Below are 576,716 nucleotides of genomic sequence, written 5' to 3' on the forward strand. Positions count from 1 at the left end.
TTTTGAGGTCTGTGACTTAACTTTAGGATTCATTATACTTCATTAAGAGTATCAAGACCCAGGTTCTGTTCCTGGAACTAATGCTGCAAGCAGAGTTTTAGTAGCTTCACGTCTCTGAGTGACTTATCTTTCTTCATCTGTAAATAGAGTAAGGCAGATAGACTAAATTAATGTTTATCCAAGTTTTTTCCCTGAAGTTTCTCACCTGCTTCACCTGGGATGCTTATTGAAACTTGAAATTTTCTGGGGCACTTGGGGGGCTCCACTGGTTAAACATCCAACTCTTGGTGTCAGCTCAGGTCATGATCTTAAGGTTCATGAGTTTGAGCCCCTCAGGGGGGCTCTACACTGACAGCATGGAGCCTGCTTGGGATTCTATCTGTCTCTCCCTCTCTGCCCCTCCCCTGCTCTGTCTCTCTCTCAAAATAAATCAACTTTAAAAATATATATAATTTTCTCGAAGCAACCCAGAATTCAGTCTGGAATCTCTGGGGAAGAGAGCCAGAACACTTCACTTGTAGTAAGTTTCCCCAGTGACACCAAAGCATAGTAACATTTGAGAACCAGTTGTTCCAGATAGAACGGATAGCATAAACTGTCTTTGATATCATATAAAAACAAGGACAGAGAAACCACCTCTATCCATCTCAATTGAAGTACACAAACAAGGTAAATTCAACAATTTGACCCAAATGAGTTAGGTCACCCTCATCATACTTCATAATAGACAACTGAGTCATAAAACAGAGATAAAAGGACAGTGGTGAAAGGGGCCCAAAATTTTGAGTCAAGAAGACTGGGGTCAAATCCTGCCTCAGTTAGGTTCCAGCTTTCTTCCTCCCTTAAACTCTGAGCTTCCAGTTCTTCATCTGTCAAGCATGTACGATGATAGCAATGCCTGTATCTTCAATAGTATTATTGCAAAAGTTTCTACAAAGAGAGGTGAGGTGATCTGGTAGGAGGTGCAGGATTAAGATAGGGTATTGATCTTGAAACTTCGTTTGCCTGGCAAGATCCATTTCAGTGGCTTTGGCAAAAATGGGGGGCGGGAACAGATGGAGACTACTACCACTTCTCATGATTATTATGAGGATTAATAAGAAAATATGGATTTTACATAGCAGAGTGCCTGACATATAAAAAAATCAATGCATAACTGTTCTCATTAAGTTGAAGAAAACGAAATTGCTGGTATTCTACTCTTTTTGACTTTCAAAAATGGCAATTCCATTCAGTTTCGACGTGATGTAATATTGAAATCCCAGTATGACACAATCAGTCCGTTTCTCCCAAATTATTCATATCTTTTTTAAGAAAAAGTGAGAGATGTAATACTGACAAAATAATGATTTTTTTCTTTTATACCATTTTTTTTCTTTTAATGAAAATTCAAAAGGCTTCACCTCAAGTCACACTACAATCATTTTTCTGAGTAATGATATGATAAAAAGTTAGGCAGCAGGTGGGAGTTTTAATAGAAAACACCCAGGAGGAAGTCAGATGAGGGATTTTTATGCCTTGTTCTAACTATTATTATAACAGGCTGTCCTTCTTGTAGAGCACACCCTGTTTCAGTGACTTTAATTATGACCCGAAACTCTCCTTATCAGATGTTAATGTGGCTCATAGACTCCATTCGGTGCTTAAAAAGTCACAGAATCTCTGCCTGTTGGTAATGGATGGCTCTGTATTTCCTTCCCTCACAGGCCATCTTATAAACAAGAACTAGTCATAGGGGGTGTAAAAATAATTAATGGACTTAACTGAGCTATTAATACTATGTTACTAACCAGATGAGATATCAATCTATTTTAATTTGCTAATTCCACATTCATGTTTTACCTAATAGCTAAAACGATGAATAAATCATTTTGACTCTCATATGTTTATATTTTATGTTACTAAATTTTGTGGGTATGTCTTGATTGAAATTTATTTTCTTTAAGTTCTCATAGAATACCTGGACAGCTTTCTAAATGGAATAATGGAAAGCTAAAATTTCCCAGTGATAACTACTGACAAAAAATGTCTCACCCAGCAAATATAACATGTGCCACTGCCTGAGTCCACATACTCGGAATATCACATAAAAACAGGAGAACTGGGGCAGCTGGGTGGCTCAGTTGGCTGAGCGTCCAACTCTTGATTTCAACTCAGGTCATGATCCCAGTTTGTAGGTTTGAGCCCTGTATCAACCTCCACTATAGAGCCTCCTTGAGATTCTCTCTCTCCCTCTCTGCCCCTCCTCTGCATGCATGTGATCTCTCGTTCTCTCTCTCAAAATGAATAAAGCTTAAAAAAAAAGAATAGGAGAACAAGAACAGAAAAATATAATGTTAAATACTTTATTTGAACCCCAGAATCACAAAGAATCCAGGTTTGGCTAACAACATCTACAATAATTACTGCTGGTTGATAATGACCCATTAATTCAAGCCTTCTATCTATTAGGTGATAGAAGAAAGCACAGAAGTATTGTTTTAAATATTATTAAAATATATTGATATTTTATTAAAATATATTAAATATTATTAAAATATTAAAAGTAGATTTGGTGAGGGTTTTCTTGTGTCTTTCATGACTATTTTGTTTTTGTTTAGTCGAAAGATGAAGATGGGCACCTGTGTGGCTCAGTCAGTTAAGCGTCTGACTTTGGCTCAGGTTGTGATGTCACAGTTCATGAGTTTGAGCCCTGCATTGGGCTCAATGCTGACAGCTCAGAGCCTGGAGCCTGCTGCATATTCTATGTCTCCCTTTCTTTCTTCCTTCCCCTCCCCTGCTCACAGTCTCTTTCTCAAAATAAACGTTAAAAACGTTCAAAATATTTTTATTCAAAATAAAACGTTAAAAAAATAACGTTTTAATAAAAAAAAAAAAGATAAAGAGAAGACAGATTATTTTCTTTACCTGAATTTCTCTGTACCTCTATCCCTGACTTGATCCCAGGGTCAGCTCTTAGGAACCCCTATGAGATTCTATTTTCGTGTCTCAATGAATAACGTTAAGTCAGGAGAGAATGTTGAACTTAGAACTAAGGAAGTGAACTTGAGACAGTAATTGGAGCTCCTCAATTTTCTTTGATTTGATTCAGCTCGACATATCTAAGCCATGTGATGTGAAGAAAATGGAGAAAACAAACAAAAATCACCTCCGTTCCAGTTCTGGTTCAGCTTCTGACAGAAGGCCACGAAACTGAGAAAGAACCAACCCTAAGAAGGATGAGAGAAGCACAGTCCACCAGGCTAACACTGAGCAGCAAACTTAAAGACCACAAGTGGAAATTCAGACTGAGGTCTTGTAGAGGGCATAGGGCGTGGGTTCATCATTAATAAAACAGTAAAGACCCAGGAGACCAGAGCAGCAGTTTGGTAAACTACATGCAGAGGGGCCAAATTCAGCCACACATATTTGAGTTGTTTGGGTTTTTGTTTGTTTGTTTGTTTGAGCCCTACTGAGGTATAATTGACAAATAAAATCTTAAGTTGTTTAAAAGCAGGCAATTCCATGATTTGATTTATGTACACATTGTGAAAGAATCCCTGCCATTGGGTTAAACAATACATCCATCATCAGTCACATTTGCCCTTTTTATGAGAACACTTGAGTTTTACTCTCTTGACAAATTCCAGCTATACAATATGGCATTGTCACCATGTTACATACTAAATCCTCAGACCTTAGTTATTATAGAAAGTTTGTAGCCATTTACCAGCCTCTATTTCTCTCACCCGGCCCCTTGCAACCACCTTTCTATCCACTTCTGTGAGTTTGCTATATTTTTTCGATTCCACTGTTAGTCTGCAACCTCCCTGGGGGCTCCCCAGGTGTAATTGGCCCCCATAAGTGGAAAGCAGGGAGAGGCCAAAGAAACAGGCAGACCACTCCCAATTGGTAGACGGCTGGTTTAGTAAGCAGTGGAACTTATGAGCCTTGCCTTGCACAGCCACAAAAATGAGACCGCCACACCTGGCTGACAAATTTTAAAGTTTATATAGAGGCCTTACCTGAGTTCAGTCACATGTCCGTCCAAAGAGCCTCAACACCACATCACTATCTCAAGGCTGTGTCCTTGGGGCAGCATCTGGAAGAGGAGAAGGCAAGGGGAACCCACACTCCCCAAAGCGGGTAGAGGCTCCCAAGTTCTTGGGAGCTCGGCTTTCAGGTCAACGGGTGGTAGTGCCCTCTCTCTCTAAGATCTCTCTCAACACTCCACTGGTCCTGACCGGCTCTTAAAACTCATGCGCGCCCCTCCATAGTTTGCTGGGAGTGGCCAGCGAAGGATTTCACAAGCGCGCAGGTGGTTCTTTAAGCAGCCATCTGGCTGCATTGGAGGCAGATGCAAGAGAAAACACAGGTTAAAACAATGATCACCAAAATCAGTAACACCTTTTTCCACTAGCATTTCTCCAAAATAAAATGGCGTCGGGCATTATTACTGCCTTGAAAGGAGGCACCTGTGCCATTATCCAAACAGAATGTTGTGTATTTATGCCTGATGAGTCGGTTGATATATCATCTTTATTAAGTTACAGTATTAAGGGTTACACTTGTGTCCTCGTGTGATGTAAATGTTTAGTAGAATTCATCAGTGAATCCATCTGGTTCTGAAGTTTTCATTGTTAGAAAGGTTTTGATTATTGATTTAATCTTTGCATAAGTAATGGGTCTGTTTAGGTTTTCTATTTCTTCATGATTCCATCTTGGTAGATTGTGTGTTTCTAGGAATTTACTCATTTCTTTTAGGTTATCTAATTGGTTGAGTTATAATTATTCCTAGCAGTTTCTTGGGATCTTGAGTGTTTCTGTTGTCAGTTCTAATGACTGTTCATTCATTTCTGATTTTATTTGAGTCTTCTTTTTTTCTCAGTCTAAAGGTTTGCCAATTTTATCTTTTCAAAAAAAAAAAAAAACAGCTTTTGGTTTCGCTGATTCCCTTTCTATTGTCTTTTTAGTCTCTATTTATTTTACTTCCACTCTGATCTTTGTTATTTCCATTCTTCTGCTAGCTTTGAGCTTTTTGTTTTTCTAGCTCTTTGATGTATAAACTTGGGTTGAGACCCTTTTTCCCCCCTTGTAAACTATGCAATTAGACTCCTTTTAGGGAAAGACTGGAAAATGGCCATTTTTGCCTGCTCTCTCCATCCATACTGAACCTTGGTGGAAATCTCCAGTGAGTGTTCAAGTGCGCATTAAGAACTGCTTCTTTATTTGCTATAACTTCTGTGTTGCGTGCATGCAAGCTGTAAGCTCTAGTACCTTTCAGAGCAGAGTATTTTGAGGGCCCATCCCTCTGGTGGCAGTCCTAAAGTTAAGATGCTAGCTGTATAGTCCAGATCCTTCACTCTTTGGGGAGAAGCCAGGAATTAGATGTTCCCTCCCGAGTATCTGCTGCTGTTCTGGGAGTGAGCTTTATGGTGAGTCTTCTCAGCCTTTCCCTACCCATGTTGATGTGGGTATTTTCTCATTTGCCAGATATGTAGGAATCGCTCATGTAGTTTCTGGATTTCCTTCAGAGGGGATTGCTGAATGGGTAGCTGTACATCAGTGCATCCATGCAAAGAAAGTTCAGGAGCCCCTATGTCACCTTCTTGGCCCTCATCCCATGCCCATTTGTTTGCATGCCATCTATGACTGCTTTCATGCAGCGACAGCAGAACTGAATAAAGTAGTGGCAACAGAGAGCATATGTCCCACGAAGCTGAAAAAATTTATTATCTGACCCTTCACAGAAAAACTTTGCTGATCTCTGGACTACACTAATTCAGGAAGAAGGGAAGAATATTACAACAAAGCAGGAAATGATGAATAATTATAATATATTAGACATCAGAGAGAAAAGCAATCTACTCGAAGCAAGATACCCTGAAAGTAAGGAGTGGGGGGGAGGGGAGTGTCAGGTTGGAAAGTCCACATTATAATTATAGTCTCTTGATTACCAGATCAAAGAATGTGCAGTTCATTCTGTAAGAAGGAAAAAAAAATGTTAGAAGGATCTTTTACTAGTATTATGAAGGTGTGATTCTAATTTAGCAGCTGTATATGCAGTTGAACTAAACTGGAAATCTCCAGGAAAATTACCTTCAGGTTGCATCAGAGAGAAAACTGGAAATGGACCAACTCAGGTAAAATCTAGGATTCCCTTATATCCCATTCCAGTTTAAAGATCGCTGCTTTTCCCTAAAAGTGAGCAACTTAGATTTCTTAGTCCAAGAATTTTTCCTTTCATACCTTGTTTTTTTCTACTTTTTCCTTCTCAACTTATTGAGCATAGCTTTGCCAGTTGGGATCAATTCTTAAAGCTTGAGAAGGAGACATTTGTTGCTAAAGCTAGATCCACTGCTCAGCAAGCAGCCTGTAAGTTAATAATGGGACCCTATCACTGAATACTAACTGTTACTTTCCTCCTAATATCCCTGAAGCATTATTAAATGTGGCACTTACAGCCCCTTATATGCAATTTACCTCTGGAAAAGGTCATCTGCAAGTACAGTACTTAAAAATCTGCCACAAGGAGCTGTGAGATTACATGCTAAACCATTTATTACCCATCACAAGACCTACATCAAACAAGCCTCATTTTAAATGTAGCCACTTTCTCTTAAAAATGACAGTGGAATCTTCTTTGGAACATACTTATTCACAGGAGAAAACATCCTGTCTCTCTCAGTTTTCTGAAAGTTTGGAGCATTGCTTGGGCTGTGGAGGAATGACATCAAATTAAATGTCGAAGCAGGTGAAGCTTGCCTTTGATGAGTCGCACTGCTTTTTTCAGGGACCTGGTCACCATGCTTCCCTCAAGCTATCCAGAACTCCCCACCCTAACCACACTCTAGCCTTCTGCTCTCAAAAGTGTCTTATTCTCTGGATCTTACCCAATTTCTTCCCCTTCCCCAAATTGACATGTCAAGGAAGTTCCAGGTTAAGATGGTGGATTAAAAACACAAATCTAGTATTATACCTTCTGTATCAGTCAGGTTGGGCTGTTATAACAAAACATCATAGATAAGGTGGTTTCACAACAGAACATTATTTCTCACAGCTCTGGAGGCTGGGAAGTCCAAGATCAAGGTTCATTAGATTCAGTTCTCAGTGAGGGTTTTCTTTCTGGCTGTAGTCAGCTACCTTCTCACTGTATTCTCACAAGATGGGGAGAAAGGAAGACTCTGGTTTTTCTTCTTCATTCCAGGACACTAATCTCATCATGAGGCACCAATCTATGCTCTCCTCTAAACCCAGTTATTTCCCAAAGGCCTCATCTTCAAATACCATCATAATGAGAAGTAAGGACTTCAACATATTAATTTAAGGGTGATACAAACATTCGGCCCATAGCATTCTGTCCTGGGCACCCAAAATTCATGTCCTCACACGCAAAATGCATTCATTCCAATCCCAACTTCTTAACACCAATTCTAAAGTCTAAAGTTTATATTAGAGGAGACCTCTAATATAAACTAGATTCAAGTGAGACTCAAGGTCCAATTCATTCTGAGACAAAATTCCTCCAGCTGTGAACCTGTAAAACCAAACAAGTTATGTGCATTCAAAATACAATGATGGTTTATATATACAATGCAATACTACTTGGCAATGAGAAAGAATGAAACCCTGCCATTTGCAACAACGTGGGTGGAACTGGAGGGTATTATGCTAAGTGAAATAAGTCAGCCAGAGGAAGACAAATATCATATGTTTTCACTCCTATGTGGAACTTGAGAAACTTAATGGAGGACCGTGGGGTAAAAGAGAGGGGAAATATAGTTTCAAACAGAGATGGAGGCAAACCATAAGAGACTCTTAAATACACATAACAAACTGCGGGTTGATGGGGGGGATGGAAAGGGAAATGGGTGATGGGGATTGAGGAGGACTTGTTGGGATGAGCACTGGGTGTTGTATGTAAATGATGAACCACGGGAATCTACCCCCAAAACCAAGAGCACACTGTATACACTGTATGTTAGCTAACTTGACAATAAATTAAAAACAAAAAATACAAATGGTGCAAAAGGCATAGGATAGACATTTTCATTCTAAAAGGGAGAAATTGGAAGACAGGAGGGCACGATGGGTACCAAGCAAGTCTAAAATCTAGCAAGAAAACTGCCATTAGATCTTAAGGGTTGAGAATAATCCTGTTTGGTTCAATTATCTGCCTTTCAGATCCAATGGGGCCACAGCCCCACTTCCGTGGCTCTGTCAAGTGGGAATTGCACCCCCAAGCCTCCAGAAGACCGCTATCTGGCCTGTTGAAACCAAGGCAAAGGCCTCCCACTTTGAAACCAAGGAGGCCTTTCTGATAATCTCTGAATTGCTTCTGGGGTCATTCTTCCCCTGTCTTGAAGCACTGGCATATTCATAGGCAGATAGCTCTATGGTCTGATGCTGTAGGATCTCTGAAGTCTGACAGCCTTTCCTCATTTTGTCTCATCTCCACCCCTCAGTCCAAACCAACAGTGTTTCCATAGTGAGGCTGATTAGATCCATGTTTCACAACCATAATCATCTCCTTACCAAGAGGTTGCTCAGCCACACCCTTAGTGTTCCCTTCACAACAAACTTCTCAAGTGTTATAATATGATAAACTGAGAAGTTTCTAAATCTTTTAAGTTCTGAATTTGTTTCATTTAACAAGTCCTTCTCCAATTCATTTCTTCTCAAATTTCGCTATATACAGTCAGGAGGAAGCAAGGCACTCCCTCAACACTTTGCTTAGACCTCAACATCCAATTTACTCACTCATTTTACGTTCCACAGAGCACTAGAATACAGTTCAGCCAAGCTATTTGCCACTTTATGGCACAGATCTTTTTCTTTATTTTCCAATAACACATTCCTTATTCACCTCTGAGTCCCCAGCAAAATCGCCCTTCACGTTTACGTTCCTAGTATGAACCTCAGATTCCACCAGCCTTGATTCATTACTCAGTTCTAAACCTGCTTGCACATTTTTAGGTATTTGTTACAACAGAACTCCACTTCTCAGTACCAAAGTCCATTAATATTTTTGGCCTGCTATAATAAAATACCATAGACCAGGTGGCTTAAACAGAATGAATAAATTCATTTCTCACCACTCTAGAGGCTAAGAAGTCCAAGATCAACATTCTGACAGATTTGGTTCCTGATGAGAACCCTCCTCCCAGTTTTCTGTGTCCTCACACAGCAAAGAAAGAGAAACCAGAATTTACAGCCCAGAATCCTGATCCCTGTGGCCCAGCCCGCTTTCTTGATACTTTAGTGTTAGACCTTTTTCTCCTCATCTTTTTCATTAGTGAAATCTGCATTTTGTCCATGATGGTTTTAGTTTTTATCTGTCCACCTTCGATGCTTGCTGTCCTATGACTTTGATTTTGCACTTTGTGTATATTGCTTATATACTATAGCAGCATGATAATGGAGTGGACAGGCAGCATGGTTTGTGGGAGATAGAGTGCAAAAGAGAACAAAGGCAGAAATATAGCATGTATTGAGCCTTAACTAAATACTTAAATTAAATTATTTTTTAATTCTTAAAATAACTTTGAAAGGAAGGTATTATTATTTTCCCCAGTTTACAGTTGAGGAGAGGAAACAGGTTCTAGTTGCTTTTTATACGTGTGTGTGTGTGTGTGTGTGTGTGTTTAGTTATGTGTGAAAAGATCAAAGAGGGTTCTGAGCAAAGGCAATTCATTTCAAGAGACACTACTTAAAAGCCAATATAACACTTTTATGGTTACATACAATCTACCCCTTCATTCTTCTCAATTCCATGGCCTTTTCTGTTACCGCTCTTCCCATCCTAGATTCACTCAATAGCCCTGGCCATACTGGTTTCCTCACACACTCCAGACATGCTCTTTCTCAGGAGTGTTGCACTTGTTGCTTCCCCTTCTTGGAATGCCTTTCCCCTAGTGGCTAGCTCTCTCACCTCATTCAGGTCTTTGCTCCAACATATGCTCAATGATAACCACTCCACCTAAAATTGTAACTCCGCATCACTCTTCTCCTTATGCTTCTTGCTTCTATTCTTCTGCATTGTGCTTACCATGATTTGATAGGCTAACTCTGTCCTCCCATTAGAATGGGAATCCCACAGGACAGGAGCTCATTTCAGTTTGTTTACTCCCTGTATCTAGACCATTTCCTGGCCCATAGTAGATGTTCAATTAATATTTACCAGATTAAATAAATTAATAAAGTTTAGGGAAAGTTGATTTAGACATAGTTAACCAGATTTTTTAGCTGCAAGAGAAAGAGCCTTTAAGTATTCCAATGCATATTTTCATTTACCAAGGAGAGAATCTAGCATGCACGGTTTCCCAAAATTATGTGAACATAGTATAACCCTTTTTTCATGGAACAGGTTGCAGGGAATTGTGCTTAAATACAAATGGAGTTGGAAGAGCAGGTTTTGATGCTAAGGAAAAAGGGAAGGACACTAAAATCCCATGTGTCTGAAGTGAAATGGGAGAGAGTAGTTTCATTCATTCATTCATTCATTTGTTCAGAAAATATTTATCAAGTGCATCTGATGGGCCACAAACTCTTCCAGACTCAAGACAAGGAAGAGACCAAAAGGAGTGGGGGCCCCAGCCCTCACAGAGTTCATACCCTCTACTGATCTCTCTGGTTTTGCTGATTCCTTTTAATCCTATAAAACGCAGACCAAAAAAATTTTCCCAAGCCTGCATCACTGTTGTTTTAAGACTTTTCTTTCTAATTAGAAAGATACTGAAATATAATTAACCCCTGGATGAAGAAGCCACATGCAAATTTGCAAAGCAACACAGCTATGGATTTCCCACCTGCTCTGATTTCATCCCTTCAAGACCTGCACTATAATCAATATCCTGCCATCCAGAAGGTATGACTGAGGAATTCCAGATGACCGCCACCAACAGAGTTGCACTCTTTTATCATATCTTACTTTGCAGCAAGGGAGATGATCATAATGCTGAATAAAAGGGGGCTGGCTAGAATACTAATTGGCAGGAGGTTGCTTTATCATCTCCAGTAGCCAATAAAAATAAATAAATAATTTTATCTTTAAAACATTCCTGTCTTCCTGATAAACAGAACAGTACAACAACATACTGTTTAATGAGTTATTGTGGCTAAAATCTCACTCTGCAAATTACTTGTCATGGCAACAGGCAAGCACCACCCCTAAAGCCAGCAGTCTGAAGCAGATAGATTGTTTCAATTACCTAATTTTCACAATGAATGAACCCTGCTTATAGGAAATCCATAGGTGGCTGGCAGTGGCAAATGGTGGCTATGACATGTTGGGAGCTGGTAGTTTACATTCTCTCTCAAAATACAGAACAGGATTATAATTTTCTGTAAACATTCACAGAAGTAAAAGAGAAAGAGTACGGGCAACTCATAAAACTTCCCCTTTTGTCTAGATCTGTGATGTGGCTATTCTTTCCAAATGTCCTCTCTTCTGTTTAGTTCAGACAATGTTGCATTGTCTGAACAATGGGTGGGCCCCTTTCTGGTCTCAGGGTCTAACTGCACCACCCTCTCCCTACTGTGCCTCTTACAGTGCTTTGGAGGCGTTACATATATGGCCAGCAGATGTCCCCAAGAACTCTTTTTCCTCAATGGAAAGTGCTATCACACAAAGCAAATTTCCTATCAAATGTATGGTAAATTTGTGTATAAAGCTCGCTGCTAACAAAGAAATTCAATTACCCTATATTTGAATTACCTGTCCTCTCTGCGTCTTCTCCCAACATTTTAAGGCCAGTTTTCCAGAACATTTCTAGGGAGGCCAAAGAGATAGTATTAATTTCCTATAAATGTCCAGTTCCCTATAAATTTCCAGATAAATGTCTGGAAATGGTTCTGACAAAACCAGGAAGGACTTAGGCCTTGTGATTGGTGCATCCTCATTCTCCAACTTACCCTCAGGAGTGTGTGCCTCACCAACATGGTCCTTCTTCACTCCTTCCCATCTCTCCTTTGGCTCCAATTTTATCTCCCCTTTTCCCACACCAGTTCCCATCCCCTACTCTCACCAACCCCTACATATTGTTTGTGATTTTCTAGGAAGGACATTGTAAACCAAGATGTCTACCAACAAACTTGACTTTCCCAAAATAATGGACATTTATGGTGGAGTTTTAGGCACCAAGAGCATTTGTGTGATATTTTTTTTTTTTTTTTTTTTGGTTAGTTAGTTAGTTTTGTAACTAATGAGAATAAGACACAAAGCCATGATTTTGGTACAGAAATAGTCATACTGTGTGTAATCTCTCCAACCAAACCTAGTTTTTAATATGATTCTCAGTCCTGAAGAAAATTGCCACCTACCCACCTTACATTTTCAATGTCTTCAGAGCTTGACTACACTTAATATTTCATTCCCTGCACTTATTTTTACTCCTATTAATAATATCTCCTTTTTCATGCATATTAGGAGAAGGAGGAGGAGGAGGAGGAAGAGGGGGAAGAGGAGGGGGAAGAGGCGGAAGAGGGGAAGAAGGAGAAGGAGAAGGTAAGGAGGAGAAGAATTTTACTTCATTATAATCTCTTTTTTGGTGGTGTGGACATTCATTGAGCTAATTTGTTTTCCAAGTAATGCTTGCTGAATCCCTAAAATGAACAGGGACTTAGGCTTTCAATTATGCATCAGTTCCATATACTTGTTTGGCAAAGTTTAGTTTACAAAGCAAGACTCAGAAATGATTTTCTTCTTAATAAAAGAAAACGTAACAAAAGGGTTTTCCAGAATCTGTTGGATGATGTACACTGTCTGCACCTTCAGATAATCTAGAACCATATTTTTCTTCAAAAGACTCTGGTGACAGACAAGAGAAGTTATAACCATCAGTGTTTTAAGTTCTGGCCTTGGGAGAATTTCTGATCACTTTTCTCTCTTCAATCTTTGTTCAAAGAACATCTGTCTTCAGTTCAATAGTTTAAACTCTAATGACCAAATCAAGAAATGTTTATTTTGTAAATTGGCCAAAAGGAAAGTAGAAGCAAGCTCAACCTTTCACTAATATTTTGTTTACAGTGATAGAAAATGCCATCAGATGAATCAGAGCCAGAGAACTCTTTTATAACAGGAGCATAACATTTATTAATAAGAAGTGGAGGATTATTTTGTTTAAAATGAAAAATGTATTGAAGTAGCATTTTTAACTGTTCTGTATCATTGCCTTTTACCTCATGATGCTTTAAGGTGATGATGAATTCTTTGTAACAGAATTGGTATATACAGGGCTGTAGGTATTAAACAAATTGCAGTGCTTGCACAATACTTCAAGAATAAATATAACTGGGCTCTTCTAGAGGGTTAACTTTGAGTGAGAAGTATGGAAAATTAAAGTTAAAAAATTTATGGTTGCACAAAATTTAGAATCAGTACTATAGTTCTAGAATCAGGACTAAGGATACTACCATTCTAATGTGGCATTTTTGTTTTGTTTTGTTTTGTGTTGTGTTGTTTTGCCAACACACGCATGCAATTCTCAGACCCCAGCTGGGTATCATACAATTGGGTATCCTACAATTCAACTCAGTTCTGACACTTCCACAGATTAACAGTTCATTCCCACAAGACTACCCTCCATTTCTGATGCCAATTCCAAACCCAGTTTATTACCTTTGCTTCTGACCAACTGGCCATAAATCAGAGGTTCCCACCATTCCTTCCTTGAGTTCAATTAATTTGCTAGAGCAGCTCAAAGAACTCAGCAAAACATTGTATTTATTCACTAACTTACCAATTTATTATAAAGGATATTAAAAAAAAAACAAAAACATGAACCAACAGTCAGATGAAGAGATACAAAGGGCAAGATCCTGAGCAAAAGAGCTTCTGTCCTTGTGGAGTATGGGGCCTGGCATGGTGGCACATGGAAACATTCTATTTCCCCAATATGGAAGCTCTCCAAATCCATTCTTTGGGATTTTTATAGAGGTTTCATTACATAAAATTTATTGACTCAACCTTCATCCCCTCTCTGAGAAAACCAGGGGAGGGGACTGAAATTCCTCCCACGTATTCCTGGTTGGTTTTTCTGGCAACCAGCTCCCTTCCTTAGGTACCTTACAAAAGTCACCTCATTAACATAAACCCAGTAGTCATGGAAAGGTGCATGTCGTGAAGAACAACACACCCATTTCACCTTTATGGCTTTAAAGCCATTTCAGGAAGTGAAGACAAGAGGTTAAATATTAACAAAGGATGCTTCCATTCCTCTTATAATTCCAAGGTTTTGGCAACTGTGAGCAAGGAACAATGGATGAAGACCGATTATACATGAGATATATAGTTTCCTTCATCTTAATGACCAAATATGTTTTTATTCTAAATCACAACAGCACAAGGAGTTTGTGAAAAAGGTATTTTTCTTGATTTCTAGTAACAACAGTGGTAAGAGGAATGTTAGATAAATGTATAGTTGATATATCTGTAATGCTTCTATTTATGTTTTTATTCCCAAAGTGTATCATTTATATTCTTAAGTTTCATGACCTTAAGGGACATAACTTCTTATAAATTGCAACAACCACAATATTTTCAATGCAGATTAATTTACAAATATTTCTACTTGGACTTCCTACTTGTATATGCCAAGACAAGAAGTTGAGTAAGGCATGGCTTGACTCTGGTGGTGCTATATATCAAGAGTTAAAGCTGTTCCTCAGAGGGGTCTATCAGAACACTATAGTTTTAGGGGTACGTGGGTGGCTCAGTCAGTTAAGCATCCGACTTTGGCTCAGGTTATGATCTCATGGTTCATAGGTTTGAACCCTGCATCTGCACTGACAGTGCAGAGACTGCTTGGGATTCTCTCTCTCTCTCTCTCTCTCTCTCTCTCTCTCTCCCTCTTCCCCACTCATACTTTCTCTCTCTCTCTCTCTCAAAATAAATAAATAAATAAACTTTAAAAAAAAAATTTTAATTTTTTAATATAATTTATCGTTAAATTGGCTTCCATACAACACCTAGAGAGGGAGGGAGGCAAACCATAAGAGACTCTTAAATACAGAGAACAAACTGAGGGTGGATGGGGGGGTAGGGGAGAGGGGAAAGTGGGCAGTGGGCATTGAGGAGGACACTTGGGATAAGCACTGGATGTTGTAAAAAAATATTTTTAAAAAAAGAACATTACACTTTAAAATATAACGATTTTAAAGAATCCCATTTTTATTTTATTTTATTTTATTTTATTTTATTTTATTTTATTTTTGAGAGAGAGAATGAGCAGGGGAGAGAGTCAAAGGGATAGAGAAAGCGAGAGAGAGAGGGAGAGAGAGAGAGAGAGAGAGAGAGAGACCTAAGCAGGCTCCATGCTGAGCCTGATGTAGGGTTCATTCCTATGTCCCTAGGACCTTGACCTGAGCCAAAACCAAGAGTCAGAGGCTCTATGGACTGAGCCACCCAGGCACCCCAAGGAGCTCCATTTAAACAGGCTTTGAGCAAGGACTCAGACCATCAGGTAGGGACAGTTAGATATCAGATTTTGAGCAATCAGTATGAGATCAGATTCCAAGGGTTCAGCTTGGATCAAGACAAGAAGCAGAAGCCCAACATGAAGGGTTCAGGCAGCGTGTCCACCAAAACTAGCACAGAGGAGACAGTCATAAAAGGACACAATAAGGCTGTGCCCGCTGATCCAAGGGCTGAAACCAAACATCCCGTGAAGTGGTTTTAAAAATAAGGGTAGATAAACTTGACAGATGGCATGAGAAGACAGTTTTTTATTCATTCAATAAATATTTATAGCACCTCTTATGTGTCAGGCACTCTGTTAGGTGCTAAGGATATAGTCATGAATAAAGCAGATTTGGTTCCTGCCTGAGTTTATAAACCAGTGGGAAGGCAGACTTTTTTTTTTTTAATCATCACACATGTAAAAAATATACACTAAAAAATAGCCTTAGTCTTAAGTGCTATGAAGGGAAAATATAAGAAACAGTATGAGGTATATTTTTATTTCAGAATCAAGGAAGACTTTCTGAGAAACCAACTTTTAACTGAGACATGGAGGGTTGGTAGAGGTTAGATAGACAGAAGGAGAGAAGAAGAGGGTTAAGGTAGAGGTAAGGAAACAAGGGCAGGGGCTGTGAAGGAGGATGAGCTCACTGGATACAGGGATGAGATAGAAGTCCATCAAGACTGGAACACAGTAAGGAGGGGAGAGCAATGAACATGAGGCCAGGCACCTGAAGGCCACTGAAGGCCATAGTAGGATTTTGGATTTTCTGCCAAGGGGAATGGAAAGCCATTAAAAGGCTTCAACCAGGGATGTAAATTGTTAAGAATGGCACTTGCTTCAGAAGGTCACCTCAGCTTCCTAAATTGAAGCAGGGAGAAAGTGGAAGCTAAGAGAGGAGTCAGGAGGTTTCTACCTGATCAGATGAGAGCTGACAGTGGCTTGGGCTGGGGTTGGTTGGCAGGGGATAGAGGGAAACCAGAGGGAGTCATTTTTCAACTGCCCTCTGCTCTGGCAGAGAAGTGAAGCCCACCCAACCTCTACTTGGGGTCCCCATTGGGGCATCCATCCCAACTTCTGTCAACCATTTCCATCCAATGGGCCTGTCCACATCAGATGAAAGAACTCAAGACCACCCCAGCAGTTACCTAGATTAGTAGCCCCCAAAAAGCTTCTTATAACGAAGATTCACTTAAAAACTATTTTGTTAGATTGAACTACCACATTGCATGCTAATTCTTTTGCATTTGTTTGGCAAGAGATGTCTGAAATACTAGAGCCAAACACACTAGAACTGACCTAACCACAGGAAAAGCAATGTTGCTTAGTTGAAAATCTGCAAGAAACTCATCATTTATTATTAATGTCACCATGGGCACAGAAGGCTTTGATATGGATGCTGGAGATACCTGCCTGCTTTCAACCAGGCACGACAACCTCACACTCTCTTTTTCCCTGCCCCAGAGCATTTAATTCGCGAGGAAGAAGCTTTCTCAGTGGTTTGCCCTCCAGACCATTGGCACGATAGTAGAAGTTTTAAGTGCAGAAATCAAATCATTTCAAAAGGGATGTGGGATTTGCTCTCAACACAATTTGGAAAACCACAAGGTTTAGTAGAAACAGGGCCGGAAAAGGAAATGAGGGCCTCTGAGCAGGCCTGCCTGCTGGGCACAGCCCATGTCATTTAAATATGACACCCATGCTTGTCACCTAGCTCTACAGTTCCCAGCTCTTTACCACACTTCTAGATGCCCCAAGGCAGAAAACACTAAGGACATCGATTCCTGTGCCCAGTTCTTGGCCAGACACATAATATGTACAACTGGATCACATTAGGTATCACAGCTGAGTGCTTTGAGCTCCCAGAGGCACACAGACCAAGCAGGGTTGGGGTGGGAAGGAAGGTGGGAAGAGCCATGACCTCTGGATTTCATAGATGACACACTACAGAGTGCATAACTGGGAAATCAGAGGCACAGCACCCTCTCATCTTGCCAGCCATTCGTGCCAATAATTTCATTTAATAAGCTCCCCTTCCCAGTCTGCTAAGTCTTCCCCTCTGCTACAGGGAGTATTGATTCCTATAAATCAGAGGGAAGATGAGCTCCCTTTATCAATTCCCAGTATTGGCTGTGTAGCATTCATTCATTCCTTATTGATTCAACAAATGATTGAATGCCACATACTGGGCTCCTTAGACAAGTTGCTCAACCTCCCTGAGTGCCAGAGGTCTCATTTGTACACTGGGGATCATATCCCCATTGCAAGGGGACTTTGACAATTAAATGAGATCATACTTTTAAAGTACCAAGGACAGTGGCAATTAGTAGCTGCTCCATCTGTTTTCCTTTCTCTTACTTTGCACTGTACTTGTCACTCCTTCAATGTGGTCTTTCTTTTTGCTGAACTTTTACCCACTCAGAAAAAGAGGCAGATACACAGCCCTTGGAGTTGCCAGGGGAGATTCTATAGCAAATATTCTATAGCCATATTTATGCGCATGGGAGAATAAATAGGAAACCCTTGCAGTTCTTTGTAGTCTCAGGACATAGACCTCTATTGGCCTGGTATCACATCTCCATGACTGTGGGATGCTTTTGCTTCCCCTTCTCTCTGCTGATGCTATGGCAATTTCTAATGGGCTGCCTTTGGGAGGTCAGGTGAATCTTGTTCTCACTCTGTGGGCCCCCCAAATCGGGCATTTTCTGTGCTCTTAAGGGAAGAGCTTCTTTAGCTGACCTCTGGATTTCCCATGAAGACACAAAGCTCTGTTCTGCTGCAGCAGAGGGTCTGAAAGGTCTCAGGAACATCTTGTTATTTGAAAAAGTACCATAAAATACCAAGCAAGGCTGACCACACGGCAATTGACAAAAATAAAATATTCATCAGAGGACATTACTAGGAAGAAAACAGCATAGTTAATTTCATGAAAACTCCATTGTAATAGAGGAACAAAATTAATCATGCAATACTGTTACGACTTCTGAGCCTCAAAGCCAACATAAAATAATTGAGAAAAAAATGAAATAAAACAAATCTATGGCATACATGTGGACGATGCACATTTGGAAGTTGATGGAAAAATAACAATAAGGTTCAAGCAATGCAAATGCTGGCTGGAATCCTCTCATTTACTTAGGAAGACACAACTTACATTTTGCTCATGTTAATGCCAATAGTCATATCTTGTTTGCATATATTTGGTGAGAGCATTAGTGAAGTAGGAAGAAGTGAAACCGAAGAGCAAAAGGTTGGCAAAATAAGAATAGGGTTAGCTTTGCTAGCCTCAAACACAAAATTCTGCATGCTCCATAGTATACGTTGTCCTACATAATGTGCCTAGCAAGTCCATTTTTTAAAATTCTGTCTCACTGTGGGCATCATTGAGAAAAATTCCTCCCTCTGAAGGCGTGCATTCCAGAGAGCCGAGCTTGTAAAGAAAAGTGGCTAAAAATAAAGGAGCAACTACAACTATGGGGCACCTACTCTCTGCTGTGGTCTATGACAGGCACCTAATATATACTGGCTGCTTTGAGCCACATCAGTGAATCAAAGTGAGGGACGCAATGAGGGCAGACAGGAGAAACTGCCTAAGGGTCTGGAATCATGGCCTCTGATCCTACCTCTATGAAAATTGCTGCATGGTCTCAGGCAAGCCACACACTCTGTGCCTCAACCACCCCATCCACTAAATGGGAATAATAATCATTGTTGTGCCTACCTCAGATGATTTCTGAAAGGAACAAATAAGATAGTAAAGTGTACAAAACAAATAAAACACAAATGCCAAGAATTTTGCTTTGTTTTGCCTCGCTTTGCTTTTAGATCTCTTTGAATTTGGAATAACTTATCAAAGGAATAAATACTCTAAGCCTATCGAGACACAGCCTCAGCCTGTTGCTACAGGCTTTTGCAGAGGGTGGGGTATTGAATTTATCCTCCTTTTATGATTGATGTAACCCTTGCAGAGCTCCTCATTATTCATGCCTGGCTCTAATTATGGAGCTCCTGGAATGAAGGGCAGGTTAAGCAAGTAGTTGGGTTATACTCCCCGCCCCCAGGAATCTTGGAGTCTCTCCAGATATTTAAAGAGATTGGATTTGTGGGATAAACTTCCCATTTATTTCTCTAACTCCAGCAACACCCAAGCACTCCTACATCTTTATATTTCAGAAAGTGATGGTAACCCAACCATCTTGCTTCTGCATTTTCCCTTTCCAATGACATCCATGTCCACTTTCCCCTCTCATTCCAAGGACTCTGTAGAAATGCATCTGTGTGATCCCAACAACCCTTTTCAAACAGAGATGTGACATACAGGCCTTAAATAATCTGCATCACTGTTTGGGTAATTCAGAGTGGATGACATAGATGATGTTGTTCCCACCTTTTCACAGAGTCTGAGCACTTTAGATTCCCCACAGACCTTCCTAATAACACAGTTTGACACACTGCATGTGTAAATGAAGGAAGTTTGGTCTAAGGAGGCTCAAAACTTGCTGGATATCTGGACCTGGAAAGTGTATCACTTACACCAGTTCTCTTTTCCTTTCAATATCAGGAGTCCTCCCCTGGGAGATGAGGAGTATAGCCAGAAAGTACATCTCTGTGGGCTGCCAAGAGAAGTGGCAAAAGACCCTGGAAAACCTAGTGTTAGAAATCTGGAGACATGGGCATCCATGAGGTATGAAGAAGTCTTTCCATGTTTCCCAGACAGATTCTATGAGAAACAGAAAAGGAAATGTATATGGTAAAAAATGGCAAATTTATGTACTGAAGCTAACATAACCAAGGGCCTAAGACCTAAGTGATGTGATCTAGAACCCAGAGAATCAGAAACAATTAGGGAAACAAGGCACAACATATCAAGAGATGTCAAGAAATGCTGTTGTTTAAATATAGAACAAAAATAGAGGTTCAGGCATTCTTCCTTATTAATTTCTATTATAAAACTTAATGTAATGTTTAAAAGCGGAAGTCTATGATAACAGAAGTATTTCAAAAAATGTAAAGGATTTGCACATACATACAAAACTATACCTATTTTCAGTAATAATTTATTTTGAATTCTTACTTTTAATGAATTATTTTTATGTCATCAAAGTAACCAATTTACTTGGTTATAAAATCAAATAACACAGAAAAGTTTAGGATAAAAAAAAAGTCCTACCTGACCTCTCCCTTTCCTCTACCTGAAGCAACCATTTTTGTCTTCCTTAACTGTTTTTTCATTGTTTTCTTTTAGCAATTTGCATATCTCTAACAGGCTTAGACTGATATTTCTTGATTTATCAATTAACTTATCATTTTTGTATCTGGCTATATTTTGCATTTTTCTTGTCATCAGGTGAACAACTAAATATATGGTTAAATTAAACTAAGCAGACTTCCTTCCTACAGGGATTTTTATGACTTATGAGACCACTAAGGTATGATGCTATATATGCACTGTTATCTCTAGGTAGAAGGTAATGGGCTTACTTACTCATTTATCTCTGTGCTTTGATGTTTTTCCAAGTTTCTTGTGTAGAATTTTTCTTTATACTCCCCAAATCTAGAAAAAACATAGATTAATAAAGCTTAAACAGGGAGACATCTAGTTAGAAATAGCGAAATAAAGATATGTCTACTATCAAGCAAAAACAAAACAGTGAGAGAGGGAGAGAACGAGAGAGAGTTGGAAAGGAGGTAAATCCATCCTCACTGAAGTTAGAAAATATGCATAACCCATATGTTAAGTTTTTATCAAAGATATGAAATACTCAAAAATATTTTTGTTCCCACATGACAGAAAAATTTCTGTGTTATATAAGCAAGACCTTGTAGAGCCCAAAGTAGAATTCCCTTATTTAGGACAGCAAGCCAGGGGTTTGAGAGACTATTGGCATTGGCATTGAAGTCTTGCTCTTCTGAGGGTTAAGAGGACAAAGAAAGAAATCGCAGCCATGCTGTCTTCTCAAGGTGCCAGGTTCTGGTGTGGCTAGGGAGGTTTTTTTCCTTGCAGCTGCTTCCTACAGTCAGTTGAACAGATAAAGTAAACACTTAAAACACTCAGAAGAGAGAAAGAAATCAAACAGAACAATGTCTAGGAATGAAAATTGTGCAAAATAAATAAGTAAAGATTTTGTTGCTTTCTCACATTAGGGTGTTCTGGACAGAATGAGGAATTACTCATCATTAAATAAAACACATGGGGCACCTGGGTGGCTTAATCCGTTAAACACCCGAATTCGGCACAGGTTATGATCTTGTGGTTCACGGGTTCAATCCCCGCATTGGGCTCTGTAGGCTCTGTGTTGACAGCTCAGAGCCTGGAGCCTTCTTCAGATTCTGTGTCTCCCTCTCTTTCTGCCCCGCCCCCCGCTCACACTCTCTCTTTCTCTCTCTCTCTCTCAAAAATAAATAAACATTATTTTTTTAATAAAACACAGAATGAGGAAGCAGAGAGCCATTAAAGGTTCATGGCTGGTATAACAGATTATACTATTGTCAACAAGTATTTATTCTCGCCCATCCTCCGCCTGTGTAGTGTGCTGCCCCTTTTCATTAATGCAGAATTTGACCACATGACTTTCTTTGCTCGGTGTAATGTTAGCAAAATTGACATAATCTGGGGTTTCTAATGAGATTGCAAGATTGGGTATATTCTCTCTAGGTTTGCCATTGCTATTAAAAAATATCACGTAATTGTATCATCCATCATGGAGCCCCAGAAGTAAATAAAATCGGTGCTTAGCGACAAAAAAGATAAGCCATAGACTAGGATAAAATATTGGCAAAACACTGACTATACAAAGAACTCTTAATACTCAATAATAAAAAATAATAATAATTCTATTTTAAAATGAGCAGAAGATATGAACAAACACAGGAGGATACACAGATGGCAAATAAGCACATAAAAATTCTCAACATCATTTATCATTAAGAAATGGAAAATTAAAATGCAGTACCTGCATATGCTTATTAGAATAACTAAAATACAAAAAAAGAAAAATATGCAATGTTGGAAAGGATGCAAAATACTAGGAACTCTCATTAATTGCAGGTAAGTATGTAAAATGCTACAGTCACTTTAGAAAAAGATGGCAGTTTCTTACAAAGATAATTACAGTCTTGCCACGTAACTCTGCAGTCGTGCTTACCCAAATGAGCTAAAAACATGTCTACACAAAACCTAAACAAAAAAGTTTATAGCAGTTCTGTTTATACTACCCCAAAACTGGAAACAACCAACATATCCTTCAATAGGTGAATACATAAATAAGCCATGGTACACTCACTAGTCAGTGATAAAAAGAAACAAACTTTCTGGCAACAAAGACATGGAGGAGACTTAAATGCATATTTCTAAGGCAAGGAGGCCAGGGAGAAAAGGCTACATACTATAGGATTCCAATTATACGACATTCCAGAAAAGGCAAAACTAATATAGGGGCAATGAAATGTTCAGTTGTTGCTAAGGGTTTAGAGGAAGGGAGGAAGAGATAAGTCAGTGAAACAGCATTTTTATGGTGGTGAAAATATTTTGTATAATACTGTAATGACAGCTCATGACATTATGCATTTATCAAAATCCACAAAACTTTACAACACAAAAAATGAGCCTTAATTAAAGCAAATTTTAACAATTCATTTAGGTGGTTGGGGCATCCCAAGAAACCATGCAGACCATGACAAGAGAATCTAATTCTAGAGATCTAAAGATCTAAAGATCTAGATCTTTAGATCTAGAGATCTAAAAAATCTAAAAAAATTGTATTAAAAATACATGAAACAAACATTGAAAAGGCTTAGGGGGAAATGTGTTGACCAAAGTAAATTTGGAAATGAGTAGAGTCTGTAAGACTAAAGGCAAAAGGAATTGAACACAAGCACTGCACTCTAGTTACCTTGTGTCCCACAAGATATGGGCTATTAATTCTGAGTTGGCTGTGGATGTCCAATGAAAATGAACATCAAAGAGATGGTGGATGGTGGGAGCCAGTTTTCTTAGAAGAAGGAGTAGAAGGTTGCCTATCAGCCAGAGGAACTAGCTAGCATGACCTGTGTGGTAATGGATTTGAGTTGGAGACCTCCAAAAGAACTAAGGTTTAACCTAAGATATACTTCATTATATTTAAAAATATTTATACATATATGAATAAATATTTGGTTAGTATGCACACATATATTTTTGCTCTGTCAGTTAATAGGGCCTACAAGAAATGACACCACAGTAGAAATGAGCACACCTAGTACCCAGATCTTGGTTTCTAAAACCATTTTCCAAGAAGGGACGAGGTATATTGTAGAAATGGCAGATTCTAGCACTAAGACAGGAAATATGTAAGATGAGCCTGGAGCCTCTTACAACCCAGAAAGTAAGAAAGTGCTGAAAGAAGAAAGAAAGAAAGAAAGAAAGAAAGAAAGAAAGAAAGAAAGAAAGAAAGAAAGAAAGAAAGAAAGAAAGAAAGAAAGAAAGAAAGAAAATGAAATATCCAATCACCCCTAGGAGGCACAACAATAGACAAGTGAAAGAGCTCCCAACAGCCAAAGCTGTAACAATTTAAGCAACAGTGAAAATGTCACTTTATTTCTGTGAACTCCTTCTCCAGAATCAATAACCTCAATCTAATCATAAAAAAAAAGAAAAGAAACAGAAAAATTCCAGTAAAAGTGCATCCTGTAATACACCCAACCAGAACTCCTTAAAACTGTCAAGGACACTGAAGCTAGGGGAAGTTATGAAACTGTCACAGCCAAGAGCCTAAAGAGACAGGACAACTAAATGTAATATGGTATCCCAGATAGGACCTTGCAAGACAAAGCAGACCCTCGGTTAAAACTAAAGAAATGTGGATAAACTATGAATTTCAGTCAATAACAATGTGTCAGTATTGCCTCACTAATTAGAACAAATTTACTATACTATACTAACATAGGCTATTTAAAATAGTAACTATGTGAGGAGTGGTATATGGGCTCAGTACTATTTCTGTAAATCTAAAATTGCTCTAAAAAATAAAATTTATTGATAAAAAAAAAACTAAAAACATGGCAGAGATCTGACCCTGAATCTAAATCAGGAACCAAGTCTGGCAAGACCCATAGCAGAAGGCAGAGCTTCAACCCTAAGTGGAAGTCCAGGCCTAAGTGACCTGACCCAAAGCTGGAAAGGAAATTCTGAAAATTCTTGGAATTCCTGAAATAGAGGACATGCAACCTCAACTTCACTAAATATTGACAAATTGCTCCCCAAAATGGTTCTACTATTTAAACTCCCACAAAGCACATGAGCTTTTATCTACTTCCATTATTTCTACCACCTAGTAAAGATGGAAATCTTCTATCAATAAATACTTCCTTAGGCATTTCAACAGGTAAGAGTTTTTGTTTTGTTTTGTTTTGTTTTGTTTTGTAAAAAATATGACTCCAGGGGCACCTGGGTGGCTCAGTCTGTTGAGTATCCAACTTCAGCTCAGGTGATGATCTCTCAGTCAGTGAGTTTGAGCCCTGAGCCAGGCCCAGAGCCTGGAGCCTGCTTCAGATTCTGTGTCTCCCTCTCTCTCTGCCCCTCTCCCACTTGTGTTCTCTCTCTCTCTCTCTCTCTCTCTCTCTCTCTCTCTCTCTCTCTCTCTCAAAAATAAATAAACATTAAAAACTATTTTTTAAATATGACTCCAATAATATTATTGTGAAATTAACAATACAGGTTTCCTCTGCTATTGGAAACTAGAGCATACTGATGAAAACCTTTGTAAACTGAAACAGGTTAAAGCAAAGAAGCAATTACTATTAATTTATATGGAATTTTTTTGAGCATTCCTAGACCCAAAACATAATCCCTTAGGTTTTTCTGATAGCATAAGGACACATCTTGCTATCAGATGCACAGAATAAATCAAGATAAAGCACAGATGCTCACACAGTTCAAAACTCTGGCAGCTTGATACTGAGATGCTGAGTGTCGTTCCTAGGAAGGAGCTGAGCAGGGCCACTCTCACTGCTTCAGGTGCACACTAACAACAGCTCACTGCAGAACAAATGCTGACCACTACTTTTGCTTTTCACCTTTTTTCGTAAAAGCTAAGATGCTTTTTGGATTTCCTTAGGTGATAGAAAACAGGTACTAATGTAGGTTTTTTGTAAAAGCAAAGTAGTGTAATGCAAACTTTTGATAAGTGGGGGATACCTGTAATTTCTTTGTAGTATCTTAACAACTTGTCCAAGTTCAATGTTCCCTTATTTAAAACATTTTTTAAAAGTTGGTTTGCTGGATAAGGATCCAAACAATGTCTACACATTGTTTTTAGAGTATACGTACCATAAGTCTCTCTTAATATATAACAATTCTCTCTCTCTCTTGTGCTATTTCGTTTTTGAAAAAAACTAAATCATTTGTCTTATAGAATATCTGTATTTGGCTGATTAAATTCTTGTTATATCATTTAACATGGCCTATATTCTCCATATTTTCTCTAAACTGGGAATTAGATCTAGAGGCTGGATCAGATATGGCTTATTTCTTTTGTTAACAATATTAAATAATGTTTCTGTATACTTCCTCTCGCCTTACACCAAAATAAAGGTAATGTTCTGTTTGCCCCTCTTAGTGATGCAAAGATTTAATTAGTGGACTCAGGTCATGACAGCCTGATCCATCTATTATAAAGTTTTTCATCTAATGTTTCTTATCTAATGGTTTTAGCAACTTTTGATGTCCACCATCTAGATCCATTAAGGTTTGTAAATGTGGTTTTCTATTTCTATCATTTCTTCTAATTTTTCACCTAGGATTCTTTTAAAAAAATAAATAAATAACTCTCCTTTACCAATTATTTTCCTGCTCTGAAATGCAGTTCATGCAAGAAAGACAACTGGCTTTCTCACTTGAAATACAAACCAAGAGGGACACCTAGGTGGCTCAGTCGGCTAAGTGTCCGACTCTAGATTTCAGCTCAGGTCATGATCTCACAGTTCTTGGGTTCAAGACTTGAATCAGGCTCTGCGCTGACAGTGCTGAACCTGCTTCAGATTATCTCTCTCCCTCACTCTCTGATCCTATTCTCTCTGTGTCTCAAAAATAAATAAATAAACATTTAAAAAAAAAGAAATACAAACTAAGAATCTGAGAAACATTGCAACCATTTCCTCTGCCAGTGGATAAGGGAAGCTGACTCAGGAAGCATAGCATAGGGATTTCTTCAGCATGCAATTCCTTTTCCAATGCAATTAGTTGAGCACTGAATGCTTCATGCCAACCCTCCTCATGTTCACCCTCTGAGTCATCCTATTGAGAGCCTTTGCCAGGGCTTCATGTGGAGAATACCTAGACATTATCTGTACCAAGCAGACTGTGTAGAAACCTGTGTAACAGGAACTGACAGTGGCGTTGTCTCTTTTGGTGTTACTGATCAGGTCTGATTGTCTTTGAGGCAGCTTGACATTGTGAGGGACTAGAAGCAACATGTGGTAGCCCACCTGGCACATTTTCACTTTACATGATTTCTTTCCCTGTATCTCTTAGGATATACGTCAGCACTGATAAACAGACATGCAACAATCTTTAAAAATCACACCAAAACTTATGTTAGTGTCTTCTTTATGCTTAAGATATTTCTTTTGGTACAATACCAGGAAAAAGACCACTGAAAAAATCTCTTTAAGCCTAGAAAAGGTCAAATGTCCTCCATTAAGAGGAACTATCTTTCATCAGTCCCTTGCTATACATATTATTATTCCAAGTGCTTTAAAATGCATAATTTAATTTTGACTTTACAAAAACCCTGCAATGTTGTTTTATAAATAAGTACAATGCCCATGGTTGTTCAGAGTATTGAGTAATGGAACTGATATGGTAACCTAGATCAGTATTATTCCAAGGTCTGTATTCTTTCCCTTAATCCCACACAACCATACATATTTATTTAATACCTTTGATGTATTAATATCCAAGGCACTGTTCAAAGTGCTAGAGAAACAGCAATACGATGGTAACTACCCTCTACAACTCTGCTACTTGTTACCCAAAGTGTGGTCTGAGGTCCAATAGCAAAGACTATCACCTGAAAGCTTGTTACCTATGAAGTATCTAGGATTTCATCCCAAACTTACTGAATCAGAATCTGTATTTTAAGAAACCTAGATATTTCATATGTACATAAACATTATGTTCAAGATGCAGAGATGAAGAATTTTCAATCTAAAAAAAAAAAAGAATTTTCAATCTAGTGAAAATAGCACACAGACATTTAAAAAGTTACCTAACCACATAGACAAGCCATAGATGCATAGACATTGAGTACTGCAAGAAGTCAGCACTATGGGAACACATATGAACTAGAAAGTATGTAGCACAGATCCTAGAAAGACTGTTTGCAGGAGATAGAGTTCATGCTGAGTCATGCAGAATGCTTTGACTGGAAAAATTGAGAGTTTATTCTGAGTAGAAAGACTGTGACAAGACAGACATCAAGGTGAAGACATTTATAGAAATTATGAGAACCAGGGTTGAATACCCAAAATGGCCACTCACCAGATTCTCCAGGAAAGGGCAGAAGCTCTGGTTTCATCTGTTCACCTAAGATTTTACCCACAGTCTAGCACTTTATTGGTATTCAATAAATATTTGTTGAATGAGAGGCACTTCTTAAAAGCTTCTTTTAAGCAGCTTTTTAAGCTGCATGACTCACCTTGAACTCTACCTCCTCCAAGCAGTCTTTCCAGGATCTGTGCTACACTTCTTACTAAAATATTTTATATGTTTTTAACATTCCTAATAGTTATTGACATTTTCTAAATGAGTATGTTGGGGGTGGTGTTACCTTGAGGAGAGATGTTCAGCCATTCCAGTCCAGAAACTTCCTTGAAAAAAAAAAATGTATACACAGGATTAATTTCTTTAAGTGCTGTGCAGAGATCAGAAAATTACATAAGCATCTTATTTTATAGATGGATATATTATAGCCAGTATTTAGGAATATTTCCTTAGAATAGGGTCATAAATTGGAACTACTTAATGAAAAATATATAAACACTTTAAAGCTTTTAATCAGACTGCTAAATTGATTTTCAAAAATTATATTCCCTTTAGCTATATCCTGATCTGGAAGAACTGCTTAAGCAAAAGAAGGTACAAAGAAGTGGATTAACTATTTGATGAATAACAGATAATTGCTTCTACGTTGAGTTATTATCATTTTCTAGGAAATTTTATAGCCGCTTTACATATTTTATCTCTGATTCTCAGCACAGTCTCTAAAAGATATATTATTATTGCCATTTTACAGATAAGGAAACAAAGGCTGAGAGGTGCTTAATAGCTATTGCCAAAGTTACAAACCTATTAAATGTTGAAGTGAGAATTTGAAACCAAATCTCTAAGTCCCTGAGATCTATACTTTTCTACTATACCAAGACTCCTGTTCTGGCCATCTACTGCTGCAAAACAAATTATCCCAAATCCAATGGCTCGAAAAAACCACCTCTCTTATATCTCCCAATTTTGTGGCTAGGCAATTCTTTCTCTCCACATGTTATTAGCTGGGGCAGTTCATGTGCAGGTAAAGTATTCACATCCAAGGTAGTTCATTCACACCACGGCAAGTCAATGCTAGCTGGAAGTTCATCTAGAACCACCCATTGGGGGCCTTAGTTCTTTTCTACATGGGTGTCTGCACTGGAATAATTGAGTTTTCTCACAGTATGAAAACTGAGTTCCAAGAAAATTATGCTAAGATACAGGAAATATAAGATTATAATCTCTTATGATGTGGGCCCTAAAACCAGCACAGAATAATTTCTACCATATTTACTTCTTCAGAGCAGTCATAGAACCCACCCAGATTTAAAAGAAAGATGTATAGATATAGACCCCTATACCAGTGTCAGTCATCTTTAATTTATCACATTCCCTAAAATAGAATGCCAAAAGTACATACATTCAAGTTATACATCATATATAATTATTCCAGAATAGTCACAAATGCTAATACCTCAGTGAAAAATGTTGTTTTCCATTATAAGCCCTTCCATTCCATTCTGTTTTCTGTAACCATGTACATGAATTATTTTGAGAAAAAATAAAGGCATTTTCTTCAGATTTTACTATAAAGTTTCTGTTTATTTCAGAAACAAGAAGTGGTCAGAGAGAATGCTGAATCATGGAAAGCGTACTTTGCTCTTTTAGTTTTTCTCCTTTGCTATATGACCTGGCTGGCTAAGTCACCAGCAGGAAACTGCAATTTGAGAAGTGACAACTCTCTGGATGCAAGACACAGTTTCCAGGATGATAGCAGTTAGATAAATGCTCCTGTTTTCTCAATAAAGCAATGCAAGCAGTGTGCTTCATCGGTAACTGCTGAAGAGAGCCCTAGTTTTCCCAATTATAGGATAAAATTGGCCTGGCTTCCTCAGAGTCTTTAAGTCTGGTTAGAATTCAAATGAGGTTCCTTCCCATTTTGCAAATCCATGCAGATCTCATTCTAAGCCAACACAGGTGTATCTGGCTTGCTGGCAACTATAAGCATTCTTGACATATTTACACTCCATTAAAAATTTCCCTTCCTCCCACATCTGTGTTGAGATCCCCCACTCATAGTTGGCTGAGTGCACTGGTTTCGAGAATCAACCAAAGCAGCACATAATCAATTTTCCCAGTTTAAGCAACTATGGAAATCCAATATAATTTCCATTTATTCATCTAATATAATGTCCACTCTCCTCATCTAAATAAGCATCCCTTGGAGACACTCCCAGATATCCAGGCTCTTCCTTCCAGCCCCTGCCCAGCTAAGTTTCACAGTCCCAACTGTGAGGCCAACTCCAAAGAGCAGCCATAGAGGGAATGGATGAGAGGTTATAAAATTGGCCTTTATGGCACAATAGAAATTTTCTTTATGAACCGATCTCCATAGGAATGGCAAACAATGATACAGGATGAGTGTATGAGGAATGTGTCTGACCCAGCCTGTCATACTCTAGATCCGGGTCCCTAACTTAAGGATTATCTGATGCTCCCAAAATTCACACAGAAAGTGAAATACTCTGAATCATATATGCTCATTTGAAAATATATTCATAGAGGGACTGCTAGCCCCTTCGAGACCATGTAAACAATTTGGTGGAGTAAGCACCATACTCCTTGTTGCCAGGAAGTTGCCAGAAGCTACAAATGTGGATTTCAATCAGAATCGCTGGAGATGGTGCTAAGAACACAATGGTGAGTTGGCAAGCCAGAGATCAGCCTCAGATGTCCAGGTTTTGAGAGATTCTAGATATTCCAGATTCTAACCACTTGCTTATACCCTTGCTTATACCCACTCCACTCTGGGACACTAAGTAAGATGAAAAACATCCTTATTATCAGTGCACAGTGTACTAAAACTTGGGCAAAGACTAACCAAGTTCTTTCCATCACCAGTTTATGAAAGTGTACACTACCAAATATCTTTCCAGCAACAGGAATATGACACAGAGCATCCTTATGATGTTCTTTTAAGGTACTTCATATTTTCTGAAAGATGGCTTCTTTGGGGAGCACTAATGTTCTATGGTATAATTCAGAGAAGAATAAAGAACTAATTCAAACTTTGTTTTTATTTAGCTACAAAATTAAGGATTTCATGTAACATTATACCTGAAGATGCAAAGAGAATCTCTTTATCACCACCGAATGCTCAAAAAAGTAATAATATACTATTTCACAATATGTAACAATAATATAATTCTTTTTATGATGGAAATCTTATGAATTAATGAAAAATGAAAACAAAAACACTTGCATACTTGTGATTGATATATCTGATTATAAAGTAGGGTGGTATAGGGGCACCTGGGTGGCTCAGTCAGTTAAGAGTCTGACTTCGACTCAGGTCATGGTCTCATAGCTCATGAGTCCAAGCCCCGAATCAGGCTTTGTGCTGACAGCTCAGAGACTGGAGCCTGCTTTAGATTCTGTGTCTCCCTCTCTCTCTGCACCTACCCAGACCACACTCTCTCTTTCAAAAATAATAAACTTTTTTTTTTTTAATTTAAAGTAGGGTGGTGTAATGAAATGAGCACAAATCCACATACCTTTGGCCCAGTAATTCTATTTTTTTACAATATATATTTTTTTAAACCCAAGTTTTCTAAAAGAAAAGCCTGAGGCAAAATATACATATACTGATTTATCAGGGGTACAATCTCAAGGAAGCTTGAATAGGGAATAAAGGAAATGAGATGAAGAAGGGAGGAAAGCAAATAAAGAGTGATATATTATGAATTTGGCCACAGCACAGCCTTACCAAAAAGGCTGGTTGCTCCGTCACACCACACATCTCCTGAGAGGGCATGTGAAAGCACTGTACCTGGCAACAATCCATCAAGTGGAAAAAGGGAGAGTAATTATCCATCACGTCCATAATATCCCCTGTTTGGCACTGATGTGTAAGAATACAGTTAGTGCCAAGCTAGCTAGAAGGTCACTGAGCAGCGTCCAGCTGAAAACTATAGCCAAGCAAACCTGATGAGGCACATAAACTTGACCCAGCACAATTGTAAGGAAGGACTTGCATATGTGCTTAATGGAAATTACTGTAGCATTATTTTTTATAAAGGAAACTGAAAAAAGACTGCATATCCATTATTAGGGAAATGGCTAAATATAGTATACCTGTATCATGGATGGATTAAAAAGAATGAAGTATATCTATATCTAGTTATCAAAAAATACAAGGCTTATTAAATGAAAAAAAAAAGTCATAGAATTCTACGTGTGTCACAATTTACTTTAATACAAAAAGGAAAACCTCTATATACATTTATACATATATATAGATGACATAAATAGGAAATCGGTTGCTAAGATACATATCAGAATGCTAGTGGCTACAACCGAAGAAAGGAGTATGGAGGACCCTCTGAAGTTTGATTTCACATTTATTCCTGTTATTCTCATGCAGTTTGAATTTTTTAAATTAGTAAAAAAGTTAAGGGAAGGAAGAAGGGAGAGAGGGAGGAGAGAATGATGGAGGAGGGTAGAACATAGGATTGGTATCCGAATTTCACTACATCTGAGTTCTGATAGGGTGACCAACTGTCCCAGCCACACCATGTGTTTCCTCCTGAGCACTGCCCTCCAATCTCCAATCCTAACACTGTGAGTTTTGAAAGCTTTCATTTTTGAAAAGTTTGGATGATATTAGTATTATAATGATGTGCATGTTTGAGAGAAATCCACTATTAAGATGAAACAGAGTTTGAATGACTTTAGTTGAAATCTACAGACTAAAAGAATGCTCCCAACAGATCATTGTGAAAAGAATTCCCTGGAGAGCATCTGAGTGAAACCAATAAAGAGTGGCCAGACATATCAAGCCATCTCAGTTGCATGTGGTCTCAGGTAGGGAGGGTAGAATAGAACAAGTCAAGCAAAAGATCAGAATAAGCTAATGACTGCTGGGAGGGTTGAAGAGTTTGTTGAAGCAATCTAGGTAAAATATGCTCTACAAATATATCCTAAGTGATAGCAATGGAAAATCCTACAACCCTCCTCAGTCTAATAGGCAATAGAGGGAAATAAGAGCTCCCTTGAATAGTGAGGGACTGGCCTCATTTTTTCCAATGCGTTTTAACTAGAAAAAAAAGAAATAAATCTCTGTAACTGCTAAACAAAAGATCTTATTCTGAAGTAGGTCAGACTAAATGTGATCATTTAAGTCAATAAGAACTAGTGATGCCAACATATTCCAAGTTGTCTCATGCGTCTTCTAGATCATTAAATTTTTCAAGGGTCATTGACTTTTAAGGCAGAGATAGACCTTGAAGACGATCTTGTAAACTACTTATTTTTTAAAGTGAAAAATACATAGGCACAGAGAAAGATGGAATGCAGTGTCACCTACTGGGGGTGCCAGAAGACTTGGGTGTGGTCCTAATTCTAACCTGGTAACTTGTATTACCTTAAGGAAGCTGCTCACCTTCTCTGGAGCTCTGTCCCCTCCTCTGTAAAGTGAACACTTCAAAATATGGTCCATCTCTGAACGTCCTGCCATATTGGTACTGTTGTCAATTATTTCTCTTAGGGAAATGGGACATTTTTTGAACTATAGACAAATAATCACACCCTTCCACTTCATATATGCAAAGCCTAGAAACATTGAATGACTGCCTAAGCTCTGGTAGAAAGAATATGCATGAAGAGGTTTGAGAAATTGCGTATAGTTTATCTTTATTTTTTAAATGTTATACATGATCATTTTTTAAACTAAACTGAAGGGGAAATACTACAAAAAATCAATGGAAATCTTATCACCTAGAAAAAATACAATAGAATTTGGGGTGAAAATGTATCTCTAAATAACTCTTTCTTTCTCACTCTGTCCCCAACGCCCTGCTCTCCCATTGGAGGGTATAGGTGTCAATCAAAACTTTAGTTATAATTTTTCTTTGCCAAACATACTACTAGTACCCATAGTTTGATCACTATTGAGATATGTGAAGAAAAATGCTATAAATAGAGCTTTCTGGAGGCAAAATTTCAAAGCTTGACACTTTTCATTAAGATTGAAAGATACAGAAACCTATTGGGTTGATCCAGTGTGGTCAACAAGACCACTGTAAAGAAATCCCTGTGGGGATAGACAAAAACAAGACCTGGTGCTTTCAGGCACCAGGGATTGGCCTAGCAACTGGTAGACACTAGAACCCACCACACCTGGCTTGCTCTACAAGTGGCTGTGGGGGCTCAGGTTGAGAAGCTGTCCAGAGCTGAATAAGTGGTAATATTCCTCTTTTACTTACCCAGAGGTTCACTTGTGCTTTCTTGAAAGAATTTTCTCTAGGGCCAGGAGAAGTGACTAGAGCTAGAGATTCAGTCTTGGTCACATCAGACTTGAATGGAATTATGTTTTTTAGCTGTGGATCTGACAATGTCAACCATCCAGAAAAAAGCTGCAACCCCCAAGTCTTTGGCTTCATAACTGGTGGCCATATCCAAAGGATTCAGTTTTAGGGTACTTGGGTGGCTCAGTCATTAAGGGTCAGACTTTTGATCTCAGCTCAGCTCACAGCTTGTGAGATCAAGCCCCAAGTCAGGCTCTGCACTAATAGCGTGTAGCCTACTTGGGGTTCTCTCTCTCTCTCCCTCTTTCTCTCCCCTTCTCTACTTGCATGTATGCACTAGTGATCTCTTTCTCTCTCTCAAAATAAATAAACTTAAATCACAAAGGAATCAGTTTTTAGTTATATTTGCGGGCATCTTCAGCCTCAAAGGAACATGGCTATGAGTCAGAAGTAGTCTTGTAACTGACCCTGTGGGTGAGAAGAAGCACCTTGGTAACTTCCAGAGGCCATCAAGGGAAAGGAAACCCCAGCAAGAGGAAAAGGCCTCCTGGTTAGAGGCCAACTGGAGACTTGGGCCTTTTAATTTGAGAATTTATAAGGAAATGTAACATCTTATTTTGAACCATAAGCTCATAAAATGTGTCATATTGGTCACACATATGTGTATGTTCATACTTTTTAAATAAATGGTATCATATCATACATGTCATCAGGCAGCTAACTTTTTCATTCAATGTTATATGGCTATTATTCTATGTCATTTAATGTCACCTGATATCCTTATTAATAGCTGTGTACTATTCTTCAATAAACATATGTACTACATCTAATTTAATTGTTTCTTTATTCATGGACACTGAACTTGAAACTTCGTATTTTCTTTGATACTATTATAAGCAGTGCTATAATGATCATTATTAAACATTTATCTTTTGACCTTTGGCTCATTATTTTCTTACAACCATTCCTATTTCATAAAGGCTTCAAATTTTCTCTTTTGGTGCCTTCTGACAAACAGCCCCTGAGATATATTGTACTAATTTGTACTCTACTAACAGTGTATGAGAGTGTCCATTTCTCTGTATTCTATCTTCATATTGTGTTATCAATCTTTTTTATATGCAAATCTAACACATGGTGGGGGGAAGCTATTGTTGTTTTTATAGGCTATCCGGAATAGTAAACATATTTTCTGTATTTATTGGCCATTTTATTTATCCTGTTGTAAATTACCTGTTTGTCCTTTATACACTTTTTTCTAGGAAGATAGTAATCTTTTTCTTAATGCTTTATAAGAATTGTGGTTTTTTAATATTTTATAGAAATTAATCCTGATCCACATTGCAAATACTTTCCCCATTTTTTCATTCTTCAAACTTTGTTTCATGAGATTTTTTCCATATGAAAGTTTATCATCTAAGTAGTCAAATCTGTCATCTTTGTCTTTTGTGGTTTATACTTTAAAAGCCCTTCTTCAGCCTCAAAATAACCAAAATATCCATATTTTCATCTAGTATTTATACGTTGTGATTTTTACATTTCAGTTATTGATTCATCTAGAACTATTTTAAGGTCTCAGCTTTTTCAATGCTTAGCCACTTATTTCAACATAAATTATTAAATAATTATTTATTGAATAATCCACCTTTTCTCCACTCCTTAAAAGCTAAACTCCCAAATATTCTTGGGATCTTTTCTAGAATCTGTGTTTTGTTTCATCTATCTGTCAGTTCATTACTTTTCTGTACCATATGGTTTGGTTACCAATAGTATAAATATGATTTAATGTCAGTGAATCTCTTAGAAATATTCAAGAGATTTTATATATCCTATGAGAATCAGGGATATGAAATGAACCCAGCATAGTGGAATACTATTGACATGAATTTATATAGAGGACACCCAACTGAAATCACAGGTCCAAATGACCATGTAAACAACACCATTCAGAGATGGAGAATTTTTTACTCAGTGAATTTGAGGGGAAATCTTAAAGAATAAGTTTAGGTCCAAATAAATGCAGTTGGTACAAACCCATCATTGTGATGATATAAATATAGACCTTTCCTAGAACTTATATTAGATTTCTTTTATTTACTTCATTTGTCATTCATTCTTCACAAAGAATCTGTGCTTCTGCCTTATATAACAGAGTTCCTAGAACTTCTAAGAACCAAGACACTCAGTATTTTAGGGATATCCAACCAACATCCTCAGTACTAAATGAGAAACATCAGTTGTAAAAGCCACCAACTGTCCCAGGTGTGGAAACACATATGAGGGAAATTTTTGGAAATAAATGGGTGTAACTTGAATGTTGGTCAAAGAGTATGAAAAAGGTCCTAGAAAGATGGCCTCAACGTGGAAGGGAGGGAAGATGGCGGCGTAGGAGGACGCTGGGCTCACTGCGCGTCCTGCTGATCACTTAGATTCCACCTACACCTGCCTAAAGAACCCAGAAAACCGCCAGAGGATTAGCAGAACGGAGTCTCCAGAGCCAAGCGCAGATGAGAGGCCCACAGAAGAGGGTAGGAAGGGCGGCGAGGCGGTGCGTGCTCCACGGACTGGCGGGAGGGAGCCGGGGCGGAGGGGCGGCTCGCCGGCCAAGCAGAGCCCCCGAGTCTGGTTGGCAAAAGCGGAGGGGCCTGACGGACTGTGTTCCAACAGCAAGCGCGACTTAGCGTCTGGCAGGTCATAAGCTAACAGCTCTACTCAGAAAGCGGGAAGGCTGGAGGACAAAGGGAGGGAGAGCTGCTGAGCCCCCGGACGGCAAGCTCAGCTTGGCGGGAAACAAAGGTGCTCGCCAGCGCCATCTCCCTCGCCCATCCCCCAGCCAAAATCCCAAAGAGAACCAGTTCCTGCCAGGGAACTTGCTCGCTCCGCGCAAACACCCAACTCTGTGCTTCTGCGGAGCCAAACCTCCGGCAGCAGATCTGACTCCCTCCCGCTGCCACAGGGCCCCTCCTGAAGTGGATCACCTAAGGAGAAGCGAGCTAAGCCTGCCCCTCCTGCCCCCGTGCACCTTGCCTACCTACCCCAGCTAATACGCCAGATCTCCAGCACCACAAGCCTGGCAGTGTGCAAGTAGCCCAGACGGGCCACGCCACCCCACAGTGAATCCGGCCCCTAGGAGAGGGGAAGAGAAGGCACACACCAGTCTGACTGTGGCCCCAGCGGTGGGCTGGGGGCAGACATCAGGTCGGACTGCGGCCCCGCCCACCAACTCCAGTTATACACCGCAGCACAGGGGAAGTGCCCTGCAGGTCCTCACCACTCCAGGGACTATCCAAAATGACCAAAAGGAAGAATTCCCCTCAGAAGAAACTCCAGGAAATAACAACAGCTAATGAACTGATCAAAAAGGATTTAAATAATATAACAGAAAGTGAATTTAGAATAATAGTCATAAAATTAATCGCTGGGCTTGAAAACAGTATACAAGACAGCAGAGAATCTCTTGCAACAGAGATCAAGGGACTAAGGAACAGTCATGAGGAGCTGAAAAACGCTTTAAACGAAATGCAAAACAAAATGGAAACCACGACGGCTCGGATTGAAGAGGCAGAGGAGAGAATAGGTGAACTAGAAGATAAAGTTATGGAGAAGGAGGAAGCTGAAAGAAAGAGAGATAAAAAAATCCAGGAGTATGAGGGGAAAATTAGAGAACTAAGTGATACACTAAAAAGAAATAATATACGCATAATTGGTATCCCAGAGGAGGAAGAGAGAGGGAAAGGTGCTGAAGGGGTACTTGAAGAAATTATAGCTGAGAACTTCCCTGAACTGGGGAAGGAAAAAGGCATTGAAATCCAAGAGGCACAGAGAACTCCCTTCAGACGTAACTTGAATCGATCTTCTGCACGACATATCATAGTGAAACTGGCAAAATACAAGGATAAAGAGAAAATTCTGAAAGCAGCAAGGGATAAACGTGCCCTCACATATAAAGGGAGACCTATAAGACTCGTGACTGATCTCTCCTTTGAAACTTGGCAGGCCAGAAAGGCTTGGCACGATATCTTCAGTGTGCTAAACAGGAAAAATATGCAGCCAAGAATCCTTTATCCAGCAAGTCTGTCATTTAGAATAGAAGGAGAGATAAAGGTCTTCCCAAACAAACAAAAACTGAAGGAATTTGTCACCACGAAACCAGCCCTACAAGAGATCCTAAGGGGGATCCTGTGAGACAAAGTACCAGAGACATCACTACAAGCATAAAACATACAGACATCACAATGACTCTAAACCCGTATCTTTCTATAATAACACTGAATGTAAATGGATTAAATGCGCCAACCAAAAGACATAGGGTATCAGAATGGATAAAAAAACAAGACCCATCTATTTGCTGTCTACAAGAGACTCATTTTAGATCTGAGGACACCTTTAGATTGAGAGTGAGGGGATGGAGAACTATTTATCATGCTACTGGAAGCCAAAAGAAAGCTGGAGTAGCCATACTTATATCAGACAAACTAGACTTTAAATTAAAGGCCGCAACAAGAGATGAAGAAGGGCATTATATAATAATTACAGGGTCTATCCATCAGGAAGAGCTAACAATTATAAATGTCTATGTGCCAAATACCGGAGCCCCCAGATATATAAAACAATTACTCATAAACATAAGCAACCTTATTGATAAGAATGTGGTCATTGCAGGGGACTTTAACACCCTACTTACAGAAATGGATAGATCATCTAGACACACAGTCAATAAAGAAACAAGGGCCCTGAATGATACATTGGATCAGATGGACTTGACAGATATATTTAGAACTCTGCATCCCAAAGCAACAGAATATACTTTCTTCTCGAGTGCACATGGAACATTCTCCAAGATAGATCATATACTGGGTCACAAAACAGCCCTTCATAAGTATACAAGAATTGAAATCATACCATGCATACTTTCAGACCACAATGCTATGAAGCTTGAAATCAACCACAGGAAAAAGTCTGGAAAACCTCCAAAAGCATGGAGGTTAAAGAACACCCTACTAACGAATGAGTGGGTCAACCAGGCAATTAGAGAAGAAATTAAAATATATATGGAAACAAACGAAAATGAAAATACAACAATCCAAACGCTTTGGGATGCAGCGAAGGCAGTCCTGAGAGGAAAATACATTGCAATCCAGGCCTATCTCAAGAAACAAGAAAAATCCCAAATACAAAACCTAACAGCACACCTAAAGGAAATAGAAGCAGAACAGCAAAGGCAGCCTAAACCCAGCAGAAGAAGAGAAATCATAAAGATCAGAGCAGAAATAAACAATATAGAATCTAAAAAAACTGTAGAGCAGATCAACGAAACCAAGAGTTGGTTTTTTGAAAAAATAAACAAAATTGACAAACCTCTAGCCAGGCTTCTCAAAAAGAAAAGGGAGATGACCCAAATAGATAAAATCATGAATGAAAATGGAATTATTACAACCAATCCCTCAGAGATACAAACAATTATCAGGGAATACTATGAAAAATTATATGCCAACAAATTGGACAACCTGGAAGAAATGGACAAATTCCTAAACACCCACACTCTTCCAAAACTCAATCATGAGGAAATAGAAAGCTTGAACAGACCCATACCCAGCGAAGAAATTGAATCGGTTATCAAAAATCTCCCAACAAATAAGAGTCCAGGACCAGATGGCTTCCCAGGGGAATTCTACCAGACGTTTAAAGCAGAGATAATACCTATCCTTCTCAAGTATTCCAAGAAATAGAAAGAGAAGGAAAACTTCCAGACTCATTCTATGAAGCCAGTATTACTTTGATTCCTAAACCAGACAGAGACCCAGTAAAAAAAGAGAACTACAGGCCAATATCTCTGATGAATATGGATGCAAAAATTCTCAATAAGATACTAGCAAATCGAATTCAACGGCATATAAAAAGAATTATTCACCATGATCAAGTGGGATTCATTCCTGGGATGCAGGGCTGGTTCAACATTCGCAAATCGATCAACGTGATACATCACATTAACAAAAAAAAAAGAGAAGAACCATATGATCCTGTCAATCGATGCAGAAAAGGCCTTTGACAAAATCCAGCACCCTTTCTTAATAAAAACCCTTGAGAAAGTCGGGATAGAAGGAACATACTTAAAGATCATAAAAGCCATTTATGAAAAGCCCACAGCTAACATCATCCTCAACGGGGAAAAACTGAGAGCTTTTTCCCTGAGATCAGGAACATGACAGGGATGCCCACTCTCACCGCTGTTGTTTAACATAGTGCTGGAAGTTCTAGCATCAGCAATCAGACAACAAAAGGAAATCAAAGGCATCAAAATTGGCAAAGATGAAGTCAAGCTTTCGCTTTTTGCAGATGACATGATATTATACATGGAAAATCCAATAGACTCCACCAAAAGTCTGCTAGAACTGATACATGAATTCAGCAAAGTTGCAGGATACAAAATCAATGTACAGAAATCAGTTGCATTCTTATACACTAACAATGAAGCAACAGAAAGACAAATAAAGAAACTGATCCCATTCACAATTGCACCAAGAAGCATAAAATACCTAGGAATAAATCTATACAAAGATGTAAAAGATCTGTATGCTGAAAACTATAGAAAGCTTATGAAGGTAATTGAAGAAGATATAAAGAAATGGAAAGACATTCCCTGCTCATGGATTGGAAGAATAAATATTGTCAAAATGTCAATACTACCCAAACCTATCTACACATTCAATGCAATCCCAATCAAAATTGCACCAGCATTCTTCTCGAAACTAGAACAAGCAATCCTAAAATTCATATGGAACCACAAAAGGCCCCGAATAGCCAAAGTAATTTTGAAGAAGAAGACCAAAGCAGGAGGCATCACAATCCCAGACTTTAGCCTCTACTACAAAGCTGTCATCATCAAGACAGCATGGTATTGGCATAAAAACAGGCACATAGACCAATGGAATAGAATAGAAACCCCAGAACTAGACTCACAAACGTATGGCCAACTCATCTTTGACAAAGCAGGAAAGAACATCCAATGGAAAAAAGACAGTCTCTTTAACAAATGGTGCTGGGAGAACTGGACAGCAACATGCAGAAGGTTGAAACTAGACCACTTTCTCACACCATTCACAAAAATAAACTCAAAATGGATAAAGGACCTGAATGTGAGACAGGAAACCATCAAAACCTTAGAGGAGAAAGCAGGAAAAGACCTCTCTGACCTCAGTCGTAGCAATCTCTTACTCGGCACATCCCCAAAGGCAAGGGAATTAAAAGCAAAAGTGAATTACTGGGACCTTATGAAGATAAAAAGCTTCTGCACAGCAAAGGAAACAACCAACAAAACTAAAAGGCAACCAACGGAATGGGAAAAGATATTTGCAAATGACATATCGGACAAAGGGCTAGTATCCAAAATCTATAAAGAGCTCATCAAACTCCACACCCGAAAAACAAATAACCCAGTGAAGAAATGGGCAGAAAACATAAATAGACACTTCTCTAAAGAAGACATCCGGATGGCCAACAGGCACATGAAAAGATGTTCAACGTCACTCCTTATCAGGGAAATACAAATCAAAACCACACTCAGATACCACCTCACGCCAGTCAGAGTGGCCAAAATGAAGAAATCAGGAGACTATAGATGCTGGAGAGGATGTGGAGAAACAGGAACCCTCTTGCACTGTTGGTGGGAATGCAAATTGGTGCAGCCGCTCTGGAAAGCAGTGTGGAGGTTCCTCAGAAAATTAAAAATAGACCTACCCTATGACCCAGCAATAGCACTGCTAGGAATTTATCCAAGGGATACAGGAGTACTGATGCATGGGGGCACTTGTACCCCAATGTTTATAGCAGCACTCTCAACAATAGCCAAATTATGGAAAGAGCCTAAATGTCCATCAACTGATGAATGGATAAAGAAATTGTGGTTTATATACACAATGGAATACTACGTGGCAATGAGAAAGAATGAAATATGGCCTTTTGTAGCAACGTGGATGGAACTGGAGAGTGTGATGCTAAGTGAAATAAGCCATACAGAGAAAGACAGATACCATATGGTTTCACTCTTATGTGGATCCTGAGAAACATAACAGAAACCCATGGGGGAGGGGAAGGAGAAAAAAAAAAAAAAAAAAAAAAAGAGGTTAGAGTGGGAGAGAGCCAAAGCATAAGAGACTGTTAAAAACTGAGAACAAACTGAGGGTTGATGGGGGGTGGGAGGGAGGGCAGGGTGGGTGATGGGTATTGAGGAGGGCACCTTTTGGGATGAGCACTGGGTGTTGTATGGAAACCAGTTTGACAGTAAATTTCATATATTAAAAAATAAAAAATAAAAATAAATAAAAAATAAATAAAAAATAAAAAATAAAAAAGAAAGATGGCCTCAACCTTGAAAAAAAATAATAAAAGAAAGAACAGGCAGCTATCTCAAAGCCTAAGTTCCTAAGTTATCAATATGGACAAGAAAAAAACTAATAGGCTATTGGAGGTGTATCTGCATGTAGGATGGGGTTGCACCTTGGGTGGTGTGCAGATGGAATCTTGGCCACAATTTTGATCCTATCAGTCTACCAAATAATGTGGGATAATAAACCCTGAATCCAATAGATGATCATGACTCCCAATGTGAAGCTTCAAAATCAAAACACATCAGGGGTATCATGTTCACAGGGTAATTGTTGTCATGGGAAATCTACAACACATTGAGAATAACTCTCAGTCATCATTTCACCAAAAATAAACAAATGTTATTGATTTTAATATCACAAAAGTTTTCATATCACCCCTTTTTATTTTATAGTTAGCCACTCTCAATTGGATAAAAGTGTTTCCCAGTTAAGAATTCAAATCAACATATTAGAGAAGAGAGTATATATTCTAGTGATTTGAGTTATGACCAGGCTGTATTGTACTCAGGTGGAGAAAAAATCCTCAAGTTTCCGGGAATATATTTAAGGCCATTCATTCATTCTCTCATTCAAAAATATGCATTGAGAACACACAGAGTACCAGACACTATTCTAGGAACTGAGGAAAGACTGGTGAATAAGATGGGTAAGGCCCTGCTTTTGCAGAGATTGCATGTAGTGAGAAGTAAGACAATTAATTAATTAATTAATTAAATATCATACTGAAAATTTCTGCAAAGAAATGTGCTAAGACAGTGTATGTCCAGGAGATCTCTGAGGGGAGATGGAACTTGAACTGAGAATACAGGGAAGTGAGGGAACACGACCTTCCAAGGTCTAGAGAAGGAGCTTTCCAGGTAGGGGAAGCAAGGTGACCAGGAGTGTTGAAGAGAACACGCTGGAGAGTGGTAGGGCTCAAGGTGGTGGGGATAGCACCACAGGTAGCAAGACCTATTAGGATAATAAGGGGTTAGATTTAACTTTTCTGGGTAATGAAAAGCCAGTGGAAAGTCTGAGCAGGGGAATGAAAGGATTGGATTTACATCTTTAATTGATCACTTTGGCTGCTGAGTTGAGAAATGATGCTAGAAGAACACTAACCAAGATTATTTCTTGCAGTGACTTTAAGAGAGAGATAATGGTAATTTGGGTTAGATTAATAGAAGTCAAGTTGCAGAGAAGTGGACAGACTGAGCAAACCAATTCAACAGACATGCTGATGGATTATATTTCCAGGTCATTAAAGTTTGGATTTTTGTACAGATTTTAAGTGATTCCTTAATCTAACTGGGCCACAACTGGACTTTTTGTTTTTAGTCTGTAGGATAAAAATTATGTAATAATTTACTTTATATTAATTTGCAAAATTTATTATATCCTTCAGCAAAAATATTTTTGCTGTTTTTCAGCATCCAACAAGTTCTTTTATTTCTTCAAGTATACATTTTTCCCTAAGTGCTCAAATAATCTTTTCAGATCATTAATGTCAAAGATAAATATCCCATGTATATTGGCCAGTATACCAAATCCTCAGTTAAAAAAGAATAGACAAAATATTAAGAGCCTTCTTTTGAAGTGATATTTTGCCACATATACAGCTATAATTTCAATAACCAAATTATCTGCTGTTATCACTTATATAACAAATACAAAAAACACATAAAATCCATGCCTCTGTCAGGATGTCTCCAGAAACTGCCATGAGCATAGGGCATGTCAACAGAATAGGGAGAGGCCTATTAAAAGATAATGGGTATTTCTGAATTTGTAGTTCCATCATAAAGCTTTCCTACTTACACACACACACACACACACACACACGCACACACTAGTGATAAATTCTATAAACAATTGCTATAAACTAATGGGCTTTATCAGATATAATGTGACATTATGGAATATGCTACCCATTTGCAAATTCAGATTTGACATTATTTTATTGACTTTAGTGAAAATAATGACATATCTAAAGGAAAAATAGGCCATTTCCCTATCTCCAAAAACATCAAACATTGAAATTAGCAGCGTGTGATTTATCTTTGGGCCCTATATTTCACATCAGTGGGGAAGATCCATTATTATCTTTGCACGGAAGCCCCTGCACTAGGCAATAAAGCAGTATCATTTCATTGAGAAAGCACATTCTTCAGGCAACTGTTGCTTATTTTTGTTTCCTGCCTTAAATGAGCCAGGGGACAAGGAAGAGCACAAAAGCAGGGTCACTGAGAGCCAAATCAGAGTAAACTTAATTGTCCCTCAACCCCATGACACCCAAAATGCAATATTCTCTGAAGATGGAAATTTTTGACTAGCCTCATGCTTAAAATAAAAAAAAAAATTTACCCTAATAAATTTATTCCATCATAAAATCATCTGAGCTCAGCTAAAATGGTTTTATGGATATAGTTAGAGGGCATTATTTTAAAGTTATGTTGGAGGCAAAATGACAGTGGCGAAGGCCATGCATACAAGAAATTATGTCCTGATCTCTTCACGCTGATACTGGTTCTAGTATCTTTATTTTCTTAATGATCACATTCAGATACTAAATCCATTTTCAATTATTTCATTAAGAAAAGAACAAAATCCCATTTCATGTATATTTTTCCCTTTGAGTGCTTTACCCCCCAAAAGGCAATAATATTGTAAAATATTTATTCCATTAGTTTTAGGTAATTGAAATGCCAAGAGCTAAGCACTTAATCTCTGCCGGCAGGGAGGCTGCCTGCTGTCACTTTTTATTAAGTCTTTTTCCACTGCTTTTTGCATAGTCAATAGCAGTGTCTGAACCCAAGAAAAGATATAGAGTAACATTTAAACAGCAGTCTATGATAAGGTAATATTTACATTCAGGATAATATGAAAATGTCCACTCTAGAGTGGCAAAGATTTTTCTCCAGGTTAACTAATTAGAATGTTTATTGGCTGCATTTGTTATTCTGACAAGCTCTGGAATTTCTAAACATTATTAACTTCTTAAGCACCATATTCCCTAAAGAGCTTGTGTCTGCTGGAATCTGGACAGGTGGATTTCAGAGGTACTTGATATTTACCTTCCCATGCCTACAATAGTACAAAAACAGAATACAGAGCATTGCATCCTTAGTAGCTTCCGGGCCTGGAGAGGGCCTTCAGTAACTTCCCTCATCATTTTTACAGCACCCTTCACAACTCTTACTGGTTAATGTACAGCTTCCCAGCTGGACTCAGATCGGTGACTTATCCTAGTAAATGGACAGCAAACAAATCTGTCGTTAGTGGCGCTAGCTGGGAAGGGAAAGATCTATTTCTGCCACAAGGAGTGGTGAGCACACAAACAGGGCTTACGGCCTTCCTATTCCCTGAGACACCATGTGGCAAGAGTTAAACCCCTAGGAAATCTAGATTCTGAGTCATAAAACATGAGGATCCCATACCTCTGACTTGAACTATGGTTAGCTTCTGTTTGCTGCCACAATGAGTGTTTATTATTCTCAACAACATCATACCCTGAACCTGAAATGTATAACCACACTAATTTTTAAAGCCTCCCACCAATGCTTCATGGGGAAAAGTACATGGACTTTAGAGCCATAATTACCTGAGTTCAGTACCTATCTTCCCTATATATCAGCTGTGTGACCCAATTCGAATTTCTTTACCTCTCTGGGATTCAACTTTCTCATCTATAAAATAAGGGTAGTATCTGTCTCACAGAGTTATCATTGTCAGGATTGAGAGAGATGAGAGGTAGTGTAGACAAATGGTTCAACCATGAATTCAGTAACTGAATCTGACTGATTCTTGATGCTACTATTTGCTAAGTATATGGCTTTGTACAAGGTACATGAACTGCCTAAACCTCTATTTTCTTATGTGTAACATACATGTAATCATAGTATCTACTGCGTTGCATGAGACACTTAATGAGGTAACTTTTCAGTGACTCCCATGATCTAGAAACTAGGGATAGAGCAGAAAATTAAAAGGACAATAAACTGCCCTCATTGAGATTATCCTCTAGTAGGGGAGGACAACAAACAAAATGAATGAAAAAAACTTTTACAGTATTACTTGAGAAAGCAATAAATTCTATGGGGAAAAATAAAACAGGAAAAGAGAAATTAAGTATAAAGAGTTTAGCTCATTTCCTGGCACTTGGTAAGCACCAAATGTAGGCTGCTGTTTCTCAGTCTCTAGAAAACACCTCCCAAAATGTTATTATCTATTCTTTTTCATTCCTATATCAGAGTTCCCCCAAATTTCTCGTGTTTCAAAAAGAAGTTGAAGGCAAAAACTACACCAACAGACATGAGGCTTTTCAGGGCTTTCTGGCAAGCAGCTATACCCATGGGCTACTTCTAAACATAAGAACAAGAAATGGTCTTTCATTTAAATTCATGATGAGGATTAACACAAATGCCTTGTTGAGATAATACCCTTAGTGAAAGTGAGTTGCTGTAGACGAAGAAGTTGTAAACAAATAAACACACTTAAATCTCATTGGTTGCTTCCTATTTTGAGAGTAGGATGACAAGAGAAATTAACTCTGATGAGTATCTCACTGAAGCCTAAAGTCTTTTTAGAAACTGGTGGGCTCTGAGTTTTTCAGGGTTCTTGGGGATTTTGTTGAGGTGAACAGGGTAGAACTGACAGAAGAAAGAAGTTTGTGAGGAGCTTTCATAAAAGACAGGTAGCTTCTGGAATTGAAAGAATGACTTTCATAAAAACTTCAGGAAACCTACAAGGGAAAGGCTTCTTCAGAGCCAGGAAGACAAAGTTCGGGGCAAGCATTGTCTTTATCCTGTGGACAATGTATCACTGTAAGGACCAGCTATGTGGCACTCATGTGGCTTAACTCAGGTCTTGGCATCTGCACAGAGGAATTCAGCTACAGCTCCATGGTAAAGCTTCAATGGGGCAGAGGCAGAAACATACCAGGCATCCATCAAAAACCAGAAATAACTGGGGAAGATATTTTGGGGGAGAAGTTGTGTATTGAGAAATGAAACTGATTTAGGTTAAGAGGATAAACCTACCCCATGACTACTTTTGTAAGTAGAAGTTGGTGTATTTTTTTCCAAAATCAATCTCAGTATCTTATAGTTAAGGCTTATTTAAAACAAAAACAACGCTCCTTAAATATTTTGAGGGTCCTTCTCTGTGGCAATAACTGATGAAGATGTCACCTGAATTCAGATAAAATAAAATTCTCTGAAATTATCTTCTACAAACCATGACTAACTTCACTTGTTTCTAAAAGGACACTCCTTCTCCCCCAACATACAGGAGTCTTTATTTCATGAGATACATAAAGACACTGTTAGTTTCCCCATGTACATGGAAATAGAAAATAAGGCTGTCCACTCATTGCTAATGGATTAAGTCAGTGTTGGTGGGGAGAATATAGCTTCCATGTAGCAGCAGGTACATTATCATACTTTCCTTCTCTCTCTTCAACCCTTCACCCATTCTTCATTCCCCCAGATGATAAGTGATTAGTGAGTTTGAAGGAAATGGCAAAAACATGCATAGCTGAGGTTCTTTCTGTCTCTTTGGAATAAGATACATTCCTCTCTGCTCTGGGAGTGGAGGGAGGCCTGTCTGACCCAACACTCAGGTGAAAATCTGCCTAGTTCTAGGATTTGGTTTTAGAAGTCCATTTGACTTACACACCAACCCTTCCTCTCTCTCTTTTTCTTTCTTGGGCACCTGCCTATCTATGCAGAGCGTGTGCTCACAATTACTCTCCTACAGGTAATAAATCAGAATACCAGGCCTTTCTGGTCTTGCAGAAGGAGATGAGTTCAAACTCTAGTTTCTGGAATGTTGAACAGGGAATTTGGAAAATGAACAAAAGGAACAAAGACAAAAAGATTCTAAAATTATGCAGTAAAACAAAGGACCTAGAAGTCTAAACTATGTTGAAGAAAATGAACAAATTTTAAAAACTCATACTACTTGATTTTAATATTTACTCTAAAGCTATAGTAGTCACAAGAGTGAGGTGTTGGCATACAGATTGATATATAGATCAATGTAACAGAATAGCGTGCCCAGAAGTAGACCCACACATATATTGATTTTGACAAAAGTACAAAGTAAATCAATAAGGAAAAAATAGCCTTTTTAACAAATGGTGCTGGAATAACTGAACATCGAAAAGCAAGTAAGAAAAGAAAAAAGAAAAATCTAGGAGAAAATATAGAAGTTTTTGTTACTTTGGTGTAGGCAAAGGTTTATTAGGTGGGCCCAAAAAAAAATCATGAACTATGCACACAAAAATGCATTCACCAAAATTAAAAATGTCTGCTGTTCAAATACCTCTATTAAGAAAATGGAAAAAACAAACTAAAAAGTAAACAAAAAACAAGCCACAGACCAGGAGAAAGGATTTGCAAACCATATGTCTGAAAAAAAGAATTTGCATCCAAAATACATAATGAACTTTCCAAATTCAGGAGATTTTAACAGGTATATGGATAACAAATACTCACATGAAAAGATGCTTAATATTTATAAACATTAGAGAAATATAATTTCCTATCAATTTTTGTGGTAAACCTAAAACTGCTCTAAAAAATTATCTTTAAAAAAGTGAAAAAATACTTCAGAGGAAATAAAAGAACCCACATTATTGGCTATACCACCATGGCAAATTTCTAAATGGAATCAAGTGAGAGAGGACACAAAGTAGGTGGATCTCTTCCCTTGAATATGATAGCAGCACATTACCCAAACTAAGCTCCTGCTTGCAGGTTTTACTCCCAGTCGAGTTTAATTAACAGGTGGTAGACTCCAAAAATTGGAGTCTACTGGCATAAACTGAGTGACTTCCAGATCAAGGTAAAATGTAGATTTCCTGGGACACCTGGGTGACTCAGTCAGCTGAGCAATCCAACTTCAGCTCAGGTCATGATCTCGCGGTTTTTGGGTGCAAGCCCCCCATCAGGCTCTCTGCTGACAGCACAGAGCCTGGAGCCTGCTTCAGATTCTGTGTGTGTGTGTGTGTCTCTCTCTCTGCCCCTCCCCCACTCACACTCTGTCTCTTCCTCTCTCAAATATAAATAAACATACAAAATTGTTTAAAAAATAAAAATAAATAAAATCTAGATTTCCTGCACCAATAGGATGGTCATATAATTTATTTTCCAAACAAGGAGATTATGAGAGTAGAAGTGGTCTATTGATCATTACTTTGGCAAAATGAGGACTGCCAGGAAAATTGGGATTCATGGTTATCCTTCTCAATAACCACTGGGTCTCTGCCATGGACTTGAATAACACCACAGACTATGTTCTACAAACAGTTTTGACTGGAATTATTGCTGTTAGACTCGCTTTCTAAATGTGGTGAGGATGAGACCAATGCTGGTAATCATCAGTGTCTTACTAACTTGGGGTCTTTTAAAAAATGAGGTTCATCACAGATTTGGCACTGGACTAATTCATCTTCTGAGCTCCTGAAGAGATCATAATCATTCTAGCGAAATCTGCTGGAAGAACCTCAATGCTACCCAAAAGACCATCTTTGGCTAAAAGTGAGCAAAATAAGAAATGGGGGAGAACTTTGATTTCATCAGGCTTTTAATTCACAAGGGCAACCAAATTTGATTTCTGACTTTAATTCCTTTGCACTTGAACTTGCAAAGCAATTAATTTTTAGACTAATTTCTCCCCAGGAATTTGATAGTGGGAGAGTGTTTGTATTCAATTTGGGGCATGTCTATGTTCTTGACATTTTATTATTGGGAATATCTTAATGTTGTCATTTAATTTTATAGTAGCATCTCTGGTGGGCCATATTGGAAAATATGGCTAGATATAATTTGGAATGGGAAATAGAACTGGGAATCAATGAATATTCAGCCTTGTGCATAGAGTGGCCTCAGAGTTAGTTTAATTAATATACTCTTCTGCCTCCTTTCAGAGACTTCCAGGGGCATAATCTACACTGCTCACCAGAGATCCCAGGAAGATACCCAAAAGAATACTGGTTAGGAGGGGCAAAATGACTTTGAAGCTAGAAGCACACTTTGTTTTAGACAACCACCGCCTCCCTGAGAGGTGTTTCCATACCCCCTGTTTTTTTTTCTTCCACAGGAAAAACAAACAAACAGAAACAACAACAAAAAATGTTAGCATCACACACCTGGTTTCTCTCCACCCCCTTCGTCGCTCTTATTCAGAACAAGCAGAAAATGTCTTCCAAAGAGAAGTTTTTATCTGTAGATCTCAACTGAGAGGAGCTACTGCACACTCCTACACATGCACATGTGAACTCTCCTTTCCTCTCCACCCAGACAGTGGCAGGCAGCGAGGTGGGAGAGGATGTGTGCTCTTCAGACTCCAACTACCAGCTGTCCGCTGGTAAGAAGTTAGCAAACATGTTTTGTTTCTCCATCTGCTCTTTTGTCTTATTTCTCAGTTGGTTCAGAAACCTCATGGAGAAAGAGTGGTGTTGTTTATTGGATCCCTCCAGGACACCCAGCAAACAGCTCATACCAAGCACCTAGCAGAATATCTAGATGATCACTTGATATTTGTTAAATGAATGATGAGAGCTGAGATGTACAAATCACATCAAAGAGACATTGGTTCCCAAGTCAGAGCACACACACACACAAACACACACACAGACTGACAGGTAAGCTCTTACCTAAGCTCTGTCAGGAGAGAGGGAGTCAGCCTGTAGGATTTGACAAACGATTTCAGTGTGCAAGAGAAGCCATGAGGCAATCTGTTTCTTACTTTTTTTTTTTTACTAATATAAGGAATTAATGTTTGTTATAGAATTATTGGAAAACCCAGATAATAAAAACAAAAACCAAGAGCCTGAAGTCTGAAAATCCATAGAGAATTATTATTATTTTAATGTATATCTTTGTTCTTTTTATTTTACAGTTAAATGCATTTGATTATATATAGCATTTTTACCAAAATAAGATCATAAATTCTGTATTTGCTTGTCCTAAGATGTATTGTGTGACAATCTTCATATTATCAATGGATGTACTACAATATCATATTTTTAAATGAATTTAATATTATGTGATTTATATGTAAAATAATATGTCATTGATCCTCTGTTTTTGATGTATAGTTTCTGGTTTTTCTTGATTAAAACAAAAGCATGAATAACATACTTATGCATACTCTTTATGCATATGTATCTGTGCAGATGATAAACTTTTCCCAGGATGGATTGTTACTATGTGTCAGTAGAGTTTTGGCATTTTCTCAATAATAATCTATGTGCCAGCATTTTATTAAGCATATTTGGGTGCATTGTCTCATTTGACCTTCATAAAACCCTTATGAGATATTCTCTCAGTTTCACACAAGAGGATGCAAATTGGGATTGGTTTACTGGTCATGTCACTAGTAAGGGGAAGAACCAAAGCTGGAACTGGTCTTTTCCCAAAGGTGGACACAGCCACATAGTAGAATTCCATTTTGGCTTCAGGACATGTTAAGTTTTTCCCAGGTAATTTGTTCATCTTGGTGCTATTATATGTGAGATTTGCTTTCCAATTTATTTTCTAGTTAATGATAGGTGTTATATGGTAAAAAAAAAAAGTTATTAAAAAGCAATTATTGAGGGGCGCCTGGGTGGCTCAGTCAGTTAAGCGTCCGACTTCGGCTCAGGTCATGATCTCACCGTCCGTGAGTTCGAGCCCTGCGTCGGGCTCTGTGCTGACAGCTCAGGGCCTGGAGCCCGTTTCAGATTCTGTGTCTCCCTCTCTCTCTGCCCCTCCCCTGTTCATGCTCTGTCTCTCTCTGTCTCAAAAATACATAAACGTTAAAAAAATTTAAAAAAAACAATTATTGAAATCTTTTGAATTCTTATTACTTCCAATAGGTGGTTTCAGTTGATTGTATTAGTTTTTCATTCAGATCTCATTATAATTCTCATAAATAATGACTTTGTTCTGTCCAATCCTTGTACTTCTTTTATTTGCTCTTATTTTCATTTCTATTTGCATAAATAGCATTTCCAAACTATGCTAAATAGTAAGAATGACATTAGATATTGTTGATTTATTTCATCTGATCTCATCTAATCTAGTGTATCTTTAGTAAACTGGGAACTAATATTCACTTGAGATCAATTGCCCAACCTCACTTGTGTTCAAGACAGATACATCTGTTCCTAAAGTCTAAGATTTTGTTTCTTAAATCATAATGTTAAATTTTATCAAATGCATATTTGACAGCTATGAAAATGTTTTCTCCTTTAACCTACTAATATCATGAATTATATTAATAGATTTACTAATGTTGTGCCATACTTGCTTCCCTGGAATAAATTCTACTTAGTCATAGTGAATTATTCATTGAATATACTGCTGGATTTGTATTTCTAATATATTATTTAAGATCTTTGTTTTATGTATAAAAGAATTCAAGTTTTTTGTTTGTTTTTATTCTCTGCCATTTCTTTCAAGTTTTGGCTGCAAGGCTTACACTACCCATGTAAAAAAATAAATAAAATTATAGCAAGGGTCTTCTTTTCCTGTGTTCTGTAAAGTTTAAATAATATCAGCATTATTTATCTCTTAAAGGACCATAAGGCACTGGTGAAACCATCCAGGCTGACATCTTTCCTGGGGTTCATTCTTCAGACAATCTCTTGATTTATTTTAGAGTTCCTGATATTGATACCTTCTATTTTCTTTTGTGCCAGTTTGGTAATTTGTCACAAAATCATATATTTTAATGAGACTTTGAAGTTTAATAGCCTAGAATCTTACAAATTATTTCTATATAATTTATTTATTTTGCTTATATTTGTCATTGCTAATTGTGTATATGTGTTTTTTAATCTAATTAAATTACACAATCTTTTGTCAATACTATTGTTTTTCACAAAATAAGCTCTTGGAATTTAATATAAAGTATACTCAGTTTTCTAACTTATAAAATTGTCTTCTAAATCTCTGTTGAGTCGTTCTTACTCCTTTGTATTTGTTTTGCTGTTCTTTTCCTGTTCTATTCATTTATCTTGACTAGTTCATTTATTTTCTTTCTTTTTAAAGAATTTTTGTTGTTTTTAAATGTGCATAAATGATATAGTCCAGAATTCTTGCATGCTTTCAAATGAAATGACAACTTAGCTAAGGATAGAATGGGGGGAAGGGAATATAACCTCTTCTATTGAACTGTTGTTGTAATCATTGTTTCATTCTCTTGTGGCATCTAACGTTACAAAGAAATCTGAGGGCCATTCAGATTTTCCTTTTCCTTTTTAAATACCTGTTTTAATTGTTGGTTAGTTGATTGTTATTATTGTTTTAATGCCATGATATATTTAGAATTCTTTCTTCATTCTTGAAATTCGACGCCTTCATTCTTAATTGTTTCCCTTGTACACATGAATTCTTTCCATATAAAGTTCCTCCATCATTATCTACCAAGTTGGTAATTGATATTCTGCCACTCCTCCTGTGGAGACAAAAGCTGCCTTCTGAGCCTATAGATGGCTGGAAGTTAGATTGTAACCACTGGTAAAGTCCTCCGAATTAAATGTCATTCTGTAGATACCCTGGGTCATCAACCAGCTAGTCAGGATCACATTTTAAAGACAAATTGGTCAGAACAATTCTAATATTATAAAAGTTAATTACATCCACACATCAGTCCTTCCAAAAAACTGAAATAAGAAAAGAGACAAGAGGAAGGCAACTGTGAAATAATTCTAGACTCAGCTTCATGGTTGAATCTTTACACAAGTTTCCGAGTACCAGAGAGGCACTGACAACATTTTTGTTTCCTTTATTCATGTTCACATCATCATCAGGGCAGGGGATTGGTTTTAGGGAACCAATTGCATGATTTCTTGTCTTTCTAGATGAATTTCAACTTCATTCATGGCACTTGACCTTTATTTTCTTCTTCTACATTTTTGGGGGGAGATCAGAGGATAGAGCTTTAATGTGTGCATACATGTGTGTGCCAATAAGAAGAGTTAGTGGAGAAAGAAAACATTTTTTTTCATGGAGGGAAAAAAAAAGAGTAATCCTTGAAGAATAGGAAATAAATACATATTTTCTAAGTATCTAGTTACTCACACCTTAGTCATGGAAATGAATGAAGAGGCAACAGGATTCAGGAAATTAAGAAGACAAACAGAATGGAAGCAGTCTTGGGGGTGCAGGGACAGTGGGAGAGAGGGGTTGGACACTCTAATCTGACTGTATCCAAATCAACCATCTTTGGTGATGAGAAATAAGACAGTTATGTCTGATAGCATCAACATTTTTCAGGGACTAGATATGCAATACCAAAACTGCAGTCATGGGGAAATATAGTACAATGTGGAAAAACTAACATTTTTAGTTAATTAACAGTCATTTCAACTCCTACTAGGAATTGCTTTAAATACTCCAATGAATAAATACTCCCTACTTTATCCTATTTAATAACAACCACCATTAATATCACTTGTTTCCCAGAAGAGTGATTCTGAATAACTTCAAGGACACATAATTTAGGTATGGAATAAGGGGATCAGTGATTCTCCAAAATTATTTTATATTGCTGTGTAACATCTGAGAAACAGGAAAACCTCTACCAGGGGAATAAAGCTATGATAAGGATTTGGAGACTGAAAAAGGAGACTAATCTTGGTTGAGTCATTACCCTATGCAGGCTGGTATTTCACACTCACTGATATTTCACATGATACCTCATTGAAACTTCATATCAATCCCATGAATGCATACTATATTATCTCAATATTATGCAGGTAGAAACTGAGATTCAGAGAAATTATATACAGCCACACAATAAATAGCAGAGATCTTCTCCAAAATATGTTGAAATAGGGGCTCCTGGGTGGCTCAGTCAGTTAAGCATGTGACTTTGGCTCAGGTCATGATCTCATGGTTCATAAGTTCAAGCTCAGAGCCTGGAGCCTGCTTCAGATTCTGTATCTCCCTCTCTCTCTGACCCTACTCCACTCATGCTCTGTCTCTCTCTATCAAAAATAAATAAACGTTAAAAAAAAATTAGGGGCACCTGGGTGACTCAGTCAGTTCAACTGAGGTCATGATCTCATGATTCGTGAGTTCAAGCCCTACATTGGGCTCTGCACTGATGGTGCAGAGCCTGGAGGCTGTTTCACATTCTGTGTGTGTCTCTCTCTGTCCCTCCCCTACTTGTGCTTTCTCTGTCTTTCTCTCTGTCTCTGTCTCTCTCTCAAAAATAAATAAACATGTAAAAATATTATTTAAAAAACTTTTTAAAAATATGTTGAAATAAACAAAGAGATCATAAACTCAGACTCCAGGGATTAATTGCCAGAATTATTGGGATTCAAATTATAAAATCAAACTATGGCTCAAGAATCTATTTCTAGATTAGATGTTGGTATATATTCATTCAATAACTGTTTAAAAAAATCTTTAAAAACCAAAACATCACTAAATTCTATAATCCCAATGAAGATTACACACACACACACACACACACACACACACACACCTGTTTTACCTGAATTTAATCTCTGTTTAAAGTTACAACACATGATTTAAAGTTTTATAAAAAAGTGGACCAAGGCTTTCTGATGTTCATTACTGACTCTTGACTATCCAATGAACATGATTTGTTTCCACTACCTGAGTTACTGGAAATTAGATTAAACTAATACATTCCAAAAACCATGCAATTAAACTTAGAAGTGAATCCTGCAGTCCATAATGCCTTCAGATGACTGCAGACCCAGCAAACACGCTGACAGCAACATTATGAAACCCTGAGCGAGGACCATACAGCCATGCCACTTCCAGATCTAGCCATATAGGCTAATAAATATTTTGTTGTTATTTAAGCCACTAAATTTTGAGGAAAGTTGTTACACAGTGATAGATGTCTAGTAATATTGGTTGAAAATTGGGCACCATAGGTAATACATTGTAACAACGCTGGATTTGGCTATGTTCTTCTGAAAATTATTGGGTTTTTGTTGTTAAGAAGTTATTTTGTCTAGAATGTTACTGCAAACATCTTCTTCTCCCACTATATTCAGCTATTTATTTCCTCTTCTTATGTACTCCCACTGCATTTTGAGCCTGAATCCCATGGGTACCTCTTTGCCTATGAAATTTGACACTCAACCAATTTTGAATAGAAATAGAGTTCACCCTTCTGTAGTACCCTTGATTCTAAGGATTCCTTGCATTTCTAGCTGCTCTGTCAGTCTTTGGCTCTGTATTTTGACCCTTTAACATTTCTACCTCTCAATATGTGCGTAGTTGGGAAATATACTCAATTAAGAAAAGCATGGAACTCACAGAAATGGCTCCACATAGATTTATCTTTCAAGAGTAGATTTATCTCTACTTTCTGCCTGCTTTTTTGCCATGCTACTGGAAGTCTCCCCCATCCAAGGCATGTTTAGTTAACTGCCAGCCATAGATTTGGAAATTTTATGCTCTAAATCTGGGTCTCATTCTTTCAGCATTCTTGTGCTGCCAGGATTTCTCTTTAAAATTTCCAGTTTTATTCCTTTAGTATTTAAGTATATCTAATCTATCAGTCTGGAGGAAACCCACCACCATTTTCCACAGCCATAGCCATGGGAGATGGGTTGTTATCTGCCAGGGATTTGCACAACCACTTCAGTATTCCACTATTAACAGATATCCCAAAAACACTTCCTTTTTATTTTCAATGTAGCACCTTTAGACATTGTAAGAGATTTTACATTGAATGATTGGAGATTTCTCAGGAAGATAGCAGTCAGTAATTTTCCCTGAAAAATGGTAAAATATATTGCAACCCTCTAATAATTAAGAACAGAGATCAGATTAAAAATAATTTTGAGATTGACCTAATATCTAGAAGAATTTATGTTGCTGAGAGTCTGCTTCACTGGGCTTAATGTTAAAGTAACTACTTGTATTAGTTATCTATTACAAGTTAGTTATCTTAACAAAATGCCACAAAATGAGAATTGAAATAAGCACCTGTTTACTAATTTACAGTTCTACAGGTCACAAGTCCAGCATGGCATCACTGGGGTTCCATCTTCAACATATCATAAAGCTAAAATCATGTCATTGGCCAGTCTAGGCCCTCATCTAGAGGTGCCAGAGCAGAATTGCTTCCAAGCTCATTCAGAGTATTGACAGAATTCAATTCCTTCTGGTTGTAGGACTGAGTTCCCTATTTCCTTGCCGGCTATCATCCAGATGACTTTCTGGCTATCATCCAGATGACCCCTCCATCTTTAAGCCCCCAGCAACACATCATATGCACCTTATGCTTTGAATCTTTTTGACTTCCTCTTCTGCCATGAACCCAAGAAGACTTTTCTCTTTTAAAGGATTTCATGATATTAGATCAGGTCCACCCAGATAATCTCCGTATTTTAAAGATAACTGTGTCATATAACATGTCATAATCGTGGTAGTAATAGCTCATTACACTCAAAGGTTCTAGAGATAAATCATGGAATCTTGTGGTCCAATTTCAGAATTCTGCCTACTATAGTCTTGTCATAAAACGATCTCTTTTTCTGCACCCAGATACCACACAAGCATGTGGGGGTCACCAGGGAAACACAGAACATCTTCACAGATTACCAACTTTGGGCTTTACCTGTCAAATCCTATTATTAATCACTAGCCATCAATAGCCAGTATGCCCTATATTAAAATCGGCAAACCAAGAGAATACAATGAAACCATCTCCTTCCATCAAAAAACTTATAGAGACTTTCCTATGTCTTAACACCTCTGGTAATGACATAATATTCATAGGTGGGTACTCGTACATTGCATTTTGGGAACTGGAATATTAATTTGCATTCCAAACTCTGAAAAGAAGCAACCAATTTACACATGGAAAATGATTCATATGCCATGTTCTTCACAGCTTCATTTATAATAATGAAAAAAGTGTTTAACAAGAATAGAGTGCAAAGTAAATTATAGCACATCCACAAGATACAGTCATTTATTTATCCTTTCAGTCTTTCAACAAATATTTATTGTTTATCTGCCATATGCCAGGTACTATTAGGTACTAGGGATACAACAATGATGCAAAAGAGACCTGGTTCCTATTTTTATGGAATTTATACTCTAGCTGGGAAGGAGTGACATTAATCAAATAATCACAGAAACTCATGTAAAATTGCAACTTCTGAAGGGGACAGCCATCTAAAATGATGGTTTTAATTTAAAAGTTGTCAAAAAGGAGAGACATGCCTATGACCTAATGTTAAGATAAATAAGAAGAATATGTAATTGTATTTTGGAAAGATACTAATAATATAACATAAATTTTGCAAGGAGAAAAGACTGGAAGGAAACAATTAATTTCACTTGTCTTCTTTATATTTATACGTAGGCCCCAAATTATATAATTTGCATATATTACTTTTACAAATAAAAAAATTAAACTCTATTACAAAAATAAAATCATTTCATTCTATCTACCCCTGTAATCAAATGCTTAAAGTTTTCATGGTCTGGGCCAGAATTTCACATATTCTTTGTTTGAATTTTGTGGTTTAGGCTGAACTAATTGAAAACATAAACATAAATGTGAAACTACCCAGTTATCACTTTGCGAATTCCCACTCTTTACATAGACTTGCAGATGCTGCTCAATATTCCAAGTGCCTTTGAAAATTTTTTCAGCAGTAATTAGGCTCATAACATATCCACATTATTGTTCTTCCACTCTTCCACAACCTTCCTCCTTGGCCAAGACCAGCGTCTTCCCTTCCTTTTATGGTACCACCGCTTATGGAAAACTCGCTGTGCTAGATCTTTACATGCATTGCCTCAGGTCTCCACAATAAGACTGCACAGCAGGCAATGAGAGCCTCATGTGACAGGTGAGGTATGAGAATGCCGGTACTACCGAACAGATAGTAAATGCCAAGGGCAGGATTTGAACTGAGGACTGTGTGACTCCCAGGATCATGCTCTTTTCACTACTGTGGTAGGCAGAATTTTAAGATGGCCCCCAAGATTGCTGCCATTTCCTGATGTACATGTACTCCATAATCCCCTGCCCTTGAATATGGGAAGGATCAGTGAATATGGTGGAATATCGCTCCTGTGATTATGTTACATTATAAGGTAAAGGAATTTTGCAGGTGTAATTAAGCTTTGATTTTGAGTGAGTCAAAAAGGGGATTATCATGGGTGGGCCTAACCCAATTAGGTGAGCCCTCCTGAAAATTTATCCTGAGCCTAAAATGAGATTACAGCTGCAGCCAACACCAGGATTTAAGTCTGGTGAGACCCTGAGCAGAGGATCCAGCTAATCCATGCCCAAACTCCTGACACAAAGACTGAGATAATAACTGTGTTGTTTTAAGCTGCTAAATCTGTATATTACTTAGCAACAGAAAACTATTACAACTGTCTTATTCTACTTCCCACCTCTGGTCTGACCTCTTCATTTGGGTAAGTAGTGATCCAGGTTTCTAAACACATTGAGGGCCTGATATTTGGGGCTGGTGTGCTAAAGGAGTGACCTTCATGTATGAAGGACCACCTGGAAGCTACAGGTTCAACTAAGATGATCGTCAACAGCAAGAACCAAATCCCTGCAGGACTCTATTAACAAAGACAAAACAGATGGAGTGAACAGGTTCAAATGGAGCATTCTGGAGATATCCCAAAAAGTAAGAAAGGAATCCTTGTTAGTGACTTAATGGACAAAAAGGGGTTGATTAAAACTTCAAGGTAAGGATTTCTCTTCCTAGTCCTCTCTGCCTTCCTTTGCACCATTTTTAATGTCTCTAATCTGAGGGATCCAAGTATGAACCAGCAAGAAGGACACCTAGTCCCTCTACCTCAGAACCAGCATGACTCCTATGAAGTCAAGTTGGGTTCAGACATAAACACCAGTTTCCAATCTTGGGGACCTCTCCCAGCTTCAGTTCCAACCCTTGGATATGGTGATGAAGAGAATGGGAACATTATGGCAGCCATTTCCCAAAAGACCCATTTCAAGGCTAATTCTTTACTATGGAGGTTTGCTATCACAGATATACTTAATATAAACTCATTTTAATGTCAATAAGAGCTTTAAATAACATGGCTGTGACTAGCGATGTTATAAACCATTCTGTTGGGGTAGATGATTTCCCACATTCCAGAATTTAGGAGAGCCAAAAAGGTCTAATAATTCCAACATATCTTAGGCCTCACTGGCCAACGCTTGAAATTCATTTGTTGAACTCTAATTCTTTAGTTTACAGGTCTGTGCTTGTTGAAATACAGACACTCCTGGAAGTGATCCCTCAGTTTAAACTTTCATCAATCAACAGCGAGAAACAAACTTCACATCCTCTCTTGTGAACTGATGTGATCATAAAAGGAATAGGAAATGAAAAAATACTAGGGTGCTGAAGAGTAAACACAGGACAGCAAACATTTGCAGACTGGATATTCATGGTACTAGACATTAAAGGTAAATACTCCCTTTGTTAGAAGCATCTGGGGACCTGAGCATTTTATGTCCTTACAAATATGCTTATTCTACTGCAGAGAAAAGTCTTTCTTTTGGTCCCATTAAAATGAGGTGATCATATTTTAATAGGAGTTTCCATTTGCCTTATCTCTTTCCAGCTCAAAATTTACCATTGTTACTACCTTCACCCACAGAGGAGGAGACATAAACCACAGCCCCAGAGTCACATATGGAAGATGAAATTGGTGAGAAGTATCTTCGAAGAGAGGCTTGATAAAGCAGAACTCACAATTTAGCAACTGGGGGGATTTACATGTGTCTGCATCAAGCCTCAGGCATGGAAGGAATGACCGATCAGCAGGCACCTTCTTCAAAGCATAGACACAAGTGAGGCTCCACACAGGCCAGGGGAGCCAGTCCACAGAACACAGCAGGGGGTGGGGGCCGCCATTTCACTGAGGTAAGGGCACTGTCGTGATACTGTTTCTGTGGTACTGTCCCCTCTCCGGCACCAGCCACTCATGGGTTACAAACCAGGCTTAGAAAGCAAGTGGCCTCAGGAATCTGCCATCATGAGGAACACAGCTCTGTCTTTCCTTGTCCATCCTTCTCAGTATCCATACGCTACTTCCTTTGGCCCTGAAATCCAAATCAATTTAGGCCATCTCTTTGATGAACAGCAAAACTTGGTTTCTCCAAGGGAGAATAAAATATCAAATATACACTTGTTTACCTTGGGGAAGGGAGGAGAGAAGGATGGGTGTGCTAGACCAATTCTATTTAAAGGCAACCCAGGAAAATCTCTGGCACCTCTTTTTAGAAAAAAAGACAAAATCACAAATTTAATCTCTGGTAGGGATTATGCTGGACTAGAATTTTACAGGATTCTAAACGGTGAGTATTAGCTCAGAACTGGGTAAAAGTGGACCTTGCAAAATATTTAGGCATGCATCAATCATTCAGTCACAGGGATTGATTGCATAGGCCATGCACTGTGCTAATTGTTCAACATCCAAAGATAAATAGGAGTTGTCTATATATGGAAGGGAACCAACCACCAGCAAATGTCACACTGTGTCAAGATGCTGTAATAGACCCAAAGTAGAGTGTCTGCATAACAAGGGATGCAAAGTAGAAAATAGCCTTTTTTTCCCCCCCTGGAGCCCTAGAGCCACAGTTTAAACCTCTAGGACTGCATGTACTAGGATGGAAACCTTTCTCAGAAGCAGCTAAAGACCAGGCCTCATATGCCTCCTACTATGTGCCTTAGCTCCCAGTCGTATCAGCAGCTAAGTGAATATTTTTGATTGATTGGTTGATCTACATAAAATCCTTATCAGTGAGGTTGTTAACTCAGACTATTGAAATGCCCAAGTTTGAGTTAAATATACATCATATCCCCAAATACACACTGTAACATCAGCATTGAATCATAACAAAGAAGAAGAAAAGACATATTTCAATGGAATCTTGGCATGAACTAAGGAAGCAGTTCAGGGGGAGAGATAAGAGGGCTGTCATGTTCTCAATGGCAGCAACTTCAAAAGAGAAGGCTTTTACATTTATGGGGATTTGATTATCCAGAGAGATAAGATAAAAACTGGTGAGGGAAATCAAAGAGAAATAAAACTCTCAGGATAGCCTGAGAAATCAGTTTATTTGAGAAAAGGAGGAGGTCATTCAGCCAGTTGTTTCCTATTAAAAAACAACTCCTCAAAGCCAAGATTTCCAACTTGATGTAATCTGAATCCTTCATAACAAAGATGAAGTATTTAAAAACTCAAGGTACTGAACTGAACCCTATTTAGAAAATAAAAAACTAAAGTATTGATTCAAGCTATAGAAGAGTAATTTCACAAATATAGGATTGTTTGGGGGAAAATCTTGTAAAATGATGGTAAGACTTCTTGTGGACCAGACTTTATTGTTTAAAAAGTAATAATAATAATATAAATTCTCTAATTGTTTAAGGTTGGATCAATTGACCTTGCATTTTCCTCTCAGGAATTCCAATCTTGATATCTTAACAATAATGAATAAGCCTAAAATTAATGTCAAAATAAATAGCAAGATGGTAGGGAGAGATTTTTTTCCTTTCCTTTAACTGATTGAACAATAATGCATTTCTTCAGACCATGACAATCATAGCCACACTCACACACACACACACACACACACACACACACACAGGAACACACACACACAGGAGGAACACACACATTCGAAAATCCATAAAGTAAACAGAGGAAGGGTCTTGGTTATTCAGTCCACTAGCTGCTTTAGCCAAAGTGTTTATATAAAGAGAAAAAGAGGCTGAGAGTAAGAGAGAACAAAGGACCTCATAACTGGAGTGACGGTGTATTTGGGGATTCCCTGGGCTGGCATGAGACTCAGGTTGTAGTTGTTTATAGACAAACACTGCATCACAGGCTGATTAAAACTGACAGCTGCCTGAGCTACTGATGATGGTCCTACCTACTTGGAGAAACTGTTCTCCCTTGCCTGGTTGGGAAAATAAACCTTAGAATAACTGAGGCCATTCTTCATCTCATTGTCCCAGTACACATCCAGTTCATAGCTGACCTAATCTATAAATGTGAGTCATCCAGCCTCTAACTCAGGGAAAGAAAGTGCGGAAGCCAAAGGATTAGGCAGGTCCCATTCATCACCCAGAAAATAAACAGGGCCCCACTCCTGTAGTGGTGAGGAGATAGTGGCTGCATTATAACTAAGCGCCCCAGCAGCGGCTGTTGAGCAGGACCCAGCCAATAAAAGCTTGACCTTGAGGAGCAGAGAGTCAGAAGACAGACGATCAGGCCAGAGAGATGAGTTTTGTTCTCTGTAAAATGAGAAGAGGCCATATAATTCCTTATATTTTTCTAGTTTTCCACTTTACAAGGCACATTACCATACACGTTGCATTTGACCCTCACAACCTCGTTAGTGAGAAAGAGACGGTCTCCAAAGCCCAGACGACTTCAAAGGCTGGTATCCAACTCTATCATTTTATATTTGCCCAGGATTCATGCATTCACCTTTATTCCTGAACTAGTCATTTGCAATAAGACCAGTCTCTAATGAACTTGAAAACAGACTAGTTGGTTAACACAAAGCGTAGTGCTAAGGAGAAATTTTTTTTTTTTAAAAAGGAAAACACCACAGTAACAATCACCAACCACATAAGTGTGATTTTAAGGTGTTGAAACTGATAGTATTTTTCAACTTCTATCGCCTACTTGCAGGGACCAAATCAACACTGCTTTCAATACAGTCTGTCTATTCTGAGAATGTTTCATGGTTGCCAATATTTCTGGAGGCTTTTTATTGAACCAGATATCCAGTATTAGGTCAGGGCCTTGCAAGAAAATCAAGCTTCCTTCTTTAGACTCACATTTTGTTTTCAACTGAAGGTTTCATTACTAATTACCCAGACTGTTCTCTCAAGTTATTGACAAAGCCTGTAGCAATGTGAATTTGGCTATTTCAAGAAACCTTATCCCTCAGAAAGACAAGATTTGTCACCCCTGAGGATAGTTGAAAGATCATGTTGACTCTTTGCAAAGAAGAAAGTCTTCCACAGCCCCTGGAACCAGAAGGATGGAACCCCAAACAGAAGGATGTCATCTTATTCCTACATGTATCTACAGAGCCTGGCACAATGGCTGTCACAGGGCTGGCGCTACAGACATGTGAGCAGCGCAGTCACGATGGGTCTCATCGGGACCCTGCATTCAGTGTAATGCTCTGCTTCCACCATCTTGAAATTCTTAACAGTTTAACAAAGGGCCTTACATTTTCATTTTGAAGTGGACCCCACATGATAGGTAACAATTATTATCACCCAATAACTCCTTGTTAAACTTCATTGAATCACTGAGGTTCTGGATTCTGTTTATAGGGTAAGAAATAAGACAGACAAGAAAGAGCAAAAAATCTGGGTTTGAATGCTATTCACAGTATTTACTGATTTTCTGGTCTGGGGTAAGTTAAATAATCCTCCACATGTATATACATATACTGCATTGTCTATCTTGTAATGTATTGAGGATTCTAATAATGTCTATAAAGCAAATGGTACAAAGCAGACACTCCAAGTTGGGTATTTTTATTATTATCATTATTTTTATGGGCCTGGATAGAGCCAGGATTATTAAATACAATATATAAAGAAGAAATACATATATATATATAGAGAGAGAGAGAGAACATTCCTCATGATGCTTCATAATAAAAAACAAAGAAAATAAGTTGGCCACAATTTTTATAGCCTCAGAACTCAGTACTACAAAGCACATCATTTTAGTAAAAACATAAAACCTGTGTATTTATAACATGATAGTAGTGTTCAAATAGGATCAGGGACTTAAAAGTGCTTTAAATCTGAAAAAGCATTAAATATAAATACGTCACAGTATCTTAGTTAAATCATATTTTGTAGTACCTTGTTTAATTAACATATACTTTAAAAATCTTCATGCCAAAAGAGATTTATGCTGTATAATTATTATTTTTTTGTGTAGAATTAATTATAGTTCGTGATAATTTCTCTAAAATGTTGACTATCAGACCCTTGTTCTAGGAGGAAAATAGTAAGTGCAATAAAAGAATTAGAATGTATTTACTTATGATAGACTTTCTCTATAAGAATATACCACTTTGTTGGGTGATTACTTTGAAAACCACTTGGGATACAAACTAAAAAGAATGCTCTGTCCATTACCCATCCACCTTCTTGGCAAAAGGCCATGCTTGAGGGACAATTGATAGTGACAGTTCTGCTAACTACCCAGGTTTGTTTTGCTGAGTAGTGTAGATAAGTAAGCAGAGCGTGTTAAGTACACTCCTTGACACAAAGGAGATGATTTCTCAGGTCCCCAGGGAGAGAAGGAGACTGGGGAGAGGAAATCATGGGAAGACGGAGGGATCCAACAAGCAATTTTATTAAGTAGGATGTAATAAGAATCTTTTTCCCCATCATACAACTTAATCTTCAGTGAAATATATTTATAGCTCCCTAATTGTTGATTTAAAATTGGGGTGGAGGAAGAGACAGCAAAGATGTGTGAGAAGCACAGGAGAGGCCATGAGGAAGAAGTCCAGTGTGTGTAGGATGCAGAATATCTGGAAACTAAGCATGGCTGTTACAGTTAATACAGATTTTTATAAAAATGTAATGAGATATGAATATAAGAACTCTCATATTTATAATAATAATAATAATAATGTCTTCAATATCTCTTTTTCTATGATATTTCTGTATAAAAATCTTTCTCTTTAACTGCCATAAAGGAAGACAGAACTGAGGGAATCAGAAAAATAAATATGATCATTGGACTGAGTATTATCAACTAGTGCCTAGTAATGATGGCCATCCCCTTCTGTTTGCCCTAAATCACAAGCATTTAAAGACCAAAATCTACATTTTGTAGACTTCCTTAGATCTAAGAATGTAGATGAAACATAGGCTCTGAGGGTAAGATAAAATCATGTGATCTTTAGAAAGCAAGCAGAGGTGGAGCATTCTCTTTTTTTTTTTAAGTTTATTTATTTATTTTGAGAAAGAGAGAGAGAGAGAGAGAGAGAGAGAACGTAAGTTGGGAAATGGCAGAGAAAGAGAATCCCAAGCAGACTCTGCACTGTCAGCATGTAGCCCCACACGGGGCTCAAACTCACAAACCCTGAGATCGCAACCAGAGAGCCAAGACCAAGAGTCAAGCGCTTAACTGACTGAGCCACCCAGGTGCCCCTGGAGGGCACTAGTGTCTGAACTCCAGGGTACACTTTTTCTCACCTGCTTGTGCCATGGGCGTGGCAGCTTTGGCTACACTAGAAGCAGGAGTTTCCTACTTTCCAGATCAAAGCTATAGCAGTTGCCCCAGATTGCTGCTTCTACAGCTGTTTGAATAATTTTATAAGCATCTAATTTCCTATATTACATCTTATCCTGCCTGAAGTATCTACCTATCAGATATTTCTGTGCCTCACACCAAATCTAGAATAATATCATGACATATTAGGTCAACCATATTCAGAAATCTCTAGATTTAAACAGTCAATGGTTTAATTTGTAATCAGCACGATCTCTCTCCAAAATCTTCTGTAAAAGAAAGAATAGCAACTTTCTTCCTGCTATCTTAATATATTCAATTCTATTAATATTTAGAAAACACCCACTAGGCGATAGGACTACTTATTCAATTTATGAAAAACTTCACCACCACGGGGTATGCAATTCCACATTTTAAAACTTTCAATCACCATCAATAAAACAGAACAGCAGTCATTAAAATAGTGAAATGGAATAGAACTTCTGTAGAGAGCAACTTAAATGAGCTTTGTGCTGTGGCCTAAAGGTCAGTGTGTGGACATCTTAACAAAGCAGGAAATTTGGAGTAAATTTCTTTACTCACCTCTAGAAAGGCATACCTAAAGTATGTTGCTTCTAACATTCCCTTTTTCTCATCATTTAGCACTTTTGAAATTCCCACTCTCCCCCCTGCCGCCCCCACCAGCCACCTGTCTACATTTCCAACATCCTTAAGGGGCCAGATGAAATCTTCCCTCCTCCAAGGAGATTTCCTGACCCACTTGCCATGATTTCTCCCTCACTTGTTTTATAATTCTTGTACCTATCCCATATCCCATTCATTCTGATACAACACATTTACTCCTTTGACATTTTTCTGGACATAAAAACACACTGTAGTTCCCTGAAAACTATCCAGACTATAAACTCAAGATGATAAGAGTTAGACTTTTTGGTTTGGTGGTTTCTTGTTTGTTTGTTTGTTTGTTTTGTCATTGCTTGATCTGTAGCACCTAGCACAGTGCTTGATATTTGGTAGGCTCTTGATAAATATTTGCTGGAAAAAAATGTGTTATCAATAGATATTGATCAATCAAAACTCCATGCACCCCTATCCATAATACAGAGTTGTTCATGGGATATTCCTTGCATCCTGTGGTGGCCACAAGTCTATTTCTCACCAGTATAATAGAAGCACAAGAGAGCTATGTCCTTACTGGGCTGGAGTAGTAATAACCAACTCCCTTCCCCTTCCAATGACTAGAAACAAAAAGGTCCAAGGCCCATACATGGCTAGGGAGCCAGAAGATGAAAGAAGCCTAGATCCTCAAATTACCATTCAGGAAAAAAAAGGCAGTCTATCCATTGGGAAAACTCATACTGAACACATACATGAGAAATTAAAATTTACTTTATTATCCCCACAAATATCTATACATGACTATTCGTACAAGTTCTATTCATAATAGTTAAAAACTGGAAACATTCCAAATGTTTATTAACTAGTAAATGGATAAATATAGTGTGGCAGGTCAAAAAGGGTATTACTCAGCAATGGAAAGGAATGCTATATTCAACAACATGAATGAATCTCAAAAAGCATCATGCTAAGTAAAAGAAGGCAGACACAAAAAAGAGTATATACCAAATTTGTCTATTAGCATATTAATTAATATATTAGCTTTAACATAATATTAATATAATATTCTCGAAAAGGCAAACCACAAGAACATAAGTCAAAGCAGTGTCTGTAAGTTTCTGGAGGTTAAGAAGACTAACTCTAAAGGGTCACAAGGAAACTTTTTGGAGTGATGCAAATGCCCTGTATCTTAATTGTAATAGTGAGTACATAGCTGTAAACATTTGTCAACGCTCATTGAACTGTATGCTTAAAAAGGGTGAATTTTGCTATGTATAGATCATCCCTCAATAAACCTGATTTTTAAAAACTCCACTGTGTTAAAGACATTGGAATTTTGAAATTCATGTGATACACAGCCAAATACATTCGTGTCATCCTAGCTAATACACGGACGACAGAAGAATGAAGTCACACACCATACCAGGGGCTACTTCTGCACAGTCCAGAAGCCCTGCGTGTTGCTGAGCTCATAATAAGTGCTCAGGAAAAACATGTTGAAGTAAATTTAATTCCCCTCCCACAATTTTTACATTCTGTGGTTTGCCTAAAATCATTTATATATTCATTCATCCATTGCCTCCTATCACTGCACACCATAAAACAAAAGCTGCCAAGCCCTGAACTCTGCAAACACATTTTTCAAATACTTTCCATGCAAGCAATCAGGCATTGGCCTGTTTTATTCATAAGACGATTTTTCTTTCTAGCTGCTGGAGCCACTTAAACATTTAATATCCATAAAACTGCTTTAATTTTTTAAGAACACAAATGGGGATTCCATTGCACTGAATATGGAATTATTTGGTGCCATAGCAACAAGCTCCATTGTGCCATTCAGAATTCACTCACTAAGGGTAGTCCTCAAACAAATAGTCTGACCTTCTTGGTCATCCTTCCTACTCACAGACTTAGGATCCCAGGCTTCTGACACCCACTGCTCTTCCACCTTGAAATCATCTTTTTCTACCTTGAGAGGAGTTAATACCCCTAAAATTTTATTGAATCTTTTCCCCCAAAGTTCAAAACAAATGAAAGTGCCCTGGGGAAAAAAGAATTTAAGAAGGAGATTCTCTACTTAGTATGATTTTCTAGAAAGTAGTGCCCCCAGAATATGCAACTAAAATATTAAAGGAGTTTAAAGAGAAGATGGTGAAGGCTTTAGAATCAGCCAGATGTGCATGGAATTGCAACTCACATACTTGTTAGTTCTGGAAAATGGGCATGTAATTTCAGCTCTCTGAGTCTGTTTTCTCATCTATAAAGATGATATGAGAAACCCACTGATGCAACAAGGAGTTAAGGATTGAGCTTCAGCATTGATAAATAAGATGAGATGGAAAAATCTAAAAAAGTGAATTTTTTTGAGAGAAGAATATCAGAGTGCAAAAAACATTAGGTCACTCTTGCATCTCAGAGTTAAGAATGGTCTAGAAGCAAAACCATTTCCAAATTTGAAACAATTTGTTGTGATATAGGGAGAAGCGAATGAAAGAGTAGGGATGAGCCCCATGTGGTAAGGAAAACTATTCTTTTTACGGTGTTAGCCCCAGCCTGGCACATGATGGGTGATCAAAGTCACTGAATGTTGAATGAAAACCCAGATTCTGGACTCAGCCTCGTCATAACAGCTGTTATTGCCCCAGTGGGACACAGTTTCCTTGTATGTAAAAAGATTATCTGAAATGGTACTTCTAGCTCTGAAATACAATAGTTTATAGCTCCTAAAAGTGAACAGGGCCTTAAGGGGTCGTCTAGTTAATACTGCTCCTGCTGTCTCTGTTTCTACCCCTGGCAGAAGGGCACTTAAACCTTCCATGATGGATGGTTGCCCATCCTTTTGATGGAATAGATGTAAATGGCATTGGGTGATATTTCTGTGTCTCTTCTTACATACCATTAATAATTCCCTACATTATAAAAAATGTGCAGTGCCTACTAACTAAAATGTCAAAATTGACATGCTGAGATTACAGTTACTCTAAGAACAGAGTCAAATACCTCTGAAAGAACAATTTGTATTCTGAGGTCGGCTGCAATCTTAAAGATGCTGCACAGTGCCTTGACATTATCAGAGGCATGTGGAAGTAAAATCTGTCTCTCAAGACATATTTTTACTCTGGTCAGACAATTAATGAGAGAGGCTATTAAAGCTAATCTAAGGTTGTTAGCATTTGAAAAGGAGCTCCCTGAAAAATGGGCTAAGAAAGAAGACATTAAAATAGACGAACCAAATTTGGTGATGGCGCATTTCCCCACTCTGGATGGTTGATGGACGGATAATGTGAACAGATGATGGATGAATCAGTAATGTAGACAAATGGCAAAGAGAGAAAGCTGTCCTCTGTAGCACAGTGACATTCTTGGGGACAGCCTGACACACCAGCGTACAACTGCTTTGTAGACAAATTAAGGACTGTCATTCAGAGGACCAGAGAAATGTAATCTGTAATTTTTTAGAAGTTTTTAGTACTAATTAAACAAAATGTACCCTCCTAACCCTCCCCCCATAACAAAATCCCTATCTTAAATCCTTATGACAAAGGGGTTAATGGAAAATTTGGTCAAAATAGCTAAAATTTGGCAATTGAATGATTATAAGATAGCACAGTTTAAGAAGGTGACATGGAGGCTAGAGGACAAAGAGCAGGACAGACAGAGAAAATAGGTATTTTAGGGTAGGATGGGCTCTGCTGGGTAACATAATCTGTGCATAATCACACCTGAAAACTTTTTTTTTTCTCTTGCAAACATCTGTCTCAGGATTGAGGGCTATTCCAGGGCATCTGGATCTCTATACAGCAAATTTGTGATCCTTTATTCTTGGATCTGTTGGCTCTGTCATCTCAATATAAGGGTTTCTCAGTCCTTGGGGCAGAAAAAGAGATCGAAGAGAACTAGCCATCGCTGACCACCACACAGAACAACCTTGGGGAGATGAAGACACCTTGGCCCCCAAGCCATCTAATTGAGAAGTTGTCCCCTCCCTCGATTCAGCTCCATCACCGCATAAGATCTTGTGTCCCTAACTCCTCCTGCAGTGCTGAAAATTACACCAGCCTATATGAAGATTTTGTATGGGGACACTTAAATTTTAATTGAAAGAAGAAGACACAGCCCATTCATGGAGCTTAGCATGAGGGTAAGGAGGGAAGGGGCAACTGATATGGGGACCAATGTAAGAGGTATGAGTTACTACACTGATTCCTAGAATAGCTGAGGTTCTGGAAAGACCCAGACTTCTGTTCATATGGAGTGCAACCCCATGAAGTGGAGGAGATGTCAGGGCAGCAGCCAGGACTCACAGCTGGCACCCTCAATCCTTATTTCAGCCTCCAGTGCAAATGTGGCCCCTATGAAGGATGCCTGAAGACCCAAAATCCACAGTGCAGTGCTAAGGAGCTAGGCAAAACCAACATTGAAGTTTACCTAGTAAATGCTTAGCACAGAGCTAGCACATACTGCTCTCAAAATGATATCTCACATGTAAAGCTCTCATTTTACATGAACTAACCCTTAATATTCAATATAGGATGTGCAACCAACAGCCACGCTCACTGTACTATTGTTTCAGAACATCCAGCCCCCTGGAAAGTGCCCTATATCATCTTGCACTATGGTCTCACTTGTATCCCAAAGACTCCCAGTGACTGCAGAGCTGCTCCTGAGCCCAGTCTCTGTGACTAGGGGGCCTGTCTCTTGCTGCTAAAGCTCCTTAATGTTGATTATTTGTTTAATTTTCATTTTAAAAAATCTAAAACCTCTTTTCTGTGTTGAGGGTCCCTAGAGTCAGTTTCAGCAACTTACTAGGAGAACTACTCACAGTTCTCAGAATAGTCATACTCATGATTCTGATTTGCTATAGTGAAAGGATACAAAGCTAAATCAGCAAAGAGGAAAAGGTGCATGATGTGAAGTCCAGAGGAAGCCAGGCATAAGCTTCTAAGGGTCTTTCTAGTTATGGAGTCTTTCACTTATGGAGTCAGATTAATACTTCCAGCATGGAATTACAACAACACATGTGAAATGCTGTCTACCAGGCAAATCCTTAGAGCCCTGATGTCCAGGGCTTTTACTGGAAGCTGGTCACATAGGTACCCTCTGCTTAGCATGTATCAGAATCAAGTCTCTCAGGGGGAAAAACAGGTGTTCAGCATAAACTACACTGTTTGTACAAATGGTTGAGGCACAGTGAGACACTCTCATCAGTTCTAGGGATGGCGGGACCCCACTTGAAATACAAGTTCCCAGATACCAGTCAAGGGCCAATCCTGCCCACAGATCTTCCTAAGGATAGCAGTCAGACTTGCTTTGCTATATCTTTTCTACATACTTTCCTATCCACCAGGCACTGTACTAAAGAATGACTTATAAGTCTTTATTTTTTTAAGTATCTACTCTGTGCCAGCTTCAGTCCCAAATGCTGGATATGCAGGAAAAAAAGGATAAAAAAAGGCATACAGAAATCCTTCCCTCACAGAGGTTTCACTGTCTAGTGAGGGAAACAGACTTCAAGGAAACTAATAAATATATAATAAAAAGTGTCTTGTCACCTAAAGGAGAATGCTCTAAAGCAAACTAAATCAGGGTGAGAAAATAGAGATGACAGAAAAGGCACTCCAGAGGAAGTAGTTAGGAAAGGCCTTGGTTACATGGACACATTTGAACAGAGACCTGAGTGAAAAGAAGGGGTGAGCCATGTGACTCTCAGGACAAGAGCTGTCCAGGCAGGCAGAAGGGAGTGCCAAGTCCTTGAGATGGGAATGTGTGTGGTATGTGTGCAGGAGCAGCAGAGAGACCAGGATGGCTGAAGAGTGACATGCATGAATGAAACTGAAGAGATAGAATAATGTCCAAAGTCCTTGCCTTGGTCAATAAGTCCCACTATGATGTGTCCCTGCGTAAGTGAGACTTGATGCCAGTAGAAACGTTGAGTAAGGGGGTCAATATGGTCTAGTTTAATTTTTAAAAAATGAGTTAGTCATGCTTCCTGCCTATGGGGCTTCTGGTCTACCAAGTGAGACCATTGTGTCATAAGTGATGGCAATATAGCAGTGTACATGCTAAAAGAAAGGAACAAAGTTGAAGGATTGATGCTATCTAATTTCAAGACTTATACAAAGCTTTAGAAATGAAAACAGTGTGGCACTGGAATAGAGATAGACAAATGGCTCAGTGGAACAGAATAGTCTAGCATTAGACCCACACAAATATAGACCACTGGTCTTGGACAAATATCATGCTGAGTTTTGACAATGTTAATTCAGTGGAGAAAGGACAGTCTATTCAGCAAATGGTGCTGAAACAACTGAATATCCACATGCAAACAAAATTTTACCTTGGTCCATACCTCACACCATGTACAAAAATTAACTTGAAATTTATTGTGGACCTAAGTGTAAAACTTAAAACCATAATATTTCTAGAAGAAAAGATTAAAGAAAGTATTTGTGGCCTTGGATTAGGCAACGATTTCTTGGATACATAGCCAAAATCATGATCCATAAAAGAACAAATTGATAAATTTGACTTCATGTGAATTTTAAACTTCTCTCTTCAAAAGACTCTGTTAAAACAATGGAAAGACAAGCTACGGACTGGGAGAAAATATTTAAAAAGTAAACAAGCATATCTAGGATAAAGAACTTGTGTCTAGAATATATAAAGTTCTCTCAAAACTCATTAATAAGAAAGAAAATGACAATTTTAAAAATTAGACAAAAGGTTTGAGCAAACATTGCACTAAAAAGGATATACAGGTGGCAAATAAACACATGAAAAGGTGTTTAACGTTATAATCACAATGAGATACCAGTATCATAATGACTAAAATTTAAAGCAAATAATTATTCTGAGCTTTAACAAAGATATGGAGGAGTAGAAAGTCTCTTATACGACTAGTAAGGATATAAAATGTCACTTTGGAAAACAGTTTGGCAGTTTCTTAAAAAGTTAAACATACATATCATATGATTCAACCATTCCACTTTTGGGTGTTTACACAAAAGACATAAAAGCATACATTCATAGAAAGACTTACACACAAATGGTCATAAAAGCTTTGCTTGGAAGAGCCCCAACTGGAGTCAGCCTAAGTGTCAATCAGTAAGTGAATGGTAAAAAAATTGTGGCATGACTCATCCAATACAATACTACTCTGCGATTAAAAAGAATGAACTATTGATACAGACAAGAATGTGACTGATTGTCAAAATGCTGAGTAAAATAAGCCAAAGAGAGGGAGAGAGAACACACTGCATAATTTCATCTGTATAAAATTCTAATCTGTACAAATACAAACTAATACAAAATACAAACTAATACAAACAGAAAATACAAACTAATCTGTAGTCACAGAAAGCAAACAAGTCCTTGTCTGTGGGGAGGGGCAGAGAAGGGGTAGGTGGGAGATGTTATAAAAGGGCCTGAGGAAATTTTTGGAGGTGATATATATGTTCATTATTTGATCATGGTGATGGTTACATAAGTATATATGCATGAAAAATTTACCCAACTGTACACCTCAAATTTGCGCAACTTCTTATATGGCAATTATACCTCAATAAAGCTGCTAAGAAGGAGAAGGAAAAGGAAGAGGGGGTGGTAAGTGCATCTAGTGCAAGGGGAAGAGATGGGACAGAGCCCTGAAATGATGTGTACCTGTTGCCTACCAGATTCCTGACTCTGTACTCAGCATGGTGCAACTACCATAGCCATTGTTCACCTGTCTAGATGCCTTCATCTAGTTGCCAGTTTCTGAAACACATCCTTATTACCTGCTCCAAACTTTGGAAACTAATTTGAATGTCCAGATACCAATCTTGCTAAATGTAGCTCAACCAGCTGGCCACAGAGTCCCTTCCCAACCACTAGTAAGAAAGTATAGTTTAAATATGCATGAGACTGCATATGAAAAAATATTTAATATCAATTGTCATTAGGGAAATGCAAAGTTTAACAACAATGAGATACCACCACACATTTATTAGGATGGCAAAAATCCAAACAACTGGTGATACCAACTGCTGGCAAGGATGCAGGGCAACAGGATCTCTCTTTCATTGCTAGTATAAATGCAAAATGGTACAGCCAATTTGGAAGATAGTTTTTTAGTTTCTTAAAAAGCTAAACATAGTCTTACCATACGATCCAACATTTGCACCACTTGGTATTTACCCAACTGATTTGAAAGCTTAGATCCACACAAAAAACAGCATACAAATGTTTATAGCAGCTTTATTCGTAATTTTCCAAAACTGGAAGCAACCAAGATGTCCATGAGTAGGTGAATGGATAAACAAACTATGGTGCATTCATACAAAAGAATGCTATTCAGCAATAAGAAAGAATGAGCTATGAAGCCATACAAGTACATGGGCGATCTTAAATGCCTACTGTTAAGTGAAAGAAGCCAGCTTGAAAGGTTGCACATTGTTTAATTCTATTCATATGACATTCTAGAAAAGGCAAAACTATAGAGATGATAAACAGATCAGTGGTTGCCAGGGGTTTAGGGGCAGTGGGGAGGATATGGTTGAACAGATGAAGCACAAGGCGTTTTTTAGGATAGTCAGACTATTTTTGTATGATAGTATAATTGTGGTTACATGGCTATGCATTTATCGAAACTTCTAGAACTTTAAAGCACAAAGAGTGAACTTTAAGTATGCAAGTGAAAAAAAAATAATTTAAGATGCCAAAGGATCTGTGGACAAAATGCAAATATGCCCCAAAAAGCCTTATTGTATTTACAAATTTTTCACTGAAGAAGATTGAGGGAAAGGTGTTGACTTCAGTTACCTTGGAACTGATGGAGTATGTAAAACTAAAGGCAAAAGAAACTGCACAAAGCAATGTACTCTTATTGATAAATGTATTCCCACGGAGGTACAAGATGAGCACTGAGTAATGTATAGAGTTATTGAATCACTATATTGTACACCTGAAACTAATATACACTGCATGTCAGTTATCCTAGAATTTTGTAAAAATAAATTTTTAAGAAGGTTAATAATTCTGAATCCACTATATTTGTATGCTGGAACTGAACCATTAAGGAAATGAATGGAGGATGGTGGAAGCCAGGTATCTCCCTGTTGTAGGGGGAGGTCACAGATAAGCCATGAGAGAAGGCTAGAACAATCTATGAGATAATAGATTATCAGGAGATATTAGTGCAAGTTCATATTTAGCTTAATCCCACCCCTGTCTGACACCCCATCAAGTCATAAAGCCCTGTAGCAGGAGGCACCTGTGCCTCCCTGCCCACTTCAAGTATATCAAACAGGACTGAAAACCCCTGAATGTTAATAGTTACATTCAAAATATTTATAGATATGTGTATATAAACAGGTTAGTAAACACATATATATGCCTTTACTCTGTCAGCTGAGCTGACCTATAAGCAACACAACCCTGGTAGCAATGAGCACACCCAACATCCAGATCTTGTTTTCTAGGACCAGTGTCCAATGAAAGGTTCTGGAGTTCCTGAAGAAATAGCTACTTCCAGGTCTGGGTCAAAAAATATAGAAGATGAGCCTGGAGTATCTTGTAGTGCCAAAAAATAAGTAAATACTTAAAAAATCCCACAATGATGAAAATATATCAAAAGAGGCCAAGAGCCAGCACAAAGAACAATAAAATAAATCAAGTACTATTCAATTATAACCTAAAATATGAAATAAATATCCTGTGTCCATACTGATATAAACACATGATTACATAACTAATCAATGTAGAGAACAGACAAATCTCCCATGCAGATTAATTCCAAATAATTTATATACATACTTTGTTCACCAGGAGGTGGAATATAACTCCTATCCTGAAATATGGGAGTTTTTTTCTTTAAAAGTAGTGACTTTTCAAAGAATGCAGTATAGAAAAGAAGGAAAAAAAGTGTAACTGTGCAGTGAAACCTGACAAACACTATTTCATCTGAGTGATCAAGGTCAACATTGACAGTAATAAGTCATGTTGATAACATGTACCCTTGACATGAGGTGATGAGAATGGCATCTTACCTCTGTGGTCTGCCTCCCAAAGACCCAAAATCCCAATCTAATCATGAGAAAAACAAGTAAAATCCCAGTTGAGGGACATTCTACAAAACATCTGACCAGTACTCTTCAAAATTTTGAAGCTCATCAAAAGCAAGGAAATTCTGAGAAAATGGAGCAGCTGAGAAGAGCCTAAGGAGACATGACAGCTAAATGTAAACATGGTGTTCCGGATGGAATCTGGAACAAAAACAAAACATTAGGTAAAACTAGGGAAACTGGAATAAATACGGGCCTTATGATAATGCATCAATATTTCTTCATTAATTGTGACAAACACACTATAGTAAGTAAAGTGATGATAATAGAGGAAACTGAATATGGGGCATATGCAAACTCTCTGTACTATTTTCACAATTTTTCTGGAACTCTATACTATATGAAATATAAAACTACTATAAAGAAGTTTACTTAGGTAAACCACGTGACTCTGGAGTCAGATAGAGTGGGTTCAATGTCACATCTGTAAGACCTTAGGCAAAACACTTAACATCTCTGCACTTCAGTGTCCATGATGTTAAAGAATATATGAATATAACCACATCCTCTCTGTAAGTGTCTCCATATAGCTGGCCCCCTAGTATATGCCCTTTCCCTTCCTTTTCTGTACAAGATGTAACAATTACAAACCATCTGTGAAGTGTGAGTATGAAGGCCATACCCATTTGGCTCATTTCTAGTTAGCTTCTGGCCTCTCTGGCCAGAACTTAAACAGGATGGGTGTCTCCTTCATGTGTGAAAGCCTAACAAAAGTGAAGCAAATAACCTCAGAAATGTGTACTGGATTCTTTTAGTCTAGGTCCCACACTTCAAGTAAAGGATTCCTTACAGACAGGGCCATGTTCCTCCAAACCTCCAGAAAGCAGCCAGATTATGTCCCCTAATCCAACACCCTCAGTCCCCACTCTGGCCTCTGAAATTCCTGGCCATGCATGTCCCATCCAGCTTTTCTATCTTGACCTAACAGTCTGTATCTAAAGCCCCCTATGTAATGAGTTTATTTCCAACATCTCAGATGACTCAAGATATATGGCATGATTAAGGCCACAGTTGGCCCATCTTTCCTTCCTTTTTTTTCTTTTCGTTCTTTTCCTCCCCTTTATCACTCCTTCAATATTTAGCCACAGTTAGCATCCAAAGAGAACCCACATGGAATTTGCATTTGAAGTAGTGCAACAAGGAAAGGCAACGAAATACAGTAGGTAGAAAGTTTTCCTTAATTTATTGTTAAATAAATATACACTATAAATATTAAATAAATAAATAAATAAATAAATGTTAAATTGTTAAATAAATGTTCGCTATAAATGTTAATTGGTTCTAATTATGACCTTACAAACAATGTTAAGGCCTCATAAATATTAATTCATTTAATCTTCGCTTCATCCCTGTGGTACTATTATTATTTGTATTTTATAGGTGAGGAAACTAAAATACAAAAAGTATCATTAACATCCCCCAGGTCAAAGAGCTAAGCCTCAGCAGAGCAGAGCTACAGGTTCAAACCTGGCAATCTATCCCCCTGGTGCAGAAGCAGTGTGGCAACAGAGGCAGACATTTCACAGTTTTTATTTGATTTTATTCTCACAGAAGCCCTTTAAGGTTACTATTTACACACAAAACACACATACACACACCTAATAGATGGATCTTGAATGAGTTAAATGTTTGCCTGGGAAGGAATGGGAGAGACATGGAGACAGAGTTGTAGGGATATTGGATGCATCAAGGAAAGGGGTTTTTTATTTTTAATATTTTAATTTATTTTTAAGAGACAGACAGACAGAGTATGAGTGGGGGAGGGGCACAGAGAGAGGGAAACACAGAATCTGAAGCAGGCTCCAGGCTCTGAGCTGTCAGCACAGAGCTCAATGCGGGGCTGGAACCCACAAGCTATGAGATCATGACCTAAGCCGAAGTCAGACACTTAACCCACTGAGTCACAAGGCAACCCAGAAAGGGTTTCTTTTAAACAGCAGAGTCTCTCTAAACATTGTCCTCCCACCCAATCCCAGGGCAATGTCCCTCCCCCACCTGACACCCCCACCAAGCCATACTGTCCTGTAGCAAATGGCCACCTGTGCCTCCCTATCTGTTTCAAGCACATCAAACAAGACTGAAACACCCTGTCATGTAATCTCTGGATGAAATCCAGGTTTTTTCTGTACTTTTCAGGTTCTTTGAGCCATAACAACACCTCCCAAGCCTCATGCCAGCCCCCCATCAAATTCTCTGCTTAAATAATCAACCCCCCCCCCCAGCTTCTATCTACAAGGATGCCTTGGTTTCCACCCTTATGGAAATGATTGGCATTTCTAATCTAGCAACCCACCTGGGAAGATCAATCATTAAGAAAACTGAGCAGAGCGATGCACTGGTACCTCTCCTATCATTTAACATTGATTAGGGTCACTCAATTTGCATGTTTAAAGATGTTCCTAACCCAGATTTGGTGTGTTCCATTTCTCCCAGACTTTGGGGGAACTTTAGTGACAGGAAAGGTTCCTGCAGGTGGTATTTTTCTTGGTTATGGGATTTTACATCTTCACATGCCCTTCTTCCTCTGGGCTTCAGCTCCTTGATTTCCTCTCCCATCCCTCCATCCCATTGATGATTCCTGGTCAAGCATGGGCATCCCTGAGTAGACCACGGTGTGCAAACAGCATAAGACCAGTGATTCCAGTGCTACTAACATCCCTGTCTGTGGCTTTAGGCCAGTTAATCGGCCTCTCCAGGCAGACATTTTCTCATCAGGCAAATCAGCATAACCAAAACCTACTCTACTTCCTTCTCTCTGAGAATCACAGTGTGGTTCTCAATTAGGCAATACTGCCTCCTTACAAGTCATTTGGAATCGTTAAACAGGGATTCCGGGGTTGTCACAACATCTAGGGGGCGTTACTGACAATTTAATGAGAGGAAACCAAGGACCTCAAACGATCTGCAGTGTTTGGGACAGTCCCACATAATGAGAATTTTCCCATGAACACTGCTAATATTGCACCCTCTAAAAATCCCTGTTGGAGCACCTAAAGACAAAAACTTCAAAGAGCTTTATGAATTCAAATATATTAACACTAAGTAGTTAAACTTTTGTTCAATTTTCTATTTCATTAAAAGCAGTTGTATAACTGGAAAACCCGATCTGTGTGTGTGTGTGCGTGTGTGTGTGTGTGTGAATGCACTTAGACAAACTAGAAAAAGCACTCACTAAATTGTGCATCTGCAGAGCCTGGCACTAATTCTAATTCTACCACTGACCCACTGTGTGACCTTGAGAAGCACTTCCCCTCTCTTGGGCCACTCAGAGTCTCCTGATGCCTGGATGAAATGTTTATTCTGGTTATTTTCTAAGATACCACTTCTATGACTCTAAGACCCATGAAAACCTCATTATTCTTTCTCTACTTTAATAAGCAAAAGTGACCAGCGCGAGTAGATTAAATAAAGGAGTTAAAGATTGATGGGGGTTACCCTGTGTTTTTGCTATAAAGGTTAAGTCCAGTGGGATGACAGCAATGATGGAGAGATGTCACCAGAAGGTGGGGAAGGCAGACGGCAAGGTCGTTGTGTGTTGCTACTGGTGGTATTTTCAGATAACTCAGGGGCAGAGCTAAGAACACGCTGAGGCATATCCTCGTAGGTGAGTGAAATATCTGGAGTCTGAACAGGGATGTAAGAGGTGGGGAAGGAATTTTGAATGCAGCCATTATTCTATATTTATGAATCACACAGCATAGTAAGTCCTGAACTAGAAGAGTAATAGAAAGAGAAGGCATAGCCCCTGCCCTCAAGGTGCTCACAATTTCCAGAAAGGAAACATAAACATTTTTTAAAAACATGACAAATGCTGTCAAATAACAAGGTTTTATGGAAGGAGAAGGCCTCACCTCAAGAAAACGGACCTTCTCAGGTCCTTGATGACATGGGGTCCCCTGGCAGGGATGTGGTTTTGTAGCTGGAGAGGAGGGTGGGAGCACTCTTTGGGGAAAGAATGACAACACTAAGAGAGAGTATGACAATGAATCAAATACAGCAAAATTGGAAACTTAAAAGAGATGGGATTATTTTTAGATTGTCTAACTGCTAAGTGAGACCTAGAACAACCTGTGTTCAGTCTTCTTTTGAAGTGAAATAATAAATATCTAAATTATTGGGGCCACTTTACTTGGGTTTTTCTATTACTTGGAGATCAACACATCCTAACTAATAGATACAGGTAACATTAGACCTAAAAGAATAAAAGGCTACAAGGAAGGTTGTCTGGGAGGTGACACAATGCAGAGAAAGAAAAGACAGGGTTTCTTATTTAGCCCTCTGCATTATTTTTAAATCATATGGATGTGTTACTTTGATTAAAAAAAAAAAAAAAAAGCAGACAAATGAGGGACAAGTTACACGTATCCAAGACCTTCTATTTGTTATGTTAAACACAATAAATGTTTTAAACCCTGGGGTTTTTTTTTAGTTATTTCATTTTAAACTGTTTGCTAATGTTATGTATTAAAATAGAAGCCAGAATTTTGTCCACAGGATTTAATCATACATCTCACATGCTTGTGACTCCCAGCTGAAGGATATCACAGCTGTATGCTCACTCCTTCTCCTCCTCTGGTGGCAGCAAATGTAGAAAATATTATTTTCACATAGAGATGAGAAATAGAGCTACATACACTGGAACAGTGATTGTCAATCTCAGCATGTTTGAGGATCACCTGGGAACTTGCTAAGGTGAGAAATGCTGGATTCCGAGGCCCGACTTCAGAGATCTTGTTTCTGGAAGAATGTGCATTTTTAGAAAGTCTCCAAATGACTCAGATGCAGGTGTCCCATGGACCTTACTAACTACCACCTGCTGTAAGAAACACCATGCTAAAGGGTCAGTGGGGAAAACAGTTGCCATCACATGGCGTGGGTTGACCATTCTCTCGCCCACCCCCACAATCCATTCATTCATGCATACAAGTGTTTGTTGAGCACATAGTTTGCTCATCCCTGAATACACAGAGCTGATTAATATAGCAGTCTTGCCCTTAGAGACTTAACAGCAGAGCTAGAAAGAAGACTCACTAGTAGAAGTTTCCTCAACATTCTCTTTTTTTTTCAGCTTTATAAAGGTATAATTAACAAATAACATGGTAAGATATCTAAAGTGTACAGTGATGATTTGCCATAGGTATACACTGCGAAAGGATTTCACCCATCAAGTTAATTAAAACATCCATCACCTCATCTATTTATCTTTTTTTGGGGGTGGAGTGAGACATTTAATATCTATTCTCTTAGCAAATTTCAATTATACAAAACAGTGTTATCAACTATAGTAACCATCCTCAGAACTTAGTTATAACTGAAAGTTTGTACCACTTTATCAACCTCTCCCTAGTTCCCTCACACCCAAACACCTTGATGATCACTTCTAATCTCTAAAATTCTTTTTTTTTTTTAATTTTATTTTTTAATATATGAAATTTACTGTCAAATTGGTTTCCATACAACACCCAGTGCTCATCCCAAAAGGTGCCCTCCTCAATACCCATCACCCACCCTGCCCTCCCTCCCACCCCCCATCAACCCTCAGTTTGTTCTCAGTTTTTAACAGTCTCTAATGCTTTGGCTCTCTCCCACTCTAACCTCTTTTTTCTTTTTTTTTTTTTTTTTCCTTCCCCTCCCCCATGGGTTTCTGTTATGTTTCTCAGGATCCACATAAGAGTGAAACCATATGGTATCTGTCTTTCTCTGTATGGCTTATTTCACTTAGCATCACACTCTCCAGTTCCATCCATGTTGCTACAAAAGGCCATATTTCATTTTTTCTCATTGCCACGTAGTATTCCATTGTGTATATAAACCACAATTTCTTTATCCATTCATCAGTTGATGGACATTTAGGCTCTTTCCATAATTTGGCTATTGTTGAGAGTGCCGCTATAAACATTGGGGTACAGGTGCCCCTATGCATCAGTACTCCTGTATCCCTTGGATAAATTCCTAGCAGTGCTATTGCTGGGTCATAGGGTAGGTCTATTTTTAATTTTCTGAGGAACCTCCACACTGCTTTCCAGAGCGGCTGCACCAATTTGCATTCCCACCAACAGTGCAAGAGGGTTCCTGTTTCTCCACATCCTCTCCAGCATCGATAGTCTCCTGATTTCTTCATTTTGGCCACTCTGACTGGCGTGAGGTGGTATCTGAGTGTGGTTTTGATTTGTATTTCCCTGATAAGGAGCGACGTTGAACATCTTTTCATGTGCCTGTTGGCCATCTGGATGTCTTCTTTAGAGAAGTGTCTATTCATGTTTTCTGCCCATTTCTTCACTGGGTTATTTGTTTTTCGGGTGTGGAGTTTGATGAGCTCTTTATAGATTTTGGATACTAGCCCTTTGTCCGATATGTCATTTGCAAATATCTTTTCCCATTCCGTTGGTTGCCTTTTAGTTTTGTTGGTTGTTTCCTTTGCTGTGCAGAAGCTTTTTATCTTCATAAGGTCCCAGTAATTCACTTTTGCTTTTAATTCCCTTGCCTTTGGGGATGTGCCGAGTAAGAGATTGCTACGGCTGAGGTCAGAGGGGTCTTTTCCTGCTTTCTCCTCTAAGGTTTTGATGGTTTCCTGTCTCACATTCAGGTCCTTTATCCATTTTGAGTTTATTTTTGTGAATGGTGTGAGAAAGTGGTCTAGTTTCAACCTTCTGCATGTTGCTGTCCAGTTCTCCCAGCACCATTTGTTAAAGAGACTGTCTTTTTTCCATTGGATGTTCTTTCCTGCTTTGTCAAAGATGAGTTGGCCATACGTTTGTGGGTCTAGTTCTGGGGTTTCTATTCTATTCCATTGGTCTATGTGTCTGTTTTTATGCCAATACCATGCTGTCTTGATGATGACAGCTTTGTAGTAGAGGCTAAAGTCTGGGATTGTGATGCCTCCTGCTTTGGTCTTCTTCTTCAAAATTACCTTGGCTATTCGGGGCCTTTTGTGGTTCCATATGAATTTTAGGATTGCTTGTTCTAGTTTCGAGAAGAATGCTGGTGCAATTTTGATTGGGATTGCATTGAATGTGTAGATAGCTTTGGGTAGTATTGACATTTTGACAATATTTATTCTTCCAATCCATGAGCAGGGAATGTCTTTCCATTTCTTTATATCTTCTTCAATTACCTGCATAAGCTTTCTATAGTTTTCAGCATACAGATCTTTTACATCTTTGGTTAGATTTATTCCTAGGTATTTTATGCTTCTTGGTGCAATTGTGAATAGGATCAGTTTCTTCATTTGTCTTTCTGTTGCTTCATTGTTAGTGTATAAGAATGCAACTGATTTCTGCACATTGATTTTGTATCCTGCAACTTTGCTGAATTCATGTATCAGTTCTAGCAGACTTTTGGTGGAGTCTATCGGATTTTCCATGTATAATATCATGTCATCTGCAAAAAGCGAAAGCTTGACTTCATCTTTGCCAATTTTGATGCCTTTGATTTCCCTTTGTTGTCTGATTGCTGATGCTAGAACTTCCAGCACTATATTGAACAGCAGCGGTGACAGTGGGCATCCCTGTCGTGTTCCTGATCTCAGGGAAAAAGCTCTCAGTTTTTCCCCGTTGAGGATGATGTTAGCTGTGGGCTTTTCATAAATGGCCTTTATGATCTTTAAGTATGTTCCTTCTATCCCGACTTTCTCAAGGGTTTTTATTAAGAAAGGGTGCTGGATTTTGTCAAAGGCCTTTTCTGCATCGATTGACAGGATCATATGGTTCTTCTCTTTTTTTTTGTTAATGTGATGTATCACGTTGATCGATTTGCGAATGTTGAACCAGCCCTGCATCCCAGGAATGAATCCCACTTGATCATGGTGAATAATTCTTTTTATATGCTGTTGAATTCGATTTGCTAGTATCTTATTAAGAATTTTTGCATCCATATTCATCAGGGATATTGGCCTGTAGTTCTCTTTTTTTACTGGGTCTCTGTCTGGTTTAGGAATCAAAGTAATACTGGCTTCATAGAATGAGTCTGGAAGTTTTCCTTCCCTTTCTATTTCTTGGAATAGCTTGAGAAGGATAGGTATTATCTCTGCTTTAAATGTCTGGTAGAACTCCCCTGGGAAGCCATCTGGTCCTGGACTCTTATTTGTTGGGAGATTTTTGATAACCGATTCAATTTCTTCGCTGGTTATGGGTCTGTTCAAGCTTTCTATTTCCTCCTGATTGAGTTTTGGAAGAGTGTGGGTGTTTAGAAATTTGTCCATTTCTTCCAGGTTGTCCAATTTGCTGGCATATAATTTTTCATAGTATTCCCTGATAATTGTTTGTATCTCTGAGGGATTGGTTGTAATCATTCCATTTTCATTCATGATTTTATCTATTTGGGTCATCTCCCTTTTCTTTTTGAGAAGCCTGGCTAGAGGTTTGTCAATTTTGTTTATTTTTTCAAAAAACCAACTCTTGGTTTCGTTGATCTGCTCTACAGTTTTTTTAGATTCTATATTGTTTATTTCTGCTCTGATCTTTATGATTTCTCTTCTTCTGCTGGGTTTAGGCTGCCTTTGCTGTTCTGCTTCTATTTCCTTTAGGTGTGCTGTTAGATTTTGTATTTGGGATTTTTCTTGTTTCTTGAGATAGGCCTGGATTGCAATGTATTTTCCTCTCAGGACTGCCTTCGCTGTGTCCCAAAGCGTTTGGATTGTTGTATTTTCATTTTCGTTTGTTTCCATATATGTTTTAATTTCTTCTCTAATTGCCTGGTTGACCCACTCATTCGTTAGTAGGGTGTTCTTTAACCTCCATGCTTTTGGAGGTTTTCCAGACTTTTTCCTGTGGTTGATTTCAAGCTTCATAGCATTGTGGTCTGAAAGTATGCATGGTATAATTTCAATTCTTGTAAACTTATGAAGGGCTGTTTTGTGACCCAGTATATGATCTATCTTGGAGAATGTTCCATGTGCACTCGAGAAGAAAGTATATTCTGTTGCTTTGGGATGCAGAGTTCTAAATATATCTGTCAAGTCCATCTGATCCAATGTATCATTCAGGGCCCTTGTTTCTTTATTGACTGTGTGTCTAGATGATCTATCCATTTCTGTAAGTAGGGTGTTAAAGTCCCCTGCAATGACCACATTCTTATCAATAAGGTTGCTTATGTTTATGAGTAATTGTTTTATATATCTGGGGGCTCGGGTATTTGGCGCATAGACATTTATAATAGTTAGCTCTTCCTGGTGGATAGACCCTGTGATTATTATATAATGCTCTTCTTCATCTCTTGTTACAGCCTTTAATTTAAAGTCTAGTTTGTCTGATATAAGTATGGCTACTCCAGCTTTCTTTTGGCTTCCAGGAGCATGATAAATAGTTCTCCATGCCCTCACTCTCAATCTAAAGGTGTCCTCAGATCTAAAATGAGTCTCTTGTAGACAGCAAATAGATGGGTCTTGTTTTTTTATCCATTCTGATACCCTATGTCTTTTAGTTGGCGCATTTAATCCATTTACATTCAGTGTTATTATAGAAAGATATGGGTTTAGAGTCATTGTGATGTCTGTATGTTTTATGCTTGTAGTGATGTCTCTGGTACTTTGTCTCACAGGATCCCCCTTAGGATCTCTTGTAGGGCTGGTTTCGTGGTGACAAATTCCTTCAGTTTTTGTTTGTTTGGGAAGACCTTTATCTCTCCTTCTATTCTAAATGACAGACTTGCTGGATAAAGGATTCTCGGCTGCATATTTTTTCTGTTTAGCACACTGTAGATATCGTGCCAAGCCTTTCTGGCCTGCCAAGTTTCAAAGGAGAGATCAGTCACGAGTCTTATAGGTCTCCCTTTATATGTGAGGGCACGTTTATCCCTTGCTGCTTTCAGAATTTTCTCTTTATCCTTGTATTTTGCCAGTTTCACTATGATATGTCGTGCAGAAGATCGATTCAAGTTACGTCTGAAGGGAGTTCTCTGTGCCTCTTGGATTTCAATGCCTTTTTCCTTCCCCAGTTCAGGGAAGTTCTCAGCTATAATTTGTTCAAGTACCCCTTCAGCACCCTTCCCTCTCTCTTCCTCCTCTGGGATACCAATTATGCGTATATTATTTTTTTTTAGTGTATCACTTAGTTCTCTAATTTTCCCCTCATACTCCTGGATTTTTTTATCTCTCTTTCTTTCAGCTTCCTCTTTCTCCATAACTTTATCTTCTAGTTCACCTATTCTCTCCTCTGCCTCTTCAAGCCGAGCCATCGTGGATTCCATTTTGTTTTGCAATTCGTTTAAAGCGTTTTTCAACTCCTCGTGACTGTTCCTTAGTCCCTCGATCTTTGTGGCAAGAGATTCTCTGCTGTCCTGTATACTGTTTTCAAGCCCAGCGATTAATTTTATGACTATTATTCTGAATTCACTTTCTGTTATATTATTTAAATCCTTTTTGATCAGTTCATTAGCTGTTGTTATTTCCTGGAGATTCTTCTGAGGGGAATTCTTCCGTTTGGTCATTTTGGAGAGTCCCTGGCGTGGTGAGGACCTGCAGTGCACTTCCCCTGTGCTGTGGTGTATAACTGGAGTTAGTGGGCGGGGCCGCAGTCCGACCCGATGTCTGCCCCCAGCCCACTGCTGGGGCCACAGTCAGACTGGTGTGTGCCTTCTCTTCCCCTCTCCTAGGGGCGGGATTCACTGTGGGGTGGCGTGTCCCGTCTGGGCTACTTGCACACTGCCAGGCTTATGTTGCTGGGGATCTGGCGTATTAGCTGGGGTGGGTAGGCAAGGTGCACGGGGGCTGGAGGGGCAGGCTTAGCTCGCTTCTCCTTAGGTGATCCACTTCAGGAGGAGCCCTGTGGCAGCGGGAGGGAGTCAGATCCGCTGCCGGAGGTTTGGCTCCGCAGAAGCACAGAGTTGGGTGTTTGCGCGGAGCGAGCAAGTTCCCTGGCAGGAACTGGTTCCCTTTGGGATTTTGGCTGGGGGATGGGCGGGGGAGATGGCGCTGGCGCCTTTGTTCCCCGCCAAGCTGAGCTCTGCCGTCCGGGGGCTCAGCAGCTCTCCCTCCCTTTGTCCTCCAGCCTTCCCGCTTTCCAAGCAGAGCTGTTAACTTATGACCTCCCAGACGCTAAGTCGCGCTTGCTGTCGGAACACCGTCTGTCCGGCCCCTCCGCTTTTGCCAGCCAGACTCGGGGGCTCTGCTTGGCCGGCGAGCCGCCCCTCCGCCCCGGCTCCCTCCCGCCAGTCCGTGGAGCGCGCACCGCCTCGCCGCCCTTCCTACCCTCTTCCGTGGGCCTCTAGTCTGCGCTTGACTCCGGAGACTCCCTTCTGCTAATCCTCTGGCGGTTTTCTGGGTTCTTTAGGCAGGTGTAGGTGGAATCTAAGTGATCGGCAGGACGCGCTGTGAGCCCCGCGTCCTCCTACGCCGCCATCTTCCGGAACCTCTCCTCTAATCTCTAAAATTCTAAAAACATTTCTACATTTCTAAAATTCTGCTGTTCAGAGCAGAACACTTCAAAGATGGCACTTCAGAAATATATCTTCTATCACTAAAGAGACTGAAATCAAGGTAGAACCATGGAGAAAGCCTGGACCCAGTCTCTGCTAGTAGAAAGGATCCTGCCTCTTGAGTTGTATCCTTCATTTATGCTACACACACACACACACACACACACACACACACACTTTTCCTAGGGTTGGTTCTCTATGCAACTAATGTGTATAAACATTTTTCTTGGGACTCAGATAGTGTCTAAACACAGGCAACAAGCAAGCATTCATGTAAATCCCAGTGAGTTTTGACATTTTAAACATCTAAGAGAATCCAACCAGACGAGATTTACTGCAACCCTACCAAACAACCTGTGATATTGAGTGAGAGCTACTTTGAGTTCTAGTGGTCTTCATATCATATGTATGGACTGTCAGCCAGAAATGTTTCCACCTTAGCCAGACATCCAGATGTGCTCACATCATGCTGACAGACAAGCAAATATGTTGGCATTATGCAGCAACAGTCTTATTCTTCATAAACAGAAACCAAGTTTATATCTGGTTCAAGACAGAAGCAAATATGTTTATGCTCCTGGTTACACTTTAAAATTAATTTTCCTTCTAATTCTTCCAACCCAAGTTTCACATTTAAGGATTTATTCATCCCCTGCTCTCCATAAATCAGATGCATGAAGCAATAAACAAAGTTTAGATGATGAAGCATCATTGCTTTAATTAAAACCACCTTTCTCAGTACATGCCAAGGCTGTCCTTGTGGAACTGGCAGTTTTTAAAATGTACTTCCCCAGTTTAAGAAAAGGCCCTCTTGACTACAAGTAGGGTCCTAATGGTTCTTTATAATGTATTAATTTTTTCAGGCACTAAACATTTTATTGAGTGTTGACTATGCCCAACACTTTGCTCATTTCACTATTTCCATTATCTCATCTGTACTGTGAGAGATTTAAAATGTCAAAAACCATACATTGTTACAGGTAACTGTTAAAAAATGGTAGGCATTGACAAATGCAAAGCTAATGTGGCATGATCTTTTCATACCGTGCTTTGCAATGGTATAGCCTATCAAACCATAACCTCCAGCTCCAACCCCACCCCTAGGCCACAGCATAAATTTATGAAATAATACCTCATAGACAGTATTTGTCTCATTATGATTCTCTAACACTAGTGTTACAATAGTGTTTTGTTTTTCAGACTCCAGACGATTCTACTATGGCACACTTCTATTATTCTTTCATATAGTCTTTTCATATTGTCTTTCAGATCTATTGTACATATTCTAGCAAATATACATATAATATCATCTTTAAAATAAGTTACAAAGTGGGAGTGAGTCTCTGAGTAGGAAAATATTATCATTTAAGAGGTAGTTTTTTTTTTCAAAGGAAATATTAGACTGATGAATTGCCACATCAAATTAAGTAAAGTACCTAATCAGCCAGACATCATGCAAATAATAGATTCTAAAAGCAGTGGTTGTGTTTGGGATAGTGAAAAATAATGACTTTTTCTGGAAATAATATCAAAAGTGTAGTAGTGAAAATACTTTTCAAATATGTGTCCCTCCAACTCTGAGACATCAGCTTAAAGAAGCAGGTCATGGGGGGAAGAATCATTTCCCTTGAAGATGTTTGAAAATCAGCATTTCCTAAACTATCTCTCTGCAATATTAATCTTAGGAGATATTTGGTAATTTCAAAATGTTCCCTAACCAGGTATAATTGAGGATTCTTTACACTGCAGTCCCCTCTTAGAAATTCCCAGTAAATCTCAGAATCACCAAGTTTTAAAAATCCTTTGGTATACAGCCTTTGAATTTTGCTTAAACTACCATTCCCTGGGTAGCATGCTAGGTTATGGAGGGAGCAAGGTTAAAATCTTGGAAAAGTATTCTGTTCTCCATCCAGATGCTCTGAATGTCTTGGTAATGGGATGAATTTTTCACTTTTGGATGATGTTTAATCCTTGGGGAAATAGGTCCGGCAATGGTAAAAGTAAACAGGAAGGCCAATAAATGCTCTTCTTGGTAAAACGTTTACTCTATATATATGGTTCTTTGGTAAAATATCGGTTTTTACAAAATTCCTGTGAAGGAAAAACAAAGTCTTGTCTTCAAATACAAGTATTTCCCAGTACTTTTCATGCACATCCCCCAAGATTTCATCCTTTCCTGGCTTCATCACTCTTCTTCCTGGGAACTCTCAGAAAGAGAAAGTTGACAGCCTGGAGAAGGCAGCCGTGTAAATCCTGCTAAAACAAAATGGGAGTAAAACCTCCCAAGAAGCAATTCATCTCTGCTACAGAAGTTCCATGTTCAGTGGAAGGAGACCAGAATAATTGATGCGGAGACCCAAAGGACTTCCAGACTGCTTAAAATTCTTTGTCAGTGTGATGAGAAGGCTTTTCTAGAGTATCTAGGCTTTCAAGCCTGAATATAGTTTTTAAGATCAAGCAAGAAAGACCATACCTTTCAGGCAAAAAAATAAAAATTTTATAAATCTCCTCAAGCTAAAATCAGTGTTGTCACCCAATCTACAAATCAAATTCAGTCAATTAGAGTCTCATACTTCCTAACAGACTGTTCAGTCAGGACCTTAACAAAAGGATACCAGTGTGGAATATTCATAAACTCGGAGACTGGAAATATCTGTTCGAAGCTTAGAGCTGCCTCTTAGTCTCTATGTCTTTAGGCACTTACTATAACTCTTGAGGCCTTAATTTCCTTGTCTGTGAGAGGGTGAGAGGGAATTGCTATTGAATGACTACAAACTTATTGTACAATAAAAATGTTCTTAACCATCTTGCATGTAGCCAGCTTGCACGTATAAGTTTATACTCTATTAGTCTAGAAAAAGAGTGGATGGATTCCTACCGCAAGCCATATATCAAGAACATTTGAATACTCCAGCCTCATGCTTGGCTATGTAATGAGTTCTGCTTGTTTAAAAACCTATTTATCCCAATTGTGATATCACTATAATTCCAGCCTTTAATTTTCACTTTGCACTAGAGAGTGGAAAAAGAGAGTTGTTTCTCAGAATTTAAGTTAAATGCTTAGATAAGTCTCTATAGTAAAATAAAGGGGAGATTCTAAAAATGGTTGCTGAAATAGGTGTGAGTAAGACAAGTAAAAAAGTTTTGGTATAAAACATAAAGACTCAGAAGAATACTTCACTCAAATGTCTTCACATGGGCCATCATGTTCTATTTGAAATAGTTTGACTCATAAGAATTTGCAAAAATAGTATACAGTATTTTCATGTACCCTGCACCCAACTCCCCAGTGATAATAACATACATAGTTGTAGTCTCTTGTCAAGATCAGGAAATTGATATTGTCATAATATTAATTCTAGACCCACTTTATAATCCAAATTGTAAATAATAAGGATGCATTATGGGTATGGTAAATGCAAGAAAGATGAAGGGAAATTCCTACCAACAAATATCCATGTCCAATGGAACCATAAGATTATCCAAATGTCAAAAAAATTATCAGAACTAAAATTTTAAACATCAAAATGTTTATATTGAAAAAAAAGAAGCATTATATTGATGTACTCAACACTAGCAGAGAAAAGTTTTAGAGTAGTCCACCTGATATGTGACATATTTAAGGAAGATAACAACAAATGATTAATGGAGATTAAATATTGGAAAGTAAAATTATGGATGATACAAATATTATATTTTCCATGACAGAAACAAATGGATCTAAAGTGGAGTAAGATGGAGGAAGATAAAGAGATATGGGATCAATATTACAGCCAAAAATTTTAATATAGTAAATAAAGATACACAGGAAGTAATTTTTACAAACACCCTGAGTTAATGCTATTGTATTTTTTAACGGTCACACTATAAAAACCAGGTTACTTCTTCCAGACAATGTAGAATTCTGCATTTTATTATAATAACATGCATTTATATATTTATTTTAAGATGATGTGTTTATATATATATATATATATATATATATATATATATATATATAATTTTTATAATCTGTCTTTTTTGAACTATCAGTCCCACCCAATTGCATCAAATAAGAAGGGCCCTACTATCCTGTAATATTATAATGTGGACTTTTCTACTGCAGGATAGAGAAGAAAAAAGAGAAACAAATAGAGTATATTATCTCAAAATTCTCCAGAAGTAACTGTGCTTATAACAAAGTTATAAATTCATCCACTTTGAACTTACATGTGTCAATTTATGGTTACCTAGACAGATTCTTCCCATAGACCTCAGTGTCTTAGTTGGAAGAGACTATGTGAAAGAGAAAAAAAAAAGGATTACTTTAGGGACGTTGGGATTTGACTGTGAATAGGGTGATCTATCAAAGAACAAGAGCATCTAGACGTAGAAAAACAAGATGGTTCCCACAGGTCTCATCCGTGAAACAGACAGAAGTTCTGGAGGGAAGAGTGTGCCAAGTATCCCTGACATGATCTCCAATAATCTGATTATCTTGACATAAAGAACTCTTTGCTGCTTTTACTGAAAATATTTCTTTGGAAATAGTGCTATTATTTTCCCACTTAAATTTCACTAAAGTTCTTTTTGAAATGCTAACCCATGTAAGCTGTGCTAAATAGAAAAGATGAAACAAAAAGGTTTTGTTCAAGGACAATATTTCAGCTTGGATCGTGTCCCTCAAAAGGTATGTAGAAGTACCAGTGAGTGTGACCCTACTTGGAAATGGGGTCTTTGCAGATGTAATCATGTTAAGATGAGGTCATTGGGGTGGGCCCTAATTTAATATGATGGGTGTCCTTATAAAAAGAGAAGACCATGTGAAGAGAGAGACACACAGAAAATGGTCATGTGAAGACAGAGGCAGGACAAGAGGAGACAGAAAAGATCTTTCCCTAAAGGCTATGGATGGAACATGGCCCTTCCAGCAGCTTGAGTTTGGACTTCTAGACTCCAGAGTTGTGTGCAACAACAAACTTCTGTCATTTTAAACCACCCACTTTTGGCACTTTAATATAGCTCTAGAAAAGTAATGCAGGTAGCCAGGGAACAATTGCCATAATAGGTAACAGAGTTGATAATTCTGGAGAAAAAATAAGAAGCTTCCTTCTGGACCTTTCCTCAGTATTCTTTGGGAAATCATACTTATTTGATTAAAGAGAATTTATCCCTCACATGGGTTGAGACAATGGACTCTGCACAGGTAGTCCTAGATGAGGTAACCGTATAATCCCATTTTCTATTTTCTCTAGATATCGCTGGTTTATATGTTAGTCCAATGTGATTATTAATAGTGCTACCTTTCCCTTTCAGGAGTACTGGTCTTCTACTTGTAAGTCTAACATGCTAACATTGTAGTAATCTAATAATCAGTTAACAGTGTCCAAACTTTGCTATCTTCTTTGTACTCCAGGTGGAAAAAAGTAAAATGGCAGCAAAACAACCTGAAAATATTGATATTAAAAATAAATACTCCACAAAATGTTTGGGGTTCATGTGTCTTCAACCAGTCTTCAATACATTCTATATCTCCATCCTTTACAAAAATGATGGATATGTGCAATAGTGACCCTGAAAGCATGCAAGATCTTCCATTATGCACTGAATGTATACATATGCAGACACATGAATATATACACTTAGAACCAATCACTCATTTCTCTTTTAGGGAAGTTAGCACACCAAACATGAAGAAAAGGACATAGAACATATGCATAGGGATTAAAGACTATGAACATACGAAAGTGCACACCCAGATAACCACAAAACAGGCATATTGCCAGTTTCAAGAGGCCATCTGTCATATCCCCCTCTAATGAAAATCAATCCCTCTCCCTAGAAGTAATCAAAATCTAAGTTTTATAACAATTATTTCCTGGCTTTTATTTATGGTTTTATGACCTCTGTATGCTTTGTATCTCTAAAAAATATAATTTAGTTTTACCTTTTCCCTCAAACTCTTGATATAGGAAGTATCTTACTTTCTTTGCTCAACACTGTGTCTGTGAGATCTCTGCATGTTCTTCCATGTAGCTATAGTTCATCTAACTTCATAACTTGATAGACCAACCCATCCTATGAGTAGAGCTCACTTTATCTGTTCACTCTATTAATAAAGGACATTCTATTATTGGTAGAAATTTCTTTTCCCATTTATGGGTATTAAAAACAGTCTGCTGCTATGAACATTCTTATACATATAGCCTCATGCTCATTTGTAGGAGTTTATCAGGAGTGAAATTAGTCATAGGGCATGCATATTTTCAACTTTACTAAATAATGTCAAATGTGATACTAATTTATGCTTCCACCAGCAATGTATGAGAGTTACTCTTGTTCTAAGTGTCACTAACACTCGGCATTAAACTTTTTAGTATTTGCAAATGAGATGGCTGTGTAGTGCCTTGTTTTACAGAAGAGGATAAGGCCAACCCCATTTCTTCTAAAGAACTCATTGCCATACCAATGGCTTTCAGAATGCCACACACTCCATCATGGTCCACCCCAGCTTGGGAAAATTTTATCTTAACTCCATTCAAACCCCCTCAGCTACTGTTTCCATACAATTTTCCTCTTTCCCGCTCTCTCTCCCTCTGTCTCTCCTTCTCTCTCAACTTTCATGATATGTCCGCTGTTTCTGAACTATCTTTGTTGGCCCCAACTGTGCACTTCCCCATGATACTTCTTTCCAGAATTGACCCTCCACTCACCCACTTGCCAAGGGAAGAAATGACCTCACAGAAATTAAGGTTCAAAGCAGGTAAGTGACTCATTTGAGAGTCATAGAGCTTCAGAAGCCAAATAAGATTCCAAATCTCCCAGTTGCCAAACCTGTGTTTTCTACTATGTGACACTGGTGAAAAGAAGTCAAATCTGTAGATTTGGTGGCACCTGTGTCCCACTGAATTCCGGACTGGTGCTAAAATTATCAGAGTAAGGATGTGTTTCAAGAACTGAAAAGACATCAAGATCACTTCTTCCATCATGAGAGTGAACACTGATGGTGGCACTCTTACAGAAGTGTTCATGTCAAGGGACCCTTAGCAAGGGCACCATATACCTTCCGCACTGAGGCTTCACTTCAAAAGCTCTAGTTGGCATTTCTATGCACATATTTAAACTTCAGATTAAAGTTTGGTTATTTTTCCCTCAGTGACTAATGTAACAGTTGTCATCTTTATGCTATAAAACTATTCCTTTTTAGGGGCGCCTGGGTGGCGCAGTCGGTTAAGCGTCCGACTTCAGCCAGGTCACGATCTAGCGGTCCGTGAGTTCGAGCCCGGCGTCAGGCTCTGGGCTGATGGCTCGGAGCCTGGAGCCTGTTTCCGATTCTGTGTCTCCCTCTCTCTCTGCCCCTCCCCCGTTCATGCTCTGTCTCTCTCTGTCACAAAAATAAATAAAAAACGTTGAAAAAAAAAAAACTATTCCTTTTTAGACCACAAAATCAAGAAGAAAGAAGAAAAATAATCATCAGAAAAGAAGTTCCTTAAATAGTGAAATTACAATCAGCACTGTTTCTATTAATAACAAAACAAACAAGTAAAAAGGAAATTAAAAAAAAACAGAAACCAAAGCCTGAAAGTAGAAAGAGCACTAGGTTTGTAGACATAAAACTGGGCGAGGAAGAGGGGAGCATGTAAATCCCAGGTATTAATTCACTGTGCATCCGAACAAGTCCCTTGACTTCTTCTATCTTTGGGTTCCACATCTGTGAAATGGGCACAAAGAACCGTTGTCTACAATGAGCTGTTCTGTGGATTAAAGCAATAGGGCAGGTGAAGCCCCTTTGGAGCTGTGAGTTCCTATACCCATCAGGGTTGAAGGTGGCCTTATTTTCACCACCTACCTGAGAACTGTATTTGGAATATCAGGTCCCAAATTCCAAGAGAACGAAACAAGAAAAAAGCCTGTAATAAGTACAAACAACTTTTGTCAGAAAATAAGAATCTAGTAACAAAAGAAAAGAAGTGAAAATTTGGAAAAGAATAACCAAAAGAGATGGAGCATTTCTGGAACTTGAGCTGAATGGACAATGGTATCCTGGGCTGTATAGACAGTCATTTCCTGATGGTAAAATGACTATCACAACTATCTTCTGCTGTCACTTCTAGCTCAAGACTTCTGTCATCTACCATTTTATAAAAGACAGTATCACATGTATCTTTGAGTTTGTCACAAATATATTTTTTTCAGACATTGTGGAGACAGTGGCTGGCCAGAGTTCTGGAGCAAGATTCTCCCACAGGGGCCCGTGGGCTTCCTTTGGTATCTCTGGGCCTCACATTTCCATCATCCAAATGGAGATGATGTCTATACAGCCTAATGTACACAGTTTTTATGACAGTCCAGAGATCTTGTGTGTGGAAGAGTTCTGTAAAAATGTAAAGCCACACCTGAGTGTGGAGGGGATGGGGCGGGGTGTGAATTTATTTTTGTGTGTTCGCAAAAGGATCCAACCTTTGAGACTTAGATTTCCCCCAAAGATTACACGTGAAACATGAAATGTCCTCCCTCTGTTCTGATGATAAGGAATGCATTGCCTTCTATTAACTGTTAGAATTCCAAGGCCTTTCTTATGATGAAAAAAAATCACTGTAGATTGCATTTGAGTAGCTTTATACTGTTGTATTTCTGCACCAAATAACTCTCAGCCTTTTATTAACTGTTCTACTGAGTCCTATTTATCAGAGAGGCAGGTGTATTACCTGATAATACAATAAGCTCTGGTGGATGTATGAGTTGTTTTATTTTTTTATACCCATAATCAGTTCCCAGAGCATAATAAAACAAATGGCTTATTTCTCCCCACCCAGCCCCCTTTAGTTAGTTCCTAGTCATGAAGCTATAAATTATCAACCTTCAGAAATAACTGCTGCCATTAAATAAAAAATATAAAATATACTCTCATCTAACAAGAGACACAATAGATAAAAGCAAACAAAATATTCTTTCCATTTGGTAACATGATGAAAGATGGGTGCAAACATGCATGCGTATTAAAGTTAGCAGTGGGCATGACCCAGGGAAACTCTTAAAAGGACCTCATTTAGATGTCATAAAATGGATGTTACACATCATTTTTCTAAAATGCAGTTGCAGGCATCTTATCTTACCTTCTCCTGAGCTTTGTAATTCCCTAAATTGTCAAAGCCAAGAAAAGAAGCACCTTATCATTTGGATATAGAGCCACAAAGGCAGAAACAAGGGCAAATGTGTTCCATGTTGAGGATGCAGAGCCTTGGTGGAGCTGAGGGCACAGCCAGACCACCATGTCCGGACTGGCCACCCTCCTGCACCCCTCCTGCTGCCTTCGCTCCACTCCTCTCTCTGCTCTTGTCCCAGGGCTCTCACGCTTTTTAGAGGCTGAACCAACTTCTAATCATCACAACCTCTGGTTTTGAATATTCAGTATTAAAAGTTACAAATCATTCTAACACATCCTATTTGACAAATACCACTTGTGGTTACATCTCTGGTTAAATGCTCTTAAGTCCAAAATTCTTACCTAAATCCTTAAGTGCCTTACTTTAAAGAGGCAAATGGGGTTGACATAACTGACATCTTATTAGAAGTGAAGAATCTCTATTGAGCAAGCAAAATAAGGTAGACATCAGAGAACACATATTGTATAAATTCCATTTATGTGAAATTCTGAAACAGGCAAGATTCATCTGTAGTGACAGAGAGCAAGTTTGTGATTGCCTGGGGCTGGGAGTCGGGAATGGGGGAGTTGGCTTCTAAGGGGTATGGGGAAACTTTAAGAGTAATGGAAATGTTCTGTAGCACTGGTTGTGGTAGCACTGACACAGGTGTGCACATCTGTCAAAACTCATCAAACTGTTCACTTAAAAATAGTGCATGTTCTTGTATGTAAATTACACCTCAAGAAATTAAAAAAAAAAAAACAGAAATTCCAATGTCAGCTCCACCTAGACCTACTGAATTGGAATCTGCATTTTAACAAAATGCCTAGGTGACTTGAGTACCCACTGAAGTTTGGAATCAGAGGATTAGAAGACCAAGGTTCACTTTAGGGGCACACCAGAATTTCCCAGGAAGCGTTGAGCATTACTGATGCCTGACTCCCATCCCCAGAGATGGTGATAGATTTCACAGAGGGTGTAGTGTCAATACTGAGATTTTTTAAATTTTTTTTTAAGTTTATTTATTTTTGAGACAGAGAGACAGAGCATGAACGGGGGAGGGTCAGAGAGAGAGGGAGACACAGAATCTGAAACAGGCTCCAGGCTCTGAGCGGTCAGCACAGAGCCCGACGCGGGGCTCGAACTCACGGACCCTGTGATCATGACCTGAGCCGAAGTCGGATGCTTAACCGACCAAGCCACCCAAGTGCCCCAATACTGAGATTTTTTTTTTTTTACTTATTTAAGTAAGTTTATTTACTTATTTTGAGGTAGAGAGAGAGAAACAGTGGAGAAGGGGCAGAGAGAGAGGAGGAAAGGAGAATCCGAAGTGGGCTCTGTGCTGAGAGCAGAGAATGCCCCATGCGGGGCTCAAACTCACAAACCATGAGATCATGACCTGAGCTGAAGTCAGAAGCTTAACCCCTTGAGCCACCCAGGTACCCCCTCAGTATTGAGATTTTTAAAAACTAATCAGATGATGGGGCACCTGGGTGGCTCAGTCAGTTAAGCATCGACTTCGGCTCAGGTCATGATCTCACAGTTTGTGGGTTCAAGCCCCGTGTGGAGCTCTGCACTGACAGCTCAGAGCCTGGAGCCTGCTTCAGATTCTGTGACTCCCTCTCTCTCTCTCTGCCCTTTCCCCGCTTGTGCTCTCTCTCTCTGTCAAAAATAAATAAACATTTAAAAAAAATTTTTAAAACCTAATCAGATGAATCCCAAATGCAGCAAAGTATGAGAGTCATTCACATAGAACAGGTGTTCTCAAATAGGGTCCCCAGACTGGCAACAGCTACAGCATCCCATGGAAACTTGTTGGAAATGCAAAATCGTAGGCTCTACCCCACATCTACTGGATCAGAACCTTGAGGGTTAAAGTCCAGCAATCTGTTTCCACAAACCCATCAGAAAATTCTGACACATGCCAAAGTTTGAGAATCCACTGATCCAGACCTAAGAAGATGTTTTTAGAGAACCAATTCCTCAATCTCCAATCCCTCTCCATGAATCAGACTCAGCATCTCCTAGGGTGCCTCTGAAGACTGCATTTGAAAATCCCTGCTGTGGGTCTTACAGAAGACGGTAGCTTGCTGAAGATTTTAGAATGTGACAACCAAATTATTGTCATGTCTAGATTCCCTTCTCATCACCAGCCCAGTACTTCTTAGAAGAGAGAAGAGGAAGATAAATAGGCAAGATATTATTTTGATATATTAGCCAAGGCTTCATTAAAATGTACACCTGGTCCCCTTTCCCCAGTTGAGGCATTTTGAATTAATACACCAGAAGTAGACAATGCTACAAAAAGTGTAGGACTGAGAGGAGAGTTGCTTCCTTAGAATTTCAAAACACAAGTCCTTAAATGTAAATAAATAGAACTCAGAGAATAAATATTAGATTTCCAAATCAGATGCATGATGAATCTGAGAAGGGTTTAGAATCCCAAAGACTAAAGAAAGATTCTCCCAGTAAGGAAAGAAAAGAGGCAAAACAAAAGCAATGTGTGCTTACCAACTGAGTCCCTGAGAAAGGCAGTTCTATGATCTGTCTTGATCACCACTCCTGGGCAGAGCTGGAGGCTGGATAGAAATCCAAAGAATCCACCAAAGAGAGGGTCTATGCCCCTTTGTCTGTGTAGGCTTCAGGGAGGTAGGCAAGACACCAGAGTGTGGTAATTATGTGCTGGGTCTGGGCAGTTGTGATTTACAGAGTTTCACTGAGTTTCAAATAACCCAGGATATGAGAGATAGACCCTTGAATCCCATGTTCCATTCAAGGACATTTGTTAGACATGAGGGGTCTTGAATTGTATGAAAGCAGCAGCAGCAACAACTTAATGTGAATTGACAAACCCAAGACCAAATAGGATAGTGGACATCACAGAAGATGCCAGTATGGGAAAATGCCAACAAGGAGCCAATGATTTCCTCTAGACCTCAGATACAGGGACATCCACCAAGTTAACTGAAAAATTCTCTGCCTCCTGGTGGAACAGGGATTTAAAGTATAAACTATAACATTACAGAAAAATTCAGAAGTTCTAGAAAACTTCATCTGAGTTGAGCACCAAAGATTGGTTCCTTTTATATAATGAATGATCCATCCTAACTTGGTTAGGCTGGTTGGTTTGTGAGGCTATCAATAGAAGATAATGTGTGAAAAGCCAGTATCAAGAAATTTTTGAAAACTAAAATGAAGAAAATGAGGAAAGAGATATCACCAGGCGGTGGGACATTGTTGAATGAGCGACAAGTTCACTGGTGAATGCTGTAAGGATTTTGTGAGCTCTAAAGCAAAATAGAAATATTGACTAGTATCCCAGGTAGTGGAATTATGTAACAGTCCAAGTAAGAAAAGTTCTAGGAACTAGCAAGTATAACAGCCCAGAAGAGGGGGCTGGAAGGCTGTTCTTCAGAGCAAAGTCTAAATTGAAATGGCTACAATATTGAGCAGATTTAAATTTAGATCCAATTAATACCTGTTGAACTCCTAAGAATACTTAGCATATTTGTGACTTTTTGTCACATGGAAGACCCTTTCTCATGATATTTTACAAGATCAGTAGAATTCTACCCAAACATACAGAATAGTGACCAGTAATTCTTATGCCATTTGCCAAAGGTATATTGTATCTCTCCTACTAGGTTATACACTCACTGATAGCACGGAGCCTGACATAGGGCTCAATCTTACAAACCACGAGGCAAAATCAAGAGTCAGATACTTAACGAAGTGAGCCACCCAGGTGCCCTCGGTTTATACCTCTTAAGGAATAGTGATGTCTTCAATTTCTCTTCTTGCTGTTCTTGCTGTATTGTTTCATTTTTAAATACTGACATATGGTGCTTAGGTTTTGTCTTTGGTTGAACTGGAAGTGCTGAAATTTAATACGCACAGATATTGTCTCTCCCTCAACTAACAGGTCTTAAGCACCTATTCTGGGTCAAGCACTAGGCAAGTTGTTTAACCACAGCCAGCATTACTGAGTACATATTCTTCAACAGGCTCTGTGCTGGGCTTCTAGAAGCTTTCTACGTCACAGATACTTCATGTTTGTTCAATGTATAAGCAGTTGTCTAAGGTAGAATCTGGAAAGTTGTCTTCTCCTTTTCCTTCTACCTTACTACCCACTTAAAATTTGTCATCAAATGCCATCAATTCTGCTTCCCAAATATCTCTCTTTTGCATCACTGTCATTTAGGTCTTGGCCATTTCTTGTGTGGACATTTGCAGTGGCCTTCTAGCCAATGATGCTTCCATTAGCTGTCCCTCCAACAAATGCTTTTCTAAACATGTCATTCCATCACTTAAAACACTTCCATAATTACACATAATCTGCAAAATACAATCCAGGCTACTTAGCCTGCTAGTCAAAGCCCTTCACATTCTATAAGCTCAATGAAAACAAGAGGCCGTGATCACCTTCTTTACTGATGCAGTCCCTGACGCACAATAGGTGTTCAATTAATACCTGGTAGTGTTGTTATACTTGCACCTGTCCCAGTCTGCTTTCCAGTTTCTCTCCTGACCTCCTTTGAATCTGTTAGTTTGTGCTCCAGTCACACAGGCCCTTCCAGTCTCCAAACAAGCACACATCAGCCCTTCACACAGTTAGTTCCCTCTACTTACAATGCTCACCCTTCCAGGAGAAAGCTTAAATTCTGCAAGTTTACTGAAAGTTAATCTGAAGACTGAATTGTTCTCACCCGATTTCCAAGGAGGGTTAGCTTTTCCCTAATACCCTCAGGAAAAGCTGACAACTTCCTTCACCTGTTGCCACAGGATGGCTTCTAGACAATTGACCCTATAGCTTTCTCTTCAGTTAGAGCCCTGCGTGTCTCTCCTCAGTCACCTCAGCAGACCGTGCCACACCAGGGTAGCAGTGAGTCCACTCCTTTAAGGTGAGAAGACTCCCTCTCATGTTTGCCCATGGCTACTCAACAGTGAGTAGTACACAGTTTAATCCCCAGCATGTGAGAAAGCAACTGTGCACAATGCCCAGCTGGCATCACCCACAGAAGTAGGGGATAGAGGATGAGATTTGAAAAGCAGTACTTCACTTTCATTCAGGGAATTTCAGCAAAAGTGTAAGCAACTTTTGGTAATCAAGATCTTCATGTATAACAAAAATGGGAGTATAATTATAAAAAGTATCATAAGGAAACAAATATTCACAGTTCCTCATCTATGTGTGTGTGTGTGTGTGTGTGTGTGTGTGTGTGTGTGTATTTTACAGCAATGTACTTCCTAGTTGTTTTCCAAATAAATAGATGTAATCATAGGATATGATACTTACTAACATATACTGAGCACTTACGTACCTGAAGCTGCTCTAAAGGCTTTCCACTTAAATTAATCCCCGAACAATTAAGAAAATTACCCACAATTGTTATATTCATTTAACAGAGCAGTTAAGAAACTTGTCCAAGGTCAAACAGCTAAAAAATGGCAGAGTTGGGACTTGAACTCAGGCCATCTGACTCCAGGACCTGAAACAACATGTAACAGGTCACAGATAGAGGAGAGGCTACTTCAATGTGTTATCTCATTTTAGTCACATTATCCTAATGGAAACTTAAAACCTATTTATATTGTTAGGGTGCCTGGGCAGCTCAGTCAGTTGAGCATCCGACTTGATTTTGGCTCAGGTCATCATCTCATGGTTCAGGAGATCGAGCCCCACATCGGGCTGTAAGCTGACGGCATGGAGCCGGCTTGGGACTTCTATTCTCCTTCTCTCTCTGCCCCTCCCCCACTCACATGGGCACACATGTACTCTCTCTTTCTCTCTTTCAAAATAAGTAAATAAAAACATTTTTTACAAAAACCTATTTACATTGTTCAAGTATCTGGCATGATATTACTATTATGAATTTCTAATGCATTAACCCATACAGTAATAAGATGTTAATAAAAAGTATTCACATTCAGTGATGTATTTATTGCTAACCATGACATGTCACCAACACAGAATTTTTTTAAATGAATGGTTTTGGCCCATTAGTAAAAAGTATTAGTGGCAAAAAAATATTTCCCTAGTATGTATATTTGAGGAAAACATTAAAAATATTTAAAAACTGACAGGCATGGGCAGTGACCAGACAAAACACATGCCTGCAGTCATCCAGAAGGGCCCCTGTGGAACACACTAGCTGGATGTTGCCCAGCTTTGAAAGGTTGTATCAACACTCAAACTTCATTTACACATTGCTGAAACCCAACCATATAATCAATGCACAGTTCTTTGATCAAAGTGGAACACTTCTGAAGGTAAACATAACTTGCTTTTGAGTTTAGCCACAAAGGGAGATATTTCTGGATTATCAAAAGTTTTTGTAAATAGATGAATAAACAAACAGAATCATCTAAGTCTAAAATGTACGCACAAAGAATATGCACCTGTCATCTGCCCAAGACAAAACAACAACAACAAAAACACAATAAACGTAGTCACTACTTTTTGGTTATAGCAAAATCATGAGTTGCAAAAATTCTAACATGTGTTTTTCTCTCCCACCCCTCACCTCGCATGCATCTGTGTCCCAGCCACATCAGCCTCAGCATACCCTGATATTCCAGCACTTGGACATTTCTTCATTCACTCAGAGTCTTCCACAGGCCAGCACTTCTTCTTCCAAATTCACTTATCAAAATTTTATCCATTCTTCCAGATTCTTTCTAAATCTGAACTTTTCCAAGATTACCCTCGTGATGAGATGTCAGTAATGCCCTCTCCCTCATTTTAGTGTTGTCTCCCTCTTAAGTCATTCATTTCACATTGCCTTATAATTACTTGTAAACTGAATGAGAAATCTCTCCAGTTAAAGTATAGGCACCAAAAGGTCAAAGAAAATATTATCTATGCCTTTTGTCACACGGGACGGTCTTACTCATTATATTTTAAAAGACTGAATGAATTCTACTGAAGTAAATAGAGCAATAACTGTCTATTCTTATGCAACTTGCAAGATGGTGTATTCTGTCTCCCCAACTGGATTGTGCATTCTCCAGGAAGAGTGATTGTGTCTTTGATTTCTCTTCCGGCCCTCATTCCCCACACATAAACAAGTGCCTAGTTTAGCACTCTATATAAAAGAAGTGAATTGTGGCACTCAAGTGGGTTTGAACAATAAACAAGAAATCTGTTTCACAACTTTGTCACGGGGGAAAAAATGCCTTCGGAGATTATACATGGTGAGAAACATTGAGAATGCACACATTATTCTGTGATACTAATTTCTTAAAATTTCAGACATCATGTTTCTGCAGTATTGGCCACTGCAGCAAGTGGCACTCATGATTTTTTTTTTGAAAACTCTAAAAGTATTCCATTATCCACCATGAACATAAAAAGTGCTGTGCAACTTTTCAACTTCTTAGGACCCTGAATGAAAACAACGAGACAGGAAACAATCAAAAAATATACACTTGGAATATATGCTTGGATTCAGCATAACTGAGAAGAAGTTTACAAAAAGGATCAGTTCAGGGCAATCTAAAGCCGACCAAAAAATCAGGGCTGGAACTAATAATAATTCTTGCTGTTCTGAAAGTTTCATTGACTCTAAATTCTGAAAAATTTACTTTGAATAGTTCTATAAAGATAGTGATATATTAGCCAGTTTTATCTTTCCAGTATTCTTCAGGGAAACAGAGGATAAGAACCACAGAATAAAATACCAATTAAAATGATTAGGTAAGTTCAGAAAAAGAGCCCTCGGCTGAAACTCAGAGGGTCTGTGTTCACTTCCTGTTGTTTTCACTTGGTCATGTAACCATGAACAAAGTACTGAATCTGTCTCTTTATCTCTAAAGCAGGAATGTTAACAATATTCTACCTTCCTTATAGTTGGCTTTTATGATCAAAATAATTTTTGAGAAATCACACTACAAACAATAAAATGTCATAAAAATGCGAGACATTAGAACTAAAAAATAGTAAATGCAAATAATGAGGACTGCAACCATATTCTCTAAACCAGAGAAAATATCCCATTTGTTCTGACAAAACATTTCCTTCTTTTGAATGTATATGGCAAGTCTTAAATGGTATTAAGAATTAAAGCACATTTGGGTAGACAATAAATTATATAATTTAATGAAATGAAATGTACTTGAAACCAGAGCTGCTCTGGAAAACCATGAACATAGGTAGGTATGTGCAGACATGGACGTCACAGAGTCTGGAGAGAGAAGCCAAGGGGAACGCTCATACTCTTTTTACACATTTGTCATTAGATGCCACTCAAGTCCCATTTCGTCCATGAGCGTTCCCCAGCTGCCTCCAGTAGCACCACAGTGATCTTCCCCTCTGCAGGAACTGACACATTACACATGCTCTCATTACACATGCTATTCCTTGCTATTGCTGAGTTGTACCTCTCTGAAATACACTGTACCATCCTTTCCACTCAGGGTCATGGCTTATCCTTCAACATAAAGCACCTGGCAGAGTGCTGGGAACAGAGTCTGTGCTCAATAGATGTTTGTTGATTAATATATCATTTTATAAAATGTAATATCTATTCCCTTAACAACCTTACCTTCTATCTCCACAGAGAAGCCATCAAGAGTCTTAAAGAGGCTTGATTTGTCAAAGGGTCAAACAAAGAAAACTCCTAACTGCATAATCTGCATCCTCCATGTCACCTTTTCTGTGAGTCTTTAACGATCAATCAGTCATTAATCCATACCCAATTCTAGGGCACAATCTGACCAGGAGACCCAGAAAAACTAGTCTGGTGGCCAGAGAGCCAGGTCCCCACCTCTGTCACCACTAGCTACAGGCAAGTAGGAGAAGCTCACCTCTTCCAGACCCTGGAGCTTCACCTATAAAATAAACCAGTTGGAGCAAATAGCTTCCGGTAACTCCTTGCCTTTCTAAACTCAATAAAAGTAGGGCATAGAAATAAGTGGCTTACTGGACCCTGGCTGGTGATTCAGTAAATACATTTGGATCATGAGACAAGTGATTAAGTAGTAAAATGGTGGCAAATCTTGGTGGAAAACCAAAAAAGAGATTTTGCTTCCAACTGTGGCCGCTTTTCCATTCCAGGAACATGACTGTGCTTGGGACTCAGACAGTCAGAAAAGCACAGGTGACTGCACAGTTCTCTCATTACAGAAGGAGAAAGCAGAGCCCTGGTTGCTTGCAAATTGTACGCGCATAGAAATAGGCTTCATGAAAAACAAAAATTACATCAAATTGCTCTTCAAAAAGAAATTCACCTTTATGAACAAATACAGCCTGGGGTATTCTCAGAGTTCAGGCAAGGGCAGAACTGAGGTTACATTTGCAAAATCTCCCAGCAATGCGTAAATGAGTTAGCTATAAATGAACACTAGATTTGCTTCAACCCTAAGAGCTTCTATAAAACATAAAAGCTTTTAACTCCCTGTGAATAATACTTTCCCATAAAAATCTGTCTTCCTGAGCTCTATTTCTATAATTTCTGTATCTATAATTTGGGGCCCTGTTGTTATTTTAAGATACAGTGAAAAGTAGTTTCAAAGAAATAGCTCTTACAAGCACATCTGCATGCTGAGAAGGTTAACTACCATCGTGTTTTCTCAGCAAAATCTCCGATTATCCATTTATCAATCACAGATTCAACTTACTTCCTGCTTGTCACTTCTGCCTTCTTTCTACTGTCCAATTCCCAGCAATCTTTCAAGCCCAGACCTGGGAAGCATGCTCTGCTTCCTCCAGGCCACACTGATCTCCCCTTCTCTAGCTCATTTAGACTTAGGCTATATCAGATAATTTAGCACTTCACCATATATTTGGAATTCTATTGCTCTCTAATAATTTTATAAAACTTAAAAGAAATTGCTTTACCTACATTATGATTTATTTGAGACTTTAAAAATATGACGTCCTATAAATGAATCTATGGTAGATGCTTAATAATACCTGTGGAAGAAAAGGAGAGAAAAGGGTGAGAGGGAATTACCAAATACTTGTTGCTTGATAATTATACCGAAGAATATCTGGTAAGACAAGAGCAGTGCCCAAATAAATTCTTTTGATAAAATAACAGCTGGACCCTGACTACATCTAGATGATAGAGCATTTAAAAGTAAGGGCTCCAGAGTCAGAATCCCTGAGTTTGAGTTCTGGTTACCCACCTTTCTCACAGTGTTATGGGAGCTTTGTGCTTCCATTTCTATAAAGTTTATAAAGTAGGGATAATAGCTGTACTAACTTCACAGGGTGTTGTGGAAAGTACTTGGTTAGCATAGGGTTATTATGTAGTACACATTCCATAATGCTATTATCATTATAATTTTGGCTTAGGCTAATAGCAGTTCTCCTAGTGATATGGGATTCACTTTCAGTTGTTTTTGCTATACACAGATCAAATGACAAATAAGACACAAAAGAGGCTAGGTTTATAGCTAAAAAGAATTTCAAAAACCCAGTGGGTTTTGAAAGTAACACAAGAACTGCTTAAAGAATGAGCTTGAAGCATTAGAAAGAGATCCTTGGAGGGTGGATTGGGGGAAGACTGATAAACAAAATTAGTGTGCAGGGATCGTATGAAAGGGAAGGGCCTGAGAGAGTCGTCATAGTTGGCCTAGATTAAGTTAAGAAGAGAAGCCAATTATCTCTTTCAAGCTAAAGAGAGCTATGCTCTATATCTGTACTGGTGAACTATATACCAAAGATGCATCAGTCAGGACATACTAGGTTATATTACAGTAACAGACATCCCCAAAATCTCAATGACTTAAAAAACAAAGATTTTTGGGGCGCCTGGGTGGCGCAGTCGGTTAAGCGTCCGACTTCAGCCAGGTCACGATCTCGCGGTCCGTGAGTTCGAGCCCCGCGTCAGGCTCTGGGCTGATGGCTCGGAGCCTGGAGCCTGTTTCCGATTCTGTGTCTCCCTCTCTCTCTGACCCTCCCCCGTTCATGCTCTGTCTCTCTCTGTCCCAAAAAAAATAAATAAAAAACGTTGAAAAAAAAAAAAAAAACAAAGATTTTTATCTCTTCCATATATGTATGCACAAGGACTGAAGAAGACTCCCCTCATCATAATTACTCAGGAACTCAGATTACCAGAAGATCCAACATCTTCTGATACCACCATCTCCAAGCAATGGTTCATTGTGTTCCACAGTAGAGAAAGAAAAATGGAGGCTTGTGTGTCATCATTTAAAGTCCTCCATACCAAAGTAGCACATTATCTTCACTCACATTGCATTGGCCATTGTAAGTCACATGCTCATGCCTAATTTCCAGGAGTTATACACTAAGACGAAAGAATTCGAAATTTGGATGAGACTTAGAAAAGTCTAGCATAGTAAAGTATGCACATATTGCAGATTCCTCACACTCTGAATAGCTGAGTGGCAATATAATATCATAATATAATATATAATATATACAATAATGTATATAACATACCACTTTATTGGGCATCAGCACATGCTAGATACTGATAGCTTGGTGGCTATCTGCTGTGGAACCTTATTATCTTGAAATTACAACAGATCTGATTCCGACACCTCAACCCTTCCTCATGGCCAGTCTGGTAAAAAAATTATTAGTGGTCACTATTCAGGTCCTTCCTCTCTAGAGCCTTGTGAATGTCCCAGGTATAAGGAAAACATTCCCAAGGCCTTTGGTCTGGTTTCTCAGGAATCACTGCTGACATGCACACAGTCCCTTAGAGTCCAACTTTGTCCAGGACAGATGTCTACGAGTCCTGAGCCTGTCCGTACAGAAGACAGACCAAGCAGTCATGCCCTTCCTGCTCTTGTCTCAGCATCCAAGCTCCTGTCTGCTCTCCAGTTTACTGAGAGGGAGGTGACTACAGGGACCACAGGCCATGCCAACCCCTCTAGGTTTTGATGAAACCACCACTCTGTTGGACTGTTTTGTTTTCTCACTTCCCCCATTGCCAACATAATTCCCCTGCTCCAGCTTTCAGAATACAGAAACCAAGGGGCGCCTGGGTGGCTAGGTCGGTTAAGCGTCCAACTTCGGCTCAGGTCATGATTTCACGGTCCGTGAGTTTGAGCCCCACGTTGGGCTCTGGGCTGACAGCTCAGAGCCTGGAACCTGTTTCAGATTCTGTGTTTCCCTCTCTCTCTGCCCCTCCCCTGTTCATGCTCTGTCTCTCTCTGTCTCAAAAATAAACATAAAAAAAAAAAATACAGAAACCAAGAAACAACCCTGCAGCAGACCACTGTCTGCTCTTCAATCAACCCTCCCAAAGGTGTAGGAGGTCAAAACACTGTCTACTCCTTTGAATGTGGACAGGAAAATACTTAAAAATAAATTTCAAGAAATTATCCAACTACACAAGCTAATGGACAGAGTGCTAATTTGCACAAAAGAGACTTTCTCCACTGGATTAAAAGTAGGGATGATGGGAAGATAATCCAGGAAATGAATGATTCAAATAAATGAACCAGTGATTACTATGAAAGTCGTTACTGCACTTACTACTGGAGGTGAAATGCTATCATGTGCATTTCTGTGTGTGCAACACCAGTGACTGGCCTGTAACTGCACAGAAAGTTAAAAAGGCAGAATCCTACTTAATGAGGCCCAGTCAAAAAAAGTGGGTTTTAAAGCATTGTTTAAAAATATGACTAAAATAAATGTTGAGAGTTGCTTCAATACAATCAATATTGAACTGTTTTGTTTAAAATAAAACCTTTGACACATGAGCTCACATATATAAAGTATTTGCCATTAGCCTACATATCCAAGGGTGTTCCATTTCGATATGTTCTTGGCGTGGAGTACATGGAGTTAAGGAGATCTGTGAAACTCCTGGACTCTTATGCAAATTTATGTATGTTACTACGTGTGTGTGTGTGTGTGTGTGTGTGTGTGTGTGTGTGTGTATGAGAAAGAGAGAGTAAAAGGAGTCTATGGAATCTGTCAGATTGTCACAAGAGTATGTAGTTTATAAAAGATAATGTCCAATGTATGTATTTTTCTCCTTTTCTAGGTAAGTTAAAAAAATAAATCAGAAAATTACCAAGTAGCCTTAAAATTGACATATGATTTTAAAGCATTCCATTTAAGAGCCACCTATGATGACACTGTGCGTTATTTTGCAACCTTTGTCCAATTGAGAATTCCAAATCACTAGAGTTTTAATATAAAAGAAAGCACAGTAGGTAGGCGCCTGGGTGGCTCAGTCGGTTTAGCGTCCGACTTCGGCTCAGGTCATGATCCCACAGTCTGTGAGTTCGAGCCCTGCATCGGGCTCTGTGCTGACAGCTCGGATCCTAGAGCCTGCTTCGGGTTCTGTGTGTGTGTCTCTCTCTGCCCCTCCCCTGCTCATGCTCTGTATCTCTCTGTCTCAAAAATAAATAAAAACATTAGAAAAAATTTTAAATAAATAAATAAAAGAAAGCACAGTACAGAATTCTAACTGAGAGCTACGGCAATGTGAGAGGAGGTCACATAAAGGAGCCTTGAGCTCAAATAGATGTGAAAACTTCTGCAAGTCAAGGTCATTTTGCTCCTGTAAATAAGAGAAAATTCTTCAGAGATACAGAATAAATGAAAGACCACTAGCCACTAGTAAGCTCACTGTATGGTTGATAGAAAAATCTCCAACATCAGAAAGAAAACTGAAGTGACGTGAAAGGTTGACAAAATGTTCACATCTCATCACAGAAAGGAAGTTTAAATCTGGTGGTAAATGTAGCCTATTCCTACCAAAGGAGCCACTTCTCCCTCAGTGGAAGTGGTGGGAAGTGGAAGCAGGCCTTAGATCCAATGACTCCCACCCTTTGCTTTAAAGGAGGCATGTAACTTCTTGGGTTCCTGCCTTGACAATTCCTAGAGCAGTGACTTTCAGTTTATTTTCTGCAGGGACACACATGATGAAGAATGTTAAAGCGTAAGCTTCTTGAGGACAGGCAGAATAATAATAGTGACTGATACATTATCTTATAGAATCTTTATAATAACCAAGGAGATACTGCTATTATATCATTTTATAGAGGAGGAAGTTGAAGCAGATGTGTTAACCAACCTGCACAAGACTAAGTGGTAGAGATGGAATTTGAACTCAGTAGACTGTTTAATGAGTAAATGCCCTCAACTACTACCCAGTATTGCCTCCTCTACCTGTCTCATTCAGTGCTACATTCCCGACACCAAGTATAGTGATTTTCAAGGAGTAAGCATTCAAACATTTGTCCAATGAATCAATGAGGCTCACGTGTGGTTTTGCTGGCACACTAGTTCTAAAGCCACCCATTTTCCTTCTAACTAAGGAGGAATACCAACATGTGAGAGGGTAATTCTTATAAGAAACAACATGAGTTTGCCTATATAAATTTAGGTGTGTTCTCAAACTTCAATACTCTCATATTCTACCGATTAATAGTAACCAGCACATTATGACACCATGTCTAAGAGAATGGAGGCTAGTTGCTCTGTGTAATGACTCCCTGGTATTGGCTGCTAAGAAAGGACTCAGCAAAGATGATGTAACAGAATTTGCTGGTTCTCCACCAGTATCCCTCCTCCTCTTCTTCCACAGTCACAGAATATGGCTGCCCACCTAGGTCTGCATTTCCAGGGCTCCCTTGCAGCTGTGCCACATCACCAACTTTGAACTGGTGAAATATAAGCAGAGGTGTGATGTGCCACTTTCAAGCTTGGTTCTTGAGACCTGCACGTGGACTTCTCCATGCCACCACCTCAGTATAAGCTGAAAGACCCAAACTCAGAAAAGTAAACAGGACAAGGTCTTCTTGCCTTACTATTCTCAGAACTTAACAGAAATGCAGAACCTAGGGCTCCATCCCAGAGTCAGAAACTGCATTAACAAGCTCTACCACTGATCTACCTGCATGTGGAAATTTGAGGAACATTGAACCAGACAGTCAGAGAAACCAGATGAAAAGAAGTCCATGGACTCCCTCTCAGAATGATCTTTGGAACATAGCTTCCCAGCAGCCTGGCACATCCACCTTGGACCATTCCATGAGAGAAAAACCAACTTCTACCTTTTTTAAGCCACTAAATTATTGTCAAGTCTCTGTGAGAGCAGCCTAGGTTTACCTTAACACACTGAGGAAATACTCTACTTGATGAGTTTCTCCTTCAGAGATCAGAAGTGAAAACTTTTTTTTAAGCAGTGAAAACCTTTAAGAGTATAAGGACAAGAGTCAAAAGGAGCTCAATCCTTTATCTCTGATAATGCATTTGAAGAACATCATTACAAGTGTGTCTTTTATTATACAGCCCAGATGTCAGGCAGAGTTTCTCACCCCTTTCAGATCTGGTTAAGATTGACTCAAACCACAATTCTAAGACTTAATGGAAGCTTAGAAACTTCTCTTTAGCTTTTGCAAATTCTCAAAATCTCCTTTTCCCCCATTATTTTCAGCCAATGTGTGCCTGCATTACTGCACACTGCCTTGTCTTCATCCCATGTCAATCTAGATGTAGAAGCCCAAATCTTTCCCTGATTGTCAATAAAAAGCCACCCTTTTCCCTGGATTCCACAGGGTTAGAAACATTATTTAAAATGTGGGATATTACACAAAGAAATCATATATGACCTTAGTCATCTCTCTAGATTCTCCCCGTATTTTCTCCCCACTTCCTCCCTTACCTCCCCCTGGTAAATGTATTTACTGCCCAGGCACAACCAAACTATAGGATGTAATAAGGTAGTCAGCACCCATACCCAGAATCACTGTGAGGTCAAGGGCTCCAGACATTGATCAATACAAATGTGCTCAGTCAGCAATTTAAATTCCTTAATAACCATTGTTATTGTGATATGAGTTTCCAAAACATAGAACAACTCACATTCCAAGACAAGACAAAATGTAATCTTTTGTGCATTTAAACATCAGTTACGTTCCTGGAAAACTCAGTGTCCATTACAACCATGCTTAAATACTTTGTGTTCATAGCATAAAGAAGGTAGTATGCAGGTTCAGACTATTGTAACCAGATTTTACATCTGTGTGAATGACTGATGGGGCATCTGAAAGACTTGTGGACTGGGACCAATTTACTGATGTGCATCACTGCCTCATGCATTGCAGGATGTCTGAAATCTTGGCTGTATATCATTTTCACTGTCAAGTCCAAAAGTATGCCCAGTGACATACTGTATTAGACAATATCACGCCTATTGAGAATCATTAATATAAAGTAGTCAGGATCTAAACGAGCAAGATACATGTGTGTATGTGTGTGTGTGTGTGTGTGTGTGTGTGTGTGTGTGTGTGTGCTGAGGGAAGAAGAGGAAAAATGGAATGGGATTTGGGAAATTACTAAGAAAAACTACCAATTTTACAATATTTCTGAAGTCTATTTCTAAAAAGGGAAAAGTTGAAAGTGCTTATAAAAGGCCCAAGGCCTTGACAAACTCACTACTCTATCAATATCCAGATTTGGTTAACAAATCTGGCTTCAAAAAATAAAATAGTTTTAAAAAGAAAAGAAAAGATGTTTGCTCCATCAGCCTCTTCAACTGCACCAAAGGGGGAAGTTACCCTTTGACCCCTCAAGCCATTTACTAATGACCTGCAGCATGAGATTGGATGGCTTTTCTCATTAGTGCATGACTACATTGCAAATGTTATTGCCAGCCAGCCGATTATAAGAGCATAAAGAGAAAGTAATTAGCACAATCATTTTACATAGAGTAAATTTTAGTGCAGCCAGTTTGTCAGAGATGCAATTTCATGGGATCACAGCCATGCATTAATGGAGTTATGGGAAACTGTTAATTTGTTATTTGAATTGAAGTCCTTATCTTTGGCCAGTTAGCTCAGTTAGTTAGTGCCTGATGCTAAGGAGGCCAAGGGCATGAGTCGGCCTCCTCTGCTGTCCAGTTTGACTTTGTGATGTCGCACAACTGCTGACTGGCACTGCCCGCCGCCAATTCAAGTGGGAGGCTGTTCATTCCAAGCAGAATAATTTCTAGGGTTCCATGAGCATAGATGACTCAGGAAAATTTGCTGGGAGAATTTAAATTCAAAATGCCTGTATGAAAAAAAAAAAACAATATGAGGGTTTCTTGTGGTGATGAAACTATTCTATATTTTGTGTGTGGGGGTGGACATACCAACCTACTCATATGATAAAATTCTACAGAACTAAACACACACACACACACACACACATACACATGCACACACATATACACAAGAGTACAAGTAGCACTGGCAAGCTCTGAATAAGGTTATTGGATTATATCAGAATAATTTCTAGGGTTCCATGAGCATAGATGGCTCAGGAAAATTTGCTGGGAGAATTTAAATTCAAAATGCCTATATGAAAAAAAATAATATGAGGCCTCCTTGTGGTGATGAAACTGTTCTATATTTTGGCTGTAGGGGTGGACACACCAACCTACTCATATGATAAAATTTTACAGAACTAAATACACACACACACACACACACACACACACACACACTCAAGAGTACAAGTAGCACTGGGGAGCTCTGAATAAGGTTATTGGATTATATCAAAGTCAATACTTTAGTTGTGATATTGTACTAAAGTGGGTTTCTTTTTTTTTTGCAAAATGTTACATTAAAGAGAAGCTGAATAAAGGGTACAGAGGTTTGTCTGCATTATTTCTTGCCATTGCAAGTGACTTTATAATTATACCAACAAAATATTTTTCTTAAAAATGCACACATTTGGTTAAATCCTGTATTCCCAAGGAAATTCCTAATTCAGCAATATTTTCAGTGGTTCCCACATACTACATCTTGGTGCTCCAAAAACACAGTTTCTCTGATTTCAGAACCAGCCATTTGTTCTGTTTCAAAAAACAATGGAGGCTAGATATTCAAATTTGCCATTCCCTAATACTGTCATTTTAGTTCATATTAGATATCATTATAGTCTCATGTATGAATTGATGGAAAAATTCTAATAGATTTTCATTCAAAGAAACCAGCATATTTTAGCATTTTTTAAATATCAGTCCTCCCAAATTCATGATCATATCAAATTCCCTTCTAAAGATGGAACTTTCTCAATGGAATCTTATGAGATAGCCAGACAAAATTTATCTAAAGGCCACATTTAGCCGTAGGCTCCAAGTTTCTTATTTCTGATAAATAATTACAGATGAGACTTGGGATCACTTTGGAATGGACTACAAGAGGACCCTATGGAGTTCCATTCTTAAAAAACTCTCAGGGGAAAATCAACAACCATATATCTAGGATGGTTTAGCTTCTCATCTAAGTCTCCTCTTTGAAGAAAGGGTTCCCTGACCAATTGTGTTAAGGGAATGCTTCATTCCATACATATCCTTCTACTTCTACAATGAATTGAATAGTGTCCCCCCAATACTCATTTCTACTCAGAATCTCAGAATCTCATCTTATTTGGAAATATGGTCTTAGCAGATGTAAGTACTAAGTTAAGATAAGTCACACTAGATAGGGTGTGCTCTAAATTCAATGACTGGTGTTCTTATAAGAAGTGGAGAGGATACACAGAAACAAATACAGGGAAGAAGCCCATGTAACAACAGAAACAAAGATTTGAGTCATATAGCTATAAGCCAAGGAACACCAAAAACTGCCAGAAAGCACCAGAAGCTCAGAGAGGAACATGGAATAGATTCTCCCTCAGAGCCTCCAGAAGGAACCAACCATGACAACCCCTTGATTTTGGACTTCTGGCCTCTCGAATTGTGAGACAATATATCTGTGTTGTTTCTAGCCACCCAGTTTATGGTTATTTGTTATGGCAGCCCTAAGAAATAATAAAACCTTCCATCTCAGAAGGTCAAAAGTTTTGAGAAATTTTGAAATACCCGAAATTTATTTAACCTTGGAAATAGTTTCCCTTGATTTAACACCTAGTAGTCTTTCAAGGAAAATATTCTAAAAATGATATTTGAGACCATTTCAAATTTCAATGTGTATATGAATCACTTAAAGATTTTCTTAAAATGAAGATTATGATTTAGCAAGTCTGAGGTGAGACCTGAGATTCTGCACTTCTAACAAGCTCTCAGGTAATGTTTATGCTGCTGGCCCTTGAACCAACTTGGAGTGCAGGTTTATACACTAGAAGGCAGGGGCCTACAGTGGATAATCTTCAGCATCTTTTCCAGATCAAAGGACAATGACCTAGCCATCCTATGATGGCTTCATTTTTGTTCCCAGTTCTTGACTTCCAAAGAGGGAATTCTGCAGTGCCTCTTCTCACAGTGGATGGAGAAACTTCCCTAACTCACTGATATCAGCTGAGCCATGTGACTTGCTTTGAGTATCTATGGGTAGAGAACATAACCCAGAAATGTTAGTTGATGAAAAGTCTCTGCCACTTCAGACAGGGCCCCAGAATTAAGACATGCAGAGAACAGAACACAGACAGGAGCCTTGGAATCCAGCCTGGCCTGGCTAAGCCCAGCCTAAATCAGCCAAATCACAGGCTACTATAGACTTATGAGAAAGAAATAAATGCTTACTACTGAAAGCCACTGAGATTTTTGAGATTTCTGGTTACATAAAAAAACTAAAAAATATACCTTCTTGGTGTTCTATCCATCCACCCATAACTATGGATGCAAATGTTTATTGATAACCTAGAAGGTATTTATTGACTGCCAACCATCTACCCATTACAAGGAGGTAGAAGATGTGTTCCTACTCAAAGAATTGACAGTCTAAGGAAAAAGTGGCTCACAAATGAAAGAATAAATTACAGTGTAAAATCATATAATATTAAGAGTAATAGAAGTTTGGTGTAGCCTAAGTAGGCTGGAGTTGTCTGAGAAGGCTACAGAGGGGCTTTGGGTAGGTAAGGAGAATTGGAGAATCCATTTTGAGAGGACAAGGATATCCCCTGGAGAAAAGGCTCTAATAGGGTAGAATGCTACAAGCTAACAAAATATTGATTGCAAAAGTCAAACTACCTTTTCTGACCATTATGGGAAAACTCACATACATTATTACACTGTGACAGGCCATTTGTGACCATTTGGAGGAGAAAAAAACATTCTACTTGTACATTATTCACTCCTGGCACAGTAACAATCAGAGGCACAATGAGGAACCGCCAGTGGCCAGTTTTCAGTAGCCATGACAAAGCAAAGGGAGTGAGGCCACTGGGCTGCAGGCTGGACTCCGTGTGCATTATGTGCCCAGTGGAACTGACAGAGGTTGAAAAATATTGGAGCAGGAGAAAAAGTGCTTTGTACCAAATTACTTTTTATTCCTCTCTTAATAAAAATTTCCTGAGTTGTCTTCAGTTATCTTGGCTAAGTTCATGATTCATAGTTCATAAATGTATGCATAGCGTAATTCTTCTGATGATGTGCTGAGGATTAGGGGAAGTTCAGAGGAAAGAGCAAGTCTGCATACTGACTAATATCCAGCCCCAGGGTCTGCTCACCAACCGCACTACAACAACAGTCCATGTGTAAGACAGAAGGTGGAATCAACATCCAGTGGCTCCCATACGTAAAAGTATAATTGTTTTAAAGATAGATCTTATAAATATTCTATTCCTATATACTCATTTTATAGGCTGGGAAACTGAGACCCAAAGAAAAGTGATTTTTGCCAATTTAATCAGTGTGGACCCAGAACAAGAATCTCAGATTCAGGACCCCTGCCCTTTTTTTCCCACTTGCAGCAAGAAATTTCAGAATGACAAAGATATGTATATTCCCTACATCTCCAGCGCTGGCAGGGAATCTGAAGTGCCTGCTCCCAGGAGCATCTCTGCTACAGTATTCTGGAGGCAGCTCATCCTGAGGAAAAGAAACACAGGACACACAGAAGCCCAGGTGTGGTCAAAGGGAAGGTCAAAGGGAGAGTTCAAATACAGGAGGGTCTATACTCTTCAGACTGCCCTCTGGCTCCACATCAATTCCTGCTGGTTCCCACCACTGGACCAGAGCTTTCAGAATGTGAAAAAAGAAGGTAGTAACCAATAATGTAACAGGTAACAATTTTTGAGCACTTTACATAATTATCTTATTCAAGCTCACCAGAGTCCATTTTACAGAAAAGGAAACTCAAAGATGTTAGTTAACCTGCCTAGGGTCTTGATAAGTATATGTGGTAGAGACAGTTTGAAGGTCAAGTTTTGACTCCGGGGCTCTTGCTCATAACCTCTCTTACACATTGCTCTACCACTGCAGCAATCACCATGCAGCAGGCCAGCACATAATTCATGCAAACCTGGCCACAAACATTCTCTTCCTTCCCACACCACCCAAGAGAATTCTATAATTGCCAGACCAACTCCCTTGACCCACCCTTTGCCCTCAGAAGAAAAGATTATCTTATCTTATAGGATTTAAGAATGGATACATATAAGCTGGATCTGGGGGGAGAATAAAGACAAGTCCCAAGTCTTATGAGACACAAAACAAGGAGTATTAAAAAAGAAGAAAAGGGACAAAGAAAGTAAAGGCAGATGGGTCTAGTAATAGCAATAAGTGGTGAAGGAGAAGCCTCGGGCGGTGTGGAGTGCAGGAGAACTGAAGAGTGAGTACCAGAAATGCTGCAGGGGATTAATGTTCTTCATAGATAAAAGTGAAAAATGAAGTTCCTTTCGTATTATGGTATGGTTATTAAACTCTACTTCGGTAAATGTGATACTATTCCAGAGCTAAATAACAATGTGAATGCACCACAAATTTGAAACAAAACTGTGTAAATTCAATAGGTTCACAAGGAACACAAAGCATTCTCATTTCAAAACTTGGTATACATACTGGGGTGCAGGACAACTTTCCAGGAACACAACAGGCCTCACAGCAAAGGCCATCAACCCCGCCAAGGACAGAAGCGTCCTCAGGGGACCCATCTGCAAGTCATAAACCTGCAAGTCCAACACCTAGAGTAAAAAAGGAGAAAATGGAAGAAAATAAAAGGTCATAAAACACACTGCTCCAAACACATAGACAATGCCCTCTGTGGACTTCCTGAACTAGCTGTAAGATTTGAGGAGTATATTTGCAGTAAGTCTAGTGAAGGCAGAAGCAGAGAAATGCTGTTGGTTTTGTTCTCATGATCTTAATGTGCCCCTAGTTTGGGGAAACCTGAGAAAACATGGATCATACTCTCTATCTCCATTGGAAAGTTAGAAAAATAGAAACCAGAAATTGGTAATACATTTAGATGGTATGTATCAACTTTAAAGACACGTAGCTAGACGGATCTGTCCACTTGAGCCATGGAGTGGAGATGTCAGTCTGCATCCTGAAGCAGGGCCCTAAGATGTGGAATTAGGAGAAGATAGCAGAAACTATGCAGGCTGTGAAGCAGCAGCACAGGGAAAAAAGGTCTGCAGCATCTGAACCTTCAACACCCAGCTTCCTAGGTTGCTTAGCAACCCCTTGCATAGAGATTAAGCAGTTACTCTTTCAGAACTCTGCAGTGAGCTCTTTGTTGTAAGTAACAAAATTGTATCTGAGTCCCCAAAGAGTTACTTTGGCTTTCAGAGGTGACAAACTCACCACTAGAAGCAGCCAGTCACCATGGTTTATTAGGGTTTAACCATGAGCTGTCCTGGGGGATTCAAAAGAAATAGAAGACCACCCCAATCAATCTCAAAGAGTTCACTGCCAAGGCAACACATACTTATGTGTGTAAAGTTATTGAAAAGAAATACATCTACCACTTAGTGTATTTTTAATTAAGTGTTCTAAAAATGTACTGGATTATTTTATTCATTTGTGTTTATATGTGTTCTCACGTCCATTTTAATGTAAAGAAACTCAACTTCTTTGCTCTGCAAAGAAGCACCTATAGCAAAGGAAGAAGTGTAATCAGCCAGCATCCTAGGATAAGGGTATAACAAATATCATGTGACCTACTCAGGCTATTAACCCCCTCAGTCGTTACTATTCAAAGATGTTCACTATAAAAGAGCAATTAATTTCAGTATAAAACACACAGCATTTGGAAGGAAAATAGTTGACACGTCAACCCCAGCATCCCAAGACAAGGAGTTAAAGCAACCTGAAATAGTTTCAGTCAAACTCTCCAACCAAACTTTAGTGACTAGTAAGACCAACAAGGCTCCAGGAATAAAATTACTTTTAGGTAGAGGGAAGTCCAGAATGGATTCAAGGGACAGGGTCTGTGTAGTGAGTTGTATTCAGAACAGCGCAAATACATGATAGTATAAGAGTCCCTAGTCCCATGCCTTTGCCTTGGGAATGACAGTGCCTGTAAAACAAGAGTACCACTCATCACAGCTGGCACCCTGGAATGAGATCACCCTTTCTCCACAGCTGCTCCCTGGAGCAGGCACAGCAGTAGGCTGACTCTGCTGAGGCCCTCACCCACACACATGGGGCAGCAGAAAGTGGTGGGCTTCAATTTAGAGGGGTGAGAGGCAAGTGGACATACTACTTGGATCAGTGTTAGCCAGCCCATCCCAGAGTTCTAAAAGAAAATCAAGGGAAAGATGGCATCCCAAACTGGAAACCTCATTAACTAATCTGATCTGCTGAATTCTGGCTGGTTTTAATTTAATTTAAAGAATAAGGAGTGACGGTTCAATTGCTAGATCATAGGGTTCTATTTTTAACTTTTGTGAGGAACCTCCATACTGTTTTCCAGAGTGTCTGCACCAGTTTGCATTCCCACCAGCAGTGCAACCGGGCTCCCCTTTCTCCTCATCCTCGCCAACGCCTGTTGTTTCTTGTGTTGTTGGTTTTAGCCATTCTGACAGGTGGGGGGGCATATCTCACTGGAGTTTTGATATGCTATGATTACACTTATATGTGGAATTTAAAAAACAAAACAAATGAGCAAAGGGAAAAAACAGAGAGAAGAAAACCAAGAAACAGACTCTTAACTATAGAGAACAAACTGGTGGTTACCAGAGAGGAGGTTGGGTGGGGCATGGAAGAAATAGGTGATGGGGATAAAGGAGTGTACTTGTTGTAATGAGCACAGGGTGTTGTATGGAAGTGTTGAATCACTATATTATACACCTGAAACTAATATTACATTGTATATTAACTAACTGGAATTTAAACAAAAACTTCAAAAAAAAAAAAAAAAGAATAAAGGTTGACATCACCAAGATGAAGGAGTAGGACACACCACTTTCTGTCCCCACAAAGAAAAATTAGATAGCTATCCATGAACAAAAATAGCTCTGGAACATCTCCAGAGTCTACCACAATGGAATAAAGCACCTGATAATAACTGCACAAAAAGGGAAGAAAGAAGAGTTTCGTTTTGCCTGCATTATCTCATTCTTCAGACTAGCACTGCTCAGGGCCCCAGAGAGCAGAAAAAGGAGAGCACTGTGAGTGACCAACTTCTCTAGCCTTTTGTGGCACTGTACAAAGGACATGCTTCTGTTTCACACCACACAGAGACCGACATAGCTGAGGCATCTGGAGACAGCCAGGAACGAGGAAGAAGGGCAAGGACTACCAATATCAGCCACATAGTGAGAGCTAGTGTGTTCTCAATGGTCGGCTTTCTGGAGGACCCCCAGCCTTCACCACTGAAGAAACTAGCAGCCAGCAGAGCTGTCTTGGGGGTCCTAAAGGTTTCTCTGCTGAACCCTCTATAGACTTTCAAGTTTGCAGGCTCCACCTGTCTGAGTTCCTCCCCAATCCCATATCCTTATCCCTGATGGAGTCACCCCAGCCCCCAGGATACAGGACAATCACCTCTCCCAGCAACCAGCCCCAGCCTCTCTGGCTACATGTTTGCATAATGTCAGACCAGGCCCTGGCTGCCAGTCCCCACCACCCCCCAACAATGCACACTGAAGAAGATAAAAATAAATGTAAAGATATCCCATATTTATAGATAGAAAGAATATTGTTAAAATGTCCATTCTTCCCAAAGTGATCTATAGAATCAATGTAATCCCTACCAAAATTCCAATGGCATTTTTCCAGATATATAAAAAACAATCCCAAAATGCATATGAAACCACAAAAGACCCCAACAAGCTAAAATAATATTGAGCCTGAAGAGCAAAGCTGGGATCATCATACTTCCAGATTTAAAACTATATTACAAAACTATAGTAATCAAAGCAGTATAGTATTGACATAACAGACCCATAGACCAATGAAACCAAATAGAGCCCAGATATAAATTCACACACATATGGTCAATTAATTTATGACAAAAGAGACGGAATATACAGTGAGGAAAAAATATTATCTTCAATAAACGGTGATGGAAAAATTAGATACCCACATGCAAAGGAATGAAATTGGATTCTTATCTTACACATACCCAAAATCAATTCAAAATGGATTCAAGACTTCAACATAAGACCTGAAACCGTAAAAGTTCTAGAATAAAACCTATGAGAAAAGCTCTTTGACACTGGTTTGGCAATGGTTTCTTTGCCTATGACACCAAAAGCAAACAAAATACAATTCAAGAAGCAAAAATATAACTCAAAAGCAAAAAAAAAATTAAAAAATTAAAAAAATTTTTAAAATAACCCAATTAAATATTGGCAAAGGAACTGCATAGAAACTTTTCCAAATAAGATATATAAAAAGATGCTCAACATCACTAATCATCAGGGAAAAGCAAAACTGCAATGAGATATCACCCCACAGCTATTAGGATGGCTATTACCAAAGAGTCAAAAGATAAGTGTTGACAAGGGTATGGAGAAACAGGACCCTTGTGCACTATTCGTAGGAATGTAAATTGGTACAGCCATTAAGGAAAACAGTATGGAAATTTCTCAAAAAATTAAAATAGAACTACCACATGATCTAACCATCCCACTTCCACTCTGAGTATATATACAAAGGATAAAATCACTATATCAAAGAAATATCTGCACTCTCATGTTGACTGCATCATTATTCACAGTAGTCAAGGTGTAGAAACAACGTAAAATATGTATGTATGTGTATACACACACACACACACACGATGGGTTTATTCAGTCTTTAAAAAGAAGGAAATCTTGCCATTTGTGACAACATAGATAAACCTGGAGGGTATTCTGTTAAGTGAAATAAGCTAGATACAGAAAAGTAAATATCACAGGATGATGTCATTTATGTGTGCAATCTTAAAAAAAAAAAAAAAAATGTTAAACTCTCAGTAACAGACAATAGAATGGTGGTTACCCAAAGACTTGACGATGGGAGAAAAGGAGAGATATTGACCAAAGGGAAAAACTTTTAGTTATAAGATGAATAAGTTCTGGAGACCTAATATATAGCATGATTATTACAGTTAATAATAATGTATACTTGAAATTTGCTAAGAGAGTAAATCTCAAGGATTCTCAACCACACACACACACACACAAAATGCTACCTATAGGAGGTGATGATACATTAATAAGTTTAATTGGGGCAATCACTTCACAGGTACATATGTATCAAAATATCATGTTGTATATCTTGAATACATATAATTTTTACTTGCCAAAAATACATTTTAAAATCTTTTAATAAAGAAAAAAGGAAGGAAGGGTCAGGCATCCAGAGTGCAAGAGACAATTCATACAACATGTCCCTCTTTAGAGCATGAAGCAGGCCAATCCCCTTTCTCACATCCATCTACCTAGGGCCATATGTGCTGTCCTACTCAGATACCTTGAGACAATATTGAACATGCTTGTTTTTCAAACTATGAGTATGTATTTTGCCTTTTAAGTACAAGCATTCCTGGAAAACATCAATTAACATTAAAAGAAGATCCTAGGTGAAGAGTCAGTGAAAGGCACTCACCATTTATAGCCAAGGGGTATTAACCATAAACATTGAGAAAGGCAAATATTCTTAGAGATACATACTGAAGGAATTAGGGGTTAAATGTTAAGATAAGAATTACAGGATGATACAGAGAAATGAAAAGTAAAACAAGTGTCATATAACTTTGACTAGATTGAATCTCAGTGTGATGAGCTCATAAGGGTTCATTATACTTTTCTTTTGCAAGTATTTAAAAATATATACAGCAAAAAATTTTTAAAACAATGTGGGTGGGGGCAGAAAAGGAAAAGCAGTAGGATTCTCAGTAGTTTCTTCATGTTTCCATTTGTGAAAGCAATCAGTCAATATGGGACTAGTTACAGATGGCTGAAATTCTGTATCTTTACAAATATATCTAATTATTTAACATATTAAATTTGTTTTATTTCAGATGTCAAGGGTTGAGCTAACCATACTCCTCTGTTCATGTCATATTATCAGTAGTTTATGGAAGACTTCTTCCTTGTTTTGTTTATGTGTTTATTTCTTCCCATGTCTACATGAGTAACCTTTCTCACATGTTAGTGTAGAAGTCTTGTATGTGCTCTTACAAAATATACATTTTACATGTATGCATATATTGTAAATAAACTCAGTCCTAAAAATATCAAACTTGATTATTATGGATTAGATTATTATTCTTAAAATAATCAATTACTGAGAAGGTATGTTATGTTTATGTGGATGAAATTATTAAAAATGGAAAAAACTATAAGATATAAAGCAATTTGGCATATAAATATATATGTCAGTGGCTGAAATACAATTTGGACATGTGTTTTCTTATTAATAGTGATAAAATATTCAGTGCTATTTTTTTCAAGTTCTATAGAGAAGATACAACCTATGAGATGTGTTTTTATGAAACTTTTATCAAATGTGTTCCTTACCTCCAAGAAAAACAAAACCAAAGAAAATAAAAATGTGCAGTAAGTTTCTACTTTTTTTGTTACCTCTGCTTTGCATGTGGGCAAGCATCATCTGAAAACCTGCAGAGTTACTGGTTGACTCATAAAAGAATAGTCCAGGTGCCAATTACACAATAAATGCTACCTGTGTGGGCATTATCATTGCATATGAAATTCCATATGAAAAGTGGCATATAGCTAGTAGATGTTCATTAAACATGGTGGGTGGGAAAGCATTATGAGATAACACAGTCAAGACTGAAGAATATGCTAAATCTAGGCCGTCAATGAGTATGAGAAAAACTTGTTTTACAACAATTCCTGTAAATGAAGAAGATGGAGAATAGAATTTACAATGCCTGTAGGTAAATGTCTTGGGGAATTTGATGGAATATTTTCAGTAATTTTATTATTTCCTAAATAGATGTATTTTTTTTTACCATATTCACTTTGTCTAGAAATGTTTACCAAGAATATTAGTGCATTGCAGCAAAGTACCTGACTTGATTTTTATCTAACTCACTGAAATTTGCCTCTTTCTTTTCCCTTTTTATGAGAAAATTAATTTTATTTAAGTATTCTTTCATTACCTGCTTCCTTTCAAAAACCTAAGTATCTTGTAAATTAGGAGACAGGTGCATTATGCAAACTATTAACATACAGTCCATCCCTAACTTATAAATTGAGTGAGCTCTCAAAGTTTCTTAGTAAGTCAGATGTTGAGAATTCAGAATATTATTTTTCCCATGAAGATTTATTGCACAAAGTGGTTAGTTGTCTAAACCCAATAAAACTCTTTCTACCCCCATTAACAGTGATGAAATTGCTTTCCTAGAACAGTTGTTCTCAAAGTGTAGTCCACTGTAATCCTGTAGACCCTAAGAAACCAATGAGACACTTTCAAGGCTTTCAAGGCCAAAACTATTTTCATAATCACACTGAAACATTATTTACCTTTCCGCTGTGTCAGTATTTGCTCTGAGGGTCCCAAAGCAAGGGTGAATGGAACTACCAATGCTTTAGCCCAGACCAGGGCAAGGGCACTAAACTAATAGTTTTATAAACTTTCCCACATTCACACACATTAAAACAAAACCACCAGCTTCACTTGTCCATGATAATGAGGTAAACATTATTTATTTTATTAAGTCACAACTCTGAAGGCACATCTATTTAATATTTTATGTAATAAGAGGGGAAATAAGTATAATGTGCTTCTGTTATATACCAACATAATACAGTTGTCTCCAGGCAAAAAGCAAAAACAAAAAAACATGTGTGATTGTTCAAGTTATAAGTGAACCGGCCACTTTTTTCATGGAGAAAAAGAACTGTCAAACTATGATTACTCAGACCTGGGTATCCAACAGATCTTTTCTCAAAACTGAATGAAGTGAGCCTGACACTTCCAGCAAAATAATTAATGTATTTGGTGCTGACAGTTAAATTTGATTTTTCAAATAAAAATTAGAATTTTGGAAAACTTGTATCCATCACCATGAGCTTGACAGTGTCCCAACATTTACAGATTGATAGAGTTTCAGATACCACATTGCAACTAATCTTTGACAAATTACCTTTGGTTGAATTTTGGTGTAATATCAAAGAACATCCACAACAATCTGAAAAGGTTATGAAAATACTCCTTCTTTTCCAGCTACATATCTGTGTGAGGCCAGATTTTCTGCATATGATTCAAACATACTTCCACAGACTGAATGCAGACACAAATAAGAGCCTTGTATAAAGCCAGATATTAAAGATTTCCATAAAAGGAAAATAGTTTTATATCCATTCCTTACACTACAATTTTTTTGTTTTATAAAATGTTATTTTTAATTTTTAAAAATGTTTTTTAATGTCACACTTAATTTATTATTTTAATGAATTAATAAATATGTTAAATTTCTGTTTGGGTTTCTAACAGTAAATTTCATACAGCCTACATAAAACAAAAACTCTTCAGTTTCCCTAATAATTTTAAAAGTGTAAATATTTCCTTCAGTTGAAACATTTGTAAACTGCTGCCCTAGGGAACCAATATTAAGCACCATCTGGGAATACTGAAGGAAAAGCTTCTCCTGCTCTATAACCAGAGATGTTTCTTCATCCTATCCACCACACCTATTCTAGGAACTTTCTTCATCAAGTCCTAGGCAAACTCAGCTCACAGGGAGAGGGTGCGGCATGGGGCACAAATGGGGATGCCTTCTACAGAAAGGAGGACCTTCCCAAAGGTGCTCATATAAATACAAATTAAAGGTCGGTGCTGAGTTAGGGACTTCAAACTTCCCTGGGTCATGAAAGAGATCAGGAAATCAACATCCGGGCTCAACTTCTGTAAAACTTCTCCCCAACATTCCAAATGGGAAAATTTTGCCCATTTTATTTACAGGTAGGTATATCCCTAGCATCCAGCACAGTGTGTAGCACAGAGTAGCTTTCTGATGTATATTTGTTGGATCGTGGATGGGTGAAAGGATGGATGGATGGATGGATGGGTGGGTGGATACATAGATGAGTGGGTAAACAGATGGACAGAAAAGCTCCCTTGAAGAAATAGGAGCCAAGAAATAGAGAAGGTTTTAGCAGCTTGAGAACAGCACAATACCAACATTACTAGTACTACCAATTAAATATTTACACATTAAAAACGCAACTAATCTTACAAAGAAGCACCTAAATACAATATCTAAATACAAGACTAAATATAGAAAGTGTTTATGCACATGGGCTATTTTTAAAAATTTGTTTAATATTTATTTATTTTGAGGGGGGGCGGTGCAGAGAGAGAGGGAGACACAAAATCCAAAGCAGACTTGGGGATCTGAGCTGTCAGCACAGAGCCCAACATGGGGCTTGAACCCATAAACTGTGAGATCATAACCTGAGCCGAAGTTGTATGCTCAATTGACTGAGCCACCCAGGCGCCCCTGGACTATTTTTAATGATAATGAATAAACACAGTACTTAAATCTTGGGGGCCTGGGAGGAAAAATAAATAAATGAAACAAATTGATATGAACCAGAAAAGATTTCCTGGGAGTACTGAGATTTTGAGCTAAGTCTTGACCCTAGACATGGGTTGGCAGAGAGGAAGTGGTAGAACTCTAAGTACAAGAAACACATGATTCCATCTGAAATAACAATGTAAGGCCATTTATCCAATACTGTCTTAAATAGGGAGATCATACAGAGAAGTAGGAGGTTTGAGACCATAAAGAAAGAATCTTATTTATCTTGCCTCCAAAGAAAACTGAGCTTCCCAGTGTGAATCTCCTCTTATTCCATTTCGAAGGTATCTATAACTATAAAAGGTTAGATTTACTGCTTCTTTATTGTCTTCTACATCCAACACAGGAATGGTGATATAGCCTACTGAGATAAGCAAATGTTTTTAGAGAACATTTGGTTTTTAACAGCATTTTATCCATGAGTATATCTGATGGGGAGGGGGGGTTCAATCTGAGTCAAATTGGCATGCATTTACTGAACACTTGCTGTATACCAAGAACCACTCTCAATACTAGAAATACAAGGATGAATAAGTGATGGTCCCTGCCTTCAAGGAGCTCACAATCTTACAGAGAAGGTAAACACGTACATGAATGAAAACACTATGTGCTGAGTGGTACAATGGAACCATATGCCAGGGCATCCTTTTGGGACAGCACTCCCCCAAAATTTAGCTTCCCAGTTATTCTTTATAAGTTAATTTTCAGCTTTTTTCATCCCTGTTGAGGCAATCTGAAAAGCCCATTAAAATTCTATCACAAATAGGGGTGCCTGGGTGGCTCAGTCAGTTGAGCATCTGACTTCAGCTCAGGTCATGATCTCATGGCTCCTGAGTTCAAGCCCCACATCAGCCTCTGTGCTGACAACTGGGAGCCTGGAGCCTGCTTCAGATTCTGTGTCTCCCTCTCTTTCTGCCCCTCCCCCACTCATGCTCTGTCTCTGTCTCTCAAAAAATAAACATTAAAAAAAAATGTTAAGTCTATCACAAATAATCCAAGATATCTATTTATTGGATGAGAGGCTGCTCCAATAAAATGCTATACTGAGAAACTGAATGCCAATGAGCATGTCAAGCTTGGAGCAGCTGTGAGATTCAGGAAAGCAGGCAAAAAGAGAGCAAGAGGCAGCACACTAGCTCATCATTTTGTCACTGTCTCTGGCATGGCAGAAATTACTTTTCTTCCCCACCTAGCAAACATATAAAGCAAAACCTCTGCTTACCTCTGAGAGAAGCCATCTGCTGTGGCTAAGATAGTTCTGGACTGCTGGGCCTCCTTGGCTCCCAACCCAGCAAGGGAATGCAGTGAGACCTGAGGACTAGTCATCCAAACCCAGAGCATGTGACGAAGTCATAACCTTGGCCAGCCAAGTTCTGAGGGTCATGGGGTTGGTGAGTTTGTCAAGCATGTCTGCTCTGTATATGAGCTGAAGGAGCAGAGACCCACAAATAAGAAACGGGAACTGAGCAGGGAGGTCTTTGCTGGGGAAACAACTTCGATACAGGTAAAAACAAAGATTCTGCTTGTGGCCAGTGGAAGCAGCTGATAGGATTCAAATAGAATCCACAAGACAAGGTCAGGCAAACACAATGATTTGTTAAATCACAGGGGTTCTCCAAGGCAGCCATGAGCCAGCGGTGAACAAACAGATACAGACAGTGCCCTCATGGACTTCGAATATAAGAAAAGTCAAACACAGAAAGTGTAACTACAAGTACAGAAAGTACAGGGAAATATGGGGGTGTGGTAACAGGAATAAAGGCTTTATCCTAGGTTGGAGGATTAAGGAAGATCCCTCTGAGGAAGTGATATTTAGGCAAAGATAAAGGTCAAACAGCCAGTAAGTAATGAAGGAGCCCTAACAACCTGACCTGGGTGGAGACTAATCTCAGACACCTGCCTGAAAGCACAGGTTTTGAAGTGGAGCTTCAGTAAAGAAGAGAATCAGCTTAACCACTGACCTGCTGAAAGGCTTCATCTTAATTGAACTTCTAGACACCGGTCAGAGACAGACATCAGCCTTTCAGGGCTGAGACCCAGGGAGCCTTCAGGAGAGACCTGGGGAGTCTCATCAGAGAGGGAGGCCCACAGGCCAGCAGCCCCCAGAGAGGTCTGAACGGATATCTGTGATTCCACAGGTATTATAAGCCTGCACATGGGGATGTAGGGGAGGGAGTGTCTTTTTGAGCTGTAAAGTCCCCCAGAACAAGAATGGTATCCCCATAAAACGGGAAGCACTTAGATAAACTCAATAGAGATGTGTGTGTAGAAAAAAATGCACCTTGTGAGAAAGTGTGATGATGGCTTGGTTTCCTCTTGTTCCCATTTTTCTTAACACAAGTAACCTGAAAATTGGCCACACACACACACACACACACACACACACACACAGTATCATAATAAAGAATTAACTTCTGGCCTACAGTAAAAAATGATATAAATAAAAAATGCAGACTTAAATGCAATTACAAATAAAATTCTGCTACTTAATTTCCTGCTCCCAAATTACATTTTAAGAAAATGTATATCCTGGACTTCCAATGCACAATACAGTGAATAGAGACAGAAATGATGTATTATCACTACCAACCTCACTAAGAGACTGGATCTTAATTATTCCCACCACAAAAAAGAAATGCCAATTATGTGATTTGATTGAGGTGTTAACTAATGTGACCATGGCGATCATATTACAATATTTAAATGTACCAAATCAACATGTTGTACACCTTAAACTTACATTCTGTTATGTGTCAAATAGATTTCAAACAAGCAAACAACAAAAACGTATGTGAGTTTGGGTTAAAGAAAGGGTCGTGGCCAGGGAGAGAGGAGCTGTTCCCACATGTGGGACACCCCCTCCCCCATCCCCCCTGCAGGTCCAGCCTCCATCCCTCACTGTCCATTGCCCTGGAGGCTAACTTTTGATGGACTGACCCAATGGCCTGTCTTGCCTTCCAGCTTCCTGTCTGGAGGCACTGGCAGGAAGTTGGGAGGCAGGAAGGTGGGTTCCAGGTGTTCACCCGAGGACGGCTAGGCTCTGGGCGATAGCACCTGCAGGAAGCTGCCATCTGGTACCTGCTCCTACCCTGTGCCTCGCTCCCCTTCAGGCCTGGGGCTAGTCAGCTCCCCACTGTGCTAGCTCAATGTTTCTTCACTACCCCTTGCTGGTACCTCTGAGAGCTGTCTGCACGTCTACAAGACAGTCCTTAAACTCTCCTCCATTCCTGTTTAATCTTGTCAGAATCCTGACTGGGACACCAGAGGACTTTACACCACATGTCACAAGATTCTTGAGACCAAGGGATGGACACTGAGGTCAAGGAAAGCCAAGAGAGGAGCAAGGCAACAAATGACAGTAAAAGCAGTTGCTTTTCCCTCTCCTGGAGCTGCAGGGACTGTCCGAGGAGCAGAATGTAACATCTCCAGCTAAGGGGTGATGATCTGAGTCTTTAGAGGAAAAGAAGAAAGGAGGGAAAGGACCAGCATAGCAATAAAGCTCCCCCTCACAAAGAACCTACTATGTGCAGCACTGTGTTCAACACTCTACCTGCATTATGTCACACAGTTTCAACTTTTTTTTTTTTTTTGGGACAGAGAGAGACAGAGCATGAACAGGGGAGGGGCAGAGAGAGAGGGAGACACAGAATCGGAAACAGGCTCCAGGCTCCGAGCCATCAGCCCAGAGCCTGACGCGGGGCTCGAACTCACGGACCGCGAGATCGTGACCTGGCTGAAGTCGGACGCTTAACCGACTGCGCCACCCAGGCGCCCCTGTCACACGGTTTCATAAAAGCCCATTTTCCAGACAAGGAAAAGACTCAGAAAGAACCTGGATGTAATGCAGGTCTCTCTGCCCCAAGAGCCCAAGGCCTTAATCACATGCTTTCCTTATACAATTGTGCCCATCGCTGAGACTCTGAGAAGCTTCATTTAGTGATTACCCTTGGATGAAAAGTAATAGGGCCTGATCCCCTATAAACCTTTGACAACCTAGGGAACCCGAGGCTGGGTTTTAACATCAATCTCTTTATTTGATTGCTTCAATGTATGGATACATAGCTTGTCTTCATTTTGTTTCCTTATGTTTTCTTTATTTTCAAGCTTTATTTTTTCCTGTAACCACCTTATTCCCTCAACAACAGCCATGAACACAAAAACCACAACAGTGAAAACTTACTGAAATAAAAGGGAAGGAATACATAGGTCACACATAGGCCAAAGATTCTAGGAACCTGGAGAAACTACAGAGCCCCACAATGGCAGTGAGAGAGGGATGCTCTGAACCCTCCTCTTTGTACCTGAGGGAGCCTAAAAGCAGGACTCTGGCAAAAAAAATTCAAACTAAAAAATGCAAATGGGGGAAGAGCACAGCTATTTTTGGTGGCCTTATTTTGACAGGATCAACTATAGGATGTGTGTGGACCAGGGAAAATGAAAATTCAGGGACTCTTGTTCAAAAATTACTAAGAATGTCAAGATGGCAACAGCAGAGCATTAAATCAAGTATGGGATCCTCCAGAGCATGGGGTTCTTTGGGACTGCACACATCCCAGGCCCATGAAACTGGCCCTATTTCCTGCAGAGGACCTTTCCTAAAATAGGGAATTCAACTTCTGTTGATCAAACACACACACCACACACACACACACACACACACACACACACGAACCAATAAGACTATACGGAAACCATGACTGGCAAACCAAACATCATATGAAAAATAATAATAATAATAATAATACTGTGTTGCATATATGGGAAATGGCAGCACATATGCTAATCCAAATGCTTGTGACAATCAACCTTGAATCTCAAGTTCTCTGTCAGAGAGAGGACGTCCCCCAAATCACCCACTAGGGCCTTTGCTGGAAACAGTTCTCTTTACTCATTAATCTCCGGGCCAACACAGCTGTGGTTTCCAGGAAACACTGGAGACCCTGATGCAGCCACATCCTCAGAAAACAGTCATTGGAATAGACCTCTGTTGTCTAAAAAGTCAATTAACAAGAGAAAGCAACGTTAATCAACAAATTCTAGCACTTAGAACCTGCCTCACGTTTGCCTGAACGTTGATAAATTGCTATTAATTTTGCACAGTAAAGGCCAAGTTATCATTTGCTTCTATCTGCTCATAAAAAATGAGTTTAATCTCTAAATATTAATGAAAAGTGTTCATTTATAACCAAATAGCTTTGTAGCTTTCTAGATATTACCATCACTAACATAAATTTATCAGAAGTGTGGCAGCAAAGTCAAATCACAGACAAATCGAAATCTTCACTAATTGGAAAATCAAATCTGGCTAAACACCAGGTTTGGGCAAAAGCCCACTCATTTCCCCCAGTGCGGTCTGCAGAGCTGAAGGAAGGCAGGTAAGTACCTGTTACCCTGATTGTGAAGACAGTCAAATCTTTTATCTTCAAACATCTCCCTCTGTAATGGGCATTTTATTGTTTTTGTACCATTCTCTTTTCCCAGCAGTAACAGTACCCCAACTTTCCTTTGGGGACTTTCACCTCTCCCTTTTTGTGTGCTATCACAGTGGGGCTGTAAATCAAGGTGCCTCCTGCCCTCCAAACAAAGCATGAGCATGACTGAGCTTGTATAATCAAACGAACTCTCTCAGGGCTTTGAATCATGATAGAAAGAAAAGATACCATTTGAATCACATTCATTCTAGCAGTGGGGCCCTGCAAAGACAACTAGCTTCTTTCTGCTCTCTGGATCTCCAAATCTACCTCAGTTCCTGCCATTGTCAACCCTTTTTCTCCAGCTTTGCTATCATTTCTATGAGTTATCCAATATCCTTGAAGTAAATTACTTTTCTGTTAAAGTTAGCCAGAGCCTCTGATGCTTTGCCACTAGAAATACACTTAACAACATGACTTGCTCTCTGCTGGGACTGAAGAATGTTTTAGCTCTCAAAGGCATAAGAGATCAACGGAAGACAAGCTCACAAAGTTCAGCATCTCATTGGAGAAGTTGAAAGCATTTACAAATACGACGGAAGAACTGGCAAAGCAATAGACCCATGTGTTCAATTCAATGTAGCATAACCTATGTTTACAGGTCTATATCAGAATGTCCACTAAGGAATACCCAGAGAATTCAATATTAAGGCAATTGTCAGGAAGGATGTGAGATCAAGGGCTGAAAAGCTCTCGGTTTAACAAGATGAAAGGAATGACTACCCAGATCAAATGCATTTGACAATTGTCCCAAATCACTTGCAATTAGCATTATAGGATCACAACACAAAGAAAAACAGATTTTTACATTGCAGGGCTATGTCATTAAATTACCAGTGCCCTACCAATCAGTTCGGCCGTGACACATCTGGTTAGGTTAAGCGATGCACTATGGCTTTTATCCACAAGAGGTGTCCTGGGATATGAAATGTGTGACTTATGAAGAAAAAAGCCTACAGGCAAATTCCATAGCGGCATTTTAGCATTTCTCATCTGTGTTCAAATTTGAGTGGTTCAAAAACATCTAAATTCAAAATCTATTTCCCCCACTCTGGGAATATTAATATAATCACTGTGAATACTGATGACTATTTGAAGCCTACCTTGAAAAAACAATTTCAACCTACATTTTCTTATGGACTCTGATTTTTCAAGAGGATATAAAAAGATCAATTTGGCGTAGCAATATTTTGTCTACTCTGGTCTCTATCCTAATGGTCTAAGGCCAAAATCAGGCCTGTCTATATTCTGACAAGGACTTCTTTTTTTGGATACTAGCCATGCCAAGATCCAGTGCCCTAGTTTGGGCCTTAAATGCTTCTGACATTTCCAGCTTCCCTTCCTTCTCTGGATGCCATGGTTCCAATGGTATCAAGGTTAGCCTAAAAAGTTGTGAAAGTGAGAACACTTCTCACTGAAATATAAGGAGACTGGGGTACAGAGGGCCTGACCAGTCCATGGCCAGATCAGCCTGCACTCAGTACAGTAGGTATGGCTGCTGCCAGTCAAATATAACCAATTTTCTGCCACCTGGGTCCAGGAACTCCTGGTGCTTCTTGGCCCCTTGTGCTGGGAGAGACCACACAGTCCTGGCCACTGAAATGAAAGAAGGAGGATGTATCACCTCCAGGCTAAGCATTAGATGGCCAGTGAAATACCTTCTGGAGCTCTTTTTCTCTCTGGTACATAGATCAGAAACATTCTGTATAATGGCTGTCCTGGTGTGAGAAGACATGGAGTAGAGTACCCAGCTGAACTTCAGTGGTGATGCAGCTTAACAAGAAACCACACTTTACAGTTAAACACCTCTAGGACTCAGGAGGTTACTACAGCATAATTTTGCCTAATTGGACAGATGTAGGGTATTAAACTGTCAATGTCATCACCAGGGTAATGCCTTCAAACAGCAAAACCCAGTTCTCAATCTTGTCTAATAGGTATCTTTTAGGTTGTTTGGCATGATGCAAACAAACCTCTCAGTGACTAATTGAACTTTGAACGGACTGTACCGTCAGAACGTTGATACATTTCATCAGCTCCCTGCTCAATTCTACAAAGTATTACTATGTGCCTATGCAGGTAAAGGTGTGTTGAATTCTCTAAGGAGCAGAGACTCAATGATGTAACTATAGGAGTCTTATTCATAAAAGTCACAGCTTGTGGCAAGTAAAATAAGGCCTTGGAAATTTCCACTGAATTGGGCCCCAGCAGGTAATTGTTAACAAGAGAAGCAAATGTCCCACCTGAGTGTAAAAGTTGTGTAGGCAAAACCACAGCAGGCTCCTGTTCCCTTCTCTGCCAAACCTGCTCCTGCTCATCCATGAGCATCTGTCTCCTGGTTGTTGACCCTAAGCATTACCTCTGCTTATTGTTGGATTTGAGACCCTAAGCTCATTAAGGTGCTTGGATATATATAAAAACTTTGCCAAAACCTTATTCCGATGAGTTGAACTAGGCTTGTTATAATGATAGGCATTATAAAATCAACACTTCTTCTAAAATCTGGTACACATAGATGCACATGCACACATCAAAAATTAATTTTTAAAGAAATTAGGGATTAAGTGATATTGTGACTTATAATAAGAAACATCTATTTGGCCTTAATCCCCATTTGGAGCATAGAGCTCCTAAAAGCCTTGGAAAATTCTAAGTCTGGAGAGCCACAGGGATGACTTTTTGTTATGTTAATGATGTGCTTTTGGACAACCACTAAGGATGGGGGATGGTTGGGAGGAAACCCAACCACATGAGTCCAAACCAGCCTCCACCTCCCTCTGGGGAGAAGGGAGGCTCTAGAGGTTGAATCAACTGTTAAATCAATAATGTAATCAATAATTTCTATGTAATGAAGACTTTCTATGTAGTGAAAATCCAAAAAAATAGGGTTAGGATACCAGCAGCGTCAGTGAACCCATGAGGATCTGAGAACATGCCTTGCCCTGTGCCTCTCTTCCATCTGGTTGATCCTCAGTTTCATCCTTTCGTAATGAACGGGTCATCTAGTAATGTTTTCCTGAGTTCTGTGAGCTGCTCTAGAAAATTAACTGAACCCATGGAGGGGGTCAGGGGAACATCTGATGCATAGCCAGTGGGTTCAGAAGAACAGGTAGCAACCCAGATTTGCAGCTGGCATCTGAAGGAAGGTGAGGTATGGTCTTATAGGACTAAGCCCTCAACCTGTGGGACCTGATGCCACCTCTGGGTAAATAGTGTTAGAATTGAGTTGAATTCCAGCCAGGATGCTCAGCTGATGTCTAAGAATTGCTTGCTGGTGTGGGGAACCCTCCCTCCCCCACACATTGAAATTGGGTCCCAGAACCTTTTTAGCTCCACAGTGAGCAGCTAAAACATTAGGAAGGTGAAAGTAATGAAGATGCAGAAACTAGGGAAGACTTGCACTAAGCCTTAAAAGATGGGTAGATTTGAAACCACAGCATTTACAGACATCACTATGCTGGCTATGCACACTTTTGGACCACTATTTAGTTTCTCAATATGCCCATCTTTTAGTTGCCAACTGATCAACAATAAACTAGGTCTTTATTTTAGAGTAAAGCAATTGCTTTTTCCTGGGGGTGGGGTAGAACTTTGTAATATGTATATGTCACACCCTATTAAGTGACCTTAGACAACACTCAGAATTCATTTGAGCATCAATTTCCTAGTCTGTGTAGTTCAGGACACTGCATCCCCTAACAGTCTGGTGATTTTCTGAGGACCACATGCTATGATCTTCTAGACATCTATTTTCTTTAAGGTTACCACACACGCACAAAAAAAAAAAAACAAACAAACAAAAAAAAAAACCTCCCATTACAATTGGCATGCTATTTATCCCTTTGGCTAAATGAAGAAAGAGAGAATAAAAAACAACCATCACATTTAAACGAAAGAGTTATCAGTCATTCTTGTATATTGCAGCTGCTTGAGAAGCCATAGGGCAAAGGCATTTATATGGAAGATAAGCTCATTGTGTTGAACAAATTAATGCTGGATTGTGAATTAAATGGCGTGTCTTCGGACAGTTAATTAGCTTTGTGCTGCTCAATTAAGTTTTGAAAGGACATGTTGTGTTTCTTGATGGAATACAGAATATACATCAAGGCTATTGCTGCTCTGGATCATTTCAATTTCAAACCTAGTGAAAATGAGCAAGAAAGAATCAGGGACTTTGTAAACCCACAAATAATTCAGACTTCCCAAAGAACTTGAATTTCAAACCGTAAATAGCAAAATAACACATTTTATTTTTAACCACATCTGGAAATCTCAACAAGCCAACAAATATGAAATTAGCTATAACTTTATTTTTTGTGATATCATTTACATTGAGAACAAGTATTTTAAAAGTAAGGATGAACACTAACTTAGAATGTCTCCTAGGCTCCATATAATTTTATTCTACAAACTGACATCATCAACATCCCTTATTCCCTATATTGAGAGGAAAAATGTTTTTATAGGAAGTGCTTAGCCTCTGGAATAAGAAAATGTGAAACAACTCGTTTCAGATTTTAAATCCGCTACTGACCCTGGGAAAATTACTTAACCTCTGTCTGGATTTTCTCACCTATGAAATGGGGTTATAATTCTTATCTTGTAGGGTTATTAGGAAGACTCCAGTAGTCCAAGAATAGTGTTAGCCCCAGTAAAACCTACTATCTTAGTTTCTTTTCCCTGCCCACATTGGTTGTAAATTGACCTAAATTCATGTGTAGGTTTTCTGTGAAGTACGAGGAACCTCCATTGACTGCGCATATGTCTACTACTACAGATATATTGCCACCCGTTACTATGCTATAGGAAAAAAAAAATTTTTCAGATGGAATTCTATCAGTCATACAAATATAGTACGTAAACATAAAATCAATCCCACTTCCTGTGTCTGTAAACTTGGGGATGTCCCTGCTTCTCTCCTAGAGCAATCTGTCAAGTCCCTACAATAGAAAATGGAGCTCCCAGGCAGACTCGGTGGTGCTCTGAAAGCATGATATGGTAATCTTCTTGTCAGGTCAGGTGACAATGGCCAGGAAGGGAGGAAGACACAAGATCAAGACAAATCCAGACCTAGAACCAGACCTTGCATGGTGTATAAAAGGTTAAGACATATGTGTATAAAACACCACCACCAACACCACCACAACCATCACCACTACCAAGATTTGCAAGACCCTAGTTTGTTTCTTGCTAAACCCAAAACTGAGAAACTTGTTCTCCTATACTTCATAAATGCCCATTTTCCTTGCTAAACTTGAACTCACAGAGTTTTCTTTCCTAAATTTTCTTATCCTTAGACTATCCACTTCTAAGAACTGAACACTGAACATTTGTCTTGCTCCACATAACACATTCTTGTTTTGTTGTTTCTTTTTCTAACTTGGGAGAGTATAACCCCATGAAACTGTGCTAACACTAAAAAATAGGGCTGTTTCCCTTTCAGACACCCTCCAGCTAGCAATGAGCAAAGGCTCTTTTTAGCTCTACTTAGGTGGTCTTTTATTCCAGGACTCTTTTATTTCAGGGCACAAGTGATGCATTACTGAATTTTCCAGATTCTTATACTTTCTAGCCAGTCACATCCTAGAACATTAATCATTACCCCCAGTGAAAAATGACTTCTAGCACTCCCCAGGCAAGTGAAACTCCCCAGTGTAGGTCAGAAATAGCAATGTTTGAAGCATATGAAGGACCCACCTCTGGAGCGTGGATTCCCGATAAGATTTCTTCAGATTGTTAACCAGCTACATACACAGCACACTGTTTATACCAAATGACCTTAAATGTGTGGTAAATAATAACAGCATTGTCAAGTTTTTCTAATCATACTTCATTTTGTGACATAATTTTTTTTTTTTAATTTACCTGATGCATAGAAACATGGCATGGCAAGGGATAGGAGACTGCATCTATGCATACAGACAAGTTTAAACAAAAGCAACACATTGCTTTAAAAATTAAAAAAAAATGACACATGCCAACTGAATTTATTAGTTTCATTTTCACTTGAGAAAAAGGACCACAGTGGCACATGCAGACAATGGAATATTATTTAGCACTAAAAAGAAACGAGCTATCAAACCATGAAAAGACATGGAAAAAATTTAAATGTATGTTAACAAGTGAAAGAAGCCAATCTGAAAAAAACTACATACTGAATGATTCCAATTATATGACATTCTGGAAAAGGTGAAACTATGGAAACAATAAAAAGGTCAATGATTGCAAGGGGTTAAAGGAAGGATGAATGAGAATGAGTAAGCTGAGCACAAAGGGTTTTTAGGGCAGTGCAAATACTCTGTATGATATTATAACGGTGGGTATATATCATGATGCATTTGTTCAGACCTATAGGATTACCTCATTACCTAAGGTAAACAATGGACTTTGGATGATTATGGTACATCAACGTAGGTTCATCCTTGGTTAAAAAACAACAACAGTACAATTCTGGTGAGTGGCATTGATAAGAGTAAGAAGGGAAGGCTACCCATGTGTAAGGGCTGGGAATATATGAGAAATTTCTGTCTTCCTCTCAATTTTACTGTAAACGTAGAACTGCTTTAAAAAAAATTGTATTTTTATTAAAGGGACTAAGGAGCCTAGTATGTGCTAGCAAGCCACAGGCTACATGTTGGGGACACCAAGAGGAAGATAGGGCCCTCCCTGGGAACACACAGGCTAGAACTCATGGAATCACAGATAATGTCCTGATCACTGCAGGAGTCACCCTTATAATGTCATTAACAAGTGGTGATCTAGCTGTGACTGAATATATTATAGGGACTGGAACCCATTTCTTTAAGGATAAGCTAAGGGACCAGCTAATACGAGGGTTTTTGTTTTTTGGTTTTTGTTTTCTGAGTATCTGGTACAGATATAACATATTACCTTTCCTGGAGAATATATTTGCATTTTTATAACAGGTTCTTGTCTTTAGACTCAGGCATCATAGTTTGAATTTCAGACATGGTGGCAGGCCAATCAGAAGGCTATTTCTTCATTGGGGTGGAAAAGAGACCTATCTGTGCCCTTCCATTTTCATACTATGATTGGCTGCCTTTCCCATATGAAGGATTGATCCTGTTACCAAAGAATGAGTAATTATAAAGAATGAAACACTTTTCTTTTAAGTCACAAAAATAACTATCTCCACCCTCACATCAGTTCCCTTCCTTCTTCTACTATAATTTATGAAAATGATTTAAAACTTTGGACTTTAGTGAATCCTGCAAAATCCAGTCTGCAATTAGTTCTGTATGTCTATGGTTTCCTTCATCAGAACAAATCATAATTCTTTGGAAGCAAAGTTAAGCCTTGGAAAAGATATGAATCTGCAAGCTCCCATTTTTAGAGAAATTAATTTATAAGAGAAAAAGACTTTATTATGATTTCCTAGTTAGAAAACTCCCTAAAATAAACTTTGGGGAAGTCAGTACAAGAAACTGCCATCAAATTCCAGCTCTCAACATTTATGACCAACTTTTACTATTACCAGGTGCCAAGGAATGTGCTGGGTGCTTTCTCACACATTAGTCCATCAGTTTTGGGGTAATCTTAGTGTAATGTAAGCTATGACAGTGTTGAGAATACTGTGTGAGGTAAAATCCTGGTCCATGGAATAATCTTTAAGAATCTACTTTGGGTCATTCTAGGACTACAATTCTTGCTTACCCCCTCCTTGACTAGCATGGTGCTTTCCACTTAATGGTACCCCATAAATGCTTACTGAACTGAGCAAATGTCATATAAAAGCTAAAACTGCTGCCTCCACTGCTCCTCCAGGTCTTCAGAAGGTTTATTAGAAGGCAGTACATGCTCTCCCTCAACGTCCTGTCTTGGTGATTGATGATATGGGAAATGATTAAAGATTCTCAAACTTGAGTCTTTAATATATTGGTAGTAATCCTTTCAAATAAATCACACGTAAGTAATAAGTTAAGGACGCCATTCAAAAATTACAAAGGAAGTCAAAACCTATTTACTGGGACTTGTCAGAAGGGAGATTTATTCTTGTTATCAGAAATGTAATACAGACCTTCCTCAACTTAACATGGGGTTATATCCCAATAAACCCAATGTACATTGAAAATATCATAAGATGAAAATGTGTTTACTACACCTGACCCCTGAACATCACAGCTTAGCCTCCCCTACCTTAAACGTGTTCAAGACACTTATATTAGCATCCAACACAAAGCCTACAACACTAAGATGTTGACTATCTCCTACAATTGAATTCTGTAGCTGAAAGTAAGAAACAGAATGATTAAATGGATATAGAGTGGCTGTAAGTGTATCAGTTGTTTGTCCTCATGATCAGACAGCTGACTGGGAGCCGCCACTGACCAGCATCAGGAGAGCATCTGATGCCCTCATTCGTCACTATCCAGATTCAAAATCCCAAGTAGAGGGGTGCCTGGGTGGCTTAACTGGCTAAGCATGTAACTCATGATTTCGGCTCAGGTCATGATCTTGTGGTCGTGAGATCTAGTCCCATGACAAGCTCCACGTGCAGAACATGCTTGGGATTCTCTCTCTCCCTTTCTTTCTGCTCCTCCCTTGCTTGGGTGCACATGTGCTCTCTCACTCACTCTCTCTCTCTCTCTCTCTGTCTCTCTCTCAAAATAAATAAATAAACACTTAAAAAATCTCAAGTGCAATTTCTACTAAATGAGTATCACTTTCGCACCATCATAAAATCAAAAATTATAAGTCAAACCATTCCAAGTAAGGGATGGTCTGTACCAGATCATGTTTCGAACTTGTTTCTTGAATGACTCTTTTTTGTTGTTGTTATTTTGATGATAGCTCAGTCTTAATGAACATAACAGCATTTGGCAAGAAAACCTCTAAATCTGTTTGCAGTACATGAATTTCATTCTGCATTATCATATTGGTGTACATGGTTGCATCTGTGAGACCACAGAAAGAGAAACAAACAGCTGTGGAGAAAAACCACCAACCAGCCCTAGAGTAAGTCTAACTGAGTCTGGTTATTTTCTTGGTTTGCAGGTCAAATTAAATAACATAAAATCTAAACCAAATTGCTTGCCTTCATAGAAAAAATCTTTTCCAGCCAAAATTTTAAGCTATTGTAATAAAAGAAATTTTAAAAGTGCCATATTATCAATAACTTCTAAGACAGTAGAAAGATTCAAAGTTAGAAAATAGAACTTCTGCTCACCTGGAGTAGGAAAGGCAGACAGGTGAGTGACCTTATAAACTCACCCAATATCCCTGTCTGGAAAATTTTTGCAAAGATTTCTCTGGTCTAATATTACAGTAGTATTTCATTATTTGTCACTATTCATTATTCATTTTTTAACATATATATTTGAGAGCCTACTATGTACCAGGTGCTGGGAACACCACAGTGACCCCAACCAGGTGAAGTCCTTCTCATCAGGGATCTAAAACAACATCAGCATATAAAACTGCTGAATAGGTGATGTAGAGCAGAACCACTAATAGGGATTTGACCAAGACAAGGAGATAAAGAAGGGACTCTTGGAAGAAATCATTAACTCTGGAGATGTGGAAATGAAACATGTAAAGAGCACTCTAGCAGAAGGAACCATAGGTATAAGACCCTATCACCGGAAGGAGCATGGTGACCACAAGATTGACAAAAAGGGGACCAGGGTGGGGCTAAAACACAACCTGGGAGGGAGAGCATGGTATAAGGTGAAGTGGAGGGGGTCAGAAACCAGACCACACAGGCCTTGCTAATCTGTTTAAGAGTTTTGTCTTCATCTCATTAGTAACGGGAAGCCACCAACAGTTATCTGGAAGGAGATGTTATGACCAGCCTTGAATTTTTAAAGATGGTTGCAAGGGGGAGAACAGATTAGAAGGGGGCCCAGGTGTCCATTAGTGGGTCAGTGAAGAGGCTCATAGCTCAGGCAGAAGATGACAGTAGCTTAGACTAGAGGTAGCAGTAGCGGGGGATGGGTAGATTTGAGAGAATTTTTCCTACCCACCTCCATTGCCCAACCCATGCCCTTCAACCCTCGCTTCTAAATAGCTTCACTTCCATCTACATTGATTTTCTTGCCTGCTTAATGTTCCCCACTGCAGGACCAGCTTGCTTTTAGTGCTGTACTTTATAATAAAGATTCCATGTGTATTTGTGTTATGAATGAGTAGTTCCCACTTTCATTATGCTCTTCCCTGCACCATAAAATTCTTCCAATTCAATCCATCCTACAATGTATCATGTAGGCATACACAGAGAGGTCACAGAACTGGCCAGTGGCCCTAAGAGCACAATTGGAGATTCCTTAAGGGTGAGGAAAGGATTCCCCTAATTCCACCCCTAAGCCTCAACCTTAAACGCAGAGCCATTATGAGAATGAGAAGTCATAAGAAGGTTAAGCCTTCAGGAATGGATTTCATGTCTTTGAGCTGGGTTTTCTCCACAACACCTGCTACCATACCAATAACATCCATCTCATAAACCACCTTGACTATGATTTTCACAAGTTTTCATAAGTTGAATCTCTAGATATTCAGATAGACTCTTAACGTTCTAGTAGTCCATATGCCAGACTACATAACACCCTTAATACTATGAGATAACTCATAACCTAATAATGATAATATAAATATAAAACCTTCTTTAAATGGTCTTTTATCTGCATTACCTCCTTTGACATTTACAATAACCCCACAAGGTAGGCAAGACTGGGATTTATTCCCCAGCAGTGGCTTGAGGATGCAACCAACTCTTTCAGCCAATACTAACATGAGTAGTTGCTGGTCTGACTAGTTGGGGAGACTAAATGTGGCTTCCCTGGGAGACTTGGTCAACTCAACCCGAGTGTCTCAGACGAGAGTATAAGCCATTTCCTTCACAGACTCTTCATCTGGAAGATGCTTGGGTTCCTGCGATATGTAGGAAAGTCTCATTTTAGCCATTTCACTTAGACAATGATCTTGAATTAGAAATAACATTCACAGCTTTTGTCAAACAAAACCAGTTTCTTCTAATATTCAGAAATTATTCCTACCAAATTTTTTTATTTGGGCTGCTTACCACAAGGGAGATGCCTTCTTGCATTAATTATAGAGGCAGATGTGGAGGGTGGATGGCATGAAGATAGCTTTGACACTTTCCACAGTTTCTCTGACTAACCAAATTGAGAGAAGAAACCAAGAATTTTAGAGTTAAAAAGGTCCTTAGTAGATATCCAGTCTATTTCCTTGGCCCCTTGGCCAATATCACTGTGTACTTGCATGCATGTGTCCAAAAATGTTACATCTGAGTCATCCTTTGGGAATCCAAAGATCCAAGCCATCAATGCTGCCACTGCTCAAAATACTTTGGAAATCTTTTCTTTGGGAAAAGAAAAGAGTCCTATAGACTCTTTAGAGTCTTTAGAGTCAGTTTATAAGCTGTAGGAAAAAGTGATGACTTTGGCTTAAAGAAGTCATGATTCCTTTCTGCCAGAATGACTTCAGACAGGGGCCCAAATGACAAATAGCATTCATCAATGAACAAATACACCCTCAAAGAATAAAGATTTGCAGCCACTAAATACCACCAAGGAAATGTGGCTATAGGTGTTGCAGGCCACAAAGATGTTCCCAAAAGGTAACAGAAGCATCACTCTTGTGGATACAGAGCCTCTAAGGTACTTTTGTTACTGAGGTCGTATCCACTTGGATGTAGAAGTCCTAGTGTCCCTACTTCAAAAAAATATCTACTGTCATGTCATAGTAACATTCTGAACCTCATTTTATTTCCACACCTTTCCAGGGTTCTGATCACTGTTGTCATCTTTCCTCTGCTTGCTCAACAAGGTATGCATCAAATAGCTTGGTCTACAAGACTGCATGTGGAAATACTTAAAAGAACTGTGAGGACAAGGATGAAATCACTGTCTAACATTTTACTCTTTGTGTTTATTAACATGTGGGAAATGGCCATACATTGCATAAAAGGATCTGACTATAATGACTAAAATATGTGACTCTTAAAATTGTCCACTGGCAATTAGCCCAGTATGTGGGTAACAGGGCTGGGGAGACAGGGAGTGTGAAAACTTTTCATCTTACTCAGGAAGCCATGATTTTAGGTGTTATTTTAAAAATAAGAAACAAAAACAAAAAATAAACTACACTTCCAGAATTTTTCAGGGAACGCATTTCTCCTCTGCTCATCCCATCTCAGTAAAAACCTAACTTTGGATCCAGTCATTTTACCTCTAAAACTTTTTGAAGAAATAAGCAAGAAATGTTCACACTTTATCTAAAAATATGCTTATCACAGAGATATTTGTGATTAAAAAAGTGAAAACATTTCTTTATAAAAATGAAGAGGGTGATTAAACAAATTGTTGTGTAAATGTTGGTATAATAGTTTGCCACTGCTACAAAGCATGTTTTTGTAAATGAATGACAAGAGGAAACACACACCCCCTCAGGTTCTAAGAAGCAGATGGCCCAAGATTCAAGAGTCTTTTCAATTTAGGCAGTCACCTTCCTCCTTAGAACCACTTGTGTCTCAAAATGTACCTACAGGACTTTTGTTTATAGAAGTGATTGAGTGACAACACAGAGAGGCTAATGCCGTCAAAAGAGTTCAGTGTAGAATTTTTATCTTATTACTTAAATCTCTCAAGAGGACAGGGCACATCACACCATGCATGGCCACATAAGAAACCACCAGTTCTGGTCAGAAGCCCAAAGGGGTAAGTGGAAAGCATGGCCCTGAGCCTTCATTGTTTTCCATAGGAAACAGGTTAGGATGGACTCATTTGAATAATATCAGCAAACTCTGGGTTATAAATGTTATCTATAGTTGCCTGGTTCCTAGCCCTGGCTGAGTAGGACAGAGGAATCTTACCTCTTAGTCTTTAATAGTCACATGGAGTAGGTGGTTCTGAGTGAGGGGTCTGGAATGGTTAGTTGGCAAATGAAAAAAGGCACACTCTTGGGGTGAGCCCTTTGGTAATCTCTAAGAATTGACTAGCCCTGGGCAGAGGGGGAGTCTCACCCTAGTCCGTGAGGCCTCAAATACCAGATCATCAAGAAAATGGAAAATAAGAAAATAGAGTTAACACAGCCTCTATGAATAAACAGCTACCCCCTGAACCTCTGGACCACAGAACAAAGTACGTACCTATCCTAAGGCATGCATGTCTCCTTTTTAAGAAATGGTCAGACTAACTCTCTTGGCCTCCTTCAGGACACCATGTCCCCAGTTCTCCAATACTTCATGTAATATATGCAACTCTGATACTGTCTATGGCCCTTTGCCTTGTTGATTTGCCCCTGGATGAAGGAGAACCACCATTTTATTCATCTCTACAACAACCTCAGTTCCTTACACTTCAGACAATGTGTACCTTTTTGAAGGAGACCGTTCTTACCGCAACCATCCCCACTGACACCTGGTCGATTATAAAGACCCTGGTATGATAGTTTTTCAAGAGAGAATGGGCACAAAGGGAACAGCACATAAGCTTCCAAACTGCTAAGACTTGTTGGACATATATACAAGGATGTGTGCATTACTCCTAGTTGAGGTTCCAAAGCTTTCAATATGCTCTATCACTCCAAACACAGTTAAAAGCCTGTGCTTAAAATAATTTTGTCAGATTACCTAGACCAATTTTAGGGAATGAGATGATGGAAAGATTATAGGGTGGAAGAAGGGCATGGTAGGGTGCAGTCAGAAGAATGAATGGAAATCACCCCGAAATGGAGGAATGGGATTAAAAAAAACAAACAACTTGTAACTGGCACAGCCCAGTCAGAGCTCTAGAAATTGTATTTGTCTAACAGATGAGTGCTGCAGCCACTCTATGGGAACAGATGACATGGGAGAACATCATGTGTGATTAGGCCAATGCGGAGCCATTCACATTTGGAGGCTTGTTAGACAATTTCACATTTTTCTGGAGTTCAGCCAACTGATGGGCTGTGACGTGAGATAATCGGTGTCACTGATGTGTGAAGGTCCCGTAAGAGATGACAGGCAGACTGTGCAGAAACAGGCAACCCAGGGTCTCTGTGTATGAGCAGACAGAATAACATGTAATAACACGATGCCTATTTGCAAAACGACAGCCTGTTTCAGCAAGCTGACAGCAACAACAATTTTTCTGAAGTGTTGCTCTTAATGATTTGGAAGGGGGAAAAAAAGGAACTGCATTTTCTTTCTGGATGTCAATGATAGGCAAAGTGTGTTCCTGTTTTTCTGCTTAGGAAAAGTGGCTAGTAAGGGGAAATGGAAATATGTGTATGTTTTTAATGACTTTCAGTTTAAGAGCTTGGGATTTACCATAGGTAGCATGGGGAGTGCCTGTAATTGTTTTCCCTCTGCCTTTCTCAGCTCTGCCTCCACCCCTCTCCACTGCCCCCTATCAAGCCAAGTTGTGATGGAGAAGCTCCCACTCATGATTCCCACCTTGTACATCTCCCATTCATGTTTCAACCCACCCGACTCTGGCTTCTCTGAGCTAAGGTCACCACCCCCCTAACTGTCAGATCCAGTACATATATTTGTCCTACTTACATTTCTGTTGCATTTAAAAGACTATTGACATATTCCTAGTTTTAGGGAACTTGATGGTCCAAGGGGGATTTTCCTATCATGAAATTAAAGATTTACTTCAGGCTTGGAGAGAAGCAGGGGCAAGAGGGCAAGAATCACCTCCAGTTCCGGTAGCCTGACGAGGCACCCAGTGGAAGGGGCAGGAGGGCTGAGTATGGACGTGGAAAGTTAGATTCCCTGGAGGCCTTGGTCTATCGTAATCATCATCCGAAAATGTTAAATGCTGCATGTTTACACATACACATTTGTATTTCTTTTTGCAAAGTATTTTATTCCTTCTACGTAAAGGAGGCATGATTTAATTGATGGGAGTCTGGACTATAAACTTGGCTAGAGCCTGGGATTGGGTTGCCTATTGCACATTTACTCATCCAAAAGTTACTGGTTTGTGTTTTGAAATCTGAAAATGCCCCTCAGTCACACAGTCATATCCAATTGCCATGTACCTAAGTTAAACATGTTCTTGTCCCTTTCCCTTTTTCCCCTTCCTTTTGGTAACTCATATGCCTCCCCCTTAGGAAGCCTTCCCTGCCCACCCTGCCCAAGCTTGGAATGGGTGACTATTACATAACTCTCTGCTTCACACTGCTGAAGAGCTTAAAAAGGACCATTAGGATTGAGTCAGCTGAGTTTGTCTTGCCTGGTTGACTGCAAAATCGTTGACAATGAAGATAGTATGTCTGCTTCATCTCTAGTGCCAAATGCAATGTCTGGCAACAAGTAGGCACTCAGTAAATTTTGTGGAATGAATGAAGGAAATAGTATTATTACTAGCCAACAATAGCACCAGTTGGAGTCCATAAATATTCTAAAACCAACATGCTGAACTGTCACATGATATGCAATGTGCAAGTGAAATTACTGAGCCATTAGGAACCAAGGATTTTAAAGCTGTGCATTGAAAATATGCTCAATACAGGAAAAATATAATTCCTAGGATTAATTTAATGCCATTTGTACTGATAATACATCTCTGCTATCTGTCTTCATTTAGCATCATAGCAGTAGGTTACAAGAACACAGTTTGAAAGGGTGTCATATTCTTTAACTGAATATTCAATAAAAGTATAATAAAATTGAAATGCTGGAGTCCATAGGAAACATTGTATGCTTTTGTTATTCATTCCACCTTAAAGTACAATCTTATTTTAAAATCATTTAAAACCATGTCTTCTGTTCTAATATCTCCAATAATGCTCAGTGCCATGTGATACAGATTGCCTGGTTGTTCTGAGAAATTAGCACTCTTCCTTTGCAATATAAGAAATTCTAGGGGCACCTGAATGGCTCAGTCGGTTGAGCAACTGACTTCAGCTCAGGTCATGATCTCATGGTTCATGAGTTCAATCCCTGTATCAGGCTCTGGGTTGAGAGCATGGAATCTGCTTAGGATTCTCTCTTTTCCCCTCTCTGCCCCTCCCCGGCTCATGCTCTCTCTCTCTCTTTCAAAAATAAATAAACATTAAAAATTTTTTTTTTAAATAAAGAAATTCTAGATATTTCATGAAAGTAGGCAATACATATGTTCTTGAGAAGGGCCAAAGGCACTGGTTATGAGAAAGAGAGCTTATACACCCTGGAGCGAGCACTGGGAGTGATAATACATAAATTCATAGAACAAATCAGGATCAGTGGGGCTTCCAAGAGTTCACTCTCCCTCATCCCCAAGTCAAGTAGAGGGCACAGTCAGGGGTGGTGGGGGTCAGTGGTGAGAGTCTTCTGATCCCTCTTGTTTCTCTAGAATTCTCCAAAATTATTTCTCCTTTCCTTCTACCTCCTTAACAAACCCTAAACGTTCTCCTGAGCAATTAGGCTTTAAAGAAACCAACACAAAAGGACCAACAGACTGCTTCCACCCGCTACCCCACATTGTAGCTCTCCTGAATCAATGAAGTGCTGAGCCATTTGCTTGCAAGAAGGGGAGTGCAAAAAGGAAGACATGTACCAATTAATATCTCAATTGAGATCAGAAAGCCACACACATAAGTTCACAGAAATGGATTTTTGGATGTCTCTTATAAAGCAAAGCACATAATCCAGAGCCTTGGTTATGACATGTGTGGGGTTTTATTAGTAGCAAAGATGCTCTCCATGATTCTGAAGGCTTGCTTAATCCTGAGTGGCTGCCAGACTTCCAGGTGAGCATATGGAATCCTAAGCCTGTGCCTTGTCTTGAGGCTTTTGCTGAATGAACCAGACAGCCTGGCAGTCCTACAAGCATGATTAGGACCAAAGATCTCACCTTGTCTACAGAGGGTAATCAATCCAATTTGCTCACCTCCTGAAGTTATCTGCCCCAGCCACTGCTCTTTGGGAAGTAGAAATGAAGCCCTCTCATGAGTCCTGGGCGTGATGGATTCTTTAGTAACGGACAATGACAGAATAAGGATAATAGTTGGGTGTAAACAGGAACAAGCCACCCAAGCCGTAGCCCAGCACCACCACAGTCTTCTTTGTAGAATAATATGAGGAAATCTCACCTCGATTGGTAAAAGAAAATGTCAATCACGGGGGGAGGGTGATGTTTAAATCCAACTGCCTTTTCTTCTCAAACTGCCAGATGATTTCATCATCTTCCATATTAAGCTGGGCAGAGCTGACCTTTACAAAGCCTCTTGCAAGCAGAAATATTTAAAAACAATATACAAGTACCAAAGAGCTCAGTGTTATACATTCATGCTCTTTTCTGCTCTATGGAATTTGCTACAATACCAGGTCAAGCATCTGTATCATGGTGCATTCCTGTCATTTACCAAGAGCCTCCTGTACACCCTGCTCTCCAGTTGGTGTGTTTGCAAATCTTAGTTCATGTAACCCCTGAGGTAGGAATTGTTATCCCCACCTCATAGTTGAATCATCTGAAGCTCAGAGGGGTTAACTAGCTTTCCCAACAGTTGGCGATATCCCACTAGACAGGAGTCATGCATGCCTGCAATTCTTTTTTTGTTTTTTTTTTTTTTTAATTTAAGAGAGAGAGAGCACGCAAGGGAAATGAACAGAGAGAGAGAGAGAGAGAGAGAGAGAGAATCTCAATCAGGCTCCATGCTCAGCACAGAGCCCAATGCAGAGCTCGATCCCATGATCCTGGGACCAGAGTGGAAATCAAGAGTTGGACGCTCAACCTTCTGAGCCAGCCAGGCACTCCATGCCTGCAATTTTTATGGTGCCTAATCTAGGAGACTATGATTGCACCTAGGAGACTTGATGAAACAGAGAATTTTTTGTCCCTTTCTTATTCTTGTAGATCTTCTGCCCCTCATCCAACTTTGGCAGCCATCTCCCCATGGTGATAAGAACATGGCCAACTTCATACAACCTAATATGTCTCTGACCAAAATTTTGATCTACCAGTTTAAAGTAAGCAGGACTGACCTTAGGGCCAATGTCCCTACTTCATTTGGGTCCCTTTCAAATGCTGGTTCCCTGTGTTCTCATTCTACCCCTTTCTCCATTACAACATGTAAGTGCTACATTGTCAATTTATCCTAACACACGTGTGGAGTTAGAAATGGAATGCTTTCAAGATTTTCTAATCCAACCCCTTTATTCTTTTTTTTAAGGGAGAAAATTGACACACAGAGAGGTGGTGACTTGGCTGAGGCCACCAGAGATGAGACCCTTCTCTCCGGCCCCAGCCCATTGCTCCAAGCTCACACCCTAGTGCTTTTCGGTGTATGTGAAAGACACTTTGTCAACTCTCCATGGATACCCACATGTTCCCCCTTCTCTTTAAACTTGGGGAAAGGCATAAGACTTTGTTCATATCAAAGGGAATCTCTGACATCAGTCATCCAGTGGGAGAAATGTTTGCCTCTAAAATCACACCATTATGAATCTTGTGTCATTATTGCTAAGTCAATATGAAGCACCTCTGGAGAAGCAGATGGATAAGCAGGAGTGGGAAGAACAGACAAGGGTCCTTTTCCATATATTCTCAGCCTGAACCCCAACCTCAGATCTATTCCTGGAGTTTCTACGTGGAAGATCTTATATCCCGATGTTGGCCTAGCAGCAGCACATCCAACCTCACCCCTAATCTGAAACATCTATCCCCCTAAAAACTCCCACATGCATGCAGCCAGAGCCTTTGGTCTTAACCCCACAGCTGCATGACTCCATCCTTAGCATGTGGCAGAAGATGCAGGAAGTTGGATGCACTTCTGAAAAAGGGAGAAGCAGGGATGGGAAGGGTTAGCTTAGAGCCCATGAGAAGTCACAGTCCAAGGCTAGAGAAAACAGAAAACTGCACCATTTGAGACTCTGGGAGTTTTATTTGCAAGTGTGTGGGCATGTACACACAACACACACACATGCATGCATGTGCAAGCATTAGAACATCAATGATAGTTTATATTCATATGAATCTGTGCTTATGTCTGTGTGCGAAAGATTGTATATATGCCTGTGTGTTCGTGTGTTCGTGTGTGTGTGTGTGTGTGTGTGTGTGATGAGGGTGAGATGAAATGGAATTGGGAAAAAGCTGTCAACCCTAATGCCATTATAGGTAGAAAAGGATTAACAAAAATTAGAGAAGAAATCCTTCCTCAAGGGGTGTGAATGTGTGAAGCAATGGGGTGTCAGTAGGAAAGACAGACTCTGACCTGAAGCCAATCAGCTCACACTCCTGTAAAATGCAGACTATTATATTGAGTACCTCCTCGGGTCATTGTGATGACTACTGACTGAGTCTGCCCTGGGTCTGTCACACAGTGAGGGCCCAGTGAATGTTGGCCCTGAATGTGCTGTGGGGCAGGGGAAAGCAGTAAGGAATATGGAAGGAAGAGAATACATTGCCCCTCTTTCCCCTCAGACTTGAATAAGAATTAAAATTCTTCTACTATGTGTGTCTCAATATTTCACAAATGTTGTAAACAAACTCTCAGGAGCAAACTGTAATTTTCCCCTTCTTCTAAATGGTTTAAACTTATAGCAGCTGTTGCTGGTGGTCCCAGCCTGGAGAGCCTGCTCAGAGCAGACTGTTGGAGAGCCCAGGAACTCTGAGGCAGCGAGTAAGAGGAAACCCTTCCAAGGGAAATAAAGTTCTTACCAATCACTGCTAACTATGCCATGAAAGGGAGAACACTCTTTCAATTACCAAACGTCAGCTCTAATCCCTACTTATGAGCTCTAGATATAAAACGATGCAATAATTACACAATCTGCAGGGAAACTGACAAATATATTCCCAATACAAATGATTTACTGAGTGAGCCTGGCCACAGCCTGGCTTCACTCCTTAATGGAAGCTGTAAAAACAGTGCCCTGTGCTTTGATAATCACAGTGATTTCTTACAAACCACTGATTAAGCAATAGATGAGGCAAGCATTTTGGAAACTCTAAAATATCTCTGATTTGTTGGAGATCTCTCCAAAATGATTGCCAATCTGCTTAGATGGCCTATTAAAGAATCGTATAACGGTTTGTCAGAAAAGACCTTTTACAATTGAATCCATTTCAGAGATAAGAAGAGGTTAAGTGTCATGATGAGGGCATGCAGGGATAGAGCTGGGATGAAACCCAAATGCCCTGATTCCCAATTTTTTCCACAATCCCCCATAGACTCACCTATTAACAAGATATAATCAAATGTGGGCCATTAACCTCCATTACTTCCTACCGGAAAGCTAAGCTAATCAATATGTTACTGTCACCAGCAAGGTGATCATTTGGTAGCAGTTACTCTTGATCAGAAAATTAATGAGTTGGGTAATATGGAAAGAAACGTGCAGCCCATTCTACTCTTGGGTACAATATGGATAGGAAAGGCCAGGTGAGAATCAGAATCTGAGTCATGGTATTTTCCCAGGAAGATGTTAGTGGTAGAGCCACATGGTTTTTCTCTAGTGAGATCTTTCAAGCTCTTTGGATACTCTAAGTAGTAAGAAGAAGTCAGCCTGGAGGTAACAAAGATTGTAAAATTAAGACTTTGAGATAAGAAGATTGAGACTGCAAGAAATGGTAGATATAGAGAAGCAACATGAAAAAGATTTGGAATAAAAGAGAAATATATTCTTAAGTCATGAGAAGTGTATAGATCAATGAAATACTTAAACTCATACATCATTATGAGTTTGCAACTGAATGGTGGTAATCCTAAACCATAATTTATGCTACTCTATTTTTCATTTAAGGTAAATAACTAAGACTCTCTGAAGCAGTGATTAGTAACTATCTTGGATGACTGATACTTTGCAAATGCAATGAAAGGTGTGGATTTAGTCCCCAGATAAGTTCACATCTACATATATATTTTCAGGGTATTCAAAGACCCTTTTGAAAGTTTATCACTGGATCCCAAGATATGGCACCTTGTGCTAGACTGAGAAGTTTAACCAATTATATATAAGTAAAGGGGTGGCCAGGTGACTCAGTTGGTCTGACTCTTGATTTGGCTCAGGTAGTGATCTCACAGTTTGGTTTATGAGATCAAGACCTGACAGCTCAGAGCCTACTTGGGATTCTCTCTCTCCTACTCTCTCTGCCCCTCCACCCTCAAAATAAATAAATAAACTTAAAAAAATTATATAAGTATAAATATATTCCCCAAAGTCCTGAAGTTGTTTTAGCACTGAGTTTCTCAAAAGTTCTGTTCTAAAGTCACCTTTGGTGAGAAGCTTCACCAACCTGAGATGGAGCCTAATGTCTATGTCCATCCTCAAAATTTTCAATATGTTACACTGTACATATTCTCAATAATCCCATGATATTTTAGCTCCCTGACCTCTCTCTTTCCTGAGGAAAGGCATCTCTTCTTCTGTGTGTGTGTGTGTGTGTGTGTGTGTGTGTGTATGTGTGTATGCACATGGGGGCATGTGTGTATATGTTCATGATAAAATATGCAAGGCATAATCTTTCTGAGGATAAGTTTTCTTTCTCTGTCATTTGTCCGATTTATCTCAGAGTTGCTAAGAAAATAAAATAACATCATGGATGGGAATATTTTTTAAACATTTGTAAAGAACCATAAAAAATGCATGGCATTGTCATTATTAGTGTCATCATATTGTTATTATTAAGTGTGATACTTAAATGCAATTTGCAAGCCTTAGTTTCATTTCAGGAAATTAGTTTAAAATGTTTGTCCATTTAAATAAAGGTACTACACATTCCTTTTAATCACACTGGCAATACCAACTCTCCTTCAAAGAAGCTGGTCATTGCTTGGGTTGATTTTATGAGTTAACAAACAATTCTGTACCCCATAGGGCTGACATTCAGTGAGTTCGTGGGGCATGGCTGTACTGGGTGTTAGTCTCCAGCATCTATTCTGAATGGTTGGTGCCCTAGTTGTAGTACTCATTAAATATTTTTGATATTACACCTGTCACCAGCTATGTGTGAGATACCATGCTGGTTGCTGCTGAGAAAAAAAAGGGGGGGATTTGTAAGACATGGACCACATTCCCAAAAAGAGAGGAACCTGACTGGGGAAACTCAGGCCATTCATAATAACACAAGGTGGCAGGTGGTGGAGGGGCACGACACCTGGATGGCTCAGTCCAGCAACTGACTCTTGATTTCGGCTCAGGTCATGATTCCAGGGTTATGAGATCAAGCCCCACATTGGGCTCTATGCTCAGCACAGAGCCTGCTTGGGATTCTCTCTCTCTTCCTCTGCCCCTCTCCCTGCCTCATGCTCTTTCTAAAATAAATAAAGTGAAAAAAAATTTAATAAAATAAAATAATAACACTAGGCACTTAGTATTTACTTCTGTGTATGAAGTATTTCATTAGGTCAGAAAAGGCAATCACTTCTAGAAGGGCTGACGAATAATACTCCATCAGTTGGGATTCACTGTAGTCCCAAAGAATGTTAACCCAAGGTTAGTGGTCACCTACCAGCTCTTTAAAAATGCACGCTAGGGCAGAGACAGAAACACTCCTGCCAGCAGTAAAAAGGGACGAAGAAAGCAAGAGTCTTTGCATTTTATTTTACAGATGGCTTCTCCTTCCTCCCCCTACTTCCAGGCAGAGATTTAATTAATTTAGAAGGGTAATTTGCAAAGTTCTTTAAGACCTCCAGCCATCAGGTGTCACAAGAAAGATAAGTGCTATGCCTACTGTATCTATTTTGGTGCTGTGGGTAATGCACCATTATATTAGATCAACGCGGTCCTCATTTCACGCTACCAATTTCTATTCTGTTAATTCTTTACTTAAATCTGCTAAGTACCTCTCCGTTTGCCTTACCACTGTTATAATTTAATATGTACAACCAGAGTTGGAGTTTAATTGTTTCTTGAGTGAGCTAAAATCCAATATTTGTAAAATGCATCCACTTAAATGAAACCCCAGCAAGGTTCTGCCTCTTCCTGTGGTCTTGTCTGTGATGCCTTCGTTCAGCTCCTGTGGAGCCTCCCTGCTTCACAACACTGATTGCATTAGCCCAAGAAGGCCATTGCCACTTGGGGACTGCCCTGTTGATGGCTCTGCATACCCTCCAGCCCTAGCCTCCCTGCTCTCTCCTTTGACTGAAAGAACTAAATGTGGCAGGAAAAATACATTAATGTATGAGTGTCACCAGCCTGTCCCCTTGCCACCCACTAAGGAGAATGTGGCTTCACTTTCTTGGATCAAGAAATAAGAGTCCAGCTGGATTTTCACCAAATTGAAGAAAAACAGGAAAGAAAGCAAGAAAGACAAGGAAGCAAATACATCCATGTGACCTAATAAGTGTCCTCTGAGCTGCAGCAGGGTGGGGAGAAACCAGTCTCCATATGGGAGCCAGAGAAAGGGAAGGAAAGGGAACAGAGCTTTGAAAATTTGGCATTGTGCATTGAAGGTAATCCTTCTATGGCATTTTCTCAAGACTGAAGTCAAGATCTAATTGCTTTTCAAGTATTATTATATGCTGGACCAGAATGTCTTTGAGAGAGGCACCTCAAAGAGGATGGGCCTCAGGGGGGCTTACAAAGCAGGCTCTTTGTGAAGCTAAAGATTCATAATGCATTTTCATTCCGCATCTGAGGCACGGAGCAGCACAGTGATGGGGCCTTGTAGGACCTCATCCCAGGCAGGATTAGGCTGGCCGGAACACAGCATCATCTGAAGCTCTTTAGGACGGATGTTCTCTCTCACACCAGCAAGTTTACAAATCAGATCCAAAACAGGCTGAAACTCCAGAGCATCCAGAATCATCTCCTGTATGTGGCAAGAGAGACATCAGCTTTTCTCCCTTCTCAACTACCGCTAACCGTTCCTAACAAATTGTCCCAAGGTTCCCCTCTGGAAAACTTTCCCACGTACTCATCTTTCTTCATTAAGGCCAGCCCTTTCCATGAGCCTGCCTATGTCTCTTTAGTGTACAATAATTTGTACTCTTTCCAAAAGCTGGACTTCTGTAGTTATCAGTTTGTTGGAAAATTACTACATTGGGTGAAAGGCAATAAGGCAATAATATCCAGAGAGAATTAAAAGGTAGGGATGGTTCTACATAGAGTTCTAAAACATTGATAACATTGAGCAACTAACTGAATCCGATACTCAGACAGGACCCCTTGCCCCTAGTTACCTGTGGCAAAATAATGGCCCCTCAAAGATGTCCACATCCTTATCTCTGCAATATGTGAGTATGTTACTTTACATGACAAAGGAGAATTAAAGTTTCAGATGGAAGTAAGGCTGCTATTCACCTGACCTTGAAATGGGAGATGAACTTGAATTGTCCAAGCAGGTCCAATGTAGAGAAGGGTCCTTATGAAGAGAGGAGGGAGGCACAAGAAAGAGGCACAGAAAGAGGGCAGCATGGAGAGGACTTCACTTGCTGTTGCTGGATTTGAAGACAGAGGAGGAGACTATGAGCCAAGGAACATGAGCAGCCTCTAGAAGCTGCAAAAGGCAAGGAAATAGACTCTCCCCTAGAGTCTTGAGAGGAATGAGGCCCTGTGGGCACATTGATTTTAGTCCAATAAGACGCACATAGGACTTTTGATTTTTAGAAGTGTAAGATAGTAAATTTGTGTGGTTTTAAGACACTACGTTTGTGGTAATTTGCTACTGTGGCAGTGGAAAACTAACACAGGACCAAAGACCCCACTGCCTTGCCTTTCTAAGACCCCAGCCTCAAACCATGAGCTCTGTCATCAGCAACTTAGAACTTTAGGAAATCTTTTTTTTTTGGAAAAAAAAAAATTGTTGTCCAAACGGGGCTAGCAGAGTTCTGTGGGGCTCAATAATACAGCTCATTTGGGGTATAAAGAGCTCTGTTGGCAAGCCTGGGAACTGAATTAGGACTGTTTTTTGAGAAAATAAACTGTGTCAAACAGCCTACTTTCTAATGAACATTTGGAATATTTGGAGTTCCTCATATTGGTAAGCTGTAGAGTGCCTGTGATCTGTGCTGATGGTTAAATGGAGCTGTCAGTTTCAGACTCTAGGCATGCAGGAGGCCTAATAGTTATTCATTGTTAAAAGTTTAAAATTCTGAAAAAAAAAAAATCCTGGTTTGTGATCTGGTCCAGAAAAACAATCTGCTTTAGCAGAGGCCTGCACACTGCATGAACCTTAGGCCCAGACTGAATGTTTACTTAAGGAAAAAACAATATCTTGAAAAGCACATCACCAAGTACCTTATTGAGAATCCAAATCAGTGTATCACATTGCTCGAAAAACATACTTACATCTAAGGCTGTTTTGCAAGACAGCACATTGAACCACTCTTGTAAACTCTTCCTTAGGACTATAGAAGCTAGAATGTAATTCTAGACTCACATTTCATCAGACAACAGGGATTGGTATGATAAAACATACGCCATACATTTTTGACACTTGGTGTTCAAATCAAAGCATTAAATCGATATTTAAAAGTATATCTTATTCTTCTTTTATGAGTAGCCTTAACTTATGTCTCAGTTTTCCTCAGCCAGATCCAGCTTTCATCTGCTGCCTCTTCTTAATTATTAATAATTTCCCCTTTCACGCTCAGAACTGTGCCAGTTTGATGACAAATTATATGGTCACCACACATATAAAAGCTTCAGTTATAGTTGTCTCATAAATTTTATTTATTTTTCTTTTTTTAGAGAGTCTGCACAAGTTGGGGAGGGAGTGGAGAGAAAGAGAGAGAGAGAATCTTAAGGAGGCTCCATATTCAATGTGGAGCCCAATGTGGAGCTTGATCCTGTGACCCTGGGATCATGATATGAGTCGAACACAAGAGTCAGACACTCAACCAACTGAGCCACCCAGGCACTCCTCACATACATTTTCTTAAGTCAGAGCACAATTCCTTGCAGTTTCCTCAAGGTCTGGAGAAACCTTCATGTTCTAGAATTGACTCCATGGGGGAAGACCAGGAAGAGTGGGAAGAGGGTATTAACTAAGCAGTAGATGATTTGGAGTATACACAAATTATATATAATATACATTATATAAAATGCACTGTATATAATGCAACTAAGTGCCAAAGCCATGCCTGACTCTGTGTGTGTGTGTTTGTGTGTGTGTGTGTGTGTGTGTGTGTGTGTAAGATAAAATTAAACCCACTCCCCAGTCCTTCCAGTCCTAAATGCCAGCCCTAAGCTATGAGCCTTATCAGAGACTTGGAGCTAGAGGAAATTCTTATTCATTATTAGTAAGAAATTTAAGCATATCTTACAGAAAAACATTGTTGTCCAAGCTAGTAGAGCTCTGTGGAATCAATAATACAAATATATAATATATATACAATTAGGTCATTTTATGTGCATAACATATAACTTATAGTAATCTCACATATTTTACATTTTATATATAATGTGTACATATATACACACACATATACATATATATAATTTGACACAGTATGTCTAGGTGGCAAAGCAAAAAGCTAAAAGGTTTTGGTGAAGGTGACAAAAATGTCAGCTCTCAACATTTCTATACACTGGCAATGAACAATCCAAAAGTAAAATTAAGAAAACACTTCCAGGAGAGGGACTCAAGATGGCGGAACAACATGGAAGTTTTTTATGTGTCTCACGTCCATGAAATATAGCCAGACCAACACTAAACCATCCTGCACACGTAGAAAACTGATCTGAGGATTAACACAACAATCTGCACAACCTGAACCACAGAATTCAGCAGGTACGTGGCATGAAGAGGTGAACTTGGGGAAAGAGAAGCCGCAGAGGGCAGGGAGGTACTTTTGTGTGCGGAGAGGGGACCAAGACAGTGAGGAGAATATGGGAAAAGCCCCCCTCCCAAAAGCAGCTGGAGAGAAAGTGGAAAATTGGAAACAGCTGCAGGGACTGAGCTAAAAAGGGAGAAAGGAGAAAGGAGAGGGTTTAGATTCCATTAAGACTGTAAACAAGGGGAGTGCAGAGTCTGCAACTCTGCAGCTAGATACCCAGAGGTGCTCTGGTGGGAAAGGTGAATCCCCAGGAGCAGAGAGGGGTCCAGGAGGTTCTTGGGCCACACGAGAAGCAGTTCCACTGCTGGAAGGACACTTGGTAGAGGCTGTGAGGCAACCTGGGCCCAGCAGACCCCAGAGAACAGCCACATCCACTCATGCTGGAACAAGGTCTTTAAGCATGAAGCCTGGTGCCAGATGTGCGTTGTAATTTTCCATAATCCCTGAAATGCTGCTGCTACACTATCTTGCAAACTTTTTCTGGGGTGGGCTGGCACCTGGCCGCAGTCTCTGGGCATCGGCAGCAGCATGGTCCCATGAACTTTCCTGGGTGCAGCCGGCATTCTGCCATTGCTCAGTGAGAGCCTCCACAGAAGGGAGTAATGGGTCAAAGCCACAGTCCCTCAGAAGTAAAGGGCCAGGGAAAACAGCCACATCTAAGACAAAACTCGGGAGAGAAGTACTACCTGGGGCTTGGTCATGAACAGTGAAGAAGCAGGGAGTGGACAAAAGCTGAGGACAAAGGGCGAATGCTGATGGGGAGAACAGAGTTCCAATATAGAGACTGGGTAGCTGGGTGATGCCATTTCACCACTCCCCCATACGTGCATATGCACCTACAAGCGCCACAACAATCCACCCCAGTAAGCTATCAGCACCATCTAGTGGAGAACGGAGCTGTTACACTAAGCCCCGCCCAACTGGGCCAACCTCACTCTTCAAGAACACAAGTCTCACTGCCTGCTTAGTTTATGAACTATAAGGCGCTTCATAGTCTGACTTCTAGGGGAAAACAAAGTAATTTCAGTCGTACTTCAGTCTGTTAGCAGGTCCATCTATTCAATTTTGTTTCTTTTTTTTCTTTTTTTTTCTCTTTTTCATTTCTTTTTCATGAATACAGAAAGAGGAAAATTCACTTTTATTTTCAATTTTTATTAAAAATTTTTTTTCTTTAAATGTTTTACTATATTTTTTACTTTTGTGTAAATTTTTAAATTCTATTTTACTTCCATCATTTTTTTCATTTGTGTATTCATTTTTTTCAAATTTACAAATGATTTCATTTTTTTCCTTTTTCTCTTTTTCGTTTCTTTTTGTTGAATACAGAAAGAAAAAATTCACTTTTATTTTCAATTTTTATTAAAAATATTTTTCTTTATTTTTTCTATTATATTTTTTACTTTTGTGTAAATTTTTTCAAGTTCTAGTTTACTTCCATCATTTCATTTTAGTCTACTTCAGTGTATTCATTTTTCCAAATTTTCAAATGATTTCCATTTTTTTTTCTTCTCTCCCATTTTTTTCTCCAATCTATCAAGCCACTTTCAACACTGAGACCAAAACACACCTAGGATCTAGCATCATTTTTCGATTTTGTGTGTGTGTGCATGTGTGTGCTTTTAATTTTTCAATTTTAATATTTTTTAATTTTAATTTTTTTAATTTTAATTTTTTCTACCTCATTAATTCCTTTTCTCCCTTCAAAATGATGAAATGAAGGTATTCACCCCAAAAGAAAGAGCAGGAAGAAACAACAGCCAGGGACTTAAGAAATACAGATACAAGCAAGATGTCTGAACCAGAATTTAGAATCATGATAATAAGAATACTAGCTGGAGTCAAAAATAGATTAGAATCCCTTTCTGTGGAGATACAAGAAGTAAAAACTAGTCAGGATGAAATAAAAAGTGCTATAACTGAGCTGCAATCATGAATGAATGCCACGGTGGCAAGGATAAAAGAGGCAGAACAGAGAATCAGTGATATAGAGGACAAACTTATGGAGAATAATGAAGCAGAAAAAGAGGGAGATTAAGGCAAAAGAGCACAATTTAAGAATTAGAGAAATCAGTGACTTGTTAAAAAGGAACATCAGAATCATACGAGTCCCAGAAGAGGAAGAGAGAGAAATAGGGATAGAAGGGTTATGTGAGCAAATCATAGCAGAAAACTTTCCTAACCTGGGGAAAGACACAGACATCAAAATCCAGGACGCACAGAGGACCCCCATTAGATTCAACAGAAACCGACCATCAACAAGGCATATCATAGTCAAATTCACAAACTACTCAGGAAAGGAGAGAATCATGAAAGCAGCAAGGGAAAAAAAGTCCTTAACCTACAAGGGAAGACAGATCAGGTTTGCAGCGACCTATCCACAGAAACTTGGCAGGCCAGAAAGGAGTGGCAGGATATATTGAATGTGCTGAATCAGAAAAATATGCAACCAAGAATTCTTTATCCAGCAAGGCTTTTGTTCAAAATGGAGAGATAAAAATTTCCCAGACAAACAAAAATTAAAGGAGTTTGTGACCACTAAACCAGCTTTGCAAAAAATTTTAAGGGGGTCTCTCTGAGGGGAGAAAAGATGAAAAAATAAATAAATACATACATACATACATATATACATACATACATACATACATACCAAAAGCAACAAAGATTAGAAAGGACCAGAGAACACCACCAGAAACTCCAACTCTACAAGCAACATAATGTCAATAAATTTTTCAGTACTCACTCTAAATGTCAATGGACTCATGAATGCTCCAAGCAAAAGATATAGGGTAACACAATGGATAAGAAAACAAGATCCATCTATATGCTATTTGCAAAAGACCCACTTTAGACCTAATGACACCTTCAGATTAAAAGTAAGGGGATGGAGAACCATCTATCATGCTAATGGTCAACAAAAGAAAGCCAGAGTAGCCATACATATATCAGACAATCTAGACTTTAAAATAAAGACTGTATCAAAAGATGAAGAAGGGCATTATATCATAATTAAGGGGTCTATCCACTAAGAAGACCTAACAATTGTAAACATTTATGCACCAATGTGGCAGCACCCATATATATAAACCAATTAATCACGAACATAAAGAAACTCATTGATAGTAATACCATAATAGTAGGAGAGCTCAACACCCTACTCACAGTAATGGACAGATCATCTAATCAAAAAATCAACAAGGAAACAATGGCTTTGAATGACACACTGGACCAGATGGAACAGATATATTCAGAACATTTCATCCTAAACCAGCAGAATATACGTTTTTCTCCAGTGCACATGGAATGTTCTCCAGCATAGACCACATACTGGGACACAAATCAGCCCTCGGCAAGTACAAAAAGATCAAGATCATACCATGCATATTTTCAGACCATAACACTATGAAACTCAAAATCAACCACAAGAAAAAAATTTGGAAAGGTAACAAATACTTGGAAACTGAAGAACACCCTAGTAAAGAGTGAATGGGATAACCAATCAATTAAAAAGGAAACTAAAAAGTATATGGCAGCCAATGAAAATGATAACACCACAACCCAAACCTCTGGGACACAGCAAAGTTTGTCATAAGAGGAAAGTATATAGCAATCCAGGCCTTCTTAAAGAAGGAAGAAAGATCTCAGATACACAACCTAACTTTATGCCTTAAAGAGCTGCAAAAAGAATAGCAAATAAAACCCAAAACCAGCAGAAGACAGAAAATAATAAAGATTAGAACGGAAATTAATGCTATTGAAACCAAAAAAACAGTAGAACAGATCAATGAAACCATAAGCTGGTTCTTTGAAAGAATTAACAAAATTAATAACCACTAGCCAGTTTGATCAAAAAGAAAAAGGAAAGGACCCAAATAAATAAAATCAAGAATGAAAGAGCAGAGATCACAACCAACACAGCAGCAATAAAAACAATAATAAGAGAATATTATGAGCAATTATATGCCAATAAAATGGGCAATCTGGAAGCAATAGACAAATTCCTAGAAACATGTACACTACCAAAACTGAAACGGGAAGAAATAGAAAATTTGAACAGACCCATAACCAGTAAGGAAATTGAATTAGTAATTAAAAATCTCCCAAATAACAAGAGTCCAGGGCCAGATGGCTTTCCAGGGGAATTCTACCAAACATTTAAGGAAGAGTTAACACCTATTCTTGAAGCTGTTCCCAAAAATTGAAATGGAAGGAAAACTTCCAAAGTCTTTCTATGAAGCCAGCATTACCTTGATTCCAAAACCAGACAGAGACCCCACTAAAAAGGAGAACTATACACCAATTTCCCTGATGAACATGGATGTAAAAATCCTCAACAAGATATTAGCCAACCAGATCCAACAATACATTTTAAAAAATTATTCATCACGACCAAGTGGGATTTATACCTGGGATGCAGGGCTGGTTCAATATCCACAAAACAATTAACGTGATTCATCACATCAATAAAAGAAAGGACAAGAACCATATGATCCTCTCAATAGATGCAGAGGAAGCATTTGACAAAATACAGCATCCTTTCTTGATAAAAACCCTCAAGAAAATAGGGATAGAAGGATCATACCTCGAGATTATAAAAGCCATATATGAACAACCCAATGCTAATATCATCCTCAATGGGGAAAAATTGAGAGCTTTCCTCCTAAGGTCAGGAACAAGACAGGGATGTCCACTCTCACCACTGTTATTCAACATAATATTGGAAGTCTTAGCCACTGAAATCAGACAACACAAAGAAATAAAGGCATCCAAATCAGCCAGGAGGAGGTCAAACTTTCATTCTTCACAGATGACATGATACTCTATATGGAAAACCCTAAAGATTCCACCAAAAAACTGCTAGAACTGATTGATGAATTCAACAAAGTTGCAGGATACAAAATCAATGCACATAAATCGGTTGCATTCGTATACACCAAGAATAAAGCAACAGAAAGAGAAATCAAGAATTCAATCCCATTTACAGTTGCACCAAAAACCATAAAATACCTAGGAATGAATCTAACCAAAGAGCTGAAAAATGTATACACTAAAAACTATAGAAAGCTTATGAAAGAAATTAAAGAAGACACCAAAAAATGGAAAAAAGATTCCATGCTCCTGGATAGAAAGAACAAATATTGTTAAAATGTTGATACTACCCAAAGCAATCTACATTTTCAATGCAATCCCAATCAAAATAACACCAGCATTCTTCACAGAGTTAGAACAAATAATCCTAAAATTTGCATGGAACAAGAAAAGACCCCGAATAGCCAAAGCAATCTTGAAAAAGAAAACCAAAGCAGGAGGCATCACAATCCCAGACTTCAAGCTATACTACAAAGTTGTAATTATCAAGACAGTATGGTACTGGAACAAGAACAGACACTCAGATCAATGGAACAGAATAGAGAACCCAGAAATGGACCCACAAACGTAGGGCCAACTAATCTTTGACAAAGCAGGAAAAAATATCCAATGGAATAAACACACTCTCTTCAGCAAGTGGTTCTGGGAAAACTGGACATGCAGAAGAATGAACCTGTACCACTTTCTTATACCATACACAAAAATAAACTCAAAATGGATGAAAGACCTAAATGTAAGACAGGAAGCCATCAAAATCCCTGAGGAGAAAGCAGGCAAAAACCTCTTTGATCTTGCCCGCAGCAACTTCTTACTCAACATGTCTCCAGAGGCAAGGGAAACAAAAGCAAAAATGAACTACTGGACCTCATCAAAATAAAAAGCTTCTGCACAGCGAAGGAAACAATCATCGAAACTAAAAGGCAACCAACAGAATGGGAGAAGATATTTGCAAATGACATATCAGATAAAGGGTTAGTATCCAAAATCTATAAAGAACTTATCAAACTCAACACCCAAAAAACAAATAATCCAGTGAAGAAATGGGTAAAAGACATGAATAGACACTTCTCCAAAGAAGACATACAGATGGCCAACCGACACATGAAAAAATGCTCAACATCACTCATCATCAGGGAAATACAAACCAAAACCACAAGGAGATACCACCTTACACCTGTCAGAATGGCTAACATTAACAACCCAGGCAACAATATATGTTGGTGAGGATGCAGAGAAAGAGGATCTCTTTTTCATTGTTGGTGGGAATGCAAGCTGGTGCAGCCACTCTGGAAAACAGTATGGAGGTTCCTCAAAAACTAAAAATAGAACTAGCTTAGGACCCAGCAATTGCACTACTAGATAAATATCCAAGGGATACAGGTGTGCTGTTTCGAAGGGACACATGCACCCCCATGTTTATAGCAGCACTATCAACAATAGCTGAAGTATGGAAAGAGCCCAAATGTCCATCGATGGATGAATGGATAAAGAAGATGTGGTATATATATATACACACATATATATGTATATATACATATATACATATATATGTGTGTATATATATATGTATATACATATGTACATATGTACATATGTACATATATATACATATGTATATACATATATATGTATATATATACAATGGAGTATTACTCAGCAATCAAAAAAGATGAAATCTTGCCATTTGTGACTACGTGGATGGAACTGGAGGGTATTATGCTAAGTGAAATTAGTCAGAGAAAGACAAAAATCATATGACTTCACTCATATGAGGTCTTTAAGAGACAAAACAGATGAACATAAGGGAAGGGAAACAAAAATAATATTAAAACAGGGAGGGGGACAAAACATAAGAGATTCATAAATATGGAGAACAAACAGAGGGTTGCTGGAGGGGGTGTGGGAAGGGGGATGGGCTAAATGGGTAAGGGGCATTAAGGAATCTACTCCTGAAATCATTGTTGTACTATATGCTAAGTAATTTGGATGTAAATTAAATAAATAAATAAATAAATAAATAAATAAATAAATAAATAAAATTAAAGACTAGAAGAAAAAAATAAATAAACATTTAAAAATTATTGAAAAAAAAGAAAAAGAAAACATTTTCATCTCCAAGAGCAACAAAAAGAACAAAATACTTAGAAATAAAATTTAACCAAAAAGTGAAAAACTTTTGCATTGGAAAACTACAAAAGATAATTGAAAAAAAAATTAAAGAACACCTAAACAAGGGAAAACACATCCAAAATTCATGAAGTGAAAGACAATATTACTAAGATAGCAATATTCACCAAAATGGATTTGCAGATTCAACACAATCCCTATCAAAACCCAAGTGCTTGTTTTTTTGTTTTTTTTTTTTTTTTGCAGAAATTGACAAGCTGATCTTAAAATTCATATAAAAGTGTAAGGGACCCAGAATAGCCAAAACAATCTTGAAAAAAGAACAAATTTGGAGGACTCACACTTCCCAAATTCAAAACTTATGACAAAGGTACAATAATCAACACTGCTTGATGCTGACATAATGATAGATACATAAATGGAATAGAACTCAGAATTCAGAAATAAATACATACATTTATGGTCAATTGTTTTTCATCAAGGTGCCAAGACCACTCAATGGAAACAAGTCTTATCAAGAAATAGTGCTGAAATGGGTGCCTGGGTGGCTCAGTTAGTTAAGCGTCCAACTTCAGCTCAGGTCATGATCTCACGGTTTGTGGGTTCAAGTCCCATGTCTGGCTCTGTGCTGACAGCTCAGAGCCTGGAGCCTGCTTTGGATTCTGTGTCTCCCTCTCTCTTTCTGCCTCCTCCTGCTCATTCTGTCTCTCTCTGTCTCTCAAGAAAAATGTTTCAAATAAATTTAAGAAATAGTATTGAAACAACTGAATCCACATGCAAAGGAATGAAATTGGACCCCTACCTCACACCATATACAAAAATTATATATACACCATATTAAAAGTATAGTAAAATATATCAAGGATCTAAATGTATGAGCTAAAGCTATAAAACAGATAAAAGCAGAGGAGCAAATCCTTGTGACCTCAGATTCGACAATGTTTCTCAAACATGATACCAAAAGCACAAGTAATAAAAGAAAAAAATAAATTGACATTACCAAAGTTGACAACTTTTATGCTCAAAGGATACTTACTATGAAAAAAAAAATGAAAAGACAACCCACAGAATGGGAGAAAATGGTTGAAAACCATATAACTGATAAAGATCTAGTATAAATAAAACATAAAGAACTATTTTGACTCAACAATAAAATAAATAACCCAATTACAAACTGTGCAAATAATCTGAATATACATTTCTCCAAATCACATATAAAAATGGCCAATAAGATATTACAAGATTCTCAGCATGATTAGTTACTAGGGAAATGCAAGTCACAATCATGAGATACCATGTCGTATCTGCATGAATGGCTATAATCAAAAAGAGACAATAACAAATATTGGTAAGGATGTGAAAAATTTGAAACTCTCACACATTGCTTGTGGAAATGTAAAATGGTGCAAACACTATGGAAAACATTTTGGCAGTTCCACAGAAAGTTAAACATGGAATTACCATATGATCTAGCAATTCCTCTCCTAGGTATATATCCAAGGGAATTGGAAGCATATGTCCACTCAAACACTTGTGCATTCACGTTTACATCAGCACTGTTCATAATGGCCAAAACATGGGGGGAAAACAAAATACCCATCAATGAATGCATAAACAAAATATGATGTATTCATACAATTAAATATTATCCAGCCACAAAAAGGAATGCGGTAGTGATACATGCCACAACATAGATGAACCTTGAAAACATTATGCTAAGTGAAAAGTGTCAGTCACAAAAAGTCAAATATTACATGATTACATTTACATGAAATGTCCAGAAGAGGCCAATATGGACACAGAAAGTAGATGAGTGATCACCATGGTCTGTGGGGTAGGAAAGAATAAAAGTGACTGCTAACAGGCATCGATGGGATGATGGAAATGTTCTGGAATCAGACACTGGCAGTGGTAGCACAACTCCGTGAATTTACTAAACCACTGAAATGTATATTTTAAATTTTTTAAATGTTTATTTATCTTTGAGAGAGAGAGGCAGAGAGAGACAGAGTGCAAGCAGGGAAGGGGCAGAGAGAGAGGAAGACACAGAATCTGAAGCAGGCTCCAGGCTCTGAGCTGTCAGCACAGAGCCCAATGCAGGGCTCGAACTCGCGAAATGTGAGATCATGCCTGAAGCCAACACCAAGAGTCGGACGCTTAACCAGCTGAAGCCACCCAGGCGCCCCTGAAATGTATACTTTAAAAGAATGAATTTTATGATTTGTGCATTTTATCTCAACTTTTTTTAAAAAAGGAAAGAAATATGAATAATATCAGTATCTCTCTCGAAAGGTTGCTGTGAAAAGTAAAATTTTTTTTAAAAAAGACATCTACGGCAGTTAGCACAGTGCCAGAATGGATGATACTAATGATGGTGGTGGTGGTGGTGGGGTCATCATCTCAGGAAGTATCTTGTGCTACTGGCTTAAGGCCCAAATTTAAAACCCAAGAGTGATCCATCCGCATTTTGCTTTATTTTGTTCCCCTTTTATTTCTCCTCACACTCCTGTCCCACTGTTTCCAGCCTTTCTGGATCTGGTCCTAGTTCTCAACTCTTCTTTCCAATTCACTCTCATCCCACTCTCAATAATCTCTGACAGTCTTCTCCCCTGCTTTACTAGCAAAATTAGGATATGTCAAAATTGTCCCAAGTAGCTGCATCTTCTGACATACAGCACTAGCACAGAGACTTCTTCAACACCAACCCACACGACAAGACAGAAACCTCAGTTTGGGCGTGTGAAGAGAGGAGATAATTTTGGAAACTAGGAGCCTGTGTCATCATTTTAATGAAATAATAAAAGATTTTTTGATTTGCACCCATTTGCAATGTTACTGTGCACAGACAAGCTTCTCAGAGAAGGTGATCCATCAGTCAGCCATCCCATTGAGAGCAGGGGAGAAACAAATCTCCACCCAGTACACATCATAAAAATGGAAATCAAGGAGACTGTTCATTAATGCAGATTAGTTTTAAGCTTGGCATGGCTTTGCTCTGCCGAGATGAATACATACAGGAGAAATTCTCAGTGGGCCTTGAGTTCTTGGTAATATATAGTCCTTATTACCTCACTGACTAATGAACCTTCAAGCTCAAGAGAAGCAACTTGTGATCACCATGTTTCCTGCAGATGGACCAGTGATCAGAGCTGCCTGGAACAGGCCTCTCCATCAGACTCTGTGCCCCGAGCCACGGCACCTCTGATCTATCTCTGCCATTCTGAGCTGGTTTGTTCTCACCAAAACCAAAGAAGGAGTTTGTATTCAGGGTCTTTCAGCTACTTTTCAACCAAGCAAATGAGCACCAAGTAATCCAATTAGCTAATTAACAAAAGGAGTTAACGGCTGCAGATGCCCTAATATGATCCCCCAGTATCCAGAATGTATTTTCAATAGAGCCTTAAGTCCCATACATAATCTGAGGGGCAGACTAACTAGGAAAATTTCAGGTTTTGAGAAAAAGCAATTAAAGATAGTGTTTTCTATCTTTAGAATGGGATGGGAGGAGCTTTTCAAATACTTGAAATCGCACCATGCAGGCAGCACATACTGCAATCAGATTAGAGGTGCTTTTGACTCTGAACCTAACACAAGTGTATTCGACAAGACACTGCTGGTGGCAGGTAGCCTGCCTCTTTTTTTTCTCTTTCCCTTCCTTTTTCCTTTTTCTCTCCCCACTCTGTCCCTCTCCCTCTCTCCCATTTTGTATTAGGTACCCTTAATGTGCCACTGTACTTCTTTCTCCCATAGAATTTGATTAATAAAAATACAAACATTGCACAAAACAAGATGTGTGCCTTTCATGACATCAACCACCACAACAAAGGCAATCATTAGTGAGCATTCCTTAAATAGTAAGCCTAAAACCTGTGGTGTCCAAAAGTTCTTAAATGTGCCCACATATGAGTAAATAATTTTTTTATTATTTATTTTGAGAGAGACACAAAGAGAGTATGAGCAGGGAAGGGGCAGAGAGAGAGAGAGAGGAAATCTCAAGTAGGCTCCATGCAGAGCCTGATGCAAAGTTCAAGCCCGTGAACTGTGAGTTCATGACCTGAGTTGAAATCAAGAGCCAGTCACTCAACCAACTGGGCCACCCAAGCGCCCCTGTGTAAATGATTTTTAAGTGTACCTCCAATATGTGTCTATATTTATTTATAAATTATATACATGTACTACTACTATGTGTTATATAAAGTACACTATAAAATATTCAAAACATTTAAAGGAAAATATTAAAACAAGGGTCAGCAAACTTTTTCTTAGAACACCAGATAGTAAATATTTTAGACTTTGCAGGCCATATGATCTTTGTTACAACCACTGAACTCTGCCATTGTAGCATGAATGCATCCATTGACAATATGTAAACAAATAGGTATGGCTATATTCTAATAAAGCTTTATTTACAAAGACAAGTGGTAGGTTGGATTCAGCCCATTGGGCCATATTTTACCAACTCTTAAATTAAAACATAAATAATAGTAAAAGTCCTAGCTACTTTTTCTATACCCATGCTGAACAATATGAAAAGAAATGGGATTAGATTTAATTCACCAATTCTCAATTGCTATCCAGAAAATAATTTCCTTTTTTATTTCTATATACTGAGGCACATGGTAAAAAACACAGCCAAGTTGAGACGCAAATGCTAAGCTTCAGGCTGACCTCACTTCTAGGTGTATAATTTATTCTACAAATTATATTTCTCATCAACTCTGTGGTTCAGATTTATGCTTCAATGAAATGTCAAATTACTATGTGTCTTGGACCTTTGGGGTTTCAAGCAAGTGATCAAAGACATAGACATCAAATTAGAAAATCCCAATGGACTACTGAAAAATGAAAAATAAATTCCAGATAAAGTCCTAACACCCATGCATGTATATATGTGTATATGTTAAATTGAGTAAACAAATCTTGTCACCTTGATCTTTAAAAATGTTATTGCTGATGCTGTTGTGCTGAATCCAGTATTGTTCCTTGTTAATCTATACCTAGGAATCTTGGAAATTTTTGACAAATTATTAAAGTCATCTATATTGAATCCAGTTGAAATGGGAAAAAGAAGACCAACGAATGTAACAGTGTTGGAGTATCAGGTACCAGTATCATCAGCACTGAAGATTTTTTTTTTTCTTGCTTCCCTGGCATAGAAAATCCTAACACCTCACTGGCATAGTTAGACGTCAGCTCTTCAACCATCTCAGTAGAGCCATCTCTATGATGATTTAGTAATAATTTCACCAAACAAAATGGAAGCTATTTTAATCATTTTAGTCAAATTGAATGTGTCAAGCAGAAATACTATGAATAGAGGCAACACTAATTCAAGATTAAATCTTCAGTCCCAACAAACCCACATGAAGCAAAGAAAAGAGATCACATGGCCCAAGAAGATGCTAGCAATTAGGAAACTTGGTTCTCATGCAGTCTGAATACAACTAATTTCTTTTTCTTAAGTTTATTTATTAATTTTTAAGAAAGAAAAAGAGCATGAGCGAGGGAGGGGCACAGATAGAATCCAAAGCAGGTTCTGTACTATCACCACAGAGCCCAACGTGGGACTCAAACTCACAAAACTGTGAGATCATGACCTGAGCTGAAATCACAAGTTGGACACTTAACCAACGGCTACCCAGGCATCCCCAAATGCAACCAGTTTCAATGTTCTAAGCATCAGTTTTCTTATTAATATTATAATAAATACATGACTTACAGAGCTATTGGGAGATTAAAATCAAATAAAATATATGAAAGTGTCTCAGAGTGCCTGACACACGACAGGTACTCAGTAAATATTTTAAAGTTTTTTTTTCCTTCTTCCTTTATGTACTTCAATATTATCATCCCTAAAACAAACAAAAAAAAATCTCTACCAAATTCATAACTATGAAATTCAAGAGATAATTGATGAAAAGAAGTATCTTGTAAAATGGAAAAATCTAAGCTCACAGAGGATATGGGTAAGATTAAAATTTACCCAAATTGTCTTGGTATATTGCTACCTCCTCATACTCCACACAAGATATATTTTGGTCACCTGAAGAAAAAGAAATCCTCTACATCTCCCCTTCAAAAGAGTTTGCCCCAGGTTGATGCTTTCCATGCCTCCCCCTTTCCATGTCTATCAGCAAAGGCTCTTCCTTATGCCATTTCAAACACCATACACAGAGAATACTATGCCCCAAAGACCACTTTTCCCTAAGCCTATCAACACCAGTCCTGACACACCCAACCCAAATTGAAGGTGATTAAGAAAAACAAAGGAGAAAACCAATTCCTTCTTCTTCTTCTCCAGCATCTCAGGATATCACCACAAGTCTCCAAAGCATTTACATTTTCTACATGGAAGTTGTGCTAGCTGGTTATTCATGTAGCGTGACTTGAGGGAGAACAAATGGCCTGAATATTCAAAACTGATTACCATACATGACTTAAAATCTCATCATTACCAATTTTTTTAGTCATGGATAAATTCATGAGATATTTCTGGTTTTCCAGTCTTTAAGAAACAGAGTAGGATTGTATTTCTTACTCCCGCCTTGTGGTTCGGTGTGGCCAAGTGACTGGTTCTGGCAAATGAGTGGCAATCGAAAGTCTCATGTGTAGCAGCAGGCTGGGAGGATGCAAATGCCAGTGGGAATGCTTCCAGAGTGCTTTCTCTCCAACAATACAGTGACTTGCACCATTCAAGATGGTGGCTGCTCTACAAACCAAGGTGAGGATACATAACCAGGGCCCACAAGCACTTCATGAGAGACATGTGGCATGAGCATAAAACAAACCTCTCTTGTATCAAGTCACTAAGATTTTTTTTAATTTTTTTTAATGTTTATTTATTTTTGAGAGAGACAGAAACAGAGCACAAGTGGGGGAGGGGCAGAGAGGGAAGAAGACACAGAATCAGAAGCAAGCTCCAGGCTCCACAATGTCAGCACAGAGCCCAATGCAGGGCTCAAACTCAAGAACCATAAGATCATGACCTGGCTGAAGCTGTATGTTTAACCAACTGAGCCACCCAGGCACCCCTCAAGTCACTAAGATTTTGAAGTCATCTGTTAATGAAGCATAACCCAGCCCAACCTGAGAGTTACTCCAACGAAACTAGCCAACAAGTTTCCCTGAAAGGCAGATTTTAACTCAATGTTATCAGTAATTAATATAAAAACAATCAATTAACAAATTAACCCTAGGAAAGAGCACATTTCTAAAGAAATGAAATATAGATAAAGACCAAAATCATTAACACTCAATATTCCAACATATGGCATAGTGCCAAGGAAGACAGGGCAGAGATAGACAGTATAGGAACTTCCTCTGAGCATATAATGGCCTAAGAGCTATAATATATCTAGATTTAGCAATTAGTATAATTATAATTGCAAATATTTAATGAGAACTTACTATATATTAAGCATTATGCTAAGCACTTTACATCAAATGATACCTCATTTAATCCTTACAATAACCTTAGGAGGTAAAAGGCTATCCGAGCTTTATGTAGGCAATGAAGAAAGTAATAAGAAGATAAATTACTTACAGGTCTGTCTAAAGTAAAACCAGTCTCTCAACAGATAATAGATATAAAGAGATAGATGATAGATAAATAGAAGGAAAGAAGGAAGGAAGGAAGGAAGGAAGGAAGGAAGGAAGGAAGGAAGGAAGGAAGACATAATTATAGATTAAAAAAACACATGAATCTTCCCTTATTTGGCAATATTGAATATTTGCATTGCAGATTCTTGCCAGAGAACATAACCAGGTTCTCTGTTCTCTGGTCCTTATCTAAGGCTCAATGATAAAAATAATCATTTTTCCCAGGAGACTGTCTGCAGAATATGCACTCTGCCCCTTCTCTGAAATGAATAGTTCTTAATAATTGGGAGCAGGGCACAGACTCCCCTATAAATCTTATTTTCCTAGAAAAATATATGTACAAAGAATTTTAGAAGATCCACAGAGAGCCCATTGAGCCTCATTATAGATTCCTCAGGGGAAACTGGTCACTAAATAGCTTTTTCTAGTAACTGTCTTGGGGCCCCTGGACTTTGTCTCTATAAGCATACATTCCCAGTCACATGCTGGGTCCTTGTCCTGTTCCTGCAGAGGCCTGGGTTGAGGCTTGATGCAAAGGAACGCTCTGGTACGTGCATGTTATAGCAGTGCAGTTACTCAAATGATACGTCCTCTCCAAAGTATCGGAGGAGATACAGACAGGAGGCATTTTGATGAAGGTGATTTCTCAGCTCCAACAGAGGGTGTTGTCTTTGGCCTCCTCAGCATGAGGTCCAGCCAGGTCCAAGCAAACTGTATTCTAAACCTCTCATACCCCAAACATGCCATCTTGAAACACAAGCATAATTACATTATAGGATTGCTAAACCAAAGCACTACACTTCACTCCCTTAAAATGTTTCCTTTTAAAGGGCCAACATGCCTCCTGTCTAATCTTCCTCATACCAAATCCCACCAAGACTAGACACCCACAGCTGCTGATAGAGGAAATCCCTTTGTCAAGAAGATAAGTATCCGTGTAATGTTAAGTGACAAAAGCAGGTTACAGCTTTCCATGCAAAATGAACATCCACACCATCATTGTTTGTAAAAACAATGGGAAAAATACCAAAATGCTAAATAGCAATTATCTCTAGAGGGTGAGATTGATAGTAAGAGTTCTGTTTATAATATTTTCTGGGTTTTTTTTTCAAAGTCTCTGCATAAGCTTACGTTTATAATGTTCATAATCAGAAAAAAAATGCCATAAAAAGTATGTGAGAATCATTAGCTCTTGCTAACATCTTCAAAGACATTGTGAGCCCTTACAGTAGAGGCAGACAAGGGCTGAATATTTATGTGCTAACAGCTTTATGTTCATTATTTCATTTAATCTTCACAAAAGGACTATGTTATAAACATTATCCACCTTTTCAGCTGAAAGGGGAAAATCTGACATTTATGGAGGCTTAAGAAATGTACCCACAATCACATGGTTAGGAGATAGCAGAGCTGAATATTAAACTCAGGCCTGTCTGTCTTCTACAACCTCGACACTTTCTACTATTCCTCAAATGATAGAAATAGTCAAACAATAAAAGTGACATTTTACCTTCCAAGTCTCAGCCATAACTGGTGAAGAAACGGCTGTGTTTTGTGGACTGTGCCCATGCTGGAGGGAACATCGAAGCTTCTCCCCTTTGAATGCCAAGGCTGCCAACCCACTAGATACATGACTTCTCTCCATGAAGCGCAAGGAAGTTGCAGAACTTGAAGAAATGTGAGAACCGAACTCGGTAGTCAAGTAATGAGCCTTAACAAGGCAATAAGGTCACTGCCTGCAGGAGACCAAGAGACAGCAGTCACCACTCCAGAATACAGGCTTCCACACAGGCCTGCCCAGCTTTCTGGTACTTTCCCAAAGTTTCCTGGAGGAAAGCAGTGTTTCTCCTCATTGCAGGGCCGGCCTGGGGCCCCGAGCAAAGCGGTACCTGGCTGGAATTTGCATCAGATGGCTGAGAGGCTGGCTCTGTGGCTTGGAGCCTGGGGCTTAGTGGCCCGGTTGGTGCTTCACTCCAGTTATCTTTCTGTGAAGAAACACTCTGCATAATTTACAGAGCTTGCACTGCTAATCTCTACCAGCTGTCTCACAAATGCCTGTATTGAACTAAAGTGAGGTTTCAGGGAGCTGGAGGAAGAGCCAGAAGAATTCCTTCTGATGGGTCATCTTTGACAGCTGTGACTTTAAAATAATGAGGTTTTGGAAGCATTCTGTAAACCCATGTGTTCATCAGGGTGTCACTGACTCCAAGAGCACTCTGATGCTTTCTCTCCCTTCTCAAACCCACTCTATGACCAGAAAGAAACAGAAAAGAAAACCATCTCCTGACAGCACTAGGAATAGGGAGGGGTGGACCACTGCCCGATCAGAAATGCTTTACAGCCTTCCAGAAATTAAAAAGGGGATGGGATAGTTCTGGTCTGTAAATAGATGGATGAGGCCACAGCCCAGAATATGCTGAGAAAAGTCCGTGGAATGGGAGGTGAGCTTCCCCTCAGATGTGCACTTCTTCCATGACTTGGAGTATACAAATTTACCACAAACTAAGTGGTTTAAAACAACACCAATTATCTTGGTTCTTTGGCAGTTCAGGAGTCTGAAATGGGTCTTACAGACCAACCAAAGGCTGTGTTCTTTCTGGAGGTTCTAGGGGAAATGTGTTTCCATGTCTTCACTATTTTCTAGGGGCTGCCCACGCTCCCTGGTCCAGGGCCAAGCACCCTGCCAATGCTCCCGCTGTCATGTCTCCATCTCTGGCTCTGTCCTTACAGCCTACCTCTCACAATAACCTTTGTGATTATTTGGGCCACCTGGATAATCTAGGATACTCTCCCCATCTCAAGATCCCTAACTTAATCATATTGCAAAGTCCCTATTGCTAGGTAAGGCAATGTATTCAGAAGTTCCAGGGATTAGAATGTGGACGTCTTTGAGGGCCATTATTCTGACTAGCACATATGGTAAGGTGATACAGAGTGGAGTAAGAAGCAGGACAAAAAATAAGGCTTTAGATACAAGATAGTTCCAAGCAGCTATACAAGTTGGTGCCACATACGGTGGTCAGAACAATTGGTAACACTTAAATGCTTGCCCTTGGAATAAAGCTGGATAAACACTCTCCAAAAAAATTTGAACAGTCTGCCAGGGAAGGTCTAATTCCCACACAAAAGAGAAAGATCAAGAAGAACACACAAAACAACTAATCCCAGAGGAAAGAGAGATGGGGGCGGGGGGCAGAGATTTAAAGTTTTTAGTTAGTATCCTCACAAAGACGTTAAAAGTTTTACATTCATTAAACAAGAATAGTCTGCCGTGAAAAGGGAGCAATTCTATAAATATTCTTAGAAAAGAAGATCGTGATTTGTAGAACAAAAATACAACAGGTAGCCTAGATAAAGCTGAAAACAACTTCAGATCCTAAGGCAGAGACAAGGGTAGAAAATACAAATGAAATGGAAGATAAACACAGAAGGCCCAACCAACATCCATCTAACAACAGTTTCTGAAGGAGAAGAAAAAACAAATAACAACAATAACAACAACCAAAAACAAAAACAGAAACAAAAAAACACCACAGGAAAAATATTAAGGAGCATAAATAACCAACAAAATAAGATAAAAAAATTTTCCTGAACTGAAGAGACAGATGATTCTTCTTTTGAGAGAGGCAGATGAGTGCTGACCACACATCCTCACAAAACTATAGATGGCCTCAATGAGTGAAAAGACTCAGAAGTCTCCACAGACATAAATTTTTTTTTGTTTGTTTAACCAACCAACCAAACAAACAAAATGCCTCACCTACCAGGGAACGCAAATCAGTTTTCAATAGTAACATTATTTAGAAGACAATGAGTCATGATTTCAAAGCTCTGTAGAAAATTATAATATTGAATCTAAAATTCAGATCTTCAGACAAACTATCTAAGGTGACGAGGGGAAAAAAATCAATACATTTTCTGACAGGTTTCAGGAAGTTTGCTCAGGAAAGGCATCTGGCAAGTTGCATTTTTATTTTAATGTACCTGGGAGTTACTGTCACAGAATAAAGAGACGAGGAAGGGGTAGACTAGAATATAGCTGCAGCAGACACCACAGCTAGCTCACCCAATACCCATGCCAACCCCCTTTCTGTGAGTCTGTATGCTACAGAGACAAAGGTCAGAAACTCCCCTTCCCCCGTTGTCAGTAGCCAGCTGCCTTAGGAGGTAACATGGTATTTTCTGAGGCAGCTGGCTATAAACTCTCTTCTCTCTTTCGTAACATCCCAAGTGCTGAGTAGCAGGCTACCAAGCAGAGGCATTTTTTCCCAAAATTCTCATTTTGGGCTTGGGGGTTTCTCCTGGATAAAACATTCACTCCTGGCCCTGTCACATCTTCTCTGAAGAACGCAGAAGTTCTGTAAACCACATATTACCCTGACATATATCACTTTCTGCTTAAATAAACTAATATGGATTCTGTGGCCTGACTTTGGGGATTAGGAATAAGAGTAAGGAAGGTTAGGACAAGTGGCTGTTGCCTTCATTCTAAATGCTTCTGTCTTACTTTATTTTTTGCGATGTGCATGCATTATTTTCAATAGACATTTTTTTTAATTTTAATGTAGTAGTGGGCAAAAGAAATGAGGTCTTTTGTCTAGTTCACAGATTAGCAAGCCCAAATGAGCTGAAAACATGTGCACGGTTCTTCAATTCACCAGTAACCAAAGAAATGTAAGTCAAACTTATGCTATGCCTGTTAAACTGGCATAAATTTGGACGGAACATACCTATTACAGGTTGAGATGTGGAAAAATTCTACTTTCAGGTGGAAGTGTGAAATGTTACAGCCCCTTGAGAAACCAATCTGGAAACGCTGATTAAAATATAGATTAAAAATTTAAATATATGTACTCTTCAATTCAGCCAGCTCAATCCTAGAAATCTATCCCACAGAAATAAATAAAACCGCCAGAACTTAAAAACTTTTTGTTATAATTGTTCCTCGTAGTAAACCCTAGTGTTAAAAAAGTAACCAATAGTGATTAAAAAATTGAAGAGATCAGGGTTCACCCACACTATACCTTTTAGAAAAATGGATCACCTATAACAGTTAATATAAGATATGGAGTTCCACAAAATGTGAAGTGAAAAATAACAAGCTCAAGAAAAGTGGGAAGTCACCCCAAATACAGCATATATTTTCCAATCTCTCTGCTTTTGCTCACACTGTCACACTTCTATTTAAAACACCCTTCTTCCCTGACATCAACCTCTTACCTCTACCTAGGTTACCATGGGTAACCTAAAAAGGCTTACCCATGTTGAATATAAATTAGCCTTACCATTTTAGAAGAGCAGTACAAAAATATTCAAAATATTCACCCAACAATCTTAAACCTCTGAATTTACAATAAAGAAGTAAATGTAAATGAGGCATATACAAGAAATTATATAATTTTAAAAAAAAAAGAAAGAAAACAATCCAAATGTTCATCACTGGGGAGAACAGGGCTAGTCAAATGATTTATGATTTGTATGCTCCATAATATATTACACAGCCATTAAAAAGGATGATGGAAGTCATATCGATTTGTTAAAAACATGTGGGACTTACTGTGTAAGTGATAGAGGTCACTCACAGACAAACATGTTATGATTCAATAGCATAAAGTTAGGTGTATTTACCTGGACATATATTCATATTTATTTATAGAGAGATTAAGGATTTCCCAAAATATTTTAACAGTGGTTAAATATGAATCTTTGAACTTGTGAGATTTGAGCTCATTGTAGTTTCTTGTGCTTTTTCATTTTTACATACTATTTTAATTTTTACCCAATTATATGTTATATTTTATAAACACAATAGTGCTATTTTCTAAAAGTTCCAAGTTTTAGACTGTCAAATTATATTTAATAGACTTAATAAAATAATAACTGGCATTTATTGAGCATTTACAATACACTCAGTACATGCTAAGTACTTGTACCTATGTTAACTTACTTGTCTTCACAACAAACTTATTAGTCAAGTACACTTATTATCCAAATTTTATAGTGAGGGAAGTGAAGTATAGAAACGTTATTTACTTTAGAAATTCAAACTGCGATATTTTTGAATTTTTCTAAACAGTTTTGAAATGACAATGAAAAAAGTTTTCCATTTATCAGCACTCACCCCATTATCTAGAAGAGTCAACTAATCAGGACCCCTTATTCAATCTCTCATTCCCTAAGCCATCTGTTTTTAGCATGAAGGTTTAACTCTTTCTGTTCTTATCAATGTGCCCTCTCCCCACTGTATTTTCTGCCACCCTTTGAAGCACAGCTATGGTGAGGCTTTCTAGCATTGGCTATACTCATTTACACGCACCAGTATCTGTGTGGTTATAAAACTATCCTTTACAAGATTTTCCTTCATGCTGTGACACCCAGAAGGCAAAAGAAACATAATAAATGACTCAAAGTTTTAATGCTTAAAGGTTTGTCACATGGGAAAAAAATGCTCAACAAACACAGCAACCCAATACCCATGCACTTCACATTTCAGAGCACGCAATGGATGAGATGTAATTACTGTGGTTAATTGGTTCCTGGTAAAATGTCACTGAGAATAAGAACTCATTAATATATCATTTCAATCACTGGAGACACCAGGTGCTCTTACTCAGGGTCTGCTCCGTGGTATCAGTACTGACATCTTTCTCAGGGTTATTGCCCTCTTCAAAGGAGAAAATATAAACACCAATGTGTATATTATGATTTGGAACGTGTTCTCTACAGTTTCTGTAAAAAGTCATGCAAATTATCCAGCCAGGTAAACTTCTACATAATTCAGGGAGATCCATGTGAGATTTCTCTCTAAAAGCCTGACCTTTACACATTAAGCAGGTGTGTGAGTTTGACAAATATAAATGCAGATGAGTAAAAAATACTATCTCTGGCTTGTCTTTATTAATGCTATTTTGGAAAAAAATGTAATTTATCAGACTGAAAGAAAAGCTGTTACATCAAGATTGTCTCACAGGTCATGTTTCCACATCAGGGAGTTAAATAAGCCCTAGAGATTAAAATAATTCAGGAAAAAGCCCTAAATGTATTCCACCAATTTTTAACATCATCTCTTCTGCTCTCATGTACCTCAGTATCCATATAGCTCCCATATCTCTAAACACTGCATGTTGAAATGAGAATGAGAATGATGATGAAAATAATGAAGGAGAAGAAGGAAGGGGAGGAGGGTAGAAAAAGGGGAGGAGGAGCAGTGGGAAGAGGAGGAGAGGAAGAGAAAGATGATAGTGGTGCTGATGGTAATGATGATAATGGTGGTGGTAGTGATCAAGATGATAGTGATAATGGTGAAGATAATGCTGGTGATGTTGATGATGAAGTGGTGGAGATGATGCTGGTAGTGATGCTGCTGCTGCTGCTGCTGCTGCTGCTGGTGATAAAGATGATGGTGATAATGGTGATGATGCTGTGATGTTGATGATGATGATGGTGATGGTGAAGGTGATGCTGGTGGTGGTGATAGCAATGATGATGCTAGTGATAATGGTAAAGATAATGCTGATGCTGGTGATTGTGGTGGTGATGTCAATGATGATGATGATGGTGGTAGTGGTGGTGGTGATGATGATGAGATAAAGATGATGGTGATAATGGTAATGATCATGGTGATTTCGGTGATGATGACGATGGTGACAGTGGTGGAGATGCTGGTGGTGGTGGTGGTAGTGATGATGATGCTTATACTTATGATGGTGATGGTGGTGAAGGTGATGCTGATGGTGGTGATGTTGGCGATGCTGGTAGGGAGATGATGGGTGCCTTCTTGCATTAGCCACAAGTACGCACTTCTAGGTTCCTAACATGCATAAGGACATTAAAAAGACAGTCATTGGAACTGAAAGAGAAACTACATTTCCACATTAGACATTTCTTCATTTTACTTTCTAATTTAGTTATTATTTTTAGCAACCAATCTCCATATCACCTTCCATGAGAAATACTTCTAACATTTCCAAACTTGTGGGGGATTTTTAGCTAAATATATTCATCCTCAAAAAGGTGGGGGGAAGGATTTTCTCACCAGAAGACTGAACTTGTCTCTATGTGGAAAAGTTCCTTCCTGAAAAGCATTTGTGCTTTTCACAAAAATGAGTATTTATTAACATGGAAAATTGATTTTGAAATGTTGAGTAAAAAAAATCAGCTTACAGAATAGAATGCACAACATGAAAATCACTTTGTTTGGAGATATGACATTAATACATAGTCAACTCTGGGTTGTAGAATGATAGATGATTTTATGTTCTTGCAGTTTTTTGCTTTCCTACATTTTTCCAGACTTTTTTTTTTTTTTTTTTGCAATGAGCATGCGATACTTTTGTGATGAGATAAAAATATTCTTTTAAGCCTCTGCAAAGAAAGAGGACATTTTTTCTGGCTGTAGCTGGAATACTAAAACTGTAAATGGAATGCTTATATGGAGGAAGCAATGAAACCTGAAAATACAGACCTCACTTCTCTGCTAGAGCTGAACTTACAGCAGTAAAAGGGCTCTCAGGGAGAAAAAAAGAAATAACATGAAGTGTTGAAGAGGAAACACTTGCAAGGGTCAGGGAGAGGTGTCTGAAAGAGGCAGAGTTCATTTCAGCTCAGCAAATACTTATTTATCATCTTCTCCATACCAAGCAGTGAGCTCCACAGCAAGATAGAGAATCCGAGTGTTTAGAGAACCTATAGCCCAGCAGGAGAGAGAGCAGTGGGAGCACCTGACTTCAATGCAGTGGCAAGAGTGTTCTGCATAGGTGGGCACTGGCTCCCATGAAATCCCAGAGAGACCCTAAAAACCAGCACGAGGGTAGATTTCTCAGAGATATACATATAGAAGGTGAGCAAAACTAAAAGAGAGAAAGAAGTGAGGGTGTGTTCCAGGCAAAAGTAATGCCACTAACAAAGACACATCAGTGAACTGCAAGGTGCATTTGTGGAGCAACATACAGAGGCAGGTTGGTAGTGCTAGAGTACCAAGCAAGGCAGACAAGCTTATGGTGTTGGGAACCTCCACCCTTCTATATGAGACTAGGAAGGTTAGAATTTAACTGGTAAGAATGGAAATCCATTCATGGGTTTTAAGAGGGTTCACGATGCTAAGCCTTATATTCCAAATGATGTTAAGAACCCCCTCACCCTTTTGTGTTCCTGAAATGGCTTCACAAAAATACCCATCCTCCCCATGTGACCTATGTGAAACATGCCATCCACACTTTGTCATGACTCCAATAACACCATGGGTGCCTCCCTTGTTTGCCTTTGACAAGACTGAACACAGACCTTTCCCCTTTTGCCAGGCACAGACTATATTAGTTTCCGAGGGTGGCCATAACAAAGTGCCTCAAACTAGGTGGCTTAAAACAACAGAAAATTTTTTGTTTCACAGTTCTGAAGCCTAGAAGCTTGAAATCAAGGTGTTGGTAGGGCCATGCTCTCTCAAGACTGTATGGAACCATCCGTTCCATGCCTTTCTCTTAGCTTCTGGTGTTGCCATCAATTTTGTAATTACTGGCTCAAAGATGCATCACTCCAATCTCTGCCTCTGCATCATGTGGCCTTCTCCCCTATGGGTCACTATCTTCACCTCTTCTTGTAAGGACAGCAGCCATGTTGGATTAAGGCTCACCCTAATGACCTCATCTTAACACAATTACATTCAGCAAAGACCCCATTTCCAAATAATATCACATTCATAAATACTGGTTTGGACCTCAACCTATCTTTTAGGGGGACACCATTTAACCTAGACCCTCCAGCTTCCCATTCTTTATCTCATAAATGATTCAAGCTCTTTGTTTCCCTGAAACTAGCTAGCCACAGGGGAAAACAAAAACAAAAACAAAACACACACTACTTAAGCAGATTACTGACTGAAGCTTTCCCCATTTAAAATACAAACCCAACTATAAATCACTCCATCTGTAATGTCCTTACCCCTCCCTATAAAACTCTAAGGCAAATCCACATTCCAAGATACCCTGAGCTTCAGATCTGGGGTGCTTTCCTATTGCAACAGGCTGAATAAAAGCAATCCGCTTACTTGTTCAGTTTTTGTCTTTGACAGTGAGTAAAAGGTCATAGTCAAATCCTCTCATGTATTTTGAGCAGCTACCCGCAGGTAGGCCATGGCAGCAAGGGCTGATAGTCGATGCTTGAACTCTGCTCAGCCCCGACCCTGCCACAGGACCACACCTGCGCTCACACCTTCTTTGCTAAGAACATCAGCTGCTGACAGCTCTCAGGGACAGCTGAGGGAATTGCCTTAGCTTATTCATGTACTCTAAAGACTAGACAGATGTGACAAGATAATGTATTCATGGTTTGTTTCTTCTAACTGTAGGTATTTTCCTTCTCTACCCTCTAGCAAATATAAAAAGGGAGCCAGGGCCAGTGTTGCCTTCTCTCATGCGTTTTTGTGTTGCAGAGGACAGAGGCACCCAAGAGATAGCACTCCCTTCCCCTATCCCCTTTTGTGTCCAAGACCCATTGCTCGGTGAAGCGGTTAGGCTGAATGGTCCCAGAGCAATGGATGGGGCAGGGCATGTGGCAGCAGCTATATCAAAAGCACCTGGGGGGTGTTTGGGTAGCTCAGTCAGTTAGGCATCCGACTCTCGATTTTGGCTCAGGTCTTGATCTCATGGCTCATGAGTTCGAGCCCTGCATCGGGCTCTGTGTTGAAGTGCTGAGCCTGCTTGGGATTCTCTCTCTCCCTCTTTCTCTGCTCCTCCCCTGCTTGTGCTCTCTCTCTTTCTCTCAAAATAAATTTAAAAAAAAAATTTTTTTTAAAAAGCATCTGGTATTTCTTTCCGAAAGAGCCTGGAAACAAGACAAGTTTTTCAGCCCCTTAAGGAGAGGTAACCAGAGTACCAGAGCTGGCTCAGGGATGCTGGGGAGACAGAATATTAAGAAAGGTGGCCGAGGGGTGCCTGAGTGGCTCAGTTGGTTGAGCGTCTGACTTTGGCTCAGGTCATGATCTCGCGGTCCGTGAGTTCGAGCCCCGCATCGGGCTCTGTGCTGACAGCTCAGAGCCTGGAACCTGTTTCGGATTCTGTGTCTCCCTCTCTCTCTGACCCTCCCCCGTTCATGCTCTGTCTCTCTCTGTCTCAAAAATAAATAAACGTTAAAAAAAAAAAAAAAAACTTAAAAAAAAAAAAAAGTGGCCGTGGGAACAGTAGCCAAAGACAGCATGCCACTGCTTGACAGGGAAGTAGTGTAGCCACCCACCTTCCAATAAACCTTGTAAATTTGAGCAGTGAGAACCACAGCCATCACAATGATGGGCTGTAGACCAGAGGGCTTTCTGCCATCCCCACTGCCCTGATCCTTGTTTGCCTGAGTGGAAATGGGGCAAACCTTCCAAACAGGATAGAGATCTAATTTCTCACCCTCTAGAGAGTTAAAGCTCACAGTCAGAATAAATTTGATTTATAAAAACAAGGTATTTCTCACCACCCCCCTCCAAGAGTGTGGACTAAAATTTTCACTGCTGTAGAGGCAATGTAATCCAGCCAGACGGCAGTATAAATAAGACAGCTGCCTTTCAGCAGCTGTGTCTCTCCAAACTGCAGCTCAGCGATCATAATTAAAACCCTCTGGAAATCCACTCTCCAGGGAACTGTGGTGGGTCACCTCTCCCAATGCCCTACCAACAAAAAAAACGCTGCCTCTCTCCTCCTTGTTCCTCATTTGTCTTGTAAACAAGAAATTAAACTTCCATCTCTCAACCAAGTTGACTTGGGTAACATAAGTGCAGGTTCAGTGGGTCTTTCCTGCCCCTGTGGGAAGTGGGGGAAAAGACGTGGGGTGTCCCTCCTCCCAGGAATCCCCCTCAGTTTCCAAACAGGTAAATGAGAATATGAGAAGATAGACTCTCTGACCTACGTGGCAACAGGAAACCAACTGCTGGAGACGCTCAGGAAAGAAGAAGAGGTGGTATTGTGGAGAAGGAGCCCTTCCCAGGAAACGTACTTGGGAAATGGGATGGTCCCCTTTTTTATTTGCTTTAACCTCTTCTGCTGTCGATCCTCTCAAAGATGTTGAAGTCCTATCTCAGGCCTTCCACAGTCGGAGTCACCAAGACCCCCAACACTCCACCCCCACCCCACCCATGGCATCCACTTGGCCCCTCTGCCTTCCTGAATTGCCCTTCCTCGTGCTCCCATATTTCTGGAATCAGTTTGCTGGTCCCTGTGGGGGCCCAGGGGCAGATGCCCTTCAATAGAATTGTGTGTTCTCTCCCTTCCTGCCCCCACCCTGGCAGCATCTTAGGACAACAACTCCCAGGGCTACTCAGTACTGTCAGCTACAAGAAGAGCCTCATCTGGACCATTTAGACTTACCTTTAAGGACAGAGGAAGTCCTGCCCATGAAATATAAAGGTTTTCCCCTTCTCCCAGTCAGAACTAACCACAGAGAAACAGCTTCACTCCTCTTCTCCACTGTCCATCTCCCTGTACCTGGTCTCTCTTGCTTCTTAAGAGCTGAGGTCTGGGCAGAGCCATGAGGGAAGGGGGTCCTCTTACAAAACTCATGCTGTCCCCCTTTAACCAGCAACAGCCTTGATGCAACAGCCTTGATGGGACAGGTGTCCCACACTGGGGCTATGTGAGGGCTACGTGAGGGCACCTCCATATGACAACTCTTTGGTGAGCACTTAAGACAGTGGGAGTTGTTGGGCTCTGTGCTGACAGCTCAGAGCCTGGAGCCTGCTTCAGATTCTGTGTCTCCCTCTCTCTCTCTCTGTCTCTCTGTCTCTCTGTCTCTCTCTCTCTCTCTGTCTCTCTGTGTCTGTCTCTCTCTCTAAAATAAACATTTAAAAAAAGGTGGTGGGAGTAATCAAGTCATGTTGTTTTCAGCTTTGAGGCTTCAGTAGAAAACCTGAAATCACAGGAAAAATTTTGTATGTGATCCGGCTACATATTTGACTCCTCCCAATCCTTCAAAATCCCAAACCAGCTCCTGACCTCTCCAAGACACTTTCTGCCCTGACAACTCTGGCCCTCACTGAGATCTCCTTTTCTGGAATATCCAATGCACTTAATGTCAGAACAACACATTCTGATGAGTAGATATATTCTGTCTCATGTTGGTCTCCTGTTGTTTCTCCATGTTGTTCCCAATAGCACGGCAGACTTTTTGAAGGCAGAAACTGTGCTTTATACTTATTTTGTATCCCCTATGGCTTTTACCTCTTTGCTGCCAACATAAAGGTGCTCAATGCATATTTGAAGTGAGTTGAATTGAATTTTCAATCAGACACACACTGGAGAGAGAGCCTCGATGTGGCTAGGGGTGCAGTGCAGCAGCACAGAAGAGAGGTTGCACACAAAGTTTCTTTCGAAATTTGGGTATTGTAAGATTGAAGAAGGGCTTTTTAAAGGTAACATGTGCTGTCATTGCTGGCAGCTGGGTAATGTTCATACATCCCTGGGAATAACGACATGGGCTTAAGATCCAGTGCAGCGGATCCATTTGCACAGGCAGCCGCTAGCATGAGCACCGTGAGAGGGGATGATGGAGGGAGTGAGGAGATGACTGCCTTTCTCACTTCTGCTCAAACCTTCCCACCCAGGTTTGGTGACTAGACCTGAGTGGCAGACACCCAGATGTGGCAGGAAATCCCAGTGGGACCAGGTGCCATGGGTCAGAGAGGCATGTCCCCCTCCTCTCCTCTCTCACATGCACACACGTGGAGGCATGCACATCCCCACAGAGCATCAGTAGGGACTTACCTGCCAAATGCAAGTAACCAATAGGGGCTGAGCTAGTTCCTCTCTTTCCTTACCTTCACACCCCTTCTCCACTGGAAGGGAGTGTCTTCCGGAAAGACTATAATACTGCTCAATCCCCTCCAAGTGCTCTTTTATCCTTCTAACTTCAACATGTCTACCTTGGATTACTGAAAGAAGACCCCAAGGTCTCAGACCCCACCAGCTAATGAATTCAGAAATACTTTCCAGTTAAGATGACTGACACGACATCACTGGAGTCTCAGAGACTAGAGCAGGAGATGGAAAGCCACGGCATTCCCTTCCTTTCCTGTAGACCTATGGAAACTTTAAGGAGTGTGCAATCTTTGCTCCCAAAGCTGGTGGACTTAGGGTTCCTCAGCCCTGCGAGCATCTTATCACTTCCCTTGAATCTGGAAGATGGGACCAAGGCTCTTATCTGCATTTCCTCTGCTCATCTGCACTTCCATCCCTGCCAGATGACAACAGCCATGCTTTCCTGGACTTACTGGAGCAGGAGGTCCTCCTACCACAGCCAGCCAGGCTTCTCCCCCTCACCTTGCTCCCAAACTTCTCCAGCTCAAAAATTACCTTGGGGTGATAATAATATAAGACAAAATTGAAATTAATTTACTAGAGGTTGTGGGTCATTTAGATTCAACTAGTCATTTTCAGGTAGTACTCAAAACAGGTAGGGCCAAAAAGAAGGCACTGAGAACTTTCTTTACTACCCTTTGAGTCAGGTTAGCCTGGTCCAGTCCTACAAAGAAGGGCTCGAAAAGCTGGCAGCAGAGATAGTTGGGGCATATGAGTTGTATCTCTGCTTGGTCCTGTGGCTGATGGCAGTGTATTCCCAATGTAATGATTCTTTTTATGTGACAAGGAGCTGGAGAAAAGGATGCTGAGCAAAGGAGTCCATATATTCCCCATAACTCGAATTACTACAATGAATTGCCACATTACTCACCTTTGCACTGGACATTAATCACAAAAACAAAAAACTGCCGAGCCAGGGAGTTACAGAGGATGTGCTATTTCAGCCCTCACCCTGTGCCAAATGCACACAGCAGTGATGAAGTTCGTGGAGCTCCCCCTGCCCATCTGCTGCTAAACCATTAGCATCGAGGCTGGAGAGGCAAAGTCTCAGCAGGGACTGAGACAGAGCTGGGCTCCTCCTCACCTGAGAGGCCATCTGCCTGCAGAGGGCAATCCAGATCCTCCTCTGGCCCTTGTGCTTGCCATTCAACATGTCTCTATAGGCTCATGTCTGATTTTGCCAAACTCTGGAGAAGGAGAACCTGAAATATTAAAAACAGCCATACTGTTTAATATTATATATATGTGAGGAAAAAAGAAACAAAAATTATTTATTTTATGCCACAGAAAGAGGTAAATTATTAAGGTGAAAATGGAAATGACCAGGAGATAGATAAATATGATCTCATTTGTCTATGTATATGTTTTAACAAAATACACAATATTTTCCATCAGCTTGTGGAGACAATCTCAAAGGTGACTCTAAGTAGGCTTACAGAAGTAATGTGTCTAGAACAATTGAGTTTGGGGCTAGGATATTCCTTTAACATGACTTCTGGAATTGCTTCCCCTCCCCCAGGTGGGCATCAGGTCCAGGGTCCTGCATAAAGCAGGGAAACAGGGTCGCCTGGGTGGCTCCGTCAGTTAACCATCCATCTGTTGATTTTGGCTCAGGTCATGATCTCATGGTTCATGGGTTCAAGCCCTGCATTGAACTCTGTGCTGGCAGTGCAGAGACTACTTGAGATTCTCTCTCTCTCTCTCTCTGCCCCTCCCCCACTCATGCTCGCTTTCTAAGTAAGTATTTAAAAAAAATAATAAAGAAGGGAAACAGGGGTAGGGGGCAAGGTTAGGAAGGTGGTCATCAGTCACCTGTCTACACTGGCTCCACAAGCCACCAGTGCTCTCCCTGTCATGGTCTCTTCAGCTCCAGTGTACTGTTATCTTGTGGGCAAGGGAAGTTTGCCCTGGATCCCTGCCCTGTGCTCCTGACACACCCTGCAGTCATTTTCTCTGGGTCTTTCCAAGCCCCTACTTCTCTGCTAGGGAACAGGGCTTGATTTCCCAGTGTTCTGGCACAAATAGTCCTCTGCTCTTCCTCCTTCACATCCTTCTTGATCCTAAAGAAAATCTTTCCCCCAGATAATATAAACTATCATATAAAGAAAGTACAAAGTAAAAAAAAAAAAATGTTAAGAATATTCCATTCCTACCCCCAATTAAAGGCAGACAATAGCATTTTGCTTTTCCTGAACCTAGATTGTCTTCAAAAACTAGTAAAATATAATAGACTTATCAAAAAAACTTTGACTTTTAATAGATGTCCAAATAACTTGTTCGTGTTTGAAAATAAATACTTACACAGAGTAAAGTGTATTTTATATCAAACAAGTTTGAAGAGCCATGTACTATAGCATTCTGTAAAATAAGCAAGACAAAAAGCTGGTCTTGTTTTGTTTATTTTTTAAAAAAACAAATACCTTTACATATATTAAGTATAATGAAAAATATGGTGCTATCAAGAAGAGAGCACTGAAACAGGCAGTAAATAATCTGAGTTCTGTTCCAGAATGGTCCACGTAGTTACTGTGCGAACTTGAGAAAATCACTTAGGCTCTCCTAGTACCACTTTCTTTATCTTTAAAATGGGTATCACTGGGGGGAGTGCCTCGGTGGCTCAGGTGGTTAGCATCTGACTTCAGCTCAGGTCATGCTCTCCTAGTTCACAAGTTCAAGCCCTGCACCGGGCTCTGTGCTGACAGCTCAGAGCCTGGAGCCTGCTTCAGATTCTCTGTCTCTCTCTGTCTCTCTCTCTCTCTCTCTCAAAAATTAACATTTTTTTAAGTGCTTATCATTGTGGGGTGCCTGGGTGGCTCAGTTGGTTAAGCATCTGACTTCCACTCAGGTCATGATCTCATGGTTTGTGAATTCAAGCCCTGTGTTGGGCTCTGTGCTGATAGCTCGGAGCCTGGAGCCTGCTTCGGATTCTGTGTCTCCTTCTCTCTCTGCCCCTTCCCTGTTCATTCTATTTCTCTTTCTCTCTCTCTCTCAAAAATAAATAAACATCAAAAAAAATGTTTTAATGGGTAGCATTGTTGAGAAATACAATTCCTCGGAAATAGATCAAATGAAGCCCCAGCCATCAGAGCATTCTGGGTGTTTCCCCAAAGTCGACACTGGCTCTTGGCAAGTCAGGGAGACTCACCCATGCTGTCTCACTTACTCCTTTTCACAGTCATTTCCACACATCAACTGAAGCTTCCCTCTCAGAATCTTGCACCTTATTGCCTCCACGTCTCCCCTCTAACAGAGGAAAACAATTTGGAAAACCTTCAGAGAAAGACATTCGCGACTTTAATGTGCTAATCCTTGCAGAAAAGTTAAGATTTTTAAAAACAAACATCCTCGAGAGAAGATAATGCTGAACCCAGGGACTGGGATCAAAAACTCCACGGCGCCTGACTATAGGGCTTTAAATTTGAACACAGCGATCTTCCTGGCATGGCTCAAATCATCCAAGTAGGTGGCTTAAATGTGAAATCATATGGAGCCCAGATTTTTTTTTCCTCACCAAAAAATCTCAGCTTCCAATTGAAGAGTAATTGAACAGAGTGACATCAGGCTTTGTCTCCCAACAAATGCAGCTATAGCAGCCAGCCTAACAGATGTGATTTACCAGCCTGTTTGACCAAAGCCATTATCATGGAAGATATTACTTACACGAAATACATTCTCTCTTAAAACAATAATCAGTATTAGACTCCTGTCACCTTCCCATTCAAACTGTGTAATACGCTGAGATGTGCTGGCTGATGAAATAAACGTAGAGGAGAAAGTCTTTGGAGCTTGTTTTAGTCCTGCCTTGCATGAGTAAGCTACAGAAGCCAGTAAGAGAGAAGGAAGGTATGGTCACTGGGAAGGTCATGAGGCAGGTCAGGGTTCACTTCCCTTTTTTTTCCCTGCCACCTCCACCCCTAGAATGTGTCCGTCTGTCTGTGTGGTTACTGGCATAATAACTCACCAGTTATGCCACAAGGGAAGTCTTTGCAGTTGAGAAAGGCTTGCAGTTGAGACGTTCCATCTGAGTCATTTGAAAGACCAACACTAATCACAGAGATGCTCGTCCCCATCATTGACCTCTGGGGCAGTGGGCAGAGGCTTCCAGTGTTGACCTCTTGGAACAATTTGGTAGTAGAGCCAGAGAGGATGGAAGGTACAGAGAAAACCTTTTCTCAGAAGGAGAATTGACTTTGGGGAAACACCCAGAACGCTTTGATGGCTGGGACTTCATTTGATCTATTCCCAAGGAATTTTATTTCTCAACAATGATACCCATTTTAAAGATAAAGAAACTGGTGCTCAGAGAGCCCAGTTCACAAATTCACACAGTTTCATCCTCTCTGGCTCTACTAGGAAGGCAGGAGTCCAAGGGACTCCCAAAAGCCCATCCAAGGCCCTTCCTCTGAGTGTCTGTACCTCTGTACCCCTAGTGAGATAATGTTACCTATTCACTCTGGACACCTGCCCCTGACAGGGAGTGGGACTTAATGCAGGGTCCTACCCACTGTGGAGGAAAAAGGTCCTTGGAGCCGGAAGACTGAGCTGCGTACAAATGTCCAGTACCCTATTTTCTGGCCTGTGACCCTCGACAAGTTCCATAATTTCTTAGACCCTCTTGTGTGACTGTCCCTTGTGAAACGGAAGTAACATTGTATGAGGGTTAAAGTGCCAGACTAATGGTTAAGTGATTACCAAATTCACCCAACAAATATGTATTGACTGATAATTGCAGTTGGCACCTGGCATTCTGCATTTCTATGCTATCTTTATTTGCCAAAATAGTGGTATTTTGTTGGTATAAAACCATAAACTTTAATTTTTTAAGTTAAAAAAAACTTTAACCTGAAATATATCTGAAAAGTGAAATAAGGCATTAAAGTCTTAATTTGAATAATCCAGAAAGCATTTTTCTCTCCCTCAGTAAGTGGAAGAAAATGACAATAAACAAAGCAAAGATTCTATTGCAAGAGTCCCACTCTGGATCAAAGACTTTCTGTGTAAATGAAATATGCACATGGAGGTGTTAAAATTAATACAGGTACCTCTGTGGTGGAAGCTCTATCTGTACACAATGAAATAAAGAAAATAAGAACAAATCAGTGTATTCTTCTTTGAAACAAAACCTTCAGCTTGGTAGGAATTCAAAGATTGCATTTCCTGAACAGGAACAGTTCAAAAAGACCCCAACATGTTTAAAAAGAACTCAACATGTTGAAGACGAAGCAGTCAGAAGAAAATATTTGGGGTTAACTTATGACCATCTCCTCTGTACCCATCTAATAGGATCTCAAAAAAGCCGGTTTCATCAGCTGCAAAATTTTGTGCAAAACTCACTTGTCAATGACTCAAAGATGACAAAATTATTACACACTGTTATTTTCTTTTCCATTATGGATATTACCTAGCATTGGCACAATTAGGCATCTTAAGAGATCTTAACATTTTAAGAGATCTTTTGGTGAAGTTTATTTTAAAAAAATAGTCATTCTAGGACACCAGGATTACCAATGAAGAGAGAAAAGGAAAGAGAAAATGCTGAATCACCTTGGCAATCAGAACTAGAGATGATCATCTGGTGGGTGGTTTTCAAACATTTGGATTTGGATTTGAATTTATTTCTTCCCTCAGGAGAGTGACTCGGGATATATAACGAAATGTTTGGGTAGTTTAAGGAGAAAGCAGCAGAGAGGAATGTAGATGATCTGGTGAGGAGCATGAAGCAGGGACAGGAGGAAATCAGAGTCATGACAAAAGGAATCTTTAAATTAGTCTTACTAAAGCTGTTGATTATTTTTCCTGGTTTGTAACAAATGCAACTAAAAAACCAACCAAACAAACGAAAAGCAGCAACAATATTAACAAAGGGCATGCAACATCAAACCAGATGGGCTTCAGCCCATTCCTAACCCTGCAGGAAGGGGTCCCACTTTCCCCCACGAAATACTTGTAAAACAGCAAAGAAACAGAAGAACTAATTATAGGAAGATTTGTCAGAATTAAAGAAAAATATAAAGAATTTTAAACACATATCTATTTCTTTCCAGCAGTGACAGTAACATCAATGAGATCTGTGAGTGCTTCCCAGATCATTTGCCAAATAAAGATGGAGAATTTGCTTTTGTTACTAAAAAAGAGTGATTTTAAATTAACCTATTATAGTGGAGATTTAAGTATTTCTACAACACTTATTTTCTTTAACACTTTAAACATTAATCTTTTTAAAACTTGCAATTCTAGAGTAGTCATTACCTTAGACACTTGTTATTTTGTAGGAAGAAATTTAAACACCTCAAAATATCATCAACTCTAAATTTGATCATATCTAAATTCATGGGACTCAATACCAGAAATCTTTTTTAATAAATGTAATTCCAAAACACTTTACTGATATCGTGGGATTACAGTTGTTCTTACACCCCACCACTACAAGGAGATATATTGCAATTCAAACCTCTATAAGCAAAAGTTTCTTTTATCATTCATTCAGTAAGCAAATATCTATTGAGTGCCTACTATGTGACAGGGCCTTCTTGGGGTTTACATTTTACCTGGAGAAAGAGACAATAACAAGTCAGGGATTAAATATAAAGTACGTGTATCAAATGACAGTAAATTCAAATTCAAATTCTTTCCTCAAATGAAGGAAAGAAATGGTGTAAGTTTCTTGTTTTTAATAGGATGATCATGGGAAGGAAGACATCATTCACAAAGTGACATTTAAGCAGAGGTCTAAAGGAGATGAATGAGCAAGACATGAAAAACATCTAGTGAAATTGCATTTCTGCAAGTGCAAAGGCCCTGAGACAGAGTGGGCTGGATTTGTTTCAGGAAGCCAGTGTGCCTGGGAAAGAGTGCAGTGGACATAGACAAGCACTACCCAAAGGGTCAGCAGACAGCCTCAAGCTGTGTCTAGGCTGCAGAGAGCCACCTTCCACCAGGTCCCACCCTTCTCAGAACAGCATTCAGCTGATGAGGCAGGAATAGAGGTGCGGTCTTTGAGGCCTTACAAGGGGCGACTGTGGCAGGTCACATGTGCCTCCAAGTTCCTTGTAGGCAGTCTGGAGTCTTACCAGGCTGCTTCACTTTGACTTATTTCTCTTTGGCCCATCCTGCTTCATCCCACTTCTGTCCATGGGTGTTAAGTCCTCATAAATATGAAGCCCCACCAATCCTGTCTCCAGTGTCTTCTTCTGGAAAACTCAGCTTGCCACAAGAGTGAGCCAGGAAGAGGATAGTTGGATGGAAGGTCAGAAAACTATCTGGGACCTCGACTGTGGCTTTTACTACAATAAGAGCTCTGGAAATTTTGTAGCAGTGAGATAGCTTGCTTTGTCATTAATAGAATGGAGAAGGGTGAGGGCAAAAGCAGGATGGAGAGAGCACAATCCAGGTGACAGATGAAGGTTTGTACCAGGGAGTAGTGATGTGGAGGGGGCTTGGGAGAAGTGGTAGGACTCTGGATATGTTTTGAAGAAAGAGCCTTCAGAACTTACCGCTGAATTGAATGTGGGTGAAAGGAAAAAGAAAAGTTATGGATGACTCCTGTTTTGGACTGAGTGACTGGAGGAAAAGAGTTGCATGTTTGCAGAGAAGATCAGAAGTTCAGTTTCAGACTTGTGGCACTAGACACTTTGTAGACATCCAAGGCAAGATGCCAAGGAGACGGTGGAATTTGAGAGTCTGGACTTCTACAAGAAGTCCAAAATAGAGATATAAATTTAGGATCATCAGCATATGAATATGAAAGCCATGAATTGGAGAGAGAGTGAATGTAAATGAGAAGAAAAGACATCCAAGGACCAAACCCTGGACTTTCATTACATTTCCATCCAACATTGACAGATCGACAAATGCCCAAAGCACATGAGCAAACATGTGAACTAGGAAAGGTAAAGAGGAAACACACCAAGACAAAAGGGATTGCAGGTCCTCATCCTGTTTACTAAACAAGGAAATTCAGGTTCACAGGTGATACAACTCTACCTGATGCTGGGAAGCAAAGAGCAGCATATGAAGCAACACACCTCTGACTATGGAGCCAAGGCATTTTCCTTAAAACAGCCTGCCCAGAATGGGTCCCCTAATCTTCATTAACGCAACCTTTATCAATCAAGTCAAAGCTTAATTTTTCTTGTCACTAGTAAAACTCAAGTTGTAGATCACCTAGAATTATGACTTTTACTATTATTGAGCAAGTAGAAAGTGTGAAGAAAGTATGAAGAAAAGTAACCACAGAGCTCTAAAAATCTATTCTCGGAACACCTGGATGGCTCAGGCGGTTAAGCGACCGACTTCAACTCAAGTCATGATCTCATGGTTCGTTCGTGGATTTGAGCATAGCTCGGGCTCTGTGCTGACAGTTGGGAGCCTGAAGCCTGCTTTGGATTCTGTGTCTGCCTCTCTCTCTGCCTCTCCCTCCTCTCTCTCTCTCTCTCTCTCTCAAAAATAAATAATAAAGCATTTAAAAAATAAAAACCTATTCTCATTGAAAGAGAATAGTGTGAATCATAATGCACATACAAGTTTTTTAATGTTTATTTTGAGAGACAGAGAGAGAGCATGAATCCATGTAAGTTTTTAATAGAAATCTTTCTCTTTCTATACCTACATTGGAAGGACAGATAAAAGCCAGGTATAAAGGCAGATGCAAAAAAAAAAAAAAAATAGTAAGCTTCTTTAGTTGAGTGCTTCTCAAACTTACTGTGCAACTGAATTACATAGAATCTTGTTAAACTGCAGATTGATTCAATAGGATCTGGAGTAGGGTCTAAATTTCCGCATTTTTAACAAGTTCCCAGGTGTGCTGCTGCAGCCTCTGGTCCACAAACCACACCTCCAGGAGCAATGCTTCAGTTAACATTATCTGATAAGAGGGTAAATTGACCATGTGGTAGAGGAAAAACCCCTGCAGACACCAGCTCATCAGGAGATCTTACATATTGGTTCACATTCACAGAGAGTGAAGATTTTGATTATAAGCAGAAAGATTCCAAGTGAATAACACCTGTACAAACCTGAGAAAACCAGAGTGAGAAATCATAAAATTTTACAGAAGAAAAGATCAAGCAATGATTGGAAACAATAAGTCATTCTGTTAAAATTGTACCAAATTATGCAGAGGTCTTCTATATTTCTTTAAATTTTACAATCTAATTTAATCTATACGTTCTATTTAAAATACATTCTGTTTATAAAGGTAATGTTTATACGAATGTTTTCATAGTGTACTTCAGTATTTGGGGTTATTTTTAGAAGAATAATTGGGTGGGGATGCTTTTCCTATTTTCTTTGCTTCAGTAGTCTCAACAGTTCTCAATCCTGACTGCACATCATACTCTGGAGAGCATTAAAATTGCTGATTCCCAGGCAGGTCCCACCCCTAGGAAATACGGTTTCCTAACTCTGAGGATGGGCTGTGGGCATCCATGAATTTTAAAGTTCCACAGGTGATTGTAATGTGCAGCCCGAGTGAGAACTGTTGAATTTAACCAAACCCAAAAGAACTTGTGGGCTTCTTAAGACTATAACCCAGGAAACGCCACACACACGGTGGCAGAGTATCAGCAGGAAACAACTTCTGGAGACTAACCTTGCACACCTGAACTTACAAAGTTATAGCAAACATCATAAAGGATTAAGCAAATCCTTTGATCTCAAAAACTTCTGAAAATCTAGTCACTTCTCTTTCCTCTTTCCATTTTTCCAAATCAAAGTCTTCAGACAGATTATCTTTAAGCAGGTTTCAAAAGACTCCCACTGAAATTGAAATGTTGGTAGTTTCCAGCAGATATCAGAATGAAACCGATATGAAGAACTATTCCTGAAGTGTCAGAATTACCTATTGATCCTATGATGCTTCAAATTATACAGGACAAGGAAAAGAGGAAGGAAGGAAGGAAGGAAGGAGTAAGCTCCTTTAAGAGAACATTTCATTTTTTTTCTGTTGAGCTGATTTTAAGCAGAAATCATTCAAAAGAGTAATTTTTATGAGCGCCAATTTCTAAGTCTAAGTCTAAAAGTGAAAGGGCAAATTAAAAAATAAACTTTATACCTCACAGTCCGTATGGAACAGTGCCATAAAGATAGGACACTGGGAGTGCCCTGTACAGGTGAGTTTGCTCAGTTTGTTGAGAGACAGAGGGAAGATCAAGGTGAATTAATAACATCTCCATGTAAGTCAGTTCACTTCCCTCTATTCTCCAACTATTGACAGCACCCTTAAATCCAACCAGCATTTTAGAAAAGGTGTTCTCTTGAGCAATAGAGAAATGTAGTGAGTATCAGTAAATGGCTCATGGCAGATCTATCCCACTAACTGGAAAAATCAATCACCCTTACATATGAGCAATGGCACAGTTCCACCACAGTACCTTTGGTCCTTCTATCTGTTGACCAGGAAAACAAGAATTTGCCTTTTTATAATGGAAAATCCAGTAAGAATTTCACATGTAGGCTGCTTCTTCTTTCTCTTTGATTTTGCTTGGGTTTCCACAGGCAATCAAAGTGTGATATGAAGAGGACATCTGAGAACCATCCTGAGAGTTTACTCTTGGTTTCCCAAACAAGGAGCCACTGTGTTCCAGGGACTCCCCCTCTCCCAGTGTGAGGACCTGCACTGAGATTCACTTTCCACAATAGTGCCCTAGCCCTGAGAATACCTGATCATTGGCAGCTAGCTTTCTAGAATACCTCCTATAAGAAAAGCTGACACCTAGTTCCAGACTAACCAGCACCAAAGTAGACTATTTTCCCTTCACGGACAAAGGGACTATTCCAGTTAAGCTATGGAAAGGGGACACAACAGGGGGGCATGTTTCTTTCCTGGAACACAAACTCACCATGAGCCCAGCAAGCCTCTCTATGAATGAAAGAAGTATTAGGGTACCCTGTCTTCCCCTGCCAGCCCTGTAGTTTATCTCTGTCAGGCTTTCTAATATATCCATAGTTAGCTGGCAGATCTACAGTGGTCTCACCCATGTGTCTGAATGTTACCTGGCTTTTGACTGGGGTGCACCTCAATTCTCTTCCACACAACCTCTCATTCTCCACTAAACAGTATATTATTTTGCTAGGGCTGTCATAACAAAATACCACAGACTGGGGGCTTAAGCAATAGACATTTATTTCCTCCCAATTCTGCAAGCTAAAACTCTGAGCTCAAGGTGTCAGCAGCTTTTCTGTCTTCTGAGGACCTCCCTCCTTGGCTAACAGATGGCCATGTTCTCCTGTGCCTTCACGCGGTCTCCTGTGTATGTGTATCTGTGTCCTAACCTCTTCTTATAAGGACACTAGTCATACTGGATTAGAGCCTACCCTAGCGGCCTCATTTAACCTTAATTACTACTTTAAAGACTCTGTTTCCAAATATAGTCACATTCTGAGGTATTGGAGGTTATTCAACATATGAATTTGGGTGGGGGGGACACAATTCATCCCATAACAGCTTACATGTGTTCATTCATATAGTGGTCACATGGTTCCAAGCACATCAAGAGAAAAAGTCCCAGTATACAAGCACTTTTTAAGCCTTTGCTTGTGTTGCATTGCTTGAGTTCCATTAGCCAAAGTCAGTCTCAAGGCCAGAGTCAGTATAGAGTCAGTGTGGCACTATCAAAGGACTGGGATAGAAGGAGGGGAATAATCTGTAGGCATTTTTGCAGTCTACCACATGTTGTGATAGAAATAGAGAAGAATTGGGCTACTCTAGCCCCTGGAGAACTTTAACCTGGTAGGAGTATAGTTCAGATATCTCTTTGTAGAAAAAGAACTTCCAGTATAATAAAATTCATCCTAATAGGTTGTGACATATTACAGTGTCAGCATGAAAATTCATCCAATTTCCCTATAAAATGAGAAAAGCAATCCCCACCCTTCCCTTCCTCACAAATACCTATGAGATCAAATGTGGAAGCTCCATGGAAGAAATAATACTCAATCATCTATCAGTCCCCTTCAGTGATGTATTACACTGATCAAATCTGAAGTGTCTTAATACAAATAATGTAGCTATTTTTAATCAATACCAAGTCATTTAATAGAGATACATTGCATTAGGTGTTGACCTATCTCCAAAATTTTCCCAAATACTGACTTTTAACAAGACACTTCAAAATACAGGAAGTCTTTCAAATGACATTTTGACTGTCACTGCTCCGTTTCTGTCAAGCTAAGCTCTCTGTCCATTGGTCAGTAAATAGCATAAAATTTGCAAGTCCATTTTGCCAATTCAATTTGAGTGGTGGTAGAGTCTTAAGAAGTTCAAAGAACCAATGAGCACAGAAAATGAGTTTTTATAATAAATGCTTCATAGGAAAAAACAAGGTCAGACATCTATCTTTACCCAATCTATTCTTTTAAGACACAGCTCAAGTCTTTTCTGTTCCATGATACTTTCTCTGACAATGAGTGCCCTCCAAGATCTCTCCTTTTGAACTTCAAAAATATTTTATTGAATGGGCTGGGTTTAATGGGAAGCAAGCAAAAACCAATTTTATTTTTTCTCACCTTTCCATAAGTTTGATTAGCACTGACATTCCTTATTACCTTCTTTGATAACATTTGGGGCAGATTCCTGCTGCTTTGGCCATTTTTAGACATGAAAATGTCCAGTGGAAACTAATCATAGCAGAACATCAATCCAGCCCAATCTTATAATCATGCAACTTTAACATAGGGCAATAGAATATTCAAACTGCTATTGAATTAAACCTTCTCCTGCCCCCCATCTGGCACCTGCCTTGGCTGAGGAAGCATGCGGTGAAGAAGGAGAAGCAGTCACCTTTGCCACCCTGCCCCTCTTCTTTGCTCCACATCCTCTCCTACTTACTAGCTGCTGCCATTGCTGAGATATGGAAATGGTGTCCTTCTGCCATTGCAGATGTCTGAAGCAGACGCTTCCTCTCCCGATGTGCTTTTGCTGGTTTCTGGGGATTCTCCGCTTCTGACTCCAGTTTTGTTACCTCATACAGTGCTTCTCCTCTGGCTGATTGCTTCTGACTCCCACTTTATTTCCAGAGATTTATCTCTCAGTTAGTGTTGTATCAACTCTCCAGATGATCTCCCCTGGCAGGGACCCAAACCAACTCCCTTCTGTGAGGCCCATATTGCAGGAAATGTGCTCCTTTGCTCCACTGTCAGCAGGAGTTCACCATCTCTTTCTTGTTTCTGCTGTCCCAGGGCTGTTGGCCAGCCACAGCATCAGCCACTGGTATTTATTCACTTCAAACAAGAAGCAGGTATCAGTCTCTAAATCTGCCAAACTCCAAGGAATGTGGCCAGGCTTTCTGAGTAGTTTTCTTGAAACTTCTCTTCATTTGGCTTAAAATCATTTAAATCATTTGGCTTGAAAAGTACTGATGAGCAGTGTTAGAAGAAATGCACAAAACCCTCTAGACTCCCTCCAAAGAAACTCCTTCTTTCAGCTCTTCCCTGAAGAAGTGAACAATGGGCTAATAAGACAGACCAACTGCACAGTCTCTGTACACACTCTGCCTAAGTGGCCAGATCTAGCACATAGCCCTGTGAGTGTGGATACCTGGTACCAGCTGATTTGTCCTCTGAAATCTTTACCGGAAGTCTGAGGCAAGTGACATCTAATGACTTGTTACTCTTCTATATGCATCGTTCTTGACAAGATTGCCTTATTTTACTGAGTACCACTATAAGATTAGCTGTATTTAAACCTTGGGAAGATAAGAGTTTGAAGAAAATGGAATAAATGAAGAAGAGACCATATTTTGTATTCTTGAGGTCCTCACAAACTAGTGGAGATTGTAGTAGAAACTTTCTGGAATTATATATCAGCCCCATGGCCTAATGCCCCATTTCTTTGGAAACTCACCCCCATACCCCCTGATGGGCCACAACAGCCATGTTTGTATGGTAATGCTATTCATTAGGCATTGCTCACTTGGACCTATGGCTGACATCTTCCTCAAGATGAGCTAATTAGATTACTTTCTTGGGAGTTAAGGATTGGACTGAAAATCATATCAGACTCTGCAGCTGGAAAGGTAGGCATTTTCTACCTTGCAGAATAGAGAAGAGAAAATCAACCTACAGAGGAAGAGAGAGAATGGGGCAAGCATACAAAAATACGCAGAAATGAGGGGAAGAGAGAGAGAGAATCTGTGAACTTGGTTTCAATGACCTCCCTATTGACTCGTTGCATCTCTGCCCTTTGGCTTATGATAATGCCTGAATCCATACAGGAATTCTCTTCTCTCTCTCTCTCTCTCTCTCTCTCTCTCTCTCTCCCTCTCTCTCTCTTTTGCTTAAGCTAACTAAAGTTAGCTTCAGTTTCTAAAATCTGAAGTATCCTAAGTAATAGAAACATAATATATACATAAAAAGGAGTTGAGAACGAGACAACAGCATATAGGTAAAAGTGGCTGATCAGGAAAGACACCACAGAGAATCGGTATTTGGGATGATCTTCAGAAGATGAGTGGGACTGCTATGGGGAAAATGGGAAATAATCTAGGTAGAGAAAATAGGATGAGCATGGAAAGGAGGTGGAGAATTGAACATTTAGCTGAGGTGCCTAATATGTCAAGAGGAGTCACTGGAAAGAAAATTAGATGAAGGTCAGATTTTAGGAATCTTGAAAGGCATGTAAGTTTGAAAGGTTTTTTAGCTGGAGTAACATGATAGGATCTGCATTACCAAAGCTAATTATTATAACAGTGTTTAGGAAAATTAGAAGATAAGGGGACTAGATATAGGGAAAGCAGATGAAAAAGGCTAATGGGAGGACCAGTCTAGGTTAGTGGGTATTGGAAGAAGAAAGGAAAAGTCCAGTTTGGCATTTTAGTTCTGGAATCAGAGTAAGGAGTGTGATGGTCCCATGGCAGAAACAATTCCAGATCTAAATGGTGCCAAACATGACCATGTCCTAGCCCATTTAATGAGTAGCTACTGCCATGGTACACTGCTGTTGAGCAAATTACATACATGCTGTAGCAGACACATGCTGTTTCCCAACTAGCAGCAGCTTCCCCTTTCTTTGGGGAGCAGCACTCCAATCTCTTTTGAGAATTTGGGTCAGGAGGCTCTTCTAAATTCACGTGTCTCTCTGTTACTGTAGAGCTTCAGATGTGATGCAGGCATCAATGTCTCTGCAATGTCTTTGTCATGTAAAGGGACACACAAGGCACGTTCTGACTCTGTAGCCCTCAACCCTAGGCTTATAAACCCCCCATCCTGGACTCACCTGTGTGATTCCCACCCCCAATCAGACAACACTGGTGCAAAGAAGGATCTATAGGTATCAAATAGCTACCATAAAATTAGTCTTTTTATATGTTTATTTATCTTGAGAAAGAGAGAGAGAGGGGGAACACAAGTCGGGAAGGGGCAGAGAGAGAGAAAGACAGAGAGAGAATCCCAAGCAGGCCTGACACAGGCTCAAACCTATGAACGGTGAGATCATGACCTGAGCTAAAATCAAGGGTCAGATGTACAAATGACTGAGCCACCCAGGTACCCCATAAAATTAGTCTTTAAGTTACCCTTTAACCTCTACTTAGTACTTGACAGGATCTAAGGTGTTAGGCTACCTGGGATTGAATGTTGGCTCCCCCACTTACCAACTGGGTGACCCTGGGCAAGGTAATTAACGTCACCATGACTCATTATCTTCACCTACAAAATAGGGATAACAGTAGGGTCTATCTGAAAAATGATATTAGGAAGATTAAATATCTTAAAACTCACAAAGTGCTTAGGACAGTGTTTGATACATTGAGAAGGCCCAAAACATTAGCTTACAATATAAGAAGCACTTGAACACATTGGCAAGTTATTGTCCAAAAAGAGTAGCTCAGTTTCTCATTGCACAAGAGCTGAGACTGTTGTGTCTGGCACATATTCTCCACATGTCCAATAAACAAGACTGCCCATAAGGTAATATCATCAATCTACTTAAGGTTATACTTGTACAGAAAATTCATCCTGGTGGGCCTATTCCAATGATACAGCTAAATTTGAAGTCAGAAATTTCGTCAGGATTATACTAAGATCTTTTGATGAATGAAGACTTTGGCTGGTAACACCTGTCCTAAATTTTTTCCTAATAAATGATACATACCTTTGAGATTAAACCAGATTATTTTGCCAATATTTGTGACATCTGCATCTCTTTTTTTTTTTTTCTTTTAAGTAAAAACTGACTGTCTTGGGTTTGAATAACACGTGTTCATGTGCCAACACTGTTTCCCCCTCCCCCACCATCACCCAATACCAATCCTATCTGCCAAGTTCACATGCAGCCTCAGACCTTTCCCAGCCCACAGGAAGATAGCCACCCTTACCCTTTTAAAGATAATAGGAAATAAGACCCGGAGCGCCTGGATGGCTCAGTCAGTTAAGCGGCCAACTTCGGCTCAGGTCATGATCTCGCAGTCCGTGAGTTCTAGCCCCGCGTCAGGCTCTGTGCTGACAGCTCAGAACCTGGAGCCTGCTTCAGATTCTGTGTCTCCCTCTCTCTGACCCTCCCCTGTTAATGCTGTGTCTCTCCCTGTCTCAAAAATAAATAAACGTTAAAAAAAATGTAAAAAAAAAGATCCACTTGCCACTTAGGGTGATTTTGTCAGAGAGATAGATCTAAAAATTATCATGCTCTCAATAGAATGGTGACTCTGTCTCCCCAATCACTTTAACCAACATTGCAAAACCCCCAAAATACTGAGAATTAGTGCTGTAGTCATTTACGAGGTAATCTGACTCTCAATGGAAAGGATATGAAGACAGCCACTTTAATGAACCATATGAAGTTAACTATATGATTTCCTTAAAGTCTCTAGGCTCCTTCCTTACTATATCATTAGGAAGCCAAGGACTTGGACCTTGCATAGCACAGTGCAAAGAGTTCAGGGTAGGAGCCCTGGATCCAAGTCCCAGGCCTACCATTTACTTCCCATGAGATGTAAGAACAATAATACTTGTGCTGCTAACCTCCAGAAGGTTCCAGTAATGAGCCAGGGTGATCATTCATGTTTGTGCACATGCTTTGTATACCCTCAAATGCTCTGCTACCACAATATAGATTTCCCAACACCCACAGAAATGTCTTGGGTAAGATATACCTGGGATATGCCACAAGGCCTTATATGAGAGGAATCCACTAAAGCGATGTCATTCATGGTTAAAGACAGTGCTCACTCATGACTAAATGCCCCATTTCAAGGACCTTGAGGATAAGCTCCACTTTGAGTTTAGTCCCAAGGAGCAGTTATCATCTATCAAAATTTTATAGGATTTCTTGTATCTGACAAGGAAAATTATGTAACTTTATTTCACTTTTTTGGAGCCAAGATCAATGAAAAACTGTTAAATTAGCACATCTTAGGTGCCTGGGAACATCTATTCTTGCTGTTCCTTTCAAAGTGTGAGTTCTACTGTTATTTTTAATTTGACTCTTCTACATTATATTGAATTGTATCTGAGAGCTTCTTTCACAAGAAGAAGGAATGAAAAGGAGATATCAGTGATGACTGACTGAGAAGTATTTCCAGAAGAAAACAAATACATGTCTTGTAGGTCAGATAGACATTTACTTGGCAGTACTTTCCAGGGCTTACTTTTGGCACTCAGATTCTCTGATTTCATCTGCATCCAAGGCATTATGGCAACTTTAAGATTATCCAGGACAAAGGAAACAAAACCCAAGAAGCCCACATGAGTCCACAGCCCATGTAGGGGTCTCTCTCCACATGCTACACACTACCCACTACAGTCTAGTGGGGAAGGCCCAAGGCCGGGTCACTGTCTGTTCCCTGGGACTGAGGACAATTGGAGCAAGAGATCTCAGGGCCTACAGCAGCATGCTCTTTTTCCATGGAATTACTCTAAAGGTTTTGTTATAAAGTTAACAAACATATAATGTTTACCCACTATGTGCCCGGATCACATTATAAGGAACACAAACACAAATATAAAACACAATTCCTAATCCCAGGGAATTGTGGCAGGGGAAGAGGCATATGTTGATCGAGCCATAATAGAGGACACGGTGGGATAAGAGATAGATGAGAAGCATAAATCAGGGCCGAAGGGGCAAAATGAGAGGCTGGGTGGTGGACTCAGAAGTCCAACTGCTGCCTGGGCACAAATGCCTACTTAACAAAATGTGTGACTCTGGGCCAGACACTTAACCTCTCTCTGTGCCTCAGGTCCTTCATATAATCGGGATAATAATACTACCTACATCACTGAGTTGTTAGGATGCCTGAATGAGTTAATATGGGTAAAGCACTTGGAACGGTCCCAGGCATATATTGCATGGCATGTTGGGATGAAAGAATGGCACTTTCGTTCATCCCAAAGAGACAGAAAACAAAGATAGTGACCAGTCCAATCTCCTTGTCAAATAGACAACCCTGGTAAATCATCTAATGACACTTGCTAGCAAGGATACCCCTGGAGAAACAAAGCTCTTACTCCCCAGACTGGCCCCCTTCATCGTGCCACCTGAGAGACCACTCTACAACCACTGGGACAATAGTGTGCATTAAATACCAAGCTTCATCAAAATGTTTTTAATGCTCTTAAAATTAACTCGAAGGATTCTTAAAAATTAAATTGAATCGTTCAGTCTCTCTTTTGTCAATTCTGTGCAATAGCAAGCTTCTCCCCATTTACTTTTGGGATTCAACTTTCATTTAAAACTTTTGATAATCTAATGGTTAGTTTCCTTCAGTAACCTTAATTTTGCCTCAAATATAAGGGGAAAAGTCCTCATAGTATCCCCAAATAGCACCTAAGGAAGAGAAAAGTTGGAAAGAGAAAGTGGATGCAAAAGATTAATGTCTCTCTTTCCAAACTTTGCCCATGACCTGACTATTCCTTACCCATAGGGAAAAGAGGCCAGAACCCCATGGCCATTGTATGGAGAACATCTTGGGAGCATCCCGACCTGCCTGAAGAGAGAGCCATGCTCATAAATGTCTGAGCATAGTCAACTAGTTGTTGTAAGTAATAAGCTCTCAGGATCAGAGATAGATACACACACACATACATACACAGATGATAGAAAATTAAGTAGGTAATGTCTGTTTTTTAAGTCAAGAAATGTTTCATCACCCCAAATACTTTCTCCAATCCAAGATTTACTCTGAAATCCCACCATTAACATGCATTTCAGTTAAGCCACACCCTTTACAGGCATTAATTTACAGGTATTAATTTATTATTTAAGTTAATAAATTTAAATATTCTTAAGATTGACAGTCCACTGTCTCTCTAACACCTGGGCCTAAACCCAGTCATCAGACTGCCTTCCTCCTGACTGGAGGAACAAGGATCCTGGAAGATGGGGAGTCTGCAGAGAGCCATAGCATGACCAGCAACAGAGAAGGGAGGAAGGCAGTGCCCAGGACGATTTCCCACCCTCACTATTTGGTTGAAAGCTGATCCTAGATCCCTGCCTTGTCCAAATATCATCCACTGACTTCACAGAAAGGTCAGGAAAAGATTTATCATTCAGTCTTTGTTTCTAGGCTTGTAAGTGGAATTTCAGAGAAGTGACATGTGGGAGGGAGATATGGTTCAATTGGTAGGTAAATCATAGCTTGGTTAGCATATTTTTTAATTGCCAGAGGAAATAAATGGTAAGTGGTTGAATTGCAGTTGGTGGTGACATTGCTCTGAACTGCTCAGGCTGTAGGAAAAGAAACCAGTGGGAAGGAAAATACCCAAAGAACAGCGTTGTCACGGGCATTTCCAATGCAACACAGCCAGCCAAATCAATCAGGGTTAAAAAAAAAAAACTGGCTAAAGGCCACCCTCTCATCAATCCTGGAAGAGAAAACCATAGCAACATATGTTCCCTTAAAAATGGAAAACTGCAATTCATTTCCAAAGTAATCATTTCTAGTGCCTGCCTCAACTTTTTATGCCTCTCTGAACTTCCTGGGTATATTTACAGAGCAAAACTTTCTTCCTGTGTGTGTGTTCATGCTGTGTTTTATTTGCATTGCAGAATATCACTGTAGCCCTCCCAGTCCTTATAAATTAAGTTTATTTTGAGATGAGAGGAATGGAGCAGAAGTAGTCCCTGCTGTGACTTAATGTTGTAAGAGTTTATTTCTTTGTTTTTCTTGGGAAACTATATTGATGGGGCAGGCAGGGGAAAAAAACCAAAGATAAAAAGTCTCCCCCCAACTCCATGTCTGTTTTGACTCTCATTTTTAAAAAGCAAATGTATCCAAATAATCTCCTTCCAGATGTACTCAGATCAAATGGGGACACTGGGTAATTGAGAAACAAGATTTCCATCTGCTCTATCAATTGAAAGGCAAAAAGTGGAAAGGAAAAAAAAAAATTGAACCACTCCTCTGTTGCCTGTGAGCATTGTAAATGGATGGATAATTCAAGTGCTGGAGGACTTGGAAAGAGCTGAGATCCCTGAGTGACTGACAAGTGTAGCTCCAGGACAGCCATGCAGCGTGGCTGTTCTCCAAGTCTTTCTCCAGGGCCAGGGTACCACCCTGGTGCCCCACTCCCTTGACTGTTGTGTCCCCAGCACCCCACCCCACATTGGCCAGCAAGCATGCATGCATGTATTCATCTCTTCAACCAATATTTGTTGGGCTCCCACCACCTTGAATTTCACTTACTCATTTGAATTTCACCATGACTATGTGAAATAGGTGCGGGTAGGCAGCTCATTGTTGCCCTGAAATGTTATTAAGTCCCATACTCCATGAGTCATGTCACATACCTCTGCTTTGTCTCTCAAACTAGATTAGAAACTTTTCAAAAGCAGGAAGACTAGCTGCAAGGGCTTGTCTTTCATTGCTCACATTCTCTAGAGTGACTTCTAACAAAGAGCACTGAATATAACAAGGAAAGCAAAATAAACCCATTAAAAAAAAAAAGGTAGATTTACTTCACTTTTAAATATAGGGATGTACCCAATAAAACAAATCTCAATCACTGGGAAGAAAACATTTTCTCCAGTCCTAGCCCTCCTTGTTTCTAGAGTCGGAAATACCACCTTTGGAGCAGATTGCTGCTCTCAGAAATGGCATTTGAGAGGTATTTCTGACTTATTTAGGTTAAAGCAAGTGCTTTAAGTGCTCATTCTTTCTGGAAGAATTGTCTAACCAGATGCCTTTGTCCTGGTGAAAAGCTCTGCAGTTGGAGGTAGAAGTCAGTCCAGGCCCTTCCTTGGTGGGTATGTGCATCTGTGCATTTACCCCAGGGCCTGGAAACCTTGTGACCAGAAGAGAAGTGCACCCACGACCCTGCCTGGAAGGACAGTGAGGCTCCCTAAAAGAAACGTACTACCAGCAGGAGCGTCACTCAGCTCAGACCCTGCTCCTTAGTGGGGACGGCCAGACTGGGGCACTCCCTGTGGACCTGCCTCTCCACTGAGGAAGGTGCTTGTGGAAAGTGGCCACATGCCATTTGTTGTAGACTGAATTGTGTCCCTTACCCAAAATCCCCTAACCCGTACATGACTGTATCTGGAGATACGGTCTTTAAGAACTAGTTAAGGTTAAAGGAAATCATAAATGTAGGGCCCTAATCCAATAGGACTCTGGCCTTATAAGAAGAGAAAGGTCTCTGTCTATCCCTCTCTGTCTCTCTATGTCTCTCTCTGTCTCTTTCTCTCCACCATGAGAGAACAAAGAGAAGGTAGCCCTCTGAAAGCCAAGAAGAGAGCCCTTACCAGGAACCAACTCTGCCTGACCTTGATCTGGGACTTCCATCCTCAAGAGCTGTGAGAAAATAAATATCTGTAGTTTAAGCCACCCAATATATGGTATTGTCTGACAGCCCACGCTGACTAATACAGGTACTGTCTATCTTATTTTGTTGATTAAAAAACTAAGTTCAGAAAGGTTAAGTAATTTGCTCAAGATCACATAGCCAGTAAGGGACAGAGCTAAAATTCTATAGTGCATTCTTCTCCTTTTGCTGAACTGAAATTCTGATGGAAAGCCACGTTTACTTTGATCCACACTGTTACAGGAAGGGGAGGTAGGCTCATTAGGCAGACAATAATGAGAAATGTATATGCCATTATAATAGCTTTACATGGCCTGAAATAGTGAAAAAGCAAGGCTTACCAAAAATCCTTTACCAAAAATCCTTGCTGAATAAATAAATGAGTAAGTGAATGAATGAATTTCTCCAGGCTAGAGCTAGCAAGGCTTCATAGAAGAGGTTACAATTAGGAAGCTGGCATTCTTTCCCCAACACCTAAGCCTTCCCTTGGTGAACATTCTCCCCACTGTCAGATGTCATGAGGGTTAGTCCTTCCCTGGCCACACACCAGTGGACACCTGGGCTTTGCAGACTGAATCTCTCCTGCCTGTCCCTATAGCATCTTGTATGGCAGTGACAAGAGACAGATGTGTGCACTCTTCTGCTCTCCTTTTCCTGTGTTCACACTTTTCCTGCAATCCATGTAGAGGCTTCATACACCGAATAGGACTTTTTGTTTCTCTTTTTCCTTCATCTGTGCATGAGGCCTCCACGTCGCCTGGACACCCAGAGCTGACCTATAGAGGGAATGAAGACTTACATATGTTACTGCTAGAACAGCAGAAGAACTGAGACAAACAGGATGTGTTGTGTGCACAACAACAGCATTGCACAGGAAAATAGAGAAAGGAGGAGACCACACTACCCCCACCCCATTCTGCCCTCAGGGAGTGTAGTAGAGGGGCAACAAGAGGGAATAGAATGAGGTGTGACCTTGGGAAAAATCTGCAAGGGAGGCAGGACATTCTGACCTGGAGGGTGAGGGCAAGAGGAAGGGCTGCTCAGGAGTCAGGACCTGTGTGGCTAGCTCCAGTAAGTACCAGGGAAATTAACCCAGAGAGTGGGGGTCACTCACCGCTATTCACCGCTATTCAAGGCTCCACATTATCCAAGCAGGAAGCCCCATTACTGTCCATCTGATGGTGCTGGGGCAGGGCTTTCCACCCTTAGCTGCCTGTACTCTGCCTGTGGATTCTCCACCAGAGGGGGAGGAAGCACACTCACCTGGACCCCACCCCGGCTGAGCCCCGCCCCTACTGCCTTCTCTGTTCTCCCCTTCCATTCAGCAATAAGATAGTAGCTAACCCATAGAGCTTACTGTGTAAGCTATACACGTGTGTATATATACATATAAATGTGTGTATACACGTATATATATATCATTCGTACTTATTTACCCCTTACTACAACACTCTATGGCAGATACTAGTATAGTCTCTCCAGTGTATGGATAAGCCTCTCTGTGGCACAAATAGATTAACTGAACATCAAACCTGGCTCCAGATCTCTGGTTTCAACCACTATTCAACATTATCTCTCATCACCCAAGATACATGTTGGACCCCTTGAAACAGAGGGTATGAATGTAAGAGGTAGTGGTTTGGGAAGTGGAAAGAGCAGACCGGCATGGTACTTCACTGAAGTCCCCCACCCCCATTACATGTGTCTGGGTCTATGGTCTAGCTCTCATAGTGGAATTAAACTCCCCCAGGTGAGAGTCCTGCCTTATTTCTCTTGATACATCCTTCTCAAGGACAACACCCTTCATGCATAAAAAGCTGAGTAAATGGTAAGCATATTTAATTACTAGAAGTTATTAACAAAAGCTTTAGGTTTGAGTATGTTTTGAGCACCACTCAGGGTCCTAGAGTACCTCTCAAAGAGGCACAGACAGATACGTCACAGCGCTCTCCTGTTTGGACCAATAACCAGTCTTTCATTCTCTAGAGAACTTGGAGGAAGAGACCAATTTACCTTTACTAATGTAAAGCATTACATTACATTACATTACATTACATTACATTACATTACATTTTATCTTTACATTTTAAAGATATATAACCTCAGTGCATCTCACTGATTCTGAGTGATAGGGAAAGTTAAGTTATACCTTTATTATACAGGTAAAGAACCTGAGGCATTAAAGAGGTTAAAACATGTATCCAAGATCATACAGCTACTCAGTAGCAAAGCCAGGAGTGTAAGGCTAATACCTATTTCCCAACTTTCAGTCTGGCATTCTTTCCTCTAGACCTGGAAGCATCCCTTGGACAGTGGATATATTTCTCATTCTCAGAATCCATAAGCTTTATCCCACAAGTACCTTTCTCAGGCTGCACACTTGCTGGAAAGGATTTGGGGGAGGCATTTCACATAGAGCCTTGCTAGCTAAGCTTTCCATGGGCCAGCAGCATCAGCATCACCTAGGAACTTGTTAGAAATGAAGAACCTTTGGCCCATCTAGTATATATTGAACCTAAATCTGCATTTTTTTTAAGTTTATTTACTTATTTTGAGATAGAGATAGAGGGGGGAGGGACAGAGAGACAGACAGACAAACAGAGAGAGAGAGAGAGAGAGAGAGAGAGAATCCCAAGCAGGCTCTGCACTGTCAGCACAGAGCCCAATGTAGGGCTTGAACCCATGAACTGTGAGATTATGACCTGAGCCAAGATCAAGAGTCAGATGTTTAACCGACTGAGCCATCCAGGTGCCCCTAAATCTGCATTTTAATAAGATTTCTGGGTGATTTGTATACATGCAAAATTTTGAGAATCACCTCTATAGAAGACCTGCCCACAGGGGCAATCAGCAACAGATAGAAGTTGAATGTTCTCAGGTAGATTCCATGAAAGTTTCATGGGTATTTTATGTAGCTGACCATATTCAGATACTGACTTGGTAAGCATCACCTGGTTCTCATTCACAACAAGCAGGTGAAGGAAGTGGAGCATACCTTGGACATGGACCTGTTAGGAACTTCAAGCAGCACCCACTGGGGGAATGCACAGATAAGCGCCATGCACCATGAGTCTCTCCCACATGAGAAAACTAGGGGAGGAGGGGCGCCTGGGTGGCTCAGTGGGTTAAGCCTCTGACTTCTGCTCAGGTCATGATCTCATGGTTCATGGGTTTGAGCCCCTCATCTGGCTCTGTGCTGACAGCTCAGAGCTTGGAGCCTGCTTTTGATTCTGTGTCTCCCTCTCTCTGCCCCTCCCCCCACCACCTGCTCTCTCTCTCTCTCTCTCTCTCTCTCTTAATAAATAAACATTTAAAAAAAAAGAAGAAAACTAGGGGAGGGGACACCCATCTAGAGTCACATATGCATGAATTTTAGGTCCATAAATAAGGTACTGACTGGCACCATTCTCTCACCGCTGCCCTGGGACACTGTGGTGCTCAATGTTCAGAACACACAAATCTAATTCTGCTTGGCATCAACCAGAAAAGTGACTCTGTATTACAGACGATGCTGCCTCAGCTGATTTCATGGATGTCTGTCCTCTGGTCAGTGGACAAGTGGTAGGCTGAGTTGAATTCAGCCCCCTCCTCCCACCCCAATTCTCTGTCAGCTCTCATGCCAAAGGAAGTCTGAATCAAACACTATTTCTGATTTTTTATAAATTGTCTCTACAGGATGGTGTTCAGCCTATAACATGCAGAATGTTTTAAAGGACCAGCTTTTGAAACTTGTCTGGAAAAATTAAACATGCTGATAAGATTTTCCTCACCAAGAGGAGCACTTGTTAAACTGATATGAATTTGTCCACTAACCTTAATGGTACCATAGTAGGTTGAATAGCCTTCCCCCAAAATTCATGCCCATCAAAACCCCAGAATGTGACCTTACTTGGAAATAGGGTCCTTGCAGATATAATTAGTGAAGATGATGTTATACAAGATGAGGCAGAGGTGGGCCCCAAATCCAATGACTGGTGTTTTTATAAGGAGATGGATATTTGGGGGCACCTGGGTGACTCAGTGGGTTAAGCATCCAACTTCGGCTCAGGTCATGATCTCATGGTTCGTGGGTTCGAGCCCCATGTCAGGCTCTGTGCTGATAGCTCAGAGCCTGGAGCCTGCTTCAGATTCTGTGCCTCTCTCTCTCTCTCTGCCCCTCCCCTGTTCATGCGCTCGCTCTCTTGCTCTCTCTCTCTCTCTCTCAGAAATAAAGACATTAAATATATATCTATATCTATATCTATATCTATAGATATATAGATATAGATATAGATATAGATAGATATAGATATAGATATATAAAGGAGAGGGATATTTGCAGATTCACAGACGAACGTAGGTAAAAAGGTCATGTGAATGTGAAGGCAAAAATTGGAGAGATACAGCTACAAGCCAAGGAACCACCAAGAACTGCTGATAACCACAAGAAGTCAGGAAAAGGCAAGGAAGGATTCTTCCTTAGTATCTCCAGGAGGAGCATGACTCTGCCAACACTTTGATGTTGGACTTCAGAGCTTCCCAAACTGTAAGAAAATACCTTTCTGTTGTTTGAAGCCATTAGTTTGTGGTACTTCGTTAAAGCAGCCTGGGAAACTAATACAGTATCTAATAACTAATGTTGCTGACATTATTTTGAGAGCTTGCCTCATGCCAGGCATTGCTCTGAGCATTTCACATGTGTTTACCAGTTTAATCCTCCAAGCAACCTTCTGAGGGAAACATGGTTCTTCTCACTTCACATAAGAGATATGCAGTTCCCAAAAAAAAAAAAAAAAAAAAAAAAAAGAGGTTAGAGTGGGAGAGAGCCAAAGCATAAGAGTCTGTTAAAAACTGAGAACAAACTGAGGGTTGATGGGGGGTGGGAGGGAGGGCAGGGTGGGAGGGAGGGCAGGGTGGGTGATGGGTATTGAGGAGGGCACCTTTTGGGGATGAGCACTGGGTGTTGTATGGAAACCAATCTGACAGTAAATTTCATATATTAAAAAATAAAAAATAAATAAAAAATAAATAAATAAAAATTAAAAAAAAAAAAAAGAGATATGCAGTTCCCTTGACCACATTTGTTACCCAGCTGATGGGTGCTCTAGCAGGTTCTAACTCAGATCCTACTCGGAACCTCCAACCGTGAGCTCTGAAAGGTGGGAAGAGACACTGAAGAGAATGTGTAGGCAAGAATTGGCATGGCCAAGCTCCTGTTCTGGCCGTGCCCCACTGACAGTGAAAATGAGGACCCATGGGAAGCAGCTGAAGGATCAGGAAGCTTGGCCACCTAGTAGCAGAAGTTAATGCTATTTGGTTTCTGGGAAATTGAGTTATTAGCGAGGGTTCTCAATTAAGAAAAGCCCCAGTGTGCAAACCTAAGCTAAAAAGAACTGAGGGGCTGTGGTAGCAGACATTCTTTGGAGAACCAGCAGGGCCAAAGCTTCAAAGAGTACACCTAGGAGACCCATTTCACTCCTAGACTTGAAAGTGAGTGGACTTACAGTAGCAGCTGGGAGGAGTTCCAAGGAAAGAGTGATCTTGCTGAGTTCAGATGTTTAATTCTTTGAACATATTTCCCTTAAGTCTGTTATGGCATTTAAGAGCTGTTTCTAAAATTACCATGCTAATGTACAGTTTGGGTTGGTTGAAAGGGTGGGCTGGCTCTCTGGAATCTGTCAAATCTTTCATAGGAGCCCCCACTGATGAGCCACAAACTAGGAGGAGCTGGAATGCCACGTGGTAGCAGACAGTTCTTGCTGTAAACAAAGCCTGAGGCTTTAAAAAAAAATGTATAGAATGAATGTATCCAACACGCAAAGTCTATACAAAGGTTTCTCAGCCCTCTGGGTTGGTTTTTTGGGCTGGATCATTCTTAGTTGGGTGGGCGGAATATGTCCTGTGCATTATAGGATGTCCAGCCGCATTCCTGGCTTCTTACCCACTGGATTTCCAAAAGCATCCCCATCCCAGTACAAAAATGTACCCAGAGCAAAGTCGTCCCCCTCCCTACCAAGAACCACTAATCTATATAGAGTAACAGAAAAATGCCACCATTCACTTGGGAAAGTCTTTGTATTTACAATGTTTGTTAAGCAGCTCAAGGGAGAGGTCAGATAGCACTCCCTTTTCACAATCAGCTCTACTCACATGCTCTTTTTTTTTTAATATTTATTTATTTTTGAGAGAGAGAGAGAGAGACAGAGCACGGGCAGGGGAGGGGCAGAGAGAGAGGGAGACACAGAATCTAAAACAGGCTCCAGGCTCTGAGCTGTCAGCACAGAGCCCAACATGGGGCTCAAACTCGGGAACGGTGAGATCATGACCTGAGCCAAAGTCAGACGCTCAACTGACTGAGCCACCCAGGTGCCCCTCTGTTCACATGCTTTTAGCCCAGATTTGGCCAACTACCCAAAAATCTTCTCTACCCTGTTTCTTTCTTCCTTAGCTTCTCCAACACTACTCTTTCCTTACTTCCATTCCTAATATTTCCTGTTCTCCTTTCCTGGCTCATTTTCCTCTGCTTGTCCCAAAACATTGATGTTTCATAGCTTTCATTCTTAGCTCTCTGGTTTGCTTTCCTTGGTTAAGTGTTACTTCCACATAACCCCATTTCTCATCTACACATTGACAACTGACTTCCAAATCCCTGTCTTTAGCTTGACCCTACTCTAAGCCTTAACTAAAAAGGACTAAACTAGTATTCTAGTACTCCTAGCTAGATATCTATATATGTTCCACAGATACCTCAAAATCAAATTATCTATAAACATCCAAAATATTTACTGAAATTCCAAGCAACTGGGTCTCTATGCCACCATTCATTCTGATCAAAATTCCGTCAAAATTCTGAGAGGTCTTCCTTCTGAAAACCCCCCATGATGAACTTGTCACCAGGCACTATTATAGATTCTACTGTGGCTGCTTCCTCTGGTCTGCACCCCTCTCTCCACTCTGTCAGGACTGTAAACTAGGCCTCTCCATCTCTGTCTGCTCCCACTGTTGTTCAAGCACCATTCTAAAACAGTTGGGATCCACTCCCCGCTCTTCCTCCTATGCTTCTACTGCAAGGACAGGATCCATGATCCACCCAGGTACTCAACCCAGAAACCTGAGCCTCACTATTCACTCCTCCTCCTGCTTCCCATTCAACCAGTCAACAGGATAATCTTCGTTCTACCTGGAATTCATCTACTCCTCTTTCTACTCCTGCTGTCTTAGTCTCAGCAATTGTTACATCTTGCCTGGACTATTCAGTAAGTCTCCCTCACTCCAAAATTTGCCCCATCCACTTAGTATTACAGCAATCACTAGAATGATCTTTAAAAATAAAACTCTGGCATATAATCCAGCAATCCCACTTCTGGGTATTTATCCAAAAGAATTGAAAACAAGATCTTGGTGATAGCTGCAAGCCCATTTCACTGCAACATGATTCACAATAGCCTAGAGGTGGAAGCAATCCAAATGCCCATTGATAGATGATCAGATAAATAAAATGCCCTATATACAGACAGTGGAATATTATTCTACATTAAAAAGTGAGACCCCATCACAAGCTACAAGATGGATGAACTTTGAGGACATTAGTCCTCAGTGAAATAAGGCAGTCACAAAAAGACAAATGTATGATTCCACTTACATGAGGTGTCTAAAGTAGCCAAATATGTAGAAACAGAAAGTAGAAGAGCAATTACTGGGAGCTGGAGCAGGGGTGGGTGAGGGCTGGGGAGAAATGGGGAGCTGTTGTTCAGTGGGTATAGAGTTCCAGTTTTGCAAGACGTAAAAGTTACAGAGATCTATTATTGTACAATATGTACACACTTAACACTACTGAACTGTACACTTAAAAATGGTAAAGATGGGGGCACCTGGGTGACTCAGTTGGTTAAGCATCTGACTTCAGCTCAGGTCAGGATCTCACAGTTTGTGAGTTAGAGCCCGGCATCGGGCTCTGTGCTGACAGCTCGGAGCCTGGAATCTGCTTTGGTTTCCGTGTCTCCCTCTCTCTCTGCCCCTCCCCTGCTTTCTCTCTCTCATTCTCTCTCTCTCTCTCTCTCTCTCTCTCTCTCTCTCAAAAATAAATAAACATTTAAAAAATGATAAAGATGGTAAATTTTACTTTATGTGATTTGTAACACACTTAACAACTGCTTTAAATAAAAATCTGTTCATATAACTGCCTGTTGTAAACCCTTCCCTGGCTCACTCTCTTCTGGCGTTTGCAAAATCTGTCTGTTCCACTTGGAATGTTCTTCAAAACACCTCTTCCCTGCTCTGCTCCTGGAAAATGTTTCCTGGTCCTACGGGACAACTTCTCTCACCTCCCTCCTTTGTGATGACATAACCCCTCAACTTACCCCACTGGGCACTCACACTAAGGAGCTGATGCCCATTTTCCATGTCTGCTCATCCTAAGAGACTGTGAAGTCCTCACACACAGGCACTTCAGTGTCCTTCACCTCTACGTCTCTGGAGGTGCACATGCTGCCCAGCTGGTTTAGGAAGGCATTCATCAGATCCCAGTGCTGTGCCTACAAAGATTTCTGTTGAATTCTATTTTTTCCATTTTATCCTACCTGAAACAAATGTTTCCCCTGCCTCCCCAATCTGACTTTTCTGCCTTCTTTTTTATAGTCTTCTTTCCTCAGTAAACTTCCAATACTGGCCTGGTCCCACACTGACTAACCTCAGGGTTTCCAATTTCATTTTCCTTATACTTCTGTCCCATGGTTGCTGGATCCCAAAGCTTTTCATGAATGTAGTTTCCATCAGACAGTATGTAGGATGACTCACTGAAGTGGAACAAAGACTCATTTGAACTGAGATCTGTTACAATAAAGCAGTGGCCACTGGGATTATTTACATACAGTTTGAGGAGTAATCTGCTGCTCTGAGCCACTGGAGAGATGTGTGACCATTTCTCCACCTCTGTTTTAAAATGTAGATTTTATTATTATTCCATTCTGGTGAGGCCAACACACCAGGACAGGGTGGCCATTGAAAAGATAGTTGGTTATTCACAGTTCCCAAGAGGAAGGGCCATGGGAGGAAGGACTGGGGCTGCCCAGGACTCAGAGGAAGTGAGGAGAAAGCATGGGTGAGAACTTTTCTCTTGGTTTTACCTGGAAGAAATGTCTGAGTCAGGGTAAGCAAGCTATGCACATTTAGGATTCAGGGCATAGGGGCTGTCTCTAGCCGCCTGGTACCTGGCCAGGTGGTGATTATGGCAGGGGATAGTGTAGTGGCCCAGAGCGTGAGAGCCCAGTAAGGGAGGTGCAAGGGGGAGATGGGCTTTTGATGAGTTGGCTTACATGTGGAAGGTACAAAGGAGTTGTAGTTATCTTTAGGAATTGGCTTACCCTAGGAGGAACAGTGTGAGCCCCCACCAGCTAGTCTCCAAGATATCAGAGCGTCATATAATACGGAAAATAAAAAACATGATTCACATACTTCCCAACACCAGAATCAGACCATGGAGCATGAAGTATGGCTGTGGGAGGACAAAGAAGGGGAAAAAATATGGATAATGTTTCTATTAACATTGCAGGTAACCCAGACTAGAGCATTCCCTGATTCTTAAAAAGTTGGGAAGAAAAATTCTTCCAGCTACAGATTTAAAAATAGTCACTCACTTTCTCAGAAGCCAGCTTCTAAAACATTTACTTTAGATTTCTTTTTATGTGATGTGATAAATATACATTTTTTTCCCATAGAGAATATTTATGAAAACTTTTCTGGGAAATGTCTTTTCACTAAATATAGGGTCTCTGGAGACAGATCAGGAAAACAGCCCCCCAAATGTGCTGTCAATTGTGACCTGACAGTCTGAATTACCATATTTTTATATTGTAACTCACTTCCCTTAATGATATATATATTCTACTAATGGTGTGAAAGAGATAGAAACTGGCAGCTTTAATGGTGTGTGATGTATGTGCTCCCGAACCATTAAATGCAAGATTTTGCCTGAGATAAGAGGGAGCTCCAACTTGCCTTCATGTGGGGCATGGGCTTCAGCCCGACACTCAGCAGAGGTGACCTTTGGTGGTGAGGTGATATTGAATCCCATCTCCTTAGCGCATATTAAAGGTGACCACCCAGGCAGACTTTGACATTTAGTAACTTTTGAACCTTTTATATGCCACTTTCTTTCTCCAAATGGCCTTCCCCTCTGCACACGTGGGTCCCCCCTCCCAGCTTTCCTTTTTTTCTCTGTCTCTTCCTGGATGAGGCTCTAGCCCTCAGCACTTACTGGAACTGATTGTCAATTCAAATGACTATACCCAGGGGTCATCCTACTGGAGGACAGGCGTGACCACATGTGTTTGCATTTTGGAAACTGGGACATTTAAAATGAACCTAAAGTGCATTTGTACAAAAGAGTACCCAAGTGTGCCCCTATCTGGTAGCCCTTCCTGGAACCCAAGACACCCTGTCATGCTGACAGCCTGCAGTCTCCTCTGCCCACACAGAGGATGTCAATGCCTTCTCCCTTTTGGGCTGGACACTAGGAATGGCCCCAAGCTCCCAAGCTTGACACAATTTCTAGATAGAACGCATCTGTCATAGCCACTTTCTGTGACATGCTGTGTCTGCCATAACAGAGACATGGTGGTGTTTGTGCCTTGAGCCCTATGAGTTCATCTGGGGCACTATCACTGTTACCTTAGCTTCTCTCTAAGCTCTGCTTCCTCTCTCCCCTTTCTTAGGACTGAGAGCTGCGAACCTGCCTTCCCTAATCATATCAACCCCTGACTACTGTTTGGCTTCTCAACATCAGGTCTACTGTTTTGTTTTGTTTTGTTTTGTTTTGTTTTGTTTTTAAGACAAAAATTACACAGACATTTTACATAAAAAAAAAAAAATCCGAAGGCACAAAAGGGATTACTTAAGAGAAACCTGACAGTTTATCCATCAATCAAGACTTTTGTCCATGAGACTAACCCAATATCTGCACTGGCCCTGAAGGAGAAAAGAAACCCTGGCTTTTAATCAAGAATGTGGACAAATATAGACAGCTACAGTAAATTAAAGGATTTTTTTGAAAGCTTCAATAAATGAAGAGATATACTGTGCACTTGTATGTGCAAACTAAATATCGCAAAACATCCAATGTCCCAAGGTGAAATTCAAGCTTTAATGCAATCTCAATCATATTCTCAAAAAAAGTTTTTCTTCAAACTTAGCACATATTATGATGTTCATCTAAGAGAGATAAGAGATAAGTATAACAAGGGAAAACAACAAATGAGACTATTTAATTTCAATGGAATAAATAGTCCAGAATTAGACCATAGCCTAAAATCAGAATTTTATATGTAGCAAAAAGATGTCATAAATCAATGAAGGCAAAGGTGGACATATCTCATAGCTCTGGTTTTGCTGATTAGCATTAGAGGAAGAATTACTTTAGACCCAAGTAACATAATGAATAAATTTAAAATGAATAAGAAGTTAAATATAAAACTGCTACCATGAAAATATAAATATAGATACTCACATAACTGATAATTTTGTACATCTGGAAAGTTTGGAGGAAGGATGACTTTCTAAGTACAAATGTGATAGAAGAAATCACAGAGAACAATGAACAGATTTGTAGAAAACAGTTAAAAACACCTAATATCCAATGAAAGTTATTAACCAAAAGAAAAAGATTAAGCTGGCAAATATGATATAGAAGTGGCTGACATTCTTAGCATGTAAAAGTTCAGGCAACTTTCAATAAACACATTCAGACCCCAGTACATAAACTAGGAAGACAATGATACAATAAAATCCAGAAACATGAAAGACAACTTTGCCAATTATAAAAATAATGCAAATTAAACAAACATTTTACATATTAAGTTAACTGAATAAAAGTCTAATGGTAATTTATATTGCTAATAATGATGCATCAAAAATATTGTCACCTACATTGCATGTAGCATTTTAAATCGATACTATCCTTTTGGAAAGTTACTTGGCAATATATTTCAGGGACCATATGAAAGACTTGATAATCCTACTTTCATACAAAATATGGGAAAAGCTATACACATGGAGATGTTATCACAATATTATCTTGGTAAAAAAAAAAAAAAAAAAAAAAAACAGAAGTAAACAAATGTCCAGTGATAAAAGAATAACTAAGCTGGTTGTGAAATTGAATTTTGAAACATCTCTGCAGACTCTTTCATCACCCAGCCAGCAAGACATATTCCTTTCCATTGAATCTGGGCTGACCTTGGTTACTGGTTAGTGCAGCTGGAGGGGCACTGTATGAAGGTCATAGAAGACAGTACAGCTTCTGCCTGGCTGTTAGAACACTTCTTTTGGAGCCCTGAGCCACCACGTAAGAAGTCCTAGCATCCTGAGGTTGCCATATTGTGAGGGGGCCCAAATTAACACAAGTCATTTTGAGATGCTCTGGGACTATACAAAGAGAGATAGATACGCAGTCAGCCCCAAGCTGCCCTTCTGTCCCAGATCCAGCCACCATATGATGGCAACTAGTTGAACTTAAACCACTCAGACAAGTCTTTCCCAAGTCGCTGACACATGGAAGATAATACAATGACTGTTGTTGCTTCAGGTCACTAAGTTCTGAGTGGTTTGTTGCGCAGCAATAGATAACTACAACAGAAATCTCTATTACACAGAACATGAAGCAGCCATTAAAAAACTTAATTTATAAGACTATATGAAAACACAGAAATATTCCTTTACACAGTATTTAGTAAAAACACAACACAAAATTTTTGTATGATTGTAACCATTAAAAATACATACCAAAGGAGGAGGGGCCAACATGGTGGAGAAGTAAGGGGATCCGAAGTTCCCTCGACTCTCAAATAAAGCAGGGTTGAAGCCAAAGGACTTTGAACTCCAAGAGTCCAGGAGACAAAAAGACAAGGTGGCTTCCAGGGACCCACCGGGACAACCTGATGGGCCATAGGTGCGTGACTGCGAACTGGGAGAGATAAAAGGAACAGAGGGGAGGAATCCCCTTCTGCAGAGAGACAAAGGGAAGATAAAGAGTGGCTGGGGAAGCATAGGACTGTATCTGGACAAGAGGAAAACCTCAGACGGGAACTGAGAAAGATCCAATCTTTAACTGCAGGGCTTGCTGTGGACTGGGGCCAGCTTCCCAGATCGCACACCTGGGGAGGAGGGGTGCCAGCCCCGGCCTCGCGGCTAGGTCAGGGGCGCAGTCCACACTAGGAGAAAGCGATCCTCTCCCTGGAATGCTGTGAGAAGAGGGTTTATATCTGCTCAAAAGGCAAAGCCTCCCTGCGACCGTCAGCCAGAGACCACATATGGGGCAGCACAGAGCTGCGCTTCCCCAGTGTCAGGGCACACGGAGCAGGAGTTTGAATCCCAGCCAAGCTCCAGGACATGGGAGTCGGTGGAACGGGACAAATTGCCTCGTTTTCACTCACTGCTCAGTGAGAACGGCTGGAACAGAATGGTTTGGGAAACCAGGTCAGGGGAGGAGAGACTGGCGGGGGTGGGGGCGGGGGGGGCGTGCCGTTTTTCTCCTCACAACCACCAAGGTGGGGTCTCAGGGATCTGACCTCGGGGCCCCGTGGAGGCGGGACCCGCCCACACCAAACCACGCCCCTCCACTCAGGATTTGATGCTGATGAACCAGGTGGACCTCTCCTCCAGACCAGACTAGCCGTGTTGCATTGCCTGGTTTACTTCTCAGACAGTTCTTATTATATAAATACACTCTTCCTTCCTTTTGTCCTTCTTATCTCTTCCCTCCTCTAGTCTGGTTACTCTGGTTGTTGGTTAAGCAGACATATTTAATCCATTCTCTTGGTACATGTTCTATACCTCCTTTATTTTCCTTTCTCTCTCTCTGGATTAATCTGTATAGTTTCTCTGTCTGGCCAATTCTATTTTCTTTTCTTTTTCCCCACCCCCTTCTTTATTTTCCTTACTCTCTCTCTCTCTCTCTCTCTCTCTCTGGATTAAGCTGTATAATTTATCCGGTCAATTTTCTTTTCTTTTCTTTTTTCCCACCCCCTTCTTTATTTTCCTTTCTCTCTCTGTGGATTAAGCCATATAGTTTCTCTGTCTGGTCAATTTTTATTTTTTCTTTTTCCTAACCCCTGTAATTTCCCTCTTTGTGTGACATAAGGCCTCTTCCATCAGCAGTGCCTCCACCCTGTTGTTTTCTTGTAGCTGGTGTTTCTGTTTTTTTGTTTTTGTTTTGTTTGTGTGTGTGTTTGCATGTTTTTGTTTTCTGTTTGTTTGTTTGTTTTCCTTTCCAGGGCTACTTCAATGAAGAAATCAAAACACACCTGGGGGAAAGGTCCAAAACATCACTACGAGTTGGGAGATAAACTACCCACAGTCACAACAGAGAGCAAGTACCACTCTCCAAAACACAACTTCTGAAGGGCCAGGCCCTGGACAGTGTATGACCCCTCTTTTTTTTTTTTAACGTTTGTTTATTTTTCAGAGAGACAGAGACCAAGTACAAGCAGGGGAGGGTCAGAGAGAGAGGGAGACACAGAATCTGAAGAAGGCTTCAGGCTCTGAGCTGTCAGCACACAGCCCGATGTGGGGCTCGAATTCACGAACCATGAGATCATGACCTAAGCTGAAGTCAGACGCTTAACTGACTGAGCCACCAAGGCACCCCGACCCTTCTTTAATATATTAGGGCTCTTAGGTGCAGGGTATATAACAAGCTTTTAAACACATAAGGGACAGAAAATTAGCCAAAATGATGAAATGGAAGAATTCTCCTAAAAAGAAATTCCAGGAAGAAATGACAGCTAAAGAATTGCTCAAAACAGATATAAACAATATAACTGAACAAGAATTTAGAATAATAGTCATAAGACTAATCTCTGGGCTTGAGAAAAGCATAGAAGACAGCAGAGAATCTATTACTGCAGAGATCAAGGAACTAAAAAATTCTAATGATGAATTAAAAATGCTATAAATGAGGTGCAAAATAAACTTGAGGTGGTCACAGCAAAGATTGAAGAGGCAGAGGGGAGAATAGGTGAATTAGAAGATAAAATTATGGAAAAAGAGGAAGCTGAGAAAAAGAGAGATAAAAAAAAAACTCTGGATCATGAGGGAACGGAACTATATCTATATCATAGGAGTTCCAGAAGAAGAAGAGAGAGAAAGGGGCCGATGTTGAACAAAACATAGCTGAGAACTTCTCCCACCTAGAGAAGGAAACATTGAAATCCAGGAGGCACAGAGAACTCCCTTCAGATGTAACTTGAATCAATTTTCTGCACAACATATCACAGTGAAACTGGCAAAATACAAAGATGAAGAGAGAATTCTGAAAGCAGCTAGGGATAAACAGGCTTTAACATACAAGGGTAGACACATAGGGGTAGTAGCAGACCTATATACTGAAACTTGGCAGGCCAGAAGGGAGTGGCAGGAAATATTCAATGTGCTGAATAGGAAAAATATGCAGCCAAGAATCCTTTATCCAGCAAACCTGTCATTCAGAATAGAAGGAGAGATAAAGGTTTTCCCAAACAAACAAAAACTAAAGGAATTCATCACCACTAAACCAGCCCTACAAGAGATCCTAAGGGGGACTCTGTGAGTGAAATGTTGCAAGGGCCACAAAGCACCAGAGACATCACTACAAACATGAAACCTACAGATAACACAATCAGAAACATAAGCAATCTTATTGGTAAGAGTGTGGTAATTGCAGGGGGCTTTAATATTCCATTTACAACAATGGACACATCCTCTAGGCAGAAAATCAATAAACAAACAATGGCCCTGAATGACAGGCTGGACCAGATGGACTTGACAGATATATTTAGAACTTTTCATTCTAAAACAGCAGAATACGCATTCTTCTCGAGTGCACATGGAACATTCTCCAAGATAGATCACATCCTGGGTCACAAAACAGCCCTCAAAAAATATAAAATAATTGAGATCATAGCATGCACACTTTCAGATCACAATGCTATGAAACTTGAAATCAACCACAGGAAAAAATTTGGAAAACCTCCAAATGAATGGAGGTTAAAGAACATCCTACTGAAGAAGGAATGGGTCAACCAGGCAAATAAAGAAGAAATTAAAAAATATGGAAACAAATGAAAATGAAAACAAAACAATCAAAACCCTTTGGGATGCAACAGAGGCAGTCCTAAGAGGAAAATACATTGAATCCAGGCTATCTCAAGAAACAAGGAAAATCCCAAATACAAAATCTAACAGCACGCCTATAGGAACTAGAAGCAGAAAAACAAAGAAAGCCAAAACCCAGAAAAAGAAGAGAAACAATAAAGATCAGAGAAGAAATAAACAATATAGATCCAAAAACAAAAAATGGGAGAACAGATCAATGAAACTAAGAGTTGGTTTTTTGAAAAAATAAACAAAATTGATAAACCCCTTGCCAGACTTCTCAAAAAGAAAACAGAGAGGACCCAAATAGATAGAATCACGAATGAAAATGGATTTATCGGAACCAATCCCTCAGAAATACAAGCAATTATCAGAGAATACTATAAAAAATTATATGCCAACAAACTGGACAACCTGGAAGAGATGGGCAAATTCCTGGGCACCCACACACTACCAAAACTCAAACGGGAAGAAATAGAAAATTTGAACAGACCCATAACTAGTAAAGAAATTGAATTAGTTATCAAAAGTCTCCCAACAAATAAGAGTCCTGGAGCAAATGGCTTCCCTGGGGAATTCTACCAGACATTTAAAGCAGAGTTAATACCTATACTTCTCAAGATGTTCCAAAGAAATAGAAATGGAAGGAAAACTTCCAGACTCGTTCTATGAAGCCAGCATTACCTTGATTCACAAACCAGACAGAGACCCCACAAAAAAAGACAATTACAGGTCAATATCCTTGATGAACATTGATACAAAAATTCTCAACGAGATACTAGCAAATCATATTCAACAGCATACAAAAAAAATTATTCACCATGATCAAGTGGGATTCATTCGTGGACTGCAGGGCTGGTTCAGTATTCACAAATTAATCAATGTGATACATCACATTAATAAAAGAAAAGATAAGAACCATATCTTTTGATCCTGTCAGTAGATGCAGAAAAAGTATTTGACAAAATACAATATCCTTTCTTAATAAAAACCCTCAAGAAATTCAGGATAGAAGGAACATACTTAAACATCATAAAAGCCATATGTTAAAAGTCCACAGCTAATGTCATCCTCAATGGGGAAAAACTGAGAGTTTTCCCCCTAAAATCAGGAACACGACAGGGATGTCCACTCTCACCACTGTTGTTTAACATAGTGTTGGAAGTCCTGGCATCAGCAGTCAGACAACAAAAAGAAATCAAAGGCATCAAAAATGGCAAAGAAGAAATCAAACTTTCACTTTTCACAGACTACATGATACTCTACATGGAAAACCTAAAAGACTCCACCAAAAGACTGCTAGAACTGATACATGAATTCAGCAAAGTCACAGGGTACAAAATCAATGTACAGAAATCAGTTGCATTTTTATACACCAATAATGAAGCAACAGAAAGAGAAATAAAGAAATGGATCCCATTCACAATTGCACCAAGAACCATAAAATACCTAGGAATAAACCTAACCAAAGATGTAAAAGATCTGTATGCTGAAAACTATAGAAAGCTTATGAAATAAATTGAAGAAGATATAAAGAAACGGAAAAACATTCCATGCTCATGGATTGGAAGCACAAATATTGTTAAAATGTCAATACTGGGGCGCCTGGGTGGCGCAGTCGGTTAAGCGGCCGACTTCAGCCAGGTCACGATCTCGCGGTCCGTGAGTTCGAGCCCCGCGTCAGGCTCTGGGCTGATGGCTCGGAGCCTGGAGCCTGTTTCCGATTCTGTGTCTCCCTCTCTCTCTGCCCCTCCCCCGTTCATGCTCTGTCTCTCTCTGTCCCAAAAATAAATTAAAAAAAAAAAAAAAAAAAAAAATGTCAATACTACCCAAAGCAATCTACACATTCAATGCAACCCCAAACAAAATTGTACTGGCATTCTTCTCAAAGCTAGAACAAACAATCTTAAAATGTGTGTGGCACCACAAAAGTCCCCAAATAGCCAAAGTAATATTGAAGAAGAAAACCAAAGCGGGAGACATCACAATCCCAGACTTCAGCTTCTACTACAAAGCTGTAATCATCAAGACAGTATGGTACTGGCACAAGAACAGACACATAGAGCAATGGAATAGAACAGAGAACCCAGAATGAGTGAGTAAAGTAAGTCAGTCAGAGAAGGACAGGTATCTTCTGTTTTCACTCATATGTGGAGCCTGAGAAACTTAACAGAAGACCATGGGGGAAGGGAAGGGGAAAAACAATAGTTACAGATAGGGAGGGAGGCAAACCATAAGAGACTCTTAAATACAGAAAACAAACTAAGGTTGGATAGAGTGGTAGGGGAGAGGGAAAATGGGCATTGAGGAGGGCACTTTATGGGATGAGCACTGGGTGTTGTATATAAGCCAGTTTGATGATAAATTATATTTTAAAAATTAAAAAATTATGAAATAAAAATACATATCAAAAAGGACTAAAATGGAGTAAGGGCCATTTTAAGAGTTGGGTTAGGTCGGTAACATCAGGATGATATTATTGCACTAATGTCTAAACCTACTAAGATATAACTATAATGATTGTGTAATTAATTAATGAGAACTACTTGTCCCTCAAAAGGAAAAAAAAAACTGAGTCCCATCTTAAGATACTGGTTGAGCAAAATGAGAAAAAAAAAAATCAAAGATGTTAGAAGCGCAAAAAGACTACAGAAAAATTTGCCCCTTTCCCAAGAGTGATTATGAACTGGATTAAAATGCCCCAGCTCTGTCTCCCTTTGTTTCCAAAGTTTGAAGAGAGCTAACAAATATTTCCATAGCCGAATGTGTATGGCAGAATTTTTCTTTTCATTTTACGGCTTTTATTTTTAAGGCAAAATAATATACAGGTATTTTGTACAAAATGCAAATGATGTAGAAATGTTTGGAATATCTAAATGAAAACGTGGTTTTAGGGTCATATCCCCTGGGACTAGATTAGAGACTACCTTCCACTCACATCTTGTAAACTCAAATGCTTCAGAAAGGCACACAGCTTCTCGCTGCCCAGTGACATGCCAACTAGAGGGCGGGCACACACACACACACACACACAAACACACAAACACACAATATGGGATGATGGACTACGACTCCATAGTGGCAAATAAAACATCCATTTGGAAAAGGGTGACTCCAGCAACACGTGGCAGTCACTGGCTTATTATGATTTTGTTAAATCCCACAGGGCAAAGATTGCAAAGGTGCCTTCTCAGGCCTCAAAGTAAGTTGGCCATTGGCTCACGTGGTTCTCTGTGTGTATCCTTGGAGAACATGTAGGTTTTGGAGGGCGTGCTTTTCACTGTAGGCTGATAGCCCACTTCCTGCTGAGGCAGGTTTGAGATCAACAGCATTATTTCAGAGGCTGAACAATTACAGATTTTCATGGATAAAGATAAGAGTTACTTATAGCAACAAAATTCCTTCAAAAATTTGCTAAGCTTCTTGCCTATTTAATTTTCCTGCACTCACTCTGGGCACAAGGTCTTATCTTGACCTCATCTCTAGGCCTAAGACTAGAATGTAAAGGTTGGCAAACTTTCCTGTAAAAGGGCTAAATAGTAAATATTTTGGACTTAGTGGGCCCAAAGGCAAAATCAAGAGTGTTATATAGGGAGTTACGTAGTAAGAGAGCAAACAAATGTGCACATTTTTTCTCACCTGTTTTAAGGTTGGGCAGGGCCATATGAAAACAAGTGGCCTGTCAGATTCACCTGATGGACTGCAGTTTGCCAACCACTGCAGAGTCTGTTATTCTTGGCCTGTGCACTGCATACCCTCCCATTAATCTTCACAGTGGCCACCTTGAACCCATTGAGACAGTAGGCATTAGAGCAAAGACAACACCCTACCTGATCTTTGTCACTATTATTATTCTACTTTGCTTATGGTGATGCAGAGAACTCATAACAGAGGACACAAGAGATAGACCTACAGCCATAAGCTATATCCTGGTAAAGAGTCCCTATCAACCACTTCAGTTTGCAATACAAACGTCCTTGGTATTTTCAGCCCCGCCGGGTCCCCAGTATGACTGCACTGTCAGTTGCTTAGATTGCCGGACACAGGTAGAATCCTATTTTAGCAAAGCCATGCTCCCTTCCCCCAATGCCTACAAGCTGTTAACCCTGGCCAGAGCTCATCTTTTATATGACAAGAGTATCAACAGACACCACACTGTAAAAACTTCCCACCAGTTCCCTAATACTATGGACTCAGTCTGCCCCTGCTCTGCCTCCCTGTGAACTCAGAGAAGAGTTTTTACTCTTGTTTTGCCACCGCAGACCAAGGCTTGCCAGCTTGTTAGCCTGTGATCTGTGTCTTTTCACCCACTACCTGACCACTTCAACTAATCCTATGCCACATGCTTAGGGGCTATTACTTGCAGCCTCTCACTTCAGGAACCAAATTCCATCTTGCAGCTATTGTATTTTTGGCTTTGATCTTACAGTCTAGGATTATTGCATCAGCTCCCAGGGAGCAGGATGAGGGGAGAGATAAAATCAAAAGGGAAAAGGGGCAAGCCTTTAAAACGTGAAGCTAAATGCTGCTTGACAATAAGTGGTAAAAAACAAAATTCCAAACCAATTAGTCTGACTCAGGAGCCTCATGTTCTTACCATAGGGTCACCCAGCTTCTATGTAGGTATACAGAGTGTGGGGGTGCCTGTCCAACATGCATACACATAGATTCTGGTGAAGAAAACAGCTATGGGCTTCTTCTCCAGTGGCTTTTGGATTCATAACATGTCTTAGCAAAATTATGAGACTAAGTTTGAAAAAATAAAGTGGAAAAAGGAAGTGATGGTCTATCAACAGTTGAATGGGGGGTGCCTGAATGACTCAGTTGGTTAAGCATCCAACTTCAGCTCAGGTCATGATCTCGAGGTTTTTGAGTTCCAGCTCCACGCCAGGCTCTGCGCTGACAGCTCGGAGCCAGGAGCCTGCTTCGGATTCTGTGTCTCCCTCTCTCTCTCTCTCTCTCTGCCCCTCCCCCACTCATGCTCTGTCTCTCTCTGTCTCTCAAAAATGAATAAATGTAATTTTTTTAAAAAAAAAACAGTTGAATGGGTACCCAAAATGTGGTATATATCCATACAGTGAAATATCATTTGGTCATAAAAAGGATGAAGTACTGATACATGCTACAACATGGATGAACATTGAAAACATCAAGCCAAGTAAAAGAAGCCAGTTACAAAGGACCACATATTATATGACTCCATTCATGTGAAATGCCCAAAATAGGGAAATCCATAGAGACAATAAATTAGTGGTTGCCAGGGGCTGGGAAAGTGGGGGATGGGGAGTGATGGGTGTGGGTAGAGGGGTTCTCTTTGGGGTTCTAAAAATTGATTGTGGTGATGGTTGCCCAACTCTGAGAACATACTAAAAAACATTAAATTACATACTATAAATGGATGAATTGTGTAGTATGCAAATTATATCTCAATATAGGTGTTGCCAAATAAAAAGCCCAAGGTGATGCTACAAGAGGAAAGTTAACACCGGGCAGTAGCTTGATGACACATGAGCATTGCATGTGCTTGGAGAAATAGCTCATGCCATTAGTCACGCTAGTGAAAGAGTGCCACAGCAAAGCCACGCCCATGTTAGGAATCACAAATTGCAGTAACTGCCCTACAGATTAACAAAAGGAAAAGAAAATGAAGATTTTTTTTTAAGAACTATGACAATCAAGGAGTACAGGATACATGAACTTTCCTTCTAAACCGTTAAAATATTTTAATCTTTGTTATAGACTAATTAACCATCCTTGACATGTTTCATGATTCAACATAGGGCCAAACATTCTGCACTTGCACTGAGAATCATATGAACAGGGAGAGCTTTCTCTAGCTGTGCTGTCTCTTTAGGACAATATAGATGGTGCCAGCACTCTCCTCCACTCAGTGCCTGCCTTCACCTAGGCAATTACTCAGGATTCTACTTATTGTAGCATCAGAGATCCAAATGATCCATCTCCTCTTAGTTTATAGTCAAGCAACCATATTACCCTGATGTTAAGTGACTTTTCCAAAGTGATGAATCCAGTGGGGGCAGAGTTCCTTACCTCCCAGACCAGGATGTTTTAACTTATACCATGTTCAATCCCAAAATAGCAATGAACAAATGTTATGAAAATTTTCAAAGGTTAAGAAACTCAATTTTTGTTTAATTTATTTATCCACTTTGAGAAAAAGAGAGAGAGAGCATAGGGAAGGGACAGAGAGAAAGGGAGAGAGAGAGAACCCCAAGCAGGCTCTGTGCTGTCAGTGCAGAGCCTAATGTGGGGCGCAAACTCACAACCTGAGCCAAAACCAAGAGTTGGACACAACTGACTGAGCCACCCAGGTGCCTCAGAACTCAATTTAATGCAAATATTCTCAATATTTAACAGAGACAAAAGTATTATTGTGGAATAAGAGGGACAAATAGAGGGACAAAAACGTATGTGTGCCTACTCACTCAGGGATCTAAGGAGGAAGAATTCTTGCAAGCCAGATCAGCCCCTGGGTTGTTCTGCAGTGTGGAGATTCTGGAAAGGGCAAAGGGAAAATGGAGAGAATAACTGTGTTTACAACCACCAGTTGATGGTTTTCAGGGACAGGGAAATGAGAGCAGAAGGGAAAGACTTTCAGAAGGCAAAGGATATTAAAAGGAGCAGCAATGGGAGAAAAACTATCTTAAAGAGGGTGGCCATGTATTAAGAACATACTAGCCTCTTTCTCATTTCAATAAAAAATTGAGTAAAGCACTGAAATATTTTGTATAATCTTTTGGCCACCATATTGCTCCTTTGAACATAACAAACCCGCCCAAACTGAGCCTTGAGGTATTCTATAATTTAGTCAAGTTAAATTGATAATCAAATTATTCTATCAAAGTCACCTAAATAGTAATCAGGAGAACAGGGCTCTCAGAACCTCTTTTAACATACCATTTTTTTACTCTTAATTATTGCAGTGTGTGAGCTACAACTAGTAGCGAATATTTAGAAAGCAGAGAAGTTCTTACTCATCTTTGTATCCCCAAAGTACCTAATACTGCTTTTACATAGGTGTGAGCATTGTCAATATTTATCAAGTTAACAAACTATCTGAACTTTCTGATTATTCTCACATGTGAAAAAGACACAGGAGAGCAGTGCCTGGGGCTCTGTGGTAGAGCTGGTCATTATCCCCCAGGATCGTCTAGGATACCTTGGCTGGTGTTGGGAAGAACAATACAGGCTCAATTTCCATAAAGTGCAGTCCTAAATTTTAGATTCGGGGATTGATGTTTGGCTTGTAATAGATTCTCTTCTGGAAAAAGAAAAGAAAGACAGGGAGCAAAGGGTGAGCTCAGAAGACCATTCCAGGAAATAAATCTGAATCAGAAGCAGCAGGGAGAGTTTTTTTGAGAAGATGGTCAAAACACATCAGCCCAAAGATAACAAGAGTTCAAAAGATCCCAAGTTATTTAGTTGAAAGACAGTTCTAATGCTTTTTCTTGCATACAGCCTATCAGAGCTGAAACAAGTAAACTAGAAGACTTCAGACAATATCATTAAAGGTATTTCCTTAGAAACCCAAGCTTGGAAATCCAACCAGCTCTCAGTCGGCCAGCGGTTGGCAGTTCGATCTGTGAATCCAGACTAATTCTTCATCTCTTTGAGATCCCTGCTAACTGCTTTTTAACACTTCACCAACTCCCTCAAGCCTGGGAGGGAGCATAAAAAGAAAAATCAAAATGGTTCATCCAGGAAGCTGGATTATGAGGGCTTTTTTCTGTCCTCTGTCTGGAAAGTGATATTTATCTCTAAACCACAATGTCTACCATTGACCAAATTTTAGGGCCTGTTTCTTTCTGTAGAAGTCAAGTTATGCTAGATTGCACTACAATAACAAACAACCCCCAAATCTTAAAAGCTTAAAAAACAATAGTTTACTTCTCAGTATATGCAAGTTCTGACACCTTCCAGGTAGCTGTCTTGGGTGTTATATCACCTACCATCCCAACTTGTATGGTCACTGTAGAAGAGGAAGAGAAAACATGGACAACCACACCAGTTGTTGTTGTTGTTGTTGTTGTTGTTGTTTAATTTTCTGGTATTCTTAGTTTGCTTCTTTAGAGTACAAGGATTATTTTCCTCTTTTTCCTTTTGTCTAAATTGAGATTTAATTGACATTTAACTTTATATTAATTTTAGGGGTACAAGAGAATGACTTGATACTTGTATATCGGGATATGATCATCGCAGTAATTCTAGTTAACATCCATCACCATGTGTAGTTACACATTGTTTTTTCTTATGATGAGAACCTTTAAGGTTTACTTCCTTAGCAACTTGTAAATAAGCAATATGCAGCAACATTCGTTACGGTCACAAACCAGTTCTTAAACATTTCCCCCCAGAAGTGACCCATACCTCTCCCACTCACATTTCATTGACCAAAAAGATCACATGGAACATCCGTCTTCAGAGGCTGGGGAAGTAAAATCATACTGGTTGTCTAAAGGTAGGAAAGCAGGAAATATTGGTTGGCAGCAATAGTATCTTCCACACATGTTCTGCTCCTAAATATTAAGAAGACTTACTATTGTTTGCTTTTTACTTTGATTTCTGAAAGCCTCAAGCATGGCAGGGAGTTCTATCCAGATGCTTGGGAGTAAGAGAGCTCGAAAGAACTACCTTGTGAAACACTAGTCTGGCCACCCTCATCCTGACCATCCTCTGACATCAATTACTTTTTCAAAGCTACCCTTCAGATACTATGGCGACCTGCAGGGCTGTGTTGGCAGGGCACATTCAATAGGGTTCCATTTTAATGAGCCATCCTCAGTTCTTTCATCACTCCTTATAAGGGATGCCAAGCATCTGTACAACTAGAGAACATTGTATGACTTTGGAACCAAGTTTCAGAAAGTCTAAACTAATAACACTGTTAAAAACACAACCATTTCACACGCAGCATGTTACAGACTGGAAGCTTGAGGCCCAGAAATGAAGTGACAAGTCGTAATTATGAAGCTAATACATAGCTGTTGTTTTAAGTTGTTAAATGTGTAGTAGTTTGTTACAACAAAATCGAAAACTAATACAAAGTGATAGTTTCCCAAGAGTATTTATATTTTAACTAGGCTCAAATTAAGACCTAATGTACTAAAAAAGCACTAGGCAATAAAAAGCTCTTGACATTATACAGTCACCCCCACAGGTCATTCAAAACAAAATTTAGTTTTTGAAATGTTTATATGTATGGTATAATTAAAGTAAATTTCTTACAGATTTTCTGATTTTGAGAATCTGGATCTTTCTACCAGCACAATATTTTTCTCCCTATTCTCTTTTTACTAGATAATGCACCATTGATTTTTAAAATAAGACAAGGAGCTTTAAAGTTAATGTCTAATTATGGAATTTCAGAACACAAGATAAGAATGGGGCAGGTGGGGGTGCCTGGGTTAAGCATACAATTCTTGGATTTGGCTCAGGTCATGATCTCACAGTTCCTGCGTTCAAGCCCCACATCAGGCTCTGTGCTGACAGTGAAGAGCCCGCTTGGGATATTCTCTCTCTCTCTCTCTCTCTCTCTCTCTCTCTCAAAATAAATAAATAAGATTAAAAATATTTTTAAAATAATAAACTTTAAAAAAAAGAATGGGGGCACATAAGGAATGCTTCCCTGGGGTCCAGAAACCATCTCAATCACACCTAGCCTTCCAGTCAGCAGGCCACCACCGGGGTAACCTGGTTTCATGGCAGCAGGCATCAGCAGGTGTTCCTTTATTCTCCCCATTGGGTTCTCTCATCCTTCCTGTATTATTTTTGACCTGGGCTTCTACTGCCATCCCCTCCAGCTACATCAGAAAACTAAACAATACACACTGGAATTGTCAGATGCCTTTCAAATTATATTCAGGTTGCTTCCGAGGTGGGAGAAACCAATGAGGCCAACAGACAATGCCAAGGCCTGCGACTGCCAGGCTCAGTTGCATGCAGCCAGCCAGCACCCCACTACAAATAGACCAGAGGCTACTGAGGCAACTGTCCCCTTCAGACCAACACTCTTAGCCATTGCTTGCAGAGGGCCCACTGGGAAAGAGGCAGGGAGGAGGGGGTGGGGAAAGAAATCGAGGGAGCAGGTGTGCACACATGGGTGAGAGAGCAGATGTCAGACCACCATGAAACAGAAACTCAATTCTACACACCTTAAGCTTCTGCAGAAGCCAATTGGGCCACCCTCAAAGCAGTGTGCAGAGGTAAAGAGCAATGGCCTTGACATTGTTTGCTACCCATGACCCTAGGCAAATTGCTTAACTTTAAGCACCTTTTACCTTGTCTGTAAAATGAAGAAGATAAAAGTAGCTTCCTCGGGGTTGTTTTGAAGATTAAATTAGTTAAAACACAAAGTTCTTCATCCAGTATCTTACAGAAATTTCTCTTTTTAAGCACTCTCTTTCTAACCTCTGCTAAAGTTCCTTTCACCATGAAAGGAATGAACAACTGTTCATCACCTCCCTTCCCACCCTGCCACTGTTCCCAAACACACTTGATTTGCTCACAGGACAAAGGTTGGTACCATTGTTCAAGTTCACTCTGTGCTTGGAAGAAGCAGCGTGTGATGTCACATCATCCTATCTTTGTTTCAACAACTCCCCTCAGCCCCTCCATGACCTTCCTCTATTGCAGCAGCTAATTGATAATGGGTAGCTGATTTTTTTTTTCTTAATTTGGGGCCAAAGGCAATGGCTTCTTTTAAGTAATGGAATCATAGCTATGATAGTTAGGAGGAGGTCTGGACTCTGTGAGAAGTTGTGTCTCTTTCCCATTCCAAATTTCCCCTGGAATGAATCTGCTTGGCCCAGCCTAGCATAAATGTGAAATCCCTGAGTGCCAACGCCCATCTCAAGAGAGGAAATCACAGATTCCGCCCTGCCCAAGGCAGTTAGCAAACCCCAGGCCAGTACCCTGAGCTGTGACAAAAAATAATGAGATAAGAAAGAAGAAACAGGCAAAAGGATTGTGGCTTTAAGCTACGTAGTCTTAATTTAAAGAGGTGTCCAGCAAGCTCTCTGAACCAATATAGAGAGTATAGGAGGGTTATGGAAACACAAACCCAAACAGTTTTTGAAGCCAACTGGCAGAGCTGCCTCATGCTGGAAAAAAATTACTCAGAAGGTCTTTCAATTTATAGTTCAAAAATTACATTCCCTTGGTCAACTTTCTAACTTACCCTTTGAAGGGACTTTCTCTTCTGAGCCCTGTGCTCAGGATAAGATGAAAATAGAAATTAGGGATTCTAGTGAGCTCTTTGAACCCCATAGGTCTTGTCCAAATAACCCAAATGAGCTCCCAAATCTCTGAGTAAAGTTGTCTGTCACTCAAAGTCACAGATGGAAAACTCTAATTCCAAAAACCCCCACGGATAAGACAAAACAGCATATATATTACCTGAGCAACATTAAATCAGGGAAATTTTTCCCTATTTACTTTTCAGTGTAGAATTATCACCTAATGTCTAAACCTCATGGTTAGAACTTGTAGAGTTCTTCATTCCAAAATTCACTGGTTCCATTTGTCCACAAAGTAGTAGTAATATGCTCTTTCCCAAAGGGAACAACAGCAAGAACAGAAATGTAATTTATTTTTTATTGCTGAGTTGGGCTTTTGCAAATGATTTTTGCAGACATATCTTTAATAGATTTTCAGGCATATTTTATTTGCTGAAAAATTTCCATGCCCCAGCATAATTTCAATTATTCAGTGGAAACCATAGTTTGGGGAATTGTTTCCAGCCACTCATTCAGCTCTTTGAATAAGCTATATATATAACTTCAATTGATTGCTTTTTCCATTTGGAAATTAGCTCAGATGAAGAGGGATTAGGAGAGAATGTGTTTCAAATTCTTTTTCCTCCTGCAATCACACAGGAATTCTTTGATTCCTTGGATAGCTTAGAGCCTGGCTTTTCAGGTCACTGGGGTCCTGATGAAGTACAGGAGACAGAGGGTGTCATTGAGGGCACTGTGTCCCTGAAGATGCATTCAGCTGCAAGTAACAGAGGTTTGTTTATTCACAAAACAAGAAATCTAGAGATGAGCAGTCATTAGTTTTGGTTAGGGAGACAATGCCCCTGGTCAACATCATGGGATGTTTTTTGACCAAAGATGGCTGCTACAAGTCAGGTCATCAAATTCATAAAGAAGAGTAAAGAGGGAAGGATCACTTCAGCATGTTCTGTCCTATTAGGGAATCAAAACCTTTGTCAGAAGCCTCCAGCTGATGTCCACATACTTCCACTGCCACCCTTGGTCCAAACCACCCTCATATCACCTTATTGACTTCCAGTTTGTCACCACCTTCTTCTCCTTTACCTAATCTGGTCTTTCTCAATATAGTAAGCAGAGTGAGCACCTTCAAGTAGAAATCAAAAATAGCATCCCTCTGTTCCAAGCCCCAATAGATTCCCAGTACACTTGAGAGTCATATCCAAACTTCTCAGAGGGGCTTAGATGGCCCATGTGATCTGGCTATCCGTGTCCTCTCTGATCCCCTCGCTGCCTGCACAATCCTTGCCCATTCCATGCCAGTCACACGGGCTCCTACTATATTTAGAAGGCCAGTGCTCCCCCCAATCAGGGCTTTGGCATCTACTGTTCCCTCTGTTTAGCATGCTTTCTTCCTCTATCACGATACGGCTGGCTCTCTCACCTCCTTCAGGCTTTGCACACATTTCAGCTTTGTGGTGAGACCTTCCTCGACCACCCTATTCATAATTTCAACTTCCCTTTCTCCATTCCTTTCTGGATTTTATTTTACTGTTTTTACAAAGCATTACCTAACATACACGCACATTTTATTCTGTCTCTGAAATAACTTTTGAGTGATCAGCAAATATTGTTTTTCATATGGATCTGCCCACACTTCTCCATTATGACAAATCCCTACCCTTCAACTACTTGTGAATGGTTGTAGCAAAACTGCTCAAATTAATTCTGGTTGTTTTTATTTAGTGAGCATCCTGAAGATTGGTTAGAGCATTAGGTATAGGAAAAAGGGAAATAAATTAAAACAGCCCCCAAATGTTCATAGACACTTTATGTGTTACTTACCTCTTTAAATCTGTAAGACATCCCTGGAGGAAAGCGAAGTTCAGAGACATGGAATAATGTAGCCACACACCTTCAGCTGGGATGTAAGTCTGGGTGCTTTAGTCTCCAGGTTCTTTGTTCTTCCCACTGTACCAGGTGTCTCCTGATGGACACATTGACACCCCAGTGTTTGCATCAGCAGCTGAGAACATGCCTTCCAGAAGCCTACGGACACCACCATCCTTTCTTGCCACCTTATGCAATTTTTTGAAAAGGGTAAGAAATAATACAAAAACTTTTTAATCTCAGACAAATTACCAGGGTAATTTCAGAAGTCTAGAAAGGCTACCCTGTCCCCAACCCAAAATGTGTCCCACCCACTTCCACGTTGCCACTCAATATTCCTTTAACCACAGTGAAAGTTTTCATGATTCTAAATCCTCACTGAACATGTTGAGCCTCACAAATTACTCCTGAAAATATTTTGATTTTTTTCCTATCTCACAGTTTGTTCACCTGTCACAGGCCTTTGTGTGTTGTTCTTCCTAGAGCATAAGCAAATAAGAAGGAAACCATGCCCTGCACACCTAACATAGCACTTTTACCCCATTAAATAAGTGTTTGCTGAGCAATTATAAAGTCGAAAATACAAATCTCCAGGGGACTGTATGTAATGGGATATCTGTGTTTGGAGCAGTGTGCTGGGGATAAAGTACGAGTGAGTCACACATACCTCAGTTTCCACCCTGGTTCTATCAGGAGCTGTTAGTGTCCACATTTGTAGGCCAGTGCCTGGTCTATCTTGTCCCTGAGTCAAAACCAGATTTAATGACCCTCGGTTATGGCTGCTGTTCTAGTTGAGAGGGGGTGGTGGTGAGGAGGTTAATGGCACCTGTTGGAAAAAAACTAGCTGAGAGCAGCTCTTTTGTTTCATGAAGGGCCAGTGGTTCCACTGAGGCATCATCTGAAGAGAAGGGGTGGCCTGGAGTTCTGGAGAGCCAGAGAAAGGCAGACAGCAGGACACAGCCCCTCCAAACCTGCCCCTAAGGAGTGAGATCCCGCAGCATAGAAGATAGTGACTGTTCTGTGAAAAGATACCCTGAGGCTTAGATCCATGCTAGGCTCTGCACTCATTCAGAACAAGATCCACTCAGATAGCAGAGGAAACCAAAATCATCACACCCTCATTCATGCAACTGTCTGAGGATCCAACCAGTGGCCTAACAGAAGCTGAGCACTGCAGGCCCACAGAGTTACAGAGTTCCCTTTCTAAACACCATGCCTGCTCTCCCAACCATTTTCAGGGTGGCTGCTCGCTTGTCACACCTGTGTCTTGGGGCCAGGTGGCACAGCCAGCTTCCCACACCTCTCTGCCCTTCCAGACATTACTTGCCACCCTTAGCCTGCAGTGCAGTTGACTAGCCCCTTCCTTGACCCACCTCCCAGGTTCTACAGCAGAGAAGTTGCTAGCCTCCACATCTTTTTTTTTTTTTTATGTTTATTTATTTTTGAGAGGGGGGGCAGGTGGAAGGGCAGAAAGAGAGGAGGAGAGAAGATCCGAAGCAGGCTCTGCACTGACAGCAGAGAGCTGAATGCAAGCCTCAAACTTGCGAACAGTGAGATCACGACCTGAACCAAGGTCAGACACTTAACCAGCTGAATGCTAGCCTCCACACTTTGTAGAGACCTACACTGTCAAGTATGGCTTGGAGGCCTTGAAGTATGTGGGTAGTCCAACTTGAGATGTGCTGTAAGGGCAAAATGCAGGCCAGCTTTTGATGAATTCATATGAAAAACAGTAAAATATCTAATATATCTTTATATGGATTACATATTGAAACAAGACTGTTTTGAATATATTGGGCTCAATAAAATATACTGTTAAAATTGATTACAACTGTTTGTACTTTTGTTAAGTGGCTACTAGAAAATTTTAAATTACTTTTGTGGCTCATGTTATATTTCTGTTGTCCAACACTGATGAGGACAATTCATCATATTATACGTCATTATTTGTTTTCTTTCTGTCTTACCTACTAGACTAGGAGCCCAAGGAAGGGTGCCCTCTAGTTCCCAGAGAGAAGCTCTATCCATAATGAACATTCCACAAATGCTTGCTGAATAAATGAAATTATGACCAAACATACAAACAAAACCCTACAAATATTCAATGTTTCTGAAATAATTACAAAATCACTTGGAATTATATGCTATGTATTGCTGTTGAATGGCCACTGATCTCTTTGGTGTGGAGATGACTTTCAATACATATTGTTGGTATGTATGCCCAATTATGCCTACAGGTATAAATGAAATGAATATTCCAAAACTTCATTGAACCTTATGCACATGAACTTGAGCTTGTACATTTATCTTGTAGGTGAGCTGGGCAGGCTACTAATTTATAAGGTCTTGTAAGTGATGATTGCCCTTTCTCAAAATTTGGCTTAAGTCAGCTGTTCTGTTTATCTCCTTGGGTGATCCAAGGACCAGCAGCACAAGCATCACCCAGGAGCTTGTTAGAAATGCAGAATATCCAGTTGCATCCCAAACTTATTGAATCAGAACAAGATCTCTCGTTAATTGTATGTGCTTAAAATTTGAGAAACCTGAGCTATGCATTTTTCTCAACTCTAAGGAAGAAGGCCACCTGGGAACTTGGCTATCATTCCCTTCTATTCTTCACACATTTGTACACTTAAAATGTGTTGAGCTTTCACTTTGTGTAAGATACCATCCTAAGCGCTGAGATACGAGGATGAGCCAGACGCATGACTCTGGGTTCTGTGACTCATGGCAGAGCCTCACTGCATGAGGGAGAGTTGGGCACACTGGGTACAAGAGTGCCTGAGAGGCTCTGCAAGAGGAGCAACCAGGAATGACGGGGTCAGAAATGGTGCAAAATGGCCCCCTGTCTGGACCGAATCTACAGACAGCTGCTTCATGAATCATGCATGCTGAGAGCATCCAAGAGTAAAGGAAGCAGGCAATACTGCCCTTCCCTTCAAGAAGAAAACTTTTCCAGAATCTCACGTTTCCATGGAGACCCAAGAATCTGCCAAGCCAGCAACAGATCTCTGGTCCCCAGGCTCAAGTTCAAGCAAGCTTAATTCCCCTTTGTCTAGGTCTCTGGGGTAGTGTGAGTTTTCTTCCTCTGGGGGGACATGGGTTTGTCAGTCTTGACTATGTGTTCCTGGCGAGCCAAATCAATTCAAACTCTAAGTTGGCAGCAGTCCCCAGACACTCTGTGGATGGTGAAGTGCAGTGAAGCCTCCATCCACTCTCACCCAAATAACCTGAAAATTCAACTACCAGGATTCTTTTCCTCTATTTTTACAAGTATAATCTCATTCCCTTCATTAGTCAAATTCCTTGAGCACCTATGGAGTTTACTATAAAGAATGCAGGGATGGCCCTTCCTAACAAGAGAAACTGATGTGAAAACAAGTTACAGCTTAAAACCTTCACATGGCTCCCATTACTTCATACATGGAAATTGTAAGAAGTGCACAAAAGCACAGCCTACAAGGCTCTGACCTGGATGGCCCTGGCTCTTCTCATCCTTCCTCACTGTTCTCTAAACTCCAGCCATACTGGCTGCTTCCCCCTCCTCCTCCTCCTCCTCCACCCCCTCCTCCTCTTCCTCCCTCTCTAGGGCCCTTATCTGGAATGGTCCTCCCTCCATTCTTCCTTTTGTGTAGTAAACTCCTATCCATCCTTCATATCTTACCTCAAGATCACCTCCTTAAGGAATATTCCAGATACTGAATGGCCTGCATGCCCTGGGTCCCTGTTCTGTGCTCTCAAGCTGTTCTTCCTTATACTTTCTTCACTCTCCCTTAGAGTATAAACCTCTTTCCTACTGGTACAAACTTTATTCCATAGGTTATGGGAATCTGAAAATTTTCAAGCCAGGGAGAGATAAGATTAAAGTTTTGTGAAGATGAATTCGGCGGCTGGGAGCAGAGTATATTAAACAAAGGGAGAAATTGCAGGCACAGGAAAGAGACTGGAATGATCGTCTTTAAGTTTGCCAGGCCTAGGGCTGTTTTTAAAATATTATCTTATTTGTTCCTTACCATAGATTTATGGGGAAGGCATTGATATCCCCATTGTTTAGTTGAAGAGACTGAGACCATGAAGGGTTTAGCAACTTGCTCCAGAGGCCACAGAGCTGGTGTGCCCAGGCCTGCCTAGTATCTACATGAGTCTGTCTCCCAGGGAGGCTATCATAAATTTCCTTTATGAGAAGATATGGAAAAGAAAGAACGGACCCAGCAAAGGTTGCAGGGGGAACTCAGCAGAGTGTATTGATGATTGTACGTGGGGACACTGAGGGCAGGGAAAGAAACTCATCAAAGATGACTCAAGTTCTCACCTGGCCACTTCCCTCCTGAAGTGCTCCTGACATGTCTCCTGGGTGTTCCCTTAGTACCCTGTGAATCCCCCTCCGAGAGCACTCATCAGGGACTTTTACAATTCCAAGTCTTCTCCACCAGGCCTGTGGGCACCACTGCTGGACTGATCCCCCAGTGAGGCAGACAGCCTATCAGCACACAGCGATGTCTTACTACATGAATATGAGCTGATGAATAAAGGAAGAACCCTTCCTTTCCCTCACTGGAAAAGTGAGGATGCCAATGACAGATTTACAGACAGAAGCTCCTGGGGCAAAATGTCAAGCATCAGCCAGAGCAGGTGGGACAGTTCTCTGGGGTACACCCAGAGTGTTCGCCTATGAGGAACTTTGTGACTTAATCTCACTAAAGAATGGGACTCTTCCAGATGCCAGAGAGATGAATTGATGGGGCAGGGCTGAAGCCATAGAGGAGACTCGACTCGGTTTTATACCAAAGCTAGGTTCAAAATCAATAATGCCACATTTGACAATCTCAGAGAATCCTTAGTGATTTGTCAGTGGGAACATTTGGCACTTGAAAAACAATTTATGCCACAACTTGTAAAACTTTAACATGAAGAATTGGTTTCCCTTGAGAGTTTGCAAGAATGTTCTACAGAGAGAGAGAGAGAGAGAGAGAATCCATATGTTGTTTCCAAAAATGGCATCTACCTCAAACTTTCTCTGTCCCACACCTGGGAAAGGGTCAAAGAGACCTACAGACCTGTGATCACCACTTTGTTCCCTCTGGAAGTTGTCAAAACTCCTCTCCACACTCTAGAGGTGTCTTAATATCTCCCACACATCTCTCTGTGCTGGCTGTAGTCACCATCTCCCCTCTTAAAAACACCATGACAGTCACCTCCTTCTAATCTCCAGTTCTTCTCCCCTCCTCATTCCTCCCTCCACAGTGTTAGTAGGTAAGTTTTTCTAAATACTGATCAGAAATCACAACTCCTGAAGCCGGCATTTATGATCCTTCATGCTGACTGTCACCTCCCTCCCTGGACTGACCTTCCACTGAAACTCCCTTCATGTTCAGAGGCCACAGTCAAGCTAATTTCTAGCTCTTCCTGTATCCTGTGCTCTGTTTTCCAGCCATATTGTCACTTTCAACCCACTATGCCTTCTTTCAAGGACTTTGTCCAAAAAATCCTGCCCTTCCAGAATTTTCTCAAATGCCATTTTCTCTCTGAAGCTGATCCCAATTCTCTCAATGAAAATTAACCCCTCCCTTTATATATGCCCATGGTACTTCCTTTTTATGGCTCTTAACATTTTTCAAAAGATTGACTCATATTGTAGTAGGTTCCATGACAGTTTGTGAAACAAACCCCACTGCATGATGGTCTCATTTTGCATGATATGGTTAAGGCACAGCACATCAGCACATCAGTGGGTGGTTCTGATATTCTTTGCAACCTAAGAATTTCTGTATTTAATGGCCCTAATTAAAACTCTCAGCATATCAAAGGAATTTTTTAGACAAACAACCATTAGCTTTGGAAATTTTCACAATTTGTTAACTTTGTCAAGCTCAATAAACACTGGTTTATTTGGTTTTTTTTTTTTTTTTCTGTTTACAAGAGTTCCAGGGAAAGCTTTGAAATCCTGAAACTTCCCCTATTTTTACTGAAAATAGCATGGGCAATCATTTTTAAACATTTTTCTCTTTTCTTTCCTCTCTTCTCTCAAGTGAAAAAGAGATTCTATATAGTCTTTAAGGATAGCCAACTCAAGCATTCATTATCATTATTTCCTCTCTTTTGGATAATTCTTAGCTTACAATAATATGCTAGAATCTCCACATTTAATCACCTTCTCTTAACCTAGTTCCCCACTCCAGAAATGACACAAGCAAAAATTATCAGAAAGAATTGTTAATATAGTCCCTATCTCTAGTTTTTCTCTGTCTATTCTCTATTTTTAATTAAATTTATATTTACATTGCACTAAATATAAATTAGTTGTGGAAAATTAGAAAATACAGATAAACTATAAGAAAATTCAAAGTATTTATGTACGGAAACTGCTAAGCACAGGGTAAACTACATTTCCCAGCCTCCCTTGCAGTTCAGGTGAACACTTACATTCTCAGTGGTTCAGTGGTTCTCATGGTTCGTGAATTCAAATCCCACGTTGGGCTCTGGGCTGATGGTGCAGCACCTGCTTAGGATTCCCTCTCTCTCTCTCTCTCTCTCTCTCTCAAAATAAATGAACATTAAAAAAATTTTTAATGCTACTGACTTACTTCCTGGTGAAACTGGTGAAAATTATTTTTTTGAGATAAAGAGAGATAGTGCGCACACATGCACAAGTGAGTGAGGGGCAGAGAAAGAGAGAGAATCCCAGAAGGGGCAGAGGGAGGGGTGGTATCAAGAGAAAAGCGGGCTTACCTGAAGGGGGGCTTGTGTTTCTACCCAAAGAGGGGCTTATGTGGTGAAAATTATGTTTTAAAAAACAATTATTCAGAGCCTTTGGTAATGGTCCTAAAGATAGAAAGCAAATGAAAAAAGCATCTATTCAAGAAAATCTATGAAAATTCAGGAAGAAAAATGAGTCTGTGGTATCTGAGCCAACACTGCTCCTTTCTTCTCCTTTCCTCCAGCTCGGTAGTTGGAAACTCAAACCCAGACTACTACAGCTAAGAGCCCAAGGCTCCTACTTGGGAGCAGGACATCAGTGTTTCTTATTCAGTCCTCAGTGCCTTACTGCCAAAGCTAAGTTTTTGGGCAAGTATGATCAAGAAGGTAGAGATTCCCTTTTTCCACCCAATTCCCACTCATGGAATGGAGGCTCTACCATAGAGGTGGCACATTGAGAACTCTGGGGCCCTTATGATTCTTTCCTTGACTCATGAATCAGTGGTTCCCCACCAGGAGAAGCAAGCTGAGAGGAGCCCAGGCTGCTGCCTCCTAACAAGTGCTCAGCTCCTAGAGTGAGGGTATCCTTCAAAGAAGCTTGCCATTATCTCTACTCTCAGCCCCAGAGACCTGCCTCAGAGATTATTGCTTAGGGGAAGAAGCAGGTCATAAAACAGATAGCTCCTAATCTCTCTTCCCAAAATAACTGACTTCATTTGCAACAAAGCATATAGAAGTTCAAGTCTAAAAGTGCTCTCAAGAACAATGAGGACTGTAGTGAAAGACAATTGGAAGGAGATTCATGGATCAATGAAGATACACTCTAGACTGTAGGCTGGCTACTGAAGGAGAGAAATGAGAAATAACCCAGCTGGGACAAGCCTTCCAGGGATCAGGACAAATATCAGACACTAACCACCAAAACCATTCCTACAAGGAGCCACAATTTAATTGGATTAGTGTACAGAGGGATATATACTCCAAAGCATTGTTGAAACCCTAGAGCAATCAGCTGGCTATTAGTGGAGCTTAACAGCTTTGTGTGAAAAGAGTAGAAGAAAGCTTTATCAGTATCACTGCCATAAGGTGTCATCCTAGGATCTGGAGCAACTTCAGAGGATTAACATTGTGGAAAAAGTCAGGGAACAGATTTGGCTAAAACAACCCAGCCAGTCACCAAAAAAATAAGCAAATAAGCCTACCCAGTGTTGAGGGGAAGAAGACCAATACCCAGAGTTGCTGCAATATATTATCTAATATGTCAGCTTCCTATAAAAAAAAATGACAAGGAATGCAAAGAAATGGGAAAGTATGACCAATAACAGGCAATAGAAACTGCCTATCAGAGAGAATAGACAACAGATTTAACAGAAAAAAGGTTTCAAGGTAGCCATTTTAAGAAAGTTCACAGAACCATAGGAAAGCATGATTAAAGAGGTAAAAGAAGGTATAGTAACAATTTAGCATCAGATATATAATTTTAATAAAGAAATGGAAATTATCTGAAAGTGGAAATTCTGGAGCTGAAAAGTACAATAACTGAAAAAAGACAAGAATCAAATGACTAGAATCAGACATGACACACAGAACATTATTACCAACCCTACAGAAATAAAAAGGATTAAAAGGGAATACTATGAGCAATGTATGCTAATAAATTAGATAATTTAGATGAAATGGACACATTCCTAGAAAGATACAACTACCTAAACTGACTTAAGAACAAATAGATAATCTAAATAGACCTAAAACAAGTGAAGAGATTAAATTAGTAATCAAAAAAACTACCCACAAAGAAAAACCCAGGCCTTGATGTCTTCATCACTGAACCCTACCAATAATTTAAATTAGAATTAAAATTAATTCTTCACAAACTCTTCAAAACAATAGAAGAGGAAAGAACAACTTGCAACTCATTTTATGAGGCCAGTATTATCTTGATACCAGAACCAGGCAGATACCACAAGAAAAGAAAACTACAGACCAATATTTCTTATGAATATGGATGTAAAAATCTTCAACAAAATCCTAGCAAACCATATCCAGCAACATATGAAGAAAGTTATACACTATGACCAAGTGGGATTTATCCAAGAGATTCAAGGTTGATTCAACACTGGAAACTCAATTAATGTAACACATTACATCAATAACACAAAACCAAAATTTACATGATCATCTCAATAAACACAACAAAAACATTTCACAAAATCCAACCTTCTTTCAGGATAAAAACCACTCAACAAACTAAGAATAGAAGAAATGTCCTCATCCTGATAAAAGCATCCATGAAAAGCCTAGAGTTAACATCCTACTTACTGGTGAAAAATTGAAGGCTTTTCCCCTAAGGTCAGGAACAAGACAAAGATGTCCATTCTTGCCACTTCCATTCACATCCCAGATGTTCTAGCGAGAGCAATTAGCCCATCTGGGTTGCCGTGGACTTAGTGGCTTAAACAACAAATATTTCTCACAGTTCTGGAAGCTGGAAAATAGAAGATTCTGTGTCTGGTGAGAACAAGCTTCTTGGTTGAATGACCAGTCTTCTCACTGTATCCTCATTTGGCAAAAAGAACAAGGAAGTTCTCTAGAGTGTCTTTCATGATTTGACCACCTAACCCAGACCCCACCTCCTAATACCATCACACTGGGGTTTAAAATGTAAACATATAAACTTGAGGGAGATACAAACAATAACAGCACTTAGTGAAGAAAAATAAATAAAAAGAAATCATATTGGAAAAGAAGTAAAACTATCTCTATTCACAGATGACACAATCTTGTACATAGAAAACCCTAATGAATCCAATAAGAAACTATTAGAAGTTAGACATGAATTTGGCAAAGTTGTAGGATACAAGATCAATACATAAAAATCAATCAATATTATCAAGATGGAAATCATCCCATGTAACATTGTGTGCTGACTATACTTAAATAAAAAACAAAAAATTATTAAATTAAATTAAATTTTAAAAGATAGCAATCATCCCCAAACCAATCTACAGATTCAAGGCAGTATCTGTTGGAACCCCAGCTGAAATTATACAAATTGTAGAAATTGACAAGCCAATTCTAAATTCATATGGAATTGCAAGGAACCCAGAATAGCTAGTAAAATCCAGAAAAAGGAGAACAGGTAAGAGGCATTATACTTCCCAATTTTGAAACTGACCATAAAGCAATGGTAATCAAGACAGATTGGTACCAGCACAAGATTAGACATGTGCATCAATGGAATAGAATTGAGAGTCCAGAAATAAACCCATACGTAAATGGCTATTTTCCACAAGAGTTCCAAGACCATTCAAAGGAAAAAGAATAGTCTTTTCAACAAATGGCACCAGGACAACTGGACAGCAACATGCAAAAGAATGGAACTGAACCTTTACCTCACACCATATACAAAAATAAATACAAAATGAATCAAAGACCTTAATGTAAGAGCTAAAACTATAAGACTCTCAGGAGAAAAGATAGAAGGAAATCTTCAAGACCTGGTAATTGGCAAAGTACTCTTACATGTGACAACAAACGCACAAGCAATAAGAGAAAAAATGAACAAATTGGTCAGGATATGGAAAATAAAATGTTCATACACAGCTGGTGGGAATTCAAAATGATACATCCACTTTAGAAAACAATCTGGCAATTTCTCAAACAATCAGATATAGAGTGACCAATATGACCAACCAATTTCACTTCTAGATATATATCCAAGGTAAATTAAAATATATGTTCACCCTGAGGCACCTGGATTGTTCAGTCAGTTAAGCATCCGGCTTCAGCTCAGGTCATGATCTTGCGCTTTGTGAGTTCAAGCCCCACATCAAGTTTTGTGCTGACTGCTCAGAGACTGGAGCCTGCTTCAGATTCTGTGTCTCCCTCTCTCTCTGTCCCTCCCCTGTTCGTGCTCTGTGTCTTGTGTTTTGTATGAATATAGTTTTAAAAACAAATATTCTTTAATATGAATTTTCCATTTAATTATAACTATTTATGTCAATAAATATGTCTCATTTTCATTTCATTTAATATCTAGCACTGAAAATTTTGTTTCATTACAGCTTAAAATCTTGGGTTTGTCAAACGGCTATTTTTTTTTTCAGTTTTGATTTTATCATAGTAGTATCAATTTTTTTTAGCTTTTTCCCCCATCTTTTTATTATGTTTTTTCTGAAAGATTTCCTTAAATTTATTACACCAATTCTCTTAGCATATTTTACATTTCCAAACTTCTACCTTTTCTTCTGAATATTCCTTTATTAGAGTACCCCATCATTTTTCATGAATGTAAAATCTCTTATGTCACTGAAAGTATTGATTACAGGTTTTGGAAGTTTTTGTCTGATCTCCTTATTGTCTGACTTCTGTATGTCCTTTTTTTTTTTCCTGTTTCTTTGTTTTGTTCTGTGTTTCATCATAAAAGATTCTTCTAAATATATACTCTTTATTGACTTTCTGTTCATGTTTAAAAACAAGGCACTAAAACATGACTAGAAGCTAAGTGTGTCAGAGCACAGCGTGCTCATTGGTGAGCTCACTGAGCAGTGAGGGAGTGGGTATCTGACTCCTTTGCTGTGCTTCCTAGATGTCAGTATGTGACACTAGACAGTTTATCCAGGTAGATGTCCTTCCACCTCCTGGCCTTCAACATTTAGTTATGAATGCCAGGTTTCAGGTCACTGAGAAAGGCAAGGGTATGGAGGTTACTCCACCCGGTATGTAGAATTTCCCTTGATCCCCTTACTTCTGTGTGGCCACGCCAAAGCCCAGATCTTCTCTCTCCCATTCTCTCACCAGGGCATCTTTCTTCAACTCACTCTGTCAGTTTTCCATACAAATCTCTGCAGTGAAGAGTCTCTTATCTAAGTCCTTACTAGCGGCCATCTTACTAAGTCCAAAAGATATTTTTCTGTCCTCATCTCAGCCTCTCAGAAGAATTGAACACAGTTTAATATTACTTCTTTCCAGAAACTCCTTATTTACTCCAAAGCAAGAGATCTCTCTGCTACCTTGCAATCCATTTTCTACAATTTTTTGTAAATGTAAAACAGACATGTCATTCTCCTGCTTAAAATGCATGAAAGCTTTTCAACACACTAAGGAAGTATCTGGTTTCCTTACCATGACCCACAAGGCTCCACATCACCTCTCCCTGCCTGCTCCTCCAGTCATCTCTAACCATCTTCTGTATACTCACTCTGCCCCAGACACCCTTGCCTTCTTTCTGTGGCTCAAACATACCAACCTGGTCCCTAGGGAGATTTTTGCACTTATGTTCTCCCCTAAGCACTCTTCCCTCAGACCTTCCAGAGGCTGGCTCCTTCTCATTATTCAATTCTCAACTCAAACTTCACATCCTCACCCAATCCAGTCATGCAGCCCCATCACCATTATCCCAGCCACACTCACTGTGTCAATCTCTTCAGCTGTCACTATGACATTTAAAATTATGTGATATTATCCTGATTATTTTTCATTTACTCTGTCTGAATTTCCCCACAAGAATGGAAGCCCCACATGGAGTGATGCTTCCATGGTGCTTCCATGGTACTTCCATGGTGTTGTGTGTTTTTGCTCACAAGTGTCATCAAATGATGCCTGACGTGCAGCAGATCCTTGATAAGTGTCCACTGCTTAAAGGAGTGAAATGTATACACAGACCTGTGCTAAGCCCTCCATGAGAAATCATTTCAGTACAGTTCAATGAAGGATCTATTTTCAGCTCAGACTATCACCCAGAAGGAAATCTTCCTAACAGAACAAATTTTAAATTCCCTTGACCACCATGGGTCCTAGAACTACTCAGCACCTCGCAGAACACAGAACGTTTACCTAGAAAGGCAGGAGACCCATCTTACAACCATTTCTCATCAGTAGGAAAGCAAGCAAATAGCAAGCAGTAAAGTCTTTCAAATAAAATAGTTATGATAAATTCAGTACCTTAAGATGGAACTTTGGACAAGTACACAAGTAAATAATAAGAATTTCACAACAATAAGTGCAATATTGCAATATCCAAAAGAGTCTAAAAGAGGGATTGCCCTCTTGGCCCCTCTGATGAGGGATTCTGGCCATTTTCTTAGTGTGAAAGAATTAAAATTTTCCACCACAATTTACTGTAAGTATTTTAGTTTTCAAGTTATATAAACATGCAAGGTGAACTATATAATAAAATGGTGATAGACTAGCCACTCTCAACACACATTCTGGCTTAAAGAAATTCTTTCAATATTTCATACATACAGCACACAAACAGGTGGACACTGCTGTAATTTCTTAAAAATCTGAACACTTTTTGGCCCTATAATTCCACTTTAAAGAAGTTGACCAAAGAAAATGATTAAGAATGTGAATTAATTTTTGGCTATAAGGATAGTGATTACACTATCCTTTGATAATAGCAATCTAAATATCCAACAATAAGAGATTGGTTACAGCCATTTACAAAATTATTCCATGGATAAATATTTATTGGCAAGTAGTGAGTTCATTAGGTTGAAAAAGGCAGGTTACAAAGCAATATGATCCCATTATATTTTACAATATTATATAATATAATTTAAGAAAGAGAGAGTGAAAAAAAAACGAGTAAAGGGGCAAGGAAGGACATACACTAAACTGAGATTTTAAAGAAGTTTCTCTAGATAGAAATTTTATACAAATTTCTTTATGTGTTTTTTTTCTTTATCCTAATCTAAATTCTTTTTTTTTTATAATAAATAGTTGTTAACACCGCAGTTTGAAAAAAAAGCTGTAAGATTAAAATCAACATTTTGTTGATAATCAGAATGAGCACAATCAAGTAAGAAACACTCTTTAGTGTTTCTTAATAGGTTTATTCCACCTGCAAGTGCCATAAACCATACACACATGGATGACAGCAACATTTAAGCCCAAAATAAATTGACAGAGTCTACCAGACACCTCCAATGCCGGTGTTTCCCAGTCCTTGCTTCTCCCTGTCTGATCCTCACCCCACAAAGCCCTCTCCGCATCTCTCCCTCTAGCATCCCATCAGTCCTTGCTTTCTTTTCCAGAGGTTCCTGTCTCAGTCAGCTCGGACTGCCATAACAAAACACCATAGACTGGGTGGCTTAAACAACAGACCTTTCTTTCTCACGGTTCTGGAGGTAAAAGTCCAAATTCAAAGTGCTGGCTAATTCAGTTCCTGGTGAGAGCTCTCTGCCTGATTTGCACCTTCTTCTGTCCTCACATGGCCCCTCCTCAATGCATGTAAGCAGGGAAACAGGTCTCTTTCTTCCTCTTCTTCTAAAGCCACTAATAATAAAGCCCCACTCATCTGACCTTATATAATACTAATTACCACCCAAAGGCTCCATCTTCAAATACCATCACTTTTGGGGTTAGGCCTTCAAAATATGAATGCGAGGGGTGGTGGGGTACAACAGTCAATCCATAACACTCTTCTTCTCCTAATTATATATGGATGTTTTCCAGGGCTCTGTCCTGATGCCTTACACATTCTCCATCATTCACACACATTGATGGTTTCTTTTTTTTTTTTTTAATCTCAAATATGTCCCAAGAGACCCAAACTCTAATTCCAGACCTCAGTCTCCTCTGAGTCCAACAAATGGTTCAAACTCACATGCCCTGAAGTGTCTATCATTTTCCAATCCTGCTTCTTCTACCATGTTCACCCCTGTGGTAGATGTATGGCAAGACCCTCCACCCATTTACCTGCACTGAAAGACTAGCACATGGTCTAGACTCCTCCTTTCATCCACAGTGGCTAAGCACTCTTTTGTATCATAAGCCTTGGTGGCCCCTGCCCATAGAAAGACATAAAGTACACAAGAGGTGTTCAGACCCTGAAGCACTGGCAGAGAAAATGGGAAATTGCTCAATCCAGAATCTCAAGACTCAAAATTCAGAGCTTAACATGATAGGTGTGACCTATCTTTTGTGGAACTATCAGTGGCTCGAGGTGCTGATGTGGCTGGCCATGAAAGCCATAGCCCTTGGCCTCCCTGACCTGGTGGACATCTCACTGAAGTGGACTGGCAAAACCTCCAAAATACAGGACCCCTGTAGAAGCAAGGGAAGCACAAGAAGACCTTCCTAGTATATCACAAATGGCATATCATCTGCTTACTTAAGGTTTGGTGAGCAAACAAGGTAAAAGCAGCCTTGGACTGAGTTGAAGTCTTCCTTCTCACAAGATTTGTCCTAACTGACATTGGTCCTGCAGGTTTCTAGAGCATGTCTTCCCATTCCTCTCCCCTCCTTCTCCAGACATTTCACATACAGATCAAAGCTTAGCTCCTAGTTTCTCTCTTACTCAAATCTCTCCTGACTCAAAACTATTGTCTATGTTGCCCCAGGAACGGGTCTTTCCAACATGTAAATCTAACACACTTCACCCATTGAACAACCTGGGGTGGCTTCCATTATCCCCTAGGAAAGGGATCCTTTATCACCTGGTTCCTGCTTGTCTGCCAACGCCTCCACACCTCATTCTTGCTCACTCTTGCCAAATTTGCCATTCCAGAGCAAGCCATGTTTCCTGTGTCTCCTCCAATCCTTGCACATGCCTTCATTCCCACTGGGTCTCCCCATTCCCAGCCTCCCAGGTTCTTTCCCTCCTAAGAAAGTCCCTTCCCCACACCACGCCCAGAGACTTCTTCACACTTGTAGTTTCGAACTTAGACATAAATGTTCAATAAATATTTTTGAATGAGTTGACTAACAAAATTAGAAACAAATCAAAGAATGACTAGATGGCACCAATGATAATAAACATTACCTGTAGGGTTAAAATATGCTTCAAAAGTGCTTGGGAATCCTTGCGGCCATGGATATGGAACATTGGACTTGGGGGAATAAAAAGGTTAGGGAATTGGGGGTACCTGGGTGGCTCAGTCAGTTGAGTATCTGACTCCTGATTTCAGCTCAGGTCATGGGATCGAACCCTGAGTCGGGTTCCTCACTGAGCATGGAGCCTCCTTAAGATTCTCTCTCTCTCCCTCTTCCCCTCCCGACAGCTTGCACACACACTGGCATGCACTTCTTTTTCTCTCCCTCTCTCTCTCTCTCTAAAATTATTTTTTTTTTAAAGGGTAAGGAATCTTTTTGTGGTACATGGAAATCTGGAGAGTCGGGGTAATCCAAAGATGGAGAGACATAAGATACTGGCCTGAGGAGATTTGCAAGCTCCTGTATCATGGATTTGGTGATTTTCCAATAACCAAGAGAAGGAAACATTGGAGTTTTTCTTAGCAAATAAACCTACATTTCCTTAGCAAATAAACCCACATTTCCTTAGCAAATAAACCCACCTTGCCTTAGCAAATAAACTCCAAAAAATGGCCCTGGGAAAAAAAAATCCCACTGGAAACAACATCCTGTTAATCAGGGGCTCTGAGATGTGACCTGCCCAGGCAGCTCCTGGACCTCGTCTGCCATTTTATATTTCCTCTTTAATCAAATCCCTGGATGCTACAGTTCTCAACTTGCAGAGATTTAAAAGGCACTTTGATTAATGGACTTGATCAGTGTCCGCTCTTGTTTAACCATGGTGTTCTCCTCCACGTTTCACATTTCACACCCACATAGCACCATTCCCCTTTTATTACAGGAACTGAAGAATGTGATGGCCTGCCAGACAGCAGAGTAATTTATGAAAAATATATTTTTAAAGGGAGAGTGTATTAAAACTTGAAAAGAACGCAGTGCCTGTTGCTATTTTAATTTTAAATAGGCTATGCAAATAATTAAATGTCAGGTCATATTGACACCATCAAATTTAGGAGAGTAGAGATGGTATACAACCCCAGAGTCCTAGGGAATATTAAATCAGATAAGATTTACCAGAGCACTGAAACATATCTGCTTTTGACACGAAATAACAGTATCAATTGCGTTAAAAATGAGCCAATTTCCAAAAACCTCTACCTGCTACAAATGTTTCCATATATACCACAATTCTTTAAAAAGAGATAAAAAGAAATCGAGATGAATTTGTAACTGTATTTAAGCACTAAATCCCTCTTTGTGTTTTTTTATCTTTCTCAAGCCTCCTCTGCCTTACACTACTAGCCTATTTCAAATATTGACTTCCAGGAAAGGATGGATAAGAACAGCCAATATGCAAGGCTAAGGTAATGGATACTGCTCACCTTACTTTAGAACAGTTTAATTTGCGTATTTACCTGAACTTTGCTCATGGCTTTGTACATTTCAGTCTTAATCGGTCACACCAGTGTGCACTGTGCACTGTGGTGCAGCTTTTCAAGATTCGTAGGAAAGTCAAAATCCTTTTAAAATGGTACAGAAAAACACAAGTGCTTAGTGAATAAATATTTCCTGTGGAAAGAATTGTATAATATCGTAGAAGTTCTGTGATGAATAAGACACTAGAAGACTTTTTTAAAATATTTATTTATTTTTGAGAGAGAGCATGTCAGCACAAGAGGGGAAGGGGCAGAGAGAGAGGGGACAGAGGATCCAAAGCAGGCTCTGCTGACAGCAGAGAGCCCGATGTGGGGCTTGAACTCATGAACCATGAGATCACGACCTGAGCCAAAATTGGACACTTAACTGACTGAGCCACCCAGGCACCAAGATACTATATAATAGTTTTGAGGAAAGGAGATAACAGCAGAAAAACGTGTCTTTTTCCTTTTAAGTTCTTAATTGGTGATTAAGGGAAATTCCTGTTTCTAGAATACCTAATGACTAGTCAAGCTGAATCAAGCGGAAAATGTCAGGAGGAAACTAGTTTTTCATCCAGGACTGGTTGGCCACTGGCAACCAACCCTATGTTGACAAAAGCTTGGCACTGGCATAGTGACTTGTCTATCCATTGGCCAGGGCAGATATCACTTAACAGTTACAGCACGGGGCCATCAATTCCACATTTTTATTTATTTATTTACTGAGTTTTTTTCCTACATGTCAGCTCTCTAATAAGCACAGAGACATCGTAGTGGACAAGAGAGACAAAGTCCTTGTCCTCTTGGAGCTCACATTCTAGAAGAAGAGACAACACACAGGAAAGAAAGATCATTTCAGATAATGAGAGATGCTAGAAAGACAGTTAAGCAAGGAAAGGAGCTAGAGTACGGCCTAGAGTGTGGGGGAGGGATGTCACTTTAGCTAGGGTGGTTAATGTCCTCTCTGTAGCAGTCACCATTTGGGAGAAACTTGACCAATGAGACAGGGCCAGCCATGAGAAGATCTGATCCTCAGCACAGCACTCCAGGTGGCCATTAAGAGTCAACGGCTGATTGGCTATGGACGAGCCCTGTGCAAGGCATGCTGGGAGATATAGAAAAGTTCAAGGTAAAAAGCATTCCATTTAGCAACATCAGACATCACATGATTCTGAAACAGGGTATGGAAGGCAGACTTGGAATACATGGATGCTAGTCTTCGTCCTAGAATCTTGGTTTTTCCTCATCAGTAAAATAAGATGGACCAAATGATCTATAAAATTCCTTTTCGAGCCTGTGGCCCATAATTCTAGCTAAAAAGTGAAGTAGGATTTTAGACAATTGGAGAGATAGGGTAGATTAAGTCGAGAAGCCCTTTTGTGAATGGGGTCATTTGAAGAGTCAGATGAGAAATAAGATATAACTATTGCTTCTTGGAGGCTTCTTGGTGATTTCAGAAAAAGCCATAATCAGCCCCTAGTTTTTCAGTTTCAACTGCCACAATCCAAAGCAGTTCTCACCTTGACTTCTGCATGAAAATTAATTGGTATGATCTTCTCAGCCATGCACACATTCAAAATCATCAACATACGAATATGTCATCTGGTCATCTCACAACACAAAGGGCTGCACAAAGGCAAATCACAGCGCTGTGGAATAAAGAGGAAAGAGTTGTCAGGGATTCATATGAAAAAATTCACCTTTCGCTGCTGACTGACAACAGGGGAGCCAGCACAGAAGTGCCATGGGTGAGAATTATAGGCTTGCATGGTAATGACGGGTCTGGATCAAGACTCAGGTATGAGTTCAAAAATTCCTGATCTTGCTTCACAATGGCATTAAAAACAGGTCCCAAGTGCATGAAAATATTCCCTGTCTTACAGGCAATAGTTCAAGTTAGGGTCATTAGCCATAATACAAATACTTACATGTTATTGTGATATTGTGAATTTAGATAATAAATTATTGAAATTCACTTTGTGGGTACAAAGTCCTTCATAAATACTTAATCTCCAGAGAGACTTCAACTTAGAGTTACGCACCCCATTTGTGGACTTCTCCTTATCCAAGTTACTCTGGGTCCCTGTTCTCTTTGTAAAAATTTCGTGTGCCCCACTAGCCTCTTCACAGTTCCCACTGTGGCTGATGGATACTGGCTTGGATCTTGCCATCCCAGCAAACCAAGAGATCCAGGACAAGCCAGGAATGGTCTTTTGAGTAACTTCCAATTCACAAACAGCCCCACTGACTTATTATTTCTTGGTTTTTCCATGCTCTAAAGCAAAAATGTAACTATCTCTGTGACTTATCCCAGACCACAGGGATGGATGGTTTCATGTGGGGATGCTTTCTCCAGAGAAAAGCTCATACTACGAATCCAATGCTTTGGGCCTGCAAACTGTTCATCAGGCACCTTAAAGCCCCCACATCTCAGCCAGGAGCTAAACAGGAGGCTAACCAGAGGCTTGCATTCTCTGGGAATATATAAGACAGGGCAGTACAGACATCATCTCCTCTACCTCCCTCCCTAAAGCAACAGTTCTAAAGACACTTACTCAACATGGTTTTGGCCTATACTTTAGAGACCCTTTAGGGCCAGGATGGAGTTGTATTGGCTAGAGAATTCCCCGTTAGTGATAGAACACAGCTGCAACACTAATCCATCTTCCTGGTCCTCAAGCTTCTCATTTGTAAAATGAAGGTTTGCATCTGTCTCTTAAGGCTTTAACATCCAAGGTAGCCTGGTTGGTGGATAAGCCTGCTAGGTGTCCAAAACTCATTTCTGGAGTTTACTGTTGTACGTCCTGACCTCAATTCACTTGTTCATGTTATAAAATAATGCCTACCTCACAATGTTAACTGTAAGAAACACAATTAATTAAGCATGTGAGTGTTAAACCGTAGTGAGCTGTTTTACCTTATGTAGCAAGACCTCTTACCTAACCATCCAGCATAGTTCTTTCCCTATGGAGGTCCTCACTAAGCACTAAATTGATTACTTGCTGGACTTGAGCTGAGAACAAAATTGGACCCTCAGCATATCCCAAACCCTATTTGAATGAAGAGTTTATCTGGACCATCCTTGTTGAAGGTGGAGATCCCAGGCTAATACCTCCCAACTCATGAAATCTGGTTAGAGCAGCCAGGCATGCAATAAGAAGGAGCCATGTTCAGAGAAAAGGAAAACCAGGCACCCAGAACTGAGTATTAAGTGCATATGTACATGTTCCATTATTTTCATGTCTTAAGATAACACCATTTTATTATATCTCATGACTTTGTGGGTCTGGAATTCAGGCCAAATTTAGCTGGAGGAACTTTCAGTTCCACATGGCATTAACTGAAGTCAATCTGTGATATTTGGATGGTGAGGAGACTGGACTGAGAGTCTAAGACAGTTTCATTCATATTTTTGGGGCCTTGGCAAGAATGGCTGGAAGGCTCAGCTCAACTGGACTATCAACTGGAGCACTTGAATGCAACTATGACAGCATGGTGGTCTCAGGGTAACCAAAATTCTTACACAGTAAGTTGGAGTCTTGAGGGAGTTTTCTAAGAGACCAAGGCAGGAGCTGCAAGGCTTCTTCTGACATAGCTTTGAAAGGCAGGCACTGTTGTTTTGGCCACATTCTATTGGTCTGCTGGTTCTATTGGATGACTAAGGCTGGTCCAGATTTCAGGAGACAAGTACCTTGAATTTACCTCAATACTTGAGCCTCAGTTCTGCTGCATAGAACCAGGTATGGTATGACCTCTTTCATCTTCTCATCCTTTCCATTGTCACCACCAATGTCTTCATCACGTAATGAGAAAGCCAAGACTGAGATGTCACCGGGGCAACAGAAAACCCCAGCAAGTAATGACCAAAGGACCCTCTGAATGGCCACCATCTTGAAATACCTGACTATGTCCAGCAAGCTTTCATTAGCCCAGAACCTAGAATACCAAAGATCTTCCCACATTCTCTGCTCTACAGAGATGAAAACTGTCAACAGGAGGCTCTCTGAAGACTGGCACTCTCCAGGAGGCTCTCTATCACCTACTGTTGATGGCAGGCATCAATGTGAAGGGAATGAGTTCCTCAGAGAGGACAAGAAAATTGGGCAGTTGAAAGGCTATGTCCCTTTGCTGCTGGTAGCCGTCATGCAAGAGGGACCCAAGGCTCCTCAGGGCTGTCAGGGTGCCCAAGCCCTCTCCATTAATATTATCATCCAGGGTCTTACAACATAAGTTTAATTTTTCATATGCTGCATTCATTATGGGCTGGCTGTGGCTTTGTTCTGTGCCATCTTTATTCCAGCACAGCGAATGGGAAAGCAGCTTCTATCTGGAACATTGTCAGGTGTCATAGCAGAGGGAAAGGTGAACACCATGATTCTTAACCCTTCTGCTCAAAAGTGGCTCCTGTCACCTCTGACACTCACATGTCATTGGTCAAAGCAAGTCAAATGTAACACTGAACACAAAAGGACCAGGATGTAGAGCCCTCCCACCGCAGGGAGAGGCCCTGCAGAGAAAGGTGCCACAATATTTGGTAAATATTAACATAATCCACCATAGTCTGTACTCTGCACACAAAACACGCATTTCCTTCCCCTGCCCATCTAAGAGGACACTTATCCCTCCCCAAGGGAGACAACCCCCAATTCCTCTGCAGGTGCTGCTCTGAGCTCAAAGTCCAGGACTGGTGCATAAGGCACAAGCACGGCTATAGAAGGTTTGGATGTGCCTGCCTCCTTTAGATGGGGGACACCTGAAAAATTAAGTCACTTGCTCCCACACACAAACTCAATATGCAGTTATGGACAGGGACACAATAAACACTCCCATTGGGAAGTGGATGCATGGGAAGTCATTTACTAGTCACTGACCTCCCCCCCCCCCACCCCCAGTAAGTCTAAAGTCCCACTGGGCAGGTATGGTGAGCAGCCCCTTGTCCTAAGGGTAGGGCACATTTCGCCCCCCGATTCTTTTCCCCAACAGAAACTCCCCAGTCCACTCTTCTCTGTGGTCCTTGGTTCTGCCCACTGAGAGGTCCACTTTTTCACAATCCTCCTTTGCCTAATCTAAAAAGGAATATGGTCTCCTTGGGTGCTAAGCAGAGCCTTCAGCCTCCCCCCTACCTATAAAATATTGGGGGAGCCAAAGTTTGCTTTAAATACCAAATGGGTGCAGTCTCTTTTACTCCAAGCTGGTGGCTTTTGTTTGCCCATAAAATTCTCTTAAAATGCTCATTTGTTTCTTATATATTTGATTCTAGTCGGCCTCCAGGACCAGGAAAGATAATAGTAAAATGACTATTTTTGGTTTAAGCTCCTCAGTTTGGGGTTGGTTTGTTATGTAGCTATAGATAACAAAACTGCAAAAAAGTACAGATACCCAGGCCCAGGCAAGGCCAGTTGAATCAGAGTCGCTGGTGGAGAAGCCTGGACCTCACCACTTTGTTTCTGCAGGTGATTTCTGTTGTTGCCGAGAGTTGAAAAACTGCTGATCTTTTGTAGGTGGTGCCAGTGAACAAAAATAAAGGGTTACACAAACAGTCATCTTTGACTTATCCCTAAAAGAAACCCCCTTTTCTATTTTTTTTCCCATCACATTCACATAACAGTCAGATATAACCAAGTAGATAGTGACCAGATGGTAAAGGGCTGGAAGTTACATCATAGGAAGAAAGTAGGGGAGGGGGTGCATGGGAAGGTGTTTAATGCAGAGAAGAAAAGTTGACAGGGAGCATTTAGTTATCTCCCCATATTTAAATGGGTAAGAAAAGCTTTCTCTGCTTACTAGAAATCAATAGGAAGCCATTAGATAGAAATCACAAGGATAAATATTACAGTTGATATAATTTATCATAATGAGACGGAGAATGTAGTATTTTCTTAGTAGCTCTTACCAGAATACGTAACTAGGGCAGGGATTTGAACTTTTCACAAATAGCCTGGAGTTCTCTCATTCTGTGCACATAACAGGATTGCACTTCTTCACCCCTTTGAGGTTAGGAAAGACAAAATGACTCACTTTGACCAATAATAATAATAATAATAATAATAATAATAATAATGTCATTGGAAATGTTTGTATATTCCAAAAGAAAACTTTGAGAGCCAGTGTGTAAATGGCCACGTCCCCTTTCTTTCTGTGATGTTTAGATAGTAGAGGCACCATTAATCTGGGTCCAGAATGAGGTTGTAAAGCAGAGATGCCAGATAAATTATAGGATTTCCAATTAAATTTGAAGTTCAGAAAATAATAATAATAATAATAATTTTAGTATGCATTTTGGGGGGCATATGTATGCTAAAAATAAAATTATTGAGTATTTGAGGGTGTCTTGTATTTTTCCTTCCTAATTCTGGCAACCCCACCCCCAAAGCGATCCCCATGGGCCATGTAGCATTAGGAAGAATTAAACCTTTGTTATTCTAGGCCATGTGGACTTGCAGCTTGTTTGTTACAGCCAAATAACTTAGCCTAAACTGACTTAACTACTTCCCATTTTTGATAAGAAAATATTTTGATGAGGCCTAAGCATAGCCCTAATATGTGAAAGGAGTAGGCAGCTTCTCTGCATAATAAGAGAGAAAACTGAGAGCTTCTGGAGGTAATATGAGAAGGGGAGATGGATAGAAAACTGTTAAAACAGAGCCTCAACCATCAGGGAATTTCTTACCTACTTGAAAAATAAAGTAAGAGGAAATGATGGTAGACAGTAGTCTTGAGGTCATAGAGGTCATTGTGGATTTAGGGTAGGCATGGAAGGACTTCATGCAAAAGCGGGCCTGCCTGACCTAGGGGTGGCCAAGTAAGTAGGAAGAGCTGAGAGCAGAAACACCCTGTGGGGAATCGGTAGGGCCAGGTCTGCTCTATGCCACCACCTACCAGCTTCATCAGTCCCCACAAGCCCCGGCTCAGGGCAAGGCTGGAGATAAAGCTCTAGGTGGCACCTGGACCCAAGTCACAGGCCTGCTCTAACGCTGAGAGACTACTTGCATTCCATGATGCTGATGTCAGTGGCCCGCCTGGGCCTCTGACAGGCAGGGGAATGGTGGTTGCGAGTTGATTGCAAAGCCAAAACCGAAACATGTTTGCTAACTTTTGTTTGACACATCAGTGTTATAGGAAAGCTCCTTGATAGCAAGGGATCCCTCATTTCTATGTGTCCTCACCCTTAGCACATGGTGGGTGTTAAATAAACATAGATGCTAGGAGGCCCAATATTTTGAGACCCTCTTTAGCCGCTACAGCAACTCCTTTTGGCCACCAGGGGGCAGTACAGGGTCATGAACTAGAAACTGTGGTGGGAGTTCAGAATCCGGGTGGATGTGATTCCCATAAACCAGGTGGTAGGGGAGAGCCCAGGCTCTGCCAGCACTTTCTTGGGCCCACAGAAAAAGGAAATAGACATTTTTTCCTATAAATCTATATTCATCCACTTAAAATGCTGTCCTTTATCTGAGATTTTCTTTCCCAATTTTTTACCATTAAAACATCCTTTCTTTTATGTGGTAGGATTTTTGTTCTATTTGCTTATGTTTTACATTCTTATTTAACCAAATAAATAACGGCAACCTTCTGGTGTTCCAGAATGCTTGCAGTAAATGACTGTTTAGGTTTGTGCAATCAACGATTAGGAGATCCCTTAGTGTTGAATGTCAGAATCAGATGGGGCCCATGACAAAAATAGGGGAGCAGCAGATAAACTGCACCTTTGGGTCCCCCAGGCCTTCTTTCCTGCCACCCATTGCTCTTTCCTTTGTGGTCAATGGGCCAGCTCAGCGCCCTCCTGCTCTCTCCCTGTCCAGCCTCCTCCTCTAAGTTGAAACCTGTTTTGGAGACAGAATCTACCAGCAGCTTAGACATCAGTGAGAATTTAAATCACTCCTTTTCCCTCCCAGAAAACTTGCCTCACATGTCTTATCTCTGATTCCAGAACGCAGGTGTTTTTGGCTGCAGGGGGAGATACGAGAAGAGGGAAAGGCAGTCAGCGTGGTGATAAAAATCAGGCCACCCAAGGGACTTGCAGATCCCACTCTGCTTTATTGGAGCGGCTACAAGAGCCACCCCAATGCAGGTAGACCAGTTCCTCGGACAGAGTGGCCCCAGTGCTTATTCTTCCTTCACCTTTTTGGAAAATCGTTTCAGTCACACCCATAAGTAAGCACTAACGGTCCTGATGACAGAGCCCTCTGTCCGTTGGACCAGTGCAGCCCAGGCAAGAGACAATGCCCCAACTCATAAAGGGCGCTTCAGTCACAACCCAAGATGTACTGCCCATAGTGCATTGTGGGATACAGTAGCATTTTTAGCAATGATTGTACCAAACAAACCAGCGAGCCTGCGCTGAGACCTGCCACGGCAGGGGCTGATTATGCTCGTGTTACGGGGATACAATGAAGTATGAGACACAATGAGTGTGAGACACATCAGAAAGAACAAAACAGCGGCGCCTGGGTGGCTTAGTCGGTAAAGCATCCAACTCTTGATCTCCACTCAGGTCGTGATCTCACAGTTTGTGGGTTTGAGCCTGGGGTCGGGCTCTGCGCTGACAGCATGGAGACTTCTTGGGGCTCTCTCTCTATCTCTCTCTCTCTCCTTCTCTGCTCCTTCCCCACTCACGCTCTTTCTCTCTCTCTCAAAATAAGTAAATTAACTGTAAAAAGAATACTTCAAAACAAATGCCAGAGTTGATAAGGAGATGAGGACGTGTTTGGGAGACTAGGAAAGCCTTCCTGCACTGGGCCTGAAATAACAGGTACAACTTAGACGGGAAACAGCAAAGGCACAGAGTGATCCAAGGGCCCGGGTAGGAAGTACAGGGCTGTGCTTGGAGCACGGGGCCCGGTCCAGTTTGGCCATAATGTGAGCCAGGGAAAATGAACGCTAATGAATGACAGGAAGGCTTAGGCAGGCAGGGTGGCTTCAACCCCATGGCCACAACTGACCCCTCTGTGGCCTTGGGATTCAGTGACTTGAGCAGCCAATTTTAGCACACAAAGCCAAGCAGTAAGGAAAGTTTAATAGTAATGGTTACTTTTACCTTACCCAGTTTCTGTCGCAAGCCTCATTTTTCCTGATGTTGGAAATGTCATCTCCCGCAGTCTGGGCTCCCACTCTACATGTCCCGGCCCCGGCGGGCCCACCAGCACTCAGCGGCAGTTTCTGTGCCCAGCATCTACAGCACCTCTCCCCTTCCCTGCTCGGCAGGGGGGACCACGCTAACTGCCTCTCCTTCATCCTTGCTGCCTTCGGGATAGCTGGCTGGGGCTGCCAAAGCAAAGCGCTACAAACTGGGGGGGGTTAAAATGACAGATGTTTATCCTGACACAGTTGTGGAGGCCGCAGGTCTGAAACTGAGGTGTCAGCTGGGCCAGACTCCTTCCTGAGGCTCTAGGACAGAATCCTTCCATGCCTCTTTGTCGCTGAGACACCTCCGTGCACTCCCTGAAAGGTGACTGCAAGCCCACGGATTTCCCCTGCTGGCCCTGTGCCTCTCCGAGGCCCCCGGAACTCTCTGGCCCTCTGCTCTGGGGCCAGGATACAACCCTCTCTTCCCTGAGGTCTTTACACCCCCCTCTGTGCTCTACCCCAGCCAAGGGGCCTCAGGGCCCTCACCCTGAGCGCACACAAGCCCTCCTTACCCTTGGGGAGTTTGGCAGAAGGGAGATGAGAGTAAATGTGTCTCCCTGCTCAGAGGCCCAATCTCTCGTCACCGCAGCCACTGTCTCCTCTCTCCGCAACCTGGGAAACTGTACTTACTTACCACATCTTCTCCCAAATCTATTGGCTAAGGCCTAAACTTCCCAAGCTCCTCAGAAACCAAGAGAAGACCCCTTTCTAACAGAACTTTGCCTTTGCTGATGTAAGTCTCACTGGCTAAAGGGACAAGGGAATCTGGTAAGAAAACATCAGCAACAAAATGATTCATTATTTGAAAATAGAACTGCACTTCCCCGAGGCACCCAGCTCACTGAGTGTATAAAGGTCTGGCCTCGCCCTCTGGTGTGTGCAGTCCAGTCAGCCAGGATCCCCAACCCCAGTGCGCCTTACTTTCAGTGCTAAGAGCAGGAAAGTACCAGAGAACCCAGGAGACAGTGGTGGCTCCGCAGTAATCAGGTGCCTTCTCCGTCCAAGGACGCTGAGCAACCTGGGGAGACCACGGCTCAGGCCTTGGAACCCAAACTGTTGAACAATAAGGAAGTCTCTCCAACAAAGGCTTTCTTTTCCGGGCAACTGGTTACCATTTCAAAGCACTAGCAGCGCTTTGACTCCAGAGTGACAGCACAAAGGCATCTTTGAGGACTTTTACGACCAGGCCCACTCAGGGGCTAAACTCACAGGCCTTTGCTCCCTCAGAGACTTCTCTACGACTTGATTCCACATACCTGCACGTGGCTCTCCCCACCACCAAAAAGGACGCCTCGAGTTCTGCCCCATATTCTTGAAAATAAGAACAAAGTAACCGCCCCCACCCCCACCCTTTACGGCTCCCACCCCGAGATTTGTTCCTATCAGCTTCTGTTCCTCTCGTGGCAGCCAGGGGCAGGCATCTGATTCTGCGGCTTGTCGGCGGGGTGGAAAAACAACGCGGATTTCCACAACCTGCAACCTAATTTCTGGTAGGAAGGTACCATCTGGTGGATATTTGGGAAACTGCTCACGTCCTGCGTTTGAAAAGGAGCATCTGAGGGCAGCTTGTGTGGAGCATGCCAATGGCAATATTACTCTGAGACGGAATGAGACCTTCACATTCAAATATGGGCCGGTTCCCTAAACGTTTGACTCCACATACACACAGTATTCTTAGAACCAATCAGAAGCATCTAGAAGAGTCTCCTCTGTTTTCCGGCCTTCTCCGTCCAGTTTACCATTAATCCAAACAGCTATTTATCTTCTGTTCTCTTCTTCTCAAAGTATAGTTCTTGCTTCCCTTTATCGTGGAAATTTATCTATGAGGGCTGTACCTTGAGAAATCTAGTCATACCTCATTCCATGAACACATTCACACAGTCAGTGATCCTTTATGGGGTCCTCTCCCCAGCTTCTTATGGCCCCTTCCTCTGAGATTCTGTCCTGGTCTTTATATCCTTGCATTGGTCAGTCACTGGATGTGGGTTGGCTAGCAAAGGCCAGGGCCTTGGACAAGGAGGCTCTCTACAGCTGAAAAATGTCTGCTAACCAGCCCCCTAGCAGTGGTGAGACAAGTCTTTCCCTAAGGGAGCCCCCAATCTGTAAAAATAGGCTGGGCTCCTAATACAATCTTTACCTACTTGTTAAAGTCTCATTCCCACTAAGAGATGGCATCATTCTTGTTGTCTTCATTCTTAACATTTAGAAGCAATGGACATTGGCAGTTACCTGAAGTAAGTTAAAACCATCCCCAAAGGCCAGGACCTCTGTGAGGAATACTGTGAAGTCATCAGTATCTGTTCTATTTCCACTTTTGTTCCTTTGCCCCTTCCCTTCACTGTAGCCTCTCTCTATTCCTTTCTTCTGCAGTCAGAGTTTTGTTTTCTAGGGTAAGAAACAGGACAGACTGATTTATACGATGGGGTAAATGACTGCTAGCCAATCATTCCTGTCTAATGTAAGCTTCTCTATTCCTGTCATGGTCCAAACATTCATCACAACTGTATTTAGACAATCTTCTACCTGCTCTCTCTTCTCTATTTCTTCTCTGGTCTACCCTGGCTATTGAAGCCACACTGGTCATCCTTAAACATCACTTTTGTCATGTCACTCCCTCATTCAGTGTCACCTCACCTCACTGACATGCCCAGTCCAAGGACAAGGAGCGCTGGACCAGGAGTCACAGACCTGAGGGGCCATGAGGATCTCAGCAACTAAGAGCACAAGAACTGGAGCCTGACTGCAGGGTGTGAGTCTCAGTTCCATCACTTACTGGCTGGACTTCGGGCAAGGTACCTGTACCCTTCTGCCTCAGTTTTTCTATACATGAAGATACTATTTAGGACGTGAAAATAGCATAGCCTGCTGTGTTAGATTAGTTAATACACCTGAAGCGCCTAGATTAGTGGCTGGCACATAATAACCATGTCAGTACTATCATTAGTACCTAACAGTATTAGTACTATTGTTAGTTATATTAACTAGTACCACTAAGAGTAGTACTATTAATCACTGAGTTCCAAATGAGTGACCCCGACCTTGAATAAACCACTTCATCTTGCAGAGGAGCTTCAGTTTTATCATCTTTAATTTTTTTTTTCATGTTTATTTTGAGAGAGAGAGACAGAGCTTGAGTGGGGGACGGGCAGAGAGAGAGGGAGACGCAGACTCGAAGCAGGCTCCAGGCTGTGAGCTGTCAGCACAGAGCCCAGTGCGGGGATCAAACCCACAGACCATGCAATCATGACCTGAGCCGAAGCTGGACGCTTAACTGACTGAGCCACCCAGGCGCCCCAGTTTTGCCATCTTTAAATTGAGGGCCTGGTGTCCCTTCCAGCGCCAGAATTTTGTTTCTCCCACCCTCTTCACAGCATCCAGGCCTGACTTAACAACATGCAATAGCATATGATTGTGTGGTGGCTATAATGTTCAGCTCACCCTTACACAAGCCCTTGTTCAGACTTCTGCCAGCCTAGAATTGTCCATGCACCTCTCCGTGTGCTGTCCATCTTCCCAAATACAGGACGAAATGTTGGTCTCTCCGATCTTCGTGTGTGCCTATGGAATCCAGAATAGCTTCTTCTATCTAGGTGTTCCGGAATTGTTTACTGACCAAATTAATGTCGAGCACCAAATGGTTCTGGCCACTTTCCAGCAATTTGTCTTCTCTGCCTCTCCCCCTCTGGAATCACTCCTCTAACAGAGGTCCTGGAAACGCTCTGGCTTTTTCAATTGCCAGCTTAATTTGCCGCCATCTGTCATAGAGTATGTGTTTCCCGAGGCCTGGAGCACATCTTCCAGGGGCTTAGCTCTGTGCCACATCCATCTCCAGGCAGACAGAGTTTACATGCAAAGAAGCCCAGGGGCGTGGTTGGGGGGCGGGGCCGGGGGAGGGGAGAAGGAAGGTGGGAGCTGGAAAGAGTCGAACTGTATATGGCCTCCACTTTCCGAACTACCCTCACTCACTGTGCACTGATAGAATTTAGGAATTGATTTCCAAACATTTAGAAAAATTAGTGTCCTTGAAGACAGAAATCTTCCAGAAAGATAGCCTCCTACATACGTTGTTTATTGTTTTGTCTGTTAACACCTATAACACCAACCACAAGTAGTTTGAGCTTAGGCCACAGTAAGAGAAGGAACTGAAAAAAGTCTTAGGATCCACAGGTGTGGGAAGGGAGGTGGGAGGTGCCTTTTTTTTTTTTTTTCTTCTTGAGGGATCAGTGATAAATCTGTGATCCCAGATAAAGAAGCCAGTACAATATGAATGAGTGCAGCAACTTGTACCAGTGTCCTCCACCGAGAAGATCAACAAACATATTTATGTATTTCAACCTGTGTATCTTTGGGCCTTTTACAGTACCCATACTGAGAACACTTGCTAGGGGTTTCAAAAAACATAGCATCCTTTTAGAGACATAGCCAGATTTCTAGCAACTTCAACCCTCCAGCATGCAACCAGGATCCTGGCACTCAAGTATAAAGGTCTCGCTGTACCCCCACCTGATGTGCACTCAAGGAGTTACAGAGTCATCCTAGCCTGAACAAACTGTATGCTCACAAGTATCAACAAAATGTATACTCACAGTGAAGTTCATCCAATCTTCTGGGAGCCCCTGTTGTGCTGCAGATAGGATTCTAGGAAGGCAAGTAAGCAGTGTTTCTGAGTATGTCCCAGGTTTGCCTTGCCAGCCTCCCAGCCAATGCTACTCTCAACTGTTTATGCTGGGTAGTTCCATACCTGATTAATCTGATTGGAGGACGTGTGCCCAGTGTCTCTTGCTAATACATCACAGTTGGGTTCCTAACCTAGAGTTTGCTACCACCTGCCACAATACAATACAGACTACAGATTGTCTCTTGGGAGAGTGATCTCTACCATCTAGCCTTGAACAGTTGGAAGGAAGAGGTCTCCTCTATATGCACTGCTTTGAAATCCAACCTCCTGAACCCCAAAGAAGACATTTTATAAACTTCACTTACGGAGAGTAAATAGAACAGAAAATCTCTTAAAGAGCATGCCATGCTGAGAAGCCACCACAGCTGGGATGCCCCATCCTCACCCAGGAAGGCCTCACCCATCCTCTCCTCTACTGCTTTTGGGAAAGACGACTGACCCATCACTCTTCACAGCTCACCCGCTCCTTGGCACTTCCCACCCCACCGTCTCTTACCTCTTCCAGGAAGCTAAGTTAGACACACTCTCTCCTGCCTCCTTTGCCCAGGCCATGGGCATGCTCAATGCTTCCCAGAGAAATAAACCATGTGTCCTGTCTTCCAGCCTTTACTCCCAGCCCCCTCCTACCTCTGAGCTCCTTGTTACTCTTCTGAGTACACATTTCTTGAAAAAAGCTATTTATAATTATTGTCTCTCTCAGTACCCACTCTTACTCCACAGATCCTTGCAACCTGCTTCAACCCCCATTTCTCTTTTTAGAAATGTTTACTTTTGAGATGGGGGGGTGGTGGTGTAGGGGCAGAGGGAGCGGGAAACAGAGGATCTGAAGCAGGCTCTTCACTTACAGCAGTGAGCCCAAAATGGGGCTCAAACTCATGAAGAGTGAGATCACGACCTGAGCCTAAGTCAGACACTTAACTGATTGAGCCAGCCAGGCGCCCCACCCGTGGCCATTTTTCTTCTTAAGGTGGCCCTTCAAAAGCCAGCAGTGAGCTTCCAGTCGGGAAATTTAATGACCAATAATGCCGTCTTCATATTGGTCAGCTATCTACAGCTTTGGCATTTCTGCCAGCTATTTCCCTCTCCTTTGTTCTCCTAGTTCCCAAGACCCTCCATTTCCCTACATTCTCGCCCTAATACCTTTGCCATGACTCCTTCTCCCTTTGACTCCTCTTCCTTGAGCCCTCTGCATGGCATCCTCTAAAGCTCTGTTCTTGCTATTTATCTCCTTAAACTTTCCTGGTTCAGATTTCAACACTCACCTCCTTGATCTTCATTCACCCTCAGTCCTGAAGGTGCTATTGAGCTAGAGATCTCTACTTTCACCCACCTCCTAGGCAGTTCCATTGTTATCTTCCATATCCTCTTCAAAATCAACAGGTACCAAACTAACTCACCATTTTCCATCCTAGACCTGTTCTACTCCTATCTCTGCTATTGGCACCAACACCCATCCTTATCCTCAAACCGGTCATGTTGGTCACCCAGGCTAAACTGCTCAGCCCTGTCCTTCCAGGTCTCATGAGGTACCAATCTCCATGGATGCTGCCTCCACACCAGCTTTCTCCATCCTGTTTCCATGTTCCGCTCAAACTCAGACCCTCATCACATCTTCTGGGGATGACTAGGTGGCAGGCTAATTTGTTGGAATATTAACCTATGTGTTTTTGTGTTGCCTTTCTGTCCTCTATCCCATGAAGATTCATCACTGAATACTTGGTGCATTCTTGCCTCTAGTGAGAGATTATCTGGCTTTTATTGGAGAAAACTCGTAATGCCCTTGAAAGCAACATGGGGAAGGAGGAGATGCTTTTAAAGAAAGAGGAGAGACAGGGAAAGACTTAAAAAATAAACAAATAAAAGAAGTAAAATATTTAGAAGTTAAGCTTTCACTTTTTGCAGATGACATATTATACATGGAAAATCCAATAGACTCCACCAAAAGTCTGCTAGAACTGATACATGAATTCAGCAAAGTCACAGGATACAAAATCAATGTACAGAATTCAGTTGCATTCTTATACACTAATAATGAAGCAACAGAAAGACAAATAAAGAAACTGATCCCATTCACAATTGCACCAAGAACCATAAAATACCTAAGAATAAACTTAACCAAAGATGTAAAAGATCTGTATGCTGAAAACTATAGAAAGCTTATGAAGGAAACCGAAGAAGATATAAAGAAATGGAAAAACATTCTGTGCTCATGGATTGGAAGAATAAATACTGTTAAAATGTCAATAATACCCAAAGCAATGTACACATTCAATGCAATCCCAATCAAAACTGCACCAGCATTCTTCTCGAAGCTAGAACAAGCAATCCTAAAATTCATATGGAACCACAAAAGGCCCCGAATAGCCAAAGTAATTTTGAAGAAGACCAAAGCAGGAGGCATCAAATCCCAGACTTTAGCCTCTACTACAAAGCTGTAATCATCAAGACAGCATGGTATTGACACAAAAACAGACACATAGACCAATGGAATCGAATAGAAACCCCAGAACTAGACACACAAACGTATGGCCAACTAATCTTTGACAAAGCAGGAAAGAATATCCAATGGAAAAAAGACAGTCTCTTTAACAAATGGTGCTGGGAGAACTGGACAGCAACATGCAGAAGGATAAAACTAGACCACTTTCTTACACCATTCACAAAAACAAACTCAAAATGGATAAAGGACCTGAATGTGAGACAGGAAACCATCAAAACCCTAGAGGAGAAAGTAGGAAAAAACCTCTCTGACCTCAGCTGCAGCAATTTCTTACTTGACATATCCCCAAGGGCAAGGGAATTAAAAGCAAAAATGAACTATTGGGACCTCATGAAGATAAGAAAACTTCTGCACAGCAAAGGAAACAATCAACAAAACTAAAAGGCAATTGACGAAATGGGAAAAGATATTTGCAAATGACATATCGGACAAAGGGCTAGTATCCAAAATCTGTAAAGAGCTCACCAAACTCCACACCTGAAAAACAAATAATCCAGTGAAGAAATGGGCAGAAAACATGAACAGACATTTCTCTAAAGAAGACATCCAGATGGCCAACAGGCACGTGAAAAGATGCTCAACATTGCTCCTCATCAGGGAAACACAAATCAAAACCACACTCAGATATCACCTCACGCCAGAGTGGCCAAAATGAACAACAGGAGACTATAGATGCTGGAGAGGATGTGGAGAAACGGGAACCCTCTTGCACTGTTGGTGGGAATGCAAACTGGTGCAGCCACTCTGGAAAAGTGTGGAGGTTCCTCAAAAAATTAAAAATAGACCTACCCTATGACCCAGCAGTAGCACTGCTAGGAATTTACCCAAGGGATACAGGAGTGCTGATGCATAGGGGCACTTGCACTCCAATGTTTATAGCAGCACTCTCAACAATAGCCAAATTATGGAAAGAGCCTAAATGTCCATCAACTGATGAATGGATAAAGAAATTGTGGTTTATATACGCAATGGAATACTACGTGGCAATGAGAATGAATGAAATATGGCCTTTTGTAGCAACATGGATGGAACTGGAGTGTTAAGTGAAATAAGTCATACAAAGGCAGATACCATATGTTATCACTCTTATGTGGATCCTGAGAAACTTAAGAGAAGTCCATGGGGGGAGGGGAAGAAAAAAAAGAAAAAAGGTTAGAGAGGGAGACAGCCAAAGCGTAAGAGACTCTTAAAAACTGAGAACAAACTGAGGGTTGATGGGGGGTAGGAGGGCGGGGTGGTGGGTGATGGGTATTGAGGAGGGCATCTTTTGGGATGAGCACTGGGTGTTGTATGGAAATCAATTTGACAATAAATTTTATATTAAAAAAAAAGTGAAATACTCTTCCACAACAAAAAAGGAATGAAAATTGACATACACAACATGATGAGTCTCACAGATAAAATGTTGAGTGAAAAAAGCTGCAGTAGGATTCTATTTATGTGAAGTTCTAGAACAGGCACACTAATCTATGGGGGTAGAACTCAGCAGAGTAGGTGCCTCGGGGTAAGGAGAAGGTTGCTTGGAAGGGGACATGAGGGAACTTTCTGGTGTGACAGAAAAGTCCTAGATCTTCAGTGGGATGTGGTTATATGGGTATTCCAATTAACCAAACACATCAAGCTCTACACATAAGGTCTACAAATTTCACTGAATGCCAACTTTTAAAAAAGAGGTCAGACAGTGATGGGAGCAGTACTGATGGCAGCACCCTGCAGAGGAAACACCACTTACAGATCACTATCTGGTGTCTTTGGGGAACCTAGACCTTGGGCGACAAGGGTCCCAGATTTAACAAAGTTTTGCATGCTCTTAAGCCAGAGAAGGCTACCAGTCTTCAAAGATGTCAGTGAGACCATAATGGAATGGAGATCCGGGGTCCTTCCCAAGCTTACCAGGTACATAGTAATCTTCCCAGATTCTGGCGCATCCTTGAGAAGGCAGGAAATAGCTCATACTGTATTTCCTATCAACCCAGCAGAACAAAACTGGAAATTCAACCTGAAGAAAATAAACAAATGGGCATTTCCAGCACACCAGACTTGGTGGATTGAGGGTCAGACCTCCTGCAAATGTAAAGACCTATGCTATTTCTCTCAATTCTTCTTATTCACTCTGACAGATTAATCTTCCTAAATCACAGTCAGGGTCATGTCTTCTCCTGGCTAAAGTCTTCCATGATTCTATCTATATTCCTTGGAGGGGAAAAAAAAAAAAAAAAAAAAAAAAACAGTGTATATCCCTTAGCCTGAAATTCAAGGGCCTCCTTAATCTTTCTTCCGAGACTCTGTAGCCACCACTTCTTGGTAAGGAGAAAGTAAGAGGGACACTGTAAGACTAACACCAGTCAGAGGAATTGTTTTAAAGGCTGTTGTCCTGTTGCTAGGAGGAGGCCACACTCCAGACCACAGCAGTTCCACACACTACTTGGCTAATGTTCAGAGCAAGTGAACACATTTTAATATTTATGCAACCCAAATATAATTATAAGCACAAATCTCTCAAAAACTGAGATTTGTTCCAGTCATGTTTTTCCTAATAGCCACAAACAGGAAACCCTCGTGCACGTGTGTTTGGGGACTAACACACAAATGCAGCCTTTGGGATGAGACAGACTGGGTTTGAATCCCTGCTCTGCTCTGACTGTAGCAGACATGGTTGGTTGTGTATCCAACAATCCAGCACGGACACACACAGCCTCCTTCCAAAGAGCTGGATTTGTTGTTTCAGTAAGTCACACTCCTCCACTCTGTCCCCCACTAAGCCAGTCATTGAAATCCATTCTACTTAGGATGGACACATGTTGGAATTCTGATGACAGAGACCTAAGGAAAGCTCTTCTGTAAGGCTTGCAGGAAACTTTCCTTTCTCTTAAAAATGACCACCCAGGAAGACAGGTCTCTTCTGTTGCTGGATTTGACTGTCTGGATATGAAGCCTGAAAATGCTACATTATCTGTCACCCACAAGAGACCACCTGAGGACAGGGTCTCCACACCCCAGGACACAGCAGAAAGATGGGCAAAAATGCTCCGAGTACAGGAATAGGTTGATCAAAAACACAGGCCCCTTTTCAGCCACTGGGAGACACCACTTTCTCCATCCATCCTCTACATGAAGGGCAAGGCCCACGGTGAAGGCACTTTGGTAAATTGAGATTGCTCTCTCGAGGCTGGTATATTTAGAACTATTAATGTCTTCACTGTTTTCCTGAGCTATTATTAATTAATGGTTTATTTCATTCTGCCTCAACTGAAGTGGTGGATGAACACAGGTAAATACACAAAGGATTGAAAAAGAAATCAAGTTGAGATGAGGAATTGTGCATTTCCTTCTGCAAATGATAGTCTGTACTTCCTCAGAGCAGTGTCTGACGACGTATCACCTCTGAGTTCCCGTGCATCTATTTCATCTCTAATGATGCTGCTAATGGGGGGCTTACTTGCACTTACCACGCACTCTGACAAACACATCTATCCATTGGCATTTGGGGACTGCAGACAAATGGAGCTATAAAAACCTTCAATTGCTCAGCGCCTCATTGCCTGAGGGTAATTTGTACTTTATAAGGCAGAGGTGGAATTGTGATGAGGAAGATACCACATTATGCTGGTTTCAAACTTAGGGAAAGTATCAAAGAAAGAGCGAAGACACAAAGCTACCTTGATTCACTGTGGAAAGTATTTATTGAACATCTACTGGACGCACAACAGCCAAGGCATTAAGAAAACACGGAAGAAATTTTAAGCTGCCAGACTCCACCTGCCAACAAGAGATACCACTTTTGTGGAAGAATCTACATACAAAACCATAAATGTGAAAAGGTCACAGGAATGTATGTATATATTATGTAAATATATTACACACACACATACATGTATTTAATGCTAGATTGAGTTGCCAAAATGAAAAAAAAAAAATTAATGGAAATGTCAGAAAGAAGTTGACGTGGCCCCCCGTATCTGTAATATCAAATAAACTGTTAGTGACACCTAATAAATCATTAATGCAACTGCCTTCTAAGTGTTCCTGAACACTCAGTTAAAATCAGGTTCTGGGGGCACCTGAATGGCTCAGTTTAGCATCCTACTCTTGATTTTGGCTCAAGTCATGATCTCACAGTTGTGGGACTGAGTCCCATGTCAGGCTTCCAGGTGAGCGTGGAGCCTGCTTGAGATTCTCTACCCCTCTCCCATGCTAAGATTAAAAAAAAAAAAAAAAAGTATGTAAATTTCTGGGTTCTATTGTGCTTTACACTTTGAATGTGCTTCTGTCCTAGCTTAGCTCAATCAGCCTACGACCTCAGGAGCAAATCAATAGTCTGGAGGAAAGGTGGAACTTACAAGATTTGGGGTATGGTGAAATTCAAATAAATTAGCATGGCAATAGGTTCAGAGCAAAGCAGGGCTGTGTGTAGAGGGCTGAATATCAGGTCTGGACTGCAAAGTGGACCCAGGGTCCTATACCCTTGGAAACTAAAGTTTAGATGTGGAATGCTGTCTCCCAAAACCCCTTGTCTGAAGCTCTGCACCTCATGGAAATTGAGGCAACCACTCTGGGTCAAAGTAAATTATGTCAAATAGCAAAATTTCTGATGGTCTGATTTTAGAGAACAAAGTTCCTCTGGGTTAAGAAAGCAGTAGTCACTGCAAAGGAGTTGTTCTGACACGTTACAGCTGCAGAATGTCCTTGGGTGAAATATTTTTTCCTGTTAACTGCAGCTGGCTTTAACTGTGTCTGATGAAGGAAGGGCAGGGCAGATTTATATTTTCTTAGTCTGATCTAATTTCTACTTTCTCACCTCCACGACAACTCGAAACACACTGTCCTGCATTTTGGTTACTTACGTTCAGAGCTTTCTCCAAGCTAGACTATAAATACATCAAGGTCTAGCAGTGTCTCTTATGCGGTGAGTGCTCAAAAATATTTTCTGGACTTAATTTGATTACCAATAGCAGCAAGAGCAATATTTCAACTTCATCAATGAGGGCACATCAGGTCCAAGCAAAACTAAGATCAGGCCAGGTCAAGTGGCAGATTAGGAAGCTCTTCTACAACAAAAAGATCTTCCCACTTGCAAAACTGAAGGCAGACCATCATTCCTCAGCTGGAAGAAACATTTATTTTAACAAGATTTCAATAGGAACACATTCAGCAAAGTTGCACCTACAAAGGGAACTTGCAAAAGAAATCAGCCAGGCACAGGGTTAGCCTTCTGCTACATGAACTGTATACTTTCAAATCTGCATCTTTCAGATTTTGCTCTTTTTATGAACGGCGGTGGTAATCAGCCTTTTCCATCTTATCCTGCCCTAGGCCTACAAAATTGCTTAAAAAGGCATAGCCTGTCAAGTTTTTATTTGCTCAAGTAATGTCTGTTCAATCATCTCAGTTCAAATATGTCATCATTAAACAATCACACCCATTATAGAGAACATAATGGAACCATTTGGAGTGGAAAACTGTTCTTAACCCCAAAGTATCCCTCAAGTAAAGGGCTTTTGTGTCATAGGAACACTTCCCACTTCCTCTCACCATGAAATGCTAACACACTGCAAGTTGTTTGTAAACTGGCTGGCGCGTGAAAACCAGAGAGCAACCAGTACAAAAAGCTGTTGTTCACGAGACCTAAAGAAATGGCACTGGAATCTCTCTGTGCACTTAGTAATTTTAGGGTAAACTTAACTAGGATTTGGTGAACACAAGAATTCATTCCCATCTGATAAAGCAGTTCTGCTTTGCACTAAATGGAAAGCAAGAGTTCATCAGTCAACATTGAGATTACCAAAAGGAAACCATTCTTAAAAAGTATTCCTTACTGAGTGTTCTTCCACGTCCTGGTGATCAGCCCTATCTGGGAGAAAAGACGTTCAGCTCAGAGTGGACACGTAAGACACACGTTCAGAGGCAGCAGGGGTGACAAATGTTAGCAATGCCCCTCCCTATAAAAGACTGCTTTGTTTTCATTCCTTTTGAGACAAGGAGCAACATGACACATGTATTACCACAGCTCTGTCTTAGGGCCAGGGGTCCCCTGCCAGGTGTAATCTGAAAGCTCCTGCACTCCAAAGTAACTCAAGGCGATTTAAAATACTTATGCACTGTCAAACAGTACATGGACATTTATTCCCTTTTTCAAAACATTTGTATTTAACCTAAGGCAGCTCTGATCTCAGTCTGAAGCACCATCCCCCAAACTTACAAAAGCCTTGGGGCGGGGGGGGGGGGGGGGGGGGGGGGAGATTCTTTCAGAGTTAGCTTTAGGCTTGTGCTGAGTCCATTTTGAGGTTTATGAGGAGGCTCTAGGAGAACATATTAGCACAGAGAGAAAAGAAAAATGCCTGCTTGTTTGACAAAGTAGAACTTCAGTTTATTTCTTTACTACTTAGGCTAAAATGTCCTGCATCCACTTAAACTTTAATCACTTCCTTCTGCTATTGTTATGTTGCTCATTTTTGACACCAAAATGGGCTTAAGCAGGAAAAGTGTCTTGGGAATGAGCCATGATCTAGCCAAGAACACAGGAAACCCTGAGTACACAATTACTGGGTCACAGAATACCATAAATCCTCAGTTCTTGTTGTAAATGTTAAGATGTTCATTAGTTAGGGGAAAAAAAAGTCATTGAGATTTTCTATAGGAAATAAGCAATATGTTATTAGAATGTAGAACAGAGGAAGGAATATTCTTAGTTAATGTATTTTGGAATACAAAAGCAAAATCACAATCCTCTCCCATGCTCAAGTTCAAGTATTTCAGGATCAGGTTGCCTATGGTTAGTTCTATGCTAAAATAGGAAGAGCAAGCAGCTAAGCCAATCTATGCTACTATATTACCTAAGGTTCAGTTTGATACATGTAAAACACACCACTGGTGGAGTTCTAGATCACATGTTGCAAAAGGTTGTTTTTGAGCTTTTTTTTCCAGATAAGAATTTTCATTTACACTGTATAGTAATAGGAAAGTGTAGGACATTTAGTTGATGGGCATCTAAAATCTGCATGATGAATTAAAGGCAATTATGTCCATGTACCTTAATAGTAAAGGAACATTTCTTTGCTGACTCTGCAATCAACCTTTACATTTTTTCAATAACCCATATCACTAGAGAGAAACTGCACAAAGTCTAACCTTAAAGAAACATGAAGAACACTAACTAGCAAGTAGTATTAAACACTGAACTTTAAGCATGAAAAAAAGCTTAAAATGTTACCCAATCCTCTACTTTTTCTGGCTTTCCTTAACACAAGAACATAAATGATGGTTCTCATATTGAAATTTTAATATGTTGCTGTGGCTTGAACATTCTTTTAAAGTTCCAAGAGGCAAAAACCCTGTCTGTTTTGCTATTATATCCCCATATCTTCAACATTTTTTAGCATATAGGAAGTTCTGAATTGATAATAAATAAATTCCACTGTGAATTACTGTCACAGCCTAAGTTGCCTCTTTGTTTTTATTGAAGGCATGGCTATGTTGCTGAAAATAGCATACTTTAAATGGGAACATGAGATGTATTATTTCCATAACTCAGATCCAACTTGCTTTTGACAGCAGCAAATTTAACTGAAACATATTCTTTATGGATGATAGGAGAAAAGAGACATCTAGTGGATGGACTGAGACTCAAAATTCAAAAACCACATCTGCCTCTCTCTCCATCTTTTGTTAGAAGTCCCTGAAAAAAAATAAGTTGTCTTCTTTGTCAAAGAGGTCAAAGACAAGTAGTCACTGCAATTTCAAGAATACTGAAATGCTAATGCCTGAATAAAAAGTCTTCTACTTGGGAGTTTAAGAAGTCACTTCCTTATCCTTGGGTGGGTGGGGGGGGGGTACTTAAAACCATTTTATTCATGCTTCAAGTGCCCTAAAGAATAATGTCCATAAAGTTGTAACTTTCCATTTATAAAGGTGAAGAAGGAGAAACAGGTAGAAAAATAACGTACTGTTCAGATCAAGTAACTTTTGAGATATATTAGTGGCAGGTGAATCCACAAACATACAATTTAAATGTACCCAAATGTGAAATCATTAGCAGATCCTTGATCTTAGGTTTATGAAAACATAATATACATATAAGGGCAGAACCACTTTTCAATGGACCACCTTGAAAAGGATGAATTTTTAAAAGACTATATGTAGCTATAAATGGATATGTAGAATTTTAATTTCTTCCAAAAGTGATCTATTTTAAAAACAGGTATTGGAGCACCTGCGTGGCTCAGTCATTTCCAAGTCCATCTCTTGATTTCGGCTCAGGTCATGATCTCTCAGTTTATGTGTTAGAGCCCTGTGTTGGCCTCTGCACTGACAGTGCATAGCCTGCTTGGGATTCTCTCTCTCCCTCTCTCCTTGCCCTTCCCTGGCTCATGCATGTGCGCACTCTCTCAAAATAAATAAACAATAACAACAACAACAAAAATAGGTTATCATCCCGCCTGTATCCTAAGTATTCTTAATTACTGGGCCAAAACCGTGGTAGGATCAGAAACACCATTTCCACAAATCTTTTTCAATCCAGATAACTTTATTCAACAAATATTTGAGCACTTGCCACATGCCAAGAATGTATTTCATAACACTATCACAAAGTTCACTTTTATTTGTAGACTAAAAATGCTTTACCAGTCTTTAAAACCAGTTCAGGTACTTTCTAATTCATAAAAATCCAATTATGTCACTGGCAAGTTTCACTTTCAGTATGAGATCTGCAAATAGGTACATAAATTTAGCCAATTTGGAGAGACAGTGCCAAAATGTGCAAGAGCTTAAACACGCCTAGACTGGGACAGCTTAATGTCCCAATGGTTGTTCTACATAGAGGTCTCTTTCTTTTCGTTCTCTTTTTAAAGAGTTCATTTCCTCATAACATCCAATTCAGTCTCCAACAGACTTGCTGAGTTTTAGGCTCTTGTTATTAACTGAGCACTTCAGCCTGGTAACTAAGGACATCATGCATGACTTGGTAGACGTATTTAAGGTCATTTGATACCTCCCTCTCATGAGCAGCATCTAGCACGAAAAGGTATCACCTCTCTCAATTAAATGGGTCACAGAGGCTAAGCAATATTGCCAAATAAATCTTGTGAATATTTAATAAACAATATGCTATTCGGTATAAATATAACAGAAAAAGAATCATTATAAGTCCTATTCTGTCCCTAACTATGTGGTCTTTGCCAAGTCACTTACAATGGTAAAATGTGATTTGGACTAGACCAAACTCTGAAAATTCCACGTTACTGATGTTAGTTGTTTGCATATGTGATCTCAACCTTAACTGCATCCATTTTTAAGTTTTTCAGTCCATGTGTGAGGACAGCACACATCCTCCAATACTTTTATCCACTATTTCCAATTTGCTTACAGCCACAACACATTCACCCCTCCCCACAATCACTAATTGTTACTCAGGCCCTTTCTTCCATACCTAAAATATTTTCCCTACCTACTCTATCTACCAAAATCTTCCTCATCATTCAAGGTCTTGGGAAAGAGAAATCAGTCTATTCTAATAGAACTGCTCTGTAGTCACCTTGTAAAGGTACATGATATCCCAACTAAGCATTATTGCACCAAAACATACATCTCATATTTTCTTATTGCCCCACCCTCTGAACAGTGGATTCTTAAGAATTTGTTTGTGAAAGACACCATGTACTCTCAATAAAAGAAAGGATGTACTCCCAATTCCAGTATCAACTTTCTAATAAGCCTGCAAGAAAGATTAACAGTCTACTGTACCAATGATTCTTATTCATTGAAAATGGAGGAGATTTTAAGTCATCTTCTCTAAACTGTCTCAGAATGGGATTTGGATCAGAGGGAATCAAAACTGATCAACAAAAGCCACAGCGAGAAATTAGTAGGGTTTCTAGTGCTGATGTTCAATGGCACAAAACATTTCAAGGCATTTCGTTTAGCATTGTACAATGCTCAGATTTAGAGTGTACAATCATTTACACTACGGAGATCTAAAAATTACAAAAAACCTAGTTAAAGAACTACTGAAGATTCACTTCAGAAAATTTATGATCATTTAATTAATCCTCCACTGTTTTACATAGAATTATCACAGTTTAAGATAAAAACTAGTGGAAAAGAAAAATGTAATTATTGTTTTCCTTTATTGGTAAATCTGGATATTTTTAAAGGACCAAAAATTGTGTACACAAGTAATTCAAAGCTTTCATTTCAAAATGAAAAATGGATTTTATTCATGCATCTAGCCATCTATCAAACACATTTACTGAACTACTACTATGTGCCAGGTAATATGTAAGGCACTAGAAATACCAAATGAATATGACTGATCTTATTGTGTAATTACTTTCTTCAACTATTGTTGGATGTAACATTTTTCATTATTTTGAGTAAGAATTTCAGGCACACATAAAAGACTAATTTTAAACCATAGACACATGTTGTAACATAACTTAGTTACAGAGTTGTAACTCTGTACTTAGCAGAGTTTTTTTCCCTCAAAACAACCACCACAACCACCATCATCTATGCGAAGAAGAATTCTGAGCTTCATAAGACATTTTTGAAACCTCACTCCTCTGTGAATGGGTTCACTACACTAGCTTTTGAGCTCAGAACAGAATGTTTTATTCATCATCAAGCACAGTGACTGAATCATGGTATATACTCAAGAAATACCTCTGGGATTGAAGGCCCAAAACTTGATGCCTTCATACGACACGGGCAGTATAAATGAGTTGTAGTGTTTGAATAATAGTGAAACCATTTCAATTCAGCACCTTAGTTTTAGTGTAATGTATAAAAGTCACCAAAAGTGACAGACCACTAGAAAGCAATAAGGATAAATCATTTGCAAAATCAAAATAACAAAACAAAACTTTTCTAATTTTTAATTTTCTCAGTTTTTTCTTTCAGGTTTTTTTTCCAGTTGCCATTTTTTTCTAAGTCACGCATTCATCTCTATTTTTGTACCTTCTTTTTTTCTTTTTACTGCTGCTGCATACATGGGAGCAATGTTAATACAATTCTGAATTCGAATAGGTGTTACTGAATTTCAGCTTCCAACTTCTAAATACATCAGTTACACCGGGTTATGGCATAGAAATTACCAGGAACAACCACAGATTTTAATTTATTTTTGTTAAGATTCTATCAAGACCAAGCACATTGTAATGAAGCTTCTGGTATGCTGAAAAACAAATACTAAAGAGGGATGAGCAGTATTGAAGAGTCATCAACAGGGGCGCCTGGGTGGCGCAGTCGGTTAAGCGTCCGACTTCAGCCAGGCCACGATCTCGCGGTCTGTGAGTTCGAGCCCCGCGTCAGGCTCTGGGCTGATGGCTCGGAGCCTGGAGCCTGTTTCCGATTCTGTGTCTCCCTCTCTCTCTGCCCCTCCCCCGTTCATGCTCTGTCTCTCTCTGTCCCAAAAATAAAATAAAAAACGTTGAAAAAAAAATTAAAAAAAAAAAAAAAAAAAAGAGTCATCAACAGTGACTAGAAATCCCTTTTCACTCAAGTCTTCAGACCCTCCAGCAGATCTAAAATTCTTAAGATAAGCTTAGATATGATACGGACCTAATTACAAAAACAAAGTATTTATTTTCAGGATTTGCTGTGGAAAGTTCACCAGAACTTCTCGTTGACAACTCTGCCTGTGACCATGTATACTGGCTACGTGCTACTACAGTGAATATGTTCTACAGCACAGAGTAGAAGGTTTTACCCCAAGAGTTTGTACATATTTGGTTTGCATGTATTTTAGGTAATACATTTAGGGACATTAAGCTATATTGGGAATCTAGGTGCTAACAGCTAAAGAGACTGCAGAGGGCTCTCAGAGGCACTCAGGCATGGTGCTGATGAATTACATCCGGCAGTTAGAGGGGCAGAGGAGTCAAAGCAGTGCTGGTAGGAAAAGCAGAAATACATGGGACTTGATCACTGACAGATTAGTCCGATATTTAGTGGAACAACAACACTCTTTACAATACCACAAATACCTTTTGATACTACAAATAATTTCATCAATAATATTACAAAGTACTCTGGTACCATCTTTATGGTTATCTGAATGAAGAAGGTTTCTATTTTATATAGATATATCTTCTAGGACTTCTCTGCAGAAATTAAGTAGAGAATAAATAACATAATAGCTTATTATCCCTATATATATTATTATTTCTGAAGATATTTCTACAAATAACTGCAAGGACAGTTATATCCACTTGTTCAAGTAGCTTTGAAAGCAAACTACTGGTGGACTTGATAGACAACTGCTGTATCTGCTATCAAAAAGCAAGACAATCAGAAGAAGGTGGTTACTTGTAGTATATGCCATGTACTAATGTGTAAGGATCAGGCTGAAAAACCCGGCTTCCTGAAGAGTAGGCAAGTTAGATAACTGTCATCTATTTTATTTCTGTCCATTAATATTTCCCAATCGATCAAAGCCCTGCCTACTAAAAAGGAGACATTAGAAGACACCCTTACTAACACAAATAAACCAATTCTCACAACTCATAAAAACTGCACTGTTAATCCAGATACCACACCACCCTCATATGTAAATTAAGGTCCAGAAAGTTCAAGGAATTTATCTAAGATTACACAAATATATCTTCTATGTTTTAACAATAACAACAAAAAATCAAAGTCGAAGGAGTTGTATCATCAATTTGTAGAACCAGAATAAAAATTTCAGTCACTGGCCTTAGTCTGGTGTTTTTCCAATGTACCATGCTCATGTAGCTGACATCAAATCAGTGTCACAGATGTGAATTCATCTTGGCCAGCCTCTACACATATACAACCAAACATGCTATAAACTGAAAAATGATACACAGTGATAGGACAGATGTAAAGAAATAAGCTATCATAACATAGCTCAGTCCTATAAAAGCAGTGCAAAGGGGATATCAGGAAACATAAGAAAGGTTTGAGTCTTCTTGTGTGCCTAAATACATGTAAGTTTAAAGAAAAATTCTTGACCTTCACATTTTTGTATCAAACCGTTGACATATTTATATGAGTGAGACTGTAATCTGTGGCTTTATAAATGTGATTTGAGCTTACTCATTCACTCTTCAACAATACTAGGTGGAAAAGATATTTAAAGCAATGCTAATGGATCAGGAAGATGAAATCTTTTGATGTTTACCATTTTAGCTCTGTATCAAAAGATCTTTGAAAAAGCAAACGAAGAATAGTGTATGTAGCAAACTCCTATTTGTGTTAACATAAGGGAGCTATACTCCTTTCTATATGCAGAAAATTGCAAGGACATAAAGACATTTCTAACTGTAATGAAAAAGTCAGAAAAGCTGTGGTGGAAAATAAATGTACTTTCACTATCTACTCTTTGGTACTGTTTGAATAGTTTTTTTTTTACATGTTCATGGACTACTTTCAAAAAGATCTTTGATACTCATATTATTACTACTGGAGGGCAAACATTTTGTTCTTTACTCCCATATTCAAAGATTCATATAAAATGATTAATTTAAGTATCCAGCTTCACTGTAAATAAAACCTAAAGTTTACTCCCCAATTCTATCTTTATAGTAAATACAAACAACAAAGACACTTTAACTGCTCTTTAACTTTTAGACAGAAGTATACTAATCCTATGTGTTATTCTCATGGATAATGAACTTTAAGTGTTCACTGACATTGATGCTGACGTTTTAAAAAGCCTATAAAACATTTTCCATTTTATTCTTCTATAAATAACTGGTAAAATTTCAAGTTCACAAGATATTTTCTGCCATACACATTAGAGAGATTTCAATGAATCCCACTATTCCAACAGAAACAGAAATCATATAAAATACATAAACACAAAGTAGAATGACACTGTTCCTAAAAAAAAAAAAAAACATTAGAAAAGGTAATTCAGTTTTAATTTATTTTATCACTTTTTCTTCATGATCCAGATATTTTAAAATGCAAAGAAAATTAACTTTCCATGATATGTCAGGGACTGGCACTAAAAAAATTTTCAGACTGCAAATGAGTTATACAAATGAAAATATCAAATGGAGATCCAGTTATCAAAATGAAAGCACTCAACATATTAAAATTTCACAATTATTTGTTCAGAGCACATAAAAAAGTCAGCTTGCTAACCAACTGTTGTGATTTTAAAGAACTATTGCAGAGGTTTGAAGAAAATAGATTAGTTAACTTATAAAGAGATTAAAGAGCTTGAAACAAGTATTAAAAAGAAATCTGTGCCTTTATTAGAATGGTGTTAGGCTTTAAATATACCAATTTTGGTAATCAAATTATTCATTTTTAATAAGAAATGACACTACAGAACTGCATTACTGGTCCAACAATCTTGTCTTTACTTTTCCTTTAAAGCAAGAAACAGAATTCGAGTAATCAGAAAGCACTAGCAGGCATCAGTTAATCCAAGATACTAGCTTCTTAGTTCCAAAAGCACTTGCAAAGAAAACCACTGTGGGGGTACAGGGGGGTGGAAGCCATTTGTAATAACTGGAATCCCATGAGTGTGTGTGTGCACCAAGTCTCATGAGGCTTTTTTAATTTATCCTTTACTTGGTCACTTGTTTTTCCTCAAATACTAGTTTTTCTTTGACTTTTTTTTCCTCAAAGTATAAAAAGTATGAAATATAAACAAGCTCTTGCATTGCACACTTAGAAGTGCACAACTCAAGCATTATAGAGCTATCTACATACCGATAAATCCCATCGAATCTTGGATAATTCAATAATATACAAAATATCAGGGCACAGAAAGAACTAAAACCCACTTCTTTTTGTTACACATAAGATTCAAATATTCAGTCTAAAGAAAAACACATAATCATTTTGGCTCTCCTCTACATTCGCATGTTGATATACTTATTAAAATATCCTGTATAATTATGTTTGGTCTTCTTACTCCAAGTCAGGTTTAAAACCTCAAAACCAGCCATCCAGACAAAACAGGTAATCAGAAAGATTATTTCTTCCCCACCTCCCTAACCCCAATAATTATGAAATCAATTTTACGACATGACTCCAAACACTGGATTGTGACGACAAATGCTAGGTCCAATTTCTTCGTAATCCTTTTTGGTGTGGCACACTTGGTAGAACTCAGGCTGAAAACAAAAACATGTATTTTACAAAGGTCAAAAACGTACCACCTTTCAATATGCTTAAAAGAGATCTGTGTGGTGCCTTGGGTTAAGTGTCCGACTTTGGCTCAGGTCATGATCTCGCTGTCCGTGAGTTCAAGTCCCGTGTCAGGCTCTGTGCTGACAGCCTGGAGCCTGTTTCAGATTCTGGGTCTCCCTCTCTCTCTGCCCCTCCCCTGCCCATGCTCAAGCTCTCTCTCAAAAATAAACATTGAAAAAAATTTTTTAATAAAATAGACTTGTTAAATCTAAAATTTTTATTAGCCCACCTCCATATGTGTACAAAGCTTAAAATTTCTAGCAACTGTGACAACATCAGTTGTAATTCTTTATCAGAAATGAAAAGTAGCATTAAACAACACATGTCCTAACACACATCTCCCCCTACCTTAGCATGATTTTGAAATTCTGAAGACTGGAAGGTGGATTCTCAAAAGCCCAGACTATTCTGCTGAGGCTTCCCCCCATTGTAATCTAAAAGAGCAGCATTAAATCTAAAATATAGGTAAACTCCTAGTAGTCATATACAAAAACTTCTAGATCAACTTGCTTTCCTTACTCAAGGTATGGACAGAGTCTCTCTCTCTCTCTCTCTCTCTCTGTTAACTCCTTTCTCAAAGGGCACACTTACAAACTCAAATAGGTTATATGGCACAAATGAAGATGACTAAAATTAAGGAATAATATGTACCTCTTCATTTTAAATGGTTTTAAAAATCCAAGCATGTATGACATTCAGTAATTCAGATTAAAGCTTCTTCATTTTATTTAATACTCTGTGCTACAGGATAAAGCACCAATATTTAATAGACTAATGATGTTAAATTATCTTTTGAAGGGATTTTAAGATGTTTTGGTTTGGGGAGAGAGCTCTTAGAACAATTCCTTCCACTAAGTTTTGAACGTCATATTTCCTATGCAATGATCTTAATGCTTTTAAATATCTACACAGAAAAAACAATGACCTTCTGATATCTATATTATCACAAGGTTAAAAGAATTTTCCCTACAGATAAATTTTAACACCATAAATGCTTATTCTAAAAAAATGTCTAGCGAGCAAAAAATAAAATCCAAAGGACTTCTACTTTTTAAAATACTATATATACGTATGTGTGTATATATATATATATATATATATATATATATATATATATATATATAGTATGTCTATATAGAGAGAGACATCCGATTTTAAAACCTGCTCATGCAATATACAAATACAATTTAAAGAAATTTCCTTCGTTCTTCTGAACTGTGTAAGTCCTGGGGTGCTTGTGTGGCTCAGTCGGTTAAGCATCTGACTCTTGATACTGGCTCATGGTCTGTGAGATGGAGACCTGTGTCCAGCCCTGCGCTGACAGCAGGGAGGCTATGTGGGATTCTCTCTCTCTCCTTCTCTGCCTGTCTGCCCCTCCTCCACTTGCACACACACTCTCAATCTCTCAAAATAAATAATAAACGTTAGAAAATATTTTTAATTATGTCAGTACTGGTGAATTCTCCCATCTGAAAAATCACATTTTAAATGTAAGCTTTATCTCACCGTGGAAGCCAGCATCGATCCTCCAAACCAAACTGCGTATCGCTGCATGTGGTGTGTAATGACTTGTACATCAATAGGTTTTGGCTAAAAATGAAACAGCAAGAGCAGTTCGAGAAATAAATTCAAGTAACGATTTCTGTATTATGTAACTTTAAATGTATATAGACTAAAATATAATGTTTCAGATATTCAAAAATAATAAAACTCTAAGAGGACGCACATAAAGCAAAACAAAACACGACAGAAACAAATTAAGCTAATTTTTAAAAGAAAAAAAAACCAACCACTCTGAAGTGGCGAAAGCGACTAACCCAATTGTGAACACAGTATTATGACTGTGCCTTCTGGCTTAAGATAAAAATTAACTGATGAATTCCAGTTAATATATGTCTCACAATAGTATGGATTAACAATTCTGAAAGTACTATATACATATTCCAGATTCGAGCAAAAACATAAATATATTGTAGATAACGGAAGCCAAGATTCTCACTGTCAGAAAACACAACATTACAAATATGGAAGAGAAGAAGGCTAGATTGAACTTCTGGTATTCTGGAACTGGAAGTATCGGTATGCATTCAGAGTTTTAAATTTATATAGATACAAAACTAGATATAGATTGTGTGTGTGTGCGCGCGCAAGCGAACACACGCACGTACACACAAACACATCCTAGTTCTGTACACCAAGGCCTGAAGTGGTGACCCTCAGTAACAATAAACATAACTAGTATCCACAACTTGGTTGCTTAATAGCATTTTGCACAAAAAGGAACAGAAAGGAAGAGAAGAACCTGAATTATTCTGCTGTGTCAAGGAGTAACAAAGCACCGAAAGAATACTAGAGATGCATCAAAAGGACAAAAAGCCATCTTTAAGGGCTCCTACTGGCCAAATCTGAGAAATCTGAGCATCAAAATTAAAGATATTAATAGTAATAATGATATGTTGATATTATATCACAATGATATTAAATTATATAATATGAGAAATCAGGTTTTCACAGAGGTATTACTGAATGAATGAATGAATGAATGAATGAAAGAATGAATAAATGAATGAGAAGGAAAAACTCTTCCTTACAGTAAAATGAGACTTAAAAAACACAGATGGAATGACTGGAATGTACAGAATACCAGCTGGCAACTACCACAACGATAACTATTTCAGAAAAGAAAAATGGATGTTAAAACCAGGGCTGAAAGTTTGATAAAAACCAGGATAGCTGCATAGTCTGAAACTATCTTTCCATAATATTCTTATTAAATATAAAGAAAAATAACTTCACAGAGAAACCTAACAAACACAACTTTATTAACCAACTGATCAAAATTAACATCTGGGACAACTTATACCATGTGTTCAGTGATACAATGCACTAAAAAGGATACAACATCATTTCTGTGGTATTACTGCCAAAGTACCTGATCTGAACCTAACTTATCATGAGGAAATATCCCCAATTGACAATCCCAAATTGAGAAACATCCTGCAAAATAAATGGCCTGTATGTATTCTTCAAAAACGTTAAGGTTAAAAAAGACAAATAAGACTGAGTACTTGTTCCAGATTGAAAGGACATAATAATTATTTCAAACATGTGATTCTGGATTGGGTTCTAGACCAGAAGTTTTTTCTTTTGCTATAAAGGACAATAATGGAAGAACTGTTGAAACCTGAATCGGGTCTATAACTAAATTATATATTATATCAAGCTTACTTGTGTGATTTTTACAACTGTAATGTATTGTTTGGGGACATACACTAAAACATTTAGGGGTGATGGACCATTATATTTCCAACTCACTCTCAATTCAGAAAAATGTGTGTATATATGCATATGTACATATATTTATAGATATAGAATAAAGCAAATATAAAATGCTAACATTTGGGGAATCTAGGTGAACGATTTATCGGAATTCCTTCCACTAAGTTTTGTAACTTTTCTCTAAGTATGAAATTATTTCAAAATAAAAAATTTACAAACTTACAGGTCATAAAAAATGGCTTATTTTGTTGCTGTTAAAACTATTTTAGTTGCCATTAAAAATTACAGATTGAAAGGGAATAAAGCCAGATTTAGATATAGATATATAAAAATGTTATGAAAGTCCATAAAAATATCATATAAAAGAAAAAGAGAGGCAGAGTCCTCCAGTAAACATTATTTTTCCTGTATCATTAGTGTCAATACAGTTGACATCACTGAGGGGAAAAAATCTCTCATTTCTTATTTTGAATGTACGAGCAACCTAAAAATGTTAAATTTTTACTTTATTAAAATACTACACTCAAAAATAGCATTTCTACTTTCATTTCATGTCTCTGAGTCATTACAAACTAAACAACTACTTAAACATATTTTATTCTGCAGTCCAAGGGACAGGTCTAAGATAACCAAAATTTAGTGGGTGATTTTGCTGTTTAAAAGGGTCTCCAACCACAGTAGTGCCAAACTCTAGAGGATTGTGTTTTACTTTTAAGTAATTTTAAATGATTAGTAGTCTCAGATGAAGCCCTCATTCTTAATAATTTTCCAAGTTGAATAAAATGTATTTTTATTTAGCAACATATCCTCTAAATCAATGTTTTGTATCAATAGTCTACAATGAATAAGGGTGAAACATAACATTTACTGAAAATCTGTCTCATGAATATAGAAAGCCGACATCTGAAAATTTAAAATTAATTTTGATTTTGACAGTGAACCCAAAATCCAGGACATGCAAAAGAAAAGTTATTTCTGCCACCAGTGTGATTTTACACTATGAGCTGCTATGGGGGATAGGGGTGGGTAGGGTCAGTCTGTATAAGCAGGCTTGACCCCACAACATCAGCTTCTCTCTCATCTCAGCTTTATTGTACTACTATTGGAGAATTTAAAATTGTGTAGATTCCCTAAGGAATATTATCCCTGGAGTATGCAAGATATCTGTTCTATATAATATGTTATCCGTGAGAGAGGTATGAAAAAATGTTGCTTACACAGACTAAGAATACTTTCCAGAAATGTAGGTGATATCCTAGAGGAATAAAAATGACCAAGAATATCATGGACATGAATGTGTAATATTAACCACTTTCCATTAGAATGCCTGATAGAGGCCTCTTATTTTCCTAAATTAAAGCAAAAATTGGCAGACATTTCCCATCACCATTATAAGAATCAAGAAAGCCCCTACCCTCCCACCAATAACTGAGAAAACCAACCTTCAATCTGCCACCACTCAATTCCTCACTTAGTTTCAGTCTGGCATCTACAGTTCTTTTCAAATCTCTTTGTAAGCGACGTCCAAAGTCCCTGAACATGGTTGAACCTCCAGAGAGGACAATATTCTACATTGGTGGAGAAAAATAAATAAGTATTGACTTTTATTTAAAAGGAAAAAGAACATTTTTAAAGACATAAGAAACAATACTAAAATCCTATCAGAGCCTTTTGAAGAGAGGTTTTTCAATTTAATATTCAAGAACAGACCAGAAATTTAAGAAGTTTTTAAAAGTATGGCCTTGAACAGTAATTTTGCTGTAAATACTGACCTTGTAGAGAGGACGTCTGACATCAATAGGGCAATTCTGAATTACTTCATCTACAACTTCTGAGATAGGTTGAGTAAAGTCTGGATTAGCAAACTGAAAAGTAAAGGTGGATATACGATAGAGATTAGGTTAGTACTGACTTAAATATCACAATAAAAAAGCATATTTTCAGTTCAAAAACAAAAGAATTTTTATAAATCATGAATTCTGGTCTCTAATTCAAAACTAAAGACACTGAAATCAGAGATTTCAGAAGTCAAATTGTAATAATGATGATATACACCATTTCACAACCATCAGAACAGTAAAAATGTAAAGCTGCACATACACTATGAACTGATAAAAATCTGTGGACACGCACATGAGCAGAGCTGCAAAAATCTGAATTGAATGACACATTTATAGTTGAAGGCAAACAAGGAAATGCTCAGTCTTCTCATTTCACCTTTTATACTATAAGTGGCCTTTTCACGATATATGTAGTGTCACAGTTTCCACAGTTTTGTGGGTGATTTTGCTGTTTAAAAGGGTCTCCAACCACAGTAGTGCCAAAGTGCTATCTACTATTCCTAAGCTTGAGAAGGCTGTGACGTGTGTTATGGAGAAAATACAGTGTTGGTAAGCTTCATTCAAGCATGAGTTACAGGGCTGTTGGCCGTGGGCTCAATGCTAATGATGGAAAATATATACTCGTGTGCCTTTAAACAGAAACACAAATAAAACAAGGTTATATGTTCAGTTGACAAAAAATGTAACCTAAAGCTCACAGGACCTAACCTTGTATTTCCCCTACGAACAATGATTTTAGTTTTCACTAATTCGATGTTCACAGCAACTTTATAGAGCATCTACTGTGAATAATGAGAATAAACTGTGTATTTATATGATGATATACCACAAACTATTTCCAAATAGCTGACACTCAAAAGCAAAACTCAATTTTTAAGAAGCTAACTTCAAAAAAATCTGAATGATTACATATATGTAAATCTTTTAAAAATGTTTATTTTTGGGGTGCCCGAGTGGCTCAGTCAGTTGAGCAACCAACTTCAGCTCAGGTCATGATCTCACAGTTCCTGAATTCGAGCCCCACATTGGGCTCTGGATTGAGAGCACAGAGCCTGCTTGGGATTCTCTCTCTCCCCATCTCTCTGCCCCTCCCCTGCTCATGCTCTCTCTCTCAAAAATAAACATAAAAAAAAAATTTTTTTTAATATATGTTTTTGTGAATACATGCACAGTTAAAAAACATGAACTGGATATACACTAAATTTATGACAACCACCCTCAGGAGAAAAAGCAAGGATGGAAACCAAACAGAGAAAGGAAAAGGTCTGAGGAAGGGAAGGTACTCTTTTTGTAATACTTTATTTCTTAAAATCTCAGTATGATAAATATGAGTATTAGTATGTATTTATTTAGAATGGAAGGTACATGTATTAGGCAACACTTTTCAAAATTTTTTTAACAGATCGGTTAGATTGGTAGGTTTGAGATGGAAAGCAGCCTAACAATTTAAATCATCATGGAAATAAGAAGGAGATTAAAAATAGTAAATTTTTAAAAACTTAATTTTTATATACAGCAGGCCTTATACAAGGAGAAATAGTATTAGGGAAGGCTTTCTTCCCCATCATGTATTTTTATATGCATGCCTGTGGCCCTCCAAAACATGCTGTAGCTGTATGTATATTTCTAGATTTCCTCAGAGGAACTACAAAACATAAGGTTTTTTTTTTGTTTTTTTTTTGTTTTTTTTTAAGATTTTGAGAGAAAGAGAAAACGGGAGAAAGCTGGAGGAAGTGAGGGGGAGAAGGCGGAGGGACAGAGGGGAGAGGGGGGAGGGAGGGGGAGGGAGAATCTTAAGCAGTCTCTATGTTCAGCGCTGAGCTACATGCGGGCCTCAATCTCATGATCTTGGGATCATTACCTAAGCCAAAATCAAGAGACGGATGCTCAACCATCTGAACCACCCTAGCACCCATAAAATAGTTTTTGAATGCTAGATCTCAGAATTCAACTTGTATTTTGAAACAAAGACCTCATTTTACTAAAACTTTTCAAAAATATATGTATGTGGCCATTCTTTAAAATTGGAGAGGAAATGCTAGATGGGGTTTTTCCTAGTTAAAAATAAAAGGTCAAAAGTTAGCCTAATTTGTCAAAATAAACAAGTATATTTCACTAAAATGAATAAAATTTAAAGTACTGTCCAGAAAATGAGTTGCCAACCACGTTTCTCGGCCTCTCATTTTTCACATTAGGTTGTCTAATGGGAGAGACAACATTCCTTTGTTCAATAAACTGATTCTAGAACTTGACTGATAACTCTTATGCATTTGTCAATTTTTTCCAGTTTTTAAATTTAGTTTTAAGTTATTGAGAGTTTGGGCATATAATGAAAAGAGATTTAACGTTACTTAAATGATGAAGCATAATGATACAAAATATTTTACTTTAGATAAAGTAAAATATCACTAGCAAAGATTCTACTGACTTCTATTATCATAGTAAAAAAACAAATGGTAGTCAACATCTATCTATTTAAAGCATACCCTAACAGGGGTATAGAATTCCTAGGAATAATGAATAGCTACAAGTGGGTAGAGAAATGGGGCTCATACTGAGGCTTGAAAACCCAAACTACAGACTATTTGTTCCATCTGTTAGAGGTAGTCCATATTGCATCCTGTGGGAAAATGGGAGAATATAACTCCACTCAGCTGGCTCTGTATGCCATTTACAGTCAATCTTAGTTTATGGGCAAGGAATGGCTCAGTTCACAATTAACTGGAATGAGTAACAGAATTGGAATCCTGAAAATTTCATTTTGTGATGTGTATAACCACTCTCTAAGCTTTAGACTATGAAATCTCTAAGGAAACTTCAATTCTCAAAACACGCTTTTATGATCCCATAATGATACCTTCAACCTGAGAACCTGTCATGAGATTTAATCCTCAAAATGTGGAGAACATTAACAATCCGATAGAAAATATGGTCTATAGGGGCGCCTGGGTGGCTCAGTCGGTTAAGTGGCCGACTTCGGCTCAGGTCATGATCTCGCAGTCCGTGAGTTCGAGCCCCGCGTCAGGCTCTGTGCTGACAGCTCAGAGCCTGGAGCCTGTTTCAGATTCTGTGTCTCCCTCTCTCTGACCCTCCCCCGTTCATGCTCTGTCTCTCTCTGTCTCAAAAATAAATAAACGTTAAAAAAAAAATTAAAAAAAAAAAGAAAAAGAAAATATGGTCTATAATATCTCATCAATTTACTAATACAGAACTTAAAAATTCTATACATTGTCTTTTGTTAGCCATACTCCTTAGTACTTACCTAAACAACACACACACACACACACACACACACACACACACAAAGGAGCACGCACTCAAGAGATTAACCTTTCCGTAATTCTTTCCCAAACCTTTAAGACAGTTCACCTGCTATAACAAGATCAGAAAAAGGCAGGGATAGGGTCATTCATTCCTGTGCCATGCCCTTCTCATAGCAATTTTTAATCAGGAACATACAAAAGATAAAATTTATACAACCTTTCAATATTCACATACCCTGGACTCACCCATAGATATTCTGATTTAGAAAGAAATGAAGTCTGATTTGAATACATCTTTACAAAAAGCTTGGGGACTATTGTGCTTTATAGAATCCCAGGAGAGAATGTGTAGAATGTAACGAGTGAAGCAGCAAGCAATGAATACTTAGTAATAAATAAATGAAGGAAAAGAGTTAAGAATTAACAATAAATTGTTGCAGGTTATTTAATACTTTAATACTAACAGGCTCAACCTAGGGTCCCTACTAAGCATATTTTTAGGCCTTTGCTTTCCCTTTCAGCAAAAGGATTAGTCCTGCCTCTGTTTTCTGATCGTGTCTTAATACTGCTACAAGTGGCTAACAAGAGAGGAGTATCTTTTCTCTCTTCTGAGAAATTTACAGAAAATACACTCAAAGTAGACAAAGCAGTCAAAATAGCTTTGTCAAAAAAATTTAATTTCCTTTAAAAAAAAAAATCAAAGTGCCAAACCCGTTCCTTCTAAAAACAGCTCAGGTATTTGTGAAGAATTCAGCAATTCGAAAAATAAATATCCTTACTCTTTCATACAGTTTATCATCAGTGTTCAAATTCAGGTACCTACACTTTTATCTAGCCAAAACAAAAACCAGAGTGAATTCTTCAGATGACAAGAGGAACTGTGACACAGAAAAATCTAGAACTACATAAGACAGAATCTTAAAATTCACTTGGGAAGTGACACAGTTCATATGATACCAAAAAAAGGGGTGGGGGTCTATTCTGGAAAAACATGATGAACTGTACACACATATCTTCTTCTCTCTACTAAAAGCACTAATAAAGAAAAATTATCAAAAAGGCATAATCCCAAATGTATGTAGAGAAGAGAACAGGAAGAAACAGCAACAAAATTTGGCAAACTAGAATCTGGAAGGCAGATGGACAAGACCATACATTCCCTCCAAAACACTTAGTAAGTCATCAGTAGGGAAAGCCAAGAATAGGGCTGTTTCTATCACCAGCCCACCCCCCCTCCAAAGAACTGGCTGTTATGTGTTAGCACTGAAATGGAAGGGCTGTCTAAAACCTTACAACACCCAAATACTAGTCTGACCACAATGCCTTATCCTTCCGGGGCTCACTCCTTTGCTCCCAATTTACAGTTATCTGCAATTCATCATGATCTCCAATCCCTGGCCATACCCCTCATTATCCCTAAGTAAGTCAGGCCTTTCGGATTCAGGCTCTTACACTCCACAAAACTCTGACCTCTGCCTTGTCAAAACACTTTGTTCCTTTTCCACAACTGCCTGGGAGGGAAAACACTGCTCTATGACTCAAAGTTCTGAGTCTCTAACTTTTGTAGTGCCACCCCCCTACTATTAATATAGTCACCCTCTCAATTCTTCTCACTAATGATTATACAAGTTACTGTTGTCTCCTAGCCCTCAACTTTATGTCCATTCCCTTCTCCCAACACAATAGCTTGACTCCCCTTCATGAAAAATAAAACTATGCACTGTGACAATGAACTTCCTAAGCTACCTGCCTACTCCTCTATCCACTCTTCCCAGCTTCACATTTTCCTGTACCCATACATAACTCTTTACCTCTACCACTGGGGTAATCCCTCTTAAAGACAAAACAACCTCAGCCTTATTCTTACAACTGGGCTCTTCTCAGTCCCTCCTTCATCTGGAAAACTGCAATAAACTAACCTGTTTCCAACACCTCTGTTCTAATTCATCCCACACAGTGCAGCCAGAGTGACCTTTCTAACACCGTTCATAAATCTGTGTCATTTGCACTGAAGATTTCTGCACAACTCCAGAATCCAGTAAACTCCATTCTGTAGCATATTGATCCCTCATGAACACCCATCTGGACCCATCTCCTAACTCCCTTCCTTTATACTTCTATTATTTAGCTCTCTCCTCTCCCAGACTTCTACCCAGTCTATCCCCTTTGCCAGAAACATACTCCCCTAACATACCTGCCTGACAAATACCTATTCATCCTTGAAGTCTCAGTTCAACTGTTACCTCATCTAAGAAGTTTCCGTAGTTCGCCCAAGCAGACTTAGATGTTCTTTGTTCCTATCCCCTACCCAGATCCATGCATTTATTAAAGCAACTTTACCTGTTTAGCTATTCATCTCCCTTATTCTCTGAGCTCAGTAAAACCAATATAAAATAATTTTTCATCTTTGAATATTCCGTACTTAAACTGAGACCATGAAAACTGTATTCACTTACTATTTGCTAAGAGAATAAACAATATTCAAAAACAACTGTTCTTAATGTCAAATACGCACAAAAAACATTTAATGTAATTCTATTAACGAGTTTTTTATAGAGGCACCTGGGTGGCTCAGTCGGTTAAGCATCCAACTTCAGCTCAAGTCATGATCTCACAGTTCATGAGTTCGAGCCCCATGTCAGGCTCTGTGCTGATGTGACAGCTCAGAGCCTGGAGCCTGCTTCAGATTTTGTGTGTGTGTGTGTCTCTCTCTCTCTACCCTTCCCCTGTTCATGCTCTGTCTCTCTCTCTCAAAAATAAAAAAAAAAATTTTTTTAATAAGTTTCTCATACTAAGTTATTAGAAGAGTTTTTCATTATTAAAAACACACCATTTCATTAATTTAATAAAACCTGTACATTACTAACATTTCACAGAGATAGAAAACTACTTTGTTAATAATATTTTGTTACAATACTTAAAGGTTCTTTGTCTAATGGCCACTTTATATGAGGACAGTGGCAGTTCTAGAACTTATCCCCAAATATTTTATTTAAATGGTCATAAATTTTAAGGGCTCTCGTCTTTGCATGACCCCACATAAGCCAAATTTTAAAAAGACAAGTTTCAGTTTTCTAAATGCATGAAAACAGTAACTTGTTTAGCCTATTTCAACATAGGCAATTTTTCCTCTTGAAAATGATTAATTCCCTATAGCATTTTAGTATACAAAAGAAAGTTCCTGAGATTAACTCTTTCCTGAATATCTTATAGTTCATTGATAATTTCTGCCAAATTTTTCAAAACAATTCCATCTAAAAAAAAAAAAAAAACTTACCTCTGGATGAAAAAAGATTTCAGGTCCCAAGAATCTCTCATAACCAACATCAATAGAAAATTCTTTTTTTGAGATAGCATTGATTCCAGTATATTGCTTAATCCACTTTGATCCATCTGTGTCATACTTGTTAAATTCTTTTACTAAATCTGGGCAGACATAACTATAGCGCTCCTAGAAAAACAAAGAATTGAGTAATTATTTCCTCATTTTAGTAACGGTAAAAAAAGATGCCATATTTTCAGTAAACAAGAATCAAATGAACCAATACCTTCAGAAAATAAAGAAATTAAGCTGAGGAAAATTTCATGTTACAGTATTGTCTGATGTCTAGTACAAATAAAAAGCTCATCTCTCATCTCCTACACATAACTCCTGGCTTCATATATAAATTGAGTAAGATCTGACCAACTAAAGAGACAATCTCTATTATTTTAATGTTATTTCATGAAAATATTCATTTCTGTCATTCAACATTTTATACTGCTTCAGTAATTAATGGAGTTTACATTCAAGAGAGAAGAAAACATAAAATACATAATAACCAGAGAATAAATAATAGTTGAAATAACCACACAAATTAATATAGATACTTAATCCTTAATACCTATCTGAAAGAAAACTGAACATGGTCTAAGCAAATGAGCAAAAGAAAAATGACTGAAAATAAAAACTATTCTTTTTTACTATATCACCTACAATGCTAAATTGTTGCATATCTGATTATATGCCCTAAGTAAAAGTTTTTATCAAAACTGCAATTCAAAAATGTTATGGGTTATAACATTCTGTTTGCAACTTATGGGTTCCTGAATCCAAGTCTCAGGGTTTTTTTGTTTTTGCTTTTGTTTTTTTTTTGTTTGTTTTTGTTTTTTTTTTTTTAAGAAAAACACACAGGGGTGCCTTGGGTGGCTCAGGCAGTTATGTATCCGACTCTTGATTTCAGCTCAGGTCATGATCTCACAAATCCTGAGTTCGAGCCTCACATCAGGCTCTGTGCTGACAGCATGGAACCTGGTTGGGAGACTCTGTCTCCCTCTGTCTCTGTTCATCCCCACTCATGCGTGTTCTCTCTCTCTCTCTCTCTCTCTCTCTCTCAAAAAAAAAAAAAAAAAAAAAAAAAAGGATTAAAACAAAACAAAAAAGCCACACATTTCATATAGTTTTGCACATCAAGAATCCTAATCTGCAATAGCTACAACTATTATTACTAATAACCAAAAGACATAAAAGGAAAAAGTACTGAAAAACAAAGGACAATTTGATTATGTTACCGTAGGTCTTCTTTCTCCAAACCTTGGAAGTAGAAATTACATGGAAATAATAAGTTTTAAAAGACATTCACACTGAGCATTAGTATTCTCTAGATTTAAATCATTGGTGCTCTTATATTTTTTTAAATTCCAAAGACTTCCCGAAGATGCTATAGCAGTAATGTTCATATTAATTTTTTACACATTTAATTTCGATGCCACCATTGGCGTCTTTTGGCAGCCATTTAGTAATTTAGTAATTTTAGCCATTTAGTAATTAGGAACAGTAAATTCATTTTCATTCCTGACCTTTGACGAGTGGCAGAAACCCTATAATCATGCAGATAGGCAATAAATAGTTATTTCTGCTGGGGCAGTTTTACTTTCACATACTGAAAACATAGGAGAAATCCACGGAAATTTGTTTAGGTATGCTGGCAAGTGAGAAATTTAAAAAGCAATGCTAAATATTTTGATGGTTTACATAAAGCACTGATAGACTTATGTAAGATACATATTATAACACCTTACATAGCCTTTACACGTTTCTATTTGCCATATCACTGGAGCCAAACTTATATTCTATAGACAAATGAAACAATTACATTAAAAAAAAATTTTTGCAACAGAAAACTCTTAGGATTAAAATAAAGAATTCAGTGAAAAAACTAAGATACGAGGACTCTGAAGTGAACTAATGAGTTTTACTATGGGGAATAATCACAAAATGCATGCTAAAGTCAAATGTTCTTGACTCAAATGTGAAATGTGGAGACAACAGGCACAAGGCTGATAATTCCCCAAAATTTCCTTACAAGAAATACAGAGAAAACATATACATAATTAAGAGTAATGATTTGCAAAGGGTTTTTTAAGTACTATTCTTCATCTAATAGTTTCTCATGTTAACACTGTAAATTTGACTTTAATTTTTAAATGAATTACACACTCCTCATTATTTTGTACCTTTACTGCCTTAGCAGTTTCCAAGGATTGTTCTGGAGGGATTCCTACTTCTCGGTCTCTCAGCAACTGCTGAATAAAATATGTTATATCTCGTCCTGCGATTGGAATGTGCTTAATACAGCTGCCAATCACATACCCTTCGGCCTAGATGAAAAAAAAAGTCTCAAGTTTACTTTCAATGATTTCAAGATTAATATAACACAAATAACCATTATAATAAGATTAGGTTCTCAAGTTAGTGTATTTATATTCTCAAGTACTACTTTATCCCAGGAGAATTCTTCTAGTCTTTATTCCTCAAGTTTATTCCTCACAATACTATATTACATAATTTATAGTACTATACAGATATTATGAACAAGAATGGTCAGCAACTCAGAACTGTTCTTTTAAGAACTCTTGGTAAGAGTTTAATAACCAAGACTGAAATGACTGAACAGCACAAACAACGAATTTCAGAAGTATTAAATGTTTTGATATTAGACCAGATAGAAAATTATTTTTAAAACCTTTTATATTATCAGTGAACAGTTTAGACAACATTGTAGGAAATTTATAGTCTACAAACTATCTTTTTTCCTACTGAAGTAGGTACCAATTTCACAAGGCTGAGGCATTCTATGCATCATCATAATGCCAAATAATTAAGTTCCATACAATGAATCCAAATTTTCTGATAGGAGTCAGAGGTACAAAGAATAATGTAGCAATATTAAATTTAATTAACAAAGAATATTAGGGATGTCCTCATCTGGGCACGGCAGAGTATTAGTGATTGGATTTATCCTCTCACCTTAAAGAAAGAACAGGACAAATTATATGAAACAAAGGTTTACAGACAGTGAATGAACAACAGGCAGAGTAGGGCAGTGTTCCCCATGAGAAGAGAAAACAAACAAGATGAATGCTATGAACATCCCATCTCATTGCCTAGAAAAGTGCCCACACAGCAGTAACAGGAGGGAGAACCCAAGCAGAGCCAGAGTCTCATTAAGTTGAGGATACGGAATTTCGATTTCAGGAAGGTCAAGACGGCTACAGTTTGCAAGTTAAACTATTGAAGTGGAAAGAGCTGCACTGACACAGCTTTGGAGATGTGAAAAGTAACACGTAAGCTGCCTAATAATCACCACATTCATGTTAGGAAACCATCAAGACCAAAGAAAGAACCTCTAGAAAGGAGGGGACAAAATAATCCCCAAAGCTCTTGCATAAATGGGAATAGTCTACATTCCCATTAATCAGAGTTTAAAGATCTCAAACACAGGGCATTGAGTAGAGTCCACAGAAGGGTATTTCTTCAAGAGTGAGGATAGAGTAGAACCAGACAAAAGACTGTTCTGGACTTGCTCAATAACACTTAAAAGGAGCTCCTAAAAGGATCAAAATGATTCCTAGTAACTTAATTGGGTTCCAGGAAAGAAATCTCAAAATATTTTAAAAAGCCCCCAAAACCCAGGACACAACAATGTAAATATACGGTACCTAATGAAAAATTATAATCAAGCAAGGAAAGAGGAAAATACAACCCTGACTGGGAGAATCATCAAAAGAGAAAGCAACAGAAATACAAAAGATAATAGCATTGATAGACAAAAACACTGAAACAACTATATATTCCACATGAACAAGAAGATCAATGGAAATATGAGTGAGAGAGAAAGGGAAGATAAAAAAGACCCAAAGAGAACTTCTATGATGAAAAATAAAATATCTGAAATAAAAAATATTCTAGGGGCACCTGGGTGGCTCAAGTTGGTTAAGCATCCTACTTCAGCTTAGGTAATGATCTCATGGTTGGTGAGCATGAGCCCCACATCAGGCTCTTTCCTAACAGCTCAGAGCCTGGATCCTGCTTCGGATTCTGTGTGTGTGTGTGTGTGTGTGTGTGTGTGTGTGTGTGTCTCTCTCTCCCCCTCCCCTGCTCATGCTCTCTCTCTCATGCTTCTCTCTTTCTCTCTCTCTCAAAAATAAACATTTAAAAAAGAACAGCATTAAAAATATATATATGCTAAATGTGATTAGAGCAAATTAAATTATCTGCTCTAATAATAAAAAAAGTGAACATGAGGACAAGAATGAACCATTCAATTCATGAGTTCCAGCCCCACATCTGTTTCTGTGCCCATGGCACAGCCTGCCTGGAATTCTGTCTGCCCTTCATGCTCGCTTGCTCTCTCACTCTCTCTCTAAAAACCTCAAGGAGAAGAAATGGAAAAAAATAAAATAAAAGAATACATTTAGGTACATCACAAACTACTAAAAACTAGTGAACCAGGAATATATTATGAGAAAATCTTGAAGGCAGCTGGACAAATAAGAAACATTACAAAGAAACGAGCTTAGGAATAACAGCAGACTTATACTCACAAACAATGTAAGCCAAAAGACAGTAGAATTACATCTTTAAAATACTAAAAGTAAAAAGCTATCAACCTAAAATTCTATACCAAGTAGTATCTTTCAAAGATGAAGGCAAACTACTTTTTCAAAGGATGTATATAAGTTGAAAGAGTTCATAGTCAGTAGACCAGCACTTTTAAGAAATGCTAAAGGCCATCGCCATCATTCTGGCAGAAAAAAAATTAGGCTAGACGAAAATATGGACCTTCACAAAGGAAACCAGCACTGGAAATGGTAAGTGCATAAATATAAAAGCAACTTACCTTTTTCAAGATCTCTTTTAAAGATGACAACTTGTTATGGGCTGACATGTCCTGCCTCTCCCAAAATTCTTACGTTGAAGTGCTAACCCCTAATACCTCACAGTGTGATTGTATTTGGAGACAGGGACTTTAAAGAGGTAATTAAGTTAAAGTAAGATGATTAGAGTTGGCCCTAATCTAATATGACTTATGTTCTTAAAAGAAGAGATTAGGACACAGACACACAGGGAAGACCATGTACAGATAAATGGAGAGAATTAGGCCATCTTGATAGAAGACACAGAAGCCTCGGAAGAAATCAACCCTGCCAACATCTTGATCTCAGACTTTATTACCTCCATCTGGGCAAATATTAATTTTCTACTGTTTGAGCCACTCAGTCTGGTACTTTGTTACAGCAGCCCTAACAAAACTAATATACTATTTACAATGAAACAAATTAATAACATAGTGAAAATTTATAACAGGTAGAAGTAAAATAAGTGACAATTATAATTCCAAAGGGAAGTACACTGTTGTACACAGTACCTACTTATAAAACATCAGAACATTATTTGTACTTAGATTATAAGTTAAAGATGTTTATTATAAACTCAAGAGCAACCACTGCCAAAAACAAGCAAATGACAATGACAAAGAAGTAGAACATAGCTAATAAGTCAATAAAGAAAACAAAATAGATTCAAAAAAAATACTCCATTAATTCAAAAGAAGGAAAAGAGTACAAAAACAGGAACATCCAATTCTTAATATCCTTATAAAAATTCACTCTTATTCATGTTCATAACTTCTATTTGAATATTAATTATCAAGATACTGACATTACTGATTAATTTCATAGATCTTCAGATTTGGGTGAATCAGAACCAGTTCACCTACTAGTTCCACAGCCTACTATTTGGTGATCTTAGGCAATTCACTTATTTTCATTTTTTAATGGGTAAACTGAGGCCCTCAAAAGGTAATATAACCTACATTATAGACTTTGAGGTTCAAACGAGAATTTAAAATGAAAATCTTAAGAAGCTCTATGTACCACTAAGAAAGAAAACTATGACACCAACTATAAAAAAAAAAAAAAAATGAAATATTGGACACATTCCAATATCCAAGATATTAACATATCCCCAATGGCAAAAAAAAAAAAAAAATGTGATATAGCCATACAATGAAATATTATATGGTGTAGCCATATAACGAAATCTTATTTGGCGATAATAATAAACGAAGTACTATCTTGAATCTTGAAAACCTAAGGCTTCATGAAAGAAGCCAGTCACAAAAGACCACAAAGTTTATGACTCCATTTATGTGAAATGTCCAGAACAGGCAAATCAATTGAGACAGAAAGTATGTGAGTGATTGCCAGTGGCTAAGGTTATCAGGGAGAGAGTCTGCTAATGGACAGAGCATTTCTTTTCAGAGTCATAAAAGTGTTCTAAAATTGACTGCGGTGATGGATGCACTCTGAATATACAAAAAACCACTGAATTATACATTTGAAATGGGTGAACTGTATGGTGTATAAATTATATCTCAAGAAAGGTGATACTAAAAAAGGGACAATTATTACTAAAACTATTATGACATTGGGAGAATGGATTATAACATCTAATCTAAGTCAACCCAAGGATGTTATCCTCATCAGAGGATGCCTGATCCATTAAAAATAGGAATGAGAATAATGAAGACATAAAAGTCCCGAAATAATTTCATCCCAAACAGGATATTTAATATAATATAAACATTATTTGAAAAACTGTTTTCTATGTATACCCATCTAATATTATCAAGTATGAATTCAAGTAGTCATTTTCAATATATTAGGCACAATAAAAACCCGAATTTGTCATTAAGAATTGGAAGCACAAAGGCCTTGGCAGAAAAAATGCTATCTCTGACAAACAATACAATCTGATGTATTTTTCTTAATATGCCTTACTAAATCCAAACCACAAAGTACAATCATAACTTGAGCTTTTTATTCAAAAAATAAAATAACTTTCCGGGACACTTAGCTGGCTCAGTCAGTAGAACATGTGACTCCTGATCTCGGAGTCATGTGTTCAAGACCCACCACTGGGTGTAGAATTTAATTTTAAAAAATAAATGAATAATTTCCCAAAATTATTAACAGCCATGAGCTTATAAACTATTTAGTTAACCTACACACCCAGCTCAAGTCTGTTAATCAAGGATAAGAGAGATTATCAAGTAGCTAACACACACACACAGACATATCCAAACCAGAAAACAGAATTCCGTGTCTAAGAAAAGAAAGGTATAATATATTTCCATTCCAGTTACTCCAACATTTGCTAATTATGAATTAGAAATAATTTCTAATATCTTTAAAATCATTTTCTAATTATAGTACAAACCTATAGCAAAAAAGACTTTACAATTTGTTTACAGAATTTAAATATTAATTTGAGCAAAATATAGCTATAGCTGAACAAATGACCAAATTTTTAAAGTGCAACATTTAGAATTTTTTAAAAGTGGTATTAATTCATATAATTTATTTCTGCCAGATGTGTTATCTGATGTCCGATTTGGTAACTGTAAAATATTCTTACCACAGGAATGACATGAGTGACACCGTCTCCACTGTCTATTACTGTACCGGTCAATGTCCGTTCTCCTACTTGTCTTGAGGTCCAAGATGCAGCTAAGGCAAGAACAGCCTTAGACACACACACACACACAAATTATGACAGACAAAAAAATAGAAACAAGGGCAAAGAGTTAACAGAAAGAAAACTATTTCAATGGAGTACTACAATTTTAAATGTACAACTGACTCTTGAACAACACCAAGGTTAGGGACACTGACCATTCCAACACAAGCAGCTGAAAATACAAATATAACTTCTAACTCCCCCCAAAATGAACTACTAATAGCCTACTGTTGACCAGAAGCCTTACCAATAACCTAAAGAGTTGATTAACACAGATTTTGTGTGTTATATTGTATACTGTGTTCTTATAATAAAGGAAGCTAGAGAAAAGAAAATGTAAGAAAATTGTAAGGAAGAGAAAATACATTTACAGTACTCTACTAGATTTATCAAAAAAACTCCACAGATTAGTGGACCCATGCAGTTCAAACCTGTGCTATTGAATGGTCAACTACAGTATCTTTGGAAAGAAAATACACAAAATTAATTTACAGTATGCAATAAAATTATTCACATCCTACTAGTTTACAGGCTTATATTTACTTTCAGGGGCATGTTCATAAATATTCCATGTTTTAACAAGAGACATTTTTCTCCTAAACCCCGCAAAATGGGAAGACTAACATGAGATATCACAGTACTAAGAATGCAAGGACTTAAACTATGTTTATATGAGCTAGCCTATACACAAACCACAAAGTGTAAGGAAGGTAAAGAAATACACAAACACCCAATCACTCGTTATTCCATACACAGATGGCTATAAACAAGTACCTCTATCATAAGATTAGCTCCAAATTTTCTAAGTGCTGCGTGCATTTAGAAATATGTAACAAGTTATTTACCCATAGAAAAATCCATTATACTCTTCTTAATATTATGATTTAATCAGGAAACAAAGTTGAGGGGACTGCATTTTTCAATGCAAAATACTAGCATGGGCAATAAGATACAATTTTTTTTTTTTTAAGTTTACAAATAAAGAAACTAACACAGCTAGTTCATTGTTTAAAAACTCAATTTCATACAATCCAAGCTTCAAACAAGATACACAGCCAATAATTAAAAAGAGAGCTAAACTGGCTTTATTTTACCTACTTGCAATATAATAGCTGAAAGGGACCTAGAAAGTTATCTAGGCCATCCTCCTATTTTAGCACCGGATCACACACCATAATCATCATGACCTAAGAGAACTACACAATAGTTTACATACTTATTAAACATTTATGATATGCTAGGCATCACATTCACTACAGGGTTAAAAAACAAGTAACAGGTGAGCTGTGATCCTGAAGGGTAGGAGAGAAGCCATTCCATGAAGATACACTTACAAAGTAAGTTCAATAAAATACTACAGGGATTTCTGATACATGGAAAACAGAAGGGCACAAAGAAGATGGTCCAATATACCTAGCAGTAAGTCAATCAAAACAAACTATGAAAAAAGGACACAACAACTGTTTCAAGGATAAATGAATATGTATATAAAGTTCCTGACCTGGAGCAAACAATAAATATTAGTTCCCTTATTTCTGTCCCATGAAAGCTTTGAATTATCTAAAGTTCATCAACTTACTTCCTTCAACATTTCTCTTTTGCTGATTAACTCTATTTCCTATGATTTCTAAATTACTGATTCAGGAAAGAACTATGGCATGCTTTGAGGTTATGAAAAATATGTATTTTTTAACAGTGAATTAAACCTTAGATTAAAATTTAAGAGACAAGCTTATCTTGACTTATGAACTTGCTTACCTGCACAGCAATGTACAAGCCTGGAACATTGAAGGACTCAAACATTATTTCAGCAGTATATTCCCTGTTTTCTGGAGTATTCAGTGGAGGTTCAGTCTATTAAATTGAATGTTAAACATTTTAAATAGACAAGATCAGATTATTTTCATAACTTTATAGACAATTTTTAAATAAGACATAATTTGTCATTTTATTTAAAAGTCTTTTAATTAAACTTGCAGGTACAAAGATAGACATACAGACAAAAGAAAAACTATATAAAGATTTCAAGCAGATCTAGGCATATATGAAAACAATAGTTATTCACACAAGAAACTGACTCCTTATGTCACACCATTAAGCACTGATAAAAGGAATGAGAGAGAAAGGAGACCCAGTCAAATCATCTTGTGAAAGGGTAAAGACAGACCTCCAGGGAGACATACCAATCCTATCTGCTGGTGGAAGAACTCTCACCCATGTAATGTTTTCAGCAGGATGTACCTGGTCTATTTACAACTATAATAAATAAGCCAAGATTCTACAAATTTATGGCATGGCTTCTTGGAAAATGTTATAGAAGTCATAAAACTGTTAAGAGTATTAAAATGGAGATGTGTAGGGGTGCCTGGGTGGCTCAGTGAGTTAAGCATCTGACTTCAGCTCAGGTCATGATCTCACGGTTCATGAGTTTAGCATTGGGCTCTGTGCTGTCAGCTCGGAACCTGGAGCCTGCTTCGGATTCTGTGTCTCCCCTCTCTCTCTGCCTGTCTCCCGCTTGTGCTCTGTGTCTATCTCAAAAATAAACGAATGTTAAAATTTTTTTTTTTTTTTTTAAATAAAATGGCGATGTTTACAGTATTCTCTTCCATTTTTGTGACCACATACATCATTTAGAAACCTGCAGATTAAGTCTTGGCCAGAACACATCCTAAGTCAAGAGTGGACTGAGGAAACAGTTACCTGCATTCCTGGACTTCATGTTTCACCTATGCCTCATGACTACTTAAATCATTTACATTATTAAAGCTTGAAACTGGGCAAGACCTCTAATTCTTCTGAATGTGATTTGACAATTCTTTTTGTTATCTCAAATATTGAAACTGAAAGGCAAAACTTTTAAACTTCAGAAGTACAAAAGAATTATCTTTTTGATCTTGAGGTAAGAATGATTCCTTAAATTTCAAGAACACATATTACAAAGAGAAAGATGGATAAAATTCAAATTCATTGCAAATTAAATCTTTTTGTTAATTTAAAAAAAAACACTATAAAGTTTTTAAAGAAAAAGGTCGACTAGGAGTAGACTTTTTACACATGTAAACCCTTTAATAGCTAAACTACTTGATATGATTAAACTTATTTAGAGGAGTTTTGGAACATGTTCAAGGATTTGGAGATAATTTAGAGACAGGTACATAGAAAATTAAGCCCCCCCCAAAAAAAACCAAGGCAGTTAAATTATAAACTCCAAGAAAAACAGAAGTTCTATATAAAATAAGATATAATCAGAAGATCTCCCAAGGAAAATATACAAATAGCTAATAAGCACATGAAAAAGTACTCAACATCATTAGTCATCAGAAAATGCAAATTAAAACCAAAATGAGAACTCTTACACACCCACCAGAATGGCTAAAATTAAAAAGACTGACACCAAATGTTGGATAGAATGTAGAACAACCAGATTGCTAACACATTGCTGGTGGGTGTGCAAAAAGGTAGAACCCCTTGGAAAAAGTTCTGAAAGTTTCCTATAAAACCAATCATGCATGTACCCCCATGACACAGCAATTCCATATCTAGGTATTTGCACAAGACAAATGAAAACATGTCCACAAAAAGACTTGTATAAGAATGTTCGCAGCGACAGTTGGGTGGTTCAGTAGGTTGAGCTTCTGACTTTTGATTTCAGCTCAGGTCATAAACTCATGTCCAGCTCTGCTGAGCACAGATCCTGCTTGGGATTCTCTCTCTCCCTCTCTCTCTGCTCCTCCCCTGCTCTTTCACACACGCTCACTCTCTTTCTCAAAATACACACTTAAAAAGAAAGTTCGCAATAACCAAAATATGCATAATAATCAAAAATTGGAAACAGCCCAGGTAATCATCAATAAGAAAATGGATAGTGAGGCACATTCATACAATAGAATATGATCTAGCAACAAACTACTGGTATTTACAACAATGTGGATGAATCTCAAAGATTATGCTGGGGGCGCCTGGGTGGCTAAGTCAGTTAAATGTCCAACTTCGGATCAGGTCATGATCTGGCGGTTTGTGAGTTAGAGCTCCACATCAGGCTCTGTGCTGATGGCTCGGAGCCTGGAGCCTCCTTTGTATCCTGTGTCTCCCTCTCTGCCTGCCCCTCCCCGACTTGTGCTCTGTCTCTATCAAAAATAAATAAAATGTAAAAAAAAAAATAAACAATTAGCTTAAAAAAAATGATTATGCTGAATTAAGTCTTAACCAAAGAGCACATCTTGTACAATTCCATTTATACAAAACTCAAATATAAGCGAAACCAATCTGCGCTGGAAAAAATCAGAACAGTGGTTGCCTCTAGGGAAGAGGGGCAGGAAATAATCAGGAAAGGGCATCAGAAAACTTTCCAGGCTGATAGTAATGTTCCATATCTTGGTAAGGGTTTAGGTTACACAGATGTATGCATCTGTCAAAACCAGACAATGGGTAAACTACATCATGTATCCTGTAAAACAAATCCATCCCACCACTTGTTTCTGTAAATTCAATTTTATTGGAACACAGCCATACCCATTCATATAAGTATTTTCTGACACTGCTTTCCTGCTACAACAGCAGAGCTGAGTAGCTGCAAGAGACCACATAGCACTCAAAGCCAAAAATGTTTGCTATCTGGTTCTTCAGAGAAAGTCTGCCAATGCCTGGTCAATATACACTGAATGGTAGAATTAAGATTTGTGCATTTGATAGCATGTGAATGTTATATAAAAGAACTGTAAACAAATAATGAACTGTATTTGATGATATGCATGCTAATGTACTTAGGGGTGAAATTACCCCATCTACAACTCATTGTGAAGTAATTACAAATATAAGATTGGGGCGCTTGAGTGGTTCAGTCAGTTAAGCATCCAACTCTTGATTTCGGCTCAGGTCATGATCTCACGGTTCATGGGTTGGATCCCCACACTGGGCTCTGTGCTGATGGTGCGGAGCCTTCTTGGAATTTCCTCTCTCTTCCTTTCTCTCTGCATCCACACACATGCTCACTCTCTCTCAAAATAAATAAACTTTAATAAATAAATAAATAATAAGATGGAATGATGGATAACCTAATAGCTATCATAAAGCAATTATAAAAAAATTAATACTTGAGTCTAGGTTGTGTACATGTGGATATTTATTGTAAAGCTCTTTCAACTTTGTTTATGGTCTAGCCATAAACAATATTCACAAACTACCATAGTAAAATACAGAATACTGATTTACCAAAAATTATGATATAACCACACTGCAGGGAGGAAAAGATAGGGACTTTGTGTTAACAGAAGGGGGATAAGAGGAAAAGAATAAAAGCCTCATCTTTCCTACTAGGTAGTTAGTAGGTAGTGTCTAATATTCAAATAAACAAGAAATAGAAAACATGTTTAAATTTATGTGATAACTAGCACACACACAAAAAAACTCTTAAAAATGTAAAGTGTTTGTCTCAAGAGAACATGAATCAAAGACTGGGAAAGGTGAGGAAGGAGAATACTATCTTTTTATTTTAAATCTTATACCACTTGATTTTTTAAGCTAAAAACATGTGTTGCACTGATAAAAATAAGAAAAAAGTTTAAAAGTAAATTATATTGTATTTCTGTTGTCAAGAATTATTAATAAATAATAATCAGACTAGTTACTTAAAAACACAAAGTGAGGTGCCTGGGTGGCTCAGTGGTTAAGCATCTGACTCTTTACCTCGGCTCAGGTCATGGACTGGAGCCCCCATGTCGAACCTGCTTAAGATTCTCAAGATTCTCTCCCCCGCCCCCAACCCTCTTCCCCTGCTTGCACACGCACAAACACTCTAAAAAGAAAAGAACAAAAGCAAAGTGCCTTATTTCTAATTTGTTTTGAACCTTACTTACAGTTCCTACTGTAAGAATTAAATATTAATTATGAAAACTTTGTAAAGCACCTAACCCTTGGTGTCTCAACATATTACAACTCTAGTGGAACTCAGAATTAGATAATCTTAAAGACAATACAACTTTATAACAAAGTCTCTTAGGTATATGGCAATGTAATAAGAAACTATGCCCTACTGAGTACAGATGTGATGAAAACATTCTCAGCATTTTTCAAAAATATCCCTGATGAAATTATAATTTGTACTTACCAAAAGAAAATAATGGTCTTCTGGTTCTGCCCTTAAATATTTAAAGATCACCTGTTCCATAAACCTTTCCATCAAGTCCCAATCTTCAACTATACCATGGCGAATTGGCCACTATTAAAACGAAACACAAAACAAATGAAATCGTATTAATATCAAAAGTAAATATAACTACCCAAAAAAGGTAATATTAAATCAGGACAGAAATTTTTAGGTGTGATTTAATGAGTGTATGTAGATCATGCTTAGGAGACACAAACTTAACTATTTAGAGATCAATGAAATTATTGCTACAACCTATTTTTAGATGGTTCAATTAAAATAAATAACGCAAATATGTCAAATGCTAAAAACTCTTACATCTAGATAAAAGTTCACCGTACTGGTCTTTCTCGATTTCTGAAAATCTTGTAATAATGGGAAAATAACCCATTAAAACTAAAGTCTATGAATAGTATAGTTGATTAAAGTTTCCTTAATTTATAATTTGTTAGCTCTTTCACAAATATTTGTTTTGTGCCTAATATATATAACACAGCTGGTATGTATAAAGCCAGCATAATCATAAATGAAGCATGTTAAATTTTATTTAAAAAGTTATAGATATTTGTACAGAACCATGCTTTAAAACAGAGTCCGAGGGTACTGCTGCAAATTCACAAAGACACCACAACATATTTAAAATTTTTCAGGGAAATACAGTGATACTCAAAATCAGTTTGACACTGCATATCTACTAGTTCAAGGTAGTTCAGTTTCAACATTAGATCATTCTATACTCCTTTCAGTAACATCACTTCTTTGAGAAGCTGGGTTGCCAGCAGTTGCTATTATAAAAACCAAGTACCTCCCCCCAAATAAGAAATGAGGGTGGCAATGAAAAGTTGTGACGTGCCTAACAAGCACATGCATCGTAACAGTTAACTGTGATTATCTGACAATTAAATAAAAATATTTTCCTTTTGAATAGTGTCTTATTTTTTTCAAATGGCTACTAGCTGCTTATCACTAGCTACTTAATAAACACAACTGCTGGGTATTTCTTTTTGTCTAGGTGGTGGGTGGCACAGTAAAAAATCTTACTGAGACACTGAGAGCACCAAGAAAGTTTGTGAACCTCTGCAATAATACTTCCACAACATATATAACAAAAGATTAGTGTTATAAATATATAAGGAATTTCTTAAGCAAATTAAAATTTTAGGCAAAAAACTTTAAAAATACACATAACAGAAAGGAAACAAACAAACAAAAAAATAAATAGTTCCATGTACACAGTACGCACTCAATACCTAAGGCTGAACTATTGAATGAACAAGTAAACATCCCATAGTTATTTACTTAATCATTAAACCTCTTATCTATTAATCCCTAATGTTCACATCTCACTCCAGCACTTTAGATACTTTTTTAGTCATTATACTTATAAAATGACTTCTACTAGAATTTAAATTAATATTTGAAATAAAAGAAATACTCTTCAGTTTGCTTTAGGGAAGGGAAATGAATGTACTACACCATTCATCTTATAACATTACTGGAAGTTTACATATTTCAATGTTCTAAGAGCTTATTCATTTATTAGTCAAGTATTATTGTGCACCTAATGTGAACCACTGGCAAAAATGCTAAGGACATGACCATCCTGCCCACAAGTTCAGCCTAATGCAAGAAACAGATACAAATAATACACTGTAAGATCTTAAAGAAATAAAGTATCTAGGACAAGATGACCAACTTGGCTTCTGAAGGAAAACAGAAAGGCTCCTCCTATTCCTTTATGACTGAAGTCATAATCTAAGCTGGGTCTTAAAGGAGCAACCTTGTCAATACTGTTTTTTGGGGGGCAGAGGGAAAACATGTAGACAGAATAGAAAAAATATATACAAACACTACATAATATACAAACACTGCAGTTATCAAAAGGCTTGGGGAGAGGAAGTATAAAGAGATAAATCAGTTCTAGATGAAGGATACCAGATTCTCAAAAACTGCATTTACTTACCATGTATTTGTGTTTTATTCTATAAGAAATAGCTCATCAGTGGCAATTTTTAAGCAGCGCAATGACAAGAACAGCTTTGATTTTCAGAAACATCATTAGTGCAGCATTGGGAAAGCTGAAATTCATCTTAAAAGAATCAAGCAAGAAAGAATAAGAGCCCCAATTGTGGTATGGATGATGTTAGGCCATACTGAAGATTTCTGTCAATAAGAATGAGAACAAACTCAAATGTATCAACAAGTTTCCGTTCTGAAGTCAGATTGGAGAGGGTCTATTAATCAAGATACAAAAATTGTGTTCTGTATTGTCTTGGAATAAGCAAGGGTAGAATATATATGTAATGAATTTTGTTTTGGATATATTAAACTTGAGAGCCAGGTAGTTGGAAATGTAACGGTCAAGGAATTGAAAGCAGAGATCTGGGCTGTAGTCGTAGGGAATGAAGTGCATGAGATCACCTAGATAAGAGGGGAGCTTGGGTGGCTCAGTCAGATAAACTTCCAACTTCAGCTCAGGTCATGGTCTTGCAGTCCATGGGTTGGGGCCCCACATGTCGGAGACTCTGTGCTGACAGCTCAGAGCCTAGAATCTGCTTCGGATTCTGTGTCTCCCTCTTTCTCTGCCCCTCCCCCGCTCATACTCTGTCCCTCTCTCAAAAACAAATATTTTTAAATAGATAGATAGATAGACAGATAGATAGATAAGAATCAGGGAAAGCACATGGGAAATAACACATCTGATTAGAGGCAAAGGCGGGGGAAGTAAGAATAACATAGAAAAGTCTATGTTAGGAAGAGAATTATCAGAGCTATCCTGTTGACAGACAAACTAAGAAGGATCAAGATTATTATATACTAATGGATTAACAGTTTAAAAATAATCTGCATTCAAATAATGAGACTAAATAAGAAGTTTGGTTTTAAAAGGAAAGAGGAAAATGAGGAAAATGATAGCTCTAAAAGGCTGAGGAAAAGGAGTAGGAATAAAGACTGAGAAAAGTTTTATTGTTTTGTTTTGGTTTGTTTGTAGCATTTGAAAATGTGTTTAAGATAATGTGTTGAAAATGTGTTTAAGAGAACAAAATCAGTGCAGAGAAACTCTGGCCTCTTAGCTCACTGACTTCATCACCTTCAAAGATTTATTTTCCATTCTGGCTGCAGTTTAGATCTTGGTATCACTATCATCTCTAAATTCCTGGAATCCAAGTATATCCCTCTCTGATCATAACCTCTTCTGGAATACTCCAGCAGCCCCAATATATTGCTCATCACAATAAGACTTGTAGTTCACTGGCTCTGGTAATTATTCCCTAGTTATCAAACCTCCCCAAATACACACACACACACACACACACACACACACACACACACACACGGTTTAGATTTTATGCCCCATCACTTTGACTACTCATATTTCCTTTTGTCATTCCATCTATCAAAACCTAACCTAGCATAACTCTTTGCTAAATGTGCCTATACCCAGAATGCTGACTATACTGAAGACACATACATAACTAGGTGGATAAAACTAAGTATTCATAATTACATTCTCAATTCTATACCTAACTTTGCCTGGCAAGCCTTTGTTTCCCTACTCTGTTCATCTTCACTCTTCACAATGATAATTTTAAATGTTCTCCCTATCTATCACTCATGTATTCTTCCCCAACTCCCTGGGCAGCAGAGATGATGTCACCATGTACTTCATTCACAGAGAAGGCAGAAGCCAAGTCAGGAATCCAACCTCCTTTCACCAAATCTATAAAACTGATTCCATACTGACCCTTGTTTCTCTTTCACTTTTTTGTAAGTGAAGAGACTCCCCCCCCCCCCAAAAAAAAACCCACCCATATCAATTACATCATCTGTGCTCTGGATGCCATCCCTATCTTTCTTAGTCACCTGGATTAGACTACATCTTTCCTGTTACTTACACCTTTTTCTAATGGCTCTTTCACATTAGCATTTAAACATCTCTTCTTAGTCCCACAACTTGTCTATTCATCTATCTCTGGCTCCCAATCACAGACAAACCCCAACGAATTATTACTGTCATTTTTTCCTGGCCTAATATTCACAATCCAACCTACCTGAACCCAGCCTCACTGGGTTCTCACTCTTCTAAAACTATTCTTAAAGTTACAAATGACATCCCTGTAGCTAACGACAGTAAATAATATATGGGCTCTAGCTTATTTGATACCTTGGCAGCATTCCACACTGTTTATATTCCTTCCTATCTAGCCCAGTCTCTCGAACCACAGCTTCTCGGTCTCCTTTGTAGGCTTTCCCTCTTCTATACAAATCTAAACGGTACATCCTGGGCCTCTTCCCAAGTACACTCCCCTAAGTAATCTCATCCTTTCTAAAGTAGATACTTTCCAAACATCTGTCTCTAGCTATCATGTTTTTGAGCTCCAAAAGCCAAGTACCTGACTGCCTAACAATGTATAAGATGTTTCTCAGGCACCTCAAACACAACACATGCAAAACTAAACTTACCCTCTCCTCCCTAAACCACCCCAGTCCAAAGTGTTTCTCCTCAAATAGTCTCAATCTCAAGAAATAAAGGGCACGAAGACTATCCAGGAGCTGGGAACTATCCTCAAGTACTGTTTACCACCAATATCTTGTTAATCATTCTCTACTACTCCTTAGGTATCCACGTTTTTATTCTTGGCAAAAAAAACAAAACAAAAAACCAAACACACACACACACACACACACACACACACACAACCACATAACTTACACACATCTAATCAGACTTCTATATTTAATACTTTACAACAAAGAAGTAAACATAGAAAACAGAGGATCATGTTAAGTGACAGAAGAATGTAATCATCAGAATCCACAAAGTGGGACATTTAACAAGACAAATAACCAAAATTTTTCCATAAAGGAAAGAAGAACTCACTCTCTCTCTCTCTCTCTCTCTCTCTCTCTCTCTCTCTCTCTCTCACACACACACACACACACAGAAAAGAACCCCAGACCTAAGCAACCTGTCAACCAAATCAAAGGAGTAGACCTTGTTTAAAACTTGATTCAAACAGATTAACCAAGATAAGAAATAATCAGGGAAATGTACTTATTAGATTTCAGATATTAACAAAGTGCACACTGTATTTAGGTGTGATATTTATATTTTTAAAAGTCTGTAAGAGAGAAGTATTTGTAGGTGAAACAATATGTGAGATTTACCTTAAAATAATCGGAGGGAGGGGGAAGATACAGATCAAACAAGGTTGGTGATGGGTTGATAACTGCCAAACTTGTGTAGCTGGTATGTGGGGGTTCATTATATTCCTTTCTATTCCTTTTATACATATGAAGTTTTCCATAACAGAAGTTAAGTATGTGTGTGAGAGACACACACACATAATCTGTTTCTGTCTATCCCCACTGCCATCAAATGTAGTCCAATCACTAATATTCCTTGTCTCATCTACAGTATGGCCTTCCCAGAATCATGCTGTGTTCCCAAATAATAAAAACAGCTAACACATAGTGCTCATTCATTAGGAACAAAGCACCACCCTGTTAACAACTGCTTTATATGCATTATCTCATCAAACCTTCCAACAATCCTGAAGTACCAAAAATATTCCCATTTTATAAATCAAGAAACTGAAACTCAGAAAGCTTAAGTTACTGAATGATACCACAAACCAAGAAAGTAGCATAGATTTCCAGCGTAAGCATAGAGACTTCAATATTTGTACTTTTAGTCACTAACATTATTCCTCTACTGAAACCCATTAATGTTGTCCATGGAACAGAGTTTAAATCCTTTAACATGTCTGGCCTAACAATACTTCCAACCATAACCAGCCTCCTCACTTCTTTCCACCTTATTCTCTATGCTTCAGGCACACTGGTTGTTCAATTCCAAGCTCCCTCATACTTCCAAGCCTTCCTGAATATTACAGTCTCTGCCTAAAACAATCTTGCTACACAATTCACTCATCTAACTCGTTTTATTCTTCAAGCCTCAGCTGAAAAGATATATTCTTCAAAGACTTTCCAAAATCCACAAACCAGGTAAGCTACTCCCGATGTATATTCCCAAAGCATCCTGTATTTTCCTTTTTCTAACCTTCATAACACTTGTAATTATTTCTTCAATGTCTTCCATTCCACTACATTATACTAGCCTTGAAGACAGGGAAGCCATTTTTCTTATTTACCATTGTACTCTTAGCACTTAGGGTTTTTTTTTTACACACAGTAGTTGTTCATTGTTCATTAGTGAATAAATTATCAGAAGGGAATAAAAGGTACAGAAGAAATGTGCAAAAAAATGTGCAAATAAGGCAAAGTCAGCATCTAAAAATAAGAAAATTAAGGTCACAATGGTGTTTGCCTTTCAGTGTGGGCAGGGGTGGTAACAGTGTGGAGTAAGTACAAGGAAAGCAGGTGGGTCACTAGATTTATTTGCTCTATACACTGAACTTTTAGGATTATGATAACAAATATTTTTAGACTACAAAATGAAAACTTACCTATTTTACTATATAGAAATTATACCTCAATTAAAAGGGAAAGAAAGAAGGGTCAGGAACGAGAAAAGGAAAAAGAACAAGAGGAAAAGAGAGAGGCATTTCCAGGTGACATAAGCTTCAAGAGAGAAAGAGTGTGAGTCTGAAGATGGGAAAGACATGTCTCTAGATGCAGCACTTTGGAAGTAAGAGAAAGCCACTCACATTGATGGCTCTGAGGTCTAGTGGCACAGAAAAGTAAATATTGCTCATTTGAATGGGTAAAAATTTTCCTCTCAGGAGGAAAAAACAAAGCAAGGTTGGGAGGAGCCTCAAGGAAGAAGAAATTTCTACACTAAAGTGGTTGAGGGTATTAGGCCTATAATTGAGTAAAATTCTAGATGGCACAATCACTGAGCAAACTCATTTTTAAAAAATGTATTATTTATTTATAGAAATCATAAAAATATACCTTTGTTGCATATGTAGGTTTTTCTATTGCTTCATCACCAATAAAGAAGTCTAGGTCATCAACACCTTTCATCACCCTCCTCTGAGCTTGATCACCCACTTTTGCTGACTCCTTAATAGCAATACCTTAAAAATAAAAGTTATTTATACATGTGAAAATTTGCTTTTCTCAAATGAGACATATTAACTTATATTTCTTCCATTATAAAGTATTATTAAACACAACATGACCTAACATACTTAAATTGTCAAAGCAGAGTACAAAGGTCATTTAAGAAATCAATGACAAAATTAATTTAACACAATGAAATCTCAACTTCCATCCAGAGACAAGGCCTCAAGTGTAAAAGCCACAAGTAGAAGTACTGTTGTGGGAATGTTTCAGTTATATTTTTTAAAACTATGTAGAATCTATTCTGATTTGAGCAAGATTATAATCCCACCAAGTCAACATATGCTTAATGGATAATCAGAAAGAAAAAAAATGAAAAACACTAACAAATGAAAACAGGAAAACAAAAGGGGAATTTTTTTTCAAAAGCTTTCTTCCTATTTGCACTATTATGGACTGGCAATTTAAATATAACACTGGGGGCACCTGGGTGGCTCAGTTGGTTCAGAGTCCAACTTCGGCTCAGGTCGTGATCTCACAGTTCGTGAGTTCAAGTCCCACATGAGGCTAGCTGCTGTCAGTGCAGAGCCCGCTTCAGATCCTCTGTCCCTCTCTCTCTCTGCCCCTCCCTGGCTTGAGCTCTCTCAAAAATAAAAAATAAAAAAAATATAAATATAACACTGGCACAGGGTTCTGTTAAACTTTAATCCCACAAAGGGAAATTTCAAATCATTTAAGTAAAATCCACAACATTCCCCTTAAATAATTCCAGAAACCCAGCCACGGTTCTTGACCTAAAACCTATATATTTCTTAATTAACATATAAATTTCTGAATCCTTCAAGTTAAGCATTCATTCAAAATAATTATCTGCATGTACTTAAAATGATCTAGCATTCAACTGTTATACTTTCATTTAATAACAATTATATTCTTAATAAGATGGGTAGAAAATACTGAAGGAAAGATATTCTAAATCCAGTCTACTCCTTCAAAATGTTAGAAAGCTTCTCTAGTAATTTATTTATACTGTCCATAGACATCCAGATGGCTCACTACAAGTTTCCTGAAAAACAAAGATATATGCAAATAACTATGAACCAAATCTACAGGCTTTCCAAATCAAATATCCATGCTCATCAGTGGCAACTGGCTGTATCTGATTATAAAAACTGGACTTGCAGCATTAAAACTGGATGTAAAAAACTCCAAAATCAAAAATCTTCTTTCAGTACAGAAATGGATTTTTAACACGCTACAACTTCTCGTAAGAAAGACAATGAAAACTAAAATTGCATATTTTGGCAAAGAGACAAAATAGAGAATGGGTACAATGGTGATGGGATCCTAAGGTTCCAAAGATGGGTCTCCAACAAAGACAACACGTCCACTTAAGATTTATAGAAAAAAAAAAAAAAAAAGGAAAAGAAAATCAGTAATCTCATGAAATAAATGCTTAATCACAATACCTTATAAAAGATTATAAATTATGAAATAACAAAATCAGCATTTTATGGGTTGAGTATCTTCCCCAAAGTATGTTGAAGTCTTAATCCCCAGTACCTCAGAATGTGACCTTATTTAGAAAGAGGGTCTTTTGAGTTGAAAAGAGATTATTGGGGTGGGCCCTAATCCAACATGACTGGCGGGTGTCCTTATAAAAAAGGAAATTTGGACACAGCCAGAGAGAAGACAATGTGAAGACACATCGGGAGAAGACAGCCATGTGACTGGAGTGATGCATGTACAAGCACTGTCAGCAAACGTCAGAAGCTAGAAGCAGCAGCTAAGAGGGTTCTTCTCCTAGAGCTGTCAGCAAGATCATGGCCCTACTGACAACCTGATTTTGGAATTCTAGCCTCCAAAACTATAAATTTCTGATGTTTTAAGCCACCCAGTTTTTGGAACTTTGTTATGGCAGCCTTAGGACACTGATATAAAAATACGAAAGGGTCTAACACTAAACTCAAATATAACTAAGTCAGGTACTAGACCACAAAAGTATTATCCATATTAGCGGGCAATAAAGCCAATATTTGTTACCAAATTCTTGAAATAAACAACAATCAGTATATTGATACATAAATGCGAGGAAAGAGTAAAAAAAAGCAAACTTGTCCTTCAGTGTAGACAACAAACATACATGAATAAAACATAAGGAAAAGACAATAGTACCACCAAACTAAGATCACTATAGTCACATGAATGAGTGATTTCATCAGTGTCACCTAAAATCCATTGTATGTATTAAAAAATTAGATTTAGGTAGTAGCCTAAATTCTTTTTTTCCCCTTTTAATTGAAGTATAATTAACATAAAATGTTTACTAGTTTCAGGCATGTAACATACTCATTCAACAACTCTACACCTTACTCAGTGCTCACCAGGCTAAGTGGTGACCATCTGTGACCATACAATGCTATTTAGAATATTATGGACTATATTCCCTATGCTGTAGTTTTCATCTCCATGACCTACTTATTTTATAACTGGAAGTTTGTACCTCTTGGTAGTAAGCCTAAGTTCTTACATAATCAATTCATAGCTAAGTATACCAAAAGTGTATCACAAGTACAAAGTCAAACAGGTTTGTCAGTGGAGAGCTAAAAAATAAGATACATATATGTATTTATATGAATGTATGTGTACATATGTATACATATAAATATAAAAGCTCCCCTCTTAACTACAATTTTAACAATGTACTTCTCATATTTCACATTGAATTTTGTTCTTGCCATATTAATTACAAAACCACTGACCTATTCATGACCAATGAGTGCCGACTAGAGACTAAAGATCTGCATTTTTGGCAATTTCTACCATGTTCTCAACTTCACTGATCTGAAACCTAAGCTGTTTCATTAGTCTCCTGCATGTTTATTTTCCCAATTCCTTATTTTCATAAATAAGAATATACTACACAAAAATATTCAAACAGTCACACAAATACTACTTTGCAAGACGAGTGACACTCCAGGAGTTAGCACCACCAAGCAATGGCTCAAAAGATTTTTCACCTGATATTGTTAAAGTTTTGATTTGGCAGTAGGACAAGTAGATCAGGGTACTTTATATGTTTGAAAGTCAAAAGTACAAAAGCATGTCCATTCAAAACCAGATGCATAATCCAATGCTAACAAGTAAGAGTGTTAACAAACCAAGTGTGAAGAGTATTTTTTAAAAAACTACTGAAAGTTGGGGCGCCTAGGTGGCTCAGTTAGTTGAGCGTCCGACTTTGGCTCAGGTCATGATCTCGGGGTCGAGATCCCACGTGGATTGAGCCCCACGTCGGGCTCTGTGCTGACGGGTCGGAGCCTGGAGCCTGCTTTTGATTCTGTGTCTCCCTCTCTCTGCCCCTCCCCCACTCATGCCCTGTCTCTCTCTCTCTCTCTCTCTCTCTCTGTCAAAAATAAACATTAAAAAAAAATTTTTTTTTAATAAATAAATAAATAAATACTGAAAGACAAACTACTGAAAGTTGATGGTCAGGCTAAAGTGAAGTTAACAGAGGATAGAACAAAAACAATGTAAGTATGGTTATAAAATATTAGAAAACAGCTCAAGTCAACATTTCTAAAAATGAGATGCCATCCTTATTTTGAAACATGGGCTTTCAGCAGGGACGTCAATAAACACAAGTCTGGCAAACAACAATCATGTCCACACACCGAAGAATAGTCTTCATAGGTGTGCAACAGAGGATCCACTACTGAACAGTTACACCCAGAAACTGTTAACAGAAATATCCTCAAAGCAGAAAATTGTGTGATTTTTCAGTTCATTCATTTTTGTCTTTAAAAAGAGACATTTGGTAGATCTGGCAAATGAAGAACTAAACAGCTAAAATGAATGGTGAGAGGTGTGCAAATGAGGTCACACTTAGCAAACTGTTTTTAAAGGACTAAAATCTTACACAGTGCCAGAGATAATTATCTTTTACTTTAACGATTAAGAAAAAGATCTTTAAATCAGCTTGTGGCTTAAAAGAATACTTACAGGACGGGATGATAAACTGTGGTTCTGTGTTTCCAGCATATCCTAGTTTTGTATACCTGCAAAATAAAAAATAAAATTTTAAGGATTTCACTAGTATCATAGCAATTATGAATTTATTTCTCAGATCTCCATTGGTTATGAAGTGAGATTCCATTGTGGGTAAATTTACAAAATCCCATAGCTTCAATGCATGTAAATATCCCTATTTTCCAAAATTATACCAAAATTATAAATACCCACAGCTTTTAACAAGAAATTCCACTTCTAGAAACTGATCCTACAGGAATATCCTACACATGTGAAATAACATGTATCAAGGCCATTTGCCACAATCTTGCTTATAACAGCAAGAGTCTGAAAATAACCTAAATAAACATGAAATGAGAAACTAGTTAAATATGCTAACTTCATCCTATGTTATATTATGCAGCTATTAAAAAAGAGATCGAAGAGGCTCTTTATGGACTGATATGGAACAACCTCCAAAATGTACTGTTAAATGAACAAAAGCAAGGTACAGAACAATGTTTCACATACACTATACAGTATTTGTATAAAGTAAGGGAGAGGAGTAAGAACACATAAAATGTACTTGATTGTATAGACACACAGAGTATCTCTGGAAGAATATAAAGAAATCAATAATTGTGGTTGTCTCCAGAAAACGGAATTGGGTAGGTGATGGGCAGAATTGAGGAGGAGATTTTTTATTGCCTATTTTTTCATACCATTTGAATACATTACTATTCAAAATAACTAATTTTTAAATGCCTTGCCACAGTGGATTCAGCCTATATTCTTACAATAACAAAATAACGACAACAATGATGATTAGGAACTAAAAGCTGAGCTTTGATAAGCTGCGCGTTATGGGCTACATAGGAGATACCTGGCTAAATATGAAAACCTATTAACTATGAGCAGGCTTTAAAGACAAAGTAACAACATTTTATACTACTCATATTCAAACTCACTGCTAAATAGTAGGCAGATAAATTGCTGTGAGATTCCTGGCTTCTAATAATATCTACAGAACTTTTTTTTTTTTCTTTCCTAATATAAGAAGAAGGAAAAAAGCTCTCTTTGGGGAGAACATGGTTCAAAACTTAGTTCAAGAACTAAGAGTGCCAAATAGGCTAACTTGTTAAAAGTAAGGAGAAAACATAAACTCTTCCAAATGTGATAATGCTCTGACTAAAACCTCTTCCAAGATTCCCCACTGTCCACGTTTAAAAAGTAAACAAAACTTCTTTGCAAGGCATACAAAAGAGCTCTAATATTTGGCTCCTGACCACCTTTCCCAACAGCGCTGACATACTATACCAGGCTCCCTAGCCATAAAACTGCTAACGTTTTCTGGACAGAACAACTCATTTCATGCCACGGAGCCACTGTTAACACTTCCAACTACAGGAGATGCTCTCTTTTCAATGCTGAATGCAACTGCTAAACTCTAACCCATCCTGCAAACAGCAAATTAAGTATCACTGCCTCGAAACAAAAACTTTTCTAACCTTCAAACAGTATACTTTGTCCCCACAGTGGACAAATGGAGCTGACTTATGTTTTATTACGATAAAGACTTACAAAACATGACAGTCTAAAACTGTCTGAGCCACAACATCCTAGAAGTTTACTATACAATACTTAGTGTGAGATCTAATCCCTCTACCTTTTTTTTACCATTAGTCACCAAAGCAATTTAAGTCATTATAAATAATACCCTAATAGAACAGAATGTCTTACTTCCAATTCTATTACCCCTACAAAGAATAATCATCTCCCTAAAAATCACTGCCTAACTCACATATCTTCAAATGAGGCTCTACTGCTTACAATATTAAGTACAAACTTCTTCTTGTTTCTATAAAATGATTCATTATTAAGTATTCCTAAAGTCCCTTTCAGATAAAAAAAAAAAATGTATGATTCTGATTCCTTCAGCTGAATATTAAGGAACTTCACAATAAGTCCCAATTAAACATTTTAAGTGTCTCCCATCATTTGCTTCCATGAACCCAGCTCAAAGCACACTGCACTTGTTACTCATTTTCCTCCACAATGACTTGCTATTTCCCCATCACATTATCCGTGTTTACATGGCACCCTCTCAGAAAGCTCTCACCACAACTTAGGACTCCTCCATGAAGTTTTCCTGATCATTTTAATTATCAGTCATCCTTTCCCTCAATAAATTCAATCTCAACAATCACTCGTTACACAAGCCAAACTGTTATTTTCCTGTGTGTAAATACCAACTCCCAAATAAAGTAGTAAGATATTTGAAGTAGAAACCATTACAGTAAAAACTCCCTTAAGAAAACTTCCATTTGTCAAGTTCACCAGATTAATCAATACTCCATCCCTGGTCAAAATCCAACAGCCTAAGTTGAACATATTCAGCAATAAATTAGTTTCAGAAAAAACACCAAAAGAAGAATCTAATCAACCAGTCTTTACCAGACTAATACAAAACAGTCAATACATAATCAAAACAAATGTGCTCTCCCCCAAACACAAAAATAACTACCTAGCATATTAGCTATATGGATACACCATAACATTTAATCATTTCTACTATACTTATAACACCACAGCCAAATAATTTTCTAAGTTTTTGTAGGAGAATAGCCAAATACATCTACCAATGCTCTACTGCTCTGGATTTAAAGTTAAACAGTATATCAAAGGTACTCAAATATCTCAAGTATCTCAAATACTAAAATGGCATCAAAAAATATCTCAATTTTCACCAGTTTTTAAGAAATATAAAGGGAAATCTCCTAGTTTACTTTTAACCTTAAAATGTGCTTAGCCTCTAAAAATTAATTTGGCTTGTAGCTTAAAGAAAAATGTTTGTGGCACAGAATACAATCTAAAAAAACTGAAAAAGTCTTATCCTAAACTCTAGAAAAGAGTTACTGAGTTAGGTTGAAGTCACATTTTCTCTACTGGAGAGAGAGCAAAGTGCTAGATAACAAACAATATGACTCTTTAAAACCACTCTCCCATACTATTAGCAAACTTTAAAAGTTGTTTTTTAAAACAGCTTTGAAACTGCTCAAAAAATCCACAAAAGTCCATTTATTTAAGTTTATTTATTTACTTTTATTTATTTTACACAAGCAAGGGAGGAGCAGAGAGAGAGGAAGGGGGGGGGGGAGAGACAGAGAGAGAGAGAGAATATATATGAATGAATGCCAAGCAGACCCCACAACACTGGGCTCAAACTCACAAACTAGAGATCATGACCTGAGCCGAAATCAAGAGCCGGATGTTTAACTGACTGAGCCACCCAGATCCGCCCAAAAAGACATTTTAATGTTCTTATATGAGCAGAGAAGCATTTAAATAGGGAAAGCAGGAGAGAGGAGAGGGAAAGAGTCTAGGAAGATCTGAAAGAACTGGTCAGCTGAGTCTTAAAGGATGACTTACAACAGTACATATCAATGCACACAAAATATGCTAATATTTGAAGAGTATACTGGAATGAATTGGAGGGCATTTGGGTATAGCTATAAGAGATTTGTTTTTAACATTCATTTAAACTTTCTCAACATAAATATAACGAAAAGAATATAAATTATTAGTACAGATATTAAGTACTAAATTTATGTTTCAAATTAAAGCTTTTCAAATATAAAGTAGTATCGATTAACCTAACTTAATTTATCAGCTTTTATACTTGAAATGGCTGATTTGATTAAGACATTTTTATGATGACCTCTCAAAATTCTTGATAGTCACCACAGAGAAGAAACTGTACAAGTAAATAACAGAAAAGTTTTTCTTACTTTTTCTCTAAAAGAAACTCCTTTCTCACAATTAATGGCATTTGTTAACTCGAACTCTTTAAATTATAATTTAAGGATGTGTTCACTGTATTTAAACTAAAAGTTCTTTGCTTTCATTGACACATGCAAAATTCAAATTTTGTGTAATAAAGCAAATAGATTTCAAATCAAACTTTTTCATATTAAGACTTTCTCAAACCATGCATACATGTTCCTCTCCTTGTTACAACAATGTTCTTTTTTATTATTAAAATACTAACCAAAGATCACAGTGAAACATTTTTAGCTTCACTCTTCCAAAATGAATTTTTGTTTTAAATTCATAGATTCTGTCGGTATACTTTATTTTTCCACAGCCCTTGCAATTTTCTATTAAGTTCCTTTGGGTGTTCAAAAAAGTGTTTTATATAATTAAGCAACTCAGGAACACAATACTTAACCAGACTATACAATAAATCTATAAAGAAGTGCGCACGCACACACACACACCAAAATCTAAGTTGCCTTGAAGCAGAAACTCTTCCTTCAGACAGCTAGTAGACATTGCTAACATTTCCTCCCTTTAAGTTTTAAACATGGGATTAAACAGCTTGGCTTTCTCTTAAATTTGCCAGTTGGAGAACATCACTTAATGTAAGATTCAGACCTGGGACAAATCTTTATATTTGCAAGGCATTTATTCAAATCAATCTACAGATTCATGCAATCCTTATCAAAATCTCAAGAATTTTTTTTGTTTTTGCATTAATAGAAAAAAATCCTAAATTCACATGGAATCTCAAGGGACCATCAACAATCCTGAAAAAGAACAAAGTTGGAGATCTCAACACTTCCCGATTTCAAAGCTTTACTACAAAGCTAAAGTAACCAAAACAATGAGGCGGTGAGGTACACACAAACTATATAGACTAATGGAATAGAACAGAACTCAGAAATAAAACCTCCCAAAAAAGGTCAAATGTTTTTTGAAAAGGGTGCCATAACCATTCAATTGGGGAGAGGATAGTCTTTTCAACAAATGGTGCTGGGAAAAGTGGATATCTATCTACATGTAAATGAATCAAGTTAGAGCTTTATCTTATACCATATGCAAAATTTAACTTAAAAAGGATCAAAAACGAACACCTGGGTGGCTCGGTATGCTGAGTTTCTGACTTCAGCACAGGTCATGATCTCAGGATTCCATTCATGGGTTTGAGGCTCATCAGGCTCTGTGCTGACAGCTCAGAACCTGGAGCCTGCTTCAGATAGTGTCTCCCTTTCTCTCTGCCTCTCTCTCTCTCTCTCTCTCTCTCTCTCTCTCTGAAAAGCAAACATTTAAAAAAATGGATCAAAGACCTACATGTAAGAGCTAAAACTATAAAACTCTTAGAGGAAGTGCTCTCTTCAGCAGCACATATACTAAAACTCTTAGAGAAAAACACAGCGGAAAAGCTTCATGGCATTGGATTTAGCAATGACTTATTGGATGTGATGCTAAAAGCACAGGTAACAACAAGGAAATAAATCAGACATCATCAAAATTAGCAACTTTTTGGCACCAAAGGGCACTATCAGTTCAGGACAAAGGTACCCATGAAATGGGAGAAAACAGCTGCAAATCATATACACATAGTGCCCAATTTAGAATGATTCGACTCACAATTTTCTGACTTTACAATGGTGCAAAAGTGATAATGCATTCAGTAAAACAGTACTTTGAATTTTGATCTTTTCCTGGACTAGCGATATGCTGTATAATACCTCTGGTCATGCTGGGCAACAGCAGTGAGCCTCAGCTCCCAGTAAGCCAATGTGATCACAAGGGCTAACAACCAATACACTTACAATTACTCTGTACCCATACAACCACTGTTTTTTACTTGTAGTACTACAGTCAATATATTACATACTACAGGCATTTTATTATATGATTTTGCCCAAATGTAGGCTAATGTAAACTTTCCAAGCACATTTAAAGTAGGCTAGGCTAAGCTATGATGTTTGGTACGTTAGATGTATTAAATACCTTTGTGACTTAGGATATTTTCAACTAATGATGGGTTTATCCAGACGTAAGCTCAATGTTAAGTGGAGGAAGATCTTTATCATCCAGAATGTACATATATGTGTGTGTGTGTGTGTGTGTGTGTGTACATACACACACATATACATACATGTATTTTCTATGGATATATATATTCTGGATATTATACACTACATATGTACACATATATTCTGGATATATATACACTATATATACATATATATATATGTATATATAGAGTGAAGAACTCAACAACAAAACAAACAATACAATTAAAACTGAGTAAAACACGTAATAGACATTTCTCTTAAAAAAAATGTACAAAAGACCAATAAGCACGTGAAAAGATGTTCAACATCATTAATAACGAAGGACATGTAAATCAAAATGAGATGCCACTTCATACCCATTACATTGGCTATTACCAGAAAACAAAAAGAAAATGACAAATGTTAGTGACAAAGTGCAGACACTGGAACCTTGTACTGGTAGTAATATAAATGGTACAGGTGCTACAGAAAACAATATGACAATTCTTCAAAAAATTAAACACAGAATTACCATGTGATCCTGCAATGCCATTTCTGGGTATACACCCAAAAGAAAAAGCAAGGGCTTGCAGACCCATGTTCAGAGCAACATTATGCATATAAGCTAAAAGGTGGAATCAACTTAACTGTCCACTGTGAAAGGGTAAACAAAATGTATATACACACCACAGAATATTAGCCTTAAAAAGAAAGAATATTCTGACACATGATACAATATGGAAGAACCTAGAGATCATGCATAGTGAAATAAGCCAATCACAAAAGATCAAATATTGTACGATTCCACTTATATGAGGTACCTAGAAGAGTCAAATTTACAGACAGAAAGTAGGACATGCCAGTAATGCAGGTGGGGTAGGGGCTGTTATTGTTTTATGGGTATAGAGTTCCAGTTTGGGAAGATGAGTAAGTTCTGAAGATGGATGGTAGTGATAGCTGCACAACAATGTGAATATACTTAATGCCACTAGACTTTACACTTAACAAGGTATTTATGTTGTGTATATTTTACCACAACTTAAAAAAAAAAACTAAATTTTGTAGCTGCCCAGAAAAAAAATTCAAATTGGATACATACCGTATATGTTAAATATAAATCTAAATGCATCAAAGATTAAAAGAGAAGAAAAATTAAGATATAAGTTTTAAAAGAAAGCAGGACAATTTCTTTATAACCATGGAGTAGATGCGGTTTTCTAACTATAATTTAAAATCTAGACACTAAAAAAAAAATTAATATTTCAACTATGTAAAATTAAAAACTTCTCCAAAAAAACGTATCAAAAGTAGCCACAAGAAAGATTACTAACAGAGAAAAATTGCACTCGAAGACAATCTCCTTGAAACATACAAGATACCTACAAGGTGATGATGAGGGAGGGAGGGAAATAAAGAGGAAAAGAGCAAAGAAAGGAAGAAGGCAAAAAAAAAAAAAAAAAAAAAGGAAGAAGGAAGGGCAAAAGAAGAAATAGAAATAGCTATAAACAGAAAGGTGCTCAACTCCTTGAAGTTAAAAAAAAAGCAGATTAAAAGTACACTGAGATAATGCTCATACACTCACAGTTGGAATCCAAAATGATACAGTTATTTTAAAAACACTTAAACATTCGGGGCGCCTGGATGGCTCAGTCGGTTAAGCGGCCGACTTCAGCTCAGGTCATGATCTCACGGTCATGAGTTCGAGCCCCGCGTCAGGCTCTGTGCTGACAGCTCGGAGCCTGGAGCCTGTTTCAGATTCTGTGTCTCCCTCTCCCTGACTCTCCCCCGTTCATGCTCTGTCTCTCTCTGTCTCAAAAATAAATAAACGTTAAAAAAAAAAAATTTTTTTTTAAAAACACTTAAACATTCACTTACCATATGACCCAGCAATTCTACTTCTACGTACACACCCAAGAAAAATAAAAACATGTGTCCACATTCGTTCAAAACAGCATTATTCAGTGTCCCCAAACTGGAAGCAAAACATATGTTCATCAACAAGAAAATAAACAAGGACAATATAATTATACAAACCAAAATTACTCCACACATAAAGAATTTAAAAGTGTAACCCACTCTCCAAGGAAAAGTGTTCAACAGAAGACAAAATGACCCAAATATTGGAATTATCAGATAAAGACGGGAAAACAGCTATGACTATCACAATTAAATACACAAAAGTGCACTTATAATGACGAATAACAAATATCACCAGCAACTCTAAAACTATATAAAAAAACAAATGGAAATTCTAGAATTGAACAAAGCAATACCAGATATTAAAAAAAAAAAAAAAAATCACGGATGAGCTAAAAAACAGAAAACAGGTAACAGAGGTAATAATCAGTGAACCTGAAGGCAGATGAGTAGAAATTACCTAATCTGAAATTGGGGGAGGGGGGATATTAAGAAGAGACCTGAAGAAAAAAGAATAGAGTCTAAGAAACTTGGGAGAAAATACGAAAAAGGTCATATACTGAAGTCTCAGATGGAGAACACACCGATAGTAAAATACTTTTTGAAGGAGTAATGACTGAAAACTTTAGCAATTTAGTGAAAGACAGCAACACATAGATGTGAAGGGCTCAAGAAAACCCAAGCAGAATAAATAGAAAGAAACCATACTTAGTCACATTACAATCAAACTAAAAATCAAAGATAAAGAAAAAAATACTGAAAGCAGCCAGAGGAAAAATACCCATTAACCGGAAACAAAATTCAAATTACTACCACCTTCTTATGAGGAGTGATGAAGGCTAGAAGACAGTAAACAACATTTTTAAAGTCTGGAGAGAATGGGAAAACAGTCAGCCCAGGAATGTACAGGAACAAAAATACCCTTCGACAATGAAAGTGAAATGAAAACATTTTTCAAATAGAAGAAACTCACTGCCATCAAACATGGGCTAAAGAAAGTTCTTCAATCCAAAGGAAACGGGAAACTAGAGGGGGTAGTGAAGTATAATAAAGAAAATCAGAAATTATAAACAGGTAAATATAAAAGACTATTTTTTATACCTAGTTTTTGAACACACTTATAACTAAAGCAAAAATCTGATTATCTTGTGCAGTTATACAGTACATAGATGTAATACCTATGACAACTTTAGCATAAAAGGACAGTGAAGTAAGGGGAGCAGCAGGCAAGACTTAACAGATCTCCTGAAATGCAAGATCTCTACTCCTTACGTGAAGTTTTAATTAACTCTAAAGAAACAGTGAGTAGTGAGTTTTCTTAGACACATATTGTAATCCTTAAAGCAACTGTTAAAAAAAATGCCAAGAGTATAGTTAAAAAGCCAAAGGTAAATTAAAATGGAATTCCAAACAATATTCAAATAATTTGAAAGACAGAAAAGAGGAAAGCACAACAGGAACAAATTTTTTTTAATAAATAAATAAAACAGTATACCTAAATCCAACCATATCCATTATTACATTAAACGTTAACAGACAAAACTCTCCAATTAAGAGGGACAGATTAAAAATTTTTTTAAAATAAAAATGCAAGCCCAAACTATATGTTGTCTGCATGATATGCACTTTATAAAGACAGAATGAAAAAAAATGGATGGAAAGCAAAAAGCAAGTATAAGAAGGCTGGAGTGGCTATATTCATATGCGATAAAACCGTTCTTTAAGAAAAAGAGTAATATGAGGGGTGCCTGGGTGGCTCAGTCGATTAAGCGTCTAACTCTTGATCTTGGCTCAGGTCATGATCTCAAGTTTATGAGTCAGAGCTTCAGGTCAGACTCTGCACTGACAGCACAGAGTCTACTTGGGATTCTCGGTCTCCCCCTCTCTCTCTTTCTCTGCCCCTCCCCCATTCACTCACTCTCAAAAATAAATTTAAAAATTTTTTTTTAAAAAAGAGTAATATGAGAGAGTAATTTTATAATAATATAAAGGGTAAATTCATCAAGACCTAACAGTCTTAAATGTGTATGTGCCTATTAACAGTTTCAACATGCTTGAAATGTGTCATAATTAAATGCTGAGACTATTCAACTCTTACAGCAGGAAATTTTGTCACCTCTCAGTAATGGATAAAATCACACACACACACACACTCACACACACACACACACACACACACACACACACACAGACACACACACACACATACCAAAAACTCAGTAAAGGCATACAGGATCAACGTTAATAACCATTTTGATCTAATTGATATACTCAAGAAGTGCAGAATATGAATTCTAAGTACACATGATGCATTCATTTTGACCACGGATGGGCAAACTATGGCCCCAAAACAAAATTCAGACTATTGATGTTTTGGTATCACTTGTGAGTTTAAAATTCTTTTTATATTTAAATTTTTTAAATTTTCTTTTATTTTTTTACATTTTAGGAGGAGGAAGGGAAGTGAAAAGGGAGGAGAGGAAAGCAGCAGCAAGGACCATGCCTGACCCACAAAGCCTAAAACAAAGACCATATGTGGCCCACAAAGGCTAAAATATTTACTATTTGGTCTTTTATAGAAGTGTGCCAATCCCTGACACAGACCAGATGCTAAGCCATAAAAAACAAATCTCAATAAATGTAAAAGATTAAAATCATAAATACATGTTCTCTGACTAAAAAAGAATTAAATTAGAAACCGACAGCAATAAGATATCTAAATAAACCCCAAACATTTGGAAATTAAACACACTTCTACCTATAATCCGTGAATCAAAGAAAAAATTGGAAGGAAAATTACTTCAAGTTGATTAACAGTTAAAATAAAAAACATCAACATGTGTGGGATGCACCTAAAGCAAAGCTTAAAGGGAAAATTCCTACAGTGCTTCTGTCAGAAAAAATAGAAATGTCCATAATCAGTGACCTAAGATTCCACCTTAAGGTACAAAAAGGAGGGATGCCAGGGTGGCTCAGTCGCGTCAGACTCCAGTCCAGGACGTGTTCTCCCAGTTCATGAGTTTGAGCCCCAGGTCAGGCCCTATGCTGACAGCTCAGAGCCTGGAGCCTGTTTCTGATTCTGTCTCTCTCTCTCTGCCCCTGCCCTGCTCACACTGTCTCTCCCCCTCTCCCTCTCTCTCAAAAATAAAAATAAATATTATAAAAAGAAGAAGAAAGCAAACTCAAAATAAATAGAAATAAACAGTAAACAGAAAGGCAGAAATCAGGTTAATAGAAACAGAATATTAACAGAAAAAAATGGAACTATGGAAAGATAGGCTGATCGAGAATAGTACAGAAATTGCCAACATAAGGGATGAAAAGCTGATTAACGCTACCAATCATATAGAGGAGAAAATGATAAAAAAGAGAATACTATAAACCATAGCCATCATATTAAGATGTAAGGGACAAATACCTTCAAAGACAGAATTTACCAAAATCAATACAAGATGAAACAAAAAATCTATTTTGAATAACCCCAAAGCTATTAAAGAAATTATCAGTAACCCTTCCAAAAAGCAAACTCCAGGCCCAAGTTTGACTGGTAAATTCTATCACTCATTTAAGGAAGAAATAAAAATAATTCTACATAAGCCCTTTCAGAAAAGAGGGAAGAGCTTACCCCAAACCCTTTCGTGAGGACAGCATAATTCTAATACCAAAACCAGATAAAGACATTTCAAATGAAGAAAATGGCAGGCCAACATCCATCATGAATACAGATGAAAAAAATCCTTAACAAAACAAATAGAACAACATGCAAAAAGGGTATATATCATAACTAAGTGAGGCTTAGCCCAAGAATCCAAGCTTGGTTTAACAGTTGAAAAATCAAGCCTCTGCTTTTTCAGAACACCTCAATTAATTTCACTACTCAACATGCTATGGGGTCTGATGCCTGCTTACTTCCCCAGACTCATCCAAATACTCACTTCACTTGCATAATCCTCAAACCCTACAAAACACATTTTTTTTAATCTAAAATAGAATTACTCTTATAAAGCTTTAATAAACATAGTTAGGAACAGAACACACAAATCCGAGCACTTACAGAACATAAATGCTTATCCTTCTTTCCTTCTTTGTTTTATTTCACCCAAATCCTTTGTTTCCTTATAGACCCTTTCCAAATCTTCCATTTTTATCATTCCTTTTGGACACATTTGATTTTCATAGTATGATTCCTAAGCAAAATTAGTAGAGTCCTAATGCCTTTCAATTTGCTATTCTTTAATACGTGGTGTACAAGTATGTATGTTCATGTATGTGTACTTTTAATACTGTTTAAGTGCATTTTGTTACCTTGAAATATCTTAAAAAAACCTTTCAAACCTAGTCCTTTTTTAATCTGAATTCTAAGCAGGAAAATTACATTTTGTGAATGTCCTTTCTTTTTTGATGTCAATTGTAAGTGGAAATCTACATTTAAATGCAGAGTAGAAATAAAATTACACATCAAGAAAAATTCTATTACAAAATGCATATGTTTTTTTATTCTGGAAGTCTACAAAAGAAACAGAAAATTGTGAGGCACCAGGGTGCCTCAGTCAGTTAAGCTTCCGACTTCAGCTCAGGTCATGATCTCACAGTTCCGGACTTCGAGCCCCACATCGGGCTCTGTGCTGAGAGCTCAGAGCCTGAAGCCTGCTTCAGATTCTGTGTCTGTCTCAAAAGTAAAAAAGAAAGACGAAAGACAGGAAGGAAGGAAGGAAGGAAGGAAGGAAGGAAGATAGGAAGGCGAGAGGGAGAGAGAGAGAGAGAGAGAAAGAAAGAAAGAAAGAAAGAAAGAAAGAAAGGAAGGAAGGTAGGTAGGAAGGAAGGAACAGAGGGAGGGAGGGAGGGAGGGAGGGAGGGGGGAAAAATTGTCATTGTCTCCAGATAGCAGAATGGAGAAAAAGGAGAATTCTGTTTTCTAAATTTACAATGTTATGTCTTAAATGATCTAACCATATACATTTAACACATAACAGTGTCACATTACTTTTTTAATTAAAAGAACTTTGGAAATGATAACATTAGCCCATGAAAAAATTTTAATAAATAGTAACACTAGAAAAGTACTAATGTAAGTTTCCCTACCATGCCTATCCCCTAGCCACCTAGTTGCCATCCCAAGAGTAATTATTTACATATCCTGGAAAAAATTCATGCATAGACATGTACATATATTACTTTAATTTATGTCATTGGGTTATACAGGAAGTCAAATTATGAATCCGCTTTACTTCTTTATACTTTCCTATATTTAAAATGTGTCATTTTCTAAATGGTTTTTAAAAAGAGAACATAATGAAAAAGGCAAAGCTATCTTACCTAATGTTTATGAAACTTGTAAGCACAATACAGTATTTTGGAAAACTAAACCAAAATTTTCCTTTATGGCCCGAGAAAGCAGGCTAGATTTACAGAAACTCTCCCTGAGCTACACAGCAATGAAAAAAAATTTCTGATGTTGATTTTGGCCAGCCAGGAGTATGGAATTGGAAACGGCTTACAGAAGGGACGATAGTAGAGAATTCAAAACCATCTTTGAAGACTTGGTGACTAGAAAAATAGTGAAAATATAATAAAGTTAGAAGAAAGGGATTTCCTGCACTGGGAGAAATGAATGGCAAAAAGCGAATGAGTTTTATGTAAGAAATGGTTGGTCTATCATGGTCCTAACTGCCTCTGGGGCAGGGAAAAATGGATTCAGGAGTAGTCATCAATAATGTGCTCTCTTAAAAAGAAATGAAACAAACATGATAAAATGTTAGCAGGCAATAATTGTGATAAATAAGAGTATCTGTTATGTTATTCATTATACTTTTCTAAAAGAAAAAATTCACTTAAAGAAAGAATATTTTTAAATAATAAAACCAGTTATGCTTGTAATGTAAAACATTAGCATCCCTTATGTTGGATAGTATTTTTAATTCTGGGGACGCCTGGGTGGCTCAGTCAGTTAAGCGCCCAACATCAGCTCAGGTCATGATCTCACAGTTCAAGCCCTGCATCCAGTTCTCTGCTGTCAGCACAGAGCTGGCTTCAGTCCCTCTGTCCCTCCCTCTCTCTGCCCCTCCCCTACTTGAGCACATGTGTGCGCGAGCTCTCTCTCAAAAAAAAAAAAAAAAAAAAAAGTTATTCTTATTCTGCAAATTCAAATTTTACTTATTAAAGGCATATAGTTGACAATGAGTACTTTTACTTTACACATGATTCCTATTTCTTTTTGCTTTGAAAATCATCTCACAGCAAAAAGTTACTTGAAGATTCCAATACTTTACTGATACTAAACCACTAATGGGAACAGAAACTTAAGAAAATAAATAAATAAAGTTCAAAAATGAACTGGAATAAAAAGCTACAACAAAAAAATCATTCCAGAAAAGAACAAATATGTATTGACGTTATTACCCTAAATACAGTATATGTACCTACAGCCTAGTAGGTAGGAAGTAGATAGAATTTTAACTTTCCATGTTTGAACAATCTTAAACCACATAACAAAATGAATATAAGACTCCCACACTTTAGGATGTACAGAACCTTCATGATCTAGTGCAACCCACAATTTCCAAAATTTCTTTGTACTGACAACTACTAATTTAAAGCTGAAAGAATTCTACCTCAATATGAGCAGCTTACATCTTTACCATATCATAAAAACAAAGTATATATTAAGCATAATTATCAAATTGTAAGTGAAAATGGAGGTCTACAAATGAATTCCAATGCTTAACTTCTATAATTTCTCAGTTCTCAGCTTAGCTATAGTTTTCTTTGTGCTTCTAGTGTTAGGAACTTTTACAACAAGAATGTAGTCGTGGGGAGCCTGGGTGGCTCAGTTAGTTAAACGTCTAACTCTTGCTTTCAGCTCAGGTCATGATCTCATGGTTCATGAGTTCTAGTCCTACACTGGGCTCTGTGCTGACAGGGGTTGTCTCTCTCTCTCTTCTCCCTCTTCCTTCTCTCCCCACCCCTCAGGTATGTGCTCTTGTTCTCTCTCAAAATGAATAGCATAGCACAGCACAGCATGCAGTGGCTAATTTACTGGGTTTGTAAATCGTATCTCAATAGAGCTGTTTAAAATAGAATAAAATACTAGAGTCAGTCTAATACTGCATTAAGTTTAACTTTTACCAATCTTCTGCTTAATGAACTACACAATCTATTGCCAAGCAAACCAATTCCAACCCATTGTTTCCCATTTAAAATCCTTCTGAAATATGGCAGGATATATAAATGAATAAAATTAGCTACTTTCTGTCACACAGCTCCAAATAGGGTGAATTCCAGGTAGGGCAATCTCCTAATTGATCCCTCCCTCAAATATTTTGAAACTCCTGACTTCCCTTCATCAATAAAATATTACTGAGCACTATTAAATACTACGCACAAGGCAGTAACTTAGAGAGTGAACAAAAAAGACATCCTACCATCATAAAGCTTCCAATTTAGCTTACATTAACAAGGTTTTCTTTCCTTTCCATCTACCATATCCTACTCATGCTTTTCCAAGAATATGAGCAAGTTCAGCTCCTTCATAAACCATCCTCCAAATACGACAGCCCTTAGTAATGTCCCCAATTAAATACTAATATGCCATCTTTAATTATTTCACATACATTAGTTTCATCTCTGAAACTAAATTGTAAGTTTTTTAAAGAATAAAATCATGCTATAGCTTTCTGGACATACCACAGTATTCAACACAGAACTGAGAAGTCCAACAGTGAAATAAGTAGTTGATTACTTTTTATAATAATTTTAACTATAGCCAAAGTTGTTACTGTATGTCAATTATTTTGCTATGTTCTTTATATTATCCCTAACAGTTATCAAAAGCATGCAAAATGGATCTGTTTAAATATTGGGAAACTGCAGCTCACCAAAAAAATCACTTCAAAGAAATACAAAAGCTAGATACGAAATCAAGTATCTATCAGCCTCCAAAGTCAATGTCTTTTGTACTGTCTCCTTTTAAACATGAGTGGTTACTTCCAAAGTAAAACCAGAGAAAGAAATAACAGTATAGTATAGTATGCTAGCTATGAGATCTTTGGCAAGCAATTTACACTCTGTCAGTTTCATCTGTAAAAGAGAATAACTACCTACCTCATAGGATTAGGTATCAAATGAATTAATATTTGTAAAGCAATTAGAACAGTGCCTGGCACACAGTATGCACTATATAACTGTTGGCTGTTATTTTTATTGTGATAAATCACCATAATGAAGTCATCAAATGTGCCTACTTTCATAAACTTTCATACATTATGGCTTCATACTATCTACAACATAAATATCAAAGTAGTGCAGAATTCAAGGACATTCAAACCTCCATAATCCAGCTCAACATGGATCTTTTTAATTCAACTCAAGAAGCACTTACTGAGCACCTATCATACATCAGACACTTTCAGTACTTTCTTGTACCATCTCTCTGTACCATATTAAACATCACTACTGCCTCGTACCATATCAAACCTAACATACCCAAATTCAACCTATAGTTTTCTCACCTCACTTTGTTTTCTTCCACTGTTGTCTCACCTGGTACACTAGTCTTATTTCTGCCTATTAACGCTTTATTCATCCTTAAAGGCCTACTTTAGTTATCATTTCTACCAGGAAGCCTTTTTTTCATCGTCCCTGGAACAAGTACATTTTCCTTCACCTATGATTCCAAAAAGTTTCATTCATACCTGCCAGAATATTTATCATATTGTTATAATTACATACACGTAAGCTTCCTAAAGGCAGGCACCATTTCGTAATCATCTTTATATTCCTCACAACAAAAGTATTGCAAAAGTACACATTTGCAGACACTTACTAGAGCTACTGAAAAACAACTTTCCCAACCATAAACAAAACAGACGCAAAAGCTACTTCCTATTTCCTACTTTTGTTTATAAAGATAATAATCCCACTATCTTCTGAAAAAGAAAAAAAAAAAAAGAGTACAGCTCAAATTCTCTCAATTATAATTCTGGTTTACTATTTAAAAAATTAGGGGCGCCTGGGTGGCTCAGTCAGTTAAGCGGCCGACTTTGGCTCAGGTCCATGAGTTCGAGCCCCACGTTGGGCTCTGTGCTGACAGCTCAGAGTCTGGAGCCTGTTTCAGATTCTGTGTCTCCCTCTCTCTGACCCTCCCCCGTTCATGCTCTGTCTTTCTCTGTCTCAAAAATAAATAAACGTTAAAAAAAAATTTTTTTTTAATTATAAAGCTTAAAGAAATAACCTGTCATATTACTGCATTTATCAAGCAGGTCCTACTTTCCAAAATATTCCATACTCCCAGAATAACTAGACTGTTATACCTCTGTTCTAATGAAAAATCCCATATTATTCACACCATCATTAATTATTGCTTTCAAAAAAAAAAAAAAAAGCAAAAAACAAAAAAACCTGCTCCTTCATACATTTAAATTGAACACTGCGTGAAACTCACAAGAGTTTTTGCACTTTTGGAAAAAAAATGTGTTAATTCAAACTGCTGGGTAGTAAAGGATCAAGCAGTTATCAAAATGAAATAGGAATTTAAGGTAACATAAAGAAAACCGGGCAACATTACTTCCCCATCCTCATCTTTCTCTGGACAGCAGTCACTTCTGCCAGCATCAAATCCCCACTCCTATTCTGACAAACCCACCAAGGATTAAATCTTTTTGCAAGATGAAAAGCTGGCATCCCTTTACAGGACGAGGGACCCATTCCACTCCTGTCAGCTACTACACATCACATGATCTATGCCTAATCAATCTGAGCTTAGGTAAGAACACTGAACATCCCAGAGATGTTTTAGAATTCATATTGCCAGTATCTATCTAGTTGCAGCATCTTGCAGCTTCATGCAGCATGACTTTGACAGCAGACTCTCACTACCTGGCCTCTCCCTTCCTCTGCTTTTCTGAGCCCAGTTCTCCAGCCTTCCCATCAATTTTGTGCTGTATACCATACCCTTTCCATAACTCATTCCTTTTTCGCCTTATATAAGCTAGTTATTCTGTTGTTTGCATCCAAGATCTCCACAAGTTACATTTCTCTCATTTCTACTTCTCATGGAGTCTTATCAATTTGAATCCTATTTCACTGGGTTTTTTTAAACCAAAGTTTTGTTTTGCTTTTTATAAAAAATGTTTATTTTGATAGAGTGAGCATGTGCACGCACGTGAGAGAGAGAGAGAGCAGGGGAAGGGCAGAGAGAGAAGGAGAGAGAGAATCACAAGCAGGTTCTGTGCTGCCAGCATGGAGCCCGATGCAGGGCTCAATCCCATGAACCCTGAGAGTCTGAGCCAAAATCAAGAGTCCGATGTCTAACCAATTGAACCACCCAGGCACCCCTTGTTGTGCTTTCTAAATAATTTTCCTGACAGGAAGGCAACTTGAAACAAGGCAGGCCCCTATGAAATGCATTTTAGAAGCAATAAAATTCTCAACTAGTGTATGATACAAAAAACAAATTAACCAAGGGGAAAAAAAGCTCAAAAAGGTCTCTTTCCTTCACTGTTACCTCTACCTTTTTTGATTAGTATGAAACAAAATTTTTAAATAAATATTTTCAAACAGGAAACACAAGTTTCTCCCAAAACTGTGTACTTTCCAGATAAAATGCACCAAAATTCATCCTATACCTGAGATAACAATCTCTTTAAATTCTACTTTAGACAGGGCACCTGGGTGGCTCAGTTAGGTGTCTGACTTCCGATCAGGTCGTGATCTCACAGGTTCGCGAGTTGGGAGCCCTGCTTTGGGCTCTCTGCTGTCGGCACAGAGCCCACTTCAAAGCCTCTGTCACCCTCTCTCTATCCCTCCCCTGCACACGCACACACACTCTCTCTCTCTCTGAAAAATAAACATTTTAAAATAAATAAATTACATTTTAGGGAAAAAAACTGCTTTCTGGTAACCCATGTTTCTCTTAATCTATATATTCACTATATTCCAATTCAAATAGCAAACATTAAGTCCTGTGAGTCTAATAAAAAAAAAATTCTTATTTACAACTCCATACTCTTAAGTTCTTATTCTTAAGTTCAACTATTTCATTTTTGTGTTTTATGCAGTCATTAATGAGAGATGACTTTTGTAATGCACTAATTATTCATTTTCAAACTGTGGCTTCAGAAATATACCCTCATTCTGAAGTTATATGTAATTAAACATCATTTGCTTAATTGAGTTGTCCTGAATGAACAAGCAATTGTCAGTTTTACCATGTTTGATATAATTCCTGTCCTTGCAATATTCAAAGTTAATAAATAGTTCAATGTCAATTAACTTGCTTATGTTTCAGGTTAATCAAATCAATGAATTGGTCACTAAGACTACCCTATATATCTCATATTTGTACTAAAAATTGGCAGTTCTAAAAAAATATTTTTTTAATGTATATTTAAATTTGAATACTCTTCAAAAACTCAGCTAACACTTTAACCCCTCTTATGGAATATATCCCAACTGAGGGCAATGAGCTCTGGTGTCAGATTGCCTGAGGGCTCAGAGTCTAGATCTATGTAACTGTAGCCACTCTTTTATTAGAGCAGGTTACTTCAGTTCTCTATACCTCAGTTTCCTCATCTTAAAATAGTAATTATATCATAGTACCTATACCTCATAGGATTTCTGAAAAGGTTATAAATAATTATCTCAAAAACGTAACTCTTAAAGGGCTCTGAAAGACTGACTTGTACACATCCCACATTATGTCTTTAAATAACTGAAATCCAAAAATAAAAATATTTTTAAGATTTAAATGACTTAACCAATAAAAAAGCATATTTCCTTAAAAAAAGCATCACTTCAAAATAGTAATTTCTGAACTTGGTTTCAAATGTTATGATGGGAAACAAAATTAGTTTTTCATTTGTGCCATCCAGTATGTATTTGTATCAGCACAAAAACCCTAAAGATTTCATGCACTGCACCATGCCTCAACCAAAACCACTCTAACATATTTTGTATCACTTCAACTAGTAATAAGAAACTTTAACTAATATAACTCATAAATGTGAACTCCTAAGAAAACTTTAAAGAACTCAACAATGCTATCAACTGATAGTTAGAACACTCCCGAAAGGTATTTTTCAACTCTGGATCTCTGTTTCATTTTTAAGTAAGAGTGGATTAAATTATTCTTAAAGTCTTTTTCAGCTCCATAATTCTATGTAAGTCATGAGGCACTTCCCTTAATTCACGTAAGTTTCACAAATACACATTAAATGCTATTTTTGTGGTCTCAAAGTAACTGAACTTAAAAATGCTTATAGAAGAAGAAAAATGCACCATATTTAATTTACTAAGTTCTAAGACTTTAAGCAAACAACTGAAGTTTATCATAGACCAATACTAAAAATTTAGTATATATTTTTATACAGTTCCAAAATCAACCTTAAACTGTAAGACATTTTGCACCCTAATTCCCCATTTTAAGACTTCCAATCCCTTTCTTGTAACCCTTCATGCACACTAAATACTGTAACTGAAAATGTCTTCAACACCCTTCCCATGAGAATTGCATTTTCACAATGGGCAAGAAAACTTAAGAGAATATTTAAAGATTAATGTTCAACATCAGAACAGACAAAGAAAAAACACTCTTGTGAGGTACGTGTTAGGCATAGAGAGAAGTTAGAAAGACAAATATATCAGACCACACAAATTGAAGGCTGTTCCTTTCCTGGTTATAAGGAGTATGTAAGAATGACTTGAGTTTAAAAGTCAACAGTTTCGGGGCACCTGGGTGACTCAGTGCGTTAAGCGTTAAGCGTCTGACTTGGGCTCAGGTCCTGATCTCCAGGTGGTTACTGAGTTCAAGCCCCACCCTGGGCTGTGGGCTGAAAGCTGGAAGCCTGGAGCCTGCTTTGTATTCTGTGTCTCCCTCTCTCTCAGAGATAAACAAACATTTAAAAAAATTAAATAAAAAAGTCAACAGTTTGGAAAGCTTTTTTAAAAAATCCTGGAAGAAAATTAGTAAAATTACACAAAATGGTTCTTTAGAAAAATTAAGGTATTTGTCTTTTTGTTCCGGTACAATCAATTATGGAGGTATCTCATTTATATATTGTATGGCATAAAGGTTCACATAAAGATATAAAACCACTAGTAAACGAAGTAATGTTTGTCACTATCCTATTTTGAAGAATCAAATTTAAAACATTAATCCAATAACATCACCTTATCTTGCACTGTCACTTAATAATATATGAATTTATAAGAAACTATAAACCATGTTAATGGAGCATTATTATTACTTAACTGTCTTGCTCTTACCTCTCTAAGCTACTGGTTATTACAGATCAGTAATGTCATTAAAGAGCCTACAAGTTCCAATAGAATTACAGAGGAGCATTCAAATGCTTTTCTTATAGGGGAATTTTGTTTCAGAAAGCATTACTTGAAGCTACCTTTTAACCATTCCACACTTCTGCCCCTATTCCAATCATTTACCTGTTTTCACTCTTTAGAGAGGGAGCACACTGGACAAGGAAGACCACTGTGGAGGGAAATTGAGCTGTATGGTGAGCTAAACTCTCCTAAGGATTCCTCCTCTTAAAAAGTGAGAGGAAACAGATGACTGGTTGTCAGCATGGCTGACTTCACTTTAAGCCACAACTGCTCACTCATTCTTACTGTGAAGCTCAAGAAGCCAGATTACATATCCAAGATTTCTAAAAGAAGGAACATAAATATTCAATCTTTGTTTCTCTTTATCATTTCATTAGCTTCAATTTATAAATTGTAATGATGATTGCCACATCTCCACCTTCATTGCTAAAGTCCCCATATTTTTAACTTCTCAAATATGTCCTATTATGATCATCATCCAAATTCAATAACAAATTCAAATAATGAACTTACTCAGCTGCTAAAAACCAACTCCCTTACTGTCCCACTCAAACTCAAAATCTTTAAATCGTCATTGATGACTATTCACAATCCACCACAAGCAAATGCCAAGCCCTAGCTATACCTCCATCTCTCAAATCAGCAAAAACATTCTGACTGTGCAAAGAAGTGTGTTAAGCCAAGCACTGCAGGAGAAAAAAATAAATAAGCATAAGACACTGTGTTCCTTTCCTTAAAAACTTCAATTCAATAAAAACAGTAGCTGATAATTGTAATAATTACAATGTATCAAGTTATTACTATACATCAAGCACTGCGCCTAGTCATTTTCATGCATTATCTCAAAAAGCAACACAAAAAAACCCACCCATACGGTAGATACTATGATCTCCAAATTACACATGGGGAAAATATGATGTGAAGAGTTTGAAGTACACAAAGTCATACAGCTAGAAAAACTCTGAACTTAAAAGCAGCTATGACTACAAAGTCCTTGCTAACCATAAACAATACAAAGAATAATTGCTTCAAAGTACAAACAAAAAAGAAGCGGCCCTGTTCCTACTGCCAATACCCTATTTCAGAACTTGTGCAAAGCTGGTGCTGGGAGGGTTGCTTAAAAATCATCCAGACAGACCAATTAAATGAATATTCCTGGGCCCAACCCTTGAGATTCTGAGTCACTGGGTATGGGGTGTCTCCCAAGTAGTTTTTTTTTTTTTTTTAAACCATACCCCTAATTCTTGTTCAGCCTTTCATTAGCTCATTCATTGAACAAAGATGTGAGTTCATATTCTATGTGTCAAGTCCCATAACTTCATCCCAAATACCTCCTCTACATCTGATCCAACCACATTCCATTCTGCAAATATTCTAAAAGCCCTATTTACAACATTTAACTCTTCTCCTAAAGGATTTTGATTCCCTACCAAATAAATATTTTGAATCAAAGCTTTCCTGACATAAAATGAACATGAGGTAAAGTAAGCGCTCCATAAATGTTAGTTCTTTTTCACCTTATGAAAATAGATTTGCATTATGTTATTACACGGTCCTCAATTTGTAAGGGAAAGGAGAGGCACAACATAGGCTAACAGGGCTAAACACAAGAAGCAGCTACTCTCTCCTTTCTGCTGCATATGCTTTTCCTTCCCCTGTGTATATCCAAACCCTTCAAAGGAGAGTGTGCATCTTACCTTCACTAATACTGCTTGGATTCTTCTTGACCACAATAATCTCTTTCCTTACAACCTAATGAACAGCTATTACTGTCAGAAAAGTAAAGACTGTAACATTTGATTAAGTGGTCTTTTACCATCCTAATTTTTTAAAATAATTTTCAGCTCTTATCTCATTAAGATTCTTGAGAGCAGATTGTATTATACATTTTCATTATAATTCCAAGAGTGTCCAACCTTCTGTCAAGTATATAGTTAGCTTTGATTTGGCAATACCACTTTTTCTACCTGTAAGAGTGATCCTTAAGTTACTAACGTAACTTTCTGCCTTTATAACATCAAAAATGAATTGTCAAAAATATACAAAAACGATTGAAAACTACCAAAGATTCATCCTCAATGTAAGAAGCATATCATATGGTATAGGGACTCTCCCACACTTATTTGCTATAATAACTGGCTTAAATAGTTTAATTTCACTAAACCCTAAATTTTTCTGTCTATAAAATAGAGATAATTCTCAGAGTGACGTGAAAAGTAAATGAGGTAAAGCATTTAGCACTAGGCCTGATATGTAATTCTTCATAAATATTAGCTGTTAGTATTTTTTGATAAAATCTAGACAGTAAATTTTTTTTCCAGAAGTTAAATTTAAGCAAAGTGACAAGAAAATAAGCTAGGAATTCATGTATCTAATATATATATATATCAATCAAATCAGAAAAATCTGCACGAGAATGGTTTCTCTAATTCGTTAAATCAAATGTGTAAATCTAGGATTTATAATCATATTTTAAAGAAGAATAGAATTAACCTTACTAACAAAAATAAAGCAATGTGCATAGTTCTGATAAGGGGCTCAGGAGTCCCCACAGTGTAACAGAAAGAACACAGGGCTTCAGTACAGAAAGGCTTAAGTCAAAATAGCAACTCTTACCACCTGCTCACTACATGCCATTAAAAAAGTAATTTAAATTTGTCTAATCCTGTTTTCTCCCTTGTAAAATGAGGTTAAAAACAGCTGTCACAAAACTAAATAAAGTAAATAAAGATCCTGGCCAGAAGATCCTCCACTAGTGGAGTTTTCCATTCTGTGCTTAAAAATAAATTTCTGAACAGTGTTTTACAATTAGGCTGGAAGGTTCATCACATACAATGAATATACAACCCAAAGCCCATACTTCACCACACAAAATTTGCATGCAGGAAAAGAGATTGGTGGGAAGGGAGAGGAGAAAGATTGTAGGAAATCTAAGTAAGAATCCAACTTCTCAACAGGTGCCTGTTATACTTCAAAGAGCACGCAAAACATGACCCATGAAGGAACAAGAATTTCAATGTTTTTTGGTAACAAGATACTGTGAATGCTTCTGCCCTTGGAGATGGCTGGAGAAAAAATTATTAAATACTATGTACAGAATTCACATATGAAACTTGAACTTCCCACTTATGTTTTTCCCCACCCACTCAGCTCTTCCCCATTGGCTCTCAAAGAAAATCACCCTATCTGTACTAATTGCAAGAATGTAGCCACAGTATGAATTATATAAGCTGCTTATCCACGGACTCCAACAATATATTTATGCTTATATTAAAATTTCTAGGAAGCTTAAGTCAATTATGGAAATTCCTGAATTCATTCTAAATCTGAATATATCTAGATACCAATATATAACTCTACAACAAGGCTATATTAATCCCTGCTGTCATAATGAAGATAATTTACCAACACAGTATTTATCAGGGAAAAATGAAAGAACGGGGGAAAAGAAAATTTCACAATGCAAAGTTCTATAATCAAGCTGTAGCATAGAAAATTATATAAGGAGTTCCTTCACTTGGCTTGAGTGTTGAAGAAAAGAATAAATGAAATGAATGAAAACATGCAAAATATAATTTAGGATCTTCTTAACTTTGCAAGTGTTACATTGTTATAAAAATGCTTTTTAAAAAAATGTTTCCCTTGGGGCACCTAGGTTGCTCAGCCAGTTGAGAGTTTGGCTTCAGCTCAGGTCATGAACTCACAGGTCCTGAGTTTGAGTCCTGCATATGCTCTCTGCTGTCTGTGCTGAGCCTGCGTCAGATCCTCTGTCCCCCTTTCTCTGTGCACCTCCCCTGTTCAGGCTCTATCAAAAGTAAGCATTAAAAAAAAATGTTTCCCTCATCACACATAGCAGGTTTGAGTTTTGTAATTGTAATATTAAACAACCAGCTCAATTGATGAGAATCTCTACCCAAATTTTATTCTACAGTACTATCCCAGTGCAGACAAAAAAAAGCATAGATATTAATATGAAAGTATTATTTCTAAATTCTTTTCAAAAGGAGTTATTTTCTTTTATGATCTGAGCTGATTTTTTTTTTTAATTTTTTTTTTTAACGTTTTTTTTATTTTTGCGACAGAGAGAGACAGAGCATGAACGGGGGAGGGGCAGAGAGAGAGGGAGACACAGAATCGGAAACAGGCTCCAGTCTCTGAGCCATCTGCCCAGAGCCTGACGCGGGGCTCGAACTCTCGGACCGCGAGATCGTGACCTGAGCCGAAGTCGGACGCTTAACCGACTGAGCCACCCAGGCGCCCCATGTGATTCTTTATCTTATGTTGACATAAAGGATCTTTGCTAGAGGATCTCTAATTTTAAGTCTGGGGTATTAAGGTTCATGTTTCCTAACTCATAGCTTTTCTTATCTGAGAACATCAAGTTTCATAGGTGGTCACTTTTTCAGTCATCTTTTTCCTAATTTACATAATGAAATGGAATGAGCAACCAGATTCAGGTTATAACTTTTCACTTACGTTAAGTAGGTAATTGTAATTATAGACCAAACAGATGAATGTATTCTCTAAAGCACAAAGGAATACACAAATTATAGGTGCACAATCTGCATCTGGGGACCACGGTATTCTGAAACATAAAACTCCCTATTAAGGCCTTACTAAGATATGCTTATCGCAGGCCCCATCTCAATGAGCTATCCTCTCTGTGCTAATAAACCTGAAGGTGTGACTCTTCTGGAGTTGCATTAATAGGCAACACAGAAGACCAAAAAACCTTTTGAAGACCAAAATAAATGAAGTTCTGACAGATGGTAAGAAAGGTGAGAGGGAATGGGGAATCTTAGTTCCATTCAAATCATGAGTGTCCAGTTAACTACCTCACCTTGTGAGGTAAAACTAACGTAATAAAGTGTAATGTAATAATAACTGAAATTTTAAAATAAAAATAATCCCTATGATAGATCGAACCCCTCCTGCACCACCTTCTGGTCACTCAGTATGTGTTTTAAATTCAGGGTTGCCCTATCAGAAGGAGGTCATTTAAGGACAGTCAACCTCAATGAAATACCTAATACACTAACTCAAAAATAACCTGAACTGTATTTCAAAAGGGGAAAAACAGAGTGAGAAAAAGTAACATCCTACTTAAGATGTTAACCATGTTAGTTATTAGGGTTACAATTATCTACACTAATTTTGTTAACAGCCCCATAATTTCTAAAGCATAAAATATTAATTATGTAGCAGTATTTTTCACTTTAACAAAACACACTTGAAAATTCCTTCTCACTCAGACCAAATCTAATTTTAGAACTGACCCTAAGCACGAAACTAGTGGCCAATTAGACTGAGAAAAAAAAAAATAATAAAATACTGAGTTGAGAAAATTAGACTGGATAAAAAATAATAACTTTAATAAGCTGTCCGTCAGAAAAATGCATTTAGAAGTTCCAAGGCTAAAGAGGGTGGTGTTTCCCAAAGGAAAATATTAATGAATCGGTTGCTTCCACATGCACGGCTGGGATTTTAGAACTGTCAGACTAACAAAGTTATGAGCATGAAGATTAGAGCTGTTTTACGGAGAGCAAATGGAGTGAGGAACATACACAATCCTTCAAGCAACAAAAGTTTACTGATTAATTAAAGGAGGGAGGCTGACACCCTACCTCTCATAGCCCGCCTCCTCCCACTGGATTATTTGGGGAATTAGAAATGTGACAATGTATCAGAAGAGGACACACACACACACACACACACACACTCCCTGCACTGTAACTTAAAGCAGTCATTCCACATTAAAATATAGACAATATTTTCTATGAAAATACAAGTGCACCAAAAACTCTTAAGATGCCTATTTATTTACTTTAACGCCATTCTACATATTAAACTACCTTACAGATCTGGTGACTCTTTGAAAAGCAAGCACATCCCTTTATAACTCAATACCACCTTCCTTCCCGACTTGAGATACCTTCACAGAATGAATGCACAAAACTTCCATTATTTTCCTGGGTGCTTCCCCTCCTCCTCCCTCGTGAAACACGAATATATATCTTTTTGAGTTCACATAAATTGATAACTAGCACCAGTAACTCAGTCGATTTGAAATATGCTTAATCTTGAAAGTTCTAATAAGATGTGTTCAGGTTGGAAACGAAAAACTACCTTATAAGGATATAAAAGACAGAAAGCAGGAAGCGGCTTTGACAAAACTAAGGAAGTTGCAGCGCGCTTGCTCACTGGGGGACTTTTTTGAGGCAAGAGAAGTAACACATGACATCTTTCTCTCTCAAATTAAAATGTGACTTGGTTCACCGGTAAAAGCGCAGTGGGAGATGGAAAAGACCGCGAGTCGGAAAGGAAGAGGAGGTGGGTGGTCAAATGAAAGCCCCGACCTAGGTTCCCATTTTCAGAGTCCGATTCTTCCCTTTCCCCACCCACACCCTGGGCAGTGTTGTCACAGCAATCTTGCAAAACCTACAAGGAGTGCTTCTCTCTTCTAGCTCCTCTGCCAAGCTGTCCCCGCGCTCGATCCACTCGGTCCCAAACCCACAGGCAGGAAGAGACGCGGAGGAAAAGGAGAGCCGGGTGCGCCGGGTGGCGACCACCCCGACCGCACCGCGGGCCCCGAAGGGACGACCGACCCCAAGTCTCCTTGGGCAACGCTGCCCACCGCGATGGGGGAAGGGCCGGGAGGGGTCCCGCGGAGCAAGCCGCTCCCAGAGGGTTTCTCGGCCCCGCACGCCCGCCCGGGTCCCAGAGGGTGAAGCGAGGCGACAAGGGAGGCCCTGGCTCCGGGCCCCACCCCTCGCAACACGGCGGGGCTAGGGCTGACACGGCCGGCGGCAGCACCTTGCCGCAACACACATCTCCCGACCCCCACGGTCCCCCGCCATTTACCCCCCTCCGCCTCAGTTTCCCCACCCCCCGCCCGTCAGCCCCCTTACCCCGTGCCACAGTCCACCACACAGGCCGGCAGCCGTCCCGCCATCTTCCTCCTCGCCTGCTGCTGCCGCTGCCGCCGTCTGCTCCGTGCTGATTGGGGCCAGGGATTGGCGGCGGGAGATCGGAGCTATCTGACCATCCACAGCCGGGCCGCCCTCTCCGTCCGGGGGGGAGCCGGGAAGCCGGAGCAGTAGCGAGAAAGCAGCAGGCTCGGTCAGCGGCTACCACTTCCGCAACCCAGGCGGGCAGGCAGTCCCCGCCCTGCCCCGCCGCGGCCTCCTCCCCCTCTCTCTCTCCCCTCCTCCTCCCTCCTGCCCCCACCCTACAACTTCTTCCCCCCACGCCGCCTTGCCCCGGGAAGCCAAGATGGCCGCCGGTGCCGCCGCCCCGGCCAGGCCAGGCCCAGGCCGCGAGCGCTCCCGCTTCCGGCTCCGAGCGGGAGGGGCGAAAGAGCATGCGCAAATGACGTGCTGCCGCCGGCCTCCGCTCGCGTCCGGCTGTTAATGAAGTCCACTTCGGGTTTTCCCGAGGGTAGGGGCGGGGAAGTCGGCCTCAGCTTCCAGATCTCCTTCTGAAGCTGGAAGGGCTTTTTAGTTTCAATTACTTGTGTGGTAGGTTGAGGGAGGAATGGAACCGCATCCGGCAGCCGCGAGTATCTTCTCCAGTGCCCCGGGGAAAACCGGCCTAACAGAAAACGTTCTCAGCGGCACACAACATTCTTGTAACTTGGAGAGTCTGCTTTTCTGGGTAGAAAAGCGATTATCAGACCGAGGGTGAGCAGTCGGGAGGGATAGGTGAACAAAGGCTTCCACCGTGGCTCTTCTGCCTTTGTGCCGAGTTTTTAGTCATTTACACCTGTGCATTGTTACAACATTGTCTAGATTTGTAGGCTCCCCACCCCCAGGGGCAGGCCTGTACCCTCGAGGACAAATAGTCCGTTAATCAAGGCTTTTGGTTGATGGCAAAGATTCCCTCGTAGTAGTTTAAGATTGTACTGTTTTACTAGCAGGATTATACCAAGGAGTAAGGACCAAAAAATTAATTAGGAAAAAAAAGGATAAAAACTGGAGAGCCCAGAACAGTGGTTTTCAAACTTAAATGTGCATCAGAATTACCTGGAAGATTTGTTGAAACAGATTTCAGGGCCACACCCCCGGAGTTTTCTGCCTAGTCTGAAGAAGGGCCAGGTGATGGTCTGGGACCCCATCTGGGGGGAACCTAGAAGTTTAAGAGCTTTCCACCAGGCTTATCTTCTGATAAATCATCAATTTGCTTATATGTTGGAAATAAAAAATATTTTCCCTAAGAAAGGTGTCTTAATCACTCCAGGCGATAACAATATGGTGTCAGACCAGCCTGAGGAATGTAAGGTGGGTTTTTCATTCATTTAACAGATAGGTATTGCTCACCTACTCAATTGTGGCAGGGACTGTGCTGCCCCTGAATAGTCATTGGGCACAAAAATAGATAAGGTCTCTAGTCATAGTTCACAGTGTAGTGGGAAAACATACATTTTGTTAAAAGCAATAGCAGAGAACAGGGTCCTGTGAGAAATGGGGATGAAGGGTGGAAGAATAGGAGGAAAGTGGAATATAGCTTTTCTGACAAAGTGACATTTCAAAGGTTAGGTAGGAGATAGTGGAAAGGGTGAGGAGAGCTTACCATAACGGAACAGCAAGAGTCAAGGACCTGAGGTGGAAAAGAGCTTGGATTGTTCCACAAATTCAAAGAAGACCCAAATGGTCAAAGTGAAGTGAGCCAGGGAAGATGGGAGGTGAAGCCTAAGAAATAAGGAAGAATCAAACTGTAAGTATTTGTAGACTTCTCCACGAATCTTTAGCCTAAAAGCAACCTGGAAGACATCAAAGAGATTGAAGCAAGTAAATGTGGCTGCTTTGTAGGGAATGGACCCCACAAAGAGTGAAATGAGTGGGTGGTCTTATAATACATTGTGTGCTGTAAATCAGAGATAGAATTATGTGAGCAGTAACATCCAGTTGGGATCAGACATGTGCAGAGGAGACAAGGGGAATCATCATCACCAGCTAATGCCCAGCACACCCACAGCTACTCACAGAAAGTAGATAAATAATCCTCCCGGGCGGCTTACTTCAGCAATTGTCTTCCAAGAAATCAAACAGAAGTGGTTCTCTGTTCAGATCATAGTTGGGTTTTTTTCCCCTACATTTTAGAAGACACAAAACAGATTCTTTGCTGCCTTTTCCACCATCAGATATTTAAGGTCATTTGGAAGGATAGATGCTTGAAGATAAACTGTGACAGAAAAGGGACATGTGGGTTGGTTGGGGTAAACAGTTGTTTCCAGAATTACTGGTAGCAAGTCAGGAGTGAAAGGATCTTACCAGAAGGTCCTAAGAACAGAGGTTAGGCACTTGAACAGATCACTCAATGAGACCCACACTGGTGGATCCTCAGGATGGCCTCCCACACTGGCCTTGTGTGGGCTCTCACAAAAGTAGTTACATTAAGGGTCAGAAACTGGAATGTTTCCAGGGCACAACAGGTGACCTTATGACTGAAAAGAACCATGAGGAGGTTTGACAATAGGGAGAGTCCACATCCCCACCAAAGGCGGTAGAAAACTATTGCTATGCAGAAATGTAGACCCAGGATTGCCAGAGCCTCTAATTGTTCCAGAAAAGTTGGAAATCTGTATTTTTGTCTGTTGGTAACTAATTCTCTGCAGGCTGTATCTGACCTATGGGCTACCAGTTTTCAACTTTTGATTTGAGAAGCTGTTTAACAGTTTACTTGTATATTGAATTCAAATATACAGCTCATGTCAGTGCTGTGTACTGTATTTCATAGGTATGAGGAAACCTACAGATAGTCTCCTTCATGTAGTCAAGTCTGACCTTTGTCTGTAAAGGCTGTGACTGTTAGAAGCATTTGGAAGCTTCCAACACTTGTTGGAAGTATCATTTGTGCTTGTTCCTCATAATTTGTCTCCCCAAACATTTGCTTGTTTAAGACCCCTCCTACTTCCTACTTGCTACATGCCAAAATTGGTCAACCTCTGTGCTCTTGCTGTGGTTAAGCCTTCCTCAGCTGCACACAGCGTTCAGAAGTACATCCAGCCAGAACATTTCTGACAACCCTGTTTGCATATATACCCTTCCTGCTCCCAATACAGAGAAGCAGAGGATGTCAGAGCTAAAAGACCTCACAGAGATGATCGTGCTTAGACATGAAAAGGAAAGCGGTGGTGGATCGGTGGGGTTTGTGTGACCGCCTTATATCCATTCTTTAATAACACCCTGAATTCTTTTTAGTTCAGATCAACCCGGTGCTTGTCACTTTCTAAGCCTGGTCCCCAACATTTCAAGCACTTGTGAGTCTTGTAATAATCCTTTCAAGAAATCCCCATTTGCTTAAATTAGTAGTAATCAGTTTTCATTACTTGCTAAGTTACATAGAAACCAGACAATATAAGTGATTTTCCCAGTATCTTAGAGAAACTAGGGACCAGGACCCAGACCAAAGCCTGGCTCTTTTCACCACTCTCTAGTTCAAATGCCACAACGCTGTTTAATTTTGACTGATATGCTGTGTGATTTCCTAAGTTATTTGTAATTTAAGGCCAACTTAACAAATGTCTCTGGGGGCGCCTGAGTTGTCAGTCTGTTGAGCACCTGGCTCTTGACTTTGGCTCAGGGCATGACCTCACGGATTTGTGAGTTCTAGCCCTGCATCAGGCTTCCCACTGATAGGAAGGAGCCTGCTTGGGATACTCTCCTTCTCCCTCTCGCTCTGCCCCTCCCCCACTCTCACTCTCTCTGGATCTTAAAATGTCCAAAAAATTCACAGAATTCACATGTGACTCAATCTCCATTTTTTTAATATAGGAAATGTTGTTATGGTTTTGAATGAACATAAGTACTTGCTGTGAGGATGACTATTTGCAAACTGGCAGACCAATCAAATCCACTCAAAGCCAGAGTATTGATTAAAGGCAATGAGATAAATGGCCAAGATATCCATGCAGCTGAGTGGTCAGAGGGAGTTTGTAAATCTTGGCTTCTCCCTACTCCAGTTGTGTGATCTTAGACAGCTTAGTATGTAGAGAGAGCCCTGAACTTGGAATTAAGAGACTTGAGTGTTAATTCTTTAATCTGTTTTTATCTATGCATTTGCAGAAATAACTAACCTATAGGATTGTTGTAAAGTTTGAATTTTAAGGAAGCATATTATAAATTATGGGATGATATTATGGACAGATCAGGAGGACTATAGTTTAATTATAAAGTAATGACTCTTTTACTTCCTACCTAAACATACAGTCTTTTGTATCCTCCTCATCACAGAAGTTATCTTGGGGCCTGTGTACTCTTAATGCTACTATCATACAGAGTATTTTTAGAAGGTCTCCTACAGACTTGCCTTCAGATCCCATGGCACATCCTTTTAAATATCTCCACTGGCGGCAAATCTTGACTTCTTGTGGGTAGATTTGATTTTTGGAATTTGCCAAAAGTCTTTTTTTTCAGAGCCAAGTCCAGGGAATAAATGGCTGATCAACTAGAGCTATGTTTTCTGATCATCGGCTTTGTGGGACTATAAAGTAATAAAACTGGTTTTAAAGGGGACTTAACTGCTGCTGTCTATGCACTTCTAAAAAGAAGTTCTAGGGGCGCCTGGGTGGCTCAGTCGGTTAAGCGTCCGACTTCAGCTCAGGTCACGATCTCACAGTCCATGAGTTCGAGCCCCGCGTCGGGCTCTGGGCTGATGGCTCAGAGCCTGGAGCCTGCTTCCAATTCTGTGTCTCCCTCTCTCTCTGCCCCTCCCCCGTTCATGCTCTGTCTCTCTCTGTCTCAAAAATAAATCGTTAAAAAGAAGTTCTAGAAAGATTTTATGCAATGGACACATCCTTGGGATAAAAATGTTGTACTCATCATATGTTTTATTCCAATTGAAAATCTATTTCAGGGGCACCTGGGTGGCTCAGTCAGTTAAGCATCCAGCTCTTGGTTTCAGCTCAGGTCATAATCTCATGGTTCATGGGATCAAGACCCACTGACAGCATGGAGTCTGCTTAGGATTCTCTCTTTCTCCTTCTCTCTCTCAAAATAAATAAACTTAGAAAAAAAAAGAAAGTATATTTCATATAGTAATAATATCTGTACAGTGTTTGAAATAAGGTAAGATTCTGTGGGATATCACCCTAGTCTCCCTCACTGCTGCAAAAATGAATTATGTGTTTAAAATATAATGGGGCACTTGGGTGGGTCAGTGGGTTAAGTGTCTGACTTTCTGTTTCGGCTCAGGTCATGATCTCATTGTGAGTGTGAGCCCTGCATCCCGAGTCTGCACTGTCAGTGCAGAACCTGGTTGAGATTCTCTCTCTCCATCTCTCTCTGCCCCTCCCCTCACTTTCTCTCTCTCTCAAAATAAATAATAAACATTTTTTTTTTAACGTTTTTTATTTATTTTTGGGACAGAGAGAGACAGAGCATGAACGGGGGAGGGGCAGAGAGAGAAGGAGACACAGAATCGGAAACAGGCTCCAGGCTCCGAGCCATCAGCCCAGAGCCTGACGCGGGGCTCGAACTCACGGACCGCGAGATCGTGACCTGGCTGAAGTCGGCCGCTTAACCGACTGCGCCACCCAGGCGCCCCAATAATAAACATTTTAAAAGAAATAATTAAATAAATAAAATGTAACTCAACTGGAAAGAAAATACAAGCACACTCCCCACCCACCCTCCCACCCCACACACACATTACATATAAAGACATGTTCCAGATGGACTACAAATCTTCAATATAGAGTAAAATCCATATTCTTCATTGTGACCAGCTAAGGCTTCTGTGGTGTAGTGCCTGCCTCGCTTTTCAACTTCGTTTGTCCCTGATGGGTTAGCCACATCAGCTTTCTTGCTCTTCTTCACACACACCAAGGCCATTTCTACCTGTGTCTTTTCCCTGGACTTACCCCCTAATCATTAGTTATTCCACAATCAGTTTAAATCTCACTTGCTCAGGACAGCCTTTCCTGATCACCTATTCTGAAGGAGTCTGGTTCACTCCACCATGTCACCATATTTTAATAATGTAGTGAAATGCCTCATTTATTGATTGATTCATTTGCTTATTATCCATCTCTCCCAAATGCCTACTAGAATTTGAAAAGAACCCGGCTCATAATAAGGTGCACAACAAATATCACTTAAATGAATGAATTGAATAATAAAAATAAAGCTATAAATATACTAGAAGAAAATTTAGGAAAATATTTATATAATCTCAAAGTGGGGGGGGGGGGGGGAGACTTTCTTAAGTAGAAACCCATAGCCATTAATGGAAAGAATTGGTTACATAATTAAATTTCCATTGGCTGAAGGTTTTTCTAGAAATTATAGGCTAAAAGAAAATATTTATATCCATATGACAAATGTTAATACTCGAATAATTAAAAATGATAAGAAAATGCAAATAATCCAGCAGAAACATTGGCAAAGGCCGTTAACACAAACTCCCTACAGAGCAGTAGGACAATTAAAATGGACAATTAACATAGGGAAAGAGGCTTTTCATTGCTGCTAGTAAAGGAAATACAAATTAAACAATGATACCATTTTTAACCCATCATTAACAACATTTAAAAGGAGAAAAAATATCCAGTGCTGATAAGAATATAGGAAAATGTTCGTGCACTAAACACTGTTCCCAAGAAGGTGAATTGCTACAACTTCCTACAAAGTTAACCATCAATATCAATTCATTTATTTCTATACATTTGCATATATTAGTTTTGGAATCCCATGTTGGTGAATCCTTAAAAAATTAAAGTACTGATCTAGGAGGAAGAGAAGATTATGATCATGAAGAATTATTTTAAAATTCGAAGATTTAGAAATGCATTCTTCAAGTGCCTCTGTGAAAATCACTTATAGGTGATTAGCAGGTAATGAAAAGAAGGTGGACTAGTGAAAGTATAAATAATAGGGGATGGGGAGGACCACGTTAAATTGGAAAGTCCATGCAGCATCAATAATATTATTGCCATGCAGGCATGGAGATCCACATCTTCCAGTTTTTCATATTAATCTTTCTCCAATGTTGTGCAAACAAAACATTTTCTTTGCTGTATCTAGACTGCAGGCCACCATTTTGTGACCTTTGATTTGTAGTGTGGTCTAATATGTGGAAAAATACACAAAAGGGAGAAATAAGAGAAGAGGAAAGGAAAGAAGGCCCTATTGTCAACACAAAACAAACAAACCTTTTAGAATCTCAGAGAGAGAGAGAGTTTAATTCAAGCCCAGGTTAGGAGGGCTTCCCTGGAAACACTCTCCTCAGGGAAGAAAGTGCTCCGGAGAATGAACAGTTTTTAACAGGGTTATATGTTTTTGACATTTTGTAAATGCTCAACAGATTATAGATTTGCATATAGGCAGGGATCATGAGTTTTGCTGTGAAGGAATGCAGGTAGTGGGTGCTTCGATCCATATTTCAAGGACAAGATGGTTTTCTGTTGGGGTGCCAGGGTGGCTCAGTTGGTTGAGCATCTGACTCCTGATTTCAGCTCAGGTCATGATCCCAGAGTCATGGGACTGAGCCCTGTGTCGAGCTGAGCATGGAGCCTGCTTGGACTCTCTTAATCTCTCTCTATCTCTCTCTCTCTCTCTCTCTCTCTCTTTCTAAAATACAAAACAAAAGAGATAATTTTCTGTTAGGCATTCGTAAAGCAGATATATAACGCATGCATGGAGAGCCATAAATCAGGTTTTTGGTTTGAACAAAGTTCATCTACAGTCATGTTTTCTTAGAAATCTAATATGGTTTCCCTTTAGGGAGTTCTTCCCTCATCACTATATATGTACAGTAGTCCCCCCTTTTCACATGGTTTTGCTTTCCACGGTTTCAGTTACCCAGGGTCAGTCCCAGTCTGCAAGCTGATGAAACTCCTGACGTAGCATCAAAGGTTAACAGCCTAATGCTATGTCACAACACCTGTGTCATTCACCTACATCATCTCATCACGTAAGCATTTTATCATCTTATGTCATCACAAGAAGGGTGATTAACAGGACAAGAAGATATTTTGAGAGAAAGAGACCACATTCACATAACTTTTATTATAGTACATTGTTATAATTGTTTTATTTTATTAACCTCTGTGCCTAATTTGTAAATTAAACTTTATCATAGGCATGTACATATAGAGCAAACAGAGCGTATACAGGATTCAGTACTATCCATGGTTTCAGGAATCCACGGGGGTCTTGGAACGTATCACCGAGGATGGGGGTGACAGAGGTGGGCAACTGCACACATTTATATGTGTTATAAAGATAGAGACGATATTGAAGGTTGCACACAAAACGATGGAAACCCTAGAAGGGATGAGATTGAACAAAGAGATTGTTAACTTTTCCTTATAACTCTGTATTTCTGTCTTGTTACAATGATTTTTGTCATTTTAAAAAGTCTAATAAGATAGGAGGAAAATTGCTGAGGTTACTCAGACTGAAACTCCAATGCAAATGCCACAACATAATCATAGCAAGCTTTTAGGATAATCCAGCCAGAGGAATTTCAATTTGTCTTAGGAGCAAGTCATTAATTTAAGTATTAACACCTGAAACTAGAAAATACAGCTTTGAAAGGGAAAACATTCACACACTGTAGGGTACAGTGACTTTTGTTAGGTGTGGATGAACTGGAAGTCACATATAAACATACACACTTGCCAACTGGAGAAAAAGATGTTCCAGAAAATGGTACCTTGATTATTTTTAAATAAAAGATTAAAAAGAAGTGCATGCTTAGTTCTTTAAAATTACAATGTGGCCCAAAGCATACATAGCATTTAGTTTAACACATTATGCTGTTTTATTAAAACCAGTTCTAGTCTTAGAGCAGCTCAGATTTTTAAATATTTATTGCTTTTTTTCTGCTTACCTCTCAGGCATTACAATGCTCTTCAAAACACATATCTGAAAAATGTTCAGGCTTCTCATTCCAATCTAACACTGCATTTGGTTCCAGTTTGATGAGAAGAAACTAAATTGCGAATACATTTTTTTTTCAGACACATTTATTTTCATCTTTTGGTTAATTTGACTACCAGTGACAGTCCTCACATTTCTGGAACAAGTCCACCAATTATGGAAGAACCTAATAATTACACTATGATAAATAATAGATTTTGAACTGGGGTTTATCCAAAGTGAAGTTATCAAACTTTCTCTTCCTGCTTTCTACCCTAACCCCAACCCACCCTGACACACACCATGTGCCATTGCAGCCTCTATGCCTACTAGTCAGTTAGCATTGAGTCAGTGTTTTTTTCAGAGAATGACAACTTTATGGGAGAGGCTTAGTATACCTCCCCAGTTTAGCAAATGAGAAAACTGGAGCACAGAATTAAGTGACTTATTTAAGATCTCACAACAAACTAGTAGAGTACTTCCACTAAAATATATCTCTGGAAATGCATAGATGATGAAAGCTATATTGACAATCTGCACAATTCTTGTGTAAATTCGATGATGCTATAAAACCTTGGCATAATTTCCAGTGGGTCAAGACACTTTGTGGTGGTAACTAAGAGAAACCAAACTCAAATCAGCTCAAAAATAAAAAGGAATATTTTCTTTTGAATGAGTGGATTTCAAATAAGTGTAAATTCCAAGAGGTAAATAGGTTGAGGCTGGATGGAAAGCTCAAAAATGTCAGAATCTGGCTCTCTTTCTCTTTTGGCTTTGCCTGAAACTGTATTGGCTTCATTCTCAGGCAGCTTTACTCACACGGCGGCAAAAATGGCTTCTGTTCTAACAGTTCACCTATATCTTTCTTAATGGCCTCAACAAAGGAACGGGGAGTAACCCTCATTGGCTGGTTTGGATTGTGTGTCCTTCCTGGGCACTTCACTGTGGCTACTTGGCCAAGCCTAGGTCACATGCTCTGCCTCCTCCCTACCAATCCCACCAAAAGGAAGCATCTGGAAAACAAATGGAGGAGGGGTAGTCACACAAGGGAAAAAAGTGTTCATTACTCAAAGGGAAGTAATGAATGTAAGGAGAGCAAAAACAAAGTCCATTAAATTTACATTGACTTATAAACTGATACAGTTAAGTGTTAATTTCTTGCTTAGTGGTTAGGGGCTGGTAGCATTTTCATTAAAAAAAAAAAAATACTACCAATCCTCTAGAAGAAGATACTATGAAAACAGAAAAAATAGAAATATACTGAAAAATATTGTTGAGTTTGCCAAAACAAAAAGATGCGTGGCATATATATATATTTATAGTGTCAGTCCATAAATGAACACAAAGGCAAATGAAAAATTAAAATGTAGGACCTCTACCAAACATTACATTGATTTAAGTGCTTAATTATTCCCTCGATCCTGCACTGGAAAGCACTCATTATGTTTTTGCAGTAGCATTTGTTTATTTTGGTTTCCATTTCATCTTTAATGCCGATGAGCTTGTGCTAGCTTCACTTAATAGTATTCCATCGGAAAGTATATAATTATTCAGTTCATAAAGAGTAATGGCCTCATACATAGCTAATTTTTATCATAGTGTAACTAGAACTCTGCTTATTCATTTATCCATTCATTCATTTGCTTATGTGCCAATTATGAACCAGGAACAAGGTTGGACACTAAGATTAAAGAGAGGAGTAATTTGCAGCCTCACCCCTGGAAGAAGTCAAAGTGCAATAAGGGAAACAGATAAAAGTTAAAGTATACCATGAGAAGGGATTTGCACAGGACTTTAGAAGCAGAGGAAGACACATAACTCACACAGTTGAGGTATCAAGCAAGACTTCAGAAAAGAAGGCTTAGGGCATGCTTTCCAGGGTAAAGCAGGTGACAGGCAATTCTGGAGAAAATGTCATGTGCAGTGACAGAAAAACTTAACTATGGGAGTTTCAGAAGCAGGATACAACAGTGGCTGTGGTATAGCCTGTATACAGGGTAAGATCCATGTAGATGACTTTGTGTGCTAAGTTTGGACTTGACCCTGCAGTCCCAAAACCCTGGTTCCCCAACTAGGACCAAGGTGACAGCAAAGAGCCATCTATAGAGCTTGTCAAAAGTATAGACTACCCAGGCACCACTTCTGGAAATTTGGGTCAATGGGGAGTCTGTGTTTAAAGAAAGCTCCCTGTGTGATTCTGGAACACATCCAAGTTTGAGAACCACTGTGTATAAAACACAGGGCTCCTTCAGAGGGTACTGGGAAAGAGAATAACATGTTTTGGAAAGATAGCTCTTTGCCAGGGGAAAGTTTCAGCAGAGCAGGTCAAACATAGGAGATGGAGAGACCTGATAGGAGACCGTTGTGATAAAACAAATTAAGAAATGGCCAGCACCTGCACTGTAGCAGAGACAGCGGGGTGCAGAGGACGTGAAGGTTCAGAGAGATTTCTGAGAAATGGAACCCACAGGACGAAATGATCTGTTTGATGTGGGAAGTGGTGTGTGTGGGCGGGTGGCTGGGGGGTGGAATCTAGTTTATAAGGGTGCCCTTGAGAACTTGGAGTTAAGAGGGAAGCAGGAGGTGTGGCTGTGTGTACTGTAGTGTGATATTAGCTCAAGGTGGGAGACAAAGCTGGAGCTTGCCATGGGCAGGAGGCCAAGGCTGGGGACTGGGCTATTCGAGATCCAGAGTCTCAGATCTGAGTTTGAAAACTTGCTGCCGATCTTTACCTGGGGACACCTCCTTTCTTTGTGCCACAGGGGGTTTCTCCCAGCAGTCATCTCTCACAGCCCCTCTAGTAGCTTCTTAGGCCTTCTCTCTCACTTGTAAACTTTCTGAAGCCAGGGATTGTGTGACTGTGTTCTCAGAGCCGAACCTAGTGCCTGCACATGCTTAATGCTCACATTTCTAGGTAAATGAATTTTATTAATTACCTAAATAATTACAGCTATAGCAGCCTCACTATATCTGTATAGGCTTAGGGCCTCGTGTATGTGTGTGTGTACATGTGTGTGTGGTTATATAAACTTGTATTTCTATAAATCTACATGCTTCTTTTATTACTTACCAAAACACACATTTTTATCATGAGTAAGAGTATGCCAGATACACTGCTTTCTTCCAAACATTAGTTACTGCAAGATGCACGTGTAATTAGTGAACTAGGCATTTGCCAGAGATATTAATTTAAATTCCACCAGAAAGAGCTTGATTAATAAAAAATTATTTTCACAACTTTTGAGCTAATCAAAGACAAGGAGTAATTTTCAATTCAATCATCCAAATAAGTGTATATGGATCTGCAGAGATTATTTTTAAGTAGAGTGGAATGATTAAAGTACTGATCTTTTTCTCATATGGTGCTTATTGGAACAAAGAAGAAAGGCTTTACTCAAGCCCCAAGGAGTCACTGCCATGCAAAATAACAATAGAAGGACAAAAAACATAAGGCTAACTTGAAAGTACATGCTTCATTCTGTTCATTCATTAGATAATTCCTTTTTTGTTTATTCCCCACTATTGTTGCCTTCCTTATTGCAGGTAAGTGCCCTCTGAGTACTGAACAGGAACATCCTTCTTAGAGTTTCACATCAACAAGAAAACTCAAATAGTTACAACTTTTCTTTATAATCTGCTCTCATAAGAAAAGTCAATGACAAGTAAGCAAGCTAGTATCAGCAATTTCACAGTACAATTTCCAAGCAGATGTGGGAATTAACTTTGGATAACCAGAAATTGTAAAATAGCAAACATGTTGGCAAAAACTAAGAAAAGTACTGTTTGCATTTTAATGCATACATCTTCAAACTAAATTCTTACATATAGATACCGAATTGTACCTCTCTAAGCCCATTTGACCCCAAATTGACTTCCCAGTGTGTGTGAATGTTCCTGATAGAGCCTGATTATCATGAAAATATATAACTTCCTGTTACCCCTGATCTCCAGAAGGCTGTTTTATGCTTCTCAGCTTATAATTTATGATATGTATGTGCTAGTTCCCTGCCCTTTCCTTCTGTGTTGAAAAAAGCTGATTCCTAAAAAATAAATAAATTTTTAAGAAGGGGGCACCTAGGTGACTCAGTCAGCAAAGCATCTGCCTTCGGCTTAGGTCATGATCTCACTGTTCAAGACTTTGAATCCTGCATAGAGCTCACTGCTGCTGTCTGTGCAGAGCCTGCTTTGGATCCTCTGTCCCCCTCTCTCTCTGCCCCTCCTCCCTGTTCACACACATGTGCGCACGCGCTTGCACGTGCACATTTTCTCTCTCTCTTTCTCAAAAATTATTTAAAAAATAAAGAAGAAGCTGATTCCTGCCATCTCCATTTGCCAGACTCACTTGCCTATGTCCCAAAGGAATTAGGGCACTGAAAGATAAGAAGACATAGTAGGAGCACTGGCAGAAGAAGGGGAGAAACCAAGGCATTTCTCCTCCCTGATTCAGGGAGCTTCTCCACAGTGGCTGCTTCTCTATGATTCCCATTCCTTGTCTGGCCAGGATTAATGCTCCAGGGCTCTGTTAACCCTAGAGGTGGAAAGGAGAGGCTTCCTGCTATTGCTACTTGGTAGGGTGCCCCTCCTTCCCCAGTTTGGCTTTCCAGTTCTTCCAACACCTTTGTAACTAGTTCCTGGTATTAAACCTCCTCATCTGAACTACCTCATTCGGGGTCTGATTTCTGGTTAGACCCCATCTCAGACACTGGGGCCATAATACCTGGAAAATGGTTAGGCAAGGAATAAAATGATTATCGTTGCAGGAGAATATGGGTAGGTATTGTGAGGATAGGTACTGCAAGGACATCCCAAAATGTCCAGCAGAGATATAAAATAAGTCATAAACATGTTGCAGAAAATATATAATACAATAGAAACAGTTATTTAATTTTTTTTAAAACTACTTTCACTTAGTTCTTATCTCCATTCACTAGTAATCTCCCATCAATAGGAAAACCATGGGGAATGGAGCAGAGTGAACAAAGAATCATGCCCACACTCAGCCCAAAATAGTTCCAAGTAGCTTTGCCTACACAAAAGAAAGAAAGGTGTAATCAGCACCCAGGATAGGTAACAAGACACATTTAACAATGTTACTGTTAAATAACAATGAAGACCTCTCTGAAGTCTCCTGCTGCTCTGTCTCCTGGATACTCTTTCTCTCTCTGCACTAATTCGACCTTCCCATGGCACAAAAGCAATCAAGCTTAATTGGATGGGAGAGTCTAGGACAGTTGTCAGTGACCTAAATGGCCTGGGGGTGACCCATCCTTTGATATAGGTTTTGAAATCAGATTTTGTACTCTGTGCAAGGTTGAGGCTATGGTTTCATCATCTTGGACAGGATTCATTTCCTCATGTCTACCTTCCAAGCAAATAAATCCATTTCTGGTTTTGTTGAGATGGAGCCTAAATGGAAGCTGCAAAAGGAACTAGTTTTATTCTCCAACCAGTGATGGGCCATGTGCTAGTTTCCTGAGGCTGCCGTAACCAAGTACCCAAACCAGGGCCTTAAACAACAGAAACTTACTGTCTCACAGTTCTGGAGGCTGAAAGTCCGAGACCAAGCTGTTGGCAGGGTCCCTCCCTTCTGGGGGCTGTAGGGGAGAATGTGCTCTAGACCTCCCTCCTCACTTCTGGTGGTTTGCTGGCGATCTTCGGTATTCCTTGGCTGGCAGAAGCATCATCCTGATCTCTTCCTTCCTCTTCACAGCATTCTTTCTGTGTGTGCACATCTGTCTCTACCCAAATTTCCCTCTCTTAGGAACATGAGGCATTTTGGATTGGTGCTTACCCCAAAGGTCTCATTCAAACTTGATTTCCTCTGCACAGACCCTATCCATTAATAAAGTCCCATTCTGAGATACCAGGGGTTAGGACTTCCACAAATCTTGTTGAGAAGAACACAATCCACCCCCTAACTGGCTACTTACACAGATGAGTTCACTGTCCCTTGCTGAACTCGTCTTCCCACACCCACCTACCCATTTTTCTCCACCACAGCCTCTGGCAGAACTTAGTGGGCAGGAGCCCATTTGGTAAATTCATTCACACTGAAGCGTAATTCACTAACATTGTCCTGGTCTATTTATAAAGTGTAACAGTCCAAAAGGATATAGAGCAGCAATAAGAAACCAATGAAGTTTAATATATTATCCTTCCTGGAAATGTGTACATTTTATCAAATCACAAGGAATTATACTCATTCCTCACTGTTAGGTGAATGGCAGCAACACTGGGGGTTGTAAGCTAAAACTTGCTAAGGAGCCCTTGGTTTTCACTATAATTAACATATAAACTGCATTTTCTATTGATGGCAAAATAAGATTGAATTCCATGTTGTTGATACAGTGATAGGCACTCATAATTCCTTACTGAAGATTACTGTAAATATTTTTAACACTAGTAACAAATATAAACACCACTGAAGGAACTGCAAACTTGGTAGCTACTGCCACAATATGTTTCTTAAGTGGCACAAAATCTAGGAAATTGGTAAGATATTTGAACCACTCAAGCCAACACTGGCTTTCCTTTAAGTCTGTGTGTTCCAGTAATGTCTCCACCCATAGCGTTTAAAAGCCATGTTTGCAACCAATGAAAGATTTATTTTTTTAAGCTCAAAAATGTGGGATATGATGGCACAGCTATCACATTTAAGAAAAGCTTAAATTGACATTAAGAACTAAAAAGTAAGATAGGAAAACTTTATGTGTTGTGCTCTAAAATACAGCTGGTTCTTAATATTCACAGGAGCTATATTCTATAGTCTCTGCCAACATGGAATTAGCAAGTACTGAGCCATTGCCCCTAAGGGAAATACAGGGTTAGGTTCCTTTGAGGCTCCAGTCACAACATTTATGTCAACCAAATACATATTCTTGTTTTATGTGTGTTTCTGTTTAAAGGCACATTATTTAATATACATTGTTGATTCATTACTATTGAACTCATGACCAACTCCTCTATAACTCATGCCTAAATGAAGCTTAGCTAACTGTATTTTCTCCTTCAGGCACATTACAGCCTTCTTGTGCTTAGGAACAGTAGACAGCACTTCAGCACTATGCTTGGGACCATTTTAAATAGCAAAATCAACAACAAAAAGCATAAAAATGTGAAAGATGTAGCACTAAATAAACTGCAAAAGGGATATTTGTTTACAGTATCAGAATCAAAATAAGAAGGCAAAACATCGCCTTGTTGGACCTTAGCTGGGAACATGTACAATCAGCAACTCAAATTTTTTGCCACTCTGTTCATGTCTGGGAATAACCATGAAAGTGTCATGGGTATTGATTTTAGGGTTATAAAAAACTTTTTAGAGAGTAGGAGAATTCCCAAATATGAAGGCATGAATAGTCAGGTACTTTAATCTGGTTCCCATTACCCATTAGTCAAAAACAACAACAACAAAACCCCAATACTCTATTTATCTAACAAAATAGGTAATTTACATTTGAGGTTCATATTTGGAACAAGAGACCTTGTAGAGTAGTAGATAACTATAATTAATATTGAAGCCCTGCTACTAATTCTCTGAGTGACCTTGGGCAAAAAAGCTGGGTTTCTCTGGGCGTCTGCTTCTTATTCATTAAATGATAGGTTTAGACTGCAGCTGATGTGTACTGTTTTTGTGTGTGCATAGACATACAAATATATGTCCATATACATATAAATACAGATACTTATAAAGATACCTTAGCATTCTAATACACACAACAATGCCCACATTTAAATGTGTTTAGCATCAGGAAAACATATAAGAAATAGTACCTTAGACACATGGAGGACAGTGATGTGATGGAAGATGTTTCACTGTGTTTATTTTGGTGTTTGACATGAAAACATATTAACTATTTAAAAAATTAAACTGGGGTGCCTTGGTGGCTCAGTCTTAGGGCTGGACTCTTGATTTTGGCTCAGGTCATGATCTCATGGTTCGTGGGTTCAAGCCCCACAACAGGCTCCGTGCTGACATGGAGCCTGCTTGGCATTGTCTCTCTCTCTCTCTCTCTCTCTCTCTCTCTCTCTCTCTCTTTCTCTCTCTCTCTTTCCCCCTCTCCCTTTCCCTACCCTGCTTGTGTGCTCTCTCTCTCTCAAAATAAACTTTAAAAACTAAAAGTAAAATAGATTAAGAAATAAAATATTAAACTGTATAAAGTAGAGAATAAGAATTAGACTTTAAAAAGGAAAGGAAAAAGGAGGAAGAGGAGGAGAAGAAGTAGAAGGAGAACAAGAAGGAGGAGGAGGAGGAAGAGAGGAGAAAGAGAACTCCTAATAGGCATTTCTTGTTCTGCATAGTAGGGGGCAGATATTTTAAGCTCAGATCACACTATGACCATTAGACCACAGGGTTTTATTTGTATATCTTTTTATAAATCATGTGCTTGTTGAGCACTTACTGAACCCCAGGGACAGTACTAGGACATTATTTAATTTTTTTCCTTATGCCTGTGAAATAGTTATTAGGTTGAATCACACCAAATTGCCAATTTTGAACAATTTTAACTTACAAAAATGTCCATTGCTTACCTTCAACCTAATATTAACATCCTCATTTTAATGATGAGGAACCCAAGGTTCCCAAAAAGCTGAGTAGCTGCCCAGTGGCACACACAGCTTTAAAAGGGTCCTGACCTGAACCGAGATCTGTTTCCACTGAGAAGTGGGTATGAATTTCAGGCCATACAAATAAATGTACAAGAACTTTTTAACTTTCTTTTCCTATGTGCCACCTTAAATGCCACCAAGTGTAGAGATGTGACATCATTAAAGTCAGAATTTTCTCTTCTCACCACTTCCCACCCATTCCCTAGAATTGTGCCAGGGAGGTGCCCCAGGTTCAGGGGCTCTGGTTCTCTCCCAGTCATTCCTTCTGCTTTCTGCTCCGTATTGGTGGGAGAAGGGATCTCACTGCCTTGCCCTCAGCCTGGGGGGCACATGTCCCTTCTGCTGTCAGGCAGGAAGTATACCTCACACACCACTTTCTCTGACATCACCACTGGCTTCCTCACTGGCTCTCCTGGATCCAGACCCTTACTAGTCTCAAGAGGCAGAAAAGTCTGGCTCTGACATACTGTGCAGAGTCCAAGCCTTGAGTCCTTTAATAAGGCATTGGCTTTGAAATGTCAAAAGCTTAAGTTTCTGCCTTCCACAGACTCTTCTCTAAAACTCTTTCCTGCTTATAGTTTCAAAGTCTACTTTTCTTAGTAAAAAAAAAAAAAAAAAAGGAATCTGTTTTCTTTCATTCTTTTCTTGAGGCAATAAAGGCAAAATAATTAGTAGTCTGAAGGATGAGTGTGAGGGAAGGGATCATGATAACAGGAAAGAACAGATGGGAAAAGAGGAAAACAGAAGTTGATGTTCAAAATGCTTTGCCACACATGTGTGTGGTTCTTCTCTCAACACAACTTCTCAGGCACTTCGCACGCATGAGGGTGCCCACAACATGTCCAAGGAGGTCGCACAGACCCTGCTTTATTTGAAGAATAGTAGTGGGGACCCATGGAAATGGGTTAACCCATATGGCTATAGTAATTTTCACTTGTGAGCATGTCCAGAGTCACATAAAAGCTTGCCAGTCTGACTAAATAGAAGGGATTTTCTCAGGGCAAGTAAAACTGAAACTTATTTTTCAACTTATTTTGAATGGGTTGAATAGGGAAGCCCACTGTGACTGCAACTCTGTGGCCCTTTTTCTCTGCCTGTGAAGCAGTTCTTTAAGACACAGATGGGGTGCTGGGCCATTATTTAAGCAAAGGTTACGTAAAATGAAATCAATCAACATGGTGTGACAAATCAGAGAGGAGAGTCAAGCTAACTGTGCTGCTTCGCTGCATCTAAATTGCAAAACAGAGGAAGAATGGAGGAAACAGTGTAATTAGAGGCATTTAAACTCTCCTGTAGGAGGAACAGCAAAATGTACTAATTTGAAATTGTAGTGGGAACTTGGAGTTCTAAGGAGGTAGGGATAGGAATAAGGAAACTAGGAGAAGGGTAGAATAGAAGGGAGAAGGCACAATGTGCCCTCAGACTCATAGGAAAAGTATTTGATCAGACTTCTTGAAGAATCAGGGAAGGAACAGTAAAAAAAAAAAAATCTCTTAAATACAACGGGAGATGTTACAGTTGGAGAGGAAAAGAATGAGAAGTGGTGGGGGAGGGTTTGACAGGTGTTAAGAACTGAAACGGAAGAAGATTGAATATTTACAAGGGATAAAATAAAAATTGATTTAAGTAAAAATATTTCACTGTACAAAGTCCCTAGGCATGCCATTAATGTTTAATTTAGATTATACAACTTTATCACACTTGCTATGTATTTGTCTAAAAATAGTTTAAAATGTGCTAACCAACCTTCCTGGCCACAGTCCACAGTAGAGTTATGGAGCCTTCTACAGTCCCAGAGAGCTTCTCCTGAAGGCTAATTTTGTTCTCTACCTGCCAAACTGAGGGAAGAAACATGAGTTGTTTCTTCACCAAGGAGCAACTGTTAAAACTGCTCTAGTTTTGAAGGAGAGGCAAACATACCAATGTTTCAAGTTTCTCTTGAAGGTTTCTTCTTGCACAAATGACTTCTTACAATTGTGGCCATCCTTTATGCTTTCAAAGCACGTTCAGATGACTTACTTCATTTGAATTTCAGTAAATTCTATCATGAATATTTTCTATATCATGGTTTTTTGTTTTTTGTTTTTGTTTTTATAAGAGAGAGAGTAGGGGAGGGGTGGAGGGTGGTAGGCTGAGGATCCAAAGCAGGCTCTGCACTGACATTGGAGAGCCCGATGCAGGGCTCAAACTCAAGAACCATGATATCATGACCTGAGCCCAAGTTGGACGCTTAACTGACTGAGCCACCCAGGCTCCCCTATATCATATGTTTTTACATGTTGCTTTTCCACTATCAGAACCAATAAAACATGAGACCTGGTTAATTCATTAGTTTCTTATACCATAAATCCTCAACCTCTCATTGTTTTCACTTAGGTTTTCCTTTTTCTTTCCTTCTGACTAGAGAGCTTTTTATGCTGGGGGTCAGTTCTGTTGACATTCCAAATTTCTAGTCTTACACTTGGCAAAGTCACACAAAATCTAGAAAACCTAGAAAAAGTTCACAGGGGGATATAGCTGCCCCCCTAATATCATAGCCAACTGCCAGGCGTTCATTGGTACTGTGAGAGCCACTGTGGCCTTTTGAAGTCATCAAAGGGTCTCAGTGGCTATCAACCAAAGTTTTAAGGCCAGTTTAGACCTGGCTTTGATCCCTGGATTTACCATCCAGTAGCTATATGGCATCCTCCATAAAGTGGTGGATATCATTTGTAAAGTTTCTAAGAGCAGTATAGTCCCTGCCACACAGCAGACATTGAATGAATATTCACTCCTTTCCCTTACCTCATAGGACTGTTAAAGAGCGAAGTCACATACAGTTTATGTGACAAGGGCTGGGGTGTGATTTTCTTCACAGAAGTAGAGGTGGAAACTCTACCATCAAACTCTAGGGTTATTGTGTGCACTGCTGAACTCTGACCAGCCCACCATGCCTGTGGAAACCAGGGCATCTACTGACACCCAGCTGGATGACATAATCCCCCTCAGGCAGGTCATGAGGCACCTGCATACCATAATCCCAAAATAGCCCAAATGCATACCATGATTTCAAAGAAGACCATCGTGATTAGCCCTGGAGTTACACAACAACAAATGCAGATCTCACCAGGCAAACATCGCTCAGACATTTTACTTTATTAATATGGGACAGAAACTGTTTAAGTGTTTAGGCTTTGAAGGATTTACCCCCTTTCTCCTTTCCTAAATCTCATCCATGAAGGGCTCCTAGACCTCTGCCTCTGTGTAGGTCTAGGTCAGTTTCCCTGCTTTGCCACTTCAGCACTTACCCTTAGGTCTCTAATAGTCTTATTTTTTTCTTAAACAGCACATAAGAAAAATTAGTGTCAGCCTTTGTGAGAAAGACGTGGCCTTTGTTCCTCTATGCAAGAAAGTAAAAGAAAGCCCCTGTGAACATAAGAGAACAGATGTGGATTCTCTGCAAAAAGGCAAGATCAAAGCTGGGAGAACTGGACTGGAAGGTAGGAAGAAGTTGCTTCAGCAAGACAACTGATCTCTGAGACAGACAGTATCTCGGTTTCCATGAGGATACCCTGAGTATGTTAGAGCGGCCAAATACTGCATTAGCTGCCGGAGATAGGAAGATGAGTGGAACTCCGTCCTTATCCTAAGGACTTCAAAGCCTGGTAGGGAAGGACCAATGAAGCACATGGTACGACACATCATGATTGCGACTGATGCTAGAAAAGACTCAAGGTGAAAGTGTTCTGGGGTCATAGAGGAGGGTAATCAACTGTGCTGGTGGGGAGAGGAAGAGGGAGGAGCAGAGCCCTCATACAAGGGGTAATACTGATACTAATTAGGATCTCCATGTTGGTTCTAGCTAGCAGTTATTTTTGTGAAAACGAAATAAATATTTTTTTAAATGTTTATCTATTTTTGAGAGAGAGAGATAGAGAGTGAGTGGGGGAGGGGCAGAGAGCGAGAGAGACCGAGAATCCCAAGCCCCATTAGGAGCTCCAGCTCAAGAACCGTGAGGTCATGACCTGAGCCGAAATCAAGAGTCAGGCGCTTAAACAACTGAGCCACCCGGGTGCCCCGAAAATGAAATAAATTACAGAGTTCATTGACATTTCTGGTCTGTCCTAATCCTTATAATTTGTTCTTAATGATCTTTTCAATTTATCCATAAATTTGTATTTTACAAATGTATATATGTGTTTGTGTGTGCAGTATGTGTATGTGCATGTTTGTGTATGTATATGTGTGTTTGTACGTATATATTAGAAATATTGTGCTTTCTTGTATGACTCTTGCTTCTATTTCTCTAGCATATGTGAAACATATTTAAATATGCCTGAAGCTATGCTTCTCCCTTGTAGATGTTAATGGTGATTTCTTCTAAATAAGTTGAAATTGGAATCAATATGCATGTATATGTGTATATACCCCTACTGACATTAATCCCCCCAAAACTTTCTTTTTTTTCTTTCTAAAATTTGCATCTTTATTTTCTGCCCTGTTGATTTCCTCACCATGTTTGTCATCAGCATCATACAGCCTGTAACTCATCAATATGTCTCAGGATGCCTTAAAGGAAACACCTGGAGGGGCACCTGGGTGGCTCAGTCGGTTGAGCATCCGACCTTGGCTCAGGTCATGATCCTATGGTCTGTGGGTTCAAGGCCCGAGTCAGGCTCTGTGCTGACAGCCTGGAGCCTGCTCCAGATTCGTGTGTGTATGTGTGTGTGTGTGTGTATCACAAAACAAAACAAACAAACAAGAAACAAGAAATACCTGGAGAGGCTCAGTATTGTGGTCTTGACATACAGCCCCTGTTCCTGCTTTCACAACTCCACACGATTCTGCAACTTCCACATAGGTGTGCACTGTGGAAAGTGCTGCTGTCTTTGTTGTAAGGAGAAGCCCTATGTCCTGTACTGCTCTCTTGATAGCTCTTAAGAGTGTCTTCTGTTAATAGTCTATTTGCTGCAGCTCTCAGTATCACCCTATCAAAAGCTATTCCTCCTTGAGCTCTTGAGTCACACTGATCTAGGGTGAAGGGATTTATCCTGTTCACGTTTTACTAGGAAGAGAGCTTTAAAGTAGTGTAACCTCATAAATATTCCTTAACTGGACCAAAGACTCTACTTTCTGTGCAGTTCAGGAAGCACCCTCCCTAGCGGCTGCTACTTCATCATTCCATACCCACTCTTGGGGCGTGGGGCAACCTTGCTTGAAGCTTACCTCACACCCCTCTACTCTGTAGGCCACAAAAGCACTTTGCAAACTCTAATGCATTACCCAAACATAGGGTATTAGTGCAATCATGTGAGAAAGAGCATACCCACCCCTTATTCCTTTATCACCATTTATGTGAACTGCTTTGGGACTGAGTTGCCTTATTGTCCCTTGGAGTCATTAAGAGGCTGCCCATGTGAATGCAGAGGGTCCAAAGAAGACTTCAACTTTTCAGGAATATCCCTTTATTAAAAAAATATGATGAACATTGATTCATTCTGGATACATTGTATTTTTATATCATCTGTGTTGTTTTCTGCATGTACCAATGTCTTCAAATTAAAAAATTAAAAATCCCCCTGAGCAGAACTGCATACATGCTAAAACATACACATGTAACGTCCAAGAAGCAGGGACCCAATTCTGCTGAATCAACTGGATTCTGACGCTAACTTCTAACTGTCCCACATTTACCTGTTGTCTTTTTAAAAAGTTCATTTCCTAATTTTTCATAGTATCTCCTCCCCTGTTTATGCTGACAATACCTGCTGTGCTTATAGGAGTATTTTTATAAAAGGCAACTGGAAATAATAGGTACTAGATGCTGACATTAGAGTAAGTGGCTAGGGCACCCGGGTGGCTCAATTAAGCATCCGACTTTGGCTCAGGTCATGATCTCACAGTTTGTGGGTTCGACCTCCGCGTGGCGCTTTGTGCTGACAACTCAGAGGCTGGAGCCTGCTTCAGACTCTGTGTGTGTCTCTCTCTGCCTTTCCCCTACTCATGCTCTCTCTCTCTCTCTCTCAAAAATAAATAAACATTAAAAAATTAAAAAAAAAGGAAGAGTAAGTTGGGGCACATGGATGGCTTAGTCAGTGGACCATGCGACTCTCAGTGTCATGAGTTCAAGCCCCACATTGAGCCTACAGCCTACTTAAAAATAAATAAATAAATAAAGGTTAAAAAAGAAGAGTAAGTCTAATAACTAAAATTGTGTTAATGTAAACATGAAATTTTAATAGCATACTGAAATATATATTATACTATGATTAAAACCAAGTAAATATTATATACATACTGTGTGTGTGTGTGTGTGTGTGTGTGTGTGTATGTGTGTGTAGAGGGGGGTAATAAAATTGATAAGCAATGTGAAGAAAGAGAAGATTTCTATACAGTAATATGGGAATTATGGGTGGCTTTATAAAAATCCCTTATAAAAAATGTAAGTCTATTTAGTAGTAAAGAAAAATGAATGTCCTTTATGCTATTGAGTTTTTCCTTTGACTCCCATTCTTTTAACTTTGTACTTTCTTTTGTGACTGTTGCTTTTGCTCCCCTGGTATGTGCTCATTCATTTTAAATGTTAGATGGTATGCTTCATCTGTTACACATTCTATCTATATAGGATGATTTCTTTCATAAGCTGAAAATGGGGTCAGTACCCCATGGGGACAGATACCTGTCCTTTCCTTAAATTTAATTTCTCTGAAGTGTGACCTGCACTGTTAAGCACCATCAAAATCAGCCTTTTGTCATGTTCCCCAATACTCCCTTGCCACCCACCCTGTGTGTGCCGTGAGGAGACTCTGCTAGAGAATGTCCTCTCAATTTCAGTTCTTCATTTGTCACATGGATGGCCCAATCTTAAACCTGCATTGGTGTGAAATTAAAAATCACATTCCTAATTCTCTCCTTTGGTGTATCCCATAATCCCTCTCAAGCCAGCAAGCTATTAATTTCTAACCTTTTATGGTAAACTTTGTGCCTTGTGAGTCATGCTCCTGGAGATTTCGCTTGCTTATCAGTAAGATTTTATCAAAAATCTGAGAATTTAGAATTATTAGTGCTCCCCAATTCCCAATAGCTTCCATGTTACTTTTACAAATGTCATTGTTAATATATAATCTGTGTGTGTACATTATATATATATATATATATATATATATATATATATATATATGGATGTCAAAGTGTTAGAATGATAAACATTGAGTTGGTGAGAGAGATTTTGATATAATGATAAACACTGAGGTAGAAGAGAAAACAGGGTCTGTCATTAGTGTAGGGGCCCTCGATGGATTGGTAATGCTTTCTTTTTTTAAAGGAGGAAGAAACTATATTACAATATTAATATCTGATGAAGCTGAGCAGTAGATCTATATTCTCTGTATCTACAGGTGTGTTCCTCTGTTAGTCTATCATTGCCTGTGTGCATGGACTATTTCACAAAACAGTGTCATTATTAAACTTTTTATTCCATTGTGCTGGTCATTTAAATTTCTTTATTGACATGTTACAGAAAATACCAGTGAGAGAATTTTGGAAGGGTAGAGGATCCATACAAAATAGAGAGTTGAGAGATGTAGATTATAGTTAATGGAACAGGAAACAAAGGTAAGTATGTTAAGAAAGGTACAAAGAGGAAGTAAAGTAAGTGCATTATATACAATTACACTAGAGGAATTAAAAATAATGAGACATTCATACTGAGAGGGGGGAGAGTGTAAGTGCACTAAGCACTCATCTGTCTGAATGGGAAGGAAATCCACAGATAGAGTCTGTCTGGTAAATGAAGAAGTGACAATTTGACTGTATTACTGAGAGATAGGGAAGTAAGCACTCAGAAAAATTAAGAAATCTGTTAAAAAGTTAAACTTGGTTGCTTCTCAAGTGTAGGTCTAGAGTTTGGGTGGAAAGCAAAGGGGTGGGTAGAGCTGGGATGTGGGAGCAAAGTCATCTGATCTTTTGCAATGAGCTCGTCAACACCATTGATTTTTTGTAAAGGTGCACACGTACTGCTTGGACTTGAAAGACAGACAGACCATCAAACCCAAGAAAACGTCCCTCCCTTCAGTCATTTGGTCAAGTTAGTTTTCACTTCTTCTTGCTAATAAATTATTTACATCTTTACATCTTCACCCTTTGATTGGTATCCTAAAATGATCCTTTGTTTTTCTTTCTCTGTTTCTTTTCTCTCTTTTAATTTTTACCCTCTGCAAACATTTTAGAAATGGCTTTTCTATATAAAAATTTAAAAACTATTTATCCATTTATGGAAAACTTGTTTCTGATAGATTATTAAGTGAAACAAGCAAGGTTCCTCCCATTCAACTGGCTCAAAACATGCCTAGGACAGACGACAAACATGAAGAGGTAGAAAGCAGAGCCCAAGGCTGGAGGCATTAAGATAGAGAGTAACCGCTAATGGGCTTTTCAGGAGGGTGGGTGATGAAAATATTTCAGACTTAAAGGGTGGCGATGTTTGCAGTGGTGATGGTTCACATCTTTGTGAATATACTAAAAGGACTGAATTGCACACTTTACAGGAGTAGATTTTATGGGACATGAAATATATCTTAACAATAAAAAAAATATGCCTATGAAGAAGTACTAGCAGAGAATAAACAAAAACGATAATTCTTATGTTATATTTGGGGAGTGTTTTTCTATCTTTTCCTTCTCTAAAGGCTTTAGTAATGTGATGTCGCCTTCATAATTTCAGAAATATTTCAAAGTAACATCATTAGCTTCAGTGTGCAGCATCATCATCATGTGTCTCTTTCTCCTAATTCCACAGTGCTTTTTATTTTCTCATGTTCTCGTATGTGCATAATTATTTGCGTTTTATTATTTATTTATTTATTTGAGAGAGAGAGAGAGAGAGAGTGCGCACACTCAGGAGCAGGGGAGGAACACACAGAGAGAGAGAGAGAGAGAGAGAGAGAGAGAGAGAATCTTAAGCACAGAGCCCAACAGGGCTGAGATCATGACCTGAGCCAAAATCAATAGTCAGACGTTTAACCAACTGAGTCACCCAGGCACCCCTCATTATTTGCATTTTAATCTGTTTTCTTTTTGGTTTGGGATTTGGTATTACTCTCATTCTTGTTTGACTTTTTTTTTCTTTTCATCACCTTGATGCTGCCAAATCTTTTCTTGTAATTTGTTTTTTTCTGCTTTGTTTTCTTCACTCACTAAAACACTTTTTCCTGCTTTTCTTGAGAGCTCTCCTTGAAATACATAAAAATGCTTTAAACACACTGTGACTTTGTGAAAGAAAAGCTGGACTTTCCTGCCTTGAATCATTCCTCAGTCCAATCAAAGCTGGCAGGCAATCTGGAGGAAAAGGACAACAAGGAGAGAAAGAGGAGGAGAAGCTGATATTCCCTGGGCCCCCTCCATGTGCGACGCTCTGTACATGCATTTTCTCAATACTCCCTCAAACCGAGGAGGCACTGTTACCCTCTTCTTTGCAATGCAGACTCTGACTCAGATCAGTTAAGCAATTTGCTCAAGGTCATACAGTCGGTAAACAGCAGAGGCAAGTATCAGACCCAGTTCTGTCTAACTCCAAAGCCAGCACTCTCTTCCTCTACACCTTCATGTTTGCTTATGTCAATTCCACTGTGGCATTGCCAAGATGGCCTTCAAAGGTTATACCAACTTATACTAATGTTTCGTGAATTTTCATGTTTATTGGCCACTTATATGTTTACCATTAGATTTTCCAATGTACATTAGCCATTTGTGTAATTTCTTCTCTGAATTTCCTGCTTATTCCCTTTTCTTGTTCTCCTACCGTGTTATATATTATTTATACTCCCTGTGGATTTGTAGCACTCACTCTGTGCATCGTGGCTAAGGATTCTTTATTTTCTATTTTAAAAATATGATTTTCTAGATTGCCATTCATCTCACAACTTTGTTTATGGTAGTTTTAAATATAAATTATAAAATATGGGGGCTCCCAGGTGGCTCAGTCAGTTAAGCATCTGATTTTGGCTCAGGTCATGATCTCACGGTCCGTGAGTTCCAGCCTAAGAGCTCAGAGCTTGAAGCCTGCTTCAGATTCTGTGTCTCACTCTCTCTCTGCCCCTCCCCCACTTCTCTCTCTCTCTCTCTCTCTCTCTGTCTCTCTCTCTTTCTCTCCATCACTGTCTCAAAAATAAATAAAACATTTAAAAAGTATGTAAATTGTTCACAATTTACCCTGTTTTCCTTATAGTTATGGGTTTAGTATTACTCTAAAAAATGATTTTCCCACCTTACGGTTATAAAAAACATTTCTGTGAATTTTCTTTTTAGAAGTTTTATAATTTTCTTTTTTATTAAAAAATATTTTTTATTAAAAAATATCCTGGTCCTTAATCTAGCTGGAATTTAGTATGTGATATGAGAGAAAATGAATGTAATTCGTTGTCCTAAAGAGTGATCAGGTGTCCCAAACCAATTCAATTTACTTTATGTACTGAATTTGTATTCCCCCTTTATGGAATATGAAGTATATACACACAGTATACACGGACTAAATTGAGATAAACACACACACTCGAGTCTGTCTCGACATTTTCTAGTCTATTCCACTGATTTATTGCCTATTCTTAAACCACTAGCATGCTGTTAATTTTGAAATTTGGTAGAACAAATCCTATCTTCTTACAATATCATTTAAATTTTATTTATTTATTTTGGGGGGTGCAGAGAGAGAGGGAGAGAGTGAGAATCTGTGCTGCACAGAGCCAGATGTGGGGCTCAAACTCATGACTGTGAGATCATGACCCAAGACAAAATTAAGAGTCAGATGTTTGATGGACTGAGCCACCCAGGCACCCTGTCTTTTAAATAGATAGATAGATAGATAGGTAGATAGATAGATAGATAGATAGATAGATAGACATCTCATAAGTAAATAAATAAACATAGCAATCAAAGATACTAAATGACTTGTTCAATGCATGTATCATTTAAAGACAGAATTCAGAGAGTAATCTGTGTCTTGAATTTGAATCATTTATTCATTTTATTTAACAAGTTTTTATTGGACACTTACTATATGCCAGAAGCTATTGTAGCTTCTGAAAAGTCAGCAGTGAAGGAAACAAAAATATCTATGCCCTCATGGGGCTAACACATATTCAACATTATTATTCATTTTCAAATAGATATATTCTCCTTTTACTTCTGCTAGAGTTCCCAATTTTTGAGAAATAAATCTTAGCTATTATTCCAGTATTATTAAAAGAGTTAGTCTTATATTTCACAGCCTCTTTTTCTTGCATACAAAAAATTTAAACTCTATGGTTTCATTTCCCTTTTGTTAATGCAAAGTAGTATCTCTTGTACATCCAAGTTTGGTTTCTAAAAACCACTTTGTAGAGAACCCATTGTTCAGAAGCATAAAGCTTTGTGAGGAAAACTAGTTTAAGGAAATCAAGGTCATAATTGAACTAGGAAAAAAATACACACTTTCCTTAAACATTTATTAAAATAAAACTATATATCTAGCGTATATTATGCATCTGAACTTAGTAATTGATTTCTCTTAACCATTTCTTGCTTTGGGGGAACTTTTCAGAACTTCTCTTTTATGACATTTCAGCAAGATGCATGACTATTTTATTTTATAGCACATAATATTCATGATGAGTCCTTTCTCTATTAGTTTTGATCACTACATTTAAAATTTTATGACTTGGAGTAGTTGACTCCCACTCTCTACTCCCAAAATGACCCTAAAGGAATAAGGAAAGAGTTACTTGACAGGAATTAAGTATAGTTATGTTTGGGTTCTGAAATTGTACAGGTCTGGATTCAGAACGAGCTTTGCCTCAAAAACACAGTGTGATCTTGGGCAAGTGAGGTAACCTCTCTAAATTAAGTTTCTCCATATATAAATTGGTGAGAATAATAATAGTGCTTCATAGATTGTTGAGAAAATTAAATAAGCTAGAACATATAAAGTTAACAGCCAATGCTTGTTACATGATACATGTTAAATAAATGTTAGCCAAAGGGCACCTACATGGCTCAGTCAGTTCAGCCTCTGACTCTTGATTTTGACTCAGGTCATGATCGCACAGTTCATGAGTTTGAACCCCATGTTGGGCTCTGTGCTGACAGTGCAGGGCCTGCTTGGGATTCTCTCTCTCTCTCTCTCTCTCTCTCTCTCTCAAAATAAATAAACATAAAAAAAATAAATGTTGGGATGCCTGGGTGGCTCAGTCGGTTGAGCGGCCGACTTCGGCTCAGGTCATGATCTCACGGTCCGTGGGTTCGAGCCCCGCGTTGGGCTCTGTGCTGACAGCTCGGAGCCTGGAGCCTGCTTCCGATTCTGTGTCTCCCTCTCTCTAACCCTCCCCTGTTCATGCTCTGTCTCTCTCTGTCTCAAAAATAAATAAATGTTAAAAAAAAAAAAAAGGTAATCTTTAAAAAAAAATTTTTTTTTAATAAATAAATAAATAAATGTTAGCCAGTATTTTTTGAGATGGTTGTCAATATCCTGACACGACAAAAAACAATGGTTCATTTGGGTGATAGAAGCAGGGGTATTGTGAGAAATAAGGGCTTGAAGAACCTCCTGGGAATTCAGGGGAAAGCTATGGGTTTAGGCCTCATGGACATTGGCAGTCATTCAGGCACCAGAGGCTTCCAGGGAAGAGTCACTGACCTGACTCATCTTGGCGACTTCAGGGATTCCATAATTGCTGTGACTCAGCAGCCCTCCATCTGCTCTGCTCCCTTTCTATTTCTACTCACCAATTTCTCAACTCTTCTGTGAATGCCTTTGATTTCAGCTTACTATGGCTTCTGCTTGTTCATAACTGCTTGCTCACCTTTTCTAATAATGCAAAGCTTCAACTTATTCACAGTATGTCAGTTTCATGTCAAATTTTGCAGAGCTCGTGTCAGCTTGACCTGATGATATTCCTATTTGCACAGAAGGTCTATGCCAAACCATCTCAGAGGCCTTAGACACATCTAAAAATTGTTTGTCTGGGGGCTGGTGTTGAGGTGGGAGGACTGGGTGTTGAACGGTTAGGCAGGGGTAGGATAGTTCATGTGGTATGGGACACCTACCTTCTCAGGAGGAGCCACAGGCTTTGTGGTTCCTCCAAGGGGCTGTGTGGTGGCTCCCTTGTCCATAAGCTATATGTTGAGTAAATCATATCTAATCTATTCAACATAGCCCAAAAGTAATGTAGCTTCTTCCTTCCATTCCCAGTTATTTTATTATTTAGGTTGGTTTCCAATGTGGTGTAAAATGGGGAAATTTTTGGCCCAGAGGATCCAGTCAAGGATTTAAAAAAATAGATGCCCAGACCCAGTTTTTCTTCCTGTATTACTTTGTTTGCTGTTTTAAAACTATTCCTTATTTCTTTCCTTTCTAATCTCTATAAACCATAACTCTAAATTTGAGTGATCTAACACAATCTCAATGACCTGTTTCTGGTTTATATAATGCTTAGCCCATATCTATATGGTTTATTTTTAACTTCTCTAGGCTTACTTGAAATCCTTTTACTTCCTTAGATTCTTAATTGTTTACATCCTTTAATCCCAGGACTCACATTACTTCTCCTTCCTCTATTCTTCTCTCCGCAATAGCTTAGGCACCCTCCACGGTGCTTCTCATCTCCTTTGGGCTTCACCTCCATGGATTTTCCTGGAACCCCTTTCCTCCCACTTCTTCATGCCTCTTGTCCTTGAGCTCATGAAGTGTTCTCCTCCATGGACTCGAAACAGAGGTATCTCCGCTGGAGTGAGTCATCTTGCTACTCTTTCCCTAGCAAAGGTTCATCTTGGCAATCACTGTCCACCTTTTCTTATTCACTTAATTTTATCTCCACCATTTCCCTAAATTGATCTTGTTTTTTTATCTAGCCTCTTCTATGGCCCCTTTATCTCCTTTTTCTTTTATAGAATCAGTTAATTCCCCTGCATTCAAAGGGCAAGTCATACCAAATACTGCCTGTGTTAATTTTCTAGGACTGCTATAACAAAGTACCATGACTGGGCGGCTTGAACAACAGAAATTTATTTTCTCATCATTCCAGAGGTTGAAGTTCAAGATCAAGATTGGTTTCCTCTGAGGCCTCTCCTTGGCTTGTAGATGTCCTCCTTCTCTCTGTGTCCTCACATGGTCCCCCCTCTGTGTGTCTGTGTCCTAATTTCCTTTTTTTAATAGGGACAATGGTTATATTGGATTATGGCCCACCTTAATGACCTCATTTGAAAATTACTTTTTAAAAGACCCTATCTTCATATTCTGAAGTACTGGGGGTTAGCACTTTAACATATGAATTTGGGAGATGGGGGACATAATTCAGCCCTTAACACTGCCTATACTTTAAAACACAGATCAACATTTTTCTCCTCCTAAAGCATACAGTGACATGATTTTTCTAGAACTTGTCTGGAAGTTAGTATCCTTACCATCCATCTGGTAATCAGTCATGCCCTCTCTTATAACATCTCTTGTTTTGCCATATTATTATGTATGATTTGTGTTGTTAATTTCTTATATTTTGTTTCCCTGATAGGGCAAAGAGGACCCCTACCTCTCATTCTCAGAATCACCATAATATCAGGTCCAGTACTTTGCATGCCATTTGTTTTCAATAAGTAAGTTTAACAATTTTAGTTCATGTTCTCCCACTTTCGATTCTCCTAATTCAAACCCCTTTAAAGCTTGTCATTAATTTAATGATTTTCAGTCAACTCCTAAAAATATGTTCTTTTCAAAAAAAGGCCCTGTTTGTTCAAAGTAACAAGAACCCACCAGAGCAGTGGTGGAACATGTTTGAGGCTGATTCTATAGGGGTCAAAACCCACTGAGATTACTGGTGAGGTTTGAATGGGGTCAGTTTAGGAGGAGGTGCTTAATAAGATTGTGGTTAGAGGGCAGGTGGTGGGGGTCCATTTGATTGGGAAGGTGAGTATAGGGCAGAGGACATGCCCAAGTTGCAAGTCAGGCTTTTGTTGGTGAGGCAGGGAGAAAGCATCCCTCAGGGGACAGCACCCTGGTTGAGTTTGAGAGAGAAACTCTGTCTCAATGCTCAACTGGTCAAGAGTCCCTTCACTGACAGGTGCACAGTGGGAAAAATGACTCATGTATAAAATTTACCTTCCCGGATGGCCCAATGAGTGTGGCCCTTGCAAAGATCCTCAGTTTCTATCTCACCAGAGTCTCGTTCTATGGGTACCTCAATTCCCTTGTCACTGTATATCTCTCCAATATTTCCAGATAGCCTTTGTATATCTCTCCAATATTTCTAGATAGCCCCCAAAGAGCAGAGAACTTGAGGCCTTATCTCATCTGGCCTCACTTGTGTCACTAACCATGTTCCCCTACCAAGCAACAGAACCCTTTCCCAACAGAACCCTTGGCCCTCATGGTCTTGCTTTCTCAAATTTGGTCATCTAAAATCATTTCTCATGTATTTAAGTTAATTAAGCATTTACTATATGTTAGGCACTATGGTAAATACTTTAGAGGCATCTTTTCATTACAACCCTCTGAGGTATTACTGATAATTCTAGAACAAATCATCACAAACTTAGTGTCTTAAAACAACACTAATTTACCTTCTCACAGTTTCCGTGGGTCAGAAGTCCAGGTACAGGTTACGTGGGTACTCTGCTCAGGATCTCACAGGCTGAAACCAAGGTGTCATTTGGGGCTGTGATCTCCTCTGGGGCTCTGGTCCTTTTCCAAGTTCATTGGTTGTTGGGAGAGTTCAATTTCTTGCAACAAGATGACCAAAGTCCTGGTTTTCTTGCTAGCTCCCGGCAGGGGACTAGTTTCAGCTCCAAGTGACCACCCTCAGATTCTTGCCACCTGTCTTCTCTTCTCATGGGCTTTTTTATTTCTTCCATGGCAGTAGGAGAGTCTCTCTGAGGCTTTACCTTCTTCTAAAAGCTTATCTGATTAGGTCAGGCTCACCCAGGATTATTTCTCTTTGATTAACTCCAAGGCAACCTATTAATAACCTACTCACAGGAGTGATATTTCATCATATTCACTGGTGCCACCCAATACTCTTGGGGGAGGGGCATGCACTCTACAGGGCAGAAATCTTGAGGCCATCTTAGAATGCTGCCCACCACATGGAAGTCTCCATTACAGATGGAGGTACCATCTGTAATATGATACCCCATATCACAGATGCAAAGCTATTCACACAGTTTGTAAGTAGCAGAGCTGGAATAGAATTTCAGGCATTTGGATTCCCAAACCAATGTTCTAGCCCAATGTACAAGACCACTGTTATTAGCTCAACATCTGCCTGCAACATTGTCCCTATTCTTATTTCTGCTTGTAAAATTGCATTTCTTCTATCATTCAACATAATTCTCATGTCCCTCATAAAGTCTTTTTGATTAACCAAGCTTGATGTTGACTACATCTATCATATGTTTTCAAAACCATCTGTCAGTTAAATATTAACAGGACACACTAAGTATTGAGAACTAATATTCTGTCTTTATGCTAGAAATATATTATTGACTGTTTTCTATAACTGACCAATGGCTATCAAACTTAGCCTAAAGAATATTTTATTCCTTGGAAAAGTTAGAAATAAAAAAAAAAAAAAACTAAAAGATTTGTTTCCATCACCTCAAAAATATAAAACAAATGATATGTCCTTAAACCAAGAAATACGCTATATTGGAAAGAATTAAGTGTCTTTTGGGAACTGGACCAACACATTGTAGAATCAGTGCGACCAAAAACTCCAATTCAAGCTAAATGTTTTCAGAATAGTTGGTTCAAGAGTCTTGCTTTCTAATGCAGTGGTTCTCAAACCACTGAGTACATCAGAATTACCTGAAATCTTGTTAAAATAGAGATTGCTGGGGGACGCCTGGCTGGCTGAATCAGAAAAGCATGCAACTCTTGATCTTGGGGTCATGAGTTTGAGCTCCACATGAAGTGTAGAGATTACATAAATAAATTTTTTAAAAACTTAAAAAAAAATTAAATATATAGATTGCTGAGCCCCATCCCCAGAGTTTCTCTCTAGCAGGTCTGCAGTGGAGCAGTCCCAACAAATCACCAGGTGATGCAGATTGTCTGGGGACCACGCTAAGAAACATTATTCTGAAAGGAAGAACACATGGGCAGAAAGTATATAATAGCTACTTTTAGCTAAAGATTTGGAAGAATCTTTTTTTTTTTTTTAAGTCATTATTACTCTCCAATAATGGACAGTCTCTTTCATGAAGAAGAGAACTTCCCATGACTAGAAATAAGCAGCCATTGAATGATTGCTTGTGGGGGAAATTGTAAAAATGATTGTTGCAATAAGCAATGGTGTCCTGGGTCCAATCCATGAAGCCAGGATTGATCTGGAGGGAATTAGTAGAGCAGAGGAAGGGGGATATGGGATTTTGCCAGGACATAGGTATCAGAAAGACAAGCCTAGGTGCTGAATCAAATACGCTTGGTATTGCGTGGAAGAGAGTTTCAACCCATCAACAAGAATGAGAGATTAAAGCAGTAACTAGGAAGCAAATATTAGACTGGGGAAGGAATAACCAGACCTACATCATACTAGAAAAGATTATATTACTCGTAAATGAAGGGTAGGTATAAATGGAAAATCAAAGTAGAAGGAGCTATCCACAAATGCTGGGCATTCCACACAGTGGCCCTGTTGTACAAATCTAGTCAAATATTTCTGGAGTGGGACGGCAGGTGGAAGTTTGGGTGATAAAGAGGGGTCACTGCACAGAGTGGAGTTGTGCTGGAATTGTTCCTTAAACCCAGCTGATTATCAGTCACCAAGGAGATTTTTTTTTAAGTTACTTAACATACATTGTAATACTGGTTTTATAAATAGAATCCAGTGATTCGTCACTTACCTGTAACACCCAGTACTCATTCTAACAAGTGCCCTCCTTAATGCCCACCATCCATTTAGCCCATCCCCCCCACCTCCCTTCAAGCAACCCTCAGTTTGTTCTCTGTATTTAAGAGTCTCTTATGGTTGCCTCCCTCTCTGTTTTTATCTTGTTTTTCCTTCCCTTCTCCTATGTTCATCTGTTGTGTTTCTGAAATCCCACATATAAGTGAAATCATATGATATCTGTCTTTCTCTGACTGAGTTCACTTAGCATAATACACTCTAGTTCCATCCATTTTGTTGCAAATAGTAAGATTTCATTCTTTTTGAATGATGAGTAATATTCCATTATACATATATACCACATCTTCTTTATCCATTCATCAGTCGATGGACATTTGGGCTCTTTCCATAATTTGGCTATTGTTGATAGTGCCACTATAAACATTGGGGTGCATGTGCCCCTTTGAGTCAGCAGTTTTGTATCCTTTGGATAAATAATCAAGGGGAGCTTTTGACAATGCCAGATCTCAGAGTCCCAGTGAATTGAGGGTTAGCAGTCGAGGGTCACATGGAATGGGAGAGAGACAGGAATCTGTCATTCCCAGGCATTTTTTAGGTTTGTAATTGACTAGCCCTTCTGATCTCTAGCAACAGTAATGTTTGGTAGTTGTCCTTAAAGCTTTTTCACAACAGGAGACTTGGCCTTTTGAGTTATTAATCCTTAAGCAATTCCATCCAGTCCTCTTGGTGAGAACACACTTATTTTTACAAGCAGGCAGAGAACCAAAGTGTTTCTGTGCTTCTACTTTTATCTTTTCTTGTGTACTGATGTGATGTGATCATTTTCTTTTTTTAATGTTTATATATTTATTTTGAGAAAGAGTTCATGAGCAGAGGAGGGGCAGAGAGAGAGAGAGCGGGGGGGGCAGAGAGAATCCCAAGCAGGCTCCACGCTTAGCGTGGAAACTGATGAGGAGCTCAATCCCACGACCTTGGGATCATGACCTGAGCTGATATCAAGAGCTGGACCCTCGACTGACGGAGCCACCCAGGCACTCCTCATTTTATTTTCATTAAAAACATTTAAAAAGACTTCTGCTTTTAAAATGGTTTGAAAACAATGGGGTAATAGTGGAGGAAGGAGCACCAGTTTTTGAAGCCGGTGTTCACTGCCACCTCTCTCGAAGAAACCTTGGTGGAGTTGCTTAATCTCTCTTGAGTCTTGCTTTTCTTGTTGGTACATGGAGAAAAGTAGGACAAGCCTAGCGGTGGTTCCAAACTCTTTGAGGTCACTGTTGTATTCCTAGTTCTTGGCACTTAGGAGTTGTTCACAAAAAACATTTGCTGAATGAGCTAATAATTTATATGTAGACAGTCTAGCACAGCACCTGCTTACTAAAAGGGAGTTCATGTTATTATTACTGAAAGCTTCCCAAACTCCCCTTTTTTGGACTCAGGCTCAAATACTGCATGTGCTTGTACTTCTTGTTTCAGAAAAAAAAATCGTTTAAGGAGGTGGAGGTGTTGACATTTGTGTAAGGTACAGTTGAGATGTGGCCAAAGGGTCCTTTATTTTGACCTATAAGTTTTGTAATTTTTGGAAGGAAAATATATTCATAAATTATTCGTTCAATTAGGGAAAAAATGGAAAGAAATTGAAAAGTAAACTAAAAATCTCCCTCACATCACCCCATAAATGGTCTGCTAGCCAGGTTAGGGGTTCTTTTTAGATTTTTTACTTACGGATCTGCACACCCAAGACCCTTCAACTTTCCATCTAATTAACATATTTTCCTTTTCATTCAATAAGCTGCCTTGAACCCATCTTCTGCTGGAGAAATATGTGTATCTCTTCTTATTCAGCAGTTGCCTCACCCTCTGCCCTCTGAGCCTCTTATCATATTCAGAACAATTCTGATTAATTCATTCAAGTCTTTTATTTTATCAAGAAGGACTCTGGTTACAGCACTCTGTCTCATTGGTGTGTGGTATTGTATGCACCTTGGGCTGAGAGTGACCTTTTAACCCTTTGCTGTTCCAAAGCTCCCCATTTGATAGCCAGTAGTTCAAAATTCTCTGCTTGCCTGGCAAGACCCTCCAGATGGACCTCACTTGACCTCTAGTGGTCTCTTTCTGTCATGCGTAGAATCCTCAGCTCTTCCAGTGATGGTGAATTTCTTGGGAGTGGAGCCTAAGCCTTCAAACTATTTCCATCTGTTTTGATCAACAGTGTCTTTGTCACATAGAAAGTACTCCTGTTGGATGAATGAAACTGGAGTTTTGATCTTATTTTTTTTTTAATTGGTTCAGTCACTACTTTTTATCTGTAATAAATAGAAGTTGTGTCCAAGGAGCAAGTTCCCATTTTCATAACAAGGAATTTCCAACTGTCTACTATTTTTCAAGGTCATCTCTCACTTCTGATCAAGTTTTTAAAATGTGAATGTTGTAATTTCTATTGGGTATGCACTTAAACCTGTCCTGGGTTTTATTCTGAATGCCCTTTGTTTTTCCCCCCTTCATTAATTTGGCTAAAGACATCCTTAATTTCTATTCTGTTCTTGCAGAATACACTGATTTTATGGTTTATTTTTCATGATAACTAAGTCACTGGATGTGAATATTGAAGAAAATTTGACATCTCATCCAGAGGGTTTTTTGTCTGGTTGTTTATTTTTGTTTGTTTTGCTTAGTAAAGACTATAAGCTTTGGGAAGTCCCCGGTTTGAATCCTGGGTTTGCCATTTAGTAGTTGTGTAGCTATGGACTATTTACTTCATTTTCTAAGTCCTGTTTTCTCATTTGCAATATCCAAAGAAAAAAAACCACTGCCCATATGTCATTATTATGAGGATTCAATGAAAATATGACATTAAAGACTTACCTCAGTGGCCAGCCCACAGATAATGTAGCAAATAGTACTTATGATTATTATCAAGTGGATATTATGGACTTTATTCATTCATTTATTCATCCATTCTTCCAGTTATTATAGTTCACCTATTGTAGCAAGCCCCGCTTCAGATGAAAATGAGCCCTGCCTCGGGTAAAACATAATCTTCACTTTGGGTAAGCCCTCTCTCTCTCTCTTACTCCCTCTCTCTGTCTCTATCTCCCTCTGTTCCTCCTGTTATTCTCTCTCTCTTTGCCCCTTGCTTACTTGTGCCCTCTCATTCTCTCTCTCTCTCTCTCTCTCTCTCTCTCTCTAAGGAAAAAAAAGAGATAAGAGATAAGGATAGTTCAGAACTCAATCGTTTTTTGTGTTAAATTGATTATAAGCACATTTCAGCACTTTTACTGCTCTCAGGCTTAAATTATTTGGCTGAGGTTGAGAAATAGCAGAAAAGGGCGGTAAACTGAAATGCCTGCAGGAAGTGAGATGAGCTGAAAGTGAGAACCCACAGAAAGCCATCGGGGAAAACCATGGTGTGCAGGGTTACACACCTTCTAAATGGGGCTATGCTCACGTGGCTCTAGCGAATCACAGGACTGGTGTTGACAGCAACTCTGGTGTCTCCAAAAAAAACCAGACACCTGGAATCTTAGGTGAGCTTTCTGGACTTTATTGTTGATTCAAACAATTTTAAAACAGTAGGAGACAAAACAAACGTGTCAGTTTGTGACCAAATTTACAGACCAAACTCTATTGGGTTTATATTCTTGTCAGCAAAAAAATGTTGAACATGCAATTCAGAATATAATTTATAAATTATGTAGATGTACTCAAAATCTATGAATTCAATGTGAACAATGCCTTCTTTCTTTTAGGAAAGAGGTAAATCTAAATAAATGTTCTCACATTTCCCTTCTTCACCCTAGTGTTCCTTGGCTTGTGGTACTGTGGAGACTGCTGCCTGGACTCTGGCTGCTGGAGGAGTTTGAAGGTTGTGGGACATAGAGAAGTGAAAAGTTCTCTCTCTCATGCTTGACCCCTAAGTTCCCACCAATTTCCTTCTGCAAAGCAGCCACTATAAATAGTTGTGTTTTTTTTTTCCATTGTGTGTATTTGTCCCTGTGTATTATTTTTTTCAAAAGAAATGTATTAATAGCTACTGTGCACTAGAACCTGCTTCAGGTGCTTAGGGATATATGCAATAAACAGAACAGACACATATGGCTTCCATCATGGGACTTTAGATTGTAGTGCCTCATGGAACACTAATTACATTCTCTTGGGGGAGATAGCTAATAAACAACTAAATCTTAAATATATAATTAAATGTCAAGTGGTGCTAAGTGCTAGGAAGAAAAATAAATGAGGGTGAAGTGATAGACAGTGATAGGTGGTGTTAGGGAGGGAAGGTACAGAGACAAGAACTAGGAAATGGCTCTCTGGGGAGATGACATCTGAGCACAGATCTGAGTGATAGGCCAGCCTTACAGTATCTGGGAAAAGCACTCTAGGCAGAGGGGCTGTGAGTTGCAAAGACCCTGAGGTAAAAATGAACTAGAACAAGAAAAGCATGAAGTCAGAACCAGATCACATCTGGCTGTGGAGCTCTGGTGGGGAGTCTGGTTTTATTTGACCAATTGAAAAAATAAGGGCTTTTTCATTTTGTTTAATGTTTACTTATTTATTTTGAGGAGGGAGGGGCAGAGAGAGAATCCCAAGCAGGCTCTGTGCTGAGCTCAGGGCTCGATCTCAGAAATGATCAGATCATGACCTGAGCCAAAAATCAAAAAGAGCCAGATGCTTAACCAACTGAACCACCCAGGTGCCCTTACTTAAAGGGTTTTGAACAGAGGGATGATGTGATTACATTTTTCTTTTAACTGGATTTCTTGGGCTGCTGTGTGGAGACTAGACTGAAGGTTGGAAGCAGGGAGGCCAGTCAAGCAATGAGAGGCTGCTGACCTACTACAGGCATGAGGTGGTAGCTTTCTGAGGGATGAGAGCAATGCAGGGAGAGAGATGATTGGAATAGGGATTTGTTTTGAAGGTCGACTCCACAAAGTTTGCTGATGAATTATTCTATGCACATAAAAAATACATGTTTATATTTGCCACTCTCTCCATTTTTAAAAACACAAATAATAGCTTAGCGTACAAGCTATTCCACATCTTGCCTTTTGTCACTTGATATTAAAGATTTTACATATCAGTCTGTATCAGAGACATCGATCACTTTATTTTCTGTCTCTTTTCTTTTTTTACTTGTATTGAAGTTAACATGCACTTACTTTTGAATACAAATAGTTCTATAAGGCCGATTGTGGAACACAGTAAGTCCATTTCCCCTCCCTTATCATTTCCTTCTTCACAGGGGCATTAACTTCACTTCTTTTATCTGACTGTTTTGGTAATAGCTCCTATTTCTCTGGGTAACATTCTTGCATTATTATTTCTAGACTTTCTAGTTTTTTTAAAAAAATTAATTTATTTAGAGAGAGAGAGCGAGCATGAGCAAGGGAGGGGCAGAGAGAGGGAGAGAAAGAATCCACAATGAGGGCAGAGCCTGACATGAGTCTCAAACTCACGAACTGTGAGATCATGACCTGAGCATAAACCAAGAGTCAGGCACTTAACCAACTGAGCCATCCAGGCACCCGGGACTTTCTAGTTTTAAATAGGATGTCTTGAGTTTCCTTCAGGAAGAGGAGAAGAAGAGTAGGGTTCCACTCTTTTATCTTTCCCACTCCACTATTTGTACCCACTTTTTGGACACCTTTTTTTTCTCCTAATATGGTTAAACTGTAATTTTGGTTTGTTTAATATTCAGTGTTAACTGGCATATGACTAGGTAAACACTAATTACCACTAAATCTTCTGCAAACTGTGGCTATTTTTATTTGCTGAACAACTTTCTGTTATCCTCAGACTTAATAGTTGCCTATTTTTTCCCTTTGCTTAGGTATCTTTATGATTATCATAAATTCAACACCAAACTCTTTTGACAATTTAAATCTTCCGTCAACATGTTCAGACACATCGAGTACATCTTGCCAATTTTGTCTTCTTGAAGAATTTTCTCCTGGAAATAAGCTCAATGGTAGATTGCTAACAAAAATGACTAGCAAAGATTCCTTTTATTATGTCCAAGTTCCCTTGCTCTGTAACTTTGAGTACACTTTCCACATTGAGTCTGAACTTGATCATGTAATTTGCTTTGGCCAATGAAATGTGAGCAAACGTGACATTGCAGAGATTCGAAAAGTCCTTGTGCTTTGGGCTCTTAGAGCCCTGCTGCCATGTGAAGAGCAAGGCTCCTCTGCTGGATAATGAAAAGAACATAGCCCACTCACCCTGATGGCCCTAGCCACCACCCAGTCAGCTGTCAGACATGTGAGCATGGCCATCTGGAACTGATCAATTCCAGCTGAACTGCCAACTAACCACAGATGCATAAGTGAGCCTAGCCAAGATCAGTTAGAAGAACTGCCCGGTAAAATGTGAGCTTGAAGATGGTTGTTTTAAGCCACTGCATTTTGGGTTGATTGGTTATGATACAAGCTGCAGTGTGGACTGGTTTGCTCTGGGGGTACAACTACCATCCTTTATTCTTCACCATCTTCATCATTGTCTTTTGCTTTTGCCCCCTAAATTTGATTTCCTACTTCCAATAACCCACATCTTCCTCCTGCTTGGTTTCTTCCAGTGACTTCCGCAGAAAGGATAGATGAGAAGTAAATTATTTAAGATCTTGCATGCCTTTAAAGAAATTCTCATATCTAAATGATAGTTTGGTTGGGTGTACCATTCTGGATTGGTAATTATGTTCCTCAGATTTTTGGAGGCCTTTCTTCATTGCTTTTAGCTTTCAATTGCTTTCAGCACCTGTTCAGAAGTTAAAATTTAATCTATGTCAAAGGCTGATGAGACTCAATATCTGAAGTAAAAGGACAAAGCTGAAGTTACTGCTGTAGTAAGGAAGAGCTGTGCTGGTCAGGCACTGTCTCTCCAAGCAAAGCAGATTGCTGAGATTGTCTAGGATTTGAGGGAAGCACAGAGTTCAGGGGCTGGTGGACTTGGAAGGCTCCAATGGGTCACTGTTACTTATAGTGATCATCACAGTTCCTCGGGTGCATTTACTGAACCCAATCCATCCCTGACTGGTCAAAGGTCAAAAGTGAAGGATTCATTGGGTTCCTTGGCTTGCAAAGAAAAGCAGGCTCACTAGGGGCAGGGAATTTTGATCAATTAAATGTTTAAAACCAGTTTTTAAAAAATGTGGGGTTTTTTTGTTTTTGTTTTTTGTGGTTTTTTTTTTTGAGAGAGACAGCACGTGCACTCAGAAGCAGGGGAGGGGCAGAGAGAGAGGAGAAAGAGAATCCCAAACAGGCTTCTCATTGTCAGCATGGAGCCCCCCATGTGGGGCTAGAACTCACGAACCTGTGATATCGTGACCTGAGCCAAAATCAAGAGTCAGACTCTTAATCACCTGAGTCACTCAGGTGCCCCTAAAACCAGTTTTAGTGATCATTTGTTACCATGACTACAGAACAATAGCCTTTACCTAAGTTTTGGGGAACATTTTTATTCTCACTCATTGCTAATCCTTTGTCTGGATATTTTCTTTCCTCTTTACAGTCTTGCAGGATCTTCGCTTTGCCTTCAATATTTGAAAACATTGTTACACTAAACTGATCTGTTTTTACTTAGTAAAAGTTTCAGTCTGGAAACTCAGGTAATTAACTATCACCTCCTCTCCATTTTCTCTATTCTCTCCAGCCCTTTTTTTTAATGCCACTATGCCATGATCAATTTCATAATTGTCTTAGTTTTTATCTCCTATTTCCCATCTCATTTTGTTTTTTTCCTCAGCTTTTATATTCCTCAGCTTTTATATTCCAATCTTCCTATTGCAAATTGTCATTTCTCCTCTTGCATTTAATTTCTAAGACCTTCTTTATATTGCTGGAACATTCTATGTATTTACTTTTTTGTTTATTTTGTGGTAGAATTCTGTTCTTGTTTCATGCTTATGGTAGCTCCTCATTGTGAGGTTTTGGCATTTATTTCATTTTTTTCTTCAAAAAAATCCCCTTTTCTCTTCATTTTATTTTCTATCTTCCAGGTTAAAGGCTTTCCTTGGATATCTCACCTGACAATATTTAAGAGTGAGAGACTAAAATACCAGCTAGAAGCTCTGAGGATATGAGAGGACTCCTCCCCTTCCTCCTCCTCCTCCTCCTCCTCCTCCTCCTCCTCCTCCTCCTCCTCCTCCTCCTCCTCCTCCTCCTCCTCCTCCTCCTCCTCCTCCTCCTCCTCAGGTTAGTTAACATACAGTGTAGTCTTGGCTTCAAGGGTAGAATCCAATGATTCATCACTTACCTACAACACCCAGTGCTCATCCCAACTAATGCCCTCCTTAATGCCCATCACCCATTTTCCCCACCCTACCCCCATCAACCCTCAGTTTGTTCTCTGTATTTAGGAGTCTCTTATGGTTTGCCTCCCTCCCTGTTTTTATCTAATTTTTCCTTCCCTTCCCCTATGATCATCTGTTAAGTTTCTCAAATTCCACATGAGTGAAATCATGTGATATCTGTCTTTCTCTGACTTATTTCACTCAGCATAATACTCTCCAGTTCCATCCACATTGTTGCAAATGGCAAGATTTCATTCTTTTTCATTACTGAATACAATTTTCCATTGTATATATATGTGTGTGTGTGTATATATATATATATATATATATATATATATATATACACACCACATTTTCTTAATCCATTCATCAGTTGATGGACATTTGGGCTCTTTCCATAATTTGGCTATTGTTGATAGCGCTGCTATAAACATTGGGGTGCATGTGCCCTATGAATCAGCCCTCCTGTATCATTTGGATAAATTCCTAGTAGTGCAATTGCTGAGTCATAGGGTACTTCTATTTTTAATTTTTTGAGGAACCTCCATACCTTTCCAGAGTGGCTGCCCCAGTTTGCATTCCTACCAACAGCACGAGAGGGTGAGGGGGGACTGTTCTGGTGTGAGATTTACTGTAGGAGCATCAGAGTGGGCTTGTTGAATGAGGAAACTTCCAGTGTCATATCTTTCATCATGGACTATCCATATTTCCCAGAAAAGGCTCTTTCAGCATCCTGCTAGGAGGGTGAAGGTGTAGCTTCCAGTGTCTTGGAGTCAGAACAGAGAAAGAAGATGTGGCATATTATATCTCCAAAGCTAATATGCATACATTCATTTAAACCCCATTGTTAGTACAGTCCCTTGAACCCCAGCTGCATTGGTATTCTTCTACACAAACCACCTATTTTACTTCATTCTGAAAATAAGCTATCACTCTTTGCCTGTTAAGTAAGGGGCAGTTTCTGGGATGTGGCACAGATTGTTGAAGCTTAGGTATCCAACTCCTTCTAAAACATACTTTCTAACAATCCTTCTTATTAAGGCCATACCCCTTTTACCCTCACTTCCACGAGGACCTGGCTGCCATTAGTTTCTAAGTTTTGGATATTCTAGCAATCAGATTAGTTCTTAGTTTCCTCTGCTGAGTAATTAGATTCAGTTTCTCAGCGCTGCTTACTCGATTACTATGTATTCGTCTTCCTCCCAGCTTCCAAAATGATCTCTTCTCCAGTTCTTTCCATTCTTGGAGTTTAAGTCTTAAAATAGCCCTTCACTGGTTGTGTGAGTGGGGTTTTAGGAAGGTGAGAAAGTAGAAGTGCATGCTAAATCTCTTATCTTCCTACAGAACTTGCTTTTCAATTTATTTGTGATGGATCAAAAACTGGTTGATGAAAGATGGCTCTAATTACAATAAGCTGAAAGCAGTGCTTCTCTCCTTAACAATACAGAGGAGAAAAAGTAATTCACTAACACAGTGAAAGGGGACAGATAATTATAAATCAAGATTAATGTGCCTGGGAATATTCTTTCCACGCATTTGTATGCCCTTGCTAAAATGCATATTGCGTAACAACCTTAGTAAAAAAATTCCTAAGCCTGTGCAAACTTGTGGGAGAGGTGTAGTCATGCATAATCTCACACTAAAACCTGCCAAGGCAGTGCATACTATGGAATTTATAATTTCAGCTTTCATTCCACACAGTAGCTCAAAGCTGGAAACATATGTGCTCGTGAATCTTTGTCAAGTTAATCACTTTTTCCTGCTGCACCAAAAGTTTAAAATAGCCTTCCTAACAACCTGTCACTAGAGTAATCTGCTTACTAATCATGTGATAAATCACACACAAGGTAAGTTAATGCTGTTCTGTAAGTAAATGTTGCTCTGTTAATTGCGGTCATTTTTTCCAGAACTCTGCTCTTCATCAGTCTTTGGGGGATGACTGGGTTCCTTACCCAGAACCAAGCCAGACAACTACACACTGTAACACTGTAAAACAAAAATAAACAGGAAAGTACATGTAGACAGTTACTCCTTCTCCCTCTGAAATGGTTCCTTGTTCTCTGGCTGAAACCATAGTCCACTCTTCCCACCTTAAGAAAATCTTCCCTTGATTCTGCCACCTCTTGAAAGTTGCCTTTGACCTTCCAGGGGTCTTTATTTTTTCTCTAACTTCCATCCTCCTTAGTCGCTAAAAACACTCAGACCCTCTCTATTGAAAGATAACATACAGAACAAGTCAAACATAATAGGCTGCCTTAACAGGAAATCTTGATTTCCCACCTCAAATCTAAACCTTCCCTACTTTAAAGACATCCCAGTTGGTAATAACAAAAGCTTTGATTGAACAATTATTTAGATATTGTGCTAAGTTCTTTATATGTATTAACTCTATTTCACATCTTAATAACCTGTTAAAACACAATCTATTATTATTATGCACAATTTTATAAATATGAAAACTGAGTCCAGAGTTATATAATTTGCTCAGAGAAAAACACTGGTCAGTGGCAGGCATACATGGACACGTGTGTATCCCTGTATGTGAATGATATTCCATCCATCCAGTTACCCAAGCCAGAAACCCAGCGATCAGTATTAATTTCTCTCTTTTCTTTTTTCTCCACATTCTTACCATCTTGGACCAGGTTACCACCATTTCTCACCTGAACCAGCCTTCCAACTATTTCTGTTCAAGTTCCTTATAGACTATTGTCCATAGAGCCAACATGTGAATTTGATAAATCCACAATCATAATGAGAGATTTTTAACAAACTTATTTCAAAAATTGATTCCATGCAGTCAGGATAGTCATATGGCTAAAAATGTATCTTTATTGTGTAGGTAATACCAAACCAACCAACCAAATCTGAAGGATGTACTTGGCAACAGCACTCTCATGTCCCATGCCTGTCTTGGGCATTAACTTTATGCTGGTTGGTATGCTCTCGAATTTATATCCCTTGCCCTGGCTTCTCTCCTGAACTCCACTGCTGTGTTTATAGTTGTGTATAGGACATTTCACCTTACATTTTCAGAACACCAAATTTAACACGGGTAAAACTAAATCCATCATCCCACTTCCCACCCTCTAGAATCTGCTGTTGTTAATCCTCTGCCTGACCTTCTCACGTGAAACACCCATCCTTAAGAAGTCAGATACTTTCAGGCAGGGACTACATCTCTTTCATAGGAATGACTTTTGGTTCAAGCACAGAGCTTGACATGTAATACGTATGCAGTAAATATTTTCTGAATCACTGGAAGATTCCATCATCCTCTTACTAATTCCATATCCTTTTCTATTTTGTTACACCTCTGTAATTTGCTCTGAAATACATTCTCTTTTTATTTTTGTTGTGACTAGTCCTCTTGACCACTCACCTGCAGAGGCAACAAGACAGTCTGAAACTCCAACAGTTAAATTATAATAAATCCCATAATATTTTATTATGTATTTAACAAAAGCCATGTTAAAGGCAAAATGTTTCCTAGTCAGCAGGAAGAATGAGACCTGACTGCAAGGTTCTTAAAGCTGTTAACATAATTGAGAAAGAATGTGTTGATCAGAAGGGGAGCTGGTGTAAGGAAAACACTGGGAGAGCTAATAATGCCAGCAGAGCTCAGTCATGCTGTGTGCAGGATTCTTCCCCATCCAAAGGGCTCAGCTTTCTCTGGTCGTGGATGTAGCCTAGTTGTTTGCAATTGCTGTGGCTGTTGTTGTTGGATTTAACTTTTCTATAGCTAAATGCAACCAACCTCTAAATTTCTAAGAATCCGACAACTATTCCTTCAGTTACCCAAGCTCAGAATATAAAACTTACCACTGACTCTAGTTTCCCTGTATTCTTCATATCGACTCTGATCCTTTTTGATTCTTAAGCTTTCCTCTTCTCTCTCTATTTTTAGTCTTGCCTCCTCCCTGCCAGCCATAATTTACCAGGTGCTTGCTAAAACACACCCAGATTAGCCCTTCAATTAGATCTCTTTGCCTCTTTCCACCCCTCCTGAGAATCCTGCCCATGGCACCAGATTCCTCAGTTTGGTGTTGCCTTTCCTTATGTAATAATGACATGAGACCCAGACACATACAGATTCCCAGGCCTTTCTCTCCTGGTATTTAAAGCAGGCACCACTGGGGCACCTGGATGGCTCAGATGGTTAAGTGTAGGATTTCTGCTCAGGTCATGATTTCACAGTTCGTGGGTTCAAGCCCCACATCAGGCTCTGTGCTGATAGCACAGACCCTGGAGCCTGCTTTGGATTCTGTGTCTCCCTCTCTCTCTGCCCCTCCCCTGCTCATGCCCTGTCTGTCTCTCAAAAATGAATAAACATTAACAAAAAAAATAATAAAAAGAAAAAAAAAAGCAGGCACCATTTTCATGAGCAAAACCAGGGCTTGCCCTATTGCTGACATCACTGAAGCCCACCACTGTGTTTTTCACTCAGGTGGAGTTCTCTACCCTTCCCTGAACAGATTATGCTCATACTTGCCCCCCAGCCTTTGCACACAGAGTGGCCAGATGAGAGCCATTCTCCAAAGTCCCATTTCCTCCTTGAAACCTTTGCTGATTTTACCTGCCTTACACTGATTTCCTTCCTCCTCTGGCCTTCTTTAGGCCCTAGGGCATTTGGATGAGGTGATTTACCATGAAGCTAACTAAAGCTTATAACTGAAGGCCCCCTACTTGGACAGCGCCCTCCAAGACTGTGCACCTAATTTTTATTTATAATTTTGTATTTTTCTCTTAAAGAAGATCCTTCAAGTTGGGGAAGGTCATCTGGATCTACCCCTGCATTTAGGCATTTAATTATATTCTTTCCTTGAAATATTTTCTTTTTTTTTAAGTTTATTTATTTATTTGGAGAGTGGAGGGGCAGGAGAGAGAGAGAGAGAGAGAGAGAGAGAGAGAGAGAACCTCAAGCAAGTTCCTCGCTTAAGCATGGAGCCCGATGGGGGTTTCAAATCCACGAACCATGAGATCATGATATGAGCTGAAATCAAGAGTGGGATGTTTAACTGACTGAGCCACCCAGGCACCCTTCCTTGGAATGTTTTCTAATTTTTTAATACATGACAAACTTGATTTCTTAACTTAGCATAAGCTTCATGCCATGCAATGTTATTTAGTGTATACTGTGGTAGTTAAAACGGTCATTGGTGGAGTCCCACAGATCTCTATACAAAAATCACCTCTGCCACTTTCTAGCTGTGTAACAAGTTTTATTTCTTAACTTTATTTAGCCTAACTTTCATCTGTTAAGTGGTAATGATTATGGCAAGGGCCACTCTATGACTTTCTGAGGTCTAAGGCACTTTTGTCCTCATGGACCCCTTACTCCATAAAAAAACAAAAACAAAAACAAAAACAACACAAAACCTAAAAATTATATTTTATGACTGTGTGGTATAAAGACTAAAGTAACCCAGGGAGGATTTTATTATTTTGGATTATTATAAAGGATTTTTTTTGAGGAATAGATGAGATAATGCATATAAAGAATTTAGCACTTTGCCTGGCACAAATTTGGCATCCAGTAAATGTTAGGTATTATCACTAGGCAAAGTGCTTAACTCAATATATGGCATGTAGTAATTGTTCAAAATATGGTGAGTAGTCAAACAAAATAAAACAAAACCCCAGGATATGGTTGGTATTCTTACTAACTGTATTTTATTTATTTTTAAAAAATTTTTTAAATATTTATTCATTTTTGAGACAGCTCAAGTGGGGAAAGGGCAGAGAGACAGAAGGAGACACAGAATCCAAAGCAGGCTCCAGACTCTGAACTGGCAGTGTGGAGCCTGACACAGGGCTCAAACGCATGAACCATGAATCATGACCTGAGCTGAAGTCAGATGCTTAACCGACTGAGCCACTCAGGGGCCCTGTAACTATATTTTAAAGATTTATTTTGCTTATTTTTCTTATGTCTGGCAAGTTTTATTTGTTATTTGCCTAAAATTATTTGTGATTATTTCTTTGTTTTAAAGAAAAGACAATCCCAAATTGAAGGACATTCTTCAAAATAACTGGGTCAGTCTCTTCAAAAGTGTTAATGCCATGAAAAACAAAGAAAGATTGAGAACAACTAATGATAATTTTCTGATACTGATAATCAAATATTTATTAGTGTGAAGTTCTGTTAAAATAATTAGTCACTAAATAAATACAGATAATGTAGGAGCACTGTGATCCATTGCAAATAGCATATAAATTGATATGACTTCTCTGAAGGGTAATTCGGTAATACCCTTCAAAAGCAGAAATGCATGTTTGACCTTTGACCCAGAAATTCCACTTCTAAGTAATTATCCTACATAGATGATTCCATATGTGTGAAATGATTCAAATAAAATGGTATATTCATTGCAGGTATTCATTGTAAGAGGAAAATCTGAAAATGGCACACATGCCTGTCAGTAATGGAATGCTTAAGTGAATTATGATAGACTCATTCCATAGAGTAAAATGAACGTAAAAGACTGTTCTAAATGTACTTTTTGAAAAGAGGTTCAAGGAAGGAAGTGGAAAGAATAAAGTTTAGAAAATTGGGCAGAATATGTCCCCTGCATGTGGGGAAAATGTGTGTGTATGCATGTATCTGCATTGATTTCATATGCATCTATTTATATTTTGTGTATATAATACATGTATTTGTATACTTCTATATGTTTATATACATATTTTAAAATATGTTTATATATGCATATATTTATAAATGCATAGAGAAGCTCTGCATTAATGCTTAAGAAAGTTGAGAAATTATTGGCTCCAGAGAGGGAACTGCATTGTCGGGAGACAGAATGAGATAACTTTTTTTTTTTAACTTTTAATTAAAAAAATATTTTTTTAATGTTTATTTTTGAAAGAGGAAGAGAGACAAAGCACTAGTGGGGAAGGGGCAAAGAGAGGGGGAGACAGAATCCTAAGCAGGCTCCAGGCCCTGCACTGACAGCAGAGAGCCCAATGCGGGGCTCAAACTCATAAAAAAGGAAGTGAGATCATGACCTGAGCCGAAGTCTGCTGCTTAACCAACTGAGCCACCCAGGCACCCCATAGACTTCTTGATCTTGGTATGCCATTTTGTATTTTTTTGTGTGTTTTGTGCAATATTCAGGCATTACTTATCCAAAAAAATCAAAGAATAAAGACAATTTAGAGTGTTGGAGAGCCAATCTGAAATCAGTTGAAAGGAGTGAACATTTGTTAATAACATGAGTGCAAGCAGATGGAGAAGGATCTTGTACTGAACAACACTCCAAATATAGAAATAGTGTACTCCCCCCCCCCCAAAGTCAGAGGAACAATGGGGCAGGAAACCAGAGAAAGTCAGACAAACATGGCATGTTCAAAAATCTGTTCCCAGCTTAAAGGTTATCTTTGCATGGAGTGAAGATTATCAAATGACTCTTCTTTTTTGCAAAGCTTAAAGGGGCTAATTTTATTGGTATGTGAATTAAACCTCCATTAAAAAAGTAAATTTACTTTGAAGAAGTTAATGGTGATAACACATTCATACCATGTAATACTACTCAGCAATAAAAAAAAAGGAAGTATTGATACACATAAGAACTTGAATGAGTCATACAGACATGGTGCTCATTGAAAGAAGTCAGTCTCAAGAGGTTACATGCTGTAAGATTCCATTTATATGACATTATCAAAAGTACCACTATAGGCATGAGTGACTCTAAAGGGATAACAGGATGGAGTTTCAGGTGGTGATGGAATTGTTCTATATTTGGGTCATGGTGGTAGGTGCAAATCTATACATGCCTTAAGATTCATAGAACTTTACATAGAAAGAAAAACTTCAAAACTTTTACTGTATAATATTTTTTAAATAGAGTTTTAAAATATTGGAAAACAAAAACACTCTAAAGTGCGGGGGCTCTTGAAAGAGCATAGTCCCAAAGTAGAGTTCTTAAATTTTGAATTTAAATTTTCCTTCTATACCAGAGGTCAATGAGGTTTTGCTGGTGGTTTGATTTTGTAGCCATTAATGTCCTGTTCTCTTTCTACAGGATAACCCTAACCCTCTCTATGACTCTCAACGAGTTAGGGACTATTTCAGCTCTATCTTTTCAGAAGCATAGTGACTGCAGACAGTAATTGCACTCCTCTGTGAATGAGCCAGCCAAATAGATGCTGGTGGATGGTTACATCACACCTACGAACACCATTTTCACTGTCACCCAAGTTCACTGTCACAGCACACCCTAGGTGCTTCTATGAGGATGACACAGCAATAGGAAAGAACGAGAGATTCTCAGAGTGTCAGATCTAGAAAAACAATTATAGCACAAGTTCCTTTCCCCAGAGAGCTTTCTAAGGAAAATCGAATCAAACAAGCCTTCCTGAGGACAAAGTATGAATTAGCAGGAGGCATTTGTGTTCCTTGTGATAATACTAGATAAGTACGTATTGATAGGAACTATTACACATTCTCCCCACATCTCACCTAAGCAATAAAAAATTAACTCTTGGGGCACCTGGGTGGCTCAGTTGGTTGAGCATCTGACTCTTGATTTCAGCTTAGGTCATGATCCCAGGGTTGTGGGATCGAGTTCTGCAGTGAGTGTGGAGCCACTTAAGATTCTCTCTCTCTCTCTCTCTCTCTCTCTCTCTCTCTCTCTCCCTCCCCCCTTCTCCTCTTCCCTGCTCATTCACTCTCTCTCTCTCTCTCTCTCCCTCCCCCCTTCTCCTCTTCCCTGCTCATTCTCTCTCTCTCTCTCTCAAAAATAAGTAAAATAGAATAAAATAAAATAAAATCAATAAAATGTTAAACAAGTTAACTATCTTTTTGGAGATGTAGATAGAGCACAATACTTATCTATCATTCTTTTATTTCTCCTGTTGGTATTCCTTCAGAGTCTACTTATTTCACACATTTATCTCAGACTTCATCCCAAACAACCCTATAAAAAGCCACTTGTATCGAGAAAGGTGGTCTGGTGGGTTTGAATCATCCCTCCACGGGGGAAGAAATTATCCTGAAGAGAAGGCTATAGGAAGAACTCCCTAGTTGAAAGGGAAGGCTCTGGAGTCAGAAGTCTTGAATTTGAATCCTAACTCTAAAATGTATCAACTGTGTGACCTCAAGTTAGTAGCTGGACTTCTGTGGCCTCAGTTTTCTCTCTGTTAGTTTTGGGTGCCAAGAGGAACTCCTTGAACTGTGAGAAGATTAAATGCAAAAACTGTATGTAATGTAATGCACCTAGAACCAGGTCTGATGCTTAATGCATATTCGAGGAGTGTGAGCTATTTTCATATGCTGTCATTTTCATGCGTGTGAATATGAAAGGGTGGGAGGGTCTAGGAAGGTGTTTAAATCCCTTTGGTGCTCAGTTCCTTTATTCTGCTTAGGGTGACCTCTAACATTCCCTGGGCAACTCTACCTGCTTCCTTGGTAGGCTGGTTCCCATTCCCTTATGCCCTTTGCTGATATACCAATCAATCGGGCAAACTAATCATCACAGAGATGTTAGTGACTTTGACTTCTTAGAAACTGATGATGTAAGAAGTGCACTTCAGGCTGGAGACAGATGGGTCCATTCAGGTAGCATTTCTTTCCACACAGATCATCCTGCAGCCTAGGCTGTGGCACCGATGTGAGTTGGCCACCTTATACTAGTGGCTGCTTGGGTATGTGGGTGAGGCTGTCCTATTCATGCTCCAGGGTCCTTGTGCACATTTATGACACCGTATTTCTGCTTCCCTGCCTTTACTCTCCCTTCCCTTCCAGATCAGAATGGAATAGGGCTCATTAAAGATTTATAGGGTAATACCAATAAAGAACTTTAGGAGCTGGGCTTGGTCTGGAGAAGAACCATTAGTAAAAATCAACTCTATGCTCTAGGAGCCTTTAGACAGCCACTGCTTCCATTGGTGTTTAATATTTATCGCTTCCTCATAATCTTTCAGCTGCTCTTTTGTTGACTTTAGGAAGACTGGGAGGAAAGTCCTATGAATATTTATTTTCTGCCACATAATATATTTAGTGTTTGGCTTGGAAGTTTAAGTTTTGTGTTCCTTACACAAATTATGAATAAAAAATAAAAATCATCATCACTGCTTTCAGGCCAAACATATGTTATCATGTAACAATGTATTATGTACAAGAGCACAACATAACTTGCACAGGTTAGTCCTACAAGAATGTGACACAACACAATGATAGCACAGTATTAAAGTGGAGCTATGAATGAAAAAAGAATTTGTAAGTGCCCAGAACCTGTGAATATATTATGGTACATGACAAAGAGGGATTAAGTTGGCAGATGGAATTAAGGTTGCCAATGAGTTGACTATAAGATATGAAGATGGTCCTGGGTTATCTGGGTGAGCCCAACATCTTCACAAAAATCCTTTCAAGTGGAAGAGGGAGGCAGAAGAGCGGTCAGGAGAAAAAATTGAAGATGCTGTGCAGAAAGAGTCCATCCTCTTCTCTGTACCTATCTCAAACTACTGTTCTATTTCGCTTTCCTTTTAAAGCTTAACTTCTTAAAAGGGTTTTCTACATTCTCTTCCTGGACCTTCCCACTTCTCATTCGTGACTTAATCTGTGATGCCTGACTATGCCTTCATGTTCTACTGAAATTGTGTCCTCCAGGTCACCAGTGACCTCCCAGTAGTGAAATCCAGTGACCATTTTTCAGCTTGTCTCTTATAGACCCCTAAAAACCCCATTGTCCTGAGATACTCACATCCGCGTTTGACTTCTGTGTTCCTGCATTCTACTGCTTCTCCTTGTGCCCCCACCCCATTGTTCCTTCCCAGTCTCTTTGAGGCCAACATTTTCTCTGGCTGTCCCCTAAATTCCATTTATTATGGTAGACCCTCTTCTTCTTCTACATACTCTTTTGAAAATCATCTACATCTGAAACCTCAATGAGAAAGCATACACTGATGACTCCCAAATGTATGCCTCCCACACAAACTTTGAGCTTTAGAGCTTCATATCCATTTTGCCCTCTGGAAACTGCATGGGTGATGGAGTGGGGGGCGGGGGGGGGTGTTTCCCCATCACCTTTAACTTAGGCTCTGATACTCTGATTTGAGTGAAAATAGTTTATTTTGGAGGGAGATGACCCCAGGAAGCATTCTAAGGGAATGGGAAGTAAGACAGAGAAAGGGGGAAAGTCAACAGGCAATGTGTTAACAAGCAGATTATCCCTACTGTCCAATGGGACTCAGTCTCCCTGGGGACCCTCAGAGACAATGGGTGGAAGACACCTCAGAACTGGTGCATAGAGGGACATGAAAGCTGAGGTATTCATTCATCAGTTCCTATCCCTCACCTTTGATGGTCACTCCTGGGACATTAACTCCCTGGAATTTCACATCTGACTGCATATGCCCTGCAGCCAACCTTACTCTAGTGGCCACAGAATGACCTCAGTCAGAAACATGCAGAAGCTGTATTCACATGTAGGAAGTGTCTGCAGACAATTTCAGTAGAAGGCCAAAGGAATACGAGTGGGTCAGCAAATCACCACACCCCAAACTGGATTCAAGGGCTTAACTTCCAAACCTGCTCTTCTTCCTGGGTTTCTTGTTTCAGTAAATGATCTCACTATCAATCCATTGTCCAAGCCAGAGACCTGAGCAATCTCAGTGTCACACTAAATTCCTTTCTTTCCTATTTCATACATGTCACATCTGTCACCAAGTCCTGTCAATTCTACCTTTTAAACTTTTCTCATATCTGCCCATCTGTGCCTTCTACAGCCAATAGTGACCATAATCTCTTATCCAGATACCTACATAACCCCTGTCCTAGTCTTTCCATCTTTTATCTCCAGACTTTGTCTCTCCCAATCTCTATTCAACATAGCAATCAGAGTGGCCTCTAGAAACAAATCCAGTCATGCCACTTCCCTCCTAAAGACTATTCAGCTAGTATTTCCATGGAAATAGAGGCCACACTTTCTAACACATTTTGCTAGATTGTCCATGACTTTCGATTTGTTTACCACTTTAGATCTCTCTTCGTTATCTGTGCAATTACTTTCTACTCTCAGTCCTTCAAATATGTCACGTTCTCTCCAACCTCAGCACCTTTGCTTGTTCTGTCTTTCTCTACTTAAGACTGACTGTCTCTGAGGTCTCAATTACAAATCACTTCTTTCAGGAAGTCTTCCCTGATCTCCCCTGCCTTGAGATTTCCATACTACCCTGTGTGTTCTCATCATGACATTTCTCACACTAAATTGTAGGCTATTTACCCATAATAGACCCACCTCCCTTCCCCAATATTGAGAACTCTATTAGATGAGGGGCTATGTTAGTCTATTGTTCTATTATTGGTGCATAGTAGGAATAATACATATCTGTCAGAAACAGGTCTCTCCTTCCTATGGCACAAGCAATAAATATGTAAATTTGGTTGGCTGTTGACTCTTTTCCAAACACCTGAAATCTGAGAGGCCACACTAGTTTCTATATTTGAATTGCACATAGCAAAGAAAGGCCTCTCTTTGAAGTCAGTGGGCCAGGAGAAACTGTAAGATTAATAGACCTACCTCCCACCTGCTGCTGGAGGAATTTATCATAACTCTGAAGAGTATCCAAGAAGATATGTTTCCCGGAAAAATCAAACCAATGATCTTTCCAGAGCCACTACTTTTAGTAACCCAGTACAATCGGTCTATTCATCTTTCTGGTAATGATTTTTTTCTCCTCAAAGCTCTCAATTCATTTTCCATTGCTGACATGTAATCCAGAAATAATAGAGGTCGGTTTAGTATAACTCATATCCAAAAAGGGAAAGTGCCAACACCCTGAAAGAAAAGCTCTGAATTAAATATTCCCGCAAATAATTCTCAGCAATTCAGGGGATACAAAAAGGCCTATTCAGTTGTAGACGATATTTCTTTTTGTTGTTTATTATAAATATGGTTTTCCAGTAGAAAAAAATTATGTTTGAAAATACCGCTTTGGCACAGTCTTTGTAATTATATCCCAGGATTGAAATGTGAACATTTTTTTCTAGTTCTGTTTTCTCATAAAGTTCTATTCAGAGGTTCTAAAATTTGAAACAATCTTTAAAAGCTGTAAATGTTGGCATGTGCAGTCAAAGCCAATGAACAGAAACCCAGTGAACATATAACATTAGCAAGAAATAAACCTTTGTTGTTTTAGCTACTAGGATTTGGGGTTCTTTGTTTCTATAGAAGGAGTGATAATTTCCTGTCAACTCTCTCAGTTCAAAAGCAGTTGAGAAGTGGAAAGAAGAATCAGACAATTGGAGAACAAAATACTCAATCCTATTACTCAGACGGCCAGTTTGAAGAATAGACATAGAAAGCAGCCACAATCGGGTTCTTTAGTAACTTCTTCACTGCATTCACCTGACCCATCCCAAACTTCAAGTCTGCCGGTTACAAGGCCAGATCCTGATGTAGAAAGCTCACCTCGTGGAGAAACAGAATGAGAAATTCTCAGTGAGAGGTAGGGCAGAGAAAGAGAACAGTAAAGCACAGGGGCTACACTGAGCACATGTTCAGTTCCTTTTCCACATTCACCACAGAGATAACGCACACCTCCAAGGGAGCATGCCCACACATGCCCATCCTGAGAGGAGGAACTTGTTCACCAGGATGGAAAAACTCACAATTGAAATAATGGAATATTGATCCAATTAAGCCCAAGAGCAAAAGCTAAAAGAACTTACCGGGTCTTCCTCTACCTGAAATCAGTTTTAAAAGATGCCCAGCATTGTAGATACTAAGTTCATGCAATGTGACCTCTGTCCTGGGACAGAGAGAGTGCACGGCCATCTATCTCCAGAGAAAGCAGGATCCTGTACTGTTTCTGGAATTGTGAGATGCTGAGTCAAATAAAACCATACCTGGGTGATAAATAGACTCATCTGAGCTCTAAGACCAGATCTGAAGGAGAAAAAGTCCTAAAGGACCATCTGGATGGAGGAATGTGAGAGACTGTCCTATTATTTTGACTTAATAAAGACAGAAAGCTATGGGCCTGATTACAGGCATATCAGCCTCAAGGATTATAGTCACTGATGATAGAACCATATACTTGATTGCATTTGCCTTCCTCAATGGCTGCTTTCCTCATTTACCAAATGAATGATGTTTAAACCTGGGATTTTATTGTAGGTTTCACTACAGGAGTAGTATGGAATTTGCCTTAGTTCATTGCTGAGGAAATGGCTGACATGGAAGCTAGGGGAGAAGAAGGAATGATGTAGTGACCCCTTGGAAAAAACAACCAACTAATCCTATGATTGTCATGTGAGATTTATCAACTGAGTAATAAACATGTGTTTGACTTCCAAAACAACAAATGATTTTGGCCTCTGCCAAGTTGTAAAACACACACACACACACACACACACACACACACACACACACACACATTCTTACAGAAAGTCAGGATAATAGATAGATAAATAGGAAGGAAGGAAAAAAAAGAAAGGGGTAGTGTTTTTCCTCCTTTTAACAAATTTATAAGCCGTATAACAAATTGAGTCATTTTTTGGTCCAATGCCTTTTTTATGTGTAACAACTAAGAAACCACGAGGTCATCATGTGAAAAGGAAGAGTCTGGGGTTACATCTTAAATTGTAATTATTTTCTTTCCATGACTAGTAGAGAAAAGCTTTTCATATTAGCATATTTTTGTAAAACAGTCTGCTTCAACCGATCCTAGGACATCACTTGGATGAACTACACAGAAGCTAGGAAACTTCAGGGTAGGCCTACATCATTGGTATTGGTATTGAAACTTAGTCTTTCTTTTGCATAAAGCTTTTCTACTTTTTGCTCATTTCCTTTATAGTTTTTTGTTTAGTATGTAGGGGTCTGAATAAAATTCCCCAAAAAGTTTGTTTTGGACCTATTTTCAGATGGCTGTTTTTTTTCTTCTTCTGAGGATCCAAAACCTCAAAACATTAATATTTCTCATTGTGAAAAAAGTGATATGTTTTCTTAAATGTTGGTAGCTGATTATGAACGGGTGTTATTTCTTCCCTGAAGAAAGAAGTAGTTTAGTTTTGATGGATAAAATGATAATCCTTTAATGTTATATTGCCTCACTCTGTAGGTCAGATTTCAGTTTAGGTATAGTTCATAAATTTTATTAAATAGATGCTTCAGAGAGCTATGATTAGCTTCTAGGAAGTTTTTAGCCAGAGAAACACACAGCAGCTTGAAAGGCTTTCACATTAATGAACACCTTTTATCAATAGTTTTAATTTCAGGGTAGAATTTGTGATATATTTGGTTTCTGCTTTTTGGCAAGCATTCTGTTTATACTATAAATTTCACTGTGAATTTCTAGCATGGCTCTGATATGTGAGTGAGAAAGAATCCGACCAGTGAGAAGTATTTTCTAGTGCTTTTAAACCTGAATTATGATTTTCCGTCTTAATTGTTTCTGTGCTCTGGTCATTCTCCCAAGATGGGTAAGGGCATCAGTAAGCCCAGGACCCCAGGGGAAAAGAAGGGACTCCATTTTCTGTAGCAAAAGAAATTGTAATAATTTCTTCCTACTGTGGCCTGTTTATTACGAGAATAAATACAGATGACAGCTTTCCATGGGCCATTTGCTCTAGCTGGTGGTCCTACTGTACTTGGTACTGAGGGGGTTACCAGGACATGGGAATTTCAGTGTTAAAACCTATAAAGTTCTAGATAAACCAGGACAAGCTGATCACCGTAGGTAGTCGCAAATTCTGAAAGATTGTTATCCCTAATTTGGAGAATTTAGAGGTCTGACTATTATAATGGAAATGTTGTGGATATGCAAATGCAGCACATTGGCTCCTGGTTTGCCTTAAAATGACACAGTGAGACCATTATCTCTCATGTCATGGAGAGGGTTAGGATGTCTTCTCAAAAGCCCAGTTTTCTTCTATTAACTGCTGCCACAATACTAAGAGATTCATTCTTGGTGTTCAGAGTCTGGCCCTACAGAACAGGTGGGTTGCCTTTTCCCCTTTAAGGTTTTGATGGGTTTCTGAATTAAAAAGCAAAATAATATTCTCAGCCATCAAATCTTTAAATAAGCTGCCTTTCTTTTTGTTTATACACAGCTTTATTGAGACAAAATTCACATACTACACGATTCACTCATTTAAGAAGTACAAACCAATGGTTTTAGTATATTCAGAGTTTTGCAACCATCATCACAATAACAGTATATGAGGGTTCTAATTTCTTGACACCCTCACCAAGACTGGTTATTTTTTTATTTTTTATTTTAGGAATCCTAGGGGTATAAAGTTGTACCTCATTATGGTTTTGATTTGCGTTTCCCTGATACTAATGATTTGGAGCACTCTTTTACATGCTTTTGGCCATTTGTATATTTTCTGTAGAGAAATGTCTACTTAAGATGTCTTCTTTTTAGCTAAATCAAATCAAACAAAGACCAAAAAAAAAAAAAATACAGCACATAAAGTGAACTAAGTTTCTAGCTACAAGATGGATAAGCGTAGGTCCCCTCAGCCTCTCCTTTTCTGTCACTTCTGAGATAAATTAATCATCTGACAATAGCAGAGGTACCATGGGACTTACCTCTCTCTGGCCGAGGTACTATACAGTGAAATGATAAACGGATCCAAGATCTTCCACCCAGAAATTCCACTCAACTTCTATAATAGGTGAGATTTAGAATTCTCACACGACTAGTAGGATGACAATCAACCTGTCTCTTGACTTCTCACTCACTGGTCAATTCAAGCATGCAATGCAATCATTCCTCCAATCCAAGTCAGCAAGAAAGGACTGGGGAAGTCAGCTAGGGGCTGGATAGTAGAAAGCAGGAGATGCTTATTGTTCATCTTTGCCAACTTAGTTCGTTGCATTTGGAGCTTATAGGAAAAGAGAGAACTTTTTACCAGGGAGAGACAATATGTTAAGCCATTCTTGTTCATCGTTCTTATTATTTAGTTTATCAGCTTGGTAGAAAGCATTATAGAATACTAAGCCAAACATTTATAATGTGCAGTGAGGAAGTAAGAAAAATCCTGGAATATTGAGTGATGGATGAACCCTCTTGGGGAAAACTTTAGGATGCTTCAAGGTGGCATAAAATTACTGGCACATTTCAAGGGAGACAGAGGATACAGGGTAATTGTGGCCATTGTTGATCCTGTCACTGACCCAGAAGGTAGACTAATAGAGGTCTTGTCAGAGGCTCTCAAACTATTCTGTTCTTGCTCAGAAAAAGTTAGAGTAGGAAGAAGCTGCTTCCAGAAGAAGGGGATTTCGGGAATTGATACATCAATTGTACACAAAACTTCATTTGGGGCACATCAATCCCAGAGTCTTTCAGTTTGTAGCAGCAGAGGTTAGCAGATAAGGGTCCTTTCAGAACTTTCTCTGAAGCTGCTGAATTCTTCTGGACTAAGATAGCCTGAGCCTTGGGAGAGCCCAGCAACTTCTTGAAAGAGATGTCTGGCTTTACGGTTCATCAGTGTTTGTTTCCTCCCTCTTACATACAGAGTACAAAAGTGTACCATGAAAACAAAACTCTTTAACTATTAACAATGATAACAATTTGTTAAAGCTTAAAACATTCCAAATGTCCTTACTTTTTCTAGAATTCTCTCTGTTGATATTTTGAAACCCTTAAGGAAAGGCCACCTGCATACCAGATAGTAGGATTTTGTTTCCATCTGTGTGGGGCCTTCAGATGGTGAACTAAAGGCAAATGGAACACCAGGATCTAAGATGTAGGATCTCATCCCTTCTCTTTTTGAATGTCAGCTCACAGTGTTTCTCCCTGTTTACTGCCCCAAACAAAATTTTATCTATTCTGGTTTTTTCCATTTACATAATATTAACTTTGTTAGCTATAAGTCTGTGGTTTAAAGGAGAAATAAAGTTGTGGGCAATAAAAATACCTGAGTTATCTCAAACCTTAATCTATTGTAATGATTCTTTTGGCATTTTACATAATACTTCGACTTAATGACCTATAATGAAATTTTTAAATAAAGAGTACTTTTATTCCAAGAATCTATTTTTACTCCAAGAATCTATTCTATTCCAAGAATTTAATAGATTCTTATTATTTATTTAAAATATTTACGGAGTACCTAATGAATGTCAGGTATTTTTCCAAGTGTTGGAGATACAGCAGGAGAACAAACAAACAAACAAACAAAATGGCCAATGATCTGAAAAGCCTTATATCTATTAAAGAAATTGAAATACTAATTAATAACCTTCCCACTCAGAAAACACCAGACCCAAATGGGTTCACTGTTAATTGTACCAAACATTTAAGAAAGAAATTATACAATTCTCTGCAATCCCTTTCAAAATATTGAAGCAGAGAGAATACTTCCTAACTCATCCTATGAAACCAGCACTACCTAAGACCAAACCCAGACAAAGATATACAGGACAAGAAAACTACAGACCAAGATCTCTCCTGAACAGAAATGCAAAAATTCTCAACAAAATATTAGCAAATTGAATCCAATAGTATATAAAAAGAATTATAAAACACAATTAAGTGGTTTTTAACCTCGGTATGCAGGGCTGGCTCAAAAATCAATTCATGTAATCTACCACATCAGCAGTCTAAAGGAGAAAAATCATATGATTATATTCATAGATACAGAAAAAGCATTTGACAAAATCAACCTCGATTCATGATAAAAAAAAAAAATTCTTAACAATCTAGGAATAGAGGGAATCTTCCTCAACTTGATTAAGAACATCAACAAAAACCTACAGCTAACATCCTACTTGACAGTGAGAAACTTGAAACTTTCTCTCTAAGATCATGAACAAGACAAGGATGTCCCCTTTCACCACTGCTTTTCAATAGCATACCGAAAGTCCTAGCTAACACAATAAGACAAAGGCTAAAAAAGGGTATATAGGTTGGGAAGGAAGAAATAAAACTGTCTTTGTTCACATATGACATGATTGTCTATGTAGAAAATTTGAAAGAATTGACCAAAAAAAAAAAAAAAAACCCTTCTGGAACTAATAAGTAATTATAGCAAGGTCTCAGGATACAAAGTTAATACACAAAAGTCAATCACTTTCCTATATATACCAGCAATGAAAAAATGGAATTTGAAGTTAAAAACAATATCATTTACGTTAGAACCCCCCAAAATCAAATACTTAGGTACAAATTTAACAAAATATGTACAAGATCTATATGAGGGTGACTAAAAAACTCTGATGAATGAAATCAAAGAATAAATTAATGGAAAAAATCTTCCATGTTCATTGATAGGAAGACTCAATATTGTCAAGATGTCAGTTCATCCCACCTTGACCTATACATTCAGTTCAATCCCAATAAAATCCCAGTAAGTTGTTTTATGGGTATCAGCAAACTGATTCTAAAGTTTATAGAGAGAGCAAAGGACCCAGAATAGCCAACACAATACAGAGAGAGAGAGAGCATAAGTGGAGGAGACTGACATCACCCAACTTAAAGACTTCCTAGAAAACCACAGTAATTCAGACAGTATGTTTTTGGTGAAAGAACAAATAGATGAGTGGAATAGAATAGAGGGGCCAGAAGTAGACGGACAAAAATGTAGTCAACTGGTCTTTAACAAAGGAGCAGAGGCAATACAATAAAGGTAGTCTTTTCAACAAATGGTGCTAGAACAACTGAATATCCACATGGAAGACAATGAATCAGACACAGAACTTACACCCTTCATAAAAATTCACTTGAAACAGATCATTGATCTAAATATAAAATGTGAAACTATAAAACTCTACGCAATAACATAAAAGAAAAATCTTGGTGATGAATTTTTAGATACAACATGAAAGAAATAATCAATAAGCTGGACTTCATTAAAATTAAAAAGTTCTGCTCTGTGAAAGATACTGTCAAGGGAATGAAAAGACAAGCTACAGACTGGGAAAAAGTATTTGCAAAAGACACATCTGGTAAAGGACTATTATTCAAAGTATACAAATAACTCTTAAAACAACATAAGAAAACAAACAAGCTGATAAAATAAGTTAGCCTTAACAGATAACTCAGTAAAGGATATTTATAGGTGACAAGCACATGAAAAGATGCTTCACATCATACGTCATAAAGGAAATACAAATTAAAACAATGAGATATCACTACACACCTATTAGAATGGCCATCATTTAGAACAATGGCAACACTGAATTCTGGTGAGGGTGTGGAGTAGGACTTTCATTTTGTTACTGGTCGGAATGAAAAAATTGTACAGTCACTTTGGGAGACAGTTTGGTTGTTTCTTATAAAATTACACATAAACTTACCATTTGATCCAACAATCGTGCTCCTTGGTATTTACTCAAGGGAGTTGAAATTTTATGTCTACACAAAAACCTGTGCATGAATGTTTTTGGCAGCTTTATTCATTATTGGCAAAACTTGGAGCAACCTGAGATCCTTCAGAAGGTGAGTGGATAAATAAACTGTAGTACATCCAGACAATAGAATATTCTTCAGCATCAAAAAGGAACAAGCTACCAAGTCATGAAAGGGAAGAAAACTTAAATACATGTTACTACTTGAAAGAAGCCAATACTGTATGATTCCAGTGATAGGACATTCTGGAAAAGGCAAAACTATAGAACAATAAAAAGATCCCTGCTGCCAGGGGTTTAGGGGAGGAAGGGGAAATAGGCAGGGCAAAGAGGAGTTTTAGAGCAGTGAAACCACTATGTATGATATTACGGTGGTGAATACATGTCCTTATAAACTTGTCCAAATGCATAGAATGAGCAACACCAAGAGTGAAGCCTAAGGTGAACTATGGACTCTGGGTGACATGTACCACTGGTGAGGAATGCTACTTTGGGGGAGGCTCATGTGAGTGGAGGCTCAATTTTGCTGTGAACTTAAACCTGCTGTAAAAAGTAAGGTCTACTGGGGCGCCTGGGTGGCTCAGTCGGTTAAGCGTCCGATTTCGGCTCAGGTCACGATCTCGCGGTCCGTGAGTTCGAGCCCCGCATCGTGCTCTGTGCTGACAGCTCAGAGCCTGGAGCCTGTTTCGGCTTCTTTGTCTCCCTCTCTCTCTGACCCTCCCCCGTTCATGCTCTGTCTCTCTCTGTCTCAAAAATAAATAAACATAAAAAAAAAAAAAAGTAAGGTCTATTAAAAACAAAAGAATAAAAACAAAGTCCAGACCCTTGTCCTTGTGCTGCTGTTAGGAGCTCTGCTGAGCTGGGAGAGAAAAGAAAGGTCAGCGTAGCTGGTTTAAAGCAGCAAGGCAAAAATCAGAGTTAAGCCTTTAAATCCCTTATGGTGATGAAATAAGCAAGAGTTTAAAACTGGAGAAAGTGCAGACTCTCTCCTGTTTCATTTCCCTCACAAAAAAGCACACGAGTGAGGGGCTCTGGCAGTTTCGTGGATTCTGGGACTGGGGTAGGGCAGGGGTGAGGCAAGGATGGCAAGGTTGGGGAGGGCTAAGAGTGAAACAGTAGTGGGTACTGAGTCAGAGTAGGGAAAAGCATCTTCAAGGTTTATCCTCTTCTCGCCCATTCCCCATAAGATGGTCTCAGCAGGAGCTCCTTCAAGATCTGTGCCCAAGACCTCATACAGAAAAATCCAGCAATGAAGGCCCAGGGCTAGAAGTGCAGATCTGTGAAAGAGCATGTCTGGATCGGGTCCCTGGGTCCCTGACTGCATCTCCCTAAAGAGACTCAGATGCCCTGGCTATGAACTATGTCTGCTGTGGGAATGACAGCTTTTCACTGTGAGCCTGCCAGGTTAGAGCCTTTGTAATCGCCTATGATCAGGCCTGAAAAATCACCCATAGGTTTTGAACCAGGAACTGGACTCTTGGATCACATTCTAGACAGTAAATGGGATGAGCACGTAAAACAGATGCTATGCTAGATAGTGGCAAGTGCTAACTTACTGAATAAATCAAGCAGGGAGGCAGATAGGGAATACATGAGAGTGTGGGGGTGGGGATGTGATAGCAATTTTAGACAAGGGAAGGCAAAGGAGGCTTCGTGGAAAGGCAGCATTGTGTGAAGAACTTCAGAATGAGGCTTGAAGACACTTGGGAGAAGAGTAGGGCATACAGAGGGATTAGCAGTTACAAACTGCTTGAGCTGGAAGCTTGCGTGTGATGCCGGAGGAGACCCATTTGTCTGGAGTAGAAGGAGCAGAGCAAGAGGAACAGGAGATGGGATTATGGGATAGCTAAGGAGGGGCCGTTCCCACAGGGCCTTGCAGCCTCTGTAAGGTTCTGGATTTTTTCTCTGAGTGGGAGGAGACACCACTGGGTTTTGTTGTTTTTTTTTTTTTTTTTTTGAGTAATCTCTGTGCTCAACATGGGGCTTGCACCCAGAACCTAGAGACCAAGAGTTGCATGTTCTACCGACTAAGCCAGCTTAGTGTTCCCCTCTGGGAATCTTAAGAGAGGAATGACATGATTTGACCCTAGTTAAATGGCTTTAGGGGAATGAAAATGGCTTTAGGAGAGACAAGGAGGATATGTTAAGGGCAGAAACAGGGGGACCTGTTAGGATGTTACTGTCATCATTTGGGAAAGAGATAATTGAGGTTGCCTTGGACCAGGGCATAGGGTGAAGTGGTTGGATATGGGATATATTTTTAATACAATGCTCCTATTGTATCCATTCTAAACACATTTTAACATACCTGAAATCAGAATGCATCTTACATTGGGGTGGCATCATGCCACATTGAAATTCTGGTCATCTGTTTACCTGTATGTCTCCTCCAGGAGGTGAGGAGTTGGGGACCTCATTAATTTTTGCTACACACAATCCCCTAAACATACCAATACACTTGGCACAGAACAGGTCTGCAATATTTGTAACAGTCTGTTTTTGTTATTTTGCATTTGCAAACCATAGTTTTCTCTTGTGCAAAATGTAGTCAACAATGGCTCATAAAGATGTTTTAGGAGTTTTGAAGATTATGTAAGATAATGTATACACCAGGTCCAAAGAACAGTGTTTGGTACATAAATGCTCAATAAATATTTGCTTTTTTTTCAAAATTTGTATTGAATTGTGAATAATATTACTATTATGCTTTAATTATCATAATATACTTTAATCTCATTTGAAAAGTGTAACATCTATTTTTAAGCCTTAGAATGGGATCTGTTCCATCACAGAAACTTCTGGTGTATTCAACTAAAAAGAAAAGAAACAGTGAAAAGAGGAGGTAACCCCATTTTATTTCTCTCGTGGTGACAAAGTGCTGGAATCTATGATTATTTGAGGATTCTAAATATAGAGCACTGATGACCCAAAAGCTCTTCTCAAATTTCATTTTTTTCTAATAGCTTCTGAAAAAACACTCCCAGGAGTGTCAACTAGTAATGTCAATTTAGGGAGTTTATGCAATTTACAGCAGTGTGTTGCATTTTATCTCATTGACTTTATCTCACAAGAGTCTATTCATGTCCAGCCTGCTTTGGTCATGATAAATGCATCATCCAATTACTCATTTAGCCTGTTTGTTAATATGGAAAGAAGCAATTTAATGCATTGGTTAAGTGACTAGAGCAGACATCATTGGATCTCTACTCTGATAATATGCATGACTCTGAACAATACTTTGGTGTCTGCTTCCTTCTATGACTTAGGAATTTTCCTGATTGCTAAATAGACACTGATGAATTTTAATACGATTATTACGTTCTTCTAAGACTTTTAAATAAAAATATTCAATAAATTCATCTTGATTGGAGCACTATTTTTCTTGATATTTATAATGGCTCCAGCTTTGCTCTTTTTCTTGCTTGAGATGTTGAAAAACTGTAGAGTTTATTGGGTAAGTGAAAGTCTGTACGTGCATAATTTTCAAATTAGCATGATCAACATGAGATGTAAAGTACACTTGAGGAGTACGTTTTTAATCTCCCCCTTCCCCCTTTTCCTTCTTACTGATGACCTTGATTCAATGCTCTGTGTGAAATAGAAGCAAACAGGCACTTTCTCCTCTTTTTCCCAGGGCATCTCTGCAGCCTCTTGAATCAGGACCCACTCTCTGGGTTTCATCTGCTGCTGTAGGAGGAAATGTCCCTGCTCCTAGCTAAAATCAACCCTTCCCCTGAATTCTGAATCACATCCTCTTTCACCTTCTCTAGGACTTTTCTCCTACAAATAGACCCCTCTCTCCTGCATTATTGATTTCCCCCTCATGGGGTTTGTTTCCATCAGCCAATAAACCTACTCTTGAACCCCCTTTTCTTTCTAGCTGCAGCCCCATTCTCCTGCTCTCTGATGGCAAACCTTCTCAAATAAATGGCTTCCCCATTGCATCACCTTTTTTTTTTTTTTTACTCAATCCATTTCAGTTAGATCTTTGTCCTTCCCTCTATATCTGAAATTTCTTCAGTGACCCCCATGTCACCAAGTGCAATGGTCACTTTTTGCCTTCATCCTCCTCAGCATCTTAGTGGCATTTCTCCTAAGTGACCACTGTCTCCTAGAAACTCTCTTTTTTCTTGGTTTCATGACAACCCATTTGCCTGATTTTCTTATTTTACTGCCTATTGACTCTAGGCTGATAACTCCCAAATGTATATATTCAGATCTAACTTTTCCCAGAACCCAAACTTGTATATCTAAATACAATTTGGCATCTCCACTTGAATGTTTAATGAGCATCTCATACCTATTTATTATGATCATCTTTCTATGTAAATATATACATGTAGAATCCTTCTGCTATTCACTCTGCCTGATATTCTCTTCCTTCATCTTTTCCCTTTTTTCCGGTCCTTTCTCCTAAACCAGCCTCCAGTAGAATAGGCCCGTGGTGATTCCACAGCACCCATTAGTTCTCTTTTATAGTAATTAGCACGTTTATAGTCATTTGCTCAAATGTATTATTATCTGTTTAGTGTTAATTTTGCCCCTTTAGTCTCTAAGATTCCTGAAGTCAGAGATTTTCTGTGTTGTTTAGTATATTCTGAGGGCTCAACACAGTGTCTTTGCACAGAGTAGGAGCTCAATGAATATATTTATTTCTTACCTTTGTACATCTACGTTGTTTCCTAATTTACACCATTATATTACAAGCAATTATACAATGAACATTCATATAGCTAAATTTTTGGCATGTCTTTAATCACATGTTCAGAACAATCCTTATAAATAGAATCGCTGGTTTTACACTGATAAACATTTTCGAGGCTTTTGTTATATATAGTGTGGTAGTCTGCAACACAGCCACCATTAACTTCTTCCCTCCCTTTATGAGCAAGCCACTCACTCATTAAAAGGTGATGTCTCCTTCCCTTATTCTTGAATGACTTGCTTTAACCCTCAGAATGTGGTGAGAGTAGGATTGCCAGAAAAAAATACAAGATGTCCAGTAAAATTAAACTGTCAAATATGTAGGAAAAAGGGGGGGATATATTTATACTAAAAAGTTATTCGTTTTTTATCTGACGCTCAGATTTAACTGGGCATCCTGTGTTTTTATTTGCCAAATCTGGCAACACTACGTAAGTGTGATGATGCTCTACTAGGTTGGTATGATAATGCTGTTCCAGTGTCAGGCCTAGCCTTTAAGAAAACTGGCAGTTTCTACTTTGCCCTTGAGAAGTCAGCTACCATGCTGTCAAGAACTTTGGGCCAGGGGCGGCTGGGTAGCACAGTCAGTTAAGCGTCCAGCTTCGGCTTAGGTCATGATCTCACGGTTTGTGAGTTCAAGCCCCACATCAGGCTCTGTGCTGACAGCTCAGAACCTGGAGCCTGCTTTGGATTCTGTGTCTCCCTCTCTTTGATTAAAAAAAAAAAAAGAACTTTGGGCCAGACTCCTGAATGAAGAGAGATCACCCAGGAAGGTCTAGGAGGGTGAAATGTTCTATTGGATGTTCCAGCCCCAACTAGGCCTCAAGTCCTGGGAGAGGAGGATCTAACAGCATGTGTTCAGGTAGATTTCAGACCTACTATCTCCCTGTTGTTGAATGGGAGTGTCTATTGCGGGTTTCCTGTCCCTTTCTCACCATTGTATGCCTGATAGGTGGGGAAGAGTGGAGAGTTGGGGAGAGGCAGAAAACAGTTCACAGTTCTCCAGGTCTGGAGGAGCTGCACTCATATTGGACATGATGCAGATTATGAAATACTGAGCTTTGAGTCTGGTGGTTCCATGGGATGAGATTTTGAGAGATCTTGGGAGGTGGTGACTTGTTTTTGTTTTTGTTTTTTTTTTTTTTGCATGTGGAAAGAATATAAATAATTTGTGACCAGAGGATAGACTGTGGTGGATTAAATATAACCACAGATTCTTTGCCAGTTCTCTGGTCAAGAAGTGAAGTCTGGGGCGCCTGGGTGGCTCAGTCAGTTGAGCATCCCACTCTTGATTTCGGCTCAGGTCATGAGCTCATGGTTCATGGGATGGAGAACTACTGTGTAGGGCTTCGTGCTGACAATACGGAGCCTGCTTGAGATTCTGTTTCTTCCTCTCTCTCTGCCCCTACCCCCTGCACTCTCTCTCTCTCAAAATAAATAAATAAACTTTTTTTTTTAAGTATATCGCTGTTTGATTTGCATTCTTTGAAAATGAGTTTCAATATTTTTCAAATGCTTATTGGCTATAAAATGATTCTGTCTTTTGTCTATTTTTCCTTTAATTTGTAAGGGCTCTTCATTTATTTTTAATTTATTTTTTTAATTTTTTAATGTTTATTTATTTTGAGAGAGAGAGAGAGAGAGACAGAGCATGAGAAGGAGGGGCAGAGAGAGGGGGAGCCACAGAATCTAAAACAGGCTCTAGGCTCTGAGCTGTCAGCACAGAGGCTGACACAGAGTCGAACTCACAAGCCATGACATCATGACCTGAGCCAAAGTCAAACTCTCAACCAACTGAGCCACCAAGATGCTCCTGGGCTCTTTATATTTTAATAATAATAACAGCAAATGGGGAATATTTTGCAATATATGTGGCTACACAGTTTGCTTGCGGGCTCTCTGAAGTAAAAAGTTTAAACTATTTATATAAAAAGCAGTGCCTGACTAGACAATTTTCTGAATGTTTCTTGTAACATGATCATATCTAGTTTCTAGCTTGTTTGCTTGTTTTTAGTACTTCTTAAATTATTCTAATACTCTCTCTGGATTTTTCTACTAGTGATTTTCTTCAAATGAAAATTTCAGCTGAAACCCAGTATAATACACTCCCTGCCTTCCTCTTGCCATTCTAGTGTGAACAACACTGGCATAGGCCACTGCCAACGGTTAGGTCTTCAGCCATCTTTGTGTTAAACCTTACGGAAAGTCTTTGGATAAACTGCAGTAGTATTTCATACCAATTTTAATCTCACAAACTTGAAAGAGCATGATACAAAAATGCTATTAGTTTGTACAAATTTCAAATACAGTTGACCCTTATAGTGTATTTACTGACCCTACCCCTGCAGTTGAAAATCCCTTTATAAATTTTGAGTCCCCTCAAAACTTACTAATAACCTACTGTTGGCCAGAAACTTAGTATATAAAATGTCAATTAACACAGATTTTAATAAAATAACAATTAACAGATTTTGTATGTTATATCTATTATATACTATAGTATTACAATAAGGTAAGTTAGGGAAAAAATGTGATTAAGAAAATCATAGAAAAGAAAATTCATTCACAGTACTGAACTGTGTATATTTTAAAGAATCGGCATATAAGCGGACCCATGCAGTTCAAATTCATGTTATTCAAGGGTCAACTATAATGTGAATCCTCCCATAACTAAAAGGTACTTAAAATTGGTTTGGATTTTGGAATTAAAAAAAAGGAGCATTAATAGAAAAACTACTGAATATGAATAAAGTCTTGAGTTCAGTTGTATTCATGTTGGCTTCCTAACTTAGGCAAATGTACCATGGTAATATTAGATGTTAACAATAGAGGAAACTGAGTGAGGGGTACGTGGAAACTCTATGCGTTGTCTTGTTAAACTTTTCTGTACATTTTTTAAAGTTTTTTTTTTTTTAGAAGCATCTAAAAATCTGCTCTAAGAAATATTGTATAATGTTATAAGATTATGTATTCTGAGAATGCTAATCCTTACATTATATTTATTTCTCTGGGAGAATAATCTGTCTAGAATTATGCATGTTTTGAATTATGTGATCTTATCCCATGGATATAATTCACTACTATGTGCATTATGTATTTACATCCTATTTTGTAAACTGAAATAGGGAAAACTAAAGATTTAAGGCTGAATCATAAGCTAAAAGAAATCCCTCCTCCCAATAAAAACGAAAGAGCAAAACTAAAACTAAAACTAAAACTCTTCCATTTTCTAACATCAAAATTGTGACAGTAACGCTTTACCATTCCATGTGATCTTTGGACAAGTATGTGATCAAAGACCTGGCTTTAAGTGTGGAATCTGGAAACGAGGTCCCCAGGTAGGGCTCTGTCTTATTCCATGATGCAGAAATGTGAGCACAGGTATCCAAATCTTGTAGGCACAATCATAAATCTTTATGAGAAATTTGCCTTTTGCCCATTTAGTTGGTAGGATCTGCTCCCTTCCCTCGCCCCTTCCCCCACTTTGTGTTTTTTATCAAAGCAAAGTGTCTTGGGAGTGGTTGTGGGGAGGGTGTGTTTGTCATCATGTTACATTCCTCTGTAGGTCTCTTTGCAGATAAAAGGTGTCTTTTTATAGACTTCACACTTGTAAAAGAAATTCCAATCATTTAAATTCAAGATGTTTCAGGGTTTACAGTTTCTACTGTTTGCCTCTCTATTTAGAGTATATATCTTGAAATTGTATATCACACTCCCCTATGTGTCATTTCTTATAATAGCATCTCTCTGATATTGACTGGCCATTGGATAAACAGTGCAGTTATATTTCACAATAATTTGAATTAACAAATTTGAAATAGCAAGCAATAAAATATTATTAAAATCTTATTTTATACACGCATGTTGAGATACTAGGAGTACCCGACACTAAAAATTGTTTATTGTATATTAAAGAGTAACTGAGGTAAGGAATGCATTACAGTGGCCCAGGTTTATGTGTACTGACTGTTATTTCTTACATTACATTTATTCTTAAGGAAAATGTCTATGTCTTATGAGTGTTTTGAGTTATGTGAAGTTTTAAGGAGCTATTCCAGTGCCTTGAATGATCCAACCCCCTTACTGTGAATCTGTTTTATTATTGTTGCTGATGTGATTGGTAATGATGATAAAAGTTATTGGCTGCTTAATCCTGTGCCGCATACTGTGGTGCGTACCTGTGTATGCAACCATGTGTATTATTCCTTTATCTATGAGACAGGCAGTTATTATTAATATCATTTCTATTTTGTAAATGAAAAATCTCATGCTTGGCAAATTTAAGTAACTCGTGTCTAAGGGAATACCTTAGGACTTAGGGCTGGAATGAAGCTTTCTTTCTCGGCAGTTTCAAGAATTTTGCTAACCAGTTCAGTATAAAATATTGACCACTCTTGCCTCTGTTATTTCATCCCTGTGGAAAGGTAAGACAGTCTTTGTTTCCGTGATCTTATAACTTTAAGTTTCCATCTGCTTCTGGGTTCTTAGGTCATTCATCTGCCTTCTTGGAAGGCATCCCTCTCCCCGCCTCCCATTCCACTGAGATGGTGACGGGACAAATAGAGTGCCACTTTACCTCTGTAATTGTTCAAGACTGAAGAAGCTGTTTAACCTATTTTGTTTGCTTGCTTGTTTGCTTGCTTCTTTGCATGTGTGACTTTTTTTTACATCAGTTAAATTGTCCAGTTTTTTTTTTTTTTTCCTAAAGTGTGTTACCCCTTACCACTTTTTTAAACAACACTGTCTGTAATCATCGTTTTTCAGCTTCCTGGGAGTAGTTGATATTTTTGGTTATAAAATGGCAATACATATCAATTTTCCCCTGAAAGAGGGATTAAAACATTCGTTTTCCTTTTAGGATTAAAAAAAAAAAAAAAAAAGGTAAATCTACTCATCTTGAACAGAGGCAATTTGGCTCCAGCATGTCTGAGACATTCCATAGCCTGTGATGTAATTTCCTCCCCTAAATCTTTCTATTCAGGGAGACAGAGTAACCTCAGGACAGGGAAGAAACTAATTTTTTTCAGTGTTTTTTTAATTTTGAGGTATGGTTAAACATCTGGAGTAAAGGAATGTGAGTTGAGCTGGAATAGGGGCTTTCATACTGCATGCAAGTTTATATTTTCTATTTCATAAATTCCTATTAACCGAAGAACTGAAGCTATACTCCATTACTGTTATAATCTCTGCAGAACCTTCATTATGAATTCATATTCTGTCACTCAACTAAGACTGAGCTTCATGAAGGTGAGGACTTTGTCATAGAAGACTGCTGGACATGTAGTAGGAATTAAGCTTGTTTTCAATGAATGAATTGTGGTTCAGTAACTGAGATCTCATTAAAGAAGCTTCATAAAACTAAGGAAGTATGTAGAGAATAGCAAACTAGAAGAAACACTGGAAGAGAAGTCAGGGGGCTGGGTTCTACTTTTCAGCTTTGGAAAGTTAGATGGAAGTGTGTAACTTTGGGCAAGTCCCCAAACCACTCTAAAACTCTAAAAGTTAAACTCTTTGGATAGTGAGCTAGGCTTTGCTTTACTTTAATTTCTGAATGTTAGTTCTGATTCAAGGTTTTTAAAGATTTGGTTGATGGAATATTAAGATATTGTGCACTTAAACAGTCTGTTTTTGATGCCATAGATTATGCATAAGCATATTTCTTAGCTAACATAATAAGGTGTGTGATTTACACTACAGACTTAGTAACTATTGAATTTTAAAATTTATGTCATACTGGGGCACCTCGGTGGCTCAGTTGGTTAAGCATCTAACTTTGGCTCAGGTCATGATCTCATGATTCATAGATTCGAGCCCCATGTCAGGCTCTGCGCTGACAACTCGGAGCTTGCTTTGGATTCTCTGTCTCCATCTCTCACTCTCTGCCCCTCCCTTGCTTGCACACTCTCTCTCTCCAAACATTAACAAATTTTTTTTTAAAAATTTATGTTGTATCAAATATCACTTGTTAAATAGAATTTAGTATCTTTGAAAACAAATACATTTCCCTAGAGCCTCCTATATTTATGAGTAAACCTATGTACTTAAATGATTTCACATTGTTCCTTTGCTAATTTAAAGGCTGCTCATCTTAGTGGAGGTTCCTTGTTGTTGGAAGGACTAGCCCAGTGGGAAAGTGTTGGCGAGATTCACCCACAAATCAAAGAAGCCAAGTCTGTGATTCAGACTGCCTATCTAGAATTAGAATTACACTTGTCAAGCAGCCAGAGGAGAGACAATGTCCTTATTGGAATACAGCATTTCTTGTCTTCATGATCACCTGAAAATGCCAAAGGCAAAAGACAAGCTGAATCCTGCTGCTAGAGAGGCACAAGAGTGTTTATTCTGCTCTAAACTTGGAAGAGGAGACCTGGGATTCTTGACATCTGGCACACCAGCTACCTTTATCCAGCAAATGCATTGTGAGAAAGGCAGAACATTTAAAGGCAAAAAGAAAGCAGCCTTTGATGGTTCTTTTATTTATTTATTTTTCATATATTACCTATTTTGAAGGAGACATTGTGCTTCAGGTCAATGTTTTCTTATAAACTTATTTGTAAGTTTACACTGTAAAGTGTAAGAAGTGCATTTTCAATTTCAACTCAATATAGCTGCATATACACCTGCAGACATATGTGCACACATATACATACACACATATGGACATAAAACAAAAACTAAGATTCTTCCAAACAATGTCTGCCCTAGCTACAGTTGAGCCATCTGATACTTTTTTTTTTTTTTTTAATATTACTTCACTTTTTAAAAACTACTGGTTATGGGGCACCTAGGTGACTCAGTCAATTAAGTGTCTGACTCCTGATTTCAGCTCAGGTCATGATCACACGGTTCACCAGTTTAAGCCTCCCACTGGGGTCCATGTTCAGCATATGTCTGCCCAAACAACCATTTCATTCAAAAGGCTCTTTTTCAAGTTGAGGATGTCCTCCCTACTACTGGTTTGTTGAGTGTTTTTTATCTTTTACATATAAGGACTTAGAAGGTGTGTTATATTGATTGGTTCTCTTGTGTTGAACCAACATTGCGTTGCTGGGATACATCGCACCTGGTCATGGTATACAATCCTCTTTATATGCTGCTGGATTCAGTTTGCTAGTGATTTGCTGAGGATTTTTGTATCTTTATTGTTAAGGAATATTAGTCTGTAGGTTGTTTATTTTCCTTGTGATTTCTTTGTTTGGTTTTAGACTCAGGTAATACTAGCTCCACAGAATGAATTGGTCAGTGGCTCTTTCTCTCTTTTCCTTGAAAGAGTTAGTTGGTGAAGAATTGGCACTAAGTCTTCTTTAAATGTTTGGTACCATCCGCCAGTAAACTTGTTTGGGTCTGGGCGTTTCTTTGTCAGTAGTTTTTGATTACTTACTCAATGTTTTTAAACTTGTTTTAGGTCTATTTCAGCATTGAATTTTTTCTTGAATTAGTTTCAGTAGTGTGTGTTTTTCTAGGAATTTTAGTAATTTAAGTCTTCTATCTTTCCTTCTTTGTCTAGATAAAGGTTTACCCATTTTCTTGATTTTTTCAAATAACTAATTTTTGTTGTTGTTGATATTCTCTATTGTTTTTCTGCTTTTTTATTTAATGTTTTTATACTGCAATTTTATTATTTCCTAACTTCTGCTTGCTTTAGCTTTAGAAGCTTTTTGATTCCCCCTGCCCCCAGTTTCTTAAGGTGGAGGGTTAAGTTTTATTTGACATTTTTCTTCTCTTTTAATGTAAGCATTAATAGCTATACATTTCATTCTGAGCATTGCTTTTGCTACACCCCATTTATTTTAGTATGTTCTCTTTTCATTGTCATTGATATCAAAGTATTTTCTAATTTCCCTTGTCAGTTTTTTTTTTTGATCATTGGTTATTTGAATGTGCTTTTTAGTATTCATGTTTCTGTGAAGTTTCGAAATTTCCTTGTTATCAGTTTCTAATTTTACTCCATTGTGTTGGAGAATATATTTTATATAGTTTCAATCTTTTAAAATTTATAGATACTTACTTAATGGTATACACATATGGCCTATCCTGGAAAATGTTCTATGTGCGTTTAAGTAGAATATGTATTCCACAGTTATTGTGTGGAGTGTTCCATTGATTCCTGCTAAGTTTCCTTGGTTAAGTCTAGTGCTGTTCATTTCTTTGTTGATCTTCTGTCATTTTACCCATTATAGATAGTGAGTTGTTGAAGGATCCAACTTTGAATTGTCTATTTGTCCTTTTGATTCTATCATTTTTGCTTCATATATGTTGGGTCTTCATATATGTTTTTAGGTCCATATATGGTCACAAGTGTTATAATTTCTTATTGATTGACCCTTTTTTCAATATAAAATGTTCTTTTTCTGTAACTATTTTTATCTCAGAACGAACAAAATATTTGTTTGCCATTGGTATAGCCATTCCAACTCTTTTATGGTTATGCTTATGTATGCATATACATCTATATCCATACTTTTACTTACAACCTATTAGACTCCTTGAATCTAAAGTATGTCTCTGTAGACAGCATACAGTCAAATCATGTGGGTTGTTTTTTATTCTGCTAATCTTTGCATTTAAATAAGATAGTTTAAATCATTTACATTTAAATTAAATCATTTACATTTAGCCTTCATTTCTTGTTTATATAGAAACTCAAGGTTACCTAGGGGTGAGTTTAAGGGCCTTCTCAGTTCTTTTTTGAGCATGCACACATCTCTGGTATATGGATATCTCATTCCCAGGTTTTCTTTTAAGCTTTTTGGTAGTCTTTGATTTGCTTCAGTTCTTGTCTACTACCTTTGGCATCCACAAAATTATACAGTAGCCTATAGTTGTTTCTGACATTGTGATCTTTGCATTAGACAAGCTCAGAGTCAGATTAGATACAAATAGCATTGCAGGTGAGGTCTTCTTGGGGACCACTAGACTAGCCAAATAATGACAGTTCTTTGAGAGTAAGTCTTTGAAGGAGCCCCAATCCTCTAGTAGCTGCCTGGCTGCTGGTTTTTACCTCAAATATAAGCTATTAGTTTTTTATTTTATTTTTTTATTTTTGAGAGAGAGAGAGACAGACAGAGCATGAGCAGAGGGCAGAGAGGGAGGGAGACACAGAATCCGAAGTAGGCTCCAGAGGCAGAGAAAGAGGGAGACACAATCCGAAGCAGATCATGACCTGAGCCGAACTCGGACACGTAACTGACTGAGCCACCCAGGCGCCCCTAAGCTATTAATTTTTAAGACTACTTTAGAGGTGAGAACAGGAGATGAGACTAGGGCATGTTAAAACCCCACAAAGCTTAATATTCTTACCAAGATTCAACCATTTTTCTTGTGTGACTGTGGGATTTTACAAGCCTTTTGTTAATTTTCAGAGTTCTGAACATGATTCTGACAAGTTTTCCATTTTTTCTTATTGCTTTTATGGAAGACAGAGTTTTTAGAAATCAATACTCTTTTTTACATAATACCATTCAATATTGTTTATTATTTTTGTAATACATTCTGAACATTCTTTAGTGTTTGTGGTGGTACTAAATTTGTCTTTTTTTTTTTAATGTTACTAATGCTGTGCCTTAGGAACATACCTTAAATTCTTATGGAGGTCTTTTTAAAAAAAATATTTATTTATTTATTTATTTTGAGAGAGAGAGAGTGTGAGCGTGCAAGCTGGGGAGGGGCAGAGAGAGAGAGGGAGAGAGACAATTCTAAGCAGTTCCCATGCTGTCAGCACAGAGCCCATTGTGGGGCTTGATCCCACGAACTGTGAGATCATGACTGAGCTGAAATCATGAGTTGGAAGCTTAACTGACTGAGCCATCCAGGGACTCCTCTTACGGAAATCTTTTCCATAAAATTTTTTTCCAATAGATTTTCTGCAAAGTTTCTTTAGAATATAATAGAGAACCCACAAGATACAATATAAAATGCTTCACTGTCTAATATTTGGTATTATTAATTGATGCTTATGTGTTAATGTAACTTGACTATCTTGTTTAAAGTTGCGACTCTCTCTCTAAAAAGCCTGATTTATTTCCCTGATTTGTATTTTTCCACAGCGTCTATCACCATTTTCACTTTCACTTATATATTGTGTGTCTTCCCCCACTCCCATGTAAGCACCATAATGGGTAAGGAATTCCTTAAAATTCAAATCCCAGAAAGAAGGGGAAAAAAAGAAAACAGGCTTCAGAGTTAGCCACTTACTTGTGATAATTGAAAATAATTGAAAAAGCAGCTAACAATTATCAAGTGTTTGCCATGTGCAAACTTCCTTACAAACCTTATCTCATCCAGTCTTTGAAACTTATGAGGTAGGTGCGATTATAATACATTTTAGGAAACTGAAGCATATTCACCATTACCTTTGGTGAAATTTCAACCACTCTTCTTTTCTTTTATAAAATGTGGATTATGTCTATTCTTCACTTAATTTCTGTAAGTGAAGAAACGTGTGTAAGATTTTTAGCATCTGATAGGTGCTTGATAGAAGGTAGTTGTATTGAGTATATAGCCTTCTAATATGACCTTGACATACATGATGAAATGTGGTTTTTTTTTTTTCTTTCTCCTCATTGAAAGGGATAGTGTTGTCAAAAAGAGCTCAGAGGACCTCTCCAGAACTAAATTACACCCAGAGACACAAGTTATTTGACTGTGAGGAAATAAAACAAACCTGCTGCCACCAGGATCCCAAAGCTCTAAATCCCACCATTCTCTTCCCAGTGGGGTCACACAGACTGCATTTACTATGAACTCTAGAATGACTGAAAAAAGGTGAGGACCAGAGAATAAAAATCAGAGAAGACACTTAACAGAAGAACATGTGCGGGGGAGCAGTAGGGGAGAAAAAAAAGTTACAGAGAGGGAGCGAGGCAAACCATAAGAGACTCTTAAATACCGAGAACAAACTGAGGGTTGATGGAGGGTGGGGGAGAGGGGAAAGTGGGTGATGGGCATTGAGGAGGGTACCTGTTGGGATGAACACTGGGTGTTATATGGAAACCAATTTGACAATAAATTATATTTAATATAAAAAAAAATCAGAGAGGACAAGAACTTCAGTGATACTGAACTCTACCAGAAGGGGGAAACCCAGAGGACAGCTCCCCAGGGCAACAGGGTTCAGGGTCCTAGTCTCCAGTCCCAATCATACAGATGTGGCCTGGAGGGACTCTACGGTTGGCTCAAAGGCATTCTGAATGATAAACTTTCCTAAAGTTTACCAAAAGCACACTCTTTATTCCCAGGTTTTTTCCTGACAGAGCCTCCTGGTGAAGTTCAGTTATGGGAGTATAATCAATACATTGGGATGGTTGTAGTTTTTCTCATTAATAAAGAGTCAGAAAGACAAGAGGAGAATAAGACTAGAAATAACATTAACAAAGACAATATTAATAACTATAAAAAGAAAAATAAGGAAAAAGGAAAGGAGGGAGGGAGGAAGAGAAAAAAGAAAAAAAAAAAAAAGGAAAAATAAACCCCTAGGTGCAAATTTGACTCTTTCATGGAGTCCTTGTCTGAGAACTAGGTATTTTTCAGTTCAGGAAACAGAGACGCAGGAAGAAGAACCTTAAATGAATTTTAAGATCAATCTGGTATGGTAATTCATTACCACGAAATCACCACATGTTGGAGTAGAAGAGGACGCTGCCAATTCTTTCACTGAATAAGGGAAAAGACAAAGTTCCAAAAGGTGTAGTGACTTTCTCAAGACAACATGTCTAATTTGGAAGAAGCTAGGGTTCAAAGAGTTTAAACCTTAAATAAGCCAGAATAATTTTAGAATTTTGGTGGTTAAGGCTTATTATAAAGTAAGAAAAAATATAGAGAACAAAAAGACAAAGAAGCAGGATGTAGGGGGATGTTAAAAAAACAAAATACACATTTGCCATGATGAACTTTGGTCTCTTGGACATGCATGGGTTTTGCAGTGTTGTGAAATAGGCGTTAGGATGGGAATAGCTTGTGTGGATGTTAGGCCCGAATCACTGCATGGATACTATGGAGGTTAATTAATTAAATACACACACACACACACACACACACACACACACACACACATACACACCTATGTTCATTTAAGAAAATTTTGAAAATACAGAAATAAAAGCAAAATTTTAAAATCACCTTTAATTCCACTACCTGTCTATAAATACCAGTAGTATTGTAGTATATTTCCTTTCAGTCCCTTTGGGGATTTTTTTTCTGATACATACACACACACACACATACACACACAGATACACATTTTTTAAAAAATCATCGAGAGCAAGCTATATATGTTATATTGCCACCTGCTGTTTTCATTTGTGTTATTAGCACTATTTTAATTATCTCAAATATTCATTTTCTAAAATACCTCAATTTATTTAAATCATTCACTAGTGTGAATATTTTTGTTGCCTACCATTTCTTGCTAATATAAAAAAATGCTACCCTGAACATCATTGGTGCTAAATCTTTGCACACATCAGTGGTGATTGTTTACTCAGCATAAATTCCTAGAAATAGGTCAAAGGTAATCACTTTATTAGATATGAATAGGGAGTACATAATTAAAGGTTTTGATAAATACTTCCAAATTACATTCCAGAACAGTTGTGAAATTGTTAGCAATATAAAAAAAGCAATATAGCAATATAAAAAAAGAAAAAGCAATATAAAAAAAAGAATATAAAAAAAGCAATCTAAAAAAGAATTAGCAATATAAAAAAAGAAAAGTATGTATGTATATTTGTGTATATTTGTTTGTGTTTGTGTATACAGGTGTGTGTATTTCTTCTAGTAAGGTAGAATACTATTTAGCTTAGGTGACTGTATGGGAGTAACTAGCTGCTAAAGTACATAAAATCTAAAATTTCAATGCTTAACATAATAGAAATTTCTTTTTGCTCATGTGGCTGTCCAATGAGTGGTTCCTGGTGGGGATGGCTTTCCTCTGTGGCATGATTTAGGGATTCAAGCTCTTCCATCTTGTAACTAGGAATTATTTAGTGCCTTATCATTATTGTATCCATCTGGTGGGGATAAAGCATGATGGATGTACAACTTCATAGTCCATTAGTTAGAACTTAGTCACATGGTCAACCCAACTGCAAGAGAATATGGGAAATATGGTCAGAGATTGCTGCCACAGGGGCCCAAAAGGATAAACCTAGGTAGGACAATAGAGCAGGTTTATGGAATAAAAATCCTAATGATCACTATATTGACAGAAAAGGTCAATTACAGGTTTACGAATTATTAGCAATGACATAACCATGTATACACTGAGGTTGAATTTTTAAAACTTTACTTATTTATTTTGAGAGAGAGAGAGAGAGAGGCAGGGAGAGAGGGAAAGAGAGAATCCCAAGCAGGTTCTCTGCTGTTTGTGCAGAGCCTGACATGGTGCTCTATCTCATGAACAGAGACAACATGACCTGAATTAAAATCAAGAGTCAACCAACTGAGCCACCCAGGTGCCCCTGAGGTTGAATTTTTAAAAAAATTTTATTAGGGCAATTTCAGCTCTCTAAAAGTTTTCCACCTGCGTATTTATAAATATATGATAGGGCTTTTTTATACCAATTTTAAGAAGGTCTTCCATTCAATATTATACTGTTAGTTTTTCAATACAATAGGCTTATGTGGTAATGAAAAGATGTTAAATGCCAAGTCAAGTAATTAATCATACACAAAGCATGACTTAATTCAATAACATTCAATTCACTTATCTGCTATGGTGCTTAGTATAACACTCAGGCAATAAATTTGCAGGTTCATTGAATGTCTATGCAGGCTGGCCTTAGATTTCATTGATGTGTTCCCTTTTGTCCTCTTCTAGAAGACAACCCATGGCTTAACAATGATATATTTAAGGTCAACTGTAAACATATGAATCGCTTTATATTTTTTTCTCCTTTCACATTAAATGAAAGTTAAGTGGTCTGCCAAGATGATCATTATATAATCTCAGAAATGTCCTTTTGGGAGAGCCAGTAAAATTTTCATAGAACTTGCAACACTATGCCTTCTCTCCCTAGATACTAGCTTCAGTACATCTGGTAACATAGGAAGATTTAGGAAGAGTGAAGTACAATTCCAAGAGACAAAACATTGATTTTTTTTCCCGAACAATTCTCTTGCTTCACTGATTATGCCATTTTGTCCACCCAAGTTGAACTGTGGTAGACAGAGAAAAGACAACTTAGCCTTCCTTCCAACCTTTAAGTTTGTTAAAGGGAAGAAGCTACATAAGTTTACAGTGTAGTTTTGAGTTATTTTGTGGCAAGCAGCAATATATATGCATTAAAGACCATTTGTTCATTGAATGTTTTGTTACATTTACCATCTTTGAGCAACAAGTGCTCTACAGAAGATGTGAAATAGACAATGAAAGATTTTCTTCCTTGAAATCAAAGGAGTCTCTGATAAGAAAACATTCAGTAGGGATACTGCCCAAACAAGAGATAAAGCCAAGTTGAGCACAGTTGGAAAATGTGGCACCAAAATTATAATATGAACAATGGACCAACAGTCAAATCATTGCTTTCAAATCTTCAACAAATACGCTGAGCAGCCATGGACCAAAAGGCTCAGTAAATATAAATAGATAGTAATCAGAATAAGGAAGATAAACAAAGACAAATGGAAACAAGGTGAGATAGAATATATTAAAATATTTAATGTATTTTAAGGGATAAATGAGGTTAAAATAAAAAACCCTATCCAAAAGTATGTGCTGAGATGTTAAAAAAAAAAAAAAAAGGCTTTCTCATTTTCTTTCCTTGGTTGACAGCTCTGAATTTTATTTTATTTTTTTTTTTTTTTGAGGAAAAAATTTATTTATTTATTTATTTATTTATTTATTTATTTTTTAAATTTTTTAATATATGAAATTTACTGTCAAATTGGTTTCCATACAACACCCAGTGCTCATCCCAAAAGGTGCCCTCCTCAATACCCATCACCCACCCTGCCCTCCCTCCCACCCCCCATCAACCCTCAGTTTGTTCTCAGTTTTTAACAGTCTCTTATGCTTTGGCTCTCTCCCACTCTAACCTCTTTTTTTTTTTTTTTTTTCCTTCCCCTCCCCCATGGGTTTCTGTTACGTTTCTCAGGATCCACATAAGAGTGAAACCATATGGTATCTGTCTTTCTCTGTATGGCTTATTTCACTTAGCATCACACTCTCCAGTTCCATCCACGTTGCTACAAAAGGCCATATTTCATTTTTTCTCATTGCCACGTAGTATTCCATTGTGTATATAAACCACAATTTCTTTATCCATTCATCAGTTGATGGACATTTAGGCTCTTTCCATAATTTGGCTATTGTTGAGAGTGCTGCTATAAACATTGGGGTACAAGTGCCCCTATGCATCAGTACTCCTGTGTCCCTTGGATAAATTCAGCTCTGAATTTTATTAATGAATAGTAAGGCTTGGGTATATGTGACATAAAATGAAACCACTGGAAATATCTGGTGATATTACTATGGATCAATAACTACCCAGAAACATTTTTAAAATCAATTTAATATAGACACATGACTTTTTTGGAATGGTACCAGAAGAAACAAAAGTCGTAAAGGTTTAGAAAAGCATAGAAATGATCTGTCCCTTAAGAAAAATGGTAGGACTCTCCCCCAACCCCCATCCCAGCACTCTTTATCCTGCGCTTGTAATCTTTTAGTTGTTCCCTTTGTTTGTTACAGTTCATAGAGCTGTTTCTGATTTATCGGTTTTAGACATTACAGGTTTTTATCGTGGTTCATGGAGATTGAATTTTCCTAGCCTTACTTTTGATTGGGGAATTATATTAAATTCAACCATTGAATATATTAACTACTTTAAGCCATTAACACTTTAATGTGAATAAAAAGCCCTTCAAGTTTTTCCATATTTGATGGCTTTGCTCAGAGAACTTCGGAAAATGTTTACCATCTAGGCAGAAAAATAAGCCTAGCAGAGAGACACGGTGAAGAGAGAGGAAAATGTGGTGATTCTACTCTCTTATCTGATTGTTTTGGTGTTTACAGTCAAATTTCTAAGTAAGCTATCACAATTTTAGACATAGTCAAAGATTATAATGAGCTGTAGTATGGGACAGGAACTACTGTGTCTTAGCTGGGCACAGCGAATACCATCTTAGTTCTAATGCAGTGGGAGAAGAGAGAGCACCTACTGAGTAGGCAATGAGTAGTCACTTCCATGTTCGTGTGATTAAAAATATTTTTCCTGTTTTTAAAAATTATGGCTTCTGATTTTCTAAAGAAAAATGGTGGAGAATACTAAAGGGATTGAAAATGAAGAGTCCTTTTTGAACAGAATAGCTCTAGCTATCCTCTAAGAAAAATATTTTTATGTATGTTGAACACTACTTCTAGTAATATGCTTATAGAGAGTTATAAGCTTTCAAAGTTGTTTCAAAGAACATTATATTAAGTTGATGATCCTACCAGTCCCATGTGTAGGTGGGACACAGATTATAATCTTTATTATATAGATATGAAAATGGGGCACAGAAATAATAAATGTCTTCCCCAGGGTCACATGTCTTTGAGTTCTAATTTATTCTCTAGTTTTTCTACTTCAGCATCACGTGGAAACATTGTGAGAAGAATCTTCCATGAAGGGCTGTGGTAGCGTTGGGATGGGGAGAGAAGTTGGCGAATACAAACAAGGCACCAATGTCAAAGTTATCTGCATTCTCCTCAAGTTATTCTTCCTGTGAATCACTGCATATTTGTCAAATAAGTCTGGAATTCCCCTATCTGCTGTTCAGGACTCCCTTTCACTGTAGTGTAGCAATAGCAGTAAGCCTTGACATCAAATCCTGTTGTACAGGTATTGTGTAGTTTTGAGATCCTCCATAAGGCACAAAACCAGCTTGGTGGTTATAGACATTTGGCCATATAGTTAGTAATGTAAATGTTAGTGGCCTGTCCTCCATATTTTTATACATAAAGATAAATCAACAAGAATAATATTATTAAGAGTTGCAGGTTGTTCAAAAATAGACTTAGTGAATATGAAAACAAGTGGCTACATGGAGTTTAGGGAGAATGAAGATACTTTATACATTTTACACATTCAGATGTCCTGCAATTCTTGTTTTCATTTAGTTCACTTAAGCTGTGCTTGCATAAAGACTTTATGACAGATCTGAAAGGAAGGAAAAGAATTCAGTCATATTACGTCTAAAGGAAAAATGCAGTTATTAAACCATGTTAATTTTTAACTGAAAAATAGTTGATTGTTTCCCTGGATTTTACCACTGTAACTATTTAAATGTAAATTTTTAAAAGCACATAAAAGCACCCAGTTAAAGCTTGTGCTGTACTAGGTATTAAAAGCTCTTTACAGGGGTGCCTGGGTGGCTCAGTGGGTTAAGTGTCCAACTTCAGCTCAGGTCATGATCTCACAGTTTGTGAGTTCGAGCCCTGCATCAGGCTCTGTGTTGGCAGCTTGGAGGCTGGAGCCTGCTTTGGATTCTGTCTCCCTCTCTTTCTGACCCTTCCTCGCTTGTGCTCTGTCTCTTTTTCTCTCTCAAAAATAAATAAACATTAAAAAAATAATTTAAAAAATAAAAGCTCTTTACAGACCACAAAAGTTACTGATAATATTTCAAATAGAAGACGTCTGTAAATTCACACCATATATACTATTGCATACTAGTAATCTGAGGAAATGAAACGTTCTCCTTCAAATTCCTATCCATAATAATAATTTATTTAGACCCTCTCAATGTGTAATATCATTGAAGTTACACCAAATACACACTACCATAGGTATTTATAGTGGTATTTTCTTTCATATTACATAGCTTCCAGGTAAAAGAAAACTCTACCCTATATTTATAGCTTTCTTATTAAGGATAATTTTCAAACAGAATAATGGAAAATAGAAATAATATAATAATACAGGGAACCCTCACACACTTATCATCCAGTTCCACAAGTGATAAATTCATGGCTACCCTGTTTCATCTTTACCCTTATCCTGTGGTAGATTATAGATGGTTCCACGTTTTTTACCATACCTTCCATTGAGAGATGAAGCCTAATTCCCTTCACCTTGAATGTGGATTGATCATAGAGATCTGTTTGACCATAGAATGTGGCAGAAGTATCTTTCTGGTTATTTCCAAGGTGAAGTCTTAATAAGCCTTCAAATTTCCATCTAGATCCTTTGGGACACATTCTCTGAGAGCCCTGAGCAGCCATGTCAAGTCTGACAACCATGAAACTACACTGAACACATATAGGTGCCCTGATCAAAAGTCTCAGTTGAGCCCTGGCTTCCATTCTGTCTCTTCAAGGGATGTTTGTTTCATCCTCAAACAAACAAATAAACAAACAAATAAAATCGTCTTGAACCTTCTCAACTTGACCATGGGCTAATCAAATGCTACCTAGTGACTTCAGATGGAGTAGAAGAATCCCACAACTGAGACTTGCTCAAATTCCTAACCCACAGAATTTTAAGATTTAATAAAATGTTTGTTGTTTTGAGCCACTAAATTTGGGGTTTATTATGCTGCAATTGGTACAGTGGAACAATTACATTACCATTATCACCCCTAAAATAATTAACAATGCCCTAAAATATCAAATATCCAGTATTCAAAGCATAAATCATCTTTTTGTTGCATATTTTTTTAACTTTTTTTTTTTTTATTTTTAAGTTGGCTCCATGTTCAGTGCAGAGCCTGACACAGGGCTTGAACTCACAAACCATGAGATCATGACCTGAGCCAAGATCAAGAGTTGGATGCTTAACTGACTCAACCACCTGGGCACTCCTTAAATATTTTGTTTTAACCAAGATCTAAATGAAGTCCACACATGGCAACTGATTTTTATATCTCTAAATTTCTCAATCTATTGGTTTCCATTTCCTTTTTGTTTTCCGTCTCAAGTCATTTGTTTAAGAAATTGGATTATTTGTCCTCAGTGTGTCCTACAATGAGGGACTTAGTGTTATTTAATGAGTTCTATCACCTGTGGTTTAGATATAGAGACTTAATTAATTTCAGGTTGGATTTCTGGCAAGGCTGTGTCACAGGTCGCATTATATACTTGTGTCAGGAGGCACATTACATCAGGTTATCTCTTGTTTTGTGATGTTAGCAGCCATTAACAATCGGTGCCTAGATCCATCCATTAGTCAATGTGGGATTGTGAAATGGAGATTTTATCGGCCATCACTACATAAGAAAGGATCAAAGTATCTCTGCGCCATGACTTTCACTTCATCTTGTTTCCAAAGCAAGTCATGTGGCCAAAGCCAAAGTTAGGAGGTAGCAACACAGTTCTGCCTGCAGTAATAGGTGAAGAGTTAGGCCCCAGGCCACAACTCTGTGTGCGACCTCTCAGACCTATGGGCAATTACAAGGCTTTGCCAGGAAAGCCTCATAGGGGGGAATTGGCCCTCCCCACACCACACTTGGTACAAGGCACAGTCTGGAGGTGCAGAGAGGGACTCAGGCCCCTCCCCCAGAAGCCATGCTCTCACACATGGCTGCTTTCTTAGCCCAGGTGCCTCCATTCAGACTTCACTTTGCAGGAAACTCAGGTGAGGCCCTTCCCAGGTATAGGCTCCAAGACTCATCAGGACCTTTGTTGAGGCGTTTTTCTCCACTTGGACTAGTACTTTTGTTCTCTGAGCCCTTCCCTCTCTCCTTCCTCTCAGTCCCTGGGTCCACAAAAAGGCAGGAACCTTGGGTCCAGGCTTGTTGGAGTGAGCTATTCTCCCCATCTTTAGGGCTTCTACTTGCCCCTGGGCCCGTGTAGTTCCCTAGGGAAAACCTGAACACGGGGGAGCTGGTGCCTTTCTCTTTTGCCTCTTACCTGCGTTGTTGCCATAAGTAAATGTGGCTGAACTGTTGCTGTCAGTTTGGCTGTTGCCCTAATGGACTACCTTGACAACTGTGGTTCAACAAGGAGCATTGCAAAGTCGCATGAAAAAGGATGTGGATCCTGGAGACAGTGAAGAATTGGGCCAAATGTATCAAATATTATTCTTTCCTTATTAATTAGCTAGAATATTTCCTTTAAAAGATTTTTAAAATTTTTATTTAACAATTATTCATTTTTGTGAGATAGAGAGAGACAGAGCATGAGTGGGAGACGGGCAGAGAGTGAGGGAGACACAGAATCTGAAGCAGGCTCCAGGCTCTGAGCTGTCAGGACAGAGCCCAACACAGGGCTCAAACTCATGAACCATGAGATCATGACCAGAGCTGAAGTTGGACGCTTAACTGACTGAGCCACCCAGGCGCCCCCCGCCAAAATGTTTATTTACTTATTTTGAAAGAGAGAGGGCACACATGCTCACAGGAGGAGGGGCAGAGAGATCGGGAGAGAATCCCAAGCAGGCTCCCTGCTGTCAGCACAGAGCCCAACTCACAGCTCAAATCCACAGACTGTGAGATCATGACCTGAGCCGAAATCAGGAGTCAGATGCTTAGCTGGCTGAGTCACCCAAGCGCCCCCAGAATATTTCTATAAAAAGAAACTTACTAGTTTTTCAAAATAGTTGGTTGATACTTAGCATGTTCAAAAGCTAACAAATAAATCTTGTAAGATTTTTTAAAAATTAACTATGGATTTCAAACATATTTGTTACTTCAAAATCTATTGCAATTATTAATCTGATTTTGCTTAAATGATTCCATCTTTTGCTAGTGAGAACTTTATGAAGTTACACCTGAACCTTTCTTATATGACCAAGTAGTCTTTGATAGCTTCATTGTTTCTGGTATGACAGGATGCTTCAGACTTCACATCAGGCATTCAACACTTAATTTTATAATATATAGACAGATCCAGGGATGGAGGGTCAACTTAATTTTTAATATATTTGAAGAGAGTTTATTTTCAGTTGGAAGATTAAGTAAGTTTGTGACCAGGACAAATTGTATATAAAATATGCTTTAAAAATTCAAAATTTTAAATGTGGTAGTGAGATTGTTTTCACCATGTTTCAGGAGAGTCAAGCCATGTCTGGTGAGGGCTAACTTCAGAGAGAATAAGGGGGACAATCATCATTGTGTCTTATGTCAGCTTCATCCTCCCTTCAGTACTGAATCCAGGGCCCAGAATGTGACAGCTTGCTATCATTGCTAAAACCTAGTATTCATCTTTGGCTTTACCCAAACTTTTTAGATGGCACATACATCTCTCCTGTAGTCAAACGTATTTAATTCATCAAGTACTAACAAGTACTAACTGAGCTCTACCATTGTATAAAAGCAACCAACTGGGGCATGTGGGTGGCTAAGTCGGTTGAGCATCCGACTTCGGCTCAGGTAATGATCTTGCAGTCTGTGAATTCGAGCCCCGCGTCAGGCTCTATGCTGACAGCTCAGAGCCTGGAGCCTGCTTCGGATTCTGTGTCTCCCTCTCTCTCTGCCCCCTCCCCTGCTCATGCTCCGTCTCTCTCTCTGTCAAAAATAAATAAAAATTAAAAAAAAAAAAAAAGCAACCAACTGGGCTCTGTAAAATACAGAAGAAATATATGAGAAAGGTGAAATATATTCCCTGCTTATACAGTCAGGCTGGAGAGACAAGATACAGGAAGAATTAGATTTTGATCCCAGATAATATGTTATTATACGTTCAAACAAGTGACACTAATACTTATTGCTATGGGATTTCAGAGGACAGAGATTAATTAGCTTAGGATGGTCTGAGATGGATTTATGGAGGATTGTTCCTTGATCCAAATACTGAAAAATGAGTGTCATTTCCATGGGTTGAAGTAGAAAGGGAGTGGGGAACATGAGCAGTTTATAAAGATGAGAGTAAAAATGGCCTGCAGGACAGTGGGGGTGGCTGGCTGCTTTGCAGCAGAGGGCACAGGCTGGAAAGCTGAGTAGATACATTGGAATACATGGGCCAGAATCAATCTCCTGGCAATTTGAATGCTAGGCTGAAGAGCTCAGATTTCAGAAAAGCATTTGCCCTTCGTCTCAGCTGCCAAGGTCTTGTCTGTTAACCAATAGCTAGCATATTTATTTCAGAAAAAAATCCAAGTGTATGATTAAAGTAGGAAAAAACTATCAGAGTTTGAAGTGGTAATAGAGTTTGCAGAGTAGAGACTTAAGTGAATAGTAAGGAAAATAAGGTAGTAAACTCAAAGAGAAGAGTCTACTCACTTATGTAACAAATATTTATTTAATACAAACATGTGCAAATCATGGGCTAGGCACTGAGAATGGAGAAGAGTACCATTCATTAAGAACTTATTAATGGTTTGAATAATTGAAGAAGAATCAACACCTTAATATAGATGACTTAATAATTTATTTCCTAACAGTAGAATTTCAGGCTGTGTACTAGTCCACAGAGGAGGTGTTTTTTGTCATACTTGCCTTTCCTGTCATCTCAGGTGATCCAACATGCTCACGCCTACACTACACCCATGTGTTATGCCACACTTGAAAAGTGAATTGAACTCCTCCAAACTGTTAATCTCATTCTCTACACTCTCGTATTCTTGGCTTTTAAGAGCTCCCAGGAGGACAAGGGAGCAGTAAAGCAAGAGTTCTGAAAAGTTGAAGACAACAACATTAAGCGTAAGCTAGCTGCTCTGGAGCGGGGACCTTATTTAGGAATATTTGTCAGAGAGCATTTATCATGCACTCATTCCATCAGTAAATATTAATTTAGCTCCTTTTATATTTTAGACACTGATCTAGATGCTGGGTATACAGTCGTGAACAAGACTGAAAACCTTCCTGTACCCATGGAGCTGATAATCTGGTGGAAAACAAACGAATAGTGGTAAGTGCTATGAAGAAAAGTATACAGCGAGGCAGGGTGATGAAGAGTGACGGGGGTGGGAGTGGGTGCAGTGATGGGAAGGCAGTAATTTTAGATTGGGTGGATTGGGGAGAAACCTCTCTGAGGAGATGACATGGAACACTTCAGGAATAGTGTTCCAGGAGAAAGAATGGCAGATACAAAGGCTCTAATGCAGGAAGAGCTAAGCATGGCGGAGGTACTGCAAGAAGGCAGTGTGGATGGAATCCTGTGAGCAGGGGGATACATGGCAGGAGAGGGAGGTAGGGGCCAGTGTATCTAGGGTCTTGTAGGTTCTGTAGGAATACTGGATTATTCAGTGTGATAAGAACTGTGGATGGTTTTGAGAATGGGAATGATATGACTTGATTTATATTTTTAGATGATCATTCTAAATACAGTCTGGAGAAAAAGACTGTATAGGGGAACCGTGGATGCAGGTCTGTAGATGCACTGTTGGTAATCGAAGTGAGAAGTGACAGCGGTTTGGACTAGGGTGTGGGGGGAGAGGTTGTAAAAAGTGCCCAGACTTTTGAAGGTGGAGCTGGCAGAACTTGTTGATGTACTTGGGTGTGAGAAAAAAGGTGAATAAAGGCTAACACTCCCCTACCCCAGGGTGAATGGTACGCCCATTTTCTGAGATGGTGAAAGGCCGGGGGAGGAGAAGGTTTGGCACTTATTATTTGCTGAACGATCCAGTAAATCCAACAATCAATGATGGTCCAGAGTGAGGTAAGATGATAAGTGCATGTAGTGGCCGGGAATCATTCTAGATCATCAGAGAATTTCAGGCATTGGGGTATAGAAACCCTTGAAAAAAGAGAATTGACGAGTGCCGTGGCAGAAAGAAAATTAGCTAGTAGTTAGCACTGGACTGAAGCTCAGAACATTTTCAGGGTTTGAAATAAGGGATGGAAGAGAAAGAATTAGGCATTTCCCCCTAAGGCCTCTAACTTTTACGTTGACCGTGTTCCTCCATTGATCTACTATTTTAGACGCTCAAGAAAGTAAATTTTTTTCTTGATTGTGTAGGAATAAGCTGCCCCTTCAGCTGGAACAGGGAGCTAGAGTATCTCTCCATCCAAGTTTTACAGGCTTTCATCCAAATCTAGCATTGGCATATGTTGCCTAATAAGAAAAGCACAACACTTCCTGAATTGGCTTAACTCCATCTCACACGTGAACCTTGCTGTAGCCACATAAGTAAACCATGCTTATAGCAGATGGCGGAGGTGTAGTTTCCATTTGAGCAAACTGTCTTTCACTCTTCTCAGCTGTATGCATTCAAGCAACTGCCAAGAGTAAGTTAATTTTCCTTATTTTATTTTGCACATATGTAATTTTAAAATTCTTTATTTTGAAAACTTTAAATTTCCAGAACATTGCCAAGAATTGTACAATGAACTCTCATATACTCTTCCTCTAGACTAATTGCTGGCATTCTGCTATATTTGCCTTACCACCATCTCTTTAGATGTATATATTCATATAACTACACATACACGTGTATTATTATTACTGCTATTTGTGTTGTGGAACCACTTAGTGTAAGTTACAGATACCATAACCCTTTATCTTTTCCTGATGTATTTCCTGATATTCTCTTATATAACCACAGACAATGACCAGGTCCAGTAAATTTAACTTTGATACCCATTACCATCTAATGCACAGTCCATATTCAAATTGTACTTGATGTCCTAGTAATGGCCTTTATAGCTTTTTTTCTTCTGATTCATTGCACTGTATTTAGTTGTCACCTTATGACATATTTGATGTTCTTCTTTTCCTGTCTCTATAGTCATAACTTATGTTGTAAGTCTTTCCCTCTTTATTTAAGTCACTAAGCCATTAACCATTTAAGGGGAGGGGAGGACAAGGCTAGGGGAGGACAAAAAAGTAGAGAAGAAATTTCCCGTTATGTTATTTCTTGAGAAGACAGTACTTCCATTCATGACATGACAAGACTATAGATTCAAAGCTTCAAGTGTGAAATAAGGTATATGTAAGAGCTCAAGGAATTTGGAGAATAAGGGAGGAAAGAGAAAAAGGAAGGAGGAAAAGGAAGAAGGAGAGACAGAGAGGGAAAGAGAGGGAGAGGGAGAGAGGGGGAGAGAGAGAGAGAGAGAGGCAGAAGCACCATAGGGTCAGGGTTAGCCTTCAACTTAGAGAGCCCAACTCTCTGAGGTGGGCTGGGCATTTCTTTACTGGATACTAAAGTAGGAGTGTAACCTGCACCAAAGGTTTTAATTCATGTAATTCTACCTTGGTCCTTAGGTTGAGAGTCATTGTAACACAATCCGAAAACATCACGGTAAGCCAAACAAACTGTTCATCCTGTGGATTCTTCTGATGTTGGTTGGATCTATTTTGGTTTGCAGGTTTGAGACGTCTATATTGACCTCAAAACACATCATTCTACATATGCATTCCCAGTAGGGGCAATCCTCCAGGGAAAATTTAGTTTACTGTTCAGTAAATCTGTGAGTAACATATTTCCATTCATTACACCAAGGTATCTCAGCCTCAGCACTATTGACATTTTGGGATAGGACCATTGTTGGCACTACCGCCATTCTTTGTTAAGGGGATATCCTAAGTTTTAAAGGTGTTTAGTACCATTATTTGCCTCTACTCACTAGATACCAGTAGCACCTACCCCATTGTGATAACCATAACCTATCTCCAGAGGTTGCCACATGTCCTTTGCAGGGTTAAAATCAGCCCACTGAGAACCACATTAGACGGAACTCCTCAGGGATGGGGCCATTTCTGATTAACTTATTATTGTGTGATAAGCACCATGTTTGCTACAGAATAAGTATGTGGTAAAGAGCAAGCTAGTGAATTAAAGTGCTATATTTGTGCTAATTTGCTCAGTATCCCTATTATGTTTGTACTCCGTTGTCTCCACTACAGACTTTCTCAGGGATTGAACAAGGAAGGGCTGGCTTGGCTCCATGTAATCTTTATGATGAAAATACATTTCAATTGATAATCAAAGTCCTTGTTGACCCATCAAATGCAGATGAATAAATACAACCCAGTATGCAATTACTGATCTTCCTCAACTGATGATAGAGTTACGGGCTGATAAGCCCATCATAAATTGAGACTATTCTAAGTCGAAAATGCTTTTAATACACCTAGCCTACCAAACATCATAGCTTAGCCTTGCCTATCTTAAATGTGCTTAGAACACTTACCTTAGCCCACAGGAGGACAGTATCATCAAACACAAAGCCTATTTTATAATGAAGTGATGACTGTCTCATGGAACTGATTGACTATTGTACTGAAAGTGAAAATCCGAATGGCTACATGGATCCAAGGCGGTTGTAAGTGTATTGCTTGTTTGCCCTCGTGACTGTAAGGCCGGCTGGGAGCTGCAGCCCGCTGCCCAGATCACAAGAGAGGATCCTATCGTGTATCACTAGCCTGGGAAAAGATCCAATTTCAAGTTTCAAAGTACAGTTCCAAGTGAATGCATATCACTTTCACATCAACATAAGAAAAATTAAAAATTGACATATGAAAAATCATTAAGTCCAACCATATTTAGCTGGGGACCATCTGTATATTCAGATCTATTCATTTCATTTATTAAAGGAAAAGATCATTGACAGTTTAAGGGGGGGCAGGGAAGGTGGTGGGACAAAGACAGCTGACATCTCTCACTGAAAATTCCTGGGTGGAATATACAGAGGGGCGGGTTTTAATGCCCTTGGGGGAATGATCAACTTGGTCTGTTGGGAAAATTGAAGGGTCAATCATCTAAACTACAAGAGACTCCTTTTTAGCTGTAACAGATGCACAGTGTGCAAAAGAACCTTTTGTTTATTTTCATCAGACTGGAAAGGCACGGAGAGATGGGGTGTATGTTAAATCACCGAATTTAAAATACTACCTTAATCTGCGCAGGATGCTAGTAGAGGGGGAGGCTGGGTAGGTAGGGGGCAGGGGTACACAGGAACTCTATATACTTTCTGCTCAGTTTTGCAGTGAATCTAAAACTGCTTTAAAAAAAAAGTCTATGGGGAAAAAAGAAATGTCTTAACATTTGCTAAGACATTAATGCTAAGTTTAGTGGACTCAAACTACATTTTTCAAATTTTCCTATTTCATGTGTCCTTCTCATACTTAATGACCTCAAAAATCATACGGTTTCAGTGATAACAGCTGCTCCAAGGAGACGATAATGATGCAAACTCCTGGCAGGGGGAGAAGCTGAAGTGAAGGTCATTCTAAGATGAGGCTTTTCTGACAGCTTCGGCTGCCTGGTTTTTTTCACCACCCGCACCTCCCTGATTTTCAAAGTACCTATTTTATACTAATTTAACTGCAGTTTAAAACCCTTGAAAGCACAACACAGAGGATTTTTGGAAGGTGAAGCAACACTTCAGGTATTTTAGATTTTGCAACATTCAGCTTTTAACATCTGGCCTAACAATATCCACATAAATGATAGCTAACTACTTAAAAAAAGGAGAGAGATCAAAGATTTAAATGCATCTTCTAGGAGGCAAATTAAGGAGATTTTCAGCACTCCCCCCACCTCCTGCAACACAGTGTTCTGGTTGCCACACCCTATCATTACATTAGTTGGTTCCCCTCCTTTTCCTGGCTTGGAGCAGCACTCTGCTTTGCCACCTGTTAATCCCATTTCATGCTTTGGAGTTGCCCACTTGACCACTGGTTTTATCTTTGATATTTTCTAGCAGCTGTCATAGATAGCACAGGATAGGATTTGACAACACTGTTCTGTATTTCTTGCTCAGTTCTGACGCTTCTACCTGCTCAGCCAGTTTTACCCACTCAACAGATATGCGAATATGCTCCAGGGACTCTCTGAGGCACTGAAGATATGCACATTGTGCTGTTGGGAAGATATTTAATACTCTTGGTGGCGATACCACATCCAATTCATCGGCAAGTTCTGTTTCTAAAACCTATCTTAAGGTTGTCCAGTTGTCTACATTTTCATGCCTTCTCATCAAGCCTGAGACACCATTGTCTCAGGACTCCCAGTGACCTTCTGATCTCTCCATTTCCTCTTAACCCACTCCCTATGTGTGCTTCCTATGGCAGCCAGAGCAATTTCTTTTTTTAACATCACCCAGAATGTTGTCGCTTCCTTGCTTAAAACTGATCAATGGCTTCCCATCACACTAAGAAGGGAATCTTAACTTTTTACTATGAGCCTCAGGACTCTGCACATGGGCTGCCACTTGCCACTCCCATCTCATGTTCGTGTTGAACACCTGGTCTTCTTTATTTTTTGTTTAATGTTTTGATTTTTTTAAAGTTTATTTATTTATGTTGAGAGAGAGAGAGAATGAGCAGGGTAGGGGCAGAGACAGGAAGGAGAGAGAGAATTCCAAGCAGGCTCCATGAACCATGGAGCCTCGAACCCATGAACCATGATATCAGGACGTGAGCTGAAACCAAGATCGGATGCTTGATTACACCTAGTCTTTCTTAAACCCACCTGCTGATTCCTCCATGGGGTTGCTCTCCCCACAGACTGCAGTTCTCCATTACTGGCTCAGTCTCAGTCTTTAGAACCAAAGTCATCTGCTTAGGGCCTTCCCTGACAGATCTATTGGAAATGAGCCTTTCCTACTTAGTAACATGTCTCCATGTTTACTTCCTTCTGAGCATTTATCACAATCCATATTTGCTTATCTATGTACCTCTCCCTTCTAGAAAATAAACTTCATAATATACGGGCCCTATTTGTTTTGTTTATTGCTATATCTCTAGGTACCTTGAGGTTAAGGTCATTCTTAGATGGTCCAGTATCTTGAATAGAGGATGGAACACAGTTGGCACTCAATAAATATTTGTAGAGCCGATGGATATTTGCCCCATATTGTCTAGCAATGGTCATTCAAGAGAACATCAATAAATACTTTTTGATCAATTGCCCTATGAGGGCCTATGATAGAAAACAATACCTTGGCAGAATTATGTTTTGAGTTATAGTTCTACATTTTGTTCTCCAGAGTTACTAGGAATTATAACATCATAAACTTATGGTATAAAATATTTAGTGTAAGTGATATATATATTATATATTATACATATATATTATATATTATATGTATATGTATATATTATATATAATAATAATATATAATATATACACATATACATTAGTACAAACATGTATTGCAACACTTTCTAAAGGATGTCCTATGCATAAAATGGCACGCTTAAATATTTAAAAATTATAACATTATGAATAAACTTCACTTACTAACATGTATTTTTTGTGAGCTCCAGAAGCAAAACCAGGTCCTTGAAGTCTTGTCTGAAGCAAAGGTCCCAGAGCCATCTTAGGATTTCTCAGGGATGTAACTCTGGCCACAGAAGCAACTCCCCTTCAATAGAATCACTTCCTAGGAAACACCCTCTCACTTGGTTAGGGGTAACTTAGTGATGTGGTCATTTTCTGTGCCTCCCACACATTCTTGGGTACAAACCAGGAGAATGAAAGTGGTGATGGAGAACAGTGCTTTTAAGGAATGGGCTCAGTCATTTTAGGTCACTAAGTATAAAAGTCTCCCTGTTTAGACTTAGTATTAGTAAGTTGAATCTTTTTATGAATTAATCTCAAAGGGGAGAGGAACTCTTTCACGATTGCAAAACATAAGCCTGCCTCCATGTGACAGATGACTCTCAAAAGTCAAATGGGGCCTGGACAAATTGAACTCCTACTACATGAACTACCCAGCATGGACAACTTGTAGCAGGACACTATTTTTAGTACCTTTGGTTTATAACCTGAATTCACCCAGGCTTTTAAGTGGGTACAAGTTCACAGTATCAGCTAGATCTCTCGTTTCACTGGCTTGCACTCTTATCCGTACACATACATAATGCTGGGCCTCATGCCCTGAAAGATCTCCTATACCCCTCTAGTGATTTCTGGAGTCTAGATGCTCCAAACATGTGCTCACACAAGAGCCTTCTCTCTCTTTTGGATGGTGCTTAATTCATGAGGATGAAACCATAATGAATGGGATTCATGCCTTACAAAAGCAGCTCCAGAGAGAGATTAGTGAGATCAGTGACCATGTGAGGGCAGTGAGACACAGTCCTGTCTATGAACTAGGAAAAGGGCCCTCACTTAAATGCAACCGTGCCTTCATTTTGAACTTCCCAGCCTCCAGAACTGTGAGAAATAAATTTCTGTTATTTATGAGTTACCCAGTTTGTGGTATTTCGTTATAGCAGCCTAAATGGACTAAGGTCGCCTCCCTTTGGGCCACAGTGAATAGTGCTGCTATGAACATGCGTGTACCTGTAAGTGAGCTTTCTCTTACTGGGTGAAACCACTACATTTGGGGCACCACAGAGGGCTTCTACCTCTCAGCATCATTGTTGCACTGCTATGCACCTTCAACAATGACTTTGATGGCATTAAGGTTGTGTGGTTCTCATTTTGTGTGTTGTGTTCTATTCTTTTAGAATGCCGCTTGTTTCTCAATTTCTTACAGAATTTTGAAAGGAAGAGCCCTTTCTCTGTTACTTCTTTCTGCTAGTGTTCAGTGAGGCTGATATGCTAGAAATGAGAATAATATAAGATTTTACTTAACATTGCTCCTTTTCTCTGAGGACCAAGACTTTCTTACAGGGCCACAGACTTGCTTCTGGCTTCTTTCTTTCTTAGGATGAGCCATTTTCAAGAAAAACCTTTGTCTTCATGTGCCTGCCAATGAGTCCCAGATAATTCCAAATGCCTCTTAGACTCCAGCTAGAGCTCCTATTACATATAGATAAAAGGATTCATGGTTAAACCTTCAATAATGGGTACATAATGGTTTGGGTTAACTTGACTATAGCAAATACATGTGGTTGTTTATTTAGATGTTTACTGGTTGTGGTTTTAAAATATGTCCACGAATTTGATACTTCCCTCTATCAAAGGTGGAGCCTAATTCTCACACCCTCTATCCTTTCCACCTCTCCAGTATATGGGCTGGACTTGGTGACCTGTTTCTAATGAGTAGAATATGGTGAAAGTGATGGAGTTGCTCTAGGAGCTAGGTCATAGAAGACACTGTGGTTTCTTCCTTGCTCTCCCTCATACTGCTTGCTCTGGAGGAAGCCAGCAAGCCACCATGTCATGAAGCCACTTAAGTAGTCTGTAGAGAGGTTCACTAAGGGAGGAACTGAGGCCTCCTGTCCTTAGCCATGGGAGTTTCCCATCTTAAAAGCAGAGCCTTCAGCCCTGTTCCAGCCTTCAGGTGATGGCAGCCCAGCCGCCATCTTGATTGCAGCCTCATGAAGAAACCTTGAGCCAGAACCACTAAGCCAAGCCACTCCCAAATTCCTGACCCACAGAAACTGAAAATTTGTTATAAAGCAATATATAATTAGTATATTTATTGAATGAGCTAGACTTTGCAGGATGCAAACAGGTAATAAGAGTATTCTTTCTCGCTTTTTTTACCTAATAAATATGCCTTTTCTGTTTTTTGCTGCTCAGGATGAAATAATAGGCATGTTGTTTAGCTTTTCTGGACATTTTTGGGTATTAAAGAGTCCATTTTTGTCTAATAATCTTGTAATTTGAGCTCGTATACAATTTAAGTTTCATCCCTCTGCCAACTCAGGGATATATTTCAGGCCTGAAAGCATGTGGTTGGGAGGGAAGTGTGGTTGGTTTATTTCCCATCTTTCTCTACTTCCTCTCCCCCACTCCATAGGCTGTGTCTGATGCCTCTGCAGGTAGGGGGTTGGGTAGAGGAATGAAGCCAGGTAAGGAACAGAAAAGGTCTTGACTGGTTTGGTGGCATTATGACATTTGTGACTTCTGGGAATGGCACAGTGGTACACTCATTTGCCTGTACCAACTTTCAAGAGCTAATTGTTCAATTATCAGGGATATTAGGTGGTTGTTAAACCTAGCCATCATTAAAAATTAAATTATTACATAAACTTACAATTGTTTTAAAATAAAAGATAATAAATTCTTATCACTTCCTACTTAACTGCATTTGACTGCAATCTATGTTCCTGAGTTTACTCATGTCTACTGCATCTGCAAGGTGGAAGTACTTTATTGTGTGCTTTTTTTTCTTTAACGTTTTTATTTATTTTTGAGACAGAGAGAGGACAGAGCATGAATGGGGGAGGGGCAGAGAGAGAGGGAGACACAGAATCGGAAGCAGGCTCCAGGCTCTGAGCCATCAGCCCAGAGCCCGATGCGGGGCTCGAACTCACGGACCATGAGATCGTGACCTGAGCTGAAGTCGGACGCTTAACCGACTGAGCCACCCAGGCGCCCCAAGGTGGAAGTACTTTATAATGGTGTTCTACCTTGCATCTTTTCCCAATGCCACGCAGATGTCATGTGGGTAGCCTGAAGTTGGCTGTGGTGGGAGTCTGGAGCCATGGAATTATACCTTGTAAATCAGAAATGCTACAAGTCTGGATCCTTTTCCTGAAGATCTAGTTGTTAAACCTTTACCAGAACATCTCTGCTATGGTATATTCTAAATGCAGATCTTCATTCTCCTGGAATGCCTCTGGTGGAAAATGTGTTTTCTATAGTTGCCTTTGCATATGCTGTCTTATCTACTTGACCACTTAGAATTTTCCCCCCAAGTAGTTTTCTGTTAGGAATACCCCATTCCTCTAGGCAGCCCTAGTGTAGAGAGTTATCCAAATTGCTCCTTCCTATGGGGTTCCCTTCTGGCCCAGGAGGAACTCACCTTCTTTTGCCTCATCTGAAAGTACAGGCCGTTCCCATCAGAATTCCCTTTGCTCATCTTGCGGTCAGAGCTGTAAGCCTTCTGCAGGCTGCAGCTGCATCCTGTCACTCTCAGATTTGGACACCAGTCTTTGTGTTCCTTACTCTTGAGATAACATGTGCCACGACGTTTGAATGCTCTCTTGATGTGCCTGCCCCCTTGGTTGGCTTGAAGAGAAGCACACCTCCCAATTCCCTATGGGGATATTCAGATTACATGACAACTCTCTTCAAGTGAATATTTTCCCATATTTTGAATCCTTTCATGGATTCTTAGTCTGCATATACAGCTTGGATACAAATGGTGTGCTAATGGTACAACTGGAGTTGGACACCCCCTTTATAAGTCTCCCACAGACTGTTTTGAGACCTCACCTTGAAAAATGACTCTCTTTGCTACCTATTGTTTATTCTGTGTTTTGGGGCCTCTGCTCAAAGCAGGAGAAGACAAGAATAGTCACATCTAACAACCTGTTACACATGTCTTAGCCTCAATCTGTTTTTCCTTTCAAGTCTTTTCAGTTGGGAGTTGAGGCAACGCAGGCTGTACAAAGGCCACATGGGCTTCATAGGTTGCATGGGCTGAGAAAGGGTTCCAGGGACTATGAAGCTCAGTCTGAGTTGTTTACTTAGTGCCTAGCAGCATATGGGAGCTCAGCTGTTGGTGCAAATGATAAGAGAGGAAAGATCCAACGCTGTGCTGGATGAGTGCTATCAGGTATCAAGTATCAGGAACAGAGCACAAGCCAAAGATGGGGGATACAAGAATAAGTTAGAAGATGAGGTCAAGATCACATTGGGAAGTGGATATGGCTCTCAGAGAACTCATTACCATGCTCTAGCTGGCTGGCATGGGCCACTCAGCTGGCCGGGGCCTGGTCAGCTGGTTGAAGGCACAGGGTGGGCATGGGCAATGCCATTTTAAGTTCCTCGCGATTAATTAGATGGCCTTTAGTTTCTTGTCTAGTACCTTGCCGATTATGTTTTCAACGGAAAGATACAAAAGGAAGTAATATTCAAGTAAGACCCTTTTCAAAATGAGCATCAATCTGGTGGCTAGCATAGAGTGCTAAAGGGATACTAGAGAAGCACATTTAGATTCAGTATTTCCTAGCTTAGCAAATACTTGCCCTAATAACATAGTCAGTTTTGCCTATAACATGAATTTCTTGAAGGCAGGCTCCTCATTGTATGCAATGTCCCCACAGTACTACCACACTGGTAAGTGTCAAGTGAGTAGTCAGTAATTTCTGATTTACTAAAAGTGTTTCTCTCTTATTTAAAATTCTTAGTTTCCATCATATATAAAATAAAAGTCCAAACTCTCTAACCTAGTTTCCAGAGCATGCTGCAACATCAGAACTCATCTGATCTGTCTCATTTCCCACTGTTTCTCTACATACATGCTGTGCTCTGCCCAATCAGTTTTGTAACTTGCCTCTGGACACACCTTTTACTGTTGGTCACGTAGGGGACCAGAATATGCCACCCCAAAATATGCTACTTTGGCATAAGGATTATTTTGAGCTGGAGACAAAAGAGAATCAATAGATGTAGAAAGAAGTCTTCCCAAGGCTTCCCTTATCTGACTAAAAGGAGAAATTTGTGAAAAATGAGGACTGTCATTAATAGGAAGTTTCATGGCCATGAAGAAGGTGGAAGGTCAGTGTCAAAATGAACCAACACAAATTTTATTCTGTTAGTTTCTCTCGTATATTTACCTTCCATTGGTTTAGTGCTCTTGAAAGTTTAATAAAACTCTTTCTCTGTTGTTTTGTTATTTCTCTACAAATTATTGTTTTGTTAAGAGCCTATACTAGCCCAAGTTCTAACCACCCCTTTGAGTTACTCTTCATTGAGGTTTCTCCTGAATGATGAGTATTGTACATGTTAGTAAACTATTTTTATTTGATCAGTCTGTCTTTTATCAGTCTAATTTTATACCGTCTTAGCAGGAGAACCTAGGAGGATAAAAGGAAAAATAATTTTTCCTCCCTTACACTCAGACTTTTACTCTCTTAGGAAAAAAAAATATCATTCTTCTCCCTGTTCCCTCATTAAATCCTACACATCACTAAAATGAAGCTCAGATTCTACCTGTTCCTAAAGCCTTCTCTACTTAGATGTTTGAAGTGATCATGCCTTCAGAACTCTAGTCCATGCCCTCAAAGACATGGCAATGAATGATCATCAATCAAGCACTGACTTGGCATGCCTATTCTATGTACATTTGGAACTTTTAGTCAAATTTGTGTTGATATTTTGCTCATCTAACCTGCCTTTAAACCCTTTAAAATCTAAGACTTGGTTGTATTCAATAAACCCCAGTACCTGAGATACCTCAGAACCTCCCAAGTTTATGACTTTCCCTGAAGCATATGATTTACCCCATAAAATTCAGTAAGTGACACATTCAAAAGCAGTCTTTTCTATACCACAATTTGTTTAATTGCAAACCTCAATCCATTAAACTATGTCTTGGAAGCAAATAAAATCAAATATTTATTGAGCTATATGCCCAGCATGCTGGTAGCTACTTCAGAGAATAGAATGACACATAGACTTTTGTGAGATTGAAAATACAAAGGGACAAAGACCAGAGCATATATAAAAATAGAACTCTGACCCACAACCATTGCAGTAGTCAGTCCAGAAAGCCAACCACAATCTCTGCAACAGCTGGCCCAAAATGGCCAGGATTTGATCAGTAACTCCTAGTCATGTATAATTTTACTAGAGCTTGAATTGAATTGTAGTCTTTGAGGCTGGTGCACAGGAGAGTTAGCTAGTGGCTGCTCTGTACATACACAACTTTGTTTTCGTACTCATATTGTGACATATGTATTTTGCGGGAGAAATTACACTCTACATTTCTGGTGGGTTTTTTTGAAGGTGTCAGGCTTAATACCTGATGAATTTTAAGGGTCTACTTTTGTGAGATCTCAGTGAAGAGTGATCAACTTTGAAGAGTAAAAAAGGAAATTAATAAGTTAACCGTTTAGTCCTGTGAGACTAGAATAAAGGTGGTACCAACTGACAGAAATGTAGACTTGGGAAAATTAGGTATAAAGGTCAAGAGACTGCAGGAAGTTCAAGTTCATTCAACAAATATTACTGCCAACTCTGTCCTAGGTATTGTTCTAGATGATAGGATATATGGAGAATGATATTGACAAAAATCCTTGCTCTTGTGGAACTTATATATGAAAATGTAGACAGTTGGTATTTGGTGTGAGATTTTGAAGTTACTGAGGACTTATCCTTGAGTATATATTATCCAAGATATATACTTGGGGTCCAAAGAAAGCAATGCCTGAAATTAAGATGGTATCACAGCACAGAAATCACACTAGAATCTGTTGTCACAGAGCAATACAGTGGAATCTCCTTCAGAGGGAACTGGGAAAATACATTAATGGACGATTAACCTAGGGTTGGAGACTGCTTGAAGACAGCTGGTCTGGAATTAACCTTATCTTCACTATCACAAGAGTATCACAGCATTGTCCTTTAGCAGATGCTGTGGAAACAGGTGGTAATAATGGTAACCTGCATTTACATACATTTACAAAGTACTATCATTTGCATTATTTAATTAAGAAAAAACCAACTGCCTCCCTATGTTTACAGATGGAGAACTGAGGCCAAATTGAGAGTAGAATCATCCTCAAGATTAGCAAACAAATTGTGGTCAGATTAAGAATTAGAAGTTTTCATGATCCTTAGATACTCAGAGGTATTTATATTATTATTTTTTCGGTCTGTATATTATAAATGTAGCATATAATGAGCTTGACACCCTAAAGAATGTTAAAGAATAAAAAGGATGCTGATTATATTACTTACTATATGCAACCACATTTCCCCTAAGTAGTAATTTTAAGAACATGGTTAAGATTTTTCCAACTCTCAATGACAGGTTTCTGAATAATTCATTAGAGGTGCTTGATACTGATCATTTATTAGAAACTGGTTGAGCAACACAAAAAATGTCCATTGATATTGTTTTATTAGTCATCTGAATATGTAATTTCAGTGAAACAAAAGATTTAAAAGAATTAAAAAATGTAGTATATTGTCACTACGGCAAGAAAGTTAAATTCTTCCTATTTCTTACTATTGCACTTGAAGATGTTAAAAACGCACTGGTGGTGGATAACTCCAGTTAAATTACAGAACCCTTTAGTCTTGTTTTTCTTTTCTAAATACAAATTAGGACGTTGGTCAAGCATTTTTTATGGGATAGTCAAAAGATAGTTAAGAAAAAAATCTATACAGCTTACTATTTGTGGAGTTCCATGAGCCATGAATTGATCTAAGCCCTTCACATTTGTAAACTAATGTAATCCTGGCTTGCATATGTGTGTGTGTGTGTGTGTGTATACACACAAGTGTGCAGATATACATAAACAGATGAGGCAGGTGCCATCATTTTCTCATCATATGAGAAAACTGAGAGCCAAGGAGGTGAAGTACTTTCCCCTAGGGACACAGCTTCTACCTCCGAGAACTGGGATCTAGTTTTACACACAAAAGGTTCCAGAAAACAAAAGTTCTGCCAAGCAACTTTGCTTTTAGGTCCTCTCCAACTCTAGGAAACGGAGCTGCTAGCTTTGGTTCTAGGGCGGGGCCATGTGGAGCCTCGGCCACCTCCCTCGTCCTTTATTCTGCCCCAGCCACCCACGCCCGCTTCCCTCTTCTTCCACCACACCCTGCTTTACTTCTTCTATCTGCGCTCCTCCCCAGCGTCACGGACCGGTCTTCGAGCTCCGCGCCCTTGCAGCCCGTAGTACTCCGCTCCAAGCAGCCAAGTCACCTTGGAGACGCGCCCACGCGCGGTGGGCCGTCGCGCCGCCGTGACGTAACCTCAGCGCCGCCGCCATCGGGCTGGGGGGGCGGGGCGCAGGGGCAGGCTGGCCGGCTGGGGGCGTGGCCGGGGTCCAGCTTCGGGCCTCCGCGGCCATCGCTGCCTGCGCGGTCCCTTCCCCTCGCCCACTCCCGCCCTTCTGGGCCGAGTGGGGCTGGGTGGCGTCCGCAGCCTCGCCCCGAGGGACACCGCGGCTTCAGGTGCTGGGCCTCCAGCGCAGCGCAATGTCAGGCGCCGCGACAGCTCTGTGAGTCCGAGGCCGCGGCGCTGGGCGGCGGCGGGTCCGGGCCGAGGCCGCTCATGGTGCCGCCACGACACCATCGCGGGGCAGGAAGGCCAGGTAGGCAGGCAGGGGAGGGCCGCGAAATCAACCTGCGCCCAAACTGGCACCGAGTGTCCACGAACGGCCCCACCCCCAGCTGTTGGTGGCGGTCGGAGCGCCCTGGCCGAAATGGCACTGGTCTCCGAGGGGCGGCGTGAGGGGAAGGCTGACAGGGGCGTGTGAGCCTGGTGAGGACTCAGGCACTAGTGGGAGCTGCTCGAGCGCCGCCTCCGGGCTTTTTCTCACTCCCTGAGGAGGCGTCACCGGCTTAACTTTTTTTTTTTTTTCCCTCAAAGGAAGAGGATTCCCTTTAACAGCTGTTTCCTCACTCGTCTCGTGAATTTCTCTTTGGATCTAAAGAAACTAGATGCGGTGACAGGCAGGGGTGGGTGCGGGAGCGTAGAGTATCCTCCCCTTCTACCACGTGAGGCGTTTGGAAACGTGCCCTCAAGACTCAAAACAAATCACTTCCTCTCAAATAATCAAACTCCCCTGCCCAGAGACAGGGGACCGAGAAGACGCTCAGAAACAGGCGCGAGTCTAGACATTGCCCCCTGTGGTGGATTCCTCTGTAGGGAGAGGCGAATGGAGTTGTGTATTTACGAAACTTGGAGGAGCTATTTACCAGTCGTTAACTATTGTTAAATACTGCCGTTTGTTGAATACTGGCCTTTTTTTTTTTTTTTTCTGTACTGTGTACGTTTCTGAATATAATTTGAAATATACAGTGAATACCATTAGAGGCTAGAGAATAGTGTCAATTGTATTTAACACACTTAGGTATTTTTCTTTTCATTTGTTCATTTTGAATTTTAAGAGTAAAAAAGATGTGATGAACCTTATTTTGAGTCGTTGATGTTTTCGTAATCATCATTTTATGGTTGTTTATAGGTGCGCTGAGTTCTTTACCTCCTTTTAGACTCAGATCTGCCAAGTTTTCAGGCATTGCTGTTGAAGATCTCAGAAAGGCCTTCAAAGTAAGGTAAATCCAACTTTTAATTTACCGTGTGACCTTCAAACTGAACCTTAGCTAACCAGTGATGTTTATGTTTCTCTTACGCGAATTTCTCATTTTCTATGGTTATTTTTCGAAACCTTCTCTAATGGGATCTGTATTTTCTACAAAACAGACTGCAGATGGTGTGCGTATTTATCATGAACCGGATGAATTCCCAGAGCAGTGGTTTCACTCAGCGCAGGAGAATGGCTCTTGGGATTGTTATTCTCCTACTTGTTGATGTGATATGGGTCGCATCCTCAGAACTTACTTCGGTATGTAATTCTTGTGTAGGAATGATGTTGCATTCTAGTAATGCTGCTGTCAATCTGCAGTCTCTCTCTAATCATTTCTATCTCTCGAGCTTACTTCAGGCAGTATTTTGGGGGCGCCTGGGTGGCTCAGTCCTTTAAGCATCCAACTTCGTCTCGGGTCATGATCTCACGGTTTGGGAGTTCCAGCCCCGCTTCCGGCTCTGTGCTGACATTTTGGAGCCTGGAGCCTGCTTCAGATTCGGGGTCACCCTCTTTCTCTGCCCCTGCCCTGCTCATGCTCTGTCTCTCTCTCCTTCAAAAATAAAATAAACATAAAAATATTTTTTTAAAAAAAGCAGTATTTTGAACGTTGAATTACTTATATTCTTTGATAAGTGAATTCGTGTCAATTCAAGTTGAAACAGAAGATACTCTTTTTTGTATCTTAGAGTTTTCATCTGTCTTCTAGAAGAGTTATTTAAAAAAAAAAAGAGTATGTGCATGTTTTCTTAATATTTGAATAGGTATCTGCTGTTTTCTTGTAAATTCAGGGTTTTTGCTGTTGTTTATAAATACTATTTTCTAGTGGAACAAGTATCTAGGATGCAAAACCATTTGTCACCATTTAGTGGATAGTAAGAATGCTTTTGGACAAATGAGTGAAAGTGATCAGAGTTTTCATTATTGTGCATATGCATGAGTGCATGCAGTTACACATTTGCCGATTCAAACATTGTAAAATACATGGTACACAGCGCATTCAGTTAAATTTTATTTTGCCTTTATCAGAGTACTCGTGATAGTAATGTGTTATTTTGAGTGCACAAAGTAGTTTTTCTTTCTAATTATATATGTAGTTATTTTTATTTGTTTAGTTAATCTCTATAAAAAGACATGCTTTTTATAAAGAAGCTTCACTTTCAGAAATTACTTTTCAACTTACATGTTGCAGTCTTAAGGCTAATATACAAAAGGAAACTAGCATTTATAAAATGAACTTAAATGTGAAAAAAAGCAGTTTGATACTGCTGGTCATCTCATATCATAGCTAAGTAAATAATTGATATTGACATTGTAGCCAATGAATAAATAAATTTTTAGCTGTTTTGGAAGTAGGCTCTGGAATACAACAGCCATTTATTTTTCACTCTTCTATAACTTTTTTTTTTTTTTTTTAGATTAACATTCTGTAGTTTAACCACAAAGAAATCTCTTTAATGTTGACAGGGAAATAAGCCTATCTTTAAAAATTTATTTTAGTTTTAAATAAATGGTTTTATTTTTATTTATCTGGTAATAAAATTTAGGACAGAAGAGGACCTGATCAAATTATAATTTAAGCAATTCCAATCTATTGATAAGAGAACATTTTATAATTTTGTTATCCAAGAGCATATATGATGTGTCTAATTTTTCAGCCAAATATGCTCATTAAACTTTTGAGATATATTGTGTATTTCAACAAGAAAATCAATCTTTGTATTATAAAAACTTTCTAACATCTACAAAGTAGAGAGAATGGTATAATGGATCTTCATATACCTAACAACTATCAAATTTTGCCAGTCTTCTCTTATCAACCTCCCAGACATGTTTTCCTGGACTATTTTAAAGCACATTCTAGCCACTTATCCTTTCACCTATAAATTTTTTCATATTCACCTCAAACTGAAAGGTCCTAATTTTTAAAAATATGATCACTCTGCCATTAACATATCTAACAAAATTATAATTTCTTAAAATCATCTGGTTCCTGATCCATATTCAAATTGCTTTTAATTCACTTTTGTTCCTTAACTGTACTCTCCCACCCCTGCCTTTTTTAAAAATCATGCTATAAATTTGTCGGAAAAGCTGGATCATTTTTCCTATAGGATATATCACATTCTGGGTATCACAACAAGACTGCCATTAGCCTGGGTGACTCAGACAACAAACATTTATTTCTCACATCTGTGGCCTGGAGAGCTCAAGATCAAGGCACTGGCAGATGCAGTGTCTGGTGAGGATATGCTTCCTGGATCTTAGGTGGCAGTGTTCTCACTGTGTCCTCTCAAGGCAGAAAGGGCAGCATTCTGTGGTGTCTTTATAAGGCACTAATTCCATCCATGAGGGTTCTGTCCTTAGTTATCTCCAAAAGCCTCACCTCCAAATACCGTCACATTTAGGGGTTAGGATTTTAACATATGAACTTGGGGAAGACATACATATTCACTTCATAACACACATTCCAAATTTTGCTGATTGTTTCCTTGAGGTGTCATTTAACTTGCTCCTCCTTTTCTCTTACTTCCTGTAAAATGGTACTTAGGTTAAGTCTTGATTTGATTCAGGTTCAGTTTTTTGGGAAAAATACCTTGGTGGAACTGGGTACTTCCCATGATAACACGAGTCACAAATGGCTGCAAGTCTTAGTTTGGGTGATGCCAACTTTGGCACTATAAAATTTCTTACCAACCTTTAGGTAGTAGTCAGTTATCCATATGATTATTCTCTTGATGGACTATTTCATTTAGGGGTTGTAAAATGATGATTTTTCTAAGGGTCATTACTTCTGCATTTCTTAGCTGGAATTCTTTACGGAGAGCTTTCTGTAACTACTATGTGGTTATCCTGATACATGGTTCATATAGGAAGGGTTGAATAAATCTTGATTCTTTTCTTTTGTTCATTTTAGAGTAATGTTGCTTAGCAACTTCCATTAGTAACCATAGAGTATCATTATACATTCATGGATTTTTTTATATTTACTGTGTTTCAGATAGTTGTAGTTACTCCGTTTTATGCTTAAACTGTCCTATCTTTGACCAGTGGGGGCCCCTTCAAATTGACTCTACTGTCCTTTCAGTATGATCCTATTAATCTTTAACATCCTATTTGTTTTCTGGTGCAAGATGCCCCAGGCTCATCTGGTACTTTTCCTGCTCCATACTTGGATTTGGTCATTTCTTTAAGAACCCATGGTTTCTTTTAGTGCAAGATAATACAGATTACCATCAGGATTCTATAGGTGCTTACTCCTCCTGGGTCATTTTTTCCAGGCCTTTCAGTATACATAACTAGGAATATTTTTTTAGGAAACAAGAAAATCATGAGTTCTAAGTTAAATGAAGGTGACAGGTTTTATATAATTTCCTAACAATATTAAACTTCATGCAATTTTATTCATACACTGTTCTGCTTTATTACCTTCCTTTATGCTGTTTCCTCTGGGCTATTATTCAGTCCCCCACACTCAGCTCAAGAATAGCTTCTCTTAGGAAACTTCCATAATCCTCAAAATGGTCTGTCTCCCTTTGGTAATTCCATGGTACCTGTATACCCCTATTGTGGTACTTAACACATTATGCTGTTCTTTTCATAAATATATGAAAAGAAAGGCTGTCTTATTTTTCCTTAGCCTTTAGCACAAGTATTCTTTCTTGCATAGTAGGTTTTTGATGAATGTTGAACAGAACATTTTTTTTGGAAGTTGTTGCTGTTTTGTTTGGGAATATTCTTTGTATACAAGCAAATACAATATTTAGAAATGAGTATAAAATATTTTCATAATCCTTTTTGATTTTCTGTTTCACTTGAACTTCTAGAGTTAAAAATCATGTAATAGGCTTATTTTATTAGAGATAAGTAATAAGGTTTAAAGTCATTTCATAGTTTCTGTAAATTTTTCCTCTACAGTATGTTTTTACTCAGTACAACAAGCCGTTCTTCAGCACCTTTGCAAAAACATCTATGTTTGTTCTATACCTTTTGGGCTTTATTATTTGGAAGCCATGGAGACAACAGTGTACAAGAGGATTTCGAGGAAAGCATGCTGCTTTTGTAAGTTTTAAATTTTAAGTGCTTGTTGGAGAGGGGATTTATTTTTTCAAAGTGTAAAGTTAGTAGTGTCTCAAAGGACTGTCAAATTTCAAGTTGTTAAAATGAATGAAGATAACATAAGAGAAACCGGCTTTTGTCCAAAATTTTAAATTCTTCTTCTAATCAACCTGGTATCAAAATATCTTATGAGAAATCAAAGGTGCATAATCACTTTCTTGCTGTTACCTCATAACATCCTTTGAGTTGTTAAAAATTATTGAGCTGGCCCAAAGCAATTAATGTGGAGATGAAGATGAAAGTGAGGAGTAAGAAGAATATCTGGAGTCTTTGGTCATTTGCACACTGGTTGAATAGCATCTAATTAGTGGTAAAGTTGATTGTAGAAATGAAGTAATTCAAGGTTTTGTTTATTGAAATGAGAATAGCATATTTAGACCATGTTTCAGATGTTTGGCTAACCAAATTATATTCTTTCATTGATAATCAGCACATAATGTGCTGATTCATAGAGTTGAGAGAAATAGCAGTTTATATAGTGATGTATCTTCCTTGTAGAAGTAGACACTGAATTTTTGAGAGTGAAGAATATTAAACTGCCTCTTACATTCTCTTCTTTTTCCCATCTTTCCTTTTCTCTTCTTTTAAAATTGTGATAGAATATGCATAACATCAGATTTACCATTTTAGCCCCTTTTCTCCCCCCCCTTTTTTATTGTAGTTAGATATAGATGGCATAAAATTTACAATTTTAACCATTTTTAAATGTATAGTGGCATAGAGACACTTTGGTGGCTCAGCTGGTTGAACGTCCCACTTTGGCTTAGGTCATGATCTCAGTTTGTGGATTCGAGCCCTGCATCAGGCTCATTGCTGTCAGCACGGAGTCTGCTTCAGATCCTCTGTTCCTGCTCTCTCTCTGCCCCTCCCCTCATTCTCTCTCTCTCTCTCTCCCCAAAAATAAATTAAAAAATAAAAATAAATGTATAGTGTCATATAATGAGCATTTTAAATGCTCGGTGGCATTAAATATATTCTCTTTGCTGTGCAGCCATCACCACTATCCATCTCCAGAACTTCTTCATTATCCCGAACAGAAACTCTATCCATTAAATAATAACTAACTCCCATTCCCCACTCTTTCCAAATACTTTCTTTCTCTTTTATTTTTTTGGTGTGTGTTATTTTTTGTGCATTAGACTAGTATTATTTATTGTCTTTTCTAATGAACACGTTCTATTTTTTACTTTGCAAAGGTAATGTACATTATAGAAATGTGTATACATTGTAGTATTACATGTAGGAATATGTTATGTGTATATAATACATGCACATTATTGAAAATTTGGAAAATACGGAGGGACAAAAAGAAGAAAATAAGTAATTCCAACATTCACAGAATAACCCCAGAGTATTTTGGCATATATCCTGCCATTCTTTTTCATGTATTTTCATTTTATATTTTATAAATTGGAATTGTACCATTATGTCCTGTTTTACAACTGGCTTTCTGTTCTTAGTGGTATATCATGAACAATAATGTAGTATTCCTAGAACATTTTTTAATGTTTTTTTTTATAGTAGTGATGAATGTTTATTGTTGAAGACAAATTATGGTAATAAGAAGAACAAGAATAGTCTGTCCATAATCTCACCATTCTAACAGCACTATATATATTTGATACTTTCTAGAGCTGTGTATTTATGTGCATATATTTAAAATTATAGTAGAAATAAGTTTAATATCATTGTCTAACCTGATTTTGCCTTTCATGTAACAATATATCATAAATACTTTTCCAGGCCAATAAATAAACGTTTGTTATTATCTTTTCTATTTTATTTAACTGTTCCTTGATAATTAGGTTGTTTTCACTTTCTCTTTTGATGTAAATAAATAGGAATATTTTTTATACACATCTGTAGTTATTTACTTAGGATAAATTTTGCAAAGCCTAATTGCTGGATAAAAAACTAATGCCATTTTTCAGGCTTTTGCTTCTTACTACTAAATTACTGTCTATATTTCATATCACTGTTAGCAATGCATGCGATTGAATCCTTACCAAACCCCAACATTTATTAATTTGACAGGTGAACAGTTATACTTTGTTTAATCTGCCTGCTTTTGGTAGCTTTTTCTTTTATTTGTTGTGTAATAGAATTCTTTTTGAGTTGTCTATACCTTGTTTATTTTTCTACATTGACTCCTTCTTATTGACTTATAAGAATTCTTTTAAGAGCCTGGGCTTTGGTGTTTGAATCTTGTTCTGTCATTTGCTTATTGCTGACCTTGAGCAAGTTATTTAACTTCTTCAGACTTTAAGCAGAGATAATAGGGTAGCTGTGGGTATGAATAAAAGTATGCTTCTGCAGCAGTAGCCCAGAGTTCTCCCAAGTGCAGTCCAGGCCCTGAGATCCATTTAGGGGATTCTTGGTGTTAATACTGTTATCAGTGTAACACTAAGATGTTTTTTGTCTTTTTCACTAACCCACTTGTCCTTTCCCTGCCAATCTGAAATGTTATAATAGTATTGTGAAAAGGTTGTAAGTTTTGTATTTAGACTGACTTGAATTTTAATCCTGGCTCTGTCACTTAGATGAAATCTCTCAGCTTCAGTTTCTTCATCAGTAAAATGAAATTGATAATACCTACCTTGATGATTGAATACTTGGCATTAGCTGCTATTTTTATTAATAATTATACTCTTAAAGGTCTACTCTGGATTCTTGATTCTGTTCCTTTGAGCTGTGAATGACAGCAGCCTTACTTTATAACATGAGTTTAATCATATTTTATGTCCCATTATCTGTAGTTTGCAGATGCTGAAGGGTACTTTGCTGCTTGCACAACAGATACAACTATGAATAGTTCTTTGGTAAGTGCTTTTTTTCTCATCAGAAGTGGAATGGGTGGAATTGAGCCGTGACAGGAAGGACTGAAATAGCTTTATAGCACCACTATATTAAGATATAGATATATCTTAAAACTGGGTGCCTTCCATAAGAATTATAACTTAGTACTTTGTTTCCTGGGACCTAGAAGTAAGCAATTCCACCTTCTAAAGAGAGAGGGGAAGAGTATATTGGTTATGGAGTGAAAATACTAAGGGACAGTCCTTTGTCCTTTGTTTCTTGCTAACTTTGTCACTTTGTGTTCATTATTATTATTATCACTTAGAAACAAATATATTTGCTGGACACTGACAATATATAAGCAGATTATTTATTCCACAAATTTTTATACAAATTTTAAGAGCACTTAATATTTGTTAAGCACTTGTTCTAGGCTCTAGAGATATAGCTTATGTTCTAGTGTGTGAGAGTGTGTGTTTTGGGAGGGGGAAAGAGATAATAAGTGAACCAGTAAAGTAATTAACATATTCACTTATTTTAAGCATTTATAATCTAGTTGGAGAGAAAGTATGTAGAAATCTGGGTTTTTGTAGATCATTGTTAAGGCCCTTCTGTAAAATGTATTGGTCCAAATGTGGCATTCTATCTTATAAAAATTTTAATGTTACTCTAAAGTTTAACACCAGTTTATAAAGTACTAGTGTGGTGACTTTATTATTGTTTGCCTTTTTGAACTGTAGTTGTATGCAGGATAGGCTACCAGATGCTCTAAAGAATTTATGAAGCTTAGAGAAAATGTCATTTCTTTTGTCTGGGATCTTTAAAATCAGCAAGGTTAATATCAGTTGCCTCTATCAGCGTAGAAGAAAGAGTTGAGGTGGCAGACTATTCTTATAACTACTCTTCTACTGATTTTTGCTGTTATCTGTGAGATGGATATGTCAACATTTTCTAGACCAAATGCTGTAATGAAAAGTTTAGTGAATGAAGAGACTATGTCTTTTTTAAGACCCTGTTGCCTCTTCATTTACTGAATATTTTTCATTGGCAGAGTTCTATGCCAAGAGCTAAAGGGAAATTAAATTAAAACATTTTCTGTTAATTTAAGAAACAGCCTAGTTAAAGAATTGTGCCTTAAATATAGATCATTTAAAGAACATTTGTAAAAACAGAAGAATTCAGAACCATTTAAAAACATAGACCTTTAATGCATGGTTAGATAAACCTGGTAGTTCTGTTGTCTACCACTTGATTATTTTATATCTCGGCTTCTATAAAAGTATTTTTTTAATGTTTATTTATTTATTTTGTGAGTGAGAGGAGTGAGTGGGGTGGGGAGAGGCAGAGAGAGCTAGAGAGAAAGAATCCTGAGCAGGCTCAGCCTGGAGCCCAACTCTGGGTTTGATCCCACAACTGTGAGATTATGCCCTGAGCTGAAATCAAGAATCAGATGCTCAACCACCTGAGCCACCCAGGTGCGCCAAGTTTTTTTAAATACCATTTTATGAGGTTGTTATGAGGACTAATGGGAAATATATGATATTTACACATTATATACTTGATTATCTCTTTATTGTCTGCCTTCCCCTTTAACCTACATGATCATTGATGACAGAGACTTTGTCTTCTTTCACTTTTATAGCCCCGTGATCTATAACGGTTTCTGACATAGTAGAAATTTAGCATGTATTTGTTAAAAGAATACATGAAAAGGAATAGGAGATAATCTGTTAGCTTGAGAAAGGGGTCTGTTTTTATAACATTTAAAGGCTAAATATCGTAATGTACCAATGCTGTTCCAATATACTTTGGAAAATTCTCTGTAAATATGGTGGTGAACAGCTGTGTTTTGAGCGGTATATATGACTATATACTCTCATCTTAAATTTTAGACAATATATCAACTATTATATTTGCTGTTTATATTTGTTCCTGTTTTTCTTGCATTCTAGAGTGAACCTTTGTATGTTCCTGTGAAATTTCATGATATTCCAAGTGAAAAACCTGAGAACACAAACATTGATACTGAAAAAAGTAAGCAAAATTTAGAATTTTATAACTTAGAAATGGGAAGAAATTTTAGTTTCATTTAAACCATCCCCAAACTTAGTGATTTTGTGGGTTGACTAGGATCACCTGGCATTTCTTCTTTTCCATGTGGTGTTGGCTTGGCCTGTAGTCTTCCAGAAGTTTTGTCTAGAAGGTTTTATTAATTCAACTAGAAATAATTTAAAAATATCAGAAATCTGTATGGTTTTGTTATATATATATTTTCAAATGGACAGTGTCCTCTTCAGCCATGCCACTAAACACCCCTAATAGCAAATTATAAGAGTTTCTTGTATCTGTGAATGGTGCAAAAAATGTCAGCTTCAGTGTAAGACAGTGTTTATCCATAATACTCTCTTGCAAAGAGTGAACCTCTAGAGGAGTGTTCCGCATGCTTGACCAGGAAAATAGTTCTCGTAAATTGGGTATCTATGAGGAAAAATCCAAGAAAAGTTATACAATAAATGCTAAAATAATAACCATACTATAATCCTGGCCAGGCAATATATGTACATAATTGCAGAACCCTTGTTTGAATATTTGGTCTCATTTTAAAGCCTTTAAAACATTTTTATAGATGAAAACCGTTTTCCTGTTAATTCTTTGAGTAGAGCTGCTCCAGGTAATAATATAACTGGTTTTCTTTGCTGTCCAAGTCTGATCATATATGGATTAAAGAATACACATTTATCAGTTAATTAAAATTTATGGGTTTTGTTGGATGTGAGGGGAGACATTTAATGATTTTGTATTATACTTTTCCTTTTAAGCTCCCAAAAAGTCTCGTGTAAGGTTCAGTAATATCATGGAGATTCGACAGCTTCCATCAAGCCATGCATTGGAAGCCAAGCTGTCTCGCATGTCACATCCTACTGTGAAAGAACAAGAATCCTTACTCAAAACTGTAGGGAAACTTACTGCAACTCAAGTAGCAAAAATTAGCTTTTTTTTTTGCTTTGTGGTAGGTCTTCTCTTTATTATATGTTTAGAACTTGAATTTTAAGACAGTGTACATACCAACAGAGTGCTATTTAAGTGTAATACTGTTAGTTTGCTTAATCGTGACTTTAAACTCAGCTATCTGGCATCATTGGGGAATTTGAGTATCAGAGTCAATAATTGCTTGCCATACCTCAGAGAATTCGGTAATTACTATAACATTATAGCTACTTCTGTATATATTTGGAATTTGACATTGCTTCAGGGTCAGAATAATTAATAGTTATTTTATACTATGATGTATACAAGGGCTAATAAATACCCAGATAAGAGTTTACTGTATGCATTGATTTTGTCAAAAAAGTGGTTTGGTGGTTGTATAATAAATTCATGTAAATGTGGTCAAATATTTTAGCAACTACTCATAGTAAACATTTCTACAGAATTTTTTGTAGTATTGTTGATAGCTTCTTTATTATATTAATATAGAAACTGAAAAATGTGCTTAAGATTTCATGATAGAACAATCTTGTAGCAAATACTCTTTTTGAATAAGCTGGGATTACTTGTCTGAGTTAGTGAAAACTCTGGAGTTTAGAATTTAATAATGAATTTCATTGCTCTTTGCTGTGTATGTCATTGGAAGCAGCCTAATCCAAGGTTCTTTAGTATGAGCCTATAAGATTTAAGTTTATATTGAACTTTTTTAAACACTAGATAATGCATGCTAATGTCAGTATCATTAGCCTGATTATAAGATTTTTTTACTTCCCAGTTTTGCCTCATTGCGTAGCCCACTTTTTTCTATCCTCTTCCTGGATAACATCTAATTGAGTGTTACTTTGATTAATATATTCAGCAGTGCAAATCAGAAAATCTTTGTGAGTGATGATAATTACATATATACTAAAAAGCTCATACATTTGGATTATGCTGTTAATATGGATTTCCAAATGTTTGCTTATTTTAAAAGAATGTAAGGCAAGAGTAAGATTTATTAATTATATGTTACCTAATTTTCAAATGAGACTTGAGGTGGAGAATAATAAAAGTGTCTATATAGTAAAAGTTAAACCTGGGTGGCTCAGTTGGTTAAATGTCCAACTCTTGATTTTGCCTCAGGTCACTATCTCACACTTCATGAGACTGGGCCTCACACTGGGCTCTGTGCTGACATCATGGAGCCTGCTTGGGATTCTCTCTCTCTGTCTCTCTGCCCCTCCCTTGCTCATGGTCTCTCTCAGAATAAATATATAAACTTTAAAAAAAAAGAGGGAAAGATAAGAGCCAGATTAAATGGGTAGTGTGTGTGTGTGTGTGTGTGTGTGTGTGTGTGTGTCTGTTTGTGGGGGGAGCTGGTTGTGGAATAGGATGATTATATCAGGAACTTCAATTTAAAGGAAGAAAGCTACTTCAAATGAGCACACAGTTTATCCCTAGGCAAATTGGTAAAAGGAAAGGCAAATAGGAAAACCTCATGAATTACACAACTTATTGCCTATTAAAAAGAAATACTGTGTTTCCCTTCTTTGGATAAAGCAATTTTCCAACTCACGACTCTGAGAGAATGTATTACATAGATTAAATACATTACATAGGTACTATTCCATGTAGCAGGTTTATATACAGATAGATATGTGCATATAAAAAGCCTTTTAAAAATGGTGATGAAATATATGTGCTATACATTTGCTATTTTAACCTTTTTTTTTTCATTTTAACCATTTTTAAGTGTATATAGCTTTAGTGGCATTAAGTATGTTCACATCGTTGTACAACCACCACCATCTATCAACAGAACATTTTTCATTGTGTAAAACTGAAATTCTATGTCCATTAAATAAGTCCCCTTTATTATCTTCCCCAGCCTCTGACAACCACCATTCTACTTTCTGTCACTATGAATTTGACCACTCTTAAGTACCTTGTATGAATGGAATCATATACTGTTTTTCCTTTTATGACTGGCTTACCTCAGCATAAAGTCTTCAAGGTTCATCCTCATAGCATGTGTCAGAACTTTCTTCCTTTTAATTTTTTTTTAAGTTTATTTGTTTTGAGAGAGAGAGAGAGAGAGAATGCACACACGCCTGGGGGAAGGGCAGAGAGAGAAGGGCAGAGAGAGGATCCCAAGCAGGCCTCCACACTGTCAGTGTGGAGCCCAAGGCAGAGTTTGAACTCAGGAACCATGAAATCATCACCTGAGCCGAAATCAAGAGTTGGATGCTTAACTGACTGAGCCACCCAGGTACCCCAGAACATTCTTCCTTTTAAAGGATGAATACTATTTCATTGTATGGATATACCATGTTTTGTTTATTTGTCCGTTGATCTGCATTTGGGTGGTTTCCACTTTTGGTAGTCTTTAAAATAAAATAAAATAAAAATAAAATAAAATAAAATAAAACAAAACCTAAATAAGTTACAAGCCTAGAAAGCTATGTTAGTATTTAATAAAGACACTTCTATAGAAAGAATAATAAAGCTTTTTGGAAACCTTATTTAAGAGAGTGATAAGCTTTGATAAGGTTTAGAGCAGTGCTATTCAATACAAATATAATACGAGCCTGAAATGTGGTTGTCCTATGTATTTTTGAATTTTCTACAATTAGAAAAAAATTAAAAAAAAATTTAAAATGTTTATTTATTTTTGAGAGAGAGAAAGAGAGAGACAGACAGACAAAGCATGAGCTGGGGAGGGGCAGAGAGAGAGGGAGACACAGAATCCGAAGCAGGCTCCAGGCTGTCACCTGTTAGCACAGAGCCCAATGTGGGGCTTGAACCTACAAACCCTGAGATCATGACGTGAGCTGAAGTTGGATGCTTAACTGACTGAGCCACCCAGGCACCCCCCAAATTTTTTAAATGATATTTTAAAAATTTTTTAAAGAGAAATCAAGTTAAGAGAAACAAGTTAATTTTAATACTATATTTTTATTTAATGCACCATGTATAAAATATTTTAACATGTTATCAGTGTAAGAATTGAGATAGTTTATATTCTTTTTCTGTACTAAAATCTTCTAAGCATTTCAATTTCATTTAAATTTCTATTTTTATTTAAGTTTCTATTTCTTTTCAACTTCAGTTTTTCAGTTTTAGTTGCAAAACATTTCAGTTCAGGCTAGCTACTTTTCAGTTCCTCAGTAGCTACATGTGGCTAGTGGCTAATGTACAGTGCAGGACAGAAGGAGTTAGTGATTACTGTATTTGCCAGTCCACCTTGAATGTCTTTTGTCTCATGAGGACTTGTGGTCTTTTGATTTTTCTCTGTAGGATATAATTTGGGTCATATAGTACTTATCTAGAGTACCTTTTATGATAATTTTAAAATAACTTATCACTCATGAAATAATGAAATATATGACTTATTTGTGATAGATTATTAGTAAGTGGTTGTCCTCAACTCTGGAATAATAAAGTGAAACACTGTAAGGTTAATTTTTATTGGAGGGTAATTGAGATGAATCTTCTTTTGTGATAAGAGTGCGTTGGGTTTGAAAGCCAGAGAATGGGGAGAGGTGAAGAATAGGAAGGTCTTTCTAGGAAGAGTTTATGTATAACTCATGATGAATTCTTAGGAGTTTTGAATGGCTGCTACCTAAGTGATCTGTTTTTATTTCTGTATCTTGTATTAGCAGAGACAGTGAGATTGTTTGGAAAATGAGTATTTATGTGTTAAAGTGGTAAGGAAAGTGGGTCCAGAAAGCTAATGATCACCCTGTAAGTTTTATCAAGGTTCTTGCAGACAGATCTCCAAAAGATAATTAAGAGTAGAATCTTACTTTTCTAGCATTGAACCACAAGCAGATTGTGGCTTTTATTGCCATATATGTTTGATACTGTTCATCTTAGCAATTGCTACCTCATTTTCTCGTTTAGAAAGTCAAGTGAAATTATCTAGGGAGTCAGAGAACTACAGATGGTGTCAGAATCACTTTGCTATAGTTTTAATCTGGCTTTCACTTTGAGTACAGTGTAGACTACATGAATCTACTAGACTCAGCTATCTGCTGCCTTCTAGCAGTGGTCTAAGATATGCCTTTGTTGCTTCGCTGAAATGTGTATGCTAATAATTATAGTACTCACGTAACTAAAAGTTCTGAGAGAGATCAAGAGATGTACCTTTCTTAAGAGGACATTCGTTCTTCAGTGGAATATGAATGTCTAAGTAACAGTGATGCCAAAAACAGAGAGGAGTTAATTGACTTTGATCCAGCAGTCTGCTTCTTAGTATATATATTAGTGACACTCATGCACATATGTACCCGGAGGCATGCACTAGAATGTTCATAGTATCATTGCTTGAAATAGTCAAAAAATATCCATTAACAGAAAAATGGATGAGTTGTGATAATAGGCATTAGGATATCTAATAGCAGTGAAAGTAAATGAATTTTGGAACACCTGCCCCCAACACACACATCAGGCTTCATAAAAAGAAGTCTTACTTCTTATTCCTTAAATTAGGCACAGTATTGAGGATATAAGAATCTCCTAGCCTGGATGAGCCTAAGAGAAGAAAAAAAAATCCTCAAACTGGAAAACTTCCTTAAATTATATCCAGTTATGAGAACTCTTTGTATTGTGTCTCCAAACTGAGTATCAGAGAAATAATCATAATTAGCTAGCAAATTCACATTTTTTTATTGGACTTTTTTAGATTTCCAAAATGAATGTCTTTTTATCTATCAGTCTACCTAGTTGGTAGCTACCTTGATCCATCCCCATAGGCATCATCTCGTTGAGTAGATTTCTCATCATGCTGTATTTATCTGTACATATTTTAATATTGGAGAATTTCCCCAAATTCAAATTTGATTTAGATAAACTTTAATAGAATGCTAGAAGTGTTTGGATAAAGCAAATTTTAAAGTTGATACTCAGTTTTACCCTCATTAAAAAAAAAACTTGAATACTAATTTTAATGAGCTATTGTTAATTTCTTAAGGGAAGTTGAATAGCAACGATCTTAGATCTAATTGTAAATGCCCTCTTTTTTGAGCTTGTGATTTTTCAATAGAAAGCAACTTTTAAAGGCTCTTATGATAAAATATTTAGGGGGAGAAAAAAAAAGGAGGGTCCTATAAACTGTGACAGATGTAAGCATGTCATTCAATTGGGTTCACTTTGTTTCTTTGTCTTTAGTGGTTTCTGGCAAATTTGTCATATCAAGAAGCACTTTCGGACACACAGGTTGCTATAGTTAATATCTTGTCCTCAACCTCTGGTAAGAAATTTGTCTTCAAAATTTACATTATAACTTGAAACCTTTTTCTGTTATATGTGTATGTACATATACACACATTTTTATCTTATTACAAATTACATTCATTCTAATAATGCACATTAGTGTGTTGTAACTACATAAATGTTTGTAGTTTTATGCTGTGGCCTTGTACTGTTTACATTCCTTCGACTATGTTATGGCATTTTTTATATAACAACATATTAAAGTTTGATGGGCTGTTTTTTTTGTATTGTAGTTGTCATTCCTTTCACATATTCTTTCTGAAGATCTTTTTCTGGACCCTTTGGCTAAATGTAATTGCTTTTTTCAGAACCATAATTTACCCAATGAAAGATGTTTTATTTTAAAAATAGAATCACCTTCCAAATCTGGGAGAGAAAAAGTATTTTTGAAGCTGTAAAAATAACTTGAGCACACATGCTTGATTATGATGAGGTCATAATGTTACTCTGAATGCTCAATTTAACTCTTATTAGTTTAAAATAAGTAGGGTTATACTTAATCTGTATTGTTGAAATAAACATGATTTAGTTTAAAGGCTGCTTTCCACAGTATTAAAGCTGATGTATCTTTTTTCCCTGCAGGACTTTTTACCTTAATTCTTGCTGCAGTGTTTCCAAGTAACAGTGGAGATAGATTTACTCTTTCTAAACTACTAGCTGTAATTTTAAGGTAAGAATGTAACATAATAGCTAGTTAATTCTGCTTAAAAATATAATGTTTAAAATTTTTCTGTTAGTGACATAGGATAGTTTATATTATACTATGGCAAAGCAAGATGAGGATGAAAGAAGGGTTTATGTGGATATCATGCTATGCAGCCTTGGATCAGGTTCTTCTTTAGTTTTCTAAATGGTCCTGGGGAGAGTAACTGGAGGGAGGGACCCCAAAGCAGCTTTGGTTCCCATTCAAGTGAGGACAGACAGTATACTACTGTGTATTGTACTGATGTTTACATTTAACTTAATGTGGCACCTTAATCCTCATCACCTCCTAAGTTCCTGTTTCCTTCTCCTAAAACAAGTTCCTCTTTCTGTTTTGGTTTTGGGTTTTATATATCCTACTTCTAATAATCAAACGTGCAGTCTTCTCTGATTATTTCATCCTCACATGATCTTTCAGTTGTTTTCTGTATAAACCATCTGGCAGTTTTGAATTAGTGTGTAACATCAGTATTGTCAATAACTGTATTTAAATCTTTTATGTAACTTTGTGTATGTTTGTCTTGTCTTTTCTATGGGTTATAAACCTTTAAAGGCCAGAGCCTTGTTTGCTGCTTATTTGTGCCGCCTGCAGTGTAGCGTAGGGCTTTGCTTACTGACAGTACTCAACAAAGATGTATTGGTTTGATAAAGCTGTTGTCTTTATGAGAAAAAATCAGAAATCAGAGAAGAAAGTTGAATGATTTAATGAAGAGAGTAGTGTTTCTTAGCTGTCAGAGCTGGGTTTGAGTCAGAGCTTTGTTCTTTTTTCCTGTCAGTTTCCTTAAGCTCTCTGAGATAGTTTCCTAGGTGAGAACATGATGATCGTATTAGCCTCGTTTGAAAGTTTGGAGCCAGTGTATATAAAAAGCAATTATCACAGGGACTGAGGTACTTGGTAGTCACATACGTGGTAGCTCTTATTACGGTGTGTTTTTCTCTTTTAGCCATAACCGTGGTAGTTTTCAGGGGTAGGCCGGTTGACCCAACTAATTTATTATTTAGATGTTATGCCCACTAGAAGTTTATTATATTGCATTCATGATTAGCTAATGTTTTAGCTAAACCTATTCTTGTGTTAGGGGAATACAATATATTTGTATTGGGGAAGTAAATGAAGTTTAATTCGGTTGAATTTTTTGTCAATTTATAATTAATTTAATCGTTCAAATATTTAAGTATGGTTTTATTGTTAATTTAGGTTTTACCAATAGGCAGCATTTGTGCTACCGTTAGGTTTGTATGGGTATACTGTATGCATATCTTCAAAAACAAGTTTGGAAGAGGCTGAAAAGTTAGTTACTTCTTAACCAAAAGCAGTAGGTAGCATAGGAGGTAAGAATACTTACCTAGAAGCAGGCTACCGATAGATTCAGTCCTATCTGTGTGATTTGGTCAAGTTACTTCATATGTTTGTGTGTGAGTTTTCTCATGTGTAAAATGGTAATGGTAACAACAGTAATACCTTTATTATAAAGTAATTTGTACATTTTGCAAGAATTAAATGATTTAAATACAAGTATAGCATTTACACTGTCCTGTTATCATTGTTAAATATTATTAATTAAATCACTAAGTTCTTTGACAGTTTAAGTTTTGCTCAGTTTTGAGCATAGTCTTGATTACTTGTAAATAATTTTTATCTTCATTACTAGCCCTTTTAAGGAATGTATTATTTTGCTTATTAGTAATGCTCTTACTCTCACAGCATTGGAGGTGTTGTGCTGGTTAATTTGTCAGGGTCTGAAAAATCTGCTGGAAGAGATACAATAGGTAAGTAAGTACTTGACTCTGCATTCTTTCTGTTACAGTATACAAGACAGTTTGTACATATCAGTGTTTATGTCCTTGTGTGCATGTATGTGCATGTGCACACACACACACAGAGGGTGCGCACTAATGGGGCCTTTTTTTTTTTTAACGTTTTTTTGGAAATCATGTAAAAAAATTAAAAAATAGTTAATAGAATTCTCATATAGCCATCACTCAGATTCTCCGCTGTGTACATAGCTTCAGTATAGTTATAAAAATCAGGAATTAACATTGATTATAATTTAGTTAATTTGTATATCCTTTTCATATTTCACCATGTTTCCCATGAATGTTCTTTTTCTGGTCCAGCATCACTTGTTGCACTTAGTTGTCATGTCTCCTTAGTTTCCTTTAATCTAGAACTGTACCTCAGTCTTTTTTTTTTTTTTTTTTTCTTTTATAACCTTAACACTTTGAAAAGGATACTGTCCAGTTGTTTTGTGGTATGTTCCTCACTCTTGGTTTGTCTGATACTTCCTTATGGTTAAATTTATGTTGGGTATTTTTGATTAGAATGCCATGGAAGTGATATTGGAAGTGTCCTGATCGGTAAATCATATTAGATTCTGGCACATGGTGTTGTCCCATTAGTAGTGACTAATTTTAAGGTAGTGCCTGCCAGGATGCTCCAGTGTCAAGTTACTAACTTTTTTCTTTGCAACTAGTAAGCATCTTGTAGGGAGATACTTTGAGACTACGCACATACCATGTTTCTATTATACTTGCACCCACTAATTTTGTGGTTCACTCATGATTCTTGCCTGAAACATTTAGTGCTATGGTGAACACTCAGTTTCGATCTATTGTTTAGACTGAACAAAAACAAAGATAGTAGAACCCAGTTTTATGGCTTCCTTCTGGATACTTTGTTTAGATATTTGAAATTCATTGAATGGAACACTGCTTTCTAAACTATCCCTGGTTATTGCCCAGGCATAGTTCATGCCTTGAACTGCTTATGTCTTTCTCACCCTTGAACTGATAGCTATGCCTTGAACTATATCATTTCTTACCCAGAGCAGCTTTGTATATGTAAAACGATATATGTATTTGTTGTGTATGTGTGAGGTTTTATTGATAGACTTTTTTTGCTTTCTTAAAAAAGTTAAATTTTTAAAAAATAGATTCAATAAAACATTGGAATTTGGGATAATTAATTGAAGTATTAAATGTGGTCACTTGGCAGACAGCACATTAATTTAGCTGTTTTTAAAACTTAGTTAAATGTCTTTGAGAATGAGTTAATATTAAAGAGAATCAGCATTTATTATGCCCGTACTATACGCCATGTATTAGATATTTTAGAAAACATTAAAAAGTATGTTTGTACTTTTCAAGTTCTTGACTTTAATCATTACCTAGACTTACAAAATAAAAACACTAGAGAATAAAATAATATTACATTTAACCATGTAAATATTAAATTGTCTAAAATAGAAGACCAGGAGGATGGAAATTCAGTGGAGTAGGAGGAGGATGCTTTGTGGCAGATGTGGGACTTGAACAGGGCCTTGAAGATGGTAGTACAATATATACTAAAGATGATACATGACAGTGGGGAGGACTGTATAAGCAATGGCTTAACCATATTACACCAGACAGTGTCAGGTGTCAAACTGAAGTAGCATTTCAAAATTAAAAAAACAAATAGTTACTTCCATGGTTTTAACATTATGTGTGTTTGTATAGATCATTGGATGTTTGCACATGTGTTTGTTCACTCTTTAAACTGCTTCCTGAACTCCTGGAGGACATGGAGGGGGTGGGCTATACTTTATCTTTTCATATTTGTGTACTTCTTGAAATAGTATCTGACACCGTATTAGATTTTAAATAAGTGTGTGTTGAATGAATTAATGAAAAATGCATGAACTCATTATGTTGATTTTTACAGGTTCCATTTGGTCTCTTGTTGGAGCCATGCTCTATGCTGTCTATATTGTTATGATTAAGAGAAAAGTAGACAGAGAAGATAAGTTGGATATTCCAATGTTCTTTGGTAAGAATATGTTTAACCTGTGAGGCTATTTACTCTGAATGATTAGCTTAGGGTTTTGTTTTAGAGGGAATAAGGAAGCCTTTCTCTTTTCCTCCATATGATTCTTTAAAACCATCAGATTTTAAGGCTCATGAAGTCCAGTCTCAGTGTTTTTCTCATACCTTGCCCCGCATAACTGTGTACCTCTGACAGAAGGCCAGTTTCCTCAGTGTGAAGTAAAGAAAGAAATTCTTCCTAATGCCTTTTTTGCATTCATGTTTCAGCCTGTGAATCAGATATTTTCCTCATTGATAGGAAAGAATTATGCTATTACAAGCATGTGAGAGAATACCTGTTGTATTACACATTTTACCATTTTTGACTTTTTAGAAGCAAAGAATACTATTCTAGTCTATGTACTTTTCATTAAAACTCATGGGACACTTAAAGGCTTTCCATCTGCTCTTTAAGATATAGGCTTTTTTATGACATAGATTTTTCAAATTACCAAAATGTAGTTTCTGGCATCAGTTCTTAATTTTTGTAAATAAAATACTGAATATGAGAACTTATAAGTTCTCATTTGCCTGATATCAGCTGAGTAAAATAGTTGTGTTATCTGTCAGATATCTGTAGATATCTTCTAAAAGATATCTGAATATCAGTAGATTAAAAAAAGCCTGGATGAAAGTTCAAAGTACAGCTTATGGGGAATTAGGAGACCAGGAATATAGTTGTTATAATTTCATTTATTTCATACTCATCTGAGAAATAAGGAGATTGGACAGATGAGTAGCTTTCAAAATGATTTGCAGAGGATCCTGGGATGGGTGGGAGGAGGTGGAGTTGCATGTATGGTTCTGGTTCTTAGAGCCCTTTGTTGCTTCAGCTGGAACAGCTCTGTTTTCTTGGGCTTTTGCATTATAATTTGATTTGTAGAAAATATTTTTCTGCTAAGAAATGTTTGAATATCTTCACCTAAAGTTTAACAGAAACAAAACATTTGGAAAGCTACCAGACCAGGTGATCACTCAAGTTTAAGTATGGAATTCAATAAATATGCCTTAAATATGAAGGTAACTTTAATAATGTCTTATTTTAGGGTCATAGAAAATTCCACCTGGAATGGAATGAAATGCTAATATTTTCTGAGTGTGTGTTTTTTTTTTAAGATTGGCAATTTTCAGGAAAAATTGTTTAATTTATTCTTATTACATACAGACAAAAAAATCATATGTGATTTTTATATATCATATATGACATGATCTATAACACAATATTGATTTGATCTGGGCTTTATAATAGGCAGGACCAGAAAGAAGTTAGGATTGGGTTGTGGAGGGTTCTTTGGGGATGGAGATGTGAGCAGAGCATAACAGGGAACAGTGAGTGGATCTGTGCGATTGTGCTGGAAAGCCCACTTTAGGGAAGAACAGGAGGGTATACAGGCCAGATTCTGGAGGGTGGAAGCAATTGGGACCTTTGTTTTTAGGTTCAGAGGTTGGTAATACATGTGGGATTCCATAGACTTGATAGTCCAGGGACAGCAAAGTAGATTCGGTTTTTGATGATGCCAAATTTCGGTGTTTTGATTACGACAACTTCTTAATGTTGTGTAAGCTTTTCAGATCATGAGTCCCTTCTGTATGTGTGTCATTTTGTTTGTTTTTATTTTTATCACTAGATGTCTTAAATTGGGTATTCTAAAAGCAGGATATGAGACAGGAATTTCTTATGGGTGATTATTGAGGGGATGCTCTGCAGGGAAACCTGACAAGGGAGTAAGAAAAGCAGGATAGAGTAGGGGAAAGAACTGTTATGGTCTCAGTATAATTGAGGTTTGGCCCAGTTCATGGCATGTTGGGGCAGGAGATGGAGGGGGAAAGGAGCCGGTAATGTCTAGGTACTCCTCACAGACGTCCTCACAGACAGTAGGATTTCAGCCATGAGAGGAGCCTTGTGCATCCTCTATGGGTTAGTTGTGGGATGCAGACGGTGTGGTGATCACTTCTTGGGAAAATTTGGCTTGTTTGCTCTCCGAGACCATTCTTCAGAGGAGGCAGGTAACTGTGAATCTTTAGGAGCAGATAGAGACTAGGTGCTCCAGTCCTGTAAAGATTTAACTAGGCATCCGAAATACTAGCCTATTATTTAGCAACAAATATGAAATATATATTTACTATAACTTAACTTTGAAGAAAGCTCTATAGTTATCTAATGAATCTCATAGTGGATCTGCAATGTTAAACTGTATAGAAAGTGCGATAAAAATTACTATAAAATTGTAATTTTTTTCTTTACAGTCTTTGTATTCATAGGGACTCATAAACTTGCATTTCTATAATAACAATAATAGCTCACCTTTTACTAACTTTTTACTTTATGCTAGTACTATGCTGTATTTTGTAAGTGTTAATCTAATTCTCCCACTAACCTATTTAGATATGATTTTACACTCATGGATTGGAAAACTGAGGCTTCAAAGAGGTTCTGCATCTTGCACAAAGTTTACACTACTAGTGAATGGTAGAGCTGGGATTGGAACCCAGAGCAATTAGACTGCAGAGCACATACAGTCAACCACTAAATGTTACAGCCTTCCTTTATGAGTAGTCAGTCTGTCCTTAGTTCATATGTTGAGTAGCTATTTATGTAGGTATGTTCTCTCACCAACTAGTTTATAGGCTCCTGGAAGGCAAGAACCAAGAATGTATTGTTTTGGAAACTTCCTTCATTATTCCGAGCATGCCACAGGTGTTTTATACATAAATATGAGTTGAATCAGGGAGCAGCCATCAACTTCCTCATAATTTAGGCTGAATATCCATATACACACCATATACCAATTGTTTCTTTAAGTTTGAAGACACTAAATTATTGGTAGCTAAGGTTAGCAACCTTTCTTTCTGAATTAAGTAGTTTATTCCATAGGAATTGCTCCATGCAGTGAATAGTTGAACCTTGAAGATTCAGTGATCACCAGCTGCTAGTGTAGTTTTTTCTGGTGTTGAGTTGTCCATAGATATGAACCAAAGAAACACAAGTTCCAGTTAAGAAAACCAGTTAGAACTCTTTGTGTAAAATATAATGTTCTCTAATTATAGAGTTATAAGTTTGAAAATTTTAAATGAATCACAATTACTAACTTTTGTCTCTTTTATACATATTTAGGTTTTGTAGGTCTGTTTAATCTGCTGCTCTTATGGCCAGGTTTCTTTTTACTTCATTATACTGGATTTGAGGACTTTGAGTTTCCCAATAAAGTAGTATTAATGTGCATTATCATTAATGGCCTTATTGGAACGGTTCTCTCAGAGTTCCTGTGGTTGTGGTATGTACTATTTATTACACTATCATTTATTAGTTACCAGTTTATGGACTTTGGGATAGATTAAGTATTTTATATTTCTTCTGTCTTTTGATGGTTCCTCCTGTGCACCTTCCCACCCCGCACACTTCACAAATTTAATAAAGTAACTCTACTAGAGCAAGAACTTTGTCTTTTAACTTCTGTGCACCCATTGTGTAGAGTATTACCTTGCACATAGAATGAGCTCAACAAATATTTGTTGAATAAATTTCTGATGAACATAAATGATCTACATTTGTAAAAGTGTTTTAAAGGTAGAATGTTATATAAATGAAAGGTGCCATTACCTAATGGACATCTAAACTTACGAGGTTTATATTCTAAATATGAATAACATGAGTTCTGAGTGAGAATCTAGGGAGCTTTGCTTATTTAGGAGACTTTGGAATGTCTGGTTGTTCATAGATGCTTTTTGTTTTTTTATTCTTAGGGCTTTTCGTGTAAGTGAGCCAGATGTGTAACCCTAAACCTCAATTAATTTGGAATGATAATATGCTTTGAAATGTTATAATACCAAGTATGTTGATATGTCATAATGATCCTAAAATAGTTTGAAGACAATATTATGTGTGGTGTTTAAGAAATCTTTCAGATATAGAGCTTGATACTTAGTCCTGTTTCCATCTAATAGGAACTGAAAAAAAAAAACAACAACAACAACAACACAAATTGTACCTAAACTCCTAAAAGGAATTTTTTATTATATGCTAGTTAAGACTACTAACTAGTTTTCCCTTGCAAAAGACTACAACAAAAGTAGCCTTTTCCATGGATTTCCTTAATGCTTTGCCTGTACTTTCCCCCTTCCTCAATTAAGGAAATTTCTCTGTTTTCTTGATAGTCTCCCACACTCCCTTTCATTTGTAGTACTGAAAGATTAACTTTCATTTGTAGTAATTTATGTATTTAAATTCCTTTGCTGATCTAAAACTCTTTGATATCAGAATCCATTTACTCATTCATTCTTCCATCTTTCATTGCATGTATTTTAGGTGCGCATCAAAGAGAGTTATGTATTTTATTTCCTAGATTATATATCATATATTCTCTTTCATCCTATTCTTTTCTATCAGTTTTGGTATTTCTTTTGTCTCATTTCTCTTGCCTCTCTCTACTCTTGGGTCTGGACAGGTAGAATTACTTACTCTGGTAGAGTTTTGGTTGAACTCAGTTGAGTCGTGAAGAATTGTTGATCTTCAGCCATTTTTTACTGCAATTTAAATAATTATGTGTACTTAACTATATTTCAATACAAGTTCATGTTTTCTAGTTCTTTAAGTTTAGTTTAAGTTAGAAAATTTCAAAGCAAATGAATATATTTCAAAGCAATAATTAGATTTTTCTTTGGGTGTTGGCTAGAGAAAGCGTTTAGTATGATGCTTATTACATTAAGACTCATAGTAAACATGGACTGTGCCACCTGTAAGTATTAAAATGCTCATTCTTTATTGAGAGCTTTATTTTTAATAAACATATACAATAGAGTTTTATTATGTTTAGCAGAATTTGATGTAGGTTCTGGAGGATGATCAAGCATGACATGTAATTTCTCTATGTGAGTTTTTTAGTTGCTCCCTTGGAGAAACTTTACATTTAAATAAATAATAACATGTTTTGAAATTTTTTTAATATAACTTTTTTAGAATGAAAAGAGTAATTCATGCAAAGGTATACAAAAGGGTGTACAATGAAAAGGAAATCCTATTATCTCTTTTTCACTCCAAATCTCCATTCCTTTCTTTCATAGACAACCACTGTTAACTACTAAGCCTTCTACAAATTTTTCTGTACATGCAGAAGGGTGTGTCAGTCTCCTAATTACCACCCCCCACTCCAACAAATTGTTTTATTTTTAAGACACAAATGGGAGCATACTATAGATAGTGTTCTGTACTTTGGTTTTTTTTCACAGATTATCTTATAAGTCTTCACATATCAGCACTTGGGTTCAGTTCATTTTTTAAAGCCTGTGTATAGTTCTAATACATTATGTTTCAATCCATTATGTAACATAATAAGTAGAATATAATGTATGTTACTGGTTCCTTATTGAGAGGCATTTTAAGTTTCCATTCCTTTACTTTGTAAATAAAATAGCGTTGAATATTCTCCTATATGTCTTTGGGTATATATGTAAGCATTCTATAGGATAAATATCTGTAAGTGGAAAAGACTGAGTCAATTATAGGGACTTTAGATTTTGATAGAGAATTGCAATGTCATTCTCCACAGAGGAAACACAACTTATATTCCCAGCTGTGTATATGTGAGTATTGATATATGAATATATGAGTATTGTTGAATAGTTAAACTATACAAAGTCATATATTATGATAAAAGCTATATTTATCCTTACCTAGAATGGATTTTTCAGGATCTCAAGAAGGTTTATTTTTCAGATACACTCTAATACTTGAGTGTTTAGAGTACTAATGATAACAACTCAGTAGCAGCAAACCAGTCAGTGAAGAAACAAACATATCCCTTATACTCTGGGTGTTCTTGGCAACAAAACAAGTATAAGAAACATGTCTCTCTATATTTTACCTTTTTTTAAATTATAAGAAAATAGACATTTCTCAGAAGTCATAATTTGCATGTATAATGATTCCCTTCTTTGGGAGAAGCAGGGTTATTGTATGTTTAACTGTAAATGGAACAGTAAACTTCAGTGTACATAATCAAGGGCTGAGTAGTAAACTACAGATTTAAAAGTATGGTTGTGAACTTTTTTTTGTAAATTAAAGATGTGTTCTTGTCCCTCATTGTTTATTTTTTAAAAATTGAGGTGTACTGTAAAGCGCATATACTGTACCATTTGTATTAGATGTTGAATGGTAGCACCTAGTTCTCTGTCTCAGCATTTCCCAGAGTGTGCCCCTGAAATGATAAAAGATGATAAAAGGATTCAACCATCAGCCAAATTAGGAAAAGGCAGTATAAGTCAAATAGTTTTCTTTTTCTATATTTATTTTGAGAGAGAGAGCATGCACATGCAAGCACAGGCAGTGGAGGGTCAGTGGAAGACAGAGAGAATCCTAAGCAGGCTCTGTGCTCTGTGCTAAGCTTGATCTTATGACAGTGAGATCATGACATCAGCTGAAATCAAGATTCAGATGTTTAACCAACTTAGCCACCCAGGCACCCCAAATAGTTTCCTTTTTAATACTTCATCTCAGACTCTTTATGATAGTACTTTGTGTTACAAATCTCTAAGTACATATGCTGCATTAAAAAAGAAAAAATTGACCTCCTGAACTGTCTTTTCACAGAGCAGCTAGCTCATAAGTAGTGGGAACCACTAGTACTTGAGTTCTCTTTCCTGCATTAAGAACTAATGGTATAGCCTCTAGTGAATATGTTGAGTGACACTTTATCAAGATAGCCTCTTCTATTGCAGGATAGCATTATTAATACTAACATATACTGAGCTAGAATTTACTAACCTAGAATTTCCATGGGTCTGTAAGTCACAATTACATGCATTACAGTTTTATCTTGGCTTGTAATTTCTTTTTTTTTCTTTTTTTCTTTTTTAAAGTAACCTCTGCCTGCAATGTGGGGCTCAAACTCATGACCCTGAGATCAAGAATCTCATGTTCTACTGACTGAGCCAGCCAGGCGCTCTGTTTTCTTTTCATACAAATTATTAGTCTGTATAAATGGCTTATCTATTTGGTATAATGCTTTCTTTCATTTTTTTTTTTCTTTCAACTAAACAAAATCATGTGCAGATTGCTATTTCAAAATTTGATACCAACATTGGTAGTTCAAGGGGAAAATAAAGTGAAGAGCTTAAGTTTGGTTAGGACATTTGCTAGAAAAATGGAAAGCAATAAGGAAGTACATTAAAAAATAACCAGTCCTTTTCAATGCTGAGCCAAACCAAAAGAACAACACAGGTCAGAAGACTATTTTAGTTTTCATGAGGGTGAGATATTTTTGGTTTGGTGAAAGACTCACGTGTTGGCTTATCACTTTCTTAGAAGTCTGTGGTGTGAAGTGTTGTCCTGCAGTTTAATAAAGCTGTTTCCTTTGTTAGCTAAGTATTGTCATTACAAAACTATGAGAACTCTTTCAGCAATTTTATTAAAAATGTTAATGAAATAGAAGCTATGCATCCAAATTGAATAATATCTGTAAGCAGATCTGGAAAACGCCATAAAGTACTTTGAAAGTTTTATTCTTACGTATTTGGATTTTTAGTATTTGAAGGTAAACTTTAAGAATCTTTCTAGTTGCTTTATTGTGTCTGAGTCTGTCCTAAGCTTTTGTTTTTGCTCCTGATCTCTCATGTCCATATTTCGTTTGGTTGTTTTACTTTTCTAATATGGAAACATGTATTTTCTTCTTTTTCCTTTTTAGGGGCTGCTTTCTTACCTCATCGTTGATAGGCACACTTGCACTAAGCCTTACAATACCTCTGTCCATAATAGCTGACATGTGTATGCGAAAGGTAAGACACACTATTTATTAGATATTTTAGATGTAGTTTTAAAACAGAGACAGTGAAAGTTAGGGCACATGATTAAATGTCTCAAGGTGCTTTACTACATAGAGATATATAAAAAATACCAAAGAAATGGATAATCTCTTGCATTTTTAGCTTTTCAATTTTTTTTTTCTTAATTTCTTAGTGAAGAACAAACAGTATCTTTATATGTAGTTCTCCAGTTTTAGAGCTGATTATTGCATGTTTTCTTTGGTAAGTCAGTGGTATAGAATAGAAAATGGGATATATCTTATTATATAATTAGTGGTGTTTTGATTTCTAAGATAAATTCCAAAGTTTCTTTAATAGTGTGATACTATTATCAGTCTGAGCAACAGGAATAATGTTTCTCAGCAAATGCTCATTTCTGTCTGGTTCAGGAGGGGCAAGTGCTCTGTTCCTCTTCTGTGATGTCCTGGTCTGGATGCAGGGACCTTTATGATGAACATTGGCAATGATAACATCACAGAAAAGAGAATACCTTGTAACAGCCCGAAGGGAGGAGTTTCTTTAGTGCTTTTGGGGGTAAGGGGGAGAAAGGCATGCCATATATATTCAACTAAAAGATGTAGTGTAGTCATTTATCAGTTCAGTGTTTGTAAAACTTTGAACTCCAGGTATTAAGTAACAAAATTGCGTGTGTGTGTGTGTGTGTGTGTGTGTGTGTGTGTGTGTGTGTGGTTTGGTTTAATACAATTTGAAGAGGGAATACTTGAAAGCCCTAAGGCTTATAATGTGTAGAAATTATAATCAAAGTTTTAAAGATATTTTTTTTTAGATCTTTGTGCAGTTTTTAGGATAAAGGCAAAATACTCTCAGTGATATGTATTTTCTTTATTTAAAAAACGGTTCTGTTGCTGATACTTTGTTTCATGGCTCAGTAAATTCTTGCTTATTTGTCATGGTTATTAACAGAGTTTCACCTTAATTTAGGTTATCTTCTATATCATGCATTTTCAAAGAGCAAGAATATTGTAACATATACATAACACTAAAGTTATACATCATTAGATTCTTTATAGGTTTAAATAATATCCAGGTCCTTCCACATCTCAGGATCTTGAATATCAACCAAAATTGCTCTAGTGAAACTAGGGGAGTGCTGTATAAGAGGATTTTGGTAGACTACTATGTAAATGAGCTTTTCTGTACTGATATTTTGAAAATATCAGCTTTTGCTGATTTGAAAAATAAAAATTGAAGGTTAATTTTAGGATTTTTAAAACACTGTCACAGGGGATCTAATTTTATTTAATGAGTATGTAATTTATGGATTCAGATATTTTAAGATGAGGGCAAAACATAAGGAAAATGAAGATAAATGATTGATTGATTAGAAAAACATAACCAGTCTTTTCTCGATTGTCTTCACATCTCGAATTGGACAGCCAGTTAAATGAGTTGGCTGGGCCTCCAGTGAGAATCAAGGGTAGGAAGATACTTTCTAGAAAAAGTGGCAGGGTGTCCCAGAACTGTAATAGAAACAGGAGAACTCTACTTTCATGTTTTTTTTTTTTTTAATTCTAATAAGCAACTATTTATATATAGTTTCTGAAATTTCAGCATTTATCAATATTTTTTATTGTGCTTAAAATAAATTATTTAAACCTATTTATAATTGATATTTTGTATGATAGGAAGCATCTCTGCTAGTATTCACATTTATATCCAGATATGGTCAGGTTTAGACAGTAATGTAGACAATTTTTTGTCATTGTCTTCATTTTATTTTATTTATTTTTAATTTTTTAATGTTGTTATTTATTTTTGAGAGAGAGAGAGGGCAAGCAGGGGAGGAGCAGAGAGAGAGGGAAACACAGAATCCTAAGCAGGCTTCAGGCTCTGAGCTGTCAGCACAGAGCCCAACGTGGGGCTTGAACTCACAAACCACGAGATCATGACCTGAGCCGAAGTTGGACACTCAACTGACTTGAGTCACCCGGGCACCCCTCAGTGTCTTCATTTTAAAATGCTGTCTTCATAGCTTGTTGGAAATAAAATCAGAACTTTTTTATTATGTGGCAACACATAAATAACTGCATTGTTACAGGTGAACTTTGCTTTTAAAGGTCAAGTAGGGTTCTACCCACCTTTACAAAGTTTACTTTTACTCAGTTGTAAAATAGGGTTTTAGCTGAATATTCATGAAATCACTCTTATCTACTATATCTATATCTTTAACTTTCATTAGTCATAAGTTTTCATACTTCTTCTGGTCTTGGGTCATTTAAATATGTCGTGGCTTTTCTAGATTATTAATATTCTGGCAAATATTCCAAGAATATGTTTTGCCAAAAATTTGATAGCATTGTGAAGGCTTTTTAGTATCTCTTACTGACTGCTCTTTCCTGGGTATTCTTAGGCTCACAGCCTGTGTGTGTATCTGCAAGCAGGACATGCATATTAAAAGTTGTCAGTGATTATTCTTGCATTATGCATTGTGAGTCCTTCATAAAAAATATTCTCACAAAACCCCTTTGCTCTAATGGTGCTGTGAACTGGAGTAGTATATGTTTCCCACCAGAGGGAGTCTTGCTTATGATTCTAAACTGCACTTTTTTTTTTTTTAATACTTACAGAGAACAAGCACAGTTTTTCTTATTTTAAAGATAGGAGTTACTATTTTCATCAGTATGTTGAAAGCAAATCACACCACTGGGTTGCAGCTGAGTCTCAATCAGTGCAGCCTTCTTTGACAATTGGTTTTGATTCTTAGTTGAATCTAGATGGTAGAGGTAAACTAATGAAGGGAAAGATTTTTCTTCACTTTATGGCATCTCATTATCTTCAATTTTCTTGACAACCCTGATAAAATGATGGATTGGAGGCTCAACCTTGATGATATCTGATGGGCTTTTCACCCCTGAGGCCCTGCTTGCTGCTGTCTTCTCTGGCTCACGTTTCTTAGTAAAAGTGTTCTTGTTTGTTGTCTTTAGTGTACTTAAGCCATGATTTCGTTTTGGAATTTTTTTCATTTGTTACTACATAATCAAATTATTTTAAGAGTAAGCAGGAGAATTTGTTGCAAATTTTTAAAAAAATTTTTTTAATGTTTATTTATTTTGAGAGAGAGACTGAGAGTGAGCAGCAGAGGGACAGAGAGAGAGGGAGACATAGAATCCAAAACAGGCTACAGGCTCTGAGCTGTTAGCACAGAGCTCAACGGGGGGCTCGAACCCACGAACTGTGAGATGATGACCTGAGCAGAAGTCGGACGCTTAACTGACAGAGCCACCCAGGTGCCCCTGTTGCAAACTGTTAATTAAAGGTTTGCACAAGTTGCACTTAAGGGTTTTTGGTGCTGTCTTTGGGAAGGAATGGTAACATAGCACAATGTATCACAACATATTATAGCATAGTTTTTTAAAATGTGAGTTTTTGGAGCACCTGGCTGGCTCGGTTGAGTGTCTAACTCTTGATTTCAGCTCAGGTCATGATCCCAGTGTCATGGGATTGATCCCCCATGTCAGGTTCCACACTGAACCTGGATTCTCTTTCTCCCTGTGCCACTCAACCCTGCTTGTGCTCTCTCTCTCTCTCTCTCTCTCTCTCTCTCCATCTGTAAAATAAAAAAGTAAAAATAAAAATGTGAGTTTTTGAAGGTGACTTCAAAACTGAAGGGAGGATCTACTTGAGGATCGGCAGTAATCAGTACAGGAAAAAAATGGGCAATGTGTTGTAGAAGACAAAGCTAAATGGTTCGTAATTCTGCTCTCAGATGTGCTATGCCTAATACAGGAAAAGCATGCCTTCTGGCTTTCCTAGGCCATTTTCCAAGCAAGACATGTTTTTGTTGGTAATTTAAGCAAGTGGAATCATATGCTGAAGTTCTGAATCCTCATATTTAATAATATACTTAATATATTATTAATGCTAAGTATTATCTTCTTGGTGTTTTGACTTATTCCTGCAGATTTTCATAAATGGAAAACTTATTTTAAAGAATAAAGTTGTCTTAATGATAATGGTGGATTGTTTTTATTTTTCTATCTTTTATTTTTAGGTGCAGTTTTCTTGGTTATTTTTTGCAGGCGCGATCCCTGTATTTTTTTCATTTTTTATTGTAACTCTCCTCTGCCATTATAATAATTGGGATCCTGTGATGGTGGGAATCAGAAGAATTTTTGCCTTTATATGCAGAAAACATCGTATTCAGAGGTATATTTGGTTCCAGTATAAGTTTTTGAAAATATAATCCTTGCTAATTAAACTGGAAATCGTATCATGCTGGACTAATTTGTAGACACTTTGTGAAGAATTACTGAAAGATTATAATTTTATATGTACTATGCCACATAAAATTAAAATAAGTTGTTTAGATCCTTTGTGTGGTAAGATAGTTTCTTCACAACTACTTTAAAAAATATTTTGATTTATAGGTAAAACCAAAGTGCTTACTGTTTTGCTGTGATGAATTTAAATGTAGAAAACTTTCATTGGTGTGAACAAAATTTAAATAAAATATGATAACACTGCTCCAAATATCTTTCTTTTTTAAGAGAGAAAGATTTTTACATCCTACTATAAAAAGAACTTGGGGCATGTTGTTGGGAAGTCTTGCCTTAGTCTTAGTGTTGACCTCACAGCTTCAGCCAGTAGAATAGATAATTTTTAAGGGCTCCTTTCCATTCAAAAGCTTTCCTTAACTATTGCCTTAAAAACATTTTTTTAAGGGTTCCAGAAGACAGTGAACAGTGCGAGAGTCTCATTCCTATGCACGGTGTTTCTCAGGAGGACGGAGCTAGTTAGCTGTTGTCTGTAGTCCAGGTTTGTATGTTAGCTAGTATTCGTGCTGAATAAGGTTCTTTATTCCTGTAATCTCAAATACTGTCTAGAGGGTAAGGGAGTCAAGCTCTGGACCCATACTGCCTGGGTTCCAATTCTAGCTTCTCTGTGCACTAGCTGTGTGACCTTATACAAGGTTCTTCACCTGTCTGTGCCTCAGTTTTCTTATTTGTGAAGTGGGGTTGTGGTAGTCCCTCCTCTCTCATAAGATTACTGGGAATATTAAATACTTGGTAAGATTTAAAGTGTGCAATAGTGCCTGACTCAAATTAAGTGATCCCAAGTTCAACTATTACTTTTATTCACGCTAAGGATCATAATTTTATTTAATAATACATGTTAGAAAAATGTTTTTCCTCTAGTATAAAAGTAAGAAAAAATATATTAATTTGGTGTATATCCAGTCTTTTCTCTGTATGTCTGTGTGTGTTGTCTACAACTGGCATAGTGTATATCCTGATTCTCTGACTATGCTTTTTCAATTAATGTTTCAAGAACATTTCCCCATTTTTAAAAAATTGTAAGAAATACTATCTTTTATATTTCTGACAAGACAGATGAGTACGTGGTATTTTTATCTTTCACTGCATCAATGCTTGAAATAAATCTAACATATATTTTTGGCAGCTATAAAAGTAGTTATGTACTTATTTAGAATGAGAAATTACAGTAAATTACTGAAATTCTGCAGATTCAGGTCCCTTTCTTCTTAAGATAACCTGAGGCAGTTTATATTGAAATGTTTCCTGACTCAGCTGGGCTTCCCCTCCTCACTTAGAACATTTAACAACTCCTGTCAACTCCTTGCACTCAAATTGGCCTTTGAAGGTTAAGTGTCATCATCTTTGTGGCAGATACACCTCTAACCTAGGGCTAAGTGTCTTGGTCTTGTGTTTTCCTTTGGTCATTTTGTATTCCAGCTTTTACTGTTACAATGGTCACCCATGCACATAGTTGAGAGAGTTCGAGTTCTAGTTCTACGAGATTGCTCGTACAGAGCAGCTGCCGCCTGCCCTGCCCACCTGCTTCTGCTCTCCCGCTCTAAGAAGTCAACGTTAAACTCGTCAGTTGTTTTGACCCCCCTCTTCCCCCCCTCCCCCCACCCCACCTCACACACTGTCTTCAAGTACCACACTTATACTTCTGTTTCTTGATTTCTCTGTTTTAGGCATCTTCAGTTGATGTTCCCACTTTGGTAGATGAGGATAGATTACATTCAAGTTTCATCCTCCTCTCTCCCCACCCCACTTGCCTGCTTTTCCACCACCTCCTCATCCCAGTGTACTTATTGTATAATTATGGATAGATTTGTAAGCAGTGTTTGCATGGTCATGGTGATGTAAATGTTACTTTTACCTGAGTCATGGTGGATTGTGCTTGGCATTTCCACAGTCCAGAGACCCTTTGTTACACTTTTAGAGAATACACCTCACATTTTCTCTGGGGATAGAGAAGGGGCACTTGACCAGCTGTAAAAAGTAAGGCAGGACATTTGAATGTCTAACTGCTTTTTCTATAAACCGTGCCAGTCTTTCTGTTTTAGCTGTTTCTTCACTCCTCCTTTTAGAGATACCTGCTTCGCTGTTGTTTTCTAGTCTCTGCTCTTCCCTTTGTCCATGTGACTTTTTCCTTAAGAAAAATCCCTTTATTTTCTTTTTACTGAGGTTTTGGCAGCAAAGTAGAACCAAATATGTTTACTTACCATCTTTAAATTTTAAAAAGTACATATAGTTATTTTTTAAAGCTTTGTAGTGCTGTAACGTACGCACTCTTTCCCTACTGTGTGTGCATTATTCCCATGGTCACACTCATGCTCCCCCACCCCCACCCCAGGCAAGGACTCAGTAAATTTGGGAGTGAGAACTGGATAAGAGGAGATAGTGAAGACGGACCTCGGCAGAGTGTAAGGGAAAGGTGTGGCAGGAGTCTTTGTTGCATCGGGGTAATGGTGGGTATGCCATGAGTCAAACTGTCACCACATGATCTGTAAGCAGTGTTGGCCTTAGACACTGCTGTGGAACTCACTCCCATGTGCTTTTAGTGCTCACCTCCAGTTCCAGTATCCAGTTGTTAAGTGTAATAAACTGTGTTTGTTATATATTTCAATGTTAAGATAATTTGCTTTTTACAGTATAAACTGTAAAAATTAAAGCTATGACAGCTATAATCTAATGATGATTTTGTGTTTGTTTGTTTTTATTTTTAGCTTGATAATGGAACATTATGCAGCGAAGAGACAATCCCTGGCAAGTTTTTGTAGAAAATGTTTCAGTGCCTAGTCTGAAAAATAACAGTTTCAGTTCTTTGGAACTCTAAAATATATTTTCCTCATACCTGTTTTCTTCATTTCATAATGAAGTACTTTGCTATGTAGCTGTGTACATATCACCACAGTTATAGGAAGTTCCAGTCCACAGTCCCGCTAAAAGACCAACCTGCCTTACACATCTCAAGGAATTCAGCTGATGAAATAATTTGAACTAATCAAGGAATAAAATTCTGATGTTCTGGAGACTTTATTTTCACATTATTTGTTAAACACTGGGCTATATTATGAAAATGTTTTCAAGAAATCATTTAAGTATATAGATCAGTGTTTCTTACAGATAAAATGATAAAATAAGCTGCCTATAATAGGTATGGATTATACTTTTAAGTTTCGTAGAATATTGCAAATTAACAACACAGAAAAATGTTTAATTTTATGCAAGTGTGTCCATGCAAATTTAGTGGGACTTTAAAGAGAATCAATCTTTGAGAAAAATCTGGTTCACTCACACTACATATGCTGTATTACCCTTTCATAGCATTAGGTGCCTTGTATTTTAAATCTGTGACAAACTATGACAAATTTTTAAAGGGGAAGTATTATTGTAAAATGAAGAATTATGTATTTCTAAAGGCTGTATTGCTGTAAATTTAATTGATAAAGCTCTGCTTAATTTAGAGTTTTGAAGAAATATTCTCTCTTCAATTAAGACATTTTCATAATGGAATGATTTAAATTGAAGTGATGAAGAGTATTATTGAAATAAAATGTTTATATATATGTACTTGCGTGCTACAGATCTATGAATTGGTTTCTGATTTTTTTTTTCATATATGTGCCAGATTACTCTAGAACTGGATGTCTCTTAAATAATTCTAGTTTTCCGAAATAAATGTTTAATGGTTAAACATTTTACCTTGTTTGTTAAGAAGGTAAAAAAAAAATACTTTAAAAATTCCATTTGAATTTTTCCGCTACCAAGCTTAAGTTAAATATAAAATACTCCTAATTACAACTCTTAAATTTGAGTTTTATATGTACTTACTTTGCAACTGCCCCTGTTCACTGCAGACGTCAGTGAATGAACAGGTGTCTCAGGATTCATCTAGACTTTTGATGAATCACCCATTTCCTTTTCAAGTTTTGTGAAAATAGTTCATTTCTCTTCAAAATTTCCTAACAGATCTGATTTTTAAAATTCTCTTTGCAGTGTTTGGCTTCAGTTTGTGTTATTCACACTTTTAAAGTTGTTTTGGTGTTACCATAAGTCTAAAATGGAGTTTAACCATCTTTTTGCTTGTCCTGAGATCTTTTATATTAGCTTAAAAGATTGTTTATGACGTTAAATTTAAAAAACAAATGGTTGTTCTCCTATTTAGTGCCACCAATAATTCTTGTAAAGCTAAAAGTAGTATTGATTTTGTTACTGTGACCCAGGGTAAAGGCATTGTAAAGAATATGGACCTATAATGAATTTTTGAAAAAAATATTTATTTAGTTTTGGGAGAGTGCAAGTGGGGGAGGGCGGGGAGAGGGGGACAGAGGATCCTAAGTGGGCTTTGTGCTGACAGGCTGACAAGCAGCGAGTCTGATGTAGGCTCGAACTCATGAACTGCGAGATCGTGTCCTGAGATGGCCGAAGGTGGACACTCAACCAACTGAGCCACCCAGGTGCCCCTGCCTATTTTTTTTAAGTAGGCTCCATGCCCAACATGGGGCTTGAACTCATGACCCTGACATCAAGAGTTGGATGCTTTACCGACCAAGCCAGCCAGGCTAAGGAATTTTTTCTTAAAAAGAAATTAATGAAGTAACATTTCATTTGCTCAAGCTTCAGTTGAGGTTTATTATCTAGATACCTTTACTTTCTGTTTTTTTCTGTTTTGTCACCAATACCTTCAACAAATTACAGGGTAAAATCGTTGAAACAGTGAAGGCAGAATTCAAAATTTAAATTATTCTGTAAAAATGGTAGGAAATGAGGTTGAACTTAGAATTTTTTGGGTTTTCTTATGCTCTGTGTTCACATGTCTTACAGATCATGCGTTGTCACTCAAGGACTCAGTAATAAGCCTTAGTTAGCATGCTGGTTAGACTTCCACTAGGCTACTATGTTTTGTTTTTTGTTTTGTTTTGTTTTTTGTAATTTAAGAACAACCTCTTTAGAAGGAAGCATCATTAAATCAGTTAACTGAAAGTACGAATTATTGCTGCTTCACTCATCTACCTATTACCTTTTCTCTCAGGTGTTGTCTGAATGATTTTTTTGTTTGAATACTGCAGCCACAAAGAGTGAGCAGTTGGGGACTTCCTTTCTGCACCTTTGTAGTCAAGGGTTCATCTGCTCAAAAAATAAAGTTGTGGATTACTTCCATTCTGTGATTTCCCAGACATGTAGGTCCAAGGCCCTCAGATTGCAGCAGCCTAATTGCAGGCCTCTGCAAATGTTGGCAGGGTTACATTCTAGTAACTGCTCCTGTTCTCCCTCTGTTAGAGCAGTACTGGTCCACAGTTCTATTTTTCTGAATCCAGAGACCACATGGAGCAGGGGCGCCTGGATGGCTCAGTCGGTTGAATGTTTGACTTTAGATTTCAGCTCAAGTTGTTATCTCAAGGTTTGTGGGATTGAGCCCCTCGTCCCCGGCTCTGCACTGAGTGTGGAACCTCCTTGGGATTCATTCCCTCTCTCCCTCTCCTCTCTCTCTCTCTCTCTCTCTCTCTCTCTCTCTCTCTCTCTCTCTCTGTCTTTCTCTTTCCCCGCCCCTTCCCTGCTCACACGCTCTCTCTCTAAAATAAGAAAAATTAAAGTAAAAGACAAAATAGGGATTTCTGATTCCTTCTTTCAGTCTTGGACTTTTCTTCCTATATGTAATTTAAATCTCACTCTTAAATGTTTCAAATTATGACCTTATGTTTGATGAACATCAGACTCTGAATTGAAACAAAACTGAAAAATGAAGCAGCCATACAAGTGCTTCGATGAATGCTTGTTGGAGCTCATAGAAGCCATTAGCTGTAGGTGATACACCTATACTTGAAATAAATTTTGAATTTTTAAGAAGTTGATATATTGGCTTCTATCAGCCTGGCTTAGTTAATTCCTTACATTAAACTGATTTTCCTCTGGTAGCTGATGAATAAAGTTTATTGTTTCTATAGAAGTGAACTCACAAGGTTAAATGTTAATGTTCTCAAAGGAATACTGCCTTGTTGCAGGAAGAATGCTAATATCCCATTATGGTCGTTCATGCAGAGCTGACTTGCGGTTGCAAGGTATTACTTCTCTGGAAGCTAAGGGTTTTCGGATGTCAGTGTGGTAAGGTATGTAAGCACTAATCTTCAGTGTGCTGGTTGAAGAAACAAAGTATCTGGAAAGAAGAATAAAGTAGGAATTAATTAGAAAATATTTTTTTCCAGAATCATATTAGCAAATAAATGAAATGTTATTTTTATTTTAAGCAATTCTAGTTGTTATAATTCTTCATTTCTCCCTGCTTTCCTTTTGAAATATTCTTTATTACTGAATAATATTTTAGGAAGAATTCACAGAAATAATTAGTATTTGTGACATCTGCAGATTTAATTTCTATTTTGTAATGGTGATGTGACTAATACGAGATTTTCAGTTTACAGAATTTGAAGTTAGGGTTCTATTTTAATATGTCATGTACCAAAAGTTTCATTTAGATAAATTGAGATATACTTTTTGCATAGACTTGCAATTTTTAGACACCCCCCCCCCCATTTCCTTATTTTAATATTATCAGCTTTATCGGTGTACACAAATTTTGTTTTGTAGTTCATGTACTGTATTTACACAGGTAATCTCCCTTTAAATCTTTAAATAAACTGGGGACACAGATGAGTTCATTATAAATTAGAAGCAAATAATGACTTGGGAATTCACTGTTACATTGACATGAAGCTTTTCTGTTTTGCTGTCAGACATAATGATTGCATGATAATTGAAATGTTTATTTTAACTTTAAGTCTTATTTAGATTACCTTATTTTCATTCTGATTTTTGGTTATCTAGAAAAATTGTGGTTTATCTGTTTTAAAAACTAAGCACCACTTTAATGTCATTGCATTTAAAACAATGTTTTCTGGTAAAATTGTTCATGTGCAACATATGTTATTAGAATCTCAACAATGAAATCATTGACATATATTTAAGGAAAAGTTACGTGGGGAAACTAGTACTCTGGTTAGGCATATTTGCTGAAATGCTAAAAATATCTAATGAGAACATTTTGAGTTTTCAGTAAGATGAATGTGAATTTGAGTTGGGAATTTGCAGTGGGGAAGTACTCACATGAAGACATTCCCTTCATGATATTTCAAAGTTGGAAAAGAAATATTTCAAAATTGGAACTTTTAAAGAAACTTTTAACAAGGAATATCATGAACTTTTTAGTTTTTAATTTTACGTATTGTTTCATTCTTAGGAGTTAACTTTTATTAACTTTAACTTAGATCCTATATACTAAGCCTTCAGTATTTCTTTACTTGGTCTCTCTCTCTCTCTCTCTTATTTTTTTTAAGTGTTTATTTATTTTGAGAGAGAGAGAGAGAGAGTACACTAGCAGGGGAGTGGCGCAGAGAGAGAGAGAGAGAGAGAGAGAGAAAGAGAGAGAATCCCAAGCAGGCTCCACACTGTCAGTACAGAGCCCAGTGGGGGCTCCATCTCACAAATTGTGAGATCCTGACCTGAACCAAGATCAAGAGTTGGACACTTAACCAACTGAGCCATCCAGTCACCCCTTTACTTGGCTTTTCTATAATTAGTTTTAATGAGAACAAGTAATTAAATAAGATCAGTCAGGCAAGAGTACTTATTAATTTCAGCGGGTCCTTGAAAGGCAGGCAGATTTGTTTCAAGAGTCTTACTTTTTGACACAAGGTCAAAACAGTTCTTTAGAATCTTACTACCAGTATTTGCTTATTTGAAATAGCTTTCACATTTTTTTCTTAGGAAAAAAATCAGTGTCAGTTAAACCATGTAACATCAAAATAGAATTTTGTTGAAGGCTATCCTTGTCTTACTCTGGTATAAAGTATAGTAATACATTTTGTGTGTGGTAGCTTAGTGTAAGATTATACTTTAATATACATTCTCCAAGGAAAGCTTATAAGAGACAACATGCTAGAGAGCCGTGGCTCTCACTGCACGTGCATCAGCATCACCTGCAGGGCTTGCTGGATGCCCCCCCCACCCCCCACCAGGGCCCATTCAGTAGGTCTGGGAGAAGGCCTGGGAATTTGCATTTCTAACAAGTTTCCAAGGAATGCCCTGGTACTGGTCCCAAGACCACACTTTGTAGATACCCTGAGGAAAGGGCATTAACTCTGAAGTTGGATTCTCCCTGTTCCTATTAGCAATCTAATTTGGGGGCAATTATTTAATCTGAAATATGATAGTGAAGTCAGAAGTGCCCAGCCCCATGTGCCTGGGTGCTTGATAAATGCTGACTTCCTTGATTAGTGCCCCATCACTCTTCTCAAGTGAACACTGAGGAGTGACATCAATGCCCTCTAAGTTCCTCCCCAGGTCCCAAATCCTGTGATTCTAAAAGTTCTCTAGTTCAAGCGAGAATGCCAAACAACGTAAGTGTGTGTGGTGCTTGAGGGAGTAGTAATAGCAGTAATACTGCTTAGACCATAGTTCTGTTTTGCTTTTGTTAGGGCTTAGCAAGTGGACTCAAAAGCTTTCAGTCAGATTTATAAAGCAACATTGCAGAAGTTAAATTCCAGCACAGTCTGCATCCAAGACTGTTTTATGGAGCCTGAGTATATCAGATAAATGTGCTAACTTTTCTAAGTGACCGGCCTTATTAGAGTCTCACTACATTGCCTCCTCTAACACATGTTTAAAATATGTAGTTTTCATTACTTGCTTGGCTTCTAGATGGCATTAAATAAGCTGCGAAACAAATCCAAGCTAAAATTGTGAGCACATGATTTTTATAGCATGAAATTATTCAATGTTTTATTTAAAAGTAGTCACTAGTGTATTCAGTATTGTGAATTTATAATCTTAAAAATTGGGATGCTAATAATACCAGGGTAAGGTACTGTTAGATTTTTGCATCTTTTAATTCCATCTTGTTAAAATAATCACAGCCAGGGTCCTTTTGCTTTCTCCCCACCATCATAATCTGCTATACCATAAATATGGAGATGAGTACATGTAATAAAAAGCTTGTGTAACTAATTGGTTGGGGTTTGGAGACATCAGTGGAACTTGAATAAAGCATTTGCATCTGTCCAGAATGGTCTCCTCAAACAACTGACTGCTGGGCGTCTGCAGGATGAGCCCCAAGGGCAGCATGGGTTGGGAGGTTTTCCCCACACAGTGGATACTGCAGCTGCATTTGAAATACCTACTTTTGAAAACCTGAGTGAAAGAGGCTAGACAGAATGTAGACATAGCATTGAAAATGCTAATGCCTTTTATTATATGACATGAAATATGAGATAATGGCAAAAAGATGTCAAGATACAATGTAAGGTCAAGTTCAACTAGTATACTCTAAAGTGGGTCTTAATATTCAGATTAGTGTTAATATTCAGATACTTGTGTGAAGCCAGGTATGTGTACTTATTTAGTTTTCTTTATAGTAATTCTGGCAAATTCTTGTGCAGATTTGTTTTACATCCGTGATACTTCCCATACTAAAATTTTATAGTATATTCGTAATCCCCTTAGGCAGGTAAATTAAAGCTGAAGTTATTGAGTGTCAGCATACTGTGATTTATATTTTTATATAAGGCAAGAGTGCATCATTCTGATAAAGTGGCAGCGTTTTAATTTTATATGATAGGTCTGTATTAAGTAATCGGGAGCAGTGTTCAAATACTCCCTGGGAAGTAGTAGTATAGAAGTAATTTTCTATAAAAGTCAGCTTCAATTACCAGACCCGGAAGGCCAGATGTAATGAAAGAGTACTTTAGAAAGATGAAATGTTTATGATAAATTAAGGACATACTTTTTTAGGTATGTTTTTCTTGGTGCGGATAATTTAATGCAGATTTTTACCTGAAATTTGTTATTATAAACTTGATAATTTTATTTATCTATTTAATAATATTTTAAGATCCTGGAGTATTTTTAAATTTAAACATAATTATAAAATCAAATCTAATTATTATGTTACTAATTCTGGTATAATTTTGGGCCAAAACTATCCTGGTTTTGAAGGCCATTTGAAACACTGCTTATTTTTATGCTATATTATTTGGGGAAGATTATAGACTACAAATAGTCTAATGTAAAATATGAATGATTTCTTTTAATTCATTTTTTTGTAAAATCATTTACACTTATAGTATCTATTTTCTATTTCAGTAAAAATACATAAAAAGTTCAGGTCTGTCTTGTGCAAACAAGCATTTGATTTCTAAAGCTTCCTTTTATTAAAACATTTCCACTCCATCATTCTTTCATATCTGAATCTCTAAATGTGTCTCAGGTATTTGATCAAGCAGATCTCCCTGTGGAACTCGGTTCAGCGTGGAGAGACCAAACATGAAGCAGAGTGAGTGGCATCTTATGGTGAGGTCTAAAGCCAACATAAAAGGTGAAATTTTTTAATCAAATCACTTTTAGGAAGGTTCCCTGTAGGAGAGATCTACATTCCATCCCATGAATAAGCCCTTCCAGTGAGTTTTTTTTCCATAGTTAGAACAGCTATTTTATTGAGTATAACAGAGTCAGGGTTCCACCAATAAAACAAAAACTACCCTTGAGTATTTTAAACAGAATTTAAAACAGAATTGATAGCTCAGGTATTAAAGGCGCTGAGAGGACAAGCAAAAGACCCAGGTAACTCAGAAATTAGCAAGAGCAGGATTCCAGGCTGGCCCTAGGCTGATGAGGCAAAGCCTGAGGCCAGGGCTGCCCAGAGGAAGCCCAATCACAGCAAAACCACAGCAAAGAGCAGGGGCCTTACAGGTGATGCCACTGAAGGCAAAGGAGGCAAAGAAATGCTCTGGCTTCTCTTTTCTTTATGCCATTCACACCCATGGGCAGGATGTGACTGGAAGCCAGCAACCAAAAGAGCTGGGAAATGGAGCCTTTGGGTGTGCATGCCTCAGCGTTGGAGAGGAGATCATTCATAGGTGCAAGCATTGAGTGGCTAGCTTGGATTTGGAGGCCAGATTTTATGGAAAACACTTATTGTTAAACAACAGAATAATAGCACGTGAAGATGGCACAGTACAGGAAATACCTGGGAGCCTCTGCTGGCTTTATCCATGTCAAGTCCACTCCATGAAGAGGAGTTGAGGGAAGATGCCTGCCCTGGCATCTTTTATTTCTCATACCCTTCCCTCTTCCTCCACTTACTTCCCACTTCCTGCCTTCCCCTTTTCCCTCTCTCTTCACACTGGGATAAAGGAAAGGCGAGTAACAGGTTTGCTTTTTAAAAAAACAAATATGAAAATAGCACATGAAAAAATTTTGTAGTGCCTGAGAGGAAGAACTAAAGCATTCAGGACTGTGTATTCATGAAAGTGTTGGGAAAGAAGAAGAATAATTTCTTAATTTATTAGAAGACTTATGAAAGACAAAAATAGAATCTTAGAATCTTAGGGAGATAGTGTTCTAAGTCTTAGGGGGCACCTGGATGGCTCAGTCAGTTAAGTGTCCAAACTCTTGATTTGGGCTCAGGTCAGGATCTCACAGTCCGTGGGTTGGAGCCCCATGTTGGGCTCTGCTGACAGCATGGAGCCTGCTTGAGGGTCTCTCTTCCTCTCTCTGCCCTTCCCTCACTGGTGGACACATGCTCTCTCAAAAGTAAACATTGAAAAAAATCTTGCTGTCAGTGCTTAAAACTTCTGTTTCCTGGGGAGCCTGGGTGGCACTCAGTTGGTTGAGCATCTGAACCTTGATTTTGGCTCAGGTCATGATCTCATGATGCTTCATGGGATCAAGCCCTGGAGTCAGGCTCTTTGCTGACATCACGGAACCCTACTTGGGATTCTCTTACTCCTCTACCCGCCCCTGCCCCCTTCTCTTTCTCAAAAATAAATAAATAAACAAAAAATAAATAAAACTTCTGTCTTCATCTACCTAATTATTTTGAAATGTCAATCATTTGTCAACCCTAACCTTCAGAGATAAAAATTTAAAACTAGTTCACTAATCATGCGATCATTGTTTTACAACTGCAAGAGTCTCTAGAGAATATCTAGGGACAGAATGTGGATGATGATGTGTTCTGATTTGCTGAGGGCAGTCCCAGTTTATAACTGCTGTATTGGTATAGTTACTAACAGTGTCTGCCATCACTGAAGTGTCATAGTTTAGATTATTATGTGACCACCATAATATACCCTATATTTCCTGACAACTAAGCTGCTGACAAAGTTCACATTTTCTGACTCCCAATCTAGTGTTTTTTGTTTGTTTGTTTTTTTAATATTAGACTTATGTGCTGACATAATGGTGCTGGCCAAGAATTAATCTTGGATCTTTTTTTACAAAAAATTTTTTTAATGTTTATTCATTTTTGAGAGACAGTGAGAGACAGAGCGCAAGTAGGGGTGGGGCAGAGAGAGAGGGAGACACAGAGTCCCAAGCAGGCTCCAGCTCTGAGCTGTCAGCACAGAGCCCAATGCAGGGCTCAAACTCAGGAACTGTGAGATCATGACCTTAGCCACAACCAAGAGGCAGACACTTAACTGACTGAGTCACCTAGGTGCCCTTAATCTTGGGTCTTTTGATCAGGAGTTGAGTCACACCTCAAGTCTGTTTTCCTCCTGGAGTGGGTTGCTAAGGTGCTTTGTGGAGTGAAGAACCAGATTATCCAGCTTGCTGTATTGGCCTGAGTTTTCCTTCCTAAGGAAGGCCATAAACCAGTTGTTATTATCAGGAAACAAAAGTTAAGCAAATTATTTTTTATTCATTACTTTTCCAGCTTTACTGAAGTATAATTGAGAAAATAAACGTTAATATATGTAAAAGGTATACATGTACATGGTGAAAAGATTTCCACCATCAAGTGAATTAACAATCCAACACCTGACATAGGTACTTTGTGTGTGTGTATGCACTTAAGATCTATTCTCTCAGCAAATTTTGATTATACAATAAAGTATTATCAACTATAGTCACTATACTATACATTAGATCGTTGAAACTTATTCATCTTATAACTGAAAGTTTGTAGTGTTTTAGCAACCTCCCCCCATTTTCCTGGTCCCTCAGCCCTTGGCCATTACCATTCTACTCTCTGTTTCCAGGAGTTGGACCTTTGGGGTTTTTTTTTGTTTTTTTTTTTTTTGTTTTGTTTTTGTTTGTTTTAATATTCCACATGTAAGTGGTAGCCTGCAGTATTTGTGTTCTGTCTGGCTTATTTCACTAGCATAATGCCCTGAAGCTTCATCTATGTTGTCACAAATGGCAGGATTTCCTTTTGAAAAACGTCTGAATATTCCGTCATATGTATAAACCACAGCTTCTTTATCAATTCGTATGTTGACAGACATTTACGTTGTTTCCACACCTAGGCTATTGTGAATAGAGCTGCAGTGGACATGGGAGTACCTCTCTGAGCTAGTGATTTCTTTTCCTTAGGATCATATACCCAGAAGTGGGATTGCTGGACGACATGGTAGTTCTGTTTTTTTCATGTCTTTAAAAAATTTTTTTTAATGTTTATATTTTATTTTTGAAAGAGAGAGACACACACAGTGCAAGTGGGGGAGGGGCAGAGAGAGACAGAGGGAGACACAGAATCCTTAGCAGGCTCCAGACTCTGAGCTGTCAACACAAACCTGGACTTGGGGCTCAAACTCACAAACTGAGATCCTGACCTGAGTTTAACCAATGGAGCCTCCCAGGCACCTGTATTTTTTCATTTCTTAAGAAGTCTTCTTACTGTTCTCCACAGTGGCTGTGTGAGTTTACACTCCAGTCAACAGTGTACAAGGGTTCTGAAAGAGCAGACGTAGGCCGGCTGACTCCATCTTGAGTGACTATGTCCCCGACATGGCCGCAGAAAGAAGTTCCGGCTCAAACCTCAGACCACGCCTCTTCCCTTTGAGTAACTTCCCACTCACCCGTTCAACATGAGTTGGGGCCTAGGCATAGATCTGTGGTCAGGGAGCCATCCTGAGGATGTAGAACAGGTGGAGGAAAGCCTTGAGTTTCCTTGTTTCACCTGGGGGTGGGCTGGGATGAGTCACTGGGGAAAGGAGAGCTCAGATGAAGGTGGAGAGATGGCAAGAGAACCCTACAATCCAGCACTTACTCTCTCTGCACCCCTGAGAAAGAGGCTGGGTGACCTGAGGGCCAGACTCTTCTGATTTGGGGGAGCAGGCCCAAGACCACTGACACTCTGAGAGCAGGAGCTCAAGGACAGGAGGGGGATGGGCTTTCCTCTTTGTAATCACTCTACTTTAAACCTTTCAAACCACGCCCGGCAACCTGCGTGACAGGACTCTGATCCTTCCCCAGCCAATCGGCTGAGGCCACGACCCTTCCCCAGCCAATCGGCTAAGGCCATGATCCCTATAAAACCTTTGTGCTCTTGAAACCTGCTCTCTCTCTTTCTCTCTCTGGTATCTTACTGCTGCTTCGGTGCAGGTAGGGGATTGAGCTCGAGCTAGCTAGAATAAAGGCTCTTTGCTTTTGCATCTGACTAGGCTCCCTGGTGGTCTTTGGGGATCATGAATTCTGGGCATAACAGTTCTCTTTTCCCCACATGCTCACCAGCTTTTCTTCTCTCCTGTCTTTTTGAGAATAACCACTCTAACAGGTATGGCTGCTCACCTGACTGTCAGGAGCCCTGTGGTGGTGGGGGGAGGGTGCTCTGTCTCAGCCTTTCCTACTCATTTCAGGGTCGGGAATTTCTCAGTCACCCAATGTGTCAGGGGCACTCAATTAATTAGTTTCTGGATCTCTTTGGGAGGGAACTGGGAATTGATCCTAGTGTAGCTATTTGATGTATGGTGGGAGAAGGGAAAGTCAGGAGTCTCCTATCTAGCCACCTTGGTGATGTCCTCTCTATGGTATTCTTAAGGGGCAACTATCTCCTCCTCTGAACACACAGCCTTTCCTCTTGTCTGAGCACCTCTATGTGAACCTTGCTGGACACCACAAATACTTGCATTTGCATTAAGGAGACACAACTAGAATCGCATCTAGCCACATGGACCCAAATCACCCCAAGAGCTAAGAGAAACAAAATTATACAATGCATACTGCTTTCATAAAGGTTAAGGAAAAAGTCCTAACAGGTACCTTAACACACTGTAGCTTCCAACAGAAAATAAGAGGTAACCATGATTTTGTCAAATGACCAAACTACGGCAACATAGCAACATCTCGGAAGTGTCTTGCATTCCAGAATGAGCTGAGACCTAATCAAAATGACAAGTCCTAAAAAAAACCAGTATGACTTTGGTAGGTGCATTTGCAAATCACTTTAATGAGGGAGCAGTAATTACTTCCCAGGCCAGTAAACATTTCTGGTGTTACTCCCAAATAATGCAGACATGTAAGGCTATGTAGGGAATGATAAATTGTGTGAGCATAGGCAAAAAGCCTTATAAGGAATGTAGTCAGTGAACACTGTGAAGGATGTGATCAGGCGTTTTAATAAACATCAATTATGGAAGTTCTCTAAATGTGATGAAAACCAAAAGAAAGCTGGCCATGACCAACAGCATCCGTCTCTGCTGAGCTAAACCCAGTCCGAAAAAATTCAAGAAGTTCAACCAAGAGTCCATTGAAGCATTTCAGCAACCAAAATAAGGATGTAACTGTGCTACCTTTTCTTTTGGGTGTGCTTATTTCGGAACTGTTAACGCTACTTTCGTGGACAGTGTTGAGAAACCATTCCATCTTGGATGTACTTGTGTGATTCTGAATTTTCATCTCGGATCATTTTTTTTTCTTGACATTTATTTTAGATGGATTATTTGAGCATACCTGCATGAAACTATTTCTCACTTCAAGTCCTGCTGAATGTTAGTGTCCCACAAGATTAACTTAATAGATGTTCCAAAAAATTTTTTTTTAAAGGCTGATACCACGTTTGAATAAATTAGGAAACCTGTTTGGGTGTTCCTGCTTCACTGCAAGACCATGTGAACTATTTACTACCCTGAATGAACAATGACCCCCTAGAGGGGATGGGGGCCAACTTGCAGGGTTTTTTTTAAACTTATCTGATCACCGATCCCCCCTCCCCCACGTAAGCTCTTGCTTTTTTTTGTTAAATCTCTATCCATATATGTGGAGACACTTCCATTCCACAGAATATGGTTTGGAAAATGCTAATATTGAAGATGGCAAATGGCTGACAAAAAGTCAGGAATCCTTATGTATTTTTGCTGGCTTTGAGTTTTTGGTGGAAGAAATGTTTCCCTTCCTGAAATAATGAAGCAGCTGAATAGATGACATGTTTTCTCAACACAGGCAGCTGATTTGACGTGCTCTGGCAAACAACTTTGTGTCCCTAATAAATACAAAGTGTTTTTACCTTCAGCTTATATTAAAACATCACACAGCATGAGATTGATAAGCAGTAAAAAATTATGTCTCCTATCGTTTTAAAATTAGGTTCAGAAAAACCTAAAGAAGTGTTGCAATTACTGCTAAAATGTTTCAGAGGGTGTGGGGTTGGCAGGAGCTGGAGAGGCGTGGAGATGAGGCAGGTGCTCCCCATCAAGAGTAAGGACCCCATTTGCTATGAGGATTTGCAGCAGTAGCATTTTGTGATGGGTTTGGTAAGTGCATTTGTTTTGAAATTGGAATCCTATTTTGTTGAGTTTTAATTATAGGCAGGCAAGTACATTTTCCTTAATATAAGAATATACATTAGCTAATTTGGACCATAATCATCAATTTCCCCCTTAGTGTATGGAACAAAACAGGAGAAATGATAACTGTGATACATTGTTTTTTGGGGGGAAAGTTTTGCTTCAAGACCTGTTGGGTTTAGCAAGAGAGAAAGGGATGAAGGTCAAGGCCTGGTTATTTCTGCACATGACTACAACACACACACACACACACACACACACACACACACACACACCCCACAGAGCTTCACTAAACCCTGAGCTGTATTTTATTCAGCAGGAACCTTTGCTATTAGAATTCTACTTGCATCTTAATTTTGCTTCCCCCATGAGTATGTTAAGCGTTTTCTAAAGTATACCTTTAAAAACATCATAAATATATTAAACAGCCATTGTCTAATTGAAAGTGCTAATTTAATTCAACAAATACTTTCGTGGATAGCACTGTTTGCAAAGCTTCAGTGAATACATGGATGAATAAAATAGTCTTTCATCTCAAGGAGTTTATGATCTTTTAGGGAAAGATAAGAAAAGTAAAAAAAAAGAAAAAAATCGTTACAATTGTTGCTATTATGGACAGTTGAAAGGAAGGGTTATTTAGCCCATCGAGGAATGAGAAAAGGCTTTATATGAAAAGTGGCCTTTGAGATGGACTTTGAAGGTTTAAAGGATATGGCAAGTTTCTGCACCAGGGAATATGGTTTGCAAAAACGGTGATTTTTATAGTGCGTGCGTGTGTGTGTATACACGAAAATTCTAATTCTTTAGGGTACTTGTTACAAATGTAGGTTCCAGAGATTCCAGGAAGTCCACAGGGGGGCCCAGGAGTCCACATTTCAGGCAAGCAGCCAGGTGAAATGTATGTCCAGGATCCACAGACCTCATTTTAAAGAAAGCCTGGATTGAATAATGAGTGGGGAGTGGGCAAGTGCAGTGAGTGAGGGAATGGCTGGTTGTTTGTGGCTGCCAGGCTCCAGTGCAATGTGGTCACACTGTTAAAAGTGGCCAATGAAGAAGCCAACAGAGCGAATGAAAGAGGAAAACAGGTAGAAGAACTAGAATTGCTGAAGAAAGGGGGAGGGATACGGCACAAGCAGCCAGGACACAGCAGCCAAAGCAGCCAATCTTTTTTTTTAGGAGGTGAAGTGTCAAGGGTCTTTGTTCTTTAACTGAGAAGTAGGGGGCAAGCTTATCTGACACAGGAAGGAGTTGAGAGCTTGAGCAGAGAAAAGGTAATAGGTAACTCTGTATTTAATGTTTTGAGGACCTGCCCACTGGCAGGCAGGAAACGCAGCCCTTTTAGCAACTGTTGAGAAAAAAAAAAAAAAAAAAAAAAGAGTTGATGCAAACCTACCTCAGGAATTTGTTTTGCATCGGGTCAGCAGGGGGCGCTATGGTAGCACATATGCTGATAATCGGGCCCCACTTCCTAGACATGGCGCTGCCCGCTCCTGTTTAATGGGATTAACCCGACCCACAGTGTAGTATTGGGGGAGCTTCATTTATTACATTTATAGCTGTGAACCTTCATAGAAGGAACTTTTAGGTTTTCTCTTTAATTATTAAGGCATCTAGGTTTTTCTTGAACTGTCAGTTCCTATAGTCAAAAAGAAATTAATTCCAAAGTTTAAGGGGATTATTACCCATTTATTGACCTCACTTGAGGCACAGAGCCTCAGAAATTAGGAGAGCAGAAAAGACTGAGGAACGAGCGAAATGCAGCTCGTCCTAGAAGAGGAACCACCGGTGACAGGATGTGCGCAGTGTCTGTGATGTTCGATGCTGTCCGGTTGTCTTCCAGAGAGACTGTACCAGTTTCATTTTGCACCAACGATGCCCGAAGGTCTTAACACCTCGGAAAACCCACCAGCTAAGTAAGCTTTTAAATATTTGCCACTCTGACTGAAAATATAGCCTTTTGAGATAGTTTTAACTTGCATTTTTCTCTTATGAGAGGATGAGCCCCCTTCTCATATTTAAACCTTATTTTTACGTTTTTTCCCCCTAGGAACTGTATTTTCGTGTTCTTTTCCCAAAGGGTTACTGGTCTTTTACTTAATTGATCTTTAAAGGAGCTCTTTTGATGAAGTCAATGGAAAGATTTAGTTAACAATAGAATAAATAAATGGTGCTTTTCCACAGAGGAGTAATGGCTTTCCAAGCATTCCCCTGCCTCCCTGCTCCCTTGACCTGCTAATCACGTGACTTGTCACGTGCCTAAAACTACTGTTTTTCAATCACCTTAGGGTAGTCTCCTCTGTGGAATAGTTTGCCTCAAGAATGTCAAATATCTTTCATTTTATAGTTCACTTCAATGTGGAGAAAAGCCAAGAGTTAAATGGTGACGAATCAGGTGAATGTGGTGGTTGGCACATTTTCACTGGTCTAAAATTATCAAATGGCAGGTGGGGCTCTCAGATCCCTAGTGATTCCAATGGAGCATTTTTAGAGAATGTCCTCGACGTGCTGGACTGTGTGATAAATGTCAAGAGTCAACTGGCTCTCAAGTGAGGGTGATCATAAGCCTGATCATTGATAGCCCCATCCCTACTGGGCATTCTTCCTTGGTAGTTAGATTATCTTTGTTTTTTGACAGCTTGAGATAATTCGTATACCACACAAATACTCAACTACTTAGGGTATATACTTCAACAGTTTTTTGTGCATTCAGAGTTGTGCAATGGGTACCTCAGCCACTTTCTCATCACTCCCAATTTCCATCACTTCCAATTTCCATCACTCCCAATTTCCATCACTCCCAATTTCCCTTTGTTGTTACCTCCATGCCCCCAACCTACCAAGCCCTAAGCAACCACTCATCTACTTACTGTCTCTATGTTTGCCTGGTTCAAGATACTTGGTATAAATGGAATCCTATAACATATGGTAGTTTGTGACTGGCTTCTTTCATTTAATGTGATGTTTTCAAGGTTCATCCATGTTATAGTGTATATCTATACTTCATTCCTTTCTACGGCCAAATAATATTCCATGGTACAGATATGCCACATTTTGTTTACCATTAATCAGTTGACAGACATTTGAGTTGTTATAAGCTATGGTGCTACAAATATTTGTGTGCAAGTTTTGGTGTGGATATATATTTTCATTGCTCTGGAGAGAATTAGTTGAGTCAAATGGTAACTCTTTTTTTAATGTTTTGAGACCTGCCTGACCGTTTTCTACAGTGGCTATCCCGTTTTACATTTTGACCATAAATGTACAAATATTCCAATTTCTCTACATCCTCACCAACACTTGCTTTATTCTATTTTTAATGTTTCTTTTCCATTATATCCATCCTAGTAGGTTGAAGTGGTATCTCATTGAGGCTTTTTGGTTTTTGTTTTTAGGGTCTATGCTTTAATACTTTTTTAAAAATTGTACTATTTAATTGTAAAGATGCTAATGTTAAGCATCTGTTCTTGTGTTTGTTGGCAATTTGTAGATCTTTTTTGGAGAAATGTTGTCACAGATTCTTCACTCAAGTTTTAACTGGGTTGTGTTTTTGTTTGTTGAATTGTAACAGTTCTGTATATTCTGGATATTAGTTGCTTGTATTTGGTATCAGATCTAAAAATTCACTGCCAAATCTGAGATTGTGAGGATTACCCATGTGATCTAAGAGTCTCATAGTTTGAATCTTACATTTAGGTCATTCTTGTTCCATTTCTAGTTAATTTTTTTAAAAGAAATTTGGGGTTTATTTGGTTCCTCAGAATTATTTATTTACTTAATATTATAATCTATTATTATAATCATTTATAATCTCTACACCCAACATGGGGCTTGAACTCATGACCCCAAGATCAAGAGTTGCATGTTCTACCAACTGAGCCAGCCAGTCATCCCTCAGGTTAATTTCTTATATGTTATTAAGTTAAGGTACATTGTTTTAAAAAATTACATATTATACATCGGGGTGTCTGGGTAGCTCAGTTGCTTAAGTATCCGACTTCAGTTCAGGTCATGATCTCACAGTTTTTGAGTTTGAGTCCTGTGTGGGGCTCTCTGCTGTCAGCACAAAGCCTGCTTAGGATCATCTGTCTCCCTCTTTCTCTGTCCCTCTCCAATTCTCGCATGTATGCTTGCTCTTTCTAACTCTCTCTCTCAAAAATAAATAAATGTTAAAAAATTACATTTTAAAGAAGTAAGCAACCCCTAGGAGAGGCAATTTGGTAATCTCTATTGCAAATGTATATCCTTCTCAGTTCCACTTCTAGGAATGTATCCTACAGAAATAGGCTAAGGATTTTCTGGTTATTCATTGCAATGCAAAGCATTTCAAATTAGCCAAATGTCTACCAATATAAGCTGTTAAATAAATTGTGGGACAAGTGGACTACTATGAGGCCATGAAAAGAATGAAACTCTCTATGTACTCATTTGAAACTCAAGTTTCCCCCCAAATCATTGTTCAATGAAAAAAAAGATTAGAACCTACTATTTTTTGTGTGCTAAAAAATGGGACAATAAGTATCTATATGCACATTCTTTTTTTTTAAAAAAAAGATATTTTAAAATGTTTATTTATTTTTGAGAGAGAGAAAGAGTGCAAGCCAGGGAGGGGGAGAGAGAGAGAGAGGGGAACAGAGGATCTAAAGCAGACTCCGTGCTGATAGCAGCAAGACCCATGTGGGGCTCAAATCCACAAACTGTGGGATCATGGCCTGAGCTGAAGTCAGCCATTCAACCAACTGAGCCACCCAGGTGCCCCTCTATATGCATATTTCTTACATATCTGTAAAGAGGCTTTGCAAGGATTCCTAAGAAATGAAGAATTGTAGATCCCTGAAGGGAGGGGTGAACACTGGGTGTATAAGGTGAGTGTGGGTGAGTTCTCCTGTCTATATTTGACCTACTGTTCTTAAAAGATGGAAACTGCAGAAATATGTGTTAAACTTTTAAAAGGACCTTCTGAAGAAAACAAGGGGGAGAGGATGGGGTAAGAAAGCCACATTCTCCTGGGTATTGCACATATTTTTTTTTTCCCAGTTGAAACACAAGTATTTCCTGGCTTTCTCGTGACTACTAACATACTAAACACAGGCATACCATTGCGGACTGATGTTAGAGCTGTGGTCAGTGGCCATGGAACAGAACAGCAAACCAGTCCCCAGGATGCTGAACTAATGGCCCTGACCTCATTTACAGGGTAATGAGCCAACATCACACAGGAAGGTTTATACATCAAGAAGTCTGAAGGGAAAGCCTGTTCTAGAACCTCTCTGACTGAAAGAATACAAACCTGTACAGATATGTGGTTTTACTCTTTTGCCATAAGGATTTTGGCACTAAATTATGGGCTGTAGGTGTCCTTGAAAAGAATAACACTCCCTAGCACACTCATGTCTGTCCCTTGGCCTGTAGAAATCAGAAACAGGTGAAAACCTCATCACAGATGACCCACCCAGGTTGACTCTAATGGCAATTTTGCAGAGCTTGCTGTTGTCTTTAACTGTTTCAAAAGTGTCTCTTGGCAATTTTTTTCCCTCAGCCCTTTGAAAAACAGTCGTGTTTATAGCTTGTTTTTGCTGAAAGAATGTTCTTCTCTTCAACATAAGATTCTCCAATGAAAATACATTTCCCCTTTCTGACTCCTGCGGTTAGCCTGGCAATAGGAGCAAAAGTGGTCTCAGACATGTGAACTTGAGACAGGAAATCTAAAACCACGCAGTGGTCATCATGTGCCCTGAACCTTTACACCGCATGCTAGACCAGCAGGCCCGTGCTCCCATGCAGTTCTGGCGGATACTACAAACAGGACTGGCATTCTGGGAACAAATGTCAGACGTTCAAAAGATGGAGGCTCACAGTGTGAGGAAGGAGGTGAGTCAAATACCTTCTGTTTTCATATTCTTTTTAGTATGAACCAAAAATATCGTCTCCCTAAGTGGGAAACCATGAAGAATGACAGGCCTCAGAAGTGGGCAGGAAGGTGGGATGGGGAGAAGAAAATATCAGTATAATAAAGTCAAACTTGAGAAAGAAAAAGAAGTGAGGCAGAAAGAAAGGAATTGATCTTAGAAATATAATAGGGACACCTGGTGGCTCAGTCAGTTGAGCTTCTGACTTTGGCTCAGGTCATGGTCTGACGGTTCCTGTGTTCGAGTCCCACATTGGGCTCACTGCTATCAGCGCAAAACCCGCTTTGGATCCTCTGTCCCCCTCTTTCTCTGCCCCTCCCCTGATTGCTCTCAAAAATAAATAAGACATTAAAAATATATAATAAAAAGAAATATATTATAAATATTAAATGTCACAGAGTCCTTTTTAAAATCTGAGCAAAGATACAAATCAAAACAAAACTCCAGAATGAAACAGAGTCACCAGAAAAACTCTCAACAAAGTAATGGATTCTTTAAAAGACCCAGGATGCGTCAGTCCAATTTTAACCAGAAGGTGAAAGGAAAACCATATGGCTAAGCCTGAAGATGCTGACCTCGGCACTGCAGAAGCATCGGACACCCTCCACTCGCCCCACGGCAGCAGTGAGGACGATGAAACTAATAGGCAATGTTGAAGCCTTGCCTTGCTGCTGCTAGGAATCCCTTTTCTCCTCAAACAGTACAGAAGCTGTGAGAGGAAAGAACCACCATGAGCCAGCAGCAGTGAGAAGCTCCATTTTCAAAGCTGGGAGTGAGAGCCCTCCTGTGTTGCTTCTGTCCTGTGGTTGGTGCAAGATGCCACATGCATTATATGTAGAAGCAGATTTTCCACTTTATTGTTCTAAAATGCCCCACCATTAAAAAAATAAATAACAAATAATAAATAATAAAAAAAAAGCCCCACCATTAAACTTTCACACTAGAGACAGTTTAACCAAATGCGTCCCTTCCTCTGTTTTGGAAAACGTGGAGACAACTTAAAAACATTTCTTCAACCCTGCATCTCCAGCCACGTAAGTGGAGCTACTTCTTCCGTGGCAGAATTAAGCTTTCCTCTTCATTTTTGCAGAAGGCTTAAAAGTGAGATTAAAGGGACTGTAGTTTAACCTTCTACTCATTGCTGGACCCTCTTACCTTTAATAAGAAACCATCAGCTTCTTTGTAAAGTCTCTAGGGATGTGAGTCCCCCTCTGCCAAAGAGAAGTCCAATTCATTGTTGGATAGCTCTCTGGTTTAATGGGCTTCCTTGCATTTTGCTGATCCTTCCTTAATAGCTTGGTGTTGCCCCACTGAACAAGTCTGATTCCTCTTTCTCATGGCTCTCATCTTATCCATCCTGTGAGCTATTTACAGCCTGGGCACATCTCGCCTTTGCTAAGATTGCAGCCCCATCTGCCAGGCTGGTCTTCAAGTTGCCAATCTCACCTGCAATCAGTCTTGTATCTCACTGCTAGGTTTATCCAAAAGCAGCATCACGTCTATTAATCAATCACTTGTCAAAAAATCATCACAGGGACTCTGTTTAATTAAAACCAATTTCTAGCCAAGCCTTTCTTTTCTTTTCTTTTTTCTTTTCTTTTTTTTTTTTTTTTGGCAACGAACACTAGCTGGTCTATGAAACCTTGTGCCTCTATTTCCCAGTAAAGCCATTCTGCTCTGGTTAGGCCAACCTTTGCAATGGTTTCCCCCACTTCCTTTGCCCATCTATACTTTTAACCTTAGACTTTCCTGGGGGGGAGGTTCTCATCTGGCAAACTGTAAGGTGGCTTCTCCAAAATCATCAAGTCTGTGTGGACTTAAAGTTTCACCTTTTCCATTAAGCCTACCCTGGACAACATTGGCTTACAATGGTGCAGCATGTATTTTGAACTCTTATTCATAAGTGAACGTCTCAGGTCAGGTCCCCTGGGAAACAAACTTTAAAATGGAGCTTTGCATACTGGAGGCTTATGGGGGAGTATTCTCAGATACAATGCCTGGGTGGGGATCAGGGAACCAAGACTGAACAGAAGAAAAATTTGAACTGTGATACATTTCAACAAAGGCTTGAGCCAAGTCATGGAACACCCAGGAGCTGGGATAAGCCTTCAGCATTGTCCCCCATTGATGCAGGAGCCAGCCTTTGTATCCCTGTATGGACCAGTCACTGGATGTAGGCTGCCCCAGGAAGGAGCCTAACCTTGAGCTGGCAGCTTCATTGTGCAGAAAATAATTTCTGGGGACAGACTCTCTTGAGTCCTTATCAAGCAACATTTCCTGCAGCTAGGAACACGAGTACTTCAGCTCTGAGGCAGAAGCTGGGTGGCAGTCAATAGCATCTCTACAACATGCAATTCATAACCTGACTTGCCCTTGCATAGATGCACGTGGGTTTCAGGTGCTTCCAATGTAAGCCCTAGTAAGAACCATTGTTCTGGTCCTTTGGGGGTCACTGTAGGGGACAAGGGTTGGAATATTCTCCATTACTTGACATAGCAATGCATACTGAAAGGAGACAGGTAGATACAGGTCAAAATAGTGGAAGAGGGTTCAAAGTGGAAATGCCACTAATATAGTATGAATTTTGGATGTTGTTTTGCCTTAACTAGGAAATGTCTATGATTTTTTTAAACATTTATTTATTTTTGAGAGAGAGAAAGAGTGTGAGCGAGGGTGGGGCAGAGAGAGAAAGAGGGAGACACAGAATCTGAAGCCGGCTCTGGGCTCCAAGCTGTCAGCACAGAGCCAGATGCAGGGCTCAAACCCATGAACCGTGAGATCATGACCTAAACTGAAGTCAGATGCTCAACCAACTGAGCCACCCAGGCGCCCCAAGGAAACTCCTGTAATTTTAAAAAAATGTATGTATGTATGTATGTATGTATGTATGTATGTATGTATTCATTCATTTATTTTTGAGAGAGAGAGAGAAAGTGCAAGCAGGGGAGGGGAAGAGAGAGAGATTTCAAGCAGGCTCTGCACTGACAGTGGGCTCAAACTCATCAACTATGAGATCATGACCTGAGTCAAAATCAAGAGTCTGATGTTTAACAGACTGAGCCACCCAGGTGCCCCAGGAAACTCCTACAGTTTGTGAGAAAAAACTTTCTGAATACGATCCAATTGATTCTAGGCTTTGGAGAGTTAATTAGTTTAATTTTATTAGTAGTCTGTCTATAGTATATTTACATACTGACATACAAATACAGAAAAATACATACATCCTAAGGGCACAGCTTGATAAACTTCACTCAGTGAACACATGTATATATCGAGCATGCAGATCAAGAAGGAGAACTTTGCCATACCCCAAAAGTCCCCATGTACCCCTGGTAGTCCCTATGTCCTGAGAAGGGTAACATCTATCCTGGCTTTACCTGATGAGTCAGCTTGCTCTTAGTGTCTCATTTCTATAAATGGATCACACCACGTATAATCTTCTGTGGCTGGCTTCTGTTTCTCAACACCATGTTTGTGGGAGTCATTCACATTGTTATGTGTAGTTGTGATCCATTTCGTTCTCATTATTATATAGTATTCCATTATAGATATGCCATAGTTTGTTTATCCATTCTATTATATGTGGACATTGGGTTATTTCCAGTATGGACCTATCATGGATAATGAGGCTATGTACCTTCTTGTACCCGTGTTTCAGTGAACACAAATATTCATTTCTGTTGGTTGTCTACCTAGGAATAGAACTACTGACCTCTATGTATACATATGATTAGTCTTAATAGATACTACCAAACAGTTTTCCAAAGTGGTTATACCAATTTACAACCCCCAGAAATCTATGATAGGTCAGCCGGCTTCATATTCTTGCTACCATGTGCTTTTTATTTGTCTCCATTTTAGCCCTTCCAGTGGGAAATCATGGTTTTAATATGAATTTTCCTGATGAGTAATGAAGCTGAGCATTCTTTTAATATTTATTGGGAATTGCCCTCAAAAGACCGCTCAAGTTGTTTGCCTATTTTTTTCTTGGGTTATCTGAGCAAAGGTCTCTCTGTAGTATGATGTCATGAATTTGTATTTATTAATAAATAAAGATGACTATGATTAAGAGGAAAATAAAGATCATGATGGTTATTATGCAGTTTCTTTAGTATAATTATACTTTTATTTATGATTACACAAACTTGAAGGCTAATAGACCAAAATATGAGCCCTAGCTTTCTCTGGTTGGGAAGATTATAGATAGTTTTAACTTTCAACTTTATAGCTGTCCTTATTTGTTTTTGTCTAAATTTGTTTTTTTTAATTTTTTAAAATGTTTTATTTATTTTTGAGACAGAGCATGAGTGGAGGAGGGGCAAAGAGAGAGGGAGACACAGAATCCGAAGCAGGCTTTAGGCTCTGAGCTGTCAGCATAGAGCCTGACGTGGGGCTCGAACTCAGGAACTGCGAGATCATGACCTGAGCCAAAGTCGGACACCTAACTGACTGAGCCACCTAGGCACCCCAATTTGTTTTAATAACAAGCATAGATTCCTTTTATAATCCGGGCAAACAATGAAGCTGTTTTCATCTGGAAACAAACCCAAATGAAACAAAAGCTTGTCGGCATGTGCTGGTTGGGCTCAGCCATCAGCCTTTTTTCCATCTGGGACACTGAGAATCAGTGAGGAAAAGTGTCCTCTCTGGGCATGCTTTGAAAGTTTGAGTTAGAAGAAGAGAGTGTAAAAATGAAGGACTGCCTTTATTGCATAACAGCCATGTGCTCCCTCACACCCTGCTGTGGCTGGGAGATGATCCTGCCATAAAGACTGGCTAATTACTTAAATTGCCTTCCTTTCTGGGAGCCAACCTTCCCAGCGCCATTGACTGGGCTTATTTGGTCTGATTACTGGAGTCCTGCTGTTAGCTGGGATGAGGAAAGCACATTATTACCCTGTGCAAGTGTAATGCCTTTGTTTACATTTTGCAAGGCAAACAGGGTTACTTTTAGTCTTACGTAACCCCGAGTTCTGCAAAAACCAGGACTGGGGAACACATGCCCCCCTCCCTTTCCTGTTCCATTCTGTTGGGTTTTCTAACCAACAATTCAAAAACATAACATCAAACCAACCTACCCACTAACATAGAGTTTTTTTTAATTTGAAACAATTTCGAATTTATAGAAAAGTTGCAAATATAGTACAAGAACTCCCTCCCCCCACCCAAACCATTTGAGAGTAAGCTGCCCACATGATTTTCTGCTCTAAATATTCTAGTAGTTCCTGCAAAGCAGGGGATTTCCTATATAAACACGATATTACCATTGAAATTGGGATATGAACACTGACACATTACCACCATCTAAATTCGAGTGTCTTCAGTTGTCCCGATGATGTTGTTTATAGTAACAAGATCCAGAAGTATGCATTGCATTTATAACTGAGTTTCTGAGGACTATATTGAAAACTTGCACCTCTTTAAAACCTGAGCAGCCTTCTTGTCCCCATCCCCACAGGGACGGAGGCAATAGGCAGAGATGTGGGCACAGATATAAGAAGAGGGTCAATGTTGCTGTCCCAGCAAATAAGGTCAGATTCTGCATAAGGAGGCAAGGTAGACACAGGGCTGTGGGCCTGGAACAGGGACCCAGGAAATGTCAACTAAGCTCCACATAAGATTCCCCAATCTCCACCTTTGTATCTTCTCTGTGTTCTTTTTCTATCCCTGTCTCCCCTTCCCTGTCCTTTCAACTTCTTCCCTCACCTCTTATTATTTTCACCCCGTTTTACATAATTGCACTCAAATCCTGTGTCTCTTTCAAAATACCTTCCCTAAGAAAAGCAGAGAACTATTATAAGTTGTTATCTATTGGGAGGTAGGGAGGTGCTCTATGTGTTTTTTTTTTTATATTGCTTTAATTTAAAAATCATATTGATTAATGTATTATCTACTTGGAAATATAATACATAATAACAACAAAAACAAACCAAAGCCAAAATGTTTCTTATTCATTCAATCATTCATTTTGAGAAAGAGAGAGAGAGAGGGAGTAAGCAGGGGAGGGGCAGAGAGAAGGAGAGAATCCTAAGTAGGCTCAAGTCAGTGCAGAACTCATGAACTGTAAGATCATGACCTGAGCTGAAACCAAGAGTCAGATGCTTAACCAACAGAGACACCCAGGCACTCCCAAAATGTTTCTTCTAAATAAATTGATGAAGTTAGGCAAAAAAACAAAAGCTGTCACATTTTCAATCTTTATTATCTAGAAAATACCGCACCCTTCGGTGTGTGCGTTGCCTGACACTGGTCTGTGTCTCTGTGTGAGTCTCCCATCACCATGTCTGTTCTTCAGGGTGACTCTCATAAAGGTACAGGTTTTTGTTTTTTGGGTTTTTTTTTTTGCCCTTTAAAATTCCGTAGCTATCTCTATTCTAACTTCCTCTTCAGGCTCCTCAGGTGAGGGTATTCTGCAAGGTCCTGTCCTGTCCTCCTTGCTCTCAATATTCTTCCTCATGATCTCATCCACTCTCATGATTTCAACTCCATGGAAGATTTCCAAATCTGCATCCTTCAAACTGACATCTCTTTGAGCTCCAGGGTTGCATTTTCAATTGCCTATCAAACTCAACTGAACTGAATAGTAATATTTTACACCATAGAGCAGCTTAGATGACCAACTTTGATGTGAAAACTGGTACTTTTAATGCCTTCCTCTCCTTCACACTCCCCTTTCTTTAGCAAATTGTCAATTATTCCTTTAAAATATTTTTTTCATTCCCACATCACTTGCTTCTACAATACTTAATAAACATATATTATTTATTCTATTTCTCTTCTAGTGCTTTTTTCCTTTTTAATTAAAGGTTTTATTGAGATATAATTTACAAGCAAAAAATTTACCCAAGATAAATGTACTGTTTTATTTTTGCAAATGTGCAGAGTTGTGCAACTATCCAGTTTTAAGACATTTCCCTCAAAAATTCCCTCATATCTATTCGTAGTTATTTTTCACCCTCACCCTTAGACTTAGGCAACCACTGATCTGCTTTTTATTTTTATAGATTTGCATTTTCATATAAATGGAACCAGGCAATATTTCATCTTTTGTACCTGTCTTCTTTCATTTAGAATAATGATTATGAGGTATATTCATGGTATATCATTAGATTGTTTCTTTTTAGTGCTAAATAGCATTTCCTTGTGTATATATGCAGACATACAGATACACCACACTTAGTTTATCTATTCACCAGTGGATGGACATTTGAATTATATCCAGTTTCACATTAAATAAATGATATTACTTAAAAGGTTCACATGTAAATCTTCGTGTAGATGTATGCCTTCTACATTTATTTTCAGTAGATTCTTAGGAGTAGAATTGCTACATCATTTTTTAAAAATGTTTATTTATTTTGAGAGAGAGAGAGAGAGCGTGTGCATGCATGTGTGCACGCATGCATGTGGGAGAAGGGCATAGGGAGAGGGAGAGACAGAATCTTAAGCAGCCTCCATACCTAGCACAGAGCTCAATGCAGGGCTTCTCACAACTGTGACATCATGACCTGAGCCAAAATCAAGAATCTGATGCTTAATCGACTGAGCCACCCAGGTACCTCTCTTTTGCATATTTTAAATTGCTTTCTCATTATTGAGCTATAAGAATTCTTTGCCTGATGTAGATGTATGTCCTTTTTCAAATACATGATTTTCAAATATTTTCTCCAAGTGCGGGATTTGTCTTTTTATCTTCATGGTATCTTTTGAAGAGCAAAAGTTAAATTTTGTTGAAGTGCAATTTATCAATTCTTTCTCTTATGGATCATGCTTGTGATGTCAAATCTAAGAATATTTTGTCTAATCCAAGGCCACAGAGATTCCCTCCTTTTTTCTTTTATAAGTTCTATAGCTTTAGCTCCATATTGAAGCTTATGGTCCATTTTAACTAAACTTTTGCGTATGGTGTGAGGTAAAGGTCTAAATTCATTTATTTGCATATACATATCCCATTGTGTTTGCACTATTTGCTGGAAAAAAAAAAAAAAACCTGTCTTTTCTACAGTGGATTGTCTTGGCCTCTTGTTGAAAATAAATTGTCCATTAATGTAGGGGCATATTTCTATATTCTTTATTCTATTCCATTGATCAATGCATCTATCCTTATAAAACACTTTCTCGATTACTGTGTTTTACAGTACATTTTAAAATGAAGTAATGTGAATTTTTCAATTTCTCTTTCTTTTTCAAACTTGTATTGGCTAGTCTAGGACTTTGGCATTTTCAAATACATTTTAAGGTCAACTTGCTAATTTCTACAAAAACAATTTTGTTGGGAGTTTGATAGGGATTGCATCTGAATCAGCAGATCAATTTAGGTAGAATCGCCATATTAACAATTTGCGTTTTCCAACCTATGAATATGGTATGCTTCTCCATTTATTTAGATCTTTTAAAAACGTTGTTTTGAAGTTCTCAGTCTTACACTTATTTTGATAACATTTTTCTAAATTCTTTTTATCACTATTTTCTTAATTTCATTTTTAGATTGTTTGTTGCCAAGATACAGAAATAGGGTTGATTTTTGTAATTGGTTTTGTATCCTGCAAACTTGTTAAACTTACTCATTACTTCTAGTAAATTTTTTGTAGATCCCATCAGATTTTCTACACACATCATCTGTAAATAAGGACAGTTTTACTTCTTCCTTGCCAGTCTGGATGCCTTTTACTTGTTGTTCTAGCATATTCTTAGGTAAAAGATTCAGTCACACTTTAAATAGAAGTGGTAAGAATGGAATGTCTTGTTCCTGATTTCAGGGGAAAACTTTCAGTCTTTCACCATTAAGTATAACACTAAACTATAGGTTTTTTAGAGTTTTTTATCAGGTTGAGGAAATTTGCATTTTGCCTACTTTATAGAAAGTTCTTTTGTTTTGTTTTTCATGAATGGGTATTGGATTTTGTCAAATGCTTTTTCCTATACCTTTTTAGATGATCATGTGATTTTTGTCCTTTATTCTATTAATATGATATATAACATTAATTTATTTTCAGAGATTAAACCAACCTTCCTTTCCTGAGGCAATGCCCATTTGATCATGGTGTGCAATTAAAGATATATACATATTTATGTATTCAGTTTGCTAATATAATTTTTTAAAGATTTTTTTATATCAATGTTCATGAGGGATATTGGTCTATAGTTTTCTCTACTTGTGATGTCTTTGTCCTGCTTTGGTATCTCGGTGATAATATGGGCCCCATAGGATTAGCTGGCAAATGTTTGCCCCTCACCTATTGTCATAGATTGCATTGTGCCCCTACACTGAATTCATATGTTGAAGTGCTGACCACTGGTATCTCAGAATGTAACCTTATTTGGAGATGGGGTCTTTACATGGGTAATCAACTTAAAATGAGATCATTAGTGTAGGTCCTAATTTAATCTGATTGGTGTACTTATAAGGGGAAATGTGGACACTGACACAGAGGGAAGACTATGTGAAGACAGAGGGAGAAAATGGCCATCCACAAGCCAAGGAGAAAGTCCTGGAACAGACACTTCCCTCCTACCCTCAGAAGGTAGCAACCCTGCCAACATGATGATCTCAGACTTCCAGCCTCCAGAACTATAAGGCAGTACGTTTCTGTTGTTTAGGCCTTTCAGTTTGGGGTGTTTCTTTATGGCAAACTAATAAACGTATTTTTGGAAAGGGTTTATATAGGATTGGTTACATTCTTTCCTTAAATATTTGATAAAACTCACTGGTAAAGTCATCTGAGGCTATGCTTTGTGGGAAGATTTTTAATTACTAATTCAATTTCTCGTTTGTTATTGGTCTTTTTAGATTTTTAATTTCTTATTGAGTCAGTTTTGGTAATTTTTGTCTTTCTAGAAATCTATCCATCTCATCTAATTTGTATAATTTGCTGTCATTAAGTTGTTCATAATATTCCCTTATAACCCTTCCAGTTTCTGTAGGATTGCTGGTTATATCCCCTTTTATTTCCTGATTTTGGTTATTTATACTTTATCTCTTTTTTGTCAGTCTAGTAGAAGTTTTATCAATTCATCTTTTTAAAGAATCAACTTTTCATTTTTGTTGGTTTTTTTCTTTATTGTTTTTATTTTATTAATTTCTACTCTGATCTGTATTGTTTCTTTCAATGTACTTACTTTGGGTTTGATTTGCTCTTCTGTTTCTACCTTCTTGAGGTAAAACTTAGATTATTGATTACAGATCTTCCTTCTAATTTAAGCATTTAATGCTATGAGTTTTCTTTTGAATATTGCATTAACTGCACTCATACACTTTGGTATGTTTGGTTTTGTTTTCACTCAGTTTGACATATTACCTAATTAGCATTGTGATTTCTTCTTTGACTCATGGGTTATTTAGAAGTATATTTTTCAAAAATTTTGAGGGTTTCCCAAATTTCTTTCTGTGGTTGATTTTCAGTTTGGATCTACCATGGTTGCAAAATATATTTCATGAGTTTAGTCCTTTTAAGTTTATTGGGATTTGTTTTATGATTTAACGTGTCCTAGAAAATGTTCCATGTGGGTTTGAAACCATTATGTAATCTGCTGTTGTTGGAGGGAGTGTTCTATATGTATTAGGTATGTTAGTTTACAGTTGTTCAAGTCTTCAATGTCCTTTTTTATTTCTAGTTTAATTACTGAGAAAAGGGACTTGCAATCTCCAACTATAGCTATTAAATTGTCTATTTCAATTCTGTCAATGTTTGCTTCATTTATTTGTCACTCTGCTATTAGGTGCCTATATATTTACAGATTTTATAGGTTCCCAATGTTGTAATCCTTTTATTATTACACAGTGTTCTTCTTTAATCTCTAGCAATATTTTTGTCATAAATTATATTTTTGCTGATACTAACATAGGTACTCTAGCTATTTATGATAACTGTGCATGATATATGTATATATAAAGTAAAAGTACTTTCAATCTATTTTTGTCCTTAAATCTAAAGCATACTTGAAGACAGTATATACTTGGAACTTGCTTTTTTACCAGGTTGATGATAATTGCCTTTTGACTGAAGTTTAAGATGATTGCCATTCACATTTAATTTAGTTGTTATGGTTGGCTATACATTTGCCATTTTGCTGTTTGTTTTCTGTATGTCTCATGTCTGTTTTGTTGCTTTTTCCTCTTTTGCTGCCTTCTTTTGTGTTAAACAAGTATTTTTAGTACGCCATTTCAATTTCTATGTTGTTTTATTAACTATTTAAAAATTAATTTTCAAAGTAGTGGTCTAGGTTACAGTGTGTATCTAAACTTATTGCAACCTGCTTCAGTTTAATAATGGCAGTTCTGGTAAAATATAGCATCTTTGTTCCAGAATAGCTCTATTTCTTCCTCCTTCATCTGTGCTATTATTGCCATATGTATTGTATCTGTATATGTCTCAAATTCAACAGTACATCATTATAGTTATTGATAGGCAATCACTTTAGAAAAGAAATTCAGGGAAAAATGAGAGAATAATACATATTTATTCAAGTATCCACATAATTATTATTTCAAGTATTGTTTTGTGTGTGTGTGTGTGTGTGTGTGTGTGTGTGTGTGTGTGAATTCAAGTTACTAACTGGCATCTTTTTTTTTGTTTTTTTCAGCCTGAAAGTCATCCCTTAGTATTTCTCAAGGGACAGTTCTGATTGCTATACATTTTCTCAGTTCTTGTTTATCTTTGAGTGACTTTATTTTGCCCTCACTTTTGAAAGATAGTTATGTTAGATATATTGGCTAACACTCTTTTTCTTTCAGCTCTTTGAGCATGTCATTCTACTGCCTTCTAGCCTCCATTTTTCCTGCTAGAAAGTCAGCTGATATATTTGTTGTTCTCCTGTACATGACAGTCATTTTTCTCTTACTGCATTCAAGGTTTTCTCATTGTCTTTGGCTTTCAACAATTTGACTATGATGTATGAATCTCTTGTATTTATCCTACTTAGGTTTGTTGGGTTTCTTGAACCTGCCTATGGATGTTTTTCAGCACATTTGGGAAGTTTTCAGGAATTACTACTTCAGTTTTTTTTTTTTTTTTTTTCTGTCCCTTTCACTCTCCTCTTTTGGGACTCCCGTTACATGTATGCTGGTATTCTTCATATTGTCGGGAAGGTCTCTGTGGGTCTGTTTATTTTCCTTCAATAATTTTTCTCTGTGTTCCTCAGAGAGTATAGTATCTATAATCCATATGGACTTTTTTTCTTCTGTCATCTCACATCTATTCTCAAACCCATTTTTCATTTTGTTGGTTATATTTTTCAACTCTACTTTTTCTTTGGTTCTTTTTATAGTTTATATTTTTATATTAAGATCCTCTATTTTCAATTGTTGTTATAGTATTTTCCTTTAATTCTTTTAACATAGGTTCCTTTAATACTTATGCATACTTATAATAGCTGCTTTTATGCCTTTGTCTGCTACTTCCAACATCTGGGCACAGTCAGAATTCATGTCTATTGACTGCTTTTATTCTTGAATATAGTCACACTTTTCTATTACTTTGTGTATATCATAATTTTTGTTTAACACTGATATTTTGGATAGTATATTGATAATATCTTGTTGAAACTCTAGGTTCTAATTTTCCACTCTGAGATTCTCTTTTCTTTATTTTTGTAACTTTCCTGTACTTAAACTGTAGAATCTATTTCCTTTGTTGTGAGTGGCCACTGATAAATTTGCTTAGTTTTTTCATGCTTTAAAAAATTTTTTTTAGCCTAACTTCCTGTGGGTCATCTGTATGTCTCCATAGCTTAGTGATCAACTAGTGATTTAGGCAGGATCACTAGTGCTCAACTATCTTGAATTTGTAAAAGTTCCACTCTCTGCCAATGAATCTGTTTCTGGGTTGGGGAATACATTCAAAATTCAGCCAGTTCTCATGAATGTTTTGGCTTTCCTTTTATATCACGTCCTCTCAAGTCTCCCTTGCACATGTGTGTAGTTTCCCAATCATCCAGGGATGTGTGGAGAGTTTATCTAGCCCTTCGATAGCTTTCTAATTTCTAAGAAATAAGTTATTATATTATTTATTATTTCTCCCCATAAATTCCTGACTGGGCTGCCCCTTGCCCCAGATGGGACTGCAACCTCAGCCTAGCAGAGCTACAGGTTTTCTCCATTCTTTTTTTTTTTTTTTTTTTTTTTTTTTTTTTTTTACCAGCTTGGTTATTTTAATTAGCAACACTACCAGTGAGAGTTTTACTCTCTGCCCTAAATTAAATCTGCCCCTAGCAGTGAAGCTGCTGATGTTTTTAGACATGCCCTAGTAGTAAAAATTAACTAATATTGACAAATGAACTGGGGTGGAGGATCAGAGCCCCCCAGGCAAGAAGCTTCAGATTCCTGCTCTCCTTATAGAAAATACGAGGGGCGCCTGGGTGGCTCAGTTAGTGAAGCATCTGGATCTTGATTTCGGCTCAGGTCATGATCTCACAGTTTATAAGTTTGAGCCACACATCAGGCTTTACATGGAGCGTGGAGCCTGCTTTAAATTCTCACTCTCCTGTCTCTCTGTCCCTCCCCCATTCATGCTCTCTCTCCTTCTGTCTCTAAATAAGCAACAACAAAAAAAAATTGAATAGGCTTTCACAAACAAAAATTTTTCAGTTATTTGTCTTTTGAAGAGAGGATCTTCCAACCTTTCAGGCCACCATAGCTAGAGGTATTATCTCTAATTTATATTTATGATCTTTTTTTATGTTTAAATCTGTAGTCCTCCTAGAATTTTAATTTTATTTATAGTTTGAGATAAAGGATATAACTTATTTTTTCCCCAGATGAATGGAAAATTTTCCAAACATTTGGCTGATTGAACAAATACCCAGTCTCAGTTGGTTTGTATATAATTTTTAAGTGAGACTAATGTTGCTTATGTGTGTATGTATGTTGTGTAGCTGTGAAAGGAAATGACATGTAGGTGGTCAAAATAAACTGAATCACTGCAATATGTCAAGATAGGGTATAAGAATCTGCATGTGACAGATGAAACTAATCTGCAGAAAACTTCCCAGAAATCACTAATGTTTAGACTGTATTTGGAGCTGTGTCATGTCTGAATTTGGCTCATTATGACTCTTCATACTTGGCTTTTATGCCCTGTCTACATCTTTTCCTGTATCTAACCTCAGCCCAGCATTTTGGTTTTAGCTTTTTTGCCATTTTGGTGTATTTTAGACAACAATGCAAGGCCTTTCTTATGAATTCAACACCTCTTTCTCAGCTAATTGAGCTATGGTTATTTGCTCCAGCAGGAGGAATGAAATAGAACCTAGTCTTCAATGCTCAGATTGCATTGGGCCTTCTCTCTTCTTTGGTCAGAATGTTAAATGTCTCCATGAATATATCAAGTGTTTCCACGGGCTCAGAGCCAGTACTCGGACATATTTTTTCTCTACAGGGCATAGGAGGATGGACTCACACTGGAACTTTCACTCTTCCTTATTTTGCCATGTTTTAGAACCAATGGCTTCTACTTGAAGTGCTCCAGTTCATTCCTATTGTCTTGATCTTGCTTTACAAAGCCATCCAAAAGGGGCCAAAAGCTGCAAAAGAGTAGGAGGCTCTTGAGACACTTTGAAAATAAGTCCCTGTCTCCACTTTTTAGAATGAGTTTGGTTTTGGATGCTGATATGGATACAAACAAGATGTTGCTACCACTACATAGTAAGATGTGAGATGGCTCCCTTGGCCTAACACACTGTTTTGTTCCCAAAATACCAGTACGAAAAAATTACTAAAATCGAGGTGCAATAGAAGAGGCCACCTAACTTCCTAAGTCTTCCCAGGAGTGACACATATTATGATCCAATGTGTAAATGTGTTATTATATGATGACACAGACAAGATTTCTCAAAATCTTACCAGATTGTTGCCTGCGACATCATAGCATAAGTGTTTGACATAACTATTAAGGAACACCAAAAAAAACCCCAAAAGCAAACAGCAATAGACTTATTCTAGACTTGAGTACTGATCATGTTATCAACAGTTCTGATTTTAGAGTAAGCTATCAAACACAACTTATACAAGAAAAATAAACTTTTGGCAATGATCCTTTACTAGGGAATATTCAGTAAATCACTGTAGAATGAGGTAAGACCCCCACCTTCTCCATAACAATTCTTTGTTCACTTTCTTTAGGGTACTCTTCAGCACCATAATTCAACATGAGGAATGTGTCCTGAATGGAAAATAGGCTTTGCCTCTTAGGCAGGTATGTCTAGCTTCATAACCATTAGAGACAATGAATGCAAAGCACACCACGTATAACATATACTCAATAAGTGATATTTATCAATATCATTATCATAATTCTTATTATCTTGTGATATGGCTAATATGAACTTATTTTCAAGGATACAAGCTACCCCTAAAAGACACGATAGGGGCAAGTTTTCCTCTGACAAGCTAAGGCCCAGAAGACCCCGAGAGCCTAAAGCAGGATCACTTCATGTGGCACCACTGTACTAGAGCTCACTCAGCCCCACCTGGAAGCCTCTGCTGACTTTTACTGGTTGTACTGTCAGTGGAGGCAGCTATGCAATGCTGTGGGTGTGGTGTTATGTGGGAAACAATAGGCCTGCTGAGGAGGATTGTCTCTGATACCATTTATTTAGGTTGGGAGAATATCTCTGGCTGCCTCCGTGGACAGCATTATAGGGGAAGTGCACAGGCTTTGAGATTTGGATCCAGCCCCATCATTTCCTAGCTGCGTGAATTTGGCAAATTGCTTCATCTCTCAGAAAACCAAGTCTATTATTTGTGAAACAGGAATAATCATACCTTGCAGGATTTTTGTGAAAATTGGAGATAATATATAGGAAGTACTCAGTACACCCTAAGTGCTACACGTGATGATACTTAAATGCTTTAGCAGCATCTTTTAATGACCCTTATCTTGGAGGTTTTATGTACAGATTAAAAGAAGAAATATGTGTGTAAAGTACATGATACATAATAGATCCTTAACAATCAGTAAACTCTTATGTAAATTTCAAAGAGTACAGTTATTTAATGGGCTCCTTTAAGTATAACTCTCAATTTGGAGTTAAGAGGCTTATTTTAGTCTTGGCTCTAGTGCTAACACACTGTGTGTTCTTGAGCAAAACACTCTGGGCCTCAGTTTCCTCACTCAAAAGTTAGATATTTAGATAAATAAGGAACCAAAATGTCCCTTTTTATACTAAAAAGGATACTTTCTTATGCCTTGTAAGGAAGGAGCATTAAGATACTGGGGAGCATTCCAGAAGCTCAACTAACACTAACAAGTTAGGGTCATTAACTTTGCAAAATGAATGAATTCATTGCAAATGAAAGTGGAAGCAAATGGTTTATCCACAGCCAAGTTCATTCATTGAGATATATTTGCTGTGCACCTGAGTCCTAGAGAAAATTGCACTGGGTGCTTCTGAGCTCCTTCAAAAGAGATGTTTGATGGAGTCTTACATGTTTTCTTACATCAAAACAGTGAGCATACTTCAAATTTAGAAGCAGGCTTTTCTCCTCTTGTTAAGGAAGCAGTGAACATATCACCTCAACCTTCTTTCTAGCAATATTAGCTATTAGCAATACTAGTCTGAACCCACCTGCTATTTTCATTTTTTTATTTTTAAGAAAAACATCTTTTGGGGCGCCTGGGTGGCTCAGTCTGTTGGGCGGCCGAGTTCGGCTCAGGTCATGATCTCGCTGTCCGTGGGTTCGAGCCCCACGTCGGGCTCTGTGCTGACAGCTCAGAGCCTGTAGCCTGTTTTGGATTCTGAGTCTCCCTCTCTCTGACCCTCCCCCATTCATGCTCTGTCTCTCTCTGTCTCAAAAATAAATAAACGTTAAAAAAAATTAAAAAAAAAAAAAAGAAAAACATCTTTTGACAGTCTGAGATCAAGTTTACCCTGAAAGAACCTTTCCTCTTAATTAGAAATCTATTAAAGACATGCTCTTCAAAGCATTTCTTTGAATGAAATGCCATGGGGGGCAGGGTGGCAGTGAATGAGGAAGATTCTCTGCTTTAGGGATTCTTGAAACAGATGTTATTACTGGGTTACTCAGATGCCTTAGCCAGCAGACACATTCTTCATTCTTCATTTATTTGTTTTGGTATGCTCAGTGCCAGGAACATAGTAGTCACTGTTTGTTGAACAAATGAAGGAATGAAAGAAATATCTTTTCATGTTCTCCAAAGAGAATAGCATAAACTATCTTGAATGTGGTAATGATAGATTCTATTTTTAATAGAAATTAACTGAGAAGGGCACCTGGGCTTTTGGAAATTGGATTTGGGAATAGTTAGGGAAGGAGAGAGACTGGTTTGGCAGTCTTCCTTCAGATGGAGGATGAGATACAATAGTGTGGAGAACAGGTTTAACAACCTGTTGCTGCGGGATTTCACATTCAGTCTCCAACCCAAAGAAGGCCTGGTGGCCTTCCCCATCAATGGTTTTGTGTTAAGCATGCATGTATTGTGGGAGCTGGGAAGGAATGGCTGAGCCCAACTAAGCTAGTGGGAAGAAGGAGAAGTTGAGCCTTCACCTCATTCGGGACTTGGCCCTTCTCTCTGTGCTGGTGGCTTTCCATACTGAGGATGTCCCTTTCCCTTACAGAGGACCAAGAGCTTCACTTGATCCCTAGCAGTGTGTATTGCTCATGGTAGCATCGGAGAACCAGACAATGTCTGGGTGGTATGAAGTAGAAAGAAGAGTATTAGACTAGAAGTCATGGTTTAACTGGTAAGCTATGTGGCTTTGGGCAAACTGTTTAACCTTTTTGGGTCTGTGTGCCAATATCTGTAAGGTAAGGTCAGGAGATTGGACCAGGTGATCTTTTTTTTTTAATTAAAAAACTTTTTTTAATGATTTCACTTATATGTGGAATCTAAAAAAACAAAACAAATGAACAAGAAAACAATAAAACAGAAATACACTCATAAATACAGAGAACAAACTGGTGGTTGCCAGTGGGAAAGGAAGTGAGGGAATAGGTAAAATAAGTGAAGGGGATTAAGAGGTACAAACTTCCAGCTATAAAACAAAAAAAGTCACAGGGATAAAAAGTACAGCATAGGGAATGGAATTCAATAATATTGTAATAATTTTATATGTTGACACACAATAACTACACATACAGTAATGAGCATTTTATAATGTATATAATTAATAAATCACTATGTTGTACACTTGAAACTAATATATTGTATGTTAACTATACTTTCATAAAGAATCTATTCTCTTTATAACAAGACATAATTGGAAACATTGGTTATATTGCCAAGGCTTTGATTTGAATTTCATGTTTGAAAATATGCATACAATTTAATATGGCCAGATAATTTTTAGGAACTAAGATTGGCTTTAAAAGAACCCTGGAAAACCTGGCCTACTACCTTGCATACAGGGTTCCCAGTAGCCTTGCCAGATGAGTAAGAAAGATCACTTCCTGAAAGGCTGAGGAACCTCAGGATATCTTCGGGACCTCAGGAAAATAGAAATTCACTGAAATCTATAGGTATTCCAAGTAAAGTCTGATGGTGAGTTCTTGGCATTAATTCTTAGCCTCAAAGTTTCTTAAAAGATAAATCTATGATTTCTTATAAAAGTTGCAGCAAAGTAGATTTTAAAAGATCCTGTATGGTCAATCACTATTCTTTTCTTTTTTTTAATATAATTATTTTCAAGTTAGCTAACATACAGTGTATACAGTGAGTTCTTGGTTTTTGGGGTAGATTCCCATGATTCTTTGCTTACATACAGCACCTAGTGCTCATCCCAACAAGTGCCCTCCTCAATGCCCATCACCCATTTTCCCCTCTGCCCTGTTCCCCCATCAACCCCTAGTTTGTTCTCTGTATTTATGAGTCTTTTATCGTTTGCCTCCCTCTCTGTTTGAAACTATTTTTACTCCTTCCCTTCCCCCATGGTCTTCTGTTAAGTTTCTCAAATTTCACATATGAGTGAAAATATATGATATCTGTCTTTCTCTGTCTGACTTATTTCACTCAGCATAATACCCTCCAGTTCCATCCACATTGTTGCAAATGGCAAAATTTCATTTTTTCTCATTGCCATGTAGTATTCCATTGTATATATAAACCACATCTTCTTTATCCATTCATCAGTTGATGGACATTTGGGCTCTTCCCATAATTTGGCCATTGTTTAAAGTGCTGCTATAAACATTGGGGTACATGTACCCCTATGAATCAGCACTCCTGTATCCTTTGGATAAGTTCCTAGTAGTGCTATTGCTGGGTTGTAGGATAATTCTACTTTTTAATTTTTTGAGGAACCTCTATATTATTTTCCAGAGAGGCTGCACCAGTTTGCATTCCCACCGCTAGTGTAAGAGAGTTTCCATTTCTCCACATCCTTACCAGCAGCTGTTGTTTCTTGAGTTGTTAATTCTAGCCACTCTGGTGTGAGGTGGTATCTCAATGTGGTTTTGATTTGTATTTCCTTGATGATGAGTGATGTTGAGCATCTTTTCATGTGTCTATTGCTCATCTGGATGTTTTCTTTGGAAAAGTGTCTTCTGCCCATTTCTTCACTGGATTATTTATTTTTCAGGTGTTGAGTTTTGTTCAGTTCTTTATAGACTTTGAATATGAACCCTTTATCCAATAGGTCATTTGCAAATATCTTCTCCCATTCTATTGGTTGCCTTTTAGTTTTGTTGATTGTTTCCTTTGCAGTACATAAACTTTTTATCTTGATGAGGTCCCAATAGTTCATTTTTACTTTTATTTCCCTTGCCTTCAGAGGTGTCGAGTAAGAAGTTGCTATGGCTAGGTCAAAGAGGTTGTTGCCTGTTTTCTCCTCTAGTATTTTGATGGTTTCCTGTCTCACATTTAGGTCTTTCATTCATTTTGAGTGTATTTTTGTGTGGTATAAGAAATTAGTCCAATTTCATTCCTCTGCTTGCTGCTGTCTACCGCTTCCAGCACCACATACTAAAGAGACTGTCTTTTTCCATTGGATACTCTTTCCTGCTTTGTCAAAAATTAGTTGGCCATATATTTGTGGGTCCAATTCTGTATTCTCCATTCTATTCCATTGGTCTATGTGTCTGTTTTTGTGCCAGTATCATACTGTCTTGATGATTACAGCTTTATAGTAGAGGCTAAATGCTGGGATTGTGATGCCTCCCACTTTGGTTTTCTTTTCCAACATTACTTTGGCTATTTGGGGTCTTTTGTGGTTCCATACAAATTTTAGGATTGTTTGAGCTCTGAGAAGAATGCCAGTGCAATTTTGAGTATGGATATTATTCTGTTTCATTGAATCACTTAGTTCTCTAATTCTCCCCTCGTGGTCTACTATTTTTTATCTCTCTCTTTCTCACCTTCATCATTTTCCATAATTTTATCTTCTATTTCACTTATTCTCCCCTCTGCTTCCTTCATTCTTGCTGCCACTGCATGTAGTTTATTTTGCACCTTATTTACAACATTTCTTAATTCATTGTGACTATTTCTTAGTTCCTTTATCTCTGCAGCAATAGATTCTCTGCTGTCTTCTATGCTTTTTTCAAGCCCAGCTATTAATCTTATGACTATTACTCTAAACTCTTGATTAGATATATTGTTTATATCTGTTTTGAGCAATTCTCTAGCTGTAAATTCTTCCTAGAATTTTTTTGAGAAGAATTCTTCTGTTTTGTTATTTTGGTTAGTTTTCTGTCCTTTGTATGTTTTAATATCTTGTTATGTGTCCTGCACCTGCGAGTACTACTATATTAAAAAGGGGTCATATGCTGTCCAGGGCCTGGCCATTCAGGAGGTATTTTTGGAGTGTGTTGCATGCTCTCTGTTGTTTTGTCTCTTGTTGCTTTATCTCCCCACTTGTAGTGGTAGTTTGAACCTTCCACCAGGTGTGCTTTGATTTGTTCATTGAAGTAACGTTGGAAAAATTTTTAAATAGGGCGTGTGGTAGAAGAAGCCGTATCCCATACAAAGAGAGAAATGACAGGGGCAGGGAAAAAAAAAAGAAGAAAACAATATTGACAAGGCAGGGAATCAAAGAAATTATAAATCCAGAGAGAGAGAGAGAGAGAGAGAGAGAGAGAGAGAGAGGAAAATAAAGAAGAAGGAGATACAGCAGAGGTTTAAAAAGAATAGATTAAAAATATTTGCTTAAACAAGCCAACAACCAGAATAGAGAAGGGAAGAAACAAGAGGAAGAAAAGAATGGAAAAAATTATACACACACACACACACACACACACACACATACACACACACACACAGGGTAAGAATTTTTCAAGAGTCAAATAAGAAAAATCAAATCAAAACTGCTGGACCAATATCTGATGGTGCCTTGGAACTGGTGGCTGCATTGGTCTGGAGGAGGGGCTGTCTGGTTTGGTCAGTGCCACTCTTGCTCTGGTAGATATGCAGTTACCAGGCATGGAGGGGTATGATTTGGTGAAAGTGGGTCCCACCTCCACTGTGGGCCCACTGTTCATTCCCTGAAGCCCCACCTTGTTGGTGATGGGGAGAAAAATGGCAACACCCCAGTCTCTCCTCCCCAGATTGGTGTCCCAGACCACTCTGTTTAGGTTTTTTTTTTTTTTTTTTTTTTTTTTTTTTAAATAAGTCCTAGTTAGTTAACATATAGTGTAATAATGGTTTCAGGAGTAGAATTTAGTGATTCATCACTTACATATAACACCCAGTGCTCATTCCAACAAGTGTCCTCCTTAATGCCCCTTGCCCATCCAGCCCATCCAGCCCATCCCCCCAACACCCTGCCAGCAACCTTCAGTTTGTTCTCTGTATTTAAGAGTCTCTTATGGTTTGTCTCCCTCTCCGTTTTTATGTTATTTTGCTTCCCTTCCCTTATGTTCATCTGTTTTGTATCTTAAATTTCACATATGAGTGAAATCATATGATATTTGTCTTTCTTTGACTAAGTTATTTCACTTAGCATAATACATTCTAGTTCCATCCACGTTGTTGCAAATGGCAAGATTTCATTCTTTTTCATCACCTAGTAGTATTCCATTGTGTGTGTGTGTGTGTGTGTGTGTGTGTGTGTGTGTGTGTACACACACACCACATGTTCTTTATCCATTCATTCATCAGTCATTGGACATTTGGGCTCTTTGCATAATTTGATTATTGTTGATAGTGCCACTATAAACACTGGGGTGCATGTGTCCCTTTGAATCAGCAGTTTTGTATCCTTTGGATAAATACCCAGTAGTGAAATTGCTGGGTCATAGGGTAGTTGTATTTTTAACTTTTGAGGAACCTCCATACTGTTTTCCAGAGTGGCTGGACCAGTTTGAATTACCACCAGCAGCACAAAAGGTCTGCATCCTTGCCAACATCTGTTGTTGCCTCAGTTGTTAATTTTAGCCATTCTGACAAGTGTGAGGTGGTTTTGATTTGTATTTCCCTGATGATGAGTGATATAGAGCCTTTTTCCATGTGTCTGTTGGCCATCTGGATGTCTTTGGAAAAATGTCTATTCATGTCTTCTGCCCATTTCTTCACTGGATTACTTGTTTTTCAGGTGTTGAATTGATACATTCTTTATAGAGTTTGGATAGTATCCTTTTATCTGATATGTCTTTTGCAAATATCTTCTCCTTTTCCATTGACTGCCTTTTAATTTTCCTGATTATTTCCTTCCCTGTGCAAAGCTTTTTATCTTGATGAGGCCCCAATAGTTCATTTTTGTTTTTGTTTCCTTTGCCTCTAGAGACATGTCAAGTAAGAAGTTGCTGTGGCTGAAGTCAAAGAGGTTGTTGCCTGTTTTCTCCTCTAGGATTTTGCTGGCTTCCTTTCTTACATTTAGATCTTTCATCCATTTTGAGTTTATTTTTGTGTGTAGTATAAGAAAATGGTCCAGGTTCATTCTTCTGCATGTTGCTGTCCAGTTTTCCCAACACCATTTGCTGAAGAGACTGTCTTTTTTCCATTGGATATTCTTTCCTGCTTCGTCAAAGATTAGTTGGCCATACATTGGTGGGTCCATTTCTGAATTCTCCATTCTGTTCCATTGATCTGTGTGTGTTTTTGTGCCACTACCATGCTGTCTTGATGATTATAGCTTTGAATACAGCTTGAAGTCCAGAATTGTGATGCCTCCAGCTTTGGTTTTCTTTGTCAGGATTGCTTTGGCTATTCAGAGAATTTTTGGTTCCATGAAAATTTTAGGATTGTTTGTTCTAGCTCTGTGAAGAATGCTGGTGTTATTTTGATAGGGATTTCATGGAATATGTAGATTGCTTTGGGTAGTACTAACGTTTTAACAGTATTTGTACTTCTATTCCATGAGCGTGGAATGTTTTTCCTTTTTTGGGTGTCTTATTCAATTTCTTTCATAAGCTTTCTATAGTTTTCAGTGTATGGATTTTTCACCTCTTTGGTTAAGTTTATTCCTAGGTATTTTATGGTTTTTGGTGCAAATGTAAATGGGATCAATCCCTTGCTTTCTCTTTCTGCTGCTTCATTATTAGTGTATAGAAATGCAACTGATTTCTGAACATTGACTTTATATCCTATGATATTGCTGAATTCGTGTATCAGTTCTACTATTTTTTTTTGGGGGGGGTGGAGTCTTTTGCATTTTCCACATAGAGTATTATGTTGTCTTCAAAGAGTGAAAATTTGACTTCCTCCTTGCCGATTTGGATACCTTTTATTTCTTTGTGTTGTCTGATTGCTGAGGCTAGGACTTCCAACACTATGTTGAATAACAGTGGTGAGAGTGGACATCCTTGTGGTGTTCCTGATGTTAGGGTGAAAGCTCTCAGTTTTTTCCCACTGAGGATAACATTAGCTGTGGGTCCTTCATATATGGACTTTATGGACTAGGTGGTCTTTTATACTCAGCAGCATGTGCTGTGTTAGGTGCCAGGTACGAGGCCAGCAGTGGAATCCAGAGTTGAGTCACACACAGGCCTGATTCTTAGTCTTGGTGATAAGGGCTACAAGAGAAGTTAATAAAAATTGCCATCAGGTTAAGAGAAGGAAATGACTAATTCTGTTTGCTAAGGCTTGAGAGCTGATACTGAGGAGAAATGTATTAGTTCTGTCATCATTTACTTAATCCAGAAATCTTGGCTAGGTTCCTACTGTATATACAAGGAGTGGAGAAGTGGCCATGAAAGTAAGCAGCTAGGATCTTTACCCTCATTCAGTTGAATCCAAGCTAGAGTGGTGGGGGAGGTTGGGAAGGAGGACTATTCCCATCAAACATCTAGTGAACACATTGCCTTGTCCAACATTCCTACAGTGTAGGTTGTATCTCCATTGCACAGTGAGAAAACTGAGACCCGCAGGAATGAAACTATTTGCTGAGATCACATAATAGAAATCCTAAGGCCTTAAACTTCCCTCTGCCTGTCTTCAGAGCTCCAGAATTTAACTCTGATGCCATTCAGGCAGCAAGGAGGCTTCACAGCCCATTGAGTGCATGCTGGTTTTGCCTGTCCAGAAGTCCTTCTCTGGGTGACAGATTATGTATTTTCCTTTGGAGATCTAACCCTTCCCACTCAAAGTACATTTCTCATACCACCCCACCCCCACCCCTTAACTCCCAGGCTTCAGAAGTGAGGCCCTCCCTCAGGCTTGGCCTGTCAGAGCATGCATCTTTTTGGACACCGTGATGGGCCCAGTGACAGACGCATGACCAAGCTCTACAGGTTGGAGTCAATGCCTGGGCTTTTGCTGAGAATATTGAAAAAGAGTCTTGCTCTTTGTCCTAGGATTTTTAAACTGTGGACTGTTAGCCCAGACCAGCTAGTGGTCTTCTTTCCTCCTGCAAGGGGAGAGGCTGCCTGCCTGAGAATGAAGCTGACAGAGAGGAAAGTAGGCTCAGAGCAACAATTCCCAGACAACAAAATTTGAGCCCTTGGATCTAATTTTGCCTAAAATGGGAAAATTAGAAATTTTACAAATTAGAAATGGGCAACTTAAAAACCATACTTCTCAATTCCATGAGCTAATAGGTTCCTTCCATCCACTTAAGATAGGCTGGGTTACTATCACTTACAATCAAGAATCCTGGAGAATACAACCTCCAAGAGTGTGTGCAGAAGTTGTATTTCTCTGTCTCCCTAGTATGTTCTTCACCACACCTGCAAAAAGTCTCCATCAACCTCACCTTAACTTTGTTCTGGGAGGTTAACAGGATGTGGTCTTTGCAGAAGTCTTTTGCACTCTGCTCTTTCTCAAAACTCTGTCCCCAGGGCTGTCACTATTGATGCTAGTCTCCATAAACCAAGGGGTGGATTGGGCAGCCTCCCTGTTGAGCATTCACCAGCATCTCTCTGTCTGCTCCAGAGCCTCTGCCACCCAGCTCTGGTTCCTTTCCTCACCATGTCGGTACTCCAGACACAGCTCCCTCTAACTTTGGGATGTCACATTGAGAGTTTGTGTGTTGTGAGACTGGTAGAAACATGGGTAGAGGTTTGAGAATGACCAGAGGGGACAGCTTCTTCCCTGGTCCTAGTTTCTAGTAATGTCTTATTTGGGCTTTGAATCCCAGAACCCACCCCTGGATAGCGTGCCTGATGCAGCTCTTGTCCTTACAAGCCTGAGGGCCAAAGCAGGAATGCTTCTGGCATTGCCCAGGAAAGCTTGGTCAGGGGTCTCAGCTGTTAAAGAGAAATTATTCTGGCACTAGTTAAGATGATAATATTCAAGATTACTGCAACAAGGGTCAACTCTACTGCAATAGGGGAGACAGATTTAGCTCGACTCTGAATACGAGGACAAGTCAGGATTTATAAGCAACAAGCTGAATAAAAGGGTCAGTAGCTGGGAAATTAGCAAGAGGAGACATCAAAGGTAGGAGGATTCTTGCTAAAAATAAGCCAAGGACAGGTGGGTGATCAGGAACCTGGTCATATATTAAGGTTGATCAGGTATCAAGGATGGGGAATGGTTTCACATGATTCTTTGCTAAGACTGGGTTTGTCTTGGGCCCAAGGATGAGGCCTAGTCAAAGGGAGGGACCAGAAGAGCCTAACTAAAGCTTGGTTAAGGAGAGAGTCTTAGTCACAGCTGTGACCTTAGATGGTTTGGAATTTTCCTTCTGGGCATCCAAGCGCTCTCCCTCTTCCAGCAGGGTCTGGGGTTGAAGACTACAGCAAGTGCTTCAGCGGGGTACACTCAGAATCATGTGTTGGAGGCTCTTGTGTCTATGGCTCTCTGTAAGAGTCACCTGTATCAGTATTTAAGCAGATACTTTTAACAACCTCTGGATAGTGTTGGATATCTGAGTTGCACAACCCTGTGATTCTCAATACCCAACAAATGCTTCTGGAGACCTCAGGCTTTCAGCCGTAACTTGAGGCCATAAATGAATTCACACACTGGGCCTCTGAGGCACCCTCTCTATCACCTGCCTCTTTCTCTTTTGATCCCTGCTTCCATTGAAGCATCTGGTATGGTACTTCAGCCATGGATGAAGGGCTCTCTCCCTGCTGTTACAGGAGCATGTCCTGAGGCCAGTCTCACCTTTTGGTAAGAAAGAGCTTCACAAAGCATCATTGATAACCAATCCAATTTCTGTCTGAGGATATGGGACTTAGTTCCTGAGGTGCTTCATAGTAACATTTGGGTTGGACCAAGACCTCCAAATAAAGTCACTCTAGAAGCCTGCAATCCCTTTCTAGGGAGGGAGCCATCCTTGTCAGGGTGTTGTAGAGAATCCAGCTTGCAGATCAACCTCCATGACATGTGGGAGGCAGGTTTGATGGAATCCCACATTTAGGGAGAGTGGGTGAGTCCTGGGTAAAAGGAATCCAGCATGGGAAGCCATATATTTTTTAGTAGTGCCTAGGAAATAGTAAGAGAGTAGAATTCCAAGGATAGCCTGATGCACCCCCTGAAACCAGATATGGGGACAAAGCTATATGTGGCCTTAGAGTCCCATTGTGCTGAATTCCAGAATCCCACAATATTTAGGTTTCTCTATATTCTCCTTAAGTGAGTTAGAGAGGATACAATCATTAGAATGAGGTTTCCTTCCCAGAAGACCCTGTTGAACTCTACTGAGACTAGTGACAGATCTACACTCTTGACTAGAGATCAAGGCCATTGTGGGTGGAAGCTTCTCTGTAGAGAGGGACAGAGCTGTGGTGTGGTGTCTCCTCAGTGCTCACTCACATGTAAGGACAGACCTTGGGGATTTACAGGAATGTGTGGAGTGAGGGAGAAAAACCTTGCAAGAATTGAAATTCTTGAGTGTTCAAGGGGGTCCTTACAGCAAGAGAGACCTGGATGTTAATGTTGTGCTCACATCTGGCTTACTCTGGGAAGGCTATAGCGATCTCAGGCACATTGAAGGTGGGGAGGGGGTCATGAGGCATCTTTTAATTCTCAGCAGAGTGTGAATTTGCACCAAGTCTAAGATTCCAACCTTTCTCTCCCTGTCCTTCTCTGTTGCCTGATTCTCAATGCCCTATCACCACAAGGATGGTGCAGGAATTATAAGAGGACTCGCTAAGCTTTGTATCTCTTGGGAGAGGGGGCCCATGCCGGCAGGATAGGGAAGTGTCACCAGGATTCTTAAGAGGGATAGGTCTTGCATGTGAGGTGTGCCTGAGGGGGTGTGACACGCAAAATTCTGGGGGAGGTGCTTAGAGCTACAGGAGACAATTGAGTTCTGCAAGTGCTTGGGAGCAGAACATTAATGGACCAGAGAGGAACAGGACCTTGCAGTGAATGTCAGGGTGCTCTAATTTATCTTCCTCACTGGTCTCTCAGGAAACCCTCATTATTAACTTCTCCACCAAGGCCTACAAGACCTCTATTAAAATGCAAATGAGATTTGCTAAGGACATCCCAATGAGCCCTTACTAACAATTAATGCCTTAGCTGACCCTCCTTCCTTAGCAGGGAATTAGTCCTAGAAGAGGACCTAAGGCAACTAAATTTTGATGGGAGGGGGTGAGAAAAGGATCTCAATGTGGGTGAAGCTGGGAATGTGGCCCACCAGAAAAGCAAGCAGCAGCATGACAGCATGGAGGGAATGACTTTCTAGGGAACACAGAAGAGAGATGAACAGAAGAGGCCTCAGACCAATGACATCAGCTCTCCATTTCACTTGGGGGAGAAATTATTCATCGTACTTAGCACCAGCCTTTCCTGATGCATGGCCAATACCTCAGAAGTCAGATTTCCTTAATGACACATTTTCAAGAGTATCAGGAGTCCAAATTACACATGCCCCCTGCCCCCATCCCCCCAACAGTGGTTCTCTTGGTCCTTTTAGGTGGACAGTCTTTGTTCCCTAGCTGCCCCAGCCAGCCGCCACTAACTGCATGACTTTTAGCTTTAAACAAAAGGTTTTCTAGAGGCCCCTCAAACAGAGACAATCTCTGGGCAGCAGGCAAAGGATAGTAGACATGCTTTACTTTATAAACAATTAATATGAGAAATCTTGGTCTTTTAGCCTGGAATTATTTTCAGATTCAAATCAGACTTATAAATTTAGACTTCCCTTTGAGTTTTCTGAGCCTCTTGAATGTTCCATGTCACCTAGTGGTGAGCTGTGGAACCGCAGGGTGTGTTTTTCAAAGCACTTGCTTAGTCATTGGTCGGATTTGGGGACTCCCTTTGCTAGTAGGTGGTTTATGGAAGAAAAGAAAGGTATGTTCCAGTCATTCAAAGTTGAAATTTTTTTCCTTGTCTCAGGACATCTAAATGGATCCTCCAACTCATTCTTAATTCTAGAAAGGCAGATCAAATGTTTAATGCTTAAAACTGGCATATTAATTTTATATCAAATTTAAAATAGAGTTATGATCTGTATAACATTTTATGGAACATTGGGGCCCTTTGGATAATCAATATATTCGGTTCATTTATGACAATTTTATAAGGATAGAACCATAATTTTGCTCTTTTAATTTTGTAGACATTTATAGTTATTTCATTGTATATTACTGGTCATTTGTGTAATTTACTTGATGTCGATTTCCTGGCCAGAGTTTTTCCCCTCCCTCGTCCTCTCCTCCATATCAGACTTTCCTGCATCTGGCTGAATTATGCTTCCCAGTGTTACGGAGAAATCAGGGACTTCCTGGATAAATCAGCCCAAATTGGAATCTCTTGAGATATGTGAGTATTGTTAAAAAAAACAAAATCCAACTGAATAAATTTTGAAGATCTCATTGGCTTTATCTGATGATTCATGAGTTGGGTAGCATCCAGTCTAGCATACAGAAAGGAGCTCTGAGGTGCTGTACAAAATAAAAGACTTTTATAGGCAGAAGGGAGCAAGAACAAGGAAATTATGCTGGGTGAAAAAGCTAACTGGTTATTGCAAGGTCACTTCACTTTAGGGAATGGCAGAGGCTGATGGGGCAGATTACCTAACAAGTACTGCTCAGGCAATTCCTGATTGGCTGGTTTAAGATTCCATTTCTGGGACAGCCAACACTATAATTAAGTTCAGTCTCAGCTTGGTGATGTGGGGCTTAGCATGAATGACTCCATTTGGGGCCTGTTGTCTTGTTTTTAACAGGATAAACACATTTTGAGAAATGGAAACCAAGAAGCTAATGTTTTTGAGACATTAATATCACAGAGCATGAATAAATTCTTGAAATGCATGTCAGCCCTCACTCAGCCTTTGGACTCGCTCCTGGGTGCGTAGAGTCTCAGTCAGGGAGAAGGCTGCCTCTGGTTAGGAAGCACATGCCTCTGCATCTGCCCACCTTGCTGTCCCTCTGCTTCTCTTGTTTTGTTTGGCTTGGCTTCCTCTATTCTTTTACAAAACAGCTGGTGAGTTTGTGATCACAAGAAGGAACAAATGAGCAGGCTTGGCTGAGACCTTAAAATTAAAATGAACTCACTACCGAATGAGGGCATTTTCTGTGTGGACACCTCTGAGCTTTGGTTCCATTTTTTTCTCATCATACCTCGGTGGAGATCCATTTCCTTAAGATGGGGCAGTCAGAATCTTTGGTTCATCCCTGAATCAGGATGGGCCTTGAAGTTCCCTGAAGACATGGATGCCATCACTTAATGCCTTAATTCTCGGAATTAATGGAAACTGGTGACAAACCTGAAATGGTGGAAGCCCTCTGGAGACTAAACTTGAAATTAATATTTTGCAGTACAAAAAAAAGCCAAAATAGGTTCTTCTTTTCCTTAGAGATTAGTTTGATGTGAGATATTTATGATTCCAGAAACCACATGCTAGGCTGTAATTGAGCATAATTATTGCCCTGCATGCTGCCAAGCGCTGGTCTTGAGGCATCCTACAGATTCCCATTAATTTCTTGATTGGGCTCTAAAAAACAGAGCTGCCACTGACAGGGCCAGAAAGAGCTGTGTCTGATCTGTATGGTCTTTAAATGAAGGAGTCACCGGCTGTCCATTTGGCCAGTGCTGTTCCTCCTGGCCGTGGGGCCTGTATCTGTGATTGCAGGCTTCATTGCCAACACACTTTCTTGGAGTTCTGTGGTGGTATCTTCTTGTCCTTAGAAGAGCTCCACACAAGTAAATGGAAGTGGACAATGGGAAAATTCATATTAATGACTCACACACACATCCCCCAAACTCCCAGAATATAAGATAAATCCTTTGCAATTATCTGGTTATTTCATGTGAGAGTTTTGGAACAAGCCTAAATTATTTGGATAATTACCTTTTCCTTTTTGTTCAACATGTTTACAGCCCACATTCCAGAAATGCCACCCAGCAGGTTCTTACACAGCCTGGATTCTGCTTCTCCCGCTGGCATCATTTGGGAAACTGTCTGGGAGTATAACTCTTTACTCCTAAATATCAGCCTCCAAAGGTTAGGTGTATGTCCCCAAGATAACTGACAGTGTTAAAAAAAAAATCTCTCCTAAATATTTGTGTCTGGTGTCCTGCCTTCATAAATACAATCCATGGAGCAGAAGTTAATTTTTGCTGATTACATTTGTCCAAATTTCTGGGGTGATTGTTGTGATCATTAAAACTCACAGTTCAGGCTGTCATTGTGAATATGGAGGAAAACAAAAGAGTGTATACTGTACCCAGGACTTTTCTTGAAGAGGCATGTTTTAAACAACCAAGCCTAGATATTGGATTTTGTTTTCTATTAGATTTATATCTTCCTTGAATAGAAGGAAGAGATACCATGCCAAATCTCTGGTTAACTGGGGGTCCCTATCGTGTACATTCCAGTGCATTTAAATATTACTGAATTTTAGGTGAAAAAGAAAAGTCAAATGGCTGTGTGGCTCTAATGTCCTTGTCTATTGTAGGGAATTTATTCCTGTCACTTGAGCAGAAAGTTTCACTTCTCACCACCTCTGGTTGGAGTTGCAGGGGGATTTCCTTTATGCCCACCTGCAGATGGAGTGTCTGCTATGCTCTAGATCCAATAGGCTACTAAGTCATTATTTCTATGGAAAAACACACTTGAAGTTCCAGCTCTGAATTCGAGATACCGGGAGCCCAACTCTGACTCGGCTTCTCAGTCAGGATGGTAAGAAAAGCTTTCAGTATATTCTGCATCATCCATGCCTGCCCCTGCCCTTCATCATGCCTATCACAGGGCTGTACACATGATGGCTTATGTCATGACAGAGACTGTGGGTCTCTCTATTCACAGCTGAGTCCATACCCTCTGTGATTAAGCTATGTGTGCTGGAAATATTTTCATTTCGCATGGTATTGGCATTTGAAATTATTCATGGTGACTGTTATCATCTAGCAGCTTAAAATATTAGGAAATCCAACCATTCAAAATTCTTTCTTATGGATTCTGGGCTCCTTGTCTTCTGTGGGGAATTCCACTTCAAACTAAGATAATTAAAGGAGTAGGAGGACTCAAAATAACTTGTTTCTATATGTATAGTTTTCTATTGCTGTGTGACATTACTGCTAACATAGCAGATATAAAGAACATAGATTTATTACTGGATTTCTCTGGATCACAAGTCCAGGCCTGGCTAGCTGAGTCCTCTGCTCAGTCTCACAGGGCTGCAATTCAGATATCATCTGGGGCTGGGGTCTCATCTGACGCTCAGCATCATCTTCCAGGCTCCCTTGGCAGAATTCACTTCTTTGCAGCAGTGGAATGCATGGTGGCTTGCTTCTTCAAGGCCAGACAGAGAATCTCTGAGGCATCATGTCTTTGACCTCTACATTGTCTTCCAGAGGCTCACCTGATTAGGGCAGGCCCACTCAGGGTAATTTCCCTTTTGATTACCTCAAAGTCACTGGTTAATGTTCTTAATCATATCTGCAAAAATCTCTTTGCCTTTGCCACTTGTAATAGGAGTGATATTCACCATATTCACAGGTCCTATCCACACTCAAGGGGAAGAGGCAATACAGGGTTTGTTATACCAGGCTAGGGGAATCTTGGGGGTCATCTCAGAATTCTGTCTACTGCTCAGTTTTTTTTATAACTTAAAAGAATGCTTAGAATTTAAATCATTTGTATATGATAGTACGTACATGCATTTCTGTTATAACACAATAAAATTTTCCTGAAAACCCTCATATTCTGCAAAATCATACACTAAAAAGGGCAGGGCTTATGGAAAAAAAATAAAGTCAAGGGAAGAACACTCAAAACCTAAGTTGCTTTATAACCAGAGTACTAAAAATACAGTAAGAATCCTAATAAAGCTACCAGCATAGTTTAAAAGACAGTTTAATTGTGCAATAAATAATGATATATTATAACAAATATAGAACTCTACCTAAGAAATCAAAAATGAGCATAGCCTGATAGGGGAGTGAGAAAAGATTGAGGCTGCTAAGTACAGCAATAATGGATAGTGTACAAAGATTGGGGGAACCTCATAACGAGCTTGTTATCAAACTAAGCCAGGAGAAAAACGTAGAGTGAACAGGCACTGTGTACAGAATAGCCTTCCTTTGCAGATTGTGTATGGAGGTGTTTTAGCATATGTTGTGGTCAGCTGCTAGTACTTGACTGCAAACACTTAAGCTTGGTGGGAAACACTGACTCTGAAAATTAGTTCCACATGATACTGACTTGATTTCTTTATTTACCACTAGTGTTTGAGCTAATTTGTGTGATAGAGATTCCTGTTGTAGCAGAAGAGACTGTCAATGATTTAAATTTCTCCTCTATTGTTACAACACTACTTACTTATTTATTTTTTAAATATAATTTATTGTCAGGGTCGCCTGGGTGGCTCAGTTGGTTGAGTGTCTGACTTTGGCTCAGGTCATGATCTCGTGATCTGTGAGTTTGAGCTCCGCGTCGGGCTCTGTGCTGACAGCTCAGAGCCTGGAGCCTGCTTCAAATTCTGTGTCTTCCTGTCTCTGCCCCTCCCCTGCTCATGCTCTGTCTCTCTCCCTGGCAAAAATAAATAAACATTAAAAAAATTTAAAAAATTAAATAAATATAATTTATTGTCAAGTTGGCTAACACACAGTGTGCTCTTGGTTTTGGGGGTAGATTCCTGTGATTCATCGCTGATGTACAACACCCAGTGCTCATCCCAGCAAGTGCCCTCCTCAATGTCCATCACCCATTTTCCCCTCTCCTCCACCTCCCCTGCCATCAACCCTCAGTTCTCTGTATTTAAGAGTCTCTTATGGTTTACCTCCCTGTCTGAAACTACATTGTTTTCCCCCTTCCCTTCACCCATGGTCTTCTGTTAAGTCTTCGAGTTTCACATAGGAGTGAAAACATATGATATCTGTCTTTCTCTGGCTGACTTATTTCACTTAGCATAATACCCTCCAGTTCCATCTACATTGTTGCAAATGGCAGGATTTCATTCTTTCTCATTGCCAAGTAGTATTCCATTGTACATATAAATTACATATTTATCCATTCATCAGTTGATGGACTTTTATGTTCTTTCCATAATTTGGCTATTGTTGAAAGCTATAGACATTGGGGTACATGTGCCCCTATGAATCAGCATTCCTGTATCCTTTGGATAAATTCCTAGTAGTGTTATTGCTAGATTGTAGGGTAATTCTGTTTTTAATTTTTTGAGGAACCTCTACACTGTTTTCCAGAGTGGCTGCACCAGTTTGCATTCCCACCACTAGTGGAAGAGGGTTCCCATTTCTCCACATCCTAGCCGATATCTGTTGTTTCCTGAGTTGTTCATTTTAGCCACTCTAACTGGTGTGAGGTGGTATCTCAACGTGGTTTTGATTTGTATTTCCCTGACGATGTGTGATGTTGAGCGTCTTTTCATGTGTCTGCTGGCCAGCTGGATGTCTTCTTTGGAAAAGTGTCTATTCATGTCTTCTGCCCATTTCTTCACTGGATTATTTGTTTTTCAGTTGTTAAGTTTGGTAAGTTCTTTATAGATTTTGAATACTAACCCTTTATCTGATACATCAGATAAAATCTGATACATCTGATAAATCTTTTCCCATTCCATCGGTTGCCTTTTACTTTAGTTGATTGTTTCCTTTGCTAAAGAGACTGTCTTTTATCAATTGGCTACTCTTTCCTGCTTTGTCAAAAATTAGTTGGCCATACATTTGTGGGTCTAATTCTGAATTCTCCGTTCTATTCCATTGGTCTACGTGTCTGTCGTTGTGCCAATACCATAGTCTCTTGATGATTACAGCTTTGTAGTAGAGGCTAAATGCTGGGATTGTGATGCCTCCCACTTTGGTTTTCTTTTCTAACATTACTTTGGCTATCTGGAGTCTTTTGTGGTTCCATACAAATTTTAGGATTGTTTGAGCTCTGAGAAGAATGCTAGTGCAATTTTGAGTGGGATTGCATTGAATGTGTAGATTGCTTTGGGTAGTATTTACATTTTAATAATATTTTTTCTTCCTATCCATGAGCATGGAATGTTTTTCCATTTCTTTGTGTCTTCTTCGATTTCTTTCATAAGTTTTCTGTAGTTTTCAGCATACAGATCTTTTACATCTTCGGATTACAATACTCTATTGAATAGTCTATTATTTCCTCTCTAGTATTTTTTTTAATTTTGGTTTTTATTTTATCAAAGTGTGTGTGGTACACAGAATCAAATAGTTCTTATTGCAAAAAATAGCCATCCCTTGTGCATCTGTCACCATTCCCTGCTCCTCAAGCGACCACTTCAACTATTTCAGTTGATTCTTCAGCATCTACTTCTATATCTCTAAATACCCTGTTTACAGTACTGTTTTTAAAAATTTCCACCCAGTTTTAGCCATTATCTATTGACTGGTATGGGGGAAGATAAAGATTTAGCTCATGTTCACTGTTCTGCCTCCATCACACAAACCCCTGCCACCCAGTCTTTCATCTTCCCCATGTGAGTAATTTTAAAAATTAAAAACAACTTTTTAAATTTAATTTTTTTTTAAAGAGAAGAAAGAGAGAGCATGAGCAGGGTAGAGGGGCAGAGGGAGAGAGAATCCCAAGCAGGGACCACACTCAGTATGGAGCCCAACTCAGGGCTTGATCCCATGATCCTGGGATCATGACCTGAGATGAAATCAAGAGTCAGATGGTCAACCAACTGAACCACCCACGCGCCCCACTCCCCATGTGATTCTATTGTAATTTTTTTGAGCTACTATTGTAATTTTTTTGAGCTACATATAGGATTTGCATCATTCTGATTATGAGAATGCTATTATACCCAATCCATGTAGTAGCCTGTGATTATTTTTGTTCTTTTGCCTAATATCTTGTATTGCCTAGAGTTAATAATTGACTTAAAAATTTGTTTGGTTTTCATGTACATATTAGTACAACCCTCAACTTTCCCCCAGGTACACACATCTCTTTCAAAACATTAGACATTTTATTAATTTAATCTTCTTTAAGAACCCACCTTGGGTCCCTCTGACTTGCTTTATTCGGGATTGGCTACTTCTAGCTGTGGCTGCTGTCTCTCAAGCTGTCACCCTGAAACTTCCCTTCGCCATCTTCTGGGCTCTGCACATCTGGGCTATGTTTTATTTTACCCAGACAGCTGACTGAGAATTTGATGGGGTATAGAAGGTTAGCTTTGAAAGCTTTGACCCATTATCATCTTGTTTTCAGCAGTGTTGTTGAGAAACCTCATACCATTCAGAATCTTGTATACAAATCATTCATATGAAACTAGGTTTTGAACTTTTCTTTCTGGAAGCTTATAGAGTCTTTTCTTTGGTGTTCCAGAATTTTAGGGTGCTAATACCTTGCTATGATATCGTTTCAGTCTTTACACTTGGCATTTGACAATTTCCTTCAATATAGAAATACATGCTTTCAGTTCTTAGAAATCTTCTGGAATTACTTTCTTGAGTAATTTCCTTCTCTCCATTTTCTTTGTTCTCTCATTCTGGGAACTCCTGTTATTCAAATGTCAGACCTACTAGGCTGGTCTTTTCATGGTCTCTTTTTTCTCTTCTGGGATATTTATTTTTCTCTCTGAACTTCTATTTCTTTCTCTGTAACTGGTAATATAGAATATGCTTGGCTTTTCTCAACACTCATTCCCTTTCCTCCCTTTTATGTAGTAGCACTGACTGATTCCTGTGGTAGTTACTGGTGCTATTTCCAAATGTTTCTGATTCTCTCTCCTGGGCACATGGTTCCCTTGTAGTTGAGTGGGGCAATATGCTTAGTCCTGGCTGATAGGTTGTAAATGGAGGTGATATATGTTACTTCCAGGCTGAAGAATTGAATTGTCAGTGCTAGATGTTCCAGAACTCTCTTTTCCTCTACTATCGTGACCAGCATTGCTCCAGACTGTAGTGGCTTCTCCAGTCTGGGTCCCACTGTGTGGATGATGTTGAGCAGAGTCCCCAGTGGACCATAAGAGACATGAAACATGAAGATGTCAAGATAATTTCTTAACCAAAGCAAACCTAACCTGGCCCCCAAACAACCTCAGTTCCGGAAGAGAGGCCTGGAATTTCCATCCCTTTTGCTAGTGATCTGTTCACAAATATGGGCCTAAGACAACCAACATTCCTCTGATCATCTATTTTCTTAAATTGGCTCTTTCAGACTGAAGGAACAGAGTTTGATGATTGAAGAAGTACTTTTCTCTCTGCCCACCCCCACCCAGTTCATCTGTTGAGAACATAAATGTGAGGATGGGGAAAAATCATCCTTAAAATTAAAAATTCAACCAATATTATGATTGAAAGAGCTCTGTCACCCCTGAAGGTAGAGGGAGAGCAATTCAAGATAAGATGCACATACTAAACATTCAATGAATTAGTGCCTTTCTTTATCCTATGCTTCCTGAGTTTAAAATTGGCCTTATCCATTAAAGTCATTAAAGGTGAGAAGTTGTAGATTAAAGTTAGTAAATTATGTCCCTCTTTTCACAATAAGCTAGGCGTTATTTTGTACTGTTTGTTTATGTTTATTCAATTAGACTCACCCTGTTCGAGAAAGGATTTGAAGCCACTTGCTGTTTGATGATCACACCCTTGGATTTGGGAAGGATTTACCTAAAGGAAAACCAGGAAGACACCCCTGGTGTAGTTACTGTGGCAAATATTAAGATTCCCAGAGTGCTGGGAAGTTGACTTAAGGCCACTCTCCCATTTCCTAGTTTCCCATTTCGTGCTTGCTTTTCGACCCATTCCACAGAAGCACCTGTAACCCAGAGGAGAAGTGCTTGCCCAAAGTTGCAAGTCAGATGGAAGCATGGTACAATGATTAAAAGCAGGGCTCAGCGAACCAGGGCCCGTGAGCCAAATCTGGCAGGTGACCTGGTTTCGTACTGTCACAGAACAAAGCCCATCCTAAGCTCATTCTTTTTTAAAGAATTGTAAAGACACAAACCCAACTATCTCCGGCCCTTTACAGGAAAAGCACCACTTCCTTATTAGGAACCCAGGCTTTTAGCACCACACAGACCTGGGTTTGAATCCTAGTGAGACTCTGTCAGGTTACTTAATGACCCTGAGTCTCAGTTTTCTCATTTGTAAAATGAGGATAATGCTTCCAGCTGTTCTGCCTGGTTGGAAGGATTGAATGATACTTGTATTGTCGAGGGCTCTTTGCAGAGCCAGGCAAGTATTCCACATAAAAGCCTGCTTATTTTTATGAATTTTATGTGAGCCTAGCCTCTTGGTACCTCATAGAGCAGGCTGCTCCCATCCATACTGGAGCTGCAAAGACGTCATTATCTTCTGACGGTGCCATGGTGTGGCTCCTCACTGCTCCCAGCTATAGTCAGGCAATCACTTTTGCCCTAGCACCTAATCAAACAATTCTGCCATTTCACATTCAGACACTGTGCACTTTTCAGACTATTTTGTGAAACCCATATATTTTCATTAAGAGTTGATAATAAACTCTAGCACTGAAAGTTTTTCCACGTTCATGATTGATGACAGTGCGATAGGATGCTGAGTGGCTCTTGTCGCCAGCTCAGGCGAGAATCTGCTTGGGGCAGTTGCACCTTCCACCCCATCACTGCCTGCCCAGAGCCATCTGGAGACAGCCCCCTTCTCCAGGGACAATTGGGTTTTGGTATCCTTTTTTCTCTCTCTTTTTTCAATAACACTCTGGAGGCAGAGTTTCCAGGCAGAAGGCAAGTTGTGATCATATCCAGGAGGCCTGGAAATTGATCACCTTTATTTTTGTGCAGTTCAGTGGCAGCAAAGGATGAAAAAAATCCATGGGTTCATTCTCCCTCCCTTTTAAAATTTGTCTTTCCCTTTATAAAAAATTTGGCTTATACTCTGAGTCAGTGTGTCTTGCATCCTTAAAGATAAGGCAGAGAGGGCCACTGTGGAGGTCTGTTCCAGGCGCTGAGATGTGGCAGGAACTGGAAGAAGCCAGAGGGACCAGGATCTCTCCACTGGGCAAGGAGGTCTTGTGAGGAAAAGCAGCCATTGCCCTGTCACAATAGCACCAAAGCCTTGGTGGAGTTGGGATATGGCCATGCCCATGAACTCCGGCCCAGCCTCTTTTTAGAAGCCAACACTTTATACTTGATCCCTTCTGCCAAGGCACAAAACATCCGGGAACACTTTAGGGAGCTCTGCTCATTCCCTAGTGGGAGACAGCCATTTTGACAGGAAGTTGGAGGAACAGAGAAGGTCACAGCCACACTCATTTGGGGAGGGAACCCAGCATCAAGACTGTGAAGGTAGAAATTGCCAATTTCTGTCCATATGTGCATAGTTAAAAGCTCAGAAAAGCTTTGAGAGGTGAAAAGCTTGGTTACTTCCATCAGAGGAGGTGACAGTCTGTGAGTGTGGGTGCTGTTCAGCTTTGATTTAGAAGGAAGAGGAGTGCTTGTCCTCTTCCCATGGTACCACCTTGGTGGGGCTAATGGTAGGGGGCAAGGGTCCCAACTCCTCCTCCAGGAATGGGGCTGTTTGAATCACCTTACCTCCCTCTGAAGGTAAGATGGGGCCAGCCTGCTCAGCCCAGCTAAGGGATGTATGTCTGGCACTGACTGACCTTGGCTGATTGATGCCATTTTGTAGGCAGCCCAAGGGTATTCAGATGGTGGCATGGAGTGAGGGGAACTGACTGGAATTTGGTGGTCAATCAGATGTACCTCTTTTATCCTTAAACTTGGGCTGTTTATCGGAAAACCATTTTGAATGCATTGTCTTTTATTTCTATTAGATTTCCACTGATTTGTGTGCCGAGTCACACATCTGTAAGGTGGGTACCGACCTGCCAAAACAGTTAGTGATCTACCTTTACCTCAGTTTTCCACACATTAGTAGAGAAAGGAGAAGATTTACTTTTTGGTCTCCATAGCAAAACCCTGGCATTGCTCCTAGGGAGGCAATGAGCAGAATGAGAATGAGAGAGCCTCTTTTTTGCTCCATCCAGAAAGAAAATCAAAGATGACAGATACAGGACAGTGGGGTGGGGGGGCTCTGAGAGATGGCAGGAAAGCCCGAAAGCCAGTGCTGCCTGTCAGAGAGAGCCACCATCTTGCTTCGGGGAATCTGGTTTGGTTTCCTTCCCTCAGAGATTCTAAAACCCTAAGTTGGACCCCACCTTTGTTTTTAACTTGTTCATCTTTAGGCTCCCGTAGGTTGCCGTTCCCTTCCAAAGTCCCTTCTTTTGAGGGGTTGGGAGTTGATACTGAATGGAAGGGAAGGAGTTAAGAGACATTTCCTCAACTTTAAAATTGAACACTCCCTCCCTGTTTTTGTAGCCTTTCCTCTCCACTTCCGTCCCAATTCTGTTTCTTCCACAACTTACTGGAAAAATACTGTGCTTTTTTTCTTGCTCATGTACTACTACAGAGACTTTTTAATGTCCCTGCCTTTAGGGGGAGGGAATGTTTCCCCTAAAATGTGAAGGACTGATAGTCCTGCTTTTGATGACTTGAGCAGAAAGATAGACATTTAGAAATGTCCTCCCCAGCTGTTGACATTCCTGGAGCTGTGCCTGTTGTATGCAATAGGGGTACTGGAATAAATTGAGAGAGCTGCAAAAGGGAATGTTTGCAGGACTCCTTTGCTCCCAACTAGCCTTAACACTTCCGTCTGTGAAATGTAATAATATGTTTGTTTGATGCAGAATCAGACTGTCTTAAAACATAGAGCATCAAAAAACAAAGATGTGTTTATGGAAGGAATCACACACAAAAAATTTTCTTGTGGTTCCCAAATGCATTCAAATGGACATCAAATCACCTGCAGGGTTTGTTATAATAAAGATTGCCAAGACCCAAGGATTTGCATCTCTAGCAAATTCCCAGATCTTGCTCATGCTGTCACCCAGGGATCGCTCTTTGAGAACCAGAGCATTGAAAAGATTGTGGGTTTTCCATTTCATTTTTTTTTCTCTCAACAAAGTCCATCATGTGCTTTGTTCTCTTAAGTGTTTCTAAAAATATTCCCAGAGGGCATACCTTTTCCTTTCATTAATGTAAAAACTAATGTCAATACCGAATTAAATATGTGTATCGTCAACTTTGCAGTTGCTTGCCAGGGTATGGCTGCTCTGAACCTGTCTGATTTGGGGACATGCCTGGCAAATAGGCCCCACTAGCAGGATGGCTTCTGGAAGCCTAAGGAAAGAAGGGTGTGCTTGTTTGCTTCTCAGCCATTGCTGGGATGTCCCAGGAATTCCTTACATTTTCTCCTTGTCATGCCCAAAGCAACTTCCCTTGTCAAGCACCAATTCCAGGCTAGGTGGGGCCAGCAGGAGGGGATGGAGGATGTGTTCTGTGCTGAAGACTTTGGAGTGGAATTTTCCTATCATAACTGGTTGCTTTCTGTTCTTTGGTGGTTCTTATGTTCTTCAGTGCTCTTTCATCGGCGAGTTAGAACATACAAACCTCAAACTACCTTAACCAAAAGACGCAAATGCATCAGTTCAAATCACTGGAAAGTCCAGGTGAAGGCTTCCAAGCTGTTTTCCAATGCGATCTCTAGTATATCTCAGTTCTGTTCTGTGTTGGCACTACGACTGTAGGTCACCTGCTTCCCTCAAATGAGCAAAGAATTGTCATGGGCACTGGGAAGAGAGGTCCCACTTCCCTCTTGTATTCAAAAAGAAACCAGAGAGAAAAAGATAATTGTTTGCCATTTTTATGTTTATTCCTTCATTATGAATGTTTTTCTCTCCTAATTTCTAATCATCCAAAGCCTAAAAATCTGTCATCGTTCACAACCCATGAAGACTTCCCTGACTACCCTACCATGAGGTAAGGCCTCCTCCTCTGAACACCACCAAGTCTTCTTGTGGGAGGTGATGTGACATGTTAGACATCTGGGCTCTGCTAGGTGCTCCTGGACACCTGCTAGTGATCTGTCTTCTTTGAGCAAGTTACTTTTGATCACTGTACCTTCATTTTCTTTTCTCATCATAAGATGAGCATAATCAGTGTCCTCCTGGAGGTTTGAGGTGAGCAAAACTAACCATATTAAAAGTACTAGGATGGTGTCTGGCACAGGGAAAGCACTCAACAAATAATTCCCTTTATTAATTCATTTTTCTTCTGCGTCACTGCCCACTTTCTACTTTGTATTATTATTTCTGGTAAGAGAGACTCAATTCCCCCTTTTTATGGGAAAAAGGCCCCCTCAGCTACAGAAAATGTCCAGATGTACATATTGTAGATTTTGTTGATGTCATGGTGTATGGTGACATTTTGTCACTTCCCGCCATACCCTGACTCAAATGTGGTTAGAGAAGAGATTATTGATGGGCTCTTTCAGTTTGTATCTCACCTCCTCCAACCTCCTTCACCACCTCCATCTTCTCCCATAACTGCCCACCACCATGATGAATAGCTAGAGTTTTAAAAAAGAGACCTCTTAGGTTAGCCTTTCCAGGGCTCATATTTCCATCCCAACACTTCTTAATATATCTTTATACTTACCACCAACAATTAAGATTTTAAAGTCCTTGAGGACTCTAAGCATTCCAGTCTTCTTGGTGTTGATGGATTCTTTAAGCACTTCCATATTCCCATGTTCACATGGGAAAATATGCATTTTTACATTACACCTCACATCCAATTATAGAAAAGACAGATGCCTCCCCAAGAATTCTTCCTCATGTGGAGAAATTGGAACAGTTGTTCATTGTTGGTGGGAATGTAAAATGGTATAGCCACTATGGAAGACGGTATGGAGGTTCCTCAGAAAGGTTAATCATAGATTCACCATATGATTCAGCAACTCCCTTTCTGGGTATATACCAGAAAGAACTGGAAGGAGGGTCTCCAAGAGATTTGTACCTCCATGTTCTTAGCAACATTGTTCCCAATTGTCCAACGGTGGAAGCAATCTAAGCATCTACTGACAAATGATTGGATAAAAAATTGTGATATATCCATGCAACAGAATACTATTCAGCCTTAAAAATGAAGGACGGGCACCAGGGTGGCTCAGTGGGTTGAGCGTTTGACTTCTGCTTGGGTCATGATCTCACAATTTGTGACTTCAGGTCCTGTATTGGGCTCTGTGCTGATAGCACGGATTCTGCTTTGGATCCTCTGTCTCCCTCTCTGCCCCTCCCCAGCTGGCTCTCTGTCTCTAAAAAATAAATAAACATTAAAAAAAGAATACAAAAATAAAAACAATGAAGGAAATTCTAATATGTGTTACAGTGTGGATGAACCTTGAGGATGTTATTCTAAGTTAAAGAAACGAGTCACAAAAGGACAAATACTATGATTCCACTTATATGGGGAACCTAGAGTAATCAAATTCATAGAAACAGAAAGTAAAGTGGTGATTGCCAGGGGCTGGGCTGGGCATTGTGTTGTTTAACAAGTATAGGATTTCAGGTTTGCAATGTAAAGAGTTCTGGAGATTGGTTGCACAACGTAATGAATGTACTTAACACTACTGAACTGTACATGTAAAACCGGTTACAGTGGTAGGGGCACCTGGGTGGCTTAGCCAGTTGAGTGTCCAACTCTTGATTTCAGCTCAGGTCATGATCTCAGGGTTCATGGGTTTGAGCCCCACAGTGGACTCCATGCTGATGCCATGGAGCCTGCTTGGGATCTTCTCTCTCCCTCTCTCTGCCCCTCCCTTGCTTGTGTGTGTGCTCTCTCTCTCTCCCAAAATAAATAAATAAACATAAGAAAATAGTTAAGGTGGTAAACTTTATGTTATATATATTTTACCACAATTTAAAAAAGAAGTTCATCCTCACACCCTGTTTTGAGAAAGGCTATCTTAAAAACGAATCTCTGACTCTGTGGAAATTTTTCACTTTCCAGGCTGATTATTGCTGTTATAGAGAGGTTTTCTTATTATAACTGGCAAAGGAAATTTTTTAAAGATTATCACTGAAACAAAAACACAGAGTAGTTCTCTATCAGGAGGGCTATGCACACTGTCACAAAGAGAAAATGCAGATGGCAGTGGAGAGAGCTCCAAATCATTTGCTGAGAAAAACAAAGAACACCAAGGCAGGCAATTATGGTATGAAATGAGCAGTTAAGGGCTGTTAGTATTGGGGACAATTCTGGGCTCGACCTGGAAGTCCCTTTTTAGAACTCAGAAAACAGCAAAGGGACAGAATGGAGAGCCTGTGCACTCTCACTGTGTGTGGTATTGGGTGGCCATATGGTGGATTTTAAGCCTCTATGACATGTATGTTCCTTATTTATATACATTTCCTGTCTTCCCAACCCGACCATATTCTTAGGGCTGGATCTATATTGGATTTAAATAAAACAAGACCCTTCCTTTTATTATGTTTATGTGATAAGTTATGATCATGATTTATTTTATTTTTATTTTTAAATGTTTTTAAAGTAAACTCTACCCCCAATGTGGGGCTCAAACTCACGATCTCGATATCAAGGGTTGCACGCTCTACCAAATGAGACATCCAGGTGCCCCCTGATTGTGATTTTAAAGCTATGTCAGCGTTACATATTGTTAAAGGTTCTGTTCAGATTATACGTCCCAGGTAGAACCTGAGGAGCAAAGATGGAAAGACAAGAAAAGGGAGATGTGCCTCAAGGAATTGGCAGAGGGAGTGAAGTTAGGCTTTGAAGGACCAGATCTAGGAACAGGGAAGAATGTATTTATTTAGGAGAGTAAGTAGTATAAACATTCCCTTCCAGAGGAGTTCAGAATATTTTTTACTTCAAGTTAGTTAAAAGACTGGACTTTTCTTAAAATACAGGCAACAAAGAGGATTGTCAACATGAGATCTGTCATTTCCTGTCTTCTCGGTCAGCAGGATTCAGTATTTATCAGGCACCCGAGGGGGTCAGGAACATGGGGGCCCATAATGTAGTCTGGCTTCTGCACCTGGTTTGGGGTACCTCCAAAGCTGCTTTCAGTAATGTCCCAGGAAGCTTCCAGCAGCAAAATCCTGTGGACAATTGCAGTGCCTTAGCTCAGAGCTTGGCAAATTTCTTTTGTAAAGTGCCAGATAAGTAAATATTCTAGGCTTGTGGGCCATATGGTTTCCCCATTGCAACTACCCAGCTCTGCCATTATAGCATGAAAGCAGCCAAAGATAAACGAATGAGTATGGCTGTGTTCCAATAAAACTTTATTTATGGACACTGAAATTTGAATTTCATATAATTTCACATGTTAGGAAATATTTTTCTTTTAATTTTTGTGAAAGCATTTAAAAATATAGAAACCGTTCTTAGCTTGTGGGTCACAGAAAAACAGGTGGTGGGCTGGATTTGGCAGGGAGGCCACGGTTTACCAGCCCCTGTTTAAAACTTCCCAGCTCATTCTAATGTGCAGCCATTGTGGAGAACCCCTAGCCTATGCTTTGAATCTCCTGAACTACAGACCTGATGTATCATTGTATCCCCATATACAGTGGGGGTAAGTTCTTGATAACAGTTGAATGAATTTATCTTTGTGGATTGCCTATATCTCCTTGCTGATGGGTATTTGTTGAAATGGTTAATAAACTAAGATAACTAGGGAGCAGGGCAGGCTATGGTTGTCAAAGATGGGAGACAGGGCAGCAGCAGAGATACAGCATTTGGGAATCAGGGGAGGCAGCAGTATTGGGGCACAGCTGTAGTTGGCATGGAGGTGTACCATTCAGACCTCCCTGCCAGAGAACCTGCTGTGTGAGGTAGCTGGTGGATAGTCATCAGTTGCCACTCTTTTGGGTTTTCACTGAGACCGTGTCTTCCCCCACACTGCCCCCCAGCCAATATTGAGCATGACAGGTGCCCAGAGCTGGGCTGGTCCTACTGCTCGGTGTTGGACCTTTCTGATGGGAAGTCTCTGTCCTGGGGCTCTGCACCAGCCTGGCTGAAGCTTTCTCAGAACCCCACTGTTGGTATAATGCTCCTTCCTTCCCATCCTTACCTCTCTTGTTCTCAGGTGTCAGAGTGCATCTTGCCTTGAACTCACCCCTCCCCCTTTCTCCTTCATCCTCTAATACATCTTTTCTCAGAGGAGCAGAACTGATGCAAGGGATGGTCAGGGAGGAGACTTAGTGGAAAGTAGATATATCCCATTTTATTTCAAAATTGGGACTTCTTTTATTTTCTTTGTCCACCCTCTCCCATTTCTCTAAGGATAGAAGCAACAGCAGTGGCAAAAGGCTATGCTGATAGTAATGAAATTGATGAAAGAATCATAGTCGAGTGTGAACTTTCTTCCTGAGCCCACACTATTCTTGGCTCAAGACTGGTAACTCCCCAGGAAACTTCTACGTTTAGCTCATGGCTTCAAGTAAAAATTAATCCTACTTCTGTTCATTTGTGTTCAAAGTCATGGAGTTGCCATATCCTTGAGGCACGTGGGCAGCTTTTGGATGGGGCACATGGGAGCTGTCTGAGAGCTGAGTGTGGCCATCTCCAGGGTGACTCCAGCCACAGTGATGGAGCCCGGGGGACTGGGGCCACTAGCAGCTCCTGGAGACCCCAGGAGACAGAGCCTTCTCCCCAATAGTTTCGGTCAAAGTCCTGGGGAGGATATCGGTTGACTAGCCCTCAATCATGTGCCCACAATTTTGTCCAAGAGACCTCTATGTGGATAGAGCTACCTAGCAAAGAAGTGGGGATAGTGTTTGCAGACGGGGGGAGAGGAGGCAATAGCTACCACTCTTTTCTACACATGACAGGCAACAGGTGAAAAGTCAGGCCTTCAGACGTGATCACAAAGCACACAGATTTGGAAGGTAGCTGTCCAAGGTTCAGGTAAAAGGCCAGGAATGGGAAGCTTTGGGGAAAGGGAGAGAGGGAGCAGAAGAATAGCTAATATAAAATGTTAATAGTGAGCATATACTGAATGCTCTATAAGCTGGGATGCTTTCACTTGCAAATAGCAAAGCATCTCACTCACAAGTTTAAACAACAAAAGGCTGAAGGTGGAGTGACTCCAGGCTGCTTTATTGTCTCAGGGTCTCAGTGTCTGGCCTCAACCCAGGTGGCCTCTCATACAGCTAAGTGTCACCACTAGCATAATCACATCCTGGGGCTTCTCTTCCTGCCAACCACCACCCCTCCTTTGTGGTGTTTTTTGTTTTTTTTTTTTTTTTGAGAGAGAGCACGAGTGGGCGAGGGGGAGGAGAGAGAGAGAGAGAGAGAGAAAGAGAGAGAGAGAGAGAGAGAGAGAGAGAGAGAGAGAGAGGGGATCCCAGGTGGGCTCCTCACTGACAGTAGTGAGCCTGATGCGGTTTGTGAAATCACAAACCCTGAGATCATGACCTGAGCCAAAGTCAGATGCTCAACCGCCTGAGCCACCCAGGCACCCCTCCTGTCAACTCTTAAAAATTGTGGTAAAATAGGGGCACCTGGGTGGCTTAGTCAGTTAAGCGTCTAACTTCAGCTCAGGCCATGATCTCATGGCTCCTGAGTTCAAGCCCCACGTCTGGCTCTGTGCTGACAGCTCAGAGCCTGGAGCCTGCTTCAGGTTCTGTGTCTCCCTCTCTCTCTGCCCATCCCCTGCTCATGCTCCCTCACTCTCTCAAAAATAAATAAACATTAAAAAAATAAAAAAAAATGTGGTAAAATACACAGAACATAAAATTTACCATCTTAACCATTTTAAGTGTGCAGTTGAGTGGTATTCAGGAGATTCATATTGTTGTGCACTGTCTCCAGCACTCTCTTCATCTTGTAAAATTGAAACTCTGTTCCCATTAAACACCAACTTTCCATTACCTCCGCTCCCCGCTCCTGGCGCCCACCACTGGACTTTCTCTCTCAATGATTTTGACTGTTCTGCATATTCGTATAGGTGAAATCTACAGCATTTGTCTTTCGTTCCACCTAGTTTTTGTGTGACCCTGATTTAAGAATGATTTTTTACAGTGGTAAATGGTTATATTTTAAATGGTCATGTAAGTATCTACATAATATCTTCCATTTTTCTTCTTGGCTCACATAGCCTAGAATATTTCCTCTCTATCCTTCACAGAAGAGTTTAGAAATCCCTGAGCTAGATCAATGGTTTGCAACCTATTCTCTGCTGCCAACTGATCTCTGGTAGAAATGGAAAGGGGAGGGGTACCTGGGTGGCTCAGTCGGTTCTGTCGTTGGCTCAGGTCATGATCTTGTGGTCCGAGAGTTTAAGCCCCGCATCAGGCTCTTTGCTTACAGCTTAGAGTCTGGAGCCTGCTTTGGATTCTGTGTCTCCCTCTCTCTCTGCCCCTCCCCTGTTTGTGCTTTGTCTCTCTCTCTCAAAAATAAATAAACATTTAAAAAATAATAATAAAAAAAAAGAAATGGAAAGGGGATGGTGCAGGGTTAGAGCCTTGGGGTCTCCTTCCAAGATCCCACCCCAGACCGCAGCTTTGCCCTGAACGGTTTATCAGGTTTGCATAATGGCTGTCCATGACAGCTTTCACTGGGAGACAGTGGTCCAGGACAAAACTTTGGGAAACCTCTGCGCCGGGTGTTTTCTGAGGTTTCTCACAGATTTGACATAGAGAAGTCCTCCCTTTCCAGCTAATTCAACTCCTAGGATTAGGGTCAAAGTTCACTTGAAGACATTTTGGTAATTTGATGTTCAAAAAAAATCAGAAGTAATGTACAAAATGAAGAAAATACTAACTTTGTAAATAGGAAAAACAATCTTTTCATAGTGAAGGAGATCAGGATATGCCACTCCTGGAATGTGCCACTTTGGCAAAAGAATTGTTTTGAGCTGAAGGCATCTGAGTTCCTGAAATCCCTTATCTGTCTAAAAGCAGAGCCTCCCCAAAGAACTCAATTGTCATAAATCCTCTCCCAGGAAGTAACTCTGATCTTCTTTTCTTAGAGAGAGTGGGCACCACACCCAGACAGACATTGTCAGAAAACTGTCAAGTCTCCTACCTAATCTCCTAAGGGCCCCTTTACCTTTAAAAAAATCATTTGTGCTGCCTCATGCATCCTGTCTCTTGACCCCTTCTAAGAAGTCATTTGTTCCCTCAGAAGTACCCCACTGCCCTCCCCATTCCCTTTTAACATGGTATTGCAGGGACAGAAAGTATTTTTTTTTTTACTCTACTCTTCTAAATGCTTAGCTGGAGCCTCTATGACAAAAGACAGATGATATAAGTTTTATGTGACACGGGACTCTTTATAAGGAAATGAAGACTCAAAGAAATTGTTAAACCTGAGTGTTTCTAGGTTTGCTGAAGAGTGGACAGTCATGGAAAAACCGTGTCAGGACCAAAAAGTGTATGAGCTAAATGTAGTAAACTGGAGGAAATAGCAAAGCTTATTTATTTAGATTCTTCTTGGGTACCTTGGAGATGAGGCTATTCCTTTCCTCCGTAAAGGGGAACACCTCTCACATGAGGGTTTTATGACCTGCTTTAGGAAAAAGTCAGAAAGTCTTCCTGCACATACTCTTTCTCAGATTCCTTCAGCTTTAAATACTCAGTATGCCAAGGTGCCATATTTTCGGTTAGCATGTCATGAATCCCATCAGTATATAAACTGAATTTCACCTCTTATTCACTTCCTTCTGGGATGCCCTGATGCATGTAAAATTAATAAATTCATATTCCCTCTTTCCTGTTTATCTGTCCAGTATTAGTTTAATTTGCATGCCCTCATTGCATGAACTTAAGAAGGTAGAGGAAAAGTTTTCCATCTTCTACAAAAGCAAAGTGTATGTTAAAATATCTTCCTGGGAGGTATTTTGAGAAATTCTTTACAACCAAAAGCATATTTTGAGGAAAAGCTTGAAAATTGCAAACTCTTTAAAGAGGTAGATCCAGCTAAAGTTTTGGTGGAGACACGCACACCCACCCCACTTCCATGGCTGGGTGCTACATCTGTGTGCAGTGCTTTGGGAAGGGCTGGCAGGGTTCACCAAAGTGGGATTAGGGTTGTCAAAGTGATTAATCTCCTCCCTGCTAGGAAGTGAAAAAGCCTTCACTTTTAAAAAGAAAATGGATTTTCAGATTCCAAGTATGGTTTTTTTTTCCCCCTTAAGGGTGAGACTTTCACTCTGAGTCTCTTTCATTTTATTTATCCATTTACCTTCCTGACACGTTTGGCTCCTGTAGTAGGCTGACAAAGCCCACCAACATTCATTTTCAACTTATCTCCATAATATTCTCATTTACAATTGAGGAAGGCACCAAGCAAGGCATCACTGGCCTTCCTTTTTGACTTCTGTCTGCAATCCAGCCCATTTGTGAGTTGCTGGGTAACAGAATCAGGGGAGGTGCTCCTCCCAACTCTAAGACCCCGGCTTTCAAGCACTCGAATGGCAGTTGTTTGACTCTCTTATCAGAGCAGTGGCTCTGTCCCAGAAGCCCCTCACAATAAACTTCTGTACCAAATTAATTAAAGAAAGACTTGATAATTCCATTCCAATGAAAGTAATTTTAGATACATAATGCACAATTTGCTTTTCCACTTAACTTTCAAATGAAACATTCGGGGTATTTAGTACCATTTGCATTAATCAGCAAAACCATCAGTTCCTCAGGCAAAAGAGACAGACTTTGCCAGGAGGGTGGGGAAGAAGGTCTGTGTGAAATGTGGTGGTCATTGGACTATTTGAATGGAAGATGAGGGAACTATGGGTTGCTTGCTACCTTTCTTGAAAAAAGAGCATTTTTGGAAAAGACTGTGATGGAGGTTGCTGTAAAAGAAAAGTTCTTCACGAGATGCTCCTTAAAATGGTAAGGAAGGCTTTATGCAGGACTATTGTAACATGAGTCCACTCTATTGCAAGAGGGGAGAGAGATTGAGCACAACTCTGAATGCAGCAAAGGTGGCTGGGGATATAGCCAAGGAGCAGAACAAGGGTGTCAGCAGATGGAAAATCACGAAGTGGAGACATCAAGGATGGGGGTTCTTGTTAAACTGGCCTGACATTGCTCTTGTTAAGGACAAGAAAGGACTAGATGTCATCAGGGGCAGAGATGGGGAGCTTGGGTGATCAGATATCAAGGTTTGGGAGTTGATGTAGCAGGATTCTTGCTAAAACTAGGCTCCCCAAGGAAGGACACAAAAGCCAAGGTCGAGGCCTACTTGAGAAATGGGCTCAGAGGAGCCCAACTAAAGTTCAGTCAAAGAGAGTCTTTGTCATTGCTATTCATCTCATTTGTGCTGGAAATTGGAAGGTAAACATTAGGCACTGGGAAACAATTTTCAGAAAAGGTGGTTACATGTGAGAAAAAGGACATGTGTGAAGACCACAGATGCCTTACCTCCTGGGTGGCCTGTTGAACTTCCTGTGTCCATATGGGTTGAGGTAGCCGTGCTAAAGATGTCTGTGATCTTACCTCTCAGTAAACCTGGGTTTGGAGCCTCCCGTCAGTTGTCGTTAACATTGTCTGCCAGAAGCCAGGACTCCAGTTGCTTTGCTCATCATGGGGAGACTGGCTGGGCTGCCACTTGTTCCCATGCCAGCAGGAGGCACAGTAGAGCTTCAGGGAAAAGCAGAGGTCTGACCCCAGTGCTCTTATACCAGCATTTCACAGCAGCATTCCCCCTTGTCTGGCCCTGCACTATCCCTTTGGTTTTGCAAATCTCCTATGCCCTGTTTCTGTTCTTTATTCAACTATGTAGTTCTTTCTTCCTGAGTCTAGTTTATTCAGTTGGTCTTTTCTGCCTTAGTGTGGGTTGCCAGTCCTTTTGTGCAGTCAAATGTTCTACCACTGAGCTATACCCCTTGCCAGAACTTTGGTGAATATGTGTCTCAAGCCCAGAAACTCTGGAAATTCATTGTGTTCCCTTTGAGAACCTCACAAATGGCCTTATGCCCTATTCCCACGATGCCCTCATCAATAAGGCACAAAAAGGGCATTAAATGATGAATTCACCCTTCTGAAATTAAATTCCAGCAAGGAAATATGCTACAGGGGACAGGTCACATAAAGTCAAGTGGAAGGCAAGTGAAAGGCACATCTTTAATCCAGCCCTCAGAACCTGGGACTGAGAGCCATGGGGTCTGTTGCATGTGAGGCTGCTGTCATGTGAGGATGTTGCAATGTATTATTAATATGTTAAGGATCAGACTAGAAAGCCGCACTGGAAGTCAGCCCAGCTTGCTTCTTGTTACCATCTGTTTCCTGCCGCAGTTCAAGGAGAGACTCTGGGCTCCCTAAATCCACCAGTGGAGATCCAGGGGATTATATATTTGGAGGAATATATAAAGCCCTGACCTTTTATGTTCTGGTATGCCTTGCCTTTAGCTGGCCTATCTGGTTCTGACCCTTTGCCGAGCATTGACTTTCAGGAAGACGCAAGCCAGGCTGCAAATGTGCTTCTAGCCTCCCTCAGATCTCTGTTGATCACTCCCCGCGCCCCCCCCCCCCCCCCCCCCGCCAGGCCTGGGTTCCTCTGTGCCTGTCGGGTACCTGTGAAGTCACGTGATGTTTATCCATAGGTCTCTAAACCTCTAGCTTGTATTTTGCGTGGTAAAGATGAACTTCCCTTTCTGTTTGGGAATTTCGTTGGTTAACACTCTAGACTTCCTCCCCTTCCCCCTCTCACCAAAAGCTTTCAGAGAATGGGACATAGCTCTCCCTCAAAGAAACTCTGGGACTGCTCCAGCCCAAGTCTGTGGGTGGCCTTAGCCATCTGGCTCCCTCTATTTCTAGCAGTGTTGACTTAGTGCCACTGAAGGTCCTGTGTGCCTGGGGGAGAGGTGAGGTGATGCGGGCAGGACCATGCTGAGAAGGCTGGAGGGGGAGGAGCCTTGTTGTTCATACTGGCCTAAGCATTGTCTCATTGTGCAGACTTTAATTACCAAATCTTTCAATTGATGGTATAAAAGGCTTTGATTCACTCTATTTTGTTCCCTTCTAATTTCCTTGTAAGAGTGCTGGTTGAAAGCTTCAGTCATTCATGAAATTGGCTTCTGATGCCACACCTTTCATTTTCTCTGGCCTGAGTACTTGGCATATGTGTTCCCTCCAGCTACTGTCTTCTTCAGCTCCCTTCGTAAGCTCAGCATGTTTCATAGTGGTGATCAAAGGGGCATCTTTTACACTCTTTCTCTGTCTTCCAACTTCTCCACCATGATGGAAAAATGAAATTCCTTCTGGGGAATCCAGCCATATTTCCTGTGCAATAATATCAAACCTTCCCCCATTTGCAAGCAATTCATGCTCAGCGTTGTGAATGTGGCACAAAGATATGAAGTATCATAAAAAATAATTGTACCTAGGTGGCTAAGGTGTAGAACCATCTCTTGGTGTTTTTACACCAGGGGGTGTGAGAAGACCTGCATTTGACATCCATGGTCACACTTCAGAGTAAGACAAAGGTGAGGAAGTGGATTGACATTGGTGATACTTCTTGTGATACAGAAAGTACTTAACAGTGATGTCAGAGCTAAAGAAAAAGCAGAATTCAAGGTTCTTAGATGCTAACTTCTTTTCAAACTAGGGGAAAAGTTCAAACAATGTTTGGTAACAACACTTATAGCTGGGATCCCAGAGGGCAGCCTAAGTGGTGTACCTGTTGAAAATCGAGAAATGTTTGTATGTTTGGAATGTCCAGTGGGGCTTCATTTTCACAAAGAATGAAGGGGCCTCATGGGAAGGATCCTATCCTAAGGGAGAGAGAGGACAAGCATTCAAATTGGGTTTAAGGACAATGGGTTAAGGAAGAAGGGAGAGGGAGATTTTTTTTAACAGCTTTACTGGGACATATGTAATTTACATACATTACAATTCACCCATTTAAAGCTACAATTCAATGGTTTTTAGTATAATGACAGAGTTGTATAACCATCACCACAGTGAAATTTAGAAAGTTTTCATAGCCCCAGAAAGAAACCTTGTATCCTTTGGCCATCAATTCCTCCAGCCCTAGCAAACACTCATCTACCTTCTGTCTCTATGGATCCACCTATTCTGAACATCTCATATGAATACAATCAGACAATATGTGATATTTTTTGTCCAGTATCTTTCATTTATCATAATATCTTCAAGGTTCACCCATGTTGTAGCGTATATCGGCACTTCATTCCTTTTTACGGCTGAATAATGTTTCATTGTATGAATGCACAATTTGTTTATCCATTCATCAATGGAGTCGTGAATTGGGTTCTTTCTACTGTATTGATTATTATGAATAAGCTGCTATAAACATTCATTTACCAATATTTGTGTGGACATGTTTTTACTTCTCTTGGTATATATACTTAGAGGTGGAACTGCTAGAACATATGGTAACCAGGAAAAAGAACTTTGAGTAGAGCATGATATGTTCACTTCAGATTGTTTCTCTGATGCCCCAGTCTTAGATTCATTCAAGGAATCCTAGAAAGAGTGATGTCAAATAAAAGGAAACAGAAAGTCATACCGCTGCAATCTCTGAAGGCATATAGTAGTTGCTTGCATGGTGTGTCAGGCCAGTTTACCTCAGAGAGGCAGTCAGGAAGCAGAAAGCCCTAGGAGACTAGCAGTAGGTGGGGAGGAAATAGAGATGCCCAGGAGTGGCTCCAAGGACTTCCCAGACCCATAGAGGAAACCTCCCCATTCCCAAATGTGGGGGAGGGGTGTGAGTAGAGAGAAGTTCTTCACAGAGAAGTAGAGAGTCTGTAGGTTCCATGAATATAGTCCTGTGACAGAACTCTGTGTGTGCATGTGTGTGTGTATGTGTAGGGGTTGGTTCTTACAGGGATGGCAGCTTCTAGGCACAGGGCTTGCAGCCTAGGCAAGACACGGGCAGACTGCAGTATCTCTGACATGCCTGGAAGAAGCACCAAAACAGAAGGGGCCGTGAGAACCAGAACGGTGGCTGTCTTTGTGGTAATCTTCATCATCAAATTCTGTCTCCCCTCCTCCATGTTTTGACAATGTGGAAGTTCCTGAAACCTTCACATTCTTCTAGAACTTGGGAGAATCCTCAGAATGACTGAAGCAGAATTTTTCATCAATTTCACAGGAAAGTAGTTGGGGATAGAATATGTTGATTGATAGGAAGTGAGAAGATGTGACATTTCTCACACTCTTGAGTTTATGAACGAGATTCCCATTGGCAGCTGATTGAAAGGAGGAAACATGAGTGATGTGTTCTGGGGACAATAAACAGATCTGCTCTGTTGGAGTGGAAACTTCATGTAGGGAAAAAAAGGGGATGAGGAGTAAAAGTAAATCAGTGATTGATAGTTGAGGGTTTTGGATACCTTGAAAGAATTTGGATTTTATTCTGTAGCCATGGACAGGTATTTGAGCCTCTGTCTTGAGCACGACCGCGACAGAGGTCTTCTCCTCCTCTATATAAGAGCGAGTAACTTGCTGGAGCTCCCATGTTTTCAATAAGGAGGGTCAGGAAAATGACAGGAACATTTGTTTTGAAATTTAAGTGTTATAGCCAAATAAGAGCATGAAAAATGCTCAGCATCATTAGCCATCAGGGAAATGCATATCAAAACAATAATGTGTTGCCATTTTCCACTTACTGGAATGACTATAATAAAAAAGACGATAACAAATGTTGGTGAAGATACGGAGAAATTGGAATGTTCATACATTGTTGGTGGGATATAACATGTTGCAGCTGCTTTGGCAAAGTTTGGTGATTCCTCAAAAAGTTAAACACACAGTTACCATATGACTCAGCAGTTTCTTTCCTAAATGACCACCTAAGAGAAATGGAAACATATGGTCACCCAAGAACTCGTACATGAAATGTTTATAGCAGCACTATTCATAGCAGCTAAAAAGTAGAAGCAACCTACATGTTTATCAACTGATGAATGGATAAACAAAATGTGGGGTGTCCATACAATGGAATATTTTTCATCCACAAAAATGAATGAATGATACATGCCACAATATAGGTGAACCTGATATCATTAAGCTAGGTGAGAGAAGCAGACACAAAGGACCATATATTGTTGGGTGCCATTTAGTTTTTTAAGTTTATTTGTTTATTTTGAGAGAGAGAGAGAGAGAGAGAGAGAGAGAGAGAGAGAGAAACATTCCAAGGAGGATCCGCACTGTCAGCATGGAGCACAACATGGGGCTCGATCTCACAAACCGTGAGCTCATGACCTGAGCAGAAATCAAGAGTTGGATGCTTAACTGACTGGGCCACTCAGGCACCCCTGTTTGATGCCATTTATATGAAATCCCCAGAATACACAAATCTAGAGATAGTAAGTGGATTTTGTGGATGACAATAGCTGAGGGTAGGGTGGAATTGGTACTGACTGCTAATGAGTTCTCTTTGGGGTGATGAAAATGTTCTGGAATTAGATAGTGGTAATGGTTGCACAATCCTGTGAATGTGCTAAGACATATTGAATAATATACCGTAGGGAATTTTAAAACAATGTTATGGTCAGCAGGGACCTAACAACTCCTCCTTTCAGGATATGTGATAGACAACCAATTGTCCAGGTTTGTCTGGGCCTGAGGAAGTTCCTGAGATGTGGGACTGTCACTACTGAGACCGGGACAGTTCCAGTCAAACCAAGATAACTTGGATACCCTAGTGTGAAAATAGGCCAAGTTCACATTTAACAGAGCAATTTCTCATTCACAATGGATTTGTCCCTACCACCTTGTGAAGTAGTTACAACAAGTTTTCCTTATTTCCTGTTTATAAACAAGGAACTGAGGCTCATGGGCTTAGAGGTTGGCCTAAGGTTGTAGGGAAAATAAATGACAGGACTGGAAGTCCAGCCTGATCCTTGACTGAGTCCAGGCTTTTTCCTACATGTGGGTAATTGTACATAAAGGTGGTGCCAGTAAGCATGTGGCTCACTCACCCCCATAAATGCTGGCCATCTGGCTTCTGAATTCAGTGGTGATCCCACTTCTCTTCTCCTCCCCACTCCCAGAGGCTGCATCCTGTGCGGCCTCTCTAAACAGTAATGGCACTCAGCATCATTGCCAAGTCCATCTTCCCTGTTCCTCTGACATCTCTGGGGCAGGGACTGTGTCTTAGTCACCTCTGTTCTTGTCTCTTATTACCTTGCCTGGTACACAGTTAGTACTCAGTAACCGTCTGCTGAAAGCAGCCTGGTTTCTGTTCCAAAGAACAAACAGGAATGAACATCTCAGAAGAGAAAACTACCTTTACTCATCTCTGTCACCCAGCCCCTGTTACCATGTCTTCAGGCTGAATTGTTCTCTCTTTAGGCCTTCCTTGAGTCTCATTTTCTGAATTGCTTGGTGGTGGAGCTGGCACAATCTGTTGCTTTTCAAAATGTGTTGAAAGCACACTCTGAAGGTCAAGCCAAGCCAAGATTTCTGCAGAGATTTTGCATGGCGTGGCCTGGATGCAGCTGGCCACCGAGGACAAAGTGCAGTTGTGCCCCAAGTGAGCAGATAAAAGACAGTTTCCTTGGGTTTTAGAGATTCCATGACTGTCATGAAAAGGGCTTCACGGGGCGCCTGGGTGGCTCAGTTGGTTAAGCGGCCGACTTCGGCTCAGGTAATGATTTCGCGGTCCATGAGTTAGAGCCCCGCGTTGGGCTCTGTGCTGACAGCTCAGAGCCTGGAGCCTGTTTCAGATTCTGTGTCTCCCTCTCTCTGACCCTTCCCCATTCATGCTCTGTCTCTCTCTGTCTCAAAAATAAATACACATTAAAAAATTAAAAAAAAAAAAAAAAAAGAAAAGTGCTTCACGTGCATAGGGCCATGTGCTCCAGCAAGGCCTCGTGGGAAGATCTATGAAGTAGGAGGCACCTGTCCTCCATCCTAGTCTGTCTTCTGGGAAGTTACATAAATATCCTGGGCCTCAGAGAGTTTCCTGGCCTTTCAGATGAGGATAATTACATTTTCCTACTTCCTTTATAGGTTTTTCTGTGAATTTCAGTTTAGATAATTGATTGATAGTTTCTCAACTGAGTCCCTCAGGAAGACAGATGCTGCTTCAATCTGTTAATTTACTTTCTACATGGAGGTGCTGTGGGCATTATCCTTAAAAATTATTTGCAGCACTTTCCTGGAGAAGATTCTATTTCCTTGCCTTGAAGATGCCAAGCTTGGACATGAGATCTCCTCTGGCCAATGAAATACTAGTAAAACTGACATGGGTTATTTCTGGGCAAAAGCTTTAAGAGCCAGGGTATGGGCTCTATATTCTCATCTATGTTCTCTTTTTCCTCTGTTGTGAGACAAACAGTGTTCCAGGCAGAGGCTGCTCCATCAGCTTGGGTCAAGAAACAAAGAGGACATAAGGAAGAGCTTCTGCTGACACATGTTGGGCATGAAACATGAATAAGAAATAAACCTTTGTTGTTGTCAGCCACAAAAGTGTCAGGGTTGTTTGTTACTATAGCATAACCATGCCTATCCTGACCAAGTACAATTATATGAAAAATATTTTGCTGAAAAAAATGTTAGAAAATCACTGTAATAAATGATGGCTCAATATAAACTCTTTGATAAGAGAGACTTGTCTTAATTTCCTATTGTTCTTTGTTTACTCAATGCCTAGCCTGGTGCCTGATAAAAGTGTAGGGTAATACTAGGAATTTGGTAAATATTTGTTGAATTAATTAAATGAAAGTGTTCTGAAAAAAATAAATAGTATCTCCTGGAGACATTGTTATTTTTACCATTCTCAGATTCAACTGTACCTGTTCTTTCCTTCATAAGTCTTGCAAAGTGTATTAGTCAAAATCAATATATGTCCTAAAGTAACATGGTTACTATTATTTCCTTTGTCTGACAGGAATTTTTTTATTCTACATCAAACATTTCATTGAAAAGTACAACTGAAAAATAGAAGGAGGCAAGCAGATCTCATGGTTCTCATGGTATCAGTTTTCCGTGGTACCATCTTGAATCAGAACCAGTTATGGTCTGGTTAACTGCATTGGGCCATAGTAGCCAGAAAGGGGCAGATACAGAACCTAAACTTGTCCTTAAGGTAGGTGGGAGCTAGGGAGACAGGTCTTGCTGCAAGGGCTGGTGTAAGGCTGGGATGCAAAACCGTCCTGCAGGCAAACATCAAAGACAATGCAGTAGTACAGCTCCTGCAGTGAGATTGTGGAGCTGTGGGAAGGATGTGCCAGGAGGAGGTAGGCATCCCACCAGGCAGGCAGACAATTGCCCCAAGATGCCAAAGGAGGCAGTACTGGAAAGTCCAGGCAGACATAAAATACCAGAAAAGTCTGTCACCAGTCTTGTCCATATAATGAATTGCAGTTTGGAAGGGGGAGGGTGCTGCTTCCAAAAGTAAGACAGGATTCCAGATCCAAAGAGACAGAGTGGAAGGGTGGAAGGCAGGACTCAGGGCGCAAAGTGTGGGAACTGAGGCAAAGGTAAGGACTAAGAGTTAAACTAACAACAAGGATGCCTTAATGTCAAATCCTAGAGGATGGAATTAGAAGACTGAGACCTCAGGGGAGCTCAGCTGGCCCAGGGATCCTAACTCTGGAGGCATGTAGGTAGAAACCATAAACCAGGAAGAGCTTAACACAGATTACCCATTCCAGTCCAGGAAATGGAGCTGTTAGTCTCTGCAAACCAATGATGTAGCTAATGCAGTGCAGTGGATCTATACACACACAGGCACATACACACGCATACACACATATGCATACACACATGCACACATATGCATGCACACATACACATGCATGCACATGCACACACATACACACACACATACACATGCAGAGGAATCCAGAATATTAACCTTACATTTATTTTGCTTGCACCCATTGACTGATGCAGGTCAAAGTCTCTCATAAACATACTGGATAGCAAATGAAAGTTCCCTCGGATAGCCCTCAAGACAGTTCTCTTATGGTTTATTAAGTAGTGACTGTCTTTAGATGAGTTTTTCTTTTTTCTTCTTTTAAAAAATGGTTTGGATGGTTCAAAAAGTAGTAAGCTGTTATTCAACCCCAACATGTACTCATTAAGGGAGAAAGTTGAGAGGGAAAAATGAAAGGCCCTTGCTGCCTGGATTGTACTTATCATTGACTGTCACCCATGTTTTATCCTTCTATCAAATTCCTTGTTCACTAAGTCATTCAAAATGCCCTGTTTCTAGCCTTTGGCATCAACAAGCAATTAGAATGTTACCTTTGACCTTCATCATAACATGTACTTCTTATTAGTGCCATTTTTCTCCGGTATAGTCATGATTTAACACTAATTACTTCTACCACAGAGTTCTGCTTTGCCTAATCAGATCACATCATGGAAATAACACATGAATTTTTCCCCATAATTTAAAAAGTATATGTAAAAAATTAGCATTTAGTTTTGGGCTCTAGGACTCCCCAGAACCTGGGAAATGTTGGGGCTGATGCTTAAATTTCTTGAAGGTAGAAATGCTCTCACTCTTTAGGGCCAATTCATCAAACTTGTGTCTGTAGGCTGCTTCCAAGCTGCTGAACTATTTTGTTGGCAGAACATGAAAAACTGAGAATTCAGCTCCTCCTCCTCCTCAAAAAAAAAAAAAAATTGGCCATAGTCAGCTGGACCTGAGTGCTGGCTGCCCCTTTCTGACAGATACGTGTTCTCTGTAGTCTCCACCTCTCCCTGTTGACAGCCACAGCATTTGGTTATAGTTATCCACCCTGGCCCCAGAGGAAGTTCGTTTTGTGAATTTATGACACAAGCACTTAGCCAAAACTGCTTGATGAACGGTGGATAAATGATCCTGTCAGTTTTTAAATGCCATTGGAAAAAAAATGAGAAGTAGGGTGAGTATAGCTTCTCTTCTTGCCCTTCTCACCTCTCTTCTGGCTATTCTGGGCTGTCTGGATCCTTCTTCCCTTGACTGATAAATCCCCCTCTTTATTCTTTGGGCTTTTCTCTCTGGATTTTCTTCCCGAGATAGCTCATGCATTCTGGAGTCCACCAACTGACTCTTGGCTGGTGTCTCCCAAATCTCTCTCTAGCTCACCTTCTCTCTCAAGATCCCATTCCAAGATTAAGCTCAGAGGCTTTACTGTGTGCAAGGAAGCTATGATTCAAATCCGGAGTCAGCAGTGGGCCCTGGGGCAAGGATTGAATGTCCCTGGCCTGCGACACCCATGAAATGGACACAACATCTTCTTTTATGGCTGAGAGTATTAACAATAGTTTGTAGGAGTGCCTGGTAATTGTTTTCTAAGCCCAAAGCCACTGGGTGGCCATGCCTTTTTCTTTCTACTTTCAAACACTGTCTCAATCCCAGAAGACCTTGTCTTGAAAAGTGACTTTTTACATTGAGTTGTCAGTGTTTCAGCTGCCAGGGATGAGGCCCACCAGAGAGTCAGGGATGGATGAGCAGGCGGGCCACCCTGAAAAATGGGACAAGGTAGAATTTTCTGACAAGACAGATTGCTCAGACAGCTTTGCGGGACTCCGCAAGTGCCAGGAACCTCAAACTTGCCCGGTGGCGCCCTGCGATCCTGCCGCATTAAATCGGAGCCATTTATTTCCATCATTAGCAGCAAAGTAAAGCAAATGAACGCTTTGGAGCTTCCTTATTAACAGTTATGACCGGCAGATAAACAAAGGCAGGGGAGCGAAAAGTGTCAATGACGACCCTGAGGCTTTCTCCACCAGCTTTCCCGTTGCTTCCCAAAGCACGGTTTTCCCCTTAATAATGGCTTTTAAATGCTTCCAGTTTATTTCAATGTTTTGATATACTCTTGTTTAGTTTTTAAATTTTTTTAGAAGTTTCACAGAAGTGGTAGAGGGTTAATGTGGGTAGGAAGAGAAAGAAGAGGAGGATTGGACACGATTCTGGCACTGGGCTTGGTGCATTGCATCCAGTATTTCATTTTCCTCGACTTGGGCTTATCTTTACAAGATCCCAGGATGAGTCTGATCATAGAAATATGAAGTTGGAAAATTTTTACCTCAGCTGATCCAATCTTTTCCTTCTACAATTGAGAGAGAAGTCACATGACTGGTCAGTTATTAGAAAGAGGACAAGCACCGGGCCCTCTTGCCTCCCTCACACCAGTCTCCCTGTCTGTGAGACCCAGGGGGCATTTAGGATGCTGCCAAAAGGTCAGGGGACGTTGGTGGAAATAAGTGTGCAAAAGATAAAACTTTTCCTTCTTGTGCAAGGAAAGAAAATTCTAACTTTTCTGTTTATGAACCAGTATGTGTGTTCTGAGCCTGGTGAAATACACAGATATTAAAACCTGATTTAATCATATTAAAATCTGATTTTTTTTCTGATAAAAATACATAAAAAGATACAAAAGCAGAAACTGTTCTGTTTCTTTTGCTTATCAGATATTGTCATGTCTGTGCGAGGTGCATGGAAAAGCCTTTCGTGGCCATTAGGGGTGCCGAACCAGCACTGTAGGATGGCCGCAGAGAAGGATGGAAAGATTCCAGGTTTCAGAGATGAATATTAGGAAGGACGT

The 576,716-nt window shown here is 38.9% G+C and overlaps 2 protein-coding genes and 2 long non-coding RNA genes across 30 annotated transcripts; 1 reads left to right on the top strand and 3 right to left on the bottom strand.

The window, feature by feature from the left end:
• Positions 1-11,695: 11,695 nt before the first annotated feature.
• LOC122225820 lies at positions 11,696-28,286 on the bottom strand. The gene is made up of 4 exons (XR_006205401.1): positions 28,244-28,286; positions 20,923-20,991; positions 19,971-20,157; positions 11,696-11,749 (listed from the first exon to the last, which is right to left on the bottom strand). It is a non-coding gene; the product is annotated as an uncharacterized LOC122225820 (long non-coding RNA).
• An 83,165-nt stretch (positions 28,287-111,451) lies between these two features.
• Positions 111,452-277,569, bottom strand: LOC122225819. Of its 25 annotated transcripts, none has more exons than XR_006205378.1 (10): positions 269,710-271,168; positions 258,666-265,092; positions 240,939-241,097; positions 240,227-240,459; positions 235,552-235,687; positions 233,597-235,275; positions 190,399-190,516; positions 176,999-177,224; positions 119,833-119,954; positions 111,452-115,402 (listed from the first exon to the last, which is right to left on the bottom strand). It is a non-coding gene; the product is annotated as an uncharacterized LOC122225819 (long non-coding RNA). The 25 variants fall into 25 exon arrangements; XR_006205397.1 differs by lacking the exons at positions 111,452-115,402; positions 119,833-119,954 and adding an exon at positions 275,343-277,569 and having other exon boundaries at positions 174,867-177,224; positions 269,710-269,829; positions 270,858-270,909; XR_006205377.1 differs by lacking the exon at positions 111,452-115,402 and having other exon boundaries at positions 117,627-119,954.
• Positions 277,570-287,645: 10,076 nt separating this feature from the next.
• ACTR3 (actin related protein 3) lies at positions 287,646-353,243 on the bottom strand. The gene is made up of 12 exons (XM_042948510.1): positions 353,023-353,243; positions 325,014-325,069; positions 320,904-321,028; positions 313,947-314,057; positions 309,599-309,694; positions 307,739-307,846; positions 302,494-302,637; positions 300,275-300,448; positions 293,666-293,758; positions 293,336-293,461; positions 290,121-290,204; positions 287,646-288,538 (listed from the first exon to the last, which is right to left on the bottom strand). Exons 1-12 carry the CDS (start codon positions 353,064-353,066, stop codon positions 288,443-288,445), a joined length of 1,257 nt encoding a protein of 418 aa, XP_042804444.1. The 5' UTR covers positions 353,067-353,243; the 3' UTR covers positions 287,646-288,442.
• A 105,982-nt stretch (positions 353,244-459,225) lies between these two features.
• On the top strand, positions 459,226-543,755 carry SLC35F5 (solute carrier family 35 member F5). 3 transcript variants are annotated; one of them, XR_006205403.1, is made up of 20 exons: positions 459,226-459,480; positions 460,354-460,444; positions 460,593-460,734; positions 464,392-464,535; positions 467,349-467,411; positions 469,341-469,422; positions 470,208-470,398; positions 475,525-475,606; positions 476,212-476,299; positions 478,037-478,101; positions 480,035-480,139; positions 483,290-483,449; positions 487,854-487,944; positions 491,984-492,138; positions 492,654-492,747; positions 494,972-495,011; positions 498,251-498,355; positions 502,507-502,614; positions 529,829-529,901; positions 543,624-543,755. XR_006205403.1 is itself a non-coding variant. In XM_042948511.1 (16 exons), the coding sequence occupies exons 1-15, from the start codon at positions 459,441-459,443 to the stop codon at positions 492,727-492,729; spliced, it is 1,575 nt and encodes a 524-aa protein (XP_042804445.1). In that variant the 5' UTR covers positions 459,227-459,440; the 3' UTR covers positions 492,730-492,747; positions 494,972-495,300. The 3 variants fall into 3 exon arrangements, 1 of the variants encoding a protein (XP_042804445.1); XR_006205404.1 differs by lacking the exons at positions 529,829-529,901; positions 543,624-543,755 and having other exon boundaries at positions 498,251-498,307; positions 502,507-502,594; XM_042948511.1 differs by lacking the exons at positions 498,251-498,355; positions 502,507-502,614; positions 529,829-529,901; positions 543,624-543,755 and having other exon boundaries at positions 459,227-459,480; positions 494,972-495,300.
• The last annotated feature ends 32,961 nt before the right edge of the window (positions 543,756-576,716 follow it).

This window comes from Panthera leo, chromosome C1 (assembly GCF_018350215.1).
Source record: "Panthera leo isolate Ple1 chromosome C1, P.leo_Ple1_pat1.1, whole genome shotgun sequence".
NCBI lineage: Eukaryota > Metazoa > Chordata > Mammalia > Carnivora > Felidae > Panthera > Panthera leo.

Bases quoted from the DNA above. Each gene is read 5' to 3' on its own strand.
- ACTR3 (XM_042948510.1), bottom strand. From the start codon at position 353,066: ATGGCGGGACGGCTGCCGGCCTGTGTGGTGGACTGTGGCACGGG. The intron at 302,638-307,738 runs GTAAGAATATTT...TTTTTCATCTAG, and splicing joins TCACTCATGTCATTCCTGTG to GCCGAAGGGTATGTGATTGG. The intron at 293,462-293,665 runs GTCAGTATTTAC...CCACCAATGTAG, and splicing joins TCAGACGTCCTCTCTACAAG to AATATTGTCCTCTCTGGAGG.
- SLC35F5 (XM_042948511.1), top strand. From the start codon at position 459,441: ATGGTGCCGCCACGACACCATCGCGGGGCAGGAAGGCCAG. The intron at 480,140-483,289 runs GTAAGAATATGT...ATACATATTTAG, and splicing joins GGATATTCCAATGTTCTTTG to GTTTTGTAGGTCTGTTTAAT. The intron at 483,450-487,853 runs GTATGTACTATT...TTTCCTTTTTAG, and splicing joins TCAGAGTTCCTGTGGTTGTG to GGGCTGCTTTCTTACCTCAT.